The sequence below is a fragment of the Pongo abelii genome, chromosome X (assembly GCF_028885655.2).
Source record: "Pongo abelii isolate AG06213 chromosome X, NHGRI_mPonAbe1-v2.0_pri, whole genome shotgun sequence".
Lineage (NCBI taxonomy): Eukaryota > Metazoa > Chordata > Mammalia > Primates > Hominidae > Pongo > Pongo abelii.
Genome location: NC_072008.2, coordinates 82,449,989 through 83,026,704, shown reverse-complemented (window position 1 = coordinate 83,026,704; position 576,716 = coordinate 82,449,989). Strand labels below are relative to the sequence as shown.

Sequence of the window (576,716 nt, the reverse complement as noted above, 5' to 3'; positions counted from 1 at the left end):
TTTTGTATTTTTAGTAGAGACAGGGTTTCACCATGTTGGCCAGGCTGGTCTCCAACTTCTGACTTCAAGCAATCTGCCCGCCTTGGCCTCCCAAAGTGCTGGGATTACAGGCATGAGCCACCGTGCCCGGCCTTCTAGATTTTTTGTTTGTTTTGTTTTGTTTTGTTTTGCTTTTTGAGACAGAGTCTCACTCTGTCACCCAGGCTGGAGTGCAGCAGTGCAATCTTGGCTCACTGCAACCTCCGCCTCCCAGTTTCAAACGATTCTCCTGCCCCAGCCTCCCGAGTAGCTAGGATTACAGGTGCGTGCCACCATGCTTGGCTAATTTTTGTGTTTTTAGCAGAGACGGGGTTTCACCACGTTGGTCAGGCTGGTCTTGAACTCCTGACCTCTTGATCTGCCCACCTTGGCCTCCCAAAGTGCTGGGATTATAGGCATGAGCCACTGCACCTGGCCTAGATTTTTAAGGGAGGAGAGAGATGGGGAACCAATAGCCAGACAGACCCTAACTTCTCTATCAAGAAGCACAGCCATCACTCTCTATCTCGGCCTCAATTCCATCACAGAAACAGGCCCTGGGGCAGGAAACTCCATGTAATCCTAAAACTCCAACCTATAATCCCAACAAGGCCCATGACAAAAACTTCCCATAATCCCAAGTAACTTGCCCCTAAGGAGAGAATGTGCTTGTGGTTCTCAATCCTGCCTGAACATCAGAGTTATCTAGGGATACTAGGCCCCATCCCAGAATTTCTATTTTAAAACAAACAACTTGGGTATGCAGCCCAGGTTGAGAACTAAAGCTCTTAACCCAGTAGTTCTCAAACAATAGCATGAATCAGAATCACCTGGAAGGCTTGTTAAACTGTGAATTGCTGGGCTCCACCGTGGAAGTTGTAGATTCACTTGTCTAGAGAGCAGCCCAAGAACTTGAGTTTTCATCAATTTCCCAGGTGATGTTGATGTTACTGGTTCCAGAGACCACACTCTGTAAACAACTGGCATAACCTATCAGAGTTTGGCTTTGATATCTTTTTTCTTTTCTTTTCTTTTCTTTCTTTTCTTTTCTGTTTTAGACAGAGTCTCACTCTGTCGCCCAGGCTGGAGTGCCATGGCATGATCTTGGTTCACTGAAACCTCCATTTCCTGGGTTCAAGCAAGTCTCATGCCTCAGCTAGTAGCTGGAATTACAGGCATGCACCACCATGCCCAGCTAATTTTTGTATTAGGTTGGTGCAAAAGTAATTGTGGCTTTTGCCATTAGAAGTAATATTTTTAGTAGAGATGGGTTTTCAGTATGTTGGCCAGGCTGGTCTCGAACTCCTGGCCTCAAGTGATCTGCCTGCCTTGGCCTCCCAGAGTGCTAGGATTGCAGGCGTGAGCCACCGTGCCTGGCCCGGCCTTGATTTCTAACAATTCCCATGGCTTCCTCCTCAGTTTGCCCCTGCACCAAATCATTGCTGAGGATGTTAGAACTAACCCCAACCCTCAGTTATCAGTCAGTCTCTACCTTGTGTATCACTACAGAAAATAATCAGCTCACAACCCTCCCAAGGTCACCACAGCTTAAGCAGAGGGACACACAAACACACACACCCCTCAAGCTAAATTTTCCCCTCAACACTGAAACCTTCACAACTGGCTTCTGAAGAGAAGGGCTGGCCCATCAGGGAATAGCAGTCTTTGACCTCACTCTTTCACTGGAGCCTACATAATACAGAGTGCACAGATTTGTCAGCAGTCAAATCAAACACTTTTCCAGCAGGAGATAAACTTAACTCTGAGATCAGAAACCTCATCTTGTCACACTGACAAGGTTTATCATATCTCACGAGAACTTCTGAGTTTCTTTCCAAGGCTGATGACCCCATTGCTTTTGCCAGCATCCTTCAAAGGCATTGTGAACTTGTAGACAGGGGCAGAGAATAAGGGTCTGTGGAAAACTCAAAATGTGGAATGGAGTCATGTGAGAGTTTAAAAAAAAAGCATGACTCATATGGAACTCATGACTCACTCTCATCAGGAGTGTGACATTCCTCCAAATAATGCCTTATACCATCTGTGAAAAGGCACTCTAAGAGTCTCAGTCAAAAGCTCATTATAGGCCAGGTGCAGAGGCTCATGCCTGTAATCCCAGCACTTTGGGAGGCAGAGGTGGGTGGATCACCTGAGGTCAGGAGTTCGAGACCAGCCTGGCTAACACGGCAAAACCCCATTTCTACTAAAAATACGAAAAATTAGCTGGGCATGGTGGTGGGTGCCTGTAATCCCAGCTACTTGGGAGGCTGAGGCAAGAGAATCACTTGAACCCGGGAGGCGGAGGTTGCAGTGAGCCGAAATTGCACCATTGCACTCCAGCCTGGGCAACAGAGCAAGACTCTGTCTCAAAAAAAAAAAAAAAAAAAAAAAGCTTCCTATAAAGTGTAAATAGCTTATTTTTTAAAAAATATTCTAGGCTTTCTCTGTGGAAGTGGAAGGAATGGATGCTTCCATTTCCACCCTTGGCAGTTTTTTGACAGTGCTACTATTTGAGCATTAGCTTGGGAATGGAGGAAATGAGAAAGGAGGTGACCCAGGGTCCATACTCTAGTCTAAGGGATCTAATGGAACTTGACACCCAGAAAAAGCACTTCAGAATTGCTTAGCATTGACAATTTTCAGTCTTGTGACATGATTTTCCATGAAGTTTTACAGAAGAGAAAAGGAGGCCCAGAGAAGTAGTGAGACTGGAGGAAGGGAGAGTTCCCTGACTCCCACGCGGGACTTGCAAGGGTGTAGGTGGAGGGACTCATTTTGCTCAAATTGAGCTCAAACCCCTTGAGGGAGGGAGAGCATGCAGGTGAGTGGGTGCAGGAGCCAGGTCAAGTGCCTTTAGATGCTGACAGAAACAAATCCTGTACCAGCTTGCAACAGTGTCTAGCAGTTACCTGTGACCTCTGGAGCCCCAGAAGATGTGTGTTATAAATAATGCTCTTTTAGCAGTTGCCATCTGTGGACAAATGGCTTCCCTGAAGCCTGGCCTTCTTCCTGCTCCATCCCCCTTTCAGCTCCCCTTCTGCTGAGGGCCACTTCCAGCACTTAATAAAGTCTTCACATTCAACACCCTTCAAGTCCGTGTGACCTGATTCTTCCTGGACGCTTGACAAGAACCCAGTTACCAAGAGGGTATGTATGACTGAAATTCAAATCCAAGCCTCCTGACCTCAAATCCAGTGCTCTTACCACCTCAGCAGAGGTGGTGCAAAACAGACCTTGATGCCTGTTCCCCAAAGGCTACTGCATAGACTGTGGGTAATTTGAGCCCAGAGTTCTGTCTAGAATTCTACCTGCTCCTTGTAACTGCCTGCTCCTGGCATATCGAAGGTGTGGTGAAACCCAATCAAGAACCACTGCAGTGGTCAAAATGAAAATTAACCCTAAACTTGTATATGCTGTCTTACAGAGTTTATTAGACTGAGCTTGGAATTACATTTTTAAAGCATTGTAATAACTTGCATAGCAGATTTTGCACAGTAGTTATGGCAACACCCATCTTGGGATGTATGTGGGGATCTCAAACTCTTAAGAAATGCTTAAGCTGCTGGGTATGGGCAGAAAGGTATAAGCATCAGGGATCAGAGGCTTATTGGGCAATATTAAAATAAATGCTTGTCTGCCTCTATGTAATGCCAGTGTCCATGGTGGAATTTCTGAAGTGAGTTACTTTGAAGAAAAAATTATTTTTTCTTGATCCCTCAGTCTCTAGCGATGCTATCTATTTCTTGGTACCATTCTGAGAAACCAAGGACTTCTTCCCATAATGCCCTGTATATTGCTGGGATGCAATCAAGAGTCAAGGAAAACAACATACCTGTGAGAAGCTCTTGGTACATGTGATGGTTAATACTGAGTGTCAACTTGATTGGATTGAAGGAGGCAAAGTATTGATCCTGGGTGTGTCTGTGAGCACGTTGCCAAAGGAAATTAACATTTGAATCAGTGGGCTGTGGAAGGCAGACCCACCCTTAATCTGGTGGACACAATCTAATCAGCTGCCAGTGAATATAAAGCAGGCAGAGAAATGTGAAAAGGCGAGACTGGTCTAGTGTCCCAGCCTACATCTTTCTCCTGTGTTGGATGCTTCCTGCCCTCAAACATCGGACTCCAAGTTCTTCAGTTTTGAGACTCAGACTGGCTCTCCTTTCTCCTCAAGCTTGCAGACAGCCTATTGTGGGACCTCGTGATCATGTAAGTTAATAAACTCATATATATATATATATATATATATATATATATATATATATATCCTATTAGTTCTGTCCCTCTAGGGAACCCTGACTAATACAGTACACTTGGTACACGTTCCTGTTGTTCCTCCTTCTGTAGTCAGATTTTTTCTAAAATAAGGACCTTCTCTTGGGAATCTTCAAAGCCTTATGATGGTTGCTCTCACATATCAATCAGCAATCAAGATGATTGCTTCACATATCTCTTCAGACACCTCTTAGGACATGTGGCCAAAAGCAAGAAGCATTCTCTTCCTTTTCAGATTTCATCTTTTTCTCCATGCTCTGGGGAGCTTCTTCACAAGTGTCAAAATCCTGCTTGTCATGTGTTACAAAAGCAAACAGGTTTCTAATGAGATTTCACCTTCTGCCCATTACAAATTCCTCCAGATTTCTTGCTCCCTGGAAGCTCTTGGGGTTGCTCAACTGGTTCAGGCCCTGTTTTGGGAGCAGTTCCAGCAAATGTGGCTAGAATTGCACAGTTGACTGTTGACTGGTAGGGAGAGGCCTGTCTTCCCCTCTTTCCTTCCTGAAACCAGTGTGCTGCTTTTACCTCTAGGTTCCAGCTGTGTTCAAGTCTTGTGACCAGGCTGTCTCACCCTACTTCCTTCCCCTCTGACCCTTTAATTCTACCACAAACTTGGCTGCCTATCTGAAGAGATTTTCCATTTTGTCCTGCATTTAGTTTGGTTTAGGGTACAGAATTTGGTTTTTCCCCTAAAATTATCCCCAAGAGAAGCTTGCGAGGAGAGGGAATCCTTAAACTGCCATGCAATCAACAACTGATTTGAGACAACTACTAGATAGAGGGAAGAAGAAATACACAAAAACCCAGTTACGGGGCCAGCCCTTGGCAGAACTGAGAAATTTCTAGCCAGGTCTTGGTAGTTTAACCTTCACATATCTCTAGTGTATCAGGGACCAAAATTGCCTTCTACCAGGTATGTCACCCTCCAGAAACTTGGGGATGCACCTGCCTTTGATAGCCCAGTGCTCCTCACATTTTTTTTTTTTTTTTTGACAGATTCTTGCTCTGTCTCCCAGGCTGGAGTGCAGCGGCACAATCTTGGCTCATTGCAACCTCTGCCTCCCAGGTTCAAGTGATTATCCTGCCTCAGCCTCCTGAGTAGCTGGTGTTACAGGTGCCGACCACTACACCCAGCTATTTTTTTTTTTTTTTTTTAAGTAGAGACAGGGTTTCACCATGTTGGCCAGGCTGGTCTTGAACTGCTGGCCTCAGGTGATCTGCTCATCTCAGCCTTCCAAAGTGCTGAGATTACAGGCGTGAGCCACTGCGCCCGGCCTGGTTTTTTTTGTTTGTTTTGTTTTGTTTTTTTGTTTTTGTTTTGAGACAGTTTTATTCTTGTTACCCAGTCTGGAGTGCAATGGCACCATCTCAGCTCACTGCAACCTCTGCCTCCCGGGTTCAAGTGATTCTCCTGCCTCAGCCTCCTGAGTAGCTGGTGTTACAGGTGCCGACCACCACACCCAGCTATTTTTTATTTTTTTTTTTTAAGTAGAGACAGTGTTTCACCATGTTGGCCAGGCTGGTCTTGAACTGCTGGCCTCAGGTGATCTGCTCGTCTCGGCCTTCCAAAGTGCTGAGATTACAGGCGTGAGCCACTGCGCCCGGCCTGGTTTTTTTTGTTTGTTTTGTTTTGTTTTTTTGTTTTTGTTTTGAGACAGTTTTATTCTTGTTACCCAGGCTGGAGTGCAATGGCACCATCTCAGCTCACTGCAACCTCTGCCTCCCGGGTTCAAGTGATTCTCCTGCCTCAGCCTCCCAAGTAGCTGGGATTACAGGCACTTACCACCATGCCCGGCTAATTTTTCTATTTTTAGTAGAGACGGGGTTTCACCATGTAGGCCAAGCTGGTCTCAAACTCCTAACCTCAGGTGATCCACCCGCCTCAGCCTCCCAAAGTGCTGGGATAACAGGTGTGAGCCACCGTGCCCAGCCCACTTTTAAGCACTGGAGCCACAAGGTTTTAGTAAAGGTGTAGTTCAAGAAAAGAGATAAAGATGGAATCATATATTCTGCAATAACTTCATAATGGGGAGGAGGTGAGCTACCCCCAGACAAGGTCTTTTGTTTGTGGATGAGGAGACATTCTCTACCAGGATCCATGAGATTTGTGGCAGTGTCCTCATTAGGGGTGGGAGGGGGACTCTCTTTTAGCTTTTCAACACTCTTGCTCATACTATGCATCCTCTCTTGTTTTCTAATAATTATAATAGCTAATAGTGAAAATTATAGCACATATATCATGCCAGACATTGTAATAAGTGCTTTATATGCATTTACGCAGGTAACAAACAACTCTATGTGGTAAATATTATCATTGTCACAGTTTTTAGATGAAGAAACTGAGGCGTGGAATGATTAAGTGGCTAAGGCCACCCAGCCAGTGAGGAGCAGAGCTGTTATGTCATGCCCCATTCGTCCAAGCTCCTGTGTGGCTTCTGTTGATCCAATGTACTGGCTGCTGGTGGGTTAGGCTAGTGCCTTCTTCTCTTTGGGATCCTGGATCTCTCTTGCTCATGGCACTGCCAGCTTTTCTGAACACTCTGGATATGCTTTGAGGCCTATGCCTTAAAAAAAATTACTTGTTTTGGCTGAGACAATTTAGAAAACTGCAAAAATTTTTTTAAAACAATTACAGTCACACTAAGTGATACCACTCCTAAAACTGTCTTCTCATTAATTGTTCTGGGAATACTATTCCCTATCAGACTTTCCTTCATGAAAAGGTCTTTAGAAGCTTACCAGTAAGATATCCTCCCCTTCTTTGCCACTCAGAGATGACTTCTTTATGAATTTTCTTCTAGAAACCATTTGTGCTTAGTTCTCCCAATTATGTTACCAAGAAAGGTTAAAGTGAAAGCCATACTTTAGCCCATTTTGTAAGTAATTTATGAAATAACTTCAAGTGCTAGTAAGTGCTATCTTTTGTAGGTGAATATACCAGAATGCTGAACTGGACACTCTCAGAATTGCACATTCTTCCAACCAAGCACAGCCTATAAACCAATGAAGTCTGATGCCACAAAGAAGAAACATTTATTTGAATGCACTGTTTTATCTCCCTAAAATAATAAAATGAATTCTATTTTTGTCAGATGCTTTTCTTAAATCAGTACACAACTCCCTCCTCCCTCTCCTGGGTCTGAGATGAGGCCATCTAATTTCCCAGTCTGCCCTACTGGAGAAATACCTGGAGGGAGGAAGAAGAAGGGAAAATGGCAGATTGAGGATTGATTTGTTTATGGTACTGCGATAACTCTTCCTGGAAACAGGAATGGGTATGGGAAATGGCCTCTTCTTTACTTCTCCCCTATTGAATCCACTGACAATGAAGGTGTCACTGCATGGTCTTTCAAGAACAGGGTCAAGGTATGGGATTTCTTGTAGGTAGTACTTTTTTGTTTTATTTCATGAGAAAATAAAGGGAAGGCATAAAGAAATTAGATAGGAAGCCCCAGAGAGCATGTCCTCTAGATGGTGAATAATAATTCCATTCTCCTTGCTTGTGATTGGTTTAGGAATAGGTATGTGATGTGATTCTGACCAATAAGACACCAGGTGGATTCTTCTTGGGCTTCTGGGAATGTTTTCTTACCCTTAAAAAGTGGCACAAATAAGATACTGCTACACATCTATTTAAAACATCTTAGTTTGCTGGTAAAGATGTGAAGCAACTAGAACTCTTCTATAGCACTGGTGGAAATGTAAAATGGTACAGCCACCCTGAAAAACAATTTGGCTGTTTCTTATAAACATATAATTTCCATGTGATCTAGCAATTGTACTCCTGGGTATCTACCCAGGGTTTCTCAATCTTGGCACTGCTGACATCTCAGGCCGGCTAATTCATTGTGGTGGGAGGCAGACTGATAAGGTTTGGCTGTGTCCCCACCCAAAATCTTATCTTGAATTGTAATCCCTATAGTCCCTATAATCCCTGCGTGGCAAGGGAGAGGCCAGCTGGAGGTAACTGAATCATGGGGTGGTTTCCCCTGTGAAAGAAAAATATCTTGGGCCCCCAGGATCACTAAGGAAAACTCAAGCTAGAAAATGCTTAGGGGAAACCTGTCTCCCATTCTATTCGAAGTCACTCCTCTGCTCACTAAGATAGATGTATATCTGATTTGCCTCCTTTGGAAATGCTAATCAGAAACTCAAAAGAATGTAACCATTTGTGTATCACCTACCTGTCACCTGGAAGCTCCCTCCTCTCTTCCAGTCTTCCAGCCTTTGCTTCAAGGTGTCCCGCCTTTCCAGATGGAACCAATGTACTTCTTACTTATATTGATTGATGTCTCATTTCTCCCTAAATGTATAAAACCAAGCTGTTCCCTGACCACCTTGGGCACATGTCATCAGGACTTCCTGAGGCTGTGTCACAGGTGCGCCCTCAACCTTGGCAAAATAAACTTTCTAAATTAATTGAGACCTGTCTCAAATTTTCAGGGTTCACACCCCCATGCTGTTCTCATGATAGTGAGTTCTCACAAGATCTGATGGTTTTATAAGTGCTAGGTATTTCCTCCTGCGGTCCTTTTCCTTCCTACCTACCTTCCTTCACCTTGTGAAGAAGATATCTTGCTTCCCCTTCGCCTTCTGCCGTGTAAGATGTACCTGCTTCCCCTTCGCCTTCCACCATGATTGTAAGTTTCCTGAGACCTCCCCAGCCATGCTGGACTGTGAGTCAATTAAACCTCTTTGCTTTATAAATTACCCAGTCTCAGATATTTCCTTATAGCACTGTAAGAACAGACTAATGCACAGACGCATGCACTGTAGAATGTTTAGCAGCATCCCTAGCCTCTATCCACTAGACGCCAGTAGCACTGCCCCTACCCCAAATCTCTAGATATTGTCAAATATCCCTTGGTGGGGGCAAAATAGTCCCCAGTGAAGAACCACATCCCTAGAAAAATGAAAACTTATCTTCAGAAAAAAAATCTGTACCCAAATGTGTATAGGGGTTCTAATCATAATTGCCAAAAACTGGAAACAACCCAAATGTCCTTCAGTGAGTGAATGGCTAAACAAATGGTGGAAATCTATTCAATGAATTAACACTCAGCAATAAAAAGGAAAGAGCCGTTAATAGGCATAACAAATTTAATGGATGTCAAGAGCATTATGCTGAGTTAACTAAGTTAGCCTCAAAACATTACACACACTATGTGATTCTATTTATATGACATTCTTGAAATGATAAAACTATAAGGCCAGAAGACAGATCAGTGATTACCAGAGGTTACATATAAAGGAAGGTGTGACAGAGGGATAAAATCAGGGAGATTTTTGGGGTGATAGAACTATTTGGTATACTCATTACAGTGTTGTTTACATGTGTGAAAGCTAGTAGAACCACATACTTTCTGTTGTATATTGCATCCCACACCAATCCATTAATCCCCTTGTACTTCCCTGTCAGAGCTCTTACGTGGCTACATGCATTGTCAAGAAACAATAATATTTTGAAAGGAATCTATTTTTCTGAGCAGCAGGTCTCAACAGTGGGTTTAAAATATTCAGTGAACCATGCTATAAACAGATGTGCTGTCATCCAGGCTTTGTAGTTCTATTGATAGAGCACAGACAGAGTAGATTTAGCATAACTCTTAAGAACCCTAGGATTTCAGAATGGTAAACAAGCATTGGCTTCAGTTTAAAGTCACCAGCTACATTTTATCACCCAACAATTGAGTCAGACTCTCTTTTAAAAGCTTTAAAGCCAGGGATTGACTGCTCCTCTGTAGCTATGAAAGTCCTAGATGGCATCTTCTTCCAATAGAAGGCTGTTTTGTGTACATTGAAAATCTGTTGTTTAGTGTATTCACTTTCATCATCTTCTGGACAACTTACTGCAGCTTCTTCATCAGCACTTGCTGCCTCACCTTGCACTTTTATGTTACAGAGATGACTTCTTTCCTCAAACCTCATGAATCAACCTTGGATAGCTTCCAATTTTTTTTTCAGCAGATTCCTCACCTCTCTTAGCCTTCATGAAATCAAAGTGAGTTAGGGTCTTGCTGTGGATTAGGCTTTGGCTTAAGGGGATGTTGTGGCTAGTTTGATCTTCTATCCAGACAACTAAAATATTCAAATTTTCTCCATATCAGAAATAAGGCTCTTTTGCTTTCTGATATGCTTTGGATTTGTGTCCCCACCCAAATCTAATGTCCAAATTGTAATCTCCAGTGTTGGAGGAGGAACCTGGTGAGAGGTGATTGGATCATAGGAACGGACCTCCCCCTTGCTGTTCTCGTGATAGTGAGTTTTAATGAGATGCGGTTCTTTAAAAGTGTGTAGCACCTCCCTCTTTACTCTCTTTCTCATGTTCCCACCATGTAAGACATGCTTGCTTTCTCTTCACCTTCCACCATAATTTTAAGTTTCCTGAGGCTTCCCCAACCATGCTTCCTGTACAGCCTGTGGAACTGTGAGTCAATTAAACCTCTCTTCTTTACAAATTACCCAGTCTCAAGTAGTTCTTTATAGCAATGTGAGAACGGACTAATACAAAAAATTGGTACCCAGGAGTGGGGCATTTCTATAAAGATACCTGAAAATGTGGAAGTGGCTTTGGAGCTGGGTAATGGGCAGAGGTTGGAACAGTTTGGAGGACTCAGAAGAAGAGAGAATGATGAGGGAAAGTTTGGAACTTCCTAGAGACTTATTAAATTGTTGTGACCAAACTGCTGATAGTGATATGGACAATGAAGTTCAGGCTGAGTTGGTCTCACATGGAGAAGAGGAACTTATTGGGAACTGGAATAAAGGTCACTCCTGCTATTCTTTAGCAAAGAGACTATTGATATTGTGTCCCTGCTCTAGGAATCTCTGGAACTTTGACCTTGAGAGTCATGATTTAGGGTGTCTGGCAGGAGAAACTTCTAAGTAGCAAAATGTTCAAGATGTGTGTATTAGTCCATCCTCATGCTGCTATGAATAAATACCTGAGACTGGGTAATTTATAAAGAAAAGAGGTTTAATTGATTCACAGTTTTGCATGGCTAGGGAGGCCTCAGGAAACTTACAATCATAGTGGGAGGCACCTATTCACAAGGCAGCAGGAAAAAGAATCAGTGCCAGCAGAGAAAATGCCAAACATTTATAAAACCATCAGATCTCATGAGAACTCACTCACTATCATGAGAACAGCATGGGGGAACTGCACCATGATTCAATTACCTCCCACTGGGTCCCTCTCATGACATGTGGGGATTAAGGGGATTATAATTCAAGATGAGATATGGGTGGGGACACAGCTAAACCATATTAATTTGGCCTGGCTCCTTCTAACAGCATATGGTCATATGCATGACCAAAGAGATAATCTGAAACTGGAACATATTTAAAAAGAAAGCAGACCATAAAAGTTTGGAAAATTTGCAGCCTGACCATGGGGTAGAAAAGAAAAACTCATTTTCTGGGGAGGAATTCAAGCCAGCTGCAGAAATTTGCATAAGTAAGGAGAAGCCAAATGTTAATATCCAAGACAATGGGGAAAATGCCTTGAAGACATTTCAGAGACCTTTGCAGCAGCCCCTCCCCTCACAGACCTGGAGGCCTAGGAGGGAAAAATGGTTTTGTGAGCCAGGCCCAGGGCTTCACTGCACTGTGCAAACTCAGGACATGGCACCCTGCATTGTGGTAATTCTAGCTCCAGCCATAGCTAAAAGGTGCCAAGGTGCAGCTCAGGCCATTGCTTCAGAGGGTACAAGCCCCAAGCCTTAGTCACTTCTATGTGGTGTTATGCTTGCAGATGCATAGTGGGAAAGAGTTGAGGCTTGGCAGCCTCTGCCTAGATTTCAGAGGATGTATGGAAATGCCTAGATGTCCAGGCAGAAGTCTGCTCCAGGGGTGGAACCCTCATGGAGAACCTCTATGGGGCAGTGCAAAGGGGAAATGTGGGGTTGGAGCCCCCACATAGAGTCCCCATTGGGGCACTGCCTAGTGGAACTATGAGAAGAAGGTCACCATCCTCAGACACTAGAATGATAGATTCACTGACAGCTTGCACCGTGTACCTCGAAAAGCTGCAGGCACTCAATGCCAGCCTGTGAAAGCAGCTCTGGGGACTGTACCCTAAAGAGCCACAGGGGCAGAGATGCCCAAGGCCTTGGGATCCCACTTGCATCAGTGTTGTCTGGATGTGAGACATGGACTCAGAGATTATTTTGGAGCTTTAAGATTTAATGACTGGCCTGAGTTTTCGATTTGCATGGGGCTTGTAGCCTCTTTGTTTTGGCCAATTTCTCCCTTTAGGAACAGATGTATTTACCCAATGCCTATACTCCCGTTGTATCTTGGAAGTAACTAACTTGGTTTTGATTTTACAGGCTCATAGGTGGAAGGGACTTGTCTCAGATGAGACTTTGGACTGTGGACTTTTGAGTTAATATTGAAATGAATTCAGATTTTGGGAGACTGTGGAGAAGGGATGATTGTATTTTGCAATGTGAGAAGAACATGAGACTTGGGAGGGGGCAAGGGTGGAATTATATGGTTTGGATTTGCATCCCCACCCAAATCTCACATATGAATTGTAATCTCCAATGTTGGAGGAGGTGATTGGATCATGGGGACAGACTTCCTCCTTGCTGTTTTCATGATAGTGTGTTCTCATGAGATCTGGTTGTTTAAAAGTGTGTAGTACCTCCCCTTTCACTCTCTTTCACCTGCTTATGCCATGTAAGATGTGCCTCCTTCCTCTTTGCCTTCCATCATGATTGTAAATTTCCTGAGGCCTCTCCAGCCACGCTTCTTGTACAGTCTGCAGAACTGCGAGTCAATTAAACCTCTTTTCTTCACAAATTACCGAGTCTCAGGCAGTTCTTTATAGCAATGCAAGAATGGACTAATACACTTTCTTTTTTTTTTTTTTTCCTTTTCTTTTTCAGAGATAGTATCTTGCTCTGCCACCCAGGCTGGAGTGCAGTGGTGCAGTGGTGCAATCATAGCTCACTGCAATCTTGAACTTCTGGGCTCAAGTGATTCTCCCACCTCAGCCTCCCAAGTTGCTAGGAATACAGCATGCCCTACCACATGCAGCTAATTTTTTAAAATTTTTTATAGAGTCTCACTATGTTTCCCAGGCTGGTCTTGAACTCCTGGCCACAAGCAATCCTCCCATCTCGGCCCATTTCAGACTTTTCACCTTCAAAACTGTAAGATAATAAGTTGGTTTTAACACACTACATTTGCTGTAATTTGTTACAATAGCAATAAGAAACTAACATAGTCAGTCACCCAGCTGGTAAGTAGCAGAATTGGTATCTTGCAAATAGGTGTGATGGATTCCAAAATCAGCACTCTTTCCGTCACTATGGGGATGTGGTGATTTTAAAGAAACTGTGGATTCAAAAGTGGAAGGCAATGAGCTGTAAAAAGCAAGAAGAGCATTGGAGTGCTGATAATGGGGTCTATTTGCCTTCAAATAACTTCTTCCATATGGCCTGATATTTTTCATTTCAATAATTATGAAGTCATTTGGGTTCAAAAGCACTCTTTTCAAATTATTGCAAATACCTCTAGCAAGATCCAAAGGTCAATGGCACTTTAGGATGTATTGAGTTAATCTCAATTTTTCTCCTATACTCGGTAATAACAACTTCAATGAAGAAATTGGAGTTTTGATAATAGTCATCCTAATGGTATCTCAATGTGATTTTGATTTGTATTTTCCTGATGATTAGAGATGTTGAGCATTTTTTCATATACCTATTGGCCATTTGTATGTTTTCTTTTGAGAAATGTCTGTTAACATCTTTTGCCCATTTTTAATAGGGTTTTTTTGTGGTTAATTTCCTTATATATTCTGAATATTAACCCCTTGTTAGATGTATAGTTTGCAAATATTTTCTCCCACTATGTAGGTTGTCGCTTCACTCTGTTAATTTAGAATGGCTATTATTAAATAACAAGTGTTGGCAAGGATGTGGCAAAAAGGGGAAACGCTTACGCACTGCTGGTGGGAATATAATACAGCCACTACAGAAAACAGTACAGATGTCCCTGAAAAAATTAAAAATAGAACTACCATATGATCCAGAAGCCCCACTACTCTATTTCCAAAGGAAACAAAATCAGTACATCACAGATATCTGCACTTCCATGTTTACTACAGCACTATTCACAATAGCCAAGACTTGAAATCAACCTAAATGCCCGATAACAGTTGAATGGTTGAAGAAAATGTGGTATATCTACACAATGGAATACTATTCAGCAATAAAAAGAATGACATCCTGTCATTTGAGACAAGATGGATGATCCTGGAGGATGTCATTAAGTGAAATAAGCCAAACACAGAAAGACAAATACTACATGATCTCACTCATTTGCAGAACCTAAAAAAAAGTTGATCTCATAGAAGCAGAAAGTAAAACAATGGTTACCAGAGGTTGGGTAGGGGTGAGGAGAGGGGATGATGGAGACAGGCTGGTCAACAGGTACAAAGATACAATTAGATAGGAGGAATAAGTTCTGGTGTTCTATTGCACAGTAGGGTGACTATGGTTAACAGTAAGGTAATTGTATATTACAAAACAGCTAGAAGAGAGGCTTTTGAATGTTCTCACCACAAAGAAATAATAAATGTATGAGGTGACAGATATGCTAACTGCCCTGATTTGATCATTCTGCAATGTATACATGTATCAGAACACTGAATTGTACCCCATAATATGTACAATTAAGATTTTTTTAAAAAGAAATCGGAGTTTTGATTGGGTGAGGTGAAGCAAATAATTTTGAAGTATTGGCAGCACTTCAGTTTACAGGCAGGGCTTAGTGGGCAGAGAAGGTGATGTCAATGGAAAGCTTGGGGCCACTGAGGGCAATAGGTACAGTATGCCAAAGACTACTCAATCTATTTCAAACTTTCCAGAGGGTGACCGACCGTATAGATGTTTTCAGATTTCTTAAACTGCACAAGACCCTCTTTATACTAGCAACTTCACTTAAACCTCGTCTTCAAAAGCTTTGCCTTTTATCTCTCACTTCGTTTGTACAACCAGGGGTCACATCTAGGACAGTGAAGCTGTTAAAGAAGTAGGGCTGGCTGGCCCTAGTCAAATTTGTGAAAGAGGCAGCTCTATTTCTTTTTAATTTGAGCAGGGACTTTGATGCCTTAATCTAGCAAGCATTCTCCAACAGAAAGGCTTTTGTTTTGTTTTGTTGATCTGGAAGGTTTTGAAGGTTCATCTGGGAGGTAGCCATCACTACACATCCTTCTCTGAGGTCAGGATACCAATAAGAAAGGGAGGCTGGCAAGCTGAGTGGATGCCTTGGGGATTTTACTCTTATGTTGCCATTTCCCATCCTATCTCCTCACCCTGAGTAACCCCAAGGATTTGGGGGGGAATGAAAATTAGTTCTTCCTCACAAGTTTACAATGGTTTCCTTAACTCAAAAAGGAGTGTTTGGGTATGGGAATGTATCTTGGGTGGGAACTTCAAACACTCTGTATAGGGCTCCCCAATGGCAAGAAAATCTCTTTTCTCTGTTTAGCTTATTTGGAGTAGACATTCTATTAAGAATGTATTAGAGACTACAAAGGAAAGCAGAACAATAATATTCCTTCCTTTATTTCTCATCCTCACTGAATGATATGGCAGGTGTAGTGGAGTCTGAAGGAAAATAGATTTCTTCCCTCCCATCCTTACCGAAAGTGTAGTGATGCCTATAATCCACCCCCATCATAGATGAACAGTTGAAAAAAAATCTAAAAACATAACAAAAGTAGTTCAGAACTGCTGATAGAGGGGCTTGGATGATTTAACAAAAGAGACAGACAAAAAAATTTTATAATACTATAATTATAAAGTTGAAGGCACATCCTTGGCAGAAATATGATCAATTACATGCTTATGAAAAACAAACTACTGAATATCTTAACTACAGTAGATGGATATTGCACAACATCGTCCACTGCTGTTTTGGGTACCAAACAATCAATGTTCAACAACATTTAGCTAAACATTTCTTTAACTAAAAACATAAGGTTGAGACGCCTGGTTTTGGCTACAAAAGGCATTTGTTATCAACACTGTGAAAGAAGCTCTTTTAACTGAAGAACAAGAACTCATGTTTTGTGCTCTATCTGGTTGGTTACTCATACCAGATGGAGGGACTGCAGAAAGTTAGTGTAAAAATAGGTAATAATTTGGCATGAATCTATATTTTTTTCTATTTTGTAAAATAATACTTAAAAATGTAGAAAAGAAACAAACAAAAACCCAAAAGGAGTGATTCCAGGAATGTCTTTATTCTTTTTAAAATAACCAGTAACCAGATGCCTCACCCAGAGAAAAAAACAAAATGGAGTAAAATAAATATCAAGAAAAATCATTTTAAAGCATGATCCATAAGTAATAGAAAAAATTATCTTAACATACATTTTTGATTTTAAGCTGTATACAGAAAAGATATGCACACTTACAGTTTTGGAAACATCTTGTCTACAGTGCTATTTTAAGCATTCTATACATATGAATAAAGAATACTTTTTTAAAAATTAAAGCCCAATATAAAATTACTTGTTCACAAGGCATCAAATTTGACATTCTAAAATGTTGATACTAAACTAGGAAAAATAACATTTCTATTTTCACAAATGACACACCATACATCTTGAGACTATAACACTACTACTCTAGTTGTGTTTTAATCTTTGAAATTCAAAAGGCATCTTTGGATATTTAAGTTTAAGGTGTCACATAGGTGAGTCTGAACCGGCACTGGATATTAAAGTATCTCCTTGTTATCTTCAGACTAAGGGCATGGTTGCTGAGTGAATACAGAAGAGTGATAAATGAAATACAAATAGAGAACTTCAAATATTCAAATATCAAATTCAAATATAAATCCATTTCCCTTCAGTATGGTAATATGTATGTATGTGTATGTACATATATATGTGTGTGTATACATATATGTATGTGAATACACACACACACATTTATAAAATTTCTCATTACTAACTCCTGACTTAAAGCTAGCTACTAACTGAAAGCAGTATTTTTTTATTCCCTCCATAATCACCTCTTTCTCCTGTAAATACAGCTTCTCTTTGAAGCTAATGAAAGTTCAAGATTGCAAAAAAGACTTGTGGTAGAGGATTCAAATGTGGCTACATATTACTTAATGCAGGACTCTTTCTAATTAGCATGTTTTCTGTTCTCGTTGTAAGAGCTGAAATTATCTCTTTGATTATTTCAATACTATAAGCTGCTATTCCCACTGTCCCACAATATGAATACAAGACCAAGAGGATGACTCAAAGGTACACATAATAATGGAAGAGTAACTGGCTGTGTTCAACTGCTTGAGGTGGGTGGGAGGGAGAAGAAGGGATACTTCTTTTTTCAACATTTGCCCTATCAGCTGTGTCTTCTAGAAGAAACAAGTTGTGTTATAAGATGGGCCACTGGAATTAAAATAATAAATAATAAAACTCAAACTGAAAGCATGGAGGATGGCATAGGCATTGGTCTTAAAAAAGGGCCTAGATATGCAAACTCATGGATATTTCAGTGAAATGGGTTTGCCTTTTTAGATTAATAGCACCTTCATCAAAAGCTTCAGTTCTCTCTTTACGACAGCTGAGACAGAAATTAGATCTTTTCTAAATCTGAAAGACAGCATGGAATAAGGTTGTAAACTTTGCGTGTGTATATATGAAAGGATAAAAGAGAAAAGGGGTAGGAAAGGAAGAACTCCATCCCCTACCCCCACCTGATTTTAAGACTCTGCTCTAGAAAAACGATTTTTTGTATTTATTACTGACCTCAAGGGGAGAAAAGAACTAACATTTACCGAGTACAAATCCTATGTGCCAGATGTTGGGTTAGCAGCAGCTTTGCTTATGGTAATGGAACAGAATGTTAAGAATTTACTTATGAGTCCTCTTCATTTACATATTCTGCATATGAAATCCATCTTGCAACTAACAAAGAAATTTAAATAGTCTTACAAGTACCAGATCTCTGACCAGTGTATTTGCTACTAGGCACTCACAAGGGAATTTCTAAATCCATTTGGCAATGGGAACAAGCTCCTAAATTTGCCAACCACACTAACTAGGCAAGTTCAAATGTTTTAAACTAGAGAAAAGTATATATTTAGCTAAAAAGCGTCATAACCTAGGGAAATTTTAGTTTCTGTATTATGATTTTACTGTATTTTTTGGTAAATGCAGCTTTGTGTAATAGCATTATTTTAAAGTCTTTTTGAGAGGTTATCTGAAACACTAAAAGATAAATAAAATCTATTAAATTATATATACTAGCAAAGTGATTATACTCAATTCAAAAAATACAAATTTAGGCTGGGCATGGTGGCTCACACCTGTAATCCCAGCACTTTGGAAGGCCAAGGCGGGCGGATCACCTGAGGTCAGGAGTTTAAGACCAGGCTAGCCAACATGGCGAAACCCCGTCTCTACTGAAAAATATGAAAATTAGCCAGGTGTGGTGGCAGGTGCCTATAATCCTAGCTACTCGGGAGGCTGAGGCAGGGAGAATTCCTTGAATCTGGTAGGCAGAGGTTGCAGTGAGCCAAGACGGTGCCACTGCACTCCAGCCTGGGCTGCAGAATGAGACTCTGTCTCAACAACAACAACAACAAACAAATTTAGTGAATCCAGGTAATTTTATATGACCTGTATATGTATAATAGTTTTAATCTTTGAAAATCTTTTGAGCAGAAGAGGCTCATAATGTTAAGTTTCCGGACTGAGATCAACAGACTACATGAAGAACAACTTAGAGCCCAACTTGGCAGGAGTGAACTGAAACTGAGCACAGAGCTAGGAAACTTGAAGGAATAATTTGATATACTTTTTACAACAGTGGAAAGATAGGAGGCAGGGAACCCTACAGACCTTTAAGGTCTTTTGAGCTACAAAATTTAAAAAGGAGCAAAATATTAGAACAGTTGTCAGTTATTTTTAATCGATGAAAAACCACCTAAATTTGGTTAGCTCGAAAGAAAATAACAAAAGAAGACATACTGGAGCATCTAAAAAAGCACCTGCAAGGACAAGGATGCAGGGAGAATGGGGGAAAGAAAGCCTGCAATAAATAAGGCACATCTATTTTTAAACAGTTTCAACTGTTTCCCTTCTAAAACTAGATGTTTTATACACAGTGCTTTGAAAGTCATTGCTCCCCAATGGGGCAGAGATACAGGCTTGAGAGTATCTTCAATATTTTGAATTCAAAAGCATGAATATCTTCATGCTCTCAAATCTTCAGATTTTTCGTTTTCTTCTTCTTGGGCCTTTTTTTTTTTTTTGGTCAAATAAAAAAAATCACTTTAGCAGCAGTTCAGCAATCTCTAATTGTAGGACTTGTTGTAAACCTCACTGCTCTACCTTATCTGTTGTTAGTGAAAAAAAATATATACTGGAAATTCAGTTTAAATAAAGCTAGGTTCAGAGCTGATGCCTCGAAAAAAATATTTTGCCAACAGATAAATGCAACTCAAATAGAATCCCTAATATAAGAGCATGAGACCAACATAAAATCCTTCTACAATATTTTGAAAAGTGAAGGTAACATCATGAATGCTGTGTCAGTGCACAGCAAGTTAAACTGGCAGCACTCTCCATGGCCTTTTATAATGCAGTGTCATCATCTTCCCTGAAGTCTCCCACCAGGAGTGAGTGCTTGTCAGGTTCACTGGTAACAACACTGTTTAGGGAGCGTTTATCAGACAGTAGTGAGTTTATAGAGGCTCTGCTATAATTAACAATCTGGTCCAGCAAACCCAGTTTAGGAGAATTCCTTGAGGTATCATCTATTCCAACATGAACGCTGATTTCTGAAGGACTCTTCTGTCCTATCTGGCTCCGGGCAGGCAGTTCATAACTCTCGTAAGTTGGTTTCCTGTAACTGGACACATGCAAAAGTACGCTAGTTTCAAATAACCAAGAGTAAATGAGACGCTTGCTACATGCAGAAAAGAAAGAAGATTTGCTCATCCACACTTAATTTTGGTATGAAATGTATAAAGGTGATCACTGGTAGGAAAATAGCTTGAAACGAATTGTGTGGAGTCATATCATCAGAAATCCCACTTCTCAGAATTAGTGTACTATATTTTATCCCACTCAGTGCTTGTGGTTGCTATGCATAAAGTACACGAAGTAACAATTACATAGCTAATTATTACTGTTAGCTAATAATAATTCTTTTCTTTTTTTGAGATGGAATCTCACTCTGTTGCCTAGGCTGGAGTGCAGTGGCACGATCTCAGCTCACTGCAACCTCCACCTCCCAGGTTCAAGTGATTCTCCTGCCTCAGCCTCCCGAGTAGCTGGGATTACAGGCATCTACCACCATGCCCAGCTAATTTTTGTATTTCTAGTAGAGATAGGGTTTCACCATATTGGCCACACTGGTCTCAAATTACTGACCTCAGTGATCTGCCCACCTCAGCCTCCTGAAGTGCTGGGATTACAGGTGTGAGCCACCACGCCCGGCCGCTAATAATAATTCTCATTAAGAATGGCTTGGGCTTATCATTGATCAATATAAGAATAAAACCTACCAAGAATGACTGGATGATAACAGGAATACAAAATACAAATGTGAGCAAGCTATCATACTTACAGTTTAAGGAAGAGAGAAGAAAGTACTACAGAAACAGATGAAGCAGCCATTGCTGCAGATCCCATCCAGGGCTGCAAAACCAAACCAATGGGCATAAAAACTCCTAAGAAACAAGTATGGATTAGTTAGAGTAGATAATACTAAACAGATTATCAATGTGTTTCTAACATATATACAAATCATTTCTTTGTTTGATATTTCTTCAGCATTTATCCTCTTGGTGGTGGAGATTTTTGTTGTTGCCATTTTTTCACTAACAGAGTGTTGCTGTTAACATTCTTGTACATGTCTCCCCGTGTCCATGTTTGAGAATTTCTGTGGGGTATATACCTAGGGGTGAAACAACTGGGTCATAACATGGGCACATCTTCAACTTTACGTGGATATTCCTCAGTTGTTCTCCAAAGTGGCTGTAGTGATTCATAATCCAACCAATAGCGTATGGGAGTTCATGTTCTACGAACTCATCCACACTTGGTTTTGACAGACATAGAATGTTTGCTCATATGATGAGGATGAAATAGACTTATACTTTTAACTTTTTATGTGCTTCTCTATATTTTCCTACTTTTTCTATGGTGATCATATATTACTTGTATAATTATTTAAAAATCACTTGCTCCATGAATTAATCTTACTGGACTTAGATTGTTCTTTTGCTCTTTGTTCTCTCAGTATTTGTGTGTCCTTGCTGATAAACAGTTTTGTAATTGTTCTCATGTCATTTCATGTCTTTCCTTGGCCCTCAAATCAGAGAGAACAAGAAGAAAACGATACTTATTTCTTTTATGTCATCATTACTAACTCCTACCAGGTCCCTAAGTTTAGGAGATTCTCAGATGCTTATTAGATAACTCTAAATTCTTTTTTCTCAGTTATATTGCTTTGTTCACTCTCTCTGTCATCTGGTCTCTCAACCTAAAAAAAATACCAGCTGACTATAATAGAATATTAAGTGAAGAGCAGAAAATACTCTGTAAGCTACAATCACAACTATGTAACAAGACAAAAACTGATGTAGAGTAAAAAAAAGACTAGAGGAAAATACTTGTATAATTCTTTAAAAATCATTTACTCCATGAATTAATCTTGCTAACAGTGTTGTGTTTGGGTAGTCAGATTAAAGGTAAATCTATTTAGAAAAAAATTAATTAATAAGAAAACAAATACATATCTCTGTGCAAATATATGCAGAAAGAGATGAAGCAATGTGGCAAAATACCATCAGTTGGTGAGTTTAGGTGAAAGGCATACAGATTTTCATTGTACCATTTTTTTCAATGTTTTTGTAGGTTTGAATTTTTTTTTTTTTTTTTTTTTTTTTTGAGACGGAGTTTCGCTCTTGTTGCCCAGGCTGAAGTGCAATGGTGTGCTCTTGGATCACCACAACCTCCACCTCCTGGGTTCAAGCGATTCTACTGCCTCGCCCCTCAGCCTCCCGAGTAGCTGGGATTACACGCATGTGCCACCACGCCCAGCTAATTTTGTATTTTTAGTAGAGACGGGGTTTCTCCATGTTGGTCAGGCTGGTCTCGAACTCCCAACCTCAGGTGATCCACCCACCTCAGCCTCCCAAAGTGCTGGGATTACAGGCGTGAAGTTTGAAATTTTTCAAAATACAAAGTTGAAGGCTGGGAACGGTGGCTCACACCTGTAATCCCAACACTTTGGGAGGCTGAGGTGGGTGGATTACCTGAGGTCAGGAGTTCGAGACCAGCCTGGCCAACATAGTGAAACCCCGTCTATACTAAAAATACAAAAATTAGTCAGGCGTTGTGGCGGGCACCTATAGTCCCAGTTACTCGGGAGGCTGAGGCAGGAGTACTGCTTGAACCCAGGAGGTGGAGGTTGCAGTGAGCCGAGATTGTATGACTGCACTCCAGCCTGGGCAACAGATTGAGACTCTGTCTCAAAAAAAAAAAAAAAAAAAAAAAATAAGTTGGAGGGAAAAAAATCTGTCAGAATGCTTATATATTCTTAAGCTATAACAAACATTACTGAAAATTAAAATGATTGATTTTAACATTACCTCTCACCATACCAGTAGGCTACAAACAAAAACTAGGCTCAAAACTAATAGTAAGAAGACAGGCTTCCAATATGTTAGGTCTCTAACAACTTTAGTGGAAAAAGCAATATTAGTTAAGAGTCACATACCAGCAGCTATGGGAATTCCAACCAGATTATAAATTAGAGCAAAGACAAAATTTATCCGAATCCTCTTGACTGTCTTTCTTGATAAGTCAATACTTGCCACTACATCCAGAAGATCATTCTAAGAACAGAAATATTTGTGATATTAGTAAGAGACTCTAACTTAACCAGTAACTTTTACATTTGATACTGTGTATGTTGAAGATTATGTCTACCTTAGGGTAATATGTGAATTAACTACAAATCTCAGATAATGCTAAAACTTAGACTCAGCTTCCGAAGGTGTTTTTCAAAAATTTTCTTCAGGGTTCTGAAAACACTTTTAGGGGTGTATGCTGGTACTATGATTAAATCTACTTAAAATAATCTCAGCAACTATTTGTTGAAGATTATTTTATTCCAAATACATTCTTAAATCTTCCTCTTCACTTCAGAAACTTATAATTCTCACTTGCTTATGAGCCGGGTTGAGAAAGTCAGGGGGTAAATTAGCATGACTTCCCATAATCCCACTCCATATTCTCAAACTCTTAATGGCTGATAGTATGGAACTTAAGACAGAATTGTTATGCTCAATATATTTTATGACATTATCATTGACCATGTAGGGCAGTCTCATACTCCTCAAAGGTCAAGCCATGGCACTTACCCTTATCAAAACCACATCAGCTGCTTCAATGGCTACATCTGTGCCTGTGCCAATGGCAATTCCCACATTAGCCATTGCCAGAGCTGGGGAGTCATTGATTCCATCTCCCACCATTGCTACCCGTTTCCCCTCCTCTTGAAGTTGCTTCACTTTAGCAACCTTGTGAGAAGGTAGAACTTCAGCAAACACCTTAGTAATGCCAACCTATGTGATGAAAATAAACTCAATTCATTTAAAATAATAATAATGAGTATGTGAAACATAACTGAGCAATAACAAGCCATCAATTTTCACCCACAAGATGTCCACATTTTAAAAGACTGATAATATCCAGTGATAGCAAGGATGTGGAGAAATGAGCTCTCTTATACACCGGTGGCTGGTGTGTAAATTGCAACTCTTTTTGGAGGGCATCTGGCAGCATCTATCAAAATGTGAGCATCATTTGGTCTAGCAATTCCATGTCTAGCTCTATTTTGGACAGGCTTGTACATGTACAGAAAGATACATGTCCAAAGATGTTCATTATTGCCTTGTTTGCAAAAAGAAAATTTTCAAAACCACCCAAATGTCCATCATTAGGGAAATGGTTAAATAAATTATGATACATCCATACCACGGAATTCAGTATAGAAAGAATAAAGTAACTTTTTTTTTTTTTTTTTTTTGAGACAGTCTTGCTCTGTCACCCAGGCTGGAGTGCAATGGTAGCATCTCGGCTCACTGCAACCTCCTCCTCCTGGTTCAAGTGATTCTCCCGCCTCAGCCTCCTGAGTAGCTGGGATTATAGGCATGCGCCACCACACCCGGCTAATTTTTGTATTTTTAGTAGAGACAAGGTTTCACCATGCTCGCCAGGCTGGTCTCAAACTCCCGACCTCATGTGATCTGCCTGCTTCAGCCTCCCAAAGTGCTGGGATTACAGGCGTGAGCCAACAAACCCGGCCAAAATAACTTTTTATGTTCAGATATGGATGAAGTTCCAAAGTATACTGTTATGTAAAAAAAGCAAACTACTGAACAATCTGTTCAAAATTATCTAACTGATGTTGAAAAGACCAGAATTATACTGTATATGTACTCTGTATATGCACATATATGCATATGAAAAAGTGGCAGTGTGGGGGGCAGTAGGACTGGATGGGGAGCATGGGGAAAAGAGGACATTTTTACTTTATATCCTTCTGTATTTTTTACATAAGAAGGTGTTAATAGGCTGGGTGCGGTGGCTCACACATGTAATCCCAGCACTTTGGGAGGCCGAGGCGGGCGGATCACCTGAGGTCCGAAGTTCGCGACCAGCTTGACCAACATGGAGAAACCCTGTCTCTACTAAAAATACAAAATTAGCTGGGCATGGTGGTGTATGCATGTAATCCTAGCTACTCGGGAGGCTGAGGCAAGAGAATCGCTTGAACCCAGGAGGCGGAGGTTAGGATGAGCCAAGATCACACCATTGCACTTCAGCCTGGGCAACAAGAGTGAAACTCCGTCTCAAGAAAAAAAAAAGAAACAAAAGAATGTATTAAAAGATTACTTGCATTATTTATTAGAAGAGGGGAGAAGGCATTCCAAAGTTAAAAAGATTGAAAAACTTTAGAGATAAGGCAGATGTGGGAGTCAAGAGCAGAAAAATGGTATGTCAAAGTGGTGCATTAGGAAAATAGTTCCATTGGTGGTGGTATTTAGGATGGACTAGAGAGGGATGTGTGTGGAGCTATTGCCGTGTTTCAGGCATGAGATCAGGAGAGCCCAGCTTAGGTTGGCAGCACTGGTAAAGAATATGAGCAACATTTCAAAGGACGCATCAACAGAAACTGGTGTACAGTGTCAGGCAAGCATCCCATGAACTAAGCAAATACCTTTTTACTTATAACAGCAACACACAAAGCCCAAAGTCTTTCCAGCAAAGCATGGTAAATTTTCTTGAAGGAACCAGATAGGACTACTCAGTGATAATGAAAATAGTAGGTAATGTAAATTTCTTAGCATTTGAAGGCAAGACATAAAATGTATATCAATAATTAGAAGTTATCACATACCCCTATCAATTACCTGAGAAGCAATAGATCTAGCTGTTTTACTGTTGTCTCCAGTCATCAGAACTACTTCTAAGCCCATAGATTTCAGAATATGGATAGCCAGTTCTGCTTCAGGCTTCACTGTGTCTGCAATGGCTATCAAGCCACACAGCTCATCTAATACAGGGGCAGCACAAAATAAGAGAACTTAGAATATAGTGAAAGCAGAATAACATTTTGACTTGAAATTTCAGAATGAAATGAATTTTCTCAAGTAAAGTTGTTCAGGGCATGGCTTAACTTAAAATATCTCTGAGCCCACACAGACTTTATACTACAAACTCTATAACAAGCCTCCATATTTGGTTATGAAAATTTCAGAGTGAGGTGGGGGTTACTAATAAAGTAATCATAGGAAAATAAAAAGAGAGACCTTACTGGATATTAGAAGACCCTTTTTGTTCCTCAGAAAGGTATTTGCCAATAGCCTCAAACACTTTAATTTAAAGGCAAATGAAACTGAAGATTAATACTTTTTTTCTTTTTAAGGTAAAGAGGGGGCAGAGAGAGACAAAATGGGCACTTTATAGTGGGAAAAATATTACCATAAATCTTATTATTTTATTCTATTTACAAAACAAAAGTAAAATGGTATTCTCTGCTTCTTCCCAGACCTAAAAAGGACATAGTAAAATACTGCCTTCATACTTAGCAGACATTATAAATGTAGAGTGGAATTAATCTCACAACTAGAAATTTACCCTAAGAAATAACAAAATAAAGCACATACAACCTCAAAGATATTTATTGTAGTGTCATTTACAATAGTGAAATATTAGGAATAGCCTAAATTTCCAACAAGAGGGAAATGATTATAGTGTGTAAGATTGATAAATTATGCAGTATTATAGTAAAATTATATAGCAACATTAGAAAGCATTAAGTAAAATAAAGCATAATAAAATAGTATGTGTACAAGTGATTTTAACTTTATTGAGGTAAAATTTACTTACGATAAAATGTACCCAGTAAAAAACGGTATATGTACTAATACTGTAATTCTGCAAACACACACACATTTCAAGAAAACTAGGAATGGAATATACAAAATTAAAACTGACATTGTGGGCTGGGCATGGTGGCTCACGCCTGTAATCCCAGAACTTTGGGAGGCCGAGGTGGGTGGATCACCTGAAGTCAGGAGTTCAAGACCAGCCTGGCCAACATGGTGAAACCCCATTTTCACTAAAAATACAATTAGCCGGGCGTGGTGGCGCGCCTGTAATCCCAGCTACTTGGGAGGCTGAGGCAGGAGAATCGCTTGAACCCAAGAGGCGGAGGTTGCAGTGAGCTGAGATCACACCATTACACTCCAGCTTGGGCAACAAGAGCGAAACTCCATCTCAAAAAAAAAACAAAAACAAGAACAAAAACAAAACAAAGAAACAAAAAAAATCTGACATTGTGTTAGGATGATGGGATTATGAATATTATTTTACTTTGCTATTATTTTACTGTTGCTATTTTTAGATTTTAAAAAATCCTTGATCAGCCTTCATTTAAAACATAGGCTAGGGAAGAAAGTAACAAAGGCAGGCAAATGCGAGAGAATTTTAAATTAATCAGTAATAATCATGTGTTGTTGACATTTTCATTTTGCATTCAAGATGCTTTTGAATAACCCTCATAGTTCAGAGGTCTCTCAAAAATAAATTAATTAATAAAACAATAACAAATCATAACATTGAGTTATAGCATACTTATGGAAAACCTTACCATCAACTGCTACTAATACAGCAGTCCGACCTTTTCTCTCATGTTCAGTCATGAAATAATCTACATTGTTGTTAATGACAAGACCATTTCTAATCATCCACTCCCGGTTACCAATGAGGACTTTATACTGCTGAGCATTAAAAGCATCTGAAAGTAGGCACAGAAATAACATTTAGTAAGTTCAATTAATCTTTATAAAACCCCATGAAGCAAGTTCTTCCTGTCTAACCTTGCACAGTCACTACATTGTATTGTTCCTAGAACATAGCCTCCAACAGTGATGTTCAAATTTTCTAAGAACATACTCTGCTCTTCCATGCCTCTGGGCCTTTGCACACATTGCTGCCTTCATCTGAAATGTCCTTATCACTCCTCTCCAGACAGCAAACTCCATCACATTCTTCAAGAGCCAGTTCAAATATTACTTTCTTGGTGAGGCTTTCCCTTTGACCTTCCATAAAAATTCAATCAAATTTAAAAATACTTACTGTGCATCAGTAGCTGAATGTGGCTAGATGAACATGTACAATCATGCTGACATCTCATTTTCTTTAAGTGGGCTCTTAGTGCTATCTGGCAACTTAACTATATTTCCCTAGTCCATTCATTCTCCATTTCTTCTAGATGGCTATTTCATACCTTCTCATCTCCCTTCCAATCTCCAACTTCTCCTGCCCCATTCTAATACCAGATGATGACTCTGCTTCCTACTTCAGAAAGAAAATAGAAGCAATCAGAAAAGAACTTCCACAGCTCTCATTGCCGCATCCACTCAACTACCTGTGCCTCCTGTGTCTGTGTATCTAGCTTCCCTTCTGTTATTATAAACTGATTCTGCTCCTAATTTAAGGCCAACCTTTCTACTTGTGCACTAGACACCCCCCTCCTTTGCCTATTCTAGAACATCTCTCCAACCCAACAATTCTCCCTGCCCACTCCTGCACAACTTTTCTCTGCTGTACATTGTCCTATCTTAAAAAAAAAAAAAAAAAAAAAAAAAACTCTCTTGATCTCACCCACCTCTCTAGCTACCACATTTATCTGCTTCTGTACACAGCAAAACTTTCCAAAAGTATCTCTATTGGCTGTCTCCAATTCATATCTTCCCATGCTCTTGTGAACCTACCCCATTTGTTGGGGTAGTCAAAAGCTTTATGCTTTTGACTCTAATACTTCAGTGAATTATTACAGCCAGTGACCTTTACTTTAATAATCCTAATAGTTAATTCTCATTCCTCATCTTACTTGTCCTATTAGCAGAATTTAACACACCTGTTCACTCCCTCCTGGAAATACTTTCTTCATTTGGCTTCTAGGATACCACATTGTTAGGAGTTACCTCCTAATTGGCCACTTCTTGGCCTTCTTTGCCCATCCCTCCTCATCTCCCTAACTTCTTAATTTATAGTGCTGCAGGATTCAGTACTTACCTCTTCCTTTCCCTTTATCTACTCTCACTCCTTGGGGTTCTTATCCAGTCTCATGGCTTTAAATACCATCTATACCACTGCAGTCCAAGACAACTTTCTGTGATATTAGAAATGTTCTATATCTGCTATGTTTAATACAATAGCCACTAACACACAGATGTGGCTACTGAGCACTGAAATGTGGCTAGTATGACTGAAAGATGAATTTTAAATTAAATTAAATGTAAATTAACTAATTTAAAGAGTCACATATAATTAGTGGCTATTTTCCTAGACACCACAGATCTATAAGCAGAGGACTCCCAAATCCATCTCTCTGATTCAGTCTGCTTCCTGGAACTCCAAACTTATGTAGCCAACTGCTTACTTGATATTTCCATTTATATGATATCTCCACTTGGGATATCTCTAATAGGTACTCAAACTTAACATGTACAAAACTGAACTCCTGATCTTTTTCCCAATACTGTCCCTCCTGTGGGATCCCCCATCTTATTTAAATGATAACTCCATCCTTCTAACTGCTTAGGCCACAAACCTTGGCATAATTCTTGACTCCTGTTTCTCTCATATGCCATATATATCCAACCCATGAGAAAAATCTGTGACTCTCCTTTTAAGACACATCTAGAATTCTATCATTTCTTACAACCTCTACTATACTGGTCCAAGCTACCATTATGCTTCACCTCGATTATGACAACATCCACCAACTCATCTCCCTGCTTCTGCCCTTGCCCCCCATCCCCGCAAGATTCTCTCTCGCCTCGGCCTCCCGAGTAGCTGGGATTACAGATGCCTGCTACCACGCCCAACTAATTTTTGTATTTTTAGTAGACACAGGGTTTCACCATGTTGGCCAGGCTGGTCTCGAACTCCTGACCTGAAGTGATCCACCCGCCTCAGCCTCCCAAAGTGCTGGGATTACAGGCGTGAGTCACCGCGTCCGGTTTACTTTTAAAATGTTAAGTCAGATTTTGTCCCTCCTCTACTCAAAACTGTCATATTGGTTTTGTCCTTACGTATCTAGTCCCAAACCACCTCTCTGATCTTGTCTTATACCCCTTGCCCATCCATTTACTCTGCACTTGCCACACTGTTCTCCTTGCCATTCCTCAAACAAGTCAAGCACACTCCTGACTAAAGGCTTTGATGCTTACTATTTCTCCTGCCTAGAATGTTTTTGCCACAGAAATCCACATAGCTTTTTCTCTCATCCCCTCAGATCTTCGTTCAAACACTACCTTCTCAATGAGGCCTACCCTGATCACCCTATATGAAACAGAACCCACTACTCCCAGCACCCCTATGCCCCTTGCCCCACTTAATTTTCCTCCACAGCACTATCTACATTGGACTTATTGTATTTTCTTATTTATTTGCTCACTCTCCTGTGTTCTTCCACCAAGAATGTAAGCTCCATGAAATAAGAACTTAGTTTATCTTGTTTACTGCCAATTCTTTAGTGCCTTGAACAGTGCATGACACACAGCAGGTGCTCAATAAAAGCTGTCAAATGAATTTCCTATTTGTGCTTGATACTAGAAGTTCATAGACAAATAATAAAGAAGTCACAGACTAGTAGAAACAGGCAGGTAAATATATAATTATCATACACTGTCCTAGTACAATAACAGAGATTAAGTACAGTTATGATTCAGGAAGAAGAGCAAATACCTCTGTCAATATATGTCAGTCAATGAGGGTGTCACTGAAGAGAGAAATATAAGCTGGGTCTTGAAAGATAAGCGTAAGTTCACGAGGTAGATGCCATTTGTGAACAAGAACATTACATAGAGAAAATGGTAAATGAAATGATCTAATAAGCAGGAAATGACACATCATAAGGAAGAACTGTAAGTAGTTAGGTAGGGATGGAACATGGAGTATATATGCGGTAGTGGAAAAAGACAAGATGAGTGATGCAGGGAGGCAGGAGACATATCATGGGGAACAGATCTTAAACAAAGTCCAGAGAGACTGGACTTTGTCCCATAGGAGAGAGAGACACATTAAAGCTGGGATCCTTAACGGAGACCCATGGATGGGTTTCAGGATACATGTGCATCTCTTGAAACAAAAATTTTCTGAGGGGTGGGCCCATAGCTTTCATCATATTCCTCCAAAGGTCTATGGCTCAAAAACAGCTTATAAACCACTGTAATAAAAGGTATTGGTCAGAAAGTGAAACGACTAGATTTGCATGTTAGCAAAACCACTCAGGCACAAATCTGGAGGGAGGTGTTGGAACACTTAGGTGGGTAGATCATGTTTTGGGGGCAGATGGATAGATCGGCATGGAGCCAAGGAAACAGGACTTGGCTAAAGATATGGATTTTGGAGTGGTAGTGGAAGTCTGTGGGTGGTAGAATAAGTGATGAGCATGAATAAGATTGTACAGAGAGAGTATCTATTATAAAATGACAAAAAGACAAAGAACAAAACCCTGACTACATACAACATTTGAAAGCAAGAGAAATGAGTAACCAAAGGACAATTAAAAGGAACAGCCAGGGGTGCGGTGGCTCACACCTGTAATCCCAGCACTTTGAGAGGCTGAGGTGGATGGATCACTTGAGGTCAGGAGTTTGAGACCAGCCTGGCTAACATGGTGAAACCCCATCTCTACTAAAAATACAAAAAATTAGCCAGGCATGGCTGCGCACACCTGTAATCCCAGCTTCCTGGGGGCTGAGGCAGGAGAATTGCTTGAACCTAGGAGGCGGAGGTTGCAGTGAGCTGAGATCGCACCACTGCACTCCAGCCTGGGTGACAGAGCAAGACTCTTTCTCAAAAAAAAAGGAACAGCCAGGGAGGTGAGAGGAGAATCTAGACAAAGCAGGGTCATGGAATCATCCTTTAGGAAGGAAGGGATGGTCAACATTGTCAAATAGCTTAATGAGGTCTTGCAGGATGAGGACTGAAAAGTGACCACTGGAGAGAGCACTGAGGTCAACGGTCATCAGTTAACTTAGAAAGAATGGATTCAGTAGTATGGATGGGGGAGAAGCCAGACTGCAATGAACTGAGGCATGACTGTGGAGTAAGTGAATTCAACAAACCTAGATTACCCTTTCTAGAACTTGGATATAAAAGAAAAAGACAGAATCTATATGGGAATATAGATGGGGAAGGACAAAATCTAGATGCGAATATAGTGATTTTGATGGAAGAAATGTTTATATGTTTAAGAAAAGAAGCTAAAACAGAAAGAGACGAAAAGTAAAGAAGCAAGGGGACCTAACAGAAAGAGGGAGGTCCCTGATGAATCAAGAGAGGGTGGGATCTAGATGAAGGGATTCATTAGGCAAGATGAAGGATACCGCTTTCCCTGAAAACAGGAATGATTCTGGGCAAAAATATGTAAGAACACTTGCCCAAGAACCATAATTTTCTATATAAAAAATAAGATAATTTGCAGAGGGGACAAAGGAGAGGGTCACAGGATCTTGTGAAAGATAGAAAAGGTTTGGAGTAGTTGTAGTGAGAAAAGAATGATCATGGATGATCAGCTAAGGCTAGATCTCATCACCCTATGGTGGTGTCAATGACCACAGTTGGGAAATATTCTTGACTAATTTAAATGATCAGAAGGCATAGGGTATTGACTTGAGGAAATGAAATTATGAGGCCAATTTTTGTTTCTTCTATAACAGTTCAGGGTTATAAAGTCAGCCATCTGTTCATAACTGCCCCATAATTGGTACTAGAAAGAAAATTAGCTTACTTGAGATCTGGGCATCAATAATCATGGAGGACGAAGTTGATGACTGTTCATTACTGGCATCAATTTGAACCAGGGATGCATTTTTAATATTATTGTCCTCTATATTCCAGTTATTCTTATGTAGCAAGCCTTCAATATTGGTGACTTTACAGCTAATACCACAGCCTGGCACAACCTGGAAATCTATGCAGGTACCCAAGGTTTCAGTGTCCAGCTCCTAACAAAAAGAAACAAAAGGATTTCCTCTACTGTTCTGATAATGCAAGGTCATTCATTAGCAAGATAAAAACCCCTAGTTAATTCTAAATGTTTATAATAAAATTGTCACTTATTGCCTACTTGACAGTGGATTTTGATAAGGACAAAGGAATAGAGCATCAAACATAACACTCAAAGTTACAGAAGAGCCTCAAAATCTTTGTTTTGACCAGGCACAGTGGCTCATGCCTGTAATCCCAGCTGAAGAAGCCGGCTGGGAAGCCGAGGTGGGCAGATTACCTGAGGTCAAGTATTTGGGACCAGCCTGGCCAAAATGGTGAAACCCTGTCTCTACTAAAAGTACAAAAAAATTTAGCCAGGTGTGGTGGTGCACACCTGTAATCTCAGCCACTAGGGAGGCTGAGGTAGGAGAATCACTTGAACCCAGGAGACAGAAGTTGCAGTGAGCCGAGATTGCGCTATTGCACTCCAGCCTGGGTGACAGAGCGAGACTCTGTCTCAAAAACAATAATAAAAAAAAATCTTTGTTTTAATCCCACTCTCTAAAATTCATAGAAAACATGGAAAGCTTATCAGTATTCTCTGCTCTTTCCAGTAGATAATTACAAATTAAATTTTTAATTCTATAGTCAAGTCAAGTTTTCTATTCAGTATAGGGCAAAGGGTAACAAAGTATAGGGCCTTTAGTTACCAGAGGCTCTCCATCTGCTCTCTAGTCTACGTCTTTAGCAAGCCGAAAAGTTCTGGGGGCCCTCATTGTTTCCTAGCTTTTTATAGCTTCATCCGCTCTGCTGTTTGATTTAGGTGTAAGGAAGCCAGGTCAGTAATAGGTAATAGGTAAAAGGGAAAGAACAAATAAATAAATGGCAACACCAATGGTATAAACTGCCACATTTTAAGTGTAAAATTAATGTGAGACAATTCATAAAGAACTCATGCAAATAAATAAGAAAAAGACAAACAACTCTGTGGAAAAATAGGTCATGGATACAAACAGGTTAGAGGAAAAGAAATTCAAATGGTCAATACATATATAAAAAGATGCTCAACCTTATTCATAATTAAGGAAATGCAAAGCAAACCATCAAGTAAATATTTTTTCACCTACTAAATTGAGAAAATAAAAAGAAAGTGTTGGTAAGAATGTGGGGAAATGAGCACTCATAACTTTTGGTGCAGGTATAAATTGGTATAACCCTTCATGTGTATTGGCAATATTCATCATATGGGTATTGGTAGCATTCATCAGAATTTAACTGCATGCATCCTTTGACTTAGCAATTGCATTGATAGGCATTTAATGTACAGACAGACTTGCAAAAACTGATAAGGATGTTGAGTATATACTGTAAAAGTAAAAAAAAAAAACACTCACACTATAGAGTATAATACAGCCATTAAAAACAATGAGGCAGATCTGCATTTCCTGACAGGAAAATTCACTCAATAAAATAAAAAAGCAAGGTAACAAAGATTGATCATTGTATGACCTTTCTGTATAAAGTTTAAAATATGATAAATATATATATGTGGCTATATGCATTAACAATGGTTAACAGATGCACACCTTTATGACTATACTAAAATTATTGAATTGTACACTTTAAAAAGGTGAACTTTATAGTATATGAATTATATCTCAATAAAGCTGTCATTTTAAAAGACTGTTAATAAGTTAACAGTTGTTAAACTTTGGAGAGAGGAATTATGGAAGGGGGCAGGGAATGAGGTTTACAATTTTCATTATGTAATTCTCTGAACTATCTGAATTGTCCTACCACAAATATGTATAACTTCTATTTTAATTTTTTATGTCAACAGGAGTTATCTGTGTGATAGGATTATAGTTCATTTGTTTTCATCTGTATACTTGTCTGTATGAAGAAATGAGTTACATACAATTAAATGAGAAAATACAAGTCTTTTTAGCCTCATACCAACTATATATGCAAATCACAGTCAAACACCAGTCTGGATTTGATCTGGGGAATTCCTACAGGAGATGACTACACCAATAAACAAGAGGAAAAAAATGTACCTGTTTGCAGTATTTGGTTATGGCTGCTCCTAGAGGGTGTTCACTGTTACTTTCAGCAGTTCCCACAATGGCCAAGATTTTATGGTGTGATATTCTGTTACTTTCTGTTAGAACCTTTACTTGATTCACCACTGGGGTTCCATGAGTAATGGTTCCAGTCTTATCAAATACCACTACCTTTACCTGTAAAAAAATTAAGATACAATGACTTGATGATCCTCCACATTACCTTTCCAGAAATAAGAAAAAGGTCTGTTTTGACAAACAGATGACTATTCAGTTTCTTAGTAAACTGACCTTTGACTTAATTTGACTTAAAAAACTGACGGTCTTCGAGAAAATAAAAGAAGAAATACTTAGTTATACACAACAGCTCTCCTCTGCCAATGTTGAACTGTTTGTTCATGCTAAATAACTGTGAATATATGTTAAACAACTAGAGCTAATTTTTAAGGGTTGACTGTTAATAGGTAATTAAGAGACGCCTCTAGTGCCTCAAGGTAAAAAAGAAAGGCTTTCAATATAATGAATTTTATATCTGATGAGGAAATCTAAGCAGTAGGGAAATGATTATAAGAATAAAGGTAAATGGCCAGGTGCAGTGGCTCAAGCCTATAATCCCAGCACTTTCAGAGGCTGAGGTGGGTGGATCACCTGAGGTCAGGAGATCGAGACCAGCCTGGCCAACATAGTGAAACCCTGTCCCTACTAATAATAAAAAGTTAGCCGGGTGTGGTGGTGCACGCCTGTAATCCCAGCTACTCGGGAGGCTGAGGCAGGAGAATCGCTGGAACTTGGTGGGTGGAGGTTGCAGTGAGCCGAGATCGCACCACTGCACTCCAGCCTGGGCCACAGAGCGAGACTTCATCTCAAAAAAAAAGAGAGAAAGAAAGAAAAGAAAAATAAACCAACAAAGTATGATTCTGGACAGGGGAAAAACAGCTATAAAGCACATTATTGAGACAACTGAGGAAACTGGAATATGGACTACAGATCAGATAACAGCATATCAATATTAATTTATTGATTTTGATAGTTGTACTATGGTTACATAAGAGAATGTCCTTATTCTTAGGAAAAGAGCCCAACGACTGCAGTAAAGGGCATATAGGAGTTCTTTGTACTAGTCTTGCAACATTTTTTTCTTTTTGAGATGGAGTCTTGCTCAGTCGCCCAAGCTGGAGTGCAGTGGCGCGATCTCAGCTCACTGCAACCCCTGCCTTCTGGGTTCAAGCGATTCTCCTGCCTCAGCCTCCTGAGTAGTTGGGATTACAGGTGCGCCACCTCGCCCAGCTAATTTTTGTATTTTTAGTAGAGACGGGGTTTCACCATGTTGGTCAGGCTGGTCTCAAATTCCTGACCTCGTGATCCGCCTGCCTCAGCCTCCCAAAGTGCTGGGATTACAGGCGTGAGCCACTGCACCAGGCTAGTCTTGCAACTTTTAAGTTTGAAATTATATCAAAGTTTAAAATGTCTATAAAAATTCCTAGCCTGTATTCTGTGGCGAGGTGAGTTTCCAGATTTGTTCTAAGATATACTACGTTTACTACATACCTCTGTATATAGCTTACATCCTCATAATAAGAACATACTAGTAGAAACATGGTTTTAGTTGAAGTCAAGTAGCTTTGAGATGATTATGGAAATCCTAATATGAGATCAGAGACAGGATTATATTCCTAAAGTCATAGCTGCAAATTGTCGGCTGGTGGCAGCAAAGGCAAAGAAACGGCACTGTAATTGAAGGTCCCAGTGAAGAAAACAAGTCACACACAAATAGGTTAGAAGGCTGCTGGGAGTTTGGCAAATTTTCCTGGGCAAATACCTATTCTATCTTTCTGCCATAAAGACTAGTCTAGTCTGAGCTAGGATAGGAGTCCAGGTTTTCCACATTAGGGTCTGCTCTAACAGAATAGGCCTGGAGCAGTTTTAGGAATCTTAGGTAACTAAGGCCAATCTGAAGCAGAACCAAAATAACAGCTTTCCTACCTCAAATCTCTGGATAGTCCTAGAAGCAGCTCAGCTCATGGACCATAGAGAAATAATTTAGGAGTATGTGTTTCTCACATGTGAGGGGTGCTATTGATAGTTTGGTGGTACAGGTTTTAGTTCTGGGGACTGTCTTACCTTATGAGCCATCTCCAATGGCTCTCCACCTTTTATTAGTATGCCATTTTGAGCACCTACTCCTGTACCCACCATCACAGCAGTTGGAGTGGCCAGTCCCAGTGAACAGGGACATGCAATACACAGAACTGTGATAGAGGCTTGGAAAGCAAATCGTATTATCGTTTCTGTTCGGGAGATACTTCTATTGTAGCCCTTTAGAAGAAAGGCATAAATTTTGGTTATTGATTTCGAGCTGTACAAAACAAAAGAAACAAAACTTAACACTATTTAAATAAAACCACAATTTAAAAAGTGACATATCCTACCTAGCTACCTACATATATTTTTTAGTTACAGGTAAGAAAATACTTTCTTTCTTTTATGAATATAAGAAATTGGGACATACTGAGATTCTAGAATTACAAACTATGGACTGAATATAAGGGCTCCATATTGAAAATGAATGTTTTTATTAGAAATCTTCAGAAATAGCTGCAAATGTGAGACATAATTTTCAAAAAATTTGATACTGAACAAACAGAATTCTCAATCTCTGTAGAGTAAAACCATAATTCTGCCTTTCACAATATTCTTGAAAGACAATGAAAAAGAATCACATGGCATGCAAAGGGACCTGAGTCATATTTCAACAAAATCCTTTTGGACATAACAATATGAACCAAGTATATCTGCTAATTAAGCTCTTAGTGACGTTCAGTGTTTGCTCATGTGGGAAAAATATAATTGGTAGTTTTAGAAGAAATCTAAGACATCCTGAACTCATGAGAAAAATTCCTGAAGGAAACACATTCCAAACTACTTGCCGGCCTGTGCACGGGCTCACATCTGTAATCCCAGTGCTTTTGGAGGCTAAGGCAGGAGGATCATTTGAGGCCAGGAGTTTGAGACCACCCTGGGCAACATGGTAAGACCTCATCTCTACAAAAAAAAAATTTGAAAAATTAGCCAGGTATGGTCGGGCACAGTGGCTCACGCCTGTAATCCCAGCACTTTGGGAGGCCAAGGCGGGTGGATCACCTGAGGTCAGGAGTCCGAGACCTGCCTGGCCAACATGGTGAAACCCCGTCTCTATTAAAAATGCAAAAACTAGCTGGGCATGGTGGCACATGCCTGTAATCCCAGCTACTTGGGAGGCTGAGGCACAAGAATTGCTTGAACCTGGAAGGCAGAGGTTGCAGTGAGCCGAGATCATGCCATTGCACTCCAGCCTGGGCGACAAGAGTGAAACTCGGTCTCAAAAAAAAAAAAAAAAAAAAAATTAGCCAGGGATGGTGGTGCATGCCTGCAGTTGCAGCTACTCGGGAGGCTAAGGTAAGAGAATCGCTTAAGCCCAGAAGTTTGAGGCTGCAGTGAGCCATGATTGCACCACTGCATTCCTGCCTGGGCAACAGAGCGAGACCCTGTCTCAAAAACAAATAAATAAATAAATACATACATACATACATACATACATACATACATACATACATACACAAATAGAAAAAAAACTTCCCAACAATCCTTTTGTTCAGTGTGTACTAAACAGACATGAATCACTTAAAGAAACTTTTTAATATTACAGTAATGGGCTGGACACGGTGGCTCATGTCTGTAATCCCATATAATAATATCATATATTGAATAGGGTGTCCTTTCCCCATTGCTTGTTTTTGTCAACTTTGTTGAAGATCAGTTGGTTGTAGGTGTCTGGTTTTATTTCTGGGTTCTCTATTTTGTTCAATTGATCTACATGCCTATTTTTGTATCAATACCATGCTTTTGATTACTATAGCCTTTTAGTATAATTTGAAGTCAGGTAATGTAATGCCTCTAGTTTTATTCTTTTTGCTTAGGATTGCTTCGGCTATTTAGGTTCTTTTTCCATATGAATTTTAGGATTGCTTTTTAAATTCTGTGACAGAGGACATTAGTTTTATAGGAATTGTGCTGAATCTATAGGTTGCTTTGGACAGTATGGTAGTTTTAATAATATTAATGCTTCCAATCCATGGGCATGGAATGTTTTTCCATTTGTTTGTGTCTTCTTCAGTTTCTTTCATCAGTGTTTTATGCTTCTCTTTGTAGAGATCTTTCACCTCCTTGGTTAAATGTATTCCTAGGTATGTTTTGTGTGTGACTATTGTAAATGGGATTGAGTTCTTGATTTGGTTCTCAAGTTGGACGTTGTTGATGTATAGAAATGCTAATAATTTTTGTATGTTGATTTTATACCCTGAAACTTTACTGAAGTAGTTTATCTGGTCTGGGAGTCTTTTGGAGAAATCTTTATGGTTTTCTAGGTATAGAATCATGTCATCAGGAAGAGAGATTTTTTTTTTTTTTTTTGAGACGGAATTTTGTTCTTGTTGCCCAGGCTGCAGTTCAATGGCGCGATCTAGGCTCAATGAAACCTCCACCTCCTGGGTTCAAGCAATTCTCCTGCCTCAGCCTCCCAAGTAGCTGGGATTACAGGTGTGCACCACCATGCCTGGCTAATTTTTGTATTTTTAGTAGAGACAGGGTTTCGCCATGTTGGCCAGGCTGGTCTTGAACTCCCGACCTCAGGGGATCCACCCACCTCGGCCTCCCAAAGTGCTGGGATTACAGGCATGAGCCACTGCACCCAGCCGAAATGCATTAACTTCATTGTTTACTCAAAAGTTATTCAGGAGTTGGTTGTTTAGTCTCCCTGTACTTGTGTGGCTTTTAGAGTTCCTCTTGGTATTGATTTCTAATTTTATTCCACTGGAGTCTAGGAAGACGCTTGATCTGATCTAGTTGTTTTTTAATTTATTGAGACTTGCTTTATGACCAAGCCTATGATCAATGTTAGGGAATGTATCATGTTCATATGAGAAGAATGTATACTCTGTGGTTATTGAGTGGAGTATTCTGTAGATATCTATTAGGGCCATTTGGTTGAGAATCCAATTTAAGTGCAGAGTTTCTTTGCTAATTTTTGTCCTTGATGATCTCTCTAGTGCTGTCAGTGGGGTACCGAAGTCCTCCACTATTATTGTATGGCAGTCTACCTCTTTTTGTAGGTCTAGCAGTATTTGTTTTATAAATCTGGATGCTCCAATGTTGGGTGCATATGTATTTTAGTTAAATCTTCTTGTTGAATTGAGACCTTTATCATTTTGTAGTGCCCTTCTTTGCCTTTTTTTAAAACTATTGTTGGCTTAAACTCTGTTTTATCTAACACAAGAATAGCAACCCCTGCTCTTTGTTTTCCATTTGCATGATAGATCTTTCTCTATCCCTTCACCTTGAGCCTATGAGTTATTACCTGTGAGATGGGTCTCTTGATGACAGCAAAAGGATGGATCTTGTTTTTTTATTCCAATTTGCCACTCTATGTCTTTTAAGTGGAGTATTTAGGCCATTTACATTCAAGTTTAATATTGATATATGAGTTTTTGTTCCTTATGGTGGTGTTTGCTAGTTTCTTTGTAGTCTCAATTGTGTAATTGCTTTATAGGGTCTGTGAGCTTTGTATTTATATATGTTTTTGTGGTAGCAAGTATCATTCTTTTGTTTCCATGTTCAGAACTCCTCTGAACATTTCTTATAGCTCTGGTCTGGTGGTGATGAATTTCCTTACTGTTTGCTTGTCTGGGGAAGACTTTGTTTCTACTTCATGTATGAAGCTTAATTTGGTAGGATATGAAATTCCTGGTTGCCAGTTTTTTTTTCTTTAGGGAAACTAAAAATAGGTTCCCAATCACTTCCAGCTTGTAACATTTCCACTGAGAAGTCTGCTGTTAGCCTGATGGGTTTTGCTCTGTAGGTAATTTGGCCCTTTTCTGTAGCTGCCTTTAAGATTTTTTTCTTTTGCATTGACTTTGGATATTCTAATGCCTGCGTGCCTTGAGGATGGTCATCTTGTATAGTGTCTTGCAGGAGTTCTCTGGATTTGAAATTCCTTTACTGAATTTTTCAGTTCCAGCAGTTCCATTTGTTTTTTTTCTTAATATGGCTACCTCGTCTTGCATATCCTGAATCGTTTTTCTGGTTTCTTTACATTGGATTTCAACTTTCATTTGGATCTCATTGAGGTTTCCTTGCAATCCATATTTTAAATTACTTATCTGTCTGCTTAGGATCCGTTGCTAGAGAGCTATTACAATCCTTTGGCGACGTGAAAACACTTTTTGTACTGCTAGAGTTTTTGCACTGATTCTTTCTCATCCAAGGGAACTTTTGCTTCCTATTTCTGAATTTGCTATCATTTCCATGGGACTTTTTCTTTCCTTCTTTTTTTTCCCTTGGGTGCTTTACTGTGGTGCATGTTGTGTATGATCATTTAGCTTTGTTTTTGGTGCTTTCAGGGGGCCAAGGTGCTGTACAGATTACTTGGTTGTGGATAGCTTCTATGCCATAGCTTTCTCAGATGCTGCTTTTTGTAGTGAGGTATTAGCCATTAGAGCTAACAATCTCCTATAGGGTTTAGGGTGCAGAGGTCCCTGTGGACTTATCTTAAGGGCTAGAACTAAGCTCTTCTGTTAGCAGATTTTAAATTTTATGATGCAGTTCAGGATACACACCAGTAGATGGCACTCAAGAGTAAGAGACAGCAGGTAGGTTGGTGTCAGGTAGAAGCACCTGCCCTGGTGCAGGGGTGGTGGGAAGAGATTACATTAGGGTGCACTCACACTCCTGATCCTGTGCCGGCAAGAACATGATCAGCTTCTCTTTTGTGCCCTTGTTATAGGGCTCCTGACCTTGATTTCATAAGGACTTTGTCCTTTGGTTCCCATGAGTATGCCCCTCTGATAACTACCACTAAAATGGGTTTGGGTTAGTCTTTTCCCCCAGACCAAAGCAGGCAACTCAGTGATTTGTCTGTCCCTCCTTGCCGGGACAGTGCCACTCTGTCGGGAGAGGGAGCTGAGCCTTGCCCTTGGAAAAAACCCAAGCGGCACGTGACTCACTTGCAGTAGGGATGGAGCCACCATGAAAAGCATGAAATATGCTTTGTCCAAGTGTGCGCTAGCTGGCCCCTGGTGGGAAATAGCACTGCTGCATCTGCAACACTATAGGTGTGGGGGAAGGGTGTGGCAGGAGATGATCTTCTCTCCATGTCTAACTCTAATCCTATCTACCATACTGTCCAAAGCAACCTATAGATTCAACACAATTCCTATAAAACTACTAATGTCCTCTGTCACAGAATTAAAAAAGCAATCCTAAATTTCATATGGAAAAAGAACCTAAATAGCCGAAGCAATCCTAAGCAAAAAAAATAAAACTAGAGGCATCACATTACCCAACTTCAAATTATACTAAAAGACTATAGTAATCAAAACAGCATGGTATTGATACAAAAATAGACACGTAGATCAATTGAACAAAATAGAGAACCCAGAAATAAAGCCACACACCTACAACCAACTGGTCTTCAACAAAGTTGACAAAAACAAACAATGGGGAAAGGACACCCTATTCAATATATGGTGCTGGGAAAACTAGCTAGCCATATGCAGAAGAATGAAACTGGACTCATATCTCTCACCATATAAAAAAATTAATTCAGGATAGATTGAAGACTTAGATGTAAAACCCCAAACTATAAAAACCCCAAGAAAACCTAGGAAAAACTCTTCTAGATATTATCCTAGGGAAAGAATTTATGACTAAGACCTCAAAAACAATTGCCACAAAACCAAAAATTAATAAAGGAGATTTAATTAAACGAAAGAGCTTCTGCACAACAAAAGAAACAATCAACAGAATAAACACAGAACCTACAGAATGGAAGAAAATATTTGCAAAGTATGCATCCAACAAAGGACTAATATCTAGACTGTATATGAAACTTAAACAAATCAACAAGGATAAAACAACCCTATTTAAAAGTGGGCAAAGGGCATAAATAGACACCTCTCAAAAGAAGACATACAAGTGATCAAAAAACACTTGAAAAAATACTCAACATCACTAATCATCAGGGAAATGCAAATTAAAACCACAATGAAATACCCCTTCACACCAGTCAGAATGGCTATAATTAAAAAGTCAAAAAATAACAGATGTTGGCAACGATGCAGAGAAAAGGGAACACTTATATACTGTTGGTGGGAATGTAAATCAGTTCAACCTCTATGGAAAACAGTCTGGAGATTTCTCCAAGAACTTAAAATAGAACTACCATTTAACCCAGCAATCTCACTACTGGATACCTACCCAAAGGATTTTCTTTTATTTATTTTAAATTGTTTTATCAAAAGACAACTGCATGTGTGTGTTTATCACAGCACTCTTCACAATAGCAAAGACATGGAGTCACCCAGGTGCCCATCAATGGTGGACTGGATAAAGGAAATGTAGTACATATACACCATGGAATACTATGCAGCCACAAAAAAGAAAGAAATCATGTCCTTTGCGTAGCATAGGTGAAGCTGGAGGCGGGACAGAAAATCAAATACTACATGTTCTCACTTATAAGCAGGAGCTAAACAATGGCTACACATGGACATAAAGATGAAATCAATGAGCAGTGGGGCCTCCAAAAGGTGAGAAGAAGGGAGGGAGGCAACGGATGAAAAACTACTTATTCAGTACTATGTTCACTATTTGGGAGATGGGGTCACCATAAGCCTAAACCCCAGCATCACCCAATATACCCATGTAATAAACAATATACCCATGGACCGGGCACAGTGGCTCATGCCTGTTATCCCAGCACTTTGGGAGGCCGAGGCAGGTGGGTCACCTGAGGTCAGGAATTTGAGACCAGCCTGACCAACATGGCGAAACCCCATCTCTACTAAAACTACAGAAATTAGCCGGGTATGGTGGCATAAGCCTGTAATCCCAGCTACTCGGGAGGCTGAGGCATGAGAATCACTTGAACCTGGGAGGTGGAAGTTGCAGTGAGCCGAGATCGTGCCACTGCACTCCAGCCTAGGCAACAGAGCAAGACTCTGTCGCAATAAATAAATAAATAAATAAATAAATAAATAAATAAATAAACCTGCACATGTACCTCCTGAATAAAAAATAAAATAAATAAACACAACAAAGTAAGACTTTATTTACTTTGAGTAGGAGTCTCGCTCTGTTGCCCAGGCTGGAGTACATTAGTGCAATCATGGCTCACTGCAGCTCTTATCAGTAATAGTTTTACAGTGTTAGGTTCTTATTAAGTTCTCAAATACTTAAATATTCATCCAAGAATTATAGAGCTATATAGAAACACAGCTGGAAGGGGTTTTCATAGATTTCTAGGCTTATGCTTCCATAAACTTCACATATGCATACATGTTGTTGTAGAAAAAGAACAGATTCTTGTCACACGACCAGGAAAGATTAGGTTTGCAGACACTTTGAAGGGTGAGGGGGAAAGGAATTTATTGGCCAAAAAGGAAAAAGGAAAAACAACTCAGCAAAATGAGATTGAGTCCTGTTAACAGGCTCTCCACCTCACCGATTGAACCCCGGGTACCACCCAGGAACAGGACAGTCCAGACTCCTTCCCTACACAAATGGGGTGAACTTCCCGGGGCCCCACCCCATCCTCCCAGTGCATATGTGGACATTATTTAGAAAGAATCAGTCAGGGGTAGGGGAGTAGGGCAGGCTTCATCTGGGACCAGCAGTCCGGTTTTTCAACCTTCAGGATGTTTTAGGCTTGAAGGTTTTCAACCTTCAGGGGTTTCGCAGGGGGACCCTTGGCTGTCACCTGCATCTGTCAATATGTTAGATGCTTTCACCTATACTAATTCCAATCCTGTATCTTAGGTATTATTTTCCCTATTTTACAGATAAGAGAACTGAGGATAGTAAAACTTACATGACTTAAAGTTTATATATCTAATTTGAGGCACAGTCCAGTTCTACTTTACCACTTTACAACACCATAGACAGCATCAGAGAACTAGATGAGTAGACACTAATAATATCTTATATTTGTAAAGCATTTAATAAATTACAAATTATTTCTAATATATTATTTAACCTTCACAACAACCTTAAGTTACACAAAATGAGTATTATTAAAGCCTCACTTTATAGTTGAGGAAACTGAAGCTCAGAGAGCAATTAAGTAGTCTAAGATCATATTGACAGTAAATGACAGAGCTGAAATCCTGAGGTTTTCCTCAATATATCTATAGCCCTTTGTGAAAGCAAAACCATGTCAGAAATGAGACTAAGCATAACATGTAAAAGTTTGGTATTTGCTTTTGGAAAATCACAAGTCATAATCAAATTTTTTTTTCCAAAAGGAAATTTTTTATATTTATAAAAATGCAAATATTATTCTTATCACCCTCCCACTCCAAACCTTTAAAGATCCTGGTAATTATTAAAGTTATTTCCAATGAATTACTAATGCAAAAGACTCACAAATTGTTCTGCATATATTAAAGAGTTATTACAAGTCACTTACAGGAAAGTAGGTTTCCACAATTTCAAAATTCAGAAATCCAATTACAATCCATACCAAGAGGGTGGCAATGGAAACAAAAACAATAAAAGGAACAAAATAGCCACTGAGTTTGTCTGCAAACTGCTGGATAGGAGCCTAGAATTAAAAATAACAACAATAAGAAGAAGAAGAAGCATATCAAAGTCTTTTCCGATACTGAATGCAGAGTATATTTAGTAGTTAGCACAAATAGAAATATTTTAACAAACTTCATGTTAATGGCCAGGTGTGGTGGCTCACACCTGTAATCCCAACACTTTGAGAGACTAAGGCAGGATGATAGCTTGAGTCCAGGAGTTCGAGACCATCCTGGGCAACTTAGGGAGACCCCGTTTCTATAAAAAAATTTTTTTTAAATTAGCTGGGTGTGGTGGCATGTGCCCTCACACAGTCCCAGCTACTCGGGAGGCTGAGGCAGAAGGATCGCTTGAACTTAGGAGGTCAAGGGTGCAGTGAGCCATGATGGTGTCACTGCACTCCAGCCTGGGCAACAGAGTGAGACCCTATCTCAAAACAAAAACAAACGAACTCCATATTAATGCAACTAAAATTTTTATTGGAAAACGTAAAAGCTAGGTGAAGATTTATACTGAGAAGGCTTTAAAGAAAATAGTTTGTGTTTCTCCTAAGGAGTTGTTACCTTTGATGTTTGTGCCTCTTCCACAAGTTTGACAATTTGAGAAAGGGTTGTGTCTGCTCCAACATGTGTTGCGCAGATAAGCAGTGACCCATTCTGGTTAATGGAACCAGCAATCACTGTGCTGCCAGGTTTCTTAGCCACAGGCATTGCCTCCCCTGTATGGAGAGTAAAGATAGATTTAAGGAGCATAAATGATCACTATCATGAAACATATCATTATTTGTTACTTGTCAAAAATACCTAGATATAAAATAGAATCTGAACAAATGCCTAGGTGAAAGTTGCTTTCCCTTTTTCCTTATATCAGTTCTAGGCCAATGCCAGGAATATAAACGTTGAACTGGAAAAACCTGTATGGTAGCTCTTGTTGGCAGATACTTTTAGAGTTTCACCCTAGTCCTAGAACATTGGTTCTTAACCTGTTCTCAAGGAACATTTAGAAATGTGGGAGGGAGTTTTCGTTTGTAATAATGACTGCACAGGATGGGGAAGGGGGTGCTACTACTTCGATTTAGTGTGCCAGTGCCAGGGTCAGGGGCACTGAATTGTACTACAGTGTGTAAGAGAGTCCCCCAGAACTAAGAATTGCCCCATCCAAACTGGCAATAGCACCCCTATTGAGAAACACACAGTCTCGTTGGGCACAGTGGCTCATGCCTGTAATCCTAGCACTTTGGGAGGCTGAGGCAGACAGATGGCTTGAACTCAGGAGTTCGAGACTGGGCAAGATGGCAAAACCCGATCTCTACAAAAAAATACAAAAGTTAGCCAGGCATGGTGACATGCGCCTGTAGTCCCAGGTACGTGGGAGGCTGAGGTGGGAGGATTGTTTGAGCCTGGGAGGCAGAGGTTGCTATGAGTCAAGATTGTGCCATTGCACTCCAACTTGGGTGACAGGGTAAGACCTTGTCTCAAGAAAGAAAGAAACACACAGTCCTAAATTATTTCCACATGGTTCATAAACTGAGCTTCTTCTAGGACTATCAGAGAGTTGAGATGGGAAAGGTATCATTTTGATTCTGCTTCAGATTGGCCTTAGTTACCTAAAATTTCTAAAACTATGCCAGGGCTATTCCCTTAGAGTAGACCCTGATGTGGAAAACCTGGACTCATGTCATAGCTCAGATTAGACCAGTCTTTACAGCAGGAAGGGCAGAATAGGTATTTGCCCAGGAAAATTTGCCAAAGTCCATCAAGTCTACAGGAAACTGAGACAACTTCCTTTGGTTATGCATTCTAGTAGCTAATAATCTCCAGTGATAAAAGCCTTCAATAGTTGATATGGTTTGGCTCTGTGTCCCCGCCCAAGTTTCATCTCTAATTGTAATCCCCACATGTTGAGGGAGGGACCTATAATCTCCACATGTCAAAGGAGGGAGGTGATTGAGTCATTTGGGGGCATTTCCCCCATGCTGTTCTTGTGATGAGTGAGTTTTCACAAGATCTGATGGTTTTTTAAGTGTCTGGCATTTCCCCTGCTGGCACTTGTCTCTACTGTTGCCTTATGAAGAAGGTCCTTGCCCCCTTCACCTTCTGCCAAGATTTTAAGTTTCCTGAGGCCTTCCCAGTCATGCAGAACTGTGAATCAATTAAATCTCCTACCTTCATAAATTACCCAGTGTTGGGTATTTCTTTAGAGCAGTGTGAAAACTGACTAATGTAGTAAATTGAGTAAGTTGTTACCACAGGGAGTAGGACACTGTTATAAAGATACTTGAAAATGCGAAAGCGACTTTGGAACTGGGTAATGGGCAGAGGCTGGAACAGTTTGGAGGGCTCAGAAAAAGACAGGAAAATGTGGGAAAGTTTGGAACTTCATAGAAACCTGTTGAATGGTTTTAGGTTTTTTTGTTTTTTGTTTTTGTAACAGAGTTTCGCACTTCTTGCCCAGGCTGGAGTGCAATGGCGCAATCTCGGCTCACTGCAACCCCTGCTTCTTGAGTTCAAGTGATTCTTCTACTTCAGCCTCCCAAGTAGCTAGGATTACAGGCATGCTCCACCACACCTGGCTAATTTTATATTTTTAGTAGAGACGGGGTTTCACCATGTTGGTCAGGCTGGTCTCAAACTCCAGACCTTAAGCGATCCACCAGCCTCGGCCTCCCAAAGTGCTGGGATTACAGGCATGAGCCACTGCGCCCAGCCAAACTTGTTGAATGGTTTTGATCAAAATGCTGACAGTGATGTGAACAATGAAGTCCAAGCTGAGGTGGTCTCAGATGGAGATGAGGAACTTATTGGGCACTGGAGTAAAGGTCCCTCATGCTATGGTTTAGAAAAGAGATGGGTGGCAGCCGGGTGCGGTGGCTCACGCCTGTAATCCCAGCACTTTGGGAGGCCGAGTTGGGCTGATCACGAGGTCAGGAGATTGAGACCATCCTGGCTAACACGGTGAAACCCCGTCTCTACTAAAAAATACAAAAAATTAGCCGGGCATGGTGGCGGGTGCCTGTAGTCCCAGCTACTTGGGCGGCTGAGGCAGGAGAATGGGGTGAACCCGGGAGGCAGAGCTTGCAGTGAGCCGAGATCGTGCCACTGCACTCCAGCCTGGGTGACAGAGCGAGACTCCGTCTCCAAAAAAAAAAAAAAAAAAGAAAAGAGACGGGTGGCATTTTTTCCCCACCCTAGAGATCTGTGGAATAGTGAGCTTGAGAGAGATGATTTGTGATACCTGGCAGAAGAAATTTTTGAAGCAGCAAAGCATTCAAGACATGACCTGCATTATTCTGAAAGCATTCAGTTTTATGTGTTCACAAAGAGACGGTTTGAAATTGGAACTTATGTTTAAAAAGGAAGCAGAGCATAAAGGCTTGGAAAATTCACAGCCTGACAATGCAATAGAAAAGAAAAACCCATTTTCTGGGGAGAAATTCAAGCGGGCTGCAGAAATTTGCATAAGTAACGAGGAGCCAAATATTAATCGCCAAGACAATGGGGAAAACATCTCCAGGACATGTCAGAGATCTTGGCAGCAGCCCCTCCCATCACAGGCTCTGAGGCCTAGGAGAAAAAAAGATTTTGTGGGCTGGGAACCAGGGCCTCTGATGCGCTGTGCAGCCTCAGTGACATGGTATCCTGCATCCCAGCAGCTTCAGCTCCAGTCATGGCTAAAAGTGGTCAAGATACAACTCAGGCCATTGCTTCAGAGGGTGCAAGCCCCAAGCCTTGGCAGCTTCCACGTGGTGTTGGGCCTGCAGGTGCACAGAAGTCAAGAACTGAGGTTTGGGAACCTCTGCCTAGATTTCAGAGGATGTATGGAAATGCCTGGATGACCAGGCATAAGTCTGCTGCAGGGGAGGAGCCATCATGGAAAACCTCTGCTAGGGCAGTTCAGAAGGGAAATGTGAGTTTGGAGCCCCCACACAGAGTCCCCAATGGGGCACTACCTAGTGGAGCTGTGAGAAGAGGGCCACTATCCTCCAGACCACAGAATGGTAGAGATCCACCAACAGCTTGTACTGTGTACCTAGAAAAGACACAGACACTCAACACCAGCCCGTAAAAGCAGCCAGTGGCAGGGGCTGTACCCTGCAAAGCCACAGGGGTGGATCTGCCCAAGACCTTGGGAGCCCACTTCTTGCATCAGCATGACCTGGATGTGAGACATGAAGTCAAAGGAAATCATTTTGGGGCTTTAAGATTTAATGACTGCCCCAGTGGATTTTGGACTTGCATGGGGCCTGTAGCCCCTTTGTTTTGGCCAATTTCTCCCATTTGGAATGGGAGCATTTATCCAATGCCTGTACCCCCACTGTATCTTGTAAGGAACTCGTTTTTGATTTTACAGCCTCACAGGTGGAAGGGACTTGCCTTGTCTCAGAAGAGACTTTAGATTGTGGACTTTTGAGTTAATGCTGAAATAAGACTTTGGGAGACTGTTGGGAAGGCATGATTGGTTTTGAAATGTGAAAAGACATGACATTTGGGAGGGGTCGAGGGTGGGATGATATGGTTTTGCTCTGTGTCCCCACCCAAATCTCATCTCAAATTGTAATCCCCACATGTCGAGGAGGGGAGGTGATTGAATCATGGAGGTGGTTTCCCCTATGCTGTTGTCATGACAGTGAGTGAGTTCTCATGAGACCTTATGGTTTTATAAGCATCTGGTATTCCCCCTGCTAGCACTTCTCTCTCCTGCTGCCTTGTGAAGAAGGTCCTTGCTTTCCCTTCTCCTCCACCATGATTACAAGTTTCCTGAGGCCTTCCCAAACATGCGGAACTGTGAGTCAATTAAACTTCTTGTCTTTATAAATTACCCAGTTTCAGGTATTTCTTTATAGCAATGTGAAAATGGACTAATAGCATAACTAAATCCACCAAGTAAATCTGAGGAAACTGATTTAATGCAGTCTTAAAAGAACTTATTCTCTTTGTTCATAATATAGTTATTCATAGCTTCTACAAAAAGTGCTTCATCTTTCATGTCTATTTTTCTTAACATTTTGGTCATGATCCTTTGGAAGAACATACCTGTGATGAGGGACTCATCTACCATAGAATGTCCTTCAATAACACGACCATCCACTGGAAATTTGCCTCCTGGAACTACTTTAATGATATCTCCACGTTGTACAAGTTCCACATCCACTTGTTCTTCACTGGATATAAGTTAACATAAAAAGCACCATGATAATATGCTTCCTACCCTGACCTCTCCATGTAAGCTCTTCAGTATACATCAAGCTTGTGGCTCCATAATTACTACCAATGGAAGCTAGAACCAACATTTAAACTAGGAACTAGTATGTCAGTCTTGCTTACTGTTAGTGAACAGCACAGTAGCTAGCACAAAGTAGGCACTCTATTTTTTTGAACAGTCATTAAATTAAAAATGAAAGTTTTAAAAAATAATGTAATGGGTTTCATTTAACTAAAAATTTCTTTATCATGTAACTTTGCCTAAACAATTTTATGAGTATAAAAATGAGAAATACAAAAGAATGAAATCTAATCAAGTCTTTAGCTTTATCTTCCAATTTACAAGTAACATAGGAGTTATAGAACAAGTTAAATGAAACCAAAAGGAAACAAAGGATAAATTCAGATTGTGGGATATTCTACAGAACAACTGATGGCTATTTCTCCAAGTCAATTGTTTTGTGGGGAGGAGGGAAGGAAGGACAATGAGAAGAAAGAAGGGAGGCACTGTTTTAGATTAAAAGAACATAAGCCATATGATAGTCAAATGCTATGATGCATGGATCTTGTTTGAATTTTATTTCAGGCAAAGAGACTTAAAACATTTTGGAGACAACAGGAGAAATGTGAATATGAATTGGGTCTTAGGTGACATTAAGGAATTAATGTTCATTTTGTTAGGTACAATACGGTAGTATAGTTACATCAGAATATATCGTTTTTTAGAGATAATACAGAATATTTAGCAGTAAAACAATATGACTGAAATTTGGTTTAATACTACTGCAACAAGAAAGACAGACAAAATGGATAGATGAAGTATGGCAAAATGTGGATAATTTTTATAGCTGGGAGACAGATTATGTGAATTCATGATAGTCCTTTTTCTACTTCTGTATATATTTGAAATTTTTCTTAAGAAGTTAAAAAAAGAGAAGAGGGAAGAGGGAAGATAAATACCTGAGGAGGATATTATCAGAATCAAGAGTTACAATAGTTGCTTCTGTAGCTTGTAGTGAAATTAGCTTTGCAAGAGCCTCTGATGTTTTGCCCTATAAATTAAAAAAAACACATTGAAAATGCTAAGGAAGAAAAAGTTCAGGTCTTAACTAAAATAAAAATACAATCTTTAGCATTTACCCAAAAGATAGTTTTAGGAATATTAATTTGTTTAAAAATTAATATGAAAATGTTTCACTTCAAAATGTTTCACTAGAAAATGTTTCACTTCAGAAAGACAAAGTACATAAAATATTTTTTATTTATTTATTTATTTTTTTGAGACAGAGTCTCACTCTGTTACCCAGGCTGGATAACTGCAACCCCTGCCTCCTGGGTTCAAGCAATTCTCCTGCCTCAGCCTCCCGAGTAGCTGGGATTACAGGCGCACGCCACCATGCCTGGCTAATTTTTGTATTTTTAGTAGAGATGGGGTTCACCATGTTGGCCAGGCTGGTCTCAAACTCCTGACCTCGTGATCCACCCACCTCGGCCTCCCAAAGTACTGGGATTACAGGCATGAGCCACCGCGCCCAGCCTAAAAGTACACAAAATATTTTTAAAAGTATTATTAGGTATAATTTATGAAGAAATTATATAAATTAATAAGAAAAATATGAGGAACCCAATAAACACACAGGCAAAGGACATATACAGGCAAATCATTCAAAAGGAAATATAAACATCCGATGATGAAAAAGTGTCTATCCCCACCATTAATGGAAGAAACACAAACTAAAGTAACCCTGTAATACCATTTAATGTCTATTAACTTAGCAAGAATTTGGGGGGGATGCAATGCTGGTGAAGTTGTAGTAAAAATACTTCACTGACGTACCCCTGCTGGCAAAAACTGTTACAACTTGTACCATGAACCAGAGAAATATTTATGCCCTTTAACCCAGTAAGCACATCCTTTATAATGTCTTCTAAGATATTAGCTCAATGGAAATGACTATTAGACATGAATATGTTCAATGCAGGATTATCTAAAAATAAAAAATTAGAAACAATCTAATGGTGAAAAACACCTGAATGGTTTAGTAAATTAAAGCAAACTGATGTGACAAACTTAGTCAGAAATATTAGATAATAATCTAGACTGCAAAAATGGGGGAAAACTTTATAGTGTTAAGGGTACAAGGTAGTATGAATACTACATTTGCAACTCTGTTAAGTAGAAAGGTATGTAGAATGGAATTAGAAAATGATTTACATTATAGCAAGGGAATATGGGTGAATTTTTCTATCATTATTTTAAACCATGTGGTCATGTCAATTTTTCAATTAATAATGTGATGTAAGTAAATAAGTGATAAGTATTTCTCATTTGTCTCTCTCTCTTAAAATAAACAGACATACTGTACTATCTACAGTATTAATTCCATATTTGGTAAATCTTCTAAACTGATATTTAACTTAAAATATTGCCAAAATGAAAATACGTCTTTCAGTAAATGGTTAACTACATAAAAACATATATTTCCAATGACTGGCCTAAAAAATACTATGGTCATTTATCCACCCAACATTTTAACAAATGTCACCCTTTCTTACTTTACCTTTGCTATATGTTCCAGCCATCGGCCTAGTGCAATAAACACAAACAGCATAGGGGGTGTGTCAAAGAAAGTAATAGGGTTCACTTTGGCTCTCTCATACATTGCAACTAGAAGAATAACCAAAGAGTAGGCAAATGCAATGGTGGTTGCCAGCACAATCAGTACGTCCATATTTGCTGTCTTATGCTTCAGTGCTTTATAAGCCTGAATGTAGAAGTACCAGCCTCCGAAAAACTGCAATATAGGAATGATAATCATTGAATTTTTAAAAATGCTGAAATTCACATATATATCTCAATAACTTAAAGTATCAATAGTCACTTTCTTTGGCTTTTAGCTAACCCATAAACACTAAAGGGAGATTAAGCCAAAACAATTGTGTCTGTATTTCAATAGACGTACATGCAGAGGGAGGTATTCAAATTGCTGCACAAGCCTGTGGGGCTATCATCTATGATCCAATGGATAGTCCATAATACAAGGAAAATCAGATATTTCTTCCTTTTTTTTTTTTTTTAAGAGACAGTCTTGCTATGTTGCCCAGGCTGGTCTTAAACTCCTGGCCTCAAGCAATCCTCCTGCCTCAGCCTCCCAAGTAGCTGGGATTACAGGCATGAGCTATCACACCAAGCAGATTTTTCTTTCTGAGGCTAGCAAAAACAAGAACTAGGAAAGGAATTACATTTTCTCAAGGATTTTTTTGTGTAAAACTCACCCATCTTTCCAAAACTCAAACTAAGTGGTGTATCACAAGCTATGAAATCTGTCAGCCGTTTTTGTTGGTAAATATAACTGGAAAGCTTATTTCATTAAAAACAGAGAAACTAAGATGTTTTTTAAAATCATTATTGCCTTTTATAAGGATCAGATAAAGGAAAAGATTTATTTGATAGAAGTATTCTATTCCACAGTAAAAGTTTATCTCGAAAAAAGAGTTTAAAACATACAGAAAGTAATGAACTGAAGTGCCAGGAAGAAATAACAAAAATAAAGTCATTGAGCTGGGTGCAGTGGCTAGTGCCTCAAAGTCCCAGCTACTCAGAAGGCTGAGGCGGAAGGACTGCTTGAGCCCAGGAGTTCAAGACCGCAGTGAGCTGTGCTTACACCACTGCATTCCAGCCTGGGTGACAGAGCAAAACCCCATCTCTAAAAAAAAAATAGATAAATAAAAATTTAAAAATAAAATAAAGTTATATACAGTAGCAGATATAAACACCAAATCCAAAAAACTTGAACTCTTTCTTAGGGGTTAAATGGCATCTATTATCTACTTAAATAACTACCCAGTTGAAGATTATTTTTGTAAAGCATATGGCATAAAATGATCAGACTTCTAGCTAACATCAGTTTTGTAGTTGAAAATAAACCTTGCCTGCCAAATTTTGCTTATTTTTCATTATTAACAAATATATTTGCTAACAATTCACTTGCCTGTACAGGTACACACAATAAAAAGGACAGCAAATTCATAACAGACAATCCTGGAAGAATCTGGCGCTCCAGGAACATAGAAGAATGAAGGTTGATCATTTCTTCTTTACTCATGTTTTGATTATGGTGAAGAGTTGCAAAGTGGTGGTCCATAACCATCATATATATCATCAGCCCCATTACAGGAATACAAAAAAACAGACTCACAAGAAAAGACCGTCTCCATCTTATATGGAAAAAATAAAAAAAGAAAAATCATGGTCATAAATAGCTAATGGGTAAATATTCTATGTACTACAGAGAGATATACATTGTGACCATTTCATCCAGTATAAGGATGATATTATAAAAACTGACATGCAAAAAAAAATTTGTAATAAGGAGTCAAAATCTGTTTTTTATTGACACTCCAAAAGTACTTACTGTCTTATTTCTCGTTTATGATCTAGGTGACTTGCTGACCGATCCTTCTTGACCAAAGAAGCTTCAAAACCTAAGCTCTAAGGAAATTCATGAGAAAAAATTATTTCACTGAACATATAAATATTGTATAGAGAAATTCTAAGCCATGGTATTGTCATTAAGAACAGTTCAATTACTGAGGGCAAGTCACTCTGGGGAATACAAAGATGAAGATGTGCTTCCTGCTCTTGATTGCATTTGTTTCCAATCTTTCATCAAAGAAATGAATATTTCCTTAGTGCTAGTTAATATCTATCCTATATATAACAGTTTAACTCAAGTACAGCTGTCCTCAGTAGAGGTTCTCATTAATAGGCCATAAAAGCTAGCACCAGGCCGGGCACGGTGGCTCATGCCTGTAATCCCAGCACTTTGGGAGGCCAAGGTGGGCAAATCACAAGGTCAGGAGTTCGAGAGCAGCCTGGCCAACATGGTGAAACCCCGTCTCTACTAAAAATACAAAAAATTAGCTGGACATAGTGGCAGGTGCCTGTAATCCCAGCTGCTCGGGAAGCTGAGGCAGGAGAATCGCTTGAACCCAGGAGGAGGAGGTTGCAGTGAGCTGAGATGGCGCCACTGCACTCCAGCCCAGGCGACAGAGTGAGACTCTGTCTCAAAAAAAAAAAAAAAAAGCTAGCACCATACTAAACATATTGTTCAAGGCCTTGCATATGCAGTATTTAGTCTTGTTTTATCAGAAAAAGAACATGAACAAAAATCATTTTCCCCAATAAAACAAAGTATAAAAAGGAAACTACCCCTAAGCAAGACTTATCTGACCATAGATAGTAATACACATTATATTTCCAGCTGCTAGGGGAAACGCTGCCATCTTACATTTGTTGGCAGTGCACAGTGAATAGAACAAGCATGAGCTTTGGAGTCAGAGTAATTAGGCTCAAATCCCAGTTACGACAGTTACTAGCTATGTGACTTTGGATAGTAACTTAACTTCTCTTAACCTGGGTTTCCTCACCTCCAAAATGAATATGACCACATTGCTGTGGGAATTAAGGGTTGAAGCTTTGCAATCTTGGTAACTGGCACATAGCAGGTACTCAGTAAAACTAGTTTCACAAAAATGGTAATGATAATGTCATCTATACGAATAGGATCTTAACTGAACTATTAAAATGCTTTAAATCACTTGAACACCAATTCTATAGCATACTGAAACTTTTAAAATACATTCACATGTATTACCACTTAAGATTTATTGAAGAACACAGGATGAATCTGTCACAAAGAAAGGGTTGTGTTTGTTTGTTTTAGAGACAAGGTCTCTCTCACGGTAACCTTCAACTCCTGGGGTTAAGCAATCCTCCTACCTCTGCTTCTCGTGTGATTAATACTATGGGTGCATGGCGCCACATCTGGTTAATTATTTTAATTTTTGTTGCAGAGACAGGGTCTCGCTACATTGCCCAGGATGGTCTTGAACTCCTGGCCTCAAGTGATTCTGCCGTCTAGGCCTCTCAAAATGCTGAGATTATAGGCATGAGCCACTATGTCCAGCTGGGTTTAGTCTTTTAAATTTCTTACTTTAACTTAAAAATAGGTCTTTCGTTTTGACCTAACAAACAAAAAGCCATCAAGCAGGATCCTTCACTTTCTTAGTAACTAATATGAATCTTATTTATAACAAATTATACTTTATTTCCATTTTCTAAATATTTTAAGTGTTTTATGTTTCTAACTTGTTTGCTCCTGATTAATAGTGTAAATGTACCTTTGCCTAACTTTTCCTGAAAAAGACCAAAAGAAAATGCAGACACGTTTACATTAAATTTTGAGACAGATCTTGTTTGAAGTATTCAAAGGAGTTTGATGTTTTTTTTCATTGCCTCTATCTGATGCAAACCAGAAATGATTCACGGGAGTGCTGATTAAATAGGTAAGAACACAGAAACATAAATTCTTGGCACTTACTTCAATTGTATGGATAATATCTCTAGGACCAATAATTTCTGGGTCATATTTAATATGTGCTTTGTTGGTTGCCAGGGCCACGGAGCAGTATAGGATCCCTCTGTGTTTTGTGAGACTAGACTCTATTTTATGTACGCAGGAGGCACACGTCATTCCCCTCACCTGTTAAAGACAAAGCATTTGTTCTTCAGGAATATACTTTTTCCACCATTAAACATGAGTTATCACTTTTTTTTTTTTTTTTTTGAGACAGAGTCTCTCGCTCTGTCGCTCAGGTTGGAATGCAGTGGCACGATCTCGGCTCACTGCAACCTCTGCCTCCCAGGTTCAAGTGATTCTTCTGCCTCACCCTCTCAAGTAGCTGGGGTTACAGGCATGTTCTACCACACCTGGCTAATTTTTTGTCTTTTTTGTAGAGACAGGGGGTTTCACCATGTTGGCCAGGCTGGTCTCGAACTCCTGACCTCAAGTGATCCACCATGCCCAGCCCGAGTTACCACTTTTTACTAAAAGGACTCATGGGATTGCCACACAAGATCTTAATTGCTCTACTAGTATGCTTTAGATATGATCATTAGGATACCATTTTTATACCACATTGAACAAATATATGGTCCCAGATAGAAGAGGATCTCATTAAAAGTCTCCAAATTCCTGTCACTACTACTCAGTGATAGAGGATTTGACATTTATTATTGTTTCTTGTATCCAGTCTTGCTTCCCTCTGGATTTTTTTTTCACCCTGCTGAAGTATATAACCACTAGTATAGCTTTTAGTGAAATTAATGGATGGCAAAAGTGTTTTGACTTTCTATGTCTAAAAATGTATTTTTCCCTATATCTTGAGTGGGGTTATAGTTTAGCTGGGCGTTAAATTACAAAATGGATGGGCATGACTTCTAGAATGACTGTGTGAGGAGCTCAGCAAATCCTTTCCTCAAAAAGCAATGATAAAACTGACAAAAGTATCAAAAAACAGCCAATGAAATACTCTGGAAATTGACCAAAGGGCATACCACAAATTAAGAAGGATTTATTCAAGAATATCTGCTGCAGGGATATCAGTGCAAATGGTGCAGTAAGACCTCTAAAATTCTCTCCTCTGTAAAAGCAATGAGAAAACTGGCAGAAATTGTAAGAACCGTCTTTTTCCAGAAATCTGGAAATCAAACAAAAGCTTGCAGCAATCTAGGAAGCATTTATTCAAGAAAACAAGATGGAGTACAAAAAATAGAATGAATAAGACATAGTATTTCATAGCACAACAGGATGACTATAGTCAATAATAACTTAATCATACGTTTAAAAATAACTAAAAGAGTATAAATAGATCATCTGTAACACAAAGGATAAATGCTTGAGGGGATGGATACCCCATGTTATATGATGTGTTTGTTACTCATTGCATGCCTGTATCAAAACGTCTCATATACCTCATAAATATATGCACATGCACCTATGCTGTACCCAGAAAACTTCTGTGCTCTAAACAACACCGCCAAGGAAGAGGCAATACCAGAATGGGAGAAAATATTTGAAAATCATATATCAGATAAGGGACTTGTATCTAGAATATATAAAGAATTCTTACAACTCAGTAATAAAAAGACAAACAATCCAATTAAAAATGGGCAAAAATGGTCGGGCGCGGTGGCTCACGCCTGTAATCCCAGCACTTTGTGAGGTCGAGGCAGGCGGATCATGAGGTCAGGAGATCGAGACCATCCTGGCTAACACAGTGAAACCCCATCTCTACTAAAAATACAAAAAATTAGCCGGGCGTGGTGGCAGGCGCCTGTAGTCCCAGCTACTCGGTAGGCTGAGGCAGGAGAATGGTGTGAACCCGGGAGGCGGGGCTTGCAGTGAGCCAAGATCGCACCACTGCACTCCAGCCTGGGAGACAGAGCGAGACTCCGTCTCAAAAAAAAAAAAAAAAAAAGGCAAAAAGTTGAATTGTTTCTCCAAAGAACATTTATGAAAGGCCAATAAGCACAAGAAAAGATACTCAACATCATTAGTCATCAGGGAAATGCAAATCAAAACCAAAATGAGATACCAGTTCACTTCCACTGGGATAGCTATAATAAAAAGGTAATAGTTAAGTGTTGACATGCATATGGAACAATTGGAACGTCAATACAATGTTGGTGGGGATATGAAATGGTACAATTGCTTTAGAAAACAGTCTGGCAGTCCCTTAAAAGGTTAAATATAGAGTTACTAGATGACTTAGTAATTCCACTTCTAGGTATATCCCCAAGGGAATTAAAAACATAAGTTCACACAAAAACTTGTACATGAATGTTCATAGCAGTACTATTTATAATAGCAGCAATATTCATTAAGTGGTAACAACCCAATTGTCCATCAACTGATGACTAAATCAACAAAATGTAGTATATTCATACACTGGAATATTATTTGGCAATAAAAAGGAATGCAGTAATGATACATGCTACAACATGGGATCAGCCATGAATATACTATGGTAAATAAAAGAAGCCGGTTACAAAGGACCACATATTACATTATTCCATTTATATGAAATGTCCAGAATAGGCAAATCTATACAAATACAAAGTAGATTAGTGGTTGCCTAGGGTAGAGACAGTAGAACCAGTACAGGTAAGAGATTAGGACTAAAGAATGACTACTAATGAGTTTTATTTTAATGGGGATGAAAATGTTTTGAAATCAGATAGTGGTGATAGTTGCACAAGTCTGTGAATATACTAAAAACCACTGGGTTGTACACTTTAAAAAGGTGAGTTTTATGGTATTTCAAAAAAGCTATTATTTTTTAATCCTTAAAAACATATAAAAGCCTACTCATTCTTTTTCACTGTTTTTAATAGCTACTCAGTATCCCATGATATGAATGTATCATAATTTATTTAGCCCCTAATGACTGAAATTTAGTTTTTCCCCATATTTTGCTATTGTAAACAATACTATAATGAACATCTTTGCATACATGTCATTCATACATATGCAAACATGTCTGTTGGATAAATTCCTACAAGTGGAACTTCTGAGGCAAAGGCTATGTGCAATTTCACCTTTGACAGATATTGCCAAATTCCTCTGTTGGCATCTTGTATCAATGTACACGCCACCAGCAATACATGAGAGATCAGAAACATAATGTTAACAAAATTGTTAACTTTACCAATCCAATAAGTGAAAATGGTATTTCAGTGCCATTTTAATTTGCTTTACTCATTACAAATGAAGTTGAACATCTTTTCATGTTTAAGGGGTATTGTTTTTGCTTTTCTGTGAACTGTCAGTTCATATACTTTATCATAGAAAAGAAATTTTGGGGTGCTGACGCTTGTCTTATTGATGTATAAAAGTTCTTCGTATATGAAAAAAATTAACCTTCATCTATGATATGAATTATTATTATTTTAATTGCCTTTTGACTTTCCATTTGGTGTTTTCCTCCCAAGAAGAAATGTTTAGGTATCTGAATTCATCGATCTATTAATCTTTTCTTTTATTGGTTTTGTATCATATTTTAGAAAAACGCTTCCTACTCCAATATTGTTTTTTTCTTCTTTTTTTTCCTTTTTTTTTTTTTTTTTTTTTGAGACAGAGTTTCACTGTTGTTGCCCAGGTTGGAGTGCAATGGCGTGATCTTGGCTCACTGCAACCTCCACCTCCCGGGTTCAAGCGATTCTCCTGCCTCAGCTTCCCGAGTATCTGGGATTAGAGGCACATGCCACCACACCCGGCTAATTTTTTGTATTTTTAGTAGAGACGGGGTTTCACCATGTTGGCCAGGGTGGTCTTGAACTCCTGACTTCAGGTGATCCACCCACCTCGGCCTCCCAAAGTGCTGGGATTAGAGGCATGAGCCACCGCACCCGGCCTCCAATATTGTTTTATAAATGAATTAGATGTTATCATTGGGAAAAGCTAGATGAAGGCTACATGGAAATTTTCTGTACTATTTTTTTACTTCCTTGTGAGTCTAAAATTATTTCAGTGATGAACTGGTGGATTGATGTATGATAAAGCAAATATAGTAAAGTATTAATTGTAGAATCTAGCTGGTATATATAGGGTATCTACTGTATAATTCCTCTGACTTTTCTGTATGTCTGAAAGTTTCATAATATTGAAAAAAAATGCTCCAAATATTTCTTCTAGTAATTTCATGGTTTCATTATTTACATTCAATTTTGGGAGGCAGGCAAGGTCTCACTCTGTCAACCTAGGCTGGAGTGCAGTGGCATGAACACAGCTCACTGCAGCCTCAACCTCCCAGGCTCAAGCAATCCTCCCACCTCAGCCTCCCAAGTAGCTGGGACTACAGATGCACACCACCACACCTGGCTAAATATTTACTTTTTAAATTTTTTATTTTTATTTTTATTTATTTTTTTGAGATGGAATCTCACTGTGTCACCCAGGCTGGAGTGCAGTGGCGCAATCTTTGGCGCAATCTTGGCTCAGTGCAACCTCCGCCTCCCAGGTTCAAACAATTCTCATGCCTCAGCCTCCCGAGTAGCTGGGATTACAGGTGCACACCACCACACCCAGCTAATTTTTGTATTTTTAATAGAGACAGGGTTTCACCATGTTGGTCAGGCTCATCTTGAACTCCTGACCTCAGGTAATCTGCCCACCTCGGCCTCCCAAAGTGCTGGGATTACAGGCGTGAGCCACCATGACTGGCCTAAATTTTTACTTTTTGTAGAGGCGGGGTTTCACCTGTTGCCTAGGCTGGTCGTGAACTCCTGGGTTCAAGTGATCCTCGCACCTCGGCCTCCCAAAATGCTGAGATTACAGGCATGAGCCACCACACCCAGCCTACATTCGAATTTTTGCTTAAACTGGAACTTATTTTGGTACAAGATTAATTTTTTTGTTTTAATTTTTTAAATTATACAAATAAATTTAAATACATTCTAGCTGTAAAAATTTCAATGTTGAAAAGATGCAAGTTTCTCTTTGATCTTCTCTCTCAATCCCACTCTCTTCCTGAGATAAACACTGTTAATCATGTGTATACACTAGTCCTTTGTCTAGGTGTTTATATACATATGTAAGTACACATACATGTAGTTTTGCATTTTTTACTAAATGAGATTATGCCATAAGTATTACACTGCAACTTGTTCTGCTTAAGTAAATAATATGTCCTGGAAATCTTTACTTGTCAGTTAATATTGATCTATTTTACTCTTTTAACATCTGTATTGTATTCTATAATATGTCTACACATAATGTATTTAAACATTCCCTATTAAAGGACATTTAATATAGATTGGTTCTAAATTTTTGCTCTTAAAATTATATAATAAATATAATCTTATGAATGTTCACATAAACAAAGTCTCATTCTGTCACCCAGGCTGGAGTGCAGTGGTGTGATCTCAGCTCACTGCAACCTCTGCCGCCTGGGTTTAAGTGATTCTCATGCCTCAGCCTCCCAAGTATCTGGGACTACAGGAGCACACCATCACACCTGGCTAATTTTTGTATTTTTCATAGAGATGGGATTTCACCATGTTGGCTGGGCTGGTCTCGAACTCCTGACCTCAAGTAATTCATCCACCTCAGCCTCCCAAAGTGCTGGGATTACAGGTGTGAGCCACCATGCCCAGCCCTATATGATCATATTTCCACAGGAAAGAATCCTAGCAGCTGATTTGCTGGGTTGGAGAAAGTGATCACTTTAAATCAATATGCCTTACACCAGGTTTTATGACTTTATAAAATTTGAGTCTTTAATGCACTGGAATTTATTCAATTACATGCTACTAGATAGGAATCATACTATATTTTAAATGTTAATTTTCATTTATTCATTCAAACCCAATTCTTTTTTGGTTAATAGAGATATGACAATTATCTTTTTAAATTCCATGCTTGAAGAGTACCATTAAATCATACCTTATCCTTCCATTTTCCAGTTTCCTTAATTTTCATCATATCTTATTTTCCCCACCTTTAATTATCTTCACAACTCTTCTCTGAACCTTACCAAGTTTTTTTTCTGGAAATTTTATTAATCACACAAAAAATCTTACTTACAACAAGTTCCAAAACACCATCTCCTTCATCAGCATTTTCTATCACAGTGGCTCCAAATCCAAGCTCTCGGATGAACTCTGCTATCATTGGGGGTTGTATAACAGCAGGATTATACCTTACTTCTGCCTTGCCAGCCATCAGGGCCACAAGTATAGAATATATTCCTAAGAGCATTGATAAGAAAAACAATACAAATAACATTCTTTTTAAAAAGAGTAATTTTATAATTACTTTTTAGTATTCTCAAGTACGAAAGGATTTCTCTTAAGTATGAAAGGATTTGAATCTGGAGAAATTTATTATTTAACTTTTATACCAGTCTTGACCCCAAACAATTAGAACTATTCCAAAAGATAGCCTGATTTTTCTTAAACTTTTTATTATGGAAATTTTCAATTATATGTGTGTGTGTGTGTGTGTGTGTGTGTGTGTGTGTATAAGAACATAATAAACTTGATGTACCTATCACCTTGCTTCATAATACTTGGCTAATCTTATTTCATATACATTCCTACACCCTCCACTCGCTGCTCTCTATCTGGATTATGCTGAAGCAAGTCCCAGACATCACATCATTTCATGTGTAAATATTTAAATATGTATCTCTAAAAAATAGACTCTTTTTAAAAAACCATAATACCATTTTCTTTTTTTTTTTTTTTTTTTTTTTCTTTTTTTTTTTTTTTTTCTTTTTTTTTCTTTTATTGTAATTATTATTATTATTATTATTATTATACTTTAGGTTTTATGGTACATGTGCCCAATGTGCAGGTAAGTTACATATGTATACATGTGCCATGCTGGTGCACTGCACCCACCAACTCGTCATCTAGCATTAGGTATATCTCCCAATGTTATCCCTCCCCCCTCCCCCCAACCCACAACAGTCCTTGAAGTGTGATGTTCCCCTTCCTGTGTCCATGTGTTCTCATTGTTCAATTCCCACCTATGAGTGAGAATATGCGGTGTTTGGTTTTTTGTTCTTGCGATAGTTTACTGAGAATGATGATTTCCAATTTCATCCATGTCCCTACAAAGGACATGAACTCATCATTTCTTATGGCTGCATAGTATTCCATGGTGTAGATGTGCCACATTTTCTTAATCCAGTCTATCATTGTTGGACATTTGGGTTGGTTCCAAGTCTTTGCTATTGTGAATAATGCGGCAATAAACATACGCGTGCATGTGTCTTTATAGCAGCATGATTTATAGTCCTTTGGGTATATACCCAGTAATGGGATGGCTGGGTCGAATGGAATTTCTAGTTCTAGATCCCTGAGGAATCGCCACACTGACTTCCACAAGGGTTGAACTAGTTTACAGTCCCACCAACAGTGTAAAAGTGTTCCTATTTCTCCACATCCTCTCCAGCACCTGTTGTTTCCTGACTTTTTAATGATCGCCATTCTAACTGGTGTGAGATGGTATCTCATTGTGGTTTTGATTTGCATTTCTCTGATGGCCAGTGATGGTGAGCATTTTTTCATGTGTCTCATAATACCATTTTCACACCTAAAATAATTCTTCAATATCATCAAATATCCAGGCAGTATTCACATTTTTACAATTGTGTTATAACTGTTTACTAGTTTAACAGTTTTTTGTTTGACTTGGATCCAAATAAGGCCTACGAATTGCAATTGCTTGAGACTGTATCTTGTAAATATAAAGCATTTTTAGAAATTAATAAGACAGAGTACTAGAGAAACGGACTCGGCTGGGCATGACGTCTCATGCCTGCAATCCCAGAACTTCGGGAGGCCGAGGAGGGCAGATAGCTGGAGTCCAGGAGTTCGACACCAGCCTGGGCAATATGGCAAAACCCTGTCTCTACCAAAAAAAATACAAAAATTAGCTGGGCATGGCGGTGCATGCCTGTGGTCTCAGCTACTCAGGAAGCTGAGGTGGGAAGATCACTTGAGCCTGGGAGGTCGAGGCTGCAGTAAGCAGTGTTCATGCCACTGCAATGCACCATGTGTGACAGAGTAGGATACTGTCTCAAAAAAAAAATAGAGAAAGGAACTCAAGTACTTATGAAATCATAATTGTAGCGAAGAATCCAATAATTACCAACATACACATTATAATATTATCAAATAATAGTCATTTATTTAAATTATCAGGTTTTAGTGTCTGGCACACAGTAATCTAAAAAGCTCTTATTCCTAGAAAAAAAGTCCCATGCAACTTGTTAACCAAAAAAAGGAGTTCATTTTATGGCCGTCATGCTGTTCACTAGTGCAAACCTTTTTTTTTAACAACCATTCCACTTTTCTAGGCCAGCTATTGCTGTCACTGCCAGGAAGAAAATTAATTCTACATAGCAAAAATAGAAGCTCTTTCTAGGAATCTGTGGCATTTGATGGCTATCTGACAGGGAATGGGGATCAACAGTCCATAGGTCAAGTCTGAGGTTTGGTAAAAAAAGAAAAAATGATTAAATATTAATTTAATAGCTTTAAATAAGTAAACAGGATAGTGGGGGTTGTAAGGGGAAGTGGGAATGGTTAATGGGTACAAAGAAAAAGAATGAATAGGACCTAGTATTTGATAGCACAACAGTGCGACTATAGTCAATCATAATTTAATTGTACATTTAAAAGTAACAGAATATAATTGAATTGTTTATAACACAAAGGATAAATGCTTGAAGAGATGGATACCCCATTTTCCACGATGTGATTATTATGCATTGCATGTTTGTATCAAAACATCTCATGTACCCTATAAATATATACACTTACTATACACTCACAAAAATTAAAAATTAAAAAAATAGATAAACGTATACACAGTGAAAAAAAGAAAACAAAATACCTAATATAATCTAATTTTTCTACATAAAGTGCTTACATTTTGGGCTTTGTTGGTATCAAACAATTCAGGTGATCTGTTCATGGGAAAGTGTCAGTAATATGGGAAAGGTATAGAGAAAGTAGGAAAAAATCTTTTTGCTTCAGCTGAATGTAATCTATGGGCAAACAGAAATAGAAGGGAAAATTTGATTTTTCAAATGTCAAAAATATAAGTTCAATACTTATGTAAATTGCAGATAGTTTAAAAACTCTTCAAACTATAATAAGAACTCTTTCTATTCATTTTTTTAAAATATAATGCAGGGCCAGGTGTGGTGGCTCATGCCTGTAATCCTAGCACTTTGGGAGACCCAGGTGGGTGGATAACTTGAGGTCAGGAGTTCAAGACCAGCCTGGCCAACATGGTGAAACTCTGTCTCTAATAAAAACACAAAAATTAGCCAGGCATGGTGGCACACACCTGTAGTCCCAGCTACTAGGGAGGCTAAGGCAGGAAAATCACTTGAACCCAGGAGGTAGACGTTGCAGTGAGCCAAGATGGTCCTACTGCACTCCAGCCTGGGCAACAGAGTGAGACTTGTCTCAAAATATAAATTACATATATATTTATATATTAATATACATTTATATATTTATATATAACATACATTATAAAATATATATAAATATATATATGTACATTGCAGACTAAATTGAGAGAAGACTAATGCTACTTAGTTAAAAAAAAAAATGAATGTAGTGACTCCAGCTAGGCTAAAGTTATTTCTAACTGGGCTAAGAGGTTGTAAAGGGGATAATATGGAAGTAATTGGAAGAATCAGCTTAACAGACTTAAAAAAAATTGTAACTGGCATAGGCATTGCTTGTCTCATGAAGAAGGCTATTTCTGAATTGCCCCAAAATAGTTGGTTATTAAATTAAATAGAAACCTTGAATGCTTCTTTTCATTTTCATTTGCTTGGCAACCTCCCTCCTTTTCTTTTTTAATTAATCTAAAAAAGAATAATAGAAGCTTTAGCCTTGAGTGCATTCCAGTTAGAAATAATGGAGGCTAAACTGAAGCAGAAATCATAGAATGAAGACAAGGTAATATTGAACTGAAGATGATTCCGTATACCATACATTTTGTTATAATAATGTTCTGCCCTTAATATTAATATATGAGGTGAGGTGATTACTACATACATTTTGAGTAATTTTATCAATGGTGGGGATAAGCTTATACTAGTCCATACTTCTTTATTTAGCTGTGACTAACCACATGTGTCATTAAGACACCTAGGGCTAGGGCAGCCAAAGTACCAAATCTATGACTTTGATCTCAGGAAACCTCATCACATATCTTTTTTGTTGTTGTTGTTGTTTTTGAGATGGAGTCTTGCCCTGTTGCACAGGCTGGAGTGCAGTGGCTGGCACGATCTCAGCTCACTGCAACCTCCGCCTCTCAGGTTCAAGCAATTCTCCTGCCTCAGCCTCCCAAGTAGCTGGGACTCCAGGCGTGCACCACTACACCCGGCTAATTTTTGTATTTTTAGTAGAGATGGGGTTTCACCATGTTGGCCAGGCTGGTCTTGAACTCCTGACCTCAGGCGATCCGCCCACCTTGGCCTCCCAAAGTGCTGGGATTACAGGTGTGAGTCACCGTGCCTGGCCATCATCACATATCTTTATGGTTAACAAATCTACTGTGCTATACTGGGAAGTCTACAAATATGAGTGCAAATTAATAAGCTAAAACATCTGAATGTGACCGAATTTAAAAAACTGTGGTATACATTTTCTAAGATTTTGTAACCTAAAATTAACACTTGTATACAATATTAAGTAACTTGTGAACATTTTTACCACAAGCAAAGAGAACAATATAATTCTAAACAAACTTGTTTTTGGTCTGGTGCTTGGTCTGGGTATAGTAATAATGAAATTCTTAAATATTCTAGTTGTCAGTTTTAGGCATAGCTTTAGAAGAAAATTTATGGGCCGTGTGTGGTGGCTCACGCCTGTAATCCCGGCACTTTGGGAGGCTGAGGTGGGTGGATCACCTGAGGCCAGGAGTTTGAGATCAGCCTGGCCAACATGGTGAAACCCCATCTCTACTAAAAATACAAAAATTTGATGCGCGTGGTGGTGTGCGCCTGTAGTCCCATCTACTCGGGAGGCTGAGGCAGAAGGATCACTTGAACCCAGGAGGCAGAGGTTGCAGTGAGCCGAGATCATACCACTCCACTCCAGCCTGGGCGACAGAGCAAGACTCAGTCTCAAAAAAATAAAAAAATTATGTTCCTTAAAATCCAACACAACCATGATGATCTACAAAAAAATAGTAATCTCGTGTATTTCTTTCTGCTATTTTTTAAATGAATTTCATAGATATACAAATGTGATCATGAGGTAAACAAGAGAGGAACTTTATCTAAGGCAACAAAACACTAAGGCTTCCAGGACATCAGGGTTGTCCCACACATTACTGAAAATCTTTATGAGGCCTTACCAAGAATCATAAACATAGTTACAAAACATGTAAGAGAACAAAAAAGATGGAGTTCCCAAACTAGCACATAAAATAACAAGCTTCAAGAGTGTCTCACCTTCTTCCCGCCTTAAATTCCGTTCAATGTTTGCTACACAGGAAGCGCAAGTCATGCCAGTGACCTGTATGTAACACTTAGATGAAGTCTTTCCTTCCTCCTTGTCTTGAACTGGTGTCATCCCTTTAGTATAAAATTCATTAGTTGAAGTCAAAAGCGGCATTTCCGATGAAGGCTGAGCTATTACTACCAATGGCTCATTCATGTCTGGTGGAAAGGGAAAGGTTCTTTTCATTTGCAGTATTGATCATTCAACTGCATCCTTGCCTCGCATCACAATCCATACCTCCAGGCACTGACAATCTATTCCTTTAAAACGAGCAAGTTCCTACTATCCGTTAGCATTAAGTTATCTCTACACTTTCCTCTGCAGTGACTTCCAATTTCAATACTTCCCATCTCAATTTCCAGGAAAATCTGAGCTACCTGAATAAACAAAACTTTTTTTCTTCTAGCCATTATCTCTACTCCCAATCTCAGAGAGAGAGAGTAGTTTGTTAATGGACAGTTCTTATTTTTATAATGAAATTTTACCATCATGTTGATGATTGGCATACTGGCATCAAAGCAATTCACAGTATATTAAGTGGAACAAAAAGCAATTTGCAAAACAGCATTGCAGTGTGCTGATATATTTTTTTTAATTTTAGTGTATGCATAGATGAGAACATGCATAAGAAAGCTGGGGGGGTTACATACCAAACTATTAACAGTGGCTACTTCTGGGGAATAGGGTTAAGGCAGGAATAGAATGACAGACAGATGAATAAATTTCCTCTATCCATACTTCTATATTGTTTGAATTTTTAACATACATATATAATATTTTTAAATTTTATTATGTCTGTGGACAGTGGAAGAAGAGGCAAGGAATAAGTCAGCAAAAAGTCTATTTTGCACAATGGAGTATTCAGAGAATCTTTATGGACTGTGGAAGCTCATATCATCCCAGAAGCTCCCCTGAAGTCTCTGAAATTCTGCTATTTTGTTTTAGTTTATCCACTGCAGTATTAGTTACCTCCCAAGAAAGGAGAAATTATTCTAACACATCCCTGCACCTGAAAAAAAAAGCCAAAGATTTTATCCTCCCCTGTAGAGAAAAGGAAGAAAAGAGCAAATTTCCACTAGCCTATCTAATTTGTTCATTCTTGTCCTTGGACAAAATACCAGCTCATGTCTATTTATCTAGCACACAAAGGAACCCCTGCACAGAAGAGCTGGTTTTCAGGATGTTGAAGATGAGCATGTTTGGAAAAAACTTTAACAAAAGCCTGACCATTTCCCTACAGAATAATGTAGACTTCTCAAATAAGTATATTAATGCCTCTTAAATCTGAATGCATATACAATCACCTAGGGGAGCTTGTTAAAATGCAGGTTCTGACTCAATACATCTAAGGTGGGGTCTGAGATTCTGCATTTCCACTAAGCTCTGAGTTGATGGCAGTGCTGCCGGCCTAGGTCTGAGTATAGCAAAGGACACTTAAAAAAATAATTTCAACTTTTATTTTAGATTCAGGGGGTACGTGTACAAGTCTGTCACATGGGAACACCACATGACACTGAGGTTTGGATTTTGGATGATTCCAGCAAAGAACACTTTGAATAGTAAAGTGTTCCTTAATTAGCTCGTCTCTGGTCTTAATTGAATCACTTCAGAAAGATACTGATTCAGATTGTGAGAACATTATTTAGAACACAGACTGTGAAATTTACCAAATAGTACTGCTGTTACGCTTTTTTAAAAACCAAAGAAAAACAAAAAGGAGGCTCAGTAGCCAAAAAAAAATCGCTTTGGTTTTGAATAAAACCATCATTTTAATCCAACCAGAAGGTTCCTTCATTCTCTCATAATTACTATTGAGACTTAATTATGAACTTGGACAATGAAAAAAAAGTTTTTTCTGTTCATCACTTTACCTGTTGTTCCAGAGCAATTTCGTTATTTTAGGTACCAGAGGTAACCTGGAATACCATCTGCAATTTTCACACTCTGGAAGTACGGTATTATATTAAAATAAGTCATAAGAGGTAGACCCTTTTAGCTACCTTAGCATGACCTCTAAACAAAGATCCATAAAATTGTATCCTTTAACTCTGTGAGTGTGGCAAGCAAAAGAGCAAAGCCTTCTTCATCCTCCACAGAGACAGTAAGGGTGTTAAAAGGTCACAATGAATTTTAATTTTTTAATTTTAATTTTAATTTTTCTACAGGCTGTAACAACACTACTTAAACTTTTAAATAAATTCAAAGGAAAGTTGATTTTCCTGCACTTGAGGCAACAATTACAAACGATTCCAAATATTTCAAGAAAGAATTTCCAATCTGATACTCAAAACCGATGTGACGTTCAGCCTCTGGTGTAGTGTGAAGAATACATAAATAATCTAAAAATGGCTTTAAAATAATCATAAACATCATGTCTGCAGCTTACTCTCAAATAGTTCAGAAAAAAATGTATGTATGTGTGTGTGTATATATATATAAATGTATATCTATCTATTAAGAGAGAATGATAAACGATGTAAAATATTAACTGTGGAACCTGTATGAAACTGGTAAACAGGAATTCTCTACTATTTCTTGCAGTTTTTTTGTAAGCTTGAAATTAGTTAAAAATAAAAAGTCACGGCCGGGCGCGGTGGCTCACGCCTGTAATCCCAGCACTTGGGGAGGCCGAGGCGGGTGGATCACAAGGTCAGGAGATCGCGACCAGCCAGGCCAACATGGTGAAACCCCGTCTCTACTAAAAAAATACAAAAATTAGCCGGGCATGGTGGCGTGAGCCTCTTATCCCAGCTACTTGGGAGGCTGAGACAGGATAATCGCTTGAACCCGGGAGGCAGAGGTTGCAGTGAGCCAAGATTATGCCACTGCACTCCAGCCTGGGCGACAGAGCAAGACTCCTTCGCAAAACAAACAAACAAACAAAAATAAAAAGTCACAAAAAGGAAGGAATTTAATCAAGTATTTAGATTGCTTTAATTAGTTAGTGATTACTTCATATATTATACCTTTCTACTTTAAGGAAATGATAACACAGATAGGATAAAAGGCATCTCCCATTTTTCTCACTACCTCTTTTTTTTTTTTTTTTTGAGATGGAGTCTCGCTCTTGCCACCTAGCTGCAGTGCAGTGGCACAATCTCAGCTCACTGCAACCTTCGCCTCCCACGTTCAAGCATTTCTCCTGCCTCAGCCTTCCGAGTAGCTGGGATTACAGGTGCCCACCACCACGCCCGGCTAATTTTTGTATTTTTAGTAGAGACGGGGTTTCACCATGTTGGCCAGGCTGGTCTCGAACTCCTGACCTCAGGTGATCCACCTGCCTCGGCTTCCCAAAGTCATAGGATTACAGGCGTAAGCCACTGCGTCTGGCTTCTCACTACCTCTTTTAAGATGTATAGCTCACCTAGGACTAGTATGATACAAAGGCAAAATGTGTCAATCCTTCTGTCTGAGAATGGGTGGCAGAGGTAGGCTGTGAGACCTGGATCAGCACTGACACTTACACTTAAAAAATGGGTAGTTACAATTCTGGTGAAATCTTAAACTCTAATCTCTAGCAGAATCACAGAATGCAGTCACTTCATGTCCGGATAATATGGGTCACTGTAGTTAAGCTCTATCAATTCTTTTATGGTGACATTCACTATCCCAAGGTTTTTTACCCACCCATCATGGCCATTAGTATGTATGTTATAAGCCCTAACAGATGCAGGGCATATAACTGGCTCCTGATAATCATTTGTTGAATAATTGATTCCCGGGGCCCTTAACAATAGTAGGTTGAGGTAAAAGACATTGTTAAAAGTTACTGAGGCCAGGCATGGTGGCTCAAACATGTAATCCCAGCACTTTGGGAGGCCAAGGTGGGTGGACTGCTTGAGCCCAGGAGTTTGAGACCAGCCTAGACAACAAAGTTAGACTCCATCTCTATAAAAAATAGAAAAAAAATTAGCGGGGTGTGGTGGTACACGCCTATAGTCCCAGCTACTCAGGAGGCTGAGGTGGGAAGATAGCTTAAGCCCCAGAAATCAAGGCTGCGGTGAGCCATGATCATGCCACTGCACTCCAGCCTGGGCAACAGAGCAAGATTGTGTCTCAAAAAAAAAAAAAAAAAAAAAAAACAAGTTACTCAACTTGCTGCAGTCATAGTTCCTAAGGACTAGGTAGATGCTATACATGGTGCCAGAGACTGATCAACTACTCTTGAATTCCATTTACTAGTTTGATCACCTAAGGTAATTAAAAAGTTGCTTTTACTCTGCTCACATTTATTATATAAACCCTCATAAAATGCTAGCTTTTTTGGCTGGGCGCGGTGGCTAAAATGCTAGCATTTTGGAAGGCTGAGGCAGGCGGATCACCTGAGGTCAGGAGTCAAGACCAGCCTGGCCAACATGGCGAAACCCCGTCTCTACTAAAAATACAAAAATTAGCCGGGCATGGTGGCATGCGCCTGTAATCCTAGCAACTCGGAAGGCTGATGCAGGAGAATTGCTTGAACCCAGGAGGCAGAGGTTACAGTGAGCCGAGATTGCACCATTGCACTCCAGCCTGGGTGACAGAGTGCAACTCTGTCTCCAATAACAATAATAATAATAATAATAATAATAATAATAATAATAATAATAATTTAAAAATGCTAGCTATTTTAGCTATCCATATTGTGTTAAATCTAAGCACAAAAATGGGCAGTTTCTCCTGTATCTTTGGGTCTTCATTCTGAAGGCTCCCATGTCATGTAAAACTATGATCAAATAAATTTATATGCCTTTTCTCCTAAAAAAATGCTAGCTATTTTAAATTATAATATTTAATACTACACAGTCATAAGTCACTTAAATGATGGGAATATGTTCTGAAAAATGCTTTAGGCAATTTCATCATTGTGTGAACATCATAGAATGTACTTACACAAAACTAGATGCTTTTTATATTTGTATTTATATATATTTTTTCAGATGGAACACCAAATGTCCTAGCGCCATTAATGAATATCAATCATTTCTCCTACTTGATCTGCTATGCCAATATCAAATGCCTTATATGAGGTTTCTATATATGCTCCATTATAATCTTACGGGACCACCATCGTCTATGTGGTCCATTGTTGATCGAAATGTTGTTATGACTGACATTATTGCCTTCAATCAAATTTCTGGACTTGTTTATGTAAACAAAGTTAATATGATTTAATTTAGAAATTTAAAGGTCAATGCATCACATTATGTAGATCAGTGTTCTCAAACTTTAATGTGCAAATGGATTACCTGGAGAGCTCATTAAAATTAAAATGTAGAATTTGATTTACTGCGTCTGCAGTGGGCCAGAGTCTAATTTCTAACAAGGTCCTAGGTGCTGCTGGTCTGTGAACCACACTTGCAAAAATGTAAGTTGCAAAAATATAAACCCAAGTGAATAGAAAAAATTCTGTTTTTGAATCCAATCTGAAAGTTTATGATGCCCTTGCTCACTATAATGACAGATACCACATTTGAACATGAAAAATATTTCAGTTTTATACCATATGTGATATAAGATGATTATAATTGTGTTCCTATATGTAAGAGGCATAGGAATATTATAATGTAAGTAATGTATAATGTTTTGGTGATACTGATATAACTAATTTATGTGGTGCTCATTATTGACAACATAATCCATTATGCATATCAAAGTAATTTAATTTAATAGAAGCTCTGAGAAATAATCCAACATTATGAAGTAGTGAAATGTGAATCAATATAATTTCAAACACTGTCATTTTCAAAAATTTAAAAAAATGTAAGTGGGCCAGGCGCAGTGGCTCACGCCTGTAATCCCAGCACTCTGGGAGGCCGAGGCGGGCAGATCACCTGAGGTCAGGAGTTCGAGACCAGCCTGACCAATGTGGTGAAACCCTGTCTCTACTAAAAATACAAAAAAATTAGCTGGGCATGGTGGCGCACACCTGTAATCCCAGCTACTCAGGAGGCTGAGGCAGGAGAATCGCTTGAACCCGGGGCGCAGAGGTTGCAGTGAGCCGAGATCACGCCATTGCACTTCAGCCTGGGTGACAGAGCAAGACTCCATCTCAAAAAGAAAAAAAAAAAAATTAAGTGGTGATAGGTAAAATGAAATTTTGCTGAAACCAATTTTAGGCATTTTTATGGCTCCCTGATATAACTGCACTTATTTCCAACTTAAATTTTTCTTCTGGTTTCATAATTATTTCCTTTCGCAATTATGGATTTCCTACACTTTGTTCAGACTTTTGGTACTGGAGTCTCTTTAACATTTTAGTGTTCTGTATGAATTTTCTAATAGAGAACTATGTATCTCTTTTTTAGAGCAAAAGAATCTAAAGGCCAGGAATGGTGGCTCACGCTTGTAATCCCAATACTTTAGGAAGCAGAGGCCGGTGGATCACGAGGTCAGGAGTTCGAGACCAGCCTGACCAAAATGGTGAAACCCCATCTCTACTAAAAATACAAAAATTAGCCAGGCGTGGTGTCAGGCGCCTGTAATCCCAGCTACTCAGGAGGCTGAGGCAGAAGAATTGTCTGAACCTGGGAGGCGGAGGTTGCAGTGAGCTGAGACATGCCACTGCACTCTAGCCTGGGTGACAGAACAAGATTCCTTCTCAAAAAAAAAAAAAAGAATCTAATTTTTTAGATTAGATTCTAATCTAAAATCTATTTTTTTAGAAGACAGGGTCTTGTTCTGTCACCCAGGCTTGAGTACAATGACATGATCACGGCTCACTGCAGCCTTGACTTCCAGGCTTAAGCAATCCTCCCACCGTAGCCTCCTGAGTAGCTGGGACTACAGATGTGTGTCACCATGCCCAGCTGATGTTTTGTATTTTTTGTAGGGACGGGTTTTCATCATGTTACCCAGGCTGGTCTCGAACTTCTGGGGTCAAGTGGTCTGCCTGCCTCAGCCTCCAAAAGTGCTAGGATTACAGGTGTGAGCTACCGTACCAGGCCAGATTCTAATTTAAAAATCTCAAAAAATTGAGATTTTCTACATTAGAGTGAGAATTTGAGATGGTAATGTAAAATGGAACAGCTACTTTGAAAAACAGTCTGGTAGTCCCTCAAAAAGTTTAGTTGCCATATGACCCAGCAATTTCACTCCTAGATATATACCCAGGAGAGATAAAAACATATGTTCATACAAAAATTTGAACTCAAATTGTTCATAGCAGTATTATACATAATAGGCAAGAGAGTGGAGACAATCCAAATTCCCATCAACTGGTGAATGAAGAAACAAAAATGTGATATATCCATACAATGGAATAATATTCAGCAATAAAAAGGAACAATGTTCTAATACATACTACAACATGGATGGACCTTGAAAACATTGTGCTAAATAAAAGAATCCAGGCACAAAAGGACAACTGTTGTATGATTCCACTTAAATGAGGTACCTAGTATAGTCAAATTCAGAGACAGAAAGTAGAACAGTTGTTATCAGGAGCTTGGGGAGGGGAAGGAGAAATGGGCAATGACTGCTAATGGATATGTGATTTCTTTTGGGAGTGATAAAAAGTTCTAAAACTATATAGTGATGATGGCTGGAAAACTCTGTAAGTATACTAACAACCACTGGGTTGTGTACCTTAAATGGGCAAATTTTATGGTATGTGAACTATGTGTCAATTTTAAAAAGTGAGAATTCTATAATTTCTACCATTTGTCATCAATAGAAAAATTAAGAACTAAAAATTAATAATGGTATGTCTCTGAGTCCTCTCTCACTGACATAAATCTACCATAACAATTTAGACATGTGTTTAGTAAAATTTTTTACTCAGATTTAGTGAGCCTAAAAAGGGAATACCACCATTTGATATCTTTCATTCTAATCAGGATAGCAAAGATTAATTATATTGTCCAGAAATTGGTTGTAAAACGTTTCAATTGTTATTTCAAGCAAAAAATTTCATTTGGGCATTTTCCAGTTTTATTCAAGGCCAGGTTCAATTCTGGTTCAAAAGAACAATTTCACATAATTAAATTCCATTGAATATACCTTTTTTGTTTCAGTTCAAAGGTAAGAGCTGTCAGGAAATATAAAAACTTTGGGACAGCTCTGGAGTCAGTTTAATTTGAATGCCTAAATATAAAATTATAGTTAAAATCCTATTACTTATTTCAACTACTTTTGTTTTTAAAAGAGCACTGGCTTCCCCCATTATATAAATACATAGCTACATACATACATTCTTATCGTAAAAACAACTTATAAAACCAGGAAAGCACAATGGAAACAAAAATCACATTTATCCTACCACCCAAAGATAATCACTGCTAAAATTTTGGTTCATGTCCTACCAGGAATCTTATTCATATACATAAACAATATATACATGGCATAAATTCAGATACATTTCTTTATAAAATTTTGATCACATTGTATATATAGCTTTTCAGCTTTTTTTTCATTTAACAAAATATCTCAGACACCTTCCTGTGGCATTAATTATCTTTAATACCATAATGTTTTATGACTTCATAGCATTTCATCATGAGTTATTTATTGTTGTACCATGAGTTATTGTTTCCAGTTTTTAAATATCATAAGCAATTATACAAACATCCTTATGCATCTTTGTATATACTGCTGGCTACCTCCATAGGACATATTTGCAAAAGTGGAATTACAGCGCCTATGAATCATTTCTCATTGATAAATGCCAAAAGAAGCAGCAAAATGGAAGTAAAAGAACATTAGGGTAATCAAAGAAAAAATAATAATTACCTGACAAGGTAGCATCAAATCCCATGTCTTCTATTGCTCCTCTCAAGGTTTCTGGAGAGGTTAGTAGAGGATCATATTCAACAGTCCCGTTGCTATTTGCAAGGGAGACTCGTATGGATTTTACACCTGGCTTTTTTGATATGACACCCTCAATAGACTGCACACAGGAATTACAAGTCATGCCATCAATGTTTATCACAGTTTCTTGTGTCAGAGGCTGGCTAATTACATTCAAAGGAATCTTCTGAAGAGATGAGCTGGAGGGAGAGTTTGAGGTACTCTCAACTTCACTTGCGATACTAACTCTATATAGCCCCGGAGATACAGCCTCTATTGCTTTTCTCAGGGATTCTGGAGTGACTGAGCTTGCATTATACTTCACAATGGCAGACCTATTCTCTAAAGAAACTACTATGCTGCTTACATATTGGAGTGCAGATAAAGTACTTTCAATATTTGACACACATGATTTACAATGCATGCCATCAATGATGAAAGTGGCTGTTGAATCATTGGTATATGATGGACTCCTTTGCTGTGACCCTTCTGAGGATTTAACTGGTGTGTTCTTTAGACGTTCTACATCAATAGCTCCCAATTTGAGGTACTTGGGCTGCTTTTTGACAAATGCTGGAAAGCCCATAGCTTCAATCTGCTTTTTCATTTCCTCTACTGAGATAAGATGAGGTTGGTAAACAATAGTAGCTTCTTGATTGTCCAGGGAGACTAGTTAATAAAAAGAAACATAATTAATTCAGTTATTCCTGGGCTACTTCAGAAAACATTCTGTTTTCTAAATCAATAACCACAAATAATTGTTTCTCTCTCATTCTTGTCATCATATTTTCTTAATTTTTTTTCTTTTCAGAAAATGTTATTGGCATAGACTAGAAACAAGTAAGAGATATGACCACTGTAGCTATGGTCTCCAAGTTTCTCCATGCCTGAGTAAAATATATTAGAGGTAAAGAGTACCCTAGTCATGTTGTGCTAAGAACTCTGAATTCCATGAATTGCCAACCCAGCTGCCTTTTCTTCAGTTCAAAGTTTATGTAACCTTTAATTATAATCATTAACTTTTAATCCTGGGAATATGCTGTACCTCAATGATACAGCAAGCACTCTAGTCTCATGGATTCAAAACTCATGCTTAAGAAGAAAGCAAAAAGTTAAAAGATCAAAACAGATACCTAAGCCTTACAAAACAATCAACACCAGACACATTACCTTTAATTCGCTGAACACCTTGCAGTTTCCCAATTTTTCCTTCAATGGTGCTAGTACATGAATGGCAGGTCATCCCTTCCACTTTCATCTTTAGCACGACTTCACCAGCTTGAGCCATACTATGATCTTCACAAGCTCCTGACTTTTTCTCCAGTGTCCCAGTATCTAAACTGAGTTCTGGAACCAGCTCTTTTATCTGATTGGCATTCACTATAGAAGGGATTATTGTCACTGCTACAGTTCTTTTCTGAGGGTAAATTTTAATGTCTGTCACACCCTTGGTCTTGAGCAATGTGCTTTGGATATGGTCCCACGGCAAAGTCAGTGACGCCGTAACAGTCAGAAACAAGGTGTCAGTTAAAACAGGGAAAGGGTCAGGATTATGGAGAACAGCATCAAAGCCCATGTCATCAATAGCTTCCTGTAGGGTCTTTGGAGTCTGTAGTTTAGGGTCATAAATAATAGTTGCATTTTTTTCTTCCAGTGACACCTTTTGGAAGGAAATTCCAAAAGTCAGTTTAATTAAATTCTATCACACAGGATTTAAAATAACAATCATCACACCACATTCAAGAAGAGTGAGACGACTCAATCTAATGGAGTTCCCCTATTAGTTTTCATTTTTACTCTTCTTGTTAGAAAGAAACATAAAATGTCTTGTGTACCTACAAGAATGGTAAAGTTATATATGCAGACATACGTGACTGTGGTACCTATCAGGCATTTGAAACATGTATATTGACAAACACACCCTAGAATTTCATAACAGAGTACAAACTACTCTTTCCTTCCACCCCTTTCATAAATTACTCCAACACTTCACATTCTACCAACTGTAAAGGTTATACATGAAACAGGATCAGCTACAGAAAAATAAAAGGTAATATGAAGTTTAATCTTTTAAAATGTTCAATTTCCTAAAAATATGTATAACTATTATATATCTATTTAAAAAAATAAAAATAATGTTCAATTAGGATAACTTTGTTGGCAAGAAAAAGTGTAAACCTGCCGGTTTATGAGTGAAGGCAGTATTCATAGGATTTTATAGCATATACTCCTATATCCCCCTAACTCACTAGAGCATACTATTAATTTTGTTCAAAATAAGAACATCTTTATTGTTTTGCCCAATTAGATTATAAAACAATGATTATATTCTTAAAGCTTAGTTACTGCATATAATTTAACTACTGTCATGATTGCATCTCTTTGGCTGACATCTTACAAAGATTCATGATGAAGATACACACACACACACACACACACACACACACACACACACAAATACTGGGTTGGGAGTCAGAAGATTTAAGTTCCAGCATCAATTCTCCACTTATTAGCTAACCACACCCATTAGTTCTACCGTCTGAAAAATGAGAAAATATGCCCTATTATCTTCCAAGGCTATTATAAGGATCATACGAGTAGATAGGAAAGTTCTTTGTAACAGCAGTGAATTATATAAAATTAAACATTGAGCAACTAATATTTATTGAGCACTTATTATGTGCATCAGGAACTGGGATTCTCAGGATACAAAGCTGAACATGTCACAGGAACAATAGGACAGAGAATACAGAAAAGGGATACCCATTCATCCCTGGGAATACGGGTCAGAAAAGTATTCTTAGGAGAGATAATACCTGAGTGTTAAAGGACAAACAGGAATCAGCAAGGATATATGAGGCAGAGAATTCCAGACGAATGGAAACAAAAAAGTAGAGAAAGATAAGAGGCTTGAGAATTAGGCAACTGCTCTATTATGGGGTTCTATATGCCAATAATGGTTCTGATTTATCCTATAGGTAATAGGAAGCCACGGAAAAGTTAGGCAGAGAATTATGTGATTAGATTTTCATTTTAGAGAAGGATCATTCTAGAGGCAGTGTGGAAGATGATAGTGTAGTAGGGTGGAGTGATACAGGAGGGAGGACTATCAGCTAGGAGGCTACTGCAATTGCAAAAGTAGTGCAGTAGAGGGTCTGAATTAAGACATGAATATTGGGGGCAAAGATAAAAGAGGCAGCTCCAAGATACATTCAGGAGGGTAGGGCCTCCTAACAAGATGTATAGGGTAAAGGAGGTGACTAGGATGACTTAAAGGTATCTGGCTTGGGCCAGTGGATAGATAGATGGTGGCGCCATTAACTGATATCAGAAAGAGAGGAGGAAATTAAGAGGTTAAAGTGGAGGGAAAGGAGAGATGATAAATTCAGTGCTGGACCTATTGATTTTTGAGATGGCCATAGGATATTAATATTCGAAAAGCAGTTAAATATAGGTGTTATTAATTTCTAGTGAAAAGCTTTGCTCTATAAAATAAAAACTCAAAAATATAATTAAAAGTAATTCAGCATAGAAAATCTCTCTTTAAATTGTCTACAATAGTTAGTTAAATCTTTCACTTATTTTAATGAACATATTTTTATTTCTTCCTTTAGCTTGATAATTGATGACTGTGTATTTGGGTGAAAATGTGAAATGTACCCATGGCATGGAAAGTTTCTAAGACTTTGATCATTCTAGTTGGCTAGTTGGTTCTTAGGGACGGAGGAAATCACCAGCATAAATGATCCAAAACAGAAGTGGGGAAATAAATTATATTTGGTTTTGGATAATACTATATAACATTTTCCATGAAAAAAAACGCAGAATAGTCAAACCACGTATAGTTGAGACATATACTATTGAAAGAAATGCAATATAATAGTAGCCACCATCAAATGAAGGCTTTTGTGTCCTTGTGTTTTTAAATAAGGCCTCTTTTAAACTTTAATTTCACTCCCCTGAGGTGATTTTAGGATTAAGAAAATGACTGTAAACAATTTAAACTTTCCAACTAACGGGGAAGATGGAGAACAGAACGGTGGTTTCCAGGGGTTAGAGGTAGGGAAAATGGTAGCAAGAGGGAGTTTTTTAGGGGTAACAGGGCTGCGCTATGTCCTGGTTGTGTTGGTGTTAAACAAATCTATACATGTGTTAACATTCACAAAACTAAAAACAAATTTCATAGAACTATATACCCAAAAAAAGTCTATTTTACTAGATGATTATTTTTTAAAACAAAAAAAACTATTAAATAAGATTAAAAATTCAGTTCCTCGGTTGCACTAGCCACATTTCAAGTGTTCGTTGGCCAGTGTGGTTAGCCCTACCAGACAGGGCGGATACACAGTATTTCCATCATCACAGACCATTCTTGGGTGGTATTGCTCTAGGTACTACTATACTTTTTCTGATAAAGTACCAACATAAAGGATTCTTGCCCTTTAAATACGTTGTATCTGGTACATCTTAAACAAGACCTAGTTCCCCCGCACCCACTCACCCCCTAAAAATGTCAATTTACCAACATAGCCAATCAGAAATTGTCCTCATTTTAAAAGCAAAAATCACTTCGTCAGGCCAGGTGGCACACGCCTGTAATCCTAGCACTTTGGGATGCCGAGGTGGCTGGGCAGATAGCTTGAGCTCAGGAATTCCAGACCAGTCTGGGCAACATGGTGGAACCCTGTCTCTACAAAAAATACAAAAATTACCCAGGCATGGTGGCACACTCCTGTAGTCCCAGCTGCTCAAGGGGCTGAGGTGGGAGGATTGCCTGAGCCCGAAGGTCAAGGCTGCAGTGACCTAAAATCGTGCCACTGCACTCCAGCCTGGGTGACAGAGTGACACTGCCTCAAAAAAAAAAAAAAAAAATCACTTTGTCACTGGATGGTTTGCTATACTTTCTAACTGCTTTAGCCTATCTTTTATTTATAAAAGGCATAAGAAAACTATGCATAAAATACTATACAAAAGAGAAGTCAAAGTACCCTATGCTATTTGCATGCTGCAGATGAGAAAACACTTCCTTTAGTAAATTCTATTTCTGTTTTAAAAGCTGACCAACCACACTCAGCACAAACAAAAGTATCCCTCTTTGGGGTAACAGCACTCAACTTTTCCTCTGAATGTTAGATAGCAAAGAGACTTTTCAAACCTAAGGTCTCAAAGGAAACAAATTCACAGTACAGCTCTGGGTGCTAAATCTTTGGGCAGGAAGTCAAAATGGTACTTATTGGCCGAGCGCGGTGGCTCACACCTGTCATCCCAGCACTTTGGGAGGCTGAGGTGTGCGGATCACTTGAGGTCACAGTTTGAGGCCAGCCTGGCCAATGCAGGGAAACCCGTCTCTACCAAAAATACGAAAATTAGCTGGGCGTGGTGGTGGGTGCCTGTAATCCCAGCTACTCGGGAGGCTGAGGCAGGAGAATCACTTGAACCCGGGAGGCGGAGGTTGCAGTGAGCCGAGATTGCACCACTGCACTCCAGGCTGGGCGGCAAAGCAAGACTTTGTCTCAAAAAAAAAAAAGGTACTTATGTATTCAACAAATATTTACTGAATGCCCATTATGTGCCCGGCACTATGCTAGCTGCTAGAGATACAATGATGAGCAAAACCAGGCAGACTCCAAAGAGCTGGAAAGTGCTGGTGGCAGTCTGATTCTGGGTCTGTGCTGCTCTCCTTTCATATGTACTCTAACCCCAAACCCTGCTCCAAAAATAACCTCCCTTCTCTGCCCTACCCCACCTTCCTCATTCCCCACATTGCTCCAATATTTCGACAGCTTGTCTTTTTCTCTTAATCTTTTATTAGGAACCAATGCTGTTATTTTTATTTTCAGAGGAACTATTTTTCCATTATATCAGTCGTTCCTCTGGGCTGGAGTGATGGCTCATGCCTGTAATCCCAGCACTTTAGGAGGCCGAGGTGGGTGGATCACTTGAAGCCAGGAGTTCGAGACGAACCTGGCCAACATGGTGAAACCCCGTCTCTACTAAAAATATAAAAATTATCTGGGCATGGTGGCGGGCGCCTGTAATCCCAGCTACTCAAGAGGCTGAGGCACAAGAATCGCTTGAACCCGGGAGGCGGAGGTCGTGCCACTGCACTCCAGCCTGGACAAGACAGCGAAACTCCGTCTCGGAAAAAAAAAAAAAAAAAAAGTTTCTCTGAAAATAAATGTAACAGCCTACAAATTATAAATATAGCTCATAGGAAAGACTGAAGATGGAGGACTATTCACTGTATTTTGATGAAGGCAGTAGTGGGAGAGAAAAAAGGAAAATATACCAAACGTACTCTGTGGCCTTCATAGTATTAATGGTGGTGGAGAGTGCTGACTGTCACAGGGATTGTAAAGATCGATTATTTTAATTTTTGTGGTGTTCTGTGTCTCTTGAAATGTCAAACATGAAATTCAGGCACAGTATACTTTATTTGCATATGATTTCTGTATAATTTGCATAAACCCACAAAGACTGCATCTTCTATTCTTAGGCAATATGAAAGCTAGAACCTTAAACAAATCACCCCACCTCTGAGGGCTTCAGCTTCCTGAGAGACTAGATAAAATAATCTTTTCAGTTCTAACTTTCTATATAAGCTAAAAAACTATGTACTACCACTTCTTTGGTTGTCATCAGTACATGTTTTCTCTTCTGTATTCTTTCTTATTTGATAGGGAAAGGTCCCTCAAAAATTCATATGTTGAAATCCTAATTCCCAAGGTGCTAATATTGGCAGGGGGCCTTTGAGAGTGATTAGGTAATGAAGACAGAGCCCTCAAGATTGGGATTTGTGCCCTTATAAAAGAGGTCCCAGAGAGCTACCCTGTCCCTTCCACCATGTGACGACACAGGGAGAAGGCGCAATACATGAACCAGGAAGTCAATCCTCACCAGACATCAAATTTGCCAGCACCTTGATTTTGGACTTCCCAGCTTCCAGAATTGTGAGAAATACATTTCTGTTGTTTATAAGCCACCCACTTTATGGTATTTTCTTATAGCTGCCTGAACAGACTAAGACAAAGGTGATCCAGGTTCCTATATGAAGGCCAGGAAATTTAATAAATTGCCCAAGGAACCCAACAAGAAAATGAAAGAGCTAGGATTCAAATGCAGGTGTATGTAACTCCAAAGTCTACACTCTTTCCATCTATAAATGATTATGCTAGATAATCTACAATTTCCTTGGAAAACTAAAATTCTATGCCTATGATTTGAGCAATTTATGGCTTATAAATAATCTGAAAAGTATACAATATTTCTAGTGTTTGAACCAAATTTTAATTGTTTGTTTTTTCCCCTCACATTTCACATATTAGTTTAAATTTGAAATGATTTTAAAACACATTTGAGTTTTTAACAGAACTGACAATCAGAACATTCTAATATTTCCACATTTTTAAAAGTCACTATGGGAAAATAACTTAGCTCAAGTTTTAGCACATTGAAATTCCTTTTTATCTCCCAGGAATCAATTTATATATGATCATAATAAATTCAGGTTAGCATGCTGCTCAGTGTGGGAATCTTCAGATAGTTTAAAGCTTACTTTCTTACATTTTCATATAACAACTCAACATAAAGGTTATAAGAGATTTTTCACAGCCTGAAAGGATTCTGTTATTTTACAGATGTGGAGACTGAAGTCAGAAAAGTGACATGATTAATCAATTATCCTGAATTTCTAATATGTTTGATTCACCACCCATAACATATTTTTGAATCAACTAAAAATTATTTATAATACACAAAAAGATCGTCACTTATAATACATACAGTCTCAATACAAATTCCATTATGGTTTGCTGAAAAATATAATGTGTTTACATTAATAGGGTAACACTCTATTTGATGCTTCAATATAGAATATTGAAAATTAAAATATCGTAAGAGGAAGCCATCAAGCTCCATGAACATTTATCCTATTTGAGTAACCTAAATAAAGGTTACCACTTTAAAACTATTATATCAGATTATAAACTAGAAAAAGACAATTCTCAGAAACTAAATAATAGTCCAAAATCAATCTAAAAATTCAAAAATCAAATATTTTAAGATGAAAAAGATGCAGACATTCTGTTAGTTTTTATTACATTGTAGCATTGTTTTTCATGAACTAAACTATCTTTAAACTGAGTACTTTGTCAGGATTCTCATTTCTAATATATTCTCATTCTCTCTCTCTCTCTCTCTCTCTCTTTCTCTCTCTCTTTTTAAAAGACAGGGTCTTGCTATGTTGCCCAAGCTGTTCTCAAGCTCCTGGTCTCAAGCAATCCTCCCACCTTGGCCTCCCAAAGTACTGGGATTACAGCATGAACCACTATGCCTGGCCATTTCTAATGTATTTTCACTTTGCTTCAAACATTATACAACACATGTATGATTGTTCACTATAAAAATTTAAACACAAAAATATACAAAAGAAATAGTGAAAGTCCCTTTTTACACCATTCCTTCACTGATAAATTTTTTATCTTGTATTTGACCTTCCTTTGCTCCTCAGAATAGAGTTCAACTAAATCAGAAACCTAATCCTCTTTGAAGCTGATTCTACATCTTCATGGATAAATGATTATTACCTACTAATTTATAATAATAAAAATGCCTATGTTACTCTAATATAGTATTGGTGACAGAGCACCAGTTTGAAAAACAGAATATTCAATGCATTGTCATTTGCCATAGAAAAAGCTAAGAAGCCAAAAAAAGAGTCCCATATAGAAAGAAAAATATTAGATGGGGCTCTGTATATTGATGTGGAACAATATCTAAGATATATTTGCTAATTTAAAAAAAAGCAAGGTGCAGAATGATGTGCATAGTATGCTTCCATTTTTAGAAAAAGTGGACACACACACATCAAGTATATATACTTATGTACATGTAAATAGTTTTGGCTGGGCACAGTGGCTCATGCCTGTAAGCCCAGCACTTTGGAAGGCCGAGGCAGGCGGACCACCTGAGTTCAGGAGTTCAAGACCAGCCTGGCCAACATGGCAAAACCCGTCTCTACTAAAAGTACAAAAATTAGCCAGGCATGGTGGCAGGCACCTGTAATCCCAGCTACTCAGGAGGCTGAAGCAGGAGAATCACTTGAACCCGGGTGGCGGAGGTTGCAGTGAGCCAAGATCGCACCACTGCACTCCAGCCTGGGCGACAAGAGCGAGACTCCATCTCAAAAAATAATAATAAAGAAAGTTTTATATTACTAGTCTTTCTGGAAGGATACATATACATAGGACAACTGGTTTTCCTTGGGAGAGGAATTTTACTCTGTGTATGTGTTACTTTTTCAGTAATAAAAACACCAATTAATTGTAAGGGGAGTAAGGAATGTATTTATTGATCCAAAGGAGGAATTTAGTAACTGCTAGCATTGATATGGTCATTTTTATTTTATTTTATTTATTTACTTTTTGAGTTAGAGTCTCGCTCTGTTGCCCAGGCTGGAGTGCAGTGGCATGAACTCGGCTCACTGCAACCTCCGCCTCCAGGGTTCAAGCAATTCTGCCTTGGCCTCCTGAGTAGCTGGGATTACAGGCGTGCGACACCAAGCCCAACTAATTTTTGTACTTCAAGTAGAGACAGGGTTTCACCATGTTGGTCAGGCTGGTCTGGAACTCCTGACCTCGTGATCTGTGATGTGGTCATTTTTCTAAAGGATAGTCTATATTAAGAGAATGGACTATAGCCTTTATCTAATTAAAGAGAAAAAGCACTCAAAAAGTTAGCGTTGTAAGTTTCAGGGACAAACTAATTTGTTAATAAGGCATTAACCTTTGGAATCATTCAGTACTTATATCTAATTAAATTTGTTTTTATATTTCCACTTTCAAAAAGGCCAAACAACCCCGGAGAAAGATCTTCACATTATCTGCCTATTTTACTTTTCCTTTGAACAGACCACCGGGGTGATTAAATTAAACTTCAGGTTAATCCCTTTAAAGTCTACAGTCTTAACACTGGCAGGACAAACAAGAAGATTACATTTATTTACTGTATAACTTAGGACACAATTCCCAAAATGTATTTAAATTCTAAAGTTGCAAAGGCAAATAGTCATATTTTATTTATTCCAAAATTAGACATTTCCTGACTATTCACTCCCTTTGAATTCTGTTAATTAAAGCTCTAATCTGTTCTGCTGTTGCATTTTCCAATAAAACAACTTTACTCAATTTAATATCACAATTATATTACTTCATTCCAAACACTACCAAGAGGTCCTTGACTTAGTTGAAACACTCTTCTCCCCAAATCTGGTTTCTAAATTAACTGCACCTGAGGCTTAATTATAATCCTAGAAGTTATGATTCAGAAATATTATTTTTTGTGTACATTTCTTTTTTAACTTTTATTTTAAGTTCAGGGGTACATGTGCAGGTTTGTGATACAGGTAAACTTGTGTCATAGGGGTTTGTTGTACAGATTATTCTGTCACCCAGGTATTAAGCCTAGTTCCCATTAATTATTTGCAGAAATTTTAAGCTTTAACATTCTTTTAAAAGTAATCAATATTTACGTATGATCATGTTGAACTACATTCTGACTATAAATTATGTTTGGGCAAAGACAGCTTTCTATATGATGTTTAGAAAGAGGTGAATTCACACTTTGTGGTGTCTGAAACTTAAACAATTTGAAGGGCCTTCTTTAAAAAAAAAAAGAATACAAAACCATAAACAACAAAATTTTGTACAAAAGAAAATATTCCAAGCACATAACAAAAATCATAAGTTATATGGCCGGGTGCAGTGGCTCACACCTGTAATCCCAGCACTTTGGAAGGCGGAGGGGGGCGGATCATCTGAGGTCAGGAGTTAGAGACTAGCCTGGCCAACATGATGAAACCCCATCTCTACTAAAAATACAAAAATTAGCTGGGCATGGTTCCGTGTGCCTGTAATGCCAGCTACTCGGGAGGCTGAGACAGGAGAATCGCTTGAACCCAGGAGGCGAAGGTTGTAGTGAGCCGAGATCACACCATCGCATTCCAGTACAGACGATAGAGCAAGACTCCGTCTCAAAATAAAAATAAAAAAAATTTAAATCACAAGTTATAAATTTTTAAAGCTAACAAATATCATAAAAATCCATAACAATAACATTTTTATTAATAATGCCTGATATACCTCTCTGATACTTTCTTTTCCTATGTTTTTGGCTGTATATTCTTCAGTGCTTCATTTGATGACTTTATAAAATCACTTGTATATAAAGAAAATAAAAATAGTTCAGTCTTTTCTCTAGATAAAAATTTTTAAAATTAATGATAGTTTAGAAAAGTTCCTTTCAACATAACAACTAGGTTGATAAATTTTTAAAGCTACTGTCAAATTTGAGAAAACTGTTGAGTTTCTTTCATATATGAGCTGTAAGATTTCAGGGCATTTCAAATTTATTTGTGAAGTGACTAATCTTACATATTCTTTGAACTGGTAACATTCATTTACTAGTTTTACACTGAGCCCCGCACCTTCATGTCATGATGCTTAGTGAGTTGGCCCCATGAGTAGTAGGGGTGTTCCAAGAAGCCATCCCTATATCAGAATTCCTAGCAAAAACTCCACTATACATAGAAGTGACAAAGAACCACCTATAGCCAAATAGCCTACTAACCCCAAACTAAACATATCCCTAACTCAACCTCTCCTTAGTCACATCCCCAAAAAGCTCATGGCCACTCCAATATCACACTAACACAAAGGGGAGGTCTAACAAAAGAGTCATTGAAGTAGAAATGGACAATGGCCTTGAAGGGTTGTGGTTAAATTTTTTTTAATTTTTCAAATTGTACAAAAACACATGACCATGTAAACACATTGCTGATACTCCTTCCAGAGTCTTAGAAGAAGGTCAATGCAAATGAGGAGCTCTGAAACTTAAGCTTCATTAACTTCACAGAAAATCTGTCTCTGGCCCCAGAAGACTTCACACTTAGTAAAATATTTTTTTAAAAAAGAATAAAGGTTACTAACATAAGGGCTTTTGACTGAAAGAGGAGAAGCAGAGCTGAAAAAGGCAGAACAAGTGTGTTTTCTTTTATTTTTAGCAATCAAATTATGAATGTGCCCTGGAAAGTAGTCTTGAGTATCTGTCACTGGGATTTGTATAAATCACTGTTGACAACGCAAAGTGCTTTCACATTATATTGCTGCTATTCTTCATTTTCAATGTAATCAAAATTCAATTGCATTTGTTTGACCTTAAACAGACCTTATTAAGCAGTGGTGAACTTTGGGAAGATGCAGTGGAAATAGCCATCTTATATATGAGTGTGATGCAAACAGGCTGTTTTGGGAAGCAAGAATGTATTTGCAAATATCAAAGCAGAATCTAGTTTTATAGTTATACATGGATATGTTGGCAGAGACAAATATTCACCTACAATAGTTTGCTAGACAGAGAGTTGAGGGTTTTGGAAAATACTTTAGCTGTCAGTGGACAATAAGTACCTAAGTCATTTGGCAAAAAATTACATGAACTAGTTTCCAAATGGTTAAAACAGCTTTACGGCAATTAGCACAGACACTACTATATAATTAGTAAGGTTCAGCTTCTGTTCTGGCCCTCAACACCAGCCCCACCTTAGATCAAGTGGAGGAGGTTTAATTAGTTTCATCTGAGGATAAATCTAATGCATGTGTCATACTTATTACTCACTGAAATTAAGCAACTCATTTTTAAAGCGTTAGCATTGAGGTTGCAGAGCTACTTTTGCTATTCTCTTTATTAATCAACAAACTGCAAAATACGCCTAACTTTTGCATAGATATGATTAGGGGAAAATATTTTTATATAAATTTGAATATTTTGAAGATAAACACATAAAATAATTATCTGTCATCTCTCAGCTTTTCCAGCTTGGCTCTTTCCCCAAAGATCACTAAAGGCAACTGTATCCCTGTTTGGGGATGTTGCCGGGAAGAAGCAATGTGGGAGCCTCTAAGACTGGAGTTATGCCAAGGTAGATGGTGAATACAAGAAAAAAAAACCTACCTTTGGAGCATGTGAAAATGGAAAGTTCATATCTAAGTCGTCACATGAATGTCAACAGTACAGAAAACTTAGGAGAAGGAATATATACTATGTAAATAAAACTTTTCTAGCCACAGCTATCAACATAGTCTTAGCTAATCAGAGTGTACAGTCAACAAATGAGAAATACTGCTTTTTCCCTCATACGAATAGTAATATGGATCCAAAGTTTACTCTCTGGCCAAGATGACTATAAAACTTAGACATGGAAAAAATCACCTACGGTTTCAGATTAGGAAGAGAAGAATTGTCCACATATTAGCACCACACTTCATAGGACTCTTGAGTTAAGGAAATGTATCAGACTTCATAGAGAGTAATGATGGGCTAATTAGCCAATTTTGGGTAATAAAAACAAGGCAAACTGAAACCAATCTACTCAAGATCTTATGATAAATCAGAATAGTAGGTAAGAATACTGCAGAGATAAAGTATAAATTCTGTATTTCACTAAAGAGCCAAACCATTTTGAAACCTCTGAAAAATAAATGGTAAAAATTAATGTTTAGATCAATAGTTAAAAAGTAGAGCTCTCGTAAGTATCTGGAGACACAAAATATTCTAGTTCCAATGTAATCATTCACGCCCTTAAAAATATGATGAGCTTCTGATAATTAGAAAGAATCCATCATGTCCCTAATTTTGAATTTTGTGCTAAATCTGATGTCCATTTGGACAAAGCTTTCATTATAATATTAACATCTGCTCCTGGTAGTATGTCAAAAAATGTATTGCATGTGGATCTCAACTAGTCATAGGAAAACCATTCTGGTATTGATGTAAGCTGATCAAATTCCAAAGTAGCATTAACTTCCCGCCATTACTGTAATGAACATTGCATAAAAGCAAAATTACAGAGAACCTCCAGCAAATAGAATTACCACCAATATAAAATTGTTTTAATGATAAAATAACATTAAAATGATAAGTATACTACACAAATGAGAATACAACTCAGCTAAAATGACATATCCATTACTGACTCATTAAGGCCTGGCAGTAAAAATAAACATGTTTAGGGGTAAGCAATTCAGGCTGGGTGTGGTGGCTCATGCCTGTAATCCCAATACTGTGGGAGGCCGAGGTGGACGGATCACCTGAGGTCAGGAGTTCCAGGCCAGCCTGGCCAATATGGTGAAACCCCGTTTCTACTAAAAGTACAAAAAATTACCCAGGAATGGTGACGTGCACCTGTAGTCCCAGCTACTTGGGAGGCTGAGGCATGAGAATTGCTTGAACCCAGGAGCCAGAGGTTGCAGTGAGCTGAGATGGCACCACTGCACTCCAGCCTGGGCAACAGAGTGAGATTCCATCTTAAAAAAAAAAAAAAGTAAGCATAATATTTAAGCAAAGCTTCTGTATGTTATTGTCAATACAGTAGGAATCCTCAAGCTTTTGGCATGAGATATTGTTAATTCTTTGGATCCTGAGATACAAGTTGGAGAGAAATGATAAAAAAAAAATGTTCAAAAACAAACTAAATAAAGCATGGGAAAGAGTACTGAAATTATATACACTACAATTAGTGCTGAGGATTGCGAACAGTGACAAGGGAAAGGGGCGGGCAGGGGTGGTGGCAGGGGGTGGCCAAAAGGCTTAGAAATGGCAACTGGTATGGAGATATACTAGGAAGTTCCAATCCACTAGTCAGAGACATCTACCTTAACAGAATACAATAGGCAGGAAGGCCTGGACCAACTCTTAGAATCATCAGCAAAACACATTATAAAATTCAACTGATGAGAATGGCATGCAAATAGCAAGGATTTTTCTAGGTTATGGGTATAGGGTAGATTCTTGTACTATTAATAGTTTCTCCACCTTTGTGTATGTTTGAAATTTTTAATGAAAAGTAAGTCTTCTTTGACCAAGTGAGGCTTATCCTGGGAATGCATGGCTGGTTCAACATTTGAAAATCAATCAGTGTAATTCACCATCTTAACAGACTAAAGGAGAAAAATCATATGATCATCTCTATATGCAGAAAAAGCACTTGACAAAATTCAACATCCATTCATGATGTTTAAAAAAACCCTCAGCAAACTAGTAATAGAAATAACTTAATTAATCTGATAAATAGTATCTACAAAACTCTACAACTAACACAATGCTAACGGTAAATGACTGAATGTTTCCCCCAACCATCGTTCACTCTCACCACTCCTAATCAAAATTGTAATGAAGGTTTGATAATACAAGGGAAAAAAAAAAGATATACAGACTACAAAGGAAGAAATAAAACTATGTGGCCAGGCGCAGTGGCTCACACCTGCAATCCCAGCACTTTAAAAGGCCGAGGTGGACGGATCACTCAAGGCCAGGAGTTCAAGACCACCCTGGCCAACACGGCGAAACCCCAACTCTACTAAAAATACAAAAATTAGCCAGGTGTGGTGGCATGTGCCTGTAATCCCAACTACTTGGGTGACTGAGGCATGAGAATTGCTTGAACCCAGGAGGTGGAGGTTGCAGTGAGCCAACATTGTGCCACTGTACTCCAGCGTGGGTCACAGAGTGAGACTATCTTAAAAAAAAAAAACAAAAAAAAAACCTATATACCTTGATGACATAATTACATAGAAAATCCCAAGAAATATACAAAAAAGCTAATAGGTTTGATAAGTCAGTTTAGCTAGGTTCCAGGATACAAAGTCAACATACAAAAACCTCATAATGAACAACTGAAATTAAACTTAAATTTAAAATTTAAAAACAGTACCATTTATAACAGCATTCAAAAACATAAAGTACTTAAATATAAATCTAACAAAATATGTACAGAAACTGCATGCTGAAAACTATTGATTCCTGATAAAAGAAATCAAAGAATACCAACATAAATAGACATATACTATTTGCATGGATTGGAAAACTCAATATTGGTAAGATGTTACTTCCGTCCAAATGGATCTGTAGAATCAACACAATCTCAACGAAAATCCCAGCAGATATTTTTGTAGAAACTTATAAACTGATTCTAAAATTTATATGGAAAGTAAAAGGGCCTAGACTAACCAAAACAATTTTGAAAAAGAAGAAAGAGTTAAGGAATCACAGTATCTGACTTTAATACTTATTATAAAGCTACAATAACCAAAACTGTGTGGTATCGGCCAAAGGACAGACATACAGATCAATGGAACAGAATAGCACAGAAAGAAATAAACCAATAAATATATGGTCAATTGATTTTCAACAAAGGTTCAAAGGCAATTCAATGGAGAGAGAATAGACTTTTTAACAAATGACGCTGGGAAAAATGGACACACATATCCGAAAAAAAATTAACTTCAACCGGTATCTAACAATGTATACAAGTTAGTTCAAAATGGATCGTAGACCTAAACGTAAAACCTAAAATTATAAAGTCTTTAGAAAAAGACATAGCAGAAAAATCTTTGTGACCTTGAGTTAGGCCATGATTTCTTAGGTATACTAAAGCATAAGACATAAAAGGAAAAAAAGTGGATAAACTGGAATTCATCAAAAATGAAAACTTCTACTCTGAAAAAGACACTATTTATTTATTTATTTATTTATTTATTTTGAGACGGAGCCTCGCTCTGCTGCCCAGGCTGGAATGCAGTGGTGTGATCTTGGCTCACTGCAAGCTCTGCCTCCTGGGTTCACGCCATTCTCCTGCCTCAGCCTCTCCAGTAGCTGGGACTACAGGCACCCACCACCACACCTGGCTAATTTTTTGTATTTTTAGTGGAGACAGGGTTTCACTGTGTTAGCCAGGATGGTCTCTGTCTCCTGACCTCGTGATCCACCCGCCTCGGCCTCCCAAAGTGCTGGGATTACAGGCGTGAGCCACCACGCCCGGCCAAGACACTTTTTAAGAGACTGAAAAGACAAGCCACAGACTGGAAAAATGTATTTGTAAAACACATATCTGACAGAAGACTTATATTCAGAACATATAATCAAAATTCAATAACAACAAAACAAAAAACCCAACTAAAAATTTGGCCAAAAGGTTTAACACACATTTCACCAAAGAAGGTATACAAATACCTAATAAGCACATTAAAAGATGCTCAATATCATTAGCCACTAAGGAAATGAGAATTAGTGATGTAATATTACACACCCATTAGAATGTCTATAATTTAAAAGACTGACAATACAAATTGTTGGAGGGAATGTGGAGAAAATGGAACACTTTCAAAGTGGAACACAAACACTGCTGGTGGGAAGATAAAATGGTATTTCCACTGTGGTAAATCATTTGGCAGTGTATCACTTACCAATGAGGACACCACGTATGGGCTCTGTCACAACTATTCAACTCTGTTGTAGTGAAAAAAGGGCTGTACACAATACGTAAATGAATGAGTGTGGCTGTGTTCTAATAAAACTTTATATTACTAAAACTTTACTTACAGACACAAAAATTTGAATTTCATGTGCTTTTCATAAGTCCCTAAATATTTTTTTAATTTTTTTCAACAGTGTAAAAATGTAAAAGGCATTCTTAGCTTATGAGCCATATGAAAGCAGTTGGCAAACTGGGTTTAGCCTGCAGATCATCATTTTCCAATCCCTGCCATATATGCATGAAGTTTCTTATGATAACCACAGGTACTTCATGCAGTATTCAGAAGGCTTTTTTATAACCTGAACTACATCTTTAACCACAGTATATCTAGAATGCTGTTGATGCTCAAGTAATGTTAAACAATAATAGAGTCTTCAACTTAAAGCCCTAGAGTCTGAAAAACAAACAAACAAACAAAAAACCAATAATAGAGTCTTCCTTAGGCATATCATACAAGGTGTACTAGTAATTTTGGCTGGGCATGGTGGCTCATACCTGTAATGCCCACACTCTGGGAGGCCCAGGTGGGAGGATCACTTGAGTCCAAGAGTTTGAGATCAGCCTGGACAACATAGTGAGACCCCCATTGCTACAAAAAATAAATTTAAAAATTAGCTGGCACGCAGCCAGGCACAGTGGCTCATGCCTGTAATCCCAACAGTTTGGAAGGCTGAGGTGGGCAGATCACCTGAGGTCAGGAGTTCGAGACCAGCCTGACTAACATGGAGAAACCCTGTCTCTACTAAAAATACAAAATTAGCTGGGAGTGGTGGCGCATGCCTGTAATCCCAGCTACTCAGAAGGCTGAGGCAGGAGAATTGCTTGAACCCGGGAGGCGGAGGCTGTGGTGAGCTGAGATCGTGCCATTGCACTCCAGCCTGGGCAGCAAGAGCAAAACTCCATCTTAAAAAAAAAATTAGCTAGCATGGTGGTGCACGCCTGTGGTCCTAGGTACTTGGGAGGCCGAGATGGGAGGATTGCTTGAGCCTGGGAAATCTAGGCTGCAGTGAGCTGTGATTTTGCCACTGCACTCCAGCCTGGGTGACAGAGCAAGACCCTGTCTGAAAAAAAAATTAAAAATAAAAACCACAGTATACTAGCAATTCTCTAGACATTTTCCCTTCAAGTTTTAATTGCAAAATAATCACCATGTTATAAAAGAAAAAGAAAACCCCAACCCATCCCCTGAAAACATACATTTTAGTTCAGTATGAGATTCAGAGTAATAAACAGTATATAAATACTCATATACTTATAAAATATAAATCTATAAATATACAACCACAATATCAAGATTCCATGTTCAGATGTTTTTAAATTGAAAATATATCTTTTTTCTTTATGAGAGGAATTAATGGGTCAAAGAAAACTTATTTAGCTTCAAGATAAGAAGTACGATAGTTTTTATTGCCAAATGTGTCAGTGTGTCTGCTTCTATCTGTGTTAGAAGTAATTTCTAGCAGAATTCTCTTCAATGGCATTTGACTTCAGTTTCCAAAGAGTAACTTACCTTAATGTGATGCACACCATTCACTTTTCCAATCTGCTGCTCAATGGTCCAGACACAAGAATTGCAAGTCATACCCTCAACAGAAATGGTAACAGAATTCACACCCATACTTGGATCCATTTTGATTTCCTCATTACATTCCTGTTAGAAACAATAAACTCATTAATTTCAGCTATGCAAATAATCTTTCCTCAACTTTTCCCCCACCTCCCCAATTAAAAATATGCTATATTTTATATATGCTAAAGTGTCATGTTTAAAAAATTAAAATGTGCTAGTAATAAAATATGGTAAGCATTCTTCTTGCTTAGAAAAAAAAATTCTCATCACCTTAGATGAAGTAAAGGCAAGTTGTTTCTATGGACATGCTAATTAAAAATAAAAATTTCAATACTTTAATACAAGTAACTAGCCTTCATAGAGTGCTTTCCTGATTACTAATGTTTCCCATACATAATCTCATTTAACATTTGTAAGTACAAATTAAGAACTAACCAAAAATGCCCCAAATCCTTACAACAGCCAACAAGGTCCCACATGATTTCCCATGCCTGTCCCCCTCAAATTTACCTGGCCTCCTCTTCTACCACTCACCAAACCCTTCTCTGTGCCAGTCATACTGGCCTCCTGGCTGTTACTCATGCAAGGATGACTCCTACTTCAAGGCCTTCGTTTTAGCTATTCTCTTGCTTTGGGACTTTCTTCTTCCAGATAACTGCTTGGCTAACTTCTTTGTCTCCAAGTCTTTGTTCAAATCTAACCTTAATGAGGACTATGCTGACCACCCTATTTAAAACTGCAACCTACATCCCTTCCACACAAACATACTCTGATTCCCCTTACCTCTGCTTTTTCTTTTGTTTTCATAGAACTTACCACCTTCCAACATACTCCATAATTTGCTGATTTATTCTGTTTATTGCTTATTGTCTGCCTTCCTGTGGTGGTTTTAAAATATGCCCACAGATTCTTTGCTACTCCTTCCTTCAAGAGGTGGAATTTAATCCTTTCCCCTTCGGTGTGGCCTGAACTTAATGACTTGTTTCTCGTTTTTTGTTGTTGTTGTTGTTGTTTTTTTTTTGAGACTCATTCTGTCTCGCAGGCTGGAGTACTGTGGCACTATCTCAGTTCACTGCAACTTCAGCTTCCCGGGTTGAAGTGATTCTCCTGCATCAGCCTCCCTAATAGCTGAGATTACAGGCGCATGCCACCACACCTGGCTAATATTTTGTATTTTAAGTAGAGACAAGGTTTCACCATGTTGACTAGGCTGGTCTCGAACACCTGACCTCAAGTGATCCACCCGCCTCGCCTTCCCAAAGTGCTGGGATTACAGGCGTGAGCCACCACACCTGGCCTAATGACTTGTTTCTAATGAATAGACTAAGGTAGAAGCAACAAGGTGTGACTTCCAAGACTAGGTCATAAAAAACATTGCAAGAGGAGAAAAAAGCATTGTGTTTTCCTTGTTGTCCTCTCTCCTGAATCACGCAATCCGGGGTAAGCCACCTACCAGGTATGAAGACATACAAGCAGCCTTATGGAGAGGTTCATATGGCGAGGAACTGAGGCCTCATGTCAAAAACCAGCAAAGACCTAAGGCCTCCCGCCAATAGCCAGGTAAGTGAACCACCTTGGAAACTGCTCCTTCAGACCCAAGTTAAGCCTTTAAACTACTGCAGCCCCAGACACCATATTGACTACAACTTCATGAGACACCCTGAGCCAGAACCACCCATCTAAGCTGCTCCCAAATTACTGAGTCATAGGAAATGTGAGATAATAAATGTTTGTTGCTTTAAGCCACTACATTTTGGGGTTATTTGTTACACTGCAATAATTAAGTAATACACTTCCCACTAGAATAAAAACTCCATGAAGATAGGACTCTGTTTTTTCACTGATACTAGGCTGAACCACATGAAATCATCATAGTCAAACACTGGCAATTTCATATAAATCAATCTAATATATCCCATGGAAACAGTGGTTCCTCTGGTGAGGGGAAATGAGTGGTTAGAGAATAAGGGTGGGAAAAAGAATTTTCAGTGTATAACCTTTTGTACCTTTTACTTCAAATGGTATAAAAAGTATTACAACATCATCTTAGTTTTGGTGAGCTCAGAGAAACTTAAGGAGAAAATGCTGAACCATGCCCGCTGCTACTAACAAAGCAAGATGATTAATGGACTCTTGTAACTTCTCCAACTAATTTCTTTGGAGCTTTGAACAATTAGACCACCCAGTCTATGGTATTATGTTATGGAAGCCTGAACTAAGACATATGCATTCTTTTTTAAATTGGGATATGATTCACATGCCATAAAATTCAGCCTTTCAACCTACAGAATGGGAGAAAAAATTTTGCAATCTACCCATCTGACAAAGGTCTAATATCCAGAATCTACAAGGAACTTAAACAATTTACAAGAAAAAAACAACCCCATCAAAAAGTGGGCAAAGGATATGAATAGACATTTCTCAAAAGAAGACATTTATGCAGCCAACAAACATATGAAAAAAAGCTCAACATCACAGATCATCAGAGAAATGCAAATCAAAACCACAATGAGATACCATCTCACACCAGTCAGAATAGCAATTATTAAAAAGTCAGGAAACAATAGATGCTGGTGAGGCTGTGGGGAAATAGGAACGCTTTTACACTGTTGGTGGGAATGTGAATTAGTTCAACTATTGTGGAAGACAGTATGGCAATTCCTCGAGGATCTAGAACCAGAAATACCATTTGACCCAGCAACCCCATTACTGGGTATATACCCAGAGGAATATAAATCATTCTACTATAAAGACACATGCACACGTATGTTTACTGCAGCACTATTTACAATAGCAAAGACTTGGAACCAACCCAAATGCCCATCAATGATAGACTGGATAAAGAAAATGTGGTACATATACACCATGGAATACTATGCAGCCATACAAAGGAATGAGATCATGTCCTTTGCAGGGATATGAATGAAGATGGAAACCATCATCCTCAGCAGACTAACACAGGAACAGAGAACCAAATGCTGCATGTTCTTGCTCATAAGTGGGAGTTGAACAATGAGAACACATGGACACAGGGAGGGGAACATCACACACCGGGGCCTGTTGGGGGGTGAGCGGTGAGGGGAGGAAACTTAAAGGACGGGTCAATAGATGCAGCAAACCACCATAGCACACATGTACCTACGTAACAAACCTTTCGTTCTGCGCATCTATCCTGGTTTTTTTTAGAAGAAATGAAAAAAATTCAGCCTTTTAAGGTAACCAGTTCAGTGCATTTTAGTACATTCACAAGGATGTGCAACCATAATGACTATGTAGTTGCAAAACATTTTCATTACTCCAAAAAGAAATCCCATGTCCATTAGCAACACTCCCCATTCCTCTCTACTCACAGCCCCTGGCAAACACTAATTTTATTTCCTATCTCTATGGATTTGCCTATACGGTCATTTCATATAAATTGATTCATTCAATATGTGTCCTTGTGTGTCTGGATTCTTTCACTTAGCATAATGTTTTCAAGGTACATTGATGTGTAAAATGTATCGGTATTCCATTCTTTTCACTTTCTTGATGGTGTCCATTGAATCACAAAAGCTTTTAATTTGTGAAGTCCAACTTACCTTTTTTCTTTTGTGTTTTTTGTGTCATATCTAAGAAACCATTGCCACATTCAAACTTACGAACATTTACTGCTATGTTTTCTTCTAAGAGTTTTTGTAGTTTTGGCTCTTATATTTAGGTCTTTAATCCATTTTGAGTTAATTGTTGTACATGGTGTATGGTAAGGATCCAACATACATTGTTTTACATGTGGATGTCCTGTTTTCCCAACACCAGTTTTAAAACATTCTTGAGATGTAGTTCACATATTATATAATTCACACATTTAAAGTGTAGAATTCAATAGTTGTTAGCATATTCACAGACATGTGCAACCATCACCATAGGCAATTTCAGAACATTTTCATCACCTAAAAACAACAACAACAAAACATACCCTTTACCTATCAGTCATCACCTCCTAAGCCTTCTGTCCTAGGCAACCACTAATCTACTTTGCTTGTATAGATTTTCCTCTTCTGGACATTTCAGATGAATGGAATCATGTAATAAGTGGTCTTTTGTGACTGACTTCTTTCACGTAGCATGTTTTCAGTGTTCATCCATGTTACAGCACATATCAGTACATCATTCCCTTTTATGGCTGAATAATATTCCTCTGCATAGAAATACCATATTTTATCTATTTGTCAGTTGATGAACATTTGGGTTGTTTCCATCTTTTGGCTATTATGAATAATGCTGCTATAAACATTCATGTACAAACTTCTGTGTTTTCATTTCTCTTTGGTAATATCTAAGAGTAGACTTGCTGGGTCATATAATAACTCTATGTTTAATTGTTTGAGGATCTGCCAGACTGTTTTCCAAAGTGACTGTACCATTTATACTCCCATCAGCAGTACATGAGGGCCCCAATTGTTCCACCTCCAATACCTATTATCTTTTTTATTCTATCCATCCTAGCAGGTGTGAAGTGGTATCTCATTGTGGTTTTGATTCACATTTCTCTGATTACTAATGATGTCAAGCATCTTTTCATGTGCTTATTGGGTATTTGTATATCTTTGAAGAAATGTCTATTCAAGCACTCTACCCAATTTTTAATAGTTGTTTTGTTGTTGTTGTTGAGTTGTAAGAGTTCTTTATATTCTTGGACATTAATCCCTTATCAGATATATGACTTTCAAATACTTTCTCCTATCCAGTTGGTTGTCTTTCATTCTTTTTTTTTTTTAAATAAAATTTACTTTTAATAAAAATTTATTTTGTACATTTTTAAAATCACAATTTTCAGGACATGTAAGAAAAATATTTTTCCTAATACTGAAATAAGCATATCTTTGGTATAGAAATCACACTCTATGTGTGATCTTTTAACTTAAAAAAAAAAAGTCCAGTGCTTTTACATTGTTGGTGGGAGTGTAAATTAGTTCAACCATTGTGGAAGACAGTGTGGTGATTCCTCAAGGATCTAGAGCTAGAAATACCATTTGACCCAGCAATCCCATTACAGGATATATACCCAAAGGATTATAAATCATTCTACTATAAAGACACATGCACATGTATGTTTATTGTGGCACTATTCACAATAGCAAAGACTTGGAACCAACCTAAGTGTCCATCAATAACAGACTGGATAAAGAAAATGTGGCACATACACACCATGGAATACTATGCAGCCATAAAAAAGGATGAGTTCATGTCCTTTGCAGGGACATGGATGAAGCTGGAAACAATCATTCTCAGCAAACTATCACATGAACAGAAAACCAAACACTGCATGTTCTCACTTGTAAGTGAGATTTGAACAATGAGAACACATGGACATAGGGAGGGAAGCATCACACATGGGGGCCTGTTGGGGGGTGGGGATTAGGCGAGGGATAACATTAGGAGAAATACCTAATGTAGGTGATGGGTTGATGGGTGCAGCAAACCACCATGGCACGTGTATACCTATGTAACAAACCTGCACGTTCTGCACATGTACCCCAGAACTTAAAGTATAAAAAAAAAAGTCTAGAACTAGACCTAATATGCTAAACAAAACTATTCTTTGGCCATCCATCTGCAGCCTTTCAATGCACCATTGTGGAGCTTCAGAATATCATTCTGTACACATCACCATATCTACAAAGAATTAAGATGTCATATCAAAGATATCCAGAAGTTATATATGGTAGAGAATTAGTTGGCTTAATCATTCACACATAATACAAACTACCAAAAAGCGACATAAGATACAGAACAAACAAAATAGGACATTGTCACTAAGGTCAAATATAAAAACAATCATGTTATTTAAATTTGATGTATTGGAAGCAAAGTAACTTAGTTAGAATTATGTAAATAACTTGTAAAGCTCCAAAATTCATAGTACGGAGCCATAAATCTGATAAGGCACTTTAAAGACAGCAATCAAACATATAAAAATACCAAAAACAAAAAACATTAAGTGTAAAAGCAGTAATCATAGAAATAAATAGCAAAAAAAAATCGTTCTTTCTAGACAGTCTTCCATTTTCTGAAATAAAGACTTCTTAGCTGGGTGCGGTGGCTCACGCCTGTAATCCCAGCACTTTGGGAGGCCGAGGCGGGTGGATCACCTGAGGTCAGGAGTTTGAGACCAGCCTGGTCAATATGGTGAAACCTTGTCTCTACTAAAAATACAAAAAATTAGCCGAGTATGGTGGCACACGCCTGTAATCCCAGCTACTAGGGAGGCTGAGGCAGGAGAATCACTTGAACTCAGGAGGCGGAGATTGCAGTGAGCCAAGATCGCACCACTGCACTCCAGCCTGGGAGACAGAATGAGACCCTATCTCAAAAAAAAAAAGACTTTTTAAAATAATCATAGGAGGACAAAAGTATTTATCATGTTTTTAAAAGCTATCATCAAAGTTAAAATCCCTGTGAAAAAGATAACATTTTCCTTCAAGTCAACAAAGTCCTGATTCATACATTTTTTAGAGAAACAACTATAGTCTTCCTGCTAAATACAGGAAGAAAAAATAGCTTTGTATTATGTTAGTCAACTCTTCTTTTCAATAAACATTTAGTGAATGCTATGTGACACTGTTTTAGGTGCTGGGGATATCGAAGTAAGTAAGACAATCATTTGCTCTAGAGAACTTAGCCTAATGGAGCTGGAACCTTAAAGTTATCTCCCTTGGTCCATAAGATGAAGCTCAACTTCTAACTCTGCCATGCTTGGCATCTTACTGCACAACAAATAATGGTCCACTTAGTTTGCTACTGGTAGCACTGTGGCACAATTAATATTAACTATCTACTGACAAAATTAAATTTTGTAAAGGATTTTATGAAAGTTTGAAGGGCAGAAAGTGTAAGAATAAACAAGTACTGATCAACATCAAAAATAGAATCAGTATTCTGCTTTTACAAAGGTTAAGAAAACCAAGAAAAATTTCATTCTGAAGATATAGAGAACTGCTAGATATTATCCTATATATGTGGCGCATGTGAAATGATCATATATGAGGAATTATGAATTATTACACAGTCACTATCAAAGAGCTAAGTATGCCAAATCAATTGTCAGGTTTCCAAGAATCACAGCGTTCTTTCAAGAGGTCCCGTCATGTTTTAAGGAAACGTGCATTTTCCGTACATTTGACGGCAAGCTCTTCCACTTGAGCTGATACTGTAGATATGGCTTCAAGAAGTTTGGTTGACAAAAATGCTGTGTCTCCGATCTGCAGCCCCACTTCCTCCAGCAGGTCTACTGTTGCGCTGCTGCTCCTGCTCAAAACGGGCCGGCCTAAACTCACAGCAATGCCCAGGGAAGATGCTGAAGAGGGGTCTGAAAATGAGGGAGAAGAGAGAGGAAGTAGGGCTGTGAAGAAACTCGTAACACCTCAGGGTCAGCCACAGGGAAGGGCTGGTGTTAACAGTGGAGGGTGTCCAGGTTCTTGGCGTCTTAAACAAAGAATTGGACAAAACGCACAAAGCAAGGAAGGAATGAAGGGATTTGTTGAAAATGAAAGTACACTCCACAGTATGGGAGCAGGCCTGAGCACAGGGGCTCAAAAGGCCCTCTTATAGAGTTTTTGTGAGTTTAAATACCCTCTACTTGGAGTACACCCTATGTAAAAGGAGAGGATGAAGTAAAGTTACAAAATCATTTACTTGGCCTATGCTCTATGAGAGGATATTTCCTGTCATAGCTGAAGTGTGAATCAGCCTTATGTTCCTGCCTCCAGACCCTATTTTCCAGCCTCACTGGGATGGCAGAATCCGACCAGAGGAGCCAAACCATCTTTCAACCACTTGTACCCAAATCCTCCATTCTCTTGATAGTGTCCTTTTGTGTACAAGTTTTCAAGTCTGAAGAAGTCCAATTTTACTATTCAGGACACTCACAAGGTTCACACATTGCATTTGGTTTTATGTCTCTTTTGTCTCATTTAACCTAGAATAGCTCCTTCCATATCTCTTTTCCCCCATGAAGTGACTTTTTGAAGGTCAGTTGTCTTAACATCCATTGTATCTTCTTTTTAAAATATAAACTCTTTTTTGATAATCAGGGGGATGATAGTTGGAATTATATCTCTTAATACCTACATAAGGTCAGTTACTACAAGAGAACAAAAGCCCAGATAGGACAGGAAAGGCAAGTTTGGGAGCAAAGGACAAATAGGATGAGTTCAGGTGGCGAGTCCAGGATGGAGTACTTAAGGCAAGCATGAAGGTATTAGGGGCCCAAGAGGAGTCAGTGGGAAGCAGTACAAGGGTATAAAAATGGAAGTAGAAGAATGTCTAAAACAAACAGATCCTATCAAAATTTTATCTAAGGATAGTCCTGAGCCTAAAAAAGGAAACTTCCTTATTCTTCTTATAGCTTTGGTTGTCTACCTCCAGAACACAGAACTCAGACTTGCTCCTGTATCTTATGGGTCAAATGGGGCTTTTGATGGCTGATCTTGCAAGATTACCAAAGTTGACTAAATCGTTTTATGGGAAAACATCAAATTCAACAAAAAGAACTGGCAACAAACTTTTAGAATACAATACCTTTGGTAGGTGAAGGCTAGTTTACCTGTTTAGGAATGTAAGACTGAAATATAGTTTTATCATGGGGTATGTCCCAGACCAAAGCACTGGACTAACTCTCAGGCTTACTGAGGAACTGAGAGAGATCAGTCAGGCAGAAAGGCACTGGATAGTTCACCCAGGAAGTAAGTATTGAGGAGTCCACAATGTGTGAGCACAAACAAAAATTATACTAATTAAACCACTTTTCCCACTACATCTTAATTTAAGTCATATCAACTCTGAATACATATTTCTTTCTGCTTTCGTAATTCACCTGCATTGTTTTTTTCAAAACTCTACTTAAATTGGACTTTACACATGAAACCTCGGAGGAATTCCATCTCACTGTCACTACTTTATTACATATACACACAACTCTAATTGACTTTGTTATATATGTTATGTCCATCTTTTTCATTTTAAATGTCTTAAAGGTAGGTACAAAACCAGGAATATCTTTTGTTAACATCCCATTGCATTTAGCAAAATGACTCAGAAAACAGAGTAAGATCATAAACAGTTTCATATGGTATGGAAAAAAAAAAATGTAGGCTTCTGGGAAACGACAGTATCAAAGAGACAAATTTGGCATCCAGCTCTTAGTGATGAATGACTCTGAGAACAAAAGCATCCAACAACACTGAGGGAAATAACTTCAAGTTATTAATACATCTTGAGCCATTCCCTAAGTAGAGATGGTAATCACCATCAGTAATACCAGTTTCTAAGAGGAAAAACAATATTATGACTAGATGATCATCTCTGGTTTGGAAACAGAAACTACAGAAATTGAGTACAAAACATGGCACATATGAAGTCTGATTGTTCAAAACCACTTCTTAAAGCTGGTCACAGAAGCTCAAACATCATTCTAAAATTCCCCTAAAATAATCAGCACTTATAATTTGGGAAAGGCTCCTGTATTCTCAATAATCATGCAGTAAGATTTAATTCTTTTTTGGGGTTTTGTTTTGCTGTTGTTTTTGTTTTTGTTTCTTGAGATAGAGTCTTGCTCTGTAGCCCAGGCGGGAGTGCAATGGAGCAGTCTCAGCTCACTGCAACCTCCACCTCCCAGGTTCAAGTGATTCTCCTGCCTCAGCCTCCTGAGTAGCTGGGACTAAAAGTACATGCCACCAGGCCCCGGGTAATTTTTGTATTTTTAGTAGATATGGGGTTTCACCATGTTGGCCAGGCTGATCTCGAACTCCTGACCTCAAGTGGTCCACCCACCTCGGCCTCCCAAAGTGCTGGGATTACAGGCACGAACCACCACACCCAGCCTTAATCCTTTTTTGGATACAACTCTATATGCACAATTTGTGATCCTTGTGATAATCAAGGAAATTCAAATTAAAACCACAATGAATATAATACACCTCTAGCAGGTAGATAAAAATCTCAAAATCTGACAATACCAAGTGTTGGTGAGGATGTGAAGAAACAGGATCTCTCTTGTTCCGTTGGTTAGAGTATAAATTAGTACAATTATGGAAACTGCTTCGAGATAGCTGGTAGAGTTGAAAATATGCATATATTAAAACTCAACATTTTCTCTCCTAAGCGTAGTACCCTAGACAGTCTCACACATGTACACAAGGAAACAAGAACAAAAATGCTCATTGCAACAATGTTGCTAACAGTTAAAACTTTGGAAATAATCTAGATGTCCATCAACAAGGAAATGAAAAAATTGGTTGTGGTATATTTATAATGAAACATAATATAGAAGTTAAAATGAATGAACTAGAATTGTGATTCTCACTGAGAGATGGGGTGATGTCACCACCAATAGGACATTTCAAAATGTCTGGAGACACTTTTGGTTGTCACAACTCAGAGTGCAGCAAGAGAGTACTACTGGCATCTAGTGCATAGAGGCCATGGATACTGCCAATTATCCTGTAATGGACAAGAAAGCCCCTCACAACAAAGAATGATCTGGCCCCAAATGTCTATAGCACTGAGAATGAGAAAGCTTGAAGTAGAGATACAAGTAGCAACAGGGATAAATCCCATAAACATAGTTTAAAAAAAAAAGTTTCAGAAGAAAGTCAAATTGTCCCTGTTTGCAGGTGGCATGATCTTATATACAGAAAACCCTAAAGAATCTACTAAAAAACAGAACTAAAAAATAAATTCAGTAAAGTCACAGGATACAAAATCAACTTATTAAAATCAGTAGTGTTTCCATATGCTAATAGCAAACCACCTGAAAAAAAAATTTTTTAAAAATCCATTTACAATTGCTACATAAAAAAAAGATACTTAGTAATAAACTTAACCAAGGAGGTGAAAGATCTCTACACTAAAAGCTATAAAACACTGGCTGGGTGCAGTGGCTCACGCCTGTAATCCCAGCACCTTGGGAGGCTGAGGCGAGCAGATCACCTGAGGTCAGGAGTTCGAGACCAGCCTGGCCAACATGGAGAAACCCTATCTCTACTAAAAATACAAAATTAGCTGGGCGTGATGGTGCACACCTGTAATCCTAGCTACTTGGGAGGCTGAGGCAGGAGAATCACTTGAACCCTGGAGGCAGAGGTTGCAGTGAGCTGAGATCATGCCATTGCATTCCAGCCTGGGTGACAGAGTGAGACTCTGTCTCCAAAAAAAAAAAAAAAAAAAAAACTATAAAACATTGATGAAAGAAATTGAAGAAGACACAAACAAATGAAAAGCTATCCCATGTTCATGGATTGGAAGAATTAATATTGTTAAAATGGCCATACTACCCAAAGCAATCTACAGACTTAATGCAATCCCTATAAAAATATCAATGACAGTCTTCACATAGGAAAAAACTACCCTAAAATTCATATGGAATGACAAAAGTCCCCAGATAGCCAAAGCAATCTGAAGCAAAAAGAACAAGCCTGGAGGCATCACACTACCTGACTTGAAAATACACTACAAAGCTATAGTAATCAAAGCAGCATAGTATTGGTATAAAAACAGGCACATACAAAATGGAACAGAATAGAGCCCTAAAATAAATTCATGCACCTACAGCCATCTGATTTTCAAAAAAAGGTGCTAAGAACACTGTTAGTCCATTTTTGCATCACTATAAGGAAATACCTGAGACTGGGCAATTTATAAAGAAAAGAGAATTTATTTGGGCTCATGGTTGTATAGGCTATACAGAAGCATGATGCTGGCATTTGCTTCTTGTGAGGGCCTCAGGAAGCTTACAATTATGGCAGAAGGCGAAGGTATGCCAGCATGTCACATGGCAAGAGAATGAGCAAGAGAGACAGGGGGAGGTCCTAGAATATTTTAAACAACCAGATTTCTCCTTTCTGTAAGAGATGGCGAAAAACAAACTAACAAACAAAAACAAACAAGAAAAAACCCCACCATATCTTGCTTATCACCAAGGAGATGGTGCCAAACCAGTCATGAAGGATCTTCCCCCATGATCCAATCGCCTCCCACAAGTCCCACCTCCAACACTGGGAATCACATTTCAACATGAGATTTGGAAAGGACAAACATCCAAACCATATCAAACACACACTGCTCTCTTCAATAAGTGGTGCTGAGAAAATTGAATAGCCACATGCAGAAGAATGAGACTAGACCCCTACCTCTCACCATATACAAAAATCTACTCAAAATGGATTAAATGCTTAAATATAAGAAAATGTGGCATATATACACCATGGAATACTATGCAGCCATAAAAAATGATGAGTTCATGTCCTTTGTAGGGACATGGATGAAATTGGAAATCATCATTCTCAGTAAACTATCGCAAGGACAAAAAACCAAACACTGCATGTTCTCACTCATGGATGGGAATTGAACAATGAGAACACATGGACACAGGAAGGGGAACATCACACTCTGGGGACTGTTGTGGGGTGGGGGGAGGGGGGAGGGATAGCATTAGGAGATATACCTAATGCTAAATGACGAGTTACTGGGTGCAGCACACCAGCATGGCACATGTATACATATGTAACTAACCTGCACATTGTGCACATGTACCCTAAAACTTAAACTATAATAATAATAAAAAAAAGAAAAAAAAATCTGAAACTATGAAACTACTAAAAAAAAACATGCTGGAAATGCTTTATAGCATTGGGCTTAGCAAGGAAGTTTTGAGTGGACCTCAAAAGCACAGACAACAAAAGCAAAAGTAGACAAATGGGATTACATAAAACTGAAAAGCTTTTGCACAGCAAAGGAAACAAAGTAAAGAGACAATCTACAGAATGGGAGAAAATATTTACAAACTATACATTTATCAAGGGGTTAATATCCAGAATATATAAAGAACTTAATGACCACAAAATAAGACTCGTCATTTGGTCATTTTTTAGTCAGGTTAGTTTGTGGTCATTAAGTTCTGTATACATTCTGGATATTAACCCCTTGATAAATGTATAGTTTGTAAATATTTTCTCCCATTCTGTAGATTGTCTCTTTACTTTGTTAATTGTTTCCAATGACAAGTTAATGGGTGCAGCACACCAACATGGCACATGTATACATATGTAACAAACCTGCACGTTGTGCACATGTACCCTAAAACTTAAAGTATAATAATAATAAATTTTTTTTAAATGACCAAAAGGCTTTAATAGACATTTCTCAAAAGAAGACATACAAATACCCAACAAGCACATGAAAAAACACTCAACATCACTAATTGTGCTAGGCTGCTTTTGTATTGCTATAAAGAAATACCTGGCCAGGCGCAGTGGCTCACACCTGTAATCCCACCACTTTGGGATGCCAAAGCAGGCAGAATGCTTGAGCCCTGGAGTTTGAGACAAGCCTGGGCAACACGGCAAAACTCAGTCTCTGCAAAAAATACAAAAATTAGCCAGGTGTAGTGGCACACATCTGTATTCCCAGCTACCTGGGGGCTGAGGTGGGAGGATCACGTAAGCCCAGGAGGCCAAGGCTGTAGTGAGCTGTGACTGGGCCACTGCACTCCAGACTAGGTGAAAGAGCAAGACCCTGTGTCAGTTTAAAAAAAAAAGAAAAGAAAAGAAAGAAAGAAAGAAATAACTGAGACTGGGTAATTGATAAAGAAAAGAGGTTTAATTGACTCACAGTTCTGCAGGCTGTACAAGTATGGTGTCAGTATCTGCTCAGCTTCCAGTGAAGCCTCAAGGAGCTTTTGTTCATGGTGGAAGGTGATGTGGGAGCAAGAGAGACAGAATGGGAGGTGCCACACACTTTTAAACAACCAGATCTCATGTGAACTCACTCATTACCAAGGGGATAGTGCAAAGCCATTCATGAGGGATATGCCTCCATGTTTCAAACACTTCCCAGTAGGCTCCACCTCCAACACTGGGGATTACATTTCACATGAGATTTGGCCAGGACACAGATCCAATCCATACCACTGATCACCAGAAAAATGCAAATGAAAACCACAAGGAGATACCAACTCACTCCAGTTATTATCAAAATAACAAAAGAAAAGAGGGGTGGTGACGATATGGAGAAAAGGGAACCCTTATACACAGTTGGTGGGATTGTAAATTAGTACAGCCACTATGGGAAACAGTATGGTGATTCCTCAAAAAATTGAAAATTGAACTACCATATGATCCAGCAATCCCACTACTGGGTATTTATTCACAGGAAATGAAATTGGTATGTTGAAGAGATTATCTGCACTGCCATGTTTATTGCAGCAGTATTTGCAATAGCCAAAATATGGAATCAATCCATGTCCGACAATGGATAAATGCATAAACAAAATGTGGTGTATATATATACATGGAATACTATTCAGCCATAAAAAAGAATAAAATTCTGCCATCTGTGACAACATGGATGGACCTGGAAGATATCATGTTAAGTGAAATAAGCCAGACACAGAAAGACAAATACCACATGATCTTGCTCATGTGGAATTTCAAAAAAAAAAAAAAATGGTTGATGTCATAGAGTAGAACAGTGGTTACCAGAGACTGGGGAGGGAAAGATGGAAAGAGGTTGGTAAATGGCTACAAGGTCACATTTAGATAGAAGAAATAAGTTCTGGTGTTTTTATTGCACAGTAGGTTGAGGATTGTTAACAGTAAGGTATTGTACATTACAAAACAGCTGGATGAGAGGCTTTTGAATGTTCTCATCACAAAGCACTGATAAATGTATGAGGTGATAGATATGCTAAATACCCTGATTTGATCATTATACGACATGTAGATGTATCAAAACATCAAATTGTACCCCATAAATATGAATAATTATAATGTGCCACAAAATAATTTTAAAAACAAATGAACTAGAAGTATTTTTATGTATCAATATATGTTGATACATAAATGCATATTCTAAGAAAACAATGTTCTAAGAAAAATGTTCTAAGAAACATTGTTCTAAGAAAACAATGTTCTAAGAAAAATGTTCTAAGAAACATTGTTCTAAGAAAACAATGTTCTAAGAAAAATGCAAATGACAAAGTGATAGTTTGATACCATCTAATACATTTTAAAATATGCAAGACAAAATAAAACAATGCTTATGTATAAAAAATAAAATAAAATGTTGATGTTATGTCCAAAAAAAGGATACAAAGGTTTAAAAACATAAAACAATGTTATACATTGTTTTTGTATGCACACATATATAGTTGTGCTAGTAAAAATATAAAACTGTGCACAGACATGACAAACTCCAAATTCAATAGATTGAGGGGAGAGAGGGGAGAGGAGTGACTTGAGACGAGCACAAAGGGGAAATGCAACTATATATTTAATGTTTAACTTCTTAGGCTGGGTAGTAAATACACAGGTATGTCATAGGACTACTTATACTCATTGTAGGCCTAAATTATTTCATCGCATAACGCCAACTCATTTTAATGGGAAATGAAAAAGAAAAAAAATAGGAAGTATGCAGAAATTAAGAGAAAAGTTACTGAAACTGAAATAATTCAATAAGTAAGACCAATGATAAATTCATATATATAAAAAGCCCAAATAACCCATTTTATTATACCAAGGCTATAAAAACATGCTTATTTTATTAAATAAATAGATGATTTCTAGCTATGCAAATAACATTCAACTAGTTGCCTTCAAGGTATCTATATAATATTTCCAGATCAATTAATTTTTTTCCTACCCATTCACTTTTATTTAAAATTGCTACCACATTCTAAAATGAAAACAAAAGAGGAAAGCATTAGCTTCTCCATTATTTTATATAATTCATCCTTTTCTTTTAAATAGTATAAACCTTTAAAATGAAAATTAATCTTATTACTTGTTTCCAAAATACTGAGTGTCTAATTTCTTTCATCAAACAACCAGTATTATACAAACAGAGGACTAAGATTACAGATGAAACAACTGAAGTAGGCAGGTGTATGTTTTAAAAAATAACAGTTCTTGCCAGGCACAGTTGCTCACGCCTGTAATCCTAGCACTTTGGGAGGCCAAGGTGGGCAGATCATGAGGTCAGGAGTTCGAGACCAGCCTGGCCAATATGGTGAAACCCCATCTCTACTAAAAATACAAAAATTTGCCGGGAGTGGTGGCACACACCTGTAATCCAGCTACTCGGAGAGTGAGGCAGAGGCAGAAGAATCACTTGAACCCGGGAGGCAGAGGTTGCAGTGAGCCGAAATCACGCCACTGCACCCCAGCCTGGGCGACAGAGTGAGACTCCATCTCAGGGAAAAAAATAAAATAAATAACAGTTTTTTTCATATGACCATTCCTAAAAGATTAGTTAGTAATACTTAAACACATTAATAAGGTAAAAAAAAGAACAGAACATTCAAATTAAAAGGCAATGTACTTCACTGGTCATTTTTGTGACTCCTAGACTAGTCATAGCAGCTCTACAAATAAGTTGTCCTATGATAACAATACAGATGCTTCAGATTCCTATAGCACTGCATGCGTCTCACAACAATCCTGCTACGTAAATAGAATAATAACCACCTTTTAAAATTAAGGAAGCTAAAGCTGAGACTTGTCTATGTTCATACAGCCAATTCAGGCTGGAGTCCAAAGCTAACAATAACCTCAAAAGGATTAACTTAACAGGGCAATGTGTGCAAAAGTCATGAAGTAAAACCAGCCAAAGGTGAGAGTGGTGTGGAGAGAATGCTTGAAAAATACCAACACCCTGCAATAAACACTCGTAGAGACAGGTTCCCCAAAAGTGAGAAATATGCCTCAAGTATCTATGTGCCTTTCCAACAGGGGCTAAGCAACTGCTGCCAAGTCAATAATAGACAAAAGGTAGAAACATGTTTTTAGTGTGTGTGGAACTTTTCTTGCAAGGCAGCTATCATTAGCTCAGGAAGGTAGGGGGAAGTAGAATTCAACTACTTGAAATTACAAATGAGTCAGCTACTTTTCAACAATGTTATGTGTTAAATATGGTCTTGGTGCAGGAATCTTAGAGTCTATGAAGGCTATTTGGTGATTGGAATGCCTCCTCTCCCTCATCAAAACAATTACCTGATTACACATGTAATACCCATGTAACAAACAAGCACATGTACCCCCAAATATAAAAATATTAAGAAAAGAAAATTTATTTTTAAATCACCTGATTCAACTTGTCAGACACAATCTATGTCTAAATCAAGAACTGCCTGTAATGTTATTGCTTTCTTCTAAGACAAATTTACTTCTAAGACAAAATAGTGCCAAAACCAACAAATGCAAAAACATTAAATGCCTATGAAAACGAAAATAACTGTCAGTATTTAACCACTTATGTAGAATAAGTTGAAAAAACAGGCTAGACATGGTGGCTCACGCCTGTAATCCCAGCACTTTGGGAGGTCGAGATGGGTGGATTGCTTGAGCCCAGGAGTTCGAGACCAGCCTGGGAAACATAGTGAAACCGTGTCTCCACAAAAAATACAAAACTTAGCTGAGCGCGGTGGCACACCCCTGTAGTCCCAGCTACTCAGGAGGCTGAGGTGGGAGGACCGCTTGAGCCCAGGAGGCAGAGGTTGCAATGAGCCAAGATTATGCCACTGCACTCCAGCCTGGGCAACAGAGCGAGACTATCAAAAAAAAAAAGAAAAAGAAAAAGAAAAAACACCCTTATTTTATATTTATCATAACTTGTTAAGAATAAACTACAAGAAAACAATAAAAGTTTGGTGAGGCTGAAAAGGACAACTCAGTTTGGCCAAACATTTTGAGTATACTATTAATTTTATAAAAGTCATTACTAAAAAATAATGATGCTAAATGCTAATTACCCAACCAGACATTAAAGAGTCTTTAAAAGTTTTAATTATTAAAAAGTCTTGTGCTAAGAAAACAACCTGATGTTATGGGCTAAGGACCTTAAAAGACAATTCACCAAAGAAGACATACAGATAATATATAAGCATATGAAAAGATGCCCCACATCATACGTCATCAGGGAAATGCAAATTAAAACAATGATGAGACACTACTACATATCTATTATTAGTAGAATGGCCAAAATCCAGAACGCTGACAACACCAAATGCTAAAGAGGATGTGGAGCAATAGGAATGCTCATTTAATGCTAGTGGAAATGCAAAATAGTACAGCCACTTTGGAAGACAGTTGGGCAGTTACTTACAAAACTAAATATAATTTACCACACAATCCAGCAATTGCACTCCTTGGTATTTGCCCAAAAGAGTTGAAAACTTATGTCTACACCAAAACTGCACACAGATGTTTATAGCAACTTTATTCATAATTGCTGACACTTGGAAGCAACCAAGATACCCTTTAGTAGGTGAATGGATAAATAAACTGTGGTGCAGCAAGGCAATCAAATATTATTCAGCACACACATTAAAGATGAGCTATCCATAAAAAAAACTTGGAGGAAACTTATATGTGCATTACTAAGTGAAAGAAGCCAATCTGAAAAGGCTACATACTGTACCTTCTGTTCAATTTTGCTGTAGACCTAAAATTACTCTAAAAAATTGTCTATTAGAAGAAATTATTGGCCAGGCACAGTGGCTCACGCCTATAATCCCAGCACTTTGGGAGGCCAAGGCAGGCGGATCACCTGAGGTCAGGAGTTTGAGACCAGCCTGGCCAACATGGCAAAACCCGTCTCTACTAAACAAATACAAAAATTAGCTGGGCATGGTGGTGCATGTCTGTAGTCCAAGCTACTTGGAAGGCTGAGGCAGGAGAGTCACTTGAACCTGGGAGGCAGAGGGTGCAGTGAGCCGAGATTGCACCACAGCACTCCAGCCTGGGTGACACAGCGAGACTCCATCTCAAAAAAAAAAAAAAAGGTCTTGTGCTGATGTCAGAATAGAAAGATCCTTGCAACAGAACAGAAAGTTCCAGAAACGTACATATGTATGTATATAAGAATTCAGTATATAACAAGGGCAGCAATTCAAATCACTGAGAAAATCAGGAAGTGGTGCTGGGATAATATGCTAACCATTTAATAATTGTGAACATTTTTAGAAACCATCTTACAATCTTTAAATTAATTCCAAGTTAAAGAACAAGATGTAAAAATAAAAAGTAAAAAATACTAGAAAAATATAAAAATAAGTATTGCCTAACAACAACAAAACATTGGGTGGGGAAAGCATTTCTAAGCATAAACCAAAACAGAAACTGTAGAGGAAAAGAGATTAAAATGTAATTAAATGAAATTTTAAAATGTTGTGTGGCAAAAACCACCATGTAAACAAACTGCAAATACATATGCATGGAGTTTCTTTTTGGATTAATAAAAATATTCTGTAATTAGATAGTGATGATAGTTGCACAAGTGTGAACATACTAGAAATCGCTGAATTTGACTTTTTTTTAATTTTTTTAATTTTTTTCTTTTTTGAGACAGAGTCTCGCTCTGTTACCAGGCTGGAGTGCAGTGGCGTGATCTTGGCTCACTGCAACCTCCACCTCTCGGGTTCAAGTGGTTCTCCTGCCTCAGCCTCCCAAGTAGCTGGGACTATAGGCGCGCGCCTCCACACTGGGCTAATTTTTGTATTTTTAGTAGAGACAGGGTTTCACCTTGTTGGCCAGGATGGTCTCGATCTCCTGACCTTGTGATCTGCCCGCCTCGGCCTCCCAAAATGCTGGGATTACAGGCGTGAGCCACTGCGCCTGAATGACATTTTTTAAATAATGAATTTATGGTATGTTAAATTATATCTCAAAAAATATATATACCAGACAATTGACAAAATAAGAAAACCAAAATGCCAATACACATGAAGTTACTCCACCTCACTAATAACTTTTAAAATCTAAATCAAAACAGCTAAAATTAAAAATTAAAATAATTAATTAAAACAGCTAAGATACCTTATTCCCCCTAGTAGATTGCTCACGTGTCCATTACTATGTGGCTTAAAACAGAACAAAACTGGAAACGATCTAAATTTTTTACAATAGGATATTAATTAAATAAACTCTAGTGCATCACACTGTAACACTTGTCATATTTTTGGCTACCCAGCATTCAAACACACATCCCCGTGCCAAGAAAATGCCCCCACCGCAAGCATCTTAGAAATAAACAGTACAACCCTGGCTCCCATTATTAAAGCCAAAGCATGTGTGTTGTGGGAGGAAGGGAGAAGGGAGGAGACAGATATTCCTTTTCCCTGTCCCCTTGAAGCTGAGATGCTTCTAAATGATTCTAGACTTGGCTAGTCAGACGCTTCTGCCCAGGATTTTGAATCATGAGAAAGCGACATGAATACACAAGTACAGATGAAGATAATTCTCAGCACAGGCAGCAATACAGTCAAGATGCCAGAAGTGGCCCTGGCAAAAGTCCTGAGAAAGCCAGTGCCAGTGAAGAGGTCCCCACTAGACTTCCTGGGGCATGTCCTTGGCCTGTTTTAGTCTCATTGTGTTCCTACCTATTTCCCAAGCCTGGTTGACTCTGATTGACTTCTGTTGTCTCTATAAGCAATCCAAATAGCCTAACCAATAAATTCCGTTTCTGGTTAAGTGAGTCAGAACTGCTTTATGTTGTCTTCAAGTAAGAACCCAGCCTAATGCATGTATAATAAATACCATGTGGCCATTAAAAACAATGATGTAGATCTCTATTTTCAGACAAGAAAAATGTTAGGATACATTAAGGAAAAGCAAATTTTACTCTGCAAAAAGTTATCTTAACCACCCTCCAATGGGTTAACTGATGGTCTCTTTTCTATCACTAAAATATTCAGATGCCCATAGCATGCTTAGTACTTAGATGCACACTCCTTGTTCCCACCAGCAGAATTGTTGGCATATAGAAGTTCAGCTGTGTTTGCCCTCAAACTGTTTATGTCCACTGAACTTCTCATGGCCAAGTGATTTAATTAAATATTATGTACACTGATTAAATAACAGCATAAAGGAGAGTTGTTCTTTCTATGAAAACAAAGTTGAATGCATTAGGAATGTTCAATAAGGTGAGTAGCAAAGTTACTGCTAAAATAGCTGTACATGAAGCAACTTTAAGAGATTGGGGGGTAATAATAAAAACCTAAAAGAACTCTCATCTCTTAAATTTGTTCTCTATTTTAATAAAACCAAACTAGAAGATAGAAATCTGGAATGAAGCAATATGGGTGTGGTTTAAACAAGGAAGGAAAGGAAGAATTCCAAAGGACCCATACGCAAAGAAAAGGTTGTGGCCCTACATATAAATATTGGAGAATAAGGCCGGGCGCAGTGGCTCACGCCTGTAATCCTAGCATTTTGGGAGGCCAAGGTGGCAGACTGCCTGAGCTCAGGAGTTCAAGACCAGTCTGGGCAACACGGTGAAACCCTGTCTCTATTAAAATACAAACAATGAGCTGAGTGTGGTGGTGTGCGTCTGTGGTCCCAGCTACTTGGGAGGCTGAGGCAGGAGAATTGCTTGAACCCGGGAGGCGGAGGTTGCAGTGAGCCAAGATCACGCCACTGTACTCCAGCCTGGGTGACAAAGCAAGACTCCGTCTCCAAAAAAAAGAAATAAAAATAAAATAAATACAAATAAATATTGGAGAATAAATGAACATATGTTTTAGGTTTTTAAAAAAATGACTAGGCTATATTTACATAATTTTTATGATTCCCTTCTTCAACTGACCAACCATGGTAGAGTTTCTACCATGTTTCCATTGTCTGTGAGGAAAGAGTCTGGACCATATCACAGAACAAAGAAGAAAAAACTACTGACTTCCACTTTGTTCTTCTCATCACTGAATTTTCCCCAGTGTTTGCCCTATAAAGCCATGGCTGCAATGTCCTATTACAAATGGATATGTCCATTAGGTTTTGCTGCTATTCTTTAAGTTGCTGCCATTCAGAATACTCAGTGGAAGTCAGAGATGATTTTCCTCACACACAGTTTACACATTTGTCTTTTCTCTCAAAATATGTATGGGCTATAGCAAAATGACTATTTTCTGAGAAAGGCAGACACTTTTTTTAAAAGACTTTTTAGCCAGGCGCAGTGGCTCATGCCTGTAATCCCAGCACTTTGGGAGGCCAAGGCAGGCGGATCACGAGGTCAGGAGATCGAGACCATCCTTGCTAACACGGTGAAACCCTGTCTCTACTAAAAATACAAAAACATTAGCAGGGCGCAGTGACGGGCACCTGTAGTCCCAGCTATTCAGGAGGCTGAGGCAGAAGAATGGCATGAACCTGGGAGGCGGAGCTTGCAGTGAGTCGAGATCGTGCAATTGCACTCCAGCCTGGGCGACAGAGCAAGACTCCGTCTTAAATAAATTAATTAATTAAATAAATAAATAAATAAATAGATAAATATTTTAAAATTGTGGTAAAATGGCCGGGCACGGTGGCTCACGCCTGTAATCCCAGCACTCTGGGAGGCTGAAGCAGGTGATCACCTGAGGTCAGGAGTTCCAAACCAGCCTGGCTAACATGGTGAAACCCCGTTTCTACTAAAAATACAAAAAATTAGCTGGGCGTGGTGGCGCACACCTGTAATCCTAGCTACTTGGGAGGCTGAGGCAGAAGAATCGCTTGAACCCAGGAGACAGAGGTTGCAGTGACCCAAGATCGCACCATTGCACTCCAGCTTGGGCAACAAGAGCGAAACGCTGTCTCAAAAAAAAAAAAAAACAACAAATTGGCCAGGCATGGTGGCTCATGCCTGTAATCCCAGCATTTTGGGAGGCCGAGGCGGGCAGATCACAAGGTCAGGAGTTCGAGACCAGCCTGGCCAACATGGCGAAACCCGTCTCTACTAAAAATACAAAAATTAGCCAGGTGTGGTGATAGGCGCCTGTAATCCCAGCTATTCAGGAGGCTGAGGCAAGAGAATCGCTTGAACCCGGGAGACGGAGGTTGCAGTGAGCCGAGATTGTGCCATTGCCCTCCAGTCTGGGCTACAAGAGCAAGACTCTGTCTCAAAAAAAAAAAAAAATGTGGTAAAATACACATAACATAAAATTTACCATTTTAACCATTTTCATATGTAAAATTTAGTGGAATTAAGTACATGCATATTGTTGTGCAACCATCGCCACCATCCGTCTTCAGAACTTTTTCATCTTCCCAAATTCAAATTCTGTACCTATTAAAAAATAACTCCCTATTCTCCCTCCCCCTCAGACCCTGGTAACCATGGTACTACTTTATATCGCTATGATTTTAACTACTCTAGGTACTACACATAAGTAAACTCATATAATATTTGTCCTATTGTGGCTGGCTTATTTCATTTAGCATAACACATTCAAAGTTCACCCATGTAGTATCATGTGTCAGAATTTCATTCCTTTTTAAAGCTAATGTTCTATTATATCATATATACATATTCATACCGCATTGTGTTTATTCATTCATCTGTTCATGGACATTTGGGTTGCTACCACCTTTGGGCTACTATGAATAATGCTGCAATGAACACTGGTATACAAATATCTGTTGAAATCCCTACTTCAAATTGTTTTGGGTATACATCCAGAAGTGGAGCTGCTAGATCATGTGGTAATTCTATATTTAATATTTTTAGGAACCACCATACTGTTTTCCACCATGACTGGACCATTTTACATTTCATCAACAATGCACAAGAGTTCCAGTTTCTTGTCAACACTTAATATTTTCTGAGGTTTTTTTTTTTTTAGTAATAGCCATCTTAGTGGATGTGAAGTGGTAACACACTTATTTTTTATATTTCAGAAATTTCAATGAAGAATTGAAGAATCAAAATTAACTATGAATAAATGGAAAGATACATTTCATTGTCAGTCATTTCCTCGTTATTTTATTTCATTTATAATGTATTTTTATAATTTTTCTTGACTATTTCCCCTCTCTTCTGATTTTCTGGCAAGAACTGGTTGTTATATATACTTTAAGTGTGAAATAAGTGGCTTTGATTTCTATTTCATGAACAATCAGCTTAATAGGTTAGTACAATAACTTGGAAAGAGTTCAAAGGGATCAAGATAAAAGGATGTAACAACTGGTCATTAGTGGATGTTCTTGGCTCATCATATGCTTATTTTTAGAGTGGATATAAAAAAGGAAACGGAATTTTTTTTTTTTCTTTTGAGACAGAGTCTTGCCCTGTCACCTAGGCTGGAGGGCAATGGCACAATCTCGGCTCACTGCAATCTGCCTCCCGGGTTCAAGTGATTCTCCTGCCTCAGCCTCCTGAGTAGCTGGGATTACAGACACATGCCACCATACCTTGCTAAGTTTTGAATTTTTTTGTAGAGATGGGGTCTCACTATGTTGCCCAGGCTGGTATCAAATTCCTGGACTCAAGCAATCCTCCCGCTTCGGTCTCCCAAAGTGCTGTGATTACAGGTGTGAGTCACAGTGTCCAGCCTACCTCATCTTTTTTGACAAATATGTCTATGATTGAAATGCAAAATCTAATGAAAAAAGCATTACCGCATATGAACACATAAGATGACGTTAGGGGTGGGAACTAGCCATCAAGGATCCTGAGGTTAAAAAATTGTAACTCAATCCATCTTATCCCACCTGTAAATTTATTTTACATCACACCTTTGGATGAACAGTAAAACTCATAATTAAACATATATTTTTATTCTTGATAAAAACTTGTAACCTTAGAAATATAACACTATAGAATCTTAATATAGGTCTTAATAAAAGTCAGCAAATAATATTATCCTTTCAGTATTGACCTATTAAAATAATTTGGCAAATTACAATTCTGCTACTATGTAGCTCTGCAATTTTATTGTGTAATTCTGGTCAATTAGTACATATGTCTACAGGGACTCTGGCCTGTAAACACAACATAAAGAGTTATCAAAGCAGATAAATGTTAAATAGTAGTGAGCTATATCAGTTATCTAAAATATCAGTTATCTAAAATAAAAGACTTTGATTTATAAAGTCAAAGATAATTGCCAGGCCAGGCATGGTGGCTCACACCTGTAAACCCAGCATTTTGGGAGGCCAAAGTGGGTGGATTGCTTGAGTCCGGGAATTTGAGACCAGCTGGGGCAACATGGCGAAACACCGCCTCTACAAAAAATACAAAAAAGTTAGTTGGGTGTGGTAGTGTATGACTGTGGTCCCAGCTATTCAGGAGGCTGAGGTGGGAGGATCACCTGAGCCAGGCAGGCAGTGGTTGCAGTGAGCCAAAATGGCACCACTGCACTCCAGCCTGGGTGACAGAGTCAGATCTTATCTCAACAAAACAAAACAAAACAAAACAAAACATTAAATAACATCCTCAGCCGGGCGTGGTGGCTTATGCCTGTAGTCCCAGCACTTTGGGAGGCTGAGGCTGAGGCAGGCAGATCACCTGAGGTCAGGAGTTCAAGACCAGCCTGGCCAACATGGTGAAACCCCATTTCAATTAAAAATACAAAAATTAGCTGGGTGTGGTGGCAGGCGCCTGTGATACCAGCTACTTGGGAGGCAGAGGCAAGAGAATTGCTTGAACCTTGGAGGCAGAGGTTGCAGTGAGCCAAGACTGTGACAGTGCACTCCAGCCTGGGCAACAAGAGCAAGATTTCATCATAAATAAATAAATACATACATACATAGATACATACATACATACATACATACATACATACCATACTGAGGAATGACACAACTGTCCACAAAGCTAAGTCACTTTCACTGGCAGACTTGAGCCTGTTCAGCCAGACAACAAGTGAGAGAGCAGGGTAGAAAAGAGCCACTTGGGGCCGGGCACAGGAGGATCACTTGAGGATTGGCGTTCAAGACCAGCCTGGGCAACACAGAAAGGTCCCGTCTTTAAATAAACTTTTTTAAAAAAAGTATCTGAGCATGGTAGTGCACCTGTAGTCCCAACTACTCCAGAGGCTGAGGAAGGATCGCCTGAGCCCAGGAGTTCGAGGTTACGGTGAGCTATGATCATATCACTGCACTCCAGCCTGAGCTACAGAGACCCTGTCTCTAAAAAAATTTTAAATTAAAAATATCACTTGGCCTATCATCCCAACAGATGCTAAAGTCTACCAGTTGGGAGTTCTTTATAGACACCTGAAAAGATGATCAGTTCATATATTATGTTACTTTATCCCAAACATATGCAGAAAAAGAGGGATAAACAATTACAAACTTTCTTCTGTGTACACTTTTTTCTTGCTGAAGGTTTATAGCATATGCTCTAATTTACAAACTTTTTTATTTGACATATAATGTAGCTGTTAAAAGATGTTCAACTAAACTAGTTTAAAACACAAATTTGAGAAATGTAAATACAAACTAAAACAATGACATCGTGTTTTTTTCTTATAATGTTGGCAAAAATTTAAAAGACTTATGTATCTATTAAGGAAGGTCAAGGGTATAGAAAAATATTTTATCATACTGTTAATGAAGTGTAAATCACTATGGCCTTTTTTGAAAGGCAAATTTGCAATACTTATCAACATATGACGTGTACATAACTTGACCCAGCAATTTTACTTAAAAGAATCTAGCTACAAAAATACTTACACAGATGTATAAAGTTATAGGTATAAGCATATCTAAAATAGTTAAAATTTGGAGACTCTCTAAATGCCTATCAATTAGGGAATAGATAAAATTATGGTGCATTCATACTATAGAATACTATACAGCAGTTAAGAACAACAAGCTAAATCTGCATATACTGACATGGAAGCGTATCTGTGACTAGTAAAGGGTCTAGAAGAATACAAGCTATTAATAGTGATTACCCTTTGAGGAAGTGACTTTTTACTTTATGTAATTCTATATTACTTTAGTTTCATTAAAACAAGCATGTATTTTTTATTTTTTTAATTTCTTATTTTTATTTTTTGCATGTATTACTTTATTATTCAGGAAAATAATTAAGAAAATGCTGAAATTAGCCAAACATTTTCTTTGTCTGAATTGGATGCATTTATTGTCTTCTATAGCTTTGGACATTTGTAGATAGCTTTTTCCCAAACCCAAGAGTAAGCAGGTCATATATAGTTCCTGTTTAAAAGCAGAAATGAGCAAAGGTTAAAGACAACAAAGAGAAAACTGCAATTAAGGAAGTGAAGAAAACAACAGTAAGAGACGGCTGACAGAAAACATACCAAAAAAGGAATTCTTTTAGTGCTGGGCACTAAAATAATTAGCAGAATGTGATTCTTTAATTTTCAAATCTGTAAGATTATTTAATCTTAAATTTATAAGAGAATCAAAAAGAAAAACACAGTTTTCTTCAATCATAACAGGATAATTTTTAAAAAGCAGCACCAACAAGTCTCACTATAATTAGTTTAAAAACTTAGAAAGGCAGGGCACAGTGACTCATGCCTGTAATTCCAGCACTTTGGGAGGCCCCAAGGCAGGTGGATCACCTGAGGTCAGGAGTTGGAGACCAGCCTGGCCATGGTGAAACCCCGTTGCTACTAAAAAAATACAAGAAGTTGCCAGGTGTGGTGGTGCTTGCCTGTAATCCCAGCTACTTGGGAGTCTGAGGCACGAGAATCGAGAATCGCTTGAAACTGGGAGGTGGTGTTTGCAGTCAGCCGAGATCATGCCACTGCTCTCCAGCCTGGGTGACAGAGCAAGACTGTTTCTCAAAAAATAAATAAATAAACAAAAAACAAAAGCTAGAAAAATCCATTTGTGAAAAGAAAATAATACTTTCAGAGAAAGAGGGCTGGATGCGGTGGCTCATGCCTGTAATCCCAACAGTTTGGGAGGCCAAGGTGAGAGGATTGCTTGAGCACAGGTGTTCAAGACCAGCCTGGGCAACAAAATGAGACCCTCATCTCTACAAAAAATAAAAAAATTAGCCAGGCATAGTGGCACGTGACTGTGGTCCCAGCTACACAGGAGGCTGAGACAGGAGGATCACTTGGGACCAGGTCAAGGCTGCAGTGAGCCATGCTCGCCCCACTGCACTCCAGCCTGGGTAACAGAGCTAGATGCTGTCCGTTCCCCTACCCCCCGCAAAAAAAAAAGGAGTTCCTAAACTGGTTGAGGAAAACAGCATGTCCTGTTCTGACTTTGGGGATAGATTTGGGACAAAGGAATTTGTAACATTTGAATTAAATCTTCTACTCCAAAACTAGTTATATAGAAAATTTATCAAATTAGGAACAAGACATGGGTAAGTTACATTAAAACCCCATGGATGAGTAATTACAGAGGTTAGTATGTTAAACGAAGATTTTGATATTAGAAGATAATATGGTGGTTTGGAATTGAGAAAATATTTTTTTAGACTCAATCCAACAACAACAAATACCAATCAATCTGCATTAGGCAAAATAACGTTAGAGGTCAGACTGCCTGGATAACTAAGACATTATGGCCATCTCGATCTGCCTAAAAATAGTAAACCTGAGAGAACATCTTTCTTTTTCTGAGAAAAATCTACTCAAAAGGCTCAAAGATCTGAATCTCTACCCTGGCATACCATTTCCATCTGGGGCCTATGAGTTAACATTGTTTCCATAGAAATAAATTCTGTTAGTGTGATATACTTAATTAATAAGCAAAGGAATGCAGTAATTTTATTCTTATGTTCTCATAAGCTTTAGATTGTCTAATAATTTAAATATATTTTCTATTTGGATTTTATAGCATGTGATATTAGTTCTCAGATCCACAATCAACAGAGCTTTTAAGTCAACTGGGAAAAAAAAATTGAAAAGAATTCACTCATGAATTATCCTCTAAAGACAAAAATGAAAACTTTATTATTCCCAGTGCATTTTAAAGCCTCTGTAATGCCTATCTTCCCTATTTTTTCTTCTTTACATACATGAGATCATACTATATGTACTATTTTGCACCTTGCATTTTCCATTTAACATATCTTTTACACTTTGTATCAAGACATATAAACCTCCTGCCAGGTGCAGTGACTCATGCCTGTAATCGCAGCACTTTGAGAGGCCAAGGATCACTTGAGGCCAGGAGTTCAAGACCAGCCTGGGCAACATAGTGAGACCTCATCTCTAATTATTAAAAAGAAAAAAAAAATTTAAGGACATATAGACCTCCACAATAAAAAACAAAACTGAACTATCCCCAAAGAAGATAGACAGACCTACCATTTTATAAAATGGTTGTAATATTCCATTATGTGGATATGCTATATTTTATTTAATTAGTTCCTTTTTGATTAACATTTAGGTTGTTTTCAGTTCTGTGCTATTATAAACCCTGCTTCAATGAATATCCTTGTATATACATCTTCATGAGCATATCTTTTAGATAAAATTCCTGGAAGTGTAATTGTAGGACAAAGGGCATGTACATTCTAAACTTTGATAAATAGTTCCAAACTGCCCTCCACAAAAACTGTATCAATTTATATACTCACTAACAACATATATAAATAGTACTTATTTATTTTTTATTTTTCCACATGTTCTAAATATAAATAGTACTTCTTAAGGCTTGTGATACAGACTGTAAATTACCCTCTGGAAAGATATCATTTCACACTTACACTAGCAGTATAGGAGTGTCTAGCCACACTTTTATCAGGTACTATGAAAATTCTTTTTAAGCTTTGTCAATCTGTTATGTGAAAAATGATCATCTGTTTTTTATCTCCAATAACTTTGTGAGATTTTTTGACCATTTGTATTCTTCATTTGTGAACTGCCTGTTTACTTCCATTGTGCATTTTTATTTTGGGTGTTTACCTTTTTTGTTACAGATAGGTAAGAGATCTTTGCATATTAAAGATATTCATCATTTACCTGTTATACATTGTTAGTCTTTTTTAAGTTTCTTGTTTATCTTTTATCTGTTTGTGGGGTTTTTTAATTTTTAAGTACCATGCCTTTGGTGTTAGGCTTTGGAAGGCCTTCCTTACCTCAACTTACACTCTCTTCTAGTACCTTTTGTACTTTACATTTACATCCTTAACTCATCTAGAATTTATTTTAGTTTAACTATATAACATAAGAAACTGACTTTTTTTCTTCAAAATCATTAACTGATTGTCCCAATGCCATTTGTTAAGTAAGCCACTCTTTCCTCATCTACCTGAAAAGCTACCACTATTAAATATACAGTATACTAAATTTTTATTTGGGGGTCTCTTTCTGGATGTTTTCTTGCATTGATCTGTTATTCTATTTTGGTGCCAGTACTTTTGGGGGGGGATGAAGAAGTTCTTTAAAATTTTATTTATTGGAGTAAAAACACTTACCATGAGAGTTACCCTCTTAACACATATTTAAGTATGCAACATATTAGGTACAATGTTACTTTTTAAAATTGTTGTACATTTTAATGCATTTTTTGTCTAATAAGGCACATCCCCCTTGTCATCCTTCTTTTTCAGAATTTGTCTGTGTGTTTTCAAATATTTATTCTTTCATATGAACCTTAACATCATTGTGTCAGATCCTCCCTCCATCAAAATCTCTTAAATTTATAGACTAACTTAAATAGAGTTAACCTCTTTTACAATATTGAATCTTACTGCACATTTCTTAAGAATAAACTTAATAAGAAGATATATATGAATAAGAGCTTTTTTCATTATATTGTCTAGATGATTATTGTTGGTATATACGTGATATAACTGTATAACTGCATAATTTTGATATATTTAACTGCCAACCTTATTAAACTCTCTAATACCTCTCTATATTAACTCAACCTTAGTAAACTCTGTAATTAGAGTGGATGTTTCAAGAAAACAAACATATCATCTAACACACATGAATTTTCTATAGAATGTATAAATTAATGTAAATGTATATCTGTTTATTTTACAGTTCCTCTGAGAGGGGAACTGTTAAGTCAGAGCATTTTCTCTTTACCTTGTACCTTTTTACACCTTGTGTCTTCTCATTACTATGAGCATATGTACTACTTTGATAATAAAAAATAAGTTTTTAAAAAGTGCCACTCTCTGACCCGGCCATACTGCTTTCAGGAATATATCCTAAGGAAATAAATGGAGGGATAATGGAGAGACACTCAAAGATACTAATACAGGAATATTCATCAGAGCAAAAATAAGTGGATATATGTACTTTTTTTTTTTAGACAGTGTCTTGCTCTGTCACCCAGGCTGGAGTGCAGTGGTGCAATCTCAGTTCACTGCAACTTCCGCCTCCCAAGTTCAAGCAATTCTCGTGCCTCAGCCTCCTGAGTAGCTGGGATTACAAGCACACACCACCACACCCAGCTAATTCTTTGTATTTTTAGTAGAGACGGGGTTTCGCCATGTTGGCCAGGCTGATCTCGAACTCCTGGACTCAAGTGGTCCACTTGCCTCGGCCTCCCAAAGTGCTAGGATTACAGGTGTGAGCCACCACGCCCAGCCAAAATAAGTGGATATAAGTTAAAAGACTAATAAAATGGGAATTGGTAAAATAAATAATATTTCATATATTCAGTAGAATACACAACTATTATATTTAAATTTTCTCACATACAAAGACAGTTAATAATGAATACTAAAATGAGTTTTTTTGTTGTTGTTTTTAAAAGGAGACATGGACAGACACACATGTATATACCTACGTAGCAAAGTTTGGAAAACTAAATAAACAGTTATCTTAGGAGTAATAATCCTGGTAGTACTCTTACAATCTGTGCTGTGCATTGTTACGTTTTCTACACTAAACATGCCTTAATTATTTACAGAAATAAACAGGGTGACAACCCTTGTAGTGTTAAACCCATAAATTCTAGGAATTAAAAGGTTCAGCTCACTACCCATGTATATTCCTCAAACAAGTTCAAATCCCACTTTGGTTACCCCAGTCCTCTAAGAATCCTGAGACATGTCTAGTTCTAGCAGGCTGTTTCACAAGGGTGGTATGGCATCTGATGGTTATGAAGAGATTTAAGTTTGTAAAGAAAAAAAAGGAACTAGAACTGAATGAGGCCTTTTGAAAATTTATATTAATATCTTGTTCCCTATTACACTTGAAATTTCAGGATACTTATAAAAAGAAAGCATTTACCTTCCATCCCAGGCTGCCTGAACCGCAAGATAAATGCTTTTCTGTAACAGATTCTGAGAAACTTAAGTAGGTGTTATGCTCACGAAATTTATCATTAACTTGCACAATGGTCTACTGAAAGCTCAAGCAGTGGAAAAAGTTTATCTGGTATAACCAGCAAATTCCAGTAAAGTAAGATGTTTACGATAAATAAATGTGTGTGTGTATATCCATACCCATATTTTTAAACTAAAATACACATTTCTATGACTTTTCATATGACATATTAGTTAATAAATCATCATTTATTTTCTTTAATGAAATTGTACTATATATGCTACCAAGCTGATAATATAGATTTTTTGGGGGGGTGGTAATTAGTACACCAGAACAAATATTAACACTGACAACATGCCCATCAATTTGGTGACAATTGGCGAGAGAGAGAGGGGTAGTGGGGTGTGTGAGACAGAGAGAGAGAGAACCATCCCATCACCTCCAAAATTCCCTCATGCCATGCCTTTACTTTATAACCAATACTTCCCTATACCCCCAAACCCTGGCATCCACTGTTTTCCTCCCTATAGTTTTGCTTTTTCAGATTTTTATATAAATGGAATGATTATTCATATAAGTGGATAAATGAAATGATACATAGCCTTTTGTATTTGGCGTCTTTCACTTAGCAAAATGCATTTTAAGATTAATCTGTTATTGCACGAATCAAGGAGTGTATTCCATGGTATAAAAATACAAAAATCTATTCATCTTTTTCACCAGTTGAAAGAACTGGGTTGTTTCCAATTTTTGCTGACTAATGCTGAACAATGCTACTATAAACATTGATATACAGGTTTTTGTGTAAACACAGGTTTTCATTTCTCTTGGAGAGATATCTAGAAGTAGGATTGCTGAGTCATATTGGAGATACAGGTTTAATTTCATAAGAAACTGCTGGCAAACTGTTTTCCAAAGTGGCAGTATCATTTTGTATTCCCATCAGAAACGTATAAAAGTTCCAGTTGCTCTGCACACTTGCCAACAATTGGTTTTGCTGCTTTAAGTGTACAGTGGTATCTCACTTTAACTTTATTTATGGATAATGTTTAGGATCATAACAAAATTGGGCAGAAAGTACAAAGATTTCACAAATACCTCCTACCACCATATACATACAACCTCCCTCGTTAGCAACATCACATACCAGAGTGGTACATTTGTTATAATTGTCATTTTGGTTTTAATTTTCATCTGCCTAATCTGCATTTCCTTTATTTGCTGTTTTCATATCTTCTAGGTGAAGTGCCTATCCACACCTTTTGCCCATTTTGTTATTTGGTTGTTTCCTCATTGTTAAATTTGGAGGGTTTTAAAAGTTTATTATGGATACAAGTCTTTGTCAAAAATGTGATTTGCAGCTGGGCACAGTGGCACATACTTGTAGTCCCAGCTATTCAGGAGGCTGTGGTAAGAGGATGGCTTGAGGCCAGGAGTTCAAGTCCAGCCTGGAGAACACAGACTGCATCTCTTAAACAAAAATTTGATTTAAAATATCTTCTCCTAGTTTATGGCTTGTCTTTTCACTTTCTTTCACAGAGCAAAAGCTTTCATTTTAATTAAGTCCAGTATATCCATTTTTTCATTTATGGATTATGCTTTTGGGATAATAGAGATTTCTAATCACATTTCTTTTAAAGTCTTTCTTTGTACAAACAGAGTAACATTTCTCCTAACTAGCAGCCTTGGTCACAAAGCTAAGAATAATAAGCAAAACCTGCCACTAGTGTTGTTTAATGGGTATAGAGTTTCAGTTTGGGAAGATGAAGAAAGTTCTGGAGGTGGATGGTAGTGATGGTTGCACGACAATATGGCTATACTTAATGCCATAGAACTGGTATAGTTAAACACGGTTTAAATGGTAAATTTTATGGTATGTGTATTTTACCATAAGTTTTTAAAACTTGAAAGTGAGCAACAAAAATATGTCAGGGAAGTCTATAAGTTCATGCACACTATTTGTCAGAAGAATACTTCAGGCACCGACAAAACCAAGGCAATGGAGCCAAAACTTCACTTTGGATTCATGAATGGTGAATGAGGGGTCCATTTCCAAGATAAGAGATGGCTGGTCAAAAGGCACCATGCCTTGCACTTTGTAGAGAGGTTGTCTCATTTAGTCCTCATACTTATCCTATGAGGAAGATACTATATTAGCTTCTTTCACAATTAAGGGAACTAAGACTTGGAGGGCAAGGTTGCCTGTTCAAAGTTATATTAATACTTGAATCAGTTAAATCAAGAAGTGAAAATTAGCAGAAGCCACCAGACAATCTGACCCAAGAACTCTCACTCTGGGCCACTGCTCTATACTGTCTCCAAGTCTGTAAAATAAAACTGTCTTCACTCAGCTTTTCTTTTGAGAAATTTAGAAGTTTTTAAAAACTAAACATTATTTAACAAACATTCCTTGGGGACTGTTAAAATGCAATTTCACTAGATTGGCTTCCCACAGTACCTTGAACAAAGATAAGCTACATGTTATCATTTACTCTGCAGTGGAGTGGGTAACAGCTCTACATCTTAAGTCAAATGGCCTGGTGTCAAATCCTGGCTCTGGCTTTGTGCTAAAGAATCTTACGCATCTTAGTTCATATGAACAAAATTGCTAATTTGGGGTGATAAAATCAAACAACCCTAGAAGCTTCTTTATTCAAAATGTATTGTTTATGTCCTATCTTGAAGCCTCCAAAATATAGGTAAGCTTCACTGTTACTGTGAAGACCCAGTAATGCTTAGAATATTTTAAATCTCTATAAAAGTCAGCAATTTTTTATAAAAAGAATTACCTTGCACAAATCACTTCATCAATAAAATGGTTAAGTATTTAACAGCAGTGGTTCTGGAATCAGGCTACCTCTGTTCAAATCCTGGCTCTGCCACTTGCTAAATTTAAAGCCTTGGGCCTGTCACTTGTCTCCTTAAGCTTTAGTTTTCCATGACTGAAAAAGAAAAGAATTGTTATAGCATTGCTATGAGCATAAAATGAAACAATCTACATAAATTGCTTAGTATAGTCCCTCATACACAGTAAGACACCAGTGCACATGAACTATTCCTGCTTTTTATTAGTAATATTAAAACATGTGGGAGTAGCATTATAAATCAAATCATAGAAAGGGCATTTTGCAAATCTGCAGAGACAGCAATACTCTAAGTAATTAATTCTTAAAGAACTCAGCCAAGCGTGGTGGCTCACGCCTGTAATCCTGCATTTGGGAGGCCAACGCAGGGGGATTGCTCGAGCCCAGTAGTTCAAGACCAGCCTGGGCAACATGGTAAAATGCCATCTTTACAAAAGACACACACACAAAAAAAAAGCCAGGTGTGATGGTGCACACCTGCAGTCCCAGATACTCTGGGGGCTGATGCTAGATCACACCACTACACTCCAGCCTGTGCGACAGAGTAAGGCTGTTTAAAAAATAATAATAACTATAACTTATCTCACTTGGTGCTCATAAACATTGACCACCCCAACTAATGCTACCCTCTGCCAGTCCCTCTGTATCACAATCCCTTGTTTTATATGTTATCAGACAGGTTGAGCATTCCTAATTTGAAAATCCAAAACCTCAAATGCTCCAAAATCTGAAACTTTTAGAGTGCCAACATGATGCCACGAGTTGAGAAATTCCACCCCGACCTCATGTGATGGGTTGCAATCAAAATGCAGGCACACAACAGTTTATTCAGCATCCCTAAGGGGAAAAAAGGCCCTCCCAGCTCCCTTCAGCTGCAATGTACCTGCGTGCATTCATAACAGAACAAGAAATCATATCTGTCCAAAATATCAAAGAGAGACTTCTAAGAAAAAACCATTGTTAATGAGGCAGAAGACTCTAGAGGAAACTTCAGGGGTTTTTTTGGGTACAGGGTCTTGCTCTATCACCCAGGCTAGAGTACAGTGGTGTTATCATAGCTCACTGCAGCCTCAAATTTCTGGGCTCAATCAATCCTCCCACCTCAGCATCCCAAGTAGCTGGGACTACAGGTGTGTGCCACCACACCCAGCTAATTTTTTTTTAATGTTTAGGAGAGACGAGGTCTTGCTATGTTGCCCAGGCTGGTCTCAACCTCGTGAGCTCAAGCAATCCTCCTGCCTCAGCCTCCCAAAGTGCTGGGACTACAGACATGAGCCATCGCGCCTGGCCTGGAAGAGACATTTTAAAAAGCCATACAGCAGAATGCCTCCTCATCCCTAGAGGACCTACTTCTAATGTTTCTTTTCACCTAAAAACATAAAATATAGTATATAGTGATCTTTTAATCAAAACACAGTATCATAAGTAGAGACTGAAAACTTGCTGCTGTTTGTTGCTGTGGTTTAACAGCTAAAAAAGGAACTCTGGTGATGCTACTGTACTGCTTAGCTACCCTGAACACCTTGTTTTTTCACTGTATTAATGGTATGTCATGTTTTTTAATTGATTAAAATTTACAGTTATATGAATAAGTGCAAGAAAATGATTGCTTACCAGTAGCATATAAATTCAGAGTCAGGAACAATGGTTAGGCCGATCACAGATTGTCCACATGGGTGGCTGAGATAGTGACATCTTTGCTTTCTAATGGTATATTGTACACAAACTTTGTTTCATGCACAAAATTATTTAAAATATTAATAAAATTAACTTCAGGCTATGTGTACAAGTTATAGATGAAACATAAATGAATTTCATGTTTAAACCTGAGTCCCATCCCCAAGATATCTCATTACATATATGCTAATATTCCAAAATCCAAAAATTCCGAAATCCGAAACACCTCTGGTCCTAAGCATTTCTGATAAGAGATACTCAGTTGGTACCGCCTATTGCTACTTGGTCTCTATTTTCTTTGTTTACTTATTTACTGTCAGTCTCCCACTTCCAGAACATAAGCTCCATGAGAACAGGGAGGCATAATGGTTAAAAACATAGACTCAAGTTCCAGTCCAGCCTGGGTAACACAGCGAGACCCCTGTCTCTACAATCTTTTTTTAAACAGACTCAAGAGCAAGACTGTCTGGATTTGATTCCTATCTCTGCTGCTTGCTAGCTGTGTGACCTTGGCAAGTTATTTAATCTCTGTGCCTCAGTTTCCTTATCTGTAAAATAGAGATCATAGCATCTGTTTCAGAGGGTTGTTTCGAGATTTCAACAACTTAACACATGTAAAGCACACAGTAAGCATTCAGTAAATGTTAGCTATTATTACAGACCTGGTTCACTGCTGTCATTCCAGCAGCTTGAGCAGTACTTGCACAGAGTAGGCACCCAATAAACATTTATTGAATAAATGAACAGTAAGAGTTCAATGCTGCAGTTGGAGAGTCTTAAGAATGTTCCTAAAAGACAGAGTTAATAATGAGAGAGAGGAACTGGGGAAAGGTGTCTTCTGTGGGGTCAAAGCCCCTGTTCAGACCCCATGTACCACCTATGTAGAAAAGGCTGCTGGTCACCATTGGGGCATGATCTAAAGTCCAGAGCTGCCTTTGACAGCTAAGGAAGTCCCTGGGTACTTCCTCCTTCCTCAGCTAGTATTTACCAGAGCTTACTATCAGCAGTGCTTTGTTAACTCATTTAACCTTTACAACAATTTTGAGGTAAACATAATTTTCCCCATCCTAAAGATGGGAACACTGAGGAACAAATAGGTTAAGTAACTTGCCCAAGGCCATATAGCTGGTAAGTAGTTAAGTCTGAGTTCAAACTCAGGAAGCCTAACTCTAGAGCCCATGCCTTTAACCACTATGCATTTCAGTATTGAGTGAATGGCAGCTAGCTAGCTTTTTCATTGTGGAACCCTATCATGTTACCATCTGGAATTCTTTTCTCTGGGATCATTCATTTTCCAAGAAAAGAATTCTCCAATCTCCTGTCTGCAAAGCAAGGTATATTTGCTGCTATATTTGTGGGGAAGGGGCTGACCACAGAGTATGCAGACTTCCACTGAATTTCCCTGTTCTCAACCCAATGCTTTAATATCCTCCACTCTACCCCACTGTCCAGGAGCTCAGAGCCTTTCAGATTCACTTAGTACTGAGACTTTACTCCTGGTCTCCTGAGAAAAACTAAGAGGTCCAATCCCTTCCTGTTCAGTTTTTAAAACATTTCCCTTATTTTCAGCCCTGGGTCTCTTCTTCACCTTTCAGGATAAGCAACTTACCTTCAAATTCTGAGCCTATCATGGTTAATGTGAGATTAAAGAGCTCACTTCTCATTAATATCCTCCTCTGCTGGAAGGTTCTCCCTCTTCATATGCTTCTTATCTTCCAAAAATATATTAAATTCATCCCTCTGCTGATTTAGCTCTCCTGTTTTCTTTTCCTTGCAGGTGTAACCTTTTTAAAATATTTTCATTGTCACATTAATGGAGTTTTGTGAAGGACGAGAGCTAAACATATGGCCAGGTGGCCATGTTTAACCTTAATATACTACTTTTATAATGGTATTCTTTCAGACGCAGATTTTTAAAATAGAAGATGATTCTGGTAGTGGGTGGAAAATGAGGTGGAGGAGAGGAGAATAAAAGAAATTAAGATTTAGCTGAGCGCAGTGGCTCATGCCTGTAATCACAGAAATTTGGGAGGCCAAGGGGGGAGGATTGCTTGAGCCCAGGAGTTCAAGACCAGCCTGGGCAACATAATGAGACCCTGTCTCAAAAAAAAAAGAAACAAATTAAAATTTATTTAGTTCCTATCATACTCCAGCCATTTTAAACACTTTAATCCTAATAATCACATAAAACTTTTCTCCTTCTAGAGAAGATTCAAGTTCGAAGACATAATGAGAACTCCTTTGCCTAATACAAATAAGTTAATGAATGATAGAATCTAACTCTAACTCAGGCCTCTGAGATTCCAAGAAGTAGGCTCTTTTCCCCTACCTTATGTTGTCTGAAAAGAATACAGCCTAAATTCATGAAAAGTAATAGTCATTAGAGTTGAAGTAATGAAGGGGATGGGTTCAAGCAACTCTTTGGGTATATGGCAGCAGCAGCATGGCACTGTCCTCAAGCAAAAACAGAACAATGGCAGGTTAGCTTTGTCAAGTTATATGCAAAGACATATTCCTATACAAGGTATTTTGATGGCAGAATGTCAGCCTGAATGTCCATCCTCACTCATCTCGAGAAGACAAACAGTACCCTCTTCTCCCCTTAATCTAAAAGAAACACATTAATCTTTCCAACTTTCCCACTTCCTTACCATTTCCTATATGTTTTTCTCTTCTACCTCTTCTGAGCAGCTATTCCTTCAATCCTGGCCTCCAAAGTTCTGCAGAAACCCTTGTACGTGGTCCCCTGCCCAGCAAACACACTCCAGTAATATTTTCTCCCTGGGTTACAATTGCAACTGGTTGTCCTGACCTGACCAAAATGATGACTAGGGGGTAGGGGTACCTTAACACTGTATCATCAAGAAAAGAATTACCCATTGAGGGCCTAGCACATTTATCTTCACACATACAATAAGCCCTCAATATATACTTATTGAATGAGTACCTTCAATTTAAAAATGGGTTTCTTGAACAGTTGTTTCTCAATTTTGAAGATGAAACATGTTTTCTCATAGGAAGAACTTTATAAATGATGGGTAGGTTCAAAGGCCCATTTTTTAGGAGTTTAGACAATAGTGCAGCTGGACTATATATTAATAGTGCTATAACACTGTTTCGTGTGGCAAAACATATAGTAAATTCCAATTAGGAAGTCAAGATGCCAAGGAACATATATCTCTTACTGACATTCTCAGCTCTGGAAAGGACCTCTCTGCCCCATGGAGGCAGTGGTAGAAGGAAGAACACTACTCTCAACTCAAGGACAGTGAGCAATAACAGGTCGAGCACATGTCATGTCATATATATATATGAGTGTGTGTGTGTGTGTGTGTGTGTGTTATAATTAAATCAGGTACAGGTATTCTGCTTAGAAAAGCAATAAAGCACTAAAAATACTTAATGTGTTTTAGAAAGTCTTTTTTTCAAAATCATTAATATCAAAATAGTTTTGAGTTAACGAACTATGATATACTGCTGATGGTAGTATAAAGTAACACCAATCCCTACAGAGTTTCCAAAGGACAAGTTGGCAATATTTATCAAAAGCCTTAAAATAGGCAGCCTGGGCGATATAATAAGACCCTGTCCCTACAAAGAAATTTTTAAATTAGCCAGGTGTGGTGGTGCACAACTGTAGTCCCAGCTACTCGTGAGGCTGAGGTGGGAGGATCACTTGAGGCTACAGTGAGCCGTAATTGCAGCTCTGCACTCCAGTCTGGGTGACAGAGTGAGACCCTGTCTCAAAAAAAGCCTTAAAATATACATACCTTTTGATGAGTTCATGTCCTTTGTAGGGACATGGATGAAGCTGGAAACCATCATTCTCAGCAAACTATCGCAAGGACAAAAAAACCAAACACTGCATGTTCTCACTCATAGGTGGGAAATGAACAATAAGAACACTTGGACACAGGAAGGAGAACATCACACACCGGGGCTTGTTGTGGGGTTGGGGGAGGGGGGAGGGATAGAATTAGGAGATATACCTAATGTAAATGACGAGTTAATGGGTGCAGCACACCAACATGGCGCATGTATACATATGTAACAAACCTGCACATTGTGCACATGTACCCTAGAACTTAAAGTATAATTTTAAAAAATGCATACCTTTTAACCCAGAAATTCCAGTTCTAAGAATATATTCAAAGGGGAGGAAAGGTACAGACAACTGTACTAAGATGTATGGCTAAGGATGCTTATCACAAGGTTGTTTATGTGATTGAAAAACTGGAACCAACCTAAATATCAATACAGAATTGGTCAAATATATTATGATATCTCCATTAAAAACACGTAATTGTTTGCTTAATGACATCATGTCTGTGATGAGTTAAGTGAAAAAAGAGGCTACAAACAATTGACAATAGTCCTATTTATATTAAAATGTTGTATAAGTTTATATATACACATGAGAATGTGTATGTAAGAGAAAAATACTTTTGTTAGAAATCATACCAGATCAGTTAATAGGGTTGCTCTTTAAAAAAGAAAAAAAAAGAAAGAAATGATACCAGAATCTTAACAGTGGCTAATCCCTGGATGGTGGAATTAAGAGTGAGTTCTACTTTCTTCATTTAGTCAGCACATATTTATTGAAGTCCCATTATGTTTCAGGTACTAATCTATGTGCTGGTGATACAGCAGTGAAGAGGGGCACTGTCTCTTCTTTCATGGGACTCACATTCTCGTGAGGGAGATGGACAATAAGCAAACAAAGGAATGTATAAAATCAAGTAGTGAGCCAGGCGCAGTGGCTCATGCCTGTAATCCCGCAACTTTGGGAGGCTGAGGCAGGAGGATCACTTGAGGTCAGGAGTTCAAGATCAGCCTGGCCAACATGGTGACACCCCATCTCTACTGAAAACACAAAAACTAGCTGGGTATGGTGGTGTGCACCTGTAATCCCAGCTACTTGGGGGGCTGAGGCAGGAGAATCACTTGAACCGGGGAGGTGGAGGTTGCAGTGAGCAGAGATTGTGCCACTGCATTCTAGCCTGGGTGACAGAGCAAGACTCCGTCTCAAAAAAAAAAAAAAAAAAAAAAAATTTGCAAAAGTCAAGTAGTGATAAATGCTGTAAGAAAAAATAAATCTCAGAAAGGAGAGATATCTAAATATTGACTGGGGCTGGGTGTGGTGGCTCATGCCTATAATCCCAGCACTTTGGGAGGCCAAAGTGGGTGGATGACTTGAGGTCAGGAGATTGAGACCAGCCTGGCCAACGTGGCGAAACCCTGTCTCTACTAAAAATACAAAAATTAGCCAGGTGTGGGGGTGGACGCCTGTTGCCCCAGCTACTCAGGAGGCTGAGGCAGGAGAATCATTTGAACCTGGGAGGCAGAGGTTGCAGTGGGCTGAGATTGTCCCCACTGCCTGGGCGACAGAACGAGACTCTGTCTCAAATAAATAAATAAATAAATAAATATTGACTGGATTTTGTTTTTACATTGACCATTTATCAATGTTCTAATCAGAAATAAAAGTATTTTTATTTTGGAAAAGTAAATGTATTTCAAGGATGCCTTTGTAGGATGCATGCATCAGAGCCCCTTTAAGATCTCTGAATGACAAAAATGTAAAGGGTATACTTCAGTTATTTGGAAATTCACTTCTGCAAAATACCTCATTCTTTAATGATACTCAATGAAAGATACTATAGATTTGTATAGATTACAAAAGAGTATGAGCCACACTGGAAGCTCAGTTTCATGAGATTCCCAGAGGCTCACCTAAAACTGCTCTACTTAATATAGAAGGGTCTAATAAACCCCAAAAGAGTTGTTTCGTTTCAATTCTGAAACTGTAGATTTGTCACTTTGTTGAGATCACTTTATGGCGATAAAAAAAAAAGCCTTATTACTTTCTGCAAATGCATATAGTGAGCCAAGTCTTTCCTTAGTTCTCTGAGACCGTAAAGTTTTGAGACAAAAGAGTCTGGAGATAAAGGCAAAAAGGGATCTACAGTTGAAACCACAGAAACACTTTATAAGCAGAATATTGCAGAAGTCCAAAGAAATAAATTTCTAAGTACAGCCTCCAATGATTAATAATAAAAATGTATATGTGAGTTGGAAAGCCTGGACATTACAGACCCTCCTCCCCGCATCAGGAGGCTAAGGGCATGGGTACTGATGATGGCTTTTTGCTGAGCTATTTTTACTCTGTACTAGCCTCCCTTTCTTAATGAACAAACTGCATTCGGAAAACTGTGGAGCAGAGTTAGTGGCATACCTAATGACTCCAAAGAACAAGTGACTCCCACAGAGATGAAGTCTATAACCCTGGCTTCATTAGCACCATCTAATCAGCAAAACCAAAAAGGCACCAGGTAGGTTTATACTACCAACCCTATACACGCTAGCATTTGACTCATGTTGGTGAAGACTGTAATACTCAGTATACGTGGCGTATGTTGGTAAACCATCTTGGTGATTATGCAAAGTTATCTTTCCTCTTAGGAAAGAGTATAATCAATCTTGCCAATACTTTTTTTTAAAGCAGTTAACATATTGGGAGAAAATTTATTTTGCATTAATTTTTATAGCTGAAATATTTATATGGTATGATTACAAAGTAGTATACCAATGTATTTTTCAGAATACTTAAGACTTTCCATAACATTCTTACATTTCACATATTTTCTCTTTTCATCCCAAGGTCCAAAGAACAATTTTCAGCATAAAGGAAGCAAATATTCCATAAATATAGTCTAGATCTACATCCCCACCCATACTCAACCCTTCAATTCCTTTCATGTCCTGTTTTAAAGACTTAGGCTGGCTGGGCATGGTGGCTCATGCCTGTAATTCCAGCACTTTGGGAGGCCGAGGCGGGTGGATCACCTGAGGTCAGGAGTTCGAGACCAGCCTGGCCAACATGGCGAAACCCCATCTCCACCCAAAATACAAAAATTAGCTGGGCATGGTGGTGCATGCCTGCAGTCCCAGCTACTCGGGAGGCTGAGGGAGGAGAATCACTTGAACCCGGGAGGCGGAAGTTGCAGTGAGCCAAGATCATGCCACTGCACTCCAGCCTAGGCGACAGACCAAGACTGTCTCAAAAAATAAACAAAGACTTAGGCCAATAAAGGTGAAACTCTGGTAACATTCTCTCTTATTCAAAGCTGAATCACTGTCAGGACAGATAAGGATGAAAAATTATGTACTGGAAATGTATGGGAGATCAGCTTCTGGAAAGGAGTTTTTAAGAAAGGAAACAGTAAAAGTCCAGGACCAGATGGGTTCACAGCCGAATTCTACCAGAGGTACAAGGAGGAACTGGTACCATTCCTTCTGAAACTATTCCAATCAATAGAAAAAGAGGGAATCCTCCCTAACTCATTTTATGAGGCCAGCACTATCCTGATACCAAAGCCGGGCAGAGACACAACCAAAAAAGAGAATTTTAGACCAATAACCTTGATGAACATTGATGCAAAAATCCTCAATAAAATACTGGCAAAGAGAATCCAGCAGCACATCAAAAAGCTTATCCACCATGATCAAGTGGGCTTCATCCCTGGGATGCAAGGCTGGTTCAATATACGCAAATCAATAAATGTAATCCAGTATATAAACAGAACCAAAGACAAAAACCACATGATTATCTCAATAGATGCAGAAAAGGCCTTTGACAAAATTCAACAACACTTCATGCTAAAAACTCTCAATAAATTAGGTATTGATGGGATGTATCTCAAAATAATAAGAGCTATCTATGACAAACCCACAGCCAATATCATACTGAATGGGCAAAAACTGGAAGCATTCCCTTTGAAAACTTGCACAAGACAGGGATGCCCTCTCTCACCACTTCTATTCAACATAGTGTTGGAAGTTCTGGCCAGGGAAATTAGGCAGGAGAAGGAAATAAGGGGTATTCAATTAGGAAAAGAGGAAGTCAAATTGTCCCTGTTTGCAGATGACATGATTGTATATCTAGAAAACCCCATTGTCTCAGCCCAAAATCTCCTTAAGCTGATAAGCAACTTCAGCAAAGTCTCAGGATACAAAATCCATGTACAAAAATCACAAGCATTCTTATACACCAATAACAGACAAACAGAGAGCCAAATCATGAGTGAACTCTCATTCACAATTGCTTCAAAGAGAATAAAATACCTAGGAATCCAACTTACAAGGGATGTGAAGGACCTCTTCAAGGAGAACTACAAACCACTGCTCAAGGAAATAAAAGAGGATACAAACAAATGGAAGAACATTCTATGCTCATGGATAGGAAGAATCAATATCGTGAAAATGGCCATACTGCCCAAGGTAATTTATAGATTCAATGCCATCCCCATCAAGCTACCAATGACTTTCTTCACAGAATTGGAAAAAACTACTTTAAAGTTCATATGGAACCAAAAAAGAGCCCGCATCGCCAAGTCAATCCTAAGCCAAAAGAACAAAGCTGGAGGCATCACACTACCTGACTTCAAACTATACTACAAGGCTACAGTAACCAAAACAGCATGGTACTGGTACCAAAACAGAGATATAGATCAATGGAACAGAACAGAGCCCTCAGAAATAACGCCACATATCTACAACTATCTGATCTTTGACAAACCTGAGAAAAACAAGCAATGGGGAAAGGATTCCCTATTTAATAAATGGTGCTAGGAAAACTGGCTAGCCATATGTAGAAAGCTGAAACTGGATCCCTTCCTTACACCTTATACAAAAATCAATTCAAGATGGATTAAAGACTTAAACGTTAGACCTAAAACCATAAAAACCCTAGAAGAAAACCTAGGCATTACCATCCAGGACATAGGCATGGACAAGGACTTCATGTCTAAAACACCAAAAGTAATGGCAACAAAAGCCAAAATTGACAAATGGGATCTAATTAAACTAAAGAGCTTCTGCACAGCAAAAGAAACTACCATCAGAGTGAACAGGCAACCTACAAAATGGGAGAAAATTTTCGCAACCTACTCATCTGACAAAGGGCTAATATCCAGAATCTACAATGAACTCCAACAAATTTACAAGAAAAAAACAAACAACCCCATCAAAAAGCGGGCGAAGGACATGAACAGACACTTCTCAAAAGAAGACATTTATGCAGCCAAAAAACACATGAAAAAATGCTCACCATCACTGGCCATCAGAGAAATGCAAATCAAAACCACAATGAGATACCATCTCACACCAGTTAGAATGGCAATCATTAAAAAGTCAGGAAACAACAGGTGCTGGAGAGGATGTGGAGAAATAGGAACACTTTTACACTGTTGGTGGGACTGTAAACTAGTTCAACCCTTGTGGAAGTCAGTGTGGCGATTCCTCAGGGATCTAGAACTAGAAATTCCATTTGACCCAGCCATCCCATTACTGGGTATATACCCAAAGGACTATAAATCATGCTGCTATAAAGACACATGCACACGTATGTTTATTGCGGCATTATTCACAATAGCAAAGACTTGAAACCAACCCAAATGTCCAACAATGATAGACTGGATTAAGAAAATGTGGCACATATACACCATGGAATACTATGCAGCCATAAAATATGATGAGTTCATGTCCTTTTTAGGGACATGGATGAAATTGGAAATCATCATTCTCAGTAAACTATCGCAAGAACAAAAAACCAAACACCGCATATTCTCGCTCATAGGTGGGAATTAAACAATGAGAACACATGGACACAGGAAGGGGAACATCACACTTCGGGGACCGTTGTGGGGTGGGGGGAGGGGGGAGGGATGGCATTGGGAGATATACCTAATGCTAGTTAGTGGGTGCAGCGCACCAGCATGGCACATGTATACATATGTAACTAACCTGTACATTGCACACATGTACCATAAAACCTAAAGTATAATAATAATTAAAAAAAAAACAAGAAACCCACAACACAGAAGCTCTTTGACTTCAAAAGAAAAAAAAGAAAGGAAACAGTAATTTAAAATTGTCAAAGACAACTGTTTAGCCAGGTATTTTATACAGATAAAGGGGAATGAATTCACAGAAGGCCCATATTATTTCACACCCTTGAGAATTTTCAACTGGCAGGTTTCAAGTGATTTGTAATCATAAGCAAGCAGAATCCAAAATATTGATGGCTATGAAAAATATACTAAATTGCTGGGAATAAAATAAATTGTGTGCTAATTCAAATGTATACTTCTTGAACAGAAATCAAGACAAATAACTATCAACAACAACATTAACTATTTATGGAATTTAAATATTTACTATTTCTGTAAATTCATCATAATTTGCAGGAAGTTTCCCTTTCCAGAATCCATTCCTCAGTTCTGTGGTTGTGCTTTCTTAGTTAGAAATCACTAAGATGAACTTTGTCATCTCACAAAACTGAGACTATAAAAATAGGCTGAAATCTTTAGAAACCAGGTTCTGGTAGAATAAAAAATTGCAGTACTTAAAAGGGAGTTATTTCCCCCCCTATTTTAGACTGGCAATTTTCACAAAGTAGATGCTTCCCTTCAGTTAGTTTGCTTTAAAGGGAATTCATCTTTTTAATTCTGAAAAAATTGTAGGGAGTCAAGCTATAATCAAATTCTAAATTTTGGTTTAGTATATTCTGTTGTAGCTGTGATATAAATTATTAAAACATCTCTTGACTATCTGCCTTTTTTCTTTTGATGAAGGCTGCATACACATACATACAAAACATAAACTTAAATGATGAAGGCTGTGCACACATATACACAAAAACATAAACCTAAATAAGACATAGGCTGAACTTATTAACATCCTCTGTCTAAAAACTATTTCTGTCTAATGTTTTATCATTGACAACACCTTCTTTTGATAGCGGTATGAATATGAACGTAGGAAATTAAATGTGGACATATCAGCACACAAAATAAGGTAAACAGGCTCTGTCTCAAAAAAAAAAAGAAAAAGGTAAACACATTAAACTAGGAATTACCATACTTTGGCATCACTGAAACAAATTGTATCTGGCCAGATACTTTCTAATTAGTTTCCTCAACATGTACACACAACAGTAAATCTGATGGACATGGCTAGATTAATCTGAAAAGCTTAATATCATAATTATGAGTCAGGTTCCTAAAGAGTGGAAAGAGCATGGGCAGTATAAAAAGACAAATGGAGAGTGAAAATTGCCAATTTATACTAATAGAGGGAAAAAATTGTGCATGGGGAGAAGGAAAGCTCGTTTGCCTAGTCAGAATCTAGGGTGCAGATGAAAATATAGCAGAAAATAACAACAACATATCTTTACATTCATATAGCATATTTGTTTACCAATAAGTCTTTCATAAATTATGTCATCTGAGATAGCAGATACATTCATTAGATCATTCAGTCATTCAACATACATTGAAAAGACCACCTTTGGCATTAGACAGACTTGGATTTGAATCCAAATTCTGTTGCTTACTGTTGTATACCTTCAGCAAATTGTTTGGTCTCTTCTGATGCTGTTTCCTCTTCTGAAAAATACAGATAACTCTTTCAGGACTGCTGAGTGGTATATATGAGATAACATGTGTAAAGTGCTTGCACATAATTCCATTTTCACCTTACTAATATGGCTAAGTGCATGTATCTTTTAGGCTCTGCACTAGTCCCAGTTGGGGATTAAAAGGTAAATGAATATAACACAGGCTTTAAGGAGTTCAGGGATGCAAGGTATTCTGGTGCCCTAAAGGACGAAGGAAGGGAAATCAGGGAAGGCTTCACAGAAGAGATGCTTTAACTGTGTCTTTTTTCACGCTCCCCAAATGTAAGAAATAAATGTCAAATGGAGAAAAAGAGAAAATATAGATAAGCAAATTTAAAAAAATAAACAACCAATTGGTCTATCACTAAGAAATAACGAAGGCTAACATGTCGAGGGTTGTGTATGTGGGGGGGTGGGTTGTGTGTGTGGGGGGGGTGGGGTGTGTGTATGTAAGTCTAGGAGGGTATTATATGTGTGTATACATATAAACACACATTTTTTTGAGACAGGATCTCACTCTGTTGCCCAGGCTGGAGTGCAATGGCACAGTAATAGCTCACTGCAGCCTCGACTTCCTAGGCTCAAGCAATCCTCTCACCTCAGCCTCCTGAGTAGCTGGGACTCAAGGCATGCACCACATGCCCAGCTAATTTTTTATTTTTTGTAGAGATGAGGTCTCCCTATATTGCCCAGGCTGGTCTCAAACTCCCAGCCTCAAGCAACCCTACTGCCTGGTCCTCCCAAAGTGTTGGGATTACAGGCGTGAGCCACCACACCCAAGAACACACACATTTTTAACAAAAATGATACACTATTCTATTTTACAGCATGTTTCTTTTCATTTAACACTATATAATAAACATTTTTCTATGACAGTAAATATTAATATATAACAATAGCTAATACTTTTGGCCGGGCACAGTGACTCACGCCTGTAATCCCAGCACTTTGAGAGGCCAAAGCAGGAGGACTCCTTGAGGCCAGGAGTTCAAGATCAGCCTGAGCAACATAGCGAGACCCCATCTCTACAAAAAATTTAAAAACTAACAAATAAATAAAACATAATAGCTAATATTTTTATTTTTATTTTTTTGAGGCAGAATCTAGCTCTGTTGCCCAGACTAGAGTGCAGTAGCGTGATCTCAGCTCACCACACCCTCCGCCTCCTGGGTTCAAGTGATTCTCCTGTCTCAGTCTCCCAAGTAGCTAGGATTACAGGTGCCCACCACCAAGCCTGGCTAATTTTTATATATTTTTTAGTAGAGACAGGGTTTCACCACGTTGGTTAGGCTGGTGTCGAACTTCTGACTTCAAGTGATCCATCCGCCTCGGGCTCCCAAAGTGCTGGGATTACAGGCGTGAGGCACTGCGCCTGGCCTAGCTAATACTTCTAAGTAATTAAAGTTCACAGCAACCTGATGGGATAGATACAATTACTATCCCTGTTTCATAGATGAAAAAATTGAGATACAGAGAGGGTAAGGAACTTTCCCAAGGTCACATAGTTAGTAAGTGACAGATTTGAAATTTGATCCCAGTAAGCCTGGTCCAGAGTCTGTGCTTTTAACCACTAATATATATGCCATAATTTTAAAAGGCTGACTAGAAGTCCACTATATGAACGTATCATAATTTCACCCATCCACTATTGTTAGGTAAACTGGGTCTTGAAGATTGAGTAGGAGTTCTCCAGAAGAATGGAAATAAATTTCAGACAAAAGAGCCATGAATAAAGTTACAGAGTTGTCAAACAGCATGCCATATTTAAGGACTACCTCTGGTATGGCTGAGGCATATGGCATGAATGGTAACCACAAGGAGATTGTAAAGGTAAGTAAGGTCAGATCATGAAGGACAAATTTGATAGGGCAAAGCCTGGAGTTAGGAGGACCAGTTAAAATGTTATTACCCAACAGTGGAATATTATTCAGCCATAAAAAGGAATGAAATTCTTACATATACTACAACATGGATGAAACTTTGAGACATTATGCTAGGTAAAATAAGCCAGACACAAAAGGGCAAATATTGCATCATTCCATTTATTAAAAGTACCTAGAAATGCTTATATACTGTTGGTGGGAATGTAAATTAGTTCAGCCATGGTGGAAAGCAGTATGGCAATTTCTCAAAGAACTTAGAACTCAATTCGACCCAGTAATCCCATTACTGAGTATATATCCAAAAGAAAACAAATTGTCCTACCAAAAAGAGACATGCACTTGTATGTTTAGTGCAGCACTATTCACAATAATAAAGACATAGAAGCAACCTACGTGCCCATCAATGGTGGATTGGATGAAGAAAATGTGGTACATACACACCATGGAATACTATGCAGCCATTAAAAAGACCAAAATCATGTCCTTTGCAGCAACATGGAATCAGCTGGAGGCCATTATCCTAAGCAAACTAACGCAGACCAGAAAACCAAATACCACATGTTCTCACTTATAAGTGGTAGCTAAACAATGGGTACTCGGCCGGGCGTGGTGGCTCACGCCTGTAATCCCGCACTTTGGGAAGCCGAGGTGGGTGGATCATGAGGTCAGGGGATCGAGACCATCCTGGCTAACATGTTGAAACCCCGTCTCTACTAAAAATACAAAAAAAATTAGCCAGGCGGGGTGGCGGGCACCTGTAGTCCCAGCTACTTGGGAGGCTGAGACAGGAGAATGGCGTGAACCCGGGAGGCAGAGCTTGCAGTGAGCCGAGATCGCACCACTGCACTCCAGCCTGGGCGACAGAGCGAGATTCCGTCTCAAAAAAAAAACAATGGGTACTCATAGACATAAAGATGGCAACAATAGATACTGGGGACTACTGGGTAGGGAGGGAGTGGGGCAAGGGTTGAAAAACTATTGTGCACTCTGCTCAGTACCTGATTGCTGGGATCAATTGCACCCCAACCTCAGCATCATGCAATATAGCCAGGTAACAAACCTGCACATGTACCCTCTGAATCAAAAATAAATGTTGAAATTATTTTTCAAAAAGTACCTAGAATAGATAAATTCATAGAGACAGAAAGTAGAATGAGGTTACCAGGGGGTGAGAGAACGCAGAATGAGAAGCTATTATTTAATGGGTACAGAGTTTCAGTTTGGGATGATGAAAAAAATCTGGAAATGCATAACAGTGATGATTGTACAACACTGAGAATGCACTCAATGCCACTGACTTGTACCTTTAAAAATGGTTAAAATGGGGCCGGACACAGTGGCTCACGCCTGTAATCCCAGCACTTTGGGAGGCCAAGGCGGGTGGATCATTTGAGGTCAGGAGCTCGACACCAGCCTGGCCAACATGGTGAAACCCCGTCTCCACTAAAAATACAAAAATTAGCCAGGGGTGGCGTGTGCCTATAATCTCAGCTACTCAGGGGGCTGAGGCAGGAGAATTGCTTGAGCCTGGGAGGCGGAGGCTGCAGTGAGCAGAGATCACACCATTGCACTCCATCCTGGGTGACAGAGTGAGACTTCGTCTCAAAAAAAGGTTAAAATGGTCAATATTATGCATATTTTACCACATTTTTTTTTAACAGGCTGCTGCCCAAAAGGGAAGTGATTAGGAACTGAATGGAGATAGAGAGGGCAGGACCAACTTAAGAAATTTTAAGAACTAGACAACAAATTTGGTGACTGAATGTGGAGGTGAGGAAAAAGTAGCTCTTAGGTTTCTGGGTAGATAGGAGTGGCATTATTAGTTTCCTCTTATAGGTAAGGAAACAAAGTCCCCAAAGCACAAAGTAATTTGTCCAAAGTCACAGTTTGTTAATAGCAGAAAGAACTGAGATGCCAGACATCTGATTCGAATTCAGTATTCTTTCCACAACATAATACATCCAAAAAGAATATTATATTTGTGTAGTATTATTTAATTTATGAAGTTTTTGCATACATTATTCCACTTGATACTGATAAAAACCTATGAATCAGACGAGGCAGGTATTATCATTTTCTTGATGAGTATACTTAAATAGAATAAGAAAATTTATGCAACACCCTGAAATCCTTAGACAAAGATGTAAATTTTATCTGTTGGATTAAAGGGGAACCTTAAAGTGGGAAGCAAAGAGATTCAAATGATAAACGTGTTGGGACTATCACGGCTGCTGGATGTAGTAGGTATTGAAGGGAATACAGGACTAGAAATAGAAGTGGTTTGGGTAGTTTCCAGGGCTGCCACATTGTGTAATTACATGTCATAATTTTTACAAACTGTGGCTCCTGCCCACTAGATTTGTATAATGCAACAGCCATGGATGAAATAAGGTAGGAGTCTCAAACCTGCAAATCGGGATCTACTGGTAGATCTAGACACCTCACCTCCTATAAAGCTCCATGCTGGCTCCCCATAATGTCTTCTCTCTGCTACATGTCTCAGCTAAGATTCCCAGTGTGAAAGGAAGAACAGCACAGGCCAGCAACTTCTCATGACTACACTGTCAGTATCTGCCCTGATCTCACGACTCTGAAATTAAAAGAAGCTCCTCCTTATAACAAGGTTGGACATCACTGTAATAAAAGACTGGGAGGAGACAAAGGTAGTCTGGTATGATCATTTCTACTTTTCTGGTGGAAAAAATTTCTTAAAAGCACCTGAATAAGCAGCTATGCATGATGGCTCATGCCTGTGTACTCCTAGCACTTTGGGGAGGCTGAGGCAGGAGAATCACTTGAACCCAGGAGTTCAAGACCAGCCTGGGCAACAAAGTAAGATCCCGTCTCTACAAAAAAAACTTTTAAAATTAGCCAGGCATGGTGGCACATGCCTGTGGTCCTATCTACTTGGAATGCTGAAGTAGGAGGATTGCTTGAGCCCAGGAGGTTGAGACTGCAGTGAGCTGTGATCGTGCCACTGCACTCTAGCCTAGGCAATAAAGCCAGACCCTGTCTCAAAAAAAAAAAAAAAAAAAAAAGTGCCTGAACAATACTGTCAAATGTCCTTAGAGTATTATTATACTTACATTAAATCCAAAGGTAACAAGAAAAAATACAGGTCATAACAGGTATTCATTTGGCAATCCATTCATGCTTTAAGCCATGTTAAGAGAGTACTAACACAGGTTACAAACAATACTTACTACATAAGCTTCTGACCAAGTTGAGTTTAGCTAAAATACAAAACTGGGACATGAGTGGTCTAGCCAGATGCTTCAAATATAGAAGACAATCTATAATTGACCAGAGGCTTCAAATGTAGAACATAACCTAAGCCAACCATTGGTAGCTCTCAGATGCCCAAGTCAAGTAGCTGCAGTTTAGTTTCTCTTTCTCATATTTAGACAAGTAAAACACACTACCATTAAACACAACTAGAAACAAAAGACAGGCAAATGTATTGTTTTGCTTGAAGACATTTCTGATGACATTCTACCAACTATCACAGAATGTATTTATTTCTGTTTCCTTGACTAACCTCCTTTTATTTCTCCCAACGTTTCCTTGGACTTCCTACTGGCACTTCATGTGTACATTGCTTAACTGATACAAGGGTTACTGACCCCAACCACTCTGTAAATATCATTTTATTGCCTATAGAGTTGTGTCACTGAGAAAACTTACTATAAAATTCTAAACTTAGACAAATTAGAGTAGAGATGAGATCAAACCAAAGCAGTATGACCCCAAAGCCCCAAACCCTCTCCAGAACAGTGTATCCAAAGGACTTTTAGACAGACTTAAATAGTTCTTCAAAGCATTCAAAAGATGGTTTGCATCTATCACTTGCAATGCTCCTCTCCAACATAAAATCTCTACTACAATCAAGCAAGTCCCTTCACTGATTGCCATATGGTCCATGCTCTTATCATTTATTTCTATGACTTTGTTTAGAACTGGTCTCCTCACCTAGAACGTTTTCTTGCACATATTTAAGTTATATTACTTCACTAGTCTGTAAACTCCACAGAAGCAGGACCATATCTGCTCTGTTCACCATCATACCACCAGTGAACATGGTGGCTACTCAATAAATCACCGTTGAGTAAGTAAACGAACTGAAGTCCCATCTCCTTCATGAAAAATCATGTCAAATACTCCTAGCCACTTTCTTTTTAAATTCCGAATACCCTGGAATCAGTTTCATAGTTTAGTAGTACCTAATTTCTCTCTGCTTGGTATTAAACTTCTTTCTCTTGCTAGACATTGGAACATATGCCTTATGCTTCTTTGTATAGCTCACAGTAAACACTGAACATGCAATAAGCACACAATAAAAATGTACTAATCAAAGTGCTGACATGCTTTGTAAAAATTCAATTTACACACAACTTTGTAAGAATGCAGCTATTTGCAGAGTAGGTTAGACATACATAAGGCCTTTTCCCTTGCTTACACTGTATCACAACTTATTCAGTACAAGTATGGTTCAGCATTTGACAGTTAGGGAATGTGGAAAATCTCGATGGCGTAGAGTCTGTGGCTCACTAATTACAGAAGCAGATTGTTATGAGTTTTCTTGATAGGGAAATAGGATGAGCACGTCACAGTGATTTGATATGCCAGCTGTAATAATGAGCTTTAAGATGCCATGTTAGCATATGTAGGTGTACTGTAGGCTACCGGGAGACCCTCTCAATCTGAGTTTTCCATTTTCTTTCTTTTTTTTTATTTTTGAGACAGGGTCTCACTCTGTTGCCCAGGCTGGAGTGCAGTGGCATGATCTCAGCTCACTGCAGCCTCAACCTCCCAGGCTCAAGCAATTCCCCCACTTTAGCCTCCCCAGTAGCTGGGACTATAGGCGCACGCCACCACACCTGGCTATTTTTTGTAATTTTTGTAGAGATGGGGTTTCACCTTGTTGCCCAGGCTGGTCTGGAACTCCTGAGTTCAAGCAATCTACCCACCTCAGCTTCCCAAAGTGCTGAGATTACAGGCGTGAGCCACCGCACTGGCCAATTTTCTATGGTGTAACTTAGAAATTAAGTATTGTGCCGGGCGCGGTGGCAGGGCCGGGAGCAGTAGCTCAAACCTGCAATCCCAGCACTTTGGGAGGCCGAAGCGGGCAGATCACCTGAGGCCAGGAGTTTGTGACCAGGCTGGCCAACATGGTGAAACCCCATCTCTACTAAAAATAAATATATTAGCCGGGTGTGGTGGCACATGCCTGTAACCCCAGCTACTCGGGGGGCTGAGGCATGAGAATCGCTTGAACCCTGGAGGCAGAGGTTGCAGTGAGCCGAGATCGTGCCATTGCAACTCCAGCCTGGGCTACGGAGCAAGACTCTGTCTCCAAAAAAATTTCTTTTAAAGAATTTAAATATTGCTTGCAAGTATTGATTGATTAGTACATTGATCCTGTAGTCTACTAAATTTATAGTACAGCAAAACTGTAATTTATAATTTTATTATATAGGATGCTAAAATTACTTTTACGGTAAATAATATATTAAAATATTAAAGGTAACTACATTTTACTGTATGTTTACTATCTGCCAGACACTGTACATGTATTAGATCATTAACAATCCTGTGAGACAGGTACTGTTATTGTCCCCATTTTAGAAATTTGAAGGAACTGAGGCACAGAGGAGTATGAAATCTGTGCAGGGTCATACAAGTAGTAAGCAGAGGGGCTGGGATCCCACCTAGACAGTCTAGCACCTGGACTGAGCCAGACAAGACAGGCTTTTTTTTTCCCAGACAAGACAGGGTCAAACTCTGTCACTCTCTCATCCAGGCTGGAGTGCAGTGGTGTGATCTCAGCTCACTGCAGCCTCAACCTTCCAGGCTCAAGCGATCCTTCCACCTCAGCCTCCTGAGTAGCTGGGACTACAGGCACATGCCAACACGCTCAGCTAATTTTTGTATTTTTTGTAGAGACAGGGTTTCCCTATGTTGCCCAGGCTGGTCTCGAATGCCCGGGCTCAAGCAATCCGCCTGCCACGGCCTCCCAAAGTGCTGGGATTACAGGCGTGAGTGACTGTGCCCCACCTAGCCTCCACTCTTAATTCTATATTATACTGTCTCTCCAAAACAACATATCACAATACAATGGTGAAGTTAAGATACCTTGAAGCATCAAGAGAATAATATCTAATACTCTAGAAAATGTTCAAAGATATTACTGTCAACAAGAAAAAACAAACATAGACCATTTCACTCCAGCCTAGGTGATAGAGCCAGACTCCATCTCAAAAATAAATAAACAAAAATAAACATTAGGTGTTTTAGTATATCTAAATATACATTTAGTGTGTCTTTTCTTTCTAGGAGAATCTGAGAATACAATTAAGACACCATTTTTAACACTAGGTGTTTTAAGGCCTGGCACAGTGGCTCATGCCTGTAATCCCAGCACTATGGGAGGCTGAGGCGGGTGGATCACTTGAAGTAAGTCAGGAGTTCGATACCAGCCTGACCAACATGGCAAAACCCCTTGTCTACCAAAAATACAAAAACTAACCAAGCGTGGTGGCGTGCACCTGTAATCCCCGCTACTTGGGAGACTGAGGCAAGAGAATCACTAGAACCCAGGAGGCGGAGGTTGCAGTGAGCTGAGATCGCACCACTGCACAGAACGATGCTGTCTCTACAAAAAATTTAAAAATTAGCTGGGAGTGGTGGCACACACCTATAGTCCCAGCTACTCAGGAGGCTGAGGTAGGAGGATCGCTTGAGCCTGGGAGATGGAGGCTGCAGTGAGCTATGATGGCGCCACTGCACTCCAGCCTGGGTGACAGAGCAAGACCCCATCTCTTAAAAATAATATTATTAAAAATAATAATAATTAATTAATAAATAAGTACCTAGGCATGGTGGCATGCGCCTGTGGTTCCAGCTACTTGAGAGGCCAGAGGATCATTTGAGCCCAGGAGATTAAGGCTGCAGTGAGCTATGATTGTGCCACGGCACCCTAGCCTGAGCCACAGAGTGAGGCCCTGCCTCTAAAAATAAATAAATACATAGATAAATAATAACATCTTTTAAAATAAAAATAAAATAAAATAAGGTTAATGGCCAGTCTAAAACAATATCCCTACAGTGTGAAATAACCCATTTATTTCAATTGGTAAATTGTTAAAAATGCACTCCTGATTATAGATCTGAAAAACTGGACTTCTACACTAGAGATTAATAGTAAAAATAAGTAAAACTCTTTTTTCATCCTTGAGACATAGCTGTATAATTTTAAATGTGAACAGAAAATATGGTACAAAGTACACATAACTGGCTCAAAATGGGGTATTTTACCCTCATTTCCTTCAAGGAAAGAGGTACCTGTGAAAACTGATGTAGTCTACCAATATCTCGTACATTTGGGCACATAAAGATTAGGAAATCAATTTGCAAACAGTGCTCGAAAGAGTAAGAACATTTTATAAAATCTGAAACACAGGACCCTTTTACTTTAATGAAACACATTCTAAAGGAATTTTGATATTTTTCCTGCCAAACTATCTCAGCAAGTTAAGTAAGCAAGTAATATCACATTAAATCAACCTGAAGACTGAGATTTAAGAGGGAAAAACATGATTGCTGGGATAGTAGACTGAACTAAAATACTCTGCCTAACAATTGCATATCACTCATTTGTCCCCCAGCCTCCCAACACTCTTGCCCCGGCCCCATGTTGAGCTATATCCTAAGAAATATCGTTGTCTAAAAACAGAACACCAAAACCTGAACTGCCCTTTAACAAAGATGAATAGAAGGAATTTTGAGACAAAACTCCCAAATACTATTCTCATCTATGCTAGTGCTTCTATGAGTTCAGACAAAAATCTCTCCTTGCAATTTACTTTCCCAACTGGCAAATGAAGATTATTTTCACTCATCAGGATGTCCAAAGTCTTGACTAATAAAGTTTGCCAAGAACTTTTAAATATATAGACAAAAGGAGTTATAACAAGGAATTTATTTTTGAAAAATGTATTTCCTTTAGTGCCCTCACAGAAGTGAAAGTTGTAGTGTGTTAGCTGAGGTTATTTTTGCACTCTTTTCTCTCTCTCTCGTTTTGTAAGCAAATTTTACTGCTTCTGCAAGCATTTTTCAAAGAAAATCAACCTTCTGCTTTAGAAAACAGAGATGTTAACCTATCCTTTGGAGGGATTCGTGTTTAACCTTATCTTGAGGGCAGGAATCAAGATCTTTCTAAGGCTGTGATCGGAATAGAATAGTTCCTATCAAGTTAAGAAGACCAATAGAGAGAAATCAATTTAGAGGAAAAAAGGAAACGCAGAGATTCCTTGGGGAAAACCTGGAACAGTTGCTCACTTCAGAAAATGTTATTCATTCCCAACTCAATCAGAATTAAAGTATAGCAAGTTTTACATTTTTTCTCTTTTAGATTTGAGTTTACATCAGAATTAAGCCTCATACATTAATATTGCTTTTGTCATTTCCATGTATTTTTTTTCTCTATATAAGCTTTTTTATTGGCTGGAGGGCAGTTGGATATGTTTGTGAGCTGACTAGTTTTGTATTCTATATTTTTTCTAATTTTAATCAGTGACATCTTGGAAGATGTGGCTGTTAGAAATAGGAATATTGACTTACAGTGTGTTACTGGATGTCGGGCAACTTTCCAGACCCCCACGGCTTTGCTCACATTATTTCTGCTATCTATCAGTCCAGATAGATGTCTTCCTCTTCCTCCATTCCGGCAAAGCTAAATCCTATCTATTTTTCAAAGCCCAGTTCACATGCTCCCTTCCCTGCACTCTCATAACACCTTCTGTTTCTAGTATATAATGTTAGTGAGATTTTTTAAATGTTTAGGTAATCGTGTATCTTTCTTTCCTACTACATTGAGACCCTCAAGTACAAAAAAAACTCTCTCATGTCATGACCTTAGACACAAGAAAATGTTAAATATAATAAAATGCCAGTTCAAAAATAACCATTGAAAAGGATGTGATAAGCAACCTAGTAATTCAGTCAGTGGGGCTGCTAGAAACCATTGTCTTCATAGCTGAATTCAACTGACTCAATTCGGACTCAATTGTATGTAAACTGTTTATTTTTTTTTCCTTCTTTTTTGGAGAGAGTTTCGCTCTTGTAGCCCAGGCTGGAGTGCAGTGGCACGATCTCGGCTCCCTGCAACGTCCGCCTCCCAGGTTCAAGCGATCCTCCTGCCTCAGTCTCCCGAGTAGCTGGGATTACAGGCGCCCGCCACCACGCCCAGCTAATTTTTGTATTTTTAGTAGAGACAGGGTTTCGCCATGATGGCCAGGCTGGTCTCGATCTCCTGACCTCAGGTGATCCACCCTCCTCGGCCTCCCAAAGTGTTGGTATTACAGGCATGTGAGACACCGCGCCCAGCCTACTGTAAGTAAACTCTTTTGAGGCCAGGAACTCTGTCTTATTTCTTGTGCATCACCCCCTCCCCGCCCCCCCCCGCACCCGGCCAAAAAAAAAAAATTAATAACCTCAGTATCATCTAATTCAATGTTCTGCACATATTCTCAATATAAAGCCATACTATTGTAGATAAAGTGTGATTAAAATAAAGATCAGATCCTGGACAAACGCTGAATTGTGAAACGATAAGTGCTTGTGCTTAAGATAATCTCAACGTCTACAACGAAGAAAAGTGTCAAAGATAAGATGCCACAGGGTTGGACAATGGACAGTAACTTTACTGGAAAGGGGGCAAAATGAACAAAACTAAGTGGAAACAAGAGTGTTCTCCCAGTTTACCTTATGCTCCCAGAGCAAGACAAGAAGCCAAATATCTATTTTTCAATTATTATTTCATCAATTATGGTCATTTTAGTAACCTTAGCTTCCAAAGTATAAAGAGGTGTCACTAAGCAAAGACCCCAGTCCATGTGACTTCCAATGCCAAACACAAACTTTCTTGTACCCTCAATTAATTGGGTAACGTAGGCCATGGATGATCAGGACACTCTCTCCAAGAGGGTACAAGAAAGTGACACAGGTCAGGATTTTATTTCCCCTCCTCTATCCCCTGTTAGGGGAGGTAAAACATAAATGTAGTAATACCTGAATTGTGAATAAGTGAGACTTTCGAGACTGCCCCAGACTAACATGACCTTCTCACCACACTCGTAGTACAAACTGACAGCACAGAAGACCCCCTCCAGGAGAAAGGACGACGGGAAGCCAATGTAGGACTTACCTGGTTTCTCTATCCTATGGTTAAACCTCTGGAGCTACGCAGACCATGGCAGCGATAAATCCACGTACGCAGGCTCCAACAAAGCTCACACAATCGAAGAACTCACAGTAGCTGCGGCTGCGGCGGCGGCAACAGCAACTCCTCCCTCTGCTTCTCTTTTCCCACCCCCCGCCGCGGCGGCCCGCCGCCTTTACTCCTCCCTCCCTCGACTACCCCCACTTCCGGGTGATGCCCCTGCCGGAAGCAGGGCCGCCACGGGAAAGAGAGCGACAGGTCACGTGAAAAGGAACGCGTGGTCTAGAGCCAAGCTTCTCCTGCCCCCTGCTGCCCCCGGGCCGACACGCAGCCTCGGGTGGGTCTTTGTTAGGGTACGAGTCCGCTACCCCACCCCGCCCCCACGACAAAAACGAAACCAGAAAACCCATACTAAAACAGTGCCTTTGTCATCTTTAGTTTCCTAACCTCAGGTCAAGATGTAACATAAAAGATCCTTATAAGTCATCTTCTACATAGTTCATCTTCGCCCAGCATGAAATTCACGTGCATCTGTTAGGCTGTGTTAACTTGCTTCCCGTAGACTGTGTAGCCTAATTTCAGATGTAAATGCCAGAACTATGAATTTATCCTCTTCCCTCCATTGAAAAATTACATCAAGAGGAAAATGTTTATAAATTCATAATTTTTATATGTGTGTTGAGGGGGCAGGGACGTCACTTCACCACCTTCATAGCGCCATTCCAAGCTCTGAACCACTCCCCCCATTTATTCATTCACTCGTCCATCATTTTAAACACCTAGAAGATTCCGGTGATGCAAAAATGTTACAGTCTCTGTTACCATGAGTTCATTTAGAAATGAGATGCATAAAATGTAAACAATGCAATAAATGGTACAGGAAAGATTTGAAAAAAGGGTCTTATTTTATTCTTGCTTTCCAACTTAACATTTTAAAAAGCAGCAAAATTCTAGGATTTTTAAAACTATGAACATTAACAGTAAAAAGAGGAAGAGGCTCCATCTCACTTATTTCAAAGCAAGATGTGGCCTTTTCATATTTCCTTTCATGACGTATGTCATAAGATGTAGAACGAAACTAATCACAGGACTATTTGTATTTTCATCTGGAACCATTTGAACCCAGTTCCCACAGAAGAGTATGAAGTCTAATAATGTTGCAGAAATCAAATAGTACACAAAATACAAATATCAAGTAAATGTTTGTAAGACTTAGAACAGCGCCCGGCACAATGTAAGCGTATTTAAGTGTTGAAATAATTTCCATCCCAGCTGTTGTCAAGTCCCTATTAAGCCTTGACAGGCAACATTTAAAATTACCCATAGATCTACATTTTAAGTCCGTGATTAAGTATTTCAGAATTATTCTCCCCCTCTACACTCATCCACATAAATATAAAATTATCTCATCTTCCCAGGCATTATTTTGTAGTTGTCAATGTGCACAGCCTTAATTATTAAGATACAAACTCAGCCCCAAATTTAAAATCTTAAAAATCACATCATATGAAATGAAGATAGCTTTTAAGTGGGTTTCCAAATATTAGCAAGTTGGTTTGTAACTATATTAACATTGTGTTAAGCATCCAAAAGAAATTCACTAAAAGGCAAAACCAAAAATATATCTTTATTAGAAGCAGAACATTGAATCTACTAGCTATCTAGTATTTTTATGTAAACATTAAAGTTTATCACTATGAGCTGCAAGATCCTCTGCCAACCATGTACATTCTGAGGCACTCTAATATTTAACATAAAAACCTAAAGAGCTATGTATATATTTTGTTGTTGTTGTTTGGTTTTGAGAGTCTTGCTGTCGCCCAGGCTGGAGTGCAGAAGTGTGATCGTAGGTCCTTGTAACCTTAAACTCCGGGGCTAAAGCAATCCTTGCACCTCAGCCCCCCAAGTAGTTGGAACTATGGGCACACACCACCACACCTGGCTAATTTTTACTGTGTGTGTGTGTGTGGAGATGGGAGTCTCCCTTCGTTGCCCAGGCTGGTCTCGAACTCCTGGCCTCAAATGATCCTCCCACCTCAGCTGCCCAAAGTGCTGGGATTACAGATATGAACCACCAGGCCCAGCCTAAAACTCTGTCTTTATATGCATCATCCCTAATCCTCCTTACCAATGCACGAGCATAGAAGGGAATGTCTTCAAGAAATAATCAGGTTTGCTGGGGGTTGAGCAGACAGCGGGTGTCCCTAAAATGCTTATGAAGTGTATTAATAACCCCAGTGACGTTAAGCCAGGAGGATGGGAACTCAACATCTGTACCTCTACAACTACCACAGTACCCATGTCTAGGTAAGTTAAATGAATCTAAAATAACAGAACACAGGTGCTAAAATAATTCTGTCCTAGAGTGAAATTAAGAATGGGATTTATGAGGTTGGGCGCCGTGGCTCACGACTGTAATCCCAGCACTTTGGGAGGCCGAGGCAGGTGGATCGCCTGAGGTCAGGAGTTCGAGACCAGCCTGGCCAACATGACAAAACCCTGTCTCTACTAAAAATATAAAAATTAACCAGGTGTGATGGTGGGCGCCTGTAATCCCAGCTACTTGGGAGGCTGAGGCAGAATCCCCTGAACCCAGGAGGCGGAGGTTGCAGTGAGCCAAAATCACACCACTGCACTCCAGCCTGGATGACAGAGCAAAACTCGGTCTCAAAGAAAAAAAGAACGGGATTTATGACATTCACCCTAATGTTAAAATATTTCATAGCCATCCAAATAGAGTTTAAAGGATTGGCAATGCTTTTAAGGTAAGTAACTTACCTAAATTCTTCAGACATACAGATACTTGAGGACAGAGGACTAATTTGACGACTTTCCAACTCTAGGTATGACTGAAACTCAAAGTGATGTTACGGGTAAGTTGAGAAAATTTGTGTGAAAGGATATTTTCATGGCTCTGAGAGCACTAGGAAAGCTCCAAGGTCAGTATATACTGTGATGGCATAAAAAAAAAAAAAATTGCTTCATTTCTAGTAGTGGTCATAATAGTTTTAGAATTACTCATCAGGATAAGATTAACTACAAAATTAAGTTCAAAAAGCATTTTCAAAGTTACTACCACCACCAGGTTTTATCACACAAAGCAACATATAATTTTGGTCACAAATGGACACAGAAAACATTCTAAATTGTCATACAGGTGACAACTATCACTTAGCTTAGTACAAACCATACTGAAACTGCTTCCACGTCGTGGAGAAATAAGTGTTAATTCAGTGACAAAAAGGTGTATAATTGAAGGTTGACACTTCCTTAAATACATGTTTATTTTACTTCAATATCTCTCAGGGTTGTATGTATTTGAATACTTCAGTACTATTTTGAACATTCTAAATATGAAATACCATAAAACGTTCAAATTTATCAAACAGTGGTACAATATGATTACTAAACTTGCAACTTAATTTACAATGACGTTCAATTTTTCCTCTTCAAATAAAATCACTGACTTTGGTCCATTTGATGAGAAACTAGGACATATGCCATGACAGCATACTTCTAGCACTCTATGTAATAAGCAAAAAACAATTTAGCTAATATAGACAGGTTACTTGACTGAAATTCTACTTTCTGCTTAATTGATCACTATCAAGAAAACTACAAAAAAAAACAAAAACAAAAACAAAAAAACAACAAAAAAAAAAAACAACTACCACAGACCACAGCTCTCAGCCAAGAAAGTAACGATATATAAGCCAGGCGCAGTGGCTCATGTCTGTAAGCCTAGCACTTTGGGAGGCTGAGGTGGGCGGATCGCCTGAGGTCAGGAGTTTGAGACCAGGCTGGCCAACATGGTGAAACCCCATCTCTACTAAAAATACAAAAATTAGCCAGGCATGGTGGCGGGCGCCTGTAATTCCAGCTACTAGGGAGGCCGAGACAGGATAATCACTTGAATCCGGGAGGCAAAGACTGCAGTGCATCAAGATCATGCCACTGCACTCCAGCCTGGGCAAGAGTGAGACTTCATCTCAAAAAAGAAAAAGAAATATGTGGTACAGATATTGTTCTTCTTCAGGTAACATACATAAAATCCAATGTTATATACTAAAATAATAATCCACAAATCCAAACACTGTTATAATTACAGCAAGTCAACAGGTGACTGATAGTAGATAACTAGGAACAGACTGCATTTGACAAGATTTTCTTTAATAACATCATAAACATCCCTAATAATATGATGAAAGACCAAGAGCTATAATCAAGATGAATATGCCAAAACAGCCAAGGAGCTAGTAGCTGGCCTTCAGACAGGCTAGGAGTTTGTTTTATAGGACCACTCCACCCTTGGGTCTGGTGACACTTTAAGTTTTCTAGGCAGGAGTGAAAAGGAGTTAATAATGCCAATTCCAAGTATAAATACAAATGAGAGGCACATAGTAGTAGGTGTAACCAAAATCCAGGGCAAATTTTTGGCTCAAAGGTGATCTACAATAGTTCCGTGATCAGTTATTTATAAACATAATTTCAGCTTACTGTAAAGTTGACTTCCAGGTCAAAGGCAAATTCTCCTTTTACATTACCTCATAAAAGCCATTTAAGGGCTGGGTGCCGTGGCTCACGCCTGTAATCCTAGCACTTTGGGAGGCCAAGGCAGGCGGATCACCTGAGGTCATGAGTTCGAAACCAGCCTGACCAATATGGTGAAACCCTGTCTCTACTAAAAATACAAAAATTGCCGGGCACGGTGGCTCACACCTGTAATTCCAGCACTTTGGGAGACCAAGGTGGGTGGATCACGAGGTCAGGAGTTCGAGACCAGCCTGACCAACATGGTGAAACCCCGTCTCTACTAAAAATACAAAAATCAGCCAGGCCTGGTGGCGTGCACCTGTAATCCCAGCTACTCGGGAGGCTGAGACAGGAGAATCGCTTGAACCCGGGAGGCGGAGGTTGCAGGAACCGAGATCACGCCATTGCACTCCAGCCTGGGCAACAAAGTGAGACTCCGTCTCAAAAAAAAAAAAAAATTAGCTGGGCGTCGTGGCATGCGCCTGTAGTTCTGGGCAAGAGTGAGACTCCATCTCAAAAAAAAAAAATTAGCTGGGCGTCGTGGCATGCGCCTGTAGTTCTGGCTACTCGGGAGGCTGAGACAGGAGAATCACTTGAACTAGGAGGCAGAGGTCGCAGTGAGCTGAGATGGCGCCACTGCACTCCAGCCTGGGGGACAGAGTGAGAATTCGTCTCAAAAAAAAAAAAAACAAAAAAACCTATTTAAGAAGCTGCACAGCATTTGACTTTAATATTAACATAAAGGCTAAAGTGATCAAGCTTAGTTTCATTTACAAAGAAACAAAATCTACAATGAAGGTTTCAAATGTACTTTATTTCTTCAGTAATGCCATATCTTAATGGGTACACAGTGCTTTAATTTGGCATCAATTATGAGCTGTTTTTTAAACAATTCATTATTACACCAGCTGGGATGATTACTGATTCCTCCATTCCTTTGGGGTAACTCTGCCAACAGGGGACAGGTTCCATTCTATTCCGACTTGTGTTGCTACCTGTAAGAATTAAAATGCTGTCAGTTACATGTTTAAACCAGAGTACACTCTCTCGGAGACTATTTCTTGAAAATGACAGATATTCTGTTCTATAGGTTAAAAATACACAGAAACTCACCTAGGATCTAATACCCTCCATATAGGCCAAACCTGATTGCTGTCCTAATTTTCCAGAGCAGTCCTGTTGTTCAATAGAACTTCTTGAGCTGAAGGAAATGTTCTAGATCTTCACTGTTCAAAACAGTAGTCACTAGCTACATGTGGCTACTGGCCACCTGGAATGTGACTAATATCACTGAGGAAATGAATTTTTAAATTTTATTTAATTCAAATTTATACTTCACATTTCTATACTACCCACTCAATACACTGATTCCATCAACCACAACTACCTAAGTAACTGCCAAAGAGTGTTTTATATTATCTTTATCACTAAGGAACATTTCACCTCCAAAAGCTCCTCTGATCAAACATTTGTTCAACATCTGTTTATCCTTCTAATTAAGCACACTTTTTTTTTTTGAGACAGTCTCGCTTTATCGCTCAGGCTAGAGTGCAGTGGCATGATCTCGACTCACTGCAACCTCCAACCCCCTCCAAGTTCAAGCGATTCTCCTGCCTCAGCCTCCCAAGTAGCTGGGACTACAGGTGCCCACCACCACGCCCGGCTAATTTTTGTATTTTTAGTAGAGACAGGGTTTCACCATGCTAGTACCAAACTCCTGACCTCAGGTGATCCACCCGCCAGGGCCTCCCAAAGTGCTAGGACTACAGGCGTGAGCCACCATGCCCAGCCTAGGCACACATCTTAATATTTGATTTCAGGAAGATCAAAACAAAAACTAAAAAGGCCTATTTATTTAAATAAAGCTTATTACAGTAAGGGTTAATTTGTATCTTTTTAAACCAACTTATATATTTATTAAGACTTCGGGCCGGGCGCAGTGGCTCACGCTTGCAATCCCAGCACTTTGGGAGGCCAAGGCAGGCGGATCACGAGGTCAGGAGATCGAGACCATCCTGGCTAACACGGTGAAACCCCATCTCTACTAAAAATACAAAAAATTAGCCGGGTGTGGTGGTGGGCGCCTGTAGTCCCAGCTATTCGGGAGGCTGAGGCAGGAGGATGGCGTGAACCAGGAGGTGGAGTTTGCAGTGAGCAAAGATCGCGCCACTGCACTCCAGCCTGGGCGACGGAGCAAGACTCTGTCTCAAAAAAAAAAAAAAACAAAAACAAAAAACAGATTTCAAGACTCCTACTTTTAGCCAGTAACAGTGACTGAAAGATAGATTGTTAAATGTAAGATGTAAAGAAACTAAAATATAAAAAGATACATTACATCTCATCTGTCACGAATATTGTGCTAAGTTCTGAGTGCAGAATTTTAAAAGAAAAATTGTTAAGTGAAGTTATGTCCAGGAAGGCGATCCAAGATAGTAAAAATCCTGGAAACCATGAACAAAAAAATTACCAATAGAACTAAGGATGTTTAATTTGAAAAAGAAAATTCAGGAGATATGATAGCAATTTTCTATTATCCGATGGCTGTTATATGGAAGTGGGTCAGAATTTCTGTGTTGCAATGAACAATGGGTAGCATAGGAAAAAGGCAGATTTTAACTCACCATATGATCCTTTTAACAGCTACACAAGGCTGGGCACGGTGGCTCACACCTGTAATCCCAGCACTTTGGGAAGCCAAGGCGGGCGGATCACCTGAGGTCAGGAGTTCGAGACCAGCCTAACTAACATGGTGAAACCCCGTCTCTACTAAAAATACAAAAATCAGCCGGGCGTACTGGAGGGGCCTGTAATCCCGCTACCTGGGAGGCTAAGGCAGGAGAATCACTTGAACCCAGGAGGCAGAGGTTGCAGTGAGCCGAGATTGCGCCATTGCACTCCAGCCTGGGCAACAAAGCAAGACTCCGTCTCAAAAAAAAAAAATTAGCCAGGCCTGGTGGCGCACACCTGTAGTCCCAGCTACTTGGGAGCCTGAGGCAGAAGAAGTGCTTGAACCCAGGAGGCAGAGGTTGCAGTGAGCCAAGATCGCACCACTGCACTCCAGCCTGGGGGACACAGCGAGACTTCTTAAAAAAAAAACAAAAAAACAAAAAAAACAAAACAGCTGCACAATATGGAAAGGGCTGCCTTGTGATCCCGTAAGCAATTTATTACTGGGAATGTAAAGAACAGAAGATGGATGAATGCTGGGGTAAAAAAATCCCCTGCACTGTGTGGGTAATTAGATTACATAATCTCTCAAGTCCCTCCTAATTAGATATGTACACTACTATGTTAAGACACTTTGAATGCACAGACTGAGAATGAAAAACTTCTAAAATAGAAATGATTAATCAATAGTACTTACATATGTCCATGTAACAATACAGAAAGTGGCTCCACTAGCTAATACAGCATTACCGTATTTGTCATGAAAATCAGGTGTACGTTTCTGGTGGCTCTGCCTTGCCATTGTTTGCTGAATGCTTCGAACTTACAGGAAAACAAAAAAAGAATACAGAAGCATATTATCAATTGTCAGGTAAAGAAAACATATGTGGATTGATACTGCCAATCAGGAAAGCCAAGGAAGTTAATTTTACAGTATTATGTAGTTGAATAAAATGTTAAAACATATTGTAGCTATTAAAGCAGTGTACTTTGAAATGCAACAAAAATAAGATGAATTGACAGATGGACAAATACGTGATAAAACAAATAGCAAAATGTTAACTGTAGAATCTTTGTGGTGGGTATATGGGTGTTCATACGATTCTTCCAACTTTTCAGTATGTCTGAGAGTTTTCATAATAGTGTTGGGGGAAAAAAGCAAAGAATGAATGATGTCAGTAACATTCTCTACAAAGTGGTATTTGCATAACCCCTGAAATTTTGGCTCCCATTGATTAATTTGAATACTTATGACTTAAATTTTCATTAAAGTTTACTCAATAGAGCCCAACAACGTAATTACAACATACAAGGACAAATGAACTCAAATGAACTTAAAATTAAAGCACACTAAATGCTTATAACTGTAAAATTACTACAGTAACAAAAAAACTCGCCAAAACTAGAGTAATCTTGATTTTTAAAAAATTAGTGGACCAGGCACAGTGGCTCACATCTGTAACCCCAATACTTTCAGAGGCCAAGGTAGGAGGATCGCTTAAGGCCAGGAGTTTCAGACCAGTCTGGGAAACATAGTGAGGCCCTGTGTCTACAAAAAAATTAAAAATTAAAAATTAGCCGGGCATGGTGGCGTACGCACACCTGTAGTCCCAGCTACTCAGGAGGCTGTGGCCGGACGATCACTTGAATCCAGGAGTTAGAGGATGCAGTGAGCTATGATCACACCACTACACTCCAGCCTGGGTAACAGAGCAATTCTCTGTCCCTAAAAATAAAAAATGAGAAATGGGGTATATAAAAAAGTGTAAGACAGAGATCCTGTCCTCAAGTAACTTCCAGTCTAGAGGATTACATATGTAGATAAAAATCAATATCGTATAAGGAAGCAGAATTAGCTAAGGACTTAGTTTTTGAGCAGAATGATAAACTTTGCTGTTAGTATTATACCAGTACAAAGAGGAGAACAGAAGTTTTCAAACGGCCCCTGGAGGAACTAAAAAGGAGGGCTTGGGAAACAGCCGAGACTGGAAAAAGCTTGTTTCTAGCTGTTTTTTTTTTTCTTCCTGTCCAATTTAAGGGGCAGGTTCTTATCGTTTTAAAGAGCCTCCAAAGGTACTTACATATATAATGAAAAGCTAGGGAGCCTGAGGCAGGAGAATCACTTGAACCTAGGAGGCGGAGATTGCAGTGAGCCAAGATTGAGCCACTGCACTCCAGCCTGGGCAACAAGAGCGAAACATTGTCTCAAAAAAAAAAGAAACTGCAATGTTGCCCATTCACTAGCAATTAATATTTCTACATGGTACAATGGGTTACTTCATGATAGTTATCAGACCATTATTGGATCTTCTAACTGTCTTACATAGCTTTCCCTTTTCATCTTTTAGTCACCCCGGGATAGGCAAATTTACAAATATTTCATAATATATTCTGCTCCAGAAAAGATAAAAAGTGGGCATGTGAATTCCACACTGAAAAAAAACAAAAAACCTTTCCTGAGGTACAAGGTGGCCCTATTTGCTCAAAGAGCAAAGAAATTAAGACTACCAAAAAATTCTGCAACATCTCATAACTTCAACACACTCAAGTAACTCTGCTGGATTTCATTAGACCTCTCCTCTGTGACAACTGTTTAATTACCACACATTGGTGATCTCATATAATCCTCAACAACCCCATGAAGTAGGCATTATTTACAAATTACTTATTTTACAAAGAAGGAAACCGAGGTTAAGAGAGGCTAAATCATATGCCCAAAGTAAAAGAGATAATAAATGCTACTTTGGGAATATGAAAATAGTCCAGCTAATATTTTGTGGTTATTTTCAAAGTTGCTTAAGTGTTTAGGACACAATCTAATAATAACCTCCAAGGATTCTATTAAGTGAAAATCAAAAGATGGCTAAACAAACTAGATAGTAATTAAGGATCACCTTCGTTGTGTAACAACTGCCCACGTTACTCAAGGTCACCTTCGGTGCAAATCAAGTATGAAAATTAATTTGTTCTCCTCAATCTATGGCATTTTTACTACATAATGCTGGTCTCAAAACTCCCTGTACCTGCCCAACATTTGGATAAGAAAAAAATGACCACGATTGCTTTCAGGACAGCTAACATTGTTTTGTTTTTGTTTTCGAGACGGAGTCCCGCTCTTGTTGCCCAGGCTGGAGTGCAGTAGCAGTCTTGGCTCACTGCAACCTCCGCCTCCCGGGTTCAAGCGATTCTCTTGCCTCAGCCTCCCAAGTAGCTGGGATTACAGGCGCCCACCACCACGCCTGGCTAATTTTTGTATTTTTAGTAGAGATAGAGTTTCACCATGTTGGCCAGGCTGGTCTCGAACTCCTGACCTCAGGGGATCCGCCCGCCTTGGCCTCCCAAAGTGCTGGGATTACAAGTGTGAGCCACCGCGCCTGGCCAGCTAACATTGTTAATCAACAAATAACTTCAAAGCTGCATCGATACCATTTGGGTTGTTTCCCTGCAATTAAACCAGGTGAAGAGCTAAATTTACAGTTTCCGTCTATTACAGTAATAGGAATTGGAGAAGATATTCTTCTATATAGGGTTAGGAGTAAACATATCCCCAAAGCTAAAATGTAGGACATCACTTAAGGAACGAGGTGTCTACCAAGAATGTCCTTCCCTGAAATCATAGGTTACTGAAGAATTAAAAAGCAGGGCTAGACTTATCACTCCGATAACAGAAAGAGAGCTGGAAACCGAAACAGAAATACTGGGTGATAAAGCCAATGCTAAGGACATCATCCCAATGACTTGGGACGAGATAGGAGACAGACAGCATTCAAGATTAGAAGGCCGAGATGTTGGTAAACGGAAAGGACACGAAAGGCCGCGAGGACAAATTGATATAAGGTTGTTGTAAATGATTTGTCATAATTTTTGCTCACCTTGGAGACGATTTAGTGCGTTTTTGACCAAGGGAAACATCGTGAAGGTGAAGCTAGAACTGCGGCAATACAGCTGCTGCTTTGGTATCAATTCGCTTCAGGTACCCTTGAAGTGAGCTGAAAAACAAAATGGCTTTCAGCCGGGATCCGTAATGAGATTTGACGAAATCTCGCGATACCTGTAAAACCTATAGTAATTGCAACCCCCTTTACCGAGAGGAAAAATAAAGGCTTTTTGGGAAATGTAGTTTCCGGCTTTATAAAATGACGTATGGTGGGTGGTATCTAATGAAGAATGAAAGAACTGGTTGAAGCCAGGTTTAGAGCTCTATAGAGGGCAGCCGAGACACTGATCTTCGGCCTAATCGTCTAAGGAACTAGCTTCAAAATGGTGTTAAAGTTCCACAAGCTTCGGTTTGGTATGTCCACACTAGCTCTTTCTTCTTTCTGTTCTCCCAAAACTTCCTTTACTTCTCTCATTTTTTTTTTGTGCTATTACTACTATACTAATTGGCTTAGCTTTTAGTTTTCAAATAACTTCAAGTTTAGAGAAAAGTTGCAAGAACAGTAAAAACTTCTGTAATATGTAGATAAATACGTGATAAAACAAATTTGTAAAGCTATTGGCCAGGCGCGGTGGCTCACGCCTGTAATCCCAGCACTTTGAGAGGCCAAGGTGGGCGGATCACGAGGTCAGGAGTTCGAGACCAGCCTGGCCAAGATGGTGAAACCCCGTCTCTACTAAAAATACAAAAATTAGCCGGCGTGGTGGCGCGCGCCTGTCATCCCAGCTACTCAGGAGGCTGAGGCAGAATAATCACTTGAACCCGGGAGGCGGAGGTTGCAGTGAGCCGAGATCGTGCCACTGGACTCCAGCCTGGGCGACAGAGCAAGACTCCGTCTCAAAAAAAAAAAAAAAAAAGAAAGAAAAGACAGCTGTTAGGCCTGGCGCCGTGGCGGTTCACGCCTGTAATCCCAGCACTTTGGGAGGCCGAGGTGGGCGGATCACGAGGTCAGGAGATTGAGACCATCCTGGCCAACATGGTGAAACCCCGTCTCTACTAAAAATACCAACAATTAGCTGGGCGTGATGGCGTGTGCCTGTAATCCCAGCTACTCTGTAGGCTGAGGCGGCAGAATCGCTTGAACCAGGGAGTCAGAGGTTGCAGTGAGCCAAGATACCACCACTGCACTCCAGCCTGGCGAGAGAGCAAGACTCCGTCTCAAAAAAAAAAAAAAAAAAAAAGAAAAGAAAAATAAAAAAAGAAAGAAAAGAAATGGCAACATGGCAAAACCCCGTCTCTACTAATATACAAAAAAATTAGCTGGGCGTGGTGGCACACGCTTCTAATCCCAGCTACTCGGGAGGCTGAGGCATGAGACTTGCTTGAACCCGGGAGGCGGAAGTTACAGTGAGCCAAGATCGCACCACTGCACTCTAGCCTGAGACCTGTCTCAAAACAACAAAAAAAATACATACAGTTCAGTGGCATTAATGGCATTCACATTGTTGTACAACTAAGACCATTATCCATCTCTAAGACTTTTTCATCTTGTAAAACTAAATGCTTTGATTATACATTTTGACTATTGAAAATATTAACATTATTCCAAAAGTCAAAACTAAACAGACTAGTGTACTTAGAGAAGTGTCATTCCCTCCCCTAACTGTTGCATTCCATTTCCACCAATTCCTATAGGTAACCGATTTCATTACTTTCTGGTTTATCTTTTGCAAAAATTCATTACTTTCTGGTTTCCTTTTGCAAAAATAGGCAAATACCTGTATGTTTTCTTATTTCTCTATTTTATACAAATGTAGCATAAAAATCCATTATCATTTTACATAAGTCTTCCTCATTCCTTTTTTACAGCTGCAAAATCTGTGGTGTATATGTGCTATAGTATATTCAATCAATCTCCTATGTTGGAATATTTAGGTAGTTTCAAGAATATTTCAATTTCAATAATGCCGAAATGAATAACTTTGTGCACACATATTTTCATATTGCTGGATGTATCTCTCCAAGGTAGGTTACTAGAAGTGGGATTGCTGGATTAAAGGATAAATATATGTGTAGTTTTTTTAGATATTGCCAAATTATAGATGTTGTAACATTTTGCCTTCCCACCAGCAACGTATTAATATAAAGGGTGCTTGTCTCCCCACAGCCTTGCTAATAGCATGTAGTGTCAAGCTTTTGGATTTTTGCCAATATGATAGGTAAGTTATCCCTTTTAAACTTTAAAAGTTTTATTTTTAAAACATACACATAGTAAAATTCACTTTTTGGTGTACAGTTCTATGCGTTTGGACAAATGCATACAATTGTGTCACCACCACCACAATTAAGGACAGAATAGTTCTAGCATCATAAAAACACCCTTGTTTGACCTCTTTGTGATCAACCCTTTTCCCTACCCCTAGCCCCTGGCAGCCACTAATCTGTTCTCTGTACCAATGAGTTTGCCTTTTCCAGAATGTCATATATCATATAGATTGAATCATACAGTATGTCTCAGTGTACTTTTACTTTGCATTTTTTCTTTTTTTTTTTTGAGATTGAGTTTTACTTTTGTTGCCCAGGCTGGAATGCGATAACACGATTTCAGCTCACTGCAACCTTTGCCTCTGGGGTTCAAGCGATTCTTCTGCCTCAGCCTCCCATGTAGCTGGGATTACAGGCCTGCGCCACCACACTGGGCTAATTTTTAAATTTTTAGGAGAGACGGGGGTTTTGCCATGTTGGTCAGGCTGGTCTCGAACTCCTGACCTCGGGTGATCCACCCACCTCGGCCTCCCAAAGTGCTGGGATTACAGGCATGAGCCACCGCACCCGGCCTGCGTTTTCTTAATATAAGTTTCCATAAATGATTTAAATTTTTTTCACATCTCTATTTCACATCTCTTCACTTCAGAACCAGCTATTTTTCTTTCCATCCCATCTCCTTGTCTCTCCAACATACTGAAATTAATTTCCTGGTTTTTTAATCCAGTAGCGCCTAAAATAATATTCATATAATATTTTCCACACCATCAAAATAAATCCAAATTGTAGGCAGATTGATTTTATCTTGTTGGTGTTTTTCTTCTTTACAACCTTACTTTTGTACCATCCCCCAAACAAAATAATGAATAAAAAGAAGGAATTTGCTGTCTATAACCTGCAATTAAAGTCCTTGTTGGTGCTTTAAATATTAAGTCAAGAAGTTTAACTGAAAAAACAAACAAACAAACAAAAAAAGCCGGCCGGGCTTGGTGGCTCACGCCTGTAATCCCAGAACTGTGGGAGGCCGAGGCGGGCGGATCACCTGAGGTCAGGAGTCCGAGACTAGCCTGCCCAACACGGCGAAACCCCGTCTCTACTAAAATACAAAAAATTAGCCGGGCATGATGGCGGGCGTTTGTAATCCCAGCTACTCGGGAGGCTGAGGCAGGAGAATCGCTTGAACCCGGGAGGCGGAGGTTGCAGTGAGCCGAGATGGCGCCACTGCACTCCAACCTGGGCTACAAGAGCGAAACACCATCTCAAAAAAAAGCCATAAATAAACAAAAACTTTAAAAAATAATCCTTGATGTCCTCTTTTTTCAGCGCTCCTGGCACAGTTTCTAGGACACAATAGGTATTCAACAAGCTCTTGTTCATATTTACTTTTAAAAATTTCCCTCAGTGGTATTAGGTATATTTTTGCTTTCCTACTTTTATTTTTTCACTTTGAAGTACTTTGGAGGTAGGATAACGGACTAAATAGCTCTTATCCCTCACGCGGCTAGGTCCCATTTTTCTAGAATATTACATGAAGGAGGCGAATTTCAAGGACTTCTAAATGAGTCTTTGGGTGAAAGATTCCGTTCTAGCAACTTCAAGCCATTTTGGACTCCGCAATATTTCACAACTACGCATGCGTATTTGGAAAGCGACAGCGCGCCGGATGTTTGCGTATCGAGAAAGGGGCGGGTCATTATCTTTAGCGGACCAATGAAAACCCTCCAGATTACCCTTTTTCTATTGGCCGACCAGGGCCAATTAGAAATCAACCTTCTTTTAGCGGGCGTGTAGCGCCAGCGCGCTGTGACGTAATGTGAGGGGTCTCCCGGCAGGGCTGAGCTGGACCAATGAGGAAAGGCAAGGGGCCGATTTGCCTGTTCTCACGCCCCACCCTCAGACCGAGCCGGAGCAAAGTTTTGCTTATAGAAGGGAGAGGAGCGAACATGGCAGCGGGTTGGTGGTTTTGGTGTGTCTCTGTGACCGTGGCGGTGGCGCTGCTCATCGTTTGCGACGTTCCCTCGGTCTCTGCCCAAAGAAAGAAGGAGGTGAGGACGCGGTTTCCAGCAGCATGGCTTTTCCCAGTGACTGGGGCTTGAGAGGGTCTGTTGGCCTCTTCCCAACCCCCTTTCCCTGCCGCTTCTATGCCTTTGGTGGTTTCAATTACGCGGTTTTCGGAGTTGTGGAATTCGTGAGAGAAGGACTGTAACTCTTTGTCTTCTGGGGATGTAGAATCTGAGAGTGGAGTAGCCTAAGTAACAGCCCGACTTCTACAGTCTTGTGAATGTGCATAGCTATGAGTTTTGACACTTTTGAGTGTGGGCCCCGTCAGGTGTTGGGGGTGGGGAGTTGACTTTAGATCCCAGGAGTAGAATATCTGAGACTCTACTGTTGGCCGATGTAACTCCCCGAATGATGGGTAAGAGTTCTCTATTTTGTAGCATTTTCATTTCAGGAGTGTGAGAGACCAAAGAGTGAAATTATGCCAGATTTATTACTTTGTCCAAATAATTGTTTCAAGGCAATTTACCAGATTGAAAGCTCCTAACCATTTTCAATCATTCCACAAATGTAAGCATGCTAGGCAATGTTCTAGGCGCTTGGTATACATAAATGAACAAAACTAAGATCTCGTGGAACTCATAGGCTTTAGGAAGTGGAGGAGATACAGTATTCTCACCATTAAGCAATCCAGGTAGAGGAATTTTAACAATGTGTTTTCAAACGTTTGTGATTTGGAGTCCTGTACTCTTAGGACTTTAAGACTACTAGCAATTATTTATACTCTCTAATTTTATAGATGAGAAAAATAGAGTCTTAAATTTAGAAAATGAACAAGGACTCAAACCCTACGTCAGTCATTCTAACTCTATTTCCTGTACATTCTGTGCTTCCTCTAATACAGAAAAACTGTACACATACTCTAAAAATACCAGTTAAGCACTTCAGATACTTGTCTACTTGAGCTGAATTAAGAAAGAAAGCTATCTTCTCTATGTTTCTAAGTATTTGAACTATTCCATAAGAAGAAAAACTAAGCTAGGAAGTTAAACTTAATGAGTTGCTTATTAGATTGGCGAAGAGTACAATAAAAATATACAATTGTCAAAAGTATCGTGAAGTGAGCAGGCTCAGACACTGAAACTAGAAATTGATGTCCTTCTTTGGGAGGATCCTAAGCTATTGTTATGTGGAAACCAAGATGCAGAACAATGCATAATTTTATGTCTTAGAAATTTTTTATGTTAAAAACAACAGCATCCCCTATATGTAAGTATATTTGTATGTATAGAGAAATCTCTGTAAGGATACATGACAATACCTTAACAGTGGCTATCTCCAGGCAGTTGGGATTATCGACGAGGGGAACATTTTCACTTTTTACTTTACATGCCGCTATTGCTGGTATTACCTGAATTTCCACAATGACCACTTTTTTTTTTTTTTTTTTTTTTTTGAGACAGGGTCTCGCTTTCTTGCCCAGGCTGGAGTTCAGTGGCAGGATCATGGCTCACTGCAGCCTCGACTTCCTGGGCTCTAGTGATCCTCTCACCTCCACCTCCACCTCCCGAATATCTGGGACTACCGGCATGTGCCACAATATCCCTGGCTACTTTTTTATCTTTTTGTAGAGACGGAGTCTCTCTGTATTGCCAGGCTAGTCTCGAACTCTTGGGCTCAAGTGTTGCTTCCGCCTTGGCCTCCCGAAGTGTTGGGATTACAGGTGTGAGCCACTGTGCCTAGTCCACTTATTCTTTTTAATTAAAAAGTGAAGGCTTTTTAAAACTTAGCATTTCTACCAGTGAAATTATATTTATTCATTGACTCGCTCACTGAACTGGAAGCAGAACAGCCTAGCTGAAAATAGGTTTTTTGTTTTTTTTTTTTTTTTTTTTTTTTTTAAGGAATCAGCACTAAATTGTATACTTTAAAATAGTCAATATGGTGAATTTTATGTTAAGGCAATAAATTACATGCCTTCCTTGATCTTTATGTACTCTCTTGGAAGTACATTCACCCTTTGCATGCATGTACAAGACTTATGCGAGAATATCTTCCTTTTCTCTTACCCCACCCTTTCATTCACCTGAAGATTCCTACTCTCAAGTCTTAGCTCAAACAGTATCTTCTTTCTTCCTCGGCTAAAGTTTTCTTGGTGCCTCCAGGTGAACTGAGATGAATTCAGCACATCATATAGTCATTGTAGGTATGTATATATTTATTTGGAGACAGGGCCTCTTACACAGGCTGCATGCTGTGCAATGGCACTATCATGACTCACAGCAGCCTCTACTTCCTGGGGTCAAGTGATCCTCCCACCTTGGCTTCCCAAAGTGCTAAGATTACAGGAGTGAGCCTCCTTGCCTGACCTGTATTGTCCTTGTTTATATGCCAGTCTTTGCCCTAACACTGTAAGCATCTTGAATGCAGAAACTTCTTAATTAATTTTTCTTTACCTCACATCCAGCATTGTCTATCAAAATGTCCTCAACAAACATCAGATTAACTATGTACTTATATAAAATCAGGAATCTGTTCTTTCTTTTTATAAATATATATTTTAAAAAAATTTTTTTCAGACAGGGTCTCACTCTGTTGCCAAGGCTGGAGTGTAGTGGCGTGATCATAGCTCAGTACAGCCTTATGACCTCACTGGGCTCAGGTGATCCTCCCACCTAAGACTTCCCAGCTGGGACTACAGGCATGTGCCACCACGCCTAGTTAATTTTTATATTTTTTGTAGAGACGGGGTTTCGCCGTGTTGTCCAGGCTGGCCTTGAACTCCTGGGCTCAAGTGATCTACCCACCTTGGCCTCCCAAAGTGCTGGGATTACAGGCATGAGCCACTGTGTTCAGCCGGAAATCTGTTCTTTCAGTTGTAGGTTTTCTTAGATTTCACAACATAAAATTGGATTTTCTCATCAGTAAGCATGGAATTTATATAGGCTGCTAAAGATGATTTAGTTTTTCCTCCTTCCCTCTCTGAGAATGGTTTAGGCTGTTTTTAAAAAGACTACTATGCTACTCCTTAGACACAGTTTCAAAATATGGGTATTGTGTTGCAGAACATTTTTTTGTCAATTTTTGAAAACATCATTTAAAAAAATTCCAGGTCTATCTGCTATAATAAATTTGACTTTAAATAATAGGGTAATGTCTGATCTTAAAATCTATTTTTTTGCCGGGTGCAGTGGCTCATGCCTGTAATTCCATCACTTTGGGAGGCCGAGGCGGGTGGATCACTTGAGGTCAGGAGTTCAAGACCAGGCTGGCCAACTTGGGGAAACCCCATCTCTACTAAAAATACAAAAAAAATTAGCCAGCCAGGGTGGCACATGCCTGTGGTCCCAGCTACTCAGGAGGCTGAGGCATGAGAATCGCTTGAACAAGAGAGCGAGACTCTGTCTCAAAAAAAAAAAAAAAAAGTGTGTATATATATATATTCTTTTTAAAAGATACCTCCCCTAAATGAATATGATTAAAAATCACTCAAGTTCCTCATAGTTGTCTATTGTTAAATGGAATGCTACACTGCTTATTATTTATACCTTTAACAATGTTTTCATTGGAACGTGGACTTATTCTTCTTTTTAAATTTTTTAAAATGTTTTGTAGAGATGGGGTCTCACTATGTTGACCAGGCTGGTTTCAAACTCCTGGCCTCCAGCAATCCTCCTGCTTTGGCCTCCTAAAGTGACAGAATTACAGGCGGGAGCCACTGAGCCCAGCCATTTATTCTCTGATATTTATCGAATGTATTCTACTTGCCAGGCACCATAGTTTACACTCATTATCTATAATCCACACATTAACAATGCAGAGTAAGTATTAACCCCCTTCGAAAGATGAGGGGACTTGAAAGATAAGGGGACTGGCCAGGCGTGGTGGCTCATGCCTATAATCCCAGAACTTTGGGAGGCTGAGGTGGGAGGATCCCTTGAGGTGGTGGGAGGATCCCTTGAGGCCAAGAGTTTGAGACCAGCCTGAACAATATAGCCAGATTTATCTCTACCCACCCCATATAGACAGACAGATAGATAGATAGATAGATGGATAGATGGATGGATAGATAGATAGATAGATAGATAGATAGATAGATAGATAGATAAGGGAACTGACAGTAAGCAAGAGGGTGGTTGGGGGCTTGCTCAGAGAAGCACAGCTCTAAGAAACTGAGCTGGGATCCCACACTGGTCTGTCTAGTTCCAAAGCCTATGTTTTGTGCTAGGCAACAAAGGCTTGTTTTTGCAGCGACTGGTTTTATTTTATGGTGAATCCTTTCCCCCTGCTGTGGAAGGGAAGTTGTTCATCCTCGCATCTGGTGTTATCTTAGAGAGGCAGCATGATAAAAATGAAAAAGCATGGTCTTTGATAAAATTATTCATATTTCTTTACTTCTGGGAATCTATAATAATAAATAAATAATACGAAATGTGGAAAGTGATGAACATGCAATGCATACTGAAGCATAATAAAAATGGTCATCATAATGCTAGGATGGCAGATAGATCTCCCGCCCCAGTTTTCCAAAAAGTCTGTAGTTTTGAAGAGGATATGCTTTAATCCACCCCCAATGATGTTTAACAAGTTACTCTGAGTCTCATTTTCCTCATCAGTAGAATGGAAAAAATGCTGATTTCTTTGGCTATTGTGAAAATTAAATGAGATGAGGGATGTGAAGTACCTAATGCAGTACCTGGCATATAGAAGACGTTAAGTAAATGTTAGAAAATAAAATGAGATTATATTCCTCTGGGTGGTAAATGTTTTGCAGTTGATCTTTTTGGGACGTTTAACAAGGCAGGCTATCATTGGAAAAACTTTGCTTTGAGAAATGACACATGAAAGTATCACATGTGCAAAAAACCCTGCAGTTCTCTAGAAAATATCTGATTACAGAGAAATAGGCTTAGTAGCAGTTGCAGAACAAATAAATGGAGACACCACCAAAAAATTAAAAACTAAGGAAAGGGGACAAGGATAGATTTTAGCTCTATCCAGGAAGTACGTGAACTGATAATGGAGCAGATGGCATTTAAGGATTAAAAATGCTCGCTTCTCTGTTCACTGTCTTCTTCAGTAATTATCTGCCTGTTATATTTCCAGATCTGTTCCAGATCTCTTAATTTAAGGAGGGAGTTGGAAATGTGTACCTTAACGAAGAATTTGTTTTGTTCTACTTCATACTAACATCTGAAGACTGGTAGATGATTAGGAAAGCTGAAAATATGAAGAATTTTTATGACTAAACCCTGATGGTTAGAACAAAGACATGAATAAGTTTTGGGAGTACTATTCAGCCATAAAAAAGAATGAGATCCTATCATTTGCAACAACATGGATAGAACTGGAAGTCATTATGCTAAGTGAAATAAGCCGAGCACAGAAAGACAAACATTGCATGTTCTCACTTATGTGTGGGAGCTAAAAATCAAAACACTTGAACTCATGGAGATAGTAGAATGATAGCTACCAGAAACTGGGGGTGGTGGTGGGAGGTGGGGATTCTTTATGAGTACAAACAAAAAACAAAAAACAGAATGAATAAGACCTACTATTTGATAGCACAACGGAGTGGCTATAGTCAATAATAATTTAATTGTAGATTTAAAAAATTAAGAGTATAATAGGATTGTTTGTAACACAAAGGATAAATGCTTGAGGAGATGGATATCTCGTTTTACATGATGTGATGAGTACACATTGTATGCCAGTATCAAAATATCTCATGTACCTCATAAATATATACACCTAAGGCTGGGCACAGTGGCTCACACCTATAATCCTGGCACTTTGGGAGGCCGAGACAGGCGGATCACGAGGTCAGGAGATCGAGACCATCCTGGCTAACACGGTGAAACCCCGTCTCTACTAAAAATACAAAAAATTAGCCGGGCGTGGTGGCGGGCGCCTGTAGTCCCAGCCACCCAGGAGGCTAAGGCAGGAGAATGGCGTGAACCCAGGAGGCGGAGCTTGCAGTGAGCCGAGATCGCCCCACTGCACTCCAGCCAGCCTGAGCGACAGCGAGATTCCATGTCAAAAAATATATATATATATGTGTATATATATATGTACACATACATACACACACACACCTGCTATGTACCCACAAAAATTTAAATTTAAATTTAAAAAAGAATGAGGCCAGGTGTGGTGGCTCACACCTGTAAGTCCAGCACTTTGGGAGGCCAAAGTGGGCAGATTGCTTGAGCCTAGGAGTTTAAGATCAGCCTGGGCAACATGGCAAAACTGTGTTCCTAGCAAAAAAAAAAAAAAAATAGTGGAGCATGGTGGTGTGTGCCTGTAGTCCCAGCTACTAGGGAGGCTGAGATGGGAGGATCACCTGAGCCTGGGAGGTCCAGGCTGCAGTGAGCCAAGATGTACCACTGCACTCCAGCCTGGGTGACAGAGCCAGACCCTGTCCCAAAATAATAATAATAATAATAACATAGTTGTATATTTTAAAATAATTAAAAGTATAATTGGATGGTTTGTAACACAAAGGATAAATTCTTGAGGGCATGGACACCTCATTCACCATGATGTGATTATTACGCAATGCATGCCTGTATCAAAGTATCTCATGTACCCCATAAATATATATACCTACTGTGTACCCACAAAGTTTTTTTTAAGAAATATGCTTTTGGGGAAAGTTGCATTTTAGAGGAATTCAGACTGGTAATACTTAGCTTTCTTGCTTCTGAAATTCAAAAGAAATTTGAATGGCAGGATCAGATTTTAGCTTTAAATCGTAATTAATAGATCCTATATTCCATTTTTGGTGAGTGATAGTGACAACAGGATAATTTCTGGTTATTAAAGCTTAAGCTACTTTGGTAGAGCTAATCAAGTTAAATATTATGCAAGCGGGTAAGATTAAATTAAGCTGATGTCTCACTGCCCTTTCTTGGTCCTCTTAATCTCTTATAGTCATAGATTTCTATAACACTTGATTATTACAAATAGGATTAGAGACATTGCCTTCTAGTAGTGAGGTGATTTTTTTTAGACATACTAGTTAAAATGTTTCAAGAGAAGAGAAAGACTTTAAACTTACTTTACTTTGTTGGTAAGTATTTCAATTGGGAGTATTATTGCTATTTTTGTTTTATTTGAATGGTAGAAAATAGACTAATGTACGCCAAGGAGAAGGAGGGAAATAAATTGATTGTGAATATCTTATAAATTCAATGTGTTTTTTCATAGTAAGCCTGTAATTTGTTTTATAAAAAATATATCCAATACAAATTGAAAGCTTTAGATCAGTATATTTTCTTGAATGTTTAACAACTATTAGTGGAGGCCGGGCACAGTCGTTCATGCTTGTAATCACAGCACTTTGGGAGGCTGAGTTAGGTGGATCACCTGAGGTCAAGAGTTTGAGACCAGCCTGGCCAACATAGTGAAACCCTGTCTCTACTAAAAGTACAAAAATTAGATGGGCATGGTGGTGCACGCCTGTAGTAGTCCCAGCTACCCAGGAGGCTGAGGCAGGAGAATCACTTGAACCCGGGAAGCAGAGGTTGCAGTGAGCCAAGATCATGCCACTGCACTCCAGCCTGGGTGACAGAGCGAGACTCTGTCTCAAAAAAACTTAGTGGGAAAAGTATTTGCATTAGGAGTTGTTTGCAAATTAATTGCTTTTTTGGAGTTGCTGAGTAGTTCACTTGATAAACCTCTTATCTTTACATGTTATAGTCTTTGGAAGATATGTTTATTCCTAATAATTTTCAAGTATTATTAGAATGATCTGAAGTGCACAGGTGAAATTTTTAACTTCTCCATTTGAAGGTTGTGACTTTGGAAGATAAAGAAGAATCTGGAAAATGAATAGTGGGATTTAGTGTAGTGGCAATAGAGGAACAAAATTTTTATTTCTCAATCATGCCTTTCCATACCCAAATAATGGGCTCTTGACAAAGAACCAGAGGCACCATTAGGAAAAAGCTTCTTTAGGAATAGAGATTTACCCTGATCAAGAAAGCTTTCAATTCAAATTTGAAGAAATTCCTGGCCACACATAGTGGCTCCCACTTGTAATCCCAACACTTTGGGAAGGCCAAAGTGGAAGGATTGCTTCAGCCTAGGAGTTTAAGACCAGCCTGCGCAACACAGCAAGACCCCATCTCTGCAAACAAATAAAAGAAAATAACCAAGCATGGTAGCATGCACCTGTGGTCCTAGCTACTCAGGAGGCTGAGGCAGGAGGACCATTTGAGCCCAGGAGTTCGAGGCTGCAGTGAGCTAACAATCATGCCACTGAACTCCAACCTGGGTGACAGAATGAGACCCTGTCTCTAAATTGAAACAAAAAAGAGAGAGAGAAAACAAGAAATTCCCTTATAAATCTATTAACTAAAGAAGACAAAAAAGAAGACCAGTGAAGGAAGTGTCTGGGAAGTATTAAGGCATTATATTTGAGTTAAGTAGAATATCACATTCTTCAACCGTTCCAGGAGGATCAGGGGGTGGTTTATTATTAGAAATGGTATGCTTTTTCCTGTTCTTCATCATTTGGTTCACTTAATGTTTATTTAATTTCCCTTTGCTATCCATAGAAATTTATATAGCATGTAGTCCTAACCCATAAGAATCAGAATGTAGAGCTGTGATTCTCAAACTTCAGTGTGTATAAAGAATCACATGTGTAACATGTTAAAATTCAGTATTCTTGGAATCTGCCCTGGACTTACTGAATCAAATGTATTGGGGGATGAAATCTAGAAATATGGATTTTGATTTTTGTGTTTTTTAGAGATGGAATCTAACTATGTTGCTCAGGCTGAAGTGTAGTGGCTATCACCAGGTGCAATCATAGTGCACTACAGCCTCAAATTTCTAGGCTCAAATGATCCTTCTACCTCAGCCTCCTGAGTAGCCACAACTACAGGCCCATACCACTATGCCTGGCCAGAAGTCTGCATTTTTTTTTAATTTTATAAAATAGAGACAGAGTCTCACTATGTTGCCCAGGCTGGTCTTGAAATTCTGGGCTCAAGCGGCCTCCCAAAGTGCTGGGATTACAGGCATGAGCCCCTGTGCCCGGCCAAAGTCTGCATTTTTAACAAGCTCCTTTATACCAATCACACTTTGAGGAACACAGGTTTAAAAAGTTTATTATCCATTATGATAAAGGCTTGCTCTAGGAAGTTTTGGGTTACTTTATCACTAAATCTTTCTTTTATGTTGTATTCTGATCAGTAATGATTTTTAAAGATTTTTGAATACATAAAAATAAGATTATAAAATTGTAAATTCTTTTCAGTTCAAAACAGTTGTTCTTGAGCTAGGCATGGTGGTTTGAGCCTGTAATCCCAGCCACTCAGGAGGATGAGGGAGGAGTATCTATTGGGGCCAGGAGTTCGAGACTAGCCTGAGCAACTTAGCAAAACCCTATCTCTAAAAGAGATTTTTTTTTTTTTTTTGGAGACGGAGTCTCGCTCTGTCACCCAGGCTTCAGTGCAGGGGCTCAATCTCGGCTCACTGCAACCTCTGCCTCCCAGGTTCAAGCGATTCTCCTGCCTCAGCCTCCCAAGAAGCTGGGATTACAGGCGCGCACCACCACACCTAGCTAATTTTTGTATTGTTAGTAGAGACAGGGTTTCACCATGTTGGTCAGGCTGGTCTTGAACTCCTGACCTCATGATCCGCCCACCTCGGCATCCCAAAGTGCTGGGATTACAGGCATGAGCCACTGCGCCCAGCAAGAGTTTTTAAAAATTAGCTAGGCATGGTGGCGCATACTTGTAGTCCCAGTTATTTGGGAGGCTGAGATGGGAGGATCACTTAAGCCCAGGATTTTGAGGCTGCAGTGAGCTATGATCACACCACTGCACTCCAGTCTGGGTGACAAAGTGAGACCCTGTCTCCCTTTTTTTTTTTTTTTGAGACGGAGTCTCGCTCTGTCGCCCAGGCTGGAGTGCAGTGGCGTGATCTCGGCTCACTGCAAGCTCCGACTCCCGGGTTCACACCATTCTCCTGCCTCAGCCTCCCGAGTAGCTGGGACTACAGGCACCCACCACCGTGCCCGGCTAATTTTAGTAGAGACGGGGTTTCACCATGGTCTCGATCTCCTTACCTTGTGATCCACCCACCTTGGCCTCCCAGAGTGCTGGGATTACAGGCCTGAGCCACTGCGCCTGACCATTTTTTTTTTTTTTTAAGAACAATATTGTGGGATTGGGGGTGATTTTGCTCCCCAGGAGATATTTGGCAGTGTCTGGAGATATTTTTGGTTGTTGCAGCTGGGAGAGGAGGGTGCTACTGGCATGTAGTGAGTAGAAGCCAGGGATGCTATTCAACATCCTACAGTGCACTGACAGGATCACTCCTCACAACAATGATCTGGCCTAAGATGTCAGTAGTGTTACTTTTGAGAAACCCTGGTTTAGAATGATCATGGCCTGTTTGAATTTCTACCTCAGTATCTTACTAACTGTGGCATTTTGGGCAAGTCGTTTAACCTCTCCAATCCTGTTTTCTCAACAGATAAGCAAATGTGAAAAGAGTACTTACCTTATAGTGTCGTTTTGAGGATTGAACTAAATTATATATTCTATAAAGCAAGAAGTAACTGCCTGACACCTGCTAGACATTCCAAATAGTAGCTATTATTTTCTCCATAAATCCAAGACAGGCTTGCTTTAGAATATCTTAAAATATTAGGTCATTGTGAATAAGGATTATAACATCTAATTATAATGTTCCAGGCTATGTTCATGTAATTTTATTGTAAAAGTTGTTTTTTTGTTTGTTTTTTAGACAGAGTCTCACTCAGTCACCCAGGCTGGAGTGCAGTGGTGCAGTCTCAGCTCACTGCAACCTCCACCTCCCAGGTTCAAGTGATTCTCGTGCCTCAGCCTCCCGAGTAGCTGGGACTACAGGCATGTGCCACCACACCCAACTAATTTTTGTATTTTTAGTAGAGACGGGGTTTCACCATGTTGGCCAGGCTGTTCTCAAACTCCTGACATCAAGTGATCCATCCGACTCGACCTCCCAAAGTGCTGAGATTACAGATATGAGCCACCACCCCCGGCTTGTAAAAGTTTAAAACTAGTTCATTTGTTGTGATCTGTTTTCAGTTCATTTTAAAGAAAATGAACCCAATGGGGGCAAGGTGGTTCATGCCTGTAATCCCAGCACTTTGGGAGGGCAAGGATTATTTGAGCTCAGGAGTTTGAGACCAGCCTGGGCAACATGGCGAAACCCCATCTCTACAAAAATTAGTGGGGCACGGTGGTGCACACCTGTAGTCCCAGCTACTCAGGAAGCTGAGGTGGGAGAATCACTAGAGCCTGGGAGGTTGAGGCTGCAGTTAGCCAAGTTCACACCACTGCACTCCAGCCTAGGCAACAGAGTGAGACCCTGTCACAAAAAAAAAAAAAAAGAAAGAAAGAAAAAAAGAAAATGAATTCAGGAAGTAATCTAATTGCTTCTGCATTAAGCAGCCTTTTGAAGTGATTTTTTTTTTATAAGAGCCTGAAAAAAGATAATTCCTTTGAACTAGTTTCTTCTACTTGATAAATTATTTCAAGAAAGAATAGCCAGAAGTCTGGTCTTTCTAGTCTGTTAATAAACAGGAAGAGGAATAATATATATTATAATATATATTATAATAATCATTATACATGGTCTCGATCTCCTGACCTCGTGGTCTGCCGGCGGATGGGATGACCCAGCCATCCCATTACTGGATATATACCCAAAGGAATATAAATCATGCTGCTATAAAGACACATGCACACGTATGTTTATTGCGACACTACTCACAATAGCAAAGACTTGGAACCAACCCAAATGTCTAACAATGATAGCCTGGATTAATAATAATATATATTATAATATAATTATATTATTATATTAATATATAAAAATATATATATTTATATATATATATATATATATATTAGAGACAGAGTATTGCTCTGTTGTCCCCGCTAGAGTTCAGTGATGTGTGATCGTAGCTCACTGCAGCCTCGAACTCCTGGGCTCAAGTGATCCTCCTGCCTCAGCTTCCTGAGTATCTGGGACTACAGGGACATGCCACCACGTCCAACCAATTTTATAATATTTTGTAGTAACTGGGTCTCGCTGTGTTGACCAGGCTGGTCTCGAACTCCAGGGCTCAAGCAGTCCTCCTCAGCCTCCCAAAGTGCTGGGATTACAGGCTTGAACTACCATGCCTGGCCATAAATTTTTTATGTAGACCTGCTTGAAAACGTTTTTTCAAGAATTTTTGCGTAAGAAAACTCCACATATTGATAACTAATTCAAAGCACTTATATTTCTTTTGTTGGCATGATTATACATCTGTGTAGTTGAATAGAGATAGGAGGGTGTAAAACTGTGTAAATACCTGTTAGTGCTTCACACTTGTTTTTCTCAGCCCCATACAGAATATGTAGTCACCCTGAATAAAGTAGCCAAATCATATTTGTGTTTGCTGGTAACTGTCAAATTTAATTTGAAAATATGGCAAAATTAGATATACAATCATATCATCTGCAAACAGGAACCATTTGACTTCCTCTTTTCCTAATTGAATACCCTTTATTTCTTTCTCCTGCCTGATTGCCCTGGCCAGAACTTCCAACACTGTGTTGAATAGGAGTGGTGAGTGAGGGCATCCCTGTCTTGTGCTAGTTTTCAAAGGGAATGCTTCCAGTTTTTGCCCATTCAATATGATATTGGCCGTGGGTTTGTCATAAATAGCTCTTATTATTTTTAGATACATCCCATCTATACCTAATTTATTGAGAGTTTTTAGCATGAAGGGCTGTTGAATTTTGTCGAAGGCCTTTTCTGCATCTATTGAGATAATCATGTGGTTTTTGTCTTTGGTTCTGTTTATATGCTGTATTACATTTATTGATTTGTGTATGTTGAATCAGCCTTCCATCCCAGGGAAGAAGCCCACTTGATCATGGTGGATAAGCGTTTCGATGTGCTGCTGGATTTGGTTTGCCAGTATTTTATTGAGGATTTTTGCATCGATGTTCATTAGAGATACTGGTCTAAAATTGTGGAAGACAGTGTGGCAGGGATCTAGAACTAGAAATACCATTTGACCCAGCCATCCCATTACTGGTTATATACCCAAAGGAATATAAATCATGCTGCTATAAAGACACATGCACACGTATGTTTATTGTGGCACTACTCACAATAGCAAAGACTTGAAACCAACCCAAATGTCTAACAATGATAGCCTGGATTAAGAAGATGTGGCACATATACACCATGGAATACTATGCAGCCATAAAAAATGATGAGTTCATGTCCTTTGTGGGGACATGGATGAAGCTGGAAACCATCATTCTCAGCAAACTATCGCAAGGACAAAAAACCAAACACCGCATGTTCTCACTCATAGGTGGGAATTGAACAATGAGAACACTTGGACCCAGGAAGGGGAACATCCCACACCGGGGCCTGTTGTGGGGTTGCGGGAGGGGCAGGGATAGCATTAGGAGATATACCTAATGTAAATGACGAGTTAATGGGTGCAGCACACCAACATGGCACATGTATACATATGTAACAAACCTGCACGTTGTGCACAAGTACCCTAGAACTTTAATAAATATATGTATATAAAAAAGAAAATATGGCAAAATTAATGATTGCTTCAAAATATAGATTGCGTATTTTAAAATGTGAACCCATATTGTCTGTGCTCTGAGACTCATTAAAACGGTATCAAATAATAGCAATTCATTTTGTTGGAAAAACTGAATAAATTTGATCTGTGCAGTCTTAATTTAAATCAAATATTCTCTATCTTCCTCCTGTTTCACTCTCTCCCACAGCCTTTACCAACTACTTGTTTCATTGTTCCACAGTCTTGTTATTTGTTACAACCAATCTTTCCTTTTTTTTTTTTTGAGACAGAGTCTCACTTTGTTGCCCAGGCTGGAGTACAGTGGTACCATTTTGACTCACTGCAACCTCGGCCTCCTGGGTTCAAGCGATTCTAGTGTCTCAGCCTCCCCGGTAGCTGGGACTACAGACATGTGCCACCACGCCCAGCTAACTTTTATATTTTTAGTAGAGACGAGGTTTTGCCATGTTAGCCAGGCTGGTCTCGAACTCCTGACCGCAAGTGATCTACCTACTTCAGCCTCCCAAAGTGCTGGGATTACAGGCGTGAGCCACTGCACCTGGCCTGTTAACAACCAATCTTTCAAGAGTATATATCTTTTTCTGTGGGTTAGAGTGTGTTCGGTTTTTCATGTGTGGCATATTCATTTTGTGGCCCTTACCAGAATTTTTTCGTATTTGCTACAAAACTAATGTTTTTTTTTGTTTTTGTTTTTTTTTTTTTTGAGACGGAGTGTTGCTCTGTCACCCAGGCTGGAGTGCAGTGGTGCGATCTCGGCTCACTGCAACTCCACCTCCCGGGTTCAACCAATTCTCCTGCCTCAGCCTCCCGAGTAGCTGGGATTACAGGCACCCGTCATCACGCACAGCTTATTTTTTGTATTTTTAGTAGAGACGGGGTTTCACCCTGTTGGCCAGGCTGGTCTTGAACTCCTGACCTCGTAATCTGCCCGCCTTGGCCTCCCAAAGTGCTGAGATTACAGGCGTGAACCACCGCGCCTGGCCTACAAAACTAATTTTTATGCAGCCTTTTTCCATCATTCATAGAGATGTACTTGTGACATAAAATTGTGGTCAGTATTAGATGAATTCAGATATGCTTAAAGGCAGATCAGGCTGGGCATGGTGGCTCATGCCTGTAATCCCAGCACTTTGGGAGACTGAGGTGGGTGGATCATTTGAGGCCAGGAGTTCAAGACCAGCCTGGCCAACATGGTCAAACCCTGTCCCTACTAAAAACACAAAAATTAGCCGGGGGTGGTAGTGCGTTCCTGTAATCCCAGCTACTTTGGAGGCTGAGGCACGAGAATCACTTGAACCTGGGAGTCAGAGGTTGCAGTGAGCCCAGATCATGCCACCGCACTTCAGCCTGGGCATGACAGAGCGAGACTCTGTCTAAAAAAAAAAAAAGGCAAATCATGCATTTTTAGAATCCATGTTACTTTCTAAAGTGAAAAAAAAAATTTGTTTCTATGTAAGCGTTTACGTGTACAATTATTTCTTACATGTTAATGTAAGCAAGTCAGTCAGTTCCCAGTTAAATTTCATTAATTATAAATTTAGTACACATTTACTGAGTGCCTACTGTATGGTAAAGAATTGTGAGTCTCTGTTCTCTTGTAGCTAATAGTCTAGAAAAGGAATCAAACGTCAAAGTGTCTTAAAATGGTAAGTGCTAGAATATAGGTAATGGGAAATATAACTGGTCAAATGGTTCTGAATGATGAACCACTGCATGATTTCCCAGCTTTTTCCATACATATCTCTATAAAGATGAGCAAAATCATAAATTAGCATTAACTCTACATTGAGATTTTTGTTTTCTTTGTTATCCCTTCCTGCCTTCTTACTACTCATGGCAAGGATTAAATATTGAGGGTGGAGCTGGACGCAGTGATTCATGCCTGTAATCCCAGCACTTTGGGAGGCCGAGGCAAGCAGATCATGAGGTCAAGAGTTCGAGACCAGCCTGGCCAACATGGTGAAATCCCGTCTCTACTAAGAATTCAAAAATTACCCAGGCGTGGTGGCGTGTGCCTGTAATCCCAGCTACTCGGGAGGCTGAGGCAGGAGAATTGCGTGAACCCAGGAGGGGGAGGTTGCAGTGAGGTAAGATCGCGCCACTGTACTCCAGTCTGGGCGACAGAGCAAGACTCCATCTCGAGAAAAAAAAGAAAACATTGAGGGTGAAGATGAGGGGAGTGATAAATATGATGGCATTTAATTTCAAACTTAAATCCTGTCGACTAACCATGCTTCTCTTCCACTGCCTCATGATGATTAGCCAAAAAGGAACAAACAAACTCTAGCTCTTTTTTGTGTGTAGACATAAATTTTCACTTCTATAGGACAAATGCCAAATAATGTGGTTGATGGGTTGTATGGTAAGTGTATCTTTAGTTGCCAGATTTTTTTTTTCTTTTTTTTTTTTTTTTTTTTTTTTTGAGATAGAGTTTCACTCTTGTTGCCCAGGCTGGAGTGCAGTGGTACAATCTCGGCTCACTGCAACCCCCGCCTTCCCAGGTTCAAGAGATTCTCCTGCCTCAGCCTCCTGAGTAGCTGGGATTACAGGCGCCCATCACCACACCCAGCTAATTTTTTGTATTTTTAGTAGAGATGGGATTTTATCATGTTGGCCAGGCTGATCTCAAACTCCTGACCTCAGGTAATCTACCCGTCTCGGCCTCCTAAAGTGCTGAGATTACAGCATGAGCCACTGCGCCTGGCTTTTTTTTTTTTTTTTTTGAGACAGATGCTTACTCTGTCACCCAGGCTGGAGTGCAGTGGCGTGATCTCAGCTCACTGCAACCTCTGCCTCCTGAGTTCAAGCATTTCTCCTGCCTCAGCCTCCCAAGTACCTGGGATTACAGGCGTGCACCACCATGCCCGGCTAAATTTTTTTTTTCGCATAAGAGTTTTGCTCTTGTCGCCCAGACTGGAGTGCAGTGACGTGATCTCGGCTCACTGCAACCTCCGTCTCCCGGGTTCAAGCGATTGTCATGCCTCAGCCTCCTGAGTACCTGGGATTACAGGCATGTGCCACCATGCCCAGCTAATTTTTGTATTTTTTTTTTTAGTAGAGATGTGGTTTCAACATGTTAGCCAGGCTGGTCTTGAACTCCTGACTTCAAGCGATCCACCCACCTCAGCCTCCCAAAGTGCTGGGATTACAGGTGTGAGCTACTGCACCCACCCAGTTGCTTGATCTTTTAAGACTGCCAAACTGTTTTCCAAAGTGGCTGCACCATAGTACATTCCCACCAGTGATGTTTGAGAGATCTAGTTTCTCCACATCCTCACCAGCATTTGATATTGTCAGTATATTTTATTTTATTTTGAGACAGAGTCTCACTCTGTCGCCCACATTGGAGCGCAGTGGTGCGATCTTGGCTCACCGCAACCTCCGCCTCCCAGGTTCAAGCGATTCTCCTGCCTCAGCCTCCCAAGTAGCTGGGATTACAGGCGCCCGCCAGCATGCCTGGCTAATTTTTGTATTTTTATTAGAGACAGGGTTTCACCATGTTGGCCAGGCTGTTCTCGAACTCCTGACCTCAAGTGATCCACCCACCTCAGCCTCCCAAAGTGCTGGGATTACAGGTGTGAGCCACCGCGCCCGGCCCAGAGAGTAAAATTTTTTATTTTTTATTTTTTTGTTTTTTTGAGACAGTGTCTCGCTGTGTCACCCAAGCTGGAGTGCAGTGGTATGATCTTGGCTCACTGCAACCTCTGCCTCCCAGTCTCAGGCGATTCTCATGCCTCAGCCTTCTGAGCAGCCGGGATTTTAGGCATGTGCCACCACGCTCGGCTAATTTTTGTATTTTTAGTAGAGACTGGGTTTCGCCATGTTGGCCAGGCTGGTCTCGAACTCCTAGCCTCAAGTGATCTGCCCACCTTGGCCTCCCAAAGTGCCGGGATTAGAGGCATGAGCCACCACATCCGGCTGAATTTTGATGAGGTCCAGTATATCAATTTTTCTCTTTTTATGGATCCTGCTTTTGTTGTCAGGCCTAAGAACCCTTTGCCTACCCTTAGCTTCTGAATATTTTCTCCTATTTGTTTTCGTAAAAGTTTTATAGTTTTACAGTTAAGTATATGATCTATATTTTGTATTAGTTTCTTTTCTTTTTTTTTTTTTTTTTTTTGAGATGGAGTTTCGCTCTTGTTGCCCAGGCTGGAGTGCAATGGCATGGTCTCGGCTCAAACTGCAACTTCTGCCTCCCAGGTTCAAGCGATTCTCCTGCCTCAGCCTCCCAAGTAGCTGGGATTACAGGCATGTGCCACCACGCCTGGCTAATTTTGTATTTTTAGTAGAGACGGGGTTTCTCCATCTTGGTTAGGCTGGTCTCGAGCTCCCAACCTCAGGTTATCCACCCGCCTCAGCCTCCCGAAGTGCTGGGATTACAGGTGTAAGTCACCATGCCCAGCTGAGTTAGTTTTTATATAAGGTGTGAAGTTCATATTTTTGGCTATGGATGACCAATTGCTTCTGCACCATTTGTTGAAAAGGCTCTTCTTCCTCCACTGAGTTGTTTTTGCACCTTTGTGCAAAATCATTTGGCTACACTTGTATGGATCTATTTCTGGGTTGTTTTTTTGTTCTGTTGTTCTGTGATACTATCCCTTCATCTGTACCACACTGTCTTAATTATTGTGGCTACATAGTAAACCTTAAAATTGAATAGAGTGATTCCTTCCACTTTACTCTTTATTTTCAAGATTTTCACTGTATGTTTTTTGAGAGAAGTAAGATTGTATATAAAACTGGCCATTGGTTTAACTCAACATTCTTTGGAATTTTTGGCAAATGAAAGGTTTTGTTATTTTTATCTTATGTTATTAGTAAATAATAAATAATTCTGTCTGGGTGCAATGGCTCATGACTGTAATGCCAACACTTGGGAGGCTGAGGTGGGAGGGTCATGTGAGCCCAGGAGTTCAAGACTAGCCTGGGCAACATAGTAAAACCCCCGTCTCTACAGAAAAAAAAAAAAAAAAAAAAAAAAAAAAAAAAAAATATATATATATATATATATATATAAAGGCCAGGTGTGGTGGCTCATGCCTGTAATCCCAGCACTGTTGGAGGCCAAGGCGGGCAGATTGCTTAAGCCCAGGAGTTCAAGACCTGCCTGGGCAACATGGGGAAACCCCATCTCTACAAAAAATACAAAAATCAGCTGAGCATGGTGGAACACGTGTGTATTCCAAGCACTTGGGAGGCTGAGGTGGGAGGATCCCTTGAGGCCAGGAGGTCAAGGCTACAGTGAGCCCTGATTGTGCCACTGCACTGCAGTCTGGATGACAGAGCAAGGCAGTGTCATTCATTCGTTTATTCATTCATTCATTAATTCATAATTAATTACATCAAAAGTGTAATGTCTGACAAAATATTATGAAATAATGTATTTTAAGAATAATTATCATCCAGCCCAACTACCAAATTTTGGCTTTAGGTCTCACATTTTCTGTATACCTCTGCTTGTTAGTATTGGTTTTAAGTAAGCTGCCTAATTAAAAGAACTTTAAATGCCAAGTTGAGTATATTAATAGCATGCTCACTTTGTCTTTTTTAGATGGTGTTATCTGAAAAGGTTAGTCAGCTGATGGAATGGACTAACAAAAGACCTGTAATAAGAATGAATGGAGACAAGTTCCGTCGCCTTGTGAAAGCCCCACCGAGAAATTACTCCGTTATTGTCATGTTCACTGCTCTCCAACTTCATAGACAGTGTGTCGTTTGCAAGTATGAACTCCAACTACACTTTAAAATTAAATAACTCATATAACGTTAACCATTTCTCAATCCCAGAAGAGCCAAGTTAGTGCAGTAGGTATTTAAATAATGTGTATACCTTACTCAGGATGTCTATGGTAGCAATACTACTGCTCTTTTATAGTCAATTCTTGATTATCCATATTAGTGGGGGAAGCATGGATAAATAATTGTGGTAGCCATCATAAAAGTAACTTAAAGATCAAACAGTCATCTTATAAATTAGTATCAACTTGGCCGGGCATGGGGGCTCATGACTGTAATCCCAGCACTTTGGGAGGTCAAGGCAGGTGGATCATCTGAGGTCAGGAGTTCAAGACCAGCCCAGCCAACATGGTGAAACCCCATCTCTACTAAAAAAAAAAAATACAAAAATTAGCTAGGCATTGTAGTGCATGCCTGCAGTCCCAGATATTTGGGAGGCTGAGGCGGGATAATCGCTTGAACCCAGGAGGCAGAGGTTGCAGTGAGCCAAGGTTGCGCCACTGCACTCCAGCCTGGGTGACAGAGCAAGACTCTGTCTCAAAAAAAAAAAACAATATTAGTATCAACTTATGTAACTTTATGCCAGTAGCATTGATATAGTATTTTTTTATTATTTATAAGTGCTTTCAACTTCATACTCTTGTATTGTCAAAATCCCAAAAGGTAGGTAAAGCAAATATCCTACCATTTTTGGAAGAAACAGCCTCCACAATTTTAACTGGTCTACCCAATGCTTAAGATGTTTACTAATGCAATAATGGTGGCTTCATCCAAGTTTGGAATTCAAGAAAACTGGTAGTTTTTTTTTTTTTTTGAAACAAAGTCTCACTCTGTCACCCAGGCTGGAGTGCAGTGGCGTGATCTTGACTCACTGCAGCCTCCACCTCCCAGGTTCAAGTGATTCTCCTGTCTCAGCCTCCCGAGTAGCTGATACTACAAGTGCACACCACCACGCCCAGCTAATTTTTGTATTTTTAGTAGAGACAGGGTTTCACCATGTTGGCCAGGATGGACTCGATCTTTTGACATCGTAATCAACCCACTTGAGCCTCCCAAAGTGCTGGGATTACAGGCGTGAGCCACCACACCCAGCTGGTAATTTTTTTTTTTTTTTTTTTTTTTTTTTTTTAAAGATGCAGCTGGGTGTGGTAGCTCATGTCCTTGATCTCAGCACTTTGGGAGGCTGAGGCGGGAGGATCACTTGGGCCCAGGCATTGGAGACCAGCCTGGGCAACATAGTGAAACTTTGTATCTATAAAAATAAACAAAATTAGCTGGGTGTGGTGATGTGCCTGTAGTCCCAGCTACTCCGGAGGCTGAGGTGGGAGGATCACTTGACCCTGGGAGGTCGAAACTGCAGAAAGCAATAATCATCCCACTGCACTCCAGCCTGGGCGACAGACCAAGACCCTGTCTCAAAAACAAACAAACAAAAAAGATGCATGGGATCTCATGTGAAATCTGAAAAAGTTGAACTCCTAGAAGCAGAGTAGAATGGTGGTTTTCAGAGGCTTAGGAGAGGATGGGGGTGAAAGTGTACAAAGTTTTAGTTAGATGAGAGGAGTAAGTTCTGGTGATCTGTTGCACAGTATGGTGACCATAGTTAATGTATTGTAGATTTTGAAATTGCTAAAAACATTTTAAATATTCTCACCACCAAAAAATAATAAATAGGTAAGGTGATGGGTATATTAATTATTTTTTTTTAATCCCAAAGATCCATGATTTAGGGATGTTTCTAATTTCCCAGTTTTATAGTGATTGTAAACCTTGGAGATGGAGACTAATCTTGCTTAAGTTTTCATCAAACAATGGTTTCTTGATTTTATTTTATTGTTTCTTAATGATCTTAGGAGCAAACATTGCTATTTTGTTAAATAAACACCATGAACAATTCAAAATGATGGATACTAAAAAATAAAGTGGCTTTTGCTTTTTAGTGTCTTTTTATTTATATTTTTAGATCAGTGTATCTGATCTGGTAATTAACTTTAAATAAAATGACAAAGCTACTGTATGAAGAATTAGTTTAGTAAAAGCTTGGAGGTTCTCCAGATTCTGACAGCCTGATAGCCATGCAAAGGAATAGACAGCTTGTTTCAGAATGGTGTGTTCTGCCACCCCAAGCCTTGATAACTTTTCTTTAACGATTTTTCTCCCTGGAGCTAGGGTATAGTCAAGGTATTTAGTTCCATAGTGCTTATTTTGTGGAGTATATGCTGAATATAAATTAAAAATAAATAAAAGAAGAAAACGGAATTGTAAGTAATAACTATGAATAAACTTGAAATCTAGAATTACTTCTAATTCCGTCATTTCACTCAATAGCAGTCAAGAGTATACAAAAATAGCAGGGAACAAACACAAACTCCTTCATAATTCTCTATTAAATGCAAATTAATGGAATTCTTACTAACCTAAGTTTTTACTGGCATCTTATTTTCTACAAGACCAAATTTAATATTAACTCAAATTTTTCTACACTCACTCAACAAATAAAAATTAAGCAACAGCAACATGAATTATACTGTAGTTGTAGTGCTGTTGGGATGAGAATTGTAAAATAGATACCCTACCCTTATCATCTGGTTAAGGAAATGAGTTACACATATGAAAATTTAGATGGCAGTATAAGGCAATTTGTGATTAAGTACCAGATCAACTGTACATATAATAAATACTGTAAAATTTCAGGAAAGAAAGTTAAATAGGAGTGATTTGGATTGGCCTAATGGAGGAAATAAGACTTGTGCTAGGGCTAGACAAATGGATAAGATGTTGAAACAGGCAGGATATTCTGGTTAGAAGCATGATGTACACAAGGGTACAGGAATAGGAGTAAATAAAATATTGGGACTAACGGTTACTGTTTGAGATTGATTAGTAGTAAGACTACATAAAAACTAGATGTATTATTTGAAGCTATGTGATAAAGAACCTTCAATAACTAGTGAAAGACATTAGAGAATGTATTCTGAAGGTAATAAGAAAGCAACAGTGATTTCTGAGAAGTGTTTCAGGAAAGTAGTAATTTAGGAAGATGGATGTATATTGCAGTATAAGGATTGGAGGAGGGCCAGGCACGGTGGCTCACGCCTGTAATCCCAGCACTTTGGGAGGCTGAGGCAAGCGGATCACCTGAGGTCAGGATTTCAAGACCAGCCTGGCCAACATGGTGAAACCCTGTCTCTACTAAAAATACAAAAATTAGCTGGGCATTGTGGTGGGCACCTATAATCCCAGCTACTTAGGAGCCTGAGGCAGGAGAATCGCTTGAGACTGGGAGGCAGAGGTTGCCGTGAGCCAAAATGGCGCCACTGCACTCCAGCCTGGGCCACAGAGTGAGACTCTGTCTCAAAAAAAAAAGAAGGATTGAAGGAGGAGGAGAAACCAGAGTCAATATTTTTAAATATCCTACTATTAGATAACAAAAATCTGACCTTAGATGATAGCAATAAAAACAGGAGGGTATGGAGTGAAAATTTTATCACAAATGAGGATTGACAGATCATGAGAACTGAAAGCATATGGGAGATATGGAAAAATTCAAAGATGACTTGAGGTTTCAATAATTTTTTTTTTTTTTTGAGATGGAGTCTTGCTCTGTCGCCCAGGCTGGAGTGCAGTGGTGTGATCTCAGCTCACTGCAATCTCCGCCTCCTGGGTTCAAGCCATTCTCCTGCCTCAGCCTCCCGAATAGCTGAGACTACAGGTGCCCGCCACCATGCCTGGTTAATTTTTGTATTTTTGGTAGAGATAGGGTTTCACCATATTGGCCAGGCTGGTCTGGAACTCCTGACCTTGTGATCCGCCTGCCTCGGCCTCCCAATGTGCTGGGATTACAGGTGTGAGCCACTGCACCTGGCCTAACTTTTGTATTTTTAATAGAGACAGGGTTTTACCATGTTGGCCAGGCTTGTTTTGAGCTCCTGACCTCAGGTAATCCACCTACCTCAGCCTCCCAAAGTGCTGGGATTACAGGTATGAGCTGGCCTCAATTAATTTCAATTCCTAGACACTTCTTATCTTTCATCCTAGTAATTTATCTGATTGTGTTATTTACCAAGTAGCTTTTACACTTTAGATTTTTAAAAATGGATTAGTATTGTATTTCTGCTTTCTTTAGGGAATACCCTTCTGTCTTGTCTTTGAACTCTTAGAAGTAGTTTAGGATATTGAAAGTTATTGTAGAGGCAATTAGCTATATATTTCCAATGATTGTTGAAAGAGTTTTGGGATAAGAAACAGGCACAAAGTATGAAGCGGAGTCAGGTAATTACTACTTCTCATGAAATCCCTAACTTGGGATAAGGCTTCTCTTATGCCAAAACAAGATTTGTCTTAACCCAGTCAGCAGAGTCTGACCTACTTGTCAGTGTTTTTTATTATTTCTCCCATTGAAAAAACTGCTATTGCTTGCTTGGACCTGTTTTACTGATGATAAACGAGATTGCTTTCAAAAATTGTTTTATACGTTATCTTCACGAATCTCATTGCATCCAGGCAAGCTGATGAAGAATTCCAGATCCTGGCAAACTCCTGGCGATACTCCAGTGCATTCACCAACAGGATATTTTTTGCCATGGTGGATTTTGATGAAGGTTCTGATGTATTTCAGATGGTAAGATCTTTGGTTTATTCTGCTATGTAAAAATAGGTAAAATATAGTGAAAGTGGAATATATTTTTTTCAGTGGCTATAAGACATTGGGATTGCTCTTATGTAAGATCTAGAGTAGCAAACTAAAAGCTAAACTTGAGCTAACCATAAAATGTAGTTACCAATGCTAACCTACTAGAATATGGAAATTCAGTAGTATTTAAATAACATACATTTTTATTGTAGTAAAATATATAAAACAAACTTTATCATTTTAACCATTTTAAGTATATAATTTATTAAGGAATTTTTTAAATCACAGCACGAGTCCCACCATTATGTAATATTGAAGTCTTTAGTATAGCTATCTATACTATAGATATCTTTATCCCCTTACCTCTTTTTTTAAATTTTTATTTTTATTTCTATAGTTTTTGGGCAACAGGTGGTTTTTGGTTACATGGATAAGTTCTTTAGTGGTGATTTCTGAGATTTTGGTACACCCATCCCCCGAGCAGTGTACACTGTACCCAAATATGTAGTCTTTAATCCTTCATCCCCCTCTGACCCTTTCCCCCCAAAGTTCCCAACGTCCATTATATCAGTCTTATGCCTTTGCATCCTCATAGTTAAGCTCCTACTCATAAGTGAGAACATAACGATATTGGGTTTTCCATTCCTAAGTTACTTCACTTAGAATAATGACCTCCTGCTCCATCCAAATTGCTGCAAAATACATTATTTCATTCCTTCTTACGACTGAGTAGTATTCCATGATTTATATATACCACATTTTCTTTATCCACTCATTGGCTGATGGACACTTAGGTTGGTTCCATATGTTTGCAGTTGTGAATTGTGCTGCTATAAATATGCGTGTGTATGTGTCTTTTTCAATAATGACTTCTTTTCCTTTGGGTAGATACCCAGTAGTGGGCTTGCTGGGTCAAATAGTAGTTCTACTTTGAGTTCTTTAAGGAATTTCCATACTGTTTTCTATAGTGGTTGTACTAGTTTACATTCCCACCAACAGTATTAAAAGTGTTCCCTTTTCACTACATCCACACCAACATCTATTTTTTTTTTTTTTTTGCTTTAATTATGGCCATTCTTGCGGGTGTAAAGTAGTATTTCATTGTGGTTTTGATTTCTCTGCTAATTAGTGATGTTGGCCATTTTATATCTTCTTTTGAGAAATGTCTATTCTTGTCCTTTACCCACTTTTTGATGGGATTGTTTGTTTTCCTCTTGCTGATTTGTTTGAGTTCTTTGTAGATTCTGGATGTTAGTCCTTTGTCAGATGCACAGTTTGCAAATATTTTATCCCACTCTGTTGGTTTACTCTGCAGATTATTCCTTTTGCTGTGCAGAAGCTTTTTAGTTAAATTAGGTCCCATTTGTTTATTTTTGTTTTTGTTGCATTTGCTTTTGGGGTCTTAGCCATGAATTATTTGCCTAAGCCAATGTCTGGAAGAGTTTTTCAGCTGGGCATGGTGGATCGTGCCTGTAATCCCAGCACTTTGGGAGGCCGAGGTGGTTGGATCACTCGAGGTCAGGAGTTTAATACCAGCCTGGCCAACATGGTGAAACTCCGTCTCTACTAAAATACAAAAATTAGCCAGGTGTGGTGGCAGACGCCCGTAATCCCAACTACTCGGGATGCTGAGGCATGAGAATCGCTTGAACCCAGGAGGCAGAGGTTGCAGTGAGCCGAGATTGCCAGCCTGGGTGATAGAGTGAGACTCAGTCTCAAAAAAAGAGTTTTTACAATGTTATCTTCTAGAATTTTTATGGTTTCAGGTCTTAGATTTAAGTTTCTGGTTCATCTTGAGTTGATTTCTTTTGTCCCCTTACCTCTAGTCTTAGTAGAAAAGTAGATCTTTTGTTGTTTGAAACTGAACCTTTTTCCTGGGCCCTGGATCACATACCCACCTGCTCTGTCAATCATGACCTCTTACAACTATTTTTTTGTTTTTGAGACAGAGTCTCGCTCTGTTGCCCAGGCTGGAGTGCAGTGGCACAATCTTGGCTCACTGGCAGCCTCTGCCTTTTGGATTCAAGCAATTTTCCTGCCTCAGCCTCCCAAGTAGCTGGGATTACAGGCACTTGCCACCACGCCTGGCTAATTTTTTTATTTTTCTTTTTAGTTTTAGATTTTTTGAGATGGAGTCTCACTCTGTTGCCCAGACTAGAGTGCAGTGGCTTGATCTCAGCTCACTGCAACCTCTGCCTCCCGGATTCAAGTGATTCTTCTGCCTCAGCCTCCTGAATAGCTGGAATTACAGGTGCCCACCACCACGCCTGGCTAATTTTTGTATTTTGAGTACAGATGGGGTTTCACCATATTGGCCAGGCTGGTCTCAAACTCCTGACCTCAGATGATCCACCCACCTCAGCCTCCCAAGTGCTGGGATTACAGGCGTGAGCCACCACACCTGGCCTATTTTTAGCTTCAGCATCTCTACTAGTTCTTTCCCCTTGCATATAAATACTTAAGGACATAGATTCAATTTTGTCTTTGTTTATAAATGTGTCTAATTCATATATTTGAACATATTTTACTCAATTGTATAAAACATAAAAGGAAAAAGCTGGATATAATGCCTTGCTATACATCTTCATATGAATGACTTCCCAATCTAAAAATTTATTATGTCCCAAATTAAACTCTTTTCTCTTCCACTTTCACCCAAATGTCATCTTATGTTCTGTATCATTAATGACACTTCTTTGTCATCTTCATCTTGTTGTACATGTGTCATAGCGATACCCCCTTTACATTCCAAGGCTCACATTCATCTCTCATTCAAGCTAATGCAGTAGCCTTTTAACTGGTCCACTTAACCTTCCATTTAGCGCTTTGTCCATATTGCCTGCTATAACATTTCCCAGAGTTTTTTCTACATGGTATTAATAAGAATTCTTGGAAAAAAATAAACTTGGGAAACCCTGGTTTAAACAAAATTAAGTTTTCTTTTTACTTCAGGGTTCAAAAACTGGGAAGGATCTAAGTTCTTACCCTACTTGCAAGCTAACAAGTTAGCCTGCCACAGTTTCATGGATGCTGGCAGAAAATATGACACTCCTGAGTCAGCGTCCAGCAAAGGACTTTTTGCTGTTTGTTTTTGAGATTGGGTCTTGCTATTTTGCCCAGGCTAGTCTTGAACTCCTGGGCTCAAGTAATCCTTGCACCTTAACCTCCTGAGTAGCTGGGATTACAGGCTTGTGCCACCATGCCTGGCTCAAGTTAAAGGACTTTACTACTCACAACAAGTAGCCAAAATGTCATAGGTTCCCCAAACCCCATTTCCCATAGGGCAATCCAAAGAGGGCCAGTGGTCAGCTACTCAGAAGGCTGGATCAGGAGGATTGCTTGAGATCAGGAGTTTGAGGCTGCAGTGAGCTGTGATTGTGCCTCTGCACTTTAGCCTGAGCAGCAGAGCCAGACCCCAACTCTTAAGAAAACAACAATAACAAAGAGGGCCAATGGGCTGCATTATGGGAAAGGAACACCAAGCTCTGGGAACCCACATTTTCTGTAATGGATAGTAAGTGTGCCTCCCCTTTGCTGTGGAGGGAGACTGTGTAACCACCCAAGGGGTTAACTTTGCTGCTGCCTAAACAGAGCCAATTCATCAAGACAGAGGAATTGCAATAGAGAAAGTATTTCACGCACAGCTAGCTTTACGGGAGACAGGAGTTTTATTATTACTCAAATCAGTCTCCCCGAGCATTCGGGGAGCAGAGTTTTTAAGGATAGCTTGGTGGGTGGGGGGAAGCCAGTGAGCCAGGAGTGCTGATTGCTCAGAGATTAAATCATAGGGAGTTAAAGGTGTCTTCTTGTGCTGAGTCAGTTCCTGGGAGGGGGCCACAAGATCAGATGAGCCAGTTTATTGATCTGGGTGGTGTCAGCTGATCCATCAAGTGCAGGGTCTGCAAAATATCTCAAGTGCTGATCTTAGGAGCAGTTTAGGGAGGGTCAGAATCTTGTAGCCTCTAGCTGCATGACTCCTAAACCATAATTTTTCATCTTGTGGCTAATGTTAGTCCTACAAAGGCAATCTAGTTCTCAGGCAAGAAGAGGGAGGTCTGCTTCGGGAAAGGGCTGTTACAGTCTTTGTTTAAACTATAAACTATAAACTAAGTTTCTCCTAAAGTTAGTTCAGCCTATGGCCAGGAATGAACAAGGACAGCTTGGAGGTTAGAACCAAGTTGGAGTCAATTAAGTTAGATCTCTTTCACTGTCTCAGTCATAATTTTGCAAAGGCCATTTCAACTATCTTCCAAAGATATACAAATATCCTTGAGAAGATTGTCCAGAACAAAGGCAGTTAGGGCCCTTGTCCACAAGATGTGCAGAAACATGAGAAATTCATGAAGAATTGTCTCCCAACACAGCTTTTGAGAGATCAGAGATGTTAACATGCTGATGCTGATATGTGTTATACTTTCCAATGGGGGCTCTAATATACAGAATTTCTCATATTATTGGACCACTTAATGGAGCATTTGGCTAGATTCCATGGAACACACTTTTGAAAGGAGTAGTGTATAGACTGAAGCCAGAATTCCTTAGTCCTAATTTCACGTACTCTTTACTCCAGTCACACCTTTCCCATAATCATATTCTTTGATGCACTCTTTTTTTTTTTTTTTTTTTAATTGAGGTGGAGTCTTGCTGTCACCCAGGCTGGAGTGCAGTGGCGTGATCTCGGCTCACTGCCAACCTCTGCTCAGGCGATTCTCGTGCCTCAGCCTCCGGAGTATCTGGGATTACAGGCACGCGCCACCACACCTGGCTAATTTTTTTAATTTTTAGTAGAGACAGGGGTTTCGCCATGTTGGCCAGGCTGGTCTCGAACTCCTGACCTCGGGTGATGTGCCCGCCTCGGCCTCCCAAAGTGCTGGGATTACAGGCATGAGACACCACGCCTGGCCTGATGCACTCTCATATGTCAGCACTGTTGATTGTTGGTTTACAACAACGTGAAGCATCCTTTCTTCCCTGTCTGCTTTCTCTCCACTCTCAAAATTCTGCTTACATTTTAAGCCTTGTTTCAGATACTCCCTGTAAGCTTTCTCAACTTTTCCAGATAAAAAATGAGTCACTCCTTTTCTTGTATTGTTATATTACTTGCCTTAAATTTCTGTTATACATTTATCCACATTTTGTCTTACAGTAGAGTTAGCTCTGTAGTTGTTTGACAGTCTCCCTTAGAATATAGTTACGGCCAGGTGCGGTGGCTCACGCCTGTAATCCCAGCACTTTGGGAGGCCAAGGCAGGCAGATCACGAGGTCAGGATATCGAGACCATCCTGGCTAACATGGTGAAACCCTGTCTCTACAAAAAAAAAAAAAAAAACAACAACAAAAATTAGCTGGGCATGGTGGTGTGCACCTGTAGTCCCAGCTACTCGGGAGGATGAGGCAGGAGAATGGCTTGAACCCGGGAGGCGGAGCTTGTAGTGATCTGAGATCGCGCCACTGCACTCCAGCCTGGGCGACAGAGCGAGACTCCATCTCAAAAATAAATAAATAAATAAATAAATAAAAGAATATAGTTACTACTTAGTTAATGGCAGAGCCATATCCTGTAGCTATCAGTGCTAAGCACATAACGGGTATTTGGTAAATGTTGAAAAAAATAGCTTAATGTTTCCATTTTACAGTATATCATTCATTGTGCTATTCATATTCCAGTCTCACTTAGCCATCTCCATAAATCAAAATCAGTGCATTTATAAAAATGTTGTAACCTAAAAGGTTAGTGCATTTAGGATTTATTAGACCAAAGGAAACAATTTCTAGAGTTTAAGAAATTGAGGCCAGGCATGGTGGCTCACACCTGTAATGCCAGCACTTTGGGAGGCCAAGGCCTGGGGATCACTTGAGGTCAGGAGTTCGACACCAGGCTGGCCAACATGGTGAAATCCCGTCTCTACTAAAAATACAAAAATTAGCCAGGCATGGTGTCGGGCACCTGTAATCCCAGCTACTTGGGAGGCTGAGACAGGAGAATCGCTTGAACCCAGGAGGTGGAGGTTGTAGTGAGCCAAGATCGTGCCACTGCACTCCAGCCTGGGTGACAGAGCTAGACTTTCTCTCAAAAAAAAAAAATTGCTTTTTAATTCTCTACTATTTAGGCTGCAATTATTTTTGGAAATTACAATTTTTAATTCCATTTATTTTAACAGGGTAACACATAACTTCTGTTAGTGATTTGTAAAAATAGAAAACCCAATTTTTTTCTACCTTAAATAGTTTTTTTACTGATAACATAATATTTGTACATATTTATGGGGTACATGTGATATTTCGTTACATTATAGAATGATCAAGTCAGGATAGTTGGAGTATCCATCACCTTGAGTATTTATCATTTCTATATGTTGGGAACATTTCAAGTCCTCTCTTCTAGCTGTTTTGAAATATGTAATACATTGTTGTTCATTATAGTCACCCTACTCTGCTATGGAACATTAGATCTTACTCCTTCTAACTGTATGAGTGTACCCATTAACCGACCTCTCTTCACTGCCCACTCCCGCACCCCTCCCCCCCCCCACCCCGTCCACCACAACAAGCACATACACTGTTCCCAGCCTCTGGTATCTGCCATTCTACTCTGTACCTCCCTGAGTTCAACTTTTTTAGCTCCCACATATGAGAACATGCCATATTTGTCTTTCTGTGCCTGGCTTATTTCACATAATAACTTCCAGTTCCATCCATATTGCTGCAAATAACATGATTTCATTCTTTTTTATGGTGGAGTAGTATTCCATTGTGTATATACACCACATTTTTTTTTCTTTGAGATGGGGTCTTTCTCTGTCACCCAGGCTAGAGTGCAGTGGCACAATCTTGGCTCACTGCAACCTCCCAGGTTCAAACCATTCTCCTGCCTCAGCATCTCGAGTAGCTGGGATTACAGGTGTGCGCCACCACGCCTGGCTAATTTTTTTGTATATTTAGTAGAGATGGGGTTTCACCATGTTGGCCAGGCTGGTCTCCCTCCAACTCCTGAGCTCAACTGATCCACCTGCCGCGGCCTCCCAAAGTGGTAGGACTACAAGCGCGAGCCACTGCGCCTGGCCTAATATCACATTTTCTTGATCTGTTCGTCTGTTGATGGATGCTTAGGTTGATTCCATAACTTTGCTATTGTGCTGCAGTAAACATGGGGGTGCAGGTATCCCTTTGATATACTGATTTCCTTTCCTATGGATACATGCCCAGTAGTGGCATTGCCGGATCAAATGCTAGTTCTATTTTTAGTTTCTTGGGAAATCTTTATACTGTTTTTCTTTTTTTTTTTTTTTGAGACGGAGTCTCACTCTGTCGCCCAGGCTGGAGGGCAGTGGCGTGATCTCGGCTCACTACAAGCTCCGCCTCCCGGGTTCACGCCATTCTCCTGCCTCAGCCTCCCGAGTAGCTGGGACTACAGATGCACACCACCACGCCCAGCTAATTTTTGTTGTAGTTTTTAGTAGAGACAGGGCTTCGCCATGTTAGCCACAATGGTCTCGATCTCCTGACCTCGTGATCCGCCTGCCTCGGCCTCCCAAAGTACTGGGATTACAGGCGTGAGCCACCACACCTGGCCTTATAGTGTTTCTCATAGTGGCTATACTAATTTAATTTCCCACCAACAGTGTATGAGTTCCCTTTTTTTTTTTTTTTTTTTTACCGGAGATGGAGTCTCTGTTGCCCAGGCTGGAGTGCAGATCTCGGCTCACTGCAACCTCCACTTCCTGGGTTCAAGCGATTCTCCTGCCTCAGCCTCCTGAGCAGCTGGGATTACAGGCGCACATCACCACACCCAGCTAATTTTTGTATTTTTAGTAGAGACAGGGTTTCACCATGTTGGGCAGGCTGATCTCAAACTCGGGACCTCAGGTGATCCACCCGCCTCGGCCTCCCAAAGTGTTGGGATTACAGGAATGAGCCACCGTGCCTGGCCATGAGTTCCCTTTTCTCCATATCCTTGCATCTGTTTTTGTTTGTTTGTTTGTTTAAGGTAAAGAAAGGCAGATTTATTAGAGAAAGTAGGACAACGCATTGCAAGGAGGCAACAGACAGATGAGCAGAAAAGGAGCTTTTCTAATAATAATAATAATAATAATGGCCATTCTAACTGGGAGAAGATGATATCTCACTGTGGATTTGATTTGCGTTTCCCTGATGATTAGTGATGTTGAGTATTTTTTCATACACCTGTTGACCATGTGTGTCTTCTTTTAAGAAATGTCTATTCATGTCCTTTGCCCACTTTTTAATGGGATTATTTGCTTTTTTACTGTTGAGTGATTTGAAATTTTTTTGTTTTTGTTTTCGTTTTATTTTCTTTTTAGAGTTGTTTGAATTTTTTGTATATTGTGGACATTAGTTCCTTGTTGAATGAATAGTTTGTAAATATTTTCTCCCATTCAACAGATTGTCTCTTCACTTTGTTGTTTCCTTTGCTTTGCAGAAGCTTTTTAGCTTAATATAGTCCCATTTGTCTATTTTTGTTTTTGTTACATACACTTTTGTACCTTGAATAGTTTTTAATATTAATTTCCATTACTCTATTTTAGAGCTAGATTTTAGAGCCAAAGGTATAAGGATGGTAGTGTGTCCATCTGTGGAAGAGATTCAAATCTTTCTCTAAGTAACAGTGTCATATGCCACAGTATGCAAAAGCTAAGCATGTGTGAAAACTGATACCTACCAAAAATAGTGTATCTTATTTTGGCTCATTAACCTCCAAGGAATTTCAAAGTCTAAAGTCTACAAGGGGTTTTGGTGGGGTTGTTTTGTAAATATATATAATATAAAATTTATTATGTTTACCATTTTTTTAATGTACAGGTCAGTAGTGTTAGATACATTCACAATGTTGTACAACCAATCTCCAGAATTCTTTCATCTTCCAAAACTGAAACTTTATAGCCATTAAACAACTTCAGTTCCCCACTCCCCCAGTTCCTGACAACCACCATTCTACTTTCTGTCTCTATGAATTTGACTACTCTAGGTACCTAATATAAGTGGAATTATATAGTATTTGTCTTCTTGTGACTAGCTTATTTCACTTAGCATCGTGTCCTCAATGTTCATCCATGCTATAGCATGTGTCAGAACTTCCTTCCTTTTCAAAGCTGAATAATATTGCATTGTATGTATACACTTTATTTTGTTTACCCATACATCTGTCACTGGATACTTAGGTTGCTTCCAGCTTTTGGCTATTGTGAATAATACTGCTGTGAACACGAGTGTTCAAATAATCTCTTCAAGACCCTGCTTTCAGTTCTTTTGGTTATATACTTAGAAGTAGAATTGCTAGATCATATGGTAATTCTATTTTTAATCTTTTGGGGAACCTCCATGCTGTTTTCCAGAGCAGATTCACCATTTTACTTTCCCACCAATGGTGCACAAGGGTTCCAGTTTCTCCACGTGCTCGCAACCACTTCTTGTTTTCTGGGGGTTTTTTTTGTTTGTTTTGGATAATAGCCATCTTTATGAGTGTGAGGCGGTATCTCATTGTGGTTTTGTTTTTTATTTCCATAATGATAGTAATATTGAACATTTTTTCATGTGTTTTGTTGGCCATTTGTATATCTTCTTTGGAGAAATGTCAAGTTCTTTGCCCATTGTGTGTGTGTGTGTTGCCTTTTTTTTTTTTTTGAGATGGAGTTTCGTTCTTGTTGCCCAGGCTGGAGTACAGTGGCAGGATCTCGGCTTACCACAACCTCCATTTCCCGGGTTCAAGCAATTCTCCTGCCTCGGCCTCCCGAGTAGCTGGGATTACAGGCATGCGTCACCATGCCTGGCTAATTGTTTTCATATTTTTAGTAGGGATGGGGTTTCTCCATGTTGGTCAGGCTGGTTGCAGACTCCCGACCTCAGTTGATCCACCTGCCTTGGCCTCCCAAAGTGCTAGGATTACAGGCATGAGCCACTGCGCCCACCCGTGTTGCCCATTTTTTAAATCAAGTTTTTTGTTGTTGTTGAGTTGTAGGAGGTCTTTATATGTTACAAATTTTTTGTTGTTGTTGTTTTTATTTTGTTTTTGTTTGTTTGTTTCTTGAGACAGAGTCTCACTCTGTCGCCCAGGCTGGAGCGCAGTGGCGCAATCTTGGCTCACTGCAACCTCTGCCTCCCAGGTTCAAGCAATTCTCATGTCTCAGCCACCCAAATAGCTGGGATTACAGGCATGCACCACCATGCCTGGCTAATTTTTGTATTTTTAGTAGAGACAGGGTTTCGCCATGTTGGCCAGACTGGTCTCAAACTCCTGGGCTCAAGTGATACACCTGCCTTGGCCTCCCAAAGTGCTGGGATTACAGGCATAAGCCACCATGCCCAGACTATTCTGAATGTTAACTCCTTATTAGATAAATGATTTACAGATAATTCCTCCCATTTCACAGGTTTTCTTTCTACTCTGTTGATTGTATCGTTGGGCTACAAGATGTTTTGAGGCCGGGCATGGTAACTCACGCCTGTAATCCCAGCACTTTGGGAGGCTGAGGCAGGCGGATCACTTGAGGTCATGAGTTCGAGACCACCTTGGCCAACATGGCAAAACCTTGTCTCTACTAAAAATACAAAAAAAAGTAGCTGGGTGTCATGGCGCATCCCTGTTATCCCAGCTACTTGAGAGGGTAAGGCAGGAGGATAGCTTGAACCCAGGAAGCAGAGATTGTGGTGGGCCAAGATTGCACCAACGCACTCCAGCCTGGACAACAGAGTGAGACTCCTTCTCAAGAAAAAAAAAAAAAGATGTTTTCAGATAATTAATTTGTTATAAAGATGTTTTATTAGTAATCAGGGAAACACAAATTAATAGTATGATAATGATAAAGTACAGTCTTCACCCATCAAGTCAACTTTTGGCAAGGATGTAGGGAAATGGATACATTACTGCATTGTTAGGTAGAAGTATATTTTGGCACAGCCACTTTGGAGGACAATTTGGCTATATCCATTTTTTTTTTTTTTTTAAAGACAGAGTCTCACTCTGTCACCCAGGCTGGAATGCAGTGGTGCAATCTCGGCTCACTGCAACCTCCGCCTCCCAGGTTCAAGTGATTCTTGTGCCTCAGCCTCCTGAGTAACGGGGATTACAGGAACCCACCACCACACCCGGCTAATTTTTGTATTTTTAGTAGAGATGGGGTTTTACCATGTTGGCCAAGCTGGTCTCGAACTCCTGACCTCAAGTGATCCACCTGCCTCGGCCTTCCAAAGTGCTGGGATTACAGGCGTGAGCCACCGTGCCTGGGCACTGTATCCATTTTAATTAAAAAATATTTCTATCCTATGACCTAACAATCCCATTTCTAGAGAATCACTTTCACATGGGTACAGGGAGATATGTGCAAGGATGTTCACTGCAACATTATTTTTAGTTGCTAAAAAGGAAGACAACCAGGAAAATACCATTAATATGATACCACTTATGTTAAAACAGAAAGCAATATTATATGTTTTCTGGTGGTATAAACACATATATGAATAAATTCAAAAATATCTGTAAATGGTAACTGTGGCTGCCAGAATGCACTAGAATTGGTCCTTAAAACCATGTAATGTTTTTAAAAATATTTTTTACAAGAGAAGTGTATTTATATGTTACTTATTTTTTATTTATTTATTTAGAGACGGAGTCTAGCTCTGTCGCCCAGGCTGGAGTGCAGTGGCACAATCTCGGCTCACTACAACCTCCGCCTCCCAGGTTCAAGCGATTCTCCTGCCTCAGCCTCCTGAGTAGCTGGGATTAAAGGTGCCCACCATCACGCCCAGCTAATTTTTGTATTTTTAGTAGAGACAGGGTTTCACTGTGTTGGCCAGGCTGGTCTCGAACTCCTGACCTCATTATCTGCCCACCTCGGCCTCCCAAAGTGCTGGGATTACAAGCGTGGGCCACCGCACCCGGCCAGTTTTTATTTTTTATACACATTTTCAAAAATGTAAAGGTGGTATAACTAAACAAATATTGAATAAAGAGTTTGGCCTAAAATTTGGGCAGCATTTGGTAGACTGAACATTGTATAAGATTTGGTTCCTAGCTTTGCAATCACAGAAATTGAATTTTAACAGGATAGCCAGAATTTATCTACCTCTAGGGATTTTGTGCCTACCGACCAAGACATATAAATCTATGGACATTGGTAACCAAAGGAGTAATCTATTAATTCATTAATTTACCACATTATACAGCCAAAGAGACCAAAATAATGATAAGCAACAGTCAGTACATGCTCTCACCTTATGGGAAAGTTTGAAAACTTACTGTTAGAGGATTTTAACTAAAGAATCAAAGCATGGGAGTTGGATTATTTTATTGGCTGAGGTTTTAAAGTTATAATTGTAAGGCCGGGCATGGTGGCTCACACCTGTAAACCCAGCACTTTGGGAGGCTGAGACGGGTGGATCATTTGCGGTTAGGAGTTGAAGACCAGCCTGGCCAACATGGTGAACCCCTGTCTCTACTAAAAATACAAAAATTAGCTGGGTGTGGTGGCACATACCTGTAATCCCAGCTCCTTGGGAGGCTGAGGCAGGAGAATCACTTGAACCTGGGAGGCAGAGGTTGCAGTGAACCGGGATCCTGCCACTGCGCTTCAGCCTGGGCAACAGAGTGAGACTCCATCTCAAAAATAAACAAATAAATAAATAAAAATTGATTTGTGCAAACCAATCTCTATAAGATTGTCACCAGCCTGGGTGACAGAGCGAGACTCCATCTCAAAAAAATAAAAAAAGATATAATGCAGATGAGATGGTTATGGTTTCTTTATCTTAGTATTTCCAGTGTTGTCTTCTCAAATATATCATGATGTCATGATGGAGAATAGAGAAATGTGATGCTCATCAGTAAACATTTATGGACCTTCTTAGAATAGACTATTTCTGCATATAGCCACCATTTTGTATTGTTTTTCACTGCCGTTTTAGAGCATTATTTTATTATCTTGGTTCCTCCAAATTGAGAATGCACTCTATTTGGAGCTTACTCAGCTACATAAGATTATTTTAGTGCTCATAAATGTATTCATTTTGCATAATCTCTGAACAGATTAAAATATCTGTGGTATGGCAAAGTTTCCATTCTAGTGAAGTAAAATACAGGTTTCTTAGCGAGGAATGTATATTTGGTGAGTAGTGTGTAATACTTAAGGTCACAGGCAGCTTTGCTTTTAAAGCCTGCTCCACCACTTACCACTTTCCTTGGGCAAACCAAATCACTTAACCTACCTAAACCCAGGCCTCCTCATCTTTGTAAAATGCCTAAATTTCAAGATGTTAACTGCAATTAAGATTATTTTGCTGATAATGTATATTTTCATGGGCTCCTTTTTATTCAGCTAAACATGAATTCAGCTCCAACTTTCATCAACTTTCCTGCAAAAGGGAAACCCAAACGAGGTGATACATATGAGTTACAGGTGCGAGGTTTTTCAGCTGAGCAGATTGCCCGGTGGATCGCGGACAGAACTGATGTCAATGTAAGTTTCCCAACTATGTAGACTATTTCTTGGCCATTATCCCCTTTGAATCTTACTGGGAGGCCCTAATTAGTCGTGTCCCCATATCACTGAGGTGGTTCCAGTTTGGCAGTCACTTCATAAGTAGCATTAAACAGAATCATCTTGATGAATGAGTGAAATTACAGAACACTCTCTATTACCCTATTGAATTCAGCATGGAAACCACTCTTTCAACCTTAAGTCCATGGATTATCTAGTTGTACTTGGCAAATCCTTCTTAATCTAAAAGATGTTATGTTGTGGTTAAATAGAATATTGTACCTATTCTATCCTATTTTAGGTTATATTATAGACTAGTTTGATTGGGATAAAATAAAAAGGATCATTTTTCTGAAAGTAACCACACTAATTTTGATTGCTTTCATTTCAGATTTTATTTTGACCCATATAATTAGTAAAAAATTTTATATTTTAACATGTTTTTCTCTCCTTTCCATTAGATTAGAGTGATTAGACCCCCAAATTATGCTGGTCCCCTTATGTTGGGATTGCTTTTGGCTGTTATTGGTGGACTTGTGTATCTTCGAAGAAGCAATATGGAATTTCTCTTTAATAAAACTGGATGGGCTTTTGCAGCTTTGGTGAGTGAATTTTAGAAGACAAAAAATTATTTGAATAAAATTCCTAATAATGTATTTTTAGGTAAGCTTTTATTTATGTGAGAAGTAGCATTTTATTTCTTATCTGAGGAAAATGGTTTTATATATTTTAATTTTCTGTCTTAAAATCAGTTTGTTTCATTTGTTATCTCATTAGGATGGCCAGAACTTCAAGGAACTGATTGTACCTGCCTTTTATTCAACCTAAATGACAGACTGTCATCTCTATGAAAATCTCTAGTTGTTCTGAAAATATTATTCTTTTTTTTTTTTTTTTTTTTGAGGCGGAGTCTTGGTCTGTCATCCAGACTGGAGTGCAGTGGCGCCATCTTGGCTCACTGCAACCTCTGCTTCCTGGGCTCAAGTGATTCTCCTGCCTCAGCCTCTCGAGTAGCTGTGATTACAGGCGTGTGCCACCATGCCCAGCTAATTTTTTTGTATTTTTAGGAGAGACAGGGTTTCACCCTGTTGGCCAGGCTGGTCTTGAACTCCTGACCTCAGGTGATCCTCCCACCTTGGCCTCCCAAAGTGCTGGGGTTACAGGCGTGAGCCACCATGCCCAGCCTGAAAATATTATTCTAAAAAGCCTTTTCAGTATTCAATTTTGAAACTTGTGTCTGCATAGTTATAATTTTTAAATAGTGTTTTCCTGGCCGGGCGCAGTGACTCACACCTATAATCCCAGCTCTTTGGGAGGCTGAGGTGGGCGGATCATGAGGTCAAGAGACCGAGATCAACCTGGCCAATATGGTGAAACCCTGTCTCTACTAAAAATAAAAAACTAGCTGGGCGTGGTTCTCGTGCTTCTGTAGTCCCACTACTCAGGAAGCTGAGGCAGGAGAATTGCTTAAACCTGGGAGGCGGAGGTTGCAGTGAGCCGAGATCACGCCACTACACTCTAGTCTGGGCAAAAGAGCAAGACTCCATCTAAAAAAAAAAAAAAATAGTGTTTTCCTTTCGAAGTATTATCGAATTGTGATCCTTGGGATGAAATATAAGCCTTAACAAATCATTTATCTGCAAAAAATTATGTGTCTTAACTAAACAGATGCACATTTTCATATTCCTATTATGTAATCAAGGCAAAAACAGTTCGACCATGAATATTTTATTATTTTTTTGTTTCCTAGTGTTTTGTGCTTGCTATGACATCTGGTCAAATGTGGAACCATATAAGAGGACCACCATATGCCCATAAGAATCCCCACACAGGACATGTGGTAAGGGAAGTCTGGGATTTCTTTCCTTTGTAGACCAAAGTTAACTCAATGATTATTACCCTGTGAGAACAGTGCCAGCATATGAAGGAGCTGGATTTAGTCTTCACTTTTCAATCTCTCTGTGTTAACAAGCTTCCATCACTGATAAGACCATGCAGTGCTCTTTTTTTTTTTTTTCTTTTTTCGAGACGGAGATTTGCTCTTGTTGCCCAGGCTGGAGTGCAATGGCGCGATCTCAGCTCACTGCAACCTCCACCTCCCTGGTTCAAGTGATTCTCCTGCCTCAGCCTCGTGAGTAACTGGGATTACAGGCATGCGCCACCATGCCCAGCTAATTTTGTATTTTTAGTAGAGACGGGGTTTCTCCATGTTGTTCAGGCTGGTCTCAAACTCCCTACCTCAGGTGATCCGCCTGCCTCAGCCTCCCAAAGTGCTGGGAATACAGGCCTGCAGGCATGAGCCACTGCACCCAGCCGCAGTGCTCTTAAAAGTGGGAAGTTCCTTTTCCCATTTGGTGAATCCTTCTAACCAAGCTAGCTAAGAATGAAAGACAGCCTTCAACTAAATAGAAAAATTGATCAAGTACCTGAGCATCCACTGTTTCTAAGCACTGTGCTAAGTATTATTAAATATAGTGATAAACAAGAAAAACATGATCCCTGTCTTTATGGAGCCTACATTATTGTACCTCATGGTCTTGTACACTTAAATACTAGTTTTCTCACCCAGGTGCAGTGTTTTGCATTTGTATTCCCAGCTACTTGGGAGGCTGAGGCAGGAGGATGACTTGAATCCAGGAGTTCTAGCCCAGCCTGGACAACATAGCAAGATCCATCTCCTTTAAAAAAAAAAATGGGGCCAGATATGGTGACTAATACCTGTAATCCTGGCACTTTGGGAGGCTGAGGCAGGACCACTTGAGGCCAGGAGTTCAAGACCAACTTGGGCAGCATAGTGAGACGTCATCTCTATGAAAAACAAAAAAGAAAAGAAAAAGAAAAACAACAACAACTAGTTTTCTGACATATTCTGTTGTTGAAAATATAAGTACAATATCCAAGCATTTGGGAGGCTGAGGTGGGAGGATTGCTTGAGCCCAGGAGTTTGAGACCAGCCTGGCCAACATAGCAATATGTCATTTCTAATGAAAAGTTAAAAATTAGCTGAGCAGGCATGGTGGTGCATACTTGTAGTCCCATCTACTTGGGATGCTGAGGCAGGAGGATTGCCAGAGCCAGGACTTTGGGGTTGCAATGAGCTATGATCATGCCCCTGCACTCCAGCCTGGGCAACAGAGCAAGACCCTGTCTCAAAAATAAACATAGTATTAGTACAATGAAAAGACAAATCGAGAATAGATAATACAAAAATAGCCTTATAGTAACCAGACTTACTGATGAATGCCACAGACCCGGAGTATGTCACATGGTTTATCAGGTGAATTAATAATTTCATAGTTTAAAATATCCCGTTTTAGGGTTAGCATACCAACATTTAATGTATACTTAAAGATTCCATTTTGTCTTTTTTCCCTCCTAGAATTATATCCATGGAAGCAGTCAAGCCCAGTTTGTAGCTGAAACACACATTGTTCTTCTGTTTAGTATCCTTTTACAATAAGTCTTTCTTGCTGTATTTTGTCTGTTTTCTCACACTCTAGTATTCTCTCTACATCATTTGGCTGGGGCTGTTCTCTTAATGCAAGTCACAATATCCTTTGAAAATCATCACTGTGTCATCCTCTCTAGCCCAATAAACTAAAGACTACTAGGGACAAATCTGTAGTCTGATAGGGCCAGGTTTATTGGCTCGTTAATACAAGGAAGACTGTACATTAGAAGAACCATGGAACATCTTAACAAAGAAAAGATAGAGTTGTAATAGGATTTGGGAGAATAGTGGAGTTTATGTGAAATTTAAACAAAGCATTGTTTTGATAGGCTAAAAGCAGTGTAAGGCTGTGTAAAGGGGTCAACATCAGGTCTGAACTGTGAATCAGACGCAGGGTTCTGTTTGCCTGGAAACTACAAAGTTAACATAAATGTGGGATTTTTGTCTTCAAAAACTTCTTTGAAGCTCTATACCTTGGTTGTAAATTGAGGCTACTTAGAAATTATACTTGTAAATTGAGTGACTTAGATCTGCCAAGCAAGAATATTTCATTTTTACTCATATAATTGCAAGAAGTCTATTTAAAGACCAATATTCCTCAGTAAGAAAACAGTAGTTACTCAAAGATGGGGATATTTTGACATTTTACAGCTGAAGTGTGTGCTAGGGAAAAATACTTCCTGTGGACTTTGCAGCTGCTTTATGTTTGTGTTGTTCCATCCTCTTGAATGACAAGGAATATTTTTACTTTCTTGGCCCGAGCTAATTTTTATTTTCTTATATCTAAAAGTGGGTGCCTCTGTAAGCTGCAAAGACAGGTAAAAGCAATGTCAGATAAGTAAGAATCTAAATTTCCTAGTATTACTAAACATAGTTTACCCACCTGAGTACATAAGCACTGACTCTGGAACAAATCAACAGGGTGAACAAATGTAATGTTCCTGGAATTGTGCTTCTCAGCCAGGGTGTCCTGACATTGATATACAAGAATCAGCTGGGCATGGTGGCTCACACCTGTAATCCTAGCACTTCGGGAGGCTGTGATGGGTAGATTGCTTGAGCCCAGGAGTTTGAGACCAGCCTGGGCAACGTGGCAAAACCCTATCTCTACAAAAAAGTACACACAAAAAATTAGCCAAGTATGGTGATGCATGCCTGTGGTCCCAGCTACCAGGGAGGCTGAGGTGGGAGGATCAATTGAGCCCAGGAGGTCAAGGCAACAGTGAGCCGATATCACACCACTGCACTCCAGCCTGGACGACACAGTGAGACCCTGTCTCTAATAAAGAAGGAAAAAAAAATGAAATTTAAATATATTTTTTTCTGATTGCAAAAGGAATACAAATTAAAGAAAATTTAGAATACAAATAAGTATAAAGAAAAAAATTCAAAAGTACTGAAAATTGTATCTTTACTAAATGTTTGTGTATGTCTTTCCCAGTTTTATTATACTATGTTGATGATTAGAGAGATTTTAAGGAAAGCATTCTAAAAAAATATTAAGCTTTTGATTTTAACTGATTTTAATTGAAGGATATTTGGGAAAATGTTCTTATGCACTATGGAAAATATACTTATTGCTTAACATCCAGCCCAAACCTGGGAGAGTTAATCTATTCAACCATGAAATGGTGAGCTGAAAGATTAACAATATACACCTAGTCCATATGAGAAGAAAGAAGACTGAGGCCGGGCGCGGTGGCTGATGCCTGTAATCCCAGCACTTTGGGAGGCCAGGGCAGGTAGATCACCTGAGATCAGGAGTTCGAGACCAGCCTGGCCAACATGATGAAACTCCATCTCTACTAAAAATACAAAAAAAATTAGCTGAGCATGGTGGCGGGTGCCTGTAATCCCCACTACTCAGGAGGCTGAGGCAGGAGAATCTCTTGAACCCAGGAGGCGGGGGTTGCAGTGAGCAGAGATCGCGTGATTGCTCTCCAGCTTGGGCAATTAGAGCAAAACTCCATCTTGGGGGGTGGGGGCGAAAAGACTGAAAGAAAAATATTACTCAAACTTTATTTTTTTAAATCCTAAAATTTTAGTTGAAAATGTTCGTTTATGGGCTGGGCGTAGTGGCTCACTCCTGTAATCCCAGCACTCTGGGAGGCGGAGGCAGGTGGATCATTTGAGGTCAGGAGTTCAAGGCCAGCCTGGCCAACATGGGGAAAGCCTGTCTTTACCAAAAATACAAAACTTAGCCAGATGGTCAGGCGTGCTGCCTCACACCTGTAATCCCAGCACTTTGGGAGGCCAAGGCAGGCGGATCACCTGAGATCAGGAGTTCGAGACCAGCCTGGCCAATATGGTGAAACCCTGTCTCTACTAAAAATACAAAAATTAGCCAGGCATGTGGTGCACGCCTGTAATCCCAGCTACTGGGGAGGCTGAAGCTGGAGAATTGCTTGAACCTGGGAGGCGGAGGTTGCACTGAGCCGAGATGGTACCACTGAACTCCATCCTGGGCAACAGAGTGAGACTCTGTCTCAAAAAAAAAAAAAAAAAAAACAGCCGGGAATGGTGACGGGCGCCTGTAATCCCAGCTACTCAGGAGGTTGAGGCAGGAGAATCGCTTGAACCCAGGAGGTAGAGGTTGCAGTGAGCCAAGGTGGTGCCACTGCACTCCAGCCTGGATGACAGGGTGAGACTCTTGTCTCAAAAGAAAAAAAAAGAAAGACAATGTTCATTTATGGTTTGATGGATTCAGCCTGGCCAACATGGCGAAACCTCATCTCAACAAGAAATACAAAAATTAGCCAGGAACGGTGGTGTGCACCTATAATTCCAACTACTCAGGAGGCTGAGGCATGAGAATTGCTTGAACCCAGGAGGTTGAGGTTGCAGTAAGCCGAGACTGCCACTGCACTCCAGCCTGGGCAACAGAGCGAGACTCTGTCTCAAAGAAAAAAAAAAAGAACAGAAAAGAAAAGTATGGTTTGATGGATTAACAAATTATTATACCTTGGAAAATTTTCAGTATCTTGAATCGGTTCTTCTCACTAGTACTTTGAAATTGAATAATGGAGCAAAAGAGCAATTAAAATTGTAAAATATTAATTAGTTGATTTGGGGTTTGTTGGTCTTTCAGCTTTGTCTTAAACTTTTAAATATATAAGAAGTTTAAGAAATTAGAGAATTGTCATTTTACCTCTGCTTTAAGATTGAGCATCAGCCTAAGGTTTCGTATACATTTGGAACGGATTACAATCCTGTTGGGATATAGAATGTCTTGTGTTTGGTTATTAGGATGCAAAAAGTGAACTTTTTTCAGGGTCAGACATGTATACAGATTATAAGACAGTGACTTAAGTGCTGTGTACCAGAAATAGTGAGAAAATGAACAATTTTGTCAGAGGTAAGGAATATTAGGAAAGGCTTAACCACTCTCCCAACCCCCCTGCCTTTTTTTTTCAGTGGAGTCTCGCTCTGTCGCCCAGACTGGAGTGCAGTGGCACCATCTTAGTTCACTGCAACCTCCACCTCCTGGGTTCAAGCGATCCTCCTGCCTCAGCCTCCTGAGTAGCTGGAATTACAGGTGTGCACCACCTCACCTGGCTAATTTCTTTATTTTTAGTAGAGACAGGGTTTCACCAGGTTGGCCAGGCTGGTCTTGAACTCCTGACCTCAGGTGATCCACCCGTCTCAGCCTCCCAAAGTGCTAGGATTTCAGGCGTGAGCCACCTCACCCAGCCCCCACTTTCTTTTAAAGTAAATATGAAACCTCAAGACCAGTAACATTGTTTACAGCTTCCAGGTTGATAAGAATTAATAGACTGAGGCCACCTCTAAGTAGTAGTTATGATTTTGGAAAATATTCACGTTTATTATTAGTTTAATGTTGTACAGTTTATTGCATGATTAATAAAGCAGACTATATAATCAATTGCCTGATCTAAGCAACCTTTAAAATTACATTTCAAGTATTGCAGTTCTGCAGAAAAGTTTACAAAAGTTTACAGTTTGATGAATTTCCTTGGTTTTTTTTTGTTTTTTGTTTTTTGTTTTTGAGATGGAGTCTTGCTGTGTTGCCCAGGCTAGAGTGCAATGGTGTGATCCCAGCTCACTGCAACCTCCACCTCCCAGGTTCAGGCGATTCTCTTGCTTCAGCCTCTGGAGTAGCTGAAATTACAGGCACCTGCCACCATGCCTGGCTAAGTTTTTTTGATATTTTTAGTAGAGATGTGGTTTCATCATGTTGGCCAGGCTGGTTTCGAACTCCTGAGCTCAACTGATCCGCCTGCCTTGGCCTCCCAAAGTGTAAGGATTACAGGCGTGATCCACGGTGCCCAGCCCAGTTTGATGAATTTTCACAGAATTAACACACTTATGTAACCAAAACTCATATCAATAAATAAAATTTTACCCACATCTCAGAGCATTCTCCGTCATCATTCCTCCTGATTGCCACCTTCCCACCCAGAAGTAATTGCTATCCTGACTGCTAACACTATGGGTTTATTTTACCTATTTTTTTTTAACTTACATAAATGGAATCCTACAGGGCTGGGTGCGGTGGCTCATGCCTGTAATCCCATCACTTTGGGAAGCTGAAGCAGGCAGATCACCTGAGGGCAGGAGTTCGAGACCAGCCTGGCCAACATGACAAAACCCTTTCTCTACTAAAAAAAGTACATAAATTAACTGGGTGTGGTGCTGCGTGCCTGTGGTCCCAGCTACCTGGGAGGCTGAGGCAGGAGGGTGGCTTGAGCCTAGGAGGTAGAGGTTGCAGTGAGCTGAGATCGCACCACTGCGCTCCAGCCTGGCTGATAGAGCCAGACTTTGTCTCAAAAAAAAAGAAAAAGAAAACACAATAAATGGAATCCCACAATAAATATATTTGGATTTATTTTTATTTTTATTTTTTTAGAGATGAAATTTTGTGTTGCCCAGGCTGGAGTACAGTGGGGTCACCATTAGCTCGCTGTAACCTTGACCTCCCAGAATCAAGCAGTCCTTCCACGTCAGCCTCCCGAGTAGCTGGGACTATAGGTGTGCACTACCGCACCCAGCTAATTTTTGTATTTTTTTCTAGAGACGGAGTCTCGCCCTGTCGTCCAGGCTGGTCTCAATCTCCTGGGCTCAAGCAATCCTCGTACCTTGGCCTCCTGAATTTTTAAAATAAAGTAGCAGTCTGGAAAATGTTCACCTATAACCTGAAACCCTAATAGTATAAACTACGTTTACTTTTGCATGTTATCTTGCATTCATTTCTATATGAATGTTTCGTGGTAAGGGTGTTCATTTTTTATACTTGTAGATGTGTTGTGCATGGAGTTTGCTATCTTAATATATTATAAGCATTTTCTATGTTGTATGGCCTTTATATTTATGAAAATTACAAAGAAATCTGAAAATACGAAGAAAAAAAAGTAGTCAATATTCTTAATGTTTATATAATGGATATATCATATCCTTGTTGCCCAGGCTGGTCTCGAACTCCTGACCTCAGGTGATCCACCTGCCTTGGCCACAAGCATGAGCCACCACGCCTGGCCTTCTACTAGCTTTTAATAGCCTAGTTGTTGTATGTTATGGAATACTGTCTCCTCTATTTCTGCTGAGTTCTCCTGGAGTGACATTTAATCAGGACTGTGTAATTTTTGTATTTCGTTGTTTGTATTCCTCACTAGAGTGTAATCTTCATGGTAGGATCTTTATTTTGTTCAACTTTTTATTTCCAGCAGTTTATAGTGCCTGCCATATAGTAGGCAGTGTTAGTAAAAATTTAAAGATTCAGTAAATGAAATAAAACAGTGTACATGGAAGTGCATCATAGCTCTTGACAGCTAAGAAGAATACACAAAAGACCTTGAGGTATTTAGCAAGAAGGAAAGCTCATTGAAAGCAAAAGCACATAAACCATGATGAAAAGACAAGCTTTCCCCAGAGCAAGTCTCAATCATTAATCAGAGAGTACCCAGTAATCAAAGCCTATAGAAATGATCAATCTTTGGCCAGCCATGGTGGCTCATGCCTGTAACCCCAGCACTTTGAGAGGCTGAGGTGAGTGAATCGCCTGAGGTCAGGCGTTCGAGACCAGCCTAGCCAACATGGCTAAACCCCACCTCTACTCAAAATACAAAAATTAGCCAGGCGTGGTGGCATGTGCCTGTAATCACAGCTACTCAGGAGGCAGAGGCAGGAGAATTTCTTGAACCCGGGAGGCAGAGGTTGCAGTGAGTCAAGATGGCGCCACTGCACTCCAGCCTGAGTGACAGAGCAAAACTCCATCTCAAAAAAAAAAAAGAAATGATCACATTAACAAAAGACCTTTGTCCAGTCAAGATGGCCGAATAGGAACAGCTCCAGTCTACAGTTCCCAGCATGAGCGACGCAGAAGACGGGTGATTTCTGCATATCCAACTGAGGTACCAGGTTCATCTCACTGGGGATTGTCAGACAGTGGGTGCAGGACAGTGGGTGCAGCGCACTGAGCGTGAGCTGAAGCAGGTTGAGGCATTGCCTCACCCGGGAAGCGCAGGGGGTCAGGGATTCCCTTTCCTAGCCAAGGAAAGGGGTGACAGACGGCACCTGGAAAATCGGGTCACTCCCAACCTAATACTGCGCTTTTCCGACAGTCTTAGCAAACGGCACACCAGGAGATTATATCCCGTGCCTGGCTCGGAGGGTCCTACACCCACGGAGCCTCGCTCATTGCTAGCACAGCAGTCTGAGATCAAACTGCAGGGCGGCAGCGAGGCTGGGGGGCATCCGCCATTGCCAAGGCTTGAGTAGGTAAACAAAGCGGCCGGGAAGCTCAAACTGGGTGGAGCCCACCGCAGCTCAAGGAGGCCTGCCTGCCTCTGTAGACTCCACCTCTGGGGGCAGGGCATAGCCAAACAAAAGGCAGCAGAAACCTCTGCAGACTTAAATGACCCTGTCTGACAGCCTTGAAGAGAGTAGTGGTTCTCCCAGCACACAGCTTGAGATCTGAGAACGGACAGACTGCCTCCTCAAGTGCGTCCCTGACCCCCGAGTAGCCTAACTGGGAGGCACCCCCCAGTAGGGGCAGACTGACACCTCACACGGCCAGGTACTCCTCTGAGACAAAACTTCCAAAGGAACAATCAGGCAGCAACATTTGCTGTTCACCAATATCTGCTGTTCTGCAGCCTCCACTGCTGATACCCAGGCAAACAGGGTCTGGAGGGGACCTCCAGCAAACTCCAACAGACCTGCAGCTGAGGGTCCTGACTGTTAGAAGGAAAACTAACAAACAGAAAGGACATCCATACCAAAACTCCATCTGTACATCACCATCATCAAAGACCAAAGGTAGATAAAACCACATAGATGGGGAAAAAACAGAACAGAAAAACTGAAAATTCTAAAAATCAGAGTGCCTCTCCTCTCCAAAGGAATGCAGCTCCTCACCAGCAAAGAAACAAAGCTGGACAGAGAATGACTTTGACGAGTTGAGAGAAGAAGGCTTCAGACGATCAAACTTCTCCGAGCTAAAGGAGGAAGTTCGAACCCATGGCAAAGAAGTTAAAAACCTTGAAAAAAGATTGGATGAATGGCCAGCTAGAATAACCAATGCAGAGAAGTCCTTCAGGGACCTGATGGAGCGGAAAACCACACATGAGAACTACGTGATGAATGCAGAAGCCTCAGTAGCCGACTCGATCAACTGGAAGAAAGGATATCAGTGATGGAAGATCAAATGAATGAAATGAAGCAAGAAGAGAAGTTTAGAGAAAAAAGAATAAAAAGAAACGAATAAAGCCTCCAAGAAATATGGGACTATGTGAAAAGACCAAATCTACGTCTGATTGGTGTACCTGAAAGTGACGGGGAGAATGGAACCAAGTTGGAAAACACTCTGCAGGATATTATCCAGGAGAACTTCCCCAATCTAGCAAGGCAGGCCAACATTCAGATTCAGGAAATACAGAGAACGCCATAAAGATACTCCTCGAGAAGAGCAACTCCAAGACACATAATTGTCAGATTCAACAAAGTTGAAATGAAGGAAAAAATGTTAAGGGCAGCCAGAGAGAAAGGTCGGGTTACCCACAAAGGGAAGCCCATCAGACTAACAGCGGATATCTTGGCAGAAACTCTACAAGCCAGAAGACAGTGGGGGCCAAATTCATCATTCTTAAAGAAAAGAATTTTCAACCCAGAATTTCATATCCAGCCAAGCTAAGCTTCATAAATGAAGGAGAAATAAAATCCTTTACAGACAAGCAAATGCTGAGAGATTTTGTCACCACCAGGCCTGCCCTAAAAGAGCTCCTGAAGGAAGCACTAAACATGGAAAGGAACAACCAGTACCAGCCACTGCAAAAACATGCCAAATTGTAAAGACCATCGATGTTAGAAAGAAACTGCAGCAACTAATGAGCAAAATAACCAGCTAACATCATAATGACAGGATCAAATTCACACATAACAATATTAACCTTAAATGTAAATGGGCTAAATGCTCCAATTAAAAGACACAGACTGGCAAATTGGATAAAGAATCAAGACCCATCAGTGTGCTGTATTTAGGAGAACCATCTCATGTGCAGAGACACACATAGGCTCAAAATAAAAGGGATGGAGGAAGATCTACCAAGCAAATGGAAAACAAAAAAAGGCAGGGGTTGCAATCCTAGTCTCTGATAAAGCAGACTTTAAACCAAAAAAGATCAAAAGAGACAAAGAAGGCCATTACATAATGGTAAAGGGATCAATTCAACAAGAAGAGCTAACTATCCTAAATATATATGCACCCAATACAGGAGCACCCAGATTCATAAAGCAAGTCCTTAGAGACCTACAGAGAGACTTAGACTCCCACACAATAATAATGGGAGACTTTAACACTCCACTGTCAACATTAGACAGATCCACGAGACACAAAGTTAACAAGGATATCCAGGAATTGAACTCAGCTCTGCACCAAGCAGACCTAATAGACATCTACACAACTCTCCACCCCAAATCAACAGAATATACATTCTTTTCAGCACCACACAACACCTATTCCAAAATTGACCACATAGTTGGAAGTAAAGCACTCCTCAACAAACGTAAAAAATCAGAAATTATAACAAACTGTCTCTCAGACCACAGTGCAATCAAGCTAGAACTCAGGATTAAGAAACTCACTCAGAACCGCTCAACTACATGGAAACTGAACAACCTGCTCCTGAATGACTACTGGGTACATAACAAAATGAAGGCAGAAATAAAGATGTTCTTTGAAACTAACGAGAACAAAGACACAACATACCAGAATCTCTGGGACACATTGAAAGCAGTGTGTAGAGGGAAATTTATAGCACTAAATGCCCACAAGAGAAAGCAGGAAAGATCTCAAATTGACACCCTAACATCACAATTAAAAGAACTAGAGAAGCAAGAGCAAACACATTCAAAAGCTAGCAGAAGGCAAGAAATAACTAAGATCAGAGCAGAACTGAAGGAAATAGAGACACAAAAACCCTTCAAAAAATCAGTGAATCCAGGAGGTGGTTTTTGAAAAGATCAACAAAATGGATAGACCGCTAGCAAGACTAATAAAGAAGAAAAGAGAGAAGAATCATATAGACGCAATAAAAAATGATAAATGGGATATCACCACCGATCCCACAGAAATGCAAACTACCATCAGAGAAAACTATAAACACCTCTATGCAAATAAACTAGAAAATCTAGAAGAAATTGATAAATTCCTGGACACATACACCCTCCCAAGACTAAACCAGGAAGAAGTTGAATCTCTGAATAGACCAATAACAGGCTCTGAAATTGAGGCAATAATTAATAGCTTACCAACCAAAAAGAGTCCAGGACCAGATGGATTCACAGCCATATTCTACCAGAGGTACAAGGAGGAGCTGGTACCATTCCTTCTGAAACTATTCCAATCAATAGAAAAAGAGGGAATCCTCCCTGACTCATTTTATGAGGCCAGCATCATCCTGATACCAAAGCCTGGCAGAGACACAACAAAAAAAAAAAGAGAATTTTAGACCAAATATCCCTGATGAACATTGATGCAAAAATCCTCAATAAAATACTAGCAAAAAAATACTGGAGGAGGGATAGCATTAGGAGATACACTTAATGTTAAATGACGAGTTAATGGGTGCAGCACACCAACATGGGACATGTATACATATATAACAACCTGCACGGTGTGCACATGTACCCTAAAACTTAAAGTAAAATAAAATTAACAAAAAAGAAAGAAATGATCACTCTTTGCACAAACCTGCAGATAAAGAACTCAGAAAAAATTGCTGGAGAAGAGAGTTGGCTGAACAACTGAAAACATGATGAATGGGCATCATCCCTAACAAGAGGCTATTGAAGAAAGAATGCAAGATGGGGCACAGGCACATTGGTTCATGCATGTAATTCCAGCACTTTGGGAGGCCCAGGCTGGAGAACTGCTTGAGCCCAGGAGTTTGAGACCAGCCTGGGCAACATAGTGAGACCCTGTTTCTACAAAAAAATCAACAGAATGAAGCTGGCATGGTGGTATGCACCTATAGTCCTAGATACTCAGGAGGCTGAGGCAGGAGGATCTCTTGAGCCTGGGAGGTGGAGGTTGCAGTGAGTTGTGATTGTGCCGTTGCACTCCACCCTGGGTGACAGAGTGAGACCCTGTCTCAAATAAATAAATTAAATTAAAAATTTTTAAAAAGAATGCAAGATGGTAATGAAGGGATGACAAGTCAAATTTTAGAGCCAATTATAAATTCAGGCCTCATCTAAACACATATTTTTCCCTTTCCGCTTAATGATACCCACATGCGGTGGCATACAACATGTATGTACATATGCATAATTGATTTGGGAGTGTTTTACTGCTGTTAGTATTCACTAAACTGCAGGGTGAATCTGTGTCTCTTTTCTACTAGAACACATTCTATTTGCTTTAAAATTTGAATTTGCTTATTTTAATATTCAGCCATGCCATCTGTTACCTATTTGTATGGGTAGTTGTATTTTGTATTTATGCAGCTCCTATTAAGCTGAATAAAAGTGTGGTCATGGCACATGTGAGATTTTTCTTTTTCTTTTTCTTTTTCTTTTTTTTTTTTTTTTTTTTTTTTGAGATGGAGTCTTGTTCTGTCACCCAGGCTGGAGTGCAGTAGTGCCATCTCGGCTCACTGCAACCTCTGCCTCCCGTGTTGAAGTGATTCTCCTGCCTCAGCCTCCCAAGTAGCTGCAATTACAGGCGCCTGCCACCACGCCCAGCTAATTTTTGTATTTTTAGTAGAAACGGGTTTTTGCCATGTTGGCCAGGCTGGTCTTGAACTCCTGACTTAAGGTGATCCACCTGCCTCTGCCTCCCAAAGTGCTGGGAGTACAGGCGTGAGCCACCACGCACGGCCAGGATTTTTCTTTTTCGTTAGAATAGGATAAAATTAGATAGGTTAGTAGTAATTTGTGCTTTAAAGGCTAATTATTGATGCACTTTTGGCATCTTGGCATGGGGAAAAATTAAAAAAGTATTATTGAAAATATGGAGTTTTTTTTTTTTTGACACACAGTCTAGTTCTGTCATGCAGGCTAGAGTGCAGTGGTATGATCACGGCTAACTGCAGCCTCAACCTCCCAGGCTCAAGTGATCCTCCTACCTCAGCCTCCCAAGTAGCTAGGACTACAGGTATGTGCCACCAGCCTGGCCAGTTTTTTGTATTTTTTGGTAGAGACAGAGTCTCACCATGTTGCCCAGGCTGGTTTTGAACTCCCAGACTTAAGCAATCTGCCCACCTCGGCCTCCCAAACTGTTAGGATTACAGGTGTGAACCGCTAAACTAGGCCAGGAGAAATTTTTCAGAAATTAATTTTCAAATAAAAAATAGTTACTGTTCTCCCTAAATGATATATATATTTCAAATGTGTTCTTTAGGGAGGTGGGGTGAAATATTCAAAATGGCTATTTAGGGCTAGGCGTGGTCGTTCACACCTGTAATCCCAGCACTTTGGGAGGCCGAGGCAGGTGGACTGCTTGAGGTCAAGAGTTCAAGACCAGCCTGTGCAACATGGCAAAACCCCATCTCTACAAAAAAAAAAAAAAAAAATTACAGAATTTAGCTGGGCGTGGTGGTGAGCACCTATAGTTGCAGCTACTCAGGAGGCTGAGGTGGGAGGGTGGCTTGAGCCCGGGAGGTGGAGATTGTAGTGAGCTGAGATTGCGTCACTGCACTCCAGCCTGGGTGACAGAGCCAGACTCTGTCTCAAAAAAAAAAAAAAAAAAAAAAAAAAAAGCTATTTAATATTTTTAAATGTTTGAGGTCAGGGCAATAACTGAATGTCCAGACAGGTTATTTCAAAGTACAATTTCGGGAAAGCTCATATTTCATCTGTAAGTTATGGTGGGACATTTGTTTAAAATACCAATTTTTCTTTGCACAAATGAGGTAATCTTCCGATTTTAGTTTTTTATATCTTCATAGTAAATAATTGTCATGCTGTATAGATACAAGATTCCTTATTTTGGTTTTTTATAATGAAGAGCTGAAGGTTTATATATTCATTTTAATTTTCTTCATGAGAAACTGGGAATAGTAAAATGTTATGTCTTTTGTGTCTGTGCGAATTTCTCCTTAAACAATTTTTCTTAGATGGTGGAGTTACCTTAGGAATGGTGCTTTTATGTGAAGCTGCAACCTCTGACATGGATATTGGAAAGCGAAAGAGTAAGTCACCTTACTCAAAATATAACAGTGCTGCCTGTAATATGGAAAAAGAGTGATCTCTTAATCACTTTTCCTCTTACTTATAGGATAAGTAAGTTATTTTACCCCTTTACTATTTTTTTCTTTAAATGTCATATCTGTTATTGAACTCCTTTACTATTATAAAATTAATATATGCTCATTATAGAAAATGTAAAAAAACAGGAGCATGAAACATTTATTCCACCACTGAAAAACTAATTATTTTTAAATTGTAATATATTTCTTTCCACTTATAAAAACATCTTAAAAACTGTATATATAAAATTTTGACACTTCACACCCCCTTTTTAAACTGGAGTTAAATAACTAATAACTTTTTCTATATACATAATTTTAAACTTATTCTCTGTTATTGTTTGTTTTCTTTAAGATAGGGTCTCACTCTGTCACTCAGGCTGGAGTGCAGTAGCATAATCATAGCTCACTGCAACCTCCGCCCCTAGGCTCAAGCTGTCCTCACACCTCAACTTCCCTAGTAGCTGAGACTACAGGCATGTACCACCATGCCCAGCTAATATTTTGTACTTTTTGTAGAGATGGGGTTTTGTCACTTTGCCCAGGCTGGCCTCAAACCCCTGGACTCAAGTGATCTTCCCACCTCAGCCTCCCAAAGTGTTGGGATTACAGGCGTGAGCTACCATGCCTGGCTGACTTATACTCTATATTGTAATTTAACTATTCTGATTTTTTTCAATGTTTAGTTTTTTCCTAATTTCAACTATAATTATTCTTCAATAACTATCATGATATATTAAGCATCTATTTTTTTTTTTTTTTGAGATGGAGTTTTGCTCTTACTATCCAGGGTGGAGTGCAGTGGTGCGATCTCGGCTCACTGCATCCTCTGCCTCTCAGGTTCAAGTGATTCTCCTGCCTCAGCTTCCTGAGTAGCTGGGATTACAGGCGCCCACCACCACGCCCGGCTAGTTTTTGTTTTTTGGGGTTTTTTTTTCGTTTGTTTTTTTGTTTTTGTATTTTTAGTAGAGATGGGATTTCACCATGTTGGCCAGGCTGGTCTTGAACTCCTGACCTCAGGTGATCCACTCGCCTCGGCCTCCCGAAGTGCTGGGATTACAGGCATGAGCCACCACGCCCAGCCATCATTCTTATTTTATGTTGTTTCCTTAAGGTAGATTCCTAGAAGAATAACTGTGTGGTCCTCTGTCTGATTATTTTCAATTCTCTTGATGTTTTAATCATTACAGATTATTTTAGCAAGTTAAAATAATTTAGATTTCTACTACTGGTATTTAAGAATGTTTGTTTCGGCCGGGCGCAGTGGCTTATGCCTGTAATCCCGGCACTTTGGGAGACCGAGGCGGGTGGATAACTTGAGGTCAGGAGTTCGAGGCCATCAAGCCTGATCAACATGGTGAAACCCCGTCTCTACTAAAAGTACAAAAATTTGGCCAGGCGCGGTGGCTCACACCTGTAATCCCAGCGCTTTGGGAGGCCAAGGCAGGTGGATCACAAGGTCAGGAGTTCGAGACCAGCCTGGCCAACATGGTGAAACCCCCGTCTCTACTAAAAATACAAAAATTAGCCGGGCATGGTGGCGTGCACGTGTAATCTCAGCTACTTAGGTGGCTGAGGCAGGAGAATTGCTTGAACCCAGGAGGTGGAGGTTGCAGTGAGCCGAGAACATGCCATTCTACTCCAGCCTGGGTGACAAAGCGAGACTCCATCTCAAAAATATATATATATATTAGCCAGGCGTTGTGGCGCATGCCTGTTATCCCAGCTACTTGAGAGGCTGAGGCAGGAGAATCGCTTGAACCTGGGAGGCAGAGGTTGTAGTGAGCTGAGATCGCGCCATTGCATTCCAGCCTGGGCAACAAGAGTGAAACTTCATCTTAAAGAAAAAAAAAAAAGAATGTTTGTCTCATTCGGTTTTTTTTTGTTGTTGTTGTTAAGATGGAGTCTCGCTTTGTCGCCCAGGCTGGAGTGCAGTGGCGCGATCTCAGCTCACTGCAAGCTCTGCCTCCCAGGTTCACGCCATTCTCCTGCCTCAGCCTCCCAAGTAGCTAAGACTACAGGCGCCCACCACCATGCCCGACTAATTTATTTTTTGTATTTTTTTTTTTTTTTCTTCTCGCTCTGTCACCCAGGCTGGAGTGCAGTGGTGCAATCTCAGCTCACTGCAAGCTCTGCCTCCCGGGTTCACCCCATTCGCCTGCCTCAGCCTCCCAAGTAGCTAGGACTACAGGCACCCGCCACCATGCCCGGCTAATTTTTTTGTATTTTTAGTAGAGATGAGGTTTCACCGTGTTAGCCAGGATGGTCTCAATCTCCTGACCTTGTGATCCGCCCGCCTCGGCCTCCCAAAGTGCTGGGGTTACAGGCATGAGCCACCGCGCCCAGCCATTTCATTGTAATTTTATCAGCATTAATCTCATTAATATGTATCTGTTTTATAGATACATATATATTTGCCAATCAGATAAGGTGGAAATGTATTATTTTGTACTCCTTTTATTTTTATAAGGTCAAATATTTTCCTAAATGTTTATTAGTCATTTGTGTTTATGTTTTTCCTTCTATAAATTATCCTTTTGTCTTTTGCCATTTATCTGTTAGAGTCTTAGCCCTTTTATTTGGTTTGCAAGGAATTTTTTTTTTTTTTTTTTTTTTTTTGAGACGGAGTCTTGCTCTGTCTCCCAGGCTGGAGTGCAGTGGTGCAATCTTGGCTTACTGCAACCTCCGCCTCCTGGGTTTAAGCAATTCTCCTGCCTCAGCCTCCCATGTAGCTGGGATTACAGGTGCACATCACCACGCCCAGCTAATTTTTGTATTTTTAGTAGAGATGGGATTTCACCATGTTGGCCAGGCTGGTCTCGAACTCCTGACCTCATGATGTGCCTGCCTCGGCCTCCTAAAGTGCTGGGATTACAGGCGTGAGCCACTGTTCCCAGCCAGACATTTTTTTTTTTTTTTTTTAAGGCCAGGCCTTACTCTGTTGCCCAGGCTGGAGTGCAGTGCCGCGATAATGACTCACTGTAGCTTCGAACTCCTGGGCTCCAGCAATCCTACTGCCTCAGCTTCCCAGGTAGCTATGACCTCAGGCTTATGCCACCACTCCCAGTTAAATTTATTTTATTTTTTGTAGAGATGGGGTCTCACTTTGTTGCCCAGGCTGGTCTGTGTCTCCTGTGCTCAAGCAACCTTTCCCACTGTGGCCTCCCAAAGTGCTAAGATTACAGGCGTGAGCCACCATGCCCAGCCTGCATGAACTTTTTATATATTAGAATATTCACACATTGTTATCTGTTGCAGAGAGAATCTAACAATGTAATTTGGTTTTACTTTCATGAAATAAGTGTAAGTCAAGATTTTCCTTTTATGATTAAAAAGTTAAATGTCAACCAGGCGTGGTGGCTCACACCTGTAAATCCCAGCATTTTGGGAAGCCGAGGCAGGTGGATCACCTGAGGTCAGGAGTTTGAGACCAGCCTGGCCAACATGGCGAAACCCCATCTCTAAAAAAGCAAAAATTAGCCAGGCATGGTGTCACGTGCCTGTAATCCCAGCTACTCGGGAGGTTGAGGCATGAGAATCACTTGAACCCAAGAGGCGGAAGTTGCAGTGAGCCGAGATCGTGCTACTGCACTCCAGCCTGGGTGATAGAGCGAGACTTCATCTCAAAAAAAATAAATAAATAAATAAGTTAAATGTCATCAAAATTACCCTACCTAAATAAAGTCTAATATTTACTTTAACTTCTAGAAAAAAGATAAAGATACTGAACTTCAAATTTGATAAATACTTGTTTTGCTCAATTAAAATAAATATTTTTTAGCTGCATATGGTGCAACGCACTTGTAGTCCCAGCTACTTGTGAGGCTGGGACAGGAGGATGGCTTGAGGCCAGGAGTTAGAGGCTGCAGTGAGCTATGATCACACCACTGCACTTCAGTCTGGGCAGCAGAGCGAGACTCAATCTCTAAAAAATGAATTTTTACATGTTAGAAAAATAATTAATGTATCAGTTTTTAAAATTTTTTTTAAAAAAATATGGAACACTTCACGAATTTGCGTGTCATCCTTGCACAGGGGCCATGCTAATCTTCTCTGTATGATTCCAGTTGTAGTATATATGCTGCCAAAGTAAGCATTTTACAGTTTTTAATCCAGTCAGTATATGTCCTTTCACTGCCTGACTTTTTACGAGATCAGGCGCGTTCAGGGTGCTGTGGTTGTAGACTTTGCCTGACTGTTTAAAAATTGCCTATTTCGGTGTTTATTCTTGGGAAAAGGCCATCAAAGTACACTACTGACATGAACTTAAATTGTTAAACATTTTGGCAACATATACTGAAATAGTCACAATTTGATCTCCTAAGTTTCTTACCTAACAAAATGATCACAAATTAATAGATGTTTCTTTAGCATGTTCTGGGAACTGCTCTAAGCACTTTTAGATGTATGAAAAGAGGAGGATACAAATATATACAGAGTGATGCTGTATATATGTATATGCACATTTTCTTTTTCTTTTTTTTAAATTTGAGACAGGGTCTCACTCTGTTGCCCAGGCTGGAGTGCTGTGGAGAGATCATAACTCACTGCAGCCTTGACCTCCCTGGCTCAGGTGATTCTCCCACCTCAGCCTTCCTAGTAGGTGGGACTACAGGCATGCACCGCCACACCTTGGTAATTTTTTGTAGAGATGGGGCCTCGCTACATTGTCTAGGCTGGTCTTGAACTCCTGGGCTCAAGCAATCCTTCTGCCTTGGCCTCCCCAAATGCTGTGATTTACAGGCATGAGCCGTCACACCCAGTCTGTGAGTACATTTTCTTAGAGAATAAAAGGCTAACTTGTCTACACTGAGCATGTGTTAATACTCAGAAAAAGCATTTTATTTTTAATTTTTGTGGGTACATAGTAGGTGTATATATTTATGGGATACGTGAGATGTTTTGATATATAGGCATGCAACGTGTAATAGTCACATCACGGAGACTGCAGTATCCATCCTTCAAGTATTTACCCTTTGTGTCATAAACAATCCAATTATAGTTTTTTAGTTATTTTAAAATGTACAATTAAATTATTATTGACTATAGTTATCCTGTTGTGCTATCAAATAGTAGGTCTTATTCTATTTTTTTTGTACCCATTAGCCATCCGTACCTCCCCCAGCATTCCCCAACTACCCTTTCCAGCCTCTGGTAACCATCCTTCTACTCTCTGTGTCCATGAGTTCAATTGTTTTCATTTTTTGATCCCACAAATAAGTGAGAACATGTGATTTTTTTTTTCTGTACCTGAATTATTTCACTTAATGATTTCCAAGGCCGGGCATGGTGGCTCACTCCTGTAATCCCAGCACTTTGGGAGACCAAGGTGGGCAGATTATTTGAGGTCAGAAGTTCTAGACTACCCTGGCCAACGTGGTAAAACCCCGTATCTACTAAAATACAAAAATTAGCTGGGCGTAGTGGTGCACACCTGTAATCCCAGCTACTCGGGAGGCTGAGGCAGGAGAATTGTTTGAACCTGGAAGGCAGAGGTTGAAGTGAGCCAAGCTGGCGCCACTGCACTCCAGCCTGGGTGACAGAGCGAGACTCCATCTCAATAATAATAATAATAATGATTTCCAGTTCCATGTTGTTGCAAGTGACAGGATCTTATTTTTTTAATGACTGAATAGTACTCCATTGTGTATATGTACCACGTTTTCTTTATCCATTCATCTGTTGATGGACATTTAGGTTGCTTCCAAATGTTGGCTATTGGAAACAGTGCTGCAGCAAACATGGGAGTACAGATATTTCTTTGGTATACTGATTTATTTTTCTGTGGGTATATACCCAAACAGTGGAATTGCTGGATCATATGGTGGTTCAATTTTTAGTTTTTTGAGGAACCTCCAAACTGTTCTCCTTAGTGGTTATACTAACTTACATTCCCCCCAACAGTGTACAGCAGTGTACAAGGGTTCCCTTTTTTCCACATCCTCGCCAGCATTTATTATTGCTTGTCTTTTGGATATAAGCCATTTTAGCTGGGGTGAGATGATAGGTATCTCATTGCAATTTTTATTTGCATTTCTCTGATGATCATTGATGTTGAGTAGCTTTTTTATGCCTACTTGCCATTTGTATGTCTTCTTTTGAGAAACATCTATTGAAATATTTTCTGTTTTTGCGGTGGCTCACGCCTGTAATCCCAGCACTTTGGGAGGCCGAGGCGGGTGGATCACGAGGTCAGGAGATGGAGACCATCCTGGCTAACACAGTGAAACCTCGTCTCTACTAAAAAAAAAATACAAAAAAATTAGCCGGGCATGGTGGCAGGCGTCTGTAGTCCCAGCTACTCGGGAGGCTGAGGCAGGAGAATGGCGTGAACCCGGGAGGCGGAGCTTGCAGTGAGCTGAGATCACACCACTGCACTCCAGCCTGAGCGACAGAGCAAGACTCCGTCTCAAAAAAAAAGAAATATTTTCTTTTTTTTTCGATCAGATCATTAGATTTTTTTTCCTGTAGAGTTGTTTGAGCTCCTTTTATATTCTGGTTATTAACCCCTTGTCACATGGGTACTGTGCACATATTTTCTCCCATCCTGTGGATTGACTCCTCACTTTGTTGATTGTATCCTTTGCTCTGAAGAAGCTTTTAAACTTGATGTGATCTCATTTGTCCATTTTTGCTTTGGTTGCCTGTGCTTCTGGGGTATTATTCAAGAAATTTTTGCCCAGACTAATGTCCTGGAGAGTTTCCCCAATGTTTTCTTGTAGTTGTTTCATATTAATAGTTTGCAGTCTTAGGCCGGGCACTGTGGCTTACACCTGCAATCCTAATGCTTTGGGAGGCCGAGACTGGCAGATCACTTGAGGCCAGGAGTTCGAGACCAGCCTGGCCAACATGGTGAAACCCTGTCTCTACTAAAAATACAAAAATTAGCCGGGCGTGGTGGTGTGTGCCTGTAGTCCCAGCTACTTGGGAGGCTGAGGCAGGAGGATTGCTTGGCCCAGGAAGTGGAGGTTGCAGTGAGCCAAGATCATGCCACTGCACTCCAGCCTGAGCAACAGAGCAAGACTGTGTCTTTTATATATATATATATATATATATATATATATATATATATGGTGTACAGTCTTAGATTTAAGTCTTTAATCCATTTTGACTTGATTTTTCTATATGGCAAGAGATGGGGGTCTAGTTTTGTTCTGCCTATGGATATCCAGTTCTCCTGGCACCTTTTATTGAAGAGACTGTGTTTTCTCCAGTGGATGTTCTTGGCAGCTTTGTTGAAAATGAGTTCACTGTAGGTGTATGGGTTTGTTTCTGAGTTCTCTCTTCTGTCCCATTGGTCTGTATGCCTGTTTTTATGCCAGTACTATGCTGTTTTGGTTACTATAACTCTATAGTATAATTTGAAGTCAAGTAATATGATTCCTCCAGTTTTGTTCTTTTTGCTTAGGATAGCTTTGACTATTCTTGGTCTTTTGTGATTTCATATAAATTTTGGTTTTTCTATTTCTGTGAAGTTGTCATTGGTATTTTGATAGGGATTGCATTGAATCTGTAGATTGCTTTAGATAGTATGAACATTTTAACAACATCGATTCTTCCAATCCATGAACGTGGAACATCTTTCCATTTTTTGATATCCACTTCAATTTCTTTAAGCAGTGTTTTATAGTTTTCATCATAGAGTTCTTTCACTTCTTTGGTTAAGTTAACCCTTTTCCCATTTGCCCCGAGAATACTCACTGGCAGTGCTTGTGGCTGCAGTGTTTACCCTGAGATAACTCTGCCACAAAATATCGTGCTTTAATTATTGTTTTCACATCCACTCTAGTATATCAACTTTGGAAACAAAACTGATATGTTAGATATCACTGGGTTCAAGTGATCCACTACCACTACTGAAAATAGAGTGCTGTAAATAGAATAATATACTAGACATCATTCCATTTGTATTTCCATTATAGTGGTATTTCCATTTACAAAATATAGTAATTCTTGATCACTGAAAATGTCAAATCCTAGAAAATATAGCATTCCACGTGTAATGTTTACATCATTCTCGAACAGTTGTTAGCCAAAGATTCATTTGATGAATTCAATTTTTCTGAAATAGACTATTCTGATGATTCAGACAATTCTGATGTTAGTTCTGTTTAGTAATAACTCCAACAACAGTTTTTGTTTTATTTTAACATTGAAAATCAGTCAGATTTACTTCAGCCTCAAAGAGCGTGATTATATAAAATTAAATGAGCATTGGCAGCAAGCTGCTCTTCTTTCTTGTAAATGAGAAAAGAATTAAAGAGAAATATTGTTTAACATTTACACATTAACCCCTAGTCATATTGTGTAACAATTAGAAAAGGCAAAAGAATTGTTGCATAAGTAAAACAAAACTGAAAGTTGATTTTCTTTTCTTTTCTTTTTTTTTTTTTTTTTTGAGACAGAGTCTCACTTTTTCGCACAGGCTGGAGTGCAGTGGCACGATCTTGGTTCACTACAAGCTTTGCCACCCGGGTTCAAGCAATTATCCTGCCTCAGCTTCCCGAGTAGCTGAGATTACAGGCGCCTGCCACCACGCCTGGCTAATTTTTTTTGTAGTTTTTAGTAGAGATGGGGCTTCATCATCTTGGCCAGGCTGGTCTTGAACTCCTGACCTCGTGCTCGTGATCCACCCGCCTTGGCCTCCCAAAGTGCTGGGGTTACAGGCATGAGCCACAGCACCTGGCCGAAAATTGATTTTCTTGTCAGTCACTAAGTATGTTTCCCTAGAACAAACTTGTCCAGTCTGTGGGCCACATGCGGCCCAACACAAATTTGTAAACTTCTTTAAAACATTATGAGAGTTTTTTTCTGCAATTTTTTTTTTCAGCTCATCAGCTATCATTAGTGTTAATGTATTTTATTTGTGGCCCAGGACAGCTCTTCTTCCAGTGAGGCCCTGGGAAGCCACACAGCCCTGCCCTAGAGCTTCCTTTGCTGTTGGACACATGCTTCCCTACATCCCTATCTCTATAGTTCTTAGCCATTTTTAGTCCAGGGATTCAAAGAGCTTCACATCATGACAATCCATACTTGAGCATTTGGGGATTAGTATTTGTAGTTCACTTTAATAACTGCTGTGCTAATGTAGGACATGACATGTGGGATTAGTGGAGAGAGCTATGAATCTAGGGCTAGGGATCAGATTTTTTTTCTCATTATTCAAATAAGAAATCCATGTTTATTGAGTTACATATATAAGGCTGTGTAGTTATCTGTGCATAAATAAAGTACTTTCAAGTGAGGCTATCACAATGAAGTCATCAGATGTCTAAGTTAATGTTTATCAATAATACTACAAGGCCACTTTTAGGGGTTTTAAAGTTCAATAAATAAGTAAGCCGGGCACAGTGGCTCATGCCTGTAATCCCAGCTCTTTGGAAGGCTGAAGCGGGAAGATCACTTGAGCCCAGGAGATCAACACCAGCCTGGGCAATGTAGTGAGACACGTCTTCTCAAAAAAATTAAAAAATTAGCCAGGCATGGTGGCACACATCTGTAGTCCCAGCTACTAGAGAGGCTGTAGTGGGAGGATTGCTTGAGCCCAGGAAGTTGAGACTGCAGTGAGCTGTGATTGTGCCACTGCACTTCAGCCTGGGCAACAGAGCAAGACCCTGACTCAAAAAAAAAAAAAAAGAAAAAAAAAAACCAAAAAACCAAATGGGTGATTTTCTTGTCAATAGTAAGACAGTGTTTCTAACAGTAAACCCTTCAGTGTGATGGCTTTAAAGGAATTCATTATTTCATACATTTGAATTGCATAATTATGTAAAGGAGTTACTCTATTACATTGTAATGGAGCAAATTAGAGGGGAAGGCAGATTCCTGAAGATTAAGAAATAGGGATGAAAATTGTTGAAAAGTTGAGATTTATCAATAATGTATACCCCTTCCTTTTCACTCTCAAAGTATAGACTGCCAGGCCGGGCGCGGTGGCTCACGCCTGTAATCCCAGCACTTTGGGAGGCCGAGGCAGGCGGATCACGAGGTCAGGAGATCGAGACCATCCTGGCCAATACGGTGAAACCCCGTCTCTACTAAAAATACAAAAAATTAGCCAGGCACGGTGGTGGGCACCTGTAGTCCCAGCTACCCTGGAGGCTGAGGCAGGAGAAGGACATGAACCCAGGAGGCGGAGCTTGCAATGAGCCGAGATCAAGCCACTGCACTCCGGCCTGGGCGAAAGAGCGAGACTCCATCTCAAAAAAAAAAAAATAAAAGTAAAAAAAAAAAAAAAAGAAAGAAAGAAAGTATAGACTGCCATGGTTATTTATTATACTCAACCTGCTCATTTTACTCTCCTTTTATTTTTCTGCAGTAATGTGTGTGGCTGGTATTGGACTTGTTGTATTATTCTTCAGTTGGATGCTCTCTATTTTTAGATCTAAATATCATGGCTACCCATACAGGTATGATTCTTCTTTTTTATTTATACAGTGATTACTAATACTTGGAATGATTAGAGTTGATATTGCTTTATAATATCCTTCTTTTTGCTTTGCTTCCGAACTATTTTAGCTTATAAAGGAAAGACATAGGCTTTATTTTTATTTATTCATATATTTATTTATTTATTATTTATTTATTTATTTTCGAGATGGAGTTTTGCTCTTGTTGCCCAGACTGGAGTGCAATGGTGCAATCTCGGCTCACTGCAAACTCTGCCTCCCAGGTTCAAGCGATTCTCCTGCCTCAGCCTCCCAAGTAGTTGTGATTATAGGCGTGTGCCAGCATGCCCAGCTAATTTTGTATTTTTAGTAGAAACGGGGTTTCACCATGTTGATCAGGTCTCGAACTCCTGACCTCAAGTGATCCACCCGCCTCATCCTCCCAAAGTGTTGGGATTATAGGCATGAGCCACTGAGCCCGGCCTATTCATTTATTTTCAGAGACAGGGTCTCACTCTGTCACTCAGGCTGAAGTGTAATGGCGTGTTCATAGCTCATTGTAACCTTGAACTCCTGAGCTCAAGCCATCATTTCACCTCAGCTTCCCAAGAGGCTAGGACTACAGCTGCACATGACCACACCAAGCTAATATTTTTATTTTTTGTAAAGACAGGGTCTTGCTGTGTTACCCGGGCTGGTCTTGAACTTCTGGCGTCAAGCAAGTCTCCTGCTCAGCCTCCCAGAGGGCTGGGATTATAGGCATTAGCCAGCCACCATGCCCAGACAGCTGTAATTAAGATATGTTCCATATAAAAATTAATTATAGTATAATGGACAATATTAGTATGTGATTTCTCAGGAACATCTTTTAGATTTATTTTTCCATACCTAATTTATTCTAGAAATCTCTATAATACATAATGATTAGAACATTTTATGCCATTATCTATTCACATGGCTCCTTGTCTGCATATTATACTTCCTTTTGAAGAAGAAATGATTTTTTTTAATGTTAAAAACTTCTCACCTCTACTTTTTTTTTTAAGAAACAGAGTGCCACTGCACTCCAGTCTGAGTAATAGAGTGAGACCGCATCTCAAAAATAATAATTATAATAATTTATCCTCTACAGAATACTAATTGAGACGTGAGGGTAATTTTGCTGGGACTTCTGTTAATTATTTGATCAGCAGAGTTGATTCAATAGCAGTGTCGTGTGCCTGTAGTCCCAGCTACTCAGAAGGCTAAGACAGGATGATCACTTGAGCCTGGGAGTCCCAGACCAGACTAGGCAACACAGTGAGACCCCATCTCTAAAAAAATGAAAAAATAAAATTATTAATTAGTGTCTCTATTCAGGAGATATTTTAACTTGAGGTTATTCTATTTCCTTTTGTCATAAGACTAACGGGTCTCTCAGTGTTTCTCACTTTTTGTTATTGATACCCAAAGATTATCATGTACGTACCAAAATGCTCTTTTATCTATTAAAACCAACATACTGCTTATTGATTAAAAGTAAAGCCTACTTTTCTTTCAGAGACTAATAGATCGGTATATATTTTTGTTTCAGCTTTCTGATGAGTTAAAAAGGTCCCAGAAATATATAGACACTGGAGTACTGGAAATTGAAAAACGAAAATCGTGTGTGTTTGAAAAGAAGAATGCAACTTGTATATTTTGTATTACCTCTTTTTTTCAAGTGATTTAAATAGTTAATCATTTAACCAAAGAAGATGTGTAGTGCCTTAACAAGCAATTCTCTTTCAAAATCATGAGGTATTTGAAAATGATTATCCTCTTAACCTTCTCTTCCCAGTGAACTTTATGGAACATTTAATTTAGTAGAATTAAGTATATTATAAAAATTGTAAAACTACTACTTTGTTTTAGTTAGAGCAAAGCTCAAAACTACTTTAACTTAGTCATCTGATTTCATATTGCCTTATCCAATGATGGGGAAAGTAAGTCCTGACCAGGTGTTCCCACATATGCCTGTTACAGATAACTACATCAGGAATTCATTCTTAGCTTTTCCATCTTTGCATGGATGTGTATACTTTACGCATCTTTCCTTTTGGGTAGAGAAATTATATGTGCCATGTGGTCTTCTGAAAATGGAACACCATTCTTCAGAGCACACGTCTAGCCCTCAGAAAGAGTCGTTTCTCCTCCTCCTTGCATATTTCCCACTGAAATACAGTGCTGTCTGTGATTGTTTTTGTTTTGTTTTTTTTTGAGACAGAGTCTCACTGTGTCACACAGGCTGGAGTGCAGTGGCGTGAGCTCGGCTGACTGCAAACTCTGCCTCCCAGGTTTAAGCGATTCTCCTGTCACAGCTTCCCAAGTAGCTGGGATTTACAGGTGTGCACCGCCATGCCAGGCTAATTTTTGTATTTTTAGTAGAGACAGGGTTTCGCCAAGTTGTCCAGGCTGGTCTTGAACTCCTGGGCTCAAGTGATCCGCCCGCCTCGGTCTCCCAAAGTGCGAGGATGACCTGTGTGAGCTACCACACCAGCAATGTCTATGCTTCTCGATAGCTGTGAACATGAAAAAGGACATCTATTGGGAGGCCGAGGCAGGTGGATTGCTTGAGGCCAGGAGTTAGAGACCAGCCTGGCCAACAAGGCAAAACCCCATCTCTACTAAAAATATGAAAATTAGCTGGGCTTGGTGGCTCATGCCTATAATCCTAGCTACTTGGAAGGCTGAGGCACGAGACTTGCTTAATACCTGGGAGGCGGAGATGGCAGTGAGCCGAGATCACGCTACTGTGCTGCAGCCTGAGTGATAGAGTGAGACTGTGTCTCAAAAAAAAAGTATCCTAAATACAGGATTATGATTTCTGCTTGAATATGGTGTTAACTACCTTGTATTTAGAAAGATTTCAGATTCATTCCGTCTCCTTAGTTTTCTTTTAAGGTGACCCATCTGTGATAAAAATATAGCTTAGTGCTAAAATCAGTGTAACTTATACTGGTCTAAAATGTTTCTACAAATTAGAGTTTGTCACTTATTCCATTTGTACCTAAGAGAAAAATAGGCTCAGTTAGAAAAGGACTCCCTGGCCAGGCGCGGTGACTTACGCCTGTAATCTCAGCACTTTGGAAGGCCGAGGCAGGCAGATCACGAGGTCAGGAGTTTGAGACCATCCTGGCCAATATGGTGAAACCCCGTCTCTACTAAAAATATAAAAATTAGCTGGATGTGGTGGCAGGAGCCTGTAATCCCAGCTACACCGGAGGCTGAGGCACGAGAATCACTTGAACTCAGGAGATGGAGGTTTCAGTGAGCCAAGATCACACCACTGCACTCCAGCCTGGCAACAGAGCAAGACTCCGTCTCAAAAAAAAAAAGAAAAGGACTCCCTTAGAATGGGAAAGGAAAATCATAAAATATTGAGCTGATGCCTGTATATAGAAATTAAGCGTTTCTCGAAAGCTGTTCTATGTTTTGCTGTTATTTTAGTCTTTATTCTCTTCCTTTAGGTGGAGAAACAAAGTACCAATTTGAAGGGATTTTTTTTATTTTGTCTTTTGTTTTCTGTCAGTAGAAATAACCATATGTGCTAACCAAATTTCTGTGAAGAATGTTTTCATGGTTATCATTATATCTAACTATAACCTCCCCCATAGTTATGAAGAGTAATCTGAAATGCCACTATTGTGGAAATAGGATAATTGTAATTGTGAAAAAATAATTTTAAGGAAATCTTACAAGTATTACATTAAAAAGATATTTAGACTGCCACCTGCTATTTACCTTCTAATAACCCTGCCATGTGGTTTGCAGAAAGAGATGGATATAGTAGCCTCAGAAGAAATATTTTCTGTGGGTTTTTTGTTTTTCGTTACTAGATTTCATGGATGAGGGGATATGGTTGACCTTTTACTTTTTAATGGAGCAGCCAGTTTTTCTTAATTACTCACTTGTAAATAGTGAGATTCTGAATTCCTTACCTGCTATTCTTGTACTTGTCTCAGGCCAAATCTATGCTGTGGTTCTTATGAGACTTGTATGAAGATGCCCTGATTTGTACAGATTGACCACGGGAATACTACTGCCATGTAATCTGTATAGTTCCAGATAATTTGTCATGAACATTGACAGAATGACAATTTTTTGTATTTGCTTTTTCTCCCTTTAAGAGCACATTCTTCTGTAAGGAGAAAGGCAGCATTCTGGCTAAAATGTGTGGAAAGCTAATTTACTACACTTATAAAATAGTGTTACTTTTGTGAAAATTTTGAATTAGCTTTCATATGAAGTGCCTTAAGTAGACTCTTCATTTACTTTTCTAGTAATGGTTTAAATATCATTTGTTATGAATTTTTAAGATACAATTCAGAATGACACATTGTAGTGGCAAAGATAACCAAATGTCTGGCTGTTTGCTTTTTGACCATATCAATAAACTTTTACAACCTAAATTCTGAGTTTTTGATTACCATCTAAAGAGGAGTGAGTTTTAAACACTAAACTAGAATTGTAAAATTAGGATTTTACATTTTGAAGTTATAATTAATTTAAATTTCATATTGTCCTAAGGACAGTTTGATGGGGCAGTTTCTTTAAGTATTTCTGGATTGGGATATATTATTCTAGGAATCTATACATGGTCCCTCATTCTTAATGTTGTTACCCATTAGGTGAGTCAAAACAACCAAGATGAGTAGATAAATGACTGTTTGCAACAATTGATCTACCTTTCGTCCCAGACAGTGAACATTCCTTGACTGGGTAGTTTCCTTTTGGTAATAATAACTTGATTTGAAAGTTACCCTGGCAGATTATCAAGTTATATGAAACTAGACAGCAGCAGCAGCTCTTTTGCAAACATGGAGTAGAAACACTGCACAGGAAGTAAAGAGATCTGGCTTTTAGCCCTTGCTGTGTTTCTGTCTAACTATATGACCATAGGTGTCACCTGAACCTCTCTGAACATATTTCTTTATACTAAGTAGAGTGTATTAGACTAAATTACCTTAGTAGTCCTTCCTGCTCTGTTGTTATATTATGCAAAATATTAAAGATGCACTTAAATTTGAATAGATAATATTTTTATATCCAGATTTGGTACTGAATTAAAATCAATTGAAACGGAGGATATTCTGCAGTCAGATTTCTGAAGAAGCTAGGAAATGCTGGTGGAGGCCATTATAACTACAAATTGCTTAATATGCATTGAAATATTTTTTAGAAAGGATGCACGTGAAACTCTATTAGACCGTTATTGCATTGCTCTAAAGAAATACCTGAGATTGGGTACTTTATAAAGAAAAGAGGTTTAATTGGCTCACAGTTCTGCAGGGTGTACAGGAAACATGATGCTGGCATCTGCTCAGCTTTTGGGGAAGCCTCAGGAAACTTACAATCATGGTGGAAGGCAAAGGGGGAGCAAGCACATCACATGGCCAGAGCAGGAGCAAAAAGGTGAAGGGAGTTGCCAGACACTTCTCAATGACCAGATCTCGTGATAACTCACTATCACAAGGACAGTACCAAAGGGATGGTACTAAACCATTCATGAGAAACCTGCCCCCATCCAGTCATTTCCCACCAGGCCCCACCTCCAACATTGGGAATTACAATTGAACGTGACATTTGGGTGGGGACAAAGATCCAAACCATATTGGAACCAATATGTTAATAAGATTTTTTTTTTTTGAGACGGAGTCTCACATTGTCACCCAGGCTGAAGTGCCGTGGGGCAGTCTCGGCTCCCTGCAGCCTCCACCTCCCGAGTTCAAGTGATTCTCATGTCTCAGCCTCCCAAGTAGCTCGGACTACAGGCAAACGCCACCCCACGCCTGGCTAATTCTTGTATTTTTAGTAGAGATGATTTCACCATGTTGACAACCCTGGTCTCAAACTCCTGACCTCAGGTGATCCACCTGTCTCGCCCTCCCAAAATGCTGGGATTACAGGAGTGAGCCACCGCACCCAACCTCAAGGTCTTGATTTACATGGGTTCTGCCCAATTCTGAGCAAGAATGAGATCAGCAACTGTAATAGTATGCTGTTACAACAGAAAGTCAAAGCCAAAAGGACCTTAGATACCATTTAAATAAGCCCCTTCATTTTGACTGCTGAAGAAACCTGCCATAGAAAAGTGAAGCAATTTACTGAAGTTTATTCCAGGGAAGTACCTACAGGTTTCCTCTTTAGCTGCAAATTCCCTATGGATTACATTTCAAGTGTAGGTGCAAATTACTCCCTTGACGCTTGGAAACCATACTGTAGTTCAGGCTTATCCAACCCTCAGCCCATGGGCCACATGCAACCCAGGATGGCTTTGAATGCAGCCCAACACAAATTCATAAACTTAATTAAAACATTATGAGTTTTTTTCTGATTATTTTTTAGCCCATCAGCTATCATTAGTGTTAGGGTACTTTATGGGTGGCCCAAGACAATTCTTCCAATGTGGCCCAGGGAAGCCAGAAGATTGGACACCCCTGCTGTAGTTTGTGCTCACTAGGTTTGCTTCCTGACATCTAGATTGCTTGGAGAAGAGTCCTAATGAGAGAGAGATTTCCCTAGAGGACCTGAGCAGACTTCCTAAAGAGGAAGGAGTTTAATCTACCTTTAATCTGTGAATGTAGAATTTAGGTGAGGAGACTGTATATTAGGGTTCTGTAGAGGAACAGAACTAATAGGATAGATGTATATATGAAGGGGAGTTTAGGCTGGGCACAGTGGCTCACACCTATAATCCCAGCACTTTGGGAGGCCCAGGTGGGTGGATCACTTTGAGGCCAGGAGTTCAACACCAGCCTGGCCAACATGAAACCCTGTCTGTACTAAAAATACAAAAATTAGCCAGGCGTGGTGGCATGCACCTGTAATCCCAGCTACTCGGGAGGCTGAGGCAGGAGAATCGCTTGAACCCGGAGGGTGGAGATTGCAGTGAGCCGAGATCGAGCCACTGCACTCCAGCCTGGGCAGCAGAGCAAGACTCCGTCTCAAAAAAAAAAAAAAAAAAGTAGGGGAGTTTATTAAGGAATATTGACTCACACAATCAAAAGGTGAAGTCCCACAATAGACCATCTGCAAGCTGAGGAGGAGCAAGGAAGTCGGCCCATGTCCCAAAACCTCAAAAGTGAGGAAGCCAACAGTACAGCCTTCAGGGTGGCCGAAGGCCCAACAGCTCCCGGCAAACCACTGGTGTAAGTCCAAGAGTCTAAAAGCTGAAGAACTTGGAGTCCAATGTTCCAGGGCAGGAAGCATACAGCACAGGAGAAAGATGAAGGCCAGAAGACTCAGCAAGTGAAGTCTTTCCACGTTCTGCCTACTTTATTCTAGCCATGCTGAGAGCAGATTACATGGTGCCCACCCAGATTGAGGGTGGGTCTGCCTCTCCCAGTCCACTGACTCAAATGTTAATCTCCTTTGGCAACACCCTCATAGACACACCCAGGAACAATACTTTGCATCCTTCAATCCAATCAAGTTGACACTCAATCATCACAGAGGGAGGTAGCTGGCAAGATGGCCAAATAGGAACAGCTCCGGTCTGCAGCTCCCTGCGAGATCAACGCAGAAGGCAGGTGATTCCTGCATTTCCAACTGAGCCTCCGCTGGTGATACCCAGGCAAGCAGGGTGTGGAGTGGACCTCCAGCAGACTCCAGCAGACCTGCAGCAGAGGGGCCTGACTGTTAGAAGGAAAACTAACAAACAGAAAGGAATAGTATCAACATCACCAACATCAAAGACCAAAGGTAGATAAATCCACAAAGATGGAGAGAAACCAGCGCAAAAAGGCTGAAAACTCCAAAAACCAGAACACCTCTTCTCTTCCAAAGGTTCACAACTCCTCACCAGCAAGGGAACAAAACTGAACGGAGAATGAGTTTGATTAATTGACAGAAGTAGGCTTCAGAAGGCAGGTGATGACAAACTCCTCCGAGCTAAAGGAGCATGTTGTAACCCAATATAAGGAAGCTAAGAACCTGGAAACAAGATTAGACGAATTGCTAACTAGAATAACCAGCTTAGAGAAGAACATAAATGACCTGATGGAGCTGAAAAACACAGCACAAGAACTTCATGAAGCATACACAAGTATCAATAGCCGAATCGATCAAGTGGAAGAAAGGATATCAGAGATTGAAGATCAACTCAATGAAATAAAGCAAGAAGACAAGATTAGAGAAAAAAAAGAGTGAAAAGAAATGAACAAAGTCTCCAAGAAATATGGGACTATGTGAAAAGACCAAATCTACATTTGATTGGTGTACCTGAAAGCGACGGGGAGAATGGAACCAAGTTGGAAAACACTCTTCAAGATATTATCCAGGAGAACTTCCCCAACCTAGCAAGGCAGACCAACATTCAAATTCAGGAAATACAGAGAACACCACAAAGATATTCCTCGAGAAGAGCAACCCCAAGAAACATAATTGTCAGATTCACCAAGGTTGAAATGAAGAAAAAAATGTTAAGGGCAGCCAGAGAGAAAGGTCAGGTTACCCACAAAGGAGAGCCCATCAGACTAACAGTGGATCTCTCAGCAGAAACCCTACAAGCCAGAAGAGAGTGGGGGCCAATATTCAACATTCTTAAAGAAATGGCAAAGACTTGAAACCAATCCAAATGCCCATCAATGATAGACTGGATAAGGAAAATGTGGCACATATACACCATGGAATACTATGCAGCCATAAAAAAGGATCAGTTCATGTCCTTTGCAGGGACATGGATGAAGCTGGAAACCATCATTCTCAGCCAACTAACACAGGAACAGAAAACCAAACACTGCATGTTCTCACTGCTAAGTGGGAGTTGAACAATGAGAACACATGGACACAGGGAGGGGAACATCACACACTGGGGCCTGCCAGGGGGTGAGGGGTGGGGGGAGGGATAGCATTGGGAGAAATACCTAATGTAGATGACAGGTTGATGGGTGCAGCAAACCACCACGGCACATGTATACTTATGTAACAAACCTGCACGTTCTGCACATGTACCCCAGAACTTAAAGTATAATAATAAAAAAGATCATCACAGAGACAGACTTTTATTTAGAAGAGAGGCAGGAACAATCGCCTAGAGATTACTGTTCAGAAGTTTGTGTTTGTACATCCCTTAAACTCTGTGTTCTCAACTTGGCCTGTGCATAATAAAGGAGTTAATTATGACTGCCTGTCACTAATGATAAGGGAAATGCAAATCAAAACCAGAATGAGACACCACCTTATACCATTAGGATGGCTACTATCAAAAAACCAGTCACCTGTAGTCCTAGCTACTGAGGAGGCTGAGGCAGGAGGATTGCTTGGCCCAGGAGTTTGAGGTTACAGTGAGCTATGATCACGCCACTGCACTCCAGCCTGAGCAACAGAGCGATACCCTGTCTCTAAAACAAAAAAAAAAGAAAATGTTGGCAAGGATATAAAAAAATTGTAACCCTTGTGTACCGTTGGTGGAAATGTAAAATGGTGTAGCCACCATAGAAAACAGTCTAAAATTGCCTCAAAAAATTAAAAATCAAATTACCATAGAATCCACCAATTCCACTTTAGGGTATATGCTCAAAGGAATTGAAAGCAGGGACTTGAAAAGATACTTGTACACTCATGTTCATAGTAGCATTATTCACAACAGCCGAAAGGTAGAAGCAACCCAGGTGTCCATCCACGGATGAATAGATAAGCAAAATGTGGTATATACCTACTATGGGACATTATTCAGCCTTAAAGAGGAAGAAAGTTCATTCTACAACATGGAAGAACCTTGAGGACATGATGCTAAGTGAAATAAGCAGTCACAAAAAGACAAATACTGTATGATTCCACTTATATTAGGTACCTAGAGTAGTCAAATTCATAGGGACAGAAAAAAGAAAGGTGGTTGCCAGGGGCTGGGGAGAAGGGGGATTGGGGAGTTGTTTAATGGGTATAGACTTTCAGTTTTGTAAGATGAAAAGAGTTCTGGAAATTGGTTGCAAAACAATGTGAATGCACTTAACAATACTGAATATATATTTTAAAATGATTAAGCTGAGCACAGTGGTTTGCATCTTTGTCCCAGCCACTTAGGAGGCTGAGGCAGGAGGATCGTTTGAGCCCAGAAGTTCAAGGCTGCAGTGTGCTATGATCCTGTCTGTGAATAGCTGCTGCACTCCAGTCTGGGCAATGTAGCGAGATCCTCATCTCTTAAAAAATAAATAAATAAATAAAAAGTTAGAATGGTAAATTTTATGTGTATTTTACTACAATTATTATTTGTTAATACCAATGCCTTGGCCCCAAACCTGTATTGGTACATCTCCACTGATACCACCTTGTATTTGTTCTTTCATGTGGGTCCTGAAAATATGAATATAGCTGAATAGAGTATGACTCATGGTGGAAAAGTTGAGAGATGGTCTTCAGCCACTCTTGGGTGATAGTTTAAGCACATTCGGCTAAACCTTGCCTACAGCATCAGTGATGATTTGTATTAATATATTCCAATGAGTGCTTCATAAATAATGACTTCCAGCTGGGAAAATCTCATTAAGATGTGTTGGCTCCATCCAATATCCAGGCTCAGAAATGATCCATTTGGTCTAAACCTTCCAGCTTATTGTGCCTGCTCCTGGCTTTGTGACCAGTAGATGTGTCAGAGGCGTTTCTAAACTCCTACTAAAGGGAATAATTCCTAGATTTGGGCTGCCTAAGAGCTTACAGAGCGATAATGGCCCATCTTTCACAGCGACAGTTACCCAAAACATATCTTCAGCCCTAGGAATTCAGTACCGCCTTCACTCGGCATGGAGACCATAGTCTTAGGGAAAGTAGAAAGAGTTAATCAAACCCTAAAAAGGACTCTTTCTAAACTATGCCAAGAAACATCAGAAACCTGGCTGTCTTTATTACCTGTAGCTTTATTACAGGCTAGAATGGCCCCTAAGGGAAATCTGCAGCTCAGCCATTTTGAAATAATGTATGGAAGGCTTTTCATAACTACTGACTTCCTAATAGATATAGATACTTTCAAGCTACAGAATTGTGTGATCAACTTAGGGCAAGTGCAAAAGGCACACCTTGAATATGGAAATCGAAGACTCCCTTCCCCCACTAAGGAAGAGAATTTTGTTACAACTCAGCCGGGAGATTGGGTCCTATTATAAACTTGGAAGGAAGGATCCCCAGCAGATCAACTTTCCCCAAAATGGAAGGGACCCTATCAAATTCTCCTTAGTGCCCCAACTGCAGTTAAACTTCTGGGAATAAGAAGCTGAGTTCACCTATCTTGAATTAAACCTGTCTCTTATGAAGTCCCACAGGCCGACAGAACACAAGAGACTGATCCTGTTTATTCCTGTGAGCCAATCAGTGACCTCCGACTACTGTTCAGAAGATATGAAAGGGATGGGTAACATAAAGATAGGGATTGGCATTCTACTTTTGGGTTTAAGTTGGAATCATGGAGCGAGTAACTTATTTACTGAGTGGGCACAGACTTTAGCCTCTCTACATAATCAAACAAACTATTGGGTATGTGGACATTTTAACAGCAGCCCAAGGGGGACTTTGTGCTTTGATCAAAACCAAATATTGTGTGTATATTCCAGACTATTCACATAATATTACCCAGGCTGTGAAAGCTTTAGACACTCATATCTGCCACTGATGTAATGTCAGTCGACCCTATATCAGCTTGGTTCCAACAACTGCCCAGTTCTTGCACAGCCTTCCTGTTTAGTTTACTTGGAATGATTTTACTTATTTTGCTTTGCTGTTGTGGAATATATTGCGGTTGTATTATTTGTATAGGAATGCAAGATAAGCTCATTCAACGCTTTCTTAAATTGGACACGTGTTAATCTTCCAGATATCACCTTTTGTCAGAACTTGGAGTTATGAATGACCTTCACCATACCAATGCTCTCTGACTGAGCTTCGCTCTACCCTAAATGCAAGAGACCCTAACATTTAAGCAGGAATATCATTGCCCCTATTCAGCCTGAAGTTACAGAATATGGATCTTAGTCCCTCTGCAAGCCTTAGGATTAAGGGTCCTCTTGTAAAGGGAGGGGGGAGATATGTCAGAGGTGTTTGAACCAGAGCGACTCCATTTTGAATGAGGGCTAGGAAAATGAGGCTGGGGCTTGCTGGGCTGCATTCCCAGAAACTCAGGCATTCCTAGCCTCTAGATGTTTAAGGTTAAGGGAACAAATTAATAATGTTTACTAAGCACTCCCAGACTTGGGAGTTTCCAGATATCCCGATAACTGAAGAACAAAGGCATTCCTAAATTTGCTTTAAAGATAATAATATTGATTCTCGCAAAATATAGTAATTAAGGCCGGGTGCGGTGGCTCACACCTGTAATCCCAGCACTTTGTGAGGCCTAGGTGGGCGGATCACCTGAGGTCAGGAGTTCAAGACCAGCCTGGCCAACAAGGTGAAATCCCATCTCTACTAAAAATACAAAAATTAGCTGGACGTGGTGGTGGGCGCCTGTAATCCCAGCTACTCAGGAGGCTGAGACAGTAGAATCACTTGGACCTGGGAGGTGGAAGTTGCAGTGAGCCAAGATCGCGCCACTACAGTCCAGCCTAGGCAACAGAGCAAGACTCCAACTCACTCTCACTCTCTCTCTCTCTATATATATATATACACACATATATATATACACATATATATACACACACATATATATAAAGAAAATTGATCCTTTATCACAAACCCTTGTAGCAGAACACATCTCCCCATATATAGAAGCATTTTACCTAGCATGGACACGTTCCTCCTGTTACTTTCAGGAGCACCCTACTCTGTCTATGTAGTAGTTGTACTTTCACCACTTTACTTTCTTAATAAATTTGCTTTTACATTGCACTGAAGACTCGCCCAGAATTCTTTCTTGAGCGAAATCCAAGAACCCTCTTCTGGTGTCTGGATTGGGACTCCTTTCCTGTAACAGATGCAGCTACAGAACTTAGGGTCTGAAGGGTTTTTATTTTTAATGTTTTTCAAACAAAATTAATGAAATACTTTCTCCCCCTTCAAACAGAGCTTAAACATAACTTCTGGGCAGCTTTCCCAACATCCCAGTTTGGGTTCTATACCCCCCTCTGTTCTTCAGTACATGTTGATCTTTGTTACTCCATCTTGTAATGGTCCTGTCTCCCACTTGAGAAGAAGGGCACTGTCTTACTTATCTTTAGATGCTCACTTTCTAACATGCTTGCATAGTACATGTTCAGTAAATTTTCTTTTCTTTTCTTTTTTTTTTTTGAGATGGAGTCTTGCTCTATTGCCCAGGCTGGAGTGCAGTGGCACAGTCTCGACTCACTGCAACCTCCGTTTCCCAGATTCAAGTGATTCTTCTGCCTCAGCCTCCCGAGGAGCTGGGATTACAGGTGCCCACCACCACACCCGGCTAATTTTTTGTATTTTTATTAGAGATGGGGTTTCACCATGTTGGCCAGGCTGGTCTCAAACTCCTGACCCCGTAATCCGCCCACCTCGGCCTCCCAAATTGCTGGGATTACAGGCGCGAGCCACCGCGCTCAGCCCATGTTCAGTAAATTTTCACTGATTGAATGAAGAAGAAAAAAAGAGATATTTACTCTCAGTTTCTTTCTGTCTGGTGGTAGAGACAAATGTAAACAAATGCAATATTCTGCACTTGTGGAAAAATATGTGTTATAATATAGATACAGAGAAGGTTGTGATCACTTTCTTGAGGTAGGAGGGGAAGGGAGAAGGCTTCAGTGACCATAAAATGAATTTTTAAAGGATGATTAGTTCACAAGTTAGATTTTTTTAAGCACTAAACTGCCAAGATACGTTTTTTATTGATATAGTATTTCAATACTTAAAAATCTTTTCTTTTAATTTTTTTTAAATTTTATTACTGTTATACTTGAAGTTTTAGGGTACATGTGCACAATGTGCAGGTTAGTTACATATGTATACATGTGCCATGCTGGTGTGCTGCACCCATTAACTCGTCATTTAGCATTAGGTATATCTCCTAAAGCTATCCCTCCCCCCTCCCCCCACCCCACAACAGTCCCCAGAGTGTGATGTTCCCCTTCCTGTGTCCATGTGTTCTCATTGTTCAGTTCCCACCTCTGAGTGAGAATATGCGGTGTTTGGTTTTTTGTTCTTACGATAGTTTACTGAGAATGATAATTTCCAATTTCATCCATGTCCCTACAAAGGACATGAACTCATCATTTTTATGGCTGCATAGTATTCCATGGTGTATATGTGCCACATTTTCTTAATCCAGTCTATCATTGTTGGACATTTGGGTTGGTTCCAAGTCTTTGCTATTGTGAATAATGCGGCAATAAACATACGTGTGCATGTGTCTTTATAGCAGCATGATTTATAGTCCTTTGGGTATATACCCAGTAATGGGATGGCTGGGTCGAATGGAATTTCTAGTTCTAGATCCCTGAGGAATCGCCACACTGACTTCCACAATGGTTGAACTAGTTTACAGTCCCACCAACAGTGTAAAAGTGTTCCTATTTCTCCACATCCTCTCCAGCACCTGTTGTTTCCTGACTTTTTAATGCTTGCCATTCTAACTGGTGTGAGATGGTATCTCATTGTGGTTTTGATTTGCATTTCTCTGATGGCCAGTGATGGTGAGCATTTTTTCATGCATTTTTTGGCGCATAAATGTCTTCTTTTGAGAAGTGTCTCTTCATGTCCTTTGCCTACTTTTTGATGGGGTTGTTTGTTTTTTCCTGTAAATTTGTTTGAGTTCATTGTAGATTCTGGATATTAGCCCTTTGTCAGATGAGTAGGTTGCGAAAATTTTCTCCCATTCTGTAGATTGCCTATTCACTCTGATGGTAGTTTCTTTTGCTGTGCAGAAGCTCTTTAGTTTAATTAGATCCCATTTGTCAATTTTGGCTTTTGTTGCCATTGCTTTTGGTGTTTTAGACATGAAGTCCTTGCCCATGCCTGTGTCCTGAATGGTAATGCCTAGGTTTTCTTCTAGGGTTTTTATGGTTTTAGGTCTAACGTTTAAGTCTTTAATCCATCTTGAATTGATTTTTGTATAAGGGGTAAGGCAGGGATCCAGTTTCAGCTTTCTACATATGGCTAGCCAGTTTTCCCAGCACCATTTATTAAATAGGGAATCCTTTCCCCATTGCTTGTTTTTCTCAGGTTTGTCAAAGATCAGATAGTTGTAGATATGCGGCGTTATTTCTGAGGGCTCTGTTCTGTTCCATTGATCTATATCTCTGTTTTGGTACCAGTACCATGCTGTTTTGGTTACTGTAGCCTTGTAGTATAGTTTGAAGTCAGGTAGCATAATGCCTCCAACTTTGTTCTTTTGGCTTAGGATTGACTTGGCGATGTGGGCTCTTTTTTGGTTCCATATGAACTTTAAAGTAGTTTTTTTCCAATTCTGTGAAGAAAGTCATTGGTAGCTTGATGGGGATGGCATTGAATCTATAAATTACCTTGGGCAGTATGGCCATTTTCATGATATTGATTCTTCCTACCCATGAGCATGGAATGTTCTTCCATTTGTTTGTATCCTCTTTTATTTCCTTGAGCAGTGGTTTGTAGTTCTCCTTGAAGAGGTCCTTCACATCCCTTGTAAGTTGGATTCCTAGGTATTTTATTCTCTTTGAAGCAATTGTGAATGGGAGTTCACTCATGATTTGGCTCTCTGTTTGTCTGTTATTGGTGTATAAGAATGCTTGTGATTTTTGTACATTGATTTTGTATCCTGAGACTTTGCTGAAGTTGCTTATCAGCTTAAGGAGATTTTGGGCTGAGACAATGGTGTTTTCTAGATATACAGTCATGTCATCTGCAAACAGGGACAATTTGACTTCCTCTTTTCCTAATTGAATACCCTTTATTTCCTTCTCCTGCCTGATTGCCCTGGCCAGAACTTCCAACACTATGTTGAATAGGAGTGGTGAGAGAGGGCATCCCTGTCTTGTGCCAGTTTTCAAAGGGAATGCTTCCAGTTTTTGCCCATTCAGTATGATATTGGCTGTGGGTTTGTCATAGATACCTCTTATTATTTTGAGATGCATCCCATCAATACCTAATTTACTGAGAGTTTTTAGCATGAAGGGTTGTTGAATTTTGTCAAAGGCCTTTTCTGCATCTATTGAGATAATCATGTGGTTTTTGTCTTTGGTTCTGTTTATATGCTGGATTACATTTATTGATTTGCATATGTTGAACCAGCCTTGCATCCCAGGGATGAAGCCCACTTGATCATGGTGGATAAGCTTTTTGATGTGCTGCTGGATTCGGTTTGCCAGTATTTTATTGAGGATTTTTGCATCAATGTTCATCAAGGTTATTGGTCTAAAATTCTCTTTTTTGGTTGTGTTTCTGCCCGGCTTTGGTATCAGGATGATGCTGGCCTCATAAAATGAGTTAGGGAGGATTCCCTCTTTTTCTATTGATTGGAATAGTTTCAGAAGGAATGGTACCAGTTCCTCCTTGTACCTCTGGTAGAATTCGGCTGTGAATCCATCTGGTCCTGGACTCTTTTTGGTTGGTAAGCTATTGATTATTGCCACAATTTCAGAGCCTGTTATTGGTCTATTCAGAGAGTCAACTTCTTTCTGGTTTAGTCTTGGGAGGGTGTATGTGTCCAGGAATTTATCCATTTGTTCTAGATTTTCTAGTTTATTTGCGTAGAGGTGTTTGTAGTATTCTCTGATGGTAGTTTGTATTTCTGTGGGATCGGTGGTGATATCCCCTTTTTCATTTTTATAGCGTCTATTTGATTCTTCTCTCTTTTCTTCTTTATTAGTCTTGCTAGCGGTCTATCAGTTTTGTTGATCCTTTGAAAAAACCAGCTCCTGGATTCATTAATTTTTTGAAGGATTTTTTGTGTCTCTATTTCCTTCAGTTCTGCTCTGATCTTAGTTATTTCTTGCCTTCTGCTAGCTTTTGAATGTGTTTGCTCTTGCTTTTCTAAGTTCTTTTAATTGTGACGTTAGGGTGTCAATTTTGGATCTTTCCTGCTTTCTCTTGTGGGCATTTAGTGCTATAAATTTCCCTCTACACACTGCTTTGAATGTTTCCCAGAGATTCTGGTATGTTGTGTCTTTGTTCTCGTTGGTTTCAAAGTACATCTTTATTTCTGCCTTCATTTTGTTATGTACCCAGTAGTCATTCAGGAGCAGGTTGTTCAGTTTCCATGTAGTTGAGTGGTTCTGAGTGAGTTTCTTAATCCTGAGTTCTAGTTTGATTGCACTGTGGTCTGAGAGACAGTTTGTTATAATTTCTGATCTTTTACATTTGCTGAGGAGAGCTTTACTTCCAACTATGTGGTCAATTTTGGAATAGGTGTGGTGTGGTGCTGAAAAAAATGTATATTCTGTTGATTTGGGGTGGAGAGTTGTGTAGATGTCTATTAGGTCCGCTTGGTGCAGAGCTGAGTTCAATTCCTGGGTATCCTTGTTAACTTTGTGTCTGGTGGATCTGTCTAATGTTGACAGTGGGGTGTTAAAGTCTCCCATTATTATTGTGTGGGAGTCTAAGTCTCTTTGTAGGTCACTCAGGACTTGCTTTATGAATCTGGGTGCTCCTGTATTGGGTGCATATATATTTAGGATAGTTAGCTCTTCTTGTTGAATTGATCCCTTTACCAGTATGTAATGGTCTTCTTTGTCTCTTTTGATCTTTGTTGGTTTAAAGTCTGTTTTATCAGAGACTAGGATTGCAACCCCTGCCTTTTTTTTGTTTTCCATTTGCTTGGTAGATCTTCCTCCATCCTTTTATTTTGAGCCTATTTGTGTCTCTGCACGTGAGATGGGTTTCCTGAATACAGCACACTGATGGGTCTTGACTGTTTATCCAATTTGCCAGTCTGTGTCTTTTAATTGGAGCATTTAGTCCATTTACATTTAAAGTTAATATTGTTATGTGTGAATTTGATCCTGTCATTATGATGTTAGCTGGTTATTTTGCTCGTTAGTTGCTGCAGTTTCTTCCTAGCCTCGATGGTCTTTACAATTTGGCATGATTTTGCAGTGGCTGGTACCGGTTGTTCCTTTCCATGTTTAGTGCTTCCTTCAGGAGCTCTTTTAGGGCAGGCCTGGTGGTGTCAAAATCTCTCAGCATTTGCTTGTCTGTAAAGGATTTTATTTCTCCTTCACTTATGAAGCTTAGTTTGGCTGGATATGAAATTCTAGGTTGAAACTTCTTTTCTTTAAGAATGTTGAATATTGGCCCCCAATCTCTTCTGGCTTGTAGAGTTTCTGCCGAGATATCCACTGTTAGTGTGATGGGATTCCTTTTGTGGGTAACCTGACCTTTCTCTCTGGCTGCCCGTAACATTTTTTCCTTCATTTCAACTTTGGTGAATCTGACAATTATGTGTCTTGGAGTTGCTCTTCTCGAGGAGTATCTTTGTGGCGTTCTCTGTATTTCCTGAATCTGAATGTTGGCCTGCCTTGCTAGATTGGGGAAGTTCTCCTGGATAATATCCTGCAGAGTGTTTTCCAACTTGGTTCCATTCTCCCCGTCACTTTCAGGTACACCAATCAGACGTAGATTTGGTCTTTTCACATAGTCCCATATTTATTGGAGGCTTTGTTCGTTTCTTTTTATTCTTTTCTCTAAACTTCCCGTCTCGCTTCATTTCATTCATTTCATCTTCCATCACTGATACCCTTTCTTCCAGTTGATCGCGTCGGCTCCTGAGGCTTCTGCATTCTTCACGTAGTTCTCAAGCCTTGGCTTTCAGCTCCATCAGCTCCTTTAAGCACTTCTCTGTATTGGTTATTCTAGTTATACATTCGTCTAAATTTTTTCAAAGTTTTCAACTTCTTTGCCTTTGGTTTGAATTTCCTCCTGTAGCTCGGAGTAGTTTGATCATCTGAAGCCTTCTTCTCTCAACTCGTCAAAGTCATTCTCCATCCAGCTTTGTCCGTTGCTGGTGAGGAACTGCGTTCCTTTGGAGGAGGAGAGGTGCTCTGCTCTTTAGAGTTTCCAGTTTTTCTGCTCTGCTTTTTCCCCATCTTTGTGGTTTTATCTACTTTTGGTCTTTGATGATGGTGATGTACAGATGGGTTTTTGGTGTGGATGTCCTTTCTGTTTGTTAGTTTTCCTTCTAACAGACAGGACCCTCAGCTGCAGGTCTTTTAGAGTTTGCTAGAGGTCCACTCCAGACCCTGTTTGCCTGGGTACCAGCAGCGGTGGCTGCAGAACAGCAGATTTTTGTGAACCGCGAATGCTGCTGTCTGATCGTTCCTCTGGAAGTTTTGTCTCAGAGGAGTACCCGGCTGTGTGAGGTATCAGTCTTCCCCTACTGGGGGGTGCCTCCCAGTTAGGCTGCTCGGGGGTCAGGGTTCAGGGACCCACTTGAGGAGGCAGTCTGCCCGTTCTCAGATCTCCAGCTGCATGCTGGGTGAACCACTGCTCTCTTCAAAGCTGTCAGACAGGGACATTTAAGTCTGCAGAGGTTACTGCTGTCTTTTTGTTTGTCTGTGCCCTGCCCCCAGAGGTGGAGCCTACAGAGGCAGGCAGGCCTCCTTGAGCTGTGGTGGGCTCCACCCAGTTCGAGCTTCCAGGCTGCTTTGTTTACCTAAGCAAGCCTGGGCAATGGCAGGCGCCCCTCCCCCAGCCTCGCTGCCAACTTGCAGTTTGATCTCAGACTGCTGTGCTAGCAATCAGCGAGACTCCGTGGGCGTAGGACCCTCTGAGCCAGGTGCGGGATATAATCTCCTGGTGCGCAGTTTTTTAAGCCCATTGGAAAAGCGCAGTATTCGGGTGGGAGTGACCCGATTTTCCAGGTGCCGTCTGTCACCCCTTTCTTTGACTAGGAAAGGGAACTCCCTGACCCCTTGCGCTTCCTGAGTGATGCAATGCCTCACTCTGCTTCAGCTCGCACACAGTGCGCTGCGCCCACTGTCCTGCGCCCACTGTCTGGCACTCCCTAGTGAGATGAACCCGGTACCTCAGATGGAAATGCAGAAATCACCCATCTTCTGCGTCGCTCAGGCTGGGACTGTAGACTGGAGCTGTTCCTATTCGGCCATCTTGGCTCCTCCCCCGGGAAGCTCTACTTAAAAATCTTAAGTCTGAGTCATTTATATCCTGAGTCATACTCAAAGAGTTACATGGTACTTGAAAATTTATTTTTTTTCTTTTTTCTTTTTCTTTTTTTTTTTTTTTTTGAGACGGAGTCTCACTCTGTCACCCAGGCTGGAGTGCAGTGGCACAATATCCGCTCACCACAACTTCCACCTCCTGGGTTCAAGCGATTCTCGTGCCTCAGCCTCCCAAGCAGCTGGGATTACAGGCACACACCACCACGCCTGGCTAATTTTTGTATTTTTAGTAGAGACAGGGTTTCACCATGTTGGCCAGGCTGGTCTCAAATGCCTGACCTCAGGTAATCCACCTCAGCTTCCCAAAGTGCTGGGATTACACGCGTGAGCCACCGCGCCCGGCCTATATCTTCTGGAATGTACATCATATCATGAAATTTATCCTTTTTTTATGAAATCCATACTCTTATAAATTCAGCATCCAACTGTTAAATGCATCCACTCTGAGAAAGAGTTGTCTACGCTAGACATCTCATGAAATCTTCATCTTGGTATTATTGTCTCCACTGCACACATGAAGAAACAACTCAGGTGCTGGGTAAATTTCCCAAGGTTACACAGCAAGAGAACTGGATTTGAACCCAAATCTGACACCACATCATGCAGTTCCAAATTAAATGAAGTTGAGACTAGAGCTTAAATTATCTGAATTTTAGTCCAAAGGATTGGAGATGAATCCATTTCTTCACTATTTCCTTTCTCCAAAACTAAGAAATATCAGATGCAAATGGAACTCTTACTGAAGTTAAATGGCAATCTCTAAATGATTAATAATCTCTAAATAAATAATAAATAAATAAACTAACCTCTAAATCAAAAAATATTCTTTGAGCCAGTCTGGGAGGAAAAGGTGAGAAGAGACTTACTTTGGGGAGCCTTGAGGAACAAGCTTCATATACCCAGCAAGATGACGCATGCTCAGAAAAGACTTGAGTGGTCTCTAAGCTTTCAGCTCCAGCCGATCTTTATGCTCAGTGCAAGCAGTAAGTGAAGTCTAAAAGTTTGTGAACTGACTGGGTAAGGGTTGAAGGTGTGCACCAACACAGGGCTAATCTACAAAATGTTTTTAGGTTTTTTTTTTTTGTCTCCAGATGTTTAAGGAAATTTCTGGTAAATTACTAGCTCACCACTAAGCTAGTGGAACAGAGACTTCAGTGTCCATGACAAAGAATATAGTCTTCTCAAAAATAGTTTAGAAACATCACTAAGCAAAAACTACAACCCACAATGAGCAGCAACAAAGAACCCTGAGGAATGAGGAGAATCTAATTTCCAGAGTTGCCACATTATAATATTCAAATTTTCCAGTTTTCAACAAAAAATTTATGAGACATGTAAAGAAACAAGAAAGTTTGGCCCCTTCACAGGGGAAAAGATGAACAGAAACTATACCTCAGGAAGCCCACACATTGGACTTACTAGAAATAGACATTAAATCATATATTTAAACTATGTTTAGAGAGCTAAAGAAAACCATGTCCAATAAACTAAATAAAACACAAGTAAACAATGTCTTGCCAAATACAGAATATCAATAGAGAGATGGATGTAAAAAACAACCACACAGAAATTCTTGAGCTGAAAAATACAATAATAAAAAAATCCTTAGAGGGTTTCAAAAGCATATTTGAGAAGGCAGAAGAAAGAAATAGCAAACAAGAATGATCTTTCGTATTTCTTTGTTCACAAACTAGAAAATCTAGAAGAGATGGATAAATTCCTAGAAATATATAACCTTCCTAGATTAAATCATGAAGAAGTAGAAACTCTGAGCAGACCAATAACAAGTAGTGAGATTGAAACAGTAATTTAAAAATTGCCAACAAAGGCCAGGCGAGGTGGCTCACACCTGTAATCCCAACGCTTTCGGAGGCCAAGATGGGCGGATCACGAGGTCAGGAGATCGAGACCATCCTGGCTAACACAGTGAAACCCCGTCTCTACTAAAAATACAAAAAAATTAGCCAGGGGTGGTGGCAGGCACCTGTAGTCCCAGCTACTCCGTAGGCTGAGGCAGGAGAATGGCGTGAACCCGGGGGAGGCGGAGCTTGCAGTGAGCCGAGATCACGCCACTGCACTCCAGCCTGGGTGACAGAGCAAGACTCCGTCTCAAAAAAAAAAAAAAAAAAATTGCCAACAAAAAAAGTCCAGGACCAGATGGATTCACAGCTGAATTCTATCAGACATTCAAAGAATTGCTACCAGTCCTACTGAAACTATTTCAAAAGATAGAGAAAGAGGGAATCTTCCCTAACTCATTCTATGAAGCCAGTATCACCCTAATACCAAAACCAGGAAAGGACATAACAAAAAAAGAAAACTACAGAAGAATATCCCTGATGAAAATAAATGCGAAAATCCACAACAAAATACTAGCTAATTGAATCCAACAGCATATCAAAAAGATAATACGTCAGCTGGGCACAGTGGCTCACACCTGTAATCCCGGCACTTTGGGAGGCCCAGGCGGGCAGATCACGAGGTCAGGAGATTGAGACCAGCCTGGCTAACACAGTGAAACCCCGTCTCTATTACAAATACAAAAAAAAAAAAAATACACACACAAAAAAATTTAGCTAGGTGTGGAGGCACACGCCTGTAATCCCAGCTACTTTGGAGGCTGAGGCAAGAGAATCGCTTGAACCCAGGAGCCAGAGGTTGCAGTAGGCCAAGATCGCACTACTGCACTCCAGCCTGGGCGACAGAGCAAGACTCAGTCTCAAAAAAAAAAAAAACAAAAAACAGCTTAGGCTGGGCACGGTGGCTCACACCTGTAATCCCAGCACTTTGGGACATCGAGGCAGATGGATCACCTGAAGTCAAGAGTTTGAAACCAGCATGGCCAACATGGTGAAACTCTGTCTCTACTAAAAATACAAAAATTAGGCCGGGCACGGTGGCTCATGCCTGTAATCCCAGCACCTTGGGATGCCGAGGCGGATAGATCACAATGTCAGGAGATTCGAGACCATCCTGGCTAACACGGTGAAACCCCATCTCTACTAAAAAAAAATATGAAAAAAACTAGCCAGGCATGGTGGCAGGTGCCTGTAGTCCCAGCTACTCGGGAAGCTGAGGCAGGAGAATGGCGTAAACCCGGGAGGCGGAGCTTGCAGTGAGCCGAGATCAGGCCACTGCACTCCAGCCTGGGCGACACAGCGAGACTCCGTCTCAAAACAAACAAACAAACAAACACACAAACACAAAAAAAGACAAAAATAATTAGCAGGGAGTGCTGGTGCATGCCTGTAATCCCAGCTACTCGGGAGGCTGAGGCAGGAGAATCACTTGAACCACTCCAGCACAGGCAACAGAGTAAGACTCCATCTCAAAAACAAAAAAAAAAATCATATGATCATGTCAATAGATGCAGCAAAAGCATTTGACAAAATTCAGCATCCCTTTATGATAAAAACCCTCAGCAAAACTGGCATAGAAGGGCCATACCTCAAGGTAGTAAAAGCCATCTATGACAAACATACATCCAATATCATACTGAACAGGGAAAATTTTAAAGCATTCCCCCTGAGAACTGGAACAAGGCAAAGATGACCACTGTCGCCACTTCTACTAGTATGGAAGTCCTGGCCAGAGCAATCAGACAAGAGAAAAAAATAAAGGGCATCCAAATAGATAAAGAGGAAGTCAAACTTGCTGTTTGCCAATGATAAAATTGTATACCTAGAAAACCGTAAAGACTCATCCAAAAAGCTCCTAGATCTGGTAAATGAATTCAGTAAAGTTTTAGGACACAGAATCAATATATGCAAATCAGTAGCACTGCTGTACACCAATGACGACCAAGCAGAGAATCAAATCAAGAACTCAACCCCTTTGACAATAGCTCCAAATAAAAATACTTAGGAATATACTACCTAGGAATCCAGCTTACAAGGAATGTGAAGGACCTCTTCAAAGAGAACTACAAACCACTGCTCAAGGAAATAAAAGAGGATACAAACAAATGGAAGAACATTCCATGCTCATGGGTAGGAAGAATCAATATCGTGAAAATGGCCATACTGCCCAAGGTAATTTATAGATTCAATGCCATCCCCATCAAGCCACCAATGACTTTCTTCACAGAATTGGAAAAAACTACTTTAAAGTTCATATGGAACCAAAAAAGAGCCCACAGCGCCAAGTCAATCCTAAGCCAAAAGAACAAAGCTGGAGGCATCACGCTACCTGACTTCAAACTATACTACAAGGCTACAGTAACCAAAACAGCATGGTACTGGTACCAAAACAGAGATATAGACCAATGGAACAGAACAGAGCCCTCAGAAATAACGCCGCATATCTACAACTATCTGATCTTTGACAAACCTGAGAAAAACAAGCAATGGGGAAAGGATTCCCTATTTAATAAATGGTGCTGGGAAAACTAGCTAGCCATATGTAGAAAGCTGAAACTGGATCCCTTCCTTACACCTTATACAAAAATCAATTCAAGATGGTTTAAAGACTTAAACATTAGACCTAAAACCATAAAAACCCTAGAAGAAAACCTAGGCATTACCATTCAGGACACAGGCATGGGCAAGGACTTCATGTCTAAAACACCAAAAGCAATGGCAACAAAAGCCAAAATTGACAAATGGGATCTAATTAAACTCAAGAGCTTCTGCACAGCAGAAGAAACCACCATCAGAGTGAACAGGCAACCTACAGAATGGGAGAAAATTTTCGCAACCTACTCAACTGACAAAGGGCTAATATCCAGAATCTACAATGAACTCAAACAAATTTACAAGAAAAAAACAAACAACTCCATCAACAAGTGGATGAAGAATATGAACAGACACTTCTCAAAAGAAGACATTTATGCAGCCAAAAGACACATGAAAAAATGCTCATCATCACTGGCCATCAGACAAATGCAAATCAAAACCACAATGAGATACCATCTCACACCAGTTAGAATGACGATCATTAATAAGTCAGGAAACAACAGGTGCTGGAGAGGATGTGGAGAAATAGGAACACTTTGACACTGTTGGTGGGACTGTAAACTAGTTCAACCATTGTGGAAGTTGGTGTGGCGATTCCTCAGGGATCTAGAACTAGAAATTCCATTTGACCCAGCCATCCCATTACTGGGTATATACCCAAAGGATTATAAATCATGCTGCTATAAAGACACATGCACACGTATGTTTATTGCGGCACTATTCACAATAGCAAAGACTTGGAACCAACCCAAATGTCCAACAATGATAGACTGGATTAAGAAAATGTGGCACATATACACCATGGAATACTATGCAGCCATAAAAATGATGAGTTCATGTCCTTTGCAGGGACATGGATGAAGCTGGAAACCATTATTCTCAGCAAACTATCGCAAGGACAAAAAACCAAACACTGCATGTTCTCACTCATAGGTGGGAATTGAACAATGAGAACACATGGACACAGGAAAGGGAACATCACACACCAGGGACTGTTGTGGTGTGGGGGAGCAGGGAGGGATAGCATTAGGAGATATACCTAATGCTAAATGACGAGTTAATGGGTGCAGCACACCAGCGTGGCACATGTATACATATGTAACAAACCTGCACGTTGTGCACATGTATGCTAAAACTTAAAGTATAATAAGAAAAAAAAACTTAGGAATATACTTAACAAAGGAGGCGAAAGATCTCTGCAAGGAAAACTACAATACACTGCTGACAAAACAAGATGACACAAACAAATGGAAACACATCCCATGCTCACAAATGGGTAGAACAAATATAGTGAAAATGGCCAATGTTTTGAAATAATTGCCAAAAGCAATCTACATATTCAATGCAATTTCCATCAAAATTCCATCATCATTCTTCACAGAATTTTTAAAAACCCTAAAATTCATATGGAACTAAAAAAAGAGCCCACATAGCCAAAGCAATACCAAATAAAAAGAACAAATCTAGAGGCATCACATTATCTGACTTCAAACCATACTACGAGGCTATAGTTACCAAAACAGCATGGCAATGGTATAAAAATAGGCATGTAGGCCAGGCATGGTGGCTCACACCTGTAATCCCAGCACTTTGGGAAGCTGAGGCAGGCGGATCATTTGAGGTCAGGAGTTTGAGACCAGCCTGACCAACATGGTGAAACCCCCTCTCTACTAAAATACAAAACTTAGCCAGGCATGGTGGCAGGTGCCTCTAATCTCAGCTACTTGGGAGGCTGAGGCAGGAGAATCGCTTGAAACCAGGAGGCAGAAGTTGCAGTGAGCCACGATCTCACCATTGCACTCCAGCCTGGACGACAGAGCGAGACTCCACCAAAAAAAATAAAAAAGGCATGTAGGCTAATGGAACAGAATAGAGAGCCCAGAAATAAAGCCAAATGCTTATAGCCAACTTATTTTTGACAAAGCAAACAAAAACATAAAGTGGGGAAAGGACACCCTATTCAACAAGTGGTGCTGGGATAATTGGCAAGCCACATGTAGAAGAATGAAACCGGATCCTCATCTCTCATCTTAAACAAAAATCAACTCAAGATAGATCAAAAAATTTAAATCTAAGACCTGAAACCATAAAAATTCTAGAAGATAACATCAGAAAAACTCTTCTAGACATTGGCTTAGGCAAATATTTCATGACCAAGAACTCAAAAGCAAACGCGACAAAAAAGTAAATAGATGGGATCTAAAAAGCTTCTGCACAGCAAAACAAACAATCAGCAGAGTAAACAGACAACCCAGAGTGGAAGAAAATATTCACAAAGGGCCAATATCTAGAATCTACAAGGAATTCAAATCAGCAAGAAAAAAAACCAATAATCCCATCAAAAAGTGGGCCAAGGATGTGAATAGAGAATTCCCAAAAGAAGATATACAAATGACCAACAAACACATGAAAAAATGCTCAACATCACTAATTATCAGGGAAATGCAAATTCAAGCCACAATGAGATACCACCTTACCCCTGCAAGAATGGCCATAATTGAAAAGTCAGAAAACAATAGATGTTGGCATGGATGTGGTGAAAGGGAACACTTTTACACTGCTGGTGGGAATGTAAACTAGTACAACCAGTACAGAAAACAGTATGGAGATTCCTTAAATAACTAAAAGCAGAATTACCATTCTATCCGCAATCCCACTACTGCATATCTACCCAAAGGAAAAGAAGTCATTATATGAAAAAGACACTTGCACACACGTTTATAGCAGCACAATTCACAACTACAAAAATATGGAACCAGACTAATGCACATTGACCAATGAGTGGATAAGGAAAATGTGATATATATACACCATAGAATACTACTTAGCCATAAAAAGGAATGAAATAACAGCATTCTGGCTGGGCACAGTGGCTTACGCCTGTAATCTCAACACTTTGGGAGGCCAGGAGGGCAGATCGCTTGAGCTCAGGAGTTTGAGACCAGCCCAGACAACATGGCAAAACCACACCGCTAATAAAAATAAAAAATTAGCTGGGCATTGTGGTACATGCCTGTAATCCCAGCTACTTGAGGGGCTGAGGTGGGAGTATTGCTTGAGCCTAGGAGGTCGAGGCTGCAGTGAGCAGAGATGGTGTCACTGCACTCCAGCCAGGGTGACAAAGTGAGACTCTGTCTCAGAAAAAAAGGAAAGAAGAAAGAAAAAGAAAGAGCCAAGCGTGATGGCTCACGCCTGTAATCCCAGCACTTTGGGAGGCTGAGGCGGGTGGATAACCTGAGGTCAGGAGTTGGAGATGAGCCTGACCAACACGGAGAAACCCCGTCTCTTCTAAAAATAGAAAAAAATTAGCTGGGCGTGGCGGCACATGCCTGTAATCCCAGCTAGTTGGGAGGCTGGGGCAGGAGAATTGCTTGAACCTGGGAGGCAGAGGTTGCAGTGAGCCGAGATCGCGCTATTGCACTCCAGCCTGGGCGACAAGAGCGAAACTCCGTCTCAAAAAAAAAGGAAAAGTAAAAGAAAGAAAGAAGGAAAGAAGGAAGGAAGGAAGGAAAGAAGGAAGGAAGGGAGGGAGGGAGGAAGGAAGGACGGAGAAAGAAAGAGAGAGAAAGAAAAAGAAAGAAGAAAGAGAAAGAAAGAAAGAGAAAGAAAAGGAAGAAACAAAGAAAGAAGAAAGAAAGAAAGAAAGAAAGAAAGAAAGAAAGAAAGAAAGAAAGAAAGAAAGAAAGAAAGAAAGAAAAGAAAGAAAGAAAAGAAAGAAAGGCAGAAGGGCATCCACAGCAACCTGGATGGAGTTGGAGACCATTATTCTGAGGGAAGTAACTAAGGAATGGAAAACCAAATATTGTATGTTCTCACTTATAAGTGGAAGCTAAGCTAGGAGGATGCAAAGGCATAAGACTGATATAATAGACTTTGGGGACTCAGAGGAAAGGATGGGAGAGGGATGGGGGTAAGAGACTACACATTGGGTACAGTGTACACTGCTCAGATGATGGGTGCACGAAAATCTCAGAAATCACCACTAAAGAAATTATCCATGTAACCAAAAACCACCTATTCTCACAAAACTATTAAAAAATAAAATAAATAAAAAATAAAAAGAAATAACAAACATGAATATGACAATTGACATTATCCAGTCTAATCCCTTATCTCTCACCACACACAAAAATCAACTAAAAATGCATTCACTTTTTTTTCTTCAAGACAGAGTCTTGCTCTGTCAACCAGGCTGGAGTGCCATAGCAAGATCACAGCTCATTGCAACTTTGAACTCCTAGGCTCAAGGGATCCTCCTGCCTCAGCCTCCAGAATAGCTGGGACTACAAGTGCATGCCACCACACCTAGCTACTTCACTATGTTGACCAGGCTGGTCTCAAAGTCCTGGCCTCATGTGATCCTCGTGTCTCAGCCTCCCAAAGTGCTAGGATTACAGGTGTGAGCCACTGCGCCCGGCCGAGAAAAGGGAACTCTTATTTACTGTTGGTGGAAATGTAAATTAATGCAGCCAATATGAAAAACAGTATAGAGATTGTTCAAAAAACTAAAAATAGGCTGGGTGTGGTGGCTCACACCTATAATTCCAGCACTTTGGGAGGTCAAGGTGGGTGGATCACTTGAGGCCAGGAGTTTGAGACCAGCCTGGGCAACATGGCAAAACCTCATCTCTACAAAAAATACAAAAATTATCTGGGTATGGTGGCACACACCTATAGTACCAGCTACTTGGGAGGCTGAGGCAGGAAGATTGCTTAAGCCTGGGAGGCAAAGGTTGCAGTGAGCAGAGATCATGCCATTGCACTCTAGCCTGGGTGAAAGAGTGAGACTGTCTCAAAATTTAAAAAATCTAAAAATAGAACTACCATTATAGGCTAGGCGCAGTGGCTCACACCTGTAATCCCAGCAAATCGGGAGGCTGAGGAGGGTGGATCACTTGAGGCCAGTTCGAGACCTGCCTGGCCAACATGGTGAAACCCCATCTCTACTAAAAATACAAAAAAATTAGCCAGGCATGGTGACCCATGCCTGTAATCCGAGTTACCTGGGAGGCTGAGGCATGAGAATCACTTAAACCAAGGAGGCGGAGGTTGCATTGAGCTGAGATTGCGCCACTGCACTCCAGCCTGGGTGACAGAGCGAGACTCTGTCTCAAAAAAAAAAAAAAGAACTACCATTCAATTCAGCAATTCCACTATTGGGTATCTACCCAAAGGAAAATAAATCTATATATCAGCTGGGTGCAGTGGCTCACGCCTGTAATCCCAGGACTTTGGGAGGCCGAGGCAGGTGGATCACCTGAGATCGGGAGTTCGAGACCAGCCTGACCAACATGGAGAAACCCCATCTCTACTAAAAATACAAAATTAGCCAGGCATGGTGGCGCATGCCTGTAATCCCAGCTACTCGGAAGGCTGAGGCAGGAGAATCATTTGAACCCGGGAGGCGGATGTTGCCATGAGCCGAGATCGAGCCACTGCACTGCAGCCTGGGTAACAAGAGCAAAACTCCGTCGCAAAAAAAAAAAAAAAAAAGAAAATAAATCTATATATCAAAAAGATACCCACAATCATATGTTTATCACAGCACTATTCACAGTAGCAAAGATATGGAATCAACCTAAGTGTCCATCAACAGATGATTGGATAAAGAAAATGTGGGGTATATATGCACAATAGAATGCTATTCAGCCATAAAATAAATGAAATCACCGGGCACGGTGGCTCATGCCTGTAATCCTAGCACTTTGGGAGGCCGAAGTGGGTGGATCATCTGAGCTCAGGAGTTTGAGACCAGCCTGAGTAACACGGTGAAAGCCCATCTCTACTAAAATACAAAAAATTAGCCAGGTGTGGCATGCGCCTGTAGTCCCAGCTACTGAGGAGTCTGAGGCAGAAGGATCACTTGAACCCGGGAGGCGAAGGTTGCAGTGAGCCACCTGGTGACAGAGCGATACTCCATTTCCAAAAAAAAAAAAAAAAAAAGAATGAAATCATGTCCTTTACAGCAACATGAATGGAACTGGAGGTCATTATCTTACATGAGACAAGCCAGGCACAGAAAGACATTTATTGCATGTTCTCACTCATAAGTGGGTCCTAAAAAATGTGTTCACATGGATGTAGAAGGTGGAAAAATAGAAAATGGGGACTGACGCTGGGCACAATGGCTCATGCCTGTAATCCCAGCACTTTGGGAGGCCGAGATGGGTGGATCACTTGAGGTAAAGAATTCGAGACCAGCCTGGCCAACATGGTGAAACAGCGTCTCTACTAAAAGTACAAAAATTAGCCAGGCATGGTGGCACACACCTGTAATCCCAGCTACTCGGGAGCCTGAGGCATGAGAATCGCTTGAACCCAGGAGGCAGAAGTTGCAGTGAGCTAAGATCGTGCCTCTGCACTCCAGCCTGGGAGACAGAATGAGACTCTGTCTGAAAAAAAAAGAAAAAAGAAAATGGAGACTCAGAAGAGTGAGAGGGTAGAAGGAGGGAGGAGGATGAGAAATTACTTAATTACTTAATGAGAACCATGTATGTTATTCAGGTGATGGATACACTAAAAGCCCTGGCTTCACTACTACATAACCTATGCAAGTAACACAATTACACGTGTATCAAATAAGTTTATACATATGAAAAAGAAGAAAGAAATTATTCAGTCTGAGAAGCAAAATAAAAAAGAATGAAGAAAAGTGAACAGAACCTAAAAGACCTGTGGGAAACCATGAAGCATACAATATACACGTAATGAGAGTCCCAGAAGGAGAGAAAAGAAAAGGCAGAAAATATATATAAATAAATAAAGTGGCTCAAATGTCATAAAAGATGTGAATATCGACATCTAAGAAGCTCAACAAACTCCAAGTAAAATAAGCACAAAGAGGTCCACACCAAGCCACATTATAATCAAACTGTTGGAAGCCAGAGAAACAGAGAGAAAGACAGACAGAGAGAGAATCTGGAAAGTAACAATAGAGAAGTGATTAATTATTCACAAGGGATCCTCTATAAAATTAACAGCCAATTTCTTGTTACAAATCACGCATGTTAGAAAGCAGTGGAATGACATATTTCATGTGTTGAAAGAAAAATTCAATCAAGAATTCCATATTTGGCACAACAATCCTTCAAAAATGAAGGAAAAAATAAGACATTGCCAGATAAACAAAAGTTGAGTTTGTTTCAGGTAGCCTTGCCCTACAAGAAATGCTAAAGTGATTCCTTTATGCCTAAACAAAAAGTACACTACATTGTAGCTTGAAACCATGTGAAGAAATAAAGAACGCTAGTAAATGTAACTACATAGGTAAATATAAAAGCAAATATTGGCCGGTCGCAGTGGCTTACGCCTGTAATCCCAACGCTTTGGGAGGCCGAGGCGGGTGGATCACCTGAGGTTGGGAGTTCGTAGAACAGTCTGACCAACATGGAGAAACCCTGTCTCTACTAAAAGTACAAAATTAGCTGGGCGTGGTGGTGCATGCCTGTAATCTCAGCTACTCAGGAGGCTGAGGCAGGAGAATGTCTTGAACCCGAGAGGCGGAGGTTGCGGTGAGCCAAGATCACACCATTGCACTCCAGCCTGGGCAACAAGAGCAAAGCTCTGTCTCAAAAAAAAAAAAAAAAAAAGTAAATATTATTACATTTTTGTTTTGTAGCTACTCTTTAATTTCTTATATAATTTTATAGACATACATAAAACAATAATCATAAATCTATATTCATGGGCTTCCAATGCATAAAGACATAAGTCCTAACAATAACAATATAAAGGGGGAAGGACAGAGCTGCATAGGATCAGAGTTTGTATATACTACTGAAGTTACACTGCTATCAATTCAAACTAGACTGTTACAAATTTAACATGTTTATGGTAATTGCCAGGATAACCATGAAAAAAATAATTTAAAAATATACAGAAAGACATTTATTGCATGTTTGCAGAAAAGGAAATAAGAAGGAAACCAAAATGGCACATTACAAAAGAATTACTTAAACACAAAAGTGGGCAGTAATAGAGGAAATGAAGAACAAAGTACACATAAGGCACATAGTAAACAGGCTGGGCACGGTGGCTCACACCTGTAATCCCAGCACTTTAGGATGCCAAGGCAGACAGATCACTTGAGGTCAGGAGTTCAAGACCAGCCTGGCCAACATGGTGAAACTCCACCACTACTAATAATACACAAATTAGCTGTGTGTGGTGGTGTGTGCCTGTAATCCTAGCTACTCAGGAGGCTGAGGCACAGGAATCGCTTCAACCTGGGAGGCTGAGTTTGCAGTGAGCCGAGATCGCACCACTGCATTCGAGCCTGGGCAACAGAGTGAAACTGTGTCTCAAAACAACAAAAAGGACATATAGTAAACAAATAGCAAAATGGCAGAAGTCAGCCATTCCTTAACAGTCATTACTTTTAATGTGAATGGATTAAACTTCCCAATTAAAAGGCAGAGAATAATAAAATAGATTTAAAAAGCAAAACCACAATCAAACTATACGCCGTCAACAAGAGACTCACTTTTGATGGAAAGACACAAGTAGATTGAAAATGAAAGAATAAAAAAAATTCCATGCAAATAGTAATCAAAAGAGAGTGGGGTAGCTATACTAATATCAGACAAAATAGACTTGAAGTCAAAAATTGTTATAAGAGACAAAGGATATTATATATTAAAAAAATGACAATTCATCAAGAGAATATAATAGTTATAAACATAGACACACTTACCAATATTGCCCCAAAATATGCAAATCAAACATTGATAGAATAGAAGGGAGAACTAGACCATTCTATAATAATAATTGGAGACTTCAATATCCCATTTTTGATAATGAATACAACCAGAAAGGTAAATAAGGAGATAAAAGGCTTGAACAACACTATGAGCCAACTAGACTGACAAATATATACAACACTATGAGCCAACTAGACTGACAAACATATGCAAATATATACAGACAAATATATACAGAACACTCCAAACAACTTGAGCAAAATGCACATTTTTGTCAGGTGCCCATGGAACATTCTCCAAGTTAGACCATATGTTAAGCCATAAATAAGACTTAATAAATTTGAAAAGATTGAAATCATATGAAGTATCTTCTCTGATCAGAATGGAATAAAATGTCTGTAATCCCAGCACTTTGGGAGGCCGAGGCAGGTGGATCACTTGAGGTCAGGAGTTTGAGACCAGCCTGGCCAACATGATGAAACCCCCATCTCTACTAAAAATACAAAAACTAGCCGGGTGTGGTGGCGATTGCCTGTAGTCCCAGGTACTTGGGAGGCTGAGGCAGGAGAATCGCTTTAACCCAGGAGGCAGAGGTTGCAGTGAGCCAAGATCATGCCACTGCACTCCAGCCTGAGCGACAGAGCAAGACCCTGTCACAAAAAAAAAAAAAAAAGATTTCAAATCAATGACCCAACTTTACAGCTTAAGGAATTAGAAAAGAAGAGCAAAATTCAACAGCATATTAAAAGGATTACAAGGCCATGCACGGTGGCTCACACCTGTAATCCCAGCACTTTGGGAGGCTGAGGTGGATGGATCGCCTGGGGTCAGGAGTTCAAGACCGGCCTGACCAATATGGTGAAACCCTGTCTCTACTAAAAAAAAAATACAAAAATTAGCCAGGCGTGGTGGCATGCGCCTATACTCCCAGCTACTTGGAAGGCTGAGGCAGGAGAATTGCTTGAACCTGGGAGACAGAGGTTGTGGTAAGCCGAGATTGCGCCACTGCACTCCAGCCTGGGTGACAGAGCGACACTCTGTCTCAAAAAAAAAAAAAAAAGGATTACACATCATAACCAAGTGGGATTTATCCCAGGAATGCAAAAGTGATACAAAAAGAAATCGATGTGATGCAACAAGGAAATAGAATGAAGGAAAAGAAATTACATGATCATCTCAATAGATGAAGAACAAAATCCAACAGGTTTCATGATTAAAAAAAAAAAACATTTAGAGAAGTAGGAATAGAAGGGAACCTCCTCAACCTGATAAAAGACATTTATAAAAATCTTACAATTACTACAAGGCTACAGTAACCAAAACAGCATGGTACCGGTAACAAAACAGATATATAGACCAAGGGAACAGAACAGGGGTTACCAGAAATAACACCACACATCTACAACCATCTGATCTTTGACAAACCTGACAAAAGCAAGCAATGGGAAAAGGATTCCCCATTTAATAAATGATGTTGGGAAAACTGGTTAGCCATATGCAGAAAACTGAAACTGGACCCCTTCCTTATACCTTATACAAAAATTAAGTCAAGATGGATAAAAGACTTAAACGTAAGACCTAAAACCATAAAAACCCTAGAAGAAAATCTAGGCAATACCATTCAGGACATAGGCATGGGCAAAGACTTCATGACTAAAAAGCAATGGCAACAGAAGCCAAAATTGACAAATGAGATCTAATTAAACTAAAGAGCTTCTGCACAGCAAAAGAAACTACCATCAGAGTGAACAGGCAACCTACAGAATGCGAGAAAATTTTTGCAATCTATCCATCTGACAAAGGGCTGATATCCCAAACCTACAAAGAACTTAGACAAATTTACAAGAAAAAAACAAACAACCCTATCAAAAAGTGGTGAAAGGATATGATCAGATACTTCTCAAAAGAAGACATTCATGCGGCCAACAAACATATGGAAAAAAGCTCATCATCACTGGTCATTAGAGAAATGCAAATCAAAACCACAATGAGATACCATCTCATGCCAATTAGAATGGCAATCATTGAGAAGTCAGGAAACAACAGAGGCTGGAGAGGATGTGGAGAAATAAAAACACTTTTACACTGTTGGTGGGAGTGTAAATTAGTTCAACCATTATGGAAGACAGTGTGGAGATTCCTCAAGGATCTAGAATTAGGAATACAATTTGACCCAGCAATTTTTTTTTTTTTTTTTTTTTTTTTTTGAGACGGAGTCTTGCTCTGTCGCCCAGGCTGGAGTGCAGTGGCGCGATCTCTGCTCATTGCAAACTCCGCCTCCCGGGTTCATGCCATTCTCCTGCCTCAGCCTCCCAAGTAGCTGGGACCACAGGCGCCCACCAGCACGCCCGGCTAATTTTTTGTGTTTTAGTAGATACGGGGTTTCACCGTGTTAGCCAGGATGGTCTCAATCTCCTGACCTCGTGATCCACCTGCCTCGGCCTCCCAAAGTGCTAGGATTACAGGCGTGAGCCACCACGCCCGGCCAGACCCAGCAATTTATTTACTGGGTATATACCCAAAGGATTATAAATCATTCTACTATAAAGACACATGCACGCGTGTGTTTATTGCAGCACTGTTCACAACAGCGAAGACTTGGAACCAACCCAAATGCCCATCAATGATAGACTGAATAAAGAAAATGTGGCACATATACACCATGGAATACTATGCAGCCATAAAAAAGGATGAGTTCATATCCTTTGCAGGGACATGGATGAAGCTGGAAACCATCATTCTCAGCAAACTAACACAAGAACAGAAAACCAAATACCGCATGTTCTCGCTCATAAGTGGGAGTTGAACAATGAGAACACATAGACACAGGGAGGAGAACATCACACAAGGGGGCCTGTCAGGGGGCGGGGGACTAGGGGAGGGATAGCATTAGGAGACCTAATGTAGATGAGGGGTTGATGGGTGCAGCAAACCACCAAGGCATGTGTATACCGATGTAACAAACCTGCACGTTCTGCACATGTACCCCAGAACTTAAAGTATATATATAAAAAAAAATCCTACAACTAAGATTTTGAGGTAGAAAGCTCAGAAAGCCTAACTATTGTATTGAAATCTAGGAAAGTACCTTTTTAAATAATATTGAGCTAAGATTTGTGTGGAGATAATTGCTATCTGGATTCATATATGCTGGCAGAAAATAGGTAGCCCTGTTACTGCTTACAACGATTAAAATTATTTCATTTCTCCCATCATCTTTATAACATGTTCTCATTATAGGAAATCTGGAAAAATGGAAAGTACAATGCAGGAAAAAATTACTCAGACATATCACCTGAAGATATCTTTCCATTGTTGGATGTGTCCTCCAGGCCTTTTTTCTCTTGTAACACATCATCTGGCTTGTTTTCTTCTTCTGAACATAGCATGTGACTACCTTGATTTTGATAATTTGAAAAATGAAGCATTATTGTAATAACTTAGTATATGTTAATGACATTTATCATTTAAATATATAATTTTCTTGATGTTCCCCCAAACTAGAAAATCTGTTATTTTGTCATAGATAGCTTCTTAAAATTCCTTATCTTGCTATTTTCTTCTTCAGTATGTCTATGAGGTTTCTACTTCACTCTATTTGTAATTAGGATTTCTGTCTGGTTCATTTTCAAATACGTCTGATCTTTTATTTTCCTTTTAGTAACTCTTGTTGAAAGATTAGATAATTTGGAGAGTAAACACCTTAAATATAAGATTTCCTTAAATTTAGAATCTTTAAAAACTATTGCATTATTAATTGAACTTTCACTGGTTTATGAGCAGGAAACATCTGGTTTGGGGCTATCAAATTAAGTTTGTTTGATTTACTTTTTTTTTTTTTTAAGACGGAGTCTTGCTCTGTCACCCAGGCTGGAGTGCAGTGGCATGATCTCGGCTCACTGCAAGCTCCACCTCCCAGATTCAGGCCATTCTCCTGCCTCAGCCTCCCGAGTAGCTGGGACTAAAGGCGCCCACCACCATGCCCGGCTAATTTTTTGTATTTTTAGTAGAGACAGGGTTTCACCAGATTGGTCTCGATCTCCTGACCTCGTGATCTGCCTGCCTCGGCCTCTCAAAGTGCTGGGATTACAGGCGTGAGCTACCACGCCTGGCCTTGATTTACTGTTAAAGATTGTGGTTAGGCATGGTGGCTCACACCTGTAATCCCAGTACTTTGGGAGGCTGAGATGGGAGGATTGCTTGAGTCCAGGAGTCTGAGGCCAGCATAGGCAACACAGTGAGACACCTTATTTATTTATTTATTTAAGATGGAGCCTCACTCTGTCGCCCAGGCTGGAGTGCAGTGGTGTGATCTCGGCTTACTGCAACCTCTGCCTCCCGGATTCAAGTGATTCTTCTGCCTCAGCCTCTTGAGTAGCTGAGACTGCAGGTGCCCATCACCATGCCCTACTAATTTTTTTTGTATTTTTAGTAGAGATGGGGTTTCACCATGTTGGAAAGGCTGGTCTCGAACTCCTGACCTCAAGTGATTCGCCTGCCTCAGCTTCCCAAAGTGCTGGGATTACAGGCATGAGCCACCGCACCCAGCTCGCACTCTATATTAAAAAAATAAAAAATAATGATAATAAAAAAAACTGGTGGGGTGGTGAGTGTCTGTATTCCCAGCTACTTGGCAGGCTGAGGCAGGAGGATTGCTTGAACAGAGGTCAGTAAGCTGTGCTTGCATCACTATACTCCAGCCTGGGCAACAGAGTGAGACTGTCTCAAAAAAAATTGCATTAGTATGGTTCATTTGTTATAATTGATATATTATTATTAACTAAAGTCTACAGTTTACGTAAGAGTTCACAGTACATAAGAGTTTTTATAGTACTTTCTATGGGTTTTGACAAATTTATAATGACATATATTCACCATTCTAGTATCAAACAGAATAGTTTCACTGCCCAAAAATTCCCTGTGGTCCAATTTATCAGTTTCCCTCCTTGCCATGTCCCCTCAACCCCTGGAAACCACTAATCATTTTACTGTTTCCATAGTGTTGGCTTTTCTAAAATGTTATATATCTGGAATCATACAATATGTTGCCTTTTTAGATTATCCTTTTTTTTTTCCCCCCCTCAGCTTCCCAAGTGGCTGGGACCACAGGCATGCACCACCACACCTGGATAATTTTTGTATTTTTTTGTAGAGACAGGGTTTCTCCATGTTGCCCTGCGTGGTCTCGAACTCCTGGGCTCAAGCAATCCCTTCTGCCTCAGCCTCCCAAAGCGTTGGGATTACAGGAGTGAGCCACTGTGCTGGGACTAGGTTGGCTTCCTTATCTTAGCAATATGCATCTCAGGTTCCTCCACGTCTTTTCATGACTTGATAGCTCATTTATTTTTATTGCCAAATAATATTCCATTGTATGTATTACCACAGTTTATCCATTCATATATTGAAGGACATCTTGGTTGGTTCCAAGTTTTGGCAGTTGTTAATAAAGCTACTATAAACATTCACTTCAAGGTTTTGTGTAGATATAAAATTTTCAACTCATTTAACCAAGGAATGCAATAGTGGGATAAATGATAAGGGTATGTTTAGCGGCTGGGTGCAGTGGCTCACGCATGTAATCCCAGCACTTGGGAGACCAAGGCAGGTGGATCACTTGAGCTCAGGAGTTCAAGACCAGCCTGGCCAACATGGTGAAAACCTGTCTCTACTAAAGAGAAAACAAAACAAAACAAAACAAAACAAAAAAAGAGAGAGAGAGTACTTTTAGCATTGTAAGAACTGGCCAAACGTCTTTTCAAAGTGGCTGTACTATTTTGCATTTCATGCAGCAATGAATGAGAGCTCCTGTTCCTCTACATCCTTGCCAGCATTTTGTATTGTCACTGTTTTGGATTTTAGCCATTCTAATAGGTATGCAATGGTATCATATTGTTGTTTTAATTCACAATTCCCTAATGACATATGATATTGAGAAGCTATTTGCCATATGTATGTCTTCTTTGGTGAGGTTTCCAAGTTTTCTGTCCATTTTTAAATTGGGTCTTTGTTTTCCTATTGTTGAGTGGGAAGATTTCTTATATTTTGGATACCAGTTCTTTATCAAATATATGTTTTGCAAAGATTTTCTCTGTCTGTGGCTTGTGTTTTCATTCCCTTAACAATTTCTTTTGCAGAGCACAAGTTTTCCATTTTATTTTATTTTTATTTTTTTGAGGACGAGTCTCCCTCTTTCGCCCAGGTTGAAGTGCAGTGGCGCCATCTTGGCTCACCACAACCTCTGCCTCCCGGGTTCAAGTGATTCTCCTGCCTCAGCCTCCCGAGTAGCTGGGATTACAGGTATGCCCTACCACGCCGAGCTAATTTTTGTATTTTTAGTAGAGATAGGGTTTCACCATTTTTGGCAGGCTGGTCTCAAACTCCCGACCTCAAGTGATCCACTCGTCTCGGCCTCCCAAAGTTCTGGGATTACAGGCGTGAGTCACCGCGCCCGGCCAAGTTTTTCACTCTGTCGCCCAGGCTGGAGTGCAGTGGCATGAACTCGGCTCACTGCAACTTCCCCCACCCGGATTCAAGCGATTCTCCTGCCTCAGCCTCCTGAGTAGCTGGGATTACAGGCGCCGGCCACCATGCCCAGCTAATTTTTGTATTTTTAGTAGAGATGGGGTTTTACCATGTTGGTCAGGCTGGTCTCGAACCCCTGACCTCGTGATCCGCCCGCCTCGGCTTCCCAAAGTGCTGGGATTACAGGTGTGAGCCACTGCATCTGGCCCCAAGTTTTCCATTTTAATAAAATCCAATTTATCAATTTTTTCTCTTATGGATCATACTTTTTTGTTATACCTAAGAAGTCATTGTCAAACCCAAGGTCATCTAGATTTTATCCTGTGCTATCTTCTAGGGATTTTATAGCTTTGTGTTTTAAATTTAGGTCTGTGATCCATTTTGAATTAATTTTTGTGAAAAGTGTAAGGTCTATGTTTAGAGTCTTTTTTTTTCGTTTCTTTGTCAGAGATCAGTTGACTATATTTTTGTGGGTCTATTTCTGGTCTCTCTATTCTATTCCTTTGGTCTATTTGTCTATTCTTTCACCAATAACATTCGAATTTTTAAATTACATTCATGTTTTGAATAGGATATACACTAAGATGGTACCAACTATAAAAGGTAAAAAAGAATATATATTGAAAAGTTTCCCTCCTGTCCTCTTCCCCACCTACCAGATTATCTTCCTTAGGCAGCTACTATTATCAAATTTAATTTTAATTCTTTCAGAGTTATTTTGCCTTTTATCTTCTCTCGCTGTCTCTTGTCTAACACAGATATTAAAATACTATGCACAGTGTTATGCAACTTGCTTTTTTTGTTTAACAATATAACTAGGAAATCATCCCATATCTGTACATCTAGATCTGCCTCTTTAAAATATTATTTTTATTGTGGTAAAAAAATATGTAACATTAAATTTACCCTCTCAAACATTTAAAAAATTGTCTATAAATTTATGGTGTATAAGTACAATTTTGTTACATGCATAGATTGCATAGTGGTGAAGTCAGGGCTTTTACAGTGTCCATCACCCAAATAACGTACATTATACGTTTTTTTGTTTTTTTTTTTTTTGAGACGGAGTCTCGCTCTGTCGCCCAGGCTGGAGTGCAGTGGCGCGATCTCGGCTCACTGCAAGCTCCGCCTCCTGGGTTCACGCCATTCTCCTGCCTCAGCCTCCCGAGTAGCTGGGACTACAGGCGTCCGCCACTGCGCCCGGATAATTTTTTGTATTTTTAGTAGAGATGGGGTTTCACCGTGGTCTCGATCTCCTGACCTCGTGATCCGCCCGCCTCAGCCTCCCAAAGTGCTGGGATTACAACCCTGAGCCACCACGCCCGGCCCCCTCCCCTTTTTTTTTTGAGACATGGTCTTGCTCTGTTGCCCATGTTGGAGTGCAGTGGCGCCATCTCAGCTCATTGCAACCTCCGCTTCCTGAGTTCAAGCAATTCTTTCACCTCAGCCTCCTGAGTGCTGGGACTACAGGTGTGTGCCACCACACCTGGCTAATTTTTGTATTTCTTGGTACAGACAGGGTTTCGCCATGTTGGCCAGGCTGGTCTCGTACTCCTGGCCTCAAATGATCCTTCCACCTCAGCCTCCCAAAATTCTGGGATTGCAGACATGAGCCACCAAGCCTGGTGAAAAGCTTCTTTTTGTTTTTTATTTTTTTTGAGACAGGGTCTCACTCTATCACCTAGGCTACAGTGCAGTGGTGCAATCTTAGCTCACTGCAACCTCTGTCTCCCAGGTTCAAGAGATTCTCCTGCCTCAGCCTCCCGACTAGCTGGGACTAGATATGTTTGCCAACACCTGTTTCCCTGCCTATTTTTGTATTTTTAATAGAGATAGGGTTTCACCATGTTGTGCAGGCTGCTCTCCAACTTCTGGCTTCAAGTGATCCGCCTGCCTGGGTCTCCCAAAGTGCTGGGATTACAGGTGTGAGTCACCATGCCTGGCCTCATTATACCTATTTTTAAGTATACAGCTTAGTGCTGTTAAGTATACTCACATTGTTGCACAACAGATCTGTAGAATCTTTTTATGTTGCAAAACTGAAACTCTGTATCCACTAAACACTAAATCCTCTCTCTCAACCTTTGTTAACCACCTTTCTACTTTTTGTTTCTATGATTTTGACTACTTTAGATACTTCCAGTGGAATCATACACTATTTATCCTTTTGTGACTGGTTTATCTTGCTTAACATAGTATCTTTAAGGTTTATCTTGCTTAACATAGTATCTTTAAGATATCATCCATGTTAAAAAAAAAAAAAGGAGAAGGATTTCCTTCTTTTTTTAAGGCTGCATACAATTCCAATGTATGTATACACCACGTTTTCTTTATCCATTCATCTGTCAATGGACATTTGGATTGAATCTACCTCTTGGCTATGGTAAATAATGGTATAGTGGGTCAGGCGTGGTGGATCATGCCTGTAATCCCAGCACTTTCGGAGGCTGAGGCAGGCGGATCACTTGAGGTCAGGAGTTCGAGACCAGCCTGGCCAACATGGGAGGCTGAGACAGGAGAATTGCTTGAACCCGGGGGGCAGATGTTGCAGTGAGCTGAGATCATGCCGCTGCACTCCATCCTGGGCGACAGAGTGAGATTCTGTCTCAAAATAAATAAATAATAATGCTACAGTGAACATGGGTGTGCAGATATCTTTCTAATACACAAATTTGAATTGTTTTGGATATACACCCAGAAATATGATTGCTGAATCACATGGTAATTCCATTTTTAACTTTTTAAAGAATCTCCATACTTTTTTCCATAATGGCTGGACCATTTTACATTCCCACTAACAGTGCACATGGATTCTACTTTCTCCTCCATTTTGCTGACATTTGCTATTTTCTGTTCTTTTGTTAGCATACATACTAAAGGGTGAGCAGTGATATCTGATTGTGTTTTTGTTTGTTTGTTTGTTTTTGAGACGGAGTTTCGCTCTGTCGTCTAGGCTGGAGTGCAGTGGCGCGGTCTCGGCTCACTGCAACCTCCGCCTCCCCTGGGTTCACACCATTCTCCTGCCTCTCCAGAGTAGCTGGGACTACAGGCGCCCGCCACTATGCCCGGCTAATTTTTTGTATTTTTAGTAGAGACGGCGTTTCACCATGTTAGCCAGGATGGTCTCCATCTCCTGACCTCGTGATCCGCCCATCTTGGCCTCCCAAAGTGCTGGGATTATAGGCGTGAGCCACCGCGCCCGGCCTGATTGTGGTTTTAATTTGCATTTCTTTTATGATTAGTGATGTTGAGCATCTTTTCATATGCTTAATGGCCAATTTACATTTTCTTTAGAGAATTGTCCATTCAAGTCCTTTGCACATTTTTGAATTTTTTTTTTTAGAAGTCCCTTTTATATTCTGGATATTAACCCATTATCAGATATATGACTTACAAATATTTTCTCTCATTTCATAGGTTGTCTTTTCACTCGGTTGATAGTTTCTTTTTACGTGAATAAGTTTTTAAGTTTGATATAGCCTCACTTGTCTTTTTTTGCTTTTGTTGCTTGTGCTTTTGGTGTCATAGCCAAGAAATAATTTCCAAATACAATGTCCTGAAGCTTTTCATCTATGTTTTCTTCCAGGAGTTTTATAGTTTTATGTCTTATGTTTAGTTTTTTAATCTGCTTTGAGTTAATTTTTGTATGTGGTGTCAGATAAGGGTCAACTTCATTCTTTAACATGTGGATATCTAGTACTTCTAACACCATTTATTGAAGAAACTGTCCTTTCTCATTGTGTAGTTTTGGAATCCTTGTCAAAAATCATTTGGCCACTGGGCAGGTGCAGTGGCTCATGCCTGTAATCCCAGCACTTTGAGAGACTGAGGTGGGTTGATCATATGAGTTCAGGAGTTCCAGACCAGCCTAGGCAACATGGTGAAACTCCACCTCTACAAAAAATACAATGATTAGCCGGGCATGGTGGCACACACCTGTGGTCCCAGCTACTTGAGAGGCTGAGGTGGGAGGATCACTTGAGCCCAGGAGGCGGAGGCTGCAGTGAGCCGTGATTGTACCACTGCACTCCAGCCTGGGTGATGGACAGGGAGAGAGACCTTGTCGCAAAAAAAAAAAAAAAAAAAGAAGAAAATTATTTGGCCATATATGCGAGGGTTTATTATTCTGTTTCATTGGTCTATATATCTATTTTTAAGCCAGTACCACACCATCTTGTTTACTAATCAGGAAATTTGTGGCCCTCAGCTTTGCTGTTTTTTTTTTTTTTTTTGAGATTGTTTTAGCTTTTCAGCATCCTTTGAGATCCCACGGAAATTTTAGGACGGGTTTTTCTCTGCAAAGAATGCCATTGGGATTTTGATAGGGATTGCGTTGAATCTGTAGATTCCTTTGAGTAGTATGGACATTTTTACAACATTAAGTCCTCTAATTCATCAGCATGGGATATCCTTCTATTTATTTGTATCTTCTTTTATTTCTTTTAGCTATGTTTTGGAGTTTTTAGTGTGTAAGACTTTTACCTCCTTGGTTAAGTTTATTCTAAACATTTTATCCTATTTGATACTATAGTAAATGGGATTGTTTTGTTTTCTTAATTTCCTTTTTTTTTTCTTTTTTTTAGACAGGGTCTTACTCTGTTGCCCAGCTTGGAGTGCAGTGATACAATCTTGGCTCACTGCAACCTCTGCCTCCCAGGTTCAAGCGATTCTCCTGTTTCAGACTCCCGAGTAGCTGGGACTGCAAACACATGCCACCACGCCCTGCTAATTTTTGTATTTTTAGTAGAGATGGGATTTCACCATGTTGGCCAGGCTGATCTTGAACTCCTGACCTCAGGTGATCCACCTGCCTCGGCCTCTCAAAATGCTGGGATTACAGGCATGAGCCACCATGCCTGGCCTTAATTTCCTTTTTGGATTGGTCATTGTTAGTACATAGAAATGCAACTGATTTTTCAAAAAAACTTAGGGAGCTATATGGTATTTCCTGTGTGGATGTAACATAATTTATTTAACCAGTCTTCTATTAAGGAGCATCTGGTTTGTTTCTAATATATATAAATATATGTATATATATATATATAGAGAGAGAGAGAGAGACAGTGTCTTACTATGTTTCTAATATATATATATATATATATATATATATATATATTTACTTATAGAGACTGTGTCTTACTGTGTTACCCAGGATGGTCTTGAACTCCTGGGGTCAAGCAATCCTCCCACCTCAGCCTCCCAAAGTGCTGGGAATATAGGGGTGAGCCCCCATGGCTGGCTTGCTTTTTTTTTTTTTTTTTTTTTCCAGAGATAGAGTCTCACTATGTTGCTCAGGATGGCCTTGAACTTCTGGGCTTAAGCCATCCTCCTACCTCAGCCTCCTGAGTAGTTGGAACTACAGGCACACACCACCATGCCCAGCTATCCAGTGTTTTGATGTTACAAATGATGCTGCAGTGAATAATCTTGTGTACATCTCATTTTGCCCCTGTAAAGTGTATCTGTTGGATAAATTCCTAGAAGTTAAATTGCTGGGTTAAATAATATATGTATTTTAAAATTTCATAAATATTGCTGAAGAATTATGATTCTGACATAAAATAGGGGTTTCGAAGCTATTTGTTTGTTTGCTTATTTATTTATTTATTTATTTTCAGATGGAGTCTCACTCCATTGCCCAGGCTGGAGTGCAGTGGCATAATCTCAAGTCACTGCAACCTCTGTCTCCTGGGCTCAAGCGATGCTCCCTCCTCAGCCTCCCAAGTAGCTGGGATTACAGGCACACACCACCACACCCGGCTACTTTTTTTGTATGTGTATTTTTGGTAGAGACAGGCTTTCACCATGTTGGCCAGGCTGGTCTTCAACTCCTGAGCTCAAGTGATCCACTCACTTTGGCCTCCCAAAGTGCTGGGATTACAGGCTTGAGCCACCGAGCCCAGCCAAAGCAGTTTATTAAAAATTATGGAGTAACTATTTTCTCAGCTGATTTGCTCTCTTTCAGGTACTTTACCTCTTATTCCTTCCAAAACAAATAAGCACATTCACAAGTTACACATTTATGGTCAAGAGTCAGAGAAAGGTCTAGGTTGCTTTCTGTGGCAATTTGAAGAAAAATGTGAAGATGTGTACCAGTAAACTTCTAAAATAGTTGATGGGAACCCGTTGATAATCATCACTGAAAGCGATACACCTATATGTAATGTATATCAGTAAAACTTTGTCGGCCATCCTTTACTAACAAAGGAATTCTTTTTCTTTGTTTGTTTGTTTGTTTTTTTTTTTTTTTGAGATGGAGAGATGGAGTCTCGCTCTTGTTGCCCAGGCTGGAGTGCAGTGGTGCAATCTCGGTTCACTGCAACCTCCACCTCCTGGGTTCAACCAATTCTCCTGCCTCAGCCTCCCCAGTAGCTGGGATTATAGGTGCCCACCACCACATCCGGCTAATTTTTCATATTTTTAGTAGAGATGGGGTTTTGCCATGTTGGCCAGGCTGGTCTTGAACTCCTGACCTCAGGTGATCCACCTGCCTCGGCCTCCCAAAGTGCTGGGATTACAGGCATGAGCCACCGCGCCCGGCCTCTTTTTCTTTTTTTTTAAGTAAAAAAAAAATTTTTTTTAGAGAGGAGGCCTCACTATTTTTCCCAGTTTGGTCTTGAACTACTGAGTTTAACCCATCTTCCTTTTTGGCCTTCCAAAGTTAAGAGATTACAGGCATGAGCCACCATGTCCGGCTCAGGAATTCTCTTACGCTTCACAAATATAGTGAGTTGTTATTCACAATGTATTCACAAGTTGTTATTCACAACAATATTCACAAATGTTGTTCATTTTTAAAATGTTGTGATTATTGCTGGGCATGGTGGCTCATGCCTGTAATTCAAGCACTTTGGGAGGTTATGGTGGGAGGATAGTTTGAGCTCTGGACTTTCAGACATGAGCCTGGGCAACATCGAGACCTACTCTCTAAAAAAATAAAACAAAAAGATAAAATTAGCTGGGGTATGGTGGCTTAGGCCTGCAGTTGTAGCTACTTGGGAGGCTGAGGTGGGAGGATCGCTTGAGCCTGGGAGGTCGAGGCTGCAGTGACCCATGATCACGCCATTATGCTCCAGCCTGGGAGACCAAGTGAGGCCCTGTCTCAAAGCAAAATTAAAATTTTAAAAATTTGTGATTGCTTGGCATGGTGGCTCATGGCTGTAATCCCAGCACTTTTGGAGGCCAAGGTGGGTGGATTACCTGAGGTCAGGAGTTCAAGACCAGCTTGGCTAACATGGTGAAACCCCGTCTCTACTAAAAATATGAAAATTAGTCAGTCGTGGTGGTGGGTGCCTGTAATCCCAGCTACTCGGGAGGCTGAGGCAGGAAAATCGCTTGAACCTGGGAGGTAGTTGTTGCAGTGAGCCGAGATCATGCCACTGCACTCCAGCCTGTAGCCTGGGCTACAAGAGCGAGACTCCATCTCAAACAAAACAAAACAAAACAAAAACAAATTGTGATTATAGTTTTATTATTAAGTTTATTTTGTAAGACTTGTCATTTAAAGCTGTTTAGTGTTAAGAAGTCTCGTCAGCAACAGCTAGTTTCTACCTTAATAATTTCAATACATTTAAAAATAATGTGAGGCAGGAGAATAGGGTTTGGAGGCAGGGAACCTAAGGCTAATTAAAGTTGACTTCCTAGAACTAAATCAAAAGGAAAACCCCAACTTTCCACACCTAAGTAACAAAAAGACTACTCCCTTTGCAAATCCTCTTCCTTTTCCGCTTGGCAGACGGAAAACTGAAAGTATCTCCGATTGGTTACAGAAAGCAGATGTTTGCATAGCAGTGTAACTTTGTAACTTCACTTTAGCCTCTGATTGGTTGCTGTCCACAACCAATTAGATGCTTGCATAGGGTGTGACCCTTGTAACTTCACTTTAGCCTCTGATTGCGGGCCACTACTTCATTTACATAGGGTGTACACCAAGTAACCAATGGGAAACCTCTAGAGGGTATTTAAATCCCAGAAAATTCTGTAATGGGGGTCCTGAGCCCCTGTGCTCTGGCAGCTCGTGCAGTGTTGTGGAGTGTACTTTCATTTTCAACGTATCTCTGCTTTTGTTGCTTCATTCTTTCCTTGCTTTGTTTGTGCATTTTGTCCAATTCCTTGTTCAAAACGCCAAGAACCTGCTAACATGTTGACTATTTACTATTTTTCTCATAGTGAAGTCAGTTGGACAGCAAGCACATTTCTGTGCTGCCTTGTGATGGAGTACATCATTCAAATTCACTGCATTTACCAAGGAGAAAAAAATGACTCCTGTAAATTGTATGTTGAAATGATATTTAATGTGTACAAGACAAAATCAGTATAGCAGGTACAGAGGTCTGGTTTCTATAATTGCCAACTGAACTCCAACATTTGAAAGATATAATTGCAATGTGTACAGGCGTCTGTTGATTAAAAAGTTGCCTGAGGCCAGGAGCGGTGGCTCACCCCTGTAATTCCAGCACTTTGGGAGGTCGAGGTTGGAGGATGGCTTGAGCTCAGATGTTTGAGACCAGCCTGGGCAACAGACAGACCTCATCTATACCAATACATAAATACATAATTAGCTGGGCTTGAGGGCGCGCGCCTGCAGTCCCAGCGACTTGAGAGGCTGAGGTGGGAGGATTGCTTGAGCCTAGGAGGTCGAGGAGGCAGTGAACTGCGTCACGCCACTGCACTCCGGCCTGGGTGACAGAGCTAGACCCCGTCTCAGAAAAAAAAAAAAAGTTGCCTGAGTCTATCAGATTTTCAAAGTGTTTCATTCAAAAAAGGCTCACCTCTTGCTATCCCAGTAGAAAGCAGCAACCCTGTCACCTAACCCCGACAGGAGCTCTTGCATATTTCAAGAAAAATAAATAGAATGAACTAAAGCATGCATGGCAGAAAAATTTGGAAATAAATTTCGAAGCGATTAGATTTTAGAGAACTTGTTTGTGATTAGCAGAGATTACCAGAGTAAAATCAAATTATAGATCATAAAAGCTGGAAAGGCATTTAGAGATCATCCAGCCAAGCTTCCTCTGTAATGAGAAGGAAGCAGATCTAAATTGATTGGTTTGTGAGCTAGACATCACATCAAATTGGGGAAATGGCCCGTGTGTGTGTGTGTGCGTGTGTGTGTGTGTGTTCTAAGAGACACTTTATACAATATGGAAAGAATTTTATGCAGCGTTCAAGTTGGTCTTATGTCATCTGCACACATATACATATATATAAGTACATTATACACATGTACATTTGCGAGCATGTTGGTGTGCCAAATATTATGCATAAAACATTTAGGAAAGCAAAGAACTTGATGATAGCCTAGCATATAGGAAAGAAAATACTTACATAGGATGGCCATACAGATTAGTGGTTAAGAGTGTCTGGTGAATCTCGGCTCCACTACTGTGGGACTTCGTGTCTTGGTTTCCTCATCTGGAAAATGTAGGTTTGTCTACCTCAGAGAGTGTAAAGATTAAATGAGATAACCCGGATAAAGGATTAGTGTAGTGCCGAGCATATAGTAAACTCTCAATAAATGTAAGTTGCTGTTATTGCTTCGTTAATATGTCCAAGAAAAAAGAGGTTGGACCAAAAGAGCATTTTCAAAATAAAGTCAAAATATGTCACTAGCACTTTCAGGTCAATTGGGACTAAATTGGACCCCCTGCGAAAAGGTGGAGGGGATCAAATGACGTCGACCGCCTTAGCAACAGGCCCCCAAAGAAGGTGAATTTCCGAAGCCAATAAGACTCTGTGCTTTGGAGGAGGTAGCCAATGGCTGACGGAAAGAGAAAGAGGGAGGACGCGCCAATTCTCCTGCCTGAGCCTCGGCCCAACAAAATGGCGGCGGCAGCGGTGTCGCTTTGTTTCCGCGGCTCCTGCGGCGGTGGCAGTGGTAGCGGCCTTTGAGCTGTGGGGAGGTTCCAGCAGCAGCTACAGTGACGATTAAGACTCCAGTGCATTTCTATCGTAACCGGGCGCGGGGGAGCGCAGATCGGCGCCCAGCAATCGCAGAAGCCGACAAGGCGTTCAAGCGAAAACATGACCGCTGAGCCCATGAGGTAAAACGCAACCCCGTCTCATGGGCCCCAGCGGTCTGGGCCCAGGCACCGTCTGAGTCGGGTGTTTGGGAAGGCGTTCGCTTGGTGGGTTAGGCCTGTGTGTTGCTTAGCCGAAAGAGGCATCGTTTTCTCTTTAGGTGAGAAGGGTTTCGGGGTATCGGCGCAAGGCTCCGACGGGGGTGGGGGTGGGGATAGGGGTGGGGGGAGGTGGGGGGGGCGCGGCCTAGGGTATGGGGCGCTTCTTGCAATCTCCCCTAAATGGTGACGCTTGGTCGGGCTCCTCTGTTTATTCTTTGGTGCCTGTGGGATTGAGACCTCGAAGTCGGAGGCGGTCTTTGGTATCCCGGTCATTTTTCCTAATCTTTGGGCCTAGAAACTGCGTGGGGAAGAAGCGGGGGGAGGGTGAGAAGAGGGGGAGGGGTGGGCGGGCGCGAGGATGTGAGATCCCAGGACGACTTAGAGGCGTTTAGGTTGCTGGAGATGGGAAGCACCCGGGCCCTGCGGGATTTTTTTTCTGCAGCCCCAGGAGACAAGCCTTTTTTTGATTGGGTTGTGGTGCAGTTCCAGGTATTTAGGTATCTTTTCTACTCCATATCCTGAAGGGTATCCTTGGGTTTATTTCTAGGCGAGAGGAGACTTAACACAGGGTTTTGCTTCCAGAGGACCATAGTATACTACTTTTTGTGAAGTCCAGCCTTAATGGGACCTCAAATGTTTCCCCACTTTCTGGGCAAATTTCGAGGAGTAATTAGGCCCTATCTTTATTTACTTATTTATTCCATGAAGGATGAAGGGCAGGTTAACGTGGGCTGATGCGAAGTAAGATTTATTGCAAGGGAAAATGCCTGGCAGGCCTCCTCTTAACCAATCAAGCACGTTTATTAGGTTGAAGCTGTTTTTCTGTGTGCTTCTAATTTGCCTCTTGACGGGTCTCAAAATTTGGGTAGTCAATATGAAATGTATACACTTTAACCCAGGTGGCTGGCTGGCGTTTCAGTTTGACATTTGAATTTTCATCCCACGATGTGAATTAAGTAATTTTTTTACTCGGAGATGCATCCTTGGCGTCCAGTGGCAAAATAAAATTACAAGGAGTATGGGTCAGAATTGCATTTCAAGTTGGCGAAATGTGCCTTTGAGTAACTCTTAGATTGGCATATGTTTTTAGAGCACTTTAGCTAGAATGTAGAATTGGGCAATGAGCCTATGATACCTATGTCTGTTTTTCTGTATGAACAAGCAGTAGATTATAGTTTCTTTACCTTGGGGAAAGATATGCTTCAGTTCTTAGATTATAGATCTCTAGTTGTGTACACGATTGTGGCCTTGGTTTCTGAATCTGTCAGTAGGCTCAAATACTACAAATCTTTATCTGTGGGGTGTTAGGCACGTGAGTGGTACCCAGTATAACTTGTTGGCCTGTAATTACCAGGCACTCATGTTCATATGCATGGATGGTGTACCTTACAGTTAAATTATGACCTCTAGATTTTACTAAGTTTCACAAAGTCTACATTTGAAACTATAGTTTGAAGTCGGATCTTCTCAGTTTCTTTAGAATGAACAAATTACATATATAGAATTTCTGAATAGAATAATTTTACACAAGGGTCAGTTTTTCTTACTAGTCTTGGATTTTTGTAGATCTTGATAAGAGTAATAATCATAACTAAGTTGAGTGCTTATTGTCGTTCTTTATAATCTTGATGAATTCTCAAACCTATGGGGTAAGTACTTGGTTTTGCCCATTTTACCTATGAGGAGGAAACTGAGACATAGATCAAGAACTTGATCGAAGTTACACAGCTTGTAATTGGTGGAGCTGGAATTGAACCCCATCTTGACTTCACAGCTTATGTTCTTAACCACAAGGCGTTAATGCCCCCTTCAGCTGCCAGGTCTAACCTGATTATGACCATTTAAATTTAGCCCAAGTGTTACAATGAAAGAAGTTCATATTACCTACTCTCATTTGTTGTAGGTCTATGATTTTGTAGCTGTTTATAATGTTACATCTTTTATGTCCAGATATACTATGTAGTGAGATTACTGAAATATTTAATGCTAGGAGAGTCTTAAGCTACATGAAAAACCTCTAGTAAAGAACTGCATATATGAATGTAGGGAATTAATTAAAAAGTGTGACACTCCCTGATGATTTACTATGAAAGAGCTCCAAGTAGGTGTTCAGAACTGTCTCAGGCTGAAGTGTCATCGATCTCCTAAACCATAATCATGGTTAAAGGAGAATCTGACAGGTAATGCTTGAGTTGAACCCACAGTACCAAATCCCTCTTGAGTCTTTTCTAATGTGAGGCAGAAATAATATGAGCATTATTGGTAATATTATTTTACACAGTAGTTCCAGATTTTCTCTTTATCAGATCTTTTGTCAAGCACTTAAAAAGCAGGAACAAAGACTAGTTCTAATTTTTACTTGTGTTTATAAAAAAAAGTAATATTCTAGGATTCTGTGGTGGAAAAATGGCCAAAAGACAAGAGGGAGGAAAATAAACCGATGACCTGGCTAAAACATACACTGACTAATCAGTGGCTCAGTCTTCAAAGGTTTTGTTGTTTTTAAAGGATTTTTTTGGTTGTTTGTATTGTTTGAAATAAGATTGACTTGCTTCTGGCGTTATAAAAGATAAGGTGTTTTATAATCACCAGGCCCTCAATGTAGTACTTGGGTACCTGGGTGTCACTGCTGATTATTTTTTAATTTTTAAATTTATTTTTTTGAGACAGAGTCTCACTTTGTTGCCCAGGCTGGAGTGAAGGGGTGTGATCTTGGCTTACTGCAGCCTCCGCCTCCCAGGTTCAAGTGATTCTCATGCCTCAGCCTCCCAAGTAACTGGGATTAACAGGTGTGTGCCACCACGCCCGGCTAGTTTTTGTATTTTCAGTAGAGAGGGAGTTTCAGCATGTTGGCCAGGCTGGTCCTGAACTCCTGGACTCAAGTGATCTACCTGCCTTGGCCTCCCAAAGTGCTGGGATTACAGGTGTGAGCCACCGCGCCTGGCTCTCTGCTGGTTATTCAGGGCCCAAGGGCTCTTCAGTTATCAGGTGATGTGTGCTGCTAGGACTGGGACCTTCCCTTCAGGGCAGCAGATTCCCTTCTGGCCCAGGATGTGTCTACAATTGTCATCCTGGAGCTAGGGCCTGGAATGGAGGCCTCATGACTGATGAACTTTAATTTCTTTTTTTTTTTTTCTTTTGAGATGGAGTCTCACTCTGTTGCCCAGGCCGGAGTGCAGTGGCACCATCTTGGCTCACTACAACCTCTGCCTCTTGGGTTCAAGCGATTCTCCTGCCTCAGCCTCCCAAGTAGCTGGGATTACAGGCACATGCCACCATGCCTGGCCAATTTTTGTATTTTTAGTAGAGACGGGGTTTCCCCATGTTGGCCAGGCTGGTCTCAAACTCCTGACCTCAGGTGATCTGCCCGCCTCTGCCTCCTGAAGTGCTGGGATTACAGGCGTGAGCCACTGCGCTTGGCCTTAATTTATTTGCATATAAAGATTTCAGTATTGGGAGATTTGGTGAAATTTGTCATTCTAATCCTTATGGCAATTGATTACTTGAAAAGCTGACAGCTATATTACCTTGTTATTGGTCTTAAATATAAAAAGGCAGAAGTTGTCTAAATTGAGAGATTTTGAATGTCTTACAAAGTATCTATTAAGGTGGTAGTTAACAAGCAGTTACATTGTAACCTAATTGTTGAAAAGTGTTATCTGTGAAATACTTGCATTTCCCCTATGAAAAGCATGAAACCAGGCCCTTGGAGGGGGAGGAGATGCAAATTTTATAAAGGTTTTTAAAAAGCATTTAAATATCAATTGCTTGGTTATGTAATGGGTTGGGGTGAAAAGAAAGACATTTGTGACCTTAATTTTTATCAGGCCCGGTTTTATTATTGGCCACCCTTGGTGTAGTTGGCCTTGAGCTTTCAGTTATATATTGCATTTCTAGAGATAAGATAAATATAGTACTTAAAATAATGTTTCTTTTAAGTATTGATGTAGGTGTGTGAAATAATTGTTTCATAAGTAATTGTATGTGTCTTTTTCACTTTTGGGGTCTGAATAAACTTATGGGTTGGGTAATAGGATACAGGCAATTCTTGAATTTACATGAAGTGCTTTCCCCCAGACCGTGAATGTTCTTTTGGATATCAGAAACTATTTAAATAGTTGAAGCCAGTGAAAACTGATGCATAGATCTTCCTTTAGAAATGTTGAATATAACAGGGCAGTGAAAGGAGGATCTAAGCAGTCTATCTCTAATTTTATCCTAATGCTTGTCTTATGATCAGCTTGGAAGCTGACATGCAAGATGTTTAACTTCTGTTTTTCCATCTGTAAAATGGGAGTAAATATCAATATTTATCAATAATAGATATCGATAAAGTCTAAAGGTATTCTGAAGGAGGTAACATGTTTATAACAATGGTTCTTAAAAGACAAACTAAAGCTCTGGGGTCCTAGTTCTTTTTTTTTTTTTTTTGAGACAGAGTCTCGCTATGTTACCCAGGCTGGAGTGCAGTGGCACGATCTCGGGTCACTGCAGGCTTCGCCCTCTGGGTTCACGCCGTTCTCCTGCCTCAGCCTCTCGAGTAGCTGGGACTACAGGCGTCCGCCACCATGTGCGGCTAATTGTTTGTATTTTTAGTAGAGACGGGGTTTCACCGTGTTGGCCAGGATGGTCTCGATCTCCTGACCTCGTGATTTCCACCCGCCTCGGCCTCCCAAAGTGCTAGGATTACAGGTGTGAGCCACTGCGCCCGGCTGTTAATTTTTAAGAGTGAAAAGAAGTGCTGCGACTAAATGGTTTGAGAACTGCTTGTATAGAGGAATGAACACTGAACTGTGAGCCAAGCCTTGGTTTTTTAGTTATAGCTCTGTTGCTTAACTGATTGTATGACTGTGGACAAATCATTTATCCGTTCCAGTCTTCTGCTTTGTCATTTGCAGAACGAACAAGACTAGATGGTCTGTAGCATTAATTTTTTTTTGGGACAAGGTCTTGCTGTCACCCAGGCTGTAGTGCAGTGACACTGAACATGGCTCACTGCAGCCTTGACCTCCTGGCTCAAGCAATCCTCCTGCTTCAGCCTCCTATGTAGCTGGGACCACAGGTGTGTCATCATGCCCCGCTAATTTTTTGATTTTTTTGTAGAAACAGTGGTGTCACTTTGTTGCCCAGTCTGGTCTTGAACTCCTGGACTTAAGTGATTCTCCTGCCTTGGCCTCCCAAAGTGCTGGGATTACAAGTGTAAACCACCATACCCTGCCTAAAGTTATTTTTTTAAAAATTCTGCTTATAGGCCAGGTGCAGTGGCTCACGCCTGTAATCCCAGCATTTTGGGAGGCCGAGGCAGGTGGATCATGAGGTCAGGAGTTCAAGACCAGCCTGGCCAAGATGGTGAAACCCCATCTCTACTAAAAATACAAAAAAAAAAAAAAAAAAAAAAAATCAGCTGGGTGTGGTGGCAGGCACCTGTAAAAAAATCAGCTGGGTGTGGTGGCAGGCACCTGTAATCCCAGCTACTAGGGAGGCTGAGACAGAGAATTGCTTGAACCCAGGAGGCGGAGGTTGCATTGAGCTGAGATTGCGCCACTGCAGCCTGAGCAATAGGGTGAGAGTCTGTCTCAAAAACAAAAACAAAAACAAAAAATTCTGCTTATATGAGTGTTTATCATTTTCTTATCTGCCTTTTGTGGGTTAGGGAGAAGGGTAGTGGTGAGATAAAGTTTCTTTATTCAATGTATTTATATCTTTTTGCCTTAAAACTTAACATGGTTAGGTTACAGGTGTTTTGTTGCTGATACTTGTCATAGTATCATGTATACCTGGTTGTATAAACATTTATTGGAAAGGAAAAAACATTTTTGTTGGAAAGTTTGGTAATTATTGTGGCTTAAGATATGTTCTATTTTGAAAGATTGCTATATCCAGTATATTTCTGCCCTTTTATGATTGAAGATGTACGTCTGAAAATACCTATGTTAGTTCTAGCCAGTTGTTCTTTTTGCCCTGGGAAGTCTTTGAATTTTGCACTGTAGCTACTATTTTCAGATCCTGTCTCTGAAACTTTGTCTCTCAGTTTTAGCTTGAAGTAGCCATTTCCGGTATCTGTAGTCCAGCACTCTTGTTAACTGTCCCATACAATATTTGTTAAGAAATTATTGTTCTGGCAGTAGTATTCACATGTATATATCCTGCACTCCATATTTTGGGGGATTGCTTTATTAGTTGATCAAATACTTAAGTATCAATTTGGGGCCAGGCATGGCACTGTACTAGGGTTATGCCAAAGGTAATAAAATTCCTGCCATCTTAAGGCATTCTTAGTCAAGTGAGGGAGATTGGTAAGTAAATGAGCAATTAGAAAGCAGTGCTAATATGGAAATATATTGATTGCGCTAGGGATCAGAAATGAAAGAAACCCTAAATTGGGGGATGTCTAGGAAAGTTTTGCAAAGGAGATGTTAACTGTATTGAGTCTTGAATGAGTTAGCAGTTAAGGGTTTGACTGTGAGAGGGCAGTCCAGAAAGAGCTATTAGTATGGTTAAAGATTAGTCTTATTTTCCATACATCAGAGGAAATAAGACATGTACACGATTAGTTTTGGCGCAAGATATAAAGTGATAAATGCTGCATGAAGTAAAAACTAAGTTGTTTTGTGAGTTCAAAGTAGAAAGACATTTCTGGTGGGGACCAAGGAAAGCTTTATAGAGAGAGAGAATTTGAGCCGGGCGCCATGGCTCACACCTGTAATCCCAGCACTTTGGGAGGCCGAGGTGGGTGGATCACGAGGTCAGGAGATCGAGACCATCCTGGCTAACATGGTGAAACCCCGTCTCTACTAAAAATACAAAAAAAAAAAAAAAAAAAAAAAAAATCCGGGCATGGTGGTGAGCGCTTGTAGTCCTAGCTGCTCGGGAAGTTGAGGCAGGAGAACTTCGTGAACCTGGGAGGCGGAGCTTGCAGTGAGCCGAGATCGTGCCACTGCACTCTAGTCTGGGCAACAGAGCGAGACTCCGTTTCAAAAAAAAAAAAAAGAGAGAATTTGAATCTAGTCCTTGGAATATAGGTACAGTTTTGACAAAGGAGACTGTGGGAGAATTCCAGATGTGAGGAGTAGCAGCTTGAGCAAAAGAATGTTGTGTATATTAGCATTTTCTATTTGGAAGAAGGTCAACATAGAATTTTAAACTTAATTTCTGGACAAATACTGTATGACTATTGTGCCTTTTTTTTTTTTTTTTGAGATGTAGTCTCGCTCTGTCACCCAGGCTGGAGTGCAGTGGCACGATCTTGGCTCACTGCAACCTCCGCTTCCCGGGTTCAAGCGATTCTCCTGCCTCAGCTTCCCGAGTAGCTTGGACTACAGGCGTGTGCCACCACGCCTAGCTAATTTTTGTATTTTTAGTAGAGATGGGGTTTCACTGTGTTGGCCAGGATGGTCTTGATCTCCTGACCTCGTGATCCGCCCACCTCGGCCTCCCAAAGTGCTGGGATTACAGGTGTGAGCCACCGCGCCCTGCCTATTGTGCTTTTTTTTTTTTTTAAGAGACAGGGACTTACTCTGTCGCCCAGCCTGGAGTGCAGTGGGGTGATCATAGCTCATAGCTTACTGCATCCTAGAACTCCCAGACTCAAGTGATCCTCCCACCTGAGCCTCCTGAGTAGCTGGGACCACAGGCATGTGCCACTATGCCCAGCTACTATTGTGCATTTTGTATGGTAGCTTTTGTGGCTTGATGATCTTGTAAAAGGTACATGTGCCTTTGTGAATGGGCCTGATAATTTTAGTTCAGAATTGTCAAAAGTATTACCTACTTTTTTTTTTTTTTTTTTTTTGAGACAGAGTCTCACTCTGTCACCCGGGCTCAGTGGCACCATCTCAGCTCACTGCAACCTCCACCTCCTGGGTTCAAGCAATTCTTCTGCCTCAGCCTCCAAGTAGCTGGGACTACAGGTGTGAGCCACCATGCCCAACTAATTTTTGTATTTTTAGTAGAGACGGGGTGTCACCATATTGGCCAGGCTGGTCTCAAACTCCTAGACCTCGTGATCCGCCCACCTCGGCCTCCCAAAATGCTGGGATTACAGGCATGAGCCACCGTGCCTGGCCAGTATTACCTACTTTTAAATAAGATTGTGTAGGATTTAATGCACAGATTTTGAATGACTATGATAAAAATGCATCCTTAGTTGTCTTCATTTTGCTCATTTGAAGTGCTCAGTTGACTTTTGGGTGGGTAACGTTTGACTTATAAAATCTAAAATAAAAAATTATTTCTGAGTAATACTGTATTTGTTATTTTGCTTATTTGGATTATATTAGTTATTTCTTGGTTTATTTGACAGCATTCCAGATTTAGTTTTGCTATAATGCTTGTTTTGAAAATGTGGATTTTTTCCAAAAGGGTTGATATTTCAGGGAACAATTTGAAGCATACGACAAAATTTGCATTTGCTTATGGGGATTTTGTCTGCAGGGTCAGGGATCAGCAAACTGTGGCCTACCAACCAGTGGCCTGTTTTTTGTAAATAAAGTTATTTTTTTTTGTTTTTGATCTTTGTTTTGTTTTGTTTTGTTGAGACGGAGTCTTGCTCTGTCGCCCAGGCTGGAGTGTGGTGGTGTGATGTCTGCTCACTGCAACTTCCGCTTCTCGGGTTCAAGCGATTCTCGTGCCTCAGCCTCACGAGTAGGTGGGATTTCAGGCATTCGCCACCACGCCTGGCTCATTTTTGTATTTTTTTTTTTTTTTTTTTAGTAGAGACAGGGTTTTACCACGTTGGCCTGGCTGGTCTTGAACTCCTGACCTCAGGTGATCCGCCTGCCTTGGCCTTCCAAAGTGCAGGGATTATAGATGTGAGCCATGTAAATAAAGTTCTATTGGAATACACCTATGTCCATTTATTTACATTGTCTGTGGCTGCTTTTGCACTGTAGTTGCAGAGTTGAATAGCTGCAGCAGAGACCTAGTAGCCCACAAAGCCTAAAATGTTTACTGTCTGGCCCTGTATTGAAAGAGTTTGCTGATTATTGTGCTAGATTATTGTGCAGGATACTACACCCCTCTAAAAAGAGCTGCACAGAAATACATGCATATAGGTGCACACACGTCAGACATCTGCCAGCTACCTCATTTCACCACTTGGGTTATAAACCACACACATTTACATCTGTTGTACAATTTTCAATCCGATTTCAGATAACCTTCCTTCTACCACTTCACAATAATTAATGAGCTGCAACCCTTTTGATGCCCACTTCACAAGCAAACTTCAGGTCTTTTTCAAAGTAAAGTGCCATATATATTGTTATATTTGAGCATTTATTAATTATTTAACGTGTCAAACTGTGCTACCATTTTTCTTTGGTTTCTTTGTTTTAAAAAAGTGTCACGAATGAAATTTTTGAATGTTGTGCTTCTAACCTCATTTTTCCTATGAGTTCTATGGTGTTAATTGCACAATTTTACATAGTTTGGTGGTTTTTAGGAATCCATATGTTACATTATTGAGGAACTGACTGTAATTATCATCCTGCAAAAAGTACTAATTCATTCATCAAACATTTCTGGGGTGGTGTGAATATTAAGTGAGTTAAATGGGCATAAAGCACTTATGTCTTTATTATTACTCAAATATTAGTTATTACTGATTACTATTACCATGTGTCAGGAACTGTAATAAGTAGTGCATTGATGAACAAGACAGATAAGGGACCTGTCTCCATGAAGCTTACATTGTATTTTTTAAAATCTATTAATATACATTTTGGCTAGTAACCCAGCCCTTGTCCCACAGAAAAGTTTTGCTGTTACACAAAAGAATATTTTAAGATCCATCCACAAGTCAAAGACATTTCACTTAAAACAGCTTTCTCAGCAGTGTCTCATTCATTGATAGGGTATAATATTTTATTGAATTATTGTTTTTGATTGGGTGCAGTGGCTCACGCCTGTAATCCCACCACTTTGGGTGGCCAAGGCAGGTGGATCTCCTGAGGTCAGGAGTTCAAGACCAGCCTGGCTAACATGGTGAAACCCCGTCTCTACTAAAAATACAAAAATTAGCCAGGTGTTGTGGCGCATGCCTGTAATCCCAGCTACTCAGGAGGCTGAGGCAGAATTGCTTGAACCCGGGAGGCAGAGGTTGGAGTAAGATGAGATGTCACCACTGCACTCTGGCCTGGGTGACAGAACGAGACTCCGTTTCAAAAAAAAAAAAAATAAAAAAATAAATAAAGAATTATTGTTTTTAATTTTTGTTTTTTTCTGAGATAGGCTGTTACTCTGTCACTCAGTCTGGAGTGCATTGGTGCGGTCATGGCTCACTGCAGCCTCCGCCTCTCTGGTTGCAGGTGATACTCCCACCTCAGCCTCCCGAATATCTGGGACTATAGGTGCATGCCACCATGCTGAGTTAATTTTTGTATTTTTTTGTGGAGATGAGTTTTTGCCATGTTGCCCAGGCTGGTATCAAACTCCTGGACTCAAGCTGTCTGCCCTCTTTGGCCTCCCAAAGTGCTGGGATTACAGGCGTGAGCCACCAAACCTGGCCACGTGATTGTTTTTTTTATAACTGTAACCTCATGAGGTGAATCCGATCTATCTTTAGGGAGATAAACAGTAATTATCTCTTCCTTTTTTTACTGTATAAAAGGTTACAAAATATAATTTCAGACTTGTAGAAAATTTGTAAAAATAGCACAAAGATTCTCAGATATGCTTCATCCAGATGCAGCAAGGGGGTGACATTTTACCATGTTTACTTTATCATCCTCTATTATTATTTTTCTGAATTGTTTCAGAGTAAGTTGCAGACATGATGTCCCTTTACTCCTAAATACTTTAATACATATTTCTCGAAACCAGGAATATTCTCTTACATGATCCCAGTATAGTTAGCAAAATTAAAAATTAGCATTAAGGCTGAGTGTGGCCTCCCACACCTGTTATCCCAGCACTTTGGGAGGCTGAGGCGGGAGGATTGTTTGAGGCCAGGAGTTCAAGACCAGTCTTCCCAACATAGTGAGACCTAAATTAGCCGGTGTGGAGCATGCCTGGAGTCCCAGCTACTCAGGAAGCTAGAGGCAGGAGGATCACTTGAGCCCAGAAGTTCCAGGCTGCCTTGAACTATGATCGTGCCACTGCAGTCTAGTGTGAATGACAGAGTGAAACCCTCATCTCTTAAAATAAAAGAGAGATTAGCATTGATACAGTATCATTTTTTTTTTTTTTTGAGACAGAGTCTCACACTGTCTCCCAGGCTGGAGTGCGCTGGCGTGATCTTGGCTCACTGCAAGCTCCGCCTGCTGGGTTCACGCCATTCTCCTGCCTCAGCCTCCCGAGTAGCTGGGACTACAGGTGCCCGCCATCACGCCCGGCTAATTTTTTGTATTTTTAGTCAAGACGGGTTTTCACCGTGTTAGCCAGGATGGTCTTGATCTCCTGACCTCATGATCCGCCTGCCTCGGCCTCCCAAAGTGCTGGGATTACAGGCGTGAGCCACTGCGCCCGGCCGATACAATACCATTTTTAATCTACAGACCGTATTCACGTTTTACCAATTGCTTCATGACATCCTTCATGATGAAAGTCAAAAAGTTCTTGTTTTCTGATCTACCATCTAATTCTAGAACACTCATTATATTTCATTGTCATCTGGAACAGCTCACCTTGCCATTTTTTTTTTTTTTTTTGAGACAATTTCGCTCTTGTTGCCCAGGCTGGAGTGCAATGGCATAGTCTTGGCTCACTGCAACCTCCATCTCCCAGGTTCAAGTGATTCTCCTACCTCAGCCACCCGAGTAGCTGGGACTACAGACATGCCCTACCACGCACGGCTAATTTTGTATTTTTAGTAGAGATGGGGTTTCACCACATTGGTCAGGCTGGTCTTGAACTCCTGACCTCAGGTGATCTGCCCGCCTCGGACTCCCAAAGTGCTGGGATTACAGATGTGAGCCACTGCGCCCGGCCTCTTCTCTATTTTTAAAAGAACACAGGCCAGTTGATTTGAATTTGTCTGATGTGTCCCTTTGATTATATATTTTGGTAGGAATACTATGAAGTGATGTTTTATCCTTCACAGCACATTTTATCAGGAGGAGCATAATGCCTTTGCTTTTACTATGTGTTAGAATGATTTTGCTTTTTTTTTTTTTGAGACAGAGTCTCGCTCTGTCGCCCAGGCTGGTGTGCAGAGGCGCGATCTCGGCTCACTGCAGCCTCCGCCTCCTGGGTTCAGGCGATTTTCCTGCCTCAGCTTCCTGAGTAGCTGGGACTACAGGCGTGCACCACCATGCCCAGCTAATTTTTATATTTTTAGTAGAGATGGGGTTTCACCGTGTTGGTCAGGATGGTTTCGATATCCTGACCTCGTGATCTGCCCGCCTGGGCCTTTCGAAGTGCTGGGATTACAGGCGTGAGCCATCGTGCCTGGCCGATTTTGCTTTTCATGCTAAAATTATTAATCAGCTCATTCTCTGCCATTTTATTTAGAGATTTGAAGTTAGGCTTGATTAATTTCTACAGAGTTGGGGAGAGTTTTCCCACCTCTCAGTTTTCTTGCTTTTTCCATTTCCTCCTTCCTCAGATACCCCCAAAGTTCAAATCCAACCACCCCGATTATGAATAGCACCACTGCACTCCAGCCTGGCCTGGGCTACAGAGTGAGACTCTGTCTTAAAAAAAAAAAAAAAAAAAAAAAGAACAGTTTGTGGGAAAAAACAATCCTTGTGTATGACATAATTTGCTGCTTTTCCCATTTAGAAAATTTTAAAAATATTTATTTGAGATGGGGTCTCACTATGTTGTCCAGGCTAGGGTGCAGTGGCTATTCACAGGTGTGAACATAGTACACTACAGCCTCGTACTCCTGGCCTTGGCATCTTGAGTAGCTGGGACTGCAGGTGCACACTACAGTGCCTTGCTTACTTTTTCCATTTTTGTCCGTTGATCCCCTCTCTCTTCCTGTGGGGTAAAAATTGTGGATTGTGATGGTGGTTTGTAGGGAAAGAAAAAGTTGGTAAGCTACAAGCTCTGAGCCTTTAATGTGTTTTTGTTTACCATGCAAACAGACATTAGATACATAGATACAACATAGATGAGTTAAATTTGAAAGAAGGCTCCAAACTTTGTTACTTTAAAGCAGGATTTCTCAAAGGGACACTGTTGACATTGATTTCAGAAGTGATATTTTCATGGTTTTTAATGTTATTATTATAATGGTATGGATAGTGTTTTGCCCTCTAAGAAGTAGCTAGGAGTATTTCCATAGATACATTTAGTTTCTATCACTTATGTATTCTGTCTCTATTTTGTAAGAAAATTGCCTACGAACAGAATTTTTTCTGTATGTGGATTTAATGTCTTCTTCTAAGGAAATGGGTGTGGTTCACATTTCCTTAGTTTTGAGTAGCATGGCTTAGTTGTGATCCAATTTTTAAAAATCAGTTGAATAAATAAATAGAAAAGGATAATTTCTATATTAAAAAAGTCAGCTGGACAGTTAAAACATCTCCTTTTATTCATAAGTTTTTCAATAAAAATTATTGTTAAAAGCAGTATTCATTTGTGTAATGATCTTTGTTATTGTTTTATGTGCTTTTCTGAAATGTAGGAAACATAAGGTAAGGAGAAGTCTTTCCTTACCCTGGGACCAGATGTCTGTGAGGACTGTTGACTTTTCTGCTATAAACAGGATGATAAATTAACAGTAGTGTGATAGGTAAAGTAGATTTGTTATGACATATCTTCCATTAAGCGATAATAACTTGATTTTTACTTAGTTGATGAAATAAAATAACTTTGAAACCTTGGGTAACATTAAATCAAAATATTTTCAAGTTATGGAACATAGTGTTATTAATAGAATGGAGTGTTGAAAAAGCACTGGATTATGCTTTCTGTAACTTTTAGTTCTGGGTCTTATGATAACTGTGACCCTCAGCCTCAGTGTTTTCCTTTTAATCTGTAGTGATTTTTTTTAGTTCAGTCTCTCATTTTAAACTGCTTTTAGCTCTAAAATTTTATCTCAGTGACCTGTTGAGTTATATAACAATCGTATCAGGTAACCTAGATAAGAAGAGAAAGGCAATAACATTTCAGAAATACAGTTTGGGGTTGGGAATCCTTAAGTGATCCAGACTTCTCCTTTAGTCCGAAGATAGTGTGAATAAAACAGCTGAGGGATGTGGGCATCAATATATTGCAGAGGAAAAGGTTATTATTTCCAGGAGTGGATTTGCAGCTACTCTTAAATCTATTATGTTGGGGCTGGGCACTGGGGCTCATGCCTGTAATCCCAGCACTTTGGGAGGCTGAGGCGGGCGGATCACCTGAGGTCAGGAGTTCAAGACCAGCCTGGCCAACGTGGTGAAACCCTGTCTCTGCAAAAATACAAAAATTTGCCAAGCATGATGGCGGGTGCCTGTAAGTCCAGCTACTCGGGAGGCTGAGGTGGGAGAATTGCTTGAACCCGGGAGGTGGAGGTTGCAGCCAAGATTGTGCCATTGCACTCCAGCCTGGGTGACAGAGCGAGACTCCGTCTCAAAAAAAAAAAAAAATCTATTATGTTGGATAGATGGTCTTTTCCAGAAGCAAATTTTATAGATGGAAAGCATTTTAATTAATCTAGTAAAATTCTCTCATTTTACAAATGAGAAAATTGAGCTCTCCTGAGGTTGCAGTTTGCTTAACAGCATAGATCTAATTAGTAATTAGGACTAGAACCAAGGTTATCTGACTCCCAGTTCAAGGTTCTTGGTGCAGTACTGTGTTTTTAACTAGTCCATTAGGTTGTTTTCTGTGTATTTTGTAACACTTCTGTAAGAAAGTGGAATATTTTTCTCTAAGGTATGTTAAAACTCTTGTTCAAGAAAATACAATAAAGGACACCTGTTGTATGTTAAAGTGATTTTTATGTTTTTCTGTCAATGCCACAATCTGAAGAAAGTAAATTAGCTACACTTCTATTGCTGTGACAATAGATTGTTTAGAATCTTCTTGATTACTTGTATTATTGTTCCCGTGCTTCAGAGCTGTTTCCTTGCTATTTAAAATCATTATGGTATAGCCCAGAGGCCAAGGGGGTTTTCTAAGAGTATGCAATTAGTCATTGACATAGTTTTTTTTTGTTTGTTTTTGTTTTTGTTTGTTTTGTTTGTTTTTGAGACGGAGTTTTTGCTCTGTTGCCCAGGCTGGAGTGCAATGGCGTGATCTCGGCTCACTGCAACCTCCACCTCCTGGGTTCAAGCAATTCTCCCGCCTCAGCCTCCCGAGTAGCTGGGATTACAGGCACCCACCACCTCACCTGACTAATTTTTGTAGAAGCAGGGTTTCACCATGTTGGCCAGGCTGGTCTTGAACTCTTGACCTCAGGTGATCCACCTGCCTCGGCCTGTGAGGATTACAGGCGTCAGCCACCACGCCCTGCCGACATAGTTGTTTTTGATTGGAAAAGTTTATTTTCCTAATCTCAAAGTAGCTTCTATCTGTTCTTTATTGTGAAATGCAGTTTCTACATTGAATTTGTGTAGTCTGTAGTTTTGACTGTTTTAAGTTCAATAACTAGCTTAGTAGTAGTATACTTGTTAGAGGTCAGAGTAGGTTAACTTTACCAGAAAGAACAGTCCTTCTGCTTACTGTACTAGAAGGAAGTCTGTGGTGGGAGGAAAAAAGTGAGGAGTAAACCAATTCCAGTCTTCTGTAAAATTTGAGTAATTTCTGTCTCTACTCCTTCTACATGAAAAATACATCTTATTTGATTTTTGCATCACATGTCTTCTATATGTATTGGAATCTGGATCACCATTTCTTCATTACTTTTGGGTTTTTGTTGTGAAAAATGTGGAGTAAGTTAGAAGTTGATTGTAGAACAGGTAACATTCTCTTAAGTTCTTTGATCAGAGTGAGCAGAGTCCAGAAGCTTGGATCAGACTTAGGGAACTCATGACACTTCTCTTAATACCCTAAGTTCATGACACTTCTCTTAATACCCTAAGTGCACAATACAATAGTAGATCAAGGAAGGCAGAGGTATCCGGCAGACTTAGAAGTAACTGTTCATAAAAACAAGGATCAGTATGTTTCTACAAGATAATGCTTTAAAGTTGAGCCAGGATTAGTTATACCTTTAACATAAAAAATTGAAATAGCGTATTTAATCTGTTCTAGGCTATAGTATACTGAGCTAGGTATTAAAACATTCTCTATATATTTAACTCTTTTTTTTGAGACAGGGTCTCACTCTGTCTCCCAGGCTAGAGTACAGTGGCATGATCTTGGATCACTGCAGCCTAGACCTCCTGGGCACAAGTGATTCTGCCACCTTAGCCTTCTCAGTAGCTGGGACTACAGGCCTTTGCCACCACACCTGGCTCATTTTTGTATTTTTTGTTGAGACGGGGTTTCACCATGTTGCCCAGGCTGGTCTTAAACCTCTAAGCTCAAGTGATCCACTTGCCTTGGCCTCCCAAAGTGCTGGGATTACAGGTGTGCACCACTGCGCCCAGGCTATTTGACTTTTTTATTCTGTAAAATTGCAAGCATATTCAGAAATAAGAAAATAGTATAACGGGGCCGGGTGTGGTGGCTCACGCCTGTAATCCCAGCACTTTGGGAGGCTCAGGCGGGTAGATCACGAGGTCAGGAGTTCGAGACCAGCCTGGCCAACATGGTGAAACCCCGTCTCTACTAAAAATACAAAAATTAGCCAGGCGTGGTGGCGGGTGCCTGTAATCCTAGCTACTCGGGAGGCCGAGGCAGGAGAATTGCTTGAATCAGGGAGGTGGAGGTTGCAGTGAGCCGAGATCGTGCCACTGCACTCCAGCCTGGGTGACAGAGCAAGGCTCGTCTTTTTTTTTTTTTTTTTAAAAAAAAAAAGAAAAAAAGAAAAAAGAAAATAGTATAATGGGTTGGGCCCGGTGGCTCACGCCTGTAATCCAGCACTTTGAGAGGCCAAGGTGGGCAGATCACCTGAGGTCAGGAGTTCAAGACCAGCCTGGCCAACATGGTGAAATCTTGTCTCTACTAAAAACACAAAAATTAGCTGGGCATAGTGGCAGGCACCTGTAATCCCAGCTACTTGGGAGGCTGAGTTAGGAGACTCTCTTGAACCTGGGAGGCGGAGGTTTCAGTGAGCCAAGATTGTGCCATTACAGTCCAGCCTGGGCAACAAGAGCGAGACTCCATCTCAAAAAAAAAAAAACAAAAGACAACTCTCTCTCTCTCTCTCTCTCTATATATATATATATGAAAAATGAAACCCCCTAAGTACCTGTCACCCAGCTTCAACAATTACCATCTCGCAGTTAGTTGAATTTGGTTAACACTTACCCTTCAGTGGATTATTCTAGACTAAATTCCAAACATAATCATATTGTATTGAAGTGTTTTTTGAACAAGCTATACTATGGGGTATTTACCTAAAATGAACTATTTGCAAAAAGATAAGCTGATTTTTTTTCTTCTGGTGCCAGTACACATCATAATTGTAGTTAAAAGCTATTATCCTCACATTAAAGTTTAATTTTTAACACAATTATGAAAATTTAAAACTTAAGCAAAGCTTAAAAAATTTTACACTGAACACCAATATTATTAGCACCTAGATTCTACCTTTAACATTTTACTCTTCTTTTTTTTTTTTTTTACTCGTCTTGTTTTATCACATATTGATCCATCTGTCCAACGCTTCATTGATGTAACATTTGATTTTATTTTCGTATTCATTTCAAAGTAAATTACAGATATTAGTATAGTTGAGGTTCAGTTTTTAAAGTCATATTTTCAACTAATTGTTTTTCTTGTTTTGAAAGACTGTTATATCTGAAGTTCCACATTATGACAACTCATAGTCTCTATGGTTCCAGTGCTTCCCATTTTGAACTTTTCTTTCATGTTCTATGAACCTTTATTAGAATATTTAGAGCTATGTACAAGTAATATATACAGTATTTAGCTAAAACTAAGTAGAATGAATGAGGGTTTTGCTTGTGTGTTTATTCCAGTCTTTAAAAAAAATCTCTTCTAGTGAGTCATTGTGTATCTTTTTTTTTTTTTTTTTTGAGACAGAGTCTCGCTCTGTCGCCCAGGCTGGAGTGCAGTGGAGCGATCTCTGCTCACTGCAAGCTCCACCTCCTGGGTTCATGCCATTCTCCTGCCTCAGCCTCCCGAGTAGCTGCGACTACAGGCGCCTGCCACCACGCCCGGCTAATTTTTTTTGTATTTTTCGTAGAGACGGGGTTTCATTGTGTTAGCCAGGATGGTCTCGATCTCCTGACATCGTGATCCGCCCGCCTCAGCCTCCCAAAGTGCTGGGATTACAGGCATGAGCCACCGCGCCTGGCCAAGTCATTGTGTATCTTAAGATGGTACACTAAACTAGTATGCTTTCCATTTGTGACAACATAGATGAACCTGGAGGACATTATGCCAAGTGAAGTTAGCCAGACACGGAAAAAATAATACTTCATGACTTCAACCTGTATGTGGAATCTAAAAATGCAAAGTCTGCAAAAGAAGAGAGTAGAAAGGTAGTTAAATGGGTGGGAAGGTGGGAGAAATGGGGAGATATTGGTTAAAGGTTACAAAGTTGGAATCATGTAGGATGACTAGGTCTAGAGATCTAATGTACAGCATGAACACTATAGTTAATAATACTGTATCACATACTGGAAATTTGTTAAAAGAGTAGATTTCAGGTGTTTTCAGCACACACACAAAAAGATAAATATATGTGGAGATGGGACATTTTGCTTGACCATAGTAATCATTTCACTATGTATATGTATATCAAAACATTCATGTTGTACACTTTATTGATTGATTGATTGAGACAGGGTCTCTCGCTGTTGCCCCAGCTGGAGTGCAGTAGCACGATCACAGTTCACTGCCTGCTTGACCTCCCAGGCTCAAGCGATCATCCTACCTCAGCCCCCCAAATAGCTGGGACTACAGGTGTATGCTACCATGCCTGGCTAATTTTTATAGTTTTTGTAGAGATGGGTTTTGCCATGTTGCCCAGGCTGGTCTTGAACTCTTGAGCGCAAGCAGTCTGCCCGCCTCTGCCTCCCAAAGTGCTAGGATTACAGATATGAGCCACTGCGCCTGGCCATACCCTTTAAATATATACATAAAAAGAAGAATGCCTTTAAAAATTTTCCATTTAACAATTACTCTCAGGGCATAAACTCACTGTTTAAGTATTTTGCTCTTTTACTTTGATCTTGGTGTTCTATGTAGTGCTAAAATATACTTTCATCTCCATATGACTGCTTGTAACAAAAAGCTGTTCACCACATTATGAACTCCCTGAATACACACAATAATCATGTAGTAAATGCTTGTTGAATAAACAAGACAAAATTCATCCATTTTTATCCTTACTTAATTTTTTGAACTTTTCCTTGAATTTCTGTTATCAAACTTAATACATGAACAATAGAAAGATGCTATGGACCTATGTAGTAGAAAGTAAAATATGAAATTTACACACTAAATGTTTCTGTAGCATATTTTCAGAAGTAATTGAATATAAACAGAAGCAAGCATATTCTTTTTTTATTATTTAAATGGGAGATATTTTAAAATCTTATGTCATATTTGCTTTAGATTTCTTTTAAAGAATTAAAACATTACAGATAGAGTTGAAGCCTCATGGGTTATTTTAATGTTTTCTACATAAATATGTTTCCATATACATAAACCTTATTTAGAATTTTTTCAGTTTTATAAGTTTATGTAAGTGGCACCATACAGTACATATTATTTTGCAACTTGCCTTTTTTTTTTTTTTTTTTTGGCTCAATGTTGTTTTTAGGATTTTGATGTAACTCTAGATCTGCACTGTCCAATACAATAGCCACTAACTTATCTGTGGCTGTTGAGTACTTGAAATGTAGCTAGTCCACATTGAGATGTGCTAGAAATATGTTTGTACATGGAATTTCAAATATTTAGTATTAAAAAACTGTAAAATATCTCACTAAAAGTTTAGTATCCCTAAGAATCTGAAATAGAAAATGCTCCAAAACCCAAAATTTTTTGATCACTGACGTGACTCTCAAAGGAAATGCTCAAAGGTTTAATGCAAATATTCCAAAATCTGAAAAAATCTGATATATTGACCACATATGGAACTGATAATAGTTTGGATGTATTGGATTAAATAAAATATAAAAATTTTACCAGTGGTTTCCTTTTTTAAAATGTGGCTACTAGAAAATTTAAATATATATTTGAAATGCCTTACATTATATGTTTGTTGGGCAGCACTGATCTATATTGCCCACTTTTCATTCCAGTTTATTTATTATTTATTATTATTTTATTTTTATTTTTATTTTTTGAGACAGAGTCTCGCTGGGTCGTCCAGGCTGGAGTGCAGTGCTGCCTCCCAGGTCCAAGCAATTCTCTTGCCTCGGCCTCCCAAGCAGCTGCGATTACAGCTGTGCCCACCACACTCGGTTAATTTTTGTATTTTTAGTAGAGACGGGGTTTCTTTGTGTTGGCCAGGCTGGTCTCGAACTCCTGACCTCAAGTGATCCACCTGCCTCGGCCTCCCAAAGTGCTGGGATTACAGGTGTGAGTCACTGCTCCCAGCCTTCACTCCTGTTTAGTATTAAGTTATATAGATAATGGTTTGCTACTGGTGGATAGTTGTTTTTTTTTTTTTTCGAATTTGGTGCTACTAAAAACTGTTCTCATGAGCATTCTTAAACATGTCTCCTTTGCACGTATGCTAGAGTTTCTTTCTCCCTAATGGTTCTTCTGATTTATACTTCCACTGGCAATTTGAGAATGTTCTTGTTCTACAGTTCTTCATCCTGGCCAATGTTTTTGTGTAGACAACTGTAATTTAATACTTAAAGTCAAAAGCATAAGGAAGCATTGGTAATTATTTAAGTGAATATAAAGTAAGTGTCAGCTTATTTTTCTCAGTGAATCTTTTGTAATAGTCAACTCACATTGCCCATTTTTTATTATAGTGCTTCTGATCTGCATAAATAAATTTAAAATTTAACAACCATGTTATATATATTATTAGTAGGCAGCTGCAATTACGCAACCAAAGAATGTCCCATCTTTAAGTTCCGTTAGCTTGAAAAAGAAATGGCAGCTTTACGTCATGGAATACTGTGCTGCCACTAAAAATGATGTTTTAGAAGAATATTTAATGATGCAGAAAAATATTCACAGTATCTTAATGGAAAGAAAAGATTATAAAGCAGTAACCATTTCATTTTGTTAAAATCAGGTCTATGTTAGCATTTTTTTTTTTTTTTGAGATGGAATCTCGCTCTGTCACCCAGGCTGAAGTGCAGTGGCGTGATCTTGGCTCACTGCAACCTCCGCCTCCCAGGTTCAAGCGATTCTCCTGCCTCAGCCTCCCTAGTAGCTAGGATTACAGGAGCATGCCACCACGCCCGGCTAATTTTTTTGTATTTTTAGTAGTGACGGGGTTTCACCATGTTGGCCAGGCTGGTCTTGAACTCCTGACCTTAAGTGATCCACCCGTCTTGGCCTCCCAAAGTGCTGGGATTACAGGCGTGAGCCACTATGCCCGGCGAGCATTTCCTTACATGCCTATCTCTGGATGGTCAGATTGTAGGTGACTTCTATTTTGTACTTCGCACTTTTTTTTTTTTTTTTTCTTGAGATGGAGTCTCGCTCTTGTTGCCCAGGCTAGAGTACAGTGGCATCATCTTGGCCCACTGCAAACTCCGTGTCCCGGGTTCAAGCGATTCTCTTGCCTCAGCTGCCAGAGTAGCTGGGATTACAGGCGCCGCCACCATGCCTGCCTAATTTTTAGTATTTTTAGTAGAGACAGAGGTTCACCATGTTGGCCAGGCTGGTCTCGAACTCCTGATCTCAAGTGATCCACTCGCCTCGGCCTCCCAAAGTGCTGGGATTACAGGCATGAGCCATCGTGCCCAGCCTGTACTTCACACTTTTCATATTTCATTTTCTGTAGTGGATTTACTATTACCAGGGAAGGGGAATGCAAGGAGGAGGGAAGAGTTCTTAACCTAAAACTTCCATAGTTGGAATATTATTATAGGAAAGAAGAGATTGAATAAGGTGTCATTGTTCCCATTTTTAAAGATAAGTTAATTGGGAGGCCGAGGCGGGTGAATCATGAGGTCAGGACTTCAAGACCAGCCTGGCCAATATGGAGAAACCCTATCTCTACTAAAAATACAAAAATTAGCTGGGCCACGGTAGCAGGGGCCTGTAATCCCAGCTACTTGGGAGGCTGAGGCAGGAGAATGGCTTGAACCCAGAGGGTGGAGGTTGCAGTGAGCTGAGATCGTGCCACTGCACTCCAGCCTGGGCGACCGAGTGAGACTCTGTCTCCAAAAAAAAAAAAAGATAATACTTTCCTTCTATTCAATTTCAGGCTTTTCTTAAGTTACAAATGGAACCAACCAAACGATGTTATTGCTTACCCATTGTTTTTCCAGCATTAGAGGAGTTTTTCAAAGAATATTTTTTGAGTTAGAGATTTTTTAATTTATTATCTATTTAGAGATTATTCATCATTTAGAGATTGCCATTTAATTTCAGTAAGAGTTCCATTTGCATCTGATTTTTTTAGTTTCGGAGAAAGGAAATGGTGGAGAAATGGATTCATCTCCAATCGTTTGGAATAAAATTCAGACAGTTTAAGCTCTAGTCTCAACTTGATTTAATTTGGAATTGCATGATGTGGTGTCAGATTTGGATTCAAATCCAGTTCTCTTGCTGTGCAACCTTGGGAAATTTACCCAGCATCTGAGTTGTTTCTTCATGTGTGCAGTGGAGACAATATCAAGATGAAGATTTCATGAGATGTCTAGTGTAGACATCTGTTTTTCAGAGTGGATGCGTTTAACAGATGCTGAATTTATTAGGGTATGGATTTCATGAAAAGAGCATAAATTTCATGATATGATGTATATATCAAAAGATATAGGTCGGGTGCGGTGGCTCACTCACGCCTGTAGTCCCAGTACTTTGGGAAGTTGAAGTGGATGGATCACTTGATGCCAGGAGTTTGAGACCAGCCTGGCCAACATGGTGAAACCTCATCTCTACTAAAAATACAAAAATTAGCCAGGCGTGGTGGTGTGTGCCTGTAATCCCAGCTACTTGGGAGGCTGAGGCAGGAGAATTGCTTGAACCCAGGAGGCAGTGGTTGCAGTGAGCCGATTTTGTGCCACTGCACTCCAGCCTGAGTGACAGATTGAGACTCCGTCTTAAAAAAAAAAAAAATGATGGCTGAATAGAAACAGCTCTGGTCTGCAGCTCCCAGTGAGACCAAAATGTAGGAGGGGGATTTCTTCATTTCCAACTGAGGTACCCAGTTCATCTCATTGAGACTGGTTAGGCAGTGGGTGCAGCCCATGGAGGGGAGCAGAAGCAGGGTGGGGCATCGCCTCTCCCGGAAGTGCAAGGAGCCAGAGATCTCCCTTCCCCAAGCCAAAGGAACCCGTGAGTCTATGCTATCCGGCACAGATACTACACTTTTCCCACGGTTTTTGCAGTCCGCAGACCCAGAGGTTCCCTAGTGTGCCAACTCCATCAGCCTTGGGTTTCAAGCACAAAACTGGGCATCTGTTTGGGCAGACACTGAGCTAGCTGCAGGAGTCTTTTTTTTTTTGTTTTGTTTTGTTTTTTTTCCTCTTCACACCCCAGTGGTGCCTGGAACCCCAGTGAGATAGACCCATTCACTCCCCTGGAAAGGGGGCTGAAGCCAGGAAGCTAAGTGGTCTTGCTTAGCGGGTCGCACTCCCACAGAGCCCAGCAAGCTAAGAACCACTGGCTTGAAATTCTCATTGCCAACATAGCAGTCTGAAGCAGACCTGTGAAGATTGAGCTTGGTGAGGGGAGGGGCGTCTGCCATTACTGAGGCTTGAGTAGGCGGTTTTCCCCTGACAGCGCTAAGGAGGCTGGGAAGTTCAGACTGGGCAGAACTCACCACAGCGTGGCAAAGTGGTTATGGCCAGACTGCATCTCTAGATTCTTCCTCTCTTGGCAGGGCATCTCTGAAAGAAAGGCAGCAGCCCTAGTGAGGGGCTTATAGATAAAACTTGCATCTTCCTGGGACAGAGAACCTGGGGGAAGGTGCAGCTGTGGGCGCAGCTTCAGCAGACTTAAATGTTCCTGCCTGCTAGGTCTGAAGAAAGCAGTGGATCTTGACAAGGAGGATTCTCCTAGCACAGCGCTTGAGCTCTGCTAGGGGACAGACTGCCTCCTCAAGCGGGTCCCTGACCCCAGTGCCTCCTGACTGGGAGAGACCTCCCAGCAGGGGTTGACAGACACATCACACAGGAGAGCTCTAGTGGGCATCAGGCTGGTGCCGTTCTGGGACGAAGCTCCCAGAGGAAGGAGCAGGCAGCAATCTTTGCTGTTCTGCAGCCTCCGCTGGTGATACCCAGGCAAACAGGGTCAGGAGTGGACCTTTAGCAAATTGCAGCAGACCTGCGTAAGAGGGGCCTGTTAGATGAAAAACTAACAAATAGCAATAATATCAACATCAACAAAAAGGACACCCACACAAAAACCCCATCAAAAGGTCATCAGCCTCAAAGATCAAAGGCAGATAAATCCACGAAGATGAGGAAAAACCAGTGCAAAAATGCTGGAAATTCCAAAAACCCGAATGCCTCTTCTCCTCCAAATGATCGAAGCTCCTCTCTAGCAAGGCCGCAAAACTGGACGGAGAATGAGTTTGACGAATTGACAGAACTAGGCTTCAGAAGGTGGGTAATAACAAACTCCTCTGAGCTAAAAGAGCATGTTCTAATCCAATGCAAGGAAGCCAAGAACCTTGATAAAAGGTTACAAGAACTGCTAACTAGGATAACCGATTTAGAGGACATAAGTCACCTGATGGAGCTGAAAAACACAGCACAAGAACTTCGTGAAGCATACACATGTATCAATAGCCAAATCGCTGAAGCGGAAAAAAGGATATCAGATATTGAAGATGAACTTACTGAAATAAGGCATGAAGACAAGATTAGAGAAAAAAGGTTGAAAAGGAACAAACAAAGCCTCTAGAAGAAATATGGGACTATGTAAAAAGACCAAACCTATGATTGATTGGGGTCCCTGAAAGTGATGGGGAGAATGGAACAAAGTTGGAAAACACACTTCCGGATATTATCCAGGAGAACTTCCACAGCCTACCAAGACAGGCCAACATTCAAATCAGGAAATACAGAGAACACCACAAAGATACTCCTCGAAAAGATCAACCCCAAGACGCATAATTGTCAGATTTTCCAAGGTTGAAATGAAGGAAAAAATGTTAAGGGCAGCCGGAGAGAAAGGTCAGGTTACCCACAAAGGGAATCCCATCAGACTAACAGTGGATATCTGGGTAGAAACCCTACAAGCCAGAAGAGAGTTGGGGCCAATAGTCAACATTCTTAAAGAAAAAAATTTTCAACCCAGAATTTCACATCCAGCCAAACTAAGCTTCATAAGCGAAGGAGGAATAAAATCCTTTACGGACAGTCAAATGCTGAGAGATTTTGTCACCACCAGACCTGCCTTATAAGAGCTCCTGAAGGAAGCACTAAATATAGAAAGGAAAAACCGGTACCAGCCACTGCAAAAACATTCCAAATTGTAAAGACCATCGACACTATAAAGAAACTATATCAACTAACGGGCAAAATAACCAGCTAGCATCATAATGACAGGATCAAATTCACACATAATAATATGAACCTTAAATGTAAAAGGGCTAAATGCCCCAATTAAAAGGCACAGACTGGCAAATTGGATAAAGAGTCAAGACCCATTGGTGTGCTGTATTCAGAAGACCCATCTGATGTGCAAAGACACACATAGGCTCAAAATAAAGGGTTGGAGGAATATTAACCAAGCAAATGGAAAGAAAAAAAAGGGGTTGTAATCCTAGTCTCTGATAAAACAGACTTTAAACCAACAAAGATCAAAAAAGGACAAAGAAGGGCATTACATAATGGTTAAGGGATCAATGCAACAAGAAGAGCTATTTTAAATATATATGCTGCCAATACAGGAGCTCCCAGATTCATAAAGCAAGTTCTTAGAGACCTACAAAGAGACTTAGATTCCCACACAATAATAGTGGGAGACTTTAACACCACACTGTCAATATTAGACAGATCAATGAGACAGAAAATTAACAAAAATATTCAGGACGTGAACTCAGCTCTGGACCAAGCAGACCTAATAGTAATCTACAGAACTCTCCACCACAGATCAACAGAATATACATTCTTCTCAGCACCACATCACACTTACTCACTCAAAACCCCACAGCTACATGGAAACTGAACAACCTGCTCCTGAATGACTACTGGTAAATAACGAAATTAAGGCAGAAATAAAGAAGTTCTTTGAAACCAGTGAGAACAAAGAGACAACGTACCAGAAATCTCTGGGACACAGATAAAGCAGTGTTTAGAGGGAAATTTATAGCACTAAATGCCCACATCAGAAAGCAGGAAAGATCTCAAATGAACACCCTGATATCACAATTAAAAGAACTAGAGAAAAAGAGCAAACAAATTCAAAAGCCAGCAGAAGACAAGAAATAACTAAGTTCAGAGAACTGAGGGAGATAGAGACATGAAAACCTCTCCAAAAATCAATGAATCAAGGAGCTGGTTGTTTGAAAAAGATTAACAAAATAGATCATGAGCCAGACTAATAAAGAAGAAAAAAGAGAAGAATTAAATAGATACAGTAAAGAATGATAAAGGGGATATCACCACTGATCCCACAGAAATACAGACTACCATCAGAGAATATTATAAACACCTCTACCCAAATAAACTAGAAAATCTAGAAGAAATGGATAAATTCCTGGAAACATATACCCTCCCAAGACTAAACCAGGAAGAAGTTGAATCCCTGAATAGACCAATAACAAGTTTTGAAATTGAGGCAGTAATTAATAGCCTACCAACCAAGAAAAGCCGAGGAGCAGATGGATTCACAGCCGAATGATACCAGCGGTACAAAGAGGAGCTGGTACCATTCCCTCTGAAACTATTCCAAACAATAGAAAAAGAAGGATTCCTTCCTAACTCATTTTATGAGGCAAGCATCATCCTGATACCAAAACCTGGCAGAGATACAACCAAAAAAGGAAATTTCAGGTCAATATCCCTGATGACCATCGATGTGAAAATCCTCAATAAAATACTGGCAAACAGAATCCAGCAGCACATCAAAAAGCTTATCCACCATTATCAAGTCTGCTTCATCTCTGCGATGCAAGGCTGGTTCAACATACACAAATCAATAAAAGTAATCAATCACATAAACAGAACCAGTGACGAGAACCACATGATCATCTCAATGGATGCAGAAAAGGCCTTCGATAAAATTCAATACCCCTTCATGCTAGAAACTCTCAATAAATTAGGTATTAATGGAACATATTTCAAAATAATAAGAGCTATTTATGACAAATCCATAACCAGTATCATACTGAATGGGCAAAAGTTGGAAGCATTCCTTTTGAAAACTGGCATAAGACAAGGATGCCCTCTCTCACCACTCCTATTCAACATAATGTTGGAAGTTCTGGCCAGGCAAGAGAAAGAAATAAAGGGTATTCAAATAGGAAGACAAGAAGTCACATTTTCTCTGTTTGCAGATGACATGATTGTATATTTAGAAAACCCCATCATCTCAGCCCAAAAACTCTTTAAGCTTATAAGCAACTTCAGCAAAGTCTCAGGATACAAAATCAGTATGCAAAAATCATAAGCATTCCTATACACCAATAATAGACAAACAGCCAAATTATGAAGGAACTCCCTTTCACAATTACTACAAAGAGAATAAAATACCTAGGAATACAACTTACAAGGGGTGTGAAGGGCCTCTTCAAGGAGAACTACAAACCACTGCTTGAGGAAATAAGTATGCAAACAAATGGAATAACATTCCATGCTCATGGATTGGAAGAATCAATATCGTGAAAATGGCCATACTGCCCAAAGTAATTTACAGAGTCAATGCTATTCCTATCAAGCTACCATTGACTTTCTGCACAGAACTAGGAAAAACTACTTTAAATTTCATATGGAACCAAAAAAGAGCCCGTAGAGCCAAAACAATCCTAAGCAAAAAGAACAAAGCTGGAGGCATCATGCTACCTGACCTCAAACTATACTACAAGGCTCCAGTAACCAAAACAGCATGGTACTGGTACCAAAACAGATATATAGAACAGTGGAACAGAACCGAGGCCTCAGAAATAACACCACACATCTACAACCATCTGGTCTTCAACAAATCTGACAAAGACAAGCAATGGGGAAAGGATTCCCTGTTTTATAAATGGTGATGGGAAAACTGGCTAGCCATATGCAGAAAACAGAAACTGGACCCCTTCCTTACAGCTTATACAAAAATTAACTCAAGATGGATTAAAGACTTAAATGTAAAACCTAAAACCATAAAAACCCTAGAAGAAAACCTAGGCAATACCATTCAGGACATAGGCATGGGCAAAGACTTCCATGACTAAAACACCAAAAGCAATGGCAACAAAAGCCAAAATTGACAAATGGGATCTAATTAAACTAAAGAGCTTCCGCACAGCAAAAAAACTATCATTGGAGTAAACAGGCAACCTACAGAATGCGAGAAAATTTTTGCAATCTATGCATCTGACAAAGGGCTAATATTCCAAATCTACAAGGAACTTAAATTGCAAGAAAAAAAAAACCCCATCAAAAAGTGGGTGAAGGATATGAACAGACATTTCTCAGAAGACATTTGTGTGGCCAACAAACATATGAAAAAAAGCTCATCATCACTGGTCATTAGAGAAATGCAAATCAAAACCACAATGAGATACCATCTCACGCCAGTTAGAATGGCGATTATTAAAAAGGCAGGAAACAACAGATGCTGGAGAGGATGTGGAGAAATAGGAACACTTCTGCACTTTTGGTGGGAGGGTAAATTAGTTCAACCATTGTGGAAGACAGTGTGGCTATTCCTCAAGGATCTAGAACCAGAAATACAATTTGACCCAGCAATCCCATTACTGGGTATATACCCAAAGGATTATAAGTCATTCTACTATAAAGACACATGCACATGTATGTTTATTGCAGCACTATTTACAATAGCAAAGACTTGGAACCAACTCAAATGCCCATCAATGACAGACTGGATAAGGAAAATGTGGCACATATACACCATGGAATACTATGCAGCCATAAAAAAGAATGAGTTCATGTCTTTTGCAGGTATGGATGAAGCTGGAAGCCATCATTGTCAGCAAAGTAACACAGGAACAGAAAACCAAACACCGCATGTTCTCACTCATAAGTGGGAGTCGAACAGTGAGAACACATGGGCACAGGGAGGGGAATGTCACACATTGGGGCCTATCGGGGGTTGGGGGGCAAGGGGAGGTAGTGCATTAGGACAAATATAATGCATGTGGGGCTTAAAACCTAGATGATGGGTTGATAGGTGCAGCAAACCACCATGGCACATCTATACCTGTGTAACAAACCTGCATGTTCTGCACATGTATTTCAGATCGTAAAGTAAAAAAAAGAGATGGAAGTTACTATGCACGTTAATAAAATATGTTTATACCTCCTCCCTTAGGTGTCTATTATGTAGAACGAGTTTATTACATTCTAATGATAAACACTGTGTTTTCAAAGGTGGTGTTATACGTTTGTGTATCTTTTGTCCCTGGCATGATGATTTCATCGTTTGTGTAATAAATTTAATACTACCGTAGTCTCCCCTTATTCACACGGGATAAGTTCCAAGACCCCAATGGATGCCTGAAACTGTGGATAGTACTGAATCCTATATACACTTATGTTTTTTTCCTCTACACTCATATTTATGATAAAGTTTAACTTATAAATTATGCACAGTGAGAGATTGACAATAACTATAATAAAATAGAACAATTATAACAATATACTGTAATGAAATTTATGTGAATTTGGTTTCAAAATATCTTATTGTACTGTACTCACCCTTCTTATGATGATGATGTTAGATGATAAAATGCTTATGTGATGAGATGAAGGTAGGTGAATTATGTTAGGCATTGTAATGTAGCATGAAGCTACTATTGACCTTCTGGTGTTACATCAGAAGGAGGATCATCTGCTTGGGTGGTCCTGAATCATCACGTCTTGATGATGTCTGTTGCTGGTTGTCAGGAGCAGACAGTGTCCATGACTAATGGGCAGGCAGCGTATATAGCATGTATACACTGGACAAAGGGATGTCTCATGTCCACGGCTGGACAGAGCAGGAGAGTGCAAGATTTTATCACACTACTCAGAATCATGCAGTTTAAAACTTACCAATTATTTCTGGAATTTTCCGTTTAATATTTTTGGACTGCAGTTGACCACAGGTAACTGAATTCATGGAAAGCAAAACAACCATGGACAAAGTGGGATTACTGTATTATTTCGGATTTTAATTAGCATTTTTTAAAACTCTGTCTAGCTAGTGCTTGCATTGTAGAATTTGTCTGATTTCATTTTTATTGATTAGGGAAATAAGCTTTATTTTTATCTGGAGTGATTTGTTTCTTAGTGCTTCCTCAAAATTGAGTAGTGGTTACTGAGTATATATCGAAAGGGAAATAAATTATTATGTCAAAAAGATATCTACATTTGTATGTTGATTGTAGCACTGTTCACAAGGTCAAAGATATGGAATCAACCTAAGTGATGAAGAAAATTTGGTGTGTGTGTGTGTGTATTTGTGTGTATACATATACACTGTGGAATAATACTATTCAGCCACAAAAAAGAAGAAAAAATCGTGTCTTTTGCAGCAACATGGATGGGACTGGAGGCCATTATCCTAACTGAAATAACTCAGAAGGTCAAATACTACATGTTCTCACTTATAGGTGGGAACTTATATGGTTACACATAGAATAGAGTAGAATAATAGACATTGGAGACTCCAAAAGGTGAGAGGGTGGCAGGGGGGTGAGGGTTGAAAAATTACCTGTTGAGTACTTTGTTCAGTATTTGGGTGATGGGTACACTAAAATCCCACTTTACCACCATGCAATATATGCATGTACGAAATCTGCACTTGTACCCCCTAAATATATACAAATAAAAGTTTTTTAAAACACTTAGTATAGCCTGTCATAGGGAATAATTGAAACCATTTCATATCTCATTTTAAAACCTTTAGGCTGGGCGCTGTTGCTTATGCCTATAATCCTAGCACTCTGGGAAGCCGAGGCGGGTGGATCACCTGAGGTCAGGAGTTCGAGACCAGCCTGGCCAACATGGCGAAATCCCATCTCTACTAAAAATATAAAAATTAGCCGGTCATGGTGGCACACACCTGTAATCCCACCTACTCGGGAGGCTGAGGCAGGAAAATCACTTGAACCCAGGAGGTGGAGGTTGCAGTGAGCCGAGATCACACCACTGCACTCCAGCCTGGGCAACAGAGCGAGACTCCATCTCAAAAAAAAAACACACACACACACACACACACAAAACCTTTTTAGTTCTGTTTCAATGTTATCTTCTTTTTATTTAATTATTTTTGGAATAAGAAATAATATTTATATGGTTTGAACACCAAAAGGTATAAAAGATATTTTTAAAGGTATAAAGTATAAAAGTTAGAAATTTCCCTCACTTCCCTGTTCTCTGTTCCCACAGCTGCTAGCAGCTTACCACCCCCCAGCCCAATCACTGCTACTGCTACCTATCTTTCCAGAGTTCTTTGTGTGTTCAGTAGCAGTTAACCACAGACCTTTAATCATTCCCCTTTATACCATAAAAGGTGGCATGTTATGTACACTTGCCTCCCCTTTGCTTTTTCCACTTAATGTATCTTGAGAAGCTTTCCATATATCAGTACATGGAAAACTTTCTTATATTGTTTTATTTTAAATTTATATACAATAAATGCATGGATCAGAAAAATAATTGAATAGTGGGCCCCAAATTAAATGATTACTCTAATGGTTTGTAGATGGGCTTAGTTAAAGCACTGGGATATTTAGCTACAGGTATAGGAATGCATGATTATTTTCTGTCAGGAAACCTAGTTCTTCTCCCCTTCTTTATCAAAGGTGAAATCAGACTCTTATTTAAACCAGGATTAAGTATTCTTTGCATAATAATATATATTTGCTTTCCCAAGTTATTCTTCAGGAAAGTCTTGACTCTCTAGCAAACTTTGTTTCTTAAAATGGAGGTTAGCAGGTGTTGGAAATAAGGTAAGAGTTTTAACACTTAAAGGAAACTATATAAAAATTAGATGTAGTCAGAAATTTAGAAAACATGAGGAAATTCACAGAGAGATGGATCCCCCTTTTCTACCCTAGATTACCCCTGGGCTGCTTAATGGCTTGTCTTTACTATTAGATTGTGAGCTCCTTGAGGTCAGGTTTTATCTGTTTTTTATTTCAATACCAAGTGCCAAGAATATATTCAGCATTTGGTGTAAATATTATAAAATGAGTAAATGAATGTCCTCCTGAATAGAAGTTAACTCTGATTTTGGGTTAAGCCCCCCGCCCCCTTTTTTTGAGACAGTCTCACTCTATAGCCCAGGCTGGAGTGCAGTAGCGCAGTCTCGGCTCACTGCAACTGCCGTCTCCAGGGTTCAAGCAATTCTTGTGCCTCAGCCTCCCAAGTAGCTGGGATTACAGGTGTGTGCCACCACACCCGGCTGATTTTTGTATTTTTAGTAGAGATGGGGTTTCACCATGTTGGCCAGGCTGGTCCTGATCTCCTGACCTTAGGTGATCTGCCTGCCTTGGCCTCTCAAAATGCTGAGATTACAGGTATGACCTACTGCGTCTGGCTGATTTTGTGTTAAAATTCTTTATGTCAGTTCCAGAAGAGGTTAAATGGAAGTTTTTGAGGCAAGAGATACTTGTGAATTTGACATGAATGGCCTTTGTTTTGAAATTTTAATGCTACACAGATGCTGTAAAAGGATTTTTTCAGGCCGGGCGCGGTGGCTCACACCTGTAATCCCAGCACTTGGGAAGGCCGAAGTGGGTGGATCGCGAGGTTAGGAGATCGAGACCATCCTGGCCAACATGGTGAAACCTCATCTCTACTAAAAATACAAAAATTAGCCAGGCATGGTGGTGTGCGCCTGTAGTCTCAGCTACTCAGGAGGCTGAGGCAGGAGAATTGCTTGAACCCGGGAGGTGGAGGTTGCAGTAGAGCCGAGATCGCGCCACTGCACTCCAGCCTGGGCCACAGAGCGAGACTCCATCTAAAAAAAAAAAAAAAAAAAAGGATTTTTCAAAAAATCATGTACAATTAGAAAATTGTGTCTCTTAAATTTATTTGCTTATGTTATTAATCCCAGATTATGACTGTTCTTTCCCCTAAGGCATTAGCCTGTTGAAAGAAACAGACCTATAGGACTTTTGTTGATGTTAAAGCCCGACCAGAAATTTAGAAAATCAGGATATTGGCCATTTTGATAAGAAAACCATTTAATAGTTGAATATAGGAATTTCCATTTTGAGAGTGTGTACTAATTTAGATTCTCCAGGAATAGAACCATCATCTGAAAATAAATAAGTTTAACCAGAGGGACAAGGAGTGATGTAGTTTTAGGTGGTAAGACTGTGATATTGTTAGGTTACATGTATCTAGGACAAGATGCTCAAATACAATAAGTATATACAGACTAGGAATTCTAGTTGTCTTTTTTTAATTAATGAAAAGAGGGTTTTATGCTTCATTTCTAAACATTCTCAAAGGAATTTATGTTTTGTTGATGATCTTTTTTTATTTATATAAATTTACGGGGGTACTTGTGCACTTTTTTTAAAAACATGGATAGATTACAGAGCCGTCAAGTCAAGCCTTTAGAGTTTCCATCACCCAAATAACACACATTGTATTCATTAAGTAATTTCTCATGATCTCCCACCTCCTGCTCTCTCACCTTTCCAAGTCTGTTATCTATCATTCCATGCTCTACGTCCATGTGTACACATTTTTCAGCATCTACATGTGAGTGAGAACATGTGTTATTCCCACCAACAGTGTATGAGTGTTCCCTTTTCTCTGCAACCTAACCAACTTGTGTTATTTTTTGCCTTTTTAGTAATAGTCATTCTAACTGGGGCTGGATGATACCTCATTATGGGTATTTTAAAAATAAAATTTTGTGTGTACATAGGTATATTTATTTATGGGGTACATGAAATAATATTGATACAGGCATACAGTGTTCAATAACTGCATCAGGGTTGTATCCATCACCTCAAGCATTTATCCTTTCTTGGTGTTAGAAACAATCTAGTTTCTAATCTCTAATAGTTTCTAATCTCTAATAGTTATATTAAAATGCATAATGAATTATTATTGACTGTAGTCACCCCCTTGTGCTATCAAATGCTAAGTCTTATTCATTCTGTCTAACTATGTTTTTATACATATTAGCCATCCCCACTGTGCCACCATCCCCATTAGTGCCCTGGCCCCCACTACTCTTCCTAGCCTCTGGTAACCATCATTCTACTCTCTATCTCCATGAGTTCAATTGTTTTGATTTTTAGATACCACAAATAAGTGAGAACATGTGAAGTTTGTTTTTCTGTGTCTAGATTATTTCACTTAACATAATGACCTACAGTTCCATCCATGTTGTTGCAATGACAGGATCTCATACTTTTTTAAGGGCTGAATAGGACTCCATTGTGTATATGTACCACATTTTCTTTATTCGTCCGTCTGTTGATGGACACTCAGGTTACTTCCAAATCTTGGTTATTGTGAATAGTGCTGCAGTAATCATGGGAGTGTGGATAACTCTTTGATATACTGATTTCCTTTCTTTGGGGTACATATTTAGCAGTGGAATTGCTGGATTATATGGTAGCTCTCTATTTAGTTTTTTTTTTTTCATTTTTGAGACAGGGTCTCACTCTGTTGCCCAGGCTGGAATGCAGTGGCGGAGGTTCACTTCAGCCTCAACCTTGCAGGCTTAGGCGATCCTCCCATTTCAGTCTTCCAAGTAGCTGGGACTATAGGCGCATACCACCATGCCCAGCTAGGTTTTTGTTGTTGTTGTTGTTGTTGAGGCAGAGTCTCACTATCACCCAGGCTGGAGTGCAGTGATGCGATCTCGGCTCACTGCAACCTCTGCCTCCTCGGTTCAAGCCATTCTCCTGCCTTAGCCTCCCAAGTAGCTGGGATTACAGGCGCCAACCACTATGCCTGGCTAACCCAGCTAGTTTTTAATTATTCGTGGAGACAGGGTTTCACCATGTTGTCTAGGCTGGTCTCGAACTCCTCGACTCAAGTGATCCTCCTGCATTGGCATCTCAAAGTGCTGGGATTGCAGGCACAAGGCACCGTGCCTGGTCAGAATTTTTTTTTTAAGAGTTTCTCCTTTGTAAATTTCTTTTTCATATCTTGAATTGATTTTCTGAGTTTCTTGTATTGGTTTTCAGACTTTTCTTGCATCTCATTGACCCTTAAAATCAATATTTTGAGTATTTTATCTGGGATTTTATAGATTTCATTTTGGTTAAGATCTGTTGCTGCAGAATCGTGTTCCTTTGACAGTGTCATATTACCTTGGTTTCTGATGTTTCCTTTGTCTTTTCATTGATTTCTGTGCATGTGCTGTAACAGTCACTTCCTATCTTTGAATTTACTTTCATGGTGAGGGGAGATTTCTTCCTGAAGATGTGACTATAATGTTGGTTGGGCCTTGCTTCTGGGTGCGTGCAGTAGTGAAGTCTCTATGATTTATTTTGAGACAGCTCTGTTGCCCAGGCTGGAGTGCAGTGGCACATTCATAGCTTGCTTCAGCCTCAAAGTCCTGGGCATAAGTGATCCTTCTGCCTCAGCCTCCTGAGTACCTAGGACTACAGGCATGCGCCACCATGCCTGGCTAATTTTCAATTTTCTTGTAGAGATGGGGGTCTCATTATATTGCCCAGGCTGGTCTTGAACTCCTGGTCTCGAGCAATCCTCTCGGCCTCCCAAAATGTTAGGATTACAGGCATGAACCACCATGCCCAGCCTCTGTATGATTTCTTTGGCTATAAATAGCACTAATGGTATCTGTGGTTTCCTTGATGTCTTAGCTTGAGTTTATTGGTGGAGGCTGAAGTTGCGCTGGGGATTGGAATGCCTAATAGGCCTGTCTTTAGGTTTCAATGGTAATGATGGTGGGCTAAGCATGTCTATCCATGTGCCCTGGGGCAGCGTGTGCTGGTAACTGTGTTGGCAGTTCCAGGCAGGCTGATTCTTGGGCTTCTGAGTGACTTTCTCAGATGCCTGTTGTAATGGTGTACCAGGTGGGTGAGCTGGCTCTTGAGCTCCTGGGCAACTGGCATGGCGTAGTTTATGGTGGTAGTAGTTTTGTTGAGATACTCTTCTGGGTCCCAAGCACTTTGCATTTGTGTTAGCAGTGGTTGCAATGGGGTCCAGGCCAGTAGGGTGGTACTTGCAGGCATGAGGCAGCTGAGGCGGTACTGGTGGGGTGTTATCCCTGACCTCTGTCCCCTGGGAGAAGTACTCTGGTGTTTCAGAGTGTTTCAGGTAGTGGGTTTGGTTGTGGAATCCCCTGGTAACCTGAATCCTGCACTGTTTCTTGGGGGCCAGGTCAAAGCCTGGTAGAGCTGGACTGGGAAAGGTTGCACTCAGGCACCCACAGTGGTGTAATGTCATGATAGGCGGGGTGGAATGATCTTCAGGCTGCTGGCAAAATGCTTGGGTGAGGGATGAGTGCCACTGCTGAGATCCTGCCATGGGGAAGTTGGGCCTGGTCCCAGGAGTGAGTTGTGTTCCTTTCATGCCCCAGTCCAGGTGGAGCTCCTTCCTCTTGTCCCTGCTGTTCAGTCAGAACTCTACAGTTCTTGCCTAGTCCCTAAATCATCCCCGGGTGGGGTCGTATAAACCCCATCCAGCTCAAGACTTAAGCCTCCAGGGCAGTTTATCGTGCTCAAATCCTGGGGGTGGTGTTTGCTTCTAGCACTGGTGGTGGCTAAATCCCATACCAGGCAGAGCCACCCCATCCCCGCCCCTACTCACACTGCCTCTCCAAACACCAGCCCAAGTTTCCCTAATGGCTAGGACTGGCCCTGTTGCTTCCCCGTACTGCTCACAGTTATAAGCTGAGATCCTGCATCGTGTCTTGTTACAGCTGCTTAGGTTTCAAAAATGGCATGGGACACAGAACGTGTTCCTTCCCTGAAACAGTTGCTCTCACAGTCTTCCAGTCATTCCCTAAATTAGATTCAGGGCTTAAGAGGGTCAGGGTGCTCTACTGAGGACTGGATTGTACTACCATGTGGTAGTGGACCACAGAAAAATACTCACCCTCTCCCATATTGGGGAATCACTCCTGGTTCCCTGTGGGTCCCAGCCACACAGGCTCTCTGTTTTCCTTTTGCTTCCTAGATTTTGGTTTTTGCTGTCACTTTTCTGTTGAACTCCTGTGTTCCCTCTGGGATAATATATCCAAGGTGTCATTGTCTACACAGTTTTAGCTCTTGTACATGGATGAGGCACGCTTGAAATTCTTGCAGTCATCCATCTTTTCCTGATCTTGTCTCTTCTGCCCCATTCCCCAGGTTCCTCCAGGGTCTCACAGTTCCCCTGTATGTGGGAAAGGCAGTTTTCTTTCTGCCCAATCCTGCTTCTCCTTTGTCCACCCAGATGAGGTTTCTGCTAGAATTGCTACTTAAAGTGGTTCTGTGGAACATTTTATAGCAGAGAAAATCAGGGCTGAGGGAGCACCATAAAGGTTAGAAAAGATTAGAACATTAGGTTAGAAAATCTGAACTACTCTACTTGTCTTGATTCAGGAGGATTAGAGTTGATGTTGGATGGGTTTGTTGGTTTATTTTCCACTCATCTATCAGAATGAAGAACTTTTGCCTTTTCTTCTTAGTTGGTCTAATATTTATCATTTTAATTATTTTTAAGTGTACAATTCAGTGGCATTAAATATATTTATAATGTATCATGATCATTACTACCCATGCCCAAAACTTTTTCATCATCCCCAACAAAACTCTATATCCAAAAAATAAAACCCTCTATATGTACATGGAACAATGAAGTTGGGCCCCTGTCTTGCACCATATAAAACAGTTAAATGCATCAAAGATCTTAAAGTTAACAGCTAAAATTATAAAACTCTTAGCAGAAAACATTTGGGCTGATTTTCATGACCTGGGATTTGGCAATGATTTCATAAACAATGTAGAAAGCACAGGCAGCAAAAGAATAAGTAAGTTGGACTTCATTAAAAATTTAAAAATTTTTTACACCAGAGGTCACTATCGGCTGGGTGTGGTGGCTCACACCTGTAATCCCAGCACTTTGAGAGGCTGAGGCGAGTGGATCACTTGAGGTCAGGAGTTCGAGACCAGCCTGACCAACATGGTGAAACCCTGTCTCTACTAAAAACACAAAAATTAGCTGGGCATGGTGGCGCACACCTGTAGTCCCAGCTACTTGAGAGGCTGTGGCAGGAGAATCACTTGAGCATGGGAGGTGGAGTTTGTAGTGAGCTGAGATCGTGCCACTGCACTAGAACCTGGGCGAGAGAGCAAGACTCCATCTCAAAACAAACAAACAAAATGAAGCAATCCCCCCCCCCCAAAAAAAAAAGGTCACTATCAAGACAGTGAAAAGAAAGACAACTCAGAATGGGAGAAAATATTTGCAAATCATATGACTGATGAGGGTTTAATATCCAGAATGTGTAAAGAACTTTTACTGAGCAGCAAAAAGAAAACCCAATGAAGAAATGAACGAAGGCCTTCAAGAAATGAACAAAGGCCTTCAATAGCCATGACTTTACTTTTTAAAATTTAAACTTAAATTTTTTGAAACAAAGTCTTACTCTGTTGCTCCGGCTGGAGTGCAGTGGTGTGATTGTGCAAGGCTCACTGCAGCCTTGATCTCCCGGACTCAAGTGATTCTCCTACCTCAGTCTCTGGAGTAGCTAGGATGACAGACTCACACTACCACATGTGACTTTGTGTGTGTGTGTGTGTGTGTGTAGAGACGGGTCTCACTATGTTGCTCAGGCTGGTCTTGACCTCCCGGGCTCAAGTGAGCCTCTCACTTTTATTTTTATTTGTAGTAGAGATGAGATGTTGCTAATGTTCCCCAAGCTGGTCTCGAACTCCTGAGCTCAAGCAATCCTCCCTTCCTCGGCCTCCCAAAGGGCTGGGATTATAGGCGTGATTCACTGTGCCTGGCCTAGTTTCTTTGTTTTAATTTTTTTCCTCCCCATTTTCTCTTTTGAGTTTCCCTAAGAATCTGTCTTGCTGCTCTCTCAGTTGTCATTCACTGTTATTATACTGGAACCCTATTGATGTAGTGGTAAGGAATTAGGGAGGGGAAGTGTTTTGTAATCTCATGATTAAATGTCATTTCTTTTTTTTTTATTGGTCCTGAGTCCCTGAATTGTGACTCTCAGAAGTGTTTCTTAGCCCTTGCCCTCCCACTTAGATGAGACAGGAAGGCTATAAGCCTCGGGGGTTTTCTAATTGTCCTTCCCCTTGGTAGATAATGGTGTGAGCATATTTGAATATAGTTTCTTTCCCCTCCTCCTGCTCAAGGCACAAGGAAATTTTCCTCAAATATTTGCAGTGAAAACATACTAAAACCGTTGTAGGATTCCTGGAGGTAAAACCTAGGAAAGTGTAGGGGCCCCTCTAAGACTGGGATGTCAGGATTTTTAAACTCAAACTAATCCATATTTGGCCTCCAGAAGTTGTTCGTCAGTTTCTACTTGAGTGTTTCTGTTTTAGGAAAGCTGTGATATTCTGTATCTGTCTTTCTAGTTTTATTTGGTGGTGGTTTGCCTTGTGACCTCAGTTTTTGGATTGATCTAAGGTAAATTACTGATTTTCAGTTTTTTCAGCGTTTTTTCTTGTCAGGATAGAAGTGAGGACGTCCAAGATCCTTACGTATTATAGCTGCCTGGTGAGTTTTGTTTGTTTGTTTCTTCTTTTTTTTTTTTGAGATGGAGTTTTGCGCTTCTTCCCCAGGCTGGAGTGCAGTGGCGCAATCTCAGCTCACTGCAACCTCTGCCTCCCAGGTTCAAGCAATTCTACCTCAGCCTCCCAAGTAGCTGAGATTACAGGTGCCCGCCACTATATCTGGCTAATTTTTTAAATATTTTTGATAGAGACGGGGTTTCGTCATGCTGGCCAGGCTGGTCTCGAACTCCTGACCTCAGGTGATCTACCCGCCTCGGCCTCCCAAAGTGCTGGGATTACAAGTATGAGCCACCTTGCCTGGCCCATTTTTTCTTTCTTTTAGTAAAAATAACCTCACGTAAACTGTCATAGGTGTCTGTGGGCTTATTTTTGATGTTCTCCTTTGTTGGAAATTCTTGTGAAATACCTCCCAGGTCTTAGTCTTTGTGAGGATCAGGTTCTGCTTTCAATTGGATATTTTAAGAATTAGTTTTAAAATAATTTGTTTTTCTTATTATTAGCACCCTATGTTTAGTTGCTGTGCTTATTTGGATAGTGTGGTAAGCACAGTGGCTTAGGCATGAGAAATATAACTAGAGATCTCATAATTTTATGTTTATGAAGTGTTTTATTTAAAAATTAAGAAATAATTGCAAACGAGTGGATAAAGAAACTGATATATATATATATATCTGATTATATATTTATGATGGAATACTACTCGGCTATGAGAACGAGTGAATTAATGGCATTTGCAGTAACCTGGATGGGATTGGAGACTGTTATTCTAAGTGAAGTAACTCAGGAATGAAAAACCAAACATTGTATGTTCTCACTCATAAGTAGGAGCTAAGCTAAAAGGATGCAAAGGCATAAGAATGACACAGTGGCCATGGGGACTCAGAGTGAAAGGGTAGGAAGGGGGTGAGGGATAAAAGACTACAAATTGGGTTCATGTGTACTGCTTGAGAGATGGGTGCAACAAAATCTCAGAAATTACCACTAAAGAACTTACTCATGTAACCAAATACCACGTATTCCCCAAAAGCCTGTGGAAATAAAAAATAAAAAAAATTGCAAATGTAAATATGACAGTAACAAAGATGGCAAAGAACAAAGATGAAAAAGTATGCTGTATTACCTGAAAGTACTTTTATGGACATTTTAGCTTATCCTTAGTCCATTTAAATATTGTTAGTTTTAGCCGGGAACATGCCTGTAATCCCAGCACCTTGGGAGGCTGAGGCGGGCAGACCACTTGAGACCAGGAGTTTGAGACCAGCCTGGCCAACATGGTGAAACCCGTCTCTACTGAAAATATAAAAATTAGCCGGGCGTTGGGGCGCATGCCTGTAATCCCAGCTACTTAGGAGGCTGGGGCAGGACAATCACTTGAACCTAGGAGGCAGAGGTTGCAGTGAGCCGAGATTGTGCCACTGAACTCCAGCATGGGTGACAGAGTAAGACTGTCTCCAAAAGAAAAAAAAAAAAAAAGACAAAAAAGAAAAACAAAAAAAAAGTATTGTTAGTTTTGATGATTATCTACTAGGCTAAGTACTTTTCTACTCATTAAATTCCATTAGTGACTGTGCCTTGATTTCCCTGAAAGGATGCAGTATAGAGTAGGCTTTTGATTGGAGATAGACTTCCTGATTTTCCACTTAGTATTTAGAAGTGAAAATTATTATTATTATTATTTATTGTTTTTTTTTTTTTTTTGAGACAGGGTGTCACTGTATCGCCTAGGCTGGAGTGCAGTGGCTTGATACTGGCTCACTGTAGCCTTGACTTCCTAGGGTCAAGCGATCTTCCCACCTCAGCCTCCTGAGTAGCTGGGACTACAGGCATGTGCCACCACACCCGGCTAATTTAAAAAAATTCTGTAGAGATGGGATCTCACTATGTTGTTCAGGCTTGTCTCAAACTCTTGGGCTCAAATCATCTTCCCACTTCAGCCTCCCTAAGTCCTGGGATTACAGGTGTGAGCCACTTCACCCAGCCGGAAGTGCAAATTATTTAACTCCTTTATTTTATTCAGCAAATAAATGTCTTTCTGAGCCTCAGTTTCCTGTAATAAGGTTCTTATAAGTTTTAAATCAGGTAGTGTGCATTAAATGTACATGTTAGAATTTGGTAAGGTTAGTAAGAAAACCAAAGACATGTGGACCCATTACAAAAAATTCCAGCATTTACCCTAAGAGATGCTTTTTCAGTGGTTGAAATTTGGTGGCATGGAGGAAATGTATATGGGCTTGTATCACATTTGGGAGTAAAATTAAGGCATGAAATTTAAACAGAAAATAAAATTGTGGGTACATAGTAGGTGTATATATTTATGGGATTTATGAGATTCTGAGACAGGCTTGAAATGTGTACTAATCACATCATGTAAAATGGGCTATCCATCCCAAGCATGTATCCTTTGAGTTAAAAAACAATCTAGTTTTACTCTTTCAGGTATTAAAAAATGTGCAATTAATTAATTTAATACAGTAAATAATACATTAATTTGATCTCAAACTCCTGACCTCAAATGATTAATTAGATTAATTAATGTATTATTTATTATATGCACCCTGTTGTGCCATCAAATACTAGGCCCCCCCCCCCCCCCCCGCTTTTTTTTTTTTTGGAGACAGAGTCTTGCCCTGTCGCCTAGGCTAGAGTGCAATGGTGTGATCTTGGCTCACTGCAACCTCTGCCTCCCGGGTTCAAGTGATTCTGCTGTCTCAGCCTCCCGAGTAGCTGGGATTACAGGCGCCCACCACCACACCCAGCTAATTTTTGTATTTTTAGTAGAGACAGGGTTTCACCATGTTGGCCAGACTGCTCTCGAACTCCTGACCTCGTGGTTCGCCCGCCGCGGCCTCCTAAAGTGCTGGGATTACAAGTGTGAGCCACTGCGCCTGGCCAAATACTAGGTCTTATTCATGCGTTCCAACTGTTTTTTTTGTACCCATTAAATGTCACCACATCTTGCCCACCCTCGCACTTCTCTTTTCAGCCTCTGGTAACCATCCTTCTACTCTGTGTCTCCATGAGTTTAATTGTTTTGATTTTTAGATCCCACAAATAAGTGAGAATATGCAATGTTGGTCTTTCTGTGCCTGGCTGATTTCACTTAGCATAATAACCTCTAGTTCCATCCATGTTGTTGCAAATGACAGGATCTCATTCTTTTTTATGGCTGAATAGTAGTCCATTTTGTGTAAGTACCACATTTTCTTTATCCATTCATTTCTTTTGATGGATACTTAGGTTGCATCCAAATCTTGACTATTGGGAACAGTGCTGTAATAAACATGGGAATGCAGGTATCCCTTTGATATGCTGATTTGCTTTATTTCTGGTATATACCCAAGCAGCTGGATTGCTGGATCATATGGTAGCTCAATTTTTAGTTTTATAAGGAACCTCCAAACTGTTCTTCGTAGTGGTTGTCCTATTTCACATTGTTGCCAACTGTGTATGAGGATTTTCTTTTCTCTACATCATTGCCAACATTTGTTATTGCCTGTCTTTTGGATACAAGCCATTTCAACTCAGGCAAGATGATATCTCATGGTAGCTTTGATTTGCATTTCTCTGATGATCAGTGATGTAGAACGCTTTTTCATATGCCTATTTGCAATTTGTATGTCTTCTTTTGAGAAATGTGTATCCACATTTTTTGCCCATTTTTGATTGGGTTGTTAGATTTTTATTCTGTAGAGTTGTTCGAGCTCCTTACATATTCTGGTTATTAATCACTTGTTAGATGGATAGTTTGCAAATACTTTCTCCCATTCTTTGGGTTGTTTGTTCACTTTGTTGATTGTTTCTTTTGTTGTGCAAAAGCTTTTTAACTTGATGTGATCCCATTTGTCCGGTTACCTGTGCTTGTGGGGTATTGTTCAAGAAAATTTTTCCCAGACTAATGGCCTAGAGAGTTTCCCCAATGTTTTCTTGTAGAGGATTCATAATTTGAAGTTTTAGATAAAAGTCTTTAATCCATTTTGATTTTATTTATGTATAGAGCAAGAGATAGGAGTCTAGTTTCTTTTTCTTTTTTTTTTTTGAGGTAGAGTTTCAGCTCTTGTTGCCCATACTGGAGTGCAGTGGCACGGTCTCAGCTCACTGCAACCTCCGTCTCCCAGGTTCAAGCGATTCTCCTGCCTCAGCCTCCCGAGTAGCTGGAATTACAAGAGCCCACCACCATGCCCGTCTGATTTTTGTATTTATTTATTTATTTATTTAGTTAGTTAGTTAGTTTTTTGAGACGGAGTCTCGCTCTGTCACCCAGGCTGGAGTGCAGTGGCATGATCTCGGCTTACTGCAAGCTCCGCTTCCCAGGTTCACGCCATTCTCCAGCCTCAGCCTCCCGAGTAGCTGGCACTATAGGCGTCTGTCACTGCGCCGGCTAATTTTTTGTATTTTTAGTAGAGATGGGGTTTCACCGTAGCCAGAATGGTCTCGATCTCCTGACCTCGTGGTCCGCCTGCCTCGGCTTCCCAAAGTGCTGGGATTACAGGCGTGATTCATTGCGCCCGGCTAATTTTTGTATTTTTAATAGAGACTGGATTTCACTATGTTGGCCAGGCTGGCCTCGAACTCCTGACCTCAGGTGATCTGGCCATCTCAGCCTCCCAAAGTGCTGAGATTACAGGTATGAGCCACCGCACCCGGCCTGGAGTCTAGTTTCATTCTTCTGTATATGGATATCCAGTTTTCCCGGCACCATTTATTTATTTATTTTTATTTATTTTATTTTTTTTTTGAGACAGAGTCTCATTCCATCACCCAGGCTGGAGTGCAGTGGTGTGATGTAGGCTCACTGCAACCTCTGCCTCCCGGATTCAAGCAGTTCTCCTGCCTCAGCCGCCCGAGTAGCTGGGATTACAGGCTAATTTTTATATTTTGAGTAGAGATGGAGTTTCACCATGTTGGCCAGGCTGATCTCGAACTCTTGACCTCAAATGTTCCACCTGCCTCGGCCCCCCAAATTACTGGGATTACAGGCGTGAGCCACCGTGCTGGGTCAGCACCATTTATTTTTATTTTATTTTATTTGAGAGTGAGTCTCCCTGTGTTGCCCAGGCTGGAGTGCAGTGGTGCTATCTCATCTCACTGCAGCCTCTGCCTCCTGGGTTCAAGCGATTCTCCTGCCTCAGCCTCCCACGTAGCTGAGATTACAGGCACCCACCATGATGCCCAGCTAATTTTTGTATTTTTAGTAGAAACGGGGTTTCACCATGTTGGCCAGGCTGGTCTCAAACTCCTGACCTCAGGTGATCCTTCCGCCTTGGCCTCCCAAAGTGCTGGGATTACAGGCATGAGCCACCACGCCCAGCCTGGAGTCTAGTTTCATTCTTCTGTATATGGATAACCAGTTTTCCTGGCACCATTTATTTATTTATATTTATTTATTTTATTTTTTTTGAGACAGAGTCTCATTTCGTCACCTAGGCTGGAGTGCAGTGGTGTGATCTAGGCTCACTGCAACCTCTTCCTCCTGGGTTCAAGCAATTCTCCTGCCTCAGCCTCCTGAGTAGCTGGGATTACAGGTGTGTACTACCACCATGCCCAGCTAATTTTTGTATGTATGTATGTATTTATTTGAGACAGAATCTTGCTCTGTTGTCGAGGCTGGAGTGCAGTGGCACAATCTCGGCTCCCTGCAACCTCCGCCTCCCAGGTTCAAGCGATTCTCCTGCCTCAGCCTCCTGAGGAGCTGGGATTACAGGTGCATGCCACCATGCCTGGCTAATTTTTTTTTCGTATTTTTAGTAGAGATGGAGTTTCACCATGTTGCCCAGGCTGGTCTCGAACTCCTGACCTTATGATCTGCCCACCTCAGCTTCCCAAAGTGTTGGGATTACAGGTGTGAGCCAGTGTGCCTGGCCCCAGCACCTTTTATTTTATTTTATTTATTTTTTTGAGAGTGAGTCTCACTGTGTTGCCCAGGATGGAGTGCAGTGGTGCTATCTCCCCTCACTGCAACCTCTGCCTCCTGGGTTCAAGTGATTCTTCTGCCTCAGCCTTCCGAGTAGCTGGGATTACAGGTGCCTGCCACCATGGCTGGCTAATTTTTTTTTTTTTTAGTATTGATGGGGTTTCACCATGTTGGCCAGGCTGGTCTCAAACTCCTGACCTCAAGTGATATCCGTCTGCTTTGGCCTCCCAAAGTTCTGGGATTACAGATGTGAGCCACTGTGCCTGGGCCCCAGCATCATGTATTGAGCCTTTCTTTTCCCCAGCATATGTTCTCGGCACCTTTGTAGAAATAGAAAATGAGTTCACCGTAGATGTGTGGATTTGTTTCTGAGTTCTGTATTCTGTCCATTGGTTTATGTGTCTGCTTTTATGCCAGAATCATGCTGTTTTGGTTACTATAACTCTGTGGTATAATTTCAAGTCTGATAATGTGATTCTTCCAGTTTTGTTCTTTCTGCTTAGTATAGCTTTGGGAATTCTGGAACTTTTGTGGTTCCATGTAAGTTTTAGGATTGTTTTTTCTATTTCTGTGACGAGTGTCATTGGTATTTTGATAGGGATTGCATTGAATCTATAGATTGCTTTGGATAGTATGGACATTTTAACAATATTGATTCTTCTAATCCATGAACATGAAATATCTCTCCGTTTTTTGGTGTCCTCTTCAATTTCATTCAGTTTGCTTTTCAGATTGGTCACTGTCGATATTTAGAAATGCTGATTTTTGTATATTGAATTTTTATGTGGACAGTTTACTGAATTTGTTTATCTGTTCTAATAGTTTTTTTGTAGAGTCTGTAGGTTTTCTAAATATAAGATCATATCATCTGCAAATAAGGGTAATTTGACTTCTTCCTTTGCCTTATTTCTTTCTCTTGTCTGGTTGCTGTAGCTAGGACTTCCAGTAGTACTATGTTGAGTAACTGCTGGAAGTGGGCATCCTTGTCGTGATCTGGATCTTAGAGGAAAGGTGTTCAGTTTTTCCCCTCAGTTTGATACTAGTTGTGGGTGTGTTGTATATGGCTGTTATGTTGGGGTATGTTCCTCCTAAACCCATTTTTTGAGGGTTTTTATCATGAAGAAATGTTGAATATTATCAAATAGTTTTTAAGCATCAGTTGATATAATATGGTTTTTGTTCTTCATTCTGTTGATATGATGTATCACATTGATTTGCATATATTGATCCCCTCTTGCACCCAAGGGAAAAACTCCACTTAGTTACGATGAATGATCTTTTTAATGTATCTGGTTTGCTAGTATTTTGTTGAGGATGTTTGCACCAATATTTATTAGAGATACTGGCCTGTCATTTTCTTTTTTTGATGTGTTTTTGTCTGGTTTTGGTAACAGGGTAATACTGGCCTCACAGAATGTATTTGAAGTATTGCTTCCTTTTATTTTTTGGAATAGTTTGAGTAGGAATAGTATTGATGCAGGAATTTTCTCGGCGCCTTTGTTGGACTTGTGACAGGGGTGAATGTTTACTCAGCCTGCCGTGCTCAACCCCTTGTTGGAGGGTGCATGTGAGTGAGTGAGTGCGGGACCTGGCCAGCTGGTTGGGGCGCTGACACAGCAGCAAGCTCTGTGCAGGGACCACGGCCAGACCAGGCACAAGCAAGTGAGTGTGGGATCCAGCTGTTGTGAGCACAAACAGGAGCAGGCCCGTGCACAGCACCCAGGTTGATGGGGAGTGGGGCAGTGTCTGTGACCCCGAGGCCCCTGAGCAGGTGTTAACAGTGCTCCTTTAGTTCTGCTGTCTGCCGATGGCTGTGTGTTAACAGCTCAGTTGGCCTCTTGCCTTGTCATGTGGGGTGGCTGCCCTCCACTGGCAAGGGCAAAGGGCTGGTGTGACAGTCTTTTTTGGGTACCTGCACTCAGTGGGTCCTGAGCTCTTGTCTGGCATCCAAGAAGAATGAGGTTGAGTGGACACTTGAAGGATGGTGAAGGTGAAGAATTTTATTGAGCAGTGGGAACAGCTCAGTGGAGAGGGGAGCTGGAGAGGGGATGGGAAGGGCTGATCTCCCTGAAGTCCGGCTGTTTCTTACCTAAGTCAAGCCGTCTCCTTTCCCAAAGTTTGGCCGTCTTCTCTCCGAAATTAAGCTGTTTCTCTCCTCTCTACCAACTGAATCTGGGGTCTTTATAAGCACAGGATGGGGGCGGGGCAGGCTGTAGAAGTTTTAGAAAAGGCAACATTCTATTGGTAAAGAGACATTATCCAAACAGAACCAATCGGGAGAGAGCGGACAAACAGGAATAGAAGTTTTCACTTTGGGCCGTGGGTTTCAGGCTTTTTGGCTTGAACTTGGGGTTTCACCAGGGACTGCCCCTGTCTTCCTAGAATTTCTCTGCCTCCTGCCTCTATCACTATTAGATCTTCTTTAAATGGTAGAATTCAGCAGTGAAGCCATCAGGTCCCAGGCTTTTATTTACTGGGAGAATTTTTATTATGGCATTAATCTCGTTATTTGTTATAGCTGTGTTCAGGTTGCAGATTTGTTCATGGTTCAATCTTGGTAGATTGTGTCTAGGAATTTGTCCATTTCTTCTAGGTTTTCCAGTTCATTAGCATATAGTTTTTCATAGTAGCCATGAATGAACCTTTTTATTTCTGTAATATCGGTTATCATTGTAACGTCTCCATTCTCATCTCTGGTTTATATATTTTGATCTTCTTTTTTTTTTTCATTTTTTTTTTACTCTGGCCAAAGGTTTTTAAATTTTCTTTTAACTTTTACAAAAACCAACATTTTGTTTTATTGATATTTTGTATTTTCTTTATTTCAGTTTCATTTGCTTCACTCTGATCTTTATTATTTCTTCTAATTTTGGAGTTGGTTTACTCTTGCTTTTCTTATTCTTTAAGATGTGTTGTTAGGTTGTTTATTTGAAGTATTTCTTCTTTTTTCATGTAGGCACTTACAGCTATAAACTTCCCTTTTAGTAGTGCTTTTGCTGTATCCCATAGGTTTTGGTATGTTGTGTTTCAGTATCATTTGTTTCAATGAATTTTCCAATTTTCTTCTTAATTTTTGCACTGACTTAATGATCATTCAGGAACATATTGTTTAATTTACATGTGTTTGTATACTTTTCAAAATTTCTCATTATTGATTTCTAGTTTTATTCCATTATCAGAGGAGATGCTTGATATTATTTCAACATTTTTAATGTCTTAAGACTTGTTTTGTACTTAACATATGTTCTATCCTTGAGAATAAACCATGGGCCGAGGAGAAGAATGTGTATTCTGCAGCCCTTGGATGAAATTTTCTGTAAATATCTATTAGATCCATTTGGCCTCTAATGCACATTAAGTCTGATGCTTCGTTGTTGGTTTTCTCTGGAAGGTCTGTCCAATGCTGAAAGTGGGATATTGAAGTCTCCAAGTATTATCATATTGGGGCCTGTCTCTCCCTTTTGCTCTAATAATACTTGCTTTATATATGTGAGTGCTCCAGTGTTGGGTGCATTTATATTTAAAATGGTGACATCTTCTTGCTGAATTGACTGCTTTATCATTATATAGTGACCCTCTTTGGCTTTTCTTATCGTTTTTGTCTTGAAATCTATTTTGTCTTATATTAGTATAGCCACTTCTGCACTTTTTTGGTTTCCATTGGCTTTGGAAAAGATTTCTCATAATTCTGTTTGATAAGGACACATGTTAGGAGGTTTTCAACACTTCAGTTGAGTAGTAAACTTGTAAGTAAAGCAGGTATGAATGGAATCTCTTGGATTAGTGAAAAGTCAAAATCGTTAATTACTGTTTATTTTAAAACTGAAATTATAGGTATTAACAAATAACTGTATGCCTTATACTGTACTTTATTTATTTATTTTTCTGAGACGGTCTTGCTCTGTTGCCCAGGCTGGAGTGCGGTGACGTGATCTTGGCTCACTGCAGCCTCTGCCTCCTGGGTACAAGCAATTTTCATGCCTCAGCCTCCCGAGTAGCTGGGACTACAGGCATGCACTGGCACGCCCAGCTAAGTTTTTTGTATTTTTAGTAGAGATGGGATTTCACCATGTTGCCCAGGCTGGTCTCCAATTCCTGACCTCAAGTGATCCATCCTCTGTGGCCTCCCAAAGTGCTGGGATTACAGGCATGAGCCATCATGCCCGGCTGTATAATGTACTTTAAACATGATGATTTTGAAACTGGAAACACATGCACATGTGAGTAATTTCTTGAATGGAATTGAATTACCCTGAAGAATCTTAGAAAAATGATGTTTTTAATTTTAAATTAGTTTGTGTCATACATGTCTTTATTTCTCAAATTTTAAAGAAAAGTCTATGAATTAAAGAAAATAAAACTTTTCCTGCATGAAAGCAATGAGTTTATTATGTACCAAAAAAGTAGAAGAAAAATATCTTCTGTAATATTAGCTAGATATTACTTACTATAGATATTTTGGGGGTATATTTATTAGCAATATTTTAATGCAATTTTAAACATAATTGTCATCATACTTCATAGACAGTTTATAGCCTGCTATTTTTGGTTAGCATTGTAGTATGAGCTATTTTCCATATTATTTGAACTTTTAAAATTTAATGGTTGGTATGATATTGTATGACTTGTATGCATCCTTGTTTACCTAGTCTTTATTGTACACTTTAATTGATTACAGTTTTTTTTTTTTTGCTTTTGTGAGCAGCTCACAGATACCTTTCTTGAGTAAAGTTATTATGTAGAAATATTTTCTTTGGGCCGGGTGCGGTGGCTCATGCTTATAATCCCAGCACTTTGGGAGGCTGAGGCAGGTGGATCATGAAGTCAGGAGTTCAAGACCAGCCTGGCCAATATGGTGAAACCCCGTCTATATTAAAAATACAAAAATCAGCCGGGCATGGTGGCGCACGCCTGTAGTCCCAGGTACTCAGGAGGTTGAGGCAGGAGAATTGCTTGAACCCGGGAGGTGGAGAGGTTGCAGTGAGCCGAGATCGAACCACTGCACTCCAGCCTGGGCGACAGAGCAAGACACCGACTCAAAAAAAAAAGAAAAGAAATACTTTCTTTCTATAGGGAGATAGGATTACTAGATGAAAGTCTCTTGATGGTTTTTGCCAATTTGTTTTGTAAATGTATGTATCACCGCAGGCTATCTATGAGAGTGTCTATTTCATGAAAACTTAGCCTACAATGAATAGTCATTTTACCCCTAAATATTTGATAAGTTGGAAAATGCTATCACATGTAACACTTCATAGGCTTTAAGAAGTTGCAGTTTTATATTCATTTCTTCATGCATTTTGTGTACTATTTCAAACGTTTCTATAGGGGAATGAGAGCAAAGTAATGTGTTTTTCATTATTTATTTTGCTAACCAAACATATTTAATTACTAACCAAAAGGATGATCCTAATTAAGCCAACACTTGGAATTATTTTCATGTAAAATGTCTGTGATAGAGATAATTGAATTTAATAATGAAAAAAGTATTACAGAAATTTGCTCATCAAGCTGAGCTTGTTTTCAGCTAATCCTTGTGCAAAGTGATGACTTTTTTTTTTTTTTTAAATAAAGATGGGGGCTCGCTACGTTGACCAGGCTGGTCTCGAACTCCTGGCCTCAAGTGATCCTCCTGTCTCCGCCTCTCAAATTGCTAGGAATACAGGCATGAGCCACCACACCTGGTTTAATAGTGGAATTTTTATTACACTTTTTTATGGATTCGAGGACAGGTGGCATTGTACATAACATATTCTACCATTAATTTTCCATCTTTCACTTTTCTCATTGTGCTTTCCTTCCCATTCTGTTCCTGGTGTTGAACCAATGCATCATTTGTAAATTTGTAGAGAGTCTGAGTTTTTCTGCCATAATCTGTTGTTTCTTCAGACTTCTTTTCTGGTTTATAAGAAAACTGTTGTTTTAAAACTACTCTCAGTTTTGTATTTTTTATTTTTTATTATACTTTAAGTTCTGGGATATGTGAGCAGAACGTGCAGGTTTGTTATATAAGTATACATGTGCCATGGTGGTTTGCTGCACCCATCAACCTATCATCTCCATTAGGTATTTCTCCTAATGCTATCCCTCCCCTTGCCCCCAACCCCCCGACAGGCCCCAGTGTGTGATGTTCCCCTCCTTGTGCCCGTATGTTCTCATTGTTCAACTCCCACTTATGAGTGAGAACCTGCAGCGTTTGGTTTTCTGTTCCTGTGTTAGTTTGCTGAGAATGATGGTTCCAGCTTCATCCATGTCCCTGCAAAGGATATGAACTGATCCTTTTTTATGGCTGTGTAGTATTCCGTGGTGTATAGGTGCCACGTTTTCTTTATCCAGTGTATCATTGATAGGCATTTGGGTTGGTTCCAAGTCTTTGCTATTGTGAATAGTGCTGCAGTAAACATATGTGTGCGTGTGTCTTTATAGTAGAATAATTTATAATCCTTTGGGTATATACCCAGTAATGCGATTGCTGGGTCAAATGGTATTTCTAATTCTAGATCCTTGTGGAATCGTCAGAGTGTCTTCCACAATGGTTGAACGAATTTATCCTCCCACCAACAGTGTTAGAGCATTCCTATTTCACCACATCCTCTCCAGCATCTGTTGTTTCCTGACTTCTTAATGATCACCATTCTAATTGGCATGAGATGGTATCGCACTGTGGTTTTGATTTGCATTTCTCTAATGACCAGTGATGATGAGCTGTTCTTCATGTTTGTTGGCCATGTAAATGTCTTCTTTTGAGAAGTGTCTATTCATATCCTATGCCCACTTTTTGATAGGGTTATTTGTTTTTTTCTTGTAAATTTAAGTTCTTTGTAGATTCTGGATATTAGCCCTTTGTCAGATGGATTAAAAAAACACTAATTTTTTTTTAAATTTCCCAATTCCTCATCGGTAAAAAAGCAGTAAAACATTCATGGTAATGATCATGGCCTATAGTTTTTTTTTTTTTAAGTGACATTAGGATTTAAAACTGGTATGAAACCTAATCATTTATTATTTAGTTAGCTAACATCAGGATTTAGATTTATTTTTTTTGACCCAATTGCAGATAGGCAGATGAGATCTCATAGACTGCCATCTGCATCAAGCTCCTTTTGTAGTTATGTGAATGTGAGCCTGAAGGCTGAACCCAGTTTTTTCTAATGGAGATTTTTTTTTATTATACTTTAAGTTCTAGGGTACATGTGCACAATGTGCAGGTTTGTTACATATGTATACAGGTGCCACGTTGGTGTGCTGCACCCATTAACTCGTCATTTACATTAGGTATATCTCCTAATGCTATCCCTCCCCCCTCCCCCCACCCCATGACAGGCCCCGGTGTGTGATGTTCCCCTTCCTGTGTCCAAGTGTTTTCATTGTTCAGTTCCCACCTATGAGTGAGAACAATGCAGTGTTTGGTTTTTTGTCCTTGCGATAGTTTGCTGAGAATGATGGTTTCCAGCTTCATCCATGTCCCTATATAGGACATGAACTCATCCTTTTTTATGGCTTCATAGTATTCCATGGTATATATGTGCCACATTTTCTTAATCCCGTCTATCGTTGATGGACATTTGGGTTGGGTCCAGGTCTTTGCTATTGTGAATAGTGCCGCAATAAACATACGTGTGCATGTGTCTTTATAGCAGCATGATTTATAATCCTTTGGGTATATACCCAGTAATGGGATGGCTGGGTCAAATGGTATTTCTAGTTCTAGATCCTTGAGGAAACACCACACTGTCTTCCACAATGGTTGAACTAGTTTACAGTCCCACCAACAGTGTAAAAGTGTTCCTATTTCTCCACATCCTCTCCAGCACCTGTTGTTTCCTGACTTGTTAGCGATCGCCATTCTAACTGGCATGAGATGGTATCTCATTGTGGTTTTGATTTGCATTTGTTTGATGGCCAGTGATGATGAGCATTTTTACATGTGTCTTTTGGCTGCATAAATGTCTTGTTTTGAGAAGTGTCTGTTCATATCCTTTGCCCACTTTTTGATGGAGTTGTTTGATTTTTTCTTGTAAATTTGTTGGAGTTCATTGTAGATTCTGGATATTAGCCCTTTGTCAGATGAGTAGATTGCAAAAATTTTCTCCCATTCTGTAGGTTGCCTGTTCACTCTGATGGTAGTTTCTTTTGCTGTGCAGAAGCTCTTTAGTTTAATTAGATCCCATTTGTCAATTTTGGCTTTTGTTGCCATTGCTTTTGGTGTTTTAGACATGAAGTCCTTGCCGATGCCTATGTCCTAAATGGTATTGCCTAGGTTTTCTTCTAGGGTTTTTATGGTTTTAGGTCTGATGCTTAAGTCTTTAATCCGTCTTGAATTAATTTTTGTTTAAGATGTAAGGAAGGGATCTGGTTTCAGCTTTCTACATATGGCTAGCCAGTTTTCCCAGCAGCATTTATTAAATAGGGAATCCTTTCCCCATTTTTTGTTTTTGTCAGGTTTGTCAAAGATCAGATGGTTGTAGATGTGTGGTATTATTTCTGAGGGCTCTGTTCTGTTCCATTGGTCTATATCTCTGTTTTGGTACCAGTGCCATGCTGTTTTGGTGACTGTAGCCTTGTAGTATAGTTTGAAGTCAGGTAGTGTGATGCCTCCAGCTTTGTTCTTTTGGCTTAGGATTGTCTTGGCAATGGGGTTTAACCACTCTGAAAAGATGTGTTTAAGGACTTTTATCTAGACTCTATGGTGAGGTATAACATAGTGCTGGTTGAGTCAGCTTCAAGTTTTTGTAGAGGGAGGAAGAGAGTAACAACCATGTCTGGATTTAATAAAAAGTTTAACATAAGTAAATGTGTGCTCTTTCACCTTAAGAAAATATTTTTCAATATATAAAAAGGATTAATGAGTGCTGCCTTTCAGATACTTGGTTTGGTGTGTTTGAAACATTATTTCCAAACATAGGACATACACATTTCCAGGGATCATCTCTAGGATATGGCTCTAGAAATGATGTAGATTTTTAAAACCAATGTCAGAACTTATAGACACAAATGTATGCTTTCCTTCTAAGTAGTCACTCCGGGAGCCCGTATACATATCAGTGGTGTCATTCCTGATGATATGTTGGGAACTCTCATTTTGTAACCAGTTTAGAAGTCATGCAAGTAAATAAATCTTCAGGGTTACTTCAGATTTGGGCAAAAAGTTAGTTTTACCCAACTTGATCATTTTGCATTTTTCGCCATATTTGACTCTAAGTGACAATTGGCTATTTCCAAAAATCATACCCATCCTGAGGATGTGAAGATATTTTTGGGCTGGGCACGGTAGCTCACTCCTATAATCCCAGCAGTTTGGGAGGCTGAGGCAGTAGGATTGTTTTTGAAGACCAGCTTGGTCAACATAGTGAGACTCCCTCTCTCCAAAGGAAAAAAAAAAAAGTGAAGTTTTTTTTTTTTCTTTTTCAAATGAATAGGCAACATTGTTTAGTTATCTGTTTTTTTTTTTCTTTTTTTTTCCACTGTTGGACTTCTGTCCATTCTGTTTATTTATTTATTTATTTGAGATGGAGTTTTGCTCTGTTGTCTAGGCTGGAGTGCAGTGGCGTGATCTTGGCTCACTGCAATCTCCGCCTCCCGGCTCAAGTGATTCTCCTGCCTCAGCCTCCCAAGTAGCTGGGATTACAGGCATGCACCACCAGGCCCGGCTAATTTTGTATTTCTAGTGGAGACGGGGTTTCACCATGTTGGCCAGGCTGGGTTGGAACTCCTGACCTCAAGTGATCTGCCTGTCTAGCTCCCAAAGTGCTGGAGTTACAGGTGTGAGCTACCGCGCCCGGCCTGCTGATCATACTCTCTTGATTTTATTTTTGTACTGTGGTAGTGCTGTTGATGGACTGCACTGATATTATCCATATTTTTAACCTTGGTCACCCACAGTATGAACTCATTAAATAGCTGACTTTGCAATTTGATTGCTGTGATTTGGGAATGAGTGTGGCAGTCATAATTCTGCAGGTTTGCTATCATTTCATTTCTAGACAACTTTTCTATGGTGATCCATTGATGAGATAAGATATAGTATGACATTATTTATTCCTGTTTTTGACTTTTGGTTCTCAGGAATTTTGGGTGCTATGAGTTGACTTGTAGCATCATTTCCTCAGGTCTCATTTTCTATCTGAGCACTATTTAGGACACAGTGACCTGATGATAAATTTTTTTGTACATCTGACTCTTATCTGAAAGAATGGTTATTGGCCAAATATGGAAATCATACCCACTTGGTACCTTTATTCTAGAGGTAAAGTTTGTTTCAAAATTTTGTAAAACAGCCCTCTCCACCAAAAGAAAACAAATACCCACACAAGATCTCTAGTTATGGTGTCTGTTATATCTCATTTCTTTTTCCTTCCCTAATATACTGAGCTATTCTTAACTAAATACAGGAAAATTGTGCAGAGGGACACTTACTAAGTGTTCAGTAAATGTTTTCATTTTTCTTATGTGTATATCTAGAAGTAGAATTGTTGGGTCATTGAGTAACTGTATGTTTAACTGTTTGAGTAAATATCTATACACGGGCCATGGTGGTTTGCTGCACCCATAAACCCGTCATGTACATTACGTATTTCTCCTAATGCTATCCCTCCCCTAACCCCTAACAGGCCCCAGTGTGTGATGTTCCCCTCCCTGTGTCCATGTGTTCTCATTGTTCAACTCCCACTTATGAGTGAGAACATGCGGTGTTTGGTTTTCTGTTCTTGTGTTAGTTTGCTAAGAATGACGGTTTCCAGCTCCATCCATTTCCCTGCAAAGGACATGAACTCATCTTTTTTTATGGCTGCGTAGTATTCCATGGGGTATATGTGCCACATTTTCTTTATCCAGTCTATCACTGATGGGCATTTAGGTTAGTTCCAAGTCTTTGCTATTGTGAATAGTGCTGCAGTAAACATATGTGTGCATGTGTCTTTATAGTAGAATGATTTATAATCCTTTGGGTATATACCCAGTAATGGGATGGCTGGGTCAAATGGTATTTCTGGTTCTAGATCCTTGAGGAATCGCCACACTGTCTTCCACAATGGTTGAACTAATTTACTCTCCCATCAACAGTGTAAAATTGTTCCTATTTCTCCACATCCTCTCCAGCATGTGTTGTTTCCTGACTTTTTAATGTTTGCCATTCTCACTGGTGTGAGGTGGTATCTCATTGTGGTTTTGATTTGCATTTCTGTAATGACCAGTGATGATGAGTTTTTTTTCATATGTTTGTTGGCTGCATCAATGTCTTCTTTTGAGAAGTGTCTGTTCATATCCTTTGCCCACTTTTTGTTAGGGTTGTTTGCTTTTTTTCTTGTAAATTTGTTTAAGTTCTTCGTAGATTCTGGATATTAGCCCTTCGTCAGATGGATAGATTGCAAAAATTTTCTCCCATTCTGTAGGTTGCCTGTTCACTCTGATGATATATATATATAAAAATATATATATAAATATATATATAAATAAATATATGTAAATATAAATATATATTTATATATGTAAATATATATGTATATATGTATATATGTATATATATTTATATATGTAAATATATATGTTTATATATGTATATATATTTATATAAATATGTAAATATATATTTATGTAAATATATATATATCTCTCTCTCTATATATATATTTTTTCTTGCTGTGCAGAAGCTCTTTAGTTAGATCCCATTTGTCAATTTTGGCTTCTGTTGTCATTGCTTTTGGTGTTTTAGTCATGAAGTCTTTGCCCATGCCTATATCCTGAATGGTATTGCCTAGGTTTTCTTCTAGAGTTTTTATGGTTTTAGGTCTTACGTTTAAGTCTTTAATTTATCTTGAGTTAATTTTTGTATAATGTGTAAGGAAGGAGTCCAGCTTCAGTTTTCTGCATATGGCTAGCCAGTTTTCCAGACACCATTTATTAAATAGGGAGTCCTTTCTCCATTGCTTGTTTTTGTCAGATTTGTCAAAGATCAGATGGTTGTAGATATGTGGTGTTATTTCTGAGGCCTCAGTTCTGTTCCATTGGTCTGTATCTCTGTTTTGGTACCAGTACCATGCTGTTTTGGTGACTGTAGCCTTGTAGTATAGTTTGAGGTCAGGTAGCATGATGCCTCCAGCTTTGTTCTGTTTGCTTAGGATTGTCGTGGCCCTGCGGGCTCTTTTTTGGTTCCATATGAAATTTAAAGTAGTTTTTTTTCCAATTCTGTGAAGAAAGTCAGTCTAGCTTGATGGGGATAGCATTGAATGTATACATTACTTTGGGCGGTATGGCCATTTTCACGATATTGATTCTTCCTATCCATGAGCATGGAATGTTTTTCCATTTATTTGTGTCCTCTCTTATTTCCTTGAGCAGTGGTTTGTAGTTCTCCTTGAAGAGGTCCTTCACATCCCTTATAAGTCATATGCCTAGGTATTTTATTGTCTTTGTAGCAATTGTTAATAGGAGTTCACTCATGATTTGGCTGTCTGTCTGTTATTGGTGTATAAGAATGCTTGTGATTTTTGCACATTGATTTTGTATCCTGAGACTTTGCTGAAGTTGCTTGTCAGCTAAAGGAGATTTTGGGCTGAGATGGTGGGGTTTTCTAAATATGCAGTCATGTCATCTGCAGACAGAGAATTTGACTTCCTCTTTTCCTGATTGAATACACTTTATTTCTTTCTGTTGCCTAACTGCCCTGGCCAGAACTTACAGTACTGTGTTGAATAGGAGTGGTGAGAGTGGGCATCCTTGTCTTGTACCGGGTTTCAAAGGGAATGCTTCCAGTTTTTGCCCATTCAGTATGATGTTGGCTGTGGGTTTGTCGTAAATAGCTCTTATTATTTTGAGATACGTTTCATCGATGCCCAGTTTATTGAGAGTTTTTAGTATGAAGGGGTGTTGAATTTTATTGAAGTCCTTTTCTGCATCTATTGAGATAATCATGTGATTTTTGTCATTGGTTCTGTTTATGTGATGGATTATGTTTATTGATTTGCGTATGTTGAACCAGCCGTGTATCGCAGGGGTGAAGCCGACTTGATCGTGGTGGATAAGCTTTTTGATGTGCTGCTGGATTCGGCTTGCCGGTATTTTATTGAGGATTTTTGCATCGATGTTCGTCAGGGATATTGGCCTGAAATTTTCTTTATTTGTTGTGTCTCTGCCAGGTTTTGGTATCAGGATGATGCTGGCCTCATAAAATGAGTTAGGGAGGATTCCCTCGTTTTCTATTTTTTGGAGTAGTTTCAGAAGGAATTGTACCAGCTCCTCTTTGTACCTCTGGTAGAATTCAGCTTTGAATTTGTCTGGTCCTGGACTTATTTTGATTGGTAGGCTATTAATTACTGCCTCAACTTCAGAACTTTTTATTGGTTTATTCAGGGATTAGACTTCTTCCTTGTTTAGTCTTCGGAGGGTGTATGTGTCTAGGAATTTATCCATTTCCTCTAGATTTTCTAGTTTATTTGCATAGAGGTGCTTATAGTATTCTCTGATGGTAGTTTGTATTTTTGTGGGATCAGTGGTGATGTTCCCTTTATCATTTTTTATTGCATCTATTTGATTCTTCTTTCTTTGGTTCTTTATTAGTCTGGATAGTGGTCTGTTTTGTTGATCTTCTCAAAAAACCAGCTTCTGAATTCATTGATAGTTTGAAGGGTTTTTCCTGTCTGTGTCTCTTTCAGCTCTGCTCTGATCTTAGTTATTTCTTGTCTTCTCCTAGCTTTTGAAGTTGCTTGCTCTTCCTTCTCTAGTTGTTTTAATTATGATGTTAGGGTGTTGATTTTAGATATTTCCTGCTTTCTCTTGTGGGCATTTAGTGCTATAAATTGCCCTGTACGCACTGCTCTAAATTTGTCCCAGAAATTCTGGTATGTTGTCTCTTTGTTTTCATTGGTTTCAAAGAACTTCTTTATTTCTGCCTTAATTTCATTGTTTACCTAGTAGTCATTCAGGGGCAGGTTGTTCAGTTTCCATGTAGTTGTGCAGTTTTGAATGAGTTTCTTAATCCTGAGTTCTAATTTGATTGCATTATAGTCTGAGAGACTGTTATGATTTCCGTTCTTTTGCATTTGCTTAGGAGTGTTTTACTTCTAATTATATGGTCAGTTTTAGAATAAGCACGATGAGGTGCTGAGAAGAATGTATATTCTGTTGCTTTGGAGTCAAGAGTTCTGTAGATGTCTGTTAGGTCTGCTTGGTCCAGAGGTGAGTTCAGGTGTTGTATATCCTTGTTAATTTTCCGTCTCGTTGGTCTATCTAATATTGACAGTGGGGTATTAAAGTCTCCCACTATTATTGTCTGAGAGTCTAAGTCTCTTTGTAGGTCTCTAAGAACTTGCTTTATGATTCTGGGTGCTCCCGTATTGGGTACATATATATTTAGGATAGTTAGCTCTTCTCATTGCATTGATCCCTTTACCATTATGTAACACCCTTCTTTGTCTGTTTTGATCTTTGTTGGTTTAAAGTCTGTTTTATCAGAGACTAGGATTGCAACCCCTGTTTTTTTTTGCTTTCCATTTGCTTGGTAAATATTTCTCCATCCCTTTATTTTGAGCCTATGTATGTCTTTAATTTGTTTTTAAAATTATTATATCCATCCTACTTAGTATAAATTGGTTTCTTGTTGTGGTTTTGATTTGCATTTCCTTGATATGACTAATGGTCTTGAGCATTTTTTCATGTGTTTATTGGCCATGGGTATATATTCTTTTGAGAAATGTATATATAAGTCTTTTCCCCATTTAAAAAATTGGGTTGTCTTTTTGTTGTTTAATTGTAAGAAGTCTTTATGTATTCTGGTTACCAAACCCTCATGAGATATAGGATTTGAAAATCGTTTTCTCTCATTGTGTTGGTTGTGTTTTCACTTTCTTGATGGTGCCCTTTGACATGCAAAAGTTTTGACTTTTATTAAAAATGGGGCTGGGCATGGTGGCTCACACTTGTCATCCCAGTGCTTTGGGAGGCAGAAGTGGGAGGATATCTTGAGGCCAGGAGTTTCAGACCATCCTGGGCAACATAACTGGACCCCATCTCTACAAAAAATTAAAGAAAAAATTTAGCTAAGAGTATAGTTGTGAGCCGCACTTCCTCAACTAAGAACATAGGTGTGTGCCACAGGTACTCAAGATGCTGAGGCAGGAGGATTGCTTTAGCCCAAGAGTTTGAGACCTCAGTGAGTCAAGGTCACGCCACTGTGCTCAAGCCTGTGTGACAGAGCAAAAGGCTAACTCTAAGGAAAAAAAATTGGGTAAACTTATACTTTCCTTATTTAAAGTTTTAACTCCTGAAAACCCTGTTGAATTACAGATACATCTATTATATAACTTAAGAGTTGATGCTATAGGCTGGGCACGGTGGCTCACGCCTGTAATCCCAGCACTTCGGGAGGCCGAGGCGGGTGGATCACGAGGTCAGGAGATCAAGACCATCCTGGCTAACACGGTGAAACCCCGTCTCTACTAAAAATACAAAAAAATTAGCCGGGCGTAGTGGCGGGCGCCTATAGTCCCAGCTACTTGGGAAGCTGAGGCAGGAGAATGGCGTGAACCCAGGAGGCAGAGCTTGCAGTGAGCCAGGATTGCGCCACTGCACTGCAGCCTGGGTGACAGAGCAAGGCTCGGTCTTTAAAAAAAAAAAAAAGAGTTGATGCTATAAAACTTAGTTAATGAAATATTTCCCTGGGCGATGGAGCTCTTGCAAGTCCTGTTCTATGTTTTGTTCATCTTTATGCCAGTCAGTTAGACAGTTCTTCTGTGTCAAGCAGAGGATGGAATAATAAACCAAAACACTGCTTAGGCCTTTCAGAGAGTAAGTGTTCAGTAAATATATTTGATAAATTACTGAATTATTTTTTTAAATGATGGAAAGGAAAATCTTGGCCTCTCTTTTTCTGGGTGTTGGCTAGTATAAATCTTTCTTGAAGTGATGATCTACATCTATGTTTTGATTTCTAAGGATTTCCCAAATATAAGCTATATATAAGTGAGAGGAAATAATAACTTAGGTGCCTAATGATAATATGACAAGATAAGTACAAGGGTCAGCTATTTGTTGTGAAATAGGAATGGATATAATTTAAATATGAATACCTTTTTGCTGTTTAATCCCCCAAATTTTCTTTTGATTTCTTTTAAAATTCTTTTGTGGTAGGTAGGTTTATTGTTTCTTAAGAATTAACTTAAGGGTAGTATTTTCTGATACATTTTTAAGTAACACGAAGTTTAACTTCTGTTTAAACACATCATATAGAGTACATTGAAAGACCTTAGTATTTTCGAAATGTTTAGTGAGTAATATCAGCAGTTTCATTAAATGATATTTTAATCCTAGGTAAGTGTACAGGTAGGTTGTGTTACTGATATTTTTATATCCTTAGTGAAATAAAATTCTTTTTTTTTTTTTGAGGCAGGTCTGACTGTTGCCTTGGCTAGAGTGCAGTGGCATGATCTCAGCTTACTGCAACCTCTGCCTCACAAGGCTCAAGCCATCCTCCCACCTCAGCCTCCTGAGTAGCTGAGACCACAGGCATGAGCCACCATGCTCTATTATGAGCCACCACACCCGGCCTAAAATTTGTTTTCTTTAATATTTTTTCTTTCTACACCCAGAGCTGTAACATTTCCCTTAGTTTTTACTTTGAATGTGCATACTCTTACACGACTTACAGTATGGCTATATTTTCAGTTTGCTAGAGCTTTACAATTAATTTAAAACATGAAAGGCTAATTAAGGGAATTCTTTAAATTTTGTTTTAATAGTGAAAGCAAGTTGAATACATTGGTGCAGAAGCTTCATGACTTCCTTGCACACTCATCAGAAGAATCTGAAGAAACAAGTTCTCCTCCACGACTTGCAATGAATCAAAACACAGGTAAATTGAAAAAGGATGTGCTATACCTTCTAGTCTTTTTTCTATTTTTTTTTTTTTTTTTACACTTATGGAGGTAACCATTTATTTTATTCAGAGAGCAGCTTTTAAAAGAGATTTCAGTTTGTGGAAAATGACAGATTAGCAAGCTTTATAGAAGCCCCTATTATGTATCTTAGCTATATCTGATACAGCAGATTTTAATTTTGGTAAGTATGACTACAGAAAGCTTAGAAAAGGAAGCATTTATGGTTTTATATGTAATGGAAATGTGTTATAGAATGGCTAGTGAATGTTGACTGTGAAAAAATAGTATTAGAAGAGGCAGGAGTAGTATAGGAATGTTTTGTCCTAGCAATTATTCATGTATTAGGAGTTAAATTTTTATTTTTATTTTTGTGATGGAGTCTCGCTCTGTCACCCAGGCTGGAGTTCAATGGCATGATCTTAGCTCACTGCAACTTCCGCCTCCTGGGCTCAAGCTATTCTGCTGCCTCAGTCTCCTGAGTAGCTGGGATCACAGGTGTCTGCCACCATGTTTGGCTAATTTTGGTATTTTTAGTAGAGACTGGGTTTCACCATGTTGGCCAAGCTGGTCTGGAACTCAAGTGATCTGCCCTCGTTGGCCTGCCGAATTGCTAGGATAACAGGCATGAGCCATCACACCCAGCATAAGAGTTAAATTTTTATGTTGTTTGATAATATCCCTGAGTAGATTTGGTGTATTTATTTTTTAAAATAAAACCACTTAACACCTCCTCTCTACCTCCCTGTCTCTGTCTCTCTTTAAAAAGATTTTTTTTTTTTTTTTTTTTTAGAGACGAGGTCTTGCTTTGTCACCCAGACTGGAGTGTAGTGGTGTAATCATAGCTCACTGCAGCCTCAAACTTCTTGGGCTTAAGCAATCTTCTCACCTCACCCTCCCCGGTAGCTCGGATTACAGGTGTGTGCCATCATGCCTGGTTAATTTTCAAAAAAAATTTTTTAGAGACATGGTCTTGCTATGTTGTCCAGACTGGTCTTGAACTTCCTGGCCTCAAATGATTCTCCTGCCTCAGCCTCCTGAGTAGCTGAAATTATAAGCATGAGCCATTGTACCTGGTTCCCTTTTTTAAAAAACATTTTGTATCATGTGACAGTTAGCATTTTCAGGTTTTCAAGGGTAACTACAATACACATGCACACAGACACACACAATATGTACAAAAAAAGTATAAGAGAGTTATAGTGAAAAGTTCAACCATATGTGTAATTAGAGTACTAGAAAGAATAAAGAGAATTGGTTAAAAGTCCAATTTGAAGAGATACGGGCTGAGCATTTTTTAAAAAGTGATGAAAAACATCAAACTAGAGGTTCAAGAAGTTTTGTGAACCCTGAGCAGGATAAATATAAAGAAAACTACAGCTAGGCATGTCATAACCAAACTCCTAAAGAACATAAACCAAGAGAAAAATATCTTAAGTAGCCAGAGGAAAAAAATATATTATTTTCAAAGGAATAACAGTAACACTGGCAGCTCACTTAACAACAGAAATGATAGAAGGCAGATGACAATGAAATTATTTCTTTAAAATGTCAAAGAAAAATGCAGTCATGCATCACTTAACTATGGGATAGGTTTTTTTGAGAAAGCATTGTTGGGTGATTTTGTCATTGTGCAAACATTATGGAGTGTACTTACATAGGCTACTACACACCTAGGCTATATGTTATAGCCTGTTGCTCATAGGCTACAAACCTGTGCAGCGTGTTCTTGTACTGAATATGGTAGGTAATTGGAACACGATGGTAAATATTTGTGTATCTAAACACATGGAAACATAGAAAAGGTACAGTAAAAATACAGTATTACAATCTTATGGGACCACCAATGTATATGTGGTCGGTCATTGAGTGAAATGTCTTTATGCAGCATGTGATTGTAATTGCCAGCATAGAACTGTTTATTCAGTGAAAACATCCTTCATAAATGGAGGGTGGAATAAAGCCATATCTGGGCAAACAAAAAGTGAGAACTTGATGTCAACAGACCTACACTAGAGTGAATAACTACACTAGAGGAAATTACAAGTTTTCTGAAATGAGAAAAAATAATTTGAAATGGCAACACCAAAATATAGGAAGTAATGAATAAGAATGGGAAAGCTAAATAGGTAGGTAAACTAAATAACATAAAGTTATTTAAGCCACAGTCCCTATTCTTATTTCATCAATTACCCCAGTAATGTTCACAGATAAGTTTTTCCCCCTTAAATTCATGATCCAGTTCAAGATTTAGTAGTCATGTTTCTTTGGTCTTTTAAAAATCTGAAGCAGTTTGTCTGCCTTTTGGGACTGTGACTTTTTTTGAAATGTACAGGTGTGTTACTTTGTGAAATGGCCCTCAGGATTATCTGTTTAGTTATGGTTAGATTCAGGTTGTACATTTTTGGCAGGAATACTACATAAAGTGGTGTTCTGTTCTCCGTGCATCCTATTACGTTTCACATGATGTGATTTGCCCCTTTACTGGTGATGTTAACTTAGGTTGTTTGGTTATGGTTGTGTTTGCTAGATAAACCCAGTATAAAGTTATGATTTATTCCATTGTAACTAATAACTAATTTAATGGGGGGCACTTTGAGATTACTAAGGTATTGTTTTTATTATCAAAATTTAATATGTTTTCTTTTGCAAATGACCACAAAGTTTGCAGCTTAAAACAACCCAAATTTGTTATTTTACAGTTCTGTAGGTTCGGAGTCCGGTGGGCCTTGCTGGACCCTTCTCAGGCTATCACAAGGTCAAAGTCAAGATGTTGGTAGGGCTAGGTTCCTTTCTGGAGATTGTAGAAAAATCCATTCCTAAGCTCATTCAGGTTGTTGGCAGAATTCAGTTCCTTATGATAATAGGTTGGAGGTCCTTCTTTCTCACTCACTATTGGCCAAGACCCCCTCCTAGCTCTTTTCAGGTGTCTTCATTTCTTCTCACATGATGCCCTCCATCTTCAAATCCGGCAACAGCACATCAAGTCTCTCTCAAGCTTTGAAGCTCTCTGACCTAGCTTTTTGCTTGCTAATTCTGCTGCCACCTGCTACCAGCTGGATAAATTTTTCTGTTTTTAAGGATTCATGTGATTAGATTAGGTCCCTCTCCCTCTCATCTCCTCCTGATTATCTCTTGAGTTTAAGATCAACTGTGCCATATTACATAACACAGTTATGGGAGTGATATGTCATCACATTGATAGTTTCTGGGGATTAGCGGTGTAGAATCTTGTGGGCCATTGCTAGAAGGTCTGTTTATCACAGCATACATTTGTGATTCTTAGCTGAATAATTTATTCCTATGATGGGTTCAAAATGGTGATGTTCTAATCTGTCTTTCCTTCTGTGTTTATTAGTTGATATTTTATTGTAAGGGAGGGGTTCATGTTCTAACCTATTCAATTATTTGTATCAGTATATACTTACAATTTTTTACATGAATATTCTCTGTCATTATTTATTTTGATCCTGAAATTGTATCAGTTTTGGCTAGTAGGAGCCCCATCTGGATGGCTCCTGCTGACCTTTTTAAAAATCCTCATCATTTCTTGAACACTTTCTTTCTTTCTGTCCCCTCAAAGTATTCAAGGCTTGCTTTCCATTCTCTGTTCCCTAGTCCTAGAATCAGTTATTTTTCGCAAGAGTTCTGATTCCTTTTAGTGGGATATAGTGTTTAGAAATCAAGATCAGGGTGTGTGATGTGCTCATTGCCACCAAGATGTCTTTGTTTCCAAGCTCTTTCACAGAGAAAGCCGATAATATGTTTTATATTTTCATGAGTTGATACTGATACTTTTAATTTTAATTCAATTCCAGTCTTCTTTCTAGACTTCCCTTTTTCATGTTTTTAACTTCTTTCTCCAACAGAAAGAAACCTGGTTCCTATTATCCCCAATTTATTTATTTTTATTTATTTATTCTTTTTGAGACGGAATCTCACTCTGTCGCCAGGCTGGAGTGCAGTGGCGTGATCTCAGATCACTGCAACCTCTGCCTCCCAGGTTCAAGCGATTCTCCTGCCTCAGCCTACCAAGTAGCTGAGACCACAGGCATGCGCCATCATACCCAGCTAATTTTTGTATTTTTAGTAGAGACGGGGTTTCACCATGTTGGCCAGGATGGTCTTGATCTCTTGACTTCATGATCTGCCCGCCTCGACCTCCCAAAGTGCTGGGATTACAAGTGTGAGCCACTGTGCCCGGCCTATCCCCAATTTATTTATTTATTTTTATTTTTATTTTTTTTGAGATGGAGTCTCGCTCTGTCACCCAGGCTGGAGTGCAGTGGCACCATCTCAGCTCCCTGCAACCTCCGCCTCCTGGGTTCAAGCGATTCTCCTGCCTCAGCCTCCTAAGTAGCTGGAACTACAGGTGCGCACCACCGTGCCCAGCTAATTTTTGTATTTTTAGTAGAGACGGGGTTTTGCCATCTCTGGATGGCAGGCTGGTCTGGAACTCCTGACCTTAGGTGATCCACCTGCCTCAGCCTCCCAAAGTGCTCTGATTACAGGCGTGAGCCACCAAGCCCGGCCTTTTCCCAGTTTATTTGTATTCATTTGTCTAGTCCTCATTGTACCCACCGTTTCAGAGTTGTTAATCATACCATCGCATTAAAGAAACGTAACTATAGTTCAGTGTTTGTTTAAAGCTCTTTTTGCCTTTAGAATGATGTTATATTGTCGGAGTCCTGTGTTCACTAGTTGAGGAACTCCTTCAGTAGTGGTATCTCCAGTTGGACAAACAGATGTCACTCACAAATACCAATTATAAATTCTGGGCAGCATACTGAAGGCTAGATGTCAACAAAGTAGATAAACTGGAGGGGAGTCAACACATGGAAGAAGAAGTGGCAATGGCTGAATTCTCCATTGTTAATCCTTTTTGTTTCAGCCAAGGATCCTCTTAGCTCCATCTGTGGCAGTTAAGACTTGGATAAAAATCTACAGTCTTATTGGATGTGAACTCAAGGAAAAAATTTAGGGAGACCACAGCAGCTGTAACATGAGTAGAGAGATCCCATCTAGAAAAGAGCCACAGAATGGGAAAACCAGATTGCACGAGAACTCTACTGATAGCTCTGGTCCAATTGCCTAAGTGCACCCCAGATTCCAACCAGCCTGGTTAGGACTAAAAGAGCAGAACAAAAGCTTTGAGTTGTTTGGTACTACAGGGTGGAAAGGGTTTGGAGTTTCATTTCAAGTAAGTTAACTATCTGTTTGTTTGTTTGGTTGGTTGGTTGGTGTTTTTTTGAGACAGAGTCTTATTCTGTTGCCTAGGCTGGTGTGCAGTGACGCCATCTCAGCTCCCTGCAACCTCTGCCTCCCGGGTTCAAGCGATTCTCCTGCCTCAGCCTCCCTAGTAGCTGGGATTACAGGCACCCACCACCACACTTGTCTAATTTTTGTATTTTTAATAGAGATGAGGTTTTATCATGTTGGCCAGGCTGGTCTTGAATTCCTGACCTCAGGCAATCCACTCGCCTCGGCCTCCCAAAGTGCTGGGATTACAGGCTTGAGCCATCGTGCCCGGCCAACTATCTGTTTTAACGAAAGTGTCAACTCTTTGTAGGAATGGAAAGAATGCAGTGTCTTTGCTGTATTTTTCAGTGTCCAGTGTCCAGTCCGAAATACTAGATAGATGAAGAAAGGAAATGTGACCCATGTTCAAAGGGAAAAGGGATCAATAGAGACTGACTTATCTGTTGAAATTAGCAACAAGAATATTAAAACAGCTATTATAGTCATACTTGAGTACAAAAAGGCAAATATGTTTATGATGAATGGACAGGTAGAAAATTTCAGTGCAGAAATAGAAACTGTTAAAAACCATTTTGAAATTCTAGAACTGCCAAATTTAATTTCTGAATAAATTACCAAGTTCAGAATAACAAATCATTGTACTTAACAAGACATGCAAGGTAGCAGTAGAAATGTCAGTGAATTTGATGGTTGACTAATAGACCAATAGAGCCAGTAGAAAACAGAAAACATTAAAAAGTATACAGAAAAATTTGAATCCTTTCTCCAGGAAACAACTATAAAATGAGATCGTTATCAGCCAAACACATGTAAAGGATAGGAATGTTTAAACCTTATTCAGGAAGAAAAGGAGTCAACAGAAACTCTCACTTGGCCTAGTGTTTGTAGTTATCTGTATAGTAATCTTGCACATACTTTGTGAGAATTTTACCTAAGTAGTTCAGGTTTTTGAGTGCTGTTTTAAATTCTTTTGTTTTAAAGTTTCAGATTCCGGGCCGGGCGCAGTGGCTCATGTCTGTAATCCCAGCACTTTGCGGGGCCGAGGTGGGCAGATCACCTGAGGTCGGGAGCTCGAGACCAGCCTGACCAACATGGAGAAACCCAATCTCTACTGAAAATACAAAATTAGCCGGGCATGGTGGCACATGCCTGTAACCCCAGCTACTCGGGAGGCTGAGGCAGGAGAATCGCTTGAACCTGGGAGGTGGAGGTTGTGGTGAGCCAAGATCGCGCCATTGCACTCCAGCCTGGGCAACAAGAGCAAAACTCTGTCTCAGAAAAAAAATTATAAATAAAATAAAAATAAAGTTTCAGATTCCATTTATTCATTGTAGGCATATAGAAATTCAGTTGACTTTTTGTTTTTTTTTGTTTTTTTTTCTTGAGACAGAGTTTCGCTTTTGTTGTCCAGGCTGGAGTGCAGTGGCATGATCTCAGCTCACAGCAACTTCCACCTCCCGAGTTCAAGTGATTCTTGTGCCTCAACTTTCTGAATAGCTGGGATTACAGGCGCCTGCCACCACGCCTAGCTAATTTTTGTATTTTTGGTAGAGACAGGGTTTCACCATGTTGGCCAGGCTGGTCTTGAACTCATGACCTCAGGTTATCTGCCTGCCTCGGCTTCCCAAAGTGCTGGGATTACAGGCGTGAGCCACCACACCCAGCCCAGTTGACTTTTTATGTTGGCCTTGTATCCTGTGAACTTGCTTAACGTACTTATTAGTTCTAAATAGTATTTTTCCCCCTCTTGCAGATTCTTTGGGATTTTCTACTTAGACAGTTATGTCACCTGCAAATAGGGATAGTTTTATTTTTTCCTTTCCATCTGTATGCCTTTTAATTTCTTTTCTTGCTTCATTATATTAGCTAGGATTTTCTGTATTTTGCAGTATTACATTGAAGAATGATGATGATAGCAGACATCCTCTTAGTGTTACCAATTTTAGTGGGAAAACATTCAGTCTTTCACAGTGAAGTATGTTTGCTTTATAGCTTTCTTGTAAATGCTCTTTATCGAGTTGAGGAAGTTCCCCTCTATTCCTAGTTTGCTGAGAATTTTTTTAAGCTTAAATTTCTATTTGTAATTATAAATTCACATGCAGTTGTAATAACTAATATAGAGAGAGCTCTTATGCACTTTGGCAGTTTCCCTCAATGGTAACATATAAAAGTAGAATACAATATCACAACCAGGATATTGACATTGATAAAATCTATTAATCACGATTTCGTTAGTTTTACTTGTGTGTGTGTGTGTGTGTTAAAGTTCTATACAATTTTTTTTTTAACTTGGGTTGATTCATGCATCTACCACCACAGTTGAGATACAGAATAGTTCATCAACACAGGATTCCTCATCTTGGCATTTTATAATCACACCCACTTCCCTCCCCCTACCTCTCTGCCTATGCTTAACACCTGGCAACCACTAATCTGTCTTCCATTTTGAAAATTTTGTCATTTCAAATATGTTAATGGAGTTATATAGGAAATAATCTTTTGGGGTTGGAGTGTTTTCACTTGGCATAATTCTGTGGAGATTCACTGAGGTTGTTGTATGTATCAACAATCCTTCCCTTTTAATTGCAGGGTAATATTCCATGGTATGGATGTACAGATTGAGTATCCTTAACCCCAGGATCAGAAATCTGAAATGTTCCAAGATCGGAAACTCTTGAGTGCTGACATGACACTCAAAGGAAATGCTCATTGGAACATTTGGGATTTTCATATTAGGGATGCTGAATCCCTAATGTGAATAAACCAGAATAGTGCAAATATGCTAGAATCTGAAAAAATCCAAAATTTGAAACACTTCTGGTCCCATGCATTTTGGATGAGGAATACGCAACCTGTATCACAGTTGTATTTGTATTTTTTTTTTTTAAATTGAAATGGAGTCTCGTTTTGTCACCCAGGCTGGAGGGCAGTGGCATGATCTTGACTCACTGCAACCTCCACCTCCCAGGTTCAAGTGATTCTCCTGCCTCAGCCTCCGGAGTAGCTGGGATTACAGGCATGCGCCACCACACCCGGCTAATTTTTGTATTTTTAGTAGAGACGGGGTTTCACCATGTTGGCCAGGCTGGTCTCGAACTTCTGACCTCAGGTGATCCACCCACCTCGGCCTCCCAAAGTGCTGGGATTACAGGTGTGAGCCACCGCGCCTGGCCTGTACCACAGTTTGTTTAACCATTTATTTGTTAAAGCAAATCTGGGCCGATTCCTGATTTCAGTTGTTACAATTAAAGCTGGTGGTGAATATTTATATATACGTTTTTGTATGAATTTATGTTTTCATTTCTTTGCAATAAATGCCAGGAGTGCATTTTGCAGTTCATATGATGGTTACACATTTATTTTTATTAAATTAATTAAACTACATTTACATTTTATTTTATTTTGGGTAGAGACAGAGTCTCACTATGTTGGCTAGGCTTGTTATGAACTCCTGACCTCAGGTAATCCTCCTGCCTTGTCCTCTGGAGGCCCTTGGATTACAGACATGAATCACTGCACCTGGCTTGCATTTTTTTTTTTTTTTTTTTTTTTTTACTCCATTGGACTCTATCAGTGCTTTTATTTATTTATTGATATTTATTTATTTATTTATTTTAACTTTTTAGGTTCAGGGGTACCTGTGAAGGTTTGTCACATAGGTAAGGTAGCATCACTGGGGTTTATTGTTTAGATTATTTCATCACTTAGGTATTAAGCCCAGTACCTAATATTTATCTTTTCTACTCTTACATGTTCATTTTTTTAAAAGAAACTCCTGAACTGTTATCCAGAGTGGTTGTACTGTTTTATATTCCCACAGCAATGTATGAGTGATCCAGTTTCTCCACATGCTTGCCAACACTGGGTGTTAATACTATTTTTAAATTTTAGCCATTTGATATTTATGGTATCTCGTTGTGGTTTTAATTTGCATTTACTTAATGAGTAATAAATTATTTTTAAATAGAAACAGGATATTGCTCTGTTGCCCAGGCTGGAGTGCAGTGGTGCAATTATAGCTCACTGCAGCCTCAAACTCCTAGGCTCAAGTGATCCTCCTGCCTCAGCCTCTCGAGTAGCTGAGACTACCTCAGCCTCTCGAGTAGCCAAGACTACAGGCACATGCCACCATACCCAGCTAATTTTTTAATGTTCTGTAGAGACGGGGTCTGGCTCTGTTGCCCAGGCTGGTCTCAGAGTCCCGGCCTCAAGTCATCTTCCCACCATGGCCTCCCAAAGTATTTAGATTACAGGCATCAGCCACTGCATCTGGCTGGTAATAAAACATTAAACATCTTTATTGAAATATAATTTACATGCCATACAATTAACCCATTTAAAGTATAAAATTCAGTGGTTTTTAGTATATTTAATATTTACACATATGTACAATCATCACCACAGTCAATTTTAAAATATTTTTATCACCTCAAAAAGAAACTCCATACCCTTTAGCTATCACCTCCTAGCTCTAAGAAATCACTAATCTAGTTTCTTGTTTTGAGTTTTTTATTTTTATTTTTATTTTTTTTTTGAGACAGAGTCTCGTTCTGTTGCCCAGGCTGGAGTGCAGTAGCTATCTTGGCTTACTGCAACCTCTGCCTCCCAGGTTCAAATGATTCTTGTGCCTTGGCCTCCCAAGTAGCTGGGATTACAGGCGTGCACCACCACACCTGGCGGGGTTTTGCCATGTTGGCCAGGCTGGTCTCAAACTCCTGGCCTCAAGTCATCTGCCCATCTCAGGTTCCCAAAGTGCTGGGACTGCAGGCGTGAGCCACTGCGCCCGGCCTATTTCCCTATTTTGGACTTTCATATGAATGGCATCACATAATACATGTTTTTGTGGCTGATTTCTTTCATTTAGCATAATGTATTCAAGATATCTCTTGTAACATGTGTTAGTACTCCATTCCTTTTTATGGCCACATAATATTCCATTGTATGTGTATACCATATTTGTTTATCCATTTATCCATTGATGGACATTTGTCTTGTTCCCATGTTTTGGCTATTAGGAATAATGCGGCTGTAAATATTGGTATACAGTTTTGTGTGTAGCCATATATTTTTGTTTATCTTGTGTATATACCTAGGAATCTAATTGCTGGATTTCTATGGTAACTATGTTAAATTGTTTGAGGAAATGTCAAACTGTTTTCCAAAGTAGAGATACCATTTTACTTTTCCACCTGGAGTATATAAAGATTGTGAGTTCTTCACATCCATGCCAACCATTGTTAATAACAGACTTTTTGATTCTAGCCATTCTAGTGTATGTGAAGTAGTATCTCATTGTGATTTTAGTTTTCAACTGCCTGAAGGCTAATGATGTTGAACATCATTTCATGTGCTTATTTGTAGTTTGTATATATTCATTGGAGAAATTTCTATTCAAACCCTCTGTCCAGTCTTTTTTTTTTTTTTTTTTTTTGACAGGGTCCTGCTCTGTTTCCCAGGCTGGAGTGCAGTGGCATGATCTCAGCTCACAGCACCCTCAACCTCCCTGGCTCAAATGATCTTCCCACCTCAGCCTCCCGAGTAGCTAAGACTATGGGTGTGTGCCACAGTGCCCAGCTAATTTTTGTTTATTTTTTATAGAGACGGGGTCTTAATTTGTTGCCCAAGCTGGTCTTGAACTCTTGTGCTTAAGCAATTCACCCGCTTTGGCCTCCCAAAGTGCTGGGATTACAGGCGTGAGCCACCGTGCCTAGCCCCTTTGCCCATTTTTAAAATGGGTATTTATGCTTTCATTGTTAATTTGTAAGAATTCTTTATATATTCTAATTTTTTTATTGTAAAATATGCATAACACAAAAATTGCCATTTTAACTAATTTTAAATGTACAGTCCTGTAACATTAAGTAAAATTGTTGTGCATTCACCACCACCATCCGTGTCTAGTACTTTTTCATCTTCCCCAAGTGAAACTCTGTACCCATCACATACTAACTCCCCAATCTTCCCTCTCCTTAGCCTTGCAAACACCATTCTACAGTCTCTTCCTAGGAATTTGACTACTCTAAGAACTTCATATACATATAATCCTACAATATTTGTCCTTCTGACATATTTTACTTAGCACAATGTGTTGAAGGTTATCCATGTTGTAGTATATCTCAAATTTTCATTTTTTGAAATGAAGTCTGAATACCATTCCATTGTATGTATATACCACATTTTGTTTATCTATCCATATTTCAGTGGGCACTTGGATAAGATATATAATTTGGAAATACTTTCCCCTACTCTTTGAGTTGTCTTTATTTATTTTTAGATACAGGGTTTTGCTCTGTTGCTCAGGCTGGGGTGCAGTGGCAAGATCATAGTTCACTGCAGCCTTGAACTCCTGGGTACAAGCAATCCTCCCATCTCAGTCTCCCAAGTAGATGAGACTATAGTTGTGTGCCACCATGTCCGGCTAGTATTTTTTTTTATTTTTTAGAGATGAGGTCTTACCATGTTGCCCAGGCCCCAGGCTGAGCTTGAACTCCTGTCCTCAAGCGATCCACCTTGGCCTCCCAAGTAGCTGGGATTACAGGCATGAGACACTGCACCCAGTTGGGTTGTCTTTAATTGAAGCACGAAAGTTACTAATTTTGATGAACTTTTATTTATCTGTTTTTCCTTTTGTTGCTCATTCTTTTGGTGTCTTTAAGAATCCATTACCAAATTGAAGGTAATGAAGATTTACCCCCATGTTTTCTTCCAAAAGTTTTATAGATTTAGTTCTTAAATTTAGGTCTTTGATCTACTTTGAGTTAATGTTTTGTATATGTTGTGAGGTAGGGGTCCAGCTTCATTTTTTGTAGGTTTCTAACCAGTTGTCTCAGCACCATTTATTGAAAGACTATTCTTTCTTCATTTAATGGTCTTGCCACCCTTGTCAGAAATCAGTGGGACTGTTGGGCATGGTGGCTCATGTCTGTAATCCCAGCACTTTGGGAGGCTGAGGCGGGAGGGGTACTCGGGCCCAGGAGTTCCAGACCAGCCTGGACAACACAGTGAGACTCCATCTCTATTAAAAAAAAAAAATGCCAGGCATAGTGGTGTGTGCCTGTAGTCCCAGCTACTTAGGAAGCTGAGGCAGAAGGATCTCTTGAGCCCAGGAGATTGAGGCTGCAGTGAGCCATGATTGTACCACTGCACCCTAGCCTGGGTGACAGAGTGAGATCCTGTCTCCAAAAAAAAATTAAAAAAAAAAAAATCAGCTGGTCATAGATATATGGGTTTATTTCTGGACTCTTAATTCTGTTTGTTTTTTACCAGTACTCCACAGTCTTGATTGCATTGTTTTACAGTTTTGTGCAAAGTTGCACCAAAGTTGTGTAGTTTTGCAAAACTGGCAATCAAGACCGTGCAGTACTGGCAAAATCAGGAAGTGTGAGTCTTCATACTTTTCATTTTTCAAAATTATCTGCCTATTCTGAACGTTTTCAATTCTCTATGAATTTTAACTCTTTGTTTTTTCTTGGTAGAGATGGAGTTTCACTATGTTTCTGAGGCTGTTCTTAAACTTCTGTCCTCAAGTGATCCTTCCACCTCGGCCTCCCAAAGTGCTGGGATTATAGGTCTGAGCCACCATGCCTGGTCCATATGAATTTTGGAATGAGCTTGTCAATTTTCACAAAGAAGTCAGCTGGGATTCTGACAGAGATTGCAGCGTGTCTGTAGATTAGTTTGTGGAGTATTGGTGATGGCAGCGGTGGGCTGTCTGGAGTGGCTGCTGCCATCACACTGGCTGCAGCAGGGAGACATGGCCAGGGCTGCACGGTCTATAGAGTTGGTGGGAGCCAGGGGCAAGCAGGAGCCCCAGCCCTTCCAAATTGGAGCTCCCTGGGTCCTGCTGCAGCTGCCTAAGCCATGGCTGTAGACCTGGGCATCCCTGTGCTCTTGAGTCTTGGGAGCAGGCGGGAGCCCCACCCTCCCAGGTGCAACTGCAGCTGGCCAAACCATGGCTGCAGTCCCAGGCCTCTCATTCCATGGAGCAGGCAGGAGACCCACCCTGCCATGTGCAGCTGCAGTCTCCCAAACTGCAGCTACAGACCCTTGCCTTCTGCTCCACGAGCAGGCAGGAGCCCTGGGTGCAGCAGGAGCCCTGGGTGCAGCCGCAGTCATCCAAACCATGGCTGCAGATCTTGCCTTCTGCTTTATGGAGCAGGCTGGAGTCCCACCCTCCTGGGCACAGCTATAGCTGCCCAAATTGTGGGTATAGACCAGGGCCTCCTGCTTTATGGGGCAGGCAGGAGCTCTGCCCCACTGGGTGCAGCTGCAGCCACCCAAATCATGGGGGGGCTGCAGACCCAGGTGTCTCTGCACTCTTGGGGCCTGGGAAGGCCCCCTTGCTCTCATAGGCTTGGAAGTGCCTGCTCCTGCTGCCTGGCTTCTCCCTGCTGTTGGCACCTGCTCTGATCTTGGGGCAAAGTTGGGGCCGAGCTTGGGTGCTGTCGTAGCCTGGCCAGGTGTGCACATGCTTGGGAAACTGCTGACATGCCAGTCTCCTGCTGCCTTGACCCCCTCCACACTTTGGGTACTGACAAACATAGGGAAGCTGAGGCAGGGCTGAGAGCATTTCAGCACTGGCCTGCAGGTGCCCCCTTGCATCTACAGCCTGGGCATCATGAATGGCAGCAGGAGGTAGACAGGTTCCTCAGTGGAAGGTGGTGGGTCCCCGGCGAGGACCCACCTTCAGGCCAGGGAAAGCCTGAAGGCTGGAGGTTGGGCTACCAGTCGCATGGATCAGAGTGGGAACTTGTGGTGCCTTTTCTGGGCCTGCCCGTGGACCAATTGGCATGCACATCCTCCCCTCTGAGGCCCATAGAAACCCCAGGCTCAGCCAGAGCTGAACAGATGTCAGGATGACCAGCTGCAGAGAGGAGCAACCCACTCTAGGGCCTCCTCTCTGCTATGAGCTGCGGAGGTGACAAGATGACCTTCCTGCAAAGAGGTGCCACCCATTCTAGGGCCTCCTCTTTGCTGAGAGCTGCAGAGACGATGGGTCGACTTTCCTGCAGAGAGGTACTAGCCATACTAGGGCCTCCTCTCTACTGAGAGCTGCAGAGACGAAGGAGAGATGATGGGGAGATGATGGGATGACCTGCCTGCAAAGAGGAGCCACCCACTCTCAGGCCTCCTCTCTCCTGAGAGCTGTGCAGATGACAGGATAATCAGCTGCTGAGAGGAGCTACCCTCTCTGCTGATAGCAGAACACTTGTAGTAACGACTTGCCTAGCAGAGAAGAACCACCCTCTCTGCTAGGAGCTGAATACTTGTTGGGATACCCTGACTGTGGAAAGGGGCTGCCCCCTTTGGGTTTCCTCTGAGCTCTTCTATTGCTCAATAAAGCCCCTCTCCACTTTTCTGTGCACCTCATTCTTCTTGGGTGCAGGACAAGAACTTGGGACCTGCCTAATGAGGCTAAAAGAGCTGTAACACAAACAGGGCTGAGACATGCCCCTTGCTCACCTTGTTGCAGGTGAAGAGAAGGAAAGAAGAGCTGCAGCCCTTTGGGGAGCCCAGACCTGGGAGCTCCCCGAGCCAGGGCTGTGACTCCCTCTTTGGGGCCCTGCCTGCGGTTCCTGGTGTCTCCAAACTTCTGGGTGCCACCGTGTTCCCTGGTGCCAGCTGTGGATGCTGCTTGTGGTGTTCATGGTCCAGCTGCAGCCTCACGGAGAAAGAGCTGATGCCCGTGCTGGCACCTGGAGCCGCGTGCCCCGCTGCAGCCGCCAGGATGTCTGATTGCGCAGTGGCTGGACCCCATACTTGGCTCACATACCCCTCGCTGCTTCATCCAGTCTCCCTTGGCCATCATAGGATACAGTCCAGTAGCATGAGCCGAGTGTAGCCGGCCAGGCCAAATAGGCGGGACGAGGCCAGCAGGCCTGAGCAAAACTCTGGCACAGGTGCCACCAGCCACAGATGTTTCTGGCCAGAAAAGTGACACCCTAAAGATTCTGTAACACTGGCATCATAAGAATGATAAATCTTATGGCTTGGCCTGGTGGCTGATGGAATTGTGTGCTTTAAATGGGTAAATTGTATGGTGTGTAAATTGTATCTCAAGGATGTTTAATGTTTTATCACTGGCGAGGTGCGATGACTCATGCCTGTAATTCCAGCACTTTGGGAGGCTGAGGTGGGAGGATTACTTGAGGACAGGAATTTGAGACCAGCCTGGGAAACATAGCCAGAACCCATCTCTACAAAACATTTAAAAATCAGCCAGGCATGGTGGCGTGTGCCTGTAGTGCCAGCTAATCAGGATACTGAGGCAGGAGGATCACTTGAGCCCAGGAATTTGAGGCCACAGTGAGCTATAATTGTACCACTGCACTCCAGCCTGGGCAATAGAGTGAGACTCTGTCCCTAATAATAAAAAAAAAAATGTTATCTTCTAATTCATGAACATGAAGTGTTTTTCCATTGATTTAGATCTTTAATTTCTTTCAATAGCGTTTTATAATTTTCAGAGTATGTTTTGTACTTCTTTTTTTTAAAAAAAATTATTTCCTTCTAATTCTGTTATAAATGGAATTCTTTTGTTAATTTCATTTTGAGATTATTCATTGCAAGTGTATAGACATAACATTGATTTTTGTTTATTGTCCTTGTACCCATCAATCTTCCTGAACTAATTTTATTCCCGTAATTCTTTTATTATTATTATTATTTTTTGAGATAGTCTTGCTCTGTTCCCCAGGCTGGGGTGCAGTGGTGCGATCTTGGCTGACTGCAACCTCTGCCTCCCAGGTTCAAGCAATTCTCATGCCTCAGCTTACCGAGTAGCTGGGATTACAGGCACCTGCCACCATGCCCAGCTAATTTTTGTATTTTTAGTAGAGACAGGGTTTTGCCATGTTGGCCAGGCTGGTCTTGAACTCCTGACCTCCGGTGATCTGCCTGCCTCGGCCTCCCAAAGTTTTGGGATTACAGGTGTGAGCCACTGCGCCCAGCCTATTCCAATAATTCTTTGGTGGATTCCTTAGGATCTTCTATGTATGAGATAATGTCATATTCTAATAAGGATAGTTTTATTTTTTATTTTTTTTGAGGCAGTCTCGCTTTGTTGACCAGGGTGGAGTGCAGTGGCATGACCTCAGCTCACTGCAACCTCTACCTCCCGGGTTCAAGTGATTATCCTACCTCAGCCTCCCTAGTAGCTGGGATTACAGGGATGCGCCACGACACCCGGCAAATTTCTGTACTTTTAGTAGAGACGGGTTTTTGCCATGTTGGCTAGGCTGGTCTTGAACTCCTGACCTCAGGTGATCCACCTGCCTCAGCCTCCCAAAGTGCTGGGATTACAGGCATCAGCCACTGCGCCTGGCCCTCTAATAGGGATAGTTTCATACCTTCCTTTTAAATACTGATGACTTTCAATTTTTTTTTTTTTTTTAACATGCATGCTCTGAGTAGAATCCGTAGTGCAAAGTTGAATAGAAATGGCGAGAGCAGATTTCCTTGCCTTGTTCCTGATCTTAAGGGGGAAAGCATTCAGTCTGTTGCCATTAAGTATGATATTACCTACCTGTGGGTTTTTGTAGATTTTAAAATTTCCTTTCTTCCTTAATTTATTAGAAAAAAGTTTTTTTTTTTTTTTTTTTTTGAGACGGAGTTTCGCTCTTGTTGCCCAGGCTGGAGTGCAATGGCACAATCTCGGCTCACTGCAGCCTCCACCTCCTGGATTCAAGCGATTCTCCTGTCTCAGCCTCCCGAGTAGCTAGGATTACAGGTGCATGCCACCACGCCCAGCTAATTTTTGTATTTTTAGTAGCAACAGGGTTTCATCATATTGGTCAAGCTGGTCTCGAACTCCTGACCTCAGGTGATCCACCCACCTCAGCCTCCCAAAGTGCTAGGATTACAGGTGTGAGCCACCACACCTGGCCAGAAAAAAAGATATTTTTAAAGAGCTGTTTTAGGTTCATAGCAAAATTGAGCAAAAAGTACAGTGAGTTCCCATATGTCCCTGCTTCCACACATGCACAGCACCTCCCACTATCAGCATTCCGTAAGAGAGTTGTACATTTGTTGTATAACGTTGATGAACCTACATTGACATGTCATTATTACCAATATATCTTTTTTGGTGAGGTGTCTGTTCATATGTTTCTTTTTTTTTCTTGCTTTAAAATCATGTTGTTTTATTATTGTTGAGTTTTAAGCATTCTTTGTATTGTTTGGATAATTGTCTTTTATCAGATGTGTACTTTGTGAAGATTTTCTCCCAGTCTCTAGCCTGTCTTCTGATTTGAAGTTTTCTAATATTTTTGTGGACTTTTGTATATACCAAAGTATAACCCAAATGCATACTTTATGTTAAGGTTCATTCTTGGTGTTATACATTTTAAAGATTTTTGACAAATATATAATGACCTGCATTCACCATTGTAGTATCATACAGAATAGTTTCACTGCCCTAAAAATTTCCTGTGCTGTGCCTGTTTCTTCATCCCTTTCTCCCCTGTGAGCACTGGCAGCCACTGATCTTTTTACTTTCTCCATAGTTTTGCCTTTTTCAGATTGTCATGGTTGTAATCTCATGTAGCCTTTCCAGACTGGCTTCTTTCACATAGTAATCTGCATTTGTTTCCTCCATGTCTCTTTGTAGCTTGATAGCTAATTTATTTGTAGTGCTGAATAATTCCATTGTCTGGATGTACTACAGTTTGTTTATCCATTCATCTTCTAAAGGACATCTTGGTTGCTTCCAAGTTTTGGCAGTTATGAATAAAGCTGCTTATAAAGATATTTATATAAGTAAATGAAGATGTTTACATAAAATAAAGATGTTTATAAATATCTCCATGCAGGTTATTTTGTGGATATATGTTTTCAGCTTCTTTGGATAAATACCAAGGAGTGTGATTGCTGCTTTATATATGTTATGCTTAGTTTTGTAAGAAATTGCTGAACTGTTTTCCTGAGTGGCTGTACCATTTTGCAGTCCCACCAGCAATAAATGATAGTTTCTTTTGCTCCATACGCTTCTCAGCAGTTTTGGTATAGTCAGTGTTCTGAATTTTGGCTATTCTAATAGGCGTGTAGGGGTATATTGTTTTAATTTGCAATTCCCTAATGACATGTTGAGCATTTTTTCATGTGCTTATTTGCGTCTGTATATCTTTTTTGGTGAGGTGTCTGTTCATATGTTTCTTTTTTTTTCCTTGCTTTAAAATCATGTTGTTTTATTATTGTTGAGTTTTAAGCATTCTTTGTATTGTTTGGATAATTGTCTTTTATCAGATGTGTACTTTGTGAAGATTTTCTCCCAGTCTCTAGCCTGTCTTCTGATTTGAAGTTTTCTAATATTTTTGTGGACTTTTGTATCTATATTCATAAGTGATACTTGCCTGTAGTTTTCTCTATTTGTGATATGTTTTTTATATCAGGGCAATACTGTTTTCATAAAATGAGTTGGGAAATGTTGCCTCCTTTTCTGTTTTTTAGAAGAGTTTGTGAAGCATTGGTATTAGTTCTTTTTTAAATGTTTGTTATAATTAAGTGGTGAGAACATTTGGGCCTTTTCTTTATGGGTAGCTTTTTTTATTGCTGATTTAATCTCATCGATTGTTACAGGTCTATTCACACATGTTTCTTCTTGAGTCAGTTTTAGTAGTTTGTGTTTTGGAATTTGTTCATTTCATGTAAGTTATTTAATTTTTTTGGCACACAGTTGTTCATAGTATTCCTTTATAATCTGTTTATTTCAGTAAGATTAGTAGTAATGTCCTCTTTTTCATTTCTGATTCTAGTAACTTGAGTCTTGTTTCTTTTTTTTCTTGGTCAGTCTACCCTAAAGTTTGTTCATCTTTTCTTCCCCCGCAGGTAAGTTGTTACACAATCCCTAGCAGATTCCAACTTTCATGGCCAAGGTCCTCCTTGATCATCTTTTTAAAGAATTAGTTTTTGGCCAGGTGCCTGTGGCTCACGCCCGCAATCTCAGCACTTTGGGAGGCCAAGGTGGGCAGACCACTTGAACCCAGGAGTTAGAGACCAGCCTGGGCAACATGACAAAACCCCATCTCCACAAAAAATTAGCCGGGTGTGGTTGTGCGCGCCTGTAGTTCCAGCTGCCTGGGAGGCTTAGAGGGGAGGATCACCTGAACCTGGGAGGTTGAGGGTAAAGTGAACCATGATAGCACCTCTGCACTCCAGTATGGACAATGGAGTGAGACCCTATCTCCAAAAAAAAAAAAGGAAAAGGAAAAGAACTACTCTTTGGTTTTATTGATTTTTTTTTTTCCTATTGCTTTTCTATTTCCTGTTTCATTAGTTTCATGAATTTCTGCCATAATCTTTATTATTTCCTTCTCCTTGATTTTGGTTTAGTTTGCTCTTATTTTCCCAGTATTTTATGGTAAAATGAAATATACTTTATTGGCAGTATGTTTTTTATTTTTAGTGTAATAGTTTAAATTTTCTTCTACTGGGAAATGTCTTGCAATATTTATAAACTACAACAGGAAATGTTTTTATACCAAAGTAATCTTTATAGAGATTTCATGCTTTATGAGGAGGGGTTAGTATGCAAAAGGAGAGGGATTCTAGTGAAAGAACACTTCTAGGAATATTTTAATGTGAGTAGTGTGTTAACAATACTGCCAGACTTCATATTGTGAGAATGGGTTTGTGGAGTTATAGGTATTGATGTTCTGTTTGATAATGCGTCAAAGAGATAAATAATGTTCTTTATTTCTTCTTTTTTAGATAAAATCAGTGGTTCTGGAAGTAACTCTGATATGATGGAAAACAGCAAGGAAGAGGTAAGGATAATTATTTAGAGATATTTGTTAGTTACTGTTAACCAATTAGAGCATATGTCTTTAGATTGCTTCTAGACACATGTATGTGTCGAAGGCTACCGATACCCAGTTGTCATTATACTTCAGTTTCGTTGTTTTCCAGTTTGAGAACAGGTGTTCATTGTTTCTGTTATTGTCGTGGTTCACTTCAGTGGTTTACCTAAAGTCAGACAACTGAAGACTTCCAACAGATAAATATTTAACTGTCTTTGTATTGCCCCAGAGGTGTTTGAGGTGGATGTTATGGGCATGAACTCCATGGTTGTGAAATCTCTCAAAACTTGGTATCTAGAGTCTGCTAAGCATTATTATAGCAACTCATAACGAGGTCCTTTGCCTGATACACAGGTCTACAACTATGGTTTTGGGAATTTTTTGATCTACTGTAAAAAAACTGAATGCAGTAAAATATATTGATTATACTGGCAAAATGAGGGTAAGTTTAGTATCTCAAAGCAAGTTGTAGAAGTTACTTCATGCCATATGTTAGCTTAGAGAAGAATGAAACATATTTAGATCCTTAAAACTCCCTACTTCTGTTGAGATCTGATTACTTCTGCATCTTTGTTTTGTCTTTGTTGACTGGGGCCATGATCATTTTACAGCAGTGTATTCCCCACAGCATGCCACAGCAACCATGTAAAAAATGAGAAATTTAATCTTCAGCCAAGGAAACCTGGCAGTAAATGAGAATTAGTTTTTATTTTTATTTTTTTGCCTCTGTGTTCCTTATGTGGTAGAGAATTAGTTTTTGAAGTTCCTTTTAGAAAAATATTCTAGGCACATAAATAGCATCTCATTATATCACTGTATTGAAGTTGCTATAGGGAAATAGCTAATTGTAGGGATGCTGTTTTGAGAATTTTATTCACTTTTATATTTATGTCTCACATCTAGGGAACTAGCTCTTCAGAAAAATCCAAGTCTTCAGGATCGTCACGATCAAAGAGGTTGGTTGATGTTGAAGGGACAAAAAGTTATTTTCTTTTTCAGGTTATTTTCTGTTTCTAAAACCATATTTTTTCTGAACTCATGTCAAGCACTATTCTGAGTTAAGTATTCTATGCAAATATACATATTTGAAAATGATTAGCATAATATAATGAATCCCTTTGTATCTATCACCTGATTTCAACAATTGTTATTCATTCTAACTTTGAATTTTAAAGGGTTTTTTAAGGATTTATTATGTATTAGTGGCCCTTGCAATATGTAGTTTATTTCATTAGACAATATATGTCCTTGAAAAAGGAGAAAATAATTGTTGAATGCCTTATGAGGCAGTGGGTTTTTTGGGTTATATGAAATTGTCTAGGATAGGGAGTTAGTCATCATAGTTGTAAGTTATAAGGAGAAAAAAGAGTGGTATAAAACACTTTTTTCTGCTAAATTGTCAACTCAAGTCATACATAAAAACTGAAACTTTTCTAACATAATATAGTACCCAATATACTATGCAGTATAATTCTTATTAGAAGTTTGCTGCTTAGTCTATTGGACTTTCATTGTTTCTAACCAGTGGGAATGTCTCTTAAAAACCAAGCTTGCTTGATATTAATTTATTCTCTAAAGTATTGATTCTTAAAGAAGAGTGTCCTCCAGGGTCTCCCTGGTAGCTTTTTCAGAATGTATATGCCTTGGTCCTGCTCCAGACCTACTGAATCATAATCTTCAGTGATATGGTATAGACATACATGCTTCCCTAGGTGATTCTGATGTGCTTCCTGGTTGAGACCCACTGCTCAATCTCAACATGTTATTTATGTTCTTTGGGTATTGTTCCAGTTGTCAAAAACGTTCATAATTCTATGAACTTAATTCTTTCATAGGAAACCTTCAATTGTAACAAAGTATGTAGAATCAGATGATGAAAAACCTTTGGATGATGAAACTGTAAATGAAGATGCGTCTAATGAAAATTCAGAAAATGATATTACTATGCAAAGCTTGCCAAAAGGTAATGTGTGTTAATTTTTCATGAAGTTAAAGTTGAAATGAATTTTTAAACATCATTCTTATAAAATTGGAACTTGATTACTGTTAGCTATGTACAAAAGACCAAACATGGCGTTTTCCTACTGGTTGTCTAGAAATGTATTTGTATGCCAATGATAATGTGTGTTATTGAAGTTAAAAATTTGGAATATTCAGTTAGTTTTGTAAAGAATGAAATCTATTTTTTTCTTTCCTTTGAGTTTTAGACAAGGGGCTTTAGTTTCCAAATTATACTTCAATGTGTAAGCAGGTTTAAAAATTTAATACATTAGGTTTTGGTTCAGTCAATGTTAATGTGCTTGCTTTATACAAAAATGTAATGACTGTTCCTGAAAACTTAAACAAAAATCATTTACAGTTTAGTTTAGTCTTATTGCATTCTTAAATTCCATAAGGCTAAAAGCTGAAGTTAACTATCATAGATAGATGTAGTTGTATTTCTTGCTGTTATCTTTTTTAAAAAACTTTGTCACATACCTCTCAACTGTTGAAGTTATAACCATAAAACCTTGTTAATAAGAATGGGGAAAAATAGCCAAATGAATATCTTGGACTCTTCATAGCTCAAGTCTGAGAGCAATATAATTGGATGATGAGAATGACAGGGAACTTGGTTCAAAGAGTCAAATTTTAGATTTTTTTCTTTGTTAAATAATATGTTGTAGTCTCTTGGCAGATTTTTCAAATTCATTCTCATAGATCTTTTACAGCAGTGCTGATTAAACCTTGTTCCCTGTCTATGTTTTTATGACATATTTTCAAATTATGGAAGTTTAAAAAATACAGTAGGTAGGAGGGATGGGACTTCCCTTGACTAGGATAAATTAGAAGTTACAAAAGGTGATAAATGAAATAAGGAAAGGAAATTAATGAAAGGAGAGAGATAGGGGCCTACCACTTACTTAGCTTTGCAAATCATTTATGACAATTTTATATAATGGTTTTGGTGACCAAGGGCAGAAACAACTAACATGGGAGTCTAAGTCCCATAGGTGGTGACTTACTTTGGATTTTTACATTCTCAGTGGTTGTCACTGGGAGTGTTTATGATATAAGAAATAGGAATTCAAACTTTAATTGTACTGTGGAAGAAAGTCAGCATATGATGTTACTAACCTGAACTATGCCTAATTCTGTCAGACCAAAACAAAAACAGACCCGTTTCATAAGGTTAAATTTGGGTGTTTATATTATTGTTGTAATATTTATTGAGTATGTATAAGTACCAGGCTCTTACAGAATTAACTCCTTTAATCCTCAAAACAACACTGTAAGGTAGTTATTATTTTGCTTGTAGAGATAAAGGAACAAATTCAGAACCCAAGGAACTTTTTCAGCTTTAAATTGAGAAGCTAAGATTTCAACCCAGGTCTGCTTGAATCCAAAGCCTAGTGAGTGCTCTTTTCACTCTGCTGCTTTGCTTCCAATTCTCCCTAGAAGAAATCTAGGGAGAATTCAGGTTTTTTTTTTTTTTTTTTTTTTTTTTTTTTTGTTAATTTAAAATCTTTAGTTCTTTTCAAATGCTGGGGCTTCTCTGAGAGTGTCTACATGCAATGATTGCTGTGAATAACTTTTTTTTGGTGGGGATTATTTAATTTTACTACAATCTGTAAAATCTCAATCATCTGTGTCCTCTCCCCCCACCCTTTCAGAGACTCAGAAACTCATTTACCAACTAGATGCTATAACTTGTCAAAAATTGCTTGTTGAATAACATAGAGCCATGTTTCAGAGAAAGCCCCTGGTGACTACCTGCTTTTTCTTCCTTAATTGTTGCCAATGATAGCCAATTACTAAGCCCAGCAATGTAGGTAAACATTGAAACCTAAACCCTTTTTACTATGCCTGTCTAATTTGCTCTTGAGAGAACTAATGAAAACTAAAATTGACAGCCTCTCTCTTCAGTTCACATGTTTTATAGTTAAGGAAGGATATTCTTTCTAAAATATTAACATAGGGATCAACAAATGATCTCATTCTACAATTTATTGTTAGGGTACTTCAGCTAAAGTATCTTAATCTGTTAAAACTCTTTAAGGACTTTACAGAGTAGTGAAACTTTGACATACCAGTTGGGAAATGCTGCAGTATAGATACAGGAGTAATAGAATGAACTTCATTTCCCCCACCAATACCCCTCCCTTGCAATATAAAACTACCCTTAAAAATCTTTCTGAGTTTATGATTTGGATTATGAAAATAGGATGTCTTTAAAAATTTTTTCCCTCTGAACCACATATTTTATGAATTCTTTATGGAACTTAGCATAGATGTTCATATTCATAACAGCTCTTGTGATAGGCACTATAAAAATTCAGAACTGGGTTGAGGCTTTCTATTTGATTCACACATTTCTTTTGTAATCGCTCCATAATACCTCCCTTTCCTGTTTTTATGAATTATATTTCAACAAATAAACTGTTGACACCTGGCCCTTTTACAGTTTCCCTGTTTTGTTTACTTTTGTGAGGTCCTTATACCAATATCTAAAGCTTGAAAGAAACAAACTATGTACCAGCAATGTTGGCTTTATCTGAACTGAAGTCTTGTACTTCACTTGCACATTTAATATGTGTAATGGTTTTTTAAATGAAATCATTCTAGGTACAGTGATTGTACAGCCAGAGCCAGTGCTGAATGAAGACAAAGATGATTTTAAAGGGCCTGAATTTAGAAGCAGAAGTAAAATGAAAACTGAAAATCTCAAAAAACGCGGAGGTAAATACAAGTGAAAATGAAACATGAATTTAAATTGCTGTTTATGACCATATTGGAAAATCGGATGTGCTTACTAAAAATACCTCCACTTTTCTGCCTTTTGTTTATTAAAAGCACTACTTAAATATAACTTCTGTTTCTCTTTGAGCTCTGAAGCAGAAAAGGTTAAACACCATTTATCGAAACACCTTTGCCTTCAGTGGCTATTAAGTTATCTCAAGAAGCGTAGCATTTCCTTCTTCCACATGTTCTATAATACATATATGCCATAATACTATGTTTTTTCCCCCCAACCCTAAAAGAATTTTAGATTCATGCAAAATCTTGTCTGTGGCCTACAGGTAACTTTATATATATTTAGAGTTGCGTAGAGTGACATACATCTGCATTAGTATTAGTTGGGGTATTATAAATGCAAGTCCCTTGACTCCACTCCTCACAAATTAGAATTTCTGTTGATGAGGTCAAGAATGTACTCCAGTTTGTTCTTGTGTACACTAAAGTTTTAAATCCACTAATCTAAGAACAGCAACATGGACATAAATAGGAAGGAGTAGGGAGCTAGAGCTGATAACCCTCCCTCTGTCTTCCAGAGGCACCTCTCCCTTTGTCTGTCTATCCTCCCTTAAACACACAAACGGTGGGGAGTGGTGGCTCACACCTGTAATACCAGCACTTTAGGAAGCGAAGGCAGGAGAATTACTTGAGTCCTGGAGTTTGAGACCAGCTTGGGCAATATGGTGAGACCCCATATATACAAAAAATAAAAATATCAGCTGGACATAGCGGCGCATGCCTGTAGTCCTAGCTATTCTGGAGGCTGAGGTGGGAGGATCACTTGAGCCCAGGTGATCGAGGCTGCAGTGAGCTGTGATTGCACCACTGCACCGCAGCCTGGATGACAGAGTGAGACCCTGTCTCAAAAAAATTAAAACACACACACACACACACACACACACACACACACTCACTCTAATATTGGCTAACCATCTATAAAAAGTTTATATCAGAAGGATTCATTTAGGAATAATAGTGGACTATGTGTCCCACTTGTTTGTGTGTGATTCTTAAATGGTGCCTATATATATTTTGGGGCAGCTTAATAGAGCCAGAATTCATAACTATAAAAGGAATGAATCTCCAAATGATAGAACATGACACTAAATTTCTAAGTAGAAGTGTAGTGAAAGCATATCCATTTAATTTTGATCAGATTATATAATTGTGAAATTATAGTGAACTTCTTATATTGGTGAAATTTTGTGTGGATTTTTATTTTAATGCTATGATTATCTTGCTGGAACCAGTAAAATATATTATTATAACATATTTTATATATTCGTTTTCCGATTAAATAATTTGTAAGGTTGTTGGCAAAAATAAAGGAAATATTATTTAGTCTTTTGTCCACAAAGGGGTAGTCAACCCCTTTTGAGCATAAGGAATCTTTCTGAGAATCTAGTTCATGGTAGGGAAACTACCATTGCAGCAACAGAGCTCATTAAAGCTAAGGTAGTAGTCTTAAAATTTAAGAGAATCTTTAGTTACAAAGTGATGGTAAAGATCAGTAGTAAGAGTTTCTTTCCTCTGATCATAGGTTCTCTAGAGAAGACAAATAACTAAGTGTTCTGCATTGTGTACACTTAGTGTACAGAGTGTCTAAATGGTGTTTTTTTTGGGAAGGGACCCTGTAGCAGTCAGTGTCTGAAATGTGGATAAGGGCTGAAAGAATAAAAGAACCACTGTTGTTGATGAGGGTATTCCTAGTGCCACTTTGGTATGCTGCTGACATTTGGTCTCAGCTGATAAGTTTCAGGAACATTTTATTGAATGTTCTGTGTAGGAATGTTTTGGTATCACGCTTAAGGGAATACATACATTTATAGCCATCAGTAGCACTTAAATCTTCCACGTCTATTTTCCTCTTAATGATTTGTTACATTTTTAAGCTGTCAGAAATCACACAGGAAACTTAACATTAGGTTTAGTTTATATACACATATATAGATAAATTGGTGATCTGAAATACTGAATTGGTGTAGTTAATATTTAAACTTTTTAAGAAAGCTAGTTCCAAAATTGAAGCCTAACTTAGGAAACTGTCAGGAATGTAAACTTTATATATAAAGTCTTATATTGATTTGGAATAATATTATAACACAAAGATATGGCTAAAGTTAACATTTCAGGAGCTCATTTTTGAAAAAAATTTCAGTATCATACCCTATTTTGACATTCTCTTCCCAGTTTAATTGTTAGAAAGTATATTTTACACCTAACTTTTTTACATGACACAATAATTTTGTTCTATTTAAAACCATTAAAATCTATTGAGCTCAGAAATGAAAATGCCTCTTTTCCATTTATACCATGTTACAATTTTAAATATATTTCATAACTAAAAATAAAAAAATTAAACATGTATACAGCAACAAGTACATAAAGTAACATTTCAACATTTTACCATATTTGCTTCAGATCTCACTTAAGTAAAATATTGGTTCAGTCCTACTCTCATCCATTTCCCCTTCTTCCCACCCCACAGGTAATGATTATATTGAAGTTTTATGCATGTGCATGTGTGTGCATGTTTTTCTGTGTTTTTTTATATATGTATTCATAAAACATTTTTCATTTAAAAGTATAACAAAATAATATGCTGTATATATCATTTGGGAACGTTTTTCATTTAACATTGTTTTTGAATTGTATTCATGTCAGTAAATGTACATCTAGTTTGTTTATTTTTCACTGCTCTGTAGAATTATGTTATATCAATAAGCCACTATTCATTTCCCAGATAGGAAGTTATTCCCAATTTTTCATTTTCTAATTTTCTAATTAGTGCTGTGGTGAATATCCTTCTATTTGATTCCTTGTGCACATATGGGAGAAAATCTCCAAAGAATTACCTAGTTTTGTTTAATTCTTGAACGATATATGCACCAAAGCACATAGAAGATGCTTAGTAAGTATTACTTAACACTGGATGAACATTCAGATTCTACATTTTATTTATCTTGTTAGTTTATCCGAATGAAATCATTATTTGAAATGAAAAAGTATGCTGTGGTGTATTTGTTTCTGTTAAAACAAATACAGAATATATGAATACCCAAGATCAAACTGGTGTTTGTAAATAATGCGATTATAATACATTAGGCTTGTTATGCCTGCTATTAGGTAGGTTGAGATAGGAGGGTTGCTTGAGCTCAGGCGTTTGAGGCTACAGTGACTTTTAATTGTGCCATTGTACTCCAGTCTGGGTGATGGATTGAGACCCCATCTTTAAAATTAAAAATAAATAAATAAATAAAAATATTAGCAACATAAATAGTAAACCTTCAAGTTTACTTTTATCTTCTAAAAAAGTATGATGGTGTTCTTATACATTAAAATTTTTTAGCTTCTGGCTAGGTGTGCTGGCTCACACCTGTAATCCCAGCACTTTGGGAGGCTGAGGCCAGAAGATTGCTTGAGCCCAGGAGTTGGAGACCAGCCTGGGCAACACAGTGAGACCCAGTCTTTAAAAAGAATTAGCTGGGTGTGGTGATGTATGCCTATAGTCCCAGCTACTCAGGAGGCTGAGGTGGGAGGATTGCTTGAGCCTGGGAGGTAGAGGCTGCAGTGAGCTGAATTTGCACCATTGCATTCCAGCCTAGGTGACAGAGTGAGACTCTAGCTCTTAAAATTTTTTTAAAGTTTCTGCAAATAAAAATATTCATGATAATATTTGAGTCCATGGTGCTTTGGACCTTAAACCTAACAGAAACCCAAAAGAGAAAATTAAAAGGGTGAGAAATATATGTGATGTTTTGTTTTTTATTTAAGGATGGAGCCAATTTGTTTTTTAGTTGTCTTCTTTTTATTTGTGAATGTAAGCATTTTGAGTGACTTCTTCTGAATTATAATCTACCATCTTATTTTGATAAAGGTCTTGGTTGCACATCAGGATCATCTTTGAAACTTTAAGAAAATGTCTGAGATATTTTAGTTCAGTGGTTTAGGGGTGGGAATGGCTGTTTTTAAAAAGATTCTTGAGGTGACTCTAATGTTTAGCTCAGGGTGTGAAACACTGCCTTAGCAGAACTAGGGACAAGAGGGAGGCTGGAGAGGTTTCTGTAGGTTTTCTTCAGTCTGTTTTTCAGGAGACAGTACAGAATGGGACTCTGCCTTTTTCCCCTAGTCGTTCTGATGTTTTGCTGCCAAAATAGATATACCTGTAATGTCTTGTTTGTCTTTATTTGGTAATAGTAGACAGTGTTGATATGGAGTGGATAGTGGAGTACACATAGAAAAAAGGCAGGTTAATGACAATTATGGATAGTGTTGAAGTAAATATTAGGAAGGAAATTGGTAATATCATAAAATTACCAAGTTTTTACATACCATATTGATAGGATCTGTGCAGACAATTCCACTTTGAGAATAAAAACCTTTGTGGCATACTTAAGTATAGGATTGCAAAAGAATCTGTTCCATATATGTTACTTACTTCCCCATTCTTTAAGGACTGATACTGAATTTATTTGCAAAGCAATAACAAAATAAAAAAGAGCTCTTAGCCCCTAGTTTTAGAACTTTTTATGGGTTCTCTTAATGTTATTTCGAGTTGTAAAAAATGGCATTTGCATCTGTAAAAGGAAACAATTAGGATTTGTAACTTGGAATTTGCCAAGGTTGTCATGTGCTTAGTAAATCGATAAAATATTAACGTTTTTAACTTGTGTCCAATATGCCATTTTTCTAAGGATTATGAGGTATTTCATTTCTAATACAAAAGTTACAAAATGCTGACTAAAGTAAGTATCTTTTTCTGTGTATAAATGTGTGAATAATAGCCACTCCTTTCTCCTAGAAGATGGGCTTCATGGGATTGTGAGCTGCACTGCTTGTGGACAACAGGTCAATCATTTTCAAAAAGATTCCATTTATAGACACCCTTCATTGCAAGTTCTTATTTGTAAGGTATGTAATGATCTGTTGATATTTCATACTGTAAATATTTGAATGCTTAGCATATACCAGGCCTTTGAGGGCACAGTCTTGAAGAAAGATGGAAATGGTATCTGCCCTTGGAAGACTTCTATTGTAGTGGGGCAAATAGACATACAAAGCCTAAGTGTCACGATAGGGGAGATACTGTGATTATGGGAGCACACCGGAAGCCTATGTAAATAGGATTTGGATGGCTTTCTAGTGGAGAGCTGATATGTGAAATATGAATAAGAATTAGTCTGGTAAGTGAGATTGGTTCATCATGTTCTGGGAAGAGGCAACATAGTATTCAGATACTGGTAGCTGAGGGAGAGCTTGGTGTGTTTGAAAATCTCAAGAGTGGATGTGTGTAATGTTTGTGTTTTATAATCTTTCCCATTATATATCCTACTTCCCCAAATGTAAACTATCTATGTGGAGCAGGGTTTTGACATAACTTGGAGATGATAGAATTAAAAATGTTTTTTATGTGTTGATTATAATTTTAACAGTCTGTGCCACTTTTTTGTTAGTAATACCTTGGAGTTAATTTTAAATATCTATAAATGTGGGTCCGGGATGGTGGCTCATGCTTGTAATCCTAGCACTTTGGGATGCCGAGGCTGGTGGATCACCTGAGGTCAGGAGTTCGAGACCAGCCTGGCTAACATGGTGAAACCCCGTGTCTACTAAAAATACAAAAATTTAGCTGGGCATGGTGGCGGGTCCCTGTAATCCCAGCTACTTGGGAGGCTGAGGCAGGAGAATCGCTTGAACCCGGGAGGTGGAGGTTGCAGCGAGTCGAGATCACGCCATTGTACTCCAGCCTGGGCAACAAGAGGGAAATTTCGTCTCAGTAACTACCTTCCTACCTATAAATGTCAAGGTTATGGTTTTCTTAACTCGTATTCCTGCTAAGATTAATCCTATGTTAGTTTGTTTCCCAATAAAAAGCTGCCTTTGAAATGCAGTGGCAGGCCATGTTTTCCTTGGAATTCTAGCTCTAGATCTTTTCTTGCATGAATTTTTGATAGATTCAGACATGCTTAAATGAACTGTACTTTGTTCTTTAGCAATTTGTATCCCTCCTTCCCTTGAATTCAGTTCAGCCAGGGGCCTATCTAGGGTATGTATTAGAGAGTTTCATTTTAAATTGTGACAGTAGAATCTAATATTGCTGGATTTGTGACATGTATTTGCCTTTCTGTTTTCTTATCTATGTGATTGTCTTTTTTCAAGAACCAGTCTACTGAGCCTAGGCCATTTCACTAATCTGTAGTTTGTATCAGTGAGCACCTTTTCCCTTTCTGCAGTCCCACTGGAAAGACTTTGAAGTCAGTCAAACTTGGATTTGAATAACAACTTTGCCTCTTACTAGTTGTGTGACTTTAGATTTATTTACATATTAATGAAAGTTAGCCTTTTCTCTCATAATATGTCCTACCTTGCATGATAGGTATTTTGATATTTAAAGATTAATATAGATTAATTGTTTAGCTGTATACATAGTAGCTGTTTGTATATGGTGGCTATTAAAATTGCTAACTACCCACATCTAATACATTTTTATGTAGAGCTTTAGTAGCTAGTTGTATGAGACCAGAAATTAGCTTTACTAAAATCTTTTGTAAACTTTTTTTTTTGAGACGGAGTCTTGCTCTGTCGCCTAGGCTGGAGTGCAGTGGCGCGATCTTGGCTCACAGCAACATCCACCTCCTGGGTCAAGCGATTCTCCTGCCTCAGTCTCACGAGTAGCTGGGATTACAGGTGTCTACTACCACACCTGGCTAATTTTTGTATTTTTAGTAGAGACGGGGTTTTACCCTGTTGGCCAGGCTGGTCTTGAACTCCTGACCTCAAGTGATCCACCCACCTCAGCCTCCCAAAGTGCTGGGATTACAGGCATGAGCCACCGCACCCAGCCAAAAATCTTTTATAAACTTTTAAATAAGGAATAGTGGTACTTGAGTGTATGGAAATCTGTTTCAAGGCATTAATTCTTGAGATAGATGTCTGGAAAATACAGACATTGGGTAGTAGGTAGCAGTGTTTATTTCATTTATTTATTTATTTTTGAGGTGGAGTTTCACTCTGTTGCCCAGGCTGGAGTGCAATGGCGTGATCTTGGCTCACTGCAACCTCCCCTCTGGGTTCGAGTGAGTCTCCTGCCTCAACCTTTAGAATAGCTGGGATTACAGGCGCTTGCTACCACACCCGGCTAATTTTTGTATTTTTAGTAGAGACTAGGTTTCGCCATGTTGACCAGGCTGGTCTTGAACTCCTGACCTCAAGTGATTCACCCTCCTCGTGCTCCCAGAGTGCTGGGATTATAGGCATGAGCCACTGCGCCCGGCTGGGGTAGTGCAGTGTTTTTGCTTTGAGTCTCTGAAACATGCACACATACTCCCTTTTTTTTTGAAAAAAATTGTTTTTATTTTTAAAATTTTTGTGGGTTCATGGTAGGTGTATATATTTATGGCATACATGAGATGTTTTAATACTGGCGTGCAATGTAAAATAAGCACATTGTGGAAAATGGGGTATCCATCCCCTCAGGCATTTATCCTTTGAGTTACAAGCAATCTAATTACATTCTTTAAGTTATTTAAAAATGTGCAATTAAGTTGCTATTGACTGTAGTCACCCTATTGTGCTATTAAATAGTAGGTCTTATTCTTTGTATTTTTTTGTACTCATTAACCATCCCCACCTCCTCCCTATCCCCTCACTACCTTTCCCAGCTTCTTGTAACTGTCCTTCATGACATCCTTCATTAGTTCATCCATGAGTTCAATTGTTTTGATTTTTAGATCCCACTTATAAGTGACAACATGCAGTGTTTGTCTTTCTGTGCCTGGCTTATTTCACTTAACATAATGATCTCCAGTTCCTTCCATGTTGTTGCAAATGACAGGATCTCATTCTTTTTTATGGCTGAATAGTACTCCATTGTGTATATGTACCGCATTTTATTTATTTATTTATTTATCTCTTGATGGGCACTTAGGTTGCTTCCCAATCTTTGCTATTGTAAACAGTGGCCTAACAATCATAGGAGTGCCAGTATCTCTTTGATATACTCATTTCCTTTCTTTTGTATATATACTCAGCAGGTGGATTGCTGGATCATACGGTATCTCAATTTTTAGTATTTTTGAGGAATCTCCAAACTGTTTTCTATAGTGATTGTACTCATTTACATTCCTACCAACAGTATACAAGCGTTCCCTTTTCTCCACATCCTTGCCAGCATTTGTTATTGCCTGTCTTTTGGATATAAGCCATTTTAACTGGGGTGAGATGGTATCTTATTACAGTTTTGATTAACATTTCTCTGATAATCAGTGATGGTGAGCAGCTTTTCATATGCCTGTTTGTCATTTGTATGTCTTCTTTGGAGAAATGTCCAGTCTAATCTTTTGCCCATTTTTTGATTGGATTATTCGATTTTTTCCTATAGAATTGTTGGAGCTCTTTATATATTGTGGTTATTAATCCATTGTCAGATGGGCACTTTGCAAAATGTTCTCCCATTCTGTGGGTTGTCTTTTCATTTTGTTGATTGTATCCTTTGCTGTGCAGAAGCTTTTTAACTTGATGTGATCTCATTTGCCAATTTTTGCTTTGGTTGCCTGAGCTTGTGTGATATTGCTCAATAAATCTTTGCCCACACCAGTGTCCTGGAGATTTTCCCCAGTGTTTTTAATTACTTAAAAAAATAAAGTTTTTGTCCTTTATGAATGTTATCAATTTTGAATTAAATTTCCCCTTCCTCTTTTCTTTTAATAGAATTGCTTTAAGTATTACATGAGTGATGATATTAGCCGTGACTCGGATGGAATGGATGAGCAATGTAGGTAGGTAATATAGATGAGCTAACATTCAGTGTTTCCTACTTTTGGGAGGAATTGTTACATAATCATTTTTGAGGTTTGTCTTTCATAGTATCATCATTGATGTCTTTAATGAAAAGTTGTTCTTTTCCATAAAACCCTGGATTTATGTCTAGTTTAAGTTTCTAATAAAGAGTAAGCAGATGACCTAAATTACCACTAAAATTACTGGCAGTAAAATTTAAATTGCATTATAACAAAGAGATTAAAATGAGTTTTGTTGGGAATAATGTTTATTTTTATTTTTTTACATATCTTTTCAGTTTCCTGAAAGAAGGGAGTAATGCTTTAATCTTTAAAACATTTCAGATGGTGTGCGGAAGGTGGAAACTTGATTTGTTGTGACTTTTGCCATAATGCTTTCTGCAAGAAATGCATTCTACGCAACCTTGGTCGAAAGGAGTTGTCCACAATAATGGACGAAAACAACCAATGGTATTGCTACATTTGTCACCCAGAGCCTTTGTTGGACTTGGTCACTGCATGTAACAGCGTATTTGACAATTTAGAACAGTTGTTGCAGCAAAATAAGAAGAAGATAAAAGTTGACAGTGAAAAGAGTAATAAAGTATATGAACATACATCCAGATTTTCTCCAAAGAAGACTAGTTCAAATTGTAATGGAGAAGAAAAGAAATTAGATGATTCCTGTTCTGGCTCTGTAACCTACTCTTATTCCGCACTAATTGTGCCCAAAGAGATGATTAAGAAGGCAAAAAAACTGATTGAGACCACAGCCAACATGAACTCCAGTTATGTTAAATTTTTAAAGCAGGCAACAGATAATTCAGAAATCAATTCTGCTACAAAATTACGTCAGCTTAAGGCTTTTAAGTCTGTGTTGGCTGATATTAAGAAGGCTCATCTTGCATTGGAAGAAGACTTAAATTCGGAGTTTCGAGCGATGGATGCTGTAAGCAAAGAGAAAAATACCAAAGAGCATAAAGTCATAGAGGCTAAGTTTGAAACAAAAGCACGAAAAGGAGAAAAACCTTGTGCTTTGGAAAAGAAGGATATTTCAAAGTCAGAAGCTAAACTTTCAAGAAAACAGGTAGATAGTGAGCACATGTATCAGAATGTTCCAACAGAGGAACAAAGAGCAAATAAAAGTACCGGTGGTGAACATAAGAAATCTGATAGAAAAGAAGAACCTCAGTATGAACCTGCCAACACTTCTGAAGACTTAGACATGGATATTGTGTCTGTTCCTTCCTCAGTTCCAGAAGACATTTTTGAGAATCTTGAGACTGCTATGGAAGTTCAGAGTTCAGTTGATCATCAAGGGGATGGCAGCAGTGGAACTGAACAAGAAGTGGAGAGTTCATCTGTAAAATTAAGTATTTCTTCAAAAGACAACAGAGGAGGTATTAAATCAAAAACTACAGCTAAAGTAACAAAAGAATTATATGTTAAACTCACTCCTGTTTCCCTTTCTAATTCCCCAATTAAAGGTGCTGATTGTCAGGAAGTTCCACAAGATAAAGATGGCTATAAAAGTTGTGGTCTGAACCCCAAGTTAGAGAAATGTGGACTTGGACAGGAAAACAGTGATAATGAGCATTTGGTTGAAAATGAAGTTTCATTACTTTTAGAGGAATCTGATCTTCGAAGATCCCCACGTGTAAAGACTACACCCTTGAGGCGACAGACAGAAACCAACCCTGTAACATCTAATTCAGATGAAGAATGTAATGAAACAGTTAAGGAGAAACAAAAACTATCAGTTCCAGTGAGAAAAAAGGATAAGCGGAATTCTTCTGACAGTGCTATAGATAATCCTAAACCTAATAAATTGCCAAAATCTAAGCAATCAGAGACTGTGGATCAAAATTCAGATTCTGATGAAATGCTAGCAATCCTCAAAGAGGTAAGCAGGATGAGTCACAGTTCTTCTTCAGATACTGATATTAATGAAATTCATACAAACCATAAGACTTTGTATGATTTAAAGACTCAGGCAGGGAAAGATGATAAAGGAAAAAGGAAACGAAAAAGTTCTACATCTGGCTCAGATTTTGATACTAAAAAGGGCAAATCAGCTAAGAGCTCTATAATTTCTAAAAAGAAACGACAAACCCAGTCTGAGTCTTCTAATTATGACTCAGAATTAGAAAAAGAGATAAAGAGCATGAGTAAAATTGGTGCTGCCAGAACCACCAAAAAAAGAATTCCAAATACAAAAGATTTTGACTCTTCTGAAGATGAGAAACACAGCAAAAAAGGAATGGATAATCAAGGGCACAAAAATTTGAAGACCTCGCAAGAAGGATCATCTGATGATGCTGAAAGGAAACAAGAGAGAGAGAATTTCTCTTCAGCAGAAGGCACAGTTGATAAAGACACGACCATCATGGAATTAAGAGATCGACTTCCTAAGAAGCAGCAAGCAAGTGCTTCCACTGATGGTGTCGATAAGCTTTCTGGGAAAGAGGAGGGTTTTACTTCTTTGGAAGTTAGAAAAGTTGCTGAAACTAAAGAAAAGAGCAAGCATCTCAAAACCAAAATATGTAAAAAAGTACAGGATGGCTTATCTGATATTACGGAGAAATTCCTAAAGAAAGACCAGAGTGATGAAACTTCTGAAGATGATAAAAAGCAGAGCAAAAAGGGAACTGAAGAAAAAAAGAAAACTTCAGACTTTAAGAAAAAAGTAATTAAAATGGAACAACAGTATGAATCTTCATCTGATGGCACTGAAAAGTTACCTGAGCGAGAAGAAATTTGTCATTTTCCTAAGGGCATAAAACAAATTAAGAATGGAACAACTGATGGAGAAAAGAAAAATAAAAAAATAAGAGATAAAACTTCTAAAAAGAAGGATGAATTATCTGATTATGCTGAGAAGTCAACAGGGAAAGGAGATAGTTGTGACTCTTCAGAGGATAAAAAGAGTAAGAATGGAGCATATGGTAGAGAGAAGAAAAGGTGCACATTGCTTGGAAAGAGTTCAAGGAAGAGACAAGATTGTTCATCATCTGATACTGAGAAATATTCCATGAAAGAAGATGGTTGTAACTCTTCTGATAAGAGACTGAAAAGAATAGAATTGAGGGAAAGAAGAAATTTAAGTTCAAAGAGAAATACTAAGGAAATACAAAGTGGCTCATCATCATCTGATGCTGAGGAAAGTTCTGAAGATAATAAAAAGAAGAAGCAAAGAACTTCATCTAAAAAGAAGGCAGTCATTGTCAAGGAGAAAAAGAGAAACTCCCTAAGAACAAGCACTAAAAGGAAGCAAGCTGACATTACATCCTCATCATCTTCTGATATAGAAGATGATGATCAGAATTCTATAGGTGAGGGAAGCAGTGATGAACAGAAAATTAAGCCTGTGACTGAAAATTTAGTGCTGTCTTCACATACTGGATTTTGCCAATCTTCAGGTATGCAAAAATAAATAAAAAATTCATAATTTGTACTTCCCCCTCTTGAGTTACTACATTGTTTAATTTTCCCTGAAGCTAATCAAATTTAGGGTTACTACTTAGGAGAATACCACTTAAAAATTATTTAAGAGTTTATTAAAAAAATTTTTCCTTTTATTTTTATGCTGCCATTGGAAGATATTTTGAACATTGCTAGTATTCAGTATCAGGGATCCCAAATTTGTTGAGTAAATGACAAAATTTCTTTATCAATGTTTAGTGCTTTTCTCTGGAGTAATGAGCAGAAGGAAAAGCAGACTGGTGCCAGTGGTTCAGTAGCTATTTAGTTATATAATGGAAGTGAGTGCTTGGTACTGGTATGACATGGTATGTCAAAATTTTAACTGCCATGCATATGGCTTTTTAAGTTTGAACAGATAACTTTGTGTCTCATGAAATCCCCTTTAATTATTTTTAATTTACCTCATTAAAACCCTTTGTTGATGCTTATTAACTAGTTTCTAATGACATGAACAGATGTTTTTCTTTTAAAAACACTGTCAAAATAAAGGAAGGAAGAAAATCCAAACATTAGCTGGATTAGCCTACCCTGATGAGGTAGAGTACTAGGAACATTAAAGTTTGGGTCAGCTGGTGAATGAAAATATTTTTATGAATTAATTAAAATTAATCTTTAAAAATTTATGAAAAATAATTTTAGAAGTTTTTATTATTGAAGTTATTTTAAAAATCAGTTGTATAATAAATGTGTATTGGTCATTTGTCTTTTTTTTTAAGTCAGTAAGACCTGTAAGTTCTATGGATACTCATAATTTATTTTAAAATTTTTATAAAGTTGGTTTTACATAAAATTGTATTTCCAACATAGGTAGAATTTAAAATTTTTTCCTTTCAGTTCTTATGTTACAGTTTTCAATTTATCCCAATTGGATTTTAATGGAATTAATTTGAATCTTGGCTATTTTTTAAATTTTAATTTTTAATTTTGTAGAGATGAGGTCTTGCTATGTTACCCAGGCTGGTCTTGAACTCCTGGCATCAAGCAATCCTTCCACCTCAGCCTTCCAAAGTGTTGGAATTACAGGCATGAGCTACTGTGCCCAGCAAAATCTTGTTTTTTAATAAAACTTTACATTTCTTTTATGGAGTACTTATGACTTGACTTGAAAACCACATGTGATATGCATGGTGTGTGCTTCAATTGAATGCTCTGCTATATCAGATGACTAGATGGAGCTCTGTTTGTGTGGCTATTGTAACTTCAAGTTCACAGTTTCTTACCTGAAATTCTTGGGATCTATTGTGTTTCAGAATTTGCAACTTTTTGGTTTTTAGAAAAATAATAGAGAGCAGTTACTATATATTTTATAAAAGCTCCAGTGGGGCCTGATGCAACACCAGATAATCAAACACATAGTATTTCTGCAGCCAAACATTTGAAGATTCACATTTAAAGGAATAAGCAGTTTAGACCAGGTTTTGCTGCCAGATTGTCTTTGGTACCCTCTTACAGAAACTTTCCATTTTGAGAGTGTTTTAGATTTCAAAATTATATATAAGGGATTGTGGACTTATATTAAAAATACAGAATCTAATACTTACTTTGATGTCAAATCAATGTTTTAGTTGTTAGGTTAACTGTGAAAATCCTTATTAAGGATTAGAGTTTAAGAATAATAAATTGTGTTTAAAAATTAGTTAAAAATCCATTAAAAATTATGTATCACTGAGCTAATTTTATTTCTGATTTTATTTATTTGGATCTTCTCTCTTTTTTTCTTAGTCTGGCTATTTTTAAACTTTGGAAAATTGGTTTCTGTGATTAAACAGTTTCACTGGTGAAATCAATATATTTGATTTCAAGTATTTTACTACTTTTCTTAAGATCTCACTTGATTTATTGATACCTATGAAAGTTTCTGTTATGCACCTCTCATGTTGAGAATTATTTAGTGTAATAATTAATATGAATTCATTAGGCCTTAAGGGATGGTGATATATGGCAAATACTCAATTGATGCATCTCTTGATAATTACTTATCTCAGTACTGATCTAGATCACTGTGTTCCATTTTGATTTATTTAACTTTGATCTGAAGGACAAATAGGCTGATGGGGAGTAAACTTTTTCTCAGGTGTGTATCAAGAGAAACTGAGAATTTGTCACTTCAGCAAATGCCAGTCCTTCAACTGCTTGGTGAAATAAGCCTTGTTGAGATTTTCTTTACCCTGGATATTTTTGGGGACTAAGCTGATTATTTGTGATGAAATAAGAAAGAAGATAAATTTGTTAGGGAATTTAACCTGTGAAAAATTGGGCCTTGTCAATAGAAACAAGCAGAATAGAATATGAGTGCCTTGAAAATAAGCGCTGTGTAAAAAGTTCTGTTTTTAAAGATAAGTTTGCGTGTGAGCTAATGTTATGATATTCCTTCAGAATTTACTTACATGCTTATATAAGCATGCTGAATTTATGTGCTCCTCTGTCTAACTTAATTTTAGGTCACAGTTTTAGAAGGTTAAAAGAAAAACCCTGCCCCCTATTGAGTTTAGAGGATTCCAGTTTATTCACCGTATTTGGGTATCATATTACAGCTACAGTATTTTCCTAGAAATTGGGGCTTGGTAATGGCATGAATAACTAAGATGAAGAACATGATCCTAGGAGATTGCAGTTTAATGCAAGACAGACATAGAGAAGTCATTAAAAAAAGTAACAGAAGAAAGATATAAAACTAGAATGGGGCCTGTAATCCCAGCACTTTGGGAGGCCAAGGTGGGTGGATCATCTGAGGTCAGTAGTTCGAAACCAGCCTGGCCAACATGGTGAAACCCCATCTCTACTAAAAATACAAAAAAATTAGCCAGGTGTAGTGGCACACACCTGTAATCCCAGCTACTTGGGAGGCTGAGGCAGGAGAATCGCTTGAACCCAGGAGATGGAGATTGCAGTGAGCTGCAATCACGCCACTGCACTCCAGCCTGGGTGACAGAGCGAGACTCCATCTCAAAACAAAAACAACAACAAACACAACAAACTATAATGGGGCTACACAATAAATGGCAAGTGAGCTATTTAAATATTTGGGGAAATATTTAGAAGAATAGTTGGCATTTGAACTTCAAAGGATAGGTCAAATTTTGAAAGGTGTAGTAAAGAGGGAGTGACAGTACTATTACTAATTATATTTCATTTGAAGATTGGTCTGTTTGAATGAGATATTTATTGTGAGTTTGCTGGGATATTATGAAATCTCTTCTCTCTCTCTCTCTTTTTTTTTTTTTTTTTTTTTTTTGAGTTGGAGTCTCACTCTGCCACCCAGGCTGGAGTGCAGTGGTGCAATCTCGGCTCACTGCAATCCCTGCTCACTGCAACCTCTGCCTTCCGGGTTCAAGCGATTCTCGTGCCTCATGCTCCCGGGTAGCTGAGATTACAGGTGCATGCCACCACATCGGCTAATTTTTGTATTTTCAGTAGAGACGGGGTTTCTCCATGTTGGCCATGCTGGCCTCGAGCTCCTGACCTCAAGTGATCTGCCCGCCTCAGCCTCCCAAAGTGCTGGCATTACAAGCTTGAGCCACCACGCCTGGTCTTATTTAGTGTATTTCTATCCTGAGCCTGTAGGTGTCTGTTTTCTTTATAGATTTTTTCCTCCATTTCTCTTCAACATTTTATTGTGAAAAACATTTAAGTATACACCAAAGCATCTACGATAATATTATACTGTATTTTCTTGATAACATATCTGTATATCCTTCTGTCTATCCATCAGTATATCTTTTTTTTTTGCCTTTTTAGCTTTTTATTTTGCATAATTATAAATCCACAGAAATTTGTAAAAAAAGAAAAAATACAGGGAGGTCTCAGATACCCTTTACTTAGTTTGCCTCAAGGGTAATATCTTGTAACTCTAGTACAGTGTCAAAACCAGAAAACTGAAGATTTATTCAGATTTCACCAGTTTCACATTCACTCATTTGTGTGTGTGTAAGTATAGTTCAGTGCAGTTGTACCACATGTGTATCTTTGTATAATCACCACCACAACTGATATATCAAACCAGTTCCATTATCACAAGGCTCCCTTGTGATACTGCTGTCCTTACCTCTATTCCTGACATCTGGCAACTAGTAATCTGTTCTTCATCACTGTAATTTTGCTATTTTGAAATGGAATCATGAAGTATATCACCTTTTGAGATTGGCTTTTTTCACTTAGTATAACACCCTTAAAATCTTTGATGCATTTCAAATTAAATGGTAGACATCAGTATACTTCTCCTGAAATACTTAAGCATGCATAGTATTAGCCTACAGTTTGATATTTCAGTTTTTCTTTTGAAGTAAAATTTATATAGAATGAAATGCCCAAACTTAACCTCTTTAGATTTTTTTTTTTTTTTTTTTTTTGAGACAGAGTTGTTACCCAGGCTGGAGTGCAGTGGTGTGATCTTGGCTTACTGCAACCTCCGCCTCCCAGGTTCAAGTGATTCTCCTGCCTCAGCCTCCCTAGTAGCTGGGATTACAGGCACACACCACCATGCCTGGTTAATTTTTGTGTTTTTAGTAGAGACGGGATTTCGCCATGTTGGCCAGGCTGGTCTGGAACTCCTGACCTCAGGTGATCGCCCGCCTCGGCTTCTCAAAGTGCTGGGATTACAGGCGTGAGCCACCTCGCCTGGCCCTCTTCAGATTTTTAATCAAAATATAGGAATGTAGCTTTTTATAAGAAAATAAGTTTTACTGTACTGAATTGTATCTCTGGGTAACTCAGGTCACAAATACCATACACATTCAACTGCATTTTAAAATTACTTGCTTCTACCAAAATATTAATACTGGTTTTGCTATTCCTCGAAGATACGGCACCAGTTAACGTCAAAATTAAAATGGACCAGTACGAAGGTTATTGTGGCTAGAAACTTATGCTAATATGATGGCTGTTGATACAGAATTGTTACTGAGAAGGGTGGACTTTAAAAGCCTTGTGCCCTGGGAAGGAACTCTGAAATATATAAGTTCCAGCTATTTATCATTTTGCTGCTGGCACTTCACAAATAACCTGTTTTCTATAAGAATGCTTTTTACTCATATTTTGGAGTCCAGAGTTTAGACCCCACTTAGTTTGCTTTAAAGTTTTTGGCTTTCAGTTTTATTTTACATGGTTTTAATTATATAGCTTATTTAAAGCTAATTTTAAGTACACTTTTTTCCCTCAAGGAGATGAAGCCTTATCTAAATCAGTGCCTGTCACAGTGGATGATGATGATGACGACAATGATCCTGAGAATAGGTATGATTCCATCTGTAAGGACTTTAAAAAGATTATAACACACCCTAGGCATGGGCACAAACAGCAGCAACGGAACAGCAAGCAGGTTGTAAAAACCAGGAGTGCCTGCCTTAGAAAGACTCGCTCACAGTCTTCCTGCAAGTTTGAAAGAAAGGCCAGAAAATGGGCTAAAACTCAGAAACCTTAAGAGAAAGTAATATCATTATTTACACACCTAGCATAGGGTGTGTTATAAATACAGAACTGTCAATTTTATGTTTCTATGTAAACTGCAATAATTTTTTTTGGAATAATTTATTTTGACAGATTATTGATGAAAGTAAATCATATCTCAATAAATTGGTGACAACAGACATCTCCTCTATATTTGACTATTGTTAATTGCCATCCAATATGGTGGTCCTATTTATTAAGGCCTGTTGAGAATAAACAAAAAGAGAGATTACTCAGATACTTAAGATTAAGAAATTGCTTTCAAAATAAGTGTCAATTTACAAGGTATCTAGACTGAGTTAGAGTTTAACCAGTTTTCAAATAAAATAGAAATATACGGTATGAGAGCATTTACTTTAATAAGACTTAATAGGTTTAAATGTCAACAGTGTAGCCTATACAGATATACTTAAGTAAGGGGCAGCTGGGTGAAGAAAAAAAAAAGACACTATCAATGTAGTGAAGAATAAGGAAAACAACAGTATTAAAGACTATAGCTATAATGTTTCAACATAACTTTTAAACACTTCCTGGACAATAGCATACCCTGTGCTCATAATCTTCAACAAGAAGATAGCGTGGTATAGTGCATGGAATTTTGGAATAATGGGCATAAGGGTATCTGATTTCTAACATTTTTAACAACTGTCTGTGTCATCATGGGCAAGTGACTTTACCTTTGTCAAAAATTTACTATATTTAAGAAGAAAAAGTTGGGCGAAATTTTCTCTAATTCTAGTACCTAAAAATCCATGATAGATTTGAGATGATTTCATTAAAGAGCACTACATTAACCATTCATTTATTCCTAATAGTAAGTTCTAACATTAAGAAAACATAAAAATATACATGTAGTTTTCTGTCATAATTTTGTAAGAAATAAACTGACTTAGTAAATGCCCTGGGTTCAGCTGTTAGTTTCGCTCTTTTATATCTTGCTGATGCTGTTAGGTTTCTCTGTTTCAAAGGTCAGCATTCTGCTAATTAACAGAAGAATGTTTTTATTAAGGTGAATGAACAGTTTTATTTTATACTTTTGAATACAGCTTAATTGTGGACACAAATATTCAGATTCTGCTTGCCTACTTTTTTAAATTTAAAAATGTATATCCATTTATTTTATGGAATAGGTGGTAGGTTCCAGAATGGAGTGATAAGGGCATGCAATTTATTCATCAGGGATTTTACATTATATCATCACAGCCAGATACTGAAAGCATTTAAAATTTTATTCTTTTTAAAGATACTTTAATTTTTCTTCATTTATATTTGCTACTATTTGATTTTCTATACATCATGAGGCCTCAGATGTTACTCAAAGGCTAATAATGTTTTAAACATTCTATAGCTTAATTTAACTGTGAATGATTTACTTTAATTTCATATTTAACCACCAAATAAGAGTGTTGTTAAGGTATAATTTTTTTGTGTGTGTGTTAGAGCTTGTCAAAATATAAATATCATTTTCAACTTTTAAGTTACCTGATCGTATCTCTCTGTAACTGGCAAGTATTTTATTGGAAAGTATCTTTAATTCCACCTTGAATTTGTGATTAAAAAATACAACCCTGTTGAGTACTTTTGAGAAGAATTGAATTTTATCTTGAGCATGTCTTTCTATACTCAGTTTAATGTGTTTTTATAAAATATACAATTTATTAACTTGTTTAATATTCACTATACCAAAGAGATATCTAATACCCATGGGTTATGTAGTCATGATGGGGATACAAATACTTTCTTGCACCATTTTAGTATAGATTATATATTTGAGCATATTTGAATATGCACTAAGCAACTTAAAAAATTCATTTGCAGATCACGATTAAGTCTTAGAATTATTTTTCTAACTTCCTAATTTTTGAGTAGGTTGTATTTTGGTAGACAGCATATTGTAATTGTATGTAAATTTGTACACAATTGTGTATAAATTGTGTATAAATCTTATATGCTTTGTCTTTTTAGCAGTATTGTAATACATTTTCAGTGTTGGTGTTTATGGAGCGATAGTGTATTATTGCAAATGGTTAACTATTTGGATGCAATAAATTTTTGTAAACCTTTTTTCTTGTTCAAGCATTTAATTTTAATAATAATGTTACTTTTTTATATCATGAGAGTTGACATAATTTGTTATTAAAATATAGAGGCTAGTTTGTAGCCAAAGAAGTTTTGAAATTTTGAAATTTAGGATGTAAATACTTTTAATTCCCCTAACATATATACTTATATATATTTGTGTGAAAGTTTTGCAACAGATTTAACTACTATTTTTCTGTTTTAAGGCTATGATAGCTTTTGAGGGCATTTAAAAAACTTAGTCATATCCTGAATATTTTAGTAAATGTGAATACATTTCTGTTTTAGCATACTATTATGTAGCATCACTCATATTTGAAAGTAAATGTATACTATTATGAGACAGAGTGGTCTAACCTATAAATTAATTTATATTTAATTGGATTTACTTAATGAACAAGGACAGAATATTATAGGTTGATCAACACTTGTATGTTTCTGGTTTAGCTTTTTATTAAAAAAAGTAGACTAATCATATATTTTGAATTTTATATAACTGAAAATTTATTTCAAATTTTTAGAGCTTAGGCTTTATGTCGTTTTTCAATGGCAGAATAATAATACCAAATAGGTTGTCAGGTTTTCAAATTTATACACGTAATTTTAAAGTAATATATTTGAATGTGCCATTAGGGTAGGGTTTCATTGGCCTTTTAAATACCTGTTAGTTGGATTTTGAATTGGTTCTTTCTTTGAAAAGACATCTATTCATATAATTTATTTCAATTCAATAATTAGGCTGGCATTGAAAATACATCATAATTCCTTTATATGTTCAATATAACTGGGGATATTTTGACCAAACATTTTCTAATAATATCATATATTTTAATTTAATATCTACTGGGAATGAGCCTCAAGTAATACGATAGTAGTGTGTTCAAGTTTTAACAGTATTAGTTTTGAGGATCATTAAACTAGGCTTGTCTTTAGAGATTGCATACTGAACAATCACTGAAGAGACCATTTATCCCAAAAAAGAATTATCTTTTGAAATTTCTTTATTCGCTTATTTTGCAGGATGTGAGAAATATTTACAATTGAGCTTTTGAGAGCAAAAGACCAAAGTGCTAGGTTTTTCTAAATAAGCATTCTTTCTCCCTGACAACTTTGACTAAGAGCTGAGATTTCTACATGGATGTCTGCTCCCCTAACAAACACATTTACTTTATTGTTGAAATGTGCTTAATTGGGTCTAGTAATACTCCACATTTTTTCTCATAATTTCTCTGTGGGTGTGACTAAATGCTTTTTTTTTAATAGAAGCGAAATTTGATGTGGAGATTGCTAAAAAAAAATTGTCCCATTGTTATATTTAATTATATTGGGACTAGACCATAGCATTTTAAATTTCCAACTGTTGTTGTATCATTTGATGATAATTTTGTGTTTCAAACTAGAAAATATGCTAATGATTTTTTTTTTCCTACTGGCTTGGTGTGGGTATTCTGTTGATGAAGGCTCTGTACTGTTAATCCAGCATATTTTCGGAGGAAACTAATGATTTCTGGATGTTATTTATGCCTGAGAAGATATTTAATGATTGTTTACCTGATTTCAGCACAATTAATGGCATGGGTATATCACAAGTCCCTTAATCGTTTGATGTTCACTTTGCTTTCATTTTAAACACTTTTTCAAATGTCTGTCTCCTACACATGTTGTCTATTCTCTATGCAAATTTGCTAAATTTGGAATAATTTTTTCTGTGATTTTTTTTTGTGGTAGTTCTGTTTCGTTAGCAAAACTTCTTTGATTCTCCTTTATTGTACTTGAAAAACAAAGGTGGCATTTTAAATTAAGTATTTTACTTGTTTTTCCATTTGAGTAAGGGTTTTAAATATCTAGCAATTTTACGGTAATTTTTTTTTTCAATTTCCTTTGTCTATATAGCACAGGTAAGTATTGCAAGTCATTTAAGTATGACACAGGTGTCCAGCCAGTAGATAAGATCTACTTGTAGATATCTGAACTGGCTGTAGTTGTTACTGGCTTTCTTTTTTCTACTAGAATTCCCAGTCAGGAAAGACATATGATGTGTAGTGGTGACCTTTGTCCTTCTATGGTCAAGATTTAAACATTATAACCAGTGTTTCTTTCTTGTTCTCTGTTCTTTGGTGATATTGGGACTTCCAGAAAATAAGAAATAGGTCTTCCTCAAAAAAGAAAAAAAAAAAAAAGAGAAAAAGGAAGAGTTTGGATTTCTAGTGTTAGCAAAAGTGATTCATTTTTCTGACTTAATATCCTTTGTCTTTAACTTTGAAATTTCAAAATAAAATTTTGAAATTTGAGATGAGTAAATTCTGTTTTCATTTTTCAAGTATAAAAATATTGAACTAGTTATTTAATATGATCAGATTTCCCATATTAATTTGAATATATTTTTTCTTGTTAAAATGCCTTTAAAACTGGTTTAGATTTTTGTATAAAATTAGGGAATACACATGTAATAATTCAGGCCTATTGAAACATAAGAGTCTGTATGAATTATTAATAACTGTGGGTTCTTAATTTCATAGTTTTTATTGTTCTACCTCCAAGATTTTTTTAAAAAGTCATTTGATATTAATTTTCCTGGTACCCTCACCGAAAAGGATACAGAGCTACTTTTCATTAACTACCCACATTGTAGGATTTGCGACTAAAAAAAAATATTTCAAACCATTGTTTAGCTTTTTGATTATTTGGTGACTTCATTATTATCTTGTGAATTGCACCATTTTGGGGTACAGATCATTATGCCTTAGTTATATATATATATATATATATATATTTTTTTTTTTTTTTTTTTGGAGACAGAGTCTTGCTCTGTCACCCAGGCTGGAGTGCAGTGGCATGATCTTGGCTCACTGCAGCCTCCACTTCCCTGTTTCAAGCAATTCTCCTGCCTCAGCCTCCTGAGTAGCTGAGATTACAGGCACCCGCCAGCACACCTGGCTAATTTTTGAATTTTTAGTAGAGACGAGATTTCACCGTGTTGGCCAGGCTGCTCTCGAACTCCTGACCTCAAGTGATCCTCCTGCCTCGGCCTCCCAAAGTGCTGGGATTACAGGCGTGAGCCACTGTGCCTGACCAGTCATATTTTTTAATAGAAAACTTAATATCAAGATACTAATTTTGAACCTGAGTTAAAATATATACTAATATGAATTTTGAAGAATTCCATATTCCATAACTTTTTTTTTTTTTTTTTGAGACAGAATCTTGCTTTGTCACCCAGGCTGGAGTGCAGTGGCATGATCTCCGCTCACTGCAACCTCTGCCTCCTGGGTTCAGGTGATTCTCTTGCCTCAGCCTCCCGAGTAGCTGGAACAACAGGTGCCTGCCACCATGCCCTGCTAATTTTTGTATTTTTAGTAGAGACAGGGTTTTGCAATGTTGGCCAGGCTGGTCTCAAACTCCTGACCTCAGGTTATTCGCCTGCCTTGGCCTCCCAAATTGCTGGGATTACAGGCGTGAGCCATCGTGCCCGGCCACGTGTTTTGTTTTTTAATTCCTATCCCTTAAATATATGACATTTATTAAAACAAAGCCTCACACCCTACTAAAATATTTAACATTCCTTGGCTATACTCCTTTGAATTATTTTACATATCAAACTTTAAAATGTGGTGTGATGCTTTAGTACTACGTATACTTAAGTACCTCTAAAGAGCATGCATTTAAACCCATTATCTTTTTTAGAATTCTGTAAATTAAGTACTCTATTATGATATTGTACACAAAAACCAATTTTTAAGCAAATTTTATCACCTTGTTTATGGATGCCCAGTATTTTGGCCTTCTAAAAATATATTTTTTTCCAGCAATTTTCTTCAAACCTGTTCTCAGAACCTCTTAAAAGATAAAATGGTAATTGTAGAATGTATCTCAGATGGCCTATCGTGCCATTTAGAGTGCATACTGGCTTAAATATGTTTAAAACTCCTTTTATAGTCTTTTATAGTCTTTAAAAAATCAAGCTGGATGCAGTGGCTCACACTTGCAATCCCAATGCTTTGGGAGACTGAGGTGGGAGGATCACTTGAGGCCAGGAGTTTAAGACCAGCCTGGGCAACATAGTGATACCTTGTCTCTACTAAAAAAAAAAAAAAAAAAAAAAAATTAGCTGGGCATGGTGGTACATGCCTGTAGTTCCAGCTACTCAGGATACCGAGGCAGAATGATTGCTTTAACCCAGGAGTTCAAGGTTACAAGGATCTGTGTTTGTGCCACTACATTCTAGCCTGGGCAACAGAGCAAGACTGTCTCTAAAATAAAATTAAAAAAAAATTAAAGCTTGAATTCTTGCATTTCTAAATACATAAATTTGAAATATGCGAAATACACATATTTTTAAAAATGGGGGTCAGTGCAGTGGCTCATGCCTGTAATCCCAGAACTTTGGGAGGCTGAGGTGGATGGATCACCTGAGGTCAGGAGTTTGAGACCATCCTGGTCAACATGGTGAAAGCCTGTTTCTAATAACACTACAACAATTAGCTGGGTGTGGTGGCACACACCTGTAGTCCTACGTACTCGGGAGGCTGAGGCAGGAGAATTGCTTGAACCTGGGAAGCAGAGGTTGCAGTGAGCCTCCTGCACTCCAGGTTGAGATCGTGCTACTGCGCTTCAGCCTGGGTGAAAGAACAAGACTCTGTCTGAAAAAAAAAAAAAAAAAAGGGATCATCTGTATTTGCCCAGGCATTCATTAGCATACAAGTGTTAACGAGTAGAGAGTATAGTGCTGGCACAGTAAAATTAATAGCAGATTGGGATTTAGGATCTTAGGTTCTACTCCTGACTTTGCCACTGGTTAGCTTTGTTTCTTTGGCTGAGTCATTTCCTATATCTATGCCTGTTTCCTCATCTTTAGAATGACAAAGCTGTACTGTAAGGTTTGTCCTTCTGGCTCTAACATTTTGTATTGCTTTTGTTATGGCTCGAAACCTCCCTGGTGCAAGAGGTCCTTCTCTTGATTGCATTTTAAGAAACTCAACGTTTTGAATTATTGATTTACCTATCAGCAAGAGGTGGTTTACTTTCCTTTCCTGTTTGAGCGCTTAAACAAGAGACATTACTCATTTCCTTTCTAGATAGGATTGGAGTTAATGAAGGCTTTCTTGGCTTTCTCCTATGTTTTTTTTTTTTTTTTTTTTTTTTTTTTTCCAATTGCTTGTTTGTCATTGTGTTGTTGGGCTCACTTCTTATTATTTTATTTGTGCTTTCTTTTAGTAATGGTGTTATCTTGGTGTTCATTATGTACTTTGGAAGACTTAGTATATGTGGGTTTTGGGGTCCTATTTATTTTCTCATGCGCCAGTTCCGATCATTGTTTGTTTGTGGGTTTTTACCCTTCCTCCCATATTGTTTTGCTTTCTCCCCCTCTCCCTTCCCTCCCTTTCAGGAAAATGGAGGAGTGGCTCCATTACTTCTGGCTCTGCCCAGGTTTTCTGCCACAAGAGTGGCACGGCCTGTGCCTCTAATGCTTCTGATAGAGTCGTGACTGCTTTGGATGCTACACCTGCCCCAAGATGTAATATTGAGCATTGAGATTCCAGGGGCAGTACATCGTCCTGGAAAGCCTCAAGAAAGGAAACTTCAGAGCAAACAGAATCTACTAGGGATCATGACTATACATCCATCACATGCATACCAGCATGGGTCCAGCCAAGGCCTCCAAAATGATGCTTTGCCAGCCTCAGCTGGTTCTCAAGTGATGATATCCTTGAAGTCTCTGTGGCCCGTGACTCCAGAGTTAAGGTAGTGGAGTTTCCCTTTAAAGCATCTCACAGCAGGCTTTGTAGATGGGACACATCTCACTTCAACATGCTTGCTGACTACTCAGGTTGAAGGTCAGCCTCAGCCCTTAGGTCCATTAAATTAAGTTCTAATTTTGAAATGTAGGTTATTATGTTATAGGCTAGGTTTATGGTAGACTGGGTCTTTGACATATTGGACTTCAGTAATAACTTATGCAAAATGATTCAACTTATTCTTTTTAGGGCTTACTTTACATAGCTATAAATTAGGTTTTCCTTTGGACAAAAGGTGTTAGAGGGCAAAAATAAAGCCTTTAGCCAGGTAGTCTCCATCACTCTGTATATAATTTGTGATTTGGAGAAAAATGACCTGAAGTTTGTAATTTTTCGGCTTCTGAATGTACTATGATTGTTCTATATGTTATGATCTTACTGAAAGTTGTCGCTAAGTTGTAATTCTACAGTATGTGGATCTGATTTCACTTTATATAATTTATTAATAGGTATACAATTGTATTTTATTTCATGTACATCATATTTCTTAGTCTAATGACAGTGCAGAACCTGAGAATGCATTAAGTAGGTTTACGTATTGTGACTTTCCGTTTTTTAGTAGACATATTCTTTGGAGACTAGGATTTGAAAGAAGAAAAATTACGTGATTTCCTACAATTAACAACCAAATCTTTATAGTTAATAGGAATTTTTTAAAGACTTTTTTTGAACTTGTAAACACAAGCTGAAATCAGGTTGTTGAACTAGAGATTAGGAATTGTATTTTTGTTGGCTGTTTAGTGTTCAACCCAAATGATGGTATGAGCTCTTGTACTTGCAAGTAAACTGTGTTTTTCCATTTCTAATCTAGTATTCAATGCTTCACATATTTTATACACACACACACACACATATTTATTTGTCCCAAAATTCATTATTCAGATTAGTTTGAGGAAGTTTTTCTGGTCCATGAGAAATGACAGTGTAGTATTGCTGAAGATGGTTTTAATATATACCAACAGAAAAAAAAAAGTGCTATGCCAGACATAGAAATTTGCTGCTAACATTTTATTTTAGTATCTTCTAGTCTTTTTTAGGGACATACAAATTTTAGAAGTTTTTTTTTTTTTTAAATAGAACTTTATTGTGGTTTATAAATTACTTTTTCACTGAATATTAATAAATATTTTCTATCTTAATCTTATTTAGAATATCATTTTAATTTCTATCTCTTATGGATAATCATGTGAAAATACTATTTAATCAGTTTCTGATATTGAATGTTTAAACGTTTTCTCACCCTTTGCTATTGCAGACAACATTGTAATAAACATACATGATTTTTTTTTTCTTTTGAGACGGAGTTTTGTCGCTCAGGTTGGAGTGCAATGGCATGATCTCAGCTCACTGCAACCTCCGCCTCCCGGGTTCAAGCAATTCTCCTGCCTCAGCCTCCTGAGTAGCTGGGATTACAGGCGTGCGCCACCACACCCAGCTAATTTTCGTACTTTTAGTAGAGACAGGGTTTCGCCATGTTGGCCAGGCTAGTCTTGTACCCCTGACCTCAGGTGATCTGCCTGCCTCTGCTTCCCAAAGTGCAGGGATTACAGGCATGAGCCACCACGCCTGGCTGAAATTTTTTTTAAAAAGATGATTTTAGAGAATTTTTCCAGAAAGATGTATTTCTTCAATTTAAAGGATTTCCCTTTATTCTGAAACTGTTTCCTAATTTGGGGAGGGTATGTTGTAAATAGTCTTTATTTTATAAAATGATGAAAGTAAATGGAATTTGGGTTTAAATTTCTTTTTTTGGCAAAATGAAAAGTTGGCAACCCTGTATATATCCCATTTTAAAAAAGCTTACAATGTGCAAACCATTGATCTAGAAATGTAAGAGCAAAACTTTATAGCTCAACTTTAGTAAGATTTAAATTGGTGTGAACTAATCTTCACTTTATTGAAATACAAATCAGGGCAGAAATCCTCAGAAAAGCAAACCCATCTGTGGCTTCCTTTAGCAATTGATGATTCTCTGTGTTGTCTAAATATTTCTGATCCATCTGTTTGAGGGAGAAAGCACCAAAAGGTATATAATAAACATTTATGGAAGTGATTGCCTATTTTGCTTCAGTCTATTTAGATGCCTTTGCTATGCATCTTTGAATATGAATAGTAATGAACAATCTATCTGTCAAATAAAATTTAGGAGGCAGCTAACATGCATTAATATCTCCTGCCATTGAATGAATTCTTCATTGAAATGTGGGTGCGTGCTAAGATGTGTAAAGAGGGGTTTCAAATCCAGAGATAACAAATGTTCCATCATCCCAGCTACAAGTTTTTGACTTAGTTAGAGAGTCAGTCTTGATTGCAGAGAACATGTTTATCCCGTACAGATTAGCTCATGGCAGACTGTCAGGATCATGCCATCTTCTTTTTGAACTTTCCTATAAGCTATTTTCTTGTTACTGTGATTTGTGAATTTATATTGAAAGGATACCTAGACTTATCAAAACATCTTGGCTTGCACAAAAGCTGTATGATTGCTTTTATCTTACATTTTCAGTTATTTTTCTTGAGTGTAAACATGGAGATTTCCTACGAATATATTTTATTTTAACATATGATGGTAGGAGTAAAAGTAGTGTTTTCTTAATGCTTTTAGTAATTGATTTTTCCATTAGCAAATTGGTCTTTGAGGAGCATCTTGAGAAATTTTGTTGTGAGTGAAGCAACTGCACTATTTTTTTTAAAGTAACCCATTTATGGTAATTCGTGTTCTTTTTACCATGTATGTAATTAATAGCACTCATGTCCCTTCTTTCCCCTGTCTTGAATATTATTAGAGATTACTTACTGCTGTAATACTTAACATTTGTGTATGCTTTCATCTGGTTCACAGCATTTATGTAGTACATTGAAATTAAGGTCCAAAACTATCATCCTCTAGTTTGAAGCAAGGTGTCATTATATAGTGGTTTATTACACATTGGTTTTCCAAGAATATATTTTGCAGTTGAATAAAACCTCTCGTGGAGTTTTATCTTGGAATGCCATTTATCTGAACAAGTTCATTTACTGTTGTTGACCTGTCTGACTTTGTAGTTGTAGGATGGTGTCAGCAAAGCAAATAGAGGATTGGAAGGTTATGCAGCATCAAATTGCAATTGGTAAAAATAGTCAATAGAATATGTCCTTCAGAGTTTTCAATATATTGCAGAATTGTATAGAATTGAGAAATAATAAGTGTAAAGAACATTTTTAAAAGTTTTTGTTTATAGCTTAGGTTAAAACATGGTTTTGCTAGTTGTTTATTTACAATATGAAATCTATTGGCACATTTATTTCTATTTTGATGCAAAGAAGTCTGTTTTTGTTTTTAATTTGGTGTATTTCACCCCCAGATATATAGTTCTTTTTTTATTGTTTTTTACTCTCAAGAATTGCCAAGAAGATGCTTTTAGAAGAAATTAAAGCCAATCTTTCCTCTGATGAGGATGGATCTTCAGATGATGAACCAGAAGAAGGGAAAAAAAGAACTGGAAAACAAAATGAAGAAAATCCAGGAGATGAGGGTGAGCTCTCTAGAGAGAAGTTTATAATGTCATAATTTGATTCCTTGACTAATTCAGTCTTTGAAGAATATCTGACCAAGAAATATCTTAATATGGCCCAGTGTGGTGGCTCACGCCTATAATCTCAGGACTTTGGGAGGCCGAAGCAGGTGGATCACTTGAGGTTAAGAGTTTGAGACCAGCCTGACCAACATGGTGAAACCCTGTCTCTACTAAAAGTAGCTGGGCGTGGTAGTGCGTGCCTGTAGTCCCAGCTACTCAGGAGGCTGAGGCAAAAGAATCACTTGAACCTGGGAGGCAGAGGTTGCAGTGAGCCGAGATCATGCTGCTGCACTCCAGCCTGGGTGACAAAGCGAGACTCCATCTCAAAAAGAAGAAGAAGAGAAAAAAAAATCTCTTAATACTTGAATTCAGAGTTCATGAAAATGTCTAAAACTTTATTACCATGACTTCTCTTGAGTATCTTGTAATAATTATGGAAGTTACTCTAATTTTGTCAGTTACTGCCAATAAACAGATGAGTTTTTTTTGTTTTTTTTTTTTTTTTTTTGAGACAGAGTTTTGCTCTTGTTGCCCAGGCAGGAGTGCAATAGTGCAATTTTGGCTCACTGCAACCTCTGCCTCCCGGATTCAAGCGATTCTTCTGCCTCAGCCTCCCGAGTAGCTGGAATTACAGGCGTGCACCACCACACCCTGCTAATTTTGTATTTTTAGTAGAGACGGGGTTTCTCCATGTTGATCAGGCTGGTCTTGAACTCCCGAACTCAGGTGATCTGCCCACCTCGGCCTCCCAAAGAGCTAGGATTACAGGTCTGAACCACTGCGCCCGGCCCTAAACAGATGATTTTCAAAGCAAAATATTTTATACCTTACAAAAGGTTCTATAAATATATAGGTGATATTTAGTCAATATTTAATAATAGTAATATGTCAAGTCTGATGTGTGAGATTACCTGATAACACCAATGATACCAAAGTATGTGTCTAACTCTGATTTTTTTCATAAGTTGCAGTAGTTGTCAACAGGCAAAATAGATTTACAAGGCATTTTAAAGGCTGAAGAAGGTTTTATTGATTTATTTTCTTCATTTAGAAGCAAAAAATCAAGTCAATTCTGAATCAGATTCAGATTCTGAAGAATCTAAGAAGCCAAGATACAGACATAGGCTTTTGAGGCACAAACTGACTGTGAGTGATGGAGAATCTGGAGAAGAAAAAAAGACAAAGCCTAAAGAGCATAAAGAAGTCAAAGGCAGAAACAGAAGAAAGGGTAAGACGTTTTAATTCTGAATGTAAAGAACATATTGGACCAGGCACAGTGGCTTATGCCTGTTATCCTAGCACTTTGGGAAGCTGAGGTGGGCAGATTGCTTGAGCCCAGGAGTTTAAGACCAGCCTGGGCAACATAGGGAAACCTCGTCTTTATGAAAAATAGAAGAAATAGCTGGGTGTGGTGGTGTGCACCTGTAGTTGCAGCTACTTGGGAGGCTGAGGTGGGAGGATCACCTGAGCCCCGGAGGTCAAGGCTGTAGTGAGCAGCGATTGCACCACTGCATTGCAGCCTGGGTGACAGAGTGAGACCCTGTCTCAAAAACAAAAACAAAAAAATGCTTGTTTTGTAAACTAATTATAGTAATGAAATTTAAGTATATGGCCAGGCATGGTGGCTCATACCTGTAATCCCAGCACTTTGGGAGGCCAAGTTGGGTGGATCACGAGGTCAAGAGATTTGAGACCATCCTGGCTAACACGGTGGAACCCTGTCTCTACTAAAAATACAAGAAATTAGCTGGGTTTGGTGGCACGCACCTGTAGTCCCAGCTACTCCGGAGGCTGAGGCAGGAGAATTGCTTGAACCTGGGAGGCGGAGGTTGCAGCAGTGAGCTGAGATTGCGCCATTGCACTCCAACTTGAGTGGCAGAGCAAGACTCTTTCTCCAAGAAAATTAAAAAAAAAAAAAGAAATTTAAGCATATCTGCTCAAACAATTGACCACCTATATTAAGCAAATGTCGGTACACTGGCAACAAGTATACTATCACATGAGATTAAAATTAATAATTTAGAGTGGGAAGATAACCCAGAAACTTTAGATGACACAAAGAATACTTTTAATCTTTAGATTATAAAGAGAAATAAATATGATTTAATAAACAAAATAAACATTATGTAGAAAGTATAAGATTGCATACAACTGCAGAAACAGTGCTTTCCTGTAGAAGGGTAGAAAATGAAATTAATTTGGGTAAATTTATGCAAGTTTATATGCAGAACTTGACTGGCATATAGTCAGAGTAGATTTCCATTTCATTAAAAGCCTGAGTACTTTTGCATTGAGGGCTTACATGTTTCCAGCAGTATGGTGGGCATTGAGAATACAAAAATGAATAAAAATGTATTTCAGTGATTCTGATAGGTAACTAGGTTTGGCAGTCACTGGTTTAGTAAGAATTATTGACCTTTGTATTATAAAAAATTGTAGCACCACGAGGGACATTTTGTGTAACGTAATTATATAATGTGGCACAAAGAAGGGCTTCTTTAGCTTCTTGAGGGGTGGGAGTTACCCCAGAGAAGGCTTCACAAAGAAGGCTTTTACCCAACAGATTAAATTCAAAATGTGGGAGCACATAGATTGTTGTGAAGATTTACATCACAGGCAGGGAAAAAAAATTTTAAAACCTGTGTAAAATGTTGGCACATGATGGATGGGATACAATTAATATAGTATAAGCTGCTCTATAGATAGGAGTAGGGAAAGGAACAACAGAGGATGAAGCTGGGCCTGTAAAATAGAGACCAGATACTGGAGATCTTTGTAAGCCTGTGTTTTTCACACTGGAGTACTGGGTGGTATACCAAGGTGTACATCTCTTTGGTGTCTGTATTTATAATTTGAGGTTTGGGGAAGGTCATTTTATATTAAATAATATATAGGGTAATTAAATGTGATATTTGCCTGCAAATTTTGGGTAACAAAAAGTACAAATAATTTTTTTGTTGTTGCTGTGGTTGGCATTTTGATGACTAGGGGTAAATTTTGAAGACTATTGTTAGTACCCAACCCATGGATGGCAGATGAACTCTTCTTTGCCAACTAGGAATAGGAACGCATTTTTGCAAGTGTTTGGGAAATATAATAGGCTCTAAAGGATGCAGAGCCATTGAAAAGTTTTTTTTTTTTTTTTTTTTTCAATTACTGTATTTATTTTTGAACTCTGGACCTGTGGTGATCCACCTACCTCAGCCTCCCAAGGTGCTGGGATTATAGGCGTGAGCCACCATACTGGCCTTATTTTTAAATTTTTTGTATAACAGCTATATTGAGATATAACTCACAAACCACACAGTTCACTATTTACAGTATACAATTTAGTAGTTTTTAGTATAATCATAGAGGATTACCACCACTTTAAAAAATGTTTTATTTGAAATGTATGTACAAAGAAGTGCACATTATCAATAAGTAGACATCTTGATGAAAACGTAGGGCACCCAGATCAAGGAACAAGATGTTGATTACTAACACCCAAGAATCACAATCTCAGCATGACCACTTTTTTCCCTATTGAAAGATTTTAATCAAAGATATCATATGATCAGATTAGTTCCTTACTATTCAGTGAGAATGAAGGCACTGAATGTTTGGAAGGTATTGCTGTAGTTGATGACAAATGGGGTTGTTGGAGAAGAGGAAGATTGACTTGAGTCTTATAGGAGGTTGAATTGTTAGGTCTTCTTAATTGATATGAAAGGGAAAAGTCTACAATGAGTGTCAGGTTTTTAGAGTTGTCATGGTATGTGTACAATATCACAAAAATAGTTGAGGTTATTCAGTGGAGTTGTAATGTTTTACAAATGGAAAGCTAAGGACATAGTCTTGGAATCCTAAACATTTATAGGGCTTTTGGGCAAGAGTTATTCACTAAAGATGAGGAGGAGAAGTTCTTGCCACACACATATACAATTAATATGTCATGGACATTTTAATGTTAATAAATAATAGTACATCATTTTGTGACTACTTGTCTTATAAATTTCTTTTTTATTATTTATTTTTATTTTTATTTTTTATTTATTTATTTTTTTTGAGTCAGAGTCTTGCTTTGTTGCCCAGGCCGGAGTGCAGTGGCGCGATCTCGGCTCACACTGCAAGCTCTGCCTCCCGGGTTCACGCCATTCTCCTGCCTCAGCTTCCCGAGTAGCTGGGACTACAGGCACCCACCACCATGCCCGGCTAATTTTTTATATTTTTAGTAGAAATGGGGTTTCACCATGTTAGCCAGGATGGTCTCGATCGCCTGACCTCGTGATCCGCCCGCCTCGGCCTCCCAAAGTGCTGGGATTACAGGCGTGAGCCACTGCGCCCAGCTTGTCTTATAAATTTCTTTGCAATATGGCTGCAAGCTCTTACAGATTCTATAAAGGAACTGTGTGATTTAACATGTTATATATCACAACATGGATTCCTGTGCCTCTTCAACAAAAGGGGCAATATTGATTTTGCTTCTGAAGCTTAGTTCAATATTTAGACCCTTTTATTATATATGATTACATTTGAGATTTGCTTTATTAAAACCTGAGTTTTCTATGATCTGTGTTTCTACTGCCTGATTCTGTGGGTAGTTTATTACCCAAGTGGTTTTGTTGTTGTTGTTGTTTTTTGTTTGTGTAGGAGAGAGTAAACTTCTAAAATCCCATCATATTTGTGTTTCTAATATGGATTATGATCATAGTGGTTGATATATAGTTGAAGTTGCATGATTTTCTGAGTTTTGTAAATTCTTATGTTCCTATATTATTTGGAAATTTGAATTGAGAGATGGGAAAAAATCAATAGTGAATAGTCTTATTAAATCTAGTTGAATTAAATTGAAATGCATTGAAGAGGCATAAGAACAAAGTGCAACATGTGAACTCTAATTTTCTCCTAAATTAGAAAAATGTTACAAAATTATTTTAGTGACAATTTGAAATTGTAAATATTGCCTTTATATTAGATGATAGTATTTTTTTTTCAGATGTGATAATGGTATTTAGTTATGTAGGGCAGTATCCTTATGCTTAGGGGTAAAGTGTCATCTGCGCTTAATATCACATGGTTCAGTGTAAGAAAAGTTGTGTGTGTCTGTGTGTGTGTGTGTGTGTGTATAGAGAGAGAAAGAAAAAAAGCAAATGTGGTAAACTGCTAACAATAAGTGAATTTAGGAGAAGGGATACAAGTGTTCATTCAATGATTCTTTCAAATTTTTGGTAGATTTCAAAAATTTTAAAATGCTGGGTGAACAATTAATACTAGGCTTAAAATTATACTTAATTACAGGATTTTTTTGTGTCAATGTGTGTGTTTTCGGTATTCTCCCGGCTTTCCAGTTGCTTAGCTATTCTTTTTTTTTTTTTATTATTGTGGTAAAATATACGTAACATAAAATTTACCATTTTACCCATTTTTAAGTGTACAATTCAGTGACATTAAGTACATTCACATTTTTATACAACCATCACTTCTGTCTGTCCCTAAAACGTGTCATCATTCCAAATGGAATCTCTAACCATTAAACAATAACTCTTTGTTCCCCTCTCCCCCGACGTATTCTTTATAGCATTTATGTTCTCCCATTTATAGCATTTCTGTTAGCATTTATGTTCTCTCATTTTTTAGCTGAAATAGATCTTTGATTCTGATCTCAGGTTATGATAGTTTTTTTTAAACAAATTATTTTGAAACAGTTCTTGATTTACAGAAATGTTACACAAATAGTGCAGAGTTCTGTGTATCTTTCACCTAGCTTCCCTGATTTAATACCTAATCATAGTACCATGATCAAAACCAGGAAATTAATATTAGTACAATACTATCAACTAAGCCGGGGGTTTACAGACTGCGCCTGTGGGCCAAATCTGATCCTCTGCCTGTTTTTATAAATAAGCTTTTATTGAAACACAGCCATATTCATTAATTTACTGTTTTCACATATGTACAATGGCAAAGTTGAGTAGAGATGAGTAGTTGCAACAGAGACCATACGGTCCACAAGTCAAAAATATTTACTATCAAGCTTTTTACATAAAATGTTTTATGACCTCTGAAGTAAACTATAAATCTTACTCAGAGATTAGTTTTCCCACTAATGTTTTCTTTCTACTCTATGATTCAATCCAGGATCTCACATTGCATTGAGTTATAATGTCTCCTTAATCTACTTCAGTCTATGACAATTCCTCAGTCTTTCCTTTGATGACCCTGACACTTGTGGAGTGTTGATTCCTTATTTTCTCAACTGTTCCTTGATATGTATTTGTCTAATGTTTTCTCATGATTGAATTGAGGTTATTATGCATTTTGACAGAATACCACAGAAGTGATGTTGTGTCTTCAGTACATGATATCAAGAATAGATGATGTCAGTATGTCTTTTTTTTTGAGAGAAGACCTCGCTCTGTTGCCCAGGCTGGAGTACAGTGGTGCGATCATGGCTCACTGCAGCCTCAACCTCCTGGGCTCAAGTGATCCTCTCGTCTCAGCCTCCCAAGTAGCTGGGACCACAGGTGTGTACCATCATGCCTGGCTAATTTTTAAATTTTTTTTGTAGAGACAGAATCTCCCTATGTTGCCCAGGCTGGTCTCAAATTCGTGGGCTCAAGTGATCCTCTCAACTTGGCCTCCCAAAGGGCTGGGATTACAGGGGTGAGCCACGATGCCCAGCCGTCAATATGTCTTATTACTCTCACGGTTAACTTTTGTTACTTGCTTAAGTTGGTGTCTGCTGGTATTTTTCCACTATGAAGAAGAAGATATTATTTTTCTATCTATATTTAGTATTTTGTTGGGAGATACTTTGTGACCATGCATATATCCTGTTTCTTATCATACTTAAGCCTACTAATTTTAGTATTCATCTTGGGTGAAGCAGTTAGTACTGTGGTATTTGCCTAGTTGTAATTTTCTATTTATTTCATTACTTCCACATTTAGTAATTGTAAGGGAGAGTTGTATTCCCCTATTTATTTATTGCATTATTTATATCAATATGACTTATAGATTTTTATTTTACCAGTTATAATCAAATAGTATCATTTATTTTATTGCTCAGATTGTTCTAGCTTTGGTTGTTGGGAGCTCCTTCAAGTTGAATCTTGTGTCCTTTCAACATGTGCTTGTCCATGTTTGAACACTGCTTTATTTTCTGGCACTATAAGATGTTGTAAGCTTTTCTTGTATTTTTTTCTGCCCTGCTTCCTCTGGCCAGAAAGAGGTTTTCTCCTGGAATTTTATATGCTTCCATTACTGTGTTAATTGTGAGAAAAAGAAAATTGAGGATTCCACATGTAGAGCCTGATTTTCCTGGTGTTATGGCTAGAAATAGGGATTTTTCTTCACAGTCTTGTTGTCAGTACCCTCTGCATACCTTTGGAATTTAGCCTGCCTTCTGGTCAAAATCAGGAAACAAAGAAAGAAAATAACCATACGCCCTCACAGCTCTCTCCCCTCCACCAATTGTAGAGGGGTCATTATTCAAGTTTTGATTTCAGTCTCCAATCTGCCTACTATTGTTTCCCTTTCCGAGTTCTTCAGTTGTGTCATCATTGGTGGAGAGAATCTGTAATCTTACTCCATCTTGGCCAGCCTACCTTGCTTGTTTTGAATAGCCAAACTTCTTTTTCATTAATTTACCTTTGGTAATTACATATATTTTATTGACAGGTAATTTATTCTTATTTTGTCAATTCATATACAGTTGAATACTTATATTTTAATGTACAACCACACTTTTATAATTACATTAGAAATACATTTGAATTTTATTTATGTATATCATGTAAAGCATTAACTGGTATATTCTATATTATGTATTATCCATTCACATATATACCTCTGATATTCTTACAATGTTCTGTTTTAATGTCGAGTCATTGGTAAATTAAGTGAATTAGGTTTCTATTGAAAAATAATTAATAATTTTATGTATTTTTTAAAATTCAAGTGAGCAGTGAAGATTCAGAAGATTCTGATTTTCAGGAATCAGGAGTTAGTGAAGAAGTTAGTGAATCCGAAGACGAACAGCGGCCCAGAACAAGGTATTATAATTGGTTTTTAAAAAATTTTAGGAATTAATCTGAATGACCATGCCTTCAAATGATTTATATGATTACTGTTACCAATAAAGTTAAGTTAGTGTGATATATAATATTTTGATTTGAAACTAATTGTTATACTTAATAGTTTAAAAAGAATCTAAGCATATTTTATGTGTAGTTGAATTATGTATTCTAACCCGGGTAGATTTTCAGTCTGCAAAACCACTCGTGGCTGCAGTGTTTTATTGTTATGTGGGAAACTGTAGGATAATAGTAAAGAGGCTTTATAGAAAAACTGCCTCGGTCTAACTTTGGGCTCTTCTACTTTGTGTTTGTATAAATACTCTATGCTTCAGTTTCCTCATCTGTAAAGTAGGGGATTACAATATAATTGACTGACTATTGTGGGCATTAAAGTGGGCATTGAATGAGACAATATGTGTACAAGGTTTATAATAGTACCTACCTGGCAAATAGTAAGTGCTCAATATATAAATTATTGGTCTCAGTAGTACTACAGTAATAATGATATGCTTGTTCTTGTAACACGAACAGTCACTGATCTAGATTACCTGTAATTTAAAATTTGGCTTCCTTTTTAGTATGGTATGTTAGATAATACTACTACTACAATTTTCTTATTTCCCCCAGAATAACATAATCTTTCTACAGTTTATCAAATGAACAATCTGTGTGTGTTTGTGTATGTATGTCTACAAAGGTGTCTATCTGCATTTGTAAGTTTTAAAACATTCGAGTTTTTTTTAGGTTAATACTTACCAGCTTGTGCTTAGAGTATAGCAATGTATTATACTTTAAGTCAATATAAAATGAAAATGATAAGATATGACGAGAGGTTTTTTTTTTTTAAACCAAGATATAATTCAGCATGTTATACTGTGGAATACAGTGGTCTTCAGAATATTTGCAAAGTTGTGCAACAAACACCACTCTATAATTTCTGAACATTTCCATCACCCAAGAAAACAACCCTGTACTTATTAGCAGTCATTTTCCATTCCCCATGCCCTTGTACTCTAATAAACACTAAAATCTACTTTCTGTCTCTATGGATTTGCCTGTTCTGGACATTTTGCATGAGTTGATTCATATAATGTATATCCTTTTATGAATGGATTTTTTTTTCACTTAGCGTAATGTTTTCATGGTTCATCCATGTTGTAGCCTGTATCAGTACTTCATTCTTTCTTTAATGATTATTTTTAATAGTGGTAAAATGCACATAACATAACATTTACCATCTTAACCATTTTTTTCTTTCATGGTATTACTGGGAATTTTTATTTTCATCTTAACCATTTTTAAGTGTATGGCTTAGTAGTGTTAAGTACATTCACTTTTTTTGAACCAATCTCCAAAACCTTTTCCCCTTGCAAAACTGAAATGTTACTCATTAAACCACTCTCTTTTTCCTCTTCCCTGAAGCCCCTGGCAACCACCATTCTATTTTCTGTCTCTATGAATTTCACTACTCTAGGAACCTCATATAAGTGGTATCATACAGTATTTGTCTTTTTTGACTGGCTTATTTCACTTAGCATCATGTGCTCCAGGTTCATGTATGCTGAGGCATGTTTCAGAATTTTCTTCCTTTTAAAGGCTTAATGTTCCATTGTATACCACATTTTGTTTATCAATTTATTTGTTGATGTACATTTGATTTATAACCTTTTGGCTATCATGAATAATGCTGCTTTGAACACAGGTGTAGAAATATCTCTTCAAGTCCTTGCTTTCATTTCTTTTGGGTATATACCCAGAAAAGGAATTGCATGGTAATTCTATTTTTAATTTTTTGACGAACTGCCATAATGTTTCCATAGCAGCTGCACCATTTTATGTTTTCATTAATAGTGAACAGGGTTTCACTTTCTCCACATCCTTACTGACAGTGGTTATTTTGTCTCGATTAATGTAGCTTTGTGTACCAATTTCTAAGCCCAGAAATATTTTTCTCACCAAAAGTTGTTACTGTTTTTTTTAAATTTCTGTGACCTGTTATGAAGAAAACAGTATTCAAATTTGTAATCTGCTTTTTTTTTAGTGATGATGAATGTTTTTTAGTATGTCTGTTGGCTGTTTGTATTTTATACTAGAAGAATAGTCTTAATGTCCTTTTATACATCTTCTTACTCATATAACAAACCTCCCCTCAGGATATACTGTAAAATGTTGATCATTGGATTAAAATGAAGGGTTAGGGTTCTGCTGGAATATCCATTTTGAACCTATTGATTTTTTTTTCTGTTTGTTTTTAGGAATGCATACAGAGGTAGAACAGTTTTAAAATAGTACATAACTTATTGATGGAAGTTTATCATGAAATATTTTATTTTGTGTTTTAAATTTTCTTCAGGTCTGCAAAGAAAGCAGAGTTGGAAGAAAATCAGCGGAGCTATAAACAGAAAAAGAAAAGACGACGTATTAAGGTTCAAGAAGATTCATCCAGTGAAAACAAGGTAATAATGACATTTACCACGTGCTTGAATTATAACCAGTACAGTAGACTATGGTAATTATGCTGTTACCTCTCTGTTCCATTTGTTCATTGTATTCTACTGGCTTATTTACATTTTACACTTGTGGAGGGATTGGTTATTGAATATATATATGTAAAAGTATTAATTTGACATTATCAGTTTTTTTCTATTCCTTAATTTCTAATGGAATTTTATTTAAGCCATTCTAATTCATTATTTTATATTTGTAGTGATGTGAGTGTTCTATTTTCTGAAGACAAAATACTATCCTGAATGATGACTTATATGTGAATAAATTTCTTCTCGTAGTGAAATTAGCCAATTTGAATTTTTGTATATAAGCAGGCTTACATAAAGTAAAAGGTGTCTGTAATATGTTTGATTCTGTCAACACAATGCTCTTCCAGAGGGATATTTATCTTTTGAAAATTAACTTTTAAAATATTTTAAAATATACAATTCAGTGGCCTTAATTATATTCACAAGCAGAAACTCTTCACTCATTAAACATTAACACTATTCCCTTCTATATCCCATCCCCTGGTAACCTCTATTTTCATTTATGTCTCCAAGAATTTGTGTATTTTAAGTACCTCATATATATAAGTTGAATCATGCAATATTTGTCCTTTTGTGTCTGGCTTATTTCATTGACATAATATTTTCTAGATTCGTCCATGTTTTAGCATATATCAGAATTTCATTCCCTTTTTAAGGCGAATAATATTCCATTGTATGTGTGTGCCACATTTTGTTAGCCCAGTCATCTGTTGATGGACATTTGGGTTGTTTCTACCTTTCGGCTATTTTGAATAATACTGCTATGAATATGGGTGTTTACATATCTGTTTGAGTCCCTATTTTTAATTATTCTGGGTATATATAGAAAAATGGAATTGCTACATCATATAGTAGTTGTATGTTTAACTTTTGGAAAACTCCACACTGGTTTTCTCTGGTATCTGTAACATTCGACGTTCCTGTTAACAATGTACCAGGATTCCAATTTGTCTGCATCTTTGCCAACACTTCCTTTGTTTCTTTCTTTCTTTTCTTTTTTTTTTTTTTTTTTACAAGAAACATCCTAATGAGTGGGAAGTGGCATTTAATTGTGGTTTTGCTTTGTATTTTCCTAATGACTGGTGATATTCAACATCTTTTCATATGCTTATATCTTCTTTTGAGAAATGTTTATTCTAGTTGGTAGCCCATTTTTAATTGAGTTGTTTGTTTTTTTTAATAGGTGTTGAAGAGTTGTTTTTTTTTTTTTGAGACAGAGTCTCACTCTGTTGCCCAGGCTAGAGTGTGGTGGCACGATCTCGGCTCACTGCGAGCTCTGCCTCCTGGGTTCAGGCCTCAGCCTCCCGAGTAGCTGGGACTACAGGCACACACCGCCAAGCCCGGTTAAGTTTTTGTTTTGTATTTTTAGTAGAGACGGGGTTTCACCGTGTTAGCCAGGATGGTCTCAATCTCCTGACCTTGTGATCCACCCGCCTCGGCCTCCCAAAGTGCTGGAATTACAGGCGTGAGCCACCGCGCCCGGCCGAAGAGTTGTTTTTTTTTTTTTTTTAATACTACCCTATTGCTAAATATAATTCTAAAGGTTTTCAGCATGTTTTCTTCCACCTTTTCCTGGTGTGTTAATTAATGGAATAGGAAATGGATAAATTATATTACTTTGTACTGTTTACCTCTAATTGTTTAAATTCTGTAGAGTAATTCTGAGGAAGAAGAGGAGGAAAAAGAAGAGGAGGAGGAGGAGGAGGAGGAGGAGGAAGAGGAGGAGGAAGATGAAAATGATGATTCCAAGTCTCCTGGAAAAGGCAGAAAGAAAATTCGGAAGATTCTTAAAGATGATAAACTGAGAACAGAAACACAAAATGCTCTTAAGGAAGAGGAAGAGAGACGAAAACGTATTGCTGAGAGGGAGCGTGAGCGAGAAAAATTGAGAGAGGTAACTAATTTCTTCTTCTTTTTCTTTTGTAGCTACAGGGTCTCGCTATGTTGCCCAGGCTGGCCTCGAACTCTTGGGCTCAAGTGATCCTCCTACCTTGGCCTCCCAAACTTCTGGGATTACAGGCGTGAGTCAATACACCCAGCCTTAATTTATTTCTATTAATGATTTATTTTATTTGGTATATGACTTCAATATATTTCAGCATTTTAAGAGTAGAATGTTGTAATCTACCACAGATTTCTTTTTTTTAGACGGAGTCTGGCTCTGTTACCCAGGCTGGATTGCAGTGGCATGATCTCAGCTCACTGCAACCTTTGCCTCCTGAGTTCATGCGATTCTTGTGCCTCAGCCTCCCAAGTGGCCGGGACTATAGGCATGCACTACCACACCCAGCTAATTTTTGTATTTTTTAGTAGAGTCGGGGTTTCACCATGTTGGCCAGGCTGGTCTTGCACTCCTGACCTCAAGTGATCCACCTGCCTCAGCCTCCCAAAGTGCTGGGATTACACGTGTGAGCCACCTTGCCCAGCCTCAACCACAGGATTTCTAGTTGCAATTGATTTTTCCTACTGTCACTATTTCATGCAACTTAAAATAGTCATTAAGCTTTATTAATTTAATTAAGTACATGGAAAGCATTGAGATTCTTGAATGATCACCAAAATGGTTATGTTGTATTTTGGGTAGAGAAATGTTTCAAAATTACTTCTTAAATCCATAAAAGATTTCAGTTTTTTAAATGGACTTTATGTTACAAAAATTTTCAAATTCACAGGTGGAGAGAATAGTATAATAATTCTCCCTGGATCTATTAACTCAGTTTCAGCAGTTACTAACACAGGACGAGTCTTGTTTCCTCTTTTTTTTTTTTTTTTTTTTTTTTTTGAGACGGAGTTTCACTCTTGTCACCCCGGCTGGAGTGCAGTGGCACAATCTTGGCTCACTGCAACCTCCACCTCCTGGGTTCAAGTGATTCTCCTGTCTCAGCCTCCTGAGTATCTGAGATTACAGGTGCACGCCACCACGCCTGGCCGTTTCATCTATTCTTTTTCCTTCAGATTATTTCAGAGCAAATCTCAGAAATCATATTCTGTTTATAAATAGTTGGGAATGTATTGTTAAAAGATAATGGTATTTTAAACATTACTGCAGTGCCATTATTACACTGAATTCTCTCATTGCCTCACATAGTAGTTTTAAAAAATAGTTGGTGTGGGCCTGGCGTGGTGGCTCACACCTGTAATCCCAACACTTTGGGAGGCTGAGGCGGGTGGATCACCTGAGGTCAGGTGTTGGAGACCAGTCTGGCCAACATGGTGAAACCCCGTCTCTACTAAAAATACAAAAAAAAATTAGCCAGGTATGGTGGTGCACGACTGTGATCTCAGCTACTTGGGAGGCTGAGACAGGAGAATTGCTTGAACCCGGGAGGCAGAGCTTGCAGTGAGCCAAGGTCACACCATTGCACTTTAGTCTGGGTGACAAGAGTGAAACTCGGTCTCAAAAAAAAAAAAAAAAATAGTTGGTTTGAATCAGGGTCTTAACAAGGGCCATCTGCATATTCTGTTGTATTTGGATGTTACATCTCTTACCTAATTTTAACCTAGTTTGCCTTTGGTTCTTTCTTTTTCTTTACCCATTCTTACAGTTCATTTGCTTAAGAAACCAGATTATTTTTGTAAAATTTTCTATATTCTGAGTTTTGTTATTTGCATCCCTGTGGTACGGGTTTCACTAGCTTCTGTATTTCGTATAAATTGGTAATAGGATCTAGAGTCCCGATCAGATTTAGATTCAGTTCTTTTTTTTGGTAGAAATACTCATGGGCAGTAATATGTACTTCCTTTTGCATCTCATTAAGAGGTACTTTAAAACTGCTTGTCCCTTTTTTTGTGGTACAGCTCCTCTAACTTTGTTCCACTTTTTCAGAATCTTTTTGGGTATTCTCAGTTCTTTGCATTTCCACATAGTATTATGTTGTTGGTTTTTACAAAAATCCCTGTGGAATTTCTATTGGAATTTTGTTGAATCTTTCTTGTAATGTGGCCAGAATTGACATCTTAACAGTGTTTTGTCTCCTATTACATGAATATAGTGTACTTCTCTATTTATTTACCGTCTCTTTAATTTCTCTTAGGAATGTTTTGTAGTTTTCTCTGTACAGGTCTAGTACATATTTAAAAAAATTTATCCCCAAGTAGTTCATGGTTTTTGATGTTATATTGTATTAGTCCATTTTCATGCTGCTAATAAAGACATACCCAAGACTGGGAAATTTATAAAAGAAAGAGTTTTATTGGACTTATAGTTCCATGTGGCTTGGGGAGGCCTCACAATCATGGTAGAAGGTAAAAGGCACATTTCACATTGTGGCAGACAAGAGAAGAACTTGTGCAGGGAAACTCCTCTTTTTAAAACTATAGATCTTGTGAGACTTATTCACTATCACAAGAACAGCACAGGAAAGACCTGCCCCCGTAAGTCAATTACCTCCCACTGGGTCCGTCCCACAGCATGTGGGAATTCAAGATGAGATTTGGGTGGGGACACAGCCAAGCCATATCATATAGTAAATGTAGTTTCACGTAATGTTGGCATAATGACCTTGTGTCCTAAGCTCTAAATTTACTTACTCGTTATAGTAGCTTTTTTGATAAATTCTTTATGACTTTCATGTATACGTTTGTGTTGTCTGTAAAGAAAAACTATTTTGCTAATTCCATTCCAATCTATCATTTATTTCTCTTTTTAAATTATAAATGGTGAATTTCTTCACATGCTTTTCATTGCATCTGTTGGAGTGACCTAGAAAATGTCTTGTATTCCTTGAATAAACCTTGCTTAGTTATATTACTCCTTTTATATATTGTATTGCATTTGCTGATCCTTCCTTCCTTCCTTCCTTCCTTCCTTCCTTCCTTCCTTCCTTCCTTCCTTCCTCCCTCCCTCCCTCCCTCCCTCCCTCCCTCCCTCCTTCCCTCCTTCCTTCCTTCCTTCCTTTCTTTCTTTCTTTTTCTTTCTTTCAAGATAGGATCTCGCTCTGTCTCTCAGGCTAGAGTGCTGTAGTGTGATCATAGCTCACTGCAGCCTCAAGCTCCTGGGCTCAAGCAATCCTTTTGCCTCAGCTTTCCAAGTAGCTGGGACAACAGGCATGTATCACCATACCTGGTTAATTTTTTATTTTAGAGATTGGGTCTCATTATGCTACCCAGGCTGGTCTTGACCTCCTGGCCTCAAGTGGTCCTCTCCCATCAGCCTCCCAAGGTGCTGTGACTATAGTAGGGAGCCTCCACACCTGGCATATTCCATTTCTTTAATACATGTAGAACTATTTAGATCTTTTCTTTTTCTTTAGGTCTGTTTTGGTAAATTTCAAACTTAAGGAATTTTTCCATTTCATTTAAGTAGTCAAATTATTTATGTAAATTTGTTTATAGTCTTTCATTATACTTTGTAGGTTCTGTCATTTATTGTTTCTGTTAGGAATTTGTGTTTTATCATTTTTTCCTTGATTAATCTGTGCAAAAAGTTCACAATTTTACTATCTCAAAAAAAAAAAAAACTGCAGCTTTGGATTTCATTAATTTTTTTCTATTGTTTGACCCTTTTCTATTTCATTGATTTTCATTCTTAGTATTTTTACTGTGTCTATCCTTCTTTGGACTTATTTTCTCTTCTTTTTCTAGCTACTTAAGGTGGATTTTGGATCTTTAACGTATGCGTTTTTAAAGGTATAAAATTTGCCACTGTGCATACTGTTTAAACACTGCATCTTACAGATTTTGGTATTTTGTGTTCATTTTTACTCTGCTCTGAATCTTTTCTAATTTCTATGAGCCAGAATATGATCTGTCTTGGTGGATGTTCAATGTTTATATTCTGCTGTTGTTGGGTGACATATTCTATAAATTTTGATCAGATTATATTGATGGTTGATTATATTCACATCTTCTATAGTTTTAATGGTATTCTCTCCAATTAGAGGAGTGTTGATGTCTCCAACTATAATTGTTAATTCATCTCTTTCTCCTTGTAGGTCTCTCAGATTTTGCTTCATGTTTGCTAGAAGTTGTTTTGTTAGGTACATATACATTTAGGATTACATCTTTCTGGTTAATTCCCCCTTTAACAACATGTAATGTGACTCTGTATTATCTGGTAATTTTCTTTCACTTGAAGTCTGCTGTATTTGATAATAATGGTAACGACATCATCTTTTCCAACATCTTAGGAAAAGTTTCATTTATACAGCCAGGTTGAAAGTATTTCATTGATTTCCTGTAAACTTACTTCCTAGATTTTTTTCATTTTTGTATATTTCATTTTCATGTTTCCTTTATTACATTCCTGTTTATGTACTAATCTTTATCCATCAGTACATCTTTTTATGCATTTCATAGTAAATTGCATACATCATTTCATTTATCTCAAATGCTTTAGCAGGTGTGTCATTAGCTAAAGTTCAATATTTATGTGTTTTCCTTTTTATGTAAAAGGAAATTTACTTAAAATGAAAGGCACAAATCTTGTGTACATTTGTTTTTGAATAATACGTGGTGTATATTTTCTCATTATTTTTTTCTAGTAATTTTGTTCCCCCACAATTTTATCGTGAAATTTGTAAATATATGGAGAGAATTGTAAACATGAACACGAATGTACCTACCATGTAGCTTCTTCATTTCTTAAAATGTTGCTGTATTTGCTTTATTACATATCTGTTTTATCTATGCATCCATCAACCATTTTAATCACCCCTGATCTAATCTGTATTATTTCCTTTTATTCTTTAGCTAGGGTTTAGTTTGTGCTTCGTTTTCTGGTTCCTTAAGGTGTAAAGTTAGGTTCTTGATTGTGATCTTTCTTCTTTTCTACTGTATGCCTTTATCACTGTAAATCCTCTTCTTAGTACTGTTTTTTCTACATCCCATATGTTTTGTATTTTGTATTTTAACTTTCATTTGTCTCAAGGTGTTTTCTAATTTTCCTTGTGATCTCTTACTTGATCCTTTAGTTACTTATCTTATTTAATTTCCACATATTTGTGTTCTTTCCATTTGTCTTCTGTTATGGATTTTTTGTTGCATTCCCTTGTGATTGGAAAAGATACTTCAGTCTTTTTATATTTATTAAGGCTTTTTTGTGCCTGATCATATGATCTGTCCTTGAGAATGTGCACTTGAGAGAAAATTTATAGTGTACCATTGTTGAGTAGAGTGTTCTTTATATGTCTGTTAGGTCTATTTTTTTTTTTTTAAAGACAGCGTCTTGCTCTGTTGCTAAGGCTGGAGTGCAGTGACGTGATCATAGCTCACTGTAGCCTCGAACTCCTGGGCTCAAGTGATCCTCCTGCCTCCGCCCCTTGAGTAGCTGGGACCATAGGTGCATGCCACCACCCCAGCTAATTTTTTTAAACTGTTTTACAGAGGCAGGGTCTCACAGTGTTGCCCAGGTTGGTCTCGAACTCCTGGCCTCAAGTGATCCTCCTGTCTTGGCTTCCCAAAGTGGTGGAATTAAGGCGTGAAACACTGTGGCCAGCTCCAATTGGTTTATAGTGTTATTCGAGTCCTATATTTCCTTAATGATCTTTGTCTACTTGTTTTACGCATTTATTGATATTGGGCTATTTATGTCTCCAACTGTTTCTCTCTTTTTTTGTTTTAGTTTTCCCACACTACACTGATGTATATGTCTCCTTTTAGTTCTTTCAGTGCTTTCTTCATATGTCTTGGTGCTCTGTTCGTTGTATATATGTTTATAATTATATTTTTTGAGAACCTGGCTGTATTATCAATACATAATATCCTATTTGTCTGTTGTAACAGTTTTTGACTTAAAGTCTATTTTGTCTAATGTCTATGTAGTCAGCTCTCTTTTGGTTGTTATTTGCATGGAATGTCTTTTACCATTCTTTCACTTTCAGTCTATTTGTGTCTTTAGATCTAAAGCGAACCTTTTTTAGATAACCAGTACTTGGATCATTTTTTTAAAATTATTATGTCTATGTCTTTTTGATCCAGGAGTTTAATTCATTTACACTTGAGGTACGTAGTGATAAATAAGGATTTACTTCTGTCATTTTGTGTTTTCTTACTACTATTTTGTTCATTGTTTCCTCCATTACTGCTTTGTGTTTGGTTAATTTTTTGCAGTGACATATTTTGATTCCCATCTCACTTTCATTTTTGTATATTCTATATTTTCTTTGTGGTTATCATGGAGATTACATATAACATCCTAAAGTTATGAGAGTCTTACTTGAATTGATATGAACTTAACTTCAGTTGCATACAAAAATTCTACTCTTCCACAGCTCCATTCCCCTGTATATTATGTGGCGACTCTGTTACAATTATTGATGTCACAAATTACATTTTTATACATGTCGTGAATGGTAACATATATTCATAATTGTATTTTATGCTTTTGTCTTTTAAATCCTAAAGAAAGTAAAAAGTGAGGTTATGAAACAAAATTTTGTGATACTAGGTTTTATATTTGCCCCTGTATGTATCTCTTGTAGGAGATCTTTATTTCTTTATATGGCTTTGAGTTACTTCTAGCATCCTTTCATTTCAACCCAAAGACTTCCCTGTAGGAAGCATTTTTTATAGGGCAGGTCTAGTTTTAACAAATTCATTCAGCTTAGGAGTGTCTTAACTTGTTCCTCTATTTTGAAGGATAATTTTGTTGGGTATAGAATCCTCAGCTGATGCCTGGCACAGTAGCTCACCCCCGTAATCCCAGCACTTTGGGAGACCAAGGCAGGAGGATCACTTGAGGCCAGGAGTTTAAGACCAGACTGGGCAACATAGTGAGAACTTGTCTTTACAAAAAATTAAAAAATTATCTGGATGTGGTGGCACACACTTGTAGTCTAAGCTACTTGAGAAGTTGGAGGATTGCTTTAGCCAGGGGTTCGAGGATACAGTAAGCTATGATTATGCCATTGCATTATAGCCTGGATGACAGAGTGAGATGCTGTGTCTATTTTTTAAAAAAAGGATAAAGAATCCTCAGCTAACTTTTTTTTTCTCTCATCACTTTGAAATATATTGTCACACTGCCTTCTGGCCTCTTAAGTTTTTGATGAGAAATTAGGTGATGATCTTATTGAAGTTTTTTTGTGTGTGTTGACTTGCTTCTCTCTTGCTGCTTTCAATATTCTCTTCATCTTTGGCCTTCGACAGTTTGTGTGTAATGTGTTTTGATCTATATGTATTTGAGTTTATCCCAGTTTGAGTTCATTCCTGTATTTGTAGATTTAAGTCTCTCTCCTTCAATTTGGGAAGTTTTCCACAATTATTTCATCAAATAATTGTTGCTTCTTTCTTTTTGTTTTCTCCTTCTGTGACTCTCGTAATACATAAGATGTTCTTCATGATGGTTTCCCTCCCATCCCTTTTTCTTTCTTCACTTTAGTTTTTTTTTCCCCTTTTTGATCTTCAGACTTGATGATTTCAGTTAATATCTTCATATTCACTGATTATTCTGCCTGCTCAAATCTGCTATTAATCCTCTTTTGATTGGGCCATATTTTCCTATTTGGCTGTATCTTTGTGATTTTTTTTTAATACTTTAAGTTCTAGGGTACATGTGTACAACGTGCAGGTTTGTTACATAGGTATACATGTGCCATGTTGATTTGCTGCCACCAATCAACTCGTGTGATTTTTTTAAATTGCATATTGGGTATTTGACTGTTGTAACTTGGTAACTCTGCATATGAGGTTCTCTCCCTTTTCAAGGGTTTGCTGGGGTTTTAAAATATATATAAATTGTAGTAGACCTATTGTTTTAAGACTCCCCCACATTATTTTTTCAAAGAGTGTTCTTGTTGTGTGTCATCAGTAAAGTCTCTGTCCCTTTCATTCATGTTCAACTAATGTTTTGAAAGATTTTTTTGAATGTCTGCTGGGTGTGGTGGCTCGCGCCCATAATCCCAGCACTTTGGGAGGCCAAGGCAGGCAGATCACCTGGATTCAGGAGTTCGAGACCAGCCTAGCCAACATGGTGAAATTCTATTTCTACTAAAAATACAAAAAAATTAGCCAGACATGGTGGCACGTGCCTGTAATCCCAGCTACTCGGGAGGCTGAGGCACGAGAATTGCTTGAACCCGGGAGGCGGAGGTTGCAGTGAGCCAAGATTGCGCCATTGCACTCCAGCCTGGGCGACAGAGCAAGACTCCATCTCAAAAAAAAAAGAAGGCTTTTTTTTTTTTTTTTTTTTTAAATGCCTGCTCTCTCTGTTTGTAGATTCATTGTGCTGGTACACTCTTTTAATCCATAACTAGGCTTCCGCTAAACCTAAAGATAAGCCTGAGGGGAAAACTTAAGATTTTAATAAACATCTTTTCTGAGCATGTATTTTGCCTGGACACACATATGGCTTTCTGAATTATCCTATATACCTGGTTGCTTTTGAGTGTCCCAAATTTAAAAGTAGCTGTGTATGGTGGCTCATACCTGTAGTCCCAGCAACTCTGGAGGCTGAGGTAGGAGGATAGCTTGAGCCCAGTTGTGTGAGGCCAGCCTGGGCAACATTGTGAGACCCTGTTTCTACAAAAATAAAGACTAGTTGGGCGTGGTGGTGCACACCTGTAGTCCCAGCTACTTGGGCGGTTGAGGTGGCTAGATCGGTTGAGGTGGCTGGATCAATTCAGCCCAGGAGTTCAGTGCTGCAGTGAGCTATAATTACACCACAGCACTCCAGCCTTGGTGACAAAGCAAGACCTGTATCTTGAAAAAAAAAAATTCAAAAAGTGTCCTATCTCTAGCTATTTGGGCCTTAGGTGGTGTTTTGGGTGTGTTCCCCTGTAATGCCTTGCCCCAGGCCTCTATGGATCACGTTGCAATTGTTGTGTGTGTGTGTGTGTGTGTGTGTGTGTGTTTTAAAGCTGTTCTTGCTGTCTTTCTCACTAGAGCTCTGAGTTAGGTGAAGAGATGATGAGAGCCTTATGTCAGTCCTTCAAGTATCCTTCAGACAGGTTAGATAACATTTACACAGTAATTTGTAAATAACATCTGCTTTGCTCCCTCTGGTTTGTGGGAGGATACTGGGAAACAGGGTGCTGCTGCTTTGAGACTAAAACCTTCACCTTCTGGTAGGTGGTGGGGCAAGGACAAGTAAAAATGCTGTAAAACGTTCCTATTGTATTGAAGGTGACTTTTTTTCTTTTTCGTTATTTTAGAGACAGGGTCTTGCTATGTTGCCCAGGCTAGCCTCAAATTCTTGGGCTCAAGTGATCCTCCTGTCTAGGCCTAGTCGTTTGTACTACAGGCAGTCACCACCATGCCTGGCTAAGATGTTGTTTTCTTGATTGGGTATTTGCTTGGTTGCTGTAAACCTTTGACAGTGTTCCAGAACTCTGACAAAGTTGGTTCAGAAAGTTTCTACTTGTTTACAAAATAGTGCTGTGTGGGAACTGGAGCTTGGAGCTTCCTATTCTATTGTTTTGTTGATATCTACATTTTCCCTTCTTTTTTTTTTTTCTGTGGAGACAGTCTTACTCTGTCACCCAGCTTGGAATGATGCAGTAGCATGATCACTGTAGCCTGGAATTCCTGGGCTCAAGCAATTCTCCCACTTCAGCCTTCTGAGTAAGCTGGAAGTACAGGAGCAAGCTAATCTCTTCATTTTTGAAAGTTGTTTTCCCTGGTTATAGAATTCTAAATTGATACTTTAAAAAAATCTCTTTAAAGATGTTACTTCTTTGTGACATTTTGTTTGTCATCTTTCTCCTTTTTCCTTCATCTTTGCTCCCCTGCATGTGCCTTTTATTTCTTGAAAAGATAGTCTTAAAAGATTTTTCAGTATTTTAAGATTTTCTGTTAATGCCTGGCTTTCGGAAATTGAAGATTTTTATTTTCTTTGTTTATCCTGCTCTGGGTTCCTTGAACTTGTTGGATCTGTGAGTTTATAGTTTCATCAAATTTTTGTTGGTTTGTTTTAGAGACAGGGTCTTACTCTGTTGCCCACGCTAGAGTGCAGTGGTACGATAATTGGTCACTGTAACCTCAAACTCCTGGGCTCAAGAGATACTCTTGCCTCAGCTTCCGGAGTGGCTAGGACTAGAGGCATGCCCTATTGCTAATTTTTAAACTTTTTGTAGAAACAAGGTCTTGCTATGTTGTCCAGGCTGGCCTCAAACTTGTGACCTCAAGTGATCCTCACACCTTGGCCTCCCAAAGATCTTGGATTACAGGTGTGAGCTACCATATCCAGCTTCCATCAGATTTTTGGAAAGTTCACACCATTATTTTTTCAAATAATTTTTTTCTGTTCTATTTTTCTTTGAGACTTATATATTATGCTCTTTAATATTGTTCCATAGGTTTCTTATTTTCCCCCCTCTATTTCATTTGGATAGTTTTTCTTGCTTTGTCTTCAATTTTGTTGATCTTTTCTTCTGCACTGTTATGATATTAATCCACTTAGTGAATTACAGTGTACTATAATTTTCATCACTAGGAATTCCATTTAGTTTTTTAAAATATCTTCTATTTTTGTTTTCATTGTGTTCATGTTTTCAGTGTTTGGACATTTTTTTTTTCTTTTTCTGAGACGGAGGCTTGCTCTATCACCCGGGCTGGAGTGCAGTGATGCGATCTCTGCTCACTGGAACCTCCGCCTCCTGGGTTCAAGTGATTCTCCTGCCTTAGCCTCCTGAGTAGCTGGGACTGCAGGCGTATGCTACCATGCCCAGCTAATTTTTTACATATTTTTAGTAGAGACGGGGTTTCGCCATGTTGCCCAGGCTGGTCTCAAACTCCTGAGCTCAAGCGATTCACCTATCTCTGCCTCCCAAAGTGCTGGGATTACAGGTGTGAGCCACCACACCCGGCCTATTTGGGCATTTTTAATCAGCTGTCTCACTTTACTTGTCTGCCTGTTTCATTATTTCTGTTACTTCTTGGCCCATTTTTGTTGACTCTTTTTTCCCCTGGTTATTCTTCATATTTTTTTTCTTCTTGACAAACCTAGTAATGTTTTATTAAAAAGTTCAGTTTAATTTTGAAGCTTTTAAAAAAGCCTGGTTAATGCGTTTCTTCAGTACTCTTTAATTTATGAATTGCTTTGACCCACTGCTAAGATTTGGTCTCTTCGTGGTCTCTACTGAATGCCTTGGGTTATAAACGAAGAGGCTACTGTGCCTCCTCTGAAATCGAATGCCTCCCAGCACCATGTGATCACTGGGAGCTGTTTAGCTCGCAACTTCTTGGTCATGCTCTGCCTGGCCTCACAAAGTTTCACTCCTCGTGTGTGCATTTTAATGTTCAGCTATGACTCACAGTGAATCCTGTCTTGAGTTTGAGTTCTTTTTGTGGAGCTCTTTTTTCTTTGTAGTTCTGCCCCGCAACTTCAGTCATCTCAGCCTGACCTTTGTTTCTTCAACTTGATATATCTCCAGTGCTCTCCTTGGGAATCCCTTTTCCCTGATCCTTCAGGCACCAATTCAAGGGGAATATAGGGGTCTTCTTGTTGGTTTTCCTACTCTGAGGGATCAGGGTCCTGTGGTATCTTTATTTAATGTCTGAAAAAAATTTTTTTCATATATTTTGCCTACTTTTCTACTTGATTACAGCAGGAAGATAAACCTGGTTCCTAATAAACCATCATGACTGGAAGCAGAAGTTTGGCTCAACCTTTTAATATTTTGCTCAGATGATTTTTTTTCCTTTATTTTCCCTTCAATTCAGATATGGGAGATATTTCATGTCTATTTATTTTTACTACACCTTAAGTGATTATTTGTCCTAAGTTTTTCTCCTATTTCATTGCTGCATATTTATCATTTTTTAAATTTCAGCTTTTAGTTTAGGTACGGGGTGGGGGGGTACGTGTACAGGTTTGTTACTGGGTATATTGTGTGATGCTCGGGTTTGGGATGTGGATCCCATCACCTTGGTAGTGAACATAGTACCCAATAGTTGTTCAACCTATGCCCTCTTCCTTCCCTCCCCCTCTAGTAGTCCATAGTGTCTATTGTTCCCATGTTGATGTCCATGTGTGCTCAGTGTTTAGTTCCCACTTGTGAGAACATGTGGTATTTGGTTTTCTGTTCCTATGTGAATTTGCTTAGATTTATACCCTCCAGCTGCCTCCAAGTTGCTGTAGAGGACATGATTTTCTTCTTTATGGCTGCATAGTATTCCGTGGTGCATATGTACCACATTTTGTATATCTGATCCACCATTCATGGTCACCTAGGCTGATTACATGTCTTTGCTATTGTGAATAGCATGGCAATGAACAAATGAGTACTTGTGTCTTTTTGGAAGAATTATTTATTTTCCTTTGGGTATATACCCAGTATTATTAGTTAAATAAAGTTTCCTTATATTATAGCTTGAGTGCATAAACACATCTACTTAGTCACTAATAGATAGATGATTTCTTTATAACTTATCTCCTCCTACATTTAGGATGAAGATACACTAATCCTCAATCCTGAAGACAACACTTAATAACAAAAGTATCATCAAGTCACTGATGAACATATGGTTCAGAAATCTTAATTAAAGCCTTGTGTATTAGTTTTTTTATTGTGGCATTAAAATGTACCACACACTTAACCTCTTAAGACAAACTTATTTGTCTCACGGGTCAGGAAGTTGGGAATAGCTTAGTGAGCGTGGCTCTACTGGGTTTTCTGCTTAGTGTCCCACCAAGCCGAAATTAAGATGTTAACTAGAGTTTTGCTTTCATCTAAGACTTTGTATCCTTTTCCAACTCACTTGTTGGTAGAATTCAGTTCCTTTCAGTTATTACACTTAGGTCCTCAGCTACTAGAGTTCTTTCTCCACAACATGGCAGATTGCTTCATCTTTGAGATCAATAGAAAAACATTTCAATCTTTTAAAGGGCTCACTTTAATTAGGTCAGGCTCACCTAGAATATCTCCCTTTTGATTAAATCAGAGTCAGCTTGTTAGTGGGCCAATTATGCGAATGATAGCCCAATCATATTTACAGGTCTCAACCATACTCAGAAGGTGAGGGGATTATGCAGGGTGTTTATATCAGATGACGGTAATTCTGGGGCCACTTTCGGATTCTGTGTACCACACCTTGTAAACAAGACAAGACATTTAGGGAATTTTCCATTTTTATATAATGGCTTTACCCCAGTGATGTGAAGCTACTACATATCCAGGCTAGGACACAGTAATAATAATTTAGTGAATACTTAGCCTATGCCAGATACTTTGCATACATTGCCTTATTCAGTCTCCAGAACAACCTTGTGGAAACTATTGATAATCATTCCCAGTTTGCAGATTCAGACACAGAAGCTAAGAGGGTTTAGGTAGCTTGATGAAATGGAATTTGGGTCTGAATGGCCTATGCTATTTTTACTTCACCACACTGTTTCTCAGTGTTAATCTTGGTTTGTATATCACAATTTTATGTAAGTACAATATCTATTCAGATAATTTACTGCAAATCTGTGACTTATTTGTAGTTTTTTGGGTGTGACAATGATCTTATGGTTTTACAAAGAGGAAGTGTCCTTTTAAAGAGACATTTACAAACATTTTATAGATGACATTGCATACTTTCTTGTGTTCGCTTCAAAATGATTTGTGGGATCTGGGGAATTGGACAATGGGTAAGATGCTGTCAGTGAAACAAAACTGGCCTTAAGTTGATAATTTTCTTTTTCTTTTGAGACGGAGTCTCACTCTGTCACCCAGGCTAGAGTGCAGTGGTGCAATCACGGCTCTCTGCAACCGCCACCTCCCAGGTTCAAGCGATTCTCCTGCCTCAGCCTCCCGAGTAGCTGGGACTACAGGCGTGCGCCACCACACTTGGCTAATTTTTTTGTTGTTGTTGTTGTATTTTCAGTAGAGACGGGGTTTCACCATATTGGCCAGGTTGGTCTCAAACTCCTGACCTCATGATCTGCCCACCTCGGCCTCCCAAAGTGCTGGGATTACAGGCATGAGCCACCGTGCCTGGCCTTAAGTTGATAATTTTTGAAGCTGAGTGATGGGTAATAGGATTTATTATTCTCTTCCATCTACTTTTGTGTATGTTTGAAAATTTCTGTATTGAACATTAACAAATTCATTTGTTAACTAGTTTTAATTGTAAATAAGAAAAAATGCCTAAAATTTTATTTCTTCACCATCGTAATGTTTTTGTTTTTTAAATTTTTTTTAAAGTTTTTTTTGTTTGTGGTTTTTTTTTTTTGAGATGGAGCTTTGCTCTTTCACCCAGACTGGAATGAAGTGGCACGATCTCGGCTCATTGCAACCTCCGCCGCCAGGTTCAATCCATTCTCCCGCCTCGGCCTCCAGAGTAGCTGGGATTACAGGCGCCCGCCACCAGCCTGGCTAATTTTTGTATATTTTGTAGAGACAGGGTTTCACCATGTTGGCCAGGCTGGTCTTGAACTCTTGACCTCAGGCGATGCATGCCCCTCAGCCTACCAAAGTGTTAGGATTATAGGAGAGAGCCACCGTGCCCAACTGCGTAATGTTTTTATGATTTTAAAATCACAAGTTTCTATTTTTTTTCATGGAACCATAAAACTGTTTATTACAAGCATTTATTTTACTAAACTAGTATTTTGTAATGTTTAAGAGCATGGACTCGGGGGATCAACCCTCTGGGTAAATCTCAGTGTCATGATACTCAATAGTTGTATGACCTTGTGCAGGTTACTTAACTTCTCTGTCCCTCAGTTTTTTCATCTGTCAAATGGTAATACTTGTACCTATATTGCGTAGTTACTGAATATACTATGTAATGGATGGAGATTAGGATAAGATAGCAAAAAAGATTTGCACACACACACTTGTTACCTGTGTGCATATATTATATCTACTTAAGTTTTATTTTAAATAAGGAGCTTGTGATAATTGTTTCCGTTTTGTAATTAGAAGGTATTGTATGTTCCTATCATGATTTTTGAGCCTGTGGTTCTGAAACCAGTGTTTCTAAATATTTTTTTCTTTTCATATCATATATTTACAGTGTTTTTCAGTGGTAGTCATGTTGACATCCTGAGTTGCACAGTTCTTGTTTGGGACTGTCTTCTTCCTCCTCCTTCCTTCTTCCTCCTCCTTCCTTCTTCCTCCTCCTTCTTCCTCCTTCCTTCTTCTTCCTCCTCCTTCCTCCTTTCTCCTCCTTCCTCCTCCTTCCTCCTCCTTCCTCCTTCCTCCTTCCTTCTTCCTCTTTCCTTCTTCCTTCTTTCTTCTTCTTCCTCCTCCTCCTCCTCTCTCCTTCCTCCTCCTCCTCCCTCCTCCTTCCTCCTCCCTCCTCCTCCTCCCTCCTCCTCCTCCCTCCTCCTCCTCCTTCTTCCTTCTTTCTTCTTCTTTTTTTTTGGGGGGGGCATAGCAACCAACAACAGGGAACACTGCTTTTTTCACAACTCTGCGTAATAAATGTTGTTGAAATATCCAGAGTGAGATCTGTTGAGCTAAATTACTGACATTATCAGAGTGATTTAAAATTTTTTGGAGAGTTTTGATTTTAGAAGACATAAAACCCTGGGCTCTGTCCTGGCTTTATTGAAGCAAAATAGTGGTGTATTAGTTCTGAGACTGGATAATTTATAAAGAAAAGAGTTTTCATTGACTCACGGTTTTGCAGGCTGTGCAGGAAATATAGTGGCTTCTGCTTCTGGGGAGGCCTCAGGAAGCTTCCAATCATGGCAGAAAGCAAAGGGGGATTGAGGCACCTCACATGGTGGGAGCAGGAGCAAGAGAGTGAGGGAGAGGTGCTGCACATTTTTAAACAACTAGATCTTGTGAGAACTCGCTCACTGTCATGAGAATAGCACCAAAGGGGATGGTGTTAAACCATTCATGAGAAATCCACTTTCATGATCCAACCACCTCCCACCAGGCCCCACCTCCAACATTGGGGATTACAATTAACATGAGATTTGGTGGGGACACAGATCCAAATCATACCAATTGGATTTGTGGTGTGGGAGTAAATGTGTCTATATTTTGGAAAATCTCCCTTGGTAAGACTGACCATTGCTTGAATGATTTCTTTGAGCTTGACTATCAACAACTCCTTTTCTTGTAGGTGATAGAAATTGAAGATGCTTCACCCACCAAGTGTCCAATAACAACCAAGTTGGTTTTAGATGAAGATGAAGAAACCAAAGAACCTTTAGTGCAGGTTCATAGAAATATGGTTATCAAATTGAAACCTCATCAAGTAGATGGTAAGAAACTATTAGATGATTCAATAATTTTTAGTTAAATTTTTACCAATATTTGGTTGTGAGGCAGCTGCCTCACATCCTGCTAAGTCCTGGAGGTAAATTGGTGAGTGGAGTGGGGAATCCACAATCCCCCTGCCTTTATGGAGCTCATAAACAAATGAGGAAGAACAAAATTGGGTGATTGCAAACACAATGAGTGTTATAAAAAGGGAAAGAAGTGCTACTTACAAATGGGTAGATATAGCAAGTGGGTTTCACCTAGTTAGCAAAGATTGGCCTAAGGGCAGCTAGGGGTTGGGAAGAGCTGTAGCTAGCTAAAAGCCTTTTTCAGAAAATGCTATTTCAGCATTTTTAGGTATGTTTTCTTTATTAGAGTTGAATCAGTAAGTCAGTTTTGAGTGTTTATGTGAATTAATCATAAGGGAGGTTCTGTAGTTCCTACCTTTTGAGTTGCTAGTCCCCTTTCTTGCTCAGTGTTTACTGTCGAATAAAGGAAAAGATGATGAAATTATCTCCTGGGTTTTTTTTCCCTGATTGACTCAATAAACTCAAAGGTATTTTTGATAGGAAGCCATTCTCTCTTTGGATAAAGTTGCTCTCTTTTTACAAAAATTATTATTATTATTTTTTGAGATGGAGTCTCGCTCTGTCACTCAGGCTGGAGTACAGTGGTGCTATGACAGATCACTGCAATCTCTGCCTCCTGGCCTCAAATGATTCTCCCAACTCAGCCTCCTGAGTATCTGGGACTACAGGTGCACACCACCACCATGCCCGGCTAATTTTTTGTATTTTAGTAGAGACGGGGTTTCACCATGTTGGCCAGGCTGGTCTCGAACTCCTGACCTCAAGTGATCTACCCGCCTCGGCCTTCCAAAGTGCTTGGATTACAGCTGTGAGCCACTGTGCCCGGCCACGTTTCTCTTTTAGAGTATTCTTATGTTTCTTTGAACCATCTCAGGGAATAGAGAACGTCTGCTGTGGATAGCTTAGAGAAGATGAAGGAAAGTCCCCCTGTTCTATGTTTGTGTTAACTTGTTTCTGGTTTACTTTGGTGGGAAAAAATCCCATTTACATGTAAGAAATTATTTAGCCAAGTGTTTTTTTTAAATGCTGTTTCTTAGAAGTTTTGGTTATGTTTTTGATGTGTTTATATAAAGGAAGTTTTTAACTTGGACCTTTAAATTTAACTTAATGAAGCTGTTATTTTTAGGTGTTCAGTTTATGTGGGATTGCTGCTGTGAATCTGTGAAAAAAACAAAGAAATCTCCAGGTTCAGGATGCATTCTTGCCCACTGTATGGGCCTTGGTAAGACTTTACAGGTAAGAGCTGAAGAATATGAAGGTATCCTGTTTTTGTGGATTCATTAATATATATTGGATTCTATTATGTTTCAGGCACAGTCGTAGGGGCTGAAGATAAAGCAGTGAACAAGAATAACAAGATGTGTCTCCAAGGAGCTTATATTCTAGTGGAGGAGAGAGCTGCTAATCAAATAAGAAATATGTACTTTCAGAAAATGAATGTTAAGGGAGGATATTGAGTTAGGAAAGGCATCTTTTAGGAGGTACTGTTTGAGCAGAGGTCCTAATGAAGCGAGGCTGTGGGGTTTCAGGTATGGCCAACAACAACTGCAAAGATTCTAAGGTAGAAATTACCTTTTTTTTTTTTTCTTTTTTTTTTTTTTCTTTTTTTTTTTTTTTTTTTTTTTTTTTTTTACAACTTTTAACGGTTTATGATGTTAAAGTAATGAGAAAGTAAAGTATCTTTTACTATTAAAATTGCTGCATTTCTAAATGGCAGGAGTTGTAACAGAGATGTAAAATTGGTGAATGTATTTGTACTTTTAAACCATAAAGTAATTATAGATTTAATGGGTCAGAACACATTGAAGTGGAAAAATATTATGGAACATGATTCTCTTCTAAATGAGCGATGGTATTTTTTGAAAGACTATAGGGACATTCTGTGGAGACCTAGGACTTAGTATTGGTATGGGATCATTTTATACTATTCACATTGATCATACAATCATGAAGCTTTAGAGTTGGAAGAGCCTGATACATCATCTAGTTGAACTTTTGCATTTTACTATCTCTTTCCCTGTGCCTTGCCTGGTTTGGAAATTCTGGCCGTTTATTGTTTAAGTAAAACAAAGCTATAATATTGTAAGATTGCTTAATTTATTAATTTTTTTTGTGGATGTTTAAACGAAGGTGACAATCTGTTTTCTTATAGGTGGTAAGTTTTCTTCATACAGTTCTTTTGTGTGACAAACTGGATTTCAGCACGGCGTTAGTGGTTTGTCCTCTTAATACTGCTTTGAATTGGATGAATGAATTTGAGAAGTGGCAAGAGGGATTAAAAGATGATGAGAAGCTTGAGGTAACTTATTTTAAATGTTTTCTATTATTAAAATAGTCACATGAAATTCATATAGTAAACTATTTTTAATTTTTTTAATTTTTTTTACCAGTGATACATATTTCAATGGGAATATTTAATATTCACATGTTTTTAGTAGCTGCTTAAAAAAATCTTTATTTCCCCACAAAAGGTTTCTGAATTAGCAACTGTGAAACGTCCTCAGGAGAGAAGCTACATGCTGCAGAGGTGGCAAGAAGATGGTGGTGTTATGATCATAGGCTATGAGATGTATAGAAATCTTGCTCAAGGAAGGAATGTGAAGAGTCGGAAACTTAAAGAAATATTTAACAAAGCTTTGGTTGATCCAGGTAAGGTATTAATAGACAGTGACATAAAGAAGCAAGTTGAATAAAAAATGTGTTTATATTTTATTTAACAAATACTAATTGCACAACTACTAAGTATCTGGTCTTTGTTGTGGTTATCCTTCAGGTTTTTGCCTTTTAGAAAATTCTTAGTATTTCAATAAGATAAAATCACCCTTAATGTCGCCAGCTGTTCAGAATTTATTTGCTGAGTCTGAAAGTGTTTAGGGTTTTAGGGGATACCTTGTAAACACTTAAAAATGCATCAGATGCCTGTGTTGCAATCAAAGATTCTTCCAGCTATCCAAATATTAGGTGATAACAAGAGCTCTCTCCATATCCTGAAAACAGTTTGTGTCTTTCCAAACTTCATGTCATTAGAAGAATTGCTGCTTGCTTATCTCCTTTTAAGGGGCCATCAGTATGAAAGGTTAATATTTTCAATACTGTTGATCCTTATGTGATAGTAATCTGATATGAGAGCCAGATGTTGATATATTTGCCACTTGGAAAAGCAACACATTGTACTGTCTGCAAAACTAAAATTAATTTTTAATCTACGATTATTAATTTGTGCAATTTTTTCTTCATATGTTTATCTTGTCATATCATATTACTTTAAGATACTATTGAGGTTTTATTTTTGTTGAGAAAGTCTGGGTAATTGTCATTGTCAAAGTGATAGTAATCTTTAGAATCCATGGCTTTGCCTCTTTTAAAGATGAGGTAGTTAATACATAGCAAAATAACTGCCATCACAAATCTAAGGCCTAATAATAAGTTTATCTTTTTCCCACGATTAAAATAGGTGTCTAAAAATCTTGTGGCTGGTTTATTGTTGAAAAATTATAAGCTAGTGTCTAATATCATTGTAGCAGATTTTTTCCACAAGATTTCCTTGAAACTGTTTAATACAACAGTTTCAGGTGCTTAGTGTACTTACTTGTTCATGAAAAAAATGAAGAAAAAAAAGAAATTAAAGCTTCTAACATGAAGGGTAACATTTGTCATTGCCATGTTTTATCATTTAGTGACATTTTAAAAAAATTTTTGGCCGGGCATGGTGGTGCACGCCTGTAGTCCCAGCTATTCGGGAGGCTGAGGCAGAAGAATCGCTCAAACCTGGGAGCTGGAGGTTCCAGTGAGCCAAGATTGCGCCACTGCACTCCCATCTGGGTGACAGAGCGAGACTCCATCTCAAAAACAAAAAACAAACAAACAAAAAAAAACTTTTCATTTTGGAGTAATTTTCTGTTTACATGAAAGTTGAAAAGGTAGTGCAGAGAGTTCCCATATACCCTACATCTGGTTCCTCCGTTGTTAACATCTTACATTGCCATGATAGATTTGTCAAAACTAAGAAATTGACACATTGTTGACACATTATTATTAATAACTTCAAACTGCATTTGTATTGCACCAGTTTTTCTATCCAGGGTTCTACATTGTATTTAGCTGTCATGTCTCTAACAGTCTTCTGGTCTATGACAGTTTCTCAATCTTTATTTTTTCATTATCTCATCAGTCTTAAGGAGGACCGTCCAGGTAGATATCCTGTAGAGTGTTCTCTAATCTGAATTTATAGTTTTTCTTGTGATTAGACTGAGATTAGACTGAGGTTTTGAAAGAATACACCAGAGGTGACATACCCTTTTTGTCACATCATATCTCATATCGGGGATACATGATAAGCACTTGCTGTCACTGATGATGTTAACTTTCATCACTTGGTTAGGGTAGAGTTTGTCAGGTTTCTCTCCTGTAGAGCTGCTACTTTTACCTGTCCCTCATCTGTTCATTGCAATCCAGTCACTCAATCCAGCCCACCTGAATGGGAGGATGGCGGAAATTAAGCTCCATCTCCTATAGTGGGTAATATCTACACATAAAATTTGGATTTTTTTAAAGAAAAAATTATCTTTTCTTACCCATTTATTTATCCTTTGATTTGTATAATTATATACTCATCTATTTTTAGTTCGTGCATTGGACTATAAACCATTACAACATTTTTTTTTTTTTGCTCAAAATTGTTTCACTTTGACAATTGGGAGCTTTTTTTTAAGGTTAGGTCCTCTACCCTTTGATATGTCCCTATCCTTTTGGCTTTGAGTACTTTATTACTTTATGGCATTACAGCATGCTCCAGGTTCATGTTGTATTGTCCCGGCCCCAGAATCAGCCATTTCTTGAAGACATCATGGTTCCTTTTACTGAAATTGACATTTACAAATGTAAACAGACCCATATAATTTGCAAATATATCCTTCCATTCTGTGAGTTGTCTTTTTACTTTTTTATATCATCTTTTCAGTACTAATCTTTAAAATTTTGATTACATTTAATTTACCTATTTTTTTCTTTTGTTGCTTTTGCATTTAGTGCATATCCAAGTATTCACTGCTTAATCGAAGGTCATGAATTGTTTCACCTCTGTTTTCTTATTTTATAGTTCTAGCTCTTATATTTATGTTTATGATCTATTTTCAGTTTATTTTTGTATATGGTATGAGGTGGGAGTCCAACTTCATTTTTTGCATTTTGATATCCAGTTGTTCTAACACCATTTGTTGAAAAGACTACTCTTTCTTCATTGAAGAGTCTTGACACCATTGTTGAAAATCAATTGACCATAGATGTATGTGTTTATTTCTAGGCTCTCAATATTTATTGTATTGATCTATATGTCTGTCCTTATGCCAGTGTGACATTGTTTTAATTACTGTAGCTTTGTGGTAAGTTTTGCAATCAGGAAGAAGAAGTCCTACAGCTTTATTTTTCTGTCTCAAGGTTGTTTTGCTATTTGAGGTTCCTTGAAATTTCATTTGAATTTGATGATTGGCTTTTATGTTTCCTCAAAGAAACTAGCTGGGATTCTATTAGATATTGCATTGAATCTGTAGATTAATTTGAGGAATATTGCCATCTTAACAATATTAAATCTTCCCCTCCATGAACATCTAATTTCTTTCCATTTATTTAGGTCTTTAATTTCTTTTAATAATGAAATTTGATTTAGGTCTTTTAATTTCCTTAGTGTAAAAGTCTTGGACTTATTTTCTTTTATTCTTAAATATTTTATTCTTTTTGAACCTATTAGAAATAAAATTGTTTTAATTTTATTTTCACATAGTTCTTTGTTATAGAAATACAACAGATTTTTGTATACTGATTCTGTATCCTGCAACTTAGCTGAGTCCATTTATAAGTTCTAATAGTTGTGTGTGCGTGTGCACGCATGTATGTGTGCCCACGTGCGCGATTTAGAGTTTTCTATTAAAAAAATCATAGTCTATGAGTAGAAATAGTTTTACTTTTTCCTTTCCAATATGAGTATCTTTAACTTCTTTTTCTTGCCTAATTGCCCTTCTTAGAAGTTTCCATACAATGTTGAACATAAGTGGTCAGAGCAGTTGGTTGTCATGTTTTTGATCTCAGGGAAAGCTTTCAGTTCTCCACTATTAAGTATGACATTAGCTGTGGATTTCTAATAGGTGTCTTTTATCAGGTTGAGTAAGTTCTACATTGGGTTATATTTTTTGTTTGTTTTGAAAATTAAAAAAATAAATACCTAGATTACCCTTGTTAAAACTTAAGAGGGGCTGGTTTCTCCATTAGGTTTTATTGGAAGTTCTTCAGGAAACTGAAGCTCTACTTTTAATTTCCTTTCCAGAGTATATATGTGTATTAGAGATAGTTCCTCTGCCATAGCTGGGTAACCATCTGCAACAAGAATATTCTAATATCCATCATGTATAACATGGAATATATTAAAACTGTAGTTAAGTTTTAAGGTTTAGTGGTAGTATTTAGATATAATTTTCTTTGCCACCTAAGTCTAAAGTGTCAGGATTTGTTCAGTACTTCTAAATTTATTAGAAGGGATCTGTTAAGTATAACACTTAATTTTCTAGTACATGTTTTCCATTTTCTGCCCAATTTATCTTCTCTGATTTGGAACAAATTAGTGATAGTGAAGAATCACATAAATGTCAGCAGAGTATGTGAAGACTGAAGTTTGGGTGTAATGTCAAAGAAAAGTCTAAATTGAAGTTCAAGATGGAAACAAAATGTCAGAACCAGACAGTTTTGGGTAGGAGATTCTTAAGGATGAGCTGAGGTTGTAAACTTAGAAGGTAGGCTATTAGATCAGAAGCCTGGAAAATTGGGAGTATGTATTAGGATTGGAAACAGTGTTTAGAGCTGACCAGAGTTAAGATAGTAGTGTTCATCTTTCAACTTAGCTGCTCTGGTTATCTATTCCTGCATAACAATTATCCCAAGCCTTAGTAGCTTAAAGTGACAAGAATCAGCTGGGTGCAATGGCTCATACCTGTAATAACAATACTTTGGGAGGCCAAGGCAGGAGGATTGCTTGAGGCTGGGAGTTCGAGGCCAGCCTGGGCAACATGGTGAGACCCCATATCTACAAAAAAATAAAAGAATTAACCAGGTGTGGTGGCGCACACCTGTAGTCTCAGCTATTCAGGAAGCTGACATGGGATGAATGCTTGAGTCCAGGAGTTCAAGGAAGCAGTGAACTATGATCACTGAGATCATAATCATCACAGAGTGTGAGACCCAGTTTCTTAAAAAAGAAAGTGACAACGTTTTGTTAACTTTCCTAGTTTTACTGGGTCAGGGATTTAATAGAGGTTTACTTGGACAGTTCTAAACATTTTATCAACTTTTCTCTCTAATATCTTTATGGTTTTTTATGTAAAAAAATTCACCAATAGGTGGCAATGTAACACTGAAAGAGAATTTGCATTTATTACTATTATAATAGTATGTGACAAAACCTTTATTTGACCTTTCTTCCCTAACTTACATTTGTTTTGAGGCATATTTTTCTACTTAATGTACTTAAACAATCTGGTGGAGTTTTCTAATTCACATTACTGTTTTTAGAAGAATGTTCCACATTTTGTAGCTTGAGAGGACATAATTTTTATGTGTGTGCATGAATGTGCATATGCACAGTATTAATTCAAGGTACTGTTTGCTTTAAGCAATAAGATAGATCTATGTAATTTTATAAAATAATGACAGTTTTCATAGTGTATTGAACCATCTTAAGTTAACAGACTCTTTAGTCAGGCTTGAATTTTTGAACAGAAGAAATTCTCTTTAAGTCTTTCTCTAAATTCCTGTTCTTCTGCTCCCCAGAGCCTCATGGCTGCCATTCCCCCTGTAGTTTCTGTATAATTATTTATAAGTGTAGGTATTTTGAAACCCTCCTATCTGATATATATATATGTCATTGTTTGGGAATTAAGTTTTCTAGAAAGTATATAAGGTAACAAACATTTCATTTTATGTAAGTATGTATGTGTGTATTTAGGGGACAGGGAGATGGGGATCTCATTCTGTTACGCAGGCTGGAGTGCAGTAGCATGATTATAGCTCACTGTAGCTTCAGATCCTGGGCTCAAGTGATCCTCCCAGTTCAGCCTTCTGAGGAGCTAAGACTACAGGAGTGTGCTGCCATGCCCAACTAAAAATTTTTTTTTTTTGTAGAGACAGGGTCTTACTGTGTTGCCCAGGCTGGTCTAGAACTCCTGATAACACCTAGATAATTATTTGGAGATGAGGATCTCACTATGTTACCCAGGCTGGTTTCGAACTCCTGACACACAACTAATTTTTTGGAGATGAGGGTCTCATTATGTTGCTTAGGTTAGTCTTGGCCTCCTGGCCTCAAGCAGTCCTTCTGCCTCAGCCTCCTGAGTAGCAGCTGGCATTACAGGTGTGAGCCACCATGTCCAGCTAAAACTTACTCCTTTCGAACATTAAAAACACTTATTTTTAATTTTTTATGTTAGTAAATGTTATATACATTCCTATCTTATAATAATTCATATTCTATTTAATATGATGAATAACATGTTTAATATATGAATAACAATTTTAACTTTTTCATTGACTCAGGGTTATTAATGAGTGCATTTACTTTTATTTTTATTTTATTTTATTTTTTTTGAGATGGAGTCTCACTCTGTTGCCCAGGCTGGAGCGCAGTGGCGCGATCTTGCCTCACTGCAAGCTCCGCCTCCTGGGTTCACGCCGTTCTCCTGCCTCAGCCTCCTGAGTAGCTGGGACTACAGGCGCCTGCCACCACGCCTGGCTAATTTTTTTTTTTTTTTTTTTGTATTTTTAGTGGAAACGGGGTTTCACCGTGTTAGCCAGGATGGTCTCTATCTCCTGACCTCGTGATCCGCCCGTCTAGGCCTGCCAAAGTGCTGGGATTACAGGCGTGAGCCACCGCGCCTGGCTTACTTTTATTCTTAATTCTTCTAGTTCTTCAGATATCCTTACTAACGATAGGGCTACCACTCTCCTTCCATTGCCATGCCAACAAATAGTTCTTTTAAGTTAAAGAAATTATAAAAGTAATACATATCCTTAAGCAAAATAAAAACAGAAGAAAATGTTGTATATTGAAAAGTAAAAGTTCCCTACCTCCTAGTCTCATTATTGTTTCATTTATATCCTTATAGGAATTTTTTGTGCTTACAGAAGCATGTATTCTCCTTATTTGGTATTGCAACATTTAGGTGGTCCTCAAAGCCACCCTCAGGCTTGGTAACTCATAAGAAGGACTCACAGAACTCACAAAATCCATTAGACTCATGGTTATGGTTTATTACAGCAAAAATATACAAATAGGATCATAATATAGATAACTATTCTGCAACATACTCCTTTTTATTTAATAATATATTTGTCATATCTTTCAAGGTTTGCACATAGAGATATACATCATTTTTTCAGATTATTATTTATTTTTCTATAAGTTATTGGGGTACAGGTGGTATTTGGTTGCATGAGTAAGTTCTTTAGTGGTGATTTGTGAGATCCTGGTGCATCCATCACCCGAGCAGTATATACTACACCATATATATTGTCTTTTATCCCTTGCCCTACTCCTACTCTTACCCCGAAGTCCCCAAACTCCGTTGTGTCATTCTTATACCTTTGTGTCCTCATAGCCTAGCTTCTACATATCAGTGAGAACATTTGATGTTTGCTTTTCCATTCCTGAGTGACTTCACTTAGAATAATAGTCCCAAGTCTCATCCAGGTGATTGCAAATACTGTTAATTCATTCCTTTTTATGGCTGAGTAGTATTCCATCATATATATATATATGCCACAATTTCTTTATCCACTCATTGATTGATGGGCATTTGGGCTGATTCCACAATTTTGCAACTGTGAATTGTGCTGCTATAAATATGCATGTGCAAATACCGTTTTCGAATAATGACTTCTTTTCCTCTGGGTAGATACACAATAGTGGGATTGCTGGATCAAATTGTAGTTCTACTTTTAGTTCTTTAAGGAATCTCCACAGTTTTCCATAGCGGCTGTACTAGTTTACATTGCTACCAGCAGTGTAGAAGTGTTCCCTGATCACTGCATTCACACCAACATCTACTGTGTTTTGATTATGGCCATGCTTGCCAGGAGTAAGGTGGTATCACATTGTGTTTTTGATTTGCGTTTCACTGATCATTAGTGATGTTGAGCATTTTTTCATATGTTTGTTGGCTATTTGTATATCTTCTTTTGAGAATTGTCTATTCATGTTCTTAGCCCACTTTGTGATGAGATTTTTTTTTTTTTTTTTTTTTTCTTACTGATTTGTTTGAGTTCATTGTAGATTCTGGATATTAGTCCTTTGTCAGATGTATAGATGGTGAAGATTTTCTCCCACTCCGTGGGTTGTCTGTTTACTCTGCTGACTGTTCCTTTTGCCATGCAAAAGTTCTTTAGTTTAATTAGGTCCCAGCTATTTATCTTTGTTTTTATTGCATTTGCTTTTGGGTTCTTGACCATGAAATCCTTGACTAAGCCAATGTCTAGAAGGGTTTTTCCAATCTTATCTTCTAGAATTTTTATAGTTTCAGGTCTTAGGTTTAAGTCCTTAATCCATCATGAGGTGATTTTTGTATAAGATGAGAGATGAAGATGCAGTTTAATTCTCCTACATGTGGGTAGCCAATTATCCCAGCACCATTTGTTGAAAAGGGTGTCTTTTCCCCACTTTATGTTTTTGTTTGCTTTGTCGAAGATTAGTTGGCTCTAAGTATTTGGGTTTATTTCTGAGTTCTCTATTCTGTTCCATTGGTCTGTGTGCTTATTTTTATACCAGTACCAAGCTGTTTTGGTGACTGTGGCCTTTACAGAATAGTTTGAAATCAGGTAGTGTGATGCCTCCAGATTTGTTCTTTTTGCTTAGTCTTGCTTTGGCTATGCGGGCTCTTTTTTGGTTCCATATGAATTTTAGAATTGTTTTTTCTGACTCTGAAGAATGATGGTATTATTTTGATGGGGATTGCATTGAATTTGTAGATTGCTTTTGGCAGTATGGTCATTTTCACCATATTGGTTCTACCCATTCATGAGCATGGGATGTGTTTCCATTTGTTTGTGTCGTCTGTGATTTCTTTCAGCAGTGTTTTGTAGTTTTCCTTGTAGAGGTCTTTTGACTCCTTTGTTAGGTATATTCCTATCTTTCTTGTTTATTTATTTATTTATGTATTTATGCAGCTATTGTAAAAGGGGTTGAGTTCTTGATTTGATTCTCCACTTGGTTGCTGTTGGTGTGTAGAAGAGCTACTGATTTGTGTACATTAATCTTGTATCCGGAAACCTTGCTGAATTCTTTTATCAGTTCTAGGAGCTTTGTGGAGGAGTCCTTAGGGTTTTCAAGGTAAACAATAATCGTCAGCAGACAGGGACAGTTTGACTTCCTCTTTACTGATTTGGATTCCCTTTATTTCTTTTTCTTTTTCTTTTTTTTTTTGAGATGGAGTCTCGCTCTGTCGCCCAGGCTGGAGTGCAGTGGTGGTGCGATCTTGGCTCACTGCAAGCTCCGCCTCCCGGGTTCACACCATTCTCCTGCCTCAGCCTCCCGAGTATGGGACTACAGGCGCCTGCCACCACGCCCAGCTAATTTTTTTTTGTATTTTTAGTAGAGACGGGTTTCACTGTGTTAGCCAGGATGGTCTCGATCTCCTGACCTTGTGATCCGCCCGCTCAGCCTCCTAAAGTGCTGGGATTACAGGCGTGAGCCACCGCACCCGGCCCAGATTCCCTTTATTTCTTTCGTCTGATTGCTCTGGCTAGGACTTCCAGTACTATGTTGAAGAGGAGTGGTGAGGGTGGGCATCCTTGTCTTGTTTCCGTTCTCAGAGGGAATGCTTTCAGCTTTTCTCCATTCAGTATTATGTTGGCTGTGGGTTTGTCATAGATGGCTTTTATTACATTAAGATATGTCCCTTGTATGTCAATTTTGCTGAGGGTTTTAATCATATAGAATGCTGGATTTTGTCGAATGCTTTTTCTGCATCTATTGAGATGATCATGTGATTTTTGTTTTTAATTCTGTTTATGTGGTGTATCACATTTATTTACTCATATGTGTTAAACCATCCCTGCATCCCTGATATGAAACCCACTTGATCATGGTGGATTATCTTTTTGGCATGTTGTTGGATTTGGCTAGCTAATATTTTTGTTAAGGATTTTAGCATCTATGTTCATCGAGGATAATGGTCTGTAGTTTTCTTTTTTGGTTGTGATCTTTCCTGGTTTTGCTATTAGGGTGATGAATAGGGATGAATTAGGAAGGGTTACTTCTTTCTCTATCTTGTGGGATAGTGTCAAAAGGATTAGTACCAATGCTTTGAATGTCTGGTAGAATTCTGCTGTGAATCGGTCTGGTCCTGGACTTTTTTTTTCTTGGTAATTTTTAAATTGCCATTTCAGTCTCGCTGCTTATTACTGGTCTGTTCAGGGTATCGAATTCTTCCTGATTTAAGCTAGGAGGGTTGTATTTTTCAAGGAGTTTATCCACCTCTTGTAGGTTTTCTAGTTTACGTGCGTAAAGGTGTTCATAATAGCCTTGAATGATCTTTTGTATTCAGTGGTGTCAGTTGTACTGTCTCCTGTTTCGTTTCTCAGTGACTTTATTTGGATTTTCTCTCTTCTTTTCTTGGTTAATCATGCTAATGTTCTATCAATTTTATCTTTTCAAGGAACTAGCTTTTTGTTTCGTTTATCTTTTGTATTTTTTGTTTTGTTTTGTTTCAATTTTATTTAGTACTGCTCTGATCTTGGTTTTTTCCTTTCTTCTGCTGGGTTTGGGTTTGTTTTGTTTTTGTTTCTCTAGTTCCTGGTGACCTTAGATTGTCTGTGCTCTTTCGTACTTTTTGATGTAGGCGTTCAGGGCTATGAACTTTCCTCTTAGCACTGCCTGAGCTGTATCCCAGAGGTTTTGATAGGCTGTGTCATTATTGTATTCAGGTTGAAGAATTTTTAAATTTCCATCTTGATTTTGTTTTTGACCCACCGCTTATTCAGGAGAAGGTTGTTTTCCATGTATTTGCGTGGTTTTGAAGGTTCCTTTTGGAGTTGATTTCCAGTTTTATTCCACTGTGGTCTGACAGAATGTTTTATATAATTTCAGTTTTCTTAAATTTATTGAGGCTCGTTTTATGGCCCATCATATGGTCTGTCTTGGAGAAATTTCCATGGGCTCTTGGATAGACCGTGTATTCTGCGGTTGTTGGATGAAATGTTCTGTATACATCTGTTAAGTCCATTTGTTCCAGGATATAGTTTAAATCCATTGTTTCTTTGTAGACTTTCAGTCTTGATGACCTGTCTAGTGCTGTCTAGAAGTCCCCCATGATTATTGTGTTGCTGTCTATCTGATTTATTAGGCCTATTAGTAATTGTTTTTTAAATTTGTGAGGTCCAGTGTTAGTTGCATATATGTTTAGCATTGTGATCTTTTCCTGTTGGACCAGGCCTTTTACCATTATATAATATCCCTCTTTGTCTCTTTTAAATGCCGTTGCTTTAAAGTTTGTTTTGTCTGATCGCTTTGGGTGTCCGTTTTCATGAAATGTCTTTTTCCACCCCTTTACTTTATCTGAGTCCTTATGTGTTAGGTGAGTCTCCTAAAGACAGCAGATAGTTGTTTGGTGAGTTCTTATGCATTCTGGGGTTCTGGATCTTTTAAGTGGAGCATTTAGGCCAGTTACATTCCATGTTAGTATGGAAATGTGAGGTACCATTGCATTCATTATTCGCCTTGTTGCCTGCATATTTTGGGTTTTTCATTTTTTTTTTAACTTGTATTTTTGTTTTATAGGTCCTGTGTGATTTATACTTTAAAAAGGTTCTGTTTTGATGTGTTTCCAGCATTTGTTTCAGGATTTTGAGCTCCTTTTAGCAGTTCTTATAGTGGTGGCTTGGTAATGGCAAATTCTCTCATCATTTGTTTGTCTGAAAATGACTATCTTTCCTTCATATATGATGCTTAGTTTCACTGGATACAAAATTCTTGGCTGATAATTGTTTTGTTTGAAGTGGCTGAAAATAGGGCCCCAATGCCTTCTAGCTTGCAGGGTTTCTGCTGAGAAATCTGCTATTAATCTGATAGGTTTTCCTTAATAGGTTATCTGGTGCTTCTGTCTCACAGTTCTTAAGATTCTTTCCTTTGCCTTAACTTTGGATAACCTGATGACAATGTGCCTAGGCGAAGATCTTTTTGCGATGAATTTCCCAGGTGTTCTTTGTGCTTCTTGTATATGCATGTCTAGGTCTCTAGCAAGGCCAGGGAAGTTTTCCTTGATTATTCCCGCAAATATATTTTCCAAGCTTTTAGAATTGTCTTCTTCCTCAGGAACACTGATTATTCTTAGGTTTGGTGGTTTAACGTAATCCCAGACTTCTTAGAGGCTTTGTTCATATTTTCTTATTCTTTTTTCTTTGTCTTTGTTGGATTGGGTTAATTCGAAGACCTTGTCTTTGAACTCTGAATTTCTTTCTTCTACTTGATCAGTTCTATTGCTGAGACTTTCCAGAGCATTTTGCATTTCTAAAAGTGTGTCCAATGTTTCCTGAATTTTTGATTGTTTTTTCTTTATGCTATCTGTTTCCTTGAATATTTCTCCCTTCACTTCTTATATCATGTTTTGGATTTCCTTGCATTTCTCTGCATTCTTTGCCTTTCTCTGGTCCCTCCCTGATTAGCTTAATAACTAACGTCCTGAATTCTTTTTCAGGTAAATCAGGGATTTCTTCTTGGTTTGGATCCATTGCTGGTGAACTAGTGTGATTTTTGGGGGGTGTTGACGAGCCTTGTTTTGTCATATGACTAGGGTTGGTTTTCTGGTTCCTTCCCATTTAGGTACGCTCTGTCAAAGGGAAGGTCTAGGGCTGAAGACTGTTGTTCAGATTGTTTCGTCCCACAGGGTGTTCCCTAGATACAGTACTTCCCCCTTTTCCTGTGGATGTGGCTTCCAGTGATTGTTGTCTCTCTTCTGGGTCTAGCCACCCAGCGAGTCTACCCGGCTCCAGGCTGGTACTGGGGTTTGCTGCACAGAGTCCTGTGAGGTGAACTGTCTGTGGGTCTGTCTGCCATGGATACTAACGACTGTACTGGTGGAGGTGGTGCAGGATGCAGTGGACTCTGTGGGGGTCCTTGGCTTTGCTGGTTTAATGCTCTATTTTTGTGCTGGTTGGCCTCCTGCCAGGAGGTGGCGCTTTGCAGAATGCATCAGCTGTAGTAGTGTGGAGAGGGACTGGGGGTGGGCGGGGCCCTAGAACTCCAAAGAGTATTTGTCCTTTGTTTTCTGCTATCAGGGTGGGTAGGGAAGGACCATCAGGTGGGGGCGGGTCTAGGCGTGTCTGAGCTCAGACTCTCTGGATGGGTCTTGCTGTGGCTGCTGTGGGGGATGTGGTGAGATTCCCAGGTCACTGGAGTTGTGTACCTAGAAGGATTATGGTTGCCTCTGCTGAGTCATGCAGGTTGTTCAGGGAAGTAGGGGGAAAGCCGGCAGTCACAGGCCTCACCCAGCTCCCACGCAAACCGAAAGGCTGGTCTTGTCTCACTCCTATGGTGCACCGCACCCCCTACCCCTCCAGCGCTGAAACAGCCCGGAGTGCGTTTCCAGGGGGAGGGCGAGTCTGGCTTGAAAACTTGCCCCAGGCTCTCCACCTCCAAGCTGCAAAAGAAAAGGGCTTTAGTTCATCCCCCACCTGTGAAGTCTGCAATCTGGATTTGCGCCCTCCCCGGAGTTCTGGCCAGGAGGCTTCTTTGCCCCATTCAAATTGTTAAAAAGTTCAGCTAGAGAAGTCCTTCTCCCTGTGGAGTTTTACCCTCTGCTCTGATGGCCACCCTCCTGATGGATCCCTGTGTTGCCAGGAGGGAATGGGCTGCTTGGGGATCCAGCAAGCTCCCAGTGCCTTTCTGCTACTTCCTCTACCCCTGTATTTCGCTCGGCTTGGCTTTCTAACTTGACTCAACTCCAGGTAAAGTCAGGAATTTCTCCTGCAAACAGACCTTCAGCTTCTCCAGTGGGGGTGTGTCTACCTCATTAATTTTAACTCTGTGACTTATTCCATTATCTCATGGTTTCAGCCCCATTTACCAGATCCCCTCTGACAAATTTTTAGGTTGTTTTCAATTTTCCTCCATAACAAACCGTGCTGCAGAGAACATTCTTTTATGTATCTTTGGGTGCCTGTGGAAGAGTATCTTTGGGACCAATTCCTAGAAATTCAAATATGGGTCAAAGGGTTTACGCATTTTGCATTTTGATAATTATTGTAAAATTGACTTCCAAAATTTTTGATACTAATTTAGACTCCCACAGAGTATATGAGAGTATCCATTTCAACGCATCCTCATGGATACCGAATATTAAGTGGTAAAACCATTTAAATCACTGCTGTAAAAGGCATTTTTTTCTCTTTAGAAAATGTTTTCGGATTCAAAGTAAGGGATGCATAATTTTTAAATACAAAGCTAGATATTTTAGTTTTACAAAATATTAGGGTTTTTTTTGTTTGTTTTTTTACTATTTGCGTAGCCCCAACTGAATACTGAATAACAGTTGTTATTATTTGATCTGTCATACTGAAGCTGTTACTTTTGAAGTCATGTAAAAGTTGCATTTTTCTCTAATGCTTACCAGATGGGGGATAGTTTGACAGCTGCTTTGTTGAAATCAGCAATTAAGTAATATGTGTGTATATGTTAACCAGCAAGCAAATTGAGTATGTATTATGCCCTAGAAAAAATATATATCAGCTGGGCGTGGTGGCTTATGCCTGTAATCCCAGCACTTTGGGAGGCCAAGGTGGGCAGGTCACTTGAGGTCAGGAGTTCGAGACCAGCCTGACCAACATGGTGAAACCTCGTCTTTACTAAAAATACAAAAAAATTAGCCAGGCGTGGTGGCAGGCACCTGTAATCCCAGCTACTCGATAGGCTGAGGCAGGAGAATTACCTGAACCCGGGAGGTGGAGGTTGCAGTGACCCAAGATTGTGCCACTGCATTCCAGCCTGGGCGACAGAGGGAGACTCCATCTCAAATAAAAAAAAAGAAAAAAAAAAAAAAAGAAAAAATATATATCTGTTATTTTAACAAATAAGCCTTTAGTATTTCTTCTAAAAGAGTCCACAGATGCTGTGGAATGTATTTGTTCAGGTACAAATGCATTCCATAGTAATAAAATATTGTTACTTTTTAATATTGCAATCCCAAATATTTTCTGAGTTTATGCTTTTAAGATCTTTTATAGCTTAAAAGCTGTTCTCCCTACCCTCCATACCCATGTAACAACCAGTTTCACTTTCTTTTATCAGTTAAAATTTTTCCCCAGCGATGAATGTCAGTTATTTGGACTAAGTGGGAAGTATTATATGGTCTATTGTGACATATATTATTCTTAAAGTGTAACTTTTGAAATTTGTCTTTTCATGTATATATACATTGCTCTTAGTCTTTGCTGATAGTTTAAGTTGATATACTAATGCTGAAATAGCTTTAAAGACTTTTCAATTTTAAAAGACATTTTTAAAAATACGCTATATCTGTTAGGGGGAACTTTTTCCCTCTTGTTGTTTTTATTTTTGCTTATTTTTGTAAACTCAGAGGACCCTGAGTACCATTTATAGTGGTACTTCAATGCTCTACCATTTGGATGTAATTAATATAGTTAGTGCTGTATTAACCAAATACAGGAGCAGATAAAATATGTTTATACTTAAAATGATGTCATTTTATCTTCCTGTAAGATCAGCACTTTAAAGGGTTTAACTTTATTTACTTAAATGGATCACATTTCAGTTTTATTATATATTAATTGTGTTATTTTTCTATTTATTTTTGTAGGCCCTGATTTTGTTGTTTGTGATGAAGGCCATATTCTAAAAAATGAAGCATCTGCTGTTTCTAAAGCTATGAATTCTATACGATCAAGGAGGAGGATTATTTTAACAGGAACACCACTTCAAAATAACCTAATTGAGTGTGAGTTAATACCTCTGATTATGCAGTAGAATATCGGTATTTCCTCAGATATATTTTCGTAACTTTACCATTTGCCTTTCTTCTACTTATTCTAGTATAGTCCTAGACCATGATCTACATAGGTTCATCTTAGTCTGCTGTGAAAGAATAACATACTTTTCAAATGAGATGTTTTATAAATATGAGTGGTAAAATACAGTCAAGAGATACACCATTGTGAATGTTCATATATAAATATGGAATGTGAATTATTGCAAGAGTATCAGAAGTCTTAATGATTGCTTTAGAAAGTACATGAGCATATGTGATTACTCCAGATAATTTTAAGGGGATATTCCAGTTTTGGGGCATGTACTGTCAAGAAATCAAAAAGAAATGGGAACTGTGAACATTTTTGTAAAGTGGAGCTGGGAGAAGGAGAGGTTTGCTGAATCCATGGCAGGAGAGTTTGCTGAGGCTAAAGGTAGTTGATGTGAACCTAGGGAAGTGATTTGTGAATTTCCCTCATTTTCATATGTCTGTGGTGACACTAAAGAAGGGAAGATGAGATTATTCAGCAAGTAACAAATTGAAATTCCCTGTTATAATCTCTCACTTTTTTTTCCCACTGTAATGGCTTTTTGTTATTTTTCTCTGTGTTACATTCGTTTAGTGTATTTATGGTAACTTTTTGCTATTTTGTTATTTGTAATACTAGTCATTTCACTTTAGCCTATACTTTATGTTTGTTTTTATCTGTGCCAGTTTTCCTTTTTTCTGTTCTATTACCCTATTTATAGAAATGCTGTTTCATATTGTGGTCCTGTATAGTATGGGACAAGTGATGGCTCTATTAATTTTTACAAAATGGGTTAGTCTTACAAAATACATTAGTAATTAATTTTATTTTATTTTTTTACTATTTGTGTAGCCCCAACTGAATACTGAATAACAGTTGTTATTATTTGATCTCTCAAATATTATTTGATTATTCTGGAAATGAATGAGTTAATATAAATTAACTTGCATGGTAGCTTATTACCTCCTATTTATTGTTTTGACTTAGTATCTCCTTTCTTCACAAGATAGCCTCGCTGACCATAAAATCATGGTTAGATTAATGGACCACTTGTTTTATACTTCATATCTCTTATAAAGAATAGTGAGTTTGAATAAAATGTCCTTAGATATTTTTAAAAAACATTCATGTCTAGTATTTAGGGATGGTTTTTACTTCAATTTTCTCTCTCGTTTTGGTAATTCACTTGTAGATCAGACATATAACCATGTTTATTCTATACTTAGCTTGATATTCTTTCTTTATAGCTTAATTCTAATGCATGTGTTTTTGACATGAGCATTTCATAGGGGAATTTTTCTAAGTCTTTTTAACCATTGTTAATGTTGTTAATGAATAATGTCTTCTCTCTTAGATCATTGTATGGTTAATTTTATCAAGGAAAATTTACTTGGATCCATTAAGGAGTTCAGGAATAGATTTATAAATCCAATTCAAAATGGTCAGTGTGCAGATTCTACCATGGTAGATGTCAGAGTGATGAAAAAACGTGCTCACATTCTCTATGAGATGTTAGCTGGATGTGTTCAGGTACAAATATGTTCCATAGTAATAAAATATTCTTACTTTTTTTATATAACAATCCCAACATATTTTCTGAGCTTAAAGTTTCATAATTTTGTGTTTTCTTTCCCGCTCTTTCAGTAGATAGTTTTACAGTTATATCTCCTTGCATTGTCTTCAAAAATTTCTGCTGCATTCAACTTTTAAAAAAGAAGCTCCGCTGCGAAGTTTAAAACATAGTTAATTCATTTGCCAGGTGTAAAGCCTCATATCTTATTATGTTAATGTTTAGATTTTTGATCCTTAAGATAGGGAGTTCCTTAAGAGGAACATAGCTACTATGATGAAGTTCCTATGCTCACCCTAATTCTGTAGTACAGTATTATAAATCTCACTTTTTTGAAATGGTTATAGGAAAGGCCAGTATGAATTAAGAGAGGAGCCACTTTTAAAGTAATCCTGGAGAAACAGTTTTGTTACTTTCAAGTATATATAATAACCTGAACAGACTAGTGGTGTTGTTTACATACAGATTTTCAGTGAATCTATATTAATGAATGGTTAAGTGTCTAGAGACTGAGCTGGCAGTTAATAGATCTCAAGATATGCACTTTCTCTGTAGACGTTAGGTACTGATGATAGCCTCAAAGATGTTTTAACAAATGAAACAGGCTATTCTTTTGGTTGGATATACAGTTTGCCCTCCATATCTGCAGGTTCTGTATCCATGGATTCAACCTACCATGGATCAAAAATATTTTTTAAAAAAATAGATAAAATGGACAGAGGCTAGGTACAGTGGTGCACACCTGTAATTCCAGCACTTTAAGAGGCCAAGGTGGGAGGATCACTTGAGCCCAGGAGTTCAAGGCTGCAGTGAGCTAAAATCATGCCACTGCACTCCAGGCTGGATGACAGAGCAAGACCCTGTCTCTAAAAAAAAGTTTTAAAAAATTAGCCAGCCATGGTGGTGCGCACCTATAGTCTCAGTCACTTGGGAGGCAGAGGCAGGAGGATTGCTTGAGCCCAGGAATTCAAGACTGCAAGGAGCTAAGATAATGCCACTGTACTTCAGCCTCAATGATAAAGTAAGACCCTGTCTCTTAAAAAAAAGGAAATAAAATAATTAAGAAAAAAATGGATGATTGTGTCTGTACTGAACATGTACAGACTTTTTTCTTGTCATTATTTCTTAAACAATAGAGTGTAACAACTATTTATATAGTATTTGTATTGTGTTAGGCATTATAAGTAATCTAGGGATGATTTAAAATATATGGGAGGATGTTTATACGTTATATGCAAACACTACATTATTTATATAAGTGACTTGAAGTTTCATGGATTTTGGTATCTGTGGAGGTGGGGTGGGTTCTGGAACCAGTCTCCCATAGATACTGAGGGATGACTGTACTTGCCATCATTATAAGGAGTAGTTGTTCCTTTTGGTCAGGTTGGCTACATGTGCTAGCAAGTACTCTGTTTCTGTATTGCTGCTACTACTCAGGCGGCATTTTTCTTTCTGGTTTAAGGAGTAATTTCTAGTTAGCACATTGGTGTTCTATTTTTCTATTCTTATAATAAAATGGTTTCAAGAGTGCTTGTAGATGAGTTGCTTTCTTAACTGGGCAAATATTCCCTCTAAAATTATGTTATTGTTTGACATATTAGCATATCCTTCTCAGAAGCCAACTCAGACTGCATTAGACTTTGATTCCTAGGTTTTACTACATGATTAAAGCAAGTCATTTTGCTCACACTACCTACTACATCCTCTCCATACCTTTTGTTTTTTTTTTTTCTGTACAGAGAAGACTATTTTGAAAACTTAAATTGCTCACTTGGTAATGTGATTGCTTGAATTTAAAACCTACCTGGTGTGTTGCAGTATCTTTTTACCAGTGTACCATATTGTATAGTCATGTGAAATACATTGTGTAGGTAATTGTGGGTTTAGAAAGGGTAAATATATTTAAGAAAATGTTTTCTTATATGTTTAGTGCCTATTTATTTATGTGTATATTTCAGTTATAAGCAATGAGAACTTGTAGGTCATTCCTGTTAAATATTTAGATTAATTTTCATTGTCTTTCTTGTTAATTACAGAGGAAAGATTATACAGCATTAACAAAATTCTTGCCTCCAAAACACGAATATGTGTTAGCTGTGAGAATGACTTCTATTCAGTGCAAGCTCTATCAGTACTACTTAGATCACTTAACAGGTAACCAATACACCTTGTTGATTTCATCTTCTCTATAAAGACATTCTTTTTCCAAAGAAGATTATTCCAGTCATCTTACTATGTCTGTTGTTCTTTTTCAGTTTTGCATTTGAATAAAATGGGTATGCTTAAAAGCATAAAATATTTCTAATTAAAACACTGATGCTGTCAAAATTAAAATCAAGAAGCAAACTGATGAAAAAGATATACAGCACATATGAATAATGCCCTTAATTTGTAAAGAGCTTTTATTTCAGAAAAATTATGAATGTGAATAAATCCATAAAAGAAGATATACAAAATTCCAGAGTATTTTTTTAAAAAAGTGTTTACCCACATTAATAATAAAAGGCATATAAGTTAAATTCATGAGTTTGTTTCTCAGTTAATTAACAAAAGTTGAAGGCAAAAGTAAAATAGAAGGCAAGGCATGTAGTATGCCTAAAATATACCAAAATGCTAACAGAAGTTGTTTTCTGGGTGATTTTGTTATGAAGACCTTCTAGTTTATTTCTTGTATTTTTCTATGCTTTAAAATAATACAATGAATAGTTTTTGTTTTACCATCAATAAGCTTTTTGTGTATGTGTGTGTGTCTGTGTCTCTCTGTGCCTGAAGATGTCTGTCTTCACACAACAAAACCTAATCTTTGGACTGGAGTGAGATTTCTTACTTGTTGATCACTTATTCTGGTACCTTTCCCCAAATGATATTACAGATTTAATTAGGAGATAGAGGTTAGAGGGTGCTCTTTGGCCAATTGTGAATACAGTAATTGATCAAAAAAAACAAGGAGGATGGAAGTATGTACACACATATTAAAATGATAATTATAGCTAAAGTGGTACTCTTTTTGTAATAGCAGTGCATCCTAGAGAGTAAAATATGGTTCTCAAGAAACATTCTGCTGGGGAAAACAGTATTTGAATCTTAGTATTTTATGGAAGTGCTTTTTTGCTTTTATAAAAGCAATTTTTGTATTGACTTTTGGAAGAAAATCAGTTCCAATAAAACACACATTTTCATTTGTATATCTATCAGAAGCTGGTAGATTTACTATACTATTCTGTTTTGAATAATAAAAATTGCAGGCATAATTAAATAACCAAATAGTTATCCCAATGAGAGAGTTGCTGTATAGTTTAAGAGACGGATGTTCAGATCTGTCTTTAATTAATCTCTGAGTGATAAGGAGTAATAAATTTGGTCATTTAATATTTTTTCCTTTTAAAATGTTTTATATTAGGGAAAATGCTCACAATAGTGTTTTCAGGTTTTATAGAATTGGTTGTCTTTAATAACCAGTCATAGGCTGGGCATGGTGGTTCATGCCTGTAATCACAGCACTTTGGGAGGCTGAGGTGGGAGGATCACTTGAGCTCAGGAGTTGGGGACTAGCCTGGGCAGCATAGTGAAACCTCATCTCCACGAAAAATCAAAAAATTAGCCGAGTATAGTAATGCACACCTGTAGTCCCAGCTACTTGGGAGGCCGAGGCGGGAGGTTTGCTTGATCCTGAGAGGTCAAGGCTGCAGTGAGCCATGATTGTGCCACTGCATTTCAGCCTGGGCAACAGAGCACTACCCTGTCTCAGCAACGACAACCACCACCACCACCAATCACAAATGGTAACAGCTCAGGTATAGATGTTAAGCTCTACTCTTTTGAGTTGACCTCATGGCGGTAAATAGAATGATAGATACCCGAATCTGGGAAGTATGTGTGTGTTGAGGGAGGGATAGAGAGAGGTTGGTTAATGGGTAGAGACACGTAGTTAGATAGAAGGAATAAGTTCTACTGTTTGATAGCAGAATGGGGTGACTGTAGTTAACAACAATGCATTGTATATTTCAAAATAGCTAGAAGAGAGGACTCAAAATGTTTCCAACATATAAAAATGATAAATACTCAAGGTGATGGATACCCTGAATACCCTGACTTGATCATTGCATATTCTATGCATGTAACAAAATATCACATGCACTCCTAAAATATGTATAAATATTATGTATCAATCTTTAAAAATTTTAAAAAACTTACTCTTTTTGAGAGCAATGCAATTATTTAAGAATTTAGGGGGCTTTGCTTTATTCTTTGTGACTATCATTGATAGGAGTAAATATCTAAAGCACTAATTGCCATAGCTAAAATCTAAAAGATATGATTGTTAAATTATCACCTGGTACCATGAATCTTTAAGTTTTATGGTGTGGGGTTTTCCCCTTACCAAATGCAATATTACCCATAGAGTAGAATAACCTGAGTTAAATAGCCTCTTTGAAAAACATTGATAAAAGGCCAAGTGGGTTATATGAATGGCTACTCTGTCTTGATTCTCAGTACAAATCTTCACGGTATTTCTCTTGAAATATCACCTGCCTATTTTACTTGCATTTAAAATGTTTGGTATTTTATCTGTTAAATATTCCAGAAATTTTTTGTTTCTACATTAGGCTTTTTTAGACTGTGGTTACTTTTAAGAGGTTCACCGAAATTTTGTTTTTAACATTAGCAGCAGTTTCATGTTAATTTTAGTGATAATTTATAATATTTGCAGAATGAAAGTCCTAAGGGACTGGCTTTTAAAGAATATTGAGGAAATCTAAAATCCTCTTAATTTTTCTTAGTTTTCTTTTTTTCAATGTAATTCTATGGTTTGCCTTTTATTGTCAGGTATCAGAAGTTTATAATAACATGTAAGCCTCTGCAATTCAGTAAACACTTAAGGTTTTATAAGCATGTAGATACTTAATTTTTTAATAACTAAATATTAGTCTGGCTTTAAACTTAATATTAAAATCCACACACTGTCTTATTTTGACAACTGTGCAAAAAATAGAACACAGGAAAAGATGGCCCATGGAATGTGAGAAAATATTGCAAAACATACATCTGATAAGGGATTCACATGCAGAATATAGTTGTCCCTTGGTATATGTGGGGGATTGGTTCTAGGACCTGCCTGTGTATACCAAAATTTGCTCATACACAAATCCCGCAGAACCTGCATATATGAAAAGTCAAACATAGGTTTCACATTTTGTGAATACTGTATTTTCAAGCAACATTTGGTTGAAACAAAGTGTGTGTATAAGTGGACCCGTGTGGTTTATACCTTTGGTGCGCAAGGGTCAACTGTATGTAAAGAACTCCTACAACTCAACAACAAAAAAACAGTCTGTTTCAAAAAGAAGCAAAGGATTTGAATAGACATTTCTCTAAAGAAGATATACAAATGGCCAATAAGCACATAAAAAAATGCTCAACATATCTACTCATTAGAGGAATGCAAATCAAAACTACAGTGAGATACCATTTCACACCCATTGTGGTGGCCATTATAAAAAAAAAGGAAAATAAGTGCTTATGAGGATGTGGAGAAAGTGGAACCCCGTATATTGCTAGTAGGAATGTCAGATGGTGTGGCTATTATGGAAAAACATTGTAGTAGTAACTCAGAAAGTTAAACGTAGAATTACCATTTGATCTAATAGTTCCACTTATAGGTATACCCAGAAGAACTGAAAGTAGGAACTCAAACAGATACTGGGACACTTATGTTTATAGTTGCATCATTCATAATGGCAAAAATAGGTGGAAGCAACCCAAATGTCCATTGATGGATGAATGGATAAACAAAATGTGGTATGGACATACTTCAGTGGAATATTAACCTTATAAAGGGGGGAAATTCCGACATTTGCTACCACATAGATGAAGCTTGAAGACATTAATGCTAAGTGAAATATATCAGACACAAAAAGGCAAATACTGTATAATTCTGTTTAAAGGTACCTAGAGTAGCCAAACTCCATGAGTAGAAAGTAGAATGGTGCCGGGCGCAGTGGCTCACGCCTGTAATCCCAGCACTTTGAGAGGCCGAGGCGGATGGATCATGAGGTCAGGAGATTGAGACCATCCTGGCTAACACGGTGAAACCCCGTCTCCACTAAAAATACAAAAAATTCTCCGGGCCTGGTGGCGGACTCCTGTAGTCCTAGCTACTCCGGAGGCTGAGGCAGGAGAATGGCGTGAGCCCAGGAGGCGGAGCTTGCAGCGAGCCGAGATCGCGCCACTGCACTCCAGCCGGGCGACAGAGTGAGACTCCGTCTCAAAAAATAAAATAAAATAAAAAATAAATCACCCAGTCTGTGGTATTCTATATTGCAACACAAAACAGACGAAGACAAGAAGACAAAAAATTAAATTGGAACAAATCATTAAAAAAAAAAAAAAGTAGAATGGTGATTACCAGGTTCTGGGGGGACGAAGGGAATGGAAAGTTACTGTTAATGGGTACTAAGTTTCTGTTTGGAATGATGAAAAAGTTCTAGAAATAGAGAGTGATGATGTTTGTACAACATTGTGATTATACTTAATGCCACTCAATTGTGTACTTAAAAAGTAGTTAAAACAGTAAATTTTTTAATTTTATTTTTATTTTACTTTAAGTTCTGGGATACATGTGCAGAACGTGCAGGTTTGTTACATAAGTATACATGTGCCATGGTGGTGTGCTGTACCTATCAAGCCATCATCTAGTTTTCAAGCCCCACATGCATTAGGTATTTGTCCTAATGCTCTTCCTCCCCTTGCCCCTCACCCCCCTACAGGCCCCAGTATGTGATGTGCCCCTCCCTGTGTCCATGTGTTCTCATTTAGAACAGTAAATTTTTAAAATGTATATTTTACCAGAATTTAAAAAGTACCCCCAAATGGAGCACAGTAATATGCTTTTGTCTCTAAAAATGCATGGACCCAAGTGCCACTCTTTAGAGATTGATTCAAAAGGTCTGGAGTAGGGCCGATGCATCTGCATTTTTATGAGCCCTACAGGTGATTTTGATGGATCATCAGCTTAAGAACCATTGCTCCAAAGTTTTTTCTTTGGTAAGGGGTGAGCTGAGACCTGAGATGGGTAAACTAGACAAGGGGAACATGGAGAAATGACACTGAAATGTTAACTTTGGTGGTTTTCTCTAAGTGGTGGAAGTATTAATTCTTTTGTATTTTACTTGTTATATACATTTCTGCAAAATTACAAAATCCAAGAAATATACATATATATAAAACTTCCATAATCAGAAAAATACTTTAAAGTTTCATTTTGTTTTTAATTGACACATGGTAATTGTACATATTAATGGGCACAGAGTGATATTTTGATACATGTATACATTGTGTAATGATAAAATTAGGGTAATTTAGCATATCTATCACTTCAAACACTTGTCATTTCTTTGTGGTGAGAACATTCAAAATTCTCTCTTCTAGCTATTTTTTAAAATTTTATTTCTTTTAATTAAAAATATTTATTTTAACATTTTTTATATAGAGAGGTGGGGTCTTGCTATGTTGCCCAGGCTCGTCTTGAACTCCTGGGCTCAAGTGGTATCCCATCCCAGCCTCCCAAAGTGCTGGGATTACAGGTGTGAGCCACCATGCTCAGCCTCATCTAGCTATTTCAATAAGTTATTAAGTTAAATTTAGTTTAAAAATATTATGACTAACATTGGAATAGTGTACTTCAAACTGGGAAAAGAATGTATAATAGTAATTTCCAAATGTGGTTGTACTGTCAGAATCACCATTAAACGCAGAACACTACTAAATTTACAAAGATAAAATGATACTAAGTGTTTCTGAGGCTATAGAGAAATGGGCCCTCTTGATGGTAACACAAATTGGACAGTAATTTGGAAAGGGATGTCAAAATTAATTTCAATTGTAAGCTTTTTTCCAAAGGAAATGGTCAGAAATGTATGCAGAGATTTCCATTAAAAGATGTTAATCTCAGGGTTTGTTTCAAAGCTTCGTTTTCTGGCTACAGAAATAGCAATGTGTGTTCGTTATGAAATATATATGAAATATTGAAAGGCACTAATACAATAAAAACTACCTATAATCTCATAAACTAGAAGTTGGAACTGCTAGTTATTTAATATTTGATATCTTGCTTTCCAGTTTTTAAAATGTATGTGTGACACTTAAATGTCATAAACACACACTACATAAACATACAATACATATACATTGTGTTTATATACTATATATATTTATTATTTTTTTAATGGCTGGAATTATATTATCCAGCTTGTGACCTAAAGTGAACTGTTACTTGTTGTGGCATTATTTATAATAATGAAAAATTGAAAATTAACCCAAATCCTCAACTTTTGGGGATAGTTTATATTATGGTATATCACCATAATCTAATATCATGCAGGAAGATACATTAAATATTATAATGTGGAATATCGTGTGTTAATATTTAGGAATATATAGAATATAATATATAATAAAGATGAAATAGTACCCATTTCTGTGAATTAAAAAGGATATGTATGAAAATGCATAGCAAAGTGATCAAAAAGATAATGCCACAAAATATTTTTTAGTGTACACTCTAATATTTTCAAATTAGTAGAATTGTGTTTATAATATGTATTAAATTACCTCTTCAAATTTGGCTCTATCCCCTTCTCTCTGTTTTGATATGACATTTATCAGCTCTTCTTACTCCATCAACCATGTCTCTTTTAAGATCTCCTACACATTGCTGATCATTTTAACTCTGCTGCATTAAGTTAGTATATTCTGACATATCTTCTAGCTAAGTAGTTTTTGTCTTTGGATGTGTGTCTTATGCTATTAAGAGGAATTTAATTGAAATGTAAAACTCAATGGCTTTCTCCTGAGGTCAGGAACAAAACAAGGATGTCACTTTTGCCTCTTATATTTAACATTTTCTAGAGGTTCTGGCCAGGACAATTATATCAGAAAACTAAAAGTATGCCACAGTGTCATGGAAGGGGTAAAACTATTTCAATTTGCAGGTGACATGATATTATATAGAGAAAAAATTTATTGTTTTAAGTTTTGTGGATACATAGTAGGTATATATATTTATGGGGTACATGAGATATTTTAATGCAGCCATGCAATGCATAATCACATCAGGGTAAATGAGGTATCCATCTCAAGCATTCATCCTTAAATGTGTTACAAACAAGTCATTTATATTATTTATTTTAAAGTGTACAGTAAATTATTGTTTCCTGTAGTCACCCTGTTCTATAAAATATTAGCTCTTACTCATTCTACCTAACTATATTTTTGTACCTAATATCCATCTCTCCTTTCCCCCTGCCCTACTACCCTTCGCAGCCTCTATTAACTATTGCTCTACTTTCTATCTCTGTGAGTTCAGTTGTTCTAAATTTTAGCTCCTGGACGGGTATGGTGGCTCACACCTGTAATCCCAGCACTTTGGGAGTACAGGGCAGGTGGATGGCTTAAGGGCAGGAGTTCGAGACCAGCCTAGCCAACATGGTGAAACCCTGTCTATAAAAAAATATACAAAAGTCGTGATGGCATGTGCCTATAATCCTGGCTACTCAGGAGGCTGAAGCAGGAGAATCACTTGAATCTGGGAGGCAGAGGTTGCAGCAAGCTGTGATCATGCCACTGCATTCCAGCCTTTGTGACAGAGCTGCCTCAAAAAAAAAAAAAAAAAAATTAGCTCCCCAAAATAAGGGAGAATATGTGAAATTTGTCTTTCTTGCTGTTTCGTGTTGTTTGAAATGACAGGATCTCATTCTCTTTTATGGCTGCATAGTACTCCATTGTGTACATGTACCATATTTTCTTTATTCATTCATCTGTTGATAAACTTTGGGTTGCTTCCAAATCTTGGCTGTTGTAAACAATGCTGCAACAAACATAGGAGTGCCGATCTCTTCAATATACTGATTTTCTTTCTTCTGAGTATATATCCAGCTGTGGGATTGCAGGATCATATGGTAGCTCTTTGCTTTTTTGAGGAACCTCCAAACTTTTCTCCATAGTGGTTGTACTAATTTACATTGCCAACAGCAATGTATGTGGGTTCCCTTTTCTCCACCTCCTTGGCAGCGTTTGTCTGTCTTTTGGATAAAAGCCACTTTAAAGGGTGAGATGATATCTTATTGTAGTTTTGATTAGCATTTCTCGGATGACCAATGATGTTGAGTACCTTTTCTTATACCTATTTTCCATTTGCATGTCTTCTTTTGAGAAATGTCTACTCAGATCTTTTGCCAATTTTTTAATTAGGTTGTTAGAATTTTTTTCCATTTGACTTGTTTCAGCTCCTTATATATTGTGGTCATTAATCCCTTGTCAGATGGGTAGTTTGCAGATATTTTCTCCCATCCTGTGGGTTGTCTCTTCACTTTGTTGGATTGTATGCTTTGCTATGCAGAAGCTTTTTAACTTGATATGATCCCATCTGTCCATTTTTTTTGTGTTGGTTGCTTCTGCTTTTGAGGTATCACTCAAGAAATCTTTGCCCAGTCCAATGTCCTGTAGAGTTTCACCAGTGGTTTCTCTTAATAATTCCATAGTTTAAGGTATTAGATTTAAGTTTTTAATCCATTTGAATATGATTTTTTATATATGGCAATAGATAGGTGTCCAGATTCATTCTTCTGCATACGGATATCCAGTTTTCCCAGCACCACTTACTGAAGAGGCTATCCTTTCCCCAGTGCATGTTCATGGCACCTGTGTAGAGTATGCGTTCACTGTAGGTGTGTGAACTTGTTTCTAGGTTTATTATTCTGTTTCATTGGCCTATGTGTCTTTTTTTTTTTTTTTTTTTTTTGAGACGGAGTCTCACTCTGTTGCCCAGGCTGGAGTGCAGTGGCGCAATCTCGGCTCACTGCAAGCTTCGCCTCCTGGGTTCACGCCATTCTCCTGCTTCAGCCTCCCAAGTAGCTGGGACTACAGGCACCCGCTACCGTGCCCGACTAATTTTTCATACTTTTAGTAGAGACGGGGTTTCACTGTGGTCTCGATCTCCTGACCTCACGATCTGCCTGCCTCGGCCTCCCAAAGTGCTGAGATTACAGGTGTGAGCCACCGTGCCCGGCCGGCCTATGTGTCTTTTTTATGCTAGTACCATGCTGTTTTGATTACAGTAGTTCTATAGTATACTTTGAAGTTATGTAATATGATTCCTCCAGTTTTGTTCATTTAGCTCAGGATAGCTTTCACTATTCTGGGTCTTTCGTGGTTCCTTATAAATTTCAGGATAGTTTTTTCGATTTCTGTGAAGAATATCATTGGTATTTATTTCATAGAGATTGCTTTGAATCTGAAGGTTGCTTTGGGTGGTGTGGACGTTTTAACAATATTGATTCTTTTGATCCATGAACATGGAATGTCTTTACATTTTTTGGTGTCCTCTTCCATTTCTTGCATCAATGTTTTATATTTTTCATTGTAGAGTTCTTTTACTTTTTTTTTTTTTTTTTTTTTTTTTTTTTGAGACAGAGTCTCTGTCACCCAGGCTGGGATGCAGTGGTGCAATCTTGGCTCTCTACAACCTCCACCTCCTGGTTTCAGTGATTCTCATGCCTCAGCCTCCCGAATAGCTGGGATTACACGTGTGCACCACCGTGCTCCGCTAATTTTTGTATTTTTAGTAGAGGCTGGGTTTTGCCATGTTGGCCAGCCTGCTCTTGAATTCCTGGCCTCAAGTGATCCACCCGCATTGGTCTCCCAAAGTGCTGGGATTACAGGCATGAACCACCGTGCCCTGCCTTGCTTCTTAAATTCCTGACTATTTTATTTGTAGCTATTGTAAATAAGATTACTTTCTTGATTTCTTCAAATTGTTCACTTGGCATATAGAAATGCCAATGATTTTTGTATATTGATTTTGTTACTTGCCACTTTACTGAAATTGCTGATCAGTTCGAATAGTTTTTTGGTGAAGTCTTTATTTTTTTTTCTTTCCCAAATATAAGGTCATGTCATCTGCAAACAAGGATAATTTGACTTCTTCCTTTCCCATTTGTATGCGCATTATTTCTTTATCTTCTTTGATTACTCTTACTAGGACTTGCAGTATGATGTTGAATAACAGTAGTGAAAGTGGGCATCCTTGTTGTGTTCAAGATCTTAGAGCAAAGACTTTCAGTTTTTTCCCATTCAGTATGATACTAGCTGTCGGTCTGTCGTATATAGCTTTAATATGTTGATGTTCTTCTGATACCCAGTTTTTTAGGGCTTTATATTATGAAGGGATGTTGAATATTACCACATGCGTTTCCAGCATGAATTGAAATGATTATATGGTTTTTATCCTTCATTTTGTTGATAACGATGTATCACATTGATTGATTTCCATATATGTGTGTGTGTATATTTATATGTGTGTATGTATGTATTTTTGTGTTTTTTTGTTTTTTTGTTTTTTGTAGAGATGAGGTCTCTTTATGTTGCCCGGGCTTGTCTTGAACTCCTGGGCTCAAGGGATCCTCCCACTTCGGCCTCCCGAAGTGCTGGGATTACAGGTGTGAGCCACCGCACTCAGCTGATTTCCATAAACTGAGCCATCGTTGCATCTCTAGGATAAATCCCACTTGGTCATGATGAATGGCCTTTTTAATGTGTTGTTCAATTTGTTTTGCTAGTATTTTGTTGAGGTTTTTTGTATGAATGATCATCAGGAATATTGGCCTGTAGTTTTCTTTTTTTGATGTGTCCTTGTCTGGTTTTGGTATCATTGTAATACTGGTCTCAGAAAGAATTTGGAAGTATTCCTTCTCTATTTTGCAGAATAGTTTCAGGAGGATTGGAATTAGTACTTCTTGGAATGTTTGGTAAAATTCAGCAGTGAAGGTATTAGGTACCTGGCTTTTCAATTTTTTATTTTTCTTTGGGGGGTGGGGTTGGGGCTTTACATGCCATAATATGTTTATTCTATTTTATTTTATTTTACGTTTTCATTTTAGGTTCAGGGGTACATGTACACCTAAATTGGGGTAAATTTACCCATACATGTACCCCTGAACCTAAAATGAAAATTAGGTAAATTGGGGTGTCTAGGTTTTCTTTGCTTTGGAGACTTTTTATTATTACTTTGATCTCATTACTTGTTATTGGTCTGTTCAGGTTTTGGATTTCTTCCTGGTTCAATCTTAGTAGATTGCATGTGTCTAGGAATTTGTCCATTTCTTCTAGGTTTTCCAATTTATTGGCATATAGTTGGTCATAGTAGCCTCTAATGGTCATTTAAATTTCTGTGGTATCAGTTTTAATGTCTCCTTTTCCATCTCTGATTTCATTTATTTGGGTATTCTCTCTTTTTTTCATAAGTAGTCTGGCTAAAAGTTTGTTGACTTTGTTTATCTTTTCAAAAAACCAAGTGTTTGTTTCATTGATCTTTTCTACTTCTCTTACTTTTCTACTTCTTTAAGATGCATCGTTAGTTTGTTTATTCGAAGTTTTTCTACTTTCTTTGATGTAGGTGCTTACAGCTATAAACTTTCCTCTGAGTACTGATTTCACTGTATCCCATAGGTTTTTGGTATGTTGTGTTTCCATTATTATTTGTTTCAAGAAATTTTTAATTTCTTTTTCAATTTCTTCACTAACCCACTGGTTATTCAAGAGCATATTGTTTACTTTTCATGTGTTCATATAATATCAAAAATTTCTTGTTATTGGTTTCTAGTTTTAGTTCATTGTGGTCAGAGAAGATACCTGATATGATTTCAATTTATTAGAATTTTAAATACTTTTTTTGGCTTAACATACGGTGTCTCCTTGAGAATGGTCCATGTGCTGGGGAGAAGAGTAAGTATAATGCAGCCATTAAATGACATATTCCTTAAATATCTATTTTGTCTATTTGGTCTGTAATGCAGATTAAGTCTGATATTTCTTTGTTGATTTTCTGTCAGGATTATCTGTCCAACACTGAAAATGTGGTGTTGAAGTCTCTAGCTATTATTGTACTGGGGGCCTATCTCTCTCTCTCGCTCTAATAATGTTTCCTTTGTATATCTGGCTGTTCCAGTGTTGGGTGCATATATAATTAAAATTATTATATCCGGGCTGGGCATGGTGTCTCACGCCTATAATCCCAGCACTTTGGGAGGCCGAGGTGGGTAGATCACTTTGGGTCGGAAGTTTGAGACTAGCCTGGCCAACATGGTAAAACCCTGTCTCTACTAAAAATACAAAAATTAACCAGGGGTGGTGGTGGGCACCTGTAATCCCAGCTACTCTGGAGGCTGAGGCAGGAGAATCGCTTGAATCTGGAAGGCGGAGCTTTCAGTGAGCCAAGATCCCGCCACTGCACTCCAGCCTGGGCGATAGAGGGAGACTCCATCTTTAAATAAATAAATAAAATAATTATATCCTCTTGCTGAACTTACCCCTTTATTAGTATATAGTGACCTTTTTTGTCTTTTCTTACAGTTTTTATCTTGAAGTCTATTTTGTCTAAGTATAGTGACTTTCTTATAGGCTCTTTTTTGGTTTCCATTGGCGTGGAATATTTTTTTCATCCCTTTATTTTAGTCTATGTATGTTTTTATAGGAGAAGTGTATTTCTTGGTAGGCAGCTGACCAATGGCTGTTGTTTTTACATCCATTTGGCCAGTCTGTGTCTTTTGATTGGAGAATTTAGTCCATTTGTATTCAATGTTATTGCTCTTGTTGTTATTATTATTATTATTATTGAGACAGAGTCTCGTTCTGTAGCCCAGGATGGAGTGTAATGGCGCAATCCCTGCTCACTGCAACCTCTGCCTCCCAGGCTCAAGCTTTTCTCCTGTCTCAGCCTCCCAAGTAGCTGGGATTACAGGCACACGCCACCATGCCCAGCTAATTTTTGTATTTTTAGTAGAGACGGGGTTTCGCCATGTTGGCCAGGCTGGTCTCGAACTCAGGACCTCAGGTGATCCACCCACCTCAGCCTCCCAAGGTGGTGGGACTACAGGCGTGAGCCACCACGCCTGGCCCCTACCTAGTATTATTATAATTATTATTTTGAGACAGAGTCTTGCTATGTCGCTCAGGTTGGAGTGCTAATTTTTGTATTTTCAGTAGAGACAGGGTTTCTTCATGTTGGCCAGGCTGGTCTCGAACTCCTGACCTCAACCAATCCATGCCCCTTGGCCTCCCAAAGTTCTGAGATTACAGGCGTGAGCCACCGTGCCTGGCGACCGTAATGTTTTAATTACTTTGCTTTGTAATATAATTTGAAACCAGGAAATGCCTCCAACTTTGATTTTCTTTGTCAAAATTGTATTCACTATTTGGGGTGTTTTGTGGTTCCATACAAATTTTAGGATTGCTTTTTCTTTTTTTCAAGGTGAATTTCTTTGGAATTTTGATGGGGATTGTGTTGAATCTGTATGTCACTTTGGGTAGTATGTACATTCTAACAGTATTAATTTTGTTAATACACAAATGTAGACTATTTGCGTTCAATTTCTTTCATCAGTGTTTTTCAGTTTTCAGTGTACAGATCTTTCACTTCATTGGTTAAATTTATTCCTAAGCATTTTGTTTGTTTTCATACTATTATAAATGGCGTTGTTTTCTTGATTTCTTTTTCTGATTATTTTTGTGTAAAGAAATGAAACTGAGTTTTGTATGTTGATTTTGTAGCCTCCAATGTTACTGAATTTATTAGTTCTAATAGTTTTTTAGTGGAGTCCTTAGGGATTTCTATATATAGGATCATGTCCTCTGCAAACAAGGATGATTTTAATTCTTTATTTCTGATTTGGATGCCTTTTATTTGTTTTTCTTGTCTAATTGCTCTTGGTAGTACTTCCAGTACTGTGTCAAAGAGAAATGATGAGAGGTGGGCATCCTTGTCTTGTTTCTGATCTTAGAGGTAAAGCTTTCAGTTTTTCCCCATTGAGTGTGATATTACCTGTAGGGTTTCATAAATGGCCTTTATTATGTCGAGGAAATTTCCTTCTATAACTATTTTTTTCTTTTTCTTTTCTTTTTTTTTTTTTGAGACGAGTCTCACTCTATTGCCCAGGCTGGAGTGCAGTGGCCTGATCTCGGCTCACTGCAGTCTCCGCCTCTGGGGTTCAAGCAGTTCTCTGCCTCAGCCTCCCGAGTGGCTGAGATTACAGGCACCTGCCACCATGCCCGGCTAATTTTTTTGTTTTTTTAGTAGAGACGGGGTTTCGCTATCTTGGCCAGGCTGGTCTTGAACTCCTGACCTCGTGATCCACCTGCCTTGGCCTCCCAGAGTGCTGGGATTACAGGCGTGAGCCACTGTGCCCAGCCTTCTATAAGTATTTTGTTGAGAGGTTTTATCATGAAAGGATTTTGAACTTTGCCAAATGCTTTCTCTGCATCTATTGAGATGATTATGTCGTTTTCATCTTTCATTTTGTTAACGTGATGTATCACATTGGTTATTTTGCATATGTTAAAAGAACCTTGCATCCCAGGAATAAATTCCACTTGGTCCTGGTGTATAAACTTTTTGATGTGTTGTTGAATTAGGTTAGTTAGTATTTTATTGAGGGTTTTAATATCTGTGTTCATCAGTGATATTGGCCTATGGTTTTCTTTTCTTTCAGCGTCTTTGTCTGCCTTTGGTATCAGGGTGATGCTTACCTCACAAAAAGAGTTTGGAAGTATTTCCTGTAATTCTGTTTTTGGAAGAGTTTAAGAATTGGTATTCATTGTTTTTTGAATGTTTGGTAGAATTCAATTTTGAAGCTATCTGGTTCTGGGTTCTTTTTGTTGGGAGGTTTTTTTAATTGCTACTTATTTCTTTTTCTTAATTTTATTTTTAATTTAATTATTTTATTTTATTTTATTTTATTTGAGACAGAGTATTGCTCCGTCACCCAGGCTGGAGTGCAGTGGTGTGATCTCAGCTCACTGCAACCTCTGCCTCCCAGGTTCAAGCAGTTCTCCTGCCTCAGCCTCCCAAGTAGCTGAGATTACAGGTGCCCACCACCATGCTTGGCTAATTTTTTGTATTTTTAGTAGAGACAGGGTTTCGCCATGTTGGCCAGGCTGTTCTCGAACTCCTGACCTCAGGTGATCCACCTGCCTTGGCCTCCCAAAGTGTTGGGATTACAGGCGTGAGCCATCTTGATTTTATTCGTATGAATTTATGGGGTACATGTGTAATTTTGTTACATGGATATATTACAGTGGTGAAGTCAGGGCTTTTAGTGTATCCACAGAATAATGTACATTCTACCCGTATTAAGTAGTTTCTCATTCACTCTTCTCATTTCCCCTGACCCTTCCAAGTCCCCATTGTCTATCATTCCATACTCTACATCCATGTGTTCACATTATTTAGCCCCACTTATAAGGGAGAACATGACACTATTTATCTTTCTGCGTCTCAATTGTTTCACTTAAGATAATGGCCTCCAGTTCCATCCATGTTACTGCAGAAGACATGCTTTTGTTCTTTTTTATGGCCAAATAGTATTCCACTGTATATATATACCACGTGTTCTTTGTTCATCTTTTGATAGACACTTAGGTTGATTTCATAGCTTTGCTATTGTGAATAGTGCTACAATAAACATGTAAGTGCAGGTATCTTTTTTTTTTTTTTTTTATCTTTTTGATATAATGATTTCTTTTTCTCTTGGTAGATACCTAGTAGTGGGATTGCTGTATCAAATGTTAGTTCTATTTTTAGTTCTTTGAGTAATCTCCATACTGTTTTTCATGGAGTTTGTGCTAACTTACATTCCCACCAATAGTGTAAACATATTCTCTTTCCTCCTCATCTTTGCCAACATTTATTTTTTTACTTTTTAATAATAGCCATTCTAACTGGGGAAGATATGTCATTGTGGTTTTGATTTGCATTTTTCTGACGTTTAGTGATGTTGAGAATTTTTTCATATGCTTGTTGGCCATTTGTTATATCTTCTTTTGAAAAATGTCTATGTCTTTTGCCCACTTTTTAATGGAATTATTTGTTTTGTTTTTTGTTGTTGTTTGAGTTCCTTGTAAACTCTAGCTATCAGTCCCCTGCTGGATGTCTAGTTTGGAAATATTTTCTCCCATTCTGCAGATTGTCTGTTCACTCAGTTAATTATTTCTTTTGCTGCTTTTTATTTAAGTCCCATTTGTCTGTTTTTGTTTTAGTTGCTTTGCTTTTGAGGTCTTAGTGATGAATTATTTGCCTAGGCCAATGTCCAGAATGATTTTCTCCAGGTTTACTTTCTCTAGGTTACTTCTCTAGGTTTACTTCTAGTATTTTTATTGTTTCAGCTCTTACATTTAAGTCTTTAATCTATCTTGAGTTGATTTTTGCATATGGTTAGAGATAATGGTCCAGTTTCATTCTTCTGCATATGAGAATCCAATTTTCTTAGAACCATTTATTGAAAAGAGTGTCCTTTCCCCAGTATATGTTTTTGTTGACTTTGTCAAAGGTCAGTTGACTGTCAGTATGTGTCTCTATTTCTGTGTTCTGTATTCTGTTCCATTGATCTTTGTGTCTATTTTTATACCAGTACCATGCTGTTTTGGTTACTGTAGCCTTGTAGGGTAATTTGAAGTCAAGTAATGTGATACCTTCAGCTTTGTTCAAGAATTAATATTATTGGCCAGGCACTGTGGCTCATGCCTATAATCCTAGTACTTTGGGAGGCCGAGGCAGGCAGATCACTTGAGGCCAGGAGTTCGAGACCAGCCTGGCCAACATGGCAAAACCCTGTCTCTACTAAAAATACAAAAAAAAAAAAAAAAAAATTAGCCGAGCATGGTGGCAGGCACCTGTAGTCTCAGCTACTTAGGAGGCTGAGGCAGGAGAATGGCTTGAACCCGGGAGGCGGAGATTGCAGTGAGCCGAGATCGCGCCACTGTACTCCAGCCTAGGCAACAAGAACGAAACTTCATCTAGGAAAAAAAAAAAGGAATTAATATTATTAAAATGACCATACTACCCAAAGCAATCTACAGATTCAAACCTAACTCTATCAAAATACCAATGTCATTTTTTATAGAATTAGAAAAAACAATCCTAAAAGTCATATGGAACCAAATAAGAGCCCAAGTAGCCTCAGTCTCTTTATTTGTAATTGGTCTGTTGAGGCTATTTCTTTTTTATTCAGTGTTGATATATTGTATGTTTGTAGGAATTTATTTCCTGTAGATTATTCAATTTCTTGGTATATAATTTTTCATACTAGTTCTTTATGATTTTTCTTTATTTCTGAGGCATTGGTTGTAATGTCTTCATGTCTATTTTATTTATTTGAGTCCTCTCTTTTTTTTCTTAATAGGCTAAGGGTTTGTTGGCTTGGCTTATTTTTTTCAAAAAACCAACTTTTCCCCCTATATCTTATCTATTATTTGATTTACTAATGCTTTGATCCTTATTTCCTTCCTTCTGCAAGCTTTGGGTTTAGCTTATTCTTTTTCTAGCTCCTAGAGGTATAAAGATAGGTTCCTTATTTGAGATCCTTTTTTGATATAGGCATTTATCATTAAAACATTCCACTTATTACTAAGTATTTTCTTTAACCACATTCAAATGAAATTAGAAACCAATAACTGAAGGAAAGTTTAAAAATTTACAAATACATGTAAATTAAACAATATACACCTAAAAAACCAATGGACCAAAGAAGAAATCACAAGGGAAGTTAAAAAATGCTTAGAGGTTAATGAAAACAAAAACACAGGGTACTAGAATATGGGATATAACTTAAGTAATACTTAGAAATGTATGGTGGTAAATACCTGTATTAAAAAAGAAGATCTCAAATTTATAATCCAACCTTCTACTTTGCAAATTAAACCCAAAACAAGCAGAAGGAAGGAAATAATAAAGAAATATGAGGAACAGAAAAACAGTAGGGAAAATCATTGAAACCAAAAGTAGGTTCTTTGAAAAGATTAACATAATCGACAAACCTTCCTTCACTTACAAAGTAATGAGAAAAAAAGGCACAGCTAAAATAAGGGCCAACTACAGTGGGTCATGCCTATTAATCCCAGCCTTTTGGGAGGCCAAGGCAGAACGATCCTTTAAAGCTAGGAGTTTAAGAACAGCCTGGTCAACAAAGCAAGACCCTGTCTCTACAAAAAATAAAAAAAAGAATAAGCCAAACCTGGTGGCATGCACCTGTAGTACCAGCTTTTGGGAGGCCGAGGCAGGCAGATGGCTTGAGCCCGCAGGAATTCGAGGTTGCGGTAAGCTATGATTGCACCACTGCACTCCAGCCTGGGTGACAGTGTAAGACCCTGTATCAAAAAAAAAACAAAAACAAAAACAGGAAGAAAAATGACCTAAAGTAAGGAATGAAAGAGTATCACTAGTAACCTTACAGAAATAAAAGGAATTATAAGTGAATATCGTGAACAGCTGTATGCCAAGAAATTATATACTTCATTTTCATAGCAGTGATTTCTGTTACACAATGGAAATAACCTCTATCAGGCAAAATAATACTCAGCAGATTTTTATGCATTATTAATGTTTCATATCACTACTAAATTTTCTCTCATTCACTCATGGGGTCAAAATTTGCTAATTATTTAAACAACTTACATTGTTTAAAACCGTGGATGGGAAAATATGTTATTGCTTAAATGCTGTTTTTTCCTTTTAATCAGTTTTGTTCTTTTGCATATTACCTTCTTGGTAATTTTATTATCTTAATGAAACGTGCATTCATTTTCTTTATATTTTATAGGAAAATGATAATTCTGTTGAAATTATTCTGTCAAGAACAAAGCTAATATTTACATTTTATACATCAAAAACATAATTTTTGGAAGGTCTTTTTTTTTTTTTTTTTTTTTAAAGAGACAAGGTTTTGCTCTGTCACCCAGGCTGGAGTGCTGTGGTGCAATCATAGCTCATTGTAACCTCAAACTCCTGGGCTCAAGTGAGTCTCCCACTTCAGCCTCCCAAGTATCTAGGGTATCTAGGGCTATAGGTGTGTGCCATCATACCTGGCTAATGTTTTTGTTTTTTTTTTTTCTTGGTGGAGACAGAGTCTCGCTGTGTTGTCCGGGCCTGTCTTGAACTCCTGGCCTCAAGCGGTCCTCCTGCCTCGGCCTCCCAAAGTGCTGTGATTACAGGTGTGAGCTACTGTCACTTGCCTAGAAGTAATTTTTTTGAGTGAGCATAGTTGGCGAGAGTCAGTAAAGGACTATCTGCATGGAGCGAAGTTTATTTATAACAGGAGTTTGTAATCTTGGGTCCATGGATAGAATTTAGGGGATTATATGTACCTGGATAAGAAAAAAAATATATACTGATTTCCCTTAACCTCTAGCTAAAGCAGCAGCATTTTTCCCAGTGATGAATAGAGGCAACAATCTATAGTAGCGTTAGTGATAACCATGACTCTGTTACCAATAGAAATCAGAAATATTTTTACATATTGTTCCTGATACCTCAAAATCATTTATGTTTATCAATACTTCAGAATTTTAGGTATTTATTAAACCTGTGCATATTTTGTTACTTAATGCATTAATTTTAAAAAGCGCATATTTCTGTAGTACAAATTCTTTAATATTTTGATAATTTCTGTATGATGGGTTTCTTTTGTAATCCTTTGTTTTATGTGTTTCAAAACGATATTCTAAGAGAATTTATAAGCTTCTCTACACTGCCAAAAGAGTTTTTGTCACAAGTAAGATTAAAACTCCTAATCTAGAAACTTGGTTGATATAGACAATTTTTGTGTCTTTAACCATATTTCTTTTGATCAGGTGTGGGCAATAATAGTGAAGGTGGAAGAGGAAAGGCAGGTGCAAAGCTTTTCCAAGATTTTCAGATGTTAAGTAGAATATGGACTCATCCTTGGTGTTTGCAGCTAGACTACATTAGCAAAGAAAATAAGGTAAGTCAGGTAACTTAGTTTAAAAGCATCTATTGGAAGCAGAATAAACTTAGAAGAAAAATTGACCTACAGACTGTATATTCAAATTTTCTATTGCTTTGTTCTATTCTATGTCTTATTTCTAATTTCTATATGTCTTGCATGTATTATGATTATAGAAGGAGTGTTAAATGTTATTTTATTGAGCCCATTTGAAAAAACTTTATTTTGAAATAATTTTATACTTATAGAAAAGTTGCAAAAATAGTTCTGAGAATTCCCCTATACCTTTGACCCAGTTTCTTCTAATATCAGTATGTTGCATTAGTATAGTAAAGTTATCAAAACTAAGAAATTAACTTTGGTACAATACTATTAAATAAATGGCAGACTTTATTTGGATTTCTTCAATGTTTTTACTTATGTCTTTTTTGTTTTCCATGATCCAATCTAGGACCTCCCATTGCATTTAGTAAGCATATCTGTCCTGTCTTTTTGTCTACTAAAATCTATAATGCTTTCTCAGTCCTTCCTTAGCTCATGCCAATTAACTTATTCTTAAATGAACATCAATATAATTTCCAATATAAGTTGAGATATTCTATTAAAATAGTGGTCATTTTTTTTTCTCTAGGGTTATTTTGATGAAGACAGTATGGATGAATTTATAGCCTCAGATTCTGATGAAACCTCCATGAGTTTAAGCTCCGATGATTATACAAAGTAAATCGAATACTTTTTCGTGCCGTCCTGTATTGACAAAGTTAAAATGCCTACTTGCTGATTGACCTCTTATAATTGGCGTTTACATCTTTCCTATGCTTTTCTAACAATCTGAATGTGTTTTTTTTTTTTTTTTTTTTTTTAGAAAGAAGAAAAAAGGGAAAAAGGGGAAAAAAGATAGTAGCTCAAGTGGAAGTGGCAGTGACAATGATGTTGAAGTGATTAAGGTCTGGAATTCAAGATCTCGGGGAGGTGGTGAAGGAAATGTGGATGAAACAGGAAACAATCCTTCTGTTTCTTTAAAACTGGAAGAAAGTGAGTCTAATGAATGTTGCCTTTATCATGGAACAGTAATTTGGAAAATGTCATGTCGTTAGTCCTTTTTTCAGTCACTTACCTGACTAATTGACTCAAAGAAATTTCTTTCCTCAATTGATGAGTCTAATCAAGTACTCATAATTACAGTAAATATCTGATGAATCTTTAATGATAAGCAAGCTACTCTGTGCTCTCTGGTATTTGGGAGGAAAGGTAAAAAGAAAAACTAGTGTTTATTTACTTGTATATACCTAAACTCTATTATTTTCACTACATGTGTTAGCTAAATGAATTCTTGAGCAGGCTTGCAATGTAGTTGATAGTTTTAAAAATGGGTAGGAGAACTGGTATTCAGACCAAGATATGTCTAATCTCAAAGCCACCATATTTTCACTTAACTGTATGGGAATAAATGGAAACATTTCAGATAATCAAGTGTGATTGTAGTTAATTTTTAGTCAGTAATATACAGTAAAACTAATTTTAATCATTTAGTCTTTTTCCTTTGTGATTCTTCATAATCTGCAATTATCTGCTTTAGGTTTCCTGTGTATTATGTACAGTTTCTATCACCTCTTTTGTTTTCTTTCTGTCTCTCTTGTGCATGAAAGTGAAGTCTTAGATTGAACTCTGCAGTGGTTTAAGTTGTCTTTACCTATATGTAAGTTGAAGGATTAGTGTTGAGACACTGTATCCTACTAGTGCAGCCTGTATGTCTAGGAGCTTAAAAACTGGGACCAAATATCTGCCTATTTGAAATAGCAGATAATATGAAGAGAGAACAAGGTAGTGGCTCTAAATATTTGGCATTTGGGAGTTGTGGAGCAAAGCAGTTAACTGTCTATAAGGAGAAGAGAGTTGTGGGGGCCACCTAGGTTAGTGATCCTGTGATCAGATAAACTTGGCTGGTCTCAGGCCTACAGCTGAAATAACTTGGTGATTAATTATTTTAATTTTATTTTTATAATTTCAACTTTTATATTCGGGGGTACATATGCTAGTTGATTAACATGGGTATATTGCATGATGCTCAGCTTTGGGGTATGATTGATCCCATCCCCAGGTACTGAACATAGTACTCAGTAGTTAGTTTTTCAGTCTTTGCCCCCTTTCTCTCTCCCCACTCTAGTAGTCCTCCGTGTCTGTCGCTCTCCTCTTTATATCCATGTGTACCCAGTGTTTAGCTCTTACTTATATGTAAGAACATGCAGTATTTGGTTTTCTGTTTCTGTGTTAATTCACTTAGTATATAATGGCCTCCAGCTGTATCCCTGTTGCTGCAAAGGACATGATTTTGTTCTTTATTGTGGCTGTGTATATTCCATGGTTTATATGTACCACGTTTTCTTTATCCAATCCACTGTTGATGGGCACCTGGGTTGATTCCATGTTTTTGCTGTTGTGAATAGTGCTGTAATAAATATATGAGTGCATGTGTCTTTTTGGCAGATTTATTTTCCTTTTGTTTTATACTTGTAATGAGATTGCTGGGTCAAATTGCAGTTCTGCTTTCAGTTCTTTGAGAAATCTCTAAACTACCTTCCATAGGCGGTGAACTAATTTACAATCCCACCAACATAAATGTTCCCTTTTCTTTGCCCCTTCTCCAGCATCTGCTGTTTTTTGACTTTTTAATAATAGCCATTCTGACTGGTGTGAGATTGTATCTCATTGTGGTTTGGATTTGCATTTCTCCTGTGATTAATGATGATGAGCATTTTTTCATGTTTGTTGGCTGCTTGTGTGTTCTCTTTTGAGAAGTATCTGTTCTTGTCTTTTGCCCACTTTTTAATGGAGTTATTTGTTTTTTTTGCTGTTGAATTAAGTTCCTTATAGATTCTGGATATTCATTGTTGGATACATAGTTTGGGAGTATTTTCTCTCATTCTGTAAGTTGTCTGTTTACTCTGTTGATAGTTTTTTTTTGTTGTTATTTTGTGTTTTTTTGTTTGTTTGTTTTTTGTTTTTGCTGTGCAGAAGCTCCTTTAGTTTAATTAGGTCCCAGTTGTCAATTTTTGTTTCTGTTGCAATTGTTTTTGAGGAATTAGTCATAAATTCTTTCTAACTTGGTGATTTCTTTATAAACATTTCTCTCTTCAGTACCTCCATGGAATAGACAGATGGCAGTCTAACAGTAGACTCTGACTTCTCTTAAGAAATCAGGGGAATAGTAAAAATTAAACTACAAAATTTCTCTTCTCATTCTTCTCTTCTGTTACCCCATAAAAGCAGTTTACTATCAATGTTCATCTTCTGGATAAAGAATATTTTTATCAGAATAATAAATTATTATAGTGTAATTTAAGGCAATGAGAAGTTCCTGTATTTCCTTCCCTGCCGCCCCAGTCTGCCTTTTCCACATAAATTCCTCAGTCTCTCATCTCATAATTAAAAATATATAAAGTTTACATGTTCCTGGAAATTATTTTCTTAAAATACTCTTGTTGAATTTTTTCTCATAACTTATGGCTAAGAGGAGCAGAAGAGTAGACCAATCAGTGTGCATCATCCTGTGCTATAAATGGGTTATGTAAGAGTATACTGAGATTTTTTTTTTTAAGTGTACTGAGATATTGATCCTTTGTCACTTGGGAGTACAATTAGAATCTGAGGCAGCTGGTTTGCCTCCATAAATGAGTAGTCTCTTCTTTTTTTCCTGGTATACTATATAAGCATTAATGTTTTGTACATATGCCATAATGTGAATGGGTTGGAAAGCACTGGGGGCAGAATGTAGGAGGCTACATGTCGTGAGCCCAAAAACACGCAGGGAAGGCCATCAGTTCCAAAAGACAAATTTTGACCACTTGTCTAGGATTTTTGTTTCATTTTAGTTGTGTGCAGTCAAATATAAGTCATTTGTATATGGATATATTTTATATATTTTTGTAGCTTATATACATGTATAATATATTAGAATTATTCTCCAGAACTAATAGATAATAAAAATTTATTTTTTTCTTTGCATCTAAATTAACTCCATATAAAATGGAGTATATCATAATGTATGGATATACATAGCTGGTACTGTATAACTTTAAAAAAATGACTTTCTTACGGTAAAAGAAAATCTGAATAGGAAGTATTAAGGGGCTAGTCTGCCTCCTTAGCGCAGTAGGCAGCACATCGGTCTCATAATCTGACGCAAGTATTAAGGGGCTAACAATGTTGTACCTGGAATTTGAAATGGATATTAAATAGTTAATTACCTATAATTGAGCTACAATATGATTTTTGCCACATATTTTATTTTCACGTCAAAGAGTTACTGTTTGCTTTAATCTTTTTGTAGTAGCTTTCTCATTTTTCTGAGAAGCAGCATCTTGAATGAGTCATTTAAATTTAGCTTACATCATCCTCATTTCTGTGTTTTAAATGTTTTATTAGAAGGAGAGTTCGTGATCACGAAATGACTATGTAAATTACTTCAAAGTGTTAGATTTATTATTAAGTATTTTTAGAGTAAGCTTCATTGGTAAGCATTTGCATTTTAAAACGTATGTAATTGTATGGATATAAAGTTTTGTGACAGAATCCTTGTATATGATGTAGAGCCGTAATATTAGTACTAATATACCATATTTATTCACTCAACAGATATTTATAAAGTGCTTACTATATGCCCAGACATAAGGAGGGAACTGATAAGCCTAAATGGTAAATTGAAGAAGGTATGCTATGGAAATCCTAGGGAGATGCTAGTCTTGAGACTAGCAGCTTTGATTTTCATTTATCCAGGGACAGGATTTGAGACTTCGAGCCCTCTATAAGTTGGAGAGTTCTGTGACCCCTTCTCAAAGCTGAATCCCTTTAAAGTTTACAATCCCATGAACAATCCAGGGAGTTAACAAGGAAGCTTATCTATTTCAGCCAGGGCTCTTGGTTGGGAAAAATAGTTTCATTGAATTTACGGTCATGGCCTTCACCTCACATACTTTATGGTTTGAATTTATATTACTCATATAGTCTAAAAGATCCTAAGCTGAAATATTAACTTCACAAGTAATTCTGAGTTGGTGATTCCCTGGAGACCTGGTAGAAGCAAATGTAGAATCACTCTGGAGATACATGACCTTAACCAAGGCTACCCAGAAATTTCACAGATTGTAGCTACACCTGAGAAAATAACCTTAGGAAAAGCTAGGAACAGAAAGTATTAGTAGTCAACCTGAGGAAAGTTAGCATAGAAAATAAATGGCATGATTAGATTCTCAAGAACTTCTGATAATAGAAGTATTTGATAAAGACTATAAGTATGTCTAAAATGATATTTTTAAAATTCCTAATCATAACTTTATGCCAGAAAATTTAAAACTGAAAATACACAATATTTAAGAAAAATATACTCAGCAATGAGCATTCATTGCAGTTATTTCATATTAGCCAAAAACAAGAAACAATCTAGATATCTATGAGGAGAACTAATAAATGATAGTGTATTCATGCAGTGGAATACTACATGGTAGTTAGAATGATTGAATGGGAGCTCCATGACAAGCATGAGTAAATCTCGCTTTGAGTGAAAAAGTAATTTGTAGGATTTTACAAACAGTATAGCCATTTGAACAGTTTAGTGATACACGTGCAGTAAAAAACATAAAACCCTGCAAAAAATGGTAAATATATAATTTAGGGGTTTAGTTACCTATTGGAAAAGAAGGAAGGAAAGAGAATGGGATCATGTAGGATCATATATTAGACTTCAGCTTCATCCGAAGTTTTAACAGTGTTAAAATTTGATGAAGATGGAATGTGGAAGCACATTTGTTTCTTATATCTTATATACTTTTCTGAGCATTTAAATTTTTGTAACAAAAATATATTTTAAAATACTTTGCATTCAAAAGCAATTGAGAAAGTGTATAAACATGCTAAACCTGCATATTTCTTATTTTGAATCAAACTATGTTTAAATCTTTTAATAAATTATTTTATGCTACTTTCTCCTTCCACCTTTCATAGTCAAAGTTTGTGGGGAAAATCTATAAGAACAAAATCATTTAATATGATATGCCGATTCTGGGGTCAATTCTTGTTGGCAGTTTCCAGATCCTAGTAGCACAGTGAAATGTTTTCTACCCCCAAGGTCTTTTCTCTCATGATAACTGAGCCTTTCCATCTCTGTTGATTCCTGTCTCATGGAGTATGTTTGGGGGCATTTTACTCTCTTAGGGCCTGGTGAGAGGGGGATGGTTTCTCTTCTCTTTGGGTCTCTTTCTGAGCTCCACTCCTACCCCGAGGGTTTGTCTCTTACACTTGCACTCTCTCAGAGTCAATCTCTTGCTTGTTCTCTTATTTGTCATCTCCTTCCTTTCCCTTTTTCTATCTAGAGCTCACTCTTCTGGGATAGTCTCTGTCTTTCTGTGCTGTATGTGCGTGTGCCTGCCTTTCTCTTTTTTCCCTCCCCTCTCCCAAGTCCCCATCAGTTTCTTTCTTACTCTCCCCATGGGTAGGTCTTTTTCTGTCTCTCTTGCTCTCTTTCCATTTCTTTTCTAATTTACCTACTTATGTTCCATTTGTCTTATTTAGGTAAAGCTACTTCTTCTTCTAATCCAAGCAGCCCAGCTCCAGACTGGTACAAAGATTTTGTTACAGATGCTGATGCTGAGGTTTTAGAGCATTCTGGAAAAATGGTACTTCTCTTTGAAATTCTTCGAATGGCAGAGGAAATTGGGGATAAAGTGTAAGTGCTTTACCATATTTATTATATAAATTAACCTTTTGATTATGTTTTTATTGCTTAAACAATGTATTTGAACAAATCTGTTGCTTTTCCTTCCTTCCTAAAGATGTGATTTATTTGGTCATTGTAGTGCTAGGCCAATACAAGCAGCTATCTTTTTTGTAAGCCACTAGTTCTGATTGCATATTCAGGTTATTTCTTCAGTGTAAATTTCTGCTTCTGGCTATTGCAACTTGAACTTATTTCCTTGGGTAGAGCTCTTAGTTGAAATTTGTTTTTCTCCATCTTCAAAATCATTTTTCGGTTTATGTAGTGTGACTTCTACTGTGTTGCTTTACTGAGATTTCCCCCTGTAAAGTCACTAGTGACCTTCTAATCCTCAAATCTAGTGGACATCTCTCAGGCTTTATTTTATTTCACCTGCTTGATTATTCTTTCTTCTTCTTCTTCTTCTTTTTTTTTTTTCCCCATTATGAGACAGGGTCTTGCTCTGTTGCCCAGGCTGGAGTGCAGTAGCACAATCACGGCTTACTGCAGTCTTGACCTCCCAGGCTCAGGTGATCCTCCCACCTCAGCCTCTCCAGTAGCTGGGACTACAGGCACATGCCACCATGCCCAGCTAGTGTTTTTATTTTTAGCAGAGACAGGGTTTCACCGCGTTGCCCAGGCTGATCTCGAACTCTTGAGCTCAAGCAATTTGTGCGCCTCAGCCTCCCAAAGTGCTGGGATTACAGGTGTGAGCCACTACACCCAGCCTGATTATTCTTTCTTTATCATTTATTCTTTGTTTTTTTTTCCACTTCTAACATTTTTGCCACCATTCCTTTCTTTGCATCTTCACCCCCCTTCAAATTACTTTTCCAAAAACATTATTTTTTTTTTTTTTGAGACAGAGTTTTGCTGTTGTTGCCCAGGCTGGAGTGCAATGGTGCGATCTTGGCTTATCGCAACCTCCACCTCCCAGGTTTAAGTGATTCTCCTGCCTGAGCCTCCTGAGTAGCTGGGATTCCAGGCACGCGCCACCACGCCCAGCTAGTTTTGTATTTTTAGTAGAGATGGGGTTTCTCCATGTTGGTCAGGCTGGTCTCGAACTCCTGACCTCAGGTGATCTGCCTGCCTCAGCCTCCCAAAGTGCTGGGATTGCAGGCGTGAGCCACCATGCCTGGCCTCCAAAAACATATTTTTAAAGTTTTGAACAAGACTTACTGTCTAGGCTGCTAGGTCCCGACATCTGATTATAAACGATTTTTAAAAGGTATCTGAGATGGCTTTTTTTTTTTTTTTTTTTTTTTTTTGAGATGGAGTTTTGCTCTTGTCACCCAGGCTGGAGTGCAGCGGCGCAATCTCAGCTCACTGAAATCACCTCCGCTTCCTGGGTTCAAGTGATTCTCCAGCCTTGCCTCCTGAGTAGCTGGGATTGCAGGCACATACCACCACACCTAGCTAATTTTGTTTTTTTAATAGAGATGGGGTTTCACCACGTTGGCCCAGCTGGTCTTGAACTCCTGACCTCAGGTGATCCACCCACCTCAGCCTCCCAAAATGCTGGGATTACAGGTGTGAGCCACCGCGCCTAGCTTGAGATGCTTTTAATAAAAATTTTAAATAAGGCTAAAATAAAATAATCTTTTATGTTTAAAAAAATCTCAAAATATGGTCTCAGAAACAAAAGAGTTCTTCTTGTTGTCTGCAACTGGAAAAGGTTAATAGAGAGAACCATTAGTATAGACATTTAATCCTAACAACTTTTTTTCCTTTTTTACTGTAAGACTTCTCTGAGTTCAGTGGTTCCCAGAACCAGCCTTAATTGCTAACTGACTAAAATCAACCTCTTTCCAGTATAGTAACCCAGATTGCAGATTAATTCCAATTTAATAATTAGTATTTCTAAGACTTTAAGTTTCTCACTTATGGGAACTTTCAAGAACTTAATTTGTAGCACAAAAAGAATTGATTCAATTATGTTTTTGATTTTGGGAAAGATAAACTACTGAGGGGTCAAAGCATAGGCCTTGGTCATTTGAGCTGAGCACCAGGAGTCAATTCATTTTCTTACCAACATTCTAGAAGTAGTTAACGGGGAGATAGTAGACTCCAACAGTGTGGAGCTCAGGAAGTCATACAATAAAAAACACTTAAGTGGTTAACTCCAACAGCCATAGCTTTCTTACCAACATTCTAGAAGTAGTTAACGGGGAGATAGTAGACTCCAACAGTGTGGAGCTCAGGAAGTCATACAATAAAAAACACTTAAGTGGTTAACTCCAACTCCATAGCTTCAATTGTTTTCAGTTCTACTAAATCTGAAGATATGTAGCAGGGAATGTTGAAGGATCTTCAGGAGTCATAAGTACCTTCGTCTCCTATGGTATAGCTTTTAGAATAAAAATAAAACTTTTAAAGCATACTTGCCACAGGTATATTGTTTCTTGTATACTGATCTACTTTGTTTGCATATATAAAGGACAATAGAAGACCTCTTATATTCTCTTTCTAGATTTTATTTCTTTTCTAGTGTGTAAGTATGTTATAAATTCTCTCCAGTGCATTAGACCAGAATAGTCATTTTAGAACTATGTCTCAGAGCCCCTGCAAATTGGTGACCAACAGGAGAGGGTAAGGGAACAGTAACATTTTTCCTCCTTCTCCCGTAATGCCTAAAACAGCTTGCTTTTATAATTTATTTTATTTGAACTCTACACAAAACTTGATGTGAACAAATAGTTTTCATGGCTAAAAAGGAGTTAGAAAATTACTAGGGCAGAGAATCAGGAATTTGCAGACATATTTGAAATGTAATGACAAAGTGTTATAGAATGCATGTAATTTTAAATTACTGAGATACTTGTAATAGGGAAACTTTTTACATTCTCTAAACAGTGTCTTTTATAGAGCAGAAGTTTTAAATTTTGATGAAGTCTAATTTATCAACTTTTAAAACAATCATACTTTGTGTCATGTGTAAATAATTTTTTACCTAACCAATGTTATGAAGATTTTCTTCTGTGTTCTTCTAAACATTCTGTTCTTACAGTTTTTAGTTAGATTTATGCTCCATTTTAAGTTATTTTTTGCATAAAGTATGCAGTTTAGGTTGAAGTTCACTTTTTTTCATGTGGATGTTCAGTTTTACTAAGACCATTGTGTTGGGTTTTTTTGTTTTTTTGTTTTTTTGTTTTTTTTGAGACAGAGTCTTGCTCTGTCGCCCAAGCTGGAGTGCAGTGGCGCGATCTCCACTCACTGCAAGCTCCGCCTCCTGGGTTCACGCCATTCTCCTACCTCAGCCTCCCCAGTAGCTGGGACTACAGGCACCCACCACAGTGCCCAGCTAATTTTTTTGTATTTTTAGTAGAAACGGAGTTTCACCGTGTTAGCCAGGATGGTCTCGATCTCCTGACCTCGTGATCCGCCCATCTCGGCCTCCCAAAATGCTGGGATTACAGGTGTGAGCCACTGCGCCCAGCTACCAAGACCATTGGTTAAAAGACTGTCCTTTTACCATTGAAATGCCTGGGCCCTACAATTAATTATCCTATGTGGCTCTCTATCTGGACTCTATTCTGTTCTATTGATCTGTGCCTGTCCCTTTACCGGTACTACACTGTCTTGGTTACTGTAACTTTGTAAGTAATGAAATCATGAAGAGTCAGCCCTCCAACTTTTTCTTTTTCAGAATTGTCTTCCCTCCTCTGATGTGGCATTCTCATATACATTTTACAATCACCTTGTAATTTCTACAAAAAATCCTGCTGGGATTTTTGTTACAATTGTGTTAAATTTGTAGATCGATTTAGGAAGAAGTGATATCTTTACTAGGAATCTTCTAATCTATAAACACTAATCTGTTTTTTTAGCCTTGTTTTCAGCCAGTCCCTCATATCTCTGGACTTGATTGAAGATTTTCTTGAATTAGCTAGTAGGGAGAAGACAGAAGATAAAGATAAACCCCTTATTTATAAAGGTGAGCTACAAATATTTCTGTATCATAATTTTAAAAACACTGATTTAAACATACCATACAAACATTTTAACAACAAAAGAAACAAAACTACCCAGAATCTCACAACCCTAACATATCAACATTTTTTTGCAATGTCTCTTTGTCCTTATCCATATATATGTATAGTCTTTTTCAAAATAAAATTGTATTGTTTATATTTGAGGTTTACAACATGGTGTTATGGGATACATATAGATAGTAAAATGGCTACTGTAGTGAAGCAGATGAACATATCTGTCATCTCATATAGTTTTTTTGGTGACAAGAGCAGCTAATATCAACTTACTTAAGAAAAATTCCTAATACAGTAGTATTTGTTGTTGAAATTGTAGGATAAATTAAAATTTTTTGGTTTCTAAAGCAGTTTTAATGAGAGATAATTCACATCCTGTACAATTCACCCATTTAAAGTGTAGAACTCAATGGTTTTAATATATTCACAGAGATGTACAAACATCACTAGAGTCAGTTTTTGAACATTTTAATCACTACCAAATAAAACTCTGTACCCTTTAACTATTACTCCCCTACCCAGCCCAAAACTCCCTCACATAAGCAACCACTGATCTCCTTTATGTTTCTAATAGATTCATATATTCTGGACCAGTCATATAAATGGAAACATGTAATATGTGGTCTTGATAGATATTAGGGTTGTTCTCACCTTTCAGCTGTTGTGAATAGTGCTGTTGTGTACATTTGTTATACAGGTTTTCATTTATTTAAACAAATGGCAATACCAAACTGTTTTCTATACTGCCTGTACTATTTCAGTCCTACCAGCAATGTACAAGCATTTCAGTTTCTCCACATTCTTATCAACACCTGTTATTTTTCATTTTTGTTTTAATTATAACCATCCTAATGGTTGTGAAGTGGTATCTTATGATTTTAATTTTCATTTCTCTAATGACTAATAATGTTGAACATCTTTTAATGTACTTGTTGACTATTTTTTTATCTTCTTTGGAAAAAATATTTATTCAGGTCCTTTGCCCATTTTTGAATTGGATTGCTTATCTTTTTGTTGTTGAAATGTAAGTGTTTTAAAAAATATATTCTACATACTAGGCCCCTATCATATGTATGATTTGCAAATATTTTCTCTCATTCTGTGGGTTATCTTTCGCTTTCATTTAAAAAAAAAAAAACAATAGTTCCGGTGATCTGTATCACTTTCTTTTATTTATTTATTTTTAATTTTTCGTAGAGATGAGGTCTCCCTCTATTTGCCCACACTGGTCTTGAACTCCTGGGCTCAAGCAGTCCTCCCTTGTTGGCCTCCCAAAGTGCTTGGATTACAGGTGTGAGTCACCATACCTGGCCATCTGTTGCTTTCTTGAGTGTGTCCTCTGATGCACAAAAAAATTTTATTTTGTTGACATCCAATTTTTTTTTCTTTTGTTGCTTGTGCTTTTACTGTCATAGCTAAGAAACCATTTCAAAATAAAAAGTCGTGAAGATTTAACCCCTGTGTTTGCTTAAAAGAGTTTTATAGTTTTATTCCTTGCACTTAGGTCTTTGATCCATTTTGAGTTAATTTTTATGCATGATATGAGGTAAAGGCTCAACTTCAGTCTTTTGCTGTGGTTATCCATTTGTCCCAGGACTGTTTGTTGAAAAGAATATTCTTTCTTTATTGAATGGCTTTTGTCACTCTTATTAAAAAGGAATTGATGATGGAGACACATGTTTGTTTCCTGACCCTCAATTCTATTCCATTGTTCTATATGTCAGTCGCTGTGCTAATACTGCACTATTTCATTACCGTTGCTTTGAAAGTGATGTTGAAATTGGAAAGTGGCTATTCCAGATCTCTTGGAATTCACCATCAACCTTAGACTCTCCTATAAATTTCTACAAAGAAGTCAGCTTAGATGCTAATAGGGATTGTGTTGAATGTATAGTTAATTTTAGGAAGTACTGCCATCTTAATAATACTATGTCTTATCCATGAACATGGGGTGTTTTGCTGTTTATTTAGGTCTTTTATTTATTTCACCAATATTTTATAGTTTGCAGAGTATACATTTTACACTTTTGTTAAATGTATTTGTACATATTTTATTTCTGAGGCTGAGTGAAATCTGTTCTTAGTGAATCTTTATGATTTTTTATATATAAGATCATGTCATCTGCAAGTACAGATAATTTCCTTTCTAATCTGAATGCCTTTTATTTGTTTGCTTATCCAGTTGCCCTGGTTAAGACCTCAAGTACAATGTTGAGTGAAAGTGGCAAGAGCTGACATCCTCGTCTTGTCTCTATTCATAGTGTGAAGGAATCCAGTTTTTCAACATTTTGTATGATGTTAGTTTCATAGGTACTATTTATCAAGTTGAGGAAATTCTCTTTCTAGTTTGTTAAATGTGTTTGTCACGAAAGAGTGTGACATATTATCTTGATTTCTCTGCAGCTATTGAGATGATCATGTCATGTTTTTTTTTTTTTCCCCCATTCTATTAACATAGTGTGTTACTTTGATTTTCACATGTTAAACCAACCTTGCATACCTGGGATAAATCCACTTGTCATGGTGTATAATTCTTTTTATATGGTCCTGGATTCAGTTTGCTAGTGTTTTTTGTTGTTGGCAATGGAATGTTTTAATTGGCTTTTTTTGTCCTGATTATGAAAGTATTATTATATCTTGCATATATAATATTGGCTGTATAATATTCTGTCTTATGGCTGTACATAACTTATTTAATCATTTGATTGCTTTCTCTAATTTTTCAACTTTTTTTTTTTAGAGACAGGGTCTCACTCTGTCACCCAAGCTGAAGTGCAGTCGAGCAATCTTGGCTCACTACAGCCTCTGCCTCCTGGGTTCAAGCGATTCTTGTGCCTCAGCCTCTGAATAGCTAGGATTACAGGTGTGTGCCACCACGCCTGGCTAATTTTTGTATTTTTTGTAGAGACGGGGTTTTGACATGTTGGCCAGGTCTTGAACTCCTGGCCTCAAGTGATCCGCCTGCCTTGGCCTCTTAAAGCACTGGGATTACAGGCATGAGCTACCACACCTGGCCTAATTTTTCAACATTTTAAATTTTTGTACATAAGTTTCTATCTGCGTTTTAAACTTTTTTGCTTAAGATAGATTCCTAAGAGGAGAAATCATTTACCAACAGGTATGATCTTTTTTAGGACTTTTGAAACATTGTCAACTTATTTTCCAGAACAGTTGGATTAGTACTCATAGTAGGAATCCTTGAATGATCACTACACCATTGCCATAATAACTAAAACCTTTCTTAATAGATGAATAATGATGTCTTATATTTGTTTTAATTTGCATTTATTTTATAACCAGTAACATAGATTGTCTCTGCTAATCTCTTCTTGCTTTTACTGCTGACTGATGGCTAGTTTCTGTCTGCCTGCAGTGCTTTCTCCACCTGCACTATCTTCTTCACCTGATTAATTCCTATCCATTCTTCATCTTTCATGTCCAGTGACACTCCTCAGTACTGACTTCCCTCCTCCTGACTCTAATATGTCTGATTTTTTCCTTTTAATTTTTGTGGGTACATGGTAGGTGTTACGTATTCATGGGTTACATGAGATATTTTGATATATGCATGCAGTGGATAATAATTACATCAGGGTAAATGGGATATCTATCACCTCAAACATTTATCCTTTGTGAAACAAAAAATCCAATTATACTCTTTTAGTTATTTAAAAATATACAATTTAATTATTTTTGACGGTAGTCACCCTGTTGTGCTAGCAATTACTGGTTCTTATTCATTCCAACTATATATTTGTACCTGTTAACCATCAGTACTTCCACCCCAACCACCCACTACCCTTCCCAGCCTGTGGTAACCATCCTTCTACTCTATATCTCCATGAGTTCAATTATTTTTATTTTTAGATCACACAAATAAATGACAACATGCAAAGTTTGTCTTTCTCTGCCTAGCTTATTTCACTTAATGACCTTCAGTTCCATCCATGTTGTTGTAAATGACAGGATCTTTCTCTTTTATGGCTGAATACTACTCCGTTGTATATATGTATCACATTTTCATTATCCATTCATCTGTTGATGGACACTTAGGTTGTCTCCAAGTCTTGGCTATTGTGAACAGTGCTACAATAAACAGTGCAGATACGTCTTTGATATACCGATTTCCATTATTTTGGGTATATACCTAGGAGTGGGATTGCTGGATCTTTTTTTTTTTTTTTTTTTTTTTGGTGGGGGGAGACAAGGTCTTCCTCTGTCACCCAGGCTGGAGTGCAGTGGTGTGATCTCGGCTCACTGCAACTTCCACCTCCTGAGTTCAAGGGATTCTCCCACCCCAGCCTCCCCAGTAGCTGGGACTACAGGCGTGCACTACCACGCCCAGCTAATTTTTGTATTTTTTGGTAGAGACAGGGTTTCACCATGTTGGCCAGGCTGGTCTCAAACTCTTGACCTCAGGTTATCTGTCTGCCTTGGCCTCCCAAAGTGCTGGGATTATGTAAGTGAGCCACTGCGTCTGGCCGGGATTGCTGGATTCTATGGTAGCTCTGTTTTTAATTTTTTGAGGAACCTCTGAACTGTTCTCCATAGTGGTTTTACTAATTTATGTTCCCACCAACAGTGTACAAGAGTTCCCTTTTCTCCAAATCCTCTCTAGTATTTGTTACTCCCTGACTTTGGATAAAAGCCAAGTTAACTGGGGTGGGAAGATATCTCATAGTTTGATTTGCATTTTTCTGATGATGAATGATGTTGAGCACCTTTTCCTATACCTGTTTGCCATCGGTATGTCTTCTTTTGAGAAATGACTATTATTTTGTCCATTTTAAAATCAGATTATTAAATTTTTTTCCTGTAGAGTTGTTTGAGTTCTTTATATATTCCGGTTATTAATCGCTTGTCAGATGGGTAGTTTTCATATATTTTCTCCCATCCTGTGGGTTGTCTCTTCACTTTGTTGACTGTGTCCTTTGTTGTGCAGAAGCTTTTTAACTTGATGAAATCACATTTGTCTGTTTTTGCTTTTGTTGCCTCTGCTTGTTGGGTATTACTCAAAAAATCTTTGCCTAGTCCAATGTCCTGGAGAGTTTCCCCAATGTTTTCTTGTAGTAGATTTACAGTTTGAGGTCTAAGATTTAAGTCTTTAATCCATTTTGACTTGATTTTTATATATGGCGAGAGATAGAGGTCTAGTTTTTTTCTCCTGGCATATGGATATCCAGTTTTCCCCAGCACTATTTGCTGAAGAGACTGTCTTTTCCCCAGGGTATATTCATGGCAACTTTGTCAAAAATGAGTTCACTGCAGATTTATGCATTTATCTCAGGGTTCTCTATTGTGTTGATCTATGTGTTTTTATGCCAGTACCATAGTGTTTTGGTTACTACAGTTCTGTAGTATAAAGTCAGGTAATGTGATTCTTCCACTTTTGTTCTTTTGGCCTAGTATAGCTTTGGCTATTTTGGGTCTTTTGTGGTTTCATACAAATTTTTAGGGTTGTTTTTTGTATTTCTGTGAAGAATGTCACTGGTATTCTATACGGATTGTAATGAATCTGTAGATTGCTTTGGGTAGTGTGGACATTTTAATAATATCGATTATTCCAATCCCTGAACCTGGAATATCATTCTATGATTTTGTGTCTTCAGTTTCTTTCAGCATTGTTTTATAGTTTTCATCATAGAGATCTTTCACTTCTTTGGTTAATTCCTAAGTATTTTATTTATAGCTATTGTACATGGGATTACTTTCTTGATGTCTTAAAAAATTTTTTTTTAATTTGTAAGTTTCTTTACTTCTCTTTCAGGTTGTTTGCTGTTGGTATATAGAAATGCTACTGATTTGTGTATGTTGGGTTTATATCCTGCCACTTCACAGAATTTCTTTATCATTTCTAATAGTTTTCTGGTGGAGTTTTCAGATTTTTCCAAGTTAAGATCAGATCATCTGCAAACAAGGATAATTTGATTTTTTTCTTTCCAATTTTGATGCCCCTTATTTCTTGTTCTTGTCTAATTACTCTAGCTAGGACTTCCACTACTATGTTGAATAACAATGATAGAAGTGGGCATCCTTGTCATGTTCTTGATCTTAGAGGAAAGCCTTTTAGTTTTTCTTTCTTTAGTATGATACTAGCTATGGGTCTGTCATAGATGGCTTTTATTATTTTGAGGTATGTTGCTTATGTACTTAGTTTTTTTAGTGTTTTTTCATAAAGGGATGTTGAATTTTGTCAAATGCTTTTTTGCCATGAATTGAAATGATCATATGGTTTTGTTTTTTGTTGTTTTTTTGTTTTGTTTTGTTTTTGTTTTTGTTTTGTTTTGTTTTGTTTTTTTTTTGAGACAGTCTGGCTCTGTTGCCCAGGCTGGAGTGCAATGGCGTAATCTTGGCTCACTGCAATCTCTGCCTTCCGGGTTCAAGTGATTCTCCTGCCTCAGCCTCCCGAGTAGCTGGGATTACACGCATGTGCCACCGCGCCTAGCTAATTTTTGCATTTTTAGTAGAGATAAGGTTTCACCATGTTGGCCAGACTGGTCTTGAACTCCTGACCTCGAGTGGTCCACCTGCCTCAGCCTTCCAGAGTGCTGGGATTACAGACGTGAGCCACCACACCCAGCCGATCATAGGGGTTTTGTCTTTCATTCTGTTGATATGATGTATCACATCAATTTGTATATGTTGAACCATTCTTGCATCCCTGGGGATAAGCCCCAGTTGGTCATGATGGATGATCATTTTATTATTGAATTCCGTTTGCTACTGTTTTGTTGAGGATTTTTACATCAGAATTCACCAGTGATATTGGCTTATAGTTTAATTTTTTTATGTGTGTTTATCTGGTTTTGTTATCAGGGTAATACTGGCCTTGTAAAATGAGTTTGGAAGTATTCTGTTCTCTACTTTTCAGAATATCTTGAGTAGGATTGGTCTTATTTCTTATTTAAATATTTGATAGAATTCAGCAGTGAAGCTGTCGGGTCCTGGGATTTTCTTTGCTGGGTGACTTTTTATTATGGCTTCAATCTCATTACTTTTTATTGGTCTGTTCAGATTTTGGATTTCTTCACGGTTCAATCTTGGTAGGTTGTGTGTGTCTAGAAATTTATCCATTTCTTCTAAAGTTTTCCAATTTATTGGCATATAGTTGCTGATAATAGCAACTAATGATTCTTTGAATTTCTGCTGTAACAGTTGTAATATCTTTATTTTCATCTCTGATTTTATTTTTTTGGGTCTTCTCTCTTTTTTGCTTAGTCTGTCTCAAAGTTTGTCAGTTTTGTGTATTTTTTTCAAAAAACCAGTTTTTTGTTTCATTGATCTTTTGTATTGTTTTCTTTATTTCAAGTTTATTTATTTCTGCTCTGATCTTTATTTTTCTTCTACTAATTCTGGGCTTGGTTTGTTCTTGCTTTTCTAATTCTTCTCTTCTCTTCTTCTTCTTTTTTTTTTTTTTTTTTTGAGACAAGGTCTCACTTTGTCGCCCAGGTTGGAATATAGTGGCACAATCTCGGCTCACTGCAACCTCCGCCTCTCAGGTTCAAATGATTCTTCCGCCTCAGCCTCCTGAGTAGCTGAGATTACAGGCGCCCGCCACCATGCCCGGCTAATTTTTGTATTTTTAGTAGAGACAGGGTTTCACTATGTTGGCCAGGCTGGTCTCAAACTCCTGACCTCAGGTGATCCACCCGCCTCAGCCTCCCAAAGTGCTGTCATTACAGGCATGAGCCACCGCGACCGGCCTCTGATTCTTTAAGATGCCTTGTTACATTGTTTATTTGCAGTTTTTCTTCTTTTTTGATATAGGCATTTATAGCTCTAAGCTTTCCTCTTAGTACTGCTTTCCCTGTGTCTTACGTTTTTTGGTATGTTGTGTTTCCATTATCATTTTTTAAAGAAAATTTTCAATTTCCTTCTTAATTCCTTCATCGGCCCACTGGTCATTCAGGAATGTGTTGTTTAAATTCTATGTATTTGTATAGTTTCCACAATACCTTGTTATTAATTTCTCCTTTTATTCCACTGTGGTGAGAGAAGATACTTGATACTATTTCAGGTTGTTTTTGATGTTTTAAGACTTGTTTTGTGACCTAACATATGGATGATTGACATGCTGAGGAAAAAAATGTGTATTCTGTAGCTGTTGGATGAAATATTCTGTAAATATGTATTAGGTCCATTTGGTCTATAGTGTAGATGAAGTGTGATGTTTCTTAGTTGATTTTCTGTGTGTAGTGTTGAAGTCTCCAGCTATTATTGTATTGGGGTCTATCTCTCTCTTTGGCTGTAACAATATTTGCTTTGTATATGTGGGTGCTCCCAGGGTTGAGTGCATATATATTTTAAATTGTTATATCCTCTTGTGGAATTGAACTGTATCGTTATATAGTGTCCTTCTTTGTCTCTTCTTACAGTTCTTGTCTTGAAATCTATTTTGTCCTATATAAGTATAGCTGTTCCTGCTCTTTTTGGTTTCCATTGGCATGGAATGTCCTTTTTTATCCCTTTATTTTCAGTCTATGTGTATTTTTATAGGTGAAGTGTATTCTTGTAGGCAACAGATCATTGGGTATTTTTTAAAATCCATTGAGCCCCTCTGTCTTTTGATTGGAGAATTTAGTCCATTTACATTGAATGTTATTATTGATTAGTAGGGACCTACTCCTGCCATTTTGTTATTTGTTTTCTAGTTGTTTTTTGGGCTTGTCTTCTTTCCTTCCTTCTTATTTTCCTTTTAATGAAGGTGATTTTCTCTAGTGGTATGGTTTAGTTTCTTCCTTTTTGTCTGTTTGTTTGTTTATCCATTATATGTTTTTTGGTTTGTGGCTCCCATGAGGCTTGGAAATTCTATCTTATAACCCATTATTTTAAGCTGATAACAACTTTACACTTTTTATAAACAAAGAAATAAACAGGCAAAAAGAAAACTAATAAAAATTCTATACCTTAACTTTGTCCCCCCACTTTTTAGCTTTTTGTTGTTTCTGTTTATATCTTATTGTACTATGTCTTGATATGTTGTTGTAGTTATTATTTTTGTTGCTTCAACATTTAGTCTTTCTACTTATAATAAGAGTAATTTATACACCACAGTTACACCGTTATAATATTCTGTATTTTTCTATGTACTTACTGTTTTTAGTGAGTTTTGTACCTTTAGAGGATTTCTTATTGCTCATTCATGTCCTTTTCTTTCTGATTAATTACTTCCTTTAGCCTTTCTTGTAGGACAGGTTTGGTGTTGATGAAATCCCTCAGCTTTTGTTTGTCTGGAAAATTTTTACTTTTCTTTTATGTTTGAAGGATATTTTTTCCATTTATATTATTCTAGGGTAAAAGTTTTTTCCTTGAGCACTTTAAATATTTCATGCCACTCTTCTCCTGGCCTGAAAGATTTCCACTGAAAAGTCTGCTGCCAGACATATTGGAGATCCATTGTATGTTACTTGTTTCTTTTCTCTTGCTGCTTTTAGGATCCTTTCTTTATCCTTGACATTTGGGAGTTTATTAAGTGCCTTGAAGTAGTCTTTTTTGGGTTAGATCTGCTTGATACTCTATAACTTCCTACTTGAATATTAGTATCTTTCTCTAGATTTGGGTTTCTCTGTTATTATCCCTTTGAATAAACTTTCTACGCCAGTCTTTCTCTCTACCTCCTGTTTAAGACCGATATCTCTTAGATTTGCTTTTTTTGTAGCTATTTTCTATGCCTTGTAGGCATGCTTTATTCTTTTTTATTCTTTTCTCTTTTGTCTCCTGTGACTGTGTATTTTCAAGTAGCTTATCTTCAAGCTCACTAATTCTTTCTTTTGCTTTATCAATTTTGCTATTAAGAGACTCTTATGCATTCTTTAGTATGTCAGTTGCATTTTTTGACTCCAGAATGTCTGCTTTATTCATTTTAATTATTTCAGCCTCTTCATTAAATTTATCTGATTGGAGTCTGAATTCCTCCTGTGTTATCTTGAATTTCATTGTTTCCTCAAATCAGCTATTTTGTGTTCTCTCTCTGAAAGGTCACATATCTCTGTCTTTCCCAGATTTTCCTGATTCCCTGTTTAGTTCGTTTGATGAGGTCATATTTCTCTAAAAGGTCTGGATGCTTATGGATTTTCGTTGATGTCTTGGCATTGAAGAGGAAGAGTTAGGTATTTATTGTAGTCTTTGCAGTCTGGGCTTGTTTGTACCTGTCATTCTTGGGAAGGCTTTCCAGGTATTTGAAGGGACTTGGGTGTTGTGATCTAACTTTTTAGTCACTGCAGCTGTATCCACATTAGGGGTCACCCTAAGGCCAGTAACGCTGTAGTTCTTGCAGCCTTGTAGAGGTACCATTTTGGTGGTCTTGTATAAGATCCAAAAGAATTGTCTGGATTACCAGATGGAGACTCTTGTTCTCTTCCTTTACTTTCTCCCAAACAAATGGAGTCTCTCTGTGCTGAGTTGCCTGGAGCTAGGGGTGGGGGGTGGGTGACACAAACACCCCTGTGACTACCACTATGGGTATAGCACTTGGTCAGATCTTAAGCCAGCAGAGCAATGGGTCTTGCCCAAGGCCCACTGTAACCACTACCTGGTTACTGCCTATGTTTGCTCAAGGCCCAAGGGCTGTACATTCAGCAGGTGGTGAAGCCTGCCAGTACTGGGTCTTTCCCTTCATGTTGGCAAATCCTCTTAGTCCCTGGGCAGGTATAGAGATGCTTTCTGGAGCCAGGGCCTGGAGCCAGAAATGTTAGAAATATACCTAGTGCTTTATTCTACTATGGCTAAACTGGCACAGAAATAAGAAAACAAAGTCCTTCCTACTCTTCTCTTTCTTTTCCTCAGGCAGAGGAGCCTCTCTTCGTGGCCACCACCAGGGCAGGCCCGCAGAGAGTACTGCCAGTGTACCGCCAGTGTTCACTTAAGGCCTAAGGGCTATTTAGTCAGCTTTTGGTGAATGCTGCCAGGCCAGAGACTCACCCTTTGGGGCAGTGGGCTCTACTCTGTCCCAGGCTCAGTCCACAAATAACGTTCAAGAGCTAAGGCCTGGAATTGGGGACGCAAGAGCCCGTTTGTTGCTTTTGTCCACTGTGGCCAACCTGGTAGCTACACTGCTAGATAAAGTCCCCTTTACTCTTCCCTCTCCTTTTCTCAAACAGGAAGAGCCTCTCTTTGTAGCCACCACAACTTCTAATATGCTGGGTCTCACCATAACCTAATACATTTCCATCTAATCCATGCCCCAAAATGTGTACTACCTGGTTATTGCTGCTGATTATTCAGGGCCCAAGGGCTCTTTGGTCAGCAGGTGATGAATCCTGCCATGACTGGGTCCCTCGATTCAAGGCAATGGGTTGCCTTCTGGCCCAGGGAGCTAGGGCCTGGAATGGGAGCCTCACGATTCTGCCCAGGGCCCTGTCCTACTGTGACTGAGCTGGTATCCAAGTTGCAAAACAAAGTGCTTTTTCTCTTCCCTTTTCTCTCCTCGAGTAGAAAGCAGAGGTCTCTTTTGGAGCTCTAAGCTGCGCTGCTTCGAATTGCAGGAGTGAGGAGTGGTGGCATAAGCACTCTCTTAGCCGCCCCAGTGGTATCTCACTAAGTCGAGTGCCCCCATTTTACTGGCTCCAAGCCCTTTACAGCACTAGGACTTGCCCAGAAGTTGCAGTCCTTGTGGCCTAGATAGCCTTTCAGTTTTATTTGGGACCCCAGTGCACTTTAGCCCACTGTGGCGTGACTTACCGAAACTCAAGTTCTGATCACTGTGATGGATGATTCCCCTCTGGTTTGGGCAGGTTTATATGCTCCCTTCATGGGTGTAGGCTGAGTTCCAATTCAAAGTCCTATGATCACTGCACTCTCCTTCCCCCAAGTGCACTGATTCTCTCCCCATGACACGTGGCCACTTCTGGGGGTTGAGGTAGCAGTGGCATTGGCAATTCAAGATTGTCTTTCCCCTTCTGTGCCTCTTTCAGTGATATGAAGTTAAGATCAGGTACTATAATTGCTCACCTGATTTTTGTTTCTTATGATGATGCTTTTTTGTGTAGATAGTCATAACATTTGCCGTTTATGCTGGGAGGTTGATCAGTAGAAGCTTCTATTCAGCCGTCTTATTCCACCTCCTTCCCCAGTACTGCTCTGATTGAATGAGTTGGTATGTGTTCCTGTTTCTGTTTTTTGGAATTGTTTGTAAAGCATTGAGCTTAATTATTCTTCATATGTTTGTTAGAATTCAGCATTGAAGCCATCTTAGCCTGGGCTCTTCTTATAGGTAGTTTTTTCTTTTTAGTAGTGTGGTAAATATATAACATAAAATTTACTATTTTGACAGAGTAAAAAGGCAACCTACCGTATGGGAAAAATATTTGCAAATCATACATCTGGTAAGGGGTTAATATCAAAAATACATAAAGGATTCCTACAACACAACAACAAAAATAATATGATTTAAATATGGGCAAAAGAGTTGATAGACATTTCTCTAAAAATGATATACAAATGGCCAAGAAGCACATGAAAAGATGCCTAGCATCACTAATCCTTAGGGAAATGCAAATGAAAACTGTAATGAGATACCACCACACACCCATTAGGATGGGCTACTATGAAAAAACAATAATGAGAGTTGGTGAGGATATGGAGACATTGGAACCCTTGTGTACTGTTGGTTAGAATGTAAAATGGTATAGCTGCTGTGGAAAATAGTGTGGTGTTCCTCAAAAAATTAAAAATAGTATTACCATGAGATCCAGAAGTACCACTTCTGGTATATACCCACAACAGTTGAGTTCAGGGTGTCAGAGAAGTATTTGTATTTGTATGCCCACATTATAGCAGCATTATTCATAATGACCAAATCATCGAAGCAAGCCAAGTGTCCATCGACAGATAACTGGATAAACAAAATGTGGCATATACATACAGTGGAACATAATTTAGCCTTAATAAGGAAGGAAACTTTGACACATGGTGGAACATGTATGAATCTTGAAGACAATATGCCAAGTGATCTAAGCCAGTCTAAAAAGGACAAATATTACATGATTCCTATTATGAGGTTCCTAGAGTAGTGAAATTTGTAGAGACATAAAATAGAATGGTGTTTGCCAGGGCCTGTGGGTAAGGGGAAATGGGGAGTGTGAGAGAACAGATAACTCCACGGGGCTTCCCAGAGTGCTCCATGTTGTATTATGTCTGTCTCATAAAGATATGTATCATTGAAGACAGGTTCATTACTACCCATTTTTGTATACTCTTTGTCTAGCACCAAGCTAGACATGTAGTAGGTCCATAGTAAATACTTGTTGAACTGGTAAGGGAATAAATTACCCTTATCTGGAACTTCCCTAGTTTTTTTATACAGAGAATGATGTTCTAGTTAGGCATTTTCCTAGGTATATACTTGCACTTTTTATCTTTTTCATTTCCCCGCTTTCTTTGTTTCTAGGGTGAGTTTTTGGCATATCTTTAACATATATATGTGTAGTTTATACGTGTATTTTTACATTTGACTGTAGTTAAATATAAGCTTGAATATATTTTTTTCTATTATCAGTATACATTTTATTAGAGTCTATGTTCTGGCAGTTTTTCATTATTGAAAAGCCTATGTTACAAAAACATACCAATTTACTACCATCAATAAATGGAAAATGCTTATCTTAATATGTATTGTAACTACATTTTCTTCATCTTTAATGGGTAAAAACAGTTGTCATTGTTTTCATTCATAATTTTTTGACCACTAATAGGGTTGTACTTCTTTTATATGCTTGCTAGTTTATTTCTGATTTTGTAAATTATCTTTAGTAAATGTTTACTAATCAGATTGGTCTGCCTTTGAGTTACTACTATTACCACTACCACTACCATTACCACTACCACTGTGTATTGAGCACTGAGCAAGATTTAAGGGGTACTACAGGAAATCATGGTGTAGAAGAGGAACAAACACATATATTATATGCCATAATAGAGGCAGTTGTAATTTGTCATGGGATCTTGAGTGATAATATTAAGAACTCAGTAAGCTTTTAATTACCATGTGACAGGCACCATTCTAAGTAGTTTTTAAAATATTATCTCATTGAATCCTCATAACAACCCTATGCAATAGGTACTCTGATTATCTTCATTTTACAGATAAAGAAACTGAGGCACAAGGAGTTTAATTACTTGCCATAAGTGAAAATGTTAGTAAATGGTGAAACTGAGATTAAACTCAGGGAGTGTCACTCCAAAGTCTGTGTTCTTAACTACTAACCTATAATGACTCTATCAGTTTTTAAGTGTTGGATTCATCGAGGTGGTATTAGAGATATTCATTTGCATTATAATAAAAGGTGAGTATGTTGAAATGCTTTTTAAAATAGTCATATCATTTTCCATTCATTTATGATTATTTATTTTAATAATTATCCTGTTCAAGTGAACAATTAATGCAAATGTGACTCCAGCCTCTTAGCTTTTTATCCAACATTCCATCTCAAATTCTTTTTTTCCTTGGATGTGTATGCCATTTTTTCTAATTGAAAAAAAAAATCATAAAATAACTTTCATAAGCATTAATGAATTTTTAACAAGGAAATTCTGGGTTTTCTGTATCAGTGAAGATATAGGTAAGAAACATGGAAAAGCATCTTTTTTTAACTAATGTACTAAATTTAAAGAGCTTGCTGGAAAGACATAAATAAATCTCAGTTTTGTTAACTGTTTTATTTTAAGGCTCTGGGGCATGATAGAATTTTGCTTGGATGGGAAATAGTAGCATTGTGTTTACACAGTTAAATAATTAGAATAGAAATTATGTATGATAAAATATAAAAATGTCATAAGCCCTTAATCTCTTGGTATTTTAGTATCAATGCAAGTCTTGGGTAAAATTTCACCTCAGTTCTTCCTGGTGTAGATTAAAGGAAAAAAAAAACTTTACCTCACTGTCTAAAATTGACATGTCATATCATTAACTCATAAAGTCGTACTCCTTTACACACACACACATACACACACACCACTTTTGAAATGGAAACATACACTGAAATTTGCAGCTACCCCATAGAATAATTTTTGGCACATAGTAGGCATTCAGTAAAGATTTGTTCAGTGAATGAATAAAGGCATTCTTTATCTCTCATTTTTATTTGATCATTATCAAGTTGTTGATAAGGAGAAAAACGTGGCCATTTACAGATATAACTTAAAGCATGCCTCATGAGTGAAATGTAAGTTTAATCATATTCTTTTGATAGTTTTAAGGATTCTAATCAAGGAAAACCTTTTAAGAAATTCTCATGTAGGTGAAATAGGTTTTAAAAATACCTGTGCTCATCACTATCTATTTGAATGAAATCTGTGGTTAATTTATTTGTAATGTAATGACTCCTTGATTAAGAAAAGTATATAATGTATTTTGCTATACAAATAGAATGTATATAACCCACTTTTAAATGATGAGCAAGGTGGAAAATCTGTTCTTACTAGTAAGCAGAGCAATATATCAAATTCCTTTTGTGTTCTTTTGTTAAATTTTCAGGTGAGGGAAAGTGGCTTCGAAACATTGACTATTACCGTTTAGATGGTTCCACTACTGCACAGTCAAGGAAGAAGTGGGCTGAAGAATTTAATGATGAAACTAATGTGAGGTAGGAAAAATTTTCTGTATATATAGAAACATTAAAATAATTAATTTTAAAATTTACATAAAGTTCACTATTTTTATTGTGTATTTGAATGTTTTTAGCAAATGCAAGGTACAGTCAGGTTGCAAAACAGTGTCATCACTCCTTACCCACTGAATTCACTTATGGAATCATATAATTTGTAGCCTTTTGAGTCTCACTTCTTTCACTTGGTGAGATTTATTTGAGAATCATTTACGTTGTTGCATATACCAATACTTTTTTTAAATTGTTGTATAGTCTTCCATTATAGGGATATATCACAGTATGTTTAGCTACTTCCACTTGAGGGACATTTGAGTTGTTTCCAGGTGTTGAAATTAAAATCAAAGCTGCTCTAAGCTTTCAAGTTCAAGTTTTTTTGTGAACATAAGTATTTACTTAAATGAAACAAAAGCCTAGGATTGTGATTGCTGGGTCATATAGTAAGTTTACATTTATCTTTGTAAGAAACTATGAAGCAGTTTTCCAAAGTGACTGTACAATTTTGCATTCCCATCCGCAGTTGTGTGAGAGTTCCAGTTTCCTTACATTCTTGTCTGGACGTGGTATTGTCATTTTTTAAAAAAATTATTTTACTCATTCTAATGTATGTGTAATGTTATCTCTTGTGATTTTAATTTGCTATTCCCTAATGATAAATTATGTTGAGCATCTTTTCATGTGCTTATTGACCATTTTAATATCGTTAACTGTAGATATAAGGCAATTTGTGTGTGTATTGATATTGTTTTAAGCTGTTAGTAATTGACAAAATCAAGCTACATTTGGAAAGAAAAAGTTTTATATATAGTCATATGTTGCTTAACAACCAGTATACATTCTGAGAAATGCATCATTAGGCAATTTTGTCACTATGCAAATATCATAGAGTGTACTGTACACCAGTAGGCTTTCTGTGATATAGCTTATTGCTCCTAGGCTGCAAAACTATACAGCATGTTACTGTACTGAATACTGTAGGCAATTGGAACACAATGGTATTTGTGTATGTAACATCTAAACAGAAAAGATAAAGTAAAAATATGTATTATAATCTTATGAGATTGCCTTTGTACATGCTGTCTGTTATTGACCAAAACATTATGTGGCACATGACTATACATACATCTAAACATATGCATATATGCATACGTATACACATACACAAACGTAAGAAAGCATGGCATTTAAGAAAAGGATAAAGGAGATGGGGTTAGTTTAATAGAAAGATGGCTGAAGTATGCCTTAATAAATATTTTAAACTATGAAGAATATTATACTGTGTGTTTAAAACATGTTTTAATTTTAGCAGCATCATGAACTAGACCTAGGCTTAAGGCTAGAGAAATTTCAGTTACATTTTAGGAAGATTATTAATTATTGAAAACCTGTAGCCTAAAAGAGCTTGCAAAGGGATGATTTGAGTATAGTTAAATTATAAATGTATATGATTGATTATATAACTGTTTAAAGAATACATTTTTATATTCTGTGTTTTTCATGTTTAAACAAATTATTATTTGTGCATGAGTGTGAAGAAGTAATTTTATTGAGTAACTCAAATTTCTCAAACATAATCTAAACCTTTGGCTTGCTAGGTTTCCCAAATTTTAAAATACGACAATGGCATATAATCTGTCACGTGACATTTATACTTGATGACTAGTAGGGAAAAACATTGAAATGTAGATGTTGAGTTGTCAGCTTGGCTTACTCACTAGTGAATTACCCCTAAACATATGCCAAAAAAGCATCTCATTCAAATTCATGCTTCAGGCATATACTGGTTGAGTATTTCTTATCCAAAATGCTTGGGGGTGCTAGGGACCCGAAGCATTTCAGATACGGGATTTTTTTCAGATTTTTGAATATTTGTATTATATTCTTACCTGTTGAGCATCCCAAATCTGAAAATCTAAAATCCAAAATGCCCCAATGAGCATTTTCTTCGAGTGTCATGTTGGCACTCAAAAAGTTTTGGAGTTTGGAGAATTTAGGATTTCAGACTTACGGATTTGGGCTGTTCAACCTGTACATGTATATTATGGATTTGGGGAGTTGCTCTTGGGTAGCTGAACCCATACACATGAAATCCACAAATGTTATGCTGTCTCTCAAAATCCACAAACAAACAGAAAATGAAACAAAAAACAAAATGAAAAGAGCAAGGAAAAAATCAACAAACGTTTTAGATTATATCTCTGTAAATTCTAATTTTTCATGACTCAGTAATTTTCAATAAATAGGATGTAAATATAATCCTTGTTTATGCCAAAGCAATCTGAAAGACACATTAAAATAAACGTTAAGATAATGACCATTTCTAACGTTGTTGTTTTGTGTGACCTGGAAGTAGTTTTCAGCAGTCTCAGAGTGCCTCGTTAGCTTGATACTATTTTTGGTTTGTTTCTCTTTTAATTTAGAAATGATTATAGATTCACCTGAACTTGCAAGTACAGAGAGGTCCTGTGAACCCTTTACCTAATTTTCCCCAATGGTTAAATCTTATATACTTATATTTCAATATCAAAACTAAGAAGTTGACAGTGTTTCAATGTTTGCATATATCTTTTTTTCCATATATACACAGTCAAGATACAGAAATATTCCATCACCACAAAGCTCTCTGTCTCTCTCACTACCCTTTTATAGTCACACCCATTTTTACTGCCAACCTTGTCACTAACCTTAACCCCTGACAATGACTAATTTATGCTCCATCTCTATTATTTTGTCATATTAAGACTGTCATATAAATGGTATCATTCTCTATATGTGACCTTGATATTGGCTTTTTTCGCTCAGCATAATGCCCTTGAGTTCCATCCAAGTTGTCACATGTATCAATAGTTTGTTCCTTTTTATTACAGAGTAGTATTCCATGGGATGGATGTACCACAGATGTTTTAAATTCACTTATTGCAGGACATTTTCATTTTGTCCAGGTTTGGCTATTATAAATAAAGCTGCTGTGAACACTGTGTTCCAGCTTTTTGTGTGGACCTAAGTTTTCATTTCTCTAGGATAAATCCCCAGGTATGCTGTGGCTAGGTCATATGGTAAGTACTTTTTTAGGAAACTGCCAAACTCTTAATTAGAATGGCTGTACCATTTTATAGTCCTACCAAGCAATGTATGAGAAATTAAGTTTCTCTACATCCTCACCAGCATTTAGTATTATCACTATTTTTTATTTTAGGTGTTCTGATAGGTATGTAGTGGTATCTTATTGTGGTCTTAATTTGCAGTTCCCTGACAACCAGTTATATTGAACATCTTATGTGTTTATTTGCCATCAAATATTGTATATCCTCTTGGGTGAAAATCTCTTTATGTCTTTTTGTCCATTTTCTTATTGGATTGCTTGTTTTTTTATTGTAGGGTTTTGAGAGTTCTTTATATAATCTAGATATGTGTCCTTTGTCAGATATATGGTTTGCAAATACTTCCTGCCAGTTTATGGCTTGTCTTTTCATCCCCTTCACAGGGTCTTTCAGAGAACAAAGATTTTAATTTTGATGAAATCTAGTTTGTCAATGTTTGTTTCTTTGTTTTGATCATGGCTGCGATGTCAAGTCTTAAGAACTCTTCCTCAAAGCCCTAGGTCTTGAAGATTTTCTCTTGTGTTGTATTTTACAAGTTTTATAATTTTACCTTTTATGTTTAAGTCCATGTTGTATTGAGTTAATTTTTGTATAAGGTGTGAAGTTTAAAGGTTCATAATTTTGGCTGTGGATGTTCAATTGCTGCAGCATCATTTGTTGAAGAAAGCTATCTGTGGCAGTGCGCAGTGGCTCATACTTGTAATCCTAGTGGTTTGGGAGACTGAGCCCAGAAATTCAAGACCAGCCTGAGCATCATAGCGAGACCCTGTCCCTAAAAAAAAAAAAATTACCCAGGCATGGTGATGCACACCAGTAGTCCCAGCTACTCTGGAGGCCGATGTGGGAGGATCACTTGAGATCAGGAGATCGAGGCTGCAGTGAGCCATGATTGTACCACTTCACTCCAGTCTGGGTAACAGAGGAAGACCCTGTCTCAAAAAAAGAAAAAAAACAGAACAAAGAAAAAACCATCCTTCCTTTACTGAATTGGTTTTGCACCTTTGTGAAAAATCAGTTGGCTATACTTGTTTTGGGCTGTTTTTCAGTTTGCTATTCTATTCCTTTATTCCATATGTCTTTCTCTGCATCATTACTACATAGTCTTGATTACTATAGCTGTGTACTAAGCCTTAATATCACATTGAATGATTCTTCCCACTTTGTTCTACCTTTCACAGATTGTTTTAGCTATTTTTATATGAATTTTAGAATAATCTTGTCTAGCTCTACAAAAGTTTTGCAATAATTTTAATAGGTATTAAACTTGTTACTAATTTGTAGAGAATTGATATCATTTTTCAACTGTAATACTTTTAGCAGCAGAGAATTGATAACTTTATTGTTTTCTGATCAGTGAACACAGTGTGTCTCCATTAGTTGATCTTTGATTTCTTCCAACAGTGTTTTTGTAGTTTTCAGTATACAGGTCCTGTAGATCTTTTGTTAGATTTACACCCAGGTATTTCTCTTTTTTTGAGTTATTGTAAATGTTACTGTATTTTTAATTTTTGTTTCCATTGTTCATTGCTCAAATATAGAAATGCAATTGATTTTTGTGTTGATCTTTTGTCTGTAATCTTGCTGACTTCATTTGTTCTAGGAGTTTGTTTTATAGATTTCTTGAGATTTTCTAAGTAGACCATTGTACTATCCGCAAGTAGGGATAGTTTTATTTCTTCTTTTATGATCTGTATGCTGTTTGTTTCCTTTTCTTGTCTTACTGCAAGAAAAGTCTCCAAGTATAATTGTGAATTTGTCTGTTTCTCCTTTAAGTTATGTCAGGTTTTGCTTCCGATATTTTCAGCTCTGTTTATTATGCATGTTTAGTATTGCTATGTCCCTCCCTATACCTCATACTGGTTAAAACTTAAGAGTAATATAGTTAGTAGCAATGGTGAGAGTGGACATCCTTACCTTCTTCCTGATCTTAGGAGAAAAGCATTCTGTCTTCATTAACTATGATGTTAGCTGTAAGGTTGTTTTTTTGGGTGGGGGGGTTTTTTTTGTTTCTGTTTTTGTTTTGAGACAAGTTCTCTGTCTATCACCATGACTGGAGTTCTGTGGTGTGATCATACCTCACTGCAGCCTCAAACTCCTAGGCTCAAGGGATCCTCCTGCCTCAGCCTCTTTGAGTAGGAATGCACAGCCATGCTGTACTTTTTTTGTAATTACTCTTCATCAAGTTGAGGCGGTTCCCCTCTATTCTTAATTTTCTCAGAGTTTTTGTGATGAATGGGTGTTTACATTTGACAAATGCTTTTTCTGCCTCAGTTTGTATCATCTATTTTTTCTTCTTAATCTGTTAATATGGTGTGCTATGTAGATTGGTTTTTGAATATTGAACCAACCTTTCATGCCTGGAATAAAACTCCACTTGATCGTAAGGATAATTCTTTTTATATAATAATTGGCTCTGTTTGCTAATATTTTGTTGAGAGATATTTATGAGAGTTACTGTTATATATTCAGTTGTTTTCGTGTTGTCACTGTCTGGTTTTAGTATCAGGTTAATATCGACCTCATAAAAGAAGTCAATAATTGTTTTCTCTTCTATTTTCTGACAGAGATTATGGGGATTTGTGTTAATTTTAAATGTTTGGTAAAATTTGCCAGTGAAACCAGTTCTGGCCTTGAAGATTTCTTTTTTTGGGAGTTTAAAAATCACTAATTAAATTTCCTCAGTAGTTTTAGGATTATTCAAGTGATCTATTTTATGTTGAATGAGTTGTTGTAGTTTGTGCTTTTGTAAGAATTGGTTCATTTCATCGTAATTTCAAATATATGTGTAGAATTGTTTCATAGCATTTTCTTAATATCCTTTTCATGTCTTTAGGGTCTATAGTGATAGTTTCTGTTTCACTTCTGATACTGGTAATTTGTGTGTTTCTTGCTAGAGGTTTGTCAATTTCATTAATTGTTACAAATAACTAGTGTTTTATTCCCTTGATTTTCTTCTTTTTTTTTTTCCTATTTTAATTTCATCTTGCTTTTGGTTTGTTTTGCTCTTCTTGTTCTACTTTCTGGAGGTAGAAGCTTAGATTACTAATTTGATATGAGACTTTTTTTCTTTTCTCATGTAAGCATTTAGTGTTATAAATTTCCCTTTCAGCACTGCTTTATACAGACTTTGATATGTTATATTTTCATTTAGTTCAGTATATTTTTATTTCAGAATTCATCTTTGGCTCAGCTAGAAGCATGTTGTTTAATTTCCATGCGTTTGGAGGTTCCCATTATTTTTCTGTTGTGGATTTCTAGTTTAATTCAATTATGTTCAGGAAATATAATCTGTATGATTTCAGTTCTTTTAAGTTTGTTATGCTTTGCTTTATGTCCCAAGTAGACTGGCCCTTGAAGAGAATATGTACTCTGCTGTTGTTGGGTAGAGTGCTCTATAAATATTGATTAGATTTTGTTCTTTGGTGAGGTTCTTGTATTCTTCTTTACTTTTGCTGATTTTTTTTAGCTATGTGGTTATCAGTTTTTGAGAGGAAGATTGAAATCTCCAACTATAATTGTGTGGATTTTTCTGTTTCTCGTTCAGTTCTGTCAGGTTTTACTTCTGATATTTTCAGCTCTGTTGTTTATTGTGCACGTTTAGTATTGCTGTGCCCCTCTCTATCCCTCATAATCTTCTTTGCTCTGAAATCTATTTTACCTGATACTAATATAACCACTCTTGTTTTATTTTGATTGGTGTTTGCATGGTATATAGTTTTTCATCCTTTTACTTCAACTCACCTATGTTGTTGTATTTGAAGTGAGTTTCTTGTAGACAGCATGTGGTTGGGTCATGTTTTTTGTTTTATTTTTTATCCACTTAATTTTTCTTTTAAATGGTGTATATAGACCGTTTATATTTAATGTAGGGCTTCAGTCTACCATTTTATTTTTTTGTTCAATTTGTTCTCTTTCATTCAATTTTCTTTTGTTTATGATTTCTTTTTCCTCCGTTCCTGTGGGTTAGTTTTATATTTTTGAAATTCTATTTTGATTCATCTGTAGTTTTTTTTAGTATTTCTCTTTGTGTAGCTTTGATAGTGGTTGCTGTAGGTATTACATCATACCTATACACACACTTAGTCTACTGGTGACATTTTGCCAGTTTAATTGATGTGCAAAAACCTTACCTCTTTATATCCTTTTGATTCCCTTTTTATAATATGACTGTCTCAAGTGTTTAACCATATCAGTCAGTGTAATCATTCTTTCTTCAACCATAGAATATAATTTAGAAAACACAACAGAAGGAAAGTGTTGTATTGACTCATATTTATTATTTGCTGTTACTTCTCCCTAATGTTTCAGTATTCCTTCTTTTATCATTTTCTTTGTATTTAGAGAACTTATTGTAGCCATTCCTTTTTTTTAAGCAGGGTCTTGCTCTGTCACCCAGGCTGGCATACAGTGGTACAATTTTGGCTCACTGCAGCCTTGACCTCCCAGGCTTAAGCCATCCTCCCACCTCAGTGTCCCAAGTAGCTGGGACTACAGGTGCGCACCACCACACCTGGCTAATTTCTGTATTTTTTGTAGAGATGGGGTTGTACCATGTTGCCCAGTCTGGTCTTGAACTCCTGAGCTCAAGTGATCCACCTGCTTTGGCCTCCCAATGTGCTGGGATTACAGGCGTGAGCCACCATGCCTGGCCTAGCCATTCTTTAACAGCAAGTCTGCTGGCAACAAATGATTTCCCCTTCATTCTTGAATAGTATTTCAGCTGGATATAGAATTCTGGGTTGACAATTCTTTCCTTTCAGTACTTGAAAAATATGTGTCACTACCTTCTTGTCTCCCTGGTTTCTTATGAGAAACCTGCTGTTTGAATTGTTTTTCCCCCCTTAGATAAGGTGTCGTTTCTCTCTTCTTTCAAGATTATTTTTCTACGTTTTCGGAAGATGACTGATATATTTTGTCATGGATTTGTTTGGGTTTATCCTGTTTATGGTTCATTCAACTACTTAAACCTGCAGGTTTATGTTTCTTAATACATTTTGGTAATTTTCAGTCATTATTTCTTTGAGTTTCAGCCCCTCCTTCCTTCTCCTCTTCTTTTAGGACTCTAATGACAAAAATGTTAAATCTTTTATTATAGTCCTATAGGTACATGAGTCTCTTTTCCATTCCGTTTTTCTCTGTTGTTCAGATTAGGCCATTTCTGTTGTTTAGTCTTTAAAATCACCAAATCTTCTGTTCTTTGCTTTCTACTGAACTCATTCTGAGTTTTTAATTTCTGTTATATTTTTCAGTTCTAATTTTTTTTTTTTTTTTTTTGAGACAGGGTCTCACTCTCGCCCAAGCTGGAGTGCAGTGGCAAGATTTCAGCTCACTGCACACTCCACCTTCCAGGTTCAAGCAATTCTCGTGCCTCAGCCACCCAAGTAGCTGGGATTACAGGCATGCACCACCACACCCAGCTAACTTTTGTAATTTTAGTACAGACGGGGTTTCATCATGTTGGCCAGAGTGGTTTGGAACTCCTGACCTCAAGTAATCTGCGTGCCTTTGCCTCCCAACTTGCTGGGATTACAGGCCTGAGCTGCTGTGCCCAGCCTAAAATTTTCATTTGGTTCTTTTTTTATGTCTTCTTGTTTCTTTGCTGAGACTATTTGTTTCATTTGTCTCAGGTATGTTAATAATTGCTTATGAGGCATTTTTATAATGACTACTTTAAAAATCCTTGTCAGACAATTCTAACATTTGTGTCATCTCAGTGTTAGTGTCTGTTGATTGTCTTTTCTCATTGAACTTGAGATTTTTCTGGTTCTTATTATGAGAAAATTCTTCCATTTAAACTGGGCATGTTGGTTACTATATCATGAGATGCTGGATTTTATTTAAATCTTTTGGTATAGTAGGCATCTTCTGACAAATGTTTTGGCAGGGCATGAGGTGCCCTACTACATTGTTGCCAGTTGATAGTGGGAGTTCAGTCTCCTCACTAGGCCTCTACTGGTATTACCTTGGCTGGGTGGGGGGACAGAGGCTCAAGATTACCTGTTTACTTCTTTCCAGATGGCCTCCACCGACACCACAGGGGGTGACTCATTAGTTATTATTGGATGGTGGTATAATTCCAGTAGGAAGGGAAGGGGTTTTCTTGTAACTGCTGGGTGTGGGTGGATGTATTGTTTCCCTACATGGTCTTCATTGACACTGTTGGGTCACAGGGAGGACCTTGTTAAATCAGACTTCTCTGACCCCACCCTGGTAGTGCCTTGTTATAACTTGGTTACGGTAGAAGGCTGAGGATTCAGCTGCATTTTTTGCTGTACTGTTTGGTTGGAATTGAGTGGTTATCCTAACATTTTCTGTCTTGCTATGCTGCCCCTTTTCTGGTCCTTTGGCTGGAGGGTAGGCTTTTCTTGGAGATTTTTTTGACAGCACCTTCTGGAGTTCTTCAGCAACCAATCTAGGATACATGAGGCAGAAAGAAAGTCTATAACAGCTGGGCTCGGTGGTTCACACCTGTAATCCCAGCATTTTGGGAAGTGAGGCAGGAGGATCACTTGAGCCCAGGAGTTGAAGACCAGTCTGGGCACCATAGTGAGACCCTGTCTCTACAAAAATTTTAAAAATTAGCTGGGTGCATTAGTGCATTTCTGTAGTCCCAGCTACTTGGGAGGCTGAGGTGGGAGGAGTGCTTGAGCCCAGCAAGTCAAGGCTGCAGTGAGCTGTGATCATGCCATTGCACTCCAGTGTGGGTGACAATTCAAGACCCTGTCTCAAAAAAAAAACAAGATTTTAAAAATAAAAAGGTAGCCCATGAAACTCAGTACCACATTATCCTTTATATCCTGAGGGCCCTACCCATCTGCCTCATCCTTTTCACTTTTCAGAGCTGCCTTCTGTTCCTTGTATATATACAAGATTGGTAATTTGGGCTTCATTAAAATTAAGGACTTCTGTTCACCAAAGGTGTGATAGTTAATTTTATGTGTCAGTTTGACTGCACTAAGAGATGCCCATGCAGCTGATAAAACACTTCTGGATATGTCTGTGAGGGTGCTCCTGAAAGGGTATTTGAATTAGTAGACTGAGTAAAGAAGATTGCCCTCATCAGTGTGAGTGGGCATCATCCTACCCATTGAGGGCCTGAATAGACCAAAAATGCAGAGGAAGGGCAAATTTGCTCTCTCTTTCTTTGAGCTGGGACATCCATCTTATCGAGCCCTTGGAGATTGGTAATCATGGTTCTTCAGCCTTCAGACTCAGACAGACTAGGACTTATACCAACTGCCCCCACCCACAACCCTACCCCCTGATTTTCAGGCCTTTGAACTGGGACCAGGATTTATACGATTAGCTCCCTGGTTTTGCAGCTTGTGAACAGCACATTGTAGCACTTGACAGCTTCCATAATCACAGTGAGGCTAATGCCGTAATATGTCTACACACACACACACACATGCGTGCACGCACACACATGCACGTACACACAAGTTCTTAACTCCTTTTAGTTCTGTTTCTCTGGAAAACCCTGACTAATACAAATGTCATTTCACATTAAGAGTGTAAAGGCAAGCCACGAAGTTGGAGAAGCTGTTTCCAATATATAGATCTAAAAAGGTCTCATCCAGGATATATAAAGAACTCTTAAAAATCAATTGGATAAACTAGACAACCCAATAGAAAAATGGGGAAAAACTTGAACAGGACTTCACAAAAGACGATATCTGAATGGCCAATAAATGTATGAAAGCATGATGATCCTTATTAATTATCAGAGAAATTCAAGTTAAAAATGGTTTTGACAAAAGATGCAAAAGCAATTAAATGGAGAGAGCATAGCCTTTTCAAAAACTGGTATTGAAACAATTAGACTTTCATAGACCAAAAACAAACCTTTACTTAAGCCTTACCCATATTTTAAAAAATCAAGTCAAAAGGAATCATAAATCTAAATGTAAAACTATTATACTTGTATAAGAAAACAGAAGAAAATCTTGTGCATCTAGGGTTAGTCAGAGTTCTTAGTCATGATGCCAAAGGCATATAATCCATTAAATAAAAAATCAATAATTGGACTTAATCAAAAATAAAAACTTTTGTCTGTGAAAGACTCTTAGGGAAAGGAAAAGACAACTTACAGACTTGGAGAAAATATTTGCATTTGCATATTTAACAAAGGACTCATTCAGAATGTATAAAGAACTCAGGAAGAAAACAACCCAGTTAGTAAATGGGCAAAGGACTTGAACTGACACTTCTCTGAAGAAGGCTATGCATGTCAAATAAGCATATGAAAAGATAGCATCACTAGCCATTAGGGAAATGTAATTTAGGTGAGGCTAGTGGCTCAGGCCTGCAATCCCAGGGCTTTGGGAGGCTGAGGTGGGAGGATCACTTGAGGCCGTGGGTTCAAGATCAGCCTGGGCAACATGGTGAGAATCTGTCTCTACAAAAAATTAAATACAATTAGCTGGGCATGGTGGCACATGTCTATAGTCATAACTACTTAGGAGGCTGAGGAAGGAGGATCACTTGAGCCCAGGAATTCGAGGTTGCAGTGAGCTATGATTGTGCCACTGCACTCCAACCTGGGAGACAGAGTGAGATCTTGTCTCTGAAAAAGAAAGAAAATGTAATTTAAAACCACATGAGTTGTCACTTCACACCTGTCAGCATGGCTAAAATAAAAAATAGTGACAACATTAAATGCGTGTGAGGATATAGAGAAACTAGATCTATCCTACATTACTAGTGGGAATATAAAATAACAACCATTCTGGGAAACAATTTGGCAGTTTAAAAAAACAAAACTAAACAACTAAACATACTTGTCATATAACCTTGCAGTTACACTCTCCGAAATGTATCCCATGGAAATGAAAACATTTTCACATAAAAACTTAAACACAAATGTTCACAGCAGCTTTTATTTAGAATGGTCCTCAACTAGAAACAACCAAATGTTATTTAACATGTGAATGGATAAACAAATTGTGGTATATCTATATAATGGAATGCTGCTCAGCTTACTGATCCAAGCAACAACTTATATGGATCTCATGCTGACTGGAAAATGCCATTCTTGCTTTGACAGAAGTATAATGATAGAGAACAGATATGTAGTTGTCAGGGTTTAGGGTTAGGGGAAGGGCATGAATACGAAGGGATAACACAAGGAAGGTGTTTTTTTGTGATGATAGAACAATTCTGTATCCTGCTTTGGTAATGGTTACATGATTCTACATGCATGATAAAAATTTTGTAGAACTATACATCAAACAAAAAACTGATGAAACCCAAATGAGCTCTGTACTTGAGTTCGCACCAACATCAATTTCCTGGTTTTGACAATGTATTGTTGTTATATAAGTTGTAGGTTACCATTGGAAGCTGAGAGTGGAGGATATATGGGAGCTCAACTGCTGTAATTTTTGTGAACCTTAAACTGTTTTTGAAAGGTTATAATAAAAACAAAAAGATAGTACCATGAGTACCAAGGACCTGAACAACTGGAAGCCTCATATAATGCTGGTGGGAATATGAATTGGAATAACTACTTTACAGAACAATTTGTTCAGTTTAACAGTGCGTGTAAATACCCTATGACTCGGCAATTCCACTCTTAGATACGTACCTGACAGAAATGCTTTTATCAAAAGACATGTATAAGATGGTTTATAGGAGCATTATCCAAATAATGCTTTATATTTTAATTATGTTTGTTTTGAGCATATACTTTAATACTAATACTTAGTATTAAGAATATCTAAAAAATGTATTGGGTAGTTTATTTCAATATGGACTTGCGTATTGAAGTTCTTTAAGGTTTCATGTGTGTTGTGTGTGTGTGTGTGTATGTATGTATGTGTGTTTTTTAACCTACATAGTTTATACCATTCTATATGCTTGATTCTTTTGTATAGCTCTATGCCATCTTTTGCTTATGTGGGATAGATATTAATAACTGGAATAATTTTGGACCAGCATTTACCCATATACCTTCAAGTATGTCCTCTAATTAAAGACGCTACAGTTTATTCTCTGTAATGAATATGTGTTATAGAGGTATAAAGATGAAACTTGTCATCATAATCCCACTGACCACAGAGAACCACTATTAACATTGTGTTTATATGTTTTGTTTTTAATGCATTTGCAGTTGTATTTAGTAAGGCTCTATATTCTGCTTTTCTTCCACATAACATAGTATTTTGGATTTTTAATGGTAACATAGCCAGAGTGTAATTTACTTCTCTATGTTATACATATTGTTTAATTTTCAACCTTATGCTACTGTAAAATAACACTGTGATAAATACATTTTCTTCAAAATTGGTCAACTTTTGTGATAATTTCTATAGTCTATATTCATAGATGTATGGTAGCTCCAAATTGACATAAAACATGAATTTAGTATCTCTATTTATTTTATACCAGGATTTTTCTTTAGTATATAATATGATTGGTAAACTAAATTGTAAACTTTTTCCCATCATTTAAATTTAGAGTTTCTTTGCATTCTAGTGTATAATGAATGCTATAAATGTAATTAGTATGGCATTTTAGTCATTAATTTTCTTTCATAAAAGAAAAGAAAGACATTTTGTGTTGATTATTGAGAGCTTATTATATTCCAGGGATTTTTGTCACTCTGTAAGTTACCAGCAATAAGGAAATTATTAAATAAATTATTGTACAATCATCCAATGAAATACTATGCAGCTACCAAGCATGATGTTTACCAAGAAATTTGGGGAAATGTTCATAATACATATTGTATATACAGATATTATCCTGACTGCAAAATTTAAAAAGCATATATTTAAAAAAAAAGGAATCTATAGGAAATATATCATGATTTGAATGGAGGTTGTTTCTGGGGAGTGGAACTGAGTAATTCTTTTCCTTAGAGTTGTTTTTATTTTCAAAAAGTGTTTATCCAATCTTTTTCAAATTAAATTTTCATTAATATCAAAGTAATATATTTACATATTTTTAAAAAACAGATAGTTTTACAAGGCTTCAAATAAAAACCAGTCCCGTGACCAAACCTCTTTCTACCTGTGATTTCTACTTTCTGGAGGTAACCAATTTCAACTCTTGGCAATTCTTACTTACTTACATACATCCTTTCTAAAGTGTAAGGTAGTAATTTACCACAAGCACATGCACACTTTTCCTCATTCGTTTTCCCAGTATAATTTTTCATAATATTTGCCTAAATTAATTTGCAGTATTTTCTTTATTGTGGCTATGTAAATATTTGTAAGCCACTTGAATACTGTGATTGTTTTTCCTTTTTCGTGTACTTGTTTATTATATTTTGCTGAAGTATTGATTTGTTTTTACCATTTGCTTAATTTTCTATATACCTATCACCAATTCATTTCTAAATTATCCTGTAGAAATATTGTAAATCCTGGCCAGGCATGGTAGCACACGTCTGTAATCTCAGCACTTTGGGAGGCCGAGGTGGGCAGATTACCTTAGGTCAGGAGTTCAAGACCAGCCTGGCCAACATGGCGAAACCCTATCTCTACTAAAAATACAAAAATTAACCAGGCATGGTGTTGTTCCTGTAATCCCAGCTGCTCAGGAGGCTGAGGCAGGAGAATCGCTTGAACCTGGGAGGCAGAGGTTGCAGTGAGTCGAGATTGCACCATTGCACTCTCGCCTGGGTGACAGAGCGAGTCTCAGTCTCAAAAAAAAAAAGAAACATTATAAATGCTTATGTTCCAACAAATCAGGTAATCTATCAGTTTCTTTTTTTTTTCTTTAGACACCCTTCCTGGAGCCCTGTGTCTGTCTTCTTGCTCCTGTTTTATCTGCCTCAGTACCTCGCATCTGTCTAACGCCTCTCCTTACATTCATTATGCTGTATTATAAATGTTGAGTCACCCCTACATATTCACCTACTTTTGCATTTTCCTTCATTTTGATGTACTTAGTGCCCCTAGCTGTACCCAATACAATATAGACTTTCAAGTTATATATAAATTCTCTAAATTTATTCAGAAATCTGTAAATAAAACCTTGACTACATTGTAAATATTTGATTTTTCATTTCATCTTTATTCTTAAATCAGACGATTTTATTTTCCAACAATAGGATTCTTCCTGGGCATATGTATTATCATCCTGACTCCTTAGATAATATATTATTTTCTTCAGTAAGTAAGAAATGAATTCTCTGAACTTTTGATAGTTAAAAAAAAAAAAAACTGCCTAAGTATCAAAAAGTCATATTGTAATTAAAATATTTGTAAAGTACTAATTACTGAAGCATTTATTCTATATTTTCATTTTCAGAGGGCGATTATTTATCATTTCTACTAAAGCAGGATCTCTAGGAATTAATCTGGTAGCTGCTAATCGAGTAATTATATTCGATGCTTCTTGGAATCCATCTTACGACATCCAGAGTATATTCAGAGTTTATCGCTTTGGACAAACTAAGCCTGTTTATGTATATAGGTTCTTAGCTCAGGTAGGTTTATAATTCTCTTTTTCATATTGAAAGTTCATGTGAAACTGATAATATTTTAGAGATATGGAACATATGTGTATTACAGAGAGGGAAACAAAGTTGGAAATACCATTTCTGTACATAAAGCAGCAGAAGTCAGTTTTGGCTTTTCTTGATTTTCTGTTTTGTAGTGTATCGATTTCTGTAATGTCATCTTTCTCAGGTTGAGATTGTTTTGCATGAGTAAACAGATTTAGCAGATGCTACCCACAGCAGATGCAACCCCTCTCAACCTGCCTCCAAATCTGGGCTTCTCAACCAGAGACTGGGTTTTTTTTGGTAGATCCTTGCTTATTTGATCTTCTTTAGTACTTAAGTTGATTGACAACTTTATGTAAACTCTTTCCTGTTATTTGTTTATTTATTTATTCAATTTTCTTTAATTTTTTTCTTTCCTGTTAAGTTTAAAACTTCTGTACATTCTCATTTATAATGTAATTTTTATTATATTTAATATACATTTAATATAATGTATACGTTTAATTAATGTAGTTTATATGTAATGGATATGGTATTTTATATTTGTTTTCTGTCTTGAAATTACAGAAAATAAAACGATATAAAGGCATTTTATGGTGTTTGGTGATAGCTTATTATATTACATTGAAAAGGAATCAAACTGCTCTCTTGCATTCTAACTTCAATATTTACCTAAATGTTTTTTGTGTCTGTCCCTTTATTTCTGTTTAATCTGATATCTGCCTGCTGTCCTCCTTCTACAGAGTACAGAAATAAATAAAGCAATACATGAATGCATTTTGGTCAGTTAATATAGAATAATTATCAGTAATGTAATTTTATTTGTTACAGTAAACTATGCTAAACAGATGAAATCTTTCATGAATTAAGCAAAATTGCTGATGAGTTTTTATTTATGGCTATATACTACCATGAAGTTTTACCATTTCATATTAACCAGTAACCGTATTTATCCTTGATTAAGTTTCATGCTTACAAAATTTTATTTTTTTGTATATTCTTCCTTCTTTTTACAAAGGGAACCATGGAAGATAAGATTTATGATCGGCAAGTAACTAAGCAGTCACTGTCTTTTCGAGTTGTTGATCAGCAGCAGGTGGAGCGTCATTTTACTATGAATGAGCTTACTGAACTTTATACTTTTGAGCCAGACTTATTAGATGACCCTAATTCAGAAAAGAAGAAGAAGAGGGATACTCCCATGCTGCCAAAGGTAAAGATATTTAGATTATTGGCTTAACAAACCAACGTGGACTAAGGAAATTTTACTACTGATATCAAAGTTAGTCATCTGATTAAGGCTATATTTCAGAATTTTTCAAGGATAATAAAATGATATTTAATGAATTTTGTCTAGAAAGTTATAAATGATAGGGTGCTCGATCAGTTCTCCATATAGCACCACAAAAAGATAGTATATTCTGAAACACGTATTTTATGCCATATATAATATATCTAATTAGCATATTTTCTAATATACTTTTCAACTTTTATAAGAAGTAGCAGACAAATTTTCCAATTAGAAAAGGGGAAATTACTTCAAATTTATTCATATGGTGAATTTCGGGTTGCAGGAAACCAGTTAATTTTATAAATGTGTATTATTTGCTGACTTTGAGAGGTATACTGTGAGAGAATACTAAGAAAAACAAGACATTGTTCAGATTATCTCCCTCAATCCAGCAGCAACTGAAAAGCAGATAGTCCTGTTTTCATTTTCAAGATGAGGAAATTGAGGTTCAGAGAGGTTAGGTAACTTACCCAAGTTTACACACCATATTGTAAAGCTGGCCTTCAAATCATATCTGACCAACTCAAAAGCATTACTCTTAATCATTATAATTTTTTGTCCTCCAAATGGAGATTAGAAAGCAGAGGACCTGGGATTTCCAGAATTGAATGACATTTAGGATGTTTTAGTTTAAATAAATCTGGACTTTAAAATATAGAATGCTTTCACAGTCAGTAATATTGTGTAATATAACTGTTAAGATGGTATAATATAGTCAGTTTAGCTTATGTCTTGTGAAGGTTAAATATTTCTCAAATTTATGGAAAACTTTAAGGTTTACAAAGGCCTGTCTCATATACATTATCTCAGGAAGCTGAGACTTAGAGTTTGTGATTACACAAGGGTACATGACCAGTAAGTGTTACAGCTAGAATTTGAACCCAGTAGTTTTCTTTCTCTCTTCTCCCCTCCCCATCTCTCCCCCACCCCCGCCTCCCTCTTCCCCTCTCTCCCTCTCCCTCTCCCCCTCTCTCCTTCTCCCTCTCCCCCTCTCTCCCTCTCCCTCTCTTTTCAAAAAGAAGTGAGACCTCTTTTTGAGACAGTCTCACTGTGTCGCCCAGGCTGGAGTGCAGTGGCGCAATCTCAGCTCACTGCAACCTCCACCTCCTGGGTTCAAGTGATTCTCCTGCCTCAGCCTCCCAAGTAGCTAGGACTATAGGCGCCTGCCACCACGCCCAGCAATTTTTTTTTCTATTTTTAGTAGACATGGGGTTTTACTATGTTGGCCAGGTTGATCTTGAACTCCTGACCTCGTGATCCACCCACCTCGGCCTCCCAAAGTGCTGGGATTACAGGTGTGAGCCACCGCGCTTGGTCCTTTTTCTTTTTTTTTCTTTTTTACTTTAAGTTCTGTTATACATGTGCTGAACATGCAGTTTGTTACATAGGTATACATGTGCCATGGTGATTTGCTGCACCTATCAACCTGTCATCTAGGTTTTAAGCCCTGCATACATTAGGTATTTGTCCTAATGTTCTCCCTCCCCTTTCCCACCACCCCCTGACAGGCCCCAGTGTGTGATGTGACCCTCCCCATGTCCATGTGTTCTCATTGTTCAACTCCCACTTATGAGTGAGAACATGCGGTGTTTGGTTTTCTGTTCTTGTGTTAGTTTGCTGAGGATGATGGTTTCCAGCTTCGTCCATGTCCCTGCAAAGGACTTGAACTCATTCTTTTTATGGCTGCATAGTATTCCTTGGTGTGTATATGCCACATTTTCTTTATCCAGTCTGTCATTGATGGGCATTTGGGTTGGTTCCAGGTCTTTGCTGTTGTAAATAGTGCTGTGATAAACATACGTGTGCATGTGTCCTTATAGTAGAATGATTTATAATCCTTTGGGTATATACCCAGTAATGAGATTGCTGAGTTAAATGGTATTTCTGGTTCTAGCTCCTTGAAGAATCGCCACACTGTCTTCCACAATGGTTGAACTAATTTACACTCCCACCAACAGTGTAAAACCGTTCCTATTTCTCCACATCCTCACCAGCATCTGTTGTTTCCTGACTTTTTTAATGATCATTATTCTAACTGGTGTGAGATGGCATCTCATTGTGAACCCAGTCGTTTTCAAACTGTGTTACAAGGAACCCCAGGAGATGCTTTAGGGACTGTTACCATGTAGCTAAGCAAGTACAGAAGGGCCAGGCAATGAACACTCTGATGCCGACATCCATTTCAGTCAGAGCCCCTCTTTTATCTTTTTAATGTATTGGACTTCAACATAAGATTTAATTCAAAGAGAGGACGTGCCTGCTTTTTTAAAAAAAGTTTTTAAAACACAGTGCCATGTTGCCTTTCTATCACAGTAACTAAAAACTGTGAGAGATCTATAAAGGAAGTACAATCAGATACCTGAAGGAGCTGATAATCCGGTTGGGGAGAAAAAAGTAACATTCTTTTTTTTTTTTTTTTAATTAAGTATTTATTGATCATTCTTGGGTGTTTCTCGGAGAGGGGGATATGGGAGGGTCATAGGATAATAGTGGAGAGAAGGTCAGGAGATAAACACATGAACAAAGGTCTCTGGTTTTCCTAGGCAGAGGTTCCTGCGGCCTTCTGCAGTGTTTGTGCCCCTGGGTACTTGAGATTAGGGAGTGGTGATGACTCTTAAAGAGCATGCTGCCTTCAAGCATCTGTTTAACAAAGCACATCTTGCACCGCCCTTAATCCATTTAACCCTGAGTTGACACAGCACATGTTTCAGAGAGCACGGGGCTGGGGGAAAGGCCATAGAGCAACAGCATCCCAAGGCAGAAGAATTTCTCCTAGTCAGAACAAAATGGAGTCTCCTATGCCCACCTCTTTCTACACAGACACAGCAACAATCAGATCTCTCCTTCCTTTCCCCACACTTCCCCCACTTCTTTTCAACAAAACCGCCATCGTCCTCATGGCCCGCTCCCGATGGTCGCTGTCTCTTCGGAGCTGTTGTGTACACCTCCCAGACAGGGCGGCCGGGCAGAGGCGCTCCTCACCTCCCAGACAGGGCGGCCGGGCAGAGGCGCTCCTCACTTCCCAGACGGGGCGGCCGGGCAGAGGCGCTCCTCACATCCCAGACGGGGCGGCCGGGCAGAGGCGCTCCTCACTTCCTCCCAGACGGGGTGGCGGCCAGGCAGAGGCACTCCTCACTCCCCAGACGGGGTGGCCGGGCAGAGGCGCTCCTCACTTCCCAGACGGGGTGGCGGCCAGGCAGAGGTCCTCCTCACTTCCCAGACGGGGCGGCCGGGCAGAGGCGCTCCTCACCTCCCAGACGGGGCGGCCGGGCAGAGACGTTCCTCACCTCCCAGATGGGGCGGCCGGGTAGAGGTGCTCCTCACCTCCTCCGAGATGGGGCGGCCGGGCAGAGGTGCTCCTCACTTCCTCCCAGACGGGGTGGCGGCCAGGCAGAGGCGCTCCTTACCTCCCAGACGATGGGCGGCCAGGCAGAGGCGCTCCTCACTTCCTAGACGTTGGGCGGCCGGGCAGAGGCGCTCCTCATCTCCCAGACGGGGCGGCCAGGCAGAGGCGCTCCTCACTTCCCAGACGGGGCAGCCAGGCAGAGGCACTCCTCACTGTCCAGGCGGGGCGGCCGGGTAGAGGCACTCCTCACTTCCCAGACAGGGCGGCTGGGCAGAGACGCTCCTCACTTCCTCCCAGATGGGGTGGCAGCCGGGCAGAGGCGCTCCTCACCTTCCAGATGGGGCGGCCGGGCAGAGGTGCTCCTCACCTCCCAGACGGGGCGACCGGGCAGAGGCGCTCCTCACTTCCCAGATGGGGTGACCGGGCAGAGGCGCTCCTCACTTCCTATATGGGATGGCGGCCGGGCAGAGGCGCTCCTCACTTCCCAGTCGGGGCAGCCGGGCAGAGGGGCTCCTCACATCCCAGACGGGGCGGCCGGGCAGAGGGGCTCCTCACTTCCTAGACGGGGTGGCGGCGGGGCGGAGGCTGTAATCTTAGCACTTTAGGAGGCCAAGGCAGGCGGCTGGGAGGTGGAGGTTGTCGCGAGCCGAGATCACGCCACTGCACTCCAGCCTGAGCAACATTGAGCATTGAGTGAGCGAGACTCCCTCTGCAATCCCAGCACCTCGGGAGGCCGAGGTGGGCAGATCACTCGAGGCCAGGAGCTGGAGACCAGCCCGGTCAACACGGCGAAACCCCGTCTCCACCAAAAATACAAAAACCAGTCAGGCGTGGCGGTGCGCGCCTGCAATCCCAGGCACTCGGCAGGCCGAGGCAGGAGAATCACAGGAGCCGGAGGCAGGGAGGTTGCAGCGAACCGAGATCACGGCAGTACAGTCCAGCTTTGGCAACAGAGGGAGACTGAAAAAAGGAGAGGGAGACCAAAGAAAGGGGAGAGGGGGAGGGGGAGGAAAAGTAACATTCTTAAAAGGGAAAGAATGAAGTGCTGATGTGACTGGTTCTGAGTATCTTTGCTTATAATAGGGGAAGGATGGAGCATTCAGATACAATTTTCATGGGAGAAAAATCAGACTTGGTTGGCCTATAAAAGATGGTTAGTATTTAATTGGATAAAGGGAAGAATCAAGTGTGAATGAGAGATTGAACAGTTTGGGCAAAGGGACAGAGGTAAGAATTTATGTACCAGGCTTAAGGGATGATGAAATTGGCCTGGCATTGATGAAGAGTGGAGGTTAGATAAGTAGGAAAGCCATGAAAGGCAAATGGAGGCATTGTGCTTTAAAATAATGTTTACTATAAGATCTTGAATGGGGCTGTTGTATGATGAATCTGGGCTTTTAGAAAATTAGCCTGGAGTGATTATTGTGGGCTCGATCAGACATTTCGTGAAAATAAATGGTAGAACTCAACTGATAATAGACTAGCTTTTAAAGGGATAGGCAGTGAAAATGGTTTTTTTTTTCTTTGAGACAGAGTCTCACTCTGTTGCCCAGGCTGGAGTGCAGCGGCGTGATCTCAGCTCACTGCAGCCTCTGCCTCCTGGGTTCAAATGATTCTTGTGCCTCAGCCTCCCGAGTAGCTGAGATTATAGACATGTGCCACCACACCCAGCTAATTTTTATGTTTTTAGTAGAGATGGGGTTTCATCATGTTGGCCAGGCTGGTCTCAAACTCCCGACCTCAGATGATTCACCTGCCTCGGCCTCCCAAAATGCTGGGATTGCAGGTGTGAGCTACCTTGCCCAGCCGAAAAATTTTATCTTAAATAATGAAGCTTAGTTATTCATTCATTGATTTAAACTTTTTGGGGTGCCTATGATATGCCAATTGTACTGGTCTCTAAGGATACACTCTTTATAAGTCTAGGATTCTGTTCCCAAGAAGCTATAGTCTTAAAAGCTTACCTTAAGCAAGTAGTATAGTAAGAGTTACAGATCCTATAATAGAAATCTGTGCAGGTGCCAAGGAAGGAATATTCATTTCTTTCTTGGAAAGTTTGGGATGGATATTGATATGCTTGAACAGATGTTGAAAGTAGAACTGGGTAACTGTTGGCATTGCTAAGATGGCAGAAGATCAAAAGGCCCTTCAAGACGAGGAATAGAAAAAAAGAAGCACATGAATAACATGGCATGATAAGTTTGAAGAGCCTCAGTAGTTAAAAATAAATAAGAGTATAAGGAGATAGTGGTAGAGTAAGGGTGAGTGTGGGAAGAGGTAAAAGTAAAGACTGGAAAGGTAGGTGGGAATCAAATCATAGAAATTAGTTTGTACGTTGTGTTATAGGTTGTGGTATCTATTTAACAATTTTAAGCAAGAGACTACCATCACAATTTCATTTTAGAAAAAAGTCATTTTATGTATCAGTGTGGAGGATGGATCAGAGAAAAGAAAATGAATATTAAGATACTTGTTAGGATGCTACTAAAATGATTCAGGTGGGAGAGGTAATACAGGTCTGAAATGAGATGTTAGCAATGGAGACAGAGAAGTACTGGGCATAATGTAGATACTCAGTAATTATTAATGTTCCCTTGATTTATAATTAGAATTTCATGTAACATTGCCACTAGTTTAATAGAATTTGAAAACTGGTCATCTGAAATGGGTACGTTTTGATATTCATGGCGAGGGATTTCTTGGTACGTTTGGATATTCATGGTGAGGGATTTTTTGGTATTTGAAGCTGCTTTTATTCAAGGTATTTTGAAGTTGGTTCCTGTTATTATAGTACAATTGCAAACACCTTCCTTCTTGTCCATGGTTTTTAAGATGAAAGACTGCAAAAAATGATACATTTTCATCCTTTCAATTGCTGCTAAGTAATAATTAAATTCCATGCTTTTATGAGGTTTTTTTGTCTTTTGGTAGTCCCCAAAGCACTTCTTTTTAACTTACTTGATATGTGATTACTATATCTCTTTCTGCTTCATCACTTTCTCTTTAGGTCATTATTACTTAATTCCTGTTCCTCCATTTCTCTTCTTGTTCAGTTTTTACTTCTCTACTTCTAATTTGATTTAATACCTCAGACTTAATTAGCGACCTGACTATTTTTTCTTTTCTTTGTACCTCTTCAAAGGCAAGAACTGCATTCTGTGCTTCCTTCACTATCCTTAGTGAATAATGCAATGCTTGGCACTTTTTTTTATTATTATTATACTTTAAGTTCTAGGGTACATGTGCACAATGTGCAGGTTTGTTACATATGTATACGTGTGCCATGTTGGTGTGCTGCATCCATTAACTCATCGTTTAGATTAGGTATATCTCCTAATGCTATCCCTCCCCCATCCCCCCACCCCACGACAGGCCCTGGTATGTGATGTTCCCCTTCCTGTGTCCAAGTGTTCTCATTGTTCAGTTCCCACCTATGAGTGAGAACATGTGGTGTTTGGTTTTCTATCCTTGCGATAGTTTGCTGAGAATGATGGTTTCCAGCTTCATCCATGTCCCTACAAAGGACATGAACTCATCCTTTTTTATGGCTGCATAGTATTCCATGGTGTATATGTGCCACATTTTGTTAATCCAGTCTATCATTGGTGGGCATTTGGGTTGGTTCCAAGTCTTTGCTATTGTGAATAGTAAACATACATTTGCGTGTGTTTTTCTAGCAGCATGATTTATAATCCTTTGGGTATATACCCAGTAATGGGATGGCTGGGTCAAATGGTATTTCTAGTTCTAGATCCTTGAGGAATCGCCACACTGTCTTCCACAATGGTTGAACTTGTTTACACTCCCACCAACAGTGTAAAAGAGTTCCTATTTCTCCACATCCTCTCCAGCACCTGTTGTTTCCTGACTTTTTAATGATCATTATTCTAACTGGTGTGAGATGGTATCTCATTGTGGTTTTGATTTGCATTTCTCTGATGACCAGTGATGATGAGCATTTTTTCATGTGTCTGTTGGCTACATAAATGTCTTCTTTTGAGAAGTGTCTGTTCATATCCTTCACTCACTTGTTGATGGGGTTGTTTGTTTTTTTTCTTATAAATTTGTTTGAGTTCTTTGTAGATTCTGGATATTAGCCCTTTGTCAGATGAGTAGATTGCAAAAATTTTCTCCTATTCTATAGGTTGCCTGTTCACTCTGATGGTAGTTTCTTTTGCTGTGCAGAAGCTCTTGAGTTTAATTAGATCCCATTTGTCAATTTTGGCTTTTGTTGCCATTGCTTTTGGTGTTTTAGACATGAAGTCCTTGCCCATGCTTATGTCCTGAGTGGTATTGCCTAGGTTTTCTTCTAGGGATTTTATGGTTTTAGGTCTACCATTTAAGTCTTTAATCCATCTTGAATTAATTTTTGTATAAGATGTAAGGAAGGGATCCAGTTTCAGCTTTCTACATATGGCTAGCCAGTTTTTCCAGTGCACCATTTATTAAATAGGGAACCGTTTCCCCATTTCTTGTTTTTGTCAGGTTTGTCAAAGATCAGATGGTTGTAGATGTGTGGTATTGTTTCCGAGGGCTTTGTTCTGTTCCATTGATCTATATCTCTGTTTTGGTACCAGTACCATGCTGTTTTGGTTACTGTAACCTTGTAGTATAGTTTGAAGTCAGATAGTGTGATGACTCCAGCTTTGTTCTTTTGGCTTAGGACTGACTTGGCAATTTGGGGTCTTTTTTGGTTCCATATGAACTTTAAAGTAGTTTTTTCCAGTTCTGTGAAGAAAGTCATTGGTAGCTTGATGGGGATGGCATTGAATCTATAAATTACCTTGGGCAGTATGGCCATTTTCATGATATTGATTCTTCCTATCCATGAGCATGGAATGTTCTTCCATTTGTTTGTGTCCTCTTTTATTTCATTGAGCAGTGGCTTGTAGTTCTCCTTGAAGAAGTCCTTCACATCCCTTGTAAGTTGGATTCCTAGGTATTTTATTCTCTTTGAAGCAACTGTGAATGGGAGTTCACTCATGATTTGGCTCTCTGTTTGTCTCTTATTGATGTATAGGAATGCTTGTGATTTTTGCACATTGATTTTTTATCCTGAGACTTTGCTGAAGTTGCTTATCAGCTTAAGGAGATTTTGGGCTGAGACCATGGTGTTTTCTAGATATACAGTCATGTCATCTGCAAACAGGGACAATTTGACTTCCTCTTTTCCTAATTGAATACCCTTTATTTCCTTCTCCTGCCTGATTGCCCTGGCTAGAACTTCCAACACTGTGTTGAATAGGAGTGGTGAGAGAGGGCATCCCTGTCTTGTGCCAGTTTTCAAAGGGAATGCTTCCAGTTTTTGCCCATTCAGTATGATATTGGCTGTGGGTTTGTCATATATAGCTCTTATCATTTTGAGATACGTCCCATCAATACCGAATTTATTGAGAGTTTTTAGCATGAAGGGTTGTTGAATTTTGTCAAAGGCCTTTTCTGCATCTATTGAGATAATCATGTGGTTTTTGTCATTGGTTCTGTTTATATGCTGGATTACATTTATTGATTTGCATATGTTGAACCAGCCTTGCATCCCAGGGGTGAAGCCCACTTGATCATGGTGGATAATTGCTTGGCACTTTTATCTAGACTTTTTTGAAATTCTAGTTGCCTTTATAGTGTTCCTTAGTGATTCATATATCATTGAAAAGCAGTGTTGGAATTAGACTTACTTTTCAAGCAGTAAAATTGAGATGAAGATTGGTTAGTCTGTCACAGTGGGTTTGTGGAAGGAAGAGAATTGGAGCTTTAATTTATATCTTCAGTTGGATGCTTAATTTGCTATATTAGTCAGCTTCATTCACCACTCTACTCATTACTTTATTATTTTTATTTTATTTTATTTCATTTCATTTCATTTTTGAGACAAGAGCTCGTTCTATTGCCTAGGCTGGTCCTGAATTCCTGGCATCATGTGATCCTCCTGCCTTGGCCTCCCAAAGTGTTAGGATTACAGGCATGAGCCACTATGCCTGTCCACTTTATTATTTTAAATCCCCTCATTGGATTCTTACTGTTGCTGCTTTTCCCTTTTGGAAATATAATAGCCTTGACGTCCTGTGAACCTATTTTTTAATAAGTTGATTTAAGGGCCTCCTGAATCATCTCTACCAAGTATCTGTGCATCTTTTTAGTTGTTGAGGATAATGTTTCTCAGCCATTTTGAAACTGTAGCATGATCTAGACTTATAAGTAGTTTAACACAAGTTTCTAGCAATATCGATTTGTTATCTTAATTGCTTGTGTTTAAAATGTTAAATTAACAGCTAACCTCTGTTAATGTTTATGTAAATGTTAAATTGATAGCTAACCTGTTAACATTTATGTAAATTATGTTAGAGAAAGTACCTTTTCTGGTAATAAACTTATTAATTATACAGATATCAGAGATGAAAATTTTGGTCAAGGTCATGTTTTATTTTATTTTGAGACAGTCTCACTCTGTCGCCCAGGCTGGAGTGCAGTGCTGCAATCTCAGCTCACTGCAACCTCCGCCTCTGGGGTTCAAGCGATTCTCGTGCCTCAGCCACCTGAGTAGCTGGGATTACAGGCATGCACCACCACGCCTGGCTAATTTTTGTATTTTTCATAGAGATGGGCTTTCTCCATGTTGGCCAGGCTGGTCTCGAACTCCTGGCCTCGAGTGATCGACCCACCTCGGCCTCCCAAAGTGCTGGGATTACAGGCATGAGTCACCACCTGCAGCCTAGGTTATATTTTATAATATGCTTAAGTGGGTGTTTTATTCCTCTTAAGTACAGTATACACAGCCTACTCTGTACCTTTTATTAAGAAAACAAAAGCCAGTAAAACTAGCATAGAAATTTTTTTATACTTCCCTTTTCCAGCACTGGACTACGTATGTCTTTTTAAATGTGAACTAGTTGATGATTACAGGGAGAACAAAATGGGGATTTAAATTAAAGTATCTTAAGTGAGGCTTTAGGTTTGTTTTCTCTATGCTGAATTTGTGTGCAGTGTTCTCCCCTTTCTTTAGTCCTGTATTCAAACTTTAATACTTCAAAGCATAATTTACTCAACAGAGATGTTATTGTACAGTTTTATTAGCCAGCAGATGGTAATATAAGGTTTCACCGTAGTCATTCTTAATACCAGTGTGAAATACATTCCATTAAAATAATTTGATGTAAAGTATGAAATAGCTAATCCACTTATTTCAGGAACTTTCTGTTAACCTGCATACATTTACTTTTGAGAATAAAGGTTCAAAATAACACATTTAATTGTAGAGCAAGTGTTAGTAACCTATGGGGTATGAACCACATGGTGGTATGTGAACCTAATATTTGTTGTCATATACTTCTAGGAAGCCATGCTCATAATTGAAGCATATATGAGGTTTGATGTCATTGTCTCCTACTTCTTTGCCTTTTTTTAAATCACAGGTTTAGGATTTTTTTGTTTAATAAAACAAGTTTGAATATTCCTATCTTTGTATTTACTTGTATAAAATGATTGTTATTCATCTGAATATGAATAGACCACCAGAAAAAATAACAGGCATCAGAAAAATTGTTTGAATTCTACCATTTCTTTGCAGATTATAAAAGCATCCTATTCGTTTTTTGTTGGGGTGGTTGATGCCAAGTAAAAAGAGCAGCTTGTTTAAGCCCTGTCCTAAATAACTTGCCAACCACCCTTTTCAGATGTAATCTTAGGCAAACCATGTAAGCTTTCTAAGCCTCATTTTTCTGAAGAAGACAAGAGTAGTGCCAGTACTTCTCTCACAAAGGGAATAATTCATGTAAACATACTACTACCTAGCGCATAGTAAGTGTTCAAATGTAAGCTGCTGTTTTTGTTTCCATAATTGTTATTAATATTACCATTATAGTAGGTTCATTTCTCTGAAATACTAATGGACTTACATTTTTGGAATTTCAGAGGAGTCGTGTGAGGTCCTGATCCTGAGTAGAAAATTAAGCTTGATATATGACAGATCAGTAGAAAACTGAAAACATTTAGGAGCCAAAGGAGATCATCTCAGCTAAGCTGCAGAAGACATAGGTATTTGAAGCTTGCATTCCCTCAGAGATCAATTGTAATCAGGAAGGAATATAATATTTATTAGATATTGATCTTCACTTTCAATAAAGTTAGCATGCAGTTGACAAAGAACATTGAAAGGGGTTTTTTTTCTTAAATAATATAGGCAACTTTAGAATAAAGTCTACCTTATAGCCAGCTGATGCTTCTGTAGTAATTTTCCAAAGTAAAGAGATGCTTCTATTTTCCCTCCACAAACTACACAATAAATACTTGTTAACAGACTGACCATACTTTATTTATAGTGCTGTTTTGTCTTATTTTTTATTGTACCACCTTATGACACATGAAAAACTATTAAAGAGCCATTTACCAAGTCTTTTAGGGAAAACATTTGGGTTACAGAGACCATGGAGTCAATGATACCCTGAGATGTCAGCCTCCCTAACTCTGGCAAGCTGTCTTATAAATAATTGTCAGTGGAAACATCAATGTAGATAAGGCAGCCTTGCTGGCAGTGTTGGGGTGGAGGGCAGAGTTGGGGATGGTATGCAAGATTCTATTGGGGAGAGTTTAGGATAGACTTTAAAAAGTGTCTCCTTATGGAGAGTTGGAAGTACTAGAAATATTTGCTGCTTAAGATCATAGAAATCCTGAAATTTAAAATACCAGGTTTGCGTTTAGTAAATGCTCATTTAATAAATGATTTAAATGGTAAGCCTTTTTACTTTATAGGCAAATTAAAATATCTATTCTCTCTAGAATATAAACTTCCTATTAGCCTAGGAGGGCAAGAACTATATTAATGCATCTTCATCACTCTATCCCCAATACCTGGCATAATACATAATATAGCACATAGCAAGTATTCAATAAAAATGTGCTATGTGAACAAATGAATTTTTGTGCTAAAATTGCAAGCTAAATGTTGTGAGGCAATAGTTGACATGCCTTTAAAATAGTGTTTTTCCTTGTGTGTACTTCTTGGAGAATCACCTGGTGGCTTGATTAAAAATGCAGATTCCTAGTCGGACACAGTGGCACACACCTCTAATCTCAGCACTTTGGGAGGCCGAGGTGGGAGGATTGCTTGAATCCAGGAGTTCAAGATCAGCGTGGTCAACATAGCAAGACTCTGTCTCTACAAAAAATTAGCCAGGCTTGGTGGCATGCACCTGTAGTCTCAGCTGTTTCGGAGACTGAGTTGGGAAGATCCCTTGAACCCAGGAGGTTGAGGCTGCAGTGAGCCAAGTTTGTACCACTACACTCCAGCCTGGGTGACAGAGTGAGACCCTGTCTCAAAAAAAAATGCAGATTCCTGGCTTCATCTAAGACCTACTGAATCAGAATTTCTGGAGGTAGGCCTTGGGAATCTATTTTTGACAAGGTCTACCACTCTTGTGTGTACAAGGTATGTAGTAGTATAATTTGCCTTTACAATAGTTATCAGCTAAACCTTTGAATTAAAAAAACAAACAGTATCTAAGCTTTATTGAGCAATGTTTATGCCAGGAACTGTGCTAAGGATTTTGCTAGCATTACCTTATTTAATCCTTACAAAGCAGGTACAATTCTATTTTCTGATGAAATTATGGCATGGAAAGTGGTGGCACCGGGGCTTGAACTCAGTGCTGTGACTCCAGACTCCACACTCTTTAACCATTACACTATACTATCCTGACATTAATATTCTATATGATTAAGCTTGTAGAGAAGTAAATTGAGGTTTGATATGACTTTACACTGCTTTAATCAATACTGTGGGTTTATGGAAAGGCATATTCAGTGTTATCAAGGTGTATAATATTGGGGAGGGTATGGATTTCATCTAGTTACTACACAATCTTATGGTGCCAGAGCTGATCCTAGTCCTCCTTGATTGTCTTTGGTGCTGAACTTACTGATCCTTAGCCCTAAGTCAGTGTAGCAGAGTGGTTAAGAACAGGGGTCCTGGGGCAAGACCAGGGTTTGAATCTTTATCTTAGTCAAAATATCTGACTTCTATGCCTCAGTTTTTTCATCTATACTTCTGAGAAATGTATGTCCATTAGTTCTTCAAAAATATCATCCTTTCCATTTTTATTTTTGTCTCTTTCTGAGACTGTTACTATCTGAATGCCTGCTCTTTTAGCCTCCATATCTTTTAGCTTTTCTTTTGCATTCCTATTTCTTTATTCTTTCTTACTATCTTCTGGAAGAGTATCTCAGTCTTATCTCCTAATTCACTAAGATATTCAACTGTACCCCGCTTGCTGTTTATACTGAGTTATTTTTCCGACTGTTATTTTTTATTCCTAATATTTCATTTAGACTCTTAAATTTGTTTGAATTCCATATTGGTAATATCTTCCTTTATTTCATCTGTTTCGGTAACTATGTTTTAGATAAAATATGATGCCAGTTGTTACCCCAGGGATGTCTGTGTGTGTGTACATGCACATATGCACACATTGTCTATAAGTTTCTGGAATTCATATTTCCTTTTCCCTTCTATAGTTTCTGCAGAGTTGGTTTTGAGGGCGGGAGCTAGCAGCCCTTGCTGGTTTGCCATGTGAGTAGTTTCGTCCATAATATGGGGATGATGATTGTATGTGCTTCATAGAGTTATCATGAAAAATTAAATGAAGTTCTTAGAACAGTGCTGGTATGCAGCCATGCATTCAGTTTAGCTTTAAGCAAATCTACAGATGGCTAAGTTTCCAGATCCCAGCTTTCGAATACTCTTTCGCAAAGCTAGATTATAGAGCTAACCAGAAGGGGGAAGGGTACTGACCCTCTCTTTTAGAGTTTGAGCTGTCCCAGGATTCTGCCATATATTCTAATGTTTTCTGTCTCTCTTGTTGCAAAGAAAATATGAAAAATTTGTTAATTAATTTTCAAAAATTTCCCATTGTGAACATATTCAAACCAGAAAAATATATTCATATACCCATCAGCTAGATTTACCAATTATTGTTTTGCCACATTTGCCTCATCTATTTTTCTGAAATCTTTTACATTACAAGTATATGGCATTTCACTTGTAAATACTTCAGTATATAATACATCTTTGAAATACTAAGACATTTCTTATATAATTACAGTACCATAAAATGAATAACTTCCTAATTCCTAACACCATCTCATAACACATCCATATTTCGATTACCCCAGACATCCATATTCCAATTACCCGACTTGTGTCCAAAGTGTCTTTTAGAGCTAGTTTGTTCATATCAAGTTCCATTCAAGTTGTATACACTGCATTTGGTGGTTATTTTCTTTAATTTTATTTTATGTGTATATATATATATATTTAATATTCTAAGTTCTGGGGTACATGTGCAGAATGTACAGTTTTGTTACATAGTTATACACATGCCATAGTGGTTTGCTATACCCATCAACCCATCACCTACATTAGGTATTTCTCCTAATGCTATCCCTCCCCTAGATCCCCACCCCTCAACAGGCCCCAGTGTGTGATATTCCCCTCCTTGCGTCCATGGGCTCTCGTTGTTCACCTCCCGCTTATGAGTGAGAACATGTGGTGTTTAATTTTCTATTCTTGTGTTAGTTTGCTGAGAATGATGGTTTGCAGTTTCATCCATGTCCCTGCAAAGGACATGAACTCGTCCTTTTTTATGGCTGCATAGTATTCCATGGTGTACATATGCCACATTTTCTTTATTCAGTCTGTCATTGATGGGCATTTGGGTTGGTTCCAAGTCTTTGCTGTTGTGAATGGTGCCGCAATAAACATACGTGTGCATGTATCTTTATAGTAGAATGATTTATAATCTTTTGGGTATATACCCAGTAATGGGATCGCTGAGTCAAAATGGTATTTCTGGTTCTAGATTCTTGAGGAATCGCCACACTGTCTTCCATAATGGTTGAACTAATTTACACTCCCACCAACAGTGTAAAAGCATTCCTATTTCTCCACATCCTCTCCAGCACCTGTTGTTTCCTGACTTTTTAATGATCGCCATTCTAACTGGCATGAGATGGTATTTCATTGTGGTTTTGATTTGCATTTCTCTAATGAGCAGTGATGATGAGCATTTTTTCATGTCTGTTGGCCACATACATGTCTTCTTCTGAGAAGTGTCTGTTCATATACTTTGCCCACTTTTTGATAGGGTTGTTTTTTTCTTGTAAATTTGTTTAAATTCTTTGTAGATTCTGGATATTAGCCCTTTGTTAGATGGATAGATTGCAAAAATTTTCTCCCATTCTATAGGTTGCCTGTTCACTCTGATGGTAGTTTCTTTTGCTGTGCAGAAGCTCTTTAGTTTAATTAGATCCCATTTCTCAATTTTGGCTTTTGTTGCCATTGCTTTTGGTTTTCTAGACATGAAGTCTTTGCCCATGTCCTGAATGGTATTGCCTAGGTTTTCTTCTAGGATTTTTATGGTTTTGATCTTATGTTTAAGTCTTTAATCCATATTGAGTTAATTTTTGTATAAGATGTAAGGAAGGGATCCAGTTTCAGTTTTCTGCATATGGCTAACCAGTTTTCCCAACACCATTTATTAAATGGGGAGTCCTTTCCCCATTGCTTCTTTGTGTCAGGTTTGTCAAAGATCAGATGGTTGTAGATGTCTGGTGTTATTTCTGAGGCCTCTGTTTTGTTCCATTGGTCTATATATTTGTTTTGATACCAGTACCATGCTGTTTTGGTTACTGGAGCCTTGTGGTATAGTTTGAAGTCAGGTAGCATGATGCCTCCAGCTTTGTTCTTTTTGCTTAGAATTGTCTTGGCTTTGCAGGCTCTTTTCTGGTTCCATTTGAAGTTTAGAGTAGTTTTTTCCATTTCTGTGAATAAAGTCAGTGGTAGCTTGATGGGGACAGCATTGAATATATAAATTACTTTGGTCAGTATGGCCATTTTCATGATATTGATTCTTCCTATCTTTCAGCATGGAATGTTTTTCCCTTTGTTTGTGTCCTCTCTTTATTTCCTTGAACAGTGGTTTGTAGTTCTCCTTGAAGAGGCCTTTCACATCCCTTGTAAGTTGTATTCCTAGGTATTTTATTCTCTTAGTAGTAATTGTGAATGGGACTTCACTCATGATTTGGCTCTCTGTTTGTCTGTTACTGGTGTATAGAAATGCTTGTGATTTTTGCACATTGATTTTGTATTCTGAGACTTTGCTGAAGTTGCTTATCAGCTTAAGGAGATTTTGGGCTGAGACGATGGGGTTTTCTAAATATACAATCATGTCATCTGCAAACAGACAATTTGACTTTCTGTTTTCCTATTTGAATACCCTTTATTTCTTTCTCTTGCCTGATTGCCTTGGCCAGAACTTCCAATACTATGTTGAATAGGAGTGATGATAGAGGGCATCCTTGTCTTGTGCTGGTTTTCAAAGGGAATGCATTTGGTTTTTGCCCATTCAGTATGATATTGGCTGTGGGTTTGTCATAAATAGCTCTTATTATTTTGAGATACGTTCCATCAATACCTAATTTATTGAGAATTTTTAGCATGAAGTGTTATTGACTTTTGTCAAAGGTCTTTTCTGCATCTATTGAGATAATCATATGGTTTTTGTCATTGGTTCTGTTTATATGATGGATTACATTTATTGATTTGCGTATGTTGAACTAGCCATGTATTGCAGGGATGAAGCTGACTTGATTGTGGTGGATAAGCTTTTTGATGTGCTGCGGGATTCAGTTTGCCAGTATTTTAGTGAGGATTTCATTGATGTTCATCAGGGATATTGGCCTGAAATTTTCTTTATTTGTTGTGTCTCTGCCAGGTTTTGGTATCAGGATGATGCTGGCCTCATAAAATGAGTTAGGGAGGATTCCCTCTTTTTCTATTGATTGGAATAGTTTCAGAAGGAATGGTACCAGCTCCTCTTTGTACCTCTGGTAGAATTCGGCTGTGAATCCATCTGGTCCTGGACTTCTTTTTGTTTGTAGGCTATTAATTACTGCCTCAATTTCAGAACTTGTTACTGGTCTATTCACGGATTCGACTTCTTCCTGGTTTAGACTTGGGAGGGTGCATGTGTCCAGGAATTCATCCATTTCTTCTAGATTTTCTAGTTTATTTGTGCCAAGGTGTTTTTAGTATTCTCTGATGGTAGTTTGTATTTCTGTGGGATCAGTGGTGATATCCCCTTGATCATTTTTTATTGCATCTATTTGATTCTTCTCTCTTTTCTTCTTTATCAGTCTGGCTAGCGGTCTATTTTGTTGATCTTTTCAAACAACCAGCTCCTGGATTCATTGATTTTTTGAAGGTTTTTTTGTGTCTCTGTCTCCTTCAGCTCTTCTCTGATCTTAGTTATTTCTTGTCTTCTGCTAGCTTTTGAATTTGTTGCTCTTGCTTTTCTAGTTCTTTTAATTGTGATATTAGGGTGTCAATTTTAGATCTTTCCTGCTATCTCTTGTGGGCATTTAGTGCTATAAATTTCCCTCTACACGCTGCTTTAAATGTGTCCCAGAGATTTTGATACGTTGTATCTTTTTTCTCATTGGTTTCAAAGAACTTCTTTATTTCTGCCTTAATTTTGTTATTTACCCAGTAGTCATTCAGGAGGAGGTTGTTCAGTTTCCATGTAGTTGTGCAGTTTTGAGTGAGTTTCTTAATCTTGAGTTCTGATTTGATTGCACTGTGGTCTGAGAGACTGTTTGTTATGATTTCCATTCTTTTGCATTTGCTGAGGGGTGTTTTACTTCCAATTATGTGGTCAATTTTAGAATAAGTGCAAGGAGTTGCTGAGAAGAATGCATTGTTCTGTTGATTTAGGGTGGAGAGTTCTGTAGATATCTATTAGGTCCATTTGGTCCAGAGCTGAGTTCAAGTCCTGAATATCCTTGTTAATTTTCTCTCATTGATCTGTCTCATATTGACAGTGGGGTGTTAAAGTCTCCCACTATTATTGTGTGGGAGTCTGAGTCTCTTTGTAGGCCTTTAAGAACTTGCTTTATGAATCTGGGTGCTCTTGTATTGGGTGCATATATATTTAGGATAGTTTCTCTTCTTGATGGATTGATCCTTTTACCATTATGTAATGCCCTTCTTTGTCTCTTTTGATCTTTGTTGGTTTAAAGTCTGTTTTATCCGAGATTAGCATTGCAACTCCTGCTTTTTTTTGCTTTCCATTTGTTTGGTAAATATTCCTCTGTCTCTTTGTTTTGAGCCTATGTGTGTCTTTGCAAGTGAGATGGGTCTCCTAAATACAGCACACCAGTGGGTCTTGATTCTATCGAATTTGTCAGTCTGTGTCTTTTAAGTGGGGGCATTTAGCCCATTTACATTTAAGGTTAATATTGTTGTGTTTGAATTTGATCTTGTCATTATGATTCTAGCTGGTTATTTTGCCCGTTAGTTGATGCAGTTTCTTCATAGCGTTGATGGTCTTTACAATTTGGCATGTTTTTGCAGTGTCTTCTACTGGTTGTTCCTTTCCATGTTTAGTGCTTCCTTCAGGAGCTCTTACAAGGCAGGCCTGGTGGTGATAAAATCTCTCAGCATTTGCTTGTCTGTAAAGGAATTTATTTCTCCTTCGCTTAGAAGCCTAGTTTAGCTGGATATGAAATTCTGGGTTGAAAATTCTTTTCTTTAAGAATGTTGAATATTGGCCCCCATTCTCTTCTGGCTTGTAGGATTTCTGCAGAGAGATCTGCTGTTAGTCTGTGGTGGTTGTTTCTCTTTGTTATGTCTCTTTTATTTTAGCGCATTCATTTTCTCACCCTCCATTCTGGATTTGTTTGTTTATTTCCTGATGGTGTTTGAACTTATTCTGCCTCTTATATGTTCTACCTCTTATATATTCTGTATACTAGAAATCAGAAATTAGATATGAAGGCTTGATTAGATTCATGACATACATTTTTGGCCAGAATATTTTATGAATGACATGTAAAAAGAGGTTAATATTTTTTTAAAAACCAGGATGGGAAAAGGAGTAATATATATATTGAGTGCTTATACTATCTACCTTTAAATATATTGTCTCATTTACTCCTTACAATAGCTCTGAGCTATAGATGATATTATTCCTTTGTAGTAAAGGATCGCCCAACTATTAAGGAGCAAAGTGGCTGGGTGCAGTGGCTCATGCCTGTAATCCCAGCACTTTAGGAGGCCGAGGCGGACGGATCACGAGGTCAAGAGATCGAGACCATTCTGGCCAACATGGTGAAGCCCTGTCTCTACTAAAAGTACAAAAATTAGTTGGGCGTGGTGGTGCTCACCTGTAATCCCAGCTACTCAGGAGGCTGAGGCAGGAGAATTGCTTGAACCCAGGAGACGGAGGTTGCAGTGAGCCGTGATCGCGCCACTGCACTCCAGCCTGGCGACAGAGTGAGACTCTGTATCAAAAAAAAAAAAAAAAAAAAAAAAAAAGGAGCAAAGTTAGCATTCAGAAAGAGAAGAAAAAAATCCAACAAGGCCCTTTACCTTTATGTAAACTTAAAAATTACTAACAAATCACTTAATGTCTGCGCCTTAGTCTCTGGTAAAGTAAGAGCAGCAAATTAACTTACTTCCAAAGTTTCTTATAGATCCAACATTATTTGATCCTCACAATTGCTCAGGCTACTGTGTTTTTCATTTTAGGTAATGAGAGGTGTCCTTTATGCATCAGCTAACTTTTTTAATTTAAAAATTTCTTTATAGATTTAGGGAGTACAAGTGCATTGTTTTTAAACAGATATATCGCACAATGGTGAAGTCTGGGTTTTTAGCATAACCATCACCTGAATAGTGTTAATTGTACGCAATACATAATTTCTTATCCCTCATCTCCCTCCTACCCTCCCACCTTTTGGAGTCTCTAGTGTCTGTTATTCCATTCTGTTTGTCCCTGTGTGCACATTGTTTAGCCCCCACTTGTAAGTGAGAATATGTAGTATTTGACTTTTTATTTCTGAGTTATTTCCTTAAGATAATGGCCTCTCTAGTTCCATCAATGTTGTTGCAAAAGACATGATTTCATTTATGTTTATGTCTGAGTAGTATTCCATGGTGTGTGTGTGTGTGTGTGTGTGTGTGTGTGTATACACACATTTCCTTTTTTATCCTTCAGCTTTTAAGTTCAGGGGCACATGTGCAAGATGTGCAGATTTACCTGGGTAAACGTGTGCCATGGTGGTTTGCTGTACAGATCACCTCAACACCTAAGTATTAAGCCCAGCATCTATTAGCTATTCTTCCTGATGCTCTCCCTCCCCTCAGCCCTCACCCCGACAGTCCCTAGCATGTGTTGTTCCCCTCAATGTGTTCATGTGTTCTCATCATTCAGCTCCCACTTATAAGTGAGAACATGCGCATACCACATTTTCTTTATCCAGTCATCCATTGATGGACATTTAGGCTGATTCCATGACTTTGCTATTGTGTATCTGCTAAGTTTTTAAAAAATACATATATATATTTTCAGGACAGGTAATAACTATTGGTCTTTCTAAAGTTATGACAGCCATATATCTAGGATTTTCTTGGACAACTCCAATATCAGATAATTTGTCCTGTCAAACATCTCCTCAATTTTTTATTAGAAAAACTTGGTTAGGGTGTAAAACACCTCTGTATAGAAATATGTTTTTTTTTAAGAGATAGAGTCTCACTGTGTTGCCCAGGCTGGTCTTGAACTCCTCAGCCCAAGCAATCCTCCTGCTTCAGCCTCCCAAGTTGCTGAGTCTACAGGCGTGCACCACCATGCCAGGCTCTTTTCTTTCTTTTTTTTTTCTTTTTAAGGTGAGGGTCAGCTTTCACACTATTAGAAAAGGTGTTAGAAATAATAGAAAGTGGTAAATAACACCAGTAGAGTTCTCCCAGAAGCCAGCCAAGAGAAGAGAGTATTTTGATGAAGAGAGTGATTAAATTCTGTCACATGTTACTGATGAGTAAGATAGGATCAGGTCTGAGAATTGACCAATTAGATTTAGTGACACAAAGGTTATTGGTAAACCAGGCACTGTACTAAGCACTTCATGTGTAGTATTTAATCTCTACAATAATCCCATGAAGTAGATGCTTAGTAGCCCATTTTATATACCAGAAGACTGAGGGTTCAGCAAGGTAACTTGCTCAAGGACAAAGGGCTAATAAGTGGTGGAACTAGGATTAAAATCTGCTTGAGACTCACTGTTCAATACAAGAGCCACTAGCTCCATATGGCTACTTACATTTACATTAAAATTCAGTTAAAAAATCAGTTTCTCCATCACATTAGTCACACTTCAGATACTCAGTAGTCACATGTGGCTTGTAGCTACTGTCTTGGATAGTGCAAACACAACATTTCCGTCGTTGCAGAGAGTACTATTAGAGAGCAGTATTCCAGAGCCTATGATCTTAATCACTACACCTAAAGCCTCCCAGTTGACAAAGTTACCACCTTTTTTTGGGTGTGTATGCGCGTGCGTGTGTGTGTGTGTAAGTATATATAATTTAAATCATTTCATTAAATTTACCTCTGAAATTCAAAAGTCTGAAACAGATCTTCTTTTTATCAAATAAGTTGATTGCAGAGATTATATTGGTGTTTACGTTTCAGGCAACCTGCTCATGAAATTATCCATTGTAGAGAGAAACCGTCCTTTAATTTTTTTCCCCATTTTCATTTAAAGTTCAGAAGAACATAACATGTTGGAATGATTAATGATTCTGAATTAATATAGATATTTGAATGTCACAGTATCTGTATATTAATATCCTAAAGTGGTGTTACTGTATTGGTTAGGTTGACTGATTCATACATGTAAGTCTTTTAACACTCCTGGAGTAAGAGTAGCAAGAAATTGAAGCTATGATCCTTTTAAGGGCTTAAGTAGGTGAATACCTCACTTTTGTCTCTTCCATTACTAGTGTTTGCATGACCAAGTTTTTTACATCAGATTTATTATTTTGGACCCTTAAAGGAATATAAATTGCAAGAGAGATTTTGATCAGTATAAGAATTGCTAGATGGCCTTCATAAAAAATGATGAGTTCATGTCCTTTGTAGGGACATGGATGAAACTGGAAACCATCATTCTCAGCAAACTATCGCAAGGACAAAAAGCCAAACACATGTTCTCACTCATAGGTGGGAATTGAACAATGAGAACACATGGACACAGGAAGGGGAACATCACACACCGGGGACTGTTGTGGGGTGGGGGGCGGGGGGAGGGATAGCATTAGGAGATATACCTAATGCTAAATGACCAGTTAATGGGTGCAGCACACCACCATGGCACATGTATACATATGTAACCAACCTGCACATTGTGCACATGTACCCTAAAACTTAACGTGTAATAATAATAATTAAAAAAAAAAGAATTACTAGATGGCCTTATTTATTTCCTTTTTTATTATTGTACTTCTTATCTTTTATTAATGTTTTCTTTCTCTAAGATATAATTTGAAAGCCAGGCATGGTGGCACACCCCTGTAGTCCCAGCTACTCAGGAGACTGAGGCAGGAGGATTGTTTGAGCTCAGGGGTTCGAGGCTATGCAGTACATAATCACACCTATGAATAGCCTCTGCATTCCAGCCTGGGCAACATAGCGAGCCTCTGTCTCTTAAAAAACAAAAGATGTGGCCAGGCATGGTGACTAACACCTGTAATCCCAGCACTTTGGGAGGCTGAGGTGGGAGGATCACTTGAGGTCAGGAGTTCAAGACCAGCTTGGACAACATGGTAAAACCCTGTATCTACAAAAATACAAAAAAAAAAAAAAACACACACACACACACAAAATATTAGCCAGGCATGTGGTGGTGGCAGGCGCCTGTAATCCCAGCTACTTGGGAGGCTGAGCCAAGATAATTGCTTGTACCCAGGAGGCAGAGGTTGCAATGAGCTGAGATTGCGCCACTGCACTCCAGCCTGGGTGACAGAGTGAGACTCTGTCTCAAAAAAAAAAAAAGACATAATTTGAACTGCTAAATAGCTGCTTTCATTCCTATTTCATATCTTCTGTTTCCTTTTTACATTGCAGCTATAATTGAGTTAGAGAATGTAACAGTGTTTGTGAAATGTTAACTCAAGATTGTGTAGAATGAACATTGAGTTTCGATTCAGGCTATACTTGGAAAGCTGCAACCTCTAGAATGTCACTGCAGTCATATAAAATCTAGAATGATGACTTTCTACCTCACAGTGGCATGTGGCATATGTAATAGTTGTAATGGATATCCAATTTTTAAAGGTAAATTGCTAAATACAGTATCTAGTTCTTTAAGTGTTAAGGAGAAAACATTCTTATCAAAGGAGACTTTTACCTTCCACCTAAGTCATTTTGGCAGGCCTGCCTTTTCTTTCATTTAAAGTGATAAGTTCTGTAGTTGTCACTTTCTTATTCATACCAACAATTTGAGAATCTGGATATATTTATAAATGCTCTTTGGCAAAGGTTATGTGCTCGTGACCAAAAAATCTGATACAAGGTGTTCTGTGAATTTCATTCAATAAGCTCTCTAGTTACTTATCAAATTCACTGCATTTTTTCCTGCGTAGTTTGGGAAGAAAGAGCCTTCAAATTTGAAAGTAGAGGCTTTTTGAACAGGAATATTAAATTTCTTTACTAAGAAGCTAGATTTATTTAAGCAATAAAAGGAATTTTTCATAGCTTTTTGAGTGGGTCATGTGGCAGTTAAGTATTCTGGTGATTTTATTTCCAGATATTATAAAACTCAAATTCAAAGTAATGGCAAGCAAAATATTTTTGAAACGTGGCAAACCCCCTCCCTTACCCCCAGGCAAAGCCTTGATTATTTTTTTAGATATTTTATTTTCAAGGTTGAATTTCAGAATTAATTAGATGGGAATTTTTCTCAGCTTGCCAAATACTTTAAACTTCTAAGTAAATTAACTTAAACTTTTAATTTATCATTAATTTTGTTTTATTAATTGAACTAGTCGTTTTAAAAGCTTAAACTAATTTAGATTGTGAGCTAGAATATAGACCTCGCTTTTCCCTGTGTATAAGCTTTTTCACTTATTTAAGGAAAAAAAAGTTTAGACAAAGAAAAGTAAAGGTACACATTTGGATGTAATTTAAATCTCATTTTGATGACTGTTGGCCTAGTGATTATAGATTCTGTTCCAGTATTGTTTTCAATAATAGTGTTACTCTAGCAACTAATATAAATGCATGCTTTTACAGGATAAAACAAAAACCTTTCCACCAGTTGTGCTGTGTATTGGGATGAAATTTTCTTTATTAACTTTTATAACTTGCTCTGGACTTTGCAAAACTGTTTTTTCCCAAAGAAATAATCTGAAGATCCTGTTACAAATACTTTTTTGTCCTCTTAATTTCATTATTTGTTTCTTATATTGATAGTATGCTGCTATTAATTTAAAAGGGGAAGATTTAGAAACAGTTTGTATCAGAAATCCTTTATCTTTTTTCTCTTATTCATGTCTTACATAGCACTCTGGAGGAAAGAAAGACTTCTGCCTTCCTGCTTATGAACGACATAAATGATTTTCAATTTAAAAAACCAGTTAACTTACTTGCACGGTCTTTTCTTTGTTAAAATGAAAATTATGGAAAGCATGCTTATCTTTAGTCTTTGAATATTTTTGGCATAATCATATAAAGAAGTGATTGAAATACATTGAACTTTATTCATTAACCGTTGTTCACAGATTTGGTAATAAAAACTGGAAGCAGTCTTAATGTTTTAATAAACTCTTAAGTAAGGGAATGATTAAAGAGATGATAAAGTATAACTGTATAAGCACTGTGCAGCTATTAGAAATGATGAAGGGTTGGATTTGATGTAAAGTGATATCCACGGGAAGGTATTAAGAGATAAGAGTATGTTTCAAAACTACATATACTTCAATTCCATATTTTTCCTTTCAACTTTTAAGTTCCAGAATACATGTGCAGCTTTGTTATGTAGGTAAACGTGTGCCATGGTGGTTTACTGCACAGATCATCCCATCACCCAGGTATTAAGCTCAGCATCCATTAGCTATTCTTCCTGAAGCACTCCCTCCCCCAACCCCCTACAGGTGCCAAGTGTGTGTTGTCCCCCTCCATGTGTCCATGTGTTCTCATCGATCAGGTCCCACTTTATAAGTGAGAACATGTGGGGTTTGGTTTTCTGTTCCTTCATTAGTTTGAGAATAATAGCTTCCATCTCCATCCATGTCCCTGCAAAAGACATGATCTTGTTCCTTTTTATGGCTGCATAGTGTGTATATGTACCGTCTGGTATATGTACCACATTTTCTTTATCCAGTTTATCATTGATGGGCATGTAGGTTGATTCCATGACTTTGCTTTTGTAAATAGTGCTGCAGTGAACATACGCATGCATGTATGTTTATAATACAATGGTTTCTATTCCTTTGGGTATATACCCAGTAATGGGATTGCTGGGTCAAATGTTATTTCTGCCTCTAGGTCTTTGAGGAATCGCCACACTGTCTTCCACAATGGTTGAACACCAACAGTATAAAAGTGTTCTTTTTCTCCACAACTTTTCCAGCATCTGCTGTTTTTTTGACTTTTTAATAATAGCCATTCTGATTGACATCAGATGGTATCTCATTGTGGTTTTGATTTGCATTTCTCTAACGATCAGTGATGATGAGCTTTTTTTCATATGTTTATAGGCCACAAGTATGTCTTCTTCTGAGAAATGTCTGTTCATGTCCTTTGCCTACTTTTTAATGGGGTTGTTTCTTTCTCATAGATTTGTTTAAATTTCTTGTAGATTCTGGCTATTACACCTTTGTGATATGGATAGATTGCAAACGTTTTCTTCCATTTTGTAGGTTGTCTGTTCACTCTGATGATCGTTTCTTTTGCTGTGCAGAAGCTTTTTAGTTTAATTCGATCCCATTTGTCAATTTTAGCTTCTGTTGCAATTGCTTTTGGTGTTTTTCTCATGAAATCTTAGCCCATGCCTATGTCCTGAATGGTATTGCCTAGATTTTCTTCTGGGGTTTTTATAGTTTGGAGTTTTAAATTTCAGTCTGTAATCCATCTTGAGTTAAATTTTGTATATGGTGTAAGGAAGGGTTCTAGTTTCAGTTTTCTGCATACGGCTTGCCTGTTCTCCTAACACCACTTATTAAATAGGGAACCCTTTCCCCACTGCTTGTTTTGGTCAGGTTTGTCAAAGAGCAGATGGCTGTAGGTGTGCAGTCTTATTTCTGGGTTCTCTATTCTATTCCATTCCATTGGTCGACGTGTCTGTTTTTGTACCAGTACCATGCTGTTTTGGTTACTGTAGGCTTGTGGTATAGATAAAATCAGGTAGCATGATGCCTCCAGCTTTGTTCTTTTTGCTTAGGATTCATTGGCTATTTGGGCTCTTTTTTGGTTCCATATGAATTTTCAAATAGTTTTGTTTTTTTTTTCTAATTCTGTGAAGAATTGTCAATGGTAGTTTAATGGGAGTAGCATTGAATCTGTAAGTTACTTTGGGAAGTATGGCCATTTTCACACTATTGATTCTTCCTATCCATGAGCATGGAATGTTTCTCTATTTGTTTCCTCTCTGATTTCTCTGAGCAGTGGTTTGTTGTTCTTCTTGAAGAGGTCTTTCGCTTCCCCCTTGCTAGCTGTATTCCTGGGTATTTTATTCTCTCTGTAGCAATTGTGAATGGGAGTTTATTCATGATTTGGCTCTCTGCTTGCCTGTTGTTGGTATATAGGAATGCTAGTAATTTTTACACATTGATTTTATATCCTGAGAATTTGCTGAAGTTTCTTATCAGCTTAAGAAGCTTTTGGGCTGAGACAGTGGGGTTTTCCAGCTATAGGGACATGTCATCTGCAAACAAAGATAATTTGACTTCCTCTCTTCCTATTTGAATATGCTTTATTTCTTTCTCTTACCTGATTGCCCTGGCCAGGACTTCCAATACTACATTGAATAGGAGTGGTGAGAGAAGGCATCTTTGTCTTGTGCCAGTTTTCAAGGGGAATGCTTCCAGCTTTTGCCCATTTGGTATGATATTGGCCGTGGGTTTGTCATATATTGCTCTTATTATTTTGAGGTATGTTCCTTCAATGCCTAGTTTATTGAGAGTTTTAAACAATGAAGACATGCTCAATTTTATTGAAGATGTTTTTTGCATCTATTGAGATAATCATGTGGTTTTTATGTTTAGTTCTGTTTATGTGATGAATCACATTTATTTATTTGCATATGTTGAACCAACCTTGCATTCCAGGGATGACGCCAACTTGATCGTGGTGGATAAGCTTTTTGATGTGCTGCTGGTTTCATTCAGTTTGCCAGTATTTTATTGAGGATTTTTTTGCATCAATGTTCATCAAGGATATTGGCCTGAAGTTTTCTTTTTTTGTTGTATCTCTGCCAGGTTTTCATATCAGGATGATGCTGGCCTCATAGAATGAGTTACAGAGGAGTCTTTCCTCTGTAATTTTTGGAATAGTTTCAGTATTCAGCTCCTCTTTGTACCTGTGGTAGAATTCGGCTATGAATGCATCTGGTCCTGGGCTTTTTTTGGCTGGTAGGCTATTTATTACTGCCTCAATTTCGGAACATGTTACTAGTCTATTCACAGATTCAGTTTTTTCCTGGTTCAGCCTTGGAGGGTGTGTTTGTCCAGGAAATTGTCCGTTTCTTCTGGATTTTCTAGTTTATATGCGCAGAGGTGTTTATATTATTCTCTGATGGTTGTTTGCATTTCTGTGGGGTCAGTGGGGATGTCCCGCTTATTTCTGATTTTATTTTTTATTTGATTTTTATTTGATTTGATTCTTCTTTCTTTTCTTCATTAGCCTAGCTAGTGGTCTAACCATTTTATTAATTTTTTTAAGAAACCACCTCCTGGATTTGTTGATTTTTTTTTTTTTTTTTTTTTTTTTTTTTTTTAGGGGTTTTCCATGTCTGTTTCCTTCAGCTCAGCTCTGATCTTAGTTATTTCTTGTCTTCTGCTAGCTTTGGGGTTTGATTGCTCTTGGTTCTCTAGTTCTTTTAGTTGAGATGTTTGGTTGTTAACTTGAAATCTTTCTTGTTTTGTTTTGTTTTGTTTGTTTGTTTGTTTGTTTGTTTTGAGACGGAGTCTCACTCTGTTGCCCAGGCTGGAGTACAATGGCACGATCTCAGCTCACTCCAACCTCCGCCTCCTGGATTCAAGGGATTCTCCTGCCTCAGCCTCCCAGGTAGCTGGGATTACAGGCACCTGCCACCACGCCTGGCTAATTTTTTGTATTTTTTAGTAGAGATGGGGTTTCACCATGTTGGCCAGGCTGGTCTCGAACTACTGACCTCAAGTGATTCACCCGCCTCAGCCTCCCAAAGTGCAGGGATTACAGGTGTGAGCCACTGCGCCCAGTCTTTGTAGCTTTTCGATGTGGGCATTTTAGTGCTATAAATTTCTCTCCCAGAGATTCTGATGTGTTTTCTCTTTGTTCACATTAGTTTCAAAAAACTTCTTGATTTCTACCTTAATTTCATTATTTACCCAAGAGTCATTAAGGAGCAGGTTGTTCAATTTCCATGTAGTTCTGTGGTTTTGAGTGGATTTCTTATTCTTGAGTTCTAATTTGATTGTGCTGTGGTCTAAGAGACTGTTACAATTTCAGTTCTTTTGCATTTGCTGAGGAGTATTTTCCTATTATGTGATAAATTTTAGAGTATGTGTTGTGTGGCAATGAGAATGTATATTCTGTTGTTTTTGGGTGAAGAGTTCTGTAAATATCTATCAGGTCCACATGATGCAGAGCTGAGTTCAGGTCCTGAATATCTTCGTTAATTTTCTGTCTCAGTGATCTAATATTGTCAGAGGGGTGTTAAACTCTCCCACTATTATTATATGGGAGTCTAATTCTCTTTGTAGGTCTCTAAGAACTTGCTTTATGAATCTGGGTGCTCCTATATTGTGTGCATATATATTAAGGATAGTTAGCTCTTCTTGATGAATTGAACCCTTTACCATTATGTAATGTTTGTCTTTGTCTTTTTTGATCTTTGTTGTATTAAAATCTGTTTTGTCAGAAACTAGGATTGCTACCCCTGCTTTTTCCTGTTTTCCATTTGCTTGGTAAATTTTCTTGCATCCCTTTATTTTCAGCCTGTGGGTATCTTTGCACATGAGATGGGTCTCTTGAAGACACCATACTGATGGGGCTTGACTCTTTATCCAACTTGCCATTCTGTGTCTTTTAATTTGGGCAGTTAGCCCATTTCCACTTAAGGTTAGTACTGTTATGTGTGAATTGGATCCTGTCATCATGATGCTAGCTGGTTATTTTGCAGACTTGTTTGTGTGGTTGCTTCATAGTGTCACTGGACTGTGTACTTCAGTGTATTTTTTAGTGGCTGATAATGGTTTTTTCTTTCCATATTTAGTGCTTCCTTCAGGACCTCTTGCAAGGCAGGCCTGCTAGTGATGAATTCCCTCAGCATTTGCTTGTCTAAATAGGATCTTATTTCTCCTTTGCTTATGAAGCTTAGTTTGGCTGTATATGAAATTCTGGGCTGGAATTTCTTTTATTTAAGAATGTTGAATATTGGCTCCTAATCTCTTCCAGCTTACAGGTTTTCCGCTAAGAGGTCTGCTATTAGTCTGATGGGCTTCCTTTTGTGTAAGTGACCTGGACTTTCTCTCTGGCTGTCCTCAACATTTTTTCTTTCATTTCGAACTTGGATAATCTGATGATTATGTGTCTTGGGGTTGATCTTCTCGTGGAATATCTTACTGGGGTTCTCTGCATTTCTTGAATTTGAATTTTGGCCTGTCTTGCTAGGTTGTGGAAGTTCTCCTCGATGATATCCTAAAGTATGTTTTCCAGCTTGGTTCCATTCTCCCTGTCAGTTTTAGGGACCCCAGTCAGTCGTCAGTTTGGTCTCCTTACATAATCCCATAATTCTCAGAGGTTCATTCCTTTTCATTCTTTTTTCTCTATTCTTGTCTGCCTGTCTTATTTCAGAAAGATAGTCTTCCAGCTTTAAGATTCTTTCCTCACCTTGGTCTCTTCTGCTATTGATAGTTTGCATTGTGAAGTTCTCATGTTGTGTTTTTCAGCTCCATCAGGTTGGTTATGTTCTTCTCTAAACTGGCTATTCTTGCTATCAGCTCCTGTATTGTTTTATCATGATTCTTAGCTTCTTTGCCTTGGGTTAAAACATGCTTTTTTTAGCCCAGCGATATTTGTTATTACTCACCTTCTGAAGTATATTTCTGTTATTTCATCCTTCTCAGCCTCAGCGCAGTTCTGTGCTCTTGCTGGAGAGGTGTTGCAGTCATTTGGAGGAGAAAAGGCACTCTGGCTTTTTGAGTTTTCAGCATTTATGCATTGATTGTTTCTCATCTTTATGGGCTTATCTTCTTTGATCCTTGAGGTTGCTAACCTTTGAATGGGTTTTCTTTGGGTGCCTTTTTTGTTGTTGTTGACATGGCTGTTGTTGTTTTCTGTTTGTTTTTCTTTTAACAATCACGCCACCCTACTGTAGGGCTCCTGTGGTTAGCTGGGGGTCTTCTCCAGACCCCAGTTTCCTCAGCTTCTCCAGCACTTGCAGGAGGTGGCTGGCAACCTGCCCTGGAAGATCTCACCCAGTCAGGAGGGATGGGATCAGGGACCCACCCACTGAAGCAGTCTGGTTGCTTCTTGGTAGAGCAGGTGTGTTGCACTGGGGTGGACCCTTTTCTTCCTCTGTACCACCTGTATTCTCCATAGCCAGCAAGCTGGAATGGCTGATTTAACAGAAGCACAGAGATGGCTGCTGGCCCTCCCGTGGGGAGCTCCCTCCCATGGAGAGATCAGATCTCTGTCTGCAGGAGTGGGTCGGGGCCTGTCAAAGCAGCAGTCTGGCTACAATCTGGCAAGGCAGCTGCACTGCGCCTTGTGGGGGGGGAGGAGGGGGTGCTCCTTGTCTGGGTAGTCTGCACTCTCCACAATGGGGAGGCTGGAACAACTGAGTCCCCAGAAACCACAGAGATATGAGCCGCCGCCGCCCCCCCCCCCACCGCCCCCCCGCCACGCCCAGCTCCCTCCCAACGAGAGATCAGATCTCTGACCCTGCATGGGAAGTCCTGCTCATTTTGGAGTGGGTCTGTCTGGTTAAAGAAGCAGTCTGGCCCCCTTATCTGGCAAGGCCACTGCACTGCGCTGTGGGCGGCCCCTCCTCCTCTGGGCCGTGTCCACTCTTCACAGCTGGCAGGCTGTATTGGCTATTTCCCCTGAATTGCAGAGATGGCGACCGCCCCTCCCCCTGGAACTTGGTCTTGTCTCAGGCGGACTTCAGCCCTTTGCTGTTGGCTAGCTGAGATTCCAAGCCAGTGGGTCTTAGCCTGTGAGGTGCGATGGAAATGGGGCCTGCCGAGCCATGCTGCTTGGCTCCCTGTATTCAGACCCCTTCCTAGGGATGTATATGGATGGATTTTACGCCTTGGCGGGGATCCCAGGGCAGGAGCATGCAAAACTTCCAGATCTCTGTGTGCGCCTGAGCTGCTGTTTTTCTGAGACTCCACACAGCTCTGTGTATCAGATCCAAGGTCCTGGTGGAATGGGTTCACAACGGGATCTCCTGCTCCGCATGTTGCAAAGATCCATGGGAGAAGCGTGGTGGCTTCCTGAGCGGGTTGCACAATCACTCACTGCCTCCCCTGGCTGGGGGTGGGGGTTCTTTTTGCTCCACGTGGCTCCTGGATGGGCGTAGCCCTTCTCATTGCTCTCTGTGCTTTTTGCCTATTCAGTCCCAATGTGAGAACCTGGATATTTCATTTGAAGGTGTTGGATTCATTCACCCCTTTTCATGCCTCTCTGTGAGTGCCACAGACCACAGCTGCTTCTCATCAGCCATCTTGCCCTTTGTCCAGTTCCATTTTTATGCAAAGGTGTGTGTGTGTAAATGTGTGGAGGAATAAAATAACAAATGGTACTGGTAGTTATTTCCTGGTTTGTAATTGGATATTAGTATTGTTTGCATTTCTTTGTTTTGTTCGGTTCTTTGAAAAGAGGGATTATAGTAGCCAGGATGGAGGTAATGTTTTAGGCAAAAAATCTGAAACGTTTTAAGATAGAAAACAAACAAATTCACATGTACTTTTCCTGTGACTTACATTGGCATTTCAGTTGACTGTAAGTCAAAAGGAAAGTTATTGCATCATTAGAGGCTGATCCTTCACCATAACCTGACCTTAGACAGTCATGTCTGACTTGATAGGATAGGTTTTAAATCTGGAATTAGTGGGGTGAATACATTAAAGGGGCTTAGAAATGGCATTTCTCAAAATAAGTGTCTCCTGAAGATGAAAATGGTAAAATAGTGCATGGTATTATTTTCAGGTATAGTATAAGCATGAACTGGCCTTTCACAAGTTTGTATTGAGACTTGTCATTGTTTCAGTTTTTATGTTTTCTTTTATTAAATTAACATGCTTGTTTTAAAAAGTTCAAAAAGTACAAAAGTACTTTTAGGTTCAGTGGCTCATGCCTGAAATCCCAGCACTTTGGGAAGCCGAGGCAGGTGGATCACTTGAGGTCAGGAGTTCGAGACCAGCCTGGCCAACTTGGTGAAACTCTGTCTCTACTAAAAATACAAAAATTAGCCATGTGTGGTAGCGAGTACCTGTAGTCCCAGCTACTCGGGAGGCTGAGGCAGGAGAATCGCTGGAACCTGGGAGGTGGAGTTTGCAGTGAGCACTGTATTCCAGCCTGGGCAATAGTGAGACTCTGTCTCTAAATAAATAAATAAAAGTTAAAAAGTGCTAAAAGTAAGAAAATAGACATAAGTTCCCGCTCCCCTGGAATCTTTCATTGAATTATCTTTTTTTATCTAAGGGAATAGTTCTGGGAAGTAGAGGAACTGTATCTCAATAAAACAGACATTCTTTGTGGTGTGATAGAATCATCACTGCATAGGAGCCAGGAAATTTAGTTTCCAGTCCCAGGTAGTCCTTAGCTGTATAGTCGGAAAAAGTTACTTTGCCTCTCTGGGCCTCGATTTCTACCAATTCTGTGATGACATAGTTGGACTTAGAAATTATAGGATGCTAAGGACTGACTTAATAAAGCTTTCCTGGTATCTCAGACATTTTTTAAAAGGCTGTATATGAGTTTGTGTATATGTGTATGTGCACATGCATTTCTGGAAAGGCTTCCCCTCCAACCATTAAAGATATAATTAATGTTATAAATTGTGGTGTTTATAATTGAGAAATAAATATCACACTTGACAGTGTTTATTTCCAAAGAATTGGGTATTTTCATGCTTTTGTTTATTCCTGGTATTTTCATATCATCCTGTTACACATGTGAGCAGAGAATGTGTGTATCATCCATATTTAATTTAATTTACAGTCATAGCTAGACTAAGTTATTATCCAATGTTATTGAGAGAATCAGTAGCACAGATAGAAATGAATTAGTTCCTAGTATACAGTTTTCTTGGCCTTTCTCTTAACCAGTTTGCTTTCTTAGAGAAATGAACTGATCTGACTATGATTAAGATCATTTATTGCTAGACAGAAGTAAAATTAGAGATTATCCATAGAACATTTTAATCTTGTAATTTATTTGGTGTGTTGTAGAACACCTGACTTTTCTCATTGTATTTGGTAAATGTGTTAAAAATGTTAGTCAATGTTATCTGGTTTTATTATTTTATCTCTTGAGTCGTGTTTGGTATGTATGTGTTGGGGGGGTGGGCATAGGAGTTACACATTTAAGAAAGCCTATCTTTTAGTAGAATAAATTAATGCAGATTGGCCTGTCTTCCTGCCTGCCTGGTCAGTAACAGTGGACTTTGGAGATTGATCTAGTGATGATAAACCTATTGTATGTGGCATAAGCCAGAGAAGTCAGCTTTGATAGCAAGTTTCTACATTGGCATGAGAGAGAAGCATTTAGTTAACATTTCAAAGTAACTAAGCCTGTTAGCATCCATGTATTCTATCAGTAGACTTTATTGAGTCCTGTCATTTGTATGGTCTTTTATTGTTTTTTGTTTTCAACAAAGGAAATAGCACACACATGTATCTCAAAATGGATTATACCTGTTGTAATCTCAGTATTTTGGGAGATCAAGGTGGGAGGATCACTTGAGGCCAGGAATTTGAAATCAGCCTGGGAAACATACTGAGATCCTATGTCTACGAAATTTTTAAAATTAGCCAGGTACAGTGGTATGCATCTGTAGTCCTAGCTACTCGGGAGGCTAAGGCAGGAGAATCACTTGAGCCCAGGAGTTCAAGGCAGCAGTGATCTATGATCAAACCACTGCACTCCAGCTTGGGTGACAACACGGGACCCTATCTAAAAAAAAAAAAAAAAAAAAAAAAAAAGAATTATAAAGTCTCTATTATGGTTGTATCTATTAAGAATATCAGTTCTGTTAAGAAAGGAAATGATTGTTTCAAATGTTTATTGGGGTAGCAAGATAAAAAGTTGTTTACAAGATATTAAATATCAGAATATTTGGAATTAGTGTCAGTATTTGCTATTATATAGAAAAAAAAACCTAGGGCCTCATGACTTGAATTTTTCATCTTGAGTTATTTAATACACATTTGAGTTCTTACCACTTTATGGACCCTATACTCAAGGTGTGTAAAGGCATAATTATTTTCAAATGTGTGCTTTGTCTATGCAAAAATTTATGAGTGCATTAAGCATCACTAGATGCAGATTAAATTTGAATTCAGTGTGCTGTATGTATACCTCCACTACCTTCATTTGATCAGTAATTCACAATTTGGAAAGTGTGTTCTAGGAAAACTTGTTAAAAGCTGTGGAAAATCCTTCTGTAAAGTGAATTAATTTGCCTTTTATAGATCCAGGTTTTCATATGTGATTTCTTAATGAACAACTTGTGAATATTTTAAATTTATTAAAAGTAACATATCTGTAATTCACTTTAAACCCCCACCCCATCTATCTTTGTGTCTCACTCTCACAGTCATAATTACAGAGAGCAGGAGTTTAGTTGTTCTTACTGAGTATATAAATGATCCCAATTTTTAAGCTTTTAATTTTTTAATCTTAAAAGACTGGCTTAAGATACCATGATTTCTTTAAACTATATATACTATGATAATAAATTGAAAAATGTATATCAATTTAAATTTGACCCATGGGTCTTTACAGTGTAATTTAACATTTACCTTCCTGCAGTTGGAATATAAAGGCTATATGTTTCAGTTAAACTGTCCTATAACTGTTTCGATTAATTTAGATTAGTTTTTTGTTAATATAGTGGTTGGCAGTTAAAATGATTGTGAAAATAAAGTTATTTATGATGTATAAATAGGAGTAGCCTTGATTTCTAGCACAAGCATCCAATATAATCACTAATTTAAGCAGACATGTTAGCATTTATCAACTCAGAATTAAGCACAAAATAAAATGCATGTGAAAAAAATGTTAAGTTGGTGGAAAGACCTTGAAATCTGAAAAGTGGTAATTAAAAAACAATGGAATGCCTAAAACATACTGTATAAACATGAAAGTCTTACATAAGAGGCTGGTGTTACATGTTTTGTTGCTGTTTTTTAGGTAATCTGTCATATATATCAGAAATATATATAGCAATCAGGTTTTAGTTTCTAGTACAGTTGACCATAGAACTATGGAGATATTATACTATCCAGAGGGGAAAAATAATTGTCTCTTATTTCAACCCCTCTAAACAGGATACCATACTTGCAGAACTCCTTCAGATACATAAAGAACACATTGTAGGATATCATGAACATGATTCTCTTTTGGACCACAAAGAAGAAGAGGAGTTGACTGAAGAAGAAAGAAAAGCAGCTTGGGCTGAGTATGAAGCAGAGAAGAAGGTAGTTGATGCAAAATGCGTTTTTGTTTTTGTTATGTTAGTGATTTGAAAGAGCAATGAAGAAGAAAAGGGTCACGTTTGAAACAGGTAATAATAATGTAGTGGGTTTTAGGAACACAGTCCCCAATTACAAGAATCTCTTTATGGGTTGGTTTCAGCTACCTTTAGTGGTAGAGTAGGAGGAGAAGACAGAAGAAAACAGTTTACGCTTAAAGAGTAGTAATCCCATTTCTGCCTAGTATTTGTTGAATTGAGAAATGAGTGGGAAGCCATATATTTAGCATCACTAACCTCCCATCAGTACCCTCTCTGTAGTAACAAACATCCAGGAGCTTAGTGTTTGGAGGTTGTAGTAAATGTAGCTTTGCATGTATACCATGAAATCTAAATTTTGGCTGAATATCAGAACACAAAAATATTTCATTATTAGACATTAATGCCATTTGCTCCAGCAGCAACTTTATTTAAGATCATTCTATGTCTGTTTTAAACATCAACCCACTTGAGCAAAAATGTGCCTGAGCATGGGAAACCTTATCCTAATACCTGAATCCTTTTCAAACTCCTAACTTATTGTACCAAACTTCTTTAACATTAGTGTGATGTTCAGAGTCTCATCAGAATTCTTTGAGTTGCCCCCATTCTGTGGGAATTATCAGAAAAGTACACCTTTAGGGGTTAAAGCTTTCCATGTAATAAGATCTTGGTTTTGGGTGAAAAGGGTGTTTTGTTTGTGTGTGGAAGAGTGTTAATAATTTCCTGGATCTGAGAATGTGGATTCTTTTCTAAACCAGTAGGTGTTGTAGAATTTCAAGTTTTAAATCACAATGTGAAAAGTGCATAATTTTTTTGTTTTTAGGGACTGACCATGCGTTTCAACATACCAACTGGGACCAATTTACCCCCTGTCAGTTTCAATTCTCAAACTCCTTATATTCCTTTCAATTTGGGAGCCCTGTCAGCAATGAGTAATCAACAGCTGGAGGTAAGTTGTGAAGTACAAAAGTAGTTTAACATGAATTAAAGGCAATTTCAAGTGCCTTGTTTTTGAGGGTTCCCTATGCAGGAATATCACATTCTCCAAATGATTACCCCTGAATAGACCAATAAATTTTTGTTTTATTTGTTGACCGTTTTGAACCACCATAATGTTGTAAAATGTGGTTTGTTCAGAGCACAAAGGAATCAGTCAGTGAATTAATGTAGTTTGAATTATTTTAATTAAGAAACAATAGGGCTGCTGACTGGCTTGGGAAATAGCACCTTCTTCAGTTATAAAATAGTTATAATAAACAAATTGCTATCTTACTGTTTGAAAGTAAGATAAATATACTCATTAACTTCTATTCTACTGCATTATAGATGTACAATTAAATATATAATGCCCAATATTTTGAAATAAATGATTTAAAGCTAGAATCAATTGTAAATTAAATAGGAAAGACTGGGTTTTTATTATATCAATAATGATTTAATTGAATCTGAAACACATTATAAAATGTGCTTATGGATTCTTCTGAATTATTAAATTATTGGTGTGATAAAACTCAAACTTTTAATCTTCCTAACAAGACTCTTTGAGCATTGATATGTTTTACTCCACTTTATTGGTACTGAATTTTGCTGTTCTCTTCAATTATTTAAAGAGTTTTAAAACCGACTGCTATAAATTGGCAAATGGAAGGATTCCCTATACTTTAACACTATGCTGTCTTTCTGCCTTATATAACTTATTTCTTGCATTCTTCTTAGGACCTCATTAATCAAGGAAGAGAAAAAGTCGTAGAAGCAACAAACAGTGTGACAGCAGTGAGGATTCAACCTCTTGAAGATATAATTTCAGCTGTAGTAAGCTAATTGGCAATTGTCTTATTCCAACCTCCAATTTGTACCCTCCACCCCCTACTGCCGTTTTTTAAAATTTTTAATTGTTTCCTTCTTATAAGTTGATTTGCAATAGTAAAGTACTGGTAAAATGGATGGAAAAAAGTGCCAAACCGTAACCCAGCAATTTTACGTAGATGTTGGCACAAAAGAGAAATGGGTAAAAGGTAAGAATTGAGAAATCAAACATGGAAATGTATGCATTGTTTACATAAACATTTTAATTACCAGTTGCACAAATTAAATCTAAATTATTGTTTCATTCCAGAGATAGCCAGCCCAGGTACAGCAGTGAACAACTTAGTACCCTGTCTTGCATCATGCTTTTCTTCAGAAAAAAATAAAGGAACAGGGGGGTTTGGAACCTTGGGAAATCCTGAATATCTTAAAATACCTTAATTATTTTTCCTCAATTGTACAGTAATAAGGAGTAAATAGAAAATTTTTCTTTTAGTGGAAGGAGAACATGAATCTCTCAGAGGCCCAAGTACAGGCGTTAGCATTAAGTAGACAAGCCAGCCAGGAGCTTGATGTTAAACGAAGAGAAGCAATCTACAATGATGTATTGACAAAACAACAGATGGTAAGAATTCTGACGTCTGACTATTTCTAGGTTATGTTTAATTTTCTTGACTTTATAATAATAAGTTTGTATGACATCTACGTCAGTAATTATTCCTACTAAGGAGGGATGGATAGTCATTGGTAATTCTGGAAGAAATGTAAAAAACCCAGGAATGTCAAGTAAAAGTAATATATTTTGTTACAAAAATGCAACAGCTACCTAAATGGGAATCCTTGAAGTTTACATAGGATCTAGTCCATATAATTTTATTTCTCATATATTCTGGACATCTACATAGGAATTTTTGCCAGAGTTTTACCACATTTGCCAATTGTGTTTTATTTAACTTTTAATTTTTGTGAGTATATAATAGGTATATATATTTATGGGGTACATAAGGTATATTGATACAGGTATACCGTGCATAATAATCACATCAGGGTAAAGGATATCTATCACCTCAAGCATTTATCCTTTCTTTGTGTTACAAACAATCCAGTTATACTCTTCTAGTTATTTTTAAATGTGCAATAAATTATTTTTGACTGTAGTCACCCTGTTGTGGTATCAAATACTAGATCTTATTCATTCTAACTATACTTTTGTACCTATTAACCATCCCCCATTACCCCACTCCCTGCTACCCTTCTCAGCCTCTGGTAACTACCATTCTACTCTCTATCATCATAAGTTTAATTGTTTTAGTTTTTAGCTTCCAGAAATAAGTGAGAACATGTGAACTTTGTCTTTCTATGCCTGGCTTATTTCACTTAACATAATGATCTCCAATTCCATGCATGTTATTGCAAATGGCAGTATCTCGTTCTTTTTTTGTGGCTGAATAGTACTCCATTGCATATATGTACCACATATTCTTTGTTTATTCATCTGTTGGTTGATACTTAGGTTGCTTCCAAATCTTAATGTTGTGAACAGTGCTACAATAAACATGAGAGTGCAGATACCTCTTCAGTATACTGATTTCCTTTCTTTTGGGTATAGACCTAGCAGTGGGACTGGTGAATCATATAGTACCTCTGTTTTTAGTTTTCTGAGGAACCTCCAAACCGTTCTCCATAATGCTTGTACTAATACACGTTGCTAACAGCAGTGTACACAAGTTCCCTTTTCTCCACATCCTCACCAACATTAATTATTGCCTGTCTTTTGGATAAAGGCCATTTTAACTGGGGTAAGATGATATTTCATTGTCTTTTTTGTTTGCTTGGTTGGTTGGTTTTGTAGAGACGGGGTCTCACTACATTTCCCAGGCTGGTCTCAAACTCTCGGGCTTAAGCGATCCTCCAACCTCAGCCTCCCAAAGTGTTGGGATTACAGGCGTGAGTGACCATGCCCAGCCTCTCATTGTAGTGTTGATTTGCATTATCTAATGACTGATGATGTTGAGTGCCTTTTCCTATGCCTGTTTGCCAGTTGTATGTCTTCTTTTGAGAAATGTCTATTCAGATATTTTGCCCATTTTTAAATCTGATTATTAGATTTTTTTTCCTATGCAGTTGTTTGAGCTCTTTGTATATTCTGGTTATTAATCCCTTGTCAACTGGATAGCTTGCAAATATTTTCTCGCATTCTGTGGGTTGTCTCTTCGCCTTGTTGAATGTTTCCTTTGCTGTGAAGAAGCTTTTTAACTTAGTGGTATCCTGTTTGTCCATTTTTTCTTTGATTGCCTGTACTTGTGAGATATTACTCAGGAAATCTTTGCCAGTTCAATGTCCTGGACAGTTTGCCCAGTGTTTTTCTGTAGTAGATTCATAGTTTGAGGTCTCAGATTTAAGTCTTTAATCCATTTTGATTTGAATGTTGTATATGGCAAGAGCTTGGGGTCTTCTTTCATTGTTCTGCATATGGATATCCAGCTTCCACAGCACCATTTATTAATGAGACTGTCCGTTCTTCAATGCATGTTCATGGCACCTGTGCAAAAAAATGAGTTCACTGGTGTGTGGATTTGTTTCTGGGTTCTCACTTCTGTTCTCTTGGTCTGGGTGTCTGTTTTTATGCCAGTACCATGCTGTTTTGGTTACTGTAGCTCTGTAGTATCATTTGAAATCAGGTAATGCGATTCCTCCAGTTTTGTTCTTTTTGCTCACTACAGCTTTGCCTATTGTGGGTCTTCTGTGGTTCCATGAAAAGTTCAGAATTTTTTTTTATTTCTGTGAAGAATGTCATTGGTATTTTGATAAGTCTGCATTGTATCTATGGATTGCTTTGGGTAGTATGGACATTTTAACAATATTAATTTATCCAATCCATGAACATGGAATATCTTTTCATTTTTTTGTACCCTCTTCCATTTCTTTCATCAGCATTGTGTAGTTTTCATTGTAGACATCTTTCACTTCTTTCGTTAAGTTTATTCCTAGGTATTTAATTTTGACTGTGGCTACTGTAAATGGGATTACTTTCTCAATTTCTTTTTCAGATTATTCACTGCTGGCATTTAGAAATGCTGCTGATTTTGTATGCTGCCACTTTACTAAGTTCGTTTATCAGTTCTAAAATATTTTTGGTGGAGTCTTTAGGTTTTTCCAAATACCAGATCATAACATTTGCAAACAGGATAATTTGACTTCTTCTTTTCCAACTGGGATGCCCTTTATTTCTTTCTCTTGTCTGATTGCTCTAGCTATGACTTCCAGAACTATGTTGAATAACAGTGGTAAAAGCTGGCATCCTTGTTGTGTTCCAATTTTTAGAAGAATGTCTTTCAGTTTTTCCCCATTGAGTATGATACTGGCTGTGAGTCTGTCAGTATATGGCTTTTATTGTGTTGAGGTATGTTCTTTCTATAACCGGTATTTTGAGGATTTATATCATGAAAGGATCTTGAATATTATCAAATGTTTTTTCAGCATCAGTTGAAATTATCATACAGTTTTTGTCCTTCATTCTGTTATTTGATGTATCACATTGATTGATTTGCATATGTTAAATCATCCTTGAAGCCCTTGGATAAATCCCACCTGGTCATGTTCAACACCACCTTTTTAATGTGTTGTTGAATTGTGTTTGCTACTATTTTGTTGAGGATTTTTGCATGAATGTTCATCTCGGATATTGCCCTGTAGTTTTCTTTTTTTGATGTGTTTGTCTGGTTTTGGTATTAGGGTGTTACTGGCCTTATAGAATGTGTTTGAAGTATTTCCTCCTCCTCTACTTGTCACAGCAGTTTGAGGAAGATTGGTATTAGTTCTTCTTTAAACAATTGGTAAAATTCAGCAGTGAAGACATTGGTTTCCAGGCTTCTCTTTGCTGGAAGACTTTTTATTACAGCTTTAATCTCTTTACTTGTTACTGCTCTGTTCAGATTTTGGATTTCTTAATGCTTCAATCTTGGTAGATTGTATGAGTCTTGGAATTTATCCATTTCTTCTAGGTTTTCCAATTTTTTGCATGTAGTTTATCATAGGCGCCTCTAATGATCCTTTGAATTTCTTTGGTATCAGTTTTAATATCTACTTTTTGATCTCGGATTTTATTTATTTGAATCTTCTCCTTTTTCTTAATCTGGCTAACGGTTTGTCAGTTTTGTTTATCTTCTCAAAAAACCAACTTTTTATTTATTTCTGTGCTGATCTTTATTATTTATTTTACTAATTTGGGGTTTTATTTTCTTTTGTTTTTCTAGGTCTTTAAGATGCATTGGTAGGTGTTTAATTGAAGTTTTTTTTCTTTTCTGATGCACGCACTTAGAGCTGTAAACTTTCCTCTTAGTAATGCTTTTGCTGTATCCCATAGGTTTTTGTATGTTGTGTTTCCTTTATCATTTGTTTTTAAGAAGTTTTTCAGTTTTCTTCTTAATGTCTTCTTTGACCCACTGGTCATTCAGGAGCATATTGTTCAATTTTCATGTGTTTATATAGTTTCAAAAATTCCTCTTGTTATTGATTTCTAGTTTTATTCCATTGTGGTCAGAGAAGAAACTTGATATGATTTCATTTGTTTGAATGTTTTAAGACTTGTTTTGTGGCCTAATATATGGTCTTTCCTTGAGAATGATTTATGTGCCAAGGAAAAGAATGTATATTCTGTGACCATTGGATGAAATGTCCTGTAAGTATCTATTTGGTCTATAGTGCAGAATAAGTCCGTTAGTTTTTTTGTTGATTTTCTGTCTGGATGATCTGTCCAATGTGTAAAGTTGAGGTGTCGAAGTCTCCAGCTATTATTATTTTGGGGTCTGTCTCTCTATTTAGCTCTAATAATATTTGCTTTTTATATCTGGTGCTCCAGTGTTGGGTGCACATATATTTACAATTGTTGTATCTTGTTGCTGAATTGACCCCTTTATCATTATATAATGACCATCTTTGTCTCTTTTTATATTTTTTGTCTTGAAATCTGTTTTGTCTGATGTAAGTATAGCTAGTCCTGCTCTTTTTTGGTTTCCATTTTCATGAAATATCTTTTTTCATCCCTTTATTTTCACTTTATATGTGTCTTTATAGGTACAGTGTATTTCTTATAGGAAACAGATGGTTGGGTCTTTTTAAAAAATCCATTCAGACACTATATGTCTTGATTGGAGAGTTTAGTCCATTTATATTCACTGTTATTCTTTTTTTAAACTTTCATTTTAAGTTCATGGATACATGTGCAGGTTTGTTATATAGGTAAATCTGTGTCACGGGTTTGTTGTACAGATTATTTTGTCACCCAGGTATTAAGCCTAGCACCCATAAGTTATTTTTCCTCATCATCTCCCTCCTCTCAGCCTCCAACCTCTGGTCAGCCCCAGTGTCTGTTATTGCCCTCTATGTGTTCATGTGTTCTCATCATTTAGCTCCCACTTATTAGTGAAAACATATGGTATTTGGTTTCCTGTTCCTGCATTAGTTTGCTAAGGATAATGGCCTCCAGCTCCATCCATGTTCCTGCAAAGGACATGATCTTGTTCTTATTATTAGGTTTATAGAAGATATTAATAAAATTAAATAAATAGATTGACAGCAGTCTTGAAAATGTGTGCTGAGGTCTGGGCTCAGCTTTAGAAGCCAAGAATGAGAAAGTAGATTTTTGATCTCTGAGATTTCTAATAGTTGAGTCAGCTGCTGTTGGAATGAGAAAAGCTCTAGTTGTCTATAACATGTTGAATTTGTCAGACTCTTTGTGATGAGCTGCGTTCAATAAACCAAATGCAGAGGCATTAGTAGCAGGCTATGGCTCTGCTAGCTGAGGTTTGGAAATCACAGGATGCAACGCCTCAATTTTTGCTGTGGAACTTGATAATGGGGCATTCCGTAATGAATGCCGTATGAGGGGACATGAGTATGAGTAGGCAGAGGGCACATGTATCTAGAGCTTCAGTCACTGTAGATATCAGGAAGAAAGGCACATTTAGAATACACATTTACACATGTGGATTTTTTTTTTTTTACCCCTCCTGAACTTTTTCTTTATTTTTATTTTTTATTTCCACATTTTCTTTATCCAGTCTACCATTGATAGGCATTTAGCTTTATTCCATGTGTTTGCTTTTGTGGATAGCGCTGCAATGAACATATACGTGTGTCATTATAATAGAACAATGTATGTTCCTTTGAATTTATACCCAGTAATAGGATTGCAGGGTTGAATGGTAGTTCTGTTTTTAGCCCTTTGAGGAACTACCAAACTGCTTTCCACAATGGATGAACTAATTTACACTCCCACCAACAGTATATAAGCATACCTTTTTCTCTACAACCTCACCAGCATCTTTTGACTTTTTAATAATGGCCATTCTGACTGGTGTAAGGTGTCTCATTGTGGTTTTGATTTGCCTTTCTCTAATGATCAGTGATGTTCAGCTTTTTTTCATATGATTGTTGGCCATGCGCGTGTTTTCTTTTGCAAAGTGTCTGTTCATGTCCTTTGCCCACTTTTTAATGGGGTTGTTATTTTCTTGTATATTTCTTTAAGTTCCTTATAGATAATGGATATTAGTTGTTAGATGGATAGTTAGCAAAACTTTTCTGCAATTCTCTAAGTTGTCTCTACTCTGTTGATAGTTTCCTTTGCTGTGCAGAAGCTCTTTAGTTGGATCTCATTTGTCCATTTTTGCTTTTGTTGCAATTGCTTTTGGCATCTTCATGAAATCTTTGCCCATTCCTATATCCAGAATTATATTGCTTAGGTTGTCTTCCAGGGTTTTTACAGTTTTCGGGTTTACATTTAAGTATTTAATGCATCTTGAGTTGATATTTGTATATGGTGTGTAAGGAGGGGGTCCAGTTTCAATCTTATGCCTGTGGCTAGCCAATTACCCCAGCACTGTTTATTGAATAGGGAGTCCTTTCCCCATTACTTGTTTTTGTCAGCTTTGTCAAAGATCAGATGGTTGTAGGTGTGTGGCCTTATTTCTGAGCTGTCTATTCAATTCCATTGGTCTGTGTGTCTTTTGGTACCAGTACCACACTGTTTTGGTTACTGTAGCTCTGTAGTATAGTTTGAAGTTGTATAGCATAATGCCTCCAGCTTTGTTCATTTTGCTTAGGATTGCCTTGGCTATTCAACCTTTTTTTTGTTGTTCCATATGAATTTTAAAATAGTTTTGTCTAGTTTATGAAGAATATCATTAGTAGTTTGATAGGAATAGCATTGAATGTATAAATTGCTTTGGGCAGTATGACCATTTCAACAATATTGATTTTTCCTATCCATGAGCATGGAATGTTTTTCCATTTGTTTTGTCATCTCTAATTTCTTTTAGCAGTCTTTTGAAGTTCTCATTATAGAGACCTTTTACCTCCCTGGTTAGCTGTATTCCTAGATATTTTATTCTTTATTGTGGCAGTTCTGAATGGGATTGCATGCCTGATTTGCCTCTTTGCTTGACTTTTGTTGGTGTATAGGAATGCTACTGATTTTTGTACATTGATTTTGTACCTGAGATATTGCAGAAGTTGTTTATCAGCTTAAGAAGCTTTTTGGGCCAAGACTAGAGTTTTCTGGATACAGAATCATGGCATCTGCATACTGTGATAGTTTGACTTTCTCTCTTCCTATTTGGATAACGTTTATTTATTTCTGTTTCGTGATTGCTCTGCCCAGGACTTCTAATACTATCTTGAATAGGAGTGGTGATAGAGGGCATCCTTGTCTTGTGCCAGTTTTCGAGATGAATACTTCCAGCTTTTGCCCATTCAGTATAATGTTGGCTGTGGGTCTCCTCCTGCCGGAATTCCAGAGGCCTGAGGCAAGAGCCAGTTGCTTCTTGCCAGTTCAACTCACTCATTCCCCTGGAGTTCTTGTGGGCCAGGAACGAGTCTTGGTGTGCAGTAGCCCCATTCAGGGTTCCCAGCTTCCTCCTCCAACCAAGCTTCTGTGTCTTCCCTCCATCCACTCTCATTGCCTTCTCTCTGAAGATCTGTTAGGAGTGTGCCAGTCATCCTTGTCTTTCGGTGGTAGCTTTTCCACCTTGCTGCATCTAGTCATCCATCTTGCCCAACTCCATTATTCTTTTTTTTTTTTTTTTTTTTTTTTTTTTTGAGACAGAGTCTCACTCTGTCGCCCAGGCTGGAGTGCAGTGGTGCAATCTCGGCTCACTACAAGCTCCCCCTCCCGGGTTCATGCCATTCTCCTGCCTCAGCCTCCTGAGTAGCTGGGACTACAGGCGCCCGCCACCACGCCCAGCTAATTTTTTGTATTTTTAGTAGAGACGGGGTTTCACCGTGTTAACCAGGATGGTCTCAGTCTCCTGACCGTGTGATCCTCCCACCTCGGCCTCCCAAAGTGCTGGGGTTACAGGCGTGAGCTACTGCGCCTGGCCTCCAACCCCATTATTCTTGATAAGTTAGGACTTACTCCTGCCATTTTGTTATTTGTTTTCTGGTTGTTTTGTGATCCCTGTCTTCCTTCTTTTCTTCCTATCTTCCTTTTAGTTAAGGCAATTTTCCGTGGTTGTATGTTTTAATTTCTTTTATTATTATTTTTTTGAGACAGAGTTTCACTCTCTCACCCAGGCTGGAGTGCAGTGGCATGATCTCAGCTTACTGCAATCTCTGCCTTCCCGGGTTTGAGCGATTCTCCTGCCTCAGCCTCCTTAGTAGCTGGAATTATAAGCACCCACCACCACGCGCAGCTAATTTTCACATTTTTACTAGAGACAGGGTTTCACCATGTTGGCCAGGCTGGTCTCGAACTACTGACCTCAGGTGATCCGTCCACCTTGGCCTCCCAAAGCACTGGGATCACAGGCCTGAGCCACTGTGCCCGGCATGATTTCTTGCTTATAGTTTTTTGTTTATCTGTTGTATGTTTGTTTATTTGAAGTTACCATGAGGCTTGCAAATAATATAATGCATCATTTTAAGCTTATGATAACACTGATTGCATAAACAAGCAAAGAGAAAACTAATGTTCTAGCCAGTGAGTTTTATACTTTCATATAACTTTTCGTTGTTTGTTAACATCCTTTTCTTTCAGATTGAGAAACTCCCTTTAATATTTCTTGTAGGACAGGTTTGATATTGAAATTCCTCAGCTTCTGTTTGTGTGGGAAAGTCTTTATTTCTCCTTCGCATTTGAAGCATATTTTCACCAGATATATTCTTCTAGGGTAAAAGTCTTTTGTTTTTTTGTTCCTTCACCCCTTTAAATATCTCATGTCACTCTCTCCTGGCCTGTAAGTTTTCTACTGAAAAGTCTACTGCCAGATGTATTGGAGCTCCTTTGTATGTTATTTGTTTCCTTTCTCTTGCTGCATTTAGGATCCTTTCTTTATCCTTGACCTTTGAGAGTTTGATTATTAAATGGTGGGAGGTAGTCTTCATTGGGTTAAATCTGCTTGGTGTTCCATAACCTTCTTTTTCTTGAATATTGATAGTTTTCTCTCTAGGTTTGGGGAATTCTCTGTTGTTATCCCTTTCAATAAACTTTATACCCCTATCTGTCTCTCTGCCTCCTCTTTAAGGCCAATAACTCTTAGATTTGCCCATTTGAGGCTATTTTCTAGATCTTGTAGATGTGTTTCATTGTTTTTTGTTCTTTTTTCTTTTGTCTCCTCTGATGGTACATTTTCAAATAGCTTGTCTTCAAGCTTCCTAATTCTTTCTTCTCCTTGATCGGTTCCGCTATTAAGAGACTATTAATACATTCTTCAGTATGTCAATTGCATTTTTTGACTCCAGAATTTCTGCTTGGTTCTTTTAAATTATTTCAATATCTTTGTGAAATTTATCTGATGGGATTATCAGTTTCTTCTCCGTATTATCTTGAATTTCATTGAATTTCCTCAAAACAGCTCTTTTGAATTCTCTGTCACATATATTCACATGTATTTGTCTCTCTAGGATTGGTCCCTGAGGCCTTATTTAGTTCATTTGGTGATGTCGTGTTTCCTGGATGGTCTTGATGGTTGTGGGCATTGATTCGTGTCTGGGCATTGAAGAGTTAGGTATTTATTATAATCTTTGTAGTCTAGCTTTGTTTGTACCCATCCTTCTTGGGAAGGCTTTCTAGGTATTCAAAGGGAGTTGGACATTGTGATCTAATGGTCACTGCATCTGTATCTGCATTAGAAGGCATCCCAAACCAGGTAATGCTGTAGTCTTGTAGTACAAAACTCTTGTAGTCTTGCAGACTCATAGAGGTACCGCCTTGGTGGTCTTGGATAAGATCTGGAAGAATTGTCTGGATTACCAGGCAGAGACTCTTGTTCTCTTCCCTTACTTTCTCCCAAACAGAATCTCTCTCTGTCTGTGCTAAGCTGTCTGGAAAGCTGGTGGAGAGGTGACACAGGCACCCCTCTGGCTCCCTTCACGGGGACCACACTGGGTTAGACCTGAAGCCTGCATAGCAATGGGTCTCACCCAAGATCCACAGTAACTACTGGCCTCCGCCTTTGTTTGCTCAAGGCTCTAAGGCTCCACATTCAGCAGGTGGCAAAGCCAGCTCCTCTTGTGTCCTTCCCTTCTGGGCTGCAGATTTCCCCCAGCCCTAGGCCGGTCCCAAGATGCTATCTAAGATCCAGGGCCTGGAGTCAGAATCTTTAGGAATCTGCCTGGAGGTCTATTCTACTTCGGCTGAGCTGGCATCCAAGCCATAAGACAAAATCCTTTCTACCCTTCCCTCCGCTTTTCACAAGCAAAGGAGTCTCTCCCTGTGGCCACTAGCACCCCAGGCCCACAGCAGGTATTGCCTGGCTACTGCTGATGTTCACTCAGGGCCCAGGGGCTCTTCAGTCAGCTTGTGTTAAATGCTACCAGGACTACGTCTCTCCCTTCTGGGCAGTGGGCTCCCCTCCAGCCCAGGGAAGGTCCACAAATGCCATCCAAAAGCCAAGGCCTGGAATTAGGGTCGCTGAGGGTCTGCTTGGTACCCTAGCCCACTGTGGCTGAGCTGGTACCTAAGCTGTATGTCAAAGTCCTCTTTACTCTTTCCTCCTCTTTTCTCAAGCAGGAGTCTCTTCTCATAGTGTCCACAGCTGGGAATGTGCTATGTCACACCTGAAGGTAGCATGTCTCTGAGTCTCACTGAAGGCCCACTGCAAGTACTGCCTGGGTACCACTGCTGATTATTCAGGACCCAAGGGCTCTTTAGACAACAGATGTTGAATCCTGCCAGGATTGAGTCATTTCCTTCAAGAGAACGAGTTTCCTCTGGCCCAGGTTATGTCTGGAAATGTCATCCAGGAGCTAGGGCCTGGAACAAGGGCCTCAGGACTCTGCCTGGTGCCCTATCCTACTGTGGCTGACGTGATATTCAAGCTGCAAGACAAAGTCTTCTTTACTCTTCCCTCTCCTCTCCTAAAGCAAAAGGAAAGAGTCTCTCCTGAAGCTGTGAGCTGTGCTGCCTGGGGTTTGCGAAGGTGTGGCACAAGCAATCTCCTGGCCACCCTGGCTGGTGTCTCACTAGGTCACGTACCCCCCCACCCCCACCCCAAGTCCACTGGCTTTCAGCCCAGCACAGCACAGGACTTGGAGTCTTGGTGGCCTAGATTGCCTTTCAGGTTTATTTAGGCCCCCAGAACTCTTTAGTCCACAGTGGCAAAGCTTGTCAGAACTCGGGTTCCACAGTGGCAAAGCTTGTCAGAACTGGCATAGGTGATTTCCCTCTTGCTGTGGCTGGTGTAAATGCTCCCTCTGTGGGTGCCAGCTGAGTTCTGCCTGGTGTTTCTTTTCACTGTGACAGGGCAGCCCTGAGTTCCAATGCAGAGTCCCATAATCACTGTACTCGTCTCCTGCAAGCACACAGATTCTCTCTCCCTGCCACGCGGCTGCTGCCAGGGGATGAGTGAGGGGTGGCATTGGCAGTTCAAGACTGTCTTTCCTACCCCCTTTAGTGCCTCTTTCAGTGATATGAAGTTAAAATCTGGTACAGTGATTGCTCACCTGATTTTTGGTTCTCATGAAGGTGATTTTATTGCAGATAGTTTTTCAATTTGGTGTTCCTTCAGGGAAGACGATCAGTGAAGGCTTCTATTCAACCATCTTGCTCTGCCTCCAGTCACGTTTGCCATTGTTAAACAACCTCGAAATAGTAGTATACTTATCAGTGTGTTTAATTTGAGAATAAAAGGTAGAGCTATGGATGATACATATCAAAGGTTCCTACTAAGTTATATAATTCTTTAAAAGGGTACTGTATTCCAGGATCCTTGATCATGTTTCCCAACACAGTTGTTTGCCAGCCTTCTGCCTTATACTTGGAAATTTCTACGCTTGACACCAGGGAATCTGTTTCTGTGGCATATATTTTACTTAGAAAGCACTTCAGGGTTATGTGGTTTTACAATATATTAGTAAATTTGAGATATTCCTGGTCAGAATTATTCCTACTGCAAGTGCCTTTCCCTTTGGTGTTTGTCACTAAAATGTTGTCTGTCATCATGTGAAATATTCAAAAGAATGACAAAGAAAGGAGTCTTAACAAAAAGTGTTGCAACTAATACTTGAGACTAATCACAGTACAGAACACGTTACTACGGCAACTAACCTAAATGCTGCTTGCAATATAATAGTCAAGACATTAAGAGAATTTAGCCCTAAATGATCTTACTAACTGGCTTCTACAGTAATGCTCCTGTGAATGCCATCACATTAGTAATGGTGTTAACAATAATGTGTTTTCCTTTTGGTGTGGTACTCCCTTAACAAATTGATTTTAAGTCAAAACTTGATACCTCTTTTGAGACAGGTCATGCACTTGTAACGACTCCCATTTTTTCTCTATAGTTAATCAGCTGTGTTCAGCGAATACTTATGAACAGAAGGCTCCAGCAGCAGTACAATCAGCAGCAACAGCAACAAATGACTTATCAACAAGCAACACTGGGTCACCTCATGATGCCAAAGCCTCCAAATTTGATCATGAATCCTTCTAACTACCAGCAGATTGATATGAGAGGAATGTATCAGCCAGTGGCTGGTGGTATGCAGCCACCACCATTACAGCGTGCACCACCCCCAATGAGAAGCAAAAATCCAGGACCTTCCCAAGGGAAATCAATGTGATTTTGCACTAAAAGCTTAATGGATTGTTAAAATCATAGAAAGATCTTTTATTTTTTTAGGAATCAATGACTTAACAGAACTCAACTGTATAAATAGTTTGGTCCCCTTAAATGCCAATCTTCCATATTAGTTTTACTTTTTTTTTTTTTAAAATAGGGCATACCATTTCTTCCTGACATTTGTCAGTGATGTTGCCTAGAATCTTCTTACACACACTGAGTACAGAAGATATTTCAAATTGTTTTCAGTGAAAACAAGTCCTTCCATAATAGTAACAACTCCACAGATTTCCTCTCTAAATTTTTATGCCTGCTTTTAGCAACCATAAAATTGTCATAAAATTAATAAATTTAGGAAAGAATAAAGATTTATATATTCATTCTTTACATATAAAAACACACAGCTGAGTTCTTAGAGTTGATTCCTCAAGTTATGAAATACTTTTGTACTTAATCCATTTCTTGATTAAAGTGATTGAAATGGTTTTAATGTTCTTTTGGCTGAAGTCTGAAACTGGGCTCCTGCTTTATTGTCTCTGTGACTGAAAGTTAGAAACTGAGGGTTATCTTTGACACAGAATTGTGTGCAATATTCTTAAATACTACTGCTCTAAAAGTTGGAGAAGTCTTGCAGTTATCTTAGCATTGTATAAACAGCCTTAAGTATAGCCTAAGAAGAGAATTCCTTTTTCTTCTTTAGTCCTTCTGCCATTTTTTATTTTCAGTTATATGTGCTGAAATAATTACTGGTAAAATTTCAGGGTTGTGGATTATCTTCCACACATGAATTTTCTCTCTCCTGGCACGAATATAAAGCACATCTCTTAACTGCATGGTGCCAGTGCTAATGCTTCATCCTGTTGCTGGCAGTGGGATGTGGACTTAGAAAATCAAGTTCTAGCATTTTAGTAGGTTAACACTGAAGTTGTGGTTGTTAGGTTCACACCCTGTTTTATAAACAACATCAAAATGGCAGAACCATTGCTGACTTTAGGTTCACATGAGGAATGTACTTTTAACAATTCCCAGTACTATCAGTATTGTGAAATAATTCCTCTGAAAGATAAGAATCACTGGCTTCTATGCGCTTCTTTTCTCTCATCATCATGTTCTTTTACCCCAGTTTCCTTACATTTTTTAAAATTGTTTCAGAGTTTTGTTTTTTTTTTAGTTTAGATTGTGAGGCAATTATTAAATCAAAATTAATTCATCCAATACCCCTTTACTAGAAGTTTTACTAGAAAACGTATTACATTTTATTTTTTCTTAATCCAGTTCTGCAAAAATGACCTATAAATTTATTCATGTACAATTTTGGTTACTTGAATTCTTAAAGAAAACATTGTTTTTGACTATGGGAGTCAACTCAACATGGCAAAACCATTTTTGAGATGATGATATAACAGGTAGTGAAACAGCTTAAGAATTCCGGAAAAAAAAAAAAAAAAAAAAAAGAAAACTGGGTGTAGGCTTTGCTTTAGGTATCACTGGATTAGAATGAGTTTAACATTAGCTAAAACTGCTTTGAGTTGTTTGGATGATTAAGAGATTGCCATTTTTATCTTGGAAGAACTAATGGTAAAACATCCAAGAGCACTAGGATTGTGATACAGAATTTGTGAGGTTTGGTGGATCCACGCCCCTCCCCCCCACCTTCCCATGATGAAATATCACTAATAAATTCTGTATATTTAGATATTATGCTAGCCATGTAATCAGATTTATTTAATTGGGTGGGGCAGGTGTGTATTTACTTTAGAAAAAATGAAAAAGACAAGATTTATGAGAAATATTTGAAGGCAGTACACTCTGGCCAACTGTTACCAGTTGGTATTTCTACAAGTTCAGAATATTTTAAACCTGATTTACTAGACCTGGGAATTTTCAACACAGTCTAATTATTTACTCAAAGACATAGATGTGAAAATTTTAGGCAACCTTCTAAATCTTTTTCACCATGGATGAAACTATAACTTAAAGAATAATACTTAGAAGGATTAATTGGAAATCAGAGTTTGAAATAAAACTTGGACCACTTTGTATACACTCTTCTCACTTGACATTTTAGCTATATAATATGTACTTTGAGTATAACATCAAGCTTTAACAAATATTTAAAGACAAAAAAATCATGTCAATAAAATACTAAAAGGCTCATTTTTATATTTGTTTTAGATGTTTTAAATAGTTGCAATGGATTAAAAATGATGATTTAAAATGTTGCTTGTAATACAGTTTTGCCTGCTAAATTCTCCACATTTTGTAACCTGTTTTATTTCTTTGGGTGTAAAGCGTTTTTGCTTAGTATTGTGATATTGTATATGTTTTGTCCCAGTTGTATAGTAATGTTTCAGTCCATCATCCAGCTTTGGCTGCTGAAATCATACAGCTGTGAAGACTTGCCTTTGTTTCTGTTAGACTGCTTTTCAGTTCTGTATTGAGTATCTTAAGTACTGTAGAAAAGATGTCACTTCTTCCTTTAAGGCTGTTTTGTAATATATATAAGGACTGGAATTGTGTTTTTAAAGAAAAGCATTCAAGTATGACAATATACTATCTGTGTTTTCACCATTCAAAGTGCTGTTTAGTAGTTGAAACTTAAACTATTTAATGTCATTTAATAAAGTGACCAAAATGTGTTGTGCTCTTTATTGTATTTTCACAGCTTTGAAAATCTGTGCACATAGTGTTTCATAGAAAATGTATAGCTTTTGTTGTCTTATATAATGGTGGTTCTTTTGCACATTTAGTTATTTAATATTGAGAGGTCACGAAGTTTGGTTATTGAGTCTGTTATATACTAAATTCTGTAAAGGGAGATCTCTAATCTCAAAAAGAATTTACATACCAGGAAGTCCATGTGTGTTTGTGTTAGTTTTAGATGTCTTTGTGTAATCCAGCCCCATTTCCTGTTTCCCAACAGCTGTAACACTCATTTTAAGTCAAGCAGGGCTACCAACCCACACTTGATAGAAAAGCTGCTTACCATTCAGAAGCTATAGCAGGTGGATGGAAACCTTATTACCTGGCCTCCAAATAAGCTGAATATTTTGTAGCCTTCCCTTAGCTATGTTCATTTTCCCTCCATTATCATAAAATCAGATCCATATTTATGTGCCCCAAACAAAACTTTAAGAGCAGTTACATTCTGTCCCAGTAGCCCTTGTTTCCTTTGAGGGTGGCATGTTGTGAGGCTATAGAGACTTATTCTAACAGTAAAACAGATCAATCCTTTTACATGTTTATTATACTAAAAATTATGTTCAGGGCATTACTACTTTATTTCACCAGACTCAGTCTCAAGTGACTTGGCTATCTCCAAGTCGGATCTACCCTTAGAGAATAAACATTTTTCTACCGTTAATTTTTTTCAAGTCTGTAATCTGAGCCAGTCCCAAAGGAGTGACCAAGTTTCAGAAATGCTTTCATCTTCACAACATTTTATATATACTATTATATGGGGTGAATAAAGTTTTAAATCCGAAATATATACTGTGTCAAAGCTCAATATGTGCCAGGTAACTAAACTGTTAACATCACTAGCGTTGGATGTAATAACAGGATAGTGGCTCACCCCCAAGAGCTGCCATAAAATTCCATTATGATAGGTACTACCACCTTCTCTTTGGAACAACCTTCCTGACACCATTGTGCCACGAAACTAAGGGAATCATCCTTCCTCCTTGCTTTCTAGGGATCTGTCTTTTTGATAGTGTCTGTTGCACACACCTTCACCAAGAAAGAGAGCATATAAATTGAGGCCATTAGTAAAGATAATAAGGATACAACTATAATTGAAAGAATGAAGGAGTGAGGCAAATCCTAAAATACTGCAAGCAGGCTGTCTTTAATACAATATATCACAAGCAATCTCTACCCAGCAGCACTCCCCCACATTAAGTTCCTGAACATTCTGCCCTTCTCTGATAGAAACATGTAAGGGATAAGGGAGCTTCGCTGTAATCTTCAGCTTTGCAAATACGATGACTATTAAGAGACTTTCCTATTAAGTATACCCAGGTCCATCCCTATGCTCCTTGTGTCGTATATGTGTTGTTTTTCAAGAAAGGTGAAGAAAGATGGCTTATATGCAAGGATGGGATTTGTTTTAGTTATATGAGGAGAAAGTATAGTACTGAAAGAGAACAAAGAAGAATCAGGAAAGAGACAAAATTGGAGTGGATTGATGAAGAGCCTTGAAATCCTGAATGAGTAATTCAGTACAGAGGATAACAAGGGTTTGTGAGGCAGATGATAATGTTTAGCAAGTAAAGATGGCTATTTGGGTGAGGGTAATTTGGTTTAGAATGCAAGGTGGAAGATTGGAGACAGGAAGATAATTGGTCCAAGCATGAAGGACAAAAGGAAAAAAAAAAATCATTAGAGGCTGTATAGGATAGTGAACTTTTACAATGATACTTATAATCAAAACCTGTTATTTTACTTTTCCCCCTAAGGAGGCTTTGTTTCGGAATTTTGATTTTTACACACAAAATTCACTGATTCTGATTACTCTCAAACAATGGTGTGTTCGTCAGCAGCATTCCCATTCTTTCTCAATTTTTTTGTACTCCTTTACATTTGCAGAAAGTGAGGTTGGTCCATTGAGTGTAATTCTACTTCTTTCCTCAAGCCAATTCTTAAAAAAGTGGAATCCAAATATTTCTGTGAGACCCATTCATTCAAAGTGCTAGTAGCTTTGTGGGTAATGTTATATTTATAAGCTTTCCTTAGTATTTTCAACGTGCTTTGTAGTTATCTTGTGTTAACCTATACACAACGTATCTGTGAGAGAAGTGAGAATAATGCCATTTTCCTTATGACAAGTTATAAGTGAAACCAAAATCAAATCTGTTGCACTTAAGAAGGCAGAAGACATATTCTAAGTTAGTTAAATTCTCCAGGTGTTTCATATCTAATTTGGGAAAAATGGGACAATAATAATACCTTGCCTGCTAGAGGGCAGGGGACTAGACCAGGTGATTTCCTAAGTCCTGTTCAGCTCCCTGAGTTAAACTTTGAGCAAAGCACAGTCTAAAGTCAAAAGGCAATGTGTTTGTCTAAGGTTACAGGGTAAATTTGTAAACAGTACTAGAAATCCCTTCCCTTTGGCTAACCCTCTCCCCTACTAAGCTATACCTTTTCTTTCCCTCTGTGTAGAAAAATGAGAGGTCTGACAGACATTTTAATGACAAAGCAGGTAAGTTAAGTTGTAATTGGCTCTAATTACAACTTCCACTAGCTGTAACCTTTATCTTTTGCCCAGAGGCTCTCCCAGAGCTTCCTACTGCCTTTGAAACTCATTGCAGAAAATGAAAAAACATGTTTAAGGATCTGATTCTTGTATCTTGGTTGGCTGATCGGGTTACAAACATGACAAAACATCAAGAAAAATATAGATCAGCTTTGTGAAGCCCACTTTTAAGCAAATAATTGGTGATTTACCACTCTTGTTTATAACTGTAAAGCCAAATTAGACCAATGTTTAAATTGTCTGGTCTGGAAAAAGTTTATAGTGAGTAATAGGCAATATTTGTTTATGTTGACTCCTGTGTAACTACATGGAACACCTTTTGAGATGTAGGTTTTATAGTCAAATTGTGCAACAGAAACTAAGAAAACTAATAGATGAGTTTTATTTTTTTCTGTAGCTGCTTGTCCCCACATGCCAATAACAAAGCAGGTAGACACACTAGCCTATTGAATACATTCAATGAAAACAAAACCAAACTTAAGAAAAGGTGGGAGGGGGACATGGTTTACAACCATTTAAGGTCTTATTAGTTTATTCCCAACTCTTAGTAAGTTTTCAACAATACAGCATGGAGAGGTTGGGCTTCAAAGGCTTTAGCAATGTGGCTGGCTTGGATCTAATTATCCTTCTTAACAAAGTAAACCTTTTATTCTATTAGCAACTTTTCCACCCTCTCTTCCCACGTCTTGCACACACTATCCCTGAATATGCTAAGTTCAAACGAAGTGCCTGCCTGTGATTTTTTTCCCCCTTTACTTCTCCAAAGGATCTTTCCCCAACTCTAGCCCCCTGTCACCTCCCCACCCCACCACACACACCCCTTATATTCTAATGCCTAAGTGTGTGAGGTTGGGAGGACTTGTAGAACCTTAGAATGCCAGAGATGGTAGGAGTCTTAGAGACCATGTAGCCCAGCCCTCTACCTTTACAATCGGGAAGACAAAGGCCCAGAGAGGGGAAAAGGTGCCCCAGGGCACTCATGTCTTCTAGCTTTTATTCCAGCTCTCATTCCACTCCATTCAGATGCCTCTTACTACATTTAAATTCTAATTCATTTTCTTCAATCCGCCAGACTGCATTAAGCAAATTTTCAGAATAATGGGTACTGAATGAACTAAGCTTTAAAATGAGAACTGCTTGTGAGAAGTAGAATATGTAAACCAAAATGAAAGGGAAACATTCTTGTGATAACTGTAAAACAGGAAGCCCCCTGACACATCCCCTAAACCTTTAATTTGGCATCCAGTATATGGGCTTCAGGATTTTGTTTCAGAGGGATATTTAATTTCTTTAAATGGTTCTTTCACCACACTCAGCATGGTTTAGGCCAATAGGATCTAGAAGCTCTGTTCTACTTTCTGGATCTCAGTATCCAGTGACAAGGATAGAATCATTCAGCCTTCCTTAGACCAGGCAAGTTTATGCACCGAGTACTTTAAAATCCTCTATTTCAAATGAGAAATGATGATATATTCACAAGAAAACAAAATAGAAAGCTCTGTGTTAGTATAGTGATCTCTGTCAGAATAAGGGTGACTGTTCTTGAGTTACAGAGATGTACCACATGGACCATGAACAGTTTTCATATTTCCGAAGAAATGAAAGACAGCAAAATGATTTTTTTTTTTTTTTTTGAGACAAGGTCTCGCTGTGTCACCCAGGCTAGAATGCAATGGAGTGATCTTGACTCACTGCAGCCTTGACCTGGGCTCAAGCAATCCTCCCACCTCAGCCTCCTAAGTAGTGTGACTGACTACAGGAGTGCATCACCATGCCTGGCTAATTTTGTTTATTTTTTGTAGATATGATGTCTCACTATGTTGGCCAGGCTAATCTTGAACTCCTGGGCTCAAGTGATCCTCCAGCCTCAGCTTCCCAAAGTGCTGGGATTACAGAAGTTAGCCAGTATTCCCGGTCCTAAAATGATTTTAATATGCTAGCACTTGGGAGCGTGGATCCATCTCTAAACTTGGACAAATTACTTCACCTCTCTGAATCTTCTCTCACACAGTGATCAAGATTTATTGAACACCTATTGTGTTTCAGGAACTATGGCCAGTCACTTTTCATTACTCTTGTGTTACAGATGAGAAAATAGGTTTGAAATACTTATTCACTCAGTGTCTCACAACTAACTGGAAGAGGCAAATGTTTTTCTTCCCATTGAACAAGGCTGCAATCCTTCCTTCAACTATGATTTAACCCCAGCCTTTTGTGAACCATTTAGAGTATCTTATTTTGTTATTTTGCATATCAGCTCTCACGTCTGTTTTTACTTTAAGCAAGACTTAAATAAAACAGAATACTCCCTGATATGATTTGGATGTGTGTCCCCACCAAATCTCATGTTGAATTGTAATCCCCAGCGCTGGAGGTGGGGCCTGGTGAGAGGTGATTGGATCATGCGGGCGAATTTCTTTTCTTTCTTTTTTTAAAAATTTATTTAAGTTCTGAGATAAATGTGCAGAACGTGCAGATTTGTTACATAGGTATACATGTGCCATGGTGGTTTGCCGCACCTACTGACCTGTCCTCTAAGATCCCTCCCCTCACCCCCCAACCCCTACAGGCCCTGGTGTGTGTTGTTCCCCTCCTTGTGTCCATGTGTTCTCATTGTTCAATTCCCACTTATGAGTGACAACATGCAGTGTTTGATTGCCTGTTCCTGTGTTAGTTTGCTGAGGATGATGGCTTTCAGCTTTATCCATGTCCCTGCAAAGGTCATCCTCTCATTCCTTTTTATGGCTGCATAGTATTCTATGGTGTATATGTACCACATTTTCTTTATCCATTCTATCATTGATGAGCATTTGGGTTGGTTCCATGACTTTGCTGTTGTAAATAGTGCTGCAATAAACATACATGTGCATGTGTCTTTATAGTAGAATGATTTAATTCCTTTGGGTATGTACCCAGTAATGGGGTTGCTGAGTCAAATGGTATTTCTGGTTCTAGATACCTGAGGAATCACCATACTGTCTTCCACAATGGTTGAACTAATTTACATTCCCACCAACAGTGTAAAAGTGTTCCTATTTCTCCACAGCCTTGCCAGCATCTATTGTTTCTTGACTTTTTAATAACTGCCATTCTAACTGGTATGAGATGGTATCTCATTGTGGTTTTGATTTGCATTTCTCTAATGATCAGTGTTGTTGAACTTCTTTTCATATGTTTGTTGGCCTCGTAAATGTCTTTTTTTGAGAAGTGTCTGTTTGTATCCTTTGCCCACTTTTTGATGTGGTTGTTTTCTTCTTGTAAATTCATTTAAGTTCCTTGGAAATTCTGGATATTAGACCTTTGTCAGATGGATAGATTGCAAAAATTTTCTCCCACTCTGTAGGTTGCCTGTTCACTCTGATGCTAGTTTCTTTTGCTGCACAGAAGCTCTTTATTTTAATTAGATCCCACTTGTCAATTTTGGCTTTTGTTGCAACTGCTTTTGGAGTTTTTGTTATGAAGTCTTTGCTCATGCCTATGTCCTGAATGGTATTGCCTAGGTTTTCTTCTAGGGATTTTATGGTTTTGGGTTTTACATTTAAGTCTTTAATCCATCTTGGGTTAATTTTTGTAAAAGGTGTAAGGAAGGGGTCTAGTTTCAGTTTTCTGCCTATGGCTAGCTAGTTTTACCAGCACCATTTATTGAATAGGAGATCCTTTCCCCATTGCTTGTTTTTGTCAGGTTTGTCAAAGATCAGTCGGTTGTAGATGTGTGGTGTTATTTCTGAGGTCTCTGTTATGTTCCATTGGTCTATATGTCTGTTTTGGTACCAGTACCATGCTGTTTTGGTTACTGTAGTCTTGTAGCATAGTTTGAAGTCAGGTAGTGTGGTATCTCCAGCTTTGTTCTTTTTGCTTAGGATTGTCTTTTCTATCCCAGGTCGTCTTTGACTCCATATGAAATTTAAAGTAGTTTTTTTCTAATTCTGTGAAGAAAGGCAATTGTAGTTTGATGGGAATAGCATTGAATCTATAAGTTAATTTGGGCTGTATAGCCATTTTCACGATATTGATTCTTCCATTCTATGAGCATGGAATGTTTTTCCATTTGTTTGTGTCCTCTCTCATTTCCTTGAGCACAGGTTTGTAGTTCTCCTTGAAGAGGTCCTTCACATCCCTTGTTAGCTGTATTCCCAGGTATTTTGTTCTCTTTGCAGCAATTGTGAATGGGAAGTCATTCATGATTTGGCTCTCTGCTTGTCAATTATTTGTGTAAAGGACTGCTTGTGATTTTTGCACGTTGATTTTGTAACCTGAGACTTTGCTGAGGTTGCTTATCAGCTTAAGGAGTTATTGGGCTGAGACAATGGGGTTTTCTAAATATACAATCATGTGGTCTACAAACAGAGACAATTTGACTTCCTCTCTTCCTATGTGAATACACTTTATTTCTTTCTCATGCCTGATTGCCCTCAGAACTTCCAATACTATGTTGAATAGGAGTGGTGAGAGAGGGCATCCTTGTCTTGCACCAGTTTTCAAAGGGAATGCTTCCAGCTTTTGCCCATTCAATATGATATTGGCTGTGGGTTTGCCATGAATAAGCTCTTACTATTTTGAGAAATGTTCCATTAACACCTAGTTTATTGAGAGTTTTTAACATGAAGGGATGTTGAATTTTATCAAAGGCCTTTTCTGCATCTATTGAGAGAATCATGTGGTATTTGTCTTTGGTTCTGTTTATCTGAGAGATCACATTTATTGATTTGCGTATGTTGAACAACCCCTGCATCCCAGGGATAAAGCCAACTTGATCGTGGAAGATACGTTTTTTGATGTGCTGCTGGATTTGATTTGCCAGTATTTTATTTCGGATTTTCACATTGATGTTCATCAGGGATACTGGCCTGAAGTTT

The 576,716-nt window shown here is 38.7% G+C and overlaps 4 protein-coding genes and 1 non-coding gene across 31 annotated transcripts; 2 read left to right on the top strand and 3 right to left on the bottom strand.

The window, feature by feature from the left end:
- Positions 1-16,084: 16,084 nt before the first annotated feature.
- On the bottom strand, positions 16,085-156,590 carry ATP7A (ATPase copper transporting alpha). Of its 12 annotated transcripts, XM_063721057.1 has the most exons (25): positions 134,425-134,871; positions 132,753-132,864; positions 131,064-131,216; positions 96,261-96,401; positions 78,556-79,045; positions 77,329-78,054; positions 68,571-68,777; positions 63,164-63,327; positions 57,119-57,280; positions 55,151-55,227; positions 54,728-54,953; positions 53,297-53,530; positions 51,696-51,787; positions 50,568-50,695; positions 46,098-46,252; positions 45,419-45,553; positions 37,042-37,236; positions 34,915-35,097; positions 32,658-32,874; positions 27,501-27,647; positions 25,759-25,901; positions 23,704-23,907; positions 23,058-23,175; positions 20,901-21,003; positions 16,085-20,180 (listed from the first exon to the last, which is right to left on the bottom strand). In XM_063721057.1, the coding sequence occupies exons 4-25, from the start codon at positions 96,378-96,380 to the stop codon at positions 19,904-19,906; spliced, it is 4,503 nt and encodes a 1,500-aa protein (XP_063577127.1). In that variant the 5' UTR covers positions 96,381-96,401; positions 131,064-131,216; positions 132,753-132,864; positions 134,425-134,871; the 3' UTR covers positions 16,085-19,903. The 12 variants fall into 12 exon arrangements, with proteins under 12 accessions (XP_063577127.1, XP_054400730.1, XP_054400731.1 ...); XM_054544755.2 differs by lacking the exons at positions 131,064-131,216; positions 132,753-132,864; positions 134,425-134,871 and adding exons at positions 103,480-103,671; positions 156,361-156,560; XM_054544756.2 differs by lacking the exons at positions 132,753-132,864; positions 134,425-134,871 and adding an exon at positions 156,361-156,550.
- Positions 156,591-161,701: 5,111 nt separating this feature from the next.
- Positions 161,702-167,536, bottom strand: COX7B (cytochrome c oxidase subunit VIIb). The gene is given in 3 exon segments (NM_001132444.1): positions 161,702-161,903; positions 164,273-164,397; positions 167,448-167,536. Coding segments are annotated over 3 exon segments (243 nt in total). The 5' UTR covers positions 167,488-167,536; the 3' UTR covers positions 161,702-161,825.
- A 172-nt stretch (positions 167,537-167,708) lies between these two features.
- Positions 167,709-240,174, top strand: MAGT1 (magnesium transporter 1). 4 transcript variants are annotated; one of them, XM_063720977.1, is made up of 11 exons: positions 167,798-167,866; positions 187,184-187,429; positions 190,894-191,063; positions 195,582-195,699; positions 209,040-209,180; positions 209,663-209,803; positions 210,952-211,041; positions 212,581-212,644; positions 225,225-225,299; positions 235,675-235,765; positions 237,318-240,174. In XM_063720977.1, the coding sequence occupies exons 3-11, from the start codon at positions 190,894-190,896 to the stop codon at positions 237,331-237,333; spliced, it is 906 nt and encodes a 301-aa protein (XP_063577047.1). In that variant the 5' UTR covers positions 167,798-167,866; positions 187,184-187,429; the 3' UTR covers positions 237,334-240,174.
- Positions 229,347-229,453, bottom strand: LOC112131084 (U6 spliceosomal RNA). Its single transcript, XR_002913232.1, has one exon. It is a non-coding gene; the product is annotated as a U6 spliceosomal RNA (small nuclear RNA).
- A 45,062-nt stretch (positions 240,175-285,236) lies between the features above and the next one.
- Positions 285,237-568,065, top strand: ATRX (ATRX chromatin remodeler). 13 transcript variants are annotated; one of them, XM_063721247.1, is made up of 36 exons: positions 285,256-285,519; positions 348,167-348,279; positions 368,267-368,322; positions 369,259-369,311; positions 370,191-370,318; positions 372,961-373,074; positions 377,936-378,042; positions 381,841-381,908; positions 382,254-383,308; positions 383,396-385,327; positions 390,551-390,623; positions 402,092-402,225; positions 403,319-403,495; positions 410,210-410,303; positions 412,681-412,783; positions 414,519-414,758; positions 430,808-430,949; positions 432,163-432,272; positions 433,189-433,335; positions 433,508-433,685; positions 448,883-449,020; positions 450,433-450,608; positions 452,688-452,805; positions 472,327-472,457; positions 473,071-473,159; positions 473,305-473,474; positions 479,007-479,160; positions 483,015-483,121; positions 498,646-498,754; positions 514,138-514,315; positions 515,352-515,546; positions 551,555-551,704; positions 552,563-552,688; positions 553,456-553,551; positions 554,042-554,170; positions 566,329-568,065. In XM_063721247.1, the coding sequence occupies exons 1-36, from the start codon at positions 285,500-285,502 to the stop codon at positions 566,605-566,607; spliced, it is 7,389 nt and encodes a 2,462-aa protein (XP_063577317.1). In that variant the 5' UTR covers positions 285,256-285,499; the 3' UTR covers positions 566,608-568,065. The 13 variants fall into 13 exon arrangements, with proteins under 13 accessions (XP_063577318.1, XP_024096285.1, XP_024096289.1 ...); XM_024240520.3 differs by having other exon boundaries at positions 377,933-378,042; XM_054544752.1 differs by lacking the exon at positions 285,256-285,519 and adding exons at positions 285,526-285,656; positions 349,095-349,219 and having other exon boundaries at positions 377,933-378,042; positions 382,254-385,327.
- The last annotated feature ends 8,651 nt before the right edge of the window (positions 568,066-576,716 follow it).

Excerpts from the sequence above, each read along its gene's own strand:
- ATP7A (XM_002831836.6), bottom strand. The coding sequence starts at position 96,380 with ATGGATCCAAGTATGGGTGTGAATTCTGTTACCATTTCTGTTGAGGGT. Across the intron at positions 79,046-96,260 it reads ATGGTGTGCATCACATTAAG|GTGTCACTGGAAGAAAAAAA; the intron begins GTAAGTTACTCT and ends TCCTTCCAAAAG. Across the intron at positions 20,181-20,900 it reads TCTTCTCTCTTCCTTAAACT|TTACAGGAAACCAACTTACG; the intron begins GTAAGTATGATA and ends GCATGTGTCCAG.
- ATRX (XM_024240517.3), top strand. The coding sequence starts at position 285,500 with ATGACCGCTGAGCCCATGAG. Across the intron at positions 285,520-348,166 it reads ATGACCGCTGAGCCCATGAG|TGAAAGCAAGTTGAATACAT; the intron begins GTAAAACGCAAC and ends TTGTTTTAATAG. Across the intron at positions 430,950-432,162 it reads GAAACCTCATCAAGTAGATG|GTGTTCAGTTTATGTGGGAT; the intron begins GTAAGAAACTAT and ends TGTTATTTTTAG.
- MAGT1 (XM_024240274.3), top strand. The coding sequence starts at position 190,894 with ATGGTGTTATCTGAAAAGGTTAGTCAGCTGATGGAATGGACTAACAAA. Across the intron at positions 212,645-225,224 it reads ACACATTGTTCTTCTGTTTA|ATGGTGGAGTTACCTTAGGA; the intron begins GTATCCTTTTAC and ends AATTTTTCTTAG. Across the intron at positions 225,300-235,674 it reads GGATATTGGAAAGCGAAAGA|TAATGTGTGTGGCTGGTATT; the intron begins GTAAGTCACCTT and ends ATTTTTCTGCAG.